This window comes from Actinia tenebrosa, unplaced genomic scaffold (assembly GCF_029948245.1).
Source record: "Actinia tenebrosa isolate PJP-AT-01 unplaced genomic scaffold, QUT_ActTen_1.0 PGA_scaffold11__36_contigs__length_13525064, whole genome shotgun sequence".
Classification (NCBI taxonomy): Eukaryota; Metazoa; Cnidaria; class Anthozoa; order Actiniaria; family Actiniidae; genus Actinia; species Actinia tenebrosa.
In genome coordinates this window covers 1,662,544-2,236,459 of record NW_028292571.1, presented here as the reverse complement: position 1 = coordinate 2,236,459, position 573,916 = coordinate 1,662,544, and the positions used below count along the sequence as shown (strand labels likewise).

General features: G+C 37.4%; 43 protein-coding genes, 2 long non-coding RNA genes, 2 other non-coding genes and 3 pseudogenes across 72 annotated transcripts; 23 read left to right on the top strand and 27 right to left on the bottom strand.

Moving 5' to 3' along the window:
• The first annotated feature begins 7,805 nt into the window (after positions 1–7,805).
• On the top strand, positions 7,806–13,070 carry LOC148912321 (uncharacterized). The gene is made up of 8 exons (XM_089027589.1): positions 7,806–7,872; positions 8,536–8,754; positions 9,267–9,640; positions 10,380–10,547; positions 11,147–11,257; positions 11,979–12,098; positions 12,509–12,599; positions 13,063–13,070. Exons 1-8 carry the CDS (start codon positions 7,806–7,808, stop codon positions 13,068–13,070), a joined length of 1,158 nt encoding a protein of 385 aa, XP_088883715.1.
• A 1,992-nt stretch (positions 13,071–15,062) lies between these two features.
• LOC116295437 (putative glycoprotein hormone G protein-coupled receptor) lies at positions 15,063–19,328 on the top strand. The gene is made up of 4 exons (XM_031703240.2): positions 15,063–15,280; positions 16,969–17,040; positions 17,288–17,359; positions 17,752–19,328. The coding sequence occupies exons 1-4, from the start codon at positions 15,099–15,101 to the stop codon at positions 19,133–19,135; spliced, it is 1,710 nt and encodes a 569-aa protein (XP_031559100.2). The 5' UTR covers positions 15,063–15,098; the 3' UTR covers positions 19,136–19,328.
• A 3,369-nt stretch (positions 19,329–22,697) lies between these two features.
• LOC116286479 (neuropeptide FF receptor 1-like) lies at positions 22,698–24,881 on the top strand. Its single transcript, XM_031693002.2, has one exon. It carries the CDS (start codon positions 22,920–22,922, stop codon positions 23,874–23,876), a length of 957 nt encoding a protein of 318 aa, XP_031548862.2. The 5' UTR covers positions 22,698–22,919; the 3' UTR covers positions 23,877–24,881.
• A 2,451-nt stretch (positions 24,882–27,332) lies between these two features.
• On the top strand, positions 27,333–30,231 carry LOC116295438 (pyroglutamylated RF-amide peptide receptor-like). Its single transcript, XM_031703241.2, has one exon. The coding sequence runs from the start codon at positions 27,660–27,662 to the stop codon at positions 29,031–29,033; it is 1,374 nt and encodes a 457-aa protein (XP_031559101.2). The 5' UTR covers positions 27,333–27,659; the 3' UTR covers positions 29,034–30,231.
• Positions 30,232–34,301: 4,070 nt separating this feature from the next.
• On the top strand, positions 34,302–37,995 carry LOC116295439 (QRFP-like peptide receptor). Its single transcript, XM_089027664.1, has 2 exons — positions 34,302–34,725; positions 34,871–37,995. The coding sequence occupies exon 2, from the start codon at positions 35,523–35,525 to the stop codon at positions 36,522–36,524; it is 1,002 nt and encodes a 333-aa protein (XP_088883790.1). The 5' UTR covers positions 34,302–34,725; positions 34,871–35,522; the 3' UTR covers positions 36,525–37,995.
• A 2,182-nt stretch (positions 37,996–40,177) lies between these two features.
• On the bottom strand, positions 40,178–56,243 carry LOC116295465 (ectonucleoside triphosphate diphosphohydrolase 5). Of its 3 annotated transcripts, none has more exons than XM_089027721.1 (14): positions 56,120–56,243; positions 55,202–55,556; positions 53,690–53,769; positions 52,408–52,551; positions 50,962–51,076; positions 50,270–50,358; positions 46,252–46,331; positions 45,372–45,439; positions 44,449–44,536; positions 43,867–43,943; positions 43,171–43,242; positions 42,918–42,974; positions 42,580–42,689; positions 40,178–42,204 (listed from the first exon to the last, which is right to left on the bottom strand). In XM_089027721.1, the coding sequence occupies exons 2-14, from the start codon at positions 55,404–55,406 to the stop codon at positions 42,130–42,132; spliced, it is 1,260 nt and encodes a 419-aa protein (XP_088883847.1). In that variant the 5' UTR covers positions 55,407–55,556; positions 56,120–56,243; the 3' UTR covers positions 40,178–42,129. The 3 variants fall into 3 exon arrangements, with proteins under 3 accessions (XP_088883847.1, XP_088883848.1, XP_088883846.1); XM_089027722.1 differs by having other exon boundaries at positions 55,202–55,492; XM_089027720.1 differs by lacking the exon at positions 56,120–56,243 and having other exon boundaries at positions 55,202–55,775.
• Positions 56,244–56,966: 723 nt separating this feature from the next.
• LOC148912320 (small ribosomal subunit protein uS14-like) lies at positions 56,967–58,891 on the top strand. The gene is made up of 3 exons (XM_089027450.1): positions 56,967–57,071; positions 57,992–58,091; positions 58,723–58,891. Exons 1-3 carry the CDS (start codon positions 57,010–57,012, stop codon positions 58,729–58,731), a joined length of 171 nt encoding a protein of 56 aa, XP_088883576.1. The 5' UTR covers positions 56,967–57,009; the 3' UTR covers positions 58,732–58,891.
• Positions 58,892–60,955: 2,064 nt separating this feature from the next.
• On the bottom strand, positions 60,956–74,106 carry LOC116295461 (serine hydroxymethyltransferase, mitochondrial). The gene is made up of 16 exons (XM_089027449.1): positions 73,960–74,106; positions 71,490–71,657; positions 70,075–70,154; positions 69,586–69,702; positions 69,015–69,098; positions 68,772–68,853; positions 67,414–67,536; positions 66,870–66,938; positions 65,789–65,859; positions 65,203–65,261; positions 64,968–65,074; positions 64,353–64,452; positions 63,646–63,689; positions 62,745–62,856; positions 61,846–61,953; positions 60,956–61,440 (listed from the first exon to the last, which is right to left on the bottom strand). The coding sequence occupies exons 1-16, from the start codon at positions 73,990–73,992 to the stop codon at positions 61,310–61,312; spliced, it is 1,488 nt and encodes a 495-aa protein (XP_088883575.1). The 5' UTR covers positions 73,993–74,106; the 3' UTR covers positions 60,956–61,309.
• A 2,374-nt stretch (positions 74,107–76,480) lies between these two features.
• On the top strand, positions 76,481–86,726 carry LOC116295479 (disks large-associated protein 1). 2 transcript variants are annotated; one of them, XM_031703298.2, is made up of 5 exons: positions 76,481–76,646; positions 77,511–77,866; positions 82,907–82,998; positions 83,409–83,483; positions 83,587–86,726. In XM_031703298.2, the coding sequence occupies exons 2-5, from the start codon at positions 77,644–77,646 to the stop codon at positions 83,911–83,913; spliced, it is 717 nt and encodes a 238-aa protein (XP_031559158.2). In that variant the 5' UTR covers positions 76,481–76,646; positions 77,511–77,643; the 3' UTR covers positions 83,914–86,726. The 2 variants fall into 2 exon arrangements, with proteins under 2 accessions (XP_031559158.2, XP_031559159.2); XM_031703299.2 differs by lacking the exon at positions 76,481–76,646 and adding an exon at positions 76,936–77,050.
• Positions 86,727–87,355: 629 nt separating this feature from the next.
• On the bottom strand, positions 87,356–91,235 carry LOC116295447 (LITAF domain-containing protein). The gene is made up of 2 exons (XM_031703249.1): positions 90,915–91,235; positions 87,356–88,783 (listed from the first exon to the last, which is right to left on the bottom strand). Exons 1-2 carry the CDS (start codon positions 91,157–91,159, stop codon positions 88,675–88,677), a joined length of 354 nt encoding a protein of 117 aa, XP_031559109.1. The 5' UTR covers positions 91,160–91,235; the 3' UTR covers positions 87,356–88,674.
• Positions 91,236–92,630: 1,395 nt separating this feature from the next.
• On the bottom strand, positions 92,631–96,188 carry LOC148912319 (uncharacterized). Its single transcript, XM_089027705.1, has one exon. It carries the CDS (start codon positions 94,986–94,988, stop codon positions 92,790–92,792), a length of 2,199 nt encoding a protein of 732 aa, XP_088883831.1. The 5' UTR covers positions 94,989–96,188; the 3' UTR covers positions 92,631–92,789.
• A 220-nt stretch (positions 96,189–96,408) lies between these two features.
• On the top strand, positions 96,409–98,959 carry LOC116290599 (uncharacterized). Its single transcript, XR_016119324.1, has 4 exons — positions 96,409–96,701; positions 96,875–97,101; positions 97,208–97,371; positions 97,447–98,959. It is a non-coding gene; the product is annotated as an uncharacterized LOC116290599 (transcript).
• Positions 98,342–101,050, bottom strand: LOC148912318 (uncharacterized). Its single transcript, XM_089027706.1, has 3 exons — positions 100,675–101,050; positions 100,348–100,494; positions 98,342–100,250 (listed from the first exon to the last, which is right to left on the bottom strand). Exons 1-3 carry the CDS (start codon positions 100,688–100,690, stop codon positions 98,935–98,937), a joined length of 1,479 nt encoding a protein of 492 aa, XP_088883832.1. The 5' UTR covers positions 100,691–101,050; the 3' UTR covers positions 98,342–98,934.
• An 860-nt stretch (positions 101,051–101,910) lies between these two features.
• On the bottom strand, positions 101,911–108,637 carry LOC116295445 (lipopolysaccharide-induced tumor necrosis factor-alpha factor homolog). Its single transcript, XM_031703248.2, has 2 exons — positions 108,183–108,637; positions 101,911–103,806 (listed from the first exon to the last, which is right to left on the bottom strand). Exons 1-2 carry the CDS (start codon positions 108,527–108,529, stop codon positions 103,704–103,706), a joined length of 450 nt encoding a protein of 149 aa, XP_031559108.2. The 5' UTR covers positions 108,530–108,637; the 3' UTR covers positions 101,911–103,703.
• A 2,253-nt stretch (positions 108,638–110,890) lies between these two features.
• Positions 110,891–114,039, bottom strand: LOC116295453 (mitochondrial substrate carrier family protein ucpB-like). Its single transcript, XM_031703264.2, is given in 4 exon segments — positions 110,891–111,913; positions 112,395–112,453; positions 112,455–112,561; positions 113,397–114,039. Coding segments are annotated over 4 exon segments (933 nt in total). The 5' UTR covers positions 113,476–114,039; the 3' UTR covers positions 110,891–111,225.
• Positions 114,040–114,070: 31 nt separating this feature from the next.
• LOC116295451 (uncharacterized) lies at positions 114,071–122,076 on the top strand. 2 transcript variants are annotated; one of them, XM_031703257.2, is made up of 6 exons: positions 114,071–114,892; positions 117,686–117,712; positions 118,122–118,270; positions 118,844–119,063; positions 119,553–119,669; positions 119,833–122,076. In XM_031703257.2, the coding sequence occupies exons 1-6, from the start codon at positions 114,145–114,147 to the stop codon at positions 120,234–120,236; spliced, it is 1,665 nt and encodes a 554-aa protein (XP_031559117.2). In that variant the 5' UTR covers positions 114,071–114,144; the 3' UTR covers positions 120,237–122,076. The 2 variants fall into 2 exon arrangements, with proteins under 2 accessions (XP_031559117.2, XP_031559118.2); XM_031703258.2 differs by lacking the exon at positions 117,686–117,712.
• Positions 122,077–122,915: 839 nt separating this feature from the next.
• On the bottom strand, positions 122,916–141,445 carry LOC116295452 (aspartyl aminopeptidase). 3 transcript variants are annotated; one of them, XM_031703260.2, is made up of 16 exons: positions 141,383–141,445; positions 133,371–133,449; positions 132,350–132,552; positions 130,843–130,968; positions 130,305–130,429; positions 129,506–129,608; positions 128,912–129,025; positions 128,201–128,278; positions 127,528–127,608; positions 127,195–127,264; positions 126,256–126,343; positions 125,307–125,346; positions 124,659–124,760; positions 123,968–124,049; positions 123,567–123,652; positions 122,916–123,216 (listed from the first exon to the last, which is right to left on the bottom strand). In XM_031703260.2, the coding sequence occupies exons 1-16, from the start codon at positions 141,392–141,394 to the stop codon at positions 123,166–123,168; spliced, it is 1,440 nt and encodes a 479-aa protein (XP_031559120.2). In that variant the 5' UTR covers positions 141,395–141,445; the 3' UTR covers positions 122,916–123,165. The 3 variants fall into 3 exon arrangements, with proteins under 3 accessions (XP_031559120.2, XP_031559121.2, XP_088883234.1); XM_031703261.2 differs by lacking the exon at positions 141,383–141,445 and adding an exon at positions 139,904–140,051; XM_089027108.1 differs by lacking the exon at positions 141,383–141,445 and adding an exon at positions 139,295–139,410.
• A 3,296-nt stretch (positions 141,446–144,741) lies between these two features.
• LOC148912317 (uncharacterized) lies at positions 144,742–147,057 on the bottom strand. The gene is made up of 5 exons (XM_089027501.1): positions 146,427–147,057; positions 145,992–146,065; positions 145,797–145,888; positions 145,349–145,458; positions 144,742–145,261 (listed from the first exon to the last, which is right to left on the bottom strand). Exons 1-5 carry the CDS (start codon positions 146,805–146,807, stop codon positions 144,881–144,883), a joined length of 1,038 nt encoding a protein of 345 aa, XP_088883627.1. The 5' UTR covers positions 146,808–147,057; the 3' UTR covers positions 144,742–144,880.
• A 222-nt stretch (positions 147,058–147,279) lies between these two features.
• LOC148912316 (uncharacterized) lies at positions 147,280–149,513 on the top strand. The gene is made up of 2 exons (XM_089027502.1): positions 147,280–147,715; positions 148,777–149,513. Exons 1-2 carry the CDS (start codon positions 147,280–147,282, stop codon positions 148,992–148,994), a joined length of 654 nt encoding a protein of 217 aa, XP_088883628.1. The 3' UTR covers positions 148,995–149,513.
• A 4,708-nt stretch (positions 149,514–154,221) lies between these two features.
• Positions 154,222–209,379, bottom strand: LOC116295454 (uncharacterized). Its single transcript, XM_031703265.2, has 70 exons — positions 209,172–209,379; positions 204,869–205,221; positions 203,492–203,759; positions 202,794–202,810; positions 182,086–182,127; positions 181,777–181,830; positions 179,729–179,818; positions 179,196–179,270; positions 178,252–178,296; positions 177,689–177,742; positions 177,233–177,286; positions 177,100–177,153; positions 176,595–176,702; positions 176,381–176,425; positions 176,008–176,061; positions 175,882–175,926; positions 175,340–175,537; positions 175,183–175,236; positions 174,670–174,714; positions 174,504–174,557; positions 174,363–174,416; positions 174,076–174,129; positions 173,700–173,753; positions 173,556–173,609; positions 172,339–172,437; positions 172,214–172,258; positions 171,756–171,809; positions 171,601–171,654; positions 171,178–171,231; positions 170,720–170,773; positions 170,457–170,510; positions 169,888–169,932; positions 169,453–169,497; positions 168,965–169,018; positions 168,844–168,897; positions 168,712–168,765; positions 168,565–168,618; positions 168,000–168,053; positions 167,840–167,893; positions 167,470–167,523; positions 167,150–167,203; positions 167,024–167,077; positions 166,790–166,843; positions 166,637–166,690; positions 166,503–166,556; positions 166,150–166,203; positions 165,836–165,889; positions 165,692–165,745; positions 165,207–165,260; positions 164,448–164,501; positions 163,926–163,979; positions 163,534–163,587; positions 162,738–162,845; positions 162,600–162,653; positions 162,320–162,373; positions 161,813–161,866; positions 161,387–161,440; positions 160,869–160,922; positions 160,746–160,781; positions 160,577–160,594; positions 159,850–159,867; positions 159,149–159,184; positions 158,818–158,832; positions 158,149–158,232; positions 157,595–157,621; positions 157,064–157,196; positions 156,590–156,696; positions 155,753–155,836; positions 155,054–155,275; positions 154,222–154,723 (listed from the first exon to the last, which is right to left on the bottom strand). The coding sequence occupies exons 1-70, from the start codon at positions 209,239–209,241 to the stop codon at positions 154,577–154,579; spliced, it is 4,830 nt and encodes a 1,609-aa protein (XP_031559125.1). The 5' UTR covers positions 209,242–209,379; the 3' UTR covers positions 154,222–154,576.
• Positions 182,134–185,285, bottom strand: LOC116295456 (uncharacterized). Its single transcript, XR_004197020.2, has 3 exons — positions 185,080–185,285; positions 182,814–182,885; positions 182,134–182,684 (listed from the first exon to the last, which is right to left on the bottom strand). It is a non-coding gene; the product is annotated as an uncharacterized LOC116295456 (long non-coding RNA).
• LOC116295455 (matrilin-1) lies at positions 191,427–208,671 on the top strand. 4 transcript variants are annotated; one of them, XM_031703267.2, is made up of 5 exons: positions 191,429–191,624; positions 197,412–197,770; positions 198,462–198,699; positions 199,198–199,214; positions 199,510–199,578. In XM_031703267.2, the coding sequence occupies exons 1-5, from the start codon at positions 191,555–191,557 to the stop codon at positions 199,525–199,527; spliced, it is 702 nt and encodes a 233-aa protein (XP_031559127.2). In that variant the 5' UTR covers positions 191,429–191,554; the 3' UTR covers positions 199,528–199,578. The 4 variants fall into 4 exon arrangements, with proteins under 4 accessions (XP_031559126.2, XP_031559127.2, XP_088883600.1 ...); XM_031703266.2 differs by lacking the exon at positions 199,510–199,578 and having other exon boundaries at positions 191,427–191,624; positions 199,198–199,484; XM_089027474.1 differs by lacking the exons at positions 198,462–198,699; positions 199,198–199,214; positions 199,510–199,578 and adding an exon at positions 208,411–208,671.
• A 7,067-nt stretch (positions 209,380–216,446) lies between the features above and the next one.
• LOC116294192 (uncharacterized) lies at positions 216,447–218,793 on the bottom strand. The gene has a single exon (XR_016119310.1). It is a non-coding gene; the product is annotated as an uncharacterized LOC116294192 (transcript).
• Positions 218,794–229,573: 10,780 nt separating this feature from the next.
• On the top strand, positions 229,574–236,987 carry LOC116295473 (collagen alpha-1(XII) chain). Of its 2 annotated transcripts, XM_031703288.2 has the most exons (6): positions 229,574–229,592; positions 229,792–229,979; positions 233,518–233,688; positions 234,142–234,482; positions 235,131–235,374; positions 235,688–236,987. In XM_031703288.2, the coding sequence occupies exons 2-6, from the start codon at positions 229,904–229,906 to the stop codon at positions 235,879–235,881; spliced, it is 1,026 nt and encodes a 341-aa protein (XP_031559148.2). In that variant the 5' UTR covers positions 229,574–229,592; positions 229,792–229,903; the 3' UTR covers positions 235,882–236,987. The 2 variants fall into 2 exon arrangements, with proteins under 2 accessions (XP_031559148.2, XP_031559147.2); XM_031703287.2 differs by lacking the exon at positions 229,574–229,592 and having other exon boundaries at positions 229,668–229,979.
• On the bottom strand, positions 230,769–244,652 carry LOC116295472 (neuropeptide FF receptor 2-like). 3 transcript variants are annotated; one of them, XM_031703286.2, is made up of 3 exons: positions 244,627–244,652; positions 237,516–238,585; positions 230,769–230,990 (listed from the first exon to the last, which is right to left on the bottom strand). In XM_031703286.2, exons 2-3 carry the CDS (start codon positions 238,563–238,565, stop codon positions 230,985–230,987), a joined length of 1,056 nt encoding a protein of 351 aa, XP_031559146.2. In that variant the 5' UTR covers positions 238,566–238,585; positions 244,627–244,652; the 3' UTR covers positions 230,769–230,984. The 3 variants fall into 3 exon arrangements, 2 of the variants coding, with proteins under 2 accessions (XP_031559146.2, XP_031559143.2); XR_016119288.1 differs by lacking the exon at positions 230,769–230,990 and adding an exon at positions 236,362–236,807 and having other exon boundaries at positions 236,877–238,585; XM_031703283.2 differs by lacking the exon at positions 230,769–230,990 and having other exon boundaries at positions 236,362–238,585.
• A 6,083-nt stretch (positions 244,653–250,735) lies between these two features.
• On the top strand, positions 250,736–255,795 carry LOC116295477 (uncharacterized). 5 transcript variants are annotated; one of them, XM_031703294.2, is made up of 6 exons: positions 250,736–250,930; positions 251,610–251,762; positions 252,709–252,728; positions 254,113–254,254; positions 254,699–254,825; positions 255,389–255,403. In XM_031703294.2, the coding sequence occupies exons 1-4, from the start codon at positions 250,864–250,866 to the stop codon at positions 254,158–254,160; spliced, it is 288 nt and encodes a 95-aa protein (XP_031559154.1). In that variant the 5' UTR covers positions 250,736–250,863; the 3' UTR covers positions 254,161–254,254; positions 254,699–254,825; positions 255,389–255,403. The 5 variants fall into 5 exon arrangements, with proteins under 5 accessions (XP_031559154.1, XP_031559155.1, XP_031559156.2 ...); XM_031703295.2 differs by lacking the exon at positions 255,389–255,403 and having other exon boundaries at positions 254,113–254,332; XM_031703296.2 differs by lacking the exons at positions 252,709–252,728; positions 254,113–254,254 and having other exon boundaries at positions 255,389–255,795.
• A 2,518-nt stretch (positions 255,796–258,313) lies between these two features.
• On the top strand, positions 258,314–299,480 carry LOC116295430 (uncharacterized). Its single transcript, XM_031703226.2, has 66 exons — positions 258,314–258,511; positions 260,534–260,686; positions 261,474–261,508; positions 261,602–261,640; positions 261,935–261,988; positions 263,047–263,169; positions 263,537–263,611; positions 263,900–263,944; positions 264,894–264,947; positions 265,105–265,158; positions 265,254–265,307; positions 265,608–265,661; positions 266,004–266,057; positions 267,133–267,177; positions 267,508–267,561; positions 267,780–267,824; positions 267,962–268,159; positions 269,020–269,073; positions 269,328–269,372; positions 269,683–269,790; positions 270,328–270,381; positions 270,653–270,706; positions 271,258–271,311; positions 271,518–271,562; positions 271,950–272,003; positions 272,228–272,272; positions 272,359–272,412; positions 273,204–273,311; positions 273,532–273,585; positions 274,597–274,650; positions 274,727–274,816; positions 274,931–274,984; positions 275,084–275,137; positions 275,599–275,652; positions 276,407–276,460; positions 276,984–277,037; positions 277,472–277,525; positions 278,541–278,594; positions 279,192–279,299; positions 280,682–280,735; positions 281,335–281,388; positions 281,629–281,682; positions 282,197–282,304; positions 282,511–282,564; positions 285,176–285,229; positions 285,644–285,697; positions 286,241–286,294; positions 287,338–287,391; positions 287,613–287,720; positions 288,260–288,313; positions 288,451–288,504; positions 292,165–292,218; positions 292,589–292,642; positions 293,437–293,490; positions 294,309–294,344; positions 294,528–294,545; positions 295,216–295,233; positions 295,329–295,364; positions 295,495–295,524; positions 295,916–295,969; positions 296,071–296,115; positions 296,534–296,669; positions 296,877–296,980; positions 297,522–297,587; positions 298,013–298,219; positions 299,093–299,480. Exons 1-66 carry the CDS (start codon positions 258,445–258,447, stop codon positions 299,234–299,236), a joined length of 4,374 nt encoding a protein of 1,457 aa, XP_031559086.2. The 5' UTR covers positions 258,314–258,444; the 3' UTR covers positions 299,237–299,480.
• Positions 299,481–301,051: 1,571 nt separating this feature from the next.
• LOC116295466 (TGF-beta receptor type-2-like) lies at positions 301,052–308,244 on the bottom strand. The gene is made up of 4 exons (XM_031703278.2): positions 307,839–308,244; positions 306,588–307,318; positions 306,143–306,281; positions 301,052–301,302 (listed from the first exon to the last, which is right to left on the bottom strand). Exons 1-4 carry the CDS (start codon positions 308,242–308,244, stop codon positions 301,052–301,054), a joined length of 1,527 nt encoding a protein of 508 aa, XP_031559138.2.
• Positions 308,245–310,904: 2,660 nt separating this feature from the next.
• LOC148912315 (uncharacterized) lies at positions 310,905–313,376 on the top strand. Its single transcript, XM_089027500.1, has 2 exons — positions 310,905–311,401; positions 311,713–313,376. The coding sequence occupies exons 1-2, from the start codon at positions 311,187–311,189 to the stop codon at positions 312,128–312,130; spliced, it is 633 nt and encodes a 210-aa protein (XP_088883626.1). The 5' UTR covers positions 310,905–311,186; the 3' UTR covers positions 312,131–313,376.
• Positions 312,954–316,314, bottom strand: LOC148912314 (uncharacterized; annotated as a pseudogene). Its single transcript, XR_016119294.1, has 2 exons — positions 315,704–316,314; positions 312,954–315,293 (listed from the first exon to the last, which is right to left on the bottom strand). The product of XR_016119294.1 is annotated as an uncharacterized LOC148912314 (transcript).
• A 1,850-nt stretch (positions 316,315–318,164) lies between these two features.
• Positions 318,165–327,242, top strand: LOC148912312 (uncharacterized). Its single transcript, XM_089027381.1, has 2 exons — positions 318,165–320,595; positions 321,006–327,242. Exon 2 carries the CDS (start codon positions 321,060–321,062, stop codon positions 322,188–322,190), a length of 1,131 nt encoding a protein of 376 aa, XP_088883507.1. The 5' UTR covers positions 318,165–320,595; positions 321,006–321,059; the 3' UTR covers positions 322,191–327,242.
• Positions 322,920–325,123, bottom strand: LOC148912313 (uncharacterized). Its single transcript, XM_089027382.1, has 2 exons — positions 324,909–325,123; positions 322,920–324,585 (listed from the first exon to the last, which is right to left on the bottom strand). The coding sequence occupies exons 1-2, from the start codon at positions 325,121–325,123 to the stop codon at positions 324,168–324,170; spliced, it is 633 nt and encodes a 210-aa protein (XP_088883508.1). The 3' UTR covers positions 322,920–324,167.
• Positions 327,243–335,629: 8,387 nt separating the features above from the next.
• On the top strand, positions 335,630–353,160 carry LOC116295427 (activin receptor type-2A). Of its 2 annotated transcripts, none has more exons than XM_031703224.2 (6): positions 335,630–335,741; positions 346,324–346,647; positions 347,129–347,883; positions 349,459–349,597; positions 350,345–350,475; positions 351,172–353,160. In XM_031703224.2, exons 1-6 carry the CDS (start codon positions 335,717–335,719, stop codon positions 351,373–351,375), a joined length of 1,578 nt encoding a protein of 525 aa, XP_031559084.2. In that variant the 5' UTR covers positions 335,630–335,716; the 3' UTR covers positions 351,376–353,160. The 2 variants fall into 2 exon arrangements, with proteins under 2 accessions (XP_031559084.2, XP_031559083.2); XM_031703223.2 differs by lacking the exon at positions 335,630–335,741 and adding an exon at positions 338,728–339,239.
• LOC148912311 (uncharacterized) lies at positions 336,088–336,511 on the bottom strand (annotated as a pseudogene).
• Positions 353,161–360,781: 7,621 nt separating the features above from the next.
• On the top strand, positions 360,782–372,163 carry LOC116295483 (uncharacterized). Its single transcript, XM_031703303.2, has 10 exons — positions 360,782–360,970; positions 361,079–361,143; positions 362,199–362,270; positions 363,259–363,369; positions 364,352–364,489; positions 364,972–365,175; positions 365,654–366,341; positions 367,006–367,142; positions 367,793–367,865; positions 369,575–372,163. The coding sequence occupies exons 1-9, from the start codon at positions 360,925–360,927 to the stop codon at positions 367,841–367,843; spliced, it is 1,512 nt and encodes a 503-aa protein (XP_031559163.2). The 5' UTR covers positions 360,782–360,924; the 3' UTR covers positions 367,844–367,865; positions 369,575–372,163.
• A 1,290-nt stretch (positions 372,164–373,453) lies between these two features.
• Positions 373,454–380,734, bottom strand: LOC116295467 (uncharacterized; annotated as a pseudogene). The gene is made up of 11 exons (XR_016119305.1): positions 380,260–380,734; positions 378,455–378,677; positions 378,132–378,349; positions 377,890–378,045; positions 377,156–377,334; positions 376,154–376,237; positions 375,725–375,836; positions 375,563–375,604; positions 374,357–374,530; positions 373,967–374,137; positions 373,454–373,848 (listed from the first exon to the last, which is right to left on the bottom strand). The product of XR_016119305.1 is annotated as an uncharacterized LOC116295467 (transcript).
• Positions 380,735–381,917: 1,183 nt separating this feature from the next.
• On the top strand, positions 381,918–385,955 carry LOC148912310 (uncharacterized). The gene is made up of 3 exons (XM_089027585.1): positions 381,918–382,871; positions 382,922–383,032; positions 384,742–385,955. Exons 1-3 carry the CDS (start codon positions 381,918–381,920, stop codon positions 385,939–385,941), a joined length of 2,265 nt encoding a protein of 754 aa, XP_088883711.1. The 3' UTR covers positions 385,942–385,955.
• A 2,876-nt stretch (positions 385,956–388,831) lies between these two features.
• LOC116295440 (uncharacterized) lies at positions 388,832–401,728 on the bottom strand. Its single transcript, XM_031703244.2, has 8 exons — positions 401,629–401,728; positions 398,587–400,236; positions 396,279–397,367; positions 393,912–394,238; positions 391,497–391,529; positions 390,755–390,832; positions 390,071–390,373; positions 388,832–389,725 (listed from the first exon to the last, which is right to left on the bottom strand). Exons 1-8 carry the CDS (start codon positions 401,726–401,728, stop codon positions 389,487–389,489), a joined length of 3,819 nt encoding a protein of 1,272 aa, XP_031559104.2. The 3' UTR covers positions 388,832–389,486.
• A 3,540-nt stretch (positions 401,729–405,268) lies between these two features.
• On the bottom strand, positions 405,269–406,968 carry LOC116295442 (large ribosomal subunit protein uL14). Its single transcript, XM_031703246.1, has 5 exons — positions 406,893–406,968; positions 406,259–406,471; positions 405,980–406,051; positions 405,847–405,888; positions 405,269–405,389 (listed from the first exon to the last, which is right to left on the bottom strand). Exons 1-5 carry the CDS (start codon positions 406,903–406,905, stop codon positions 405,307–405,309), a joined length of 423 nt encoding a protein of 140 aa, XP_031559106.1. The 5' UTR covers positions 406,906–406,968; the 3' UTR covers positions 405,269–405,306.
• Positions 406,969–407,170: 202 nt separating this feature from the next.
• Positions 407,171–411,556, top strand: LOC116295441 (haloacid dehalogenase-like hydrolase domain-containing protein 2). Its single transcript, XM_031703245.2, has 5 exons — positions 407,171–407,266; positions 407,362–407,655; positions 408,208–408,424; positions 408,765–408,828; positions 409,373–411,556. The coding sequence occupies exons 1-5, from the start codon at positions 407,172–407,174 to the stop codon at positions 409,537–409,539; spliced, it is 837 nt and encodes a 278-aa protein (XP_031559105.1). The 5' UTR covers position 407,171; the 3' UTR covers positions 409,540–411,556.
• On the bottom strand, positions 410,627–416,576 carry LOC116295491 (DNA replication factor CDC6). The gene is made up of 12 exons (XM_031703316.2): positions 416,002–416,576; positions 415,030–415,290; positions 414,735–414,934; positions 414,110–414,276; positions 413,892–413,998; positions 413,703–413,765; positions 412,945–413,021; positions 412,653–412,756; positions 412,369–412,433; positions 412,033–412,253; positions 411,552–411,692; positions 410,627–410,751 (listed from the first exon to the last, which is right to left on the bottom strand). The coding sequence occupies exons 1-12, from the start codon at positions 416,141–416,143 to the stop codon at positions 410,665–410,667; spliced, it is 1,635 nt and encodes a 544-aa protein (XP_031559176.1). The 5' UTR covers positions 416,144–416,576; the 3' UTR covers positions 410,627–410,664.
• A 750-nt stretch (positions 416,577–417,326) lies between these two features.
• Positions 417,327–427,998, top strand: LOC116295470 (IST1 homolog). Of its 2 annotated transcripts, XM_031703281.2 has the most exons (11): positions 417,327–417,484; positions 417,579–417,653; positions 417,916–417,992; positions 420,306–420,409; positions 421,372–421,459; positions 421,903–421,986; positions 422,917–423,030; positions 423,838–424,038; positions 424,694–424,768; positions 425,723–425,768; positions 426,676–427,998. In XM_031703281.2, the coding sequence occupies exons 1-11, from the start codon at positions 417,481–417,483 to the stop codon at positions 426,861–426,863; spliced, it is 1,056 nt and encodes a 351-aa protein (XP_031559141.1). In that variant the 5' UTR covers positions 417,327–417,480; the 3' UTR covers positions 426,864–427,998. The 2 variants fall into 2 exon arrangements, with proteins under 2 accessions (XP_031559141.1, XP_031559140.1); XM_031703280.2 differs by lacking the exon at positions 417,327–417,484 and having other exon boundaries at positions 417,551–417,653.
• A 942-nt stretch (positions 427,999–428,940) lies between these two features.
• LOC116295489 (uncharacterized) lies at positions 428,941–444,738 on the top strand. Its single transcript, XM_031703315.2, has 21 exons — positions 428,941–429,388; positions 430,960–432,945; positions 433,222–433,245; positions 433,564–433,673; positions 433,953–434,011; positions 434,559–434,734; positions 435,408–435,509; positions 435,874–435,980; positions 436,852–439,242; positions 439,590–439,658; positions 440,080–440,200; positions 440,561–440,710; positions 440,967–441,051; positions 441,605–441,710; positions 441,876–441,928; positions 442,365–442,488; positions 442,905–443,047; positions 443,312–443,390; positions 443,483–443,524; positions 443,606–443,650; positions 443,978–444,738. The coding sequence occupies exons 1-21, from the start codon at positions 429,292–429,294 to the stop codon at positions 444,158–444,160; spliced, it is 6,252 nt and encodes a 2,083-aa protein (XP_031559175.2). The 5' UTR covers positions 428,941–429,291; the 3' UTR covers positions 444,161–444,738.
• Positions 442,902–445,049, bottom strand: LOC116295490 (uncharacterized). Its single transcript, XR_004197024.2, has 3 exons — positions 444,772–445,049; positions 443,468–443,542; positions 442,902–443,018 (listed from the first exon to the last, which is right to left on the bottom strand). It is a non-coding gene; the product is annotated as an uncharacterized LOC116295490 (long non-coding RNA).
• A 1,255-nt stretch (positions 445,050–446,304) lies between these two features.
• LOC116295488 (low-density lipoprotein receptor-related protein 2) lies at positions 446,305–506,790 on the bottom strand. Of its 2 annotated transcripts, none has more exons than XM_031703312.2 (63): positions 506,526–506,790; positions 505,627–505,743; positions 503,467–503,586; positions 502,848–502,967; positions 502,180–502,299; positions 501,310–501,429; positions 500,600–500,716; positions 500,072–500,194; positions 499,726–499,842; positions 499,194–499,316; positions 497,870–498,081; positions 496,922–497,115; positions 495,183–496,097; positions 494,156–494,541; positions 492,976–493,101; positions 492,214–492,357; positions 491,433–491,681; positions 491,100–491,333; positions 488,069–488,314; positions 486,816–487,013; positions 484,308–484,493; positions 483,667–483,906; positions 482,940–483,093; positions 482,363–482,491; positions 480,919–481,187; positions 480,321–480,437; positions 479,694–479,915; positions 479,102–479,273; positions 477,078–477,278; positions 475,672–475,868; positions 475,254–475,415; positions 474,774–475,039; positions 473,807–474,089; positions 473,207–473,471; positions 472,413–472,696; positions 471,690–471,861; positions 470,908–471,060; positions 469,833–470,056; positions 468,912–469,157; positions 467,639–467,904; positions 466,839–467,100; positions 465,482–465,728; positions 464,180–465,174; positions 463,740–464,107; positions 462,378–462,660; positions 461,701–462,177; positions 461,197–461,350; positions 459,958–460,157; positions 459,554–459,697; positions 458,696–458,941; positions 458,062–458,319; positions 457,324–457,518; positions 456,448–456,691; positions 455,808–456,211; positions 455,211–455,327; positions 454,242–454,332; positions 452,951–453,109; positions 452,287–452,391; positions 451,546–451,671; positions 450,771–450,847; positions 450,315–450,402; positions 448,793–448,919; positions 446,305–448,042 (listed from the first exon to the last, which is right to left on the bottom strand). In XM_031703312.2, exons 1-63 carry the CDS (start codon positions 506,668–506,670, stop codon positions 447,800–447,802), a joined length of 13,944 nt encoding a protein of 4,647 aa, XP_031559172.2. In that variant the 5' UTR covers positions 506,671–506,790; the 3' UTR covers positions 446,305–447,799. The 2 variants fall into 2 exon arrangements, with proteins under 2 accessions (XP_031559172.2, XP_031559174.2); XM_031703314.2 differs by having other exon boundaries at positions 488,069–488,308.
• Positions 506,791–510,861: 4,071 nt separating this feature from the next.
• On the bottom strand, positions 510,862–522,835 carry LOC116295474 (intraflagellar transport protein 54). The gene is made up of 19 exons (XM_031703289.2): positions 522,586–522,835; positions 522,407–522,475; positions 522,260–522,308; positions 520,521–520,633; positions 519,797–519,858; positions 519,322–519,421; positions 518,803–518,958; positions 517,845–517,910; positions 517,143–517,230; positions 516,626–516,649; positions 515,637–515,727; positions 514,798–514,884; positions 514,608–514,722; positions 514,427–514,466; positions 514,263–514,342; positions 514,120–514,179; positions 513,411–513,574; positions 513,220–513,289; positions 510,862–512,862 (listed from the first exon to the last, which is right to left on the bottom strand). Exons 1-19 carry the CDS (start codon positions 522,706–522,708, stop codon positions 512,770–512,772), a joined length of 1,650 nt encoding a protein of 549 aa, XP_031559149.2. The 5' UTR covers positions 522,709–522,835; the 3' UTR covers positions 510,862–512,769.
• Positions 522,836–524,541: 1,706 nt separating this feature from the next.
• On the top strand, positions 524,542–540,547 carry LOC116295457 (uncharacterized). Of its 3 annotated transcripts, none has more exons than XM_031703269.2 (18): positions 524,542–524,714; positions 526,719–526,751; positions 526,878–527,307; positions 527,622–527,658; positions 527,783–527,821; positions 528,264–528,298; positions 528,636–528,748; positions 528,846–528,950; positions 529,768–529,873; positions 531,291–531,559; positions 531,993–532,058; positions 532,775–533,649; positions 533,871–533,918; positions 534,026–534,186; positions 534,573–535,044; positions 536,154–536,351; positions 536,768–536,856; positions 537,084–540,547. In XM_031703269.2, the coding sequence occupies exons 1-18, from the start codon at positions 524,690–524,692 to the stop codon at positions 537,124–537,126; spliced, it is 3,144 nt and encodes a 1,047-aa protein (XP_031559129.2). In that variant the 5' UTR covers positions 524,542–524,689; the 3' UTR covers positions 537,127–540,547. The 3 variants fall into 3 exon arrangements, with proteins under 3 accessions (XP_031559129.2, XP_031559128.2, XP_031559130.2); XM_031703268.2 differs by having other exon boundaries at positions 533,868–533,918; XM_031703270.2 differs by lacking the exon at positions 533,871–533,918.
• Positions 540,548–548,787: 8,240 nt separating this feature from the next.
• LOC116295486 (uncharacterized) lies at positions 548,788–561,913 on the bottom strand. Of its 3 annotated transcripts, none has more exons than XM_031703307.2 (22): positions 561,738–561,913; positions 560,099–560,228; positions 556,064–556,266; positions 555,514–555,707; positions 555,147–555,193; positions 554,901–554,971; positions 554,774–554,833; positions 554,611–554,670; positions 554,060–554,206; positions 553,935–553,971; positions 553,608–553,681; positions 553,056–553,113; positions 552,680–552,784; positions 552,458–552,480; positions 551,810–551,908; positions 551,576–551,687; positions 551,149–551,291; positions 550,816–550,879; positions 550,659–550,717; positions 550,116–550,361; positions 549,354–549,444; positions 548,788–548,944 (listed from the first exon to the last, which is right to left on the bottom strand). In XM_031703307.2, the coding sequence occupies exons 1-22, from the start codon at positions 561,831–561,833 to the stop codon at positions 548,901–548,903; spliced, it is 2,163 nt and encodes a 720-aa protein (XP_031559167.1). In that variant the 5' UTR covers positions 561,834–561,913; the 3' UTR covers positions 548,788–548,900. The 3 variants fall into 3 exon arrangements, with proteins under 3 accessions (XP_031559167.1, XP_031559168.1, XP_031559170.1); XM_031703308.2 differs by lacking the exons at positions 560,099–560,228; positions 561,738–561,913 and adding exons at positions 557,292–557,447; positions 558,364–558,482; XM_031703310.2 differs by lacking the exons at positions 560,099–560,228; positions 561,738–561,913 and adding an exon at positions 558,364–558,493.
• A 1,710-nt stretch (positions 561,914–563,623) lies between these two features.
• LOC116295487 (uncharacterized) lies at positions 563,624–568,685 on the bottom strand. Its single transcript, XM_031703311.2, has 7 exons — positions 568,476–568,685; positions 568,276–568,359; positions 567,534–567,637; positions 566,461–566,556; positions 566,111–566,323; positions 565,071–565,177; positions 563,624–564,351 (listed from the first exon to the last, which is right to left on the bottom strand). Exons 1-7 carry the CDS (start codon positions 568,515–568,517, stop codon positions 563,993–563,995), a joined length of 1,005 nt encoding a protein of 334 aa, XP_031559171.1. The 5' UTR covers positions 568,518–568,685; the 3' UTR covers positions 563,624–563,992.
• An 830-nt stretch (positions 568,686–569,515) lies between these two features.
• Positions 569,516–570,255, bottom strand: LOC116295468 (retinal homeobox protein Rx2-like). The gene is made up of 3 exons (XM_031703279.2): positions 570,198–570,255; positions 569,921–570,072; positions 569,516–569,826 (listed from the first exon to the last, which is right to left on the bottom strand). The coding sequence occupies exons 1-3, from the start codon at positions 570,253–570,255 to the stop codon at positions 569,539–569,541; spliced, it is 498 nt and encodes a 165-aa protein (XP_031559139.2). The 3' UTR covers positions 569,516–569,538.
• Positions 570,256–573,916: the final 3,661 nt, after the last annotated feature.

The window sequence follows — 573,916 nt, the reverse complement described above, 5'->3', positions numbered from 1 at the left end:
AAGTGTTGCACACTTTTAGTGTTTGTACTCTACTAGTCTTTACCTTGTTAGTAGTTGAACTTTATTGGTTGATTGGCATGAAGTAGTATCATCTCTTATATCTTGACTCTCCCCGATTGAAACTCTGAAATAAATATTTGTGAATAAGTTTGGTATGTTTAAGGTTTGGTTTTCATACATCTAGCTTCTTTATAAAACAAATTGTGGTGGAGTAGAGTGGCTAAAGTAGGTTAGCGTGACTAACAAATGGTTTCTTATCTCGACCAATCAAAAAGCTAGATAGCACACACCATCCAATCACAATCCGTGAATACCTCATAACTATGTCATTCCGTATCATATGCTAATCCGATATCACTAAAACCGATAAAATTCATACTTACTTAGTTCAGTTCAGTGACCACGAATGATAGATCCAAGTCGAGGTTGGAGTTTCCGCGCATAGCAAAACTATGCCTTCTATCATACACAGAAACTATTATTCGTGGTCACTGAACGAAACTGTAAAATAAAGTATTGCCTCTTATCACGCCAGCGTTACACTGAGATATTTGATTCATTGGAATTTCGAAAAACATTGCATTTCACTATTATCGATGTAACAAATTTGATGGTAAAATCCTCTTTCCAATAAATCAAATCAAGGGCGTAGCCAAGGGTGCCAGCCCCCCTCCCCCCTCACTTGTGGCAACAAAATGGCGGCTCACTTAGATCATATACAGTAATTTCATTTCTTTTCTTTTTCTTTTCTTTTTTTTTTTTTTTTTTTTTGTTTTTTTTTTTTGTTTTTTTTGTTTTGTTTTGTAAAAAAGACTTAGACATAAGATATCCGGTTTTTATATTTTTGTAAAAATAAAACGTACAACGTAATGGCGCAAACAAAATGGCGGATTCTTTTCAGTTTGAGCCCAACCCCTTCGGAATACCCTTGCTACGCCACTGCAACTAGTTTATGTCACGCTAGCGAGATAAGGGTGGATGGTGATTGGTTCGTTATTGTCTGAGTCAAAACCATGAATGCGCATGCTCAATTGCTTACTATCAATCACGTGACTTTTTGGAGTTGACTGGGGGCAAGCAAGCGGTTGACTGGGGGGCAACTAGCGGATGCTAAGTCAAAACATATTAAAATAAGTCCTCAAACTATGGAATTGGATTTTTTTCACGACATCAAACCAGAAAACAAGAGATCAAAACAACCTCCAGGATTAAGCCATCAAAAAAGAGCTATTACCGGAAGTGACGTCTATTGATAGCAACCTATCGAAAGCCGATTCCTTCCTAGAACACGAGGAAGTTCTCTTTCTCACACAATGTTTTTTAGAGCGCTTTACAATACATACTCCCAGTTTTTTCCCTCGACCTTGTAATGACTTATAGAAAACTTCAGCTACGAATTAGTTAAATGTACTTTTTCTTGTGTTTTGGCTTCCGTCTACCAAAGTTCCGAATTAAAATTCAGCTAGCTGGAAGTCGCGGAGTGACCTAAGATGAAAAGCGCTCTATATATACTTCATGGTAGCATGATTGCCAATTATATCAATACAACGACCTTCTTGGAGTTCAATATAATTCACATATCAACATTTAACCCTTCAATGAGCCACTGGACGGCTAAATTAGAGATCAAACATGAAATTAAGTGTTGCTCTTCAGTTCGAGCATGTTGTGCGAAAGTCCTAACACGCAATGGACGGATATTTATAATTTTATGATCTTGTTCAACTTTGCAAACGTATATTCACCATCCCCAAAAATAACGATTACAACCCAAGGGTAGTAAAAGAACAAAGCGTGTGCTTACATATTCTCACAACAGATCACAACCAAACACTCTCCCCACCTCTCCCCCACGCACTCGATATTGGTTCTATCAATGAAGTTCAAGCAAAAAACTAACCTTGTCCGGTCGTGGGGGGAGGAGAGTCAGTAGGGTGCAAAGACTGACACCAGCATCATGCATATGTTCTACATTCCTTTCGTCCGGTACTGAGGCGATGTAAAAGCATGCATGTCGACGTCTTTTGACACGTTGACAATGTTGAATAAATCCTTATACCTAAGACGAAACATTAATATTTTGAATGCTATGCTCTTTAAACAATACTACGAATAAAAGAATATTCGACTCCATAAATCTTAAGGTTTATTTCGATCCGCTCTATTTTTGACCATTTTTTAAATCAAATCAGTGCTTCAGGGCCGATTCAAAACGAATTAGCACTATAGATGATGTGTGGAATGTACCTGATGTGATATCAAGAAGCCGCCTTGCTATGTTTGTACTCCGTGTAGCTCTCCCTTTGATTCGCATTACAATTGGAATGAAAGGTTTCTACCAACAACAGTGTGACACGAGTGCATAAAACGAGGAATATTTTTCTCAACTCAATGATAATGTCCAAACAATACAAATAATTATTACCTTGATATTAGCAATCCTTTGAGCCATAATATCTGTTGCTGGCGATGATAATTATCGACTAATTGTGTTTGTGATGGTTGCGATAGAGCTCCCTATTCTCCGTGTATCCACGGGTTTGCCATCTTGCATGCCTCCTCACCTTGTGATTATGCAGTGCGAGACAGAGAAGAGTATAAAAAGCCGGTGATTCTGAAACTCAGCCACTTTCTCAAGCTTCTAATTAAGGTCGCTGTAATCCAGAGGTAAGAAGATGTATTGTATTTTTTTGCAGATATCAAGATATTTTTACTAAGAGTTATTTAGAAAATAGATTTTTATGCCACACATTTGCTTTAGGTAAATGTTTTATACCTTGTTTTTCCATTTCACCTTTATAACCCAGTTGGGATTATTGCTACGAAAGAACCATCCTTGCGTCACTCAATCTTTGAAATTAGAAATGATGCCAGTTATCGTAAAATTTTTGAAGCTAGAGAGTCTTGATGTGAGCGTTTGGTGTGTTCACGGTTTAAAACTATATTATTTCATTTCAGTTTTCCGAGACGAGCTATGAAGTTTATCTGCACTATTCTCGTTTTCCTTGGCCTGGCTTCCATGGGTAAGATTATTTATTATTTGTGAACTCGCACTGTTCTGAATTGACACGATCAACTTGTACCGACTAAGAAAATCTTTGGGCTCGTAAACTTAAAAGTTAAGCATTTTTTTTAATGCAACTTTTCTTTAAATCATTACTTTTGTTTATATTATCCCCGGAAATATGCCACTAATTTATATTTACGCAATTTTAAAGAATGTTTTTAGTCGCGAAAACAAACTGCTAGCTGCTAGGTAGTGCGCAGAGAAGTGGAAAATGCTGAAACTAAGGGATTTGTGTCCAGAATCTATACTTGTTTGGACTAATATTTCAAACGAGTTCTAAAAATATTGACAAAGCACTAATCCTGGCAAAAAGAATTTAGTACCTTTTTTTTTTTTGAACTGAAAAATGAAGTTTTACGGATCTTTACCGGTAGACCTTCGTCTTGAATCAACGTTTTTTCCCCCATTTCAGGCCACGCGTCTTTCCCAAATACTTTTTTCGTTTAACGGTTGTGTATGAGAAGATATAAAGCAAAGAATTAATCTAATTTTTAAGACACGTGGATTGAAATAGGGAAACATTAGGCCAAATCATTCTCAAGAGAATGAAATAACAAGAGACACGGCGGCCATGTTGGATGGTGTAACAAAAGAGAATAATGACGAATCTTTTGTTGAATTCATCCAACATGGCGGCTGTGAAAACCATCAACATAAAGTCTGTTGAGAAGACTGCGTAGAAGTATTTTCGAGATTAAGAGATAATTCTTTTCGTATTCAAGCAGTGAGCGCCAAAAACTATTTTCTTGAAGAAAGGCTGTTGTACAAGGCTAAAATCTTGTTATTCAGAAAGTTTAACTTGTTTGGAAATGGAGATGACCAATGAAAGGGGAATCAAAGTGTTAAGCAAAAATTTTATTCGAAAATGAGGTTTAGGCCTTCATTTGCTTATTTCCGATATATTTTCTATAAAAAAGCCTGACAAAGCAACATTCTGACACAAATGCAACAAAACATCTTTGTACAATTGAATACCGCTTCAAACAGGCATTTTATCATAGTACATCAGTTTCTAACTGTTTAAAAAAGGGTTGTGAGTGTTAACCCAAAACGAAAATTGAGATCAAAATTCATACGAAGGTCTAGTTTTTGGCGCTTTTTGCCATTATTGCTCATTATTGAAAACAATTTCCTCTTAATCAAAATGTTATTACTATAATTTCCTAGGTCACTCCATGCTGTATGGCCGAGGCGTGTTTCTAGTATCATCACCGACTGATTTTCTCTGCAAGGCTTTCTCCTTCGATCAAGCTTTCACCAGTGGACCAGTACAAGTCCAACTTGCCCTTCACATGAACGAACCAAATGCTTTTACTTACGAGGCCGCGGTGAGCTGGGTAGAGGAAGTGACGTTTAGTGGTTTCACTGCCTGTGTTGCTGCGTCTGGTCCTATTTCCGGTGACAGAACAGTAAGTCTTCAGTGGATGGCCTACAGCAGTGCTCCTGGAGGTGGCTTCGGTCAACAGACTATCCAAACTTGGGTGGCAGGAACAAAATGTGTCACTGTGGATTTTGCTGCAGCTGGAGTGGTAAGTAAAACTGTCACTTTTGTCAAACAAAATTTTTTGGCTTTTGGATGTGATGTCATCATGGCCGCCATCTTGGTTATGAGTGATAACATGAAACTTTCGTTAGAAAATGTATTTTGAAGTATTCGAATCTTATCCAAAAAATACTTTCTGCGTTCAGAAACCAAATTCTTTAGTAGGCATTTTTCCATTGATGAGTTTTTTTACGTGGCGTCTTAGTCCGTCGGCCATTTTGGTTTAGTAAATGAAATGTTTTGTGCAACTCCTTCTCGCTTATGGGTTTGTAATGACCATTTTCTTTTCTGTAGCAAAAATTATCCATTATTGCTGCTGAGCCATTGCCGGCATTCCCAACACACTGAATTCTAATCAGTAGATGTGTGAGTGAGCAGTTCCTTGACTTATAGATCAGCGCAGAGGTTGTTTCAGAGTTCGATCTGCTAGTTAGCCGTGCCCGTTGACTTGAATGAACCCAACGGTTGTTTCAGTGTTCGTGTAAATTTAGTTTTTCTATGACTAATTGATAGAATATTATCGAGTACGTAATTTCCAATCTATATAATTGTCTTTTTTAGACATTTGCAAAGGCACCCTTCATCTACGTCACTTCTGTGCACAGTATCACCCGCAACAAGCACGATGCCGCAAGCATCTGGGCCGAGGACGTGACCATATACGACTTCATGATATGCTTACGTGAACTGAAGAACTTCGACGGCGAACACAAGCAATTCACCGTGGTTAGTAAATAGATTTTACTTAATTTTATCGTATTTTTAGTTTGTATTAGAGTGATTTCCAAAAACCCGTGAAACAAAGTGTAATAACTAAGGTGTAATAAATTGTAATACACCGAAAACACAAAAGAAAATCAAAAGAAAATGCGGACAATAAAGTGTATTAAAGTGTAATACGCTAAAGTGTATTTTACGGGTTTTTGAAAACCATTCTATTATATAAAACTGGTAACTCGGTACATTCTTTATTACACTATAGCTATTTTAACTTGATTGGTTAAGGCAATAATTGGCGTGCTGAAGGATTCGGCAAATAAAGCAAACTACTTTGCTGGCGACAATTCTTTTCTTTCTATTTTTTCCTTTTTTGCTTAATTGAATAAGGAAATCATTTGCGTGCCGATTCGCGAAAACGGTGCAACTTTTTAGTAGACAACCAGCGTTACAGGATGTGTTCACACGATAAAATTTGTCCCCCAAACAGAGATTCATTCTATTTTCTGCAGAGTTGGACATTTTCATGGAATCGAAAGTGCAGTTTCGTCAAAAAGCGGCGCGCAAAAAACCGCGCAAAATGGCCGCAATAGCTTAGTTTGCGTGCATCGTATCTCTTTAATTCTAATTTCCTAGCTTTTTCTTTAAACAAAGACTGGTTTATTTGATGGACTGTTTTAGCACTTGTAAGGGGGAAAACCCGTGTGAAATGTTTAGTATAGCATTTTTTTGTTTTTCTTCTTCAAGAACTGGCTAGCCCAGGAAACCCCTCCAACTGGATGGACAGTTGGTATTGAAAATGCTGTCAAACTACCCAACACCTCGCCATTGACATCTAATACTCACTACAGTTTCTGCCAGGTAAGGATAACTCTGTTCATCGAGTTGAATTTCTTTAAGCTTTCTGTTTTCTCTTCTCTGACTGCCGTCTCTATGAGAACGAGACTTCAAATCGCACGATAGCGATGTAGGTAGGGCAAAACATCGGTCAAAAACATAGGGAACACTCGAGTTCTTTTTGAAATGGCTTAAACACCTTCCCCACTCAATAATTATAATTCATTTTGAAAAAAAGGAAATATTGAAAAGTCTCACTAAAACGAAACATCGAAAAAATTTGTTTTATTCATATGAAGGTCAGGGTTAATATCATCCTTAATATATCGGCAATAATAATTCAAATATTTAGGTTTTTATATACTAGAGTATTATCTCGTGGAAAATTCAAGTAGGAGTTGCTATATGGAAATTTTTACCGACCTAAATGATTAAAGTCGTGGGCTCTACATCACATTAACTGATGAATGACTTTATTAGTTATTCCGAGGTTGAGGAAAAAACTGGGTTTATTGCGATTTAGGGGACGAAATAGGCGCCATTTTGTAAATGTGTCCCTAAAACAGTCTCGCAATGCACTTCAATGCCAACTCAACCCAGTTTTTCTATCCGCTCAACTTCGGAATGGCTAATTGAGATGTGATAAGGGGTGGTTTTTTAACAAGGTGCTTATCATTGTTCTTTAGGTTGTACCATTTGCCCAAGATTTCTATAGTAGAAGATAATATAGGTAAGTTGTAGTGCTTGGGAACGAGGTTATTCCAGGCGAAAGCCCTTGGAATTAAATTCGGAAAAATTAATTTCCGACCTCGCTGGGAATCGAACCCACGACCTTCGGAATTGTACTACCGATGCTCTACCAGCTGAGCTAGAGGTCAGACTGAGAGCAGGCCGGGGTGAAATAGATGTTAGGTCGCGGTAATTATGATGCAAAGATGAGAGTATGTGGACCGCGTGGCACTAATGAAATAGTAGAAGATAATATAGGTAAGTTGTAGTGCTATATTATCTTCTACTATTTCATTAGTGCCACGCGGTCCACATACTCTCAAGATTTCTATAGTGAGCCAGTTATGATCACCACGGCCAAGCATTTTTCAGATACGAATAATCCAAACACCATCTACCCCAAGAACAATGCTATAACAGAATGGGTCGAGGTAAGGAGAAGAGGAAAGGCAAAATGGCTGAATAATCGCGGACATTTCACAACAGCTTTTTACATGTAATTCTCATACTCATTAATAATTCATGAGTAAACCAGCCAATCAATGGGCTATTTTTTGGGTCACATGATGTTACTAGAAACCTGGTAAAGTCCTGTGAAAGGACTGAATTATTTTTGTTCAAGTCCTTGGACTGGATTAAAATTAATTCAGTTCAGGGACATATCTGTCCCTTAAGTCTATCAATCCTTAACAAATAATCTCCCGAATTATTAATGAGTATGAGAAGTCATTTCAAAGCCTCCGAATCGGAGTGGACAGGATTTCAAGTCCTTGCAATTAGTTCCAGTCCTTGGCGCACGGACTTGAAATCCCGTCCAGTCCTCATTGTCGGCTTTGAAATATTACGTCTAAACGTTAAAGTGTTCCTTCTATTATTGTCTAGGAAGTTACCACGACGCAGTTCACCGTGTGTATGAAAGACATCCAGTCAATTGCCAGCCACCATGATCCAGTAACTATCAGTTACCTGGCAATAGGATGTAAGTACTGCAGGACTTTGGAGTTGAAAAGAGTGTAGCTTGGGGGGGATCTCGTGTAGCTTGGGGGGGATCTCGTGTAGCTTGGGGGGGATCTCGTGTAGCTTGGGGGGATCTCGTGTAGCTTGGGGGGGATCTCGTGTAGCTTTGGGGGATCTCGTGTAGCTTGGGGGGGATCTCGTGTAGCTTGGGGGGGATCTCGTGTAGCTTGGGGGGGATCTCGTGTAGCTTGGGGGGGTCTTATACAAGAAATATGAGCAAGCTGACCAAGAAAAAGCCACAGAATACTTGTGACCTACTTAAGATTTCTCGATCTTTTTAGAACTAATCGTTGAATTTTTAGAAATTATGACTTTAGAACTGAGTTTCAAATCCTGGATCCTGGACTCGGTACCACATAGAGAGAATTGGTTCAAGTTTCTCCTCTGAATCGAGGGTTCTCCAATTTTCATTCCTCTACAAAGCTTACTGAATACGCTGAATTCCATTTCGATTTGTGAGATACCCTTGCCCCCCCTCCCCCCCTTGACTTCGATCGACTCAGAGAATTGCTGAGAAAGGAAAATCCGCAAGTTTTTGTTTCTCTTTTCACCCGAAAGCGCAAAATGAATCCTAATTTTCTAAGAGTATTTCTACTAAGAGTATTTCATTCATTCTAAATTCCAGATCTGGACCCATGCATACCCGTTGAATGCACCCACTATTCCTTTTGTAAAGCCTTCGGTCCCAAGGATGCCCGCTGTATATGTAAAGACAAATGTCCAACCTTTGAAAACCTGCAGTGTGGAAGCGATGGCAATACGTACACCAACATGTGCTACTACGAGAAGTATATCTGCAATACTCGCAAGAATGTTACTATTGTGCATCCCGGGGCCTGTTACGGTAAGACTAATGTTGCTACTGAGCACGTACAGACCTGCCGTGCCGTGTCTTACCGTGATATGACGGTACCGTGCTCCAATTGAATATAGCTGCTTCATGAGCATTAATTTTATTCCCTAAAATTGGATAAACAGAACCATTTTACAATCGCACGAAATCTATACTGCTATTTCAAAAAAGGTTGGTGAAATGCAGACACCGAGGTTTGACTTTCATTCAGCAACGCGAATGTTGAATGCACAGACTAACTCTAAAACAGACCTCTGTAATACGAACACCTATAATGCAGTCACCGAGGTTTGACTTTCATTCAGCAACGCGAATTTTGAATGCACAGACTAACTTGAAAACAGACCTCTGTAATACGGACAATCGTCGTTTTGGTGTCCACTTAGGAGGATTGACGTTATTCAGAATCGTGACCCACCTTTTTCAAAACTATCATGTCTTGCTATGGTGACATACGTAATCCTAATCTCAGTATTCTTGACTGACAAACAATTGTATTTCAGCATTTATTCTTCACCACGGCCGTGTCACTCTCGACCTATCCACCACCGATGTTCAGTGCAAACTTGTCGCATACAAGACCCAGAACTTCAAGGTTGATAGGACGGTCCACGTCCAAGTGTCGGTCAACTACCATAACGGTCCTACAAACTTCGTCCACGATGCTGCTGTTGTCTGGGCTGAGAAAATCAACGCATATAACTTCACATTGTGTGCACTCAAGGCTGGTAGGAACGATCGAGCGACACCTGACAATGGCATCACGTTTGTTGATTATATGGCTTACCAAGGAGCACCTAATGGAGCTGTGGCTGGAGAATTGGTCTTGACAAACTGGTGGGAGGGGACGACTTGTCAAACTGTCGTTCTGCCATCGGTAAGTGGTTTTTTAACAATCTAAAGGTGATTGGGAGCTGTTTCGATGTCATTACAAAATTCGGTCCCACAACCCTATGTGCCACGAGGTCTTTAAAAAAAGGGGGGGGGGGGGGGGGGATTACAAAGGACTACAATAATTAACAAAAAATTATAAGAAAACGAATATTAACGAATATTGTAAACCATAGATAGATTTAGTTTAAGAGGAGATTTTTTTCATAACGAGCAATTATGGCAAAAAGCGCAAAAAAGTAGACTCTCGTATGAGTTTTGATCCCAATTTTCGTTTTGGGTTAACACTCAAAACCTTTTTAAACAGTTAGAAACTGATGTGCTATGATAAAATGCCTGTTTGAAGCGGTATTTTCAATGGTACAAAGATGTTTTGCTGCATTTGTGTTAGAATGTTGCTTTGTCAGGCTTTTTTTTATAGAAAATATATGGGAAATAAGCAAATGAAAGCCTAAACCTCATTTTCGAATAAATGTTTTGCTTTAAGTTAACACTTTGATTCCACTTTCATCGGTCATCTCCACTTCCAAACAAAGTAAATTTTCTGAATAACAAGATTTTAGCCTTGTACAACCTTTCTTCAAGAGAATAGTTTTTGGTGCTCACTGCTTGTATACGAAAAGAATTCTCTCTTAAAATATTAAATCATATCGTGTGACTGTTTCGTTGTTTTTCCTCTAAAAATAAGCAGAATTTTATTTTAATTCACTGATTATGTCTTTCAGGGCAAGTTTACAGGTGTTCCAAATGCTCTAGTTTCATCAGAACACATGGTGGTTGGTCAAAAACATGATGCTGCGACTATCTGGCTGGAAGACACTAAGACAGACCAACTAAAAGTTTGTCTTCGTGAACTTCAGGATTTTGATGGGCTTCACAAGGACATTCATGTGGTTAGTCATGTTTTTTCAATACAACGGTAGTTTTGGTACATATCAAACACTGAGTGTCGAATTTCCCTGTGTCTGCTGTCTGCGAGGCAGACCGACGAGTTAGCATCGTCCCCGTATCCTTCCTCGATTTTACTTCTTTTTTTCTTTTTCTTCTTCAAAAATGTTCATGTTGAATTCGTTATAAAACGACGGCCTTTTTGTTTGCCGCTTTTCCGCACAATCCAGAATTGATCATACAGATATGTGAGTGAGCTTTCTCTACTCCAACTTCGACACTAACATATAGAGTAAAGCTTGATATGAGAGTACATAAATAAAGTACGATACTGCCTTGCAGAAACGTATGGTACTGCCTTGCAGCACGCACACTGTACGACATGATAATAATTTTGGTACGAGTACATAAAAAGCGTATGGTACTGCCTTGCAGCAAGTACACTGTACGACATGCCGTACGAGTGTGTACGAGTATGAAGCGTACGATACTGACTTGCAGCAAGTACACGGTACGATTTGAGAGGGGAGAGAGGAACTGGTTTAAGCACATGTGCCATACGTCCATAGAAAAGTGAGATCTAAAATATTTTTCATCTTTGCAGAACTGGATTGCCTATGAAAACCTACCAGCCGAGATGAACACAGAAAAGCTGGTTATTGATTTCCCTAACATCAATCTACCAAACACAGCCGATAACTTTGCCTACTGCCAGGTAGATACTTCAAATACGACCAATCAAAGGGACCCCCTGTCGATCATCAAATAATCCACTTCCCAGTTCCCTGCACCATCTTAAATGGCAACGATGCATTTGTATCGAAGCGAGACGAACGGTGAGCTTGTAATGATAGAGACGTGAATAATTGTCCAAGTTAAAAGAGGTCTCTATCATTGCAAGCTCACCGTTCGTCTTGCTTCGATGCAAAAGCACGGCTACTATTTAAGATGGCGCAAGGAATTGAAGGGGTCAACTATTAACTATAACCAATAACCAAATCTTATCGATACACTCTGAAAAGACCTCTGGGGCTTATTTTAATCGTAAAATGGGAAAACCCAGATATCTGTAAAATGGGGAAAGCGCAGAAACAAAAGTGCTGTAATAGAGCAAGTGCATGTTACATCATAACCACCATCTTGGTTAACGATAACAAAGCATTCCTCATTAGCTTCTCTTGTTAAATCAACCAACATGGTGGCGGTCTCATTATTCATATCTCGAGGGATTTCGAGTCGCATGTTGCACACACTGTATAGACCCCTTGCCATGTGACGTCAAAGCAGCTCTATCTGGAGGACAAAACAAAAGAATTCCAATATCCTGAGAATTGGAACCTATTGTTTTGCGCCCAGATTGAGCTGCATTCCAAAGTGCTGCAAGGGGTACGTATTTCTTTTTATACTTATCATCGGTTCTGTTTTTCATTTACCAGACGGTCGCTTTCAATGGAAACTACACAACCACTCCTACAGTGATAATCACAGCTCTTCATCGCTCGTCTGCGTTAGCGCATCTGATACCAGAATATAACAGTATTTCTGCCTGGGCAGAGGTAGGTAAAAAGCTGGTAAAAAGCAGCCAATTGTTGTTGTTATTCATAGCAGCCAGTCACCAAACATATATCATCTTTTCGCCTACTTTTTCTAGTCAGTTAGCACATTTTAAAAATAAAATTCGCAAAGTACCATGTTTGTAATACAATTATAAAATGTCAAATGGTTGCAGAAGTAGTGCAACGCAAGTACTAAACACAATGAAGGTCCTATACTAAATGTCCTTAGAAGTCAATGTTCCGTGCACAACACAACAGCTAACTTCCATTAGATCACTTAGATTGCACTAGGAAAAACCTTCGTAGACTTCGAAAAGTTACCAATTTCTTTCTACTTTTATGTTTATTTTGATAGATATTATAGACCGTTGAATTAATTGGTGTGTTGAGCAAAAGTATTTCTCTTGCAGTTCATCACTATAACTCAGTTCCGTGTCTGCCTTAAAGAACTCCACGCCCCGAATGGATACGATCCTGTCGTCGTCACAGCTCTTGCCATAGGTGAGTTTGTAGAGTCACGCGTAGCGTGCGTGACATGTCACGTGATTGCTTAGAGGAAAAAATTACCAAGCCAAACAATATACAATTCTTTAAAATGCTAAAATACGAAAATATCGGACGAGAACTGGACGAGATACAATGATCTTATGAAATATGTGAACTTTTAAATTATAAATTCGAATTATTTTTCCCGTTGGAAATAATTCTTTACCTTCGCGTTTAGTGCTTTACGTTTCAAGATTCCTAGTCTCATTCAAATGAATGTTTGTTATTGATCATTAATCGTAAATAAAAGAATAATACCTGAGAAATTGATTTAGATGAAAGAGAAACAAATGGCAAACAAACATAGCTTCCTGTTCGAGCGAGAGGTAGAATTGACTTTACAGTAAATTCCCATTTTAACTAGTTTATATTTCTTACGACTTGACCATCTCAATCTGTGCTTTGCTTTGTTTTTCAGCTACCTAAGTTACAAGAAAAGAAGCAATAGAAGATTAATAAGGGTCGAATCATTTTACGAGAATGTTTACGTCGGATATATAGAAATATTATATTTATAGTCAAAAGATTAAATAAAACTATGAGCATATATAAATAACTACTTTGTGTTTATTTTATTTATCTCGTTTGAACGAAACATCGTGTGCCTTTGTTTATAAATGATACATTTTGATCTAGCTTGGATGCAAATATATCTATTGTTGAGCATGCCTTATATGGTGTTGTTTGCACCCAAGCTAGACCATGATGCACCTTGTTTATTTCATCTCGGAAAAAACTGAAAATATTATTGCTTGTAATTGGTGAAAAAAATGCAGGCAAATTTGCATATCACTGCAGACTGCCACCTATACAAACACCACACGCATGGAACCCCAACAAATGACAGATAGCCCATTGGAAATGTTGAGTGCCGACTTCTGTGGATCCTAGCCCACGATAGAGTACTTATACACAATCATGGACCGAAATATTCAAGTGATTCCATTGTAGAAATCCCAAAGTCAACCTCAGCTGACGCTGTGATTCTAGTACTGGACAAGTTCATTTTAAAAAGCAAATCGTACTCCATTTAATTCAAACGCTTTTGCAAACTCTGCAAAATACATGGGATTTACGTGCAGGAAGATTACACCAAACTGGCTCAGAACAAACGCACAAGAATATATCCTTTCATAAGCCACTCATGAAAGGAGCTGCACATGTAAAAGGCAACAGATGGAAGAAAGATCTTTTGATAAATTTCTTAGGATTACCGTTGTAAACCACATTCATATACAAAGCTTGCAATGTTTGCAAGAGATTCGAGAACAAAACTATTTACACCATGCATGTCATTTCGCTGCGCTCAGTCCCATCGAATTAGCCAATCGATCAGCGAGCATTTTGTTCGTAGCTCAATATTTCCTAGATCCAGATTTTTGGCGCAATAAACAACATCTTTTACTCAAAATTAATGACGTTAAAACTAATCCGTGGAAAGATACACCACATATCTTTTAGAAATATCATATTCCGTCGTTGTTGGTGGAAAAAAATTCATTTTAACGAGAGATAATAGAAAATATTTGGACATTTTCGCTGTGATGAACAATGTATTGCACACCTAGATTCCAAATCAGCTGACGGAAATTGATAAAAATCAAAAACCACAACACGAAGCCAGAAGGAGTATGCTTACAAGAGAAACTACGCTTTATACACCGCGACTGTTCTTGTCAAAAACAAAAAACAAAAAAAACACACACACAAGAAGAACAAGAAGAAGAGGAAAAAGAAGAGGAAAAAGAAGAGGAAAAAGAAGAGGAAAAAGGAAGAACCTTTCAAACCGGAACCATATGTCATCAGGTTAAAGACACGATGGCGACAGCCAGGTTAAGCAAGAGAAGCATGATAACAGATAAGCAGATAACTTTTTAGGTTATGCCAAAGACTTATAAGCAACTGCCAAAAGAGGAGAAGAGAACAGCAAATGAATCTCAGAGATTATGTATTAACCGTATAATGAAAAAAATCCCCAGGACATTACTTGAAATTTAATGAACCCTTTTGTTAAGTTATTTATGTGAACATCATGGGCGCGATTATAGAGGGAAATCAGTGAAAGCTTACTTAGAAAATATGTGCTTCATTGCCAATTTTTTCCCTTTGGGAATTACTTAGTATAGTCTTAGTATATATTTCTGAACATTCAGGTTACCGAACTTGGCATTCCTGAAGATGACACTTGTCAAAAACGTTCAAAACTTTTAACAAAAACTTTTACTTTCGCCTATATATTTTTTTGAAAAATTATTATTAGCGAATTATTATGACATATACTCATTTATATATTTATTTGACACTAATATTCACATCCCATTTTCATTTTCGAATCAGGCTTGTTTGCCGTGCAGTGCTGACATGCAGCATGTTCGTTTGCCAGTAACTGAACCGGCCTTCATTAGGTACGACAAGTAGTGTTGTTCATTCATCATTTCTTGTTTGTCAGCCCAGATGGAACAACGAGTTTACTGCTCGTCACTTTTCTTTGTTTTCTTGTGTATCCATGAAGTCGATGCTGTACGTGTCCTTCTTCGTGCTTGCCTTCGTGGTGGTGGCATTGGTGGCGATCTTCAGCATATTACCGTGCAAGACCTTGAACATTTACCACTACCCAATTCAAGTATCTGCTCTTTGTAAGTTGAAATGAGATAAATTTATAAGGCATCTGTTAGATACAGTCGATTCAAAAAACGTTGTCGTCGACCAGCCCACGCGACTGGTCCGAAAGGAAATCTGGGTAGAAATTACTAAAGCGATTGACTGCATAGGTTTTATCTGATGAATTTTTCTTATGGGTTACAGGACGAGCTCGAGCGGAAAGTGTTGAAAGAAACGTTATTCTAATGCCTTCCCATTTTCGAAAGTGTGGTCTTTGGTTAAACCCAAATACGCATTTAAAGGGTTTTTGCTCCCCATTATTATCTTTACTACTAACGGGAACAATTAATTCAGAACAAATATTTAACCGCTTCAGTGATTTTTACCCATATTCCTTTCGGTCCAGTCGCGTAGGCTTGAGCCGCTCGACGACAACGTTTATTGAATTGATTGTATGGCAGTGGCACCAAAAGAAAACGAAATACGGTTGGAATATCAAACCAAAACGACTTGGAAAAAAATGAAAAATGGAATAAAAGTTTGTAGAGTGAAGGAAAAGATTGAGGTGCTAGCCAACGCGTCACTGTCCCGAGCATTCTAAAACTCTCAATGACTTGGTATTCACTAATTTTAATGAGAAAATTGTGGATTCCGAGTCAGTATACGTACTGATCCAAGACTGCGGACCATCCCTGACTTGTCTAGTATTGTGTTCGAGACATGTTGTACTCGATTTCCCCCGAGATTCATTGATTTCTTGGATCTTCGAAGCCATCGATCATCGTAAAATTCACAAGAAGGCAAGTGCGTGAGGAATTAAAAAAAAAAACTTTTCGTGACAAAACAACAGCGGACATTGGATAATGCAGGTTTACAATTAATGAAATTTTTGCGAAAACCTTTCAGCAAGCACAGGGTATTTATATAAAAAAATCACTCTTTTAACAATTGTGATAGGCAATCTTTTTTTAACCACTTTAGAAGTTCTTTTGCATGTTGTTTTCACCGATACGGAAAGTATTGACGACTGCGTTACCGCCTGGAACAAGTTGTACAAGCTATCGTTGTTGCTGAGACTCTGCTACAACTATATGACAACGCAAAACCAGAGGCCCCCACTACGCCTTGGATGACAGCCAACCTCGCAAATCATATGCACATATTTAGTAACAATGATTGCTCTTCTCAAAAACGAGTGGGGGAATGGGTCGAATTGCAAGGGCTGCTGGGATTGTTACTGGAGACGTGTGTGTTTGTTTTAAAGCGAAAGAAGGCAAGTGTTTTTCAACCAAGAAAATAAAAATTTTCACTGAATGAAGAGATATTTCAGGAGCAAAGTTACCATCGAGGAATGTATTAGTTCTGTCTTACGTGGTTGGCTTCTTTTTAAGAGAGCAAAAACTACTGGAAAACTCGCTGATTACGATCTGAAACCGTTCAACGTTTGAGTTTAAGACATTTTTAGTTTTTCAAGTTCTTTTTAAAAACGATTGCAATTGTTGTATGCCTCGTTCTACAAAGAGTTCCAACAACTTTGCTGGGTATTCTGCATGTTGTTGCCAGCTTTTCTCATGAAGGACCACGTCTTACACCGTGAGAAAAACTAAATGAATTATAAACGGGAGGCGTTGGTCTACTTCACGCAGCTCCTTGACACATTGAACCATATCAGGCACAGCCTGTAATTATGGATTGACTGTTTTATCAACTTTTTTTTTGTTAGGGAAATATTCAACAGCAGCACGAGTTCTCTTGGAGATGGGTTATTCGTACATTTTACTAGTCTGTTAACTCTGTAAGTAACGTATAATTTGTTCACGCGCGCTCATTGTCTAGCTTATCAATGATATCAGAAAATTATATGAATAAATCAAGAACCTTTACTTTTGTAGGTCGAATGGGTGTGGGCTCAAGTTGAATGGGCGGTAGGGCTCATAAGGAGAACAAAAATGAGGAAATCTATTTGACAATTCCTGAAATGAACAATACATTCACTCTCCGGAACTGAATATTAATTGACTTCGTTTTTTTCTTATTTTCAGGTCGTTATACAACAATAACATCCAGAAGATATCAGCCAATGCTTTCCTAGGACTGACGGCTCTTCGAACACTGTAAGTAACATAAGTGTTTGTTCTTTTAAGAAAACCAGCCCCCACATGGCTTTAGTATTCGATGCTAACTTAAGCCTGGTTCAAACTCTTAAAAATGGAGTGAATTCTTAAGAGGATTCAAAAAGAAAATAAAGTGAAATAAAGAAAAAAGTGACGTCATTCTGAATCAGACGATTAAACGACATTTTCCCCCTGATTTTTTTTCACATTCTCCACAAATTAATGCTCTTTAGTTAATTATCACTTTGGTTTAAAAAAAGATATGCCTTTGATGCTATTTTTCATTACGTAATTTATGTGGGGAGAATGCGTAAAGAGGCAAAATAATACGCGCGAAACGGATGGAGATGTTACAAGAAAAGTACTCATGTTTGTTGCTTTTTGTTTTGAAGCAATCTTAGCATGAACCCAATTAAAGTGTGGCAAACATCAGAACTTATTAGTCAAGTTCCTAATCTAACTACGTTAGACCTAACTGGCACATCACCATGGTTACCAGATAATGGCATCTTGAGGTTAAAACGGCTTAGGACCGTTCAAGGCGTTAGCTGGGGTCAACACTGCTGGAACTGTTCCCTTATCAAATCAAATAACTCCAGTCAACTTAAGCTGTTAACTGAAGGTTCTACGAGATACATCAAAGGTTACGCATGCCGTACGATAACTATTACAGCCTCGAGAATAGTTCAAAGGTTTGCAAACCATGGTTTTTTAGCAACTTGCGTAGTTGAAAACCCAAAGTGCAGTCAGTCAGAGATCAAGGAAGTCGTAAAGGCACCTTGTCGAGATACAACTTTATCAGTGTTTTCCCTGCAGTATTTTCTTGGCCCTTTAGCAATAAGTTTAAACTTAGTTGTAATTATAACTACCATACGTTCCAAACGTCTCCGCAAGAACTTTGACATGATATTGGTTTGTAATATCGGGATTGGGGATATGTTTAACGGCGTGTATTCTGTCCTGATCATATCTATTCATACGCTTAAAACATTTGACCAAATGATGACATTTGCGCAAGATTACTGTGCATCTATAGGGTTCTTCTGGGTTCTTGGTACATGCCTTGCTGTAAGCTTTTCATTTGTTCTAACAATAGAGCGATACAAATGTGTAATGCACTCTCTACCACGTCACAGTAGAATGAGCCCCACCACCCTTCTGGTAGCTTCAGCTATATGTTGGTTATGGGCTCTAACCGGATCTGTTCTACCCATGGTTGGAATAGGTAGTTATTCCATTAATACTTATTGTATATCAGTTTTTCCTGTCAAGTCAAATCCCGTTCAGTTTTATTACAGCGTTATTGGAACAGGTCTATCGGGTCTCATGTACCTCGCTACTATACCTATATACGTTAAAATGTACTTATTTGTACGGAGATCCAGCAAGAACATGCAAATACGCGCAGATATCGAGCTAGCCAAGAGGGTGTTCAGTCTTGTATTAACAAACATGCTGTTTTTCCTACTCCCAGTCATTATGTCGTTGATTTTCGCTAGCGTTAATCGCGAAACAAACGCTATTTCACGAGAGGTGTCTGAAGTACTGAACTCGGCTTTCCCTCTGCACTGTTTGACTTTAAATTCAGTTCTTAACCCAATCCTCTATGCGTTCAGGATCAAGCTGTTCAGAACAGAGTTCAGCAGAATGTTATCTTGGCGTTGCTCGCTCAACAGGAGAGGTCACAAGACCCGCTCTACCAACATTAAGCTTCACGTACGAGCTGACCGTGTCGTACATTCTCCAAATAATAGCACATCCCTAGTTACTCTTTGATAGCTTTAAGCCTCGTCATTTTACTGATAAAGGCGCGCCATTGGTGAATAGTCGAAACGTCTAGTTATCATTAATTCAAATCAGAGGCAAACAAAATATTATTAATATCTTTAAGCCTCGTTCAACTTTTATGCAGAGACATTGACCGAGTTCATTTTAAATGTATTTTAAAAAAATTGAATTGTAAAATGAAAAAAAAAAAAAAATTTTATTTAAATTTAAAATCCATTGAAATTCAAAATGGCTCACATTACTTAAATATCCTTAGTAGAAGACATTCGTTAGCGGCTCTGAAAATAATTGTATTTGAAGTGTGGAAAAGAGAACACAATAAATATAATAAATGAACCTATCGTGGTTAAAAAATTCAGTTTATTAGTTGAAGTTTGATTTCCATCTTCCTTTGAAACTTGCATTAATAAAAGAAAGACCGATCCACACACACGCGCACACACACGCGCGCACACGCGCACCCCTTTTGGGGTGCTCGCGGTGGTTTTTGATATTCCTGTCTTTCACTCATCGAAAGTCTTCCCAGTAGGAGTTATACAAAACAAAACTTCGATGGGCCGAAAGAGAAACCAAATCCCGAATTTCTCACCTTCTTTTGTTTAATTAACAACAAAATAAGGGACCAATCAATCTTAAAGTCGTTCATGTTTTTCGGGTACCCCCTTCAATCGTTTAAAAAATCCTCCCAATCCTCAACATTCAACAACATTCATCACCAGTCCCTCCTTGGCTAACCTTAACAAATCATACCTCCCTCTCTATGTTGTATTCATCATATTCGCATAGGGGTGGTGGATGGGGGCTTAGCGGCAACTTAGAACCCTACCCACAGTCTATATATACACCCTGTTTTTGTTCCTCTTACGTCATGATTTAAAAATATGAAATTGCCAAAGCCCAGTCGGGGGCCAGCTGATTTTCTGACGGACAGCCATTCTTTAACTGGGGAAAAAACATGTAATCGATCCAATATATCATATAACCGAGCTGAGTCAAAATATACTCATTTTGCATTGATTAATATCTCGAAATCGAGAAGGAATGAATCAACTAATGAAGTGATTGCTTTAAGATACTTGAGTGAGCTTCCGCATTTCCGCCGCCTATAGGAAAACACATTCATCATGACAAATATGAAACTAGATGATTAAACAGAAGTGCTTTTCATGGCCATCGAGAGAGTATTGTTAAATCTTGTATTGTTATTATTGATGATGAATAAATGGATGAATGGATGAATGGATGAATGGAAGAATGGAAGAATGAATGGATGAATGAATGGATGAATGGATGGATGAATGAATGAATGGATGAATGGATGAATGGATGAATGGAAGAATTAATGGATGATTGAAAGAATGAATGAATGGATGAATGGATGATTAAATGAATGGATGAATGAATGGATGAATAAATGGATTAATGAATGGATGAATGAATGAATGAATGGATGGATGAATGGATGAATAAATGGATGAATGAATGGATGAATGGTTGAATGGATGAATGGATGGATGGATGGATGAATGGATAAATGAATGGATGAATAAATGGATGAATGAATGGATGAATGGTTGAATGGATGAATGGATGGATGGATGGATGAATGGATAAATGAATGAATGGATGGATGGATGAATAGAGAGAGAGAGAGCAGAGCAAATAGGAAGAACAAGAATGCTTTGTCTATATTTCCAATCTCTCCATCAATTTCAACTGTCTTCTTGTTTACAAGGTTCAAAACTAAAATATCCTATTGCATTTCAAACATTAAATGATAGCGCATCGCTTAAAAACTATCTACTCCTCTGATTGGTTAGTTAGATTAGTCTTCTAATATCGCAGGTGGAATAACAAAATCAACATTTCTTCTTATCGAATTTACATCTGAATATACGCGAGATTTTCTGACATTTTTTTCGTATAATTTATTTGCCAAAAGTAAGCAAAAACTAGTTGCATTCAAATTACTGCCGAAGAAAAAATTAACAGGGAGTAAGATGTTTTATTCTGCTACGATAGCACGAGCGATGATAAACTTTCCAAAATCATTCAGGAGTAACATTTTTCTTCCGTAGAAAAGGCGATTGTAATATACTATACAAAAAAGGAATTAACGCCAAAGGAAAGAAAATTAAATGAACCAATTCTTATTATTCTTACTTTTTTTATGAGAGAACAGAGAGAAAACTTAGCAATATTTCAAAAAGAGGGAAAACAATCATGTTATGGGGGGATATATGCATGAAGACTTGTAAAATTAAAGAATACTATAAGACAAAGACAGGAGTGCTAAGATTTTTTTTCTTTGACGATATATTTATTCCATGAATGACTTTTCGTATTCTTCGGCGCTTACGAGCAAGGTGCTATCATTCTTGCTTTCGCTTTGGAAATAAAAGTAAATTTAAAAGTTAGTTTTAAATCGTGTTTCGCCACTCAGAGTTTTAGCTAAAATTCCTTAATCGTAAATTTTGAAATAACTAGATTGACGATCTCTTTAGAAACCAGTCATTTTCAGTAGATTTATGGTATGAACGTTCCTAACATCCTTTGACTTTTTGAGCCGAGTTTCCGACTTATTTTTGGCTCATTAATGTTTGCTAATGGATCGAAGAGTAAACGGAATATCGCGCTGGTTATGGTTGGAGCACCATTAATGGCGAGTAGATGTTGATATGGATCATAAATGGACTGATAAATGAACGGAAGCTATCCCAGTATCAGAGTGAGTAAATCCTGCCTATGTAATTGCTTTTTCCGTATGCGGAATAAGTTAGGCGCTGCGCTTCATTAGGTTATCCATTTGTGTTTAATCAGAGATAAAACAAGAGAAGTGGTGGCTCAAACACCAGTTAGTTTTCACTTCCAGTTTCGATTTTATTAGAGCGGATTTCATAACCATGATTTGGCTGCGGAAAACGTTAAATAGAAAGCCATTTCGATTGCGTTTAAAGCTCAAACATCAGTTCGCTTTCACACCCAGTTTTGATTTTTTTTAGAGCAGATTTCATAATCATGATTGGGCTGCGGAAAACGTTAAATAGAAAGCCATTTCAATGCCATAACATCGAGTAAAGTGTTAGTACCTTACGCTTTCCACTCGATATAAAAACCGCTCGAACATTACGTCATCATGTCAAAAATCTCCATACAAGTGCCTCTCAAGGGTACCGTACGTAGGAGTTTATGACGTGAAAGACGCGATTAAGACATTGACCTAAAAATAAGTCTTGTTGAAGCCAAGCAAATGATCTTCAAATAAATCAATATTTATAGACAATTTATATGTTTTAGATTTACTACGAGAAAATTTAGAGCAATACAAAAGGGTTTGTGTGTATAAAATCACCCCCCCCCCCCCCTCATTCCTGCGGTAGAGAATAACCAGATTAATTTTGATGTAGTATTATTTCCACGGTAAGACAATGTTTCCTGCATTGACACTTTTTCCATAGTCTCGCATGTCTATCAATATTACGAGGAAGCGTATAGTAAAGTAATAAAGCGAGCAAGCCAGCTTCCTTTCTCATCACTTTGTTAAGTCTCTGCCTACGCGGATGACGTATATGAAGCATCATCTAGCACGTTATATTTCAATTTAGGACACAAAAGATTGGCAGATTAACGCTGTGCTTAATAGGAGCCACCGATCTACGCAAATTAAGCTGAGGATTAATAGAGAGTTCTGTTTTTTTTGACACTGGTTGGAATTCAACTAAATCAAGAGGATTTGAAGGGCTATTCTATTCACTCATTTCGATTTGAGAAAATGGATACGGATTTTGAGAGTGGTACTTTGACTGTAGGATTCATAGTTCTGTTTATACCAGATGTTGTTTTAAACTCGTTATTGTGTTTAGCGATTCTCAGAACAAGATCACTACAAACGCCAATAAACTATCTGATCGGGAACCTCGCGTTTTGCGACATTCTTATTGGAATATTTATCTTTCCTCGTCACATCGTCAACCATAGCTTCGAGCACCCTCAAGGCGTCCTCGGCGACTATCTATGCAAGTTCCTCACTGGAGGTGGTTTTCTGTGGATTAGTGTGACATCTTCTGGGTTTTTTCTCACTGTCATTGCCTTCGAACGATATTTCACAGTGGAGTATCCTCATTCTATTCGGCTTCGCATTACAAACAAAAAAGTCCACAGGATTTTGATTGTTGTTTGGGCGATTTCAGTAGCTGCTAACTGCCCGAGTTCCCTTGTCTTAAAATACGATACTAAGGATAATTTTTGCTTGGAGGAATGGCCAGAATGGGTGTCTCCGAAAGCTTACGTTGCAGTCGTGTTCATAATGGGAAACAGTTCAGTTCTTTTCATGTACATGCTGTATTCAAGGATCCTGTACAAATTCTGGAAGAAAAAACGTAATGTCACTGAGATTTCGCAAGCAGCTAGGCTAAGAGTGCGAACACAGGTGACCAAAATGCTAGTCGCCATGACAGTTGTTCATACACTCTGTCGCGCTCCAAACTATAGCTTTTATCTCTTAAGTTATATCGAACCGAGCTTTAAATACGGCTCAAATCTCTACAATTTTACCGTTTTATTGATTGTTCTGAATTCCACTTCACATCCGTTTTTACTTTGCTGGCAAATGCGAACGCTTAGACGTGGAGTGACGAGGATTTTGAAAACCTGTCTTTGTATAAAAGCGGTAAGAAAGGTTGCTTTTAGGCGAGTTTACGGCGTTGGCATGAGCTATAGTTACAGATGAAGCGATTGTGAGTAGAAAAGGAATAGCGATGGTTCAAATCTTGCAAGAAATGGTTTCGGATTCAATCGAGTCGAGATAAGCGCCACTACGTGATCGGTTCCTGGGCTTTATATTTATAAAATACAGAACGAAAACAAAACAATGCAAACTTAACGGGAGAAGAATGATAAACATTACAGGAAGGCACACGTGAATTAATAATTACACTTGAAAATAAATTACCGGCTATCTAAACAGACAGCTAATGAGATTACCAAACGCCTGGCAGAATTATTTCCACCGGCTAAGCTTTTATGCTATTTATTTTATGTCGTATTTGAGTGATGTCGGATAGTTATCTCTTGTCTTAGCTCTAGTAGATTTGGTTTTATCTCTAGATGGATGTACTAAACTATGAGTAAGTTGTGGCTATTGAATATAAAATAGATGGCTGATGACATAGATGGAATAAATAAAAATTGCTTTCACAAGAAACTCCGCGCACGCGCCGTCGTATGTACAGCAGGTTCAACCTCGTCCCTAGGGCCCTCTCGGCCGACTCCAATTCAATATGGCGGTCGTCGGGGACGAGGTTGCAGCAGGTTCTGAGTCGACGGGACTGAAATGAATGCACGTGAAAGCGTCCCTATAACACTATACAGTCTATGTACGGATACGGAGCATAGAATGACAAAAATTTTCTCGCTCTAGCTAGAACTGTACTATCGTAACTACAACGGGTTCAGTTGAGTCGACGGGACGGAAATGAATGCACGTGAAACGTCGCTATCAGTCGCTGAACGCCAATGAAGGCCGCTATACAGTCCATGTATGACACGGGAATACAGCTTTAACGGCTTTCATATTTCATAGTTAAAACTAGGATATCCAGGAGGACATGAAAGAAAAAAAGAATAACCGGCTATAATTCATAATATAAAATAGTTCAGCGCGCATGTGTCCGCGGGTTGCTTAAACTGCCCCCCGACCCATACCAAAAACAAAAACAAAACAAAACAAACAAAAAAAAAAAAAAAAAAAAAAGGAAAACGAGCAAGCACTTCACCTATGAAAAAAATATCGCGCAACCTCTCCTTTCAGAGAAGAAATGTCGAGCAGTGTCATTCCCTTGAGAATAATAACCTCTGTTTGAGTTGTATCAATCATGTGTCTTTTCATGTGCAACCGAGCGCAAACCTTAAACAAAGAAATGATACTCTAGGGAATGACATGTGGTCTGAAATGGGAAAACATTACGTCAGAGCCGGAGAGGTCTATTGCGTGCCGGGGTTGTCACAAAAAAATAAATATCGTGCAACATAAATTCCTGCAATGTACCCTTGAATTATCTAATAGTCCCCTTCACAGTTCCCTGCGCCATCTTGAAAGGTAGCCGTGCCTTTACATCAAAGCGAGACGAACGGTGAGCTTGGAATGATATCATTGCAAGCTCACCGTTCGTCTCTCTTCGATGCAAAGCACGGTTACCTTTCAAGATGGCGCAGGGAACTGTGAAGGGGACTATTGTTCATCCCTTAATTGCTTACTGTAAATTTGCCCATCGACACCTAGTATAAAGATTAAAGAATATAAATGTATCCACCACCATTACACAACTACTTGTACTAATACTACTACTTGCACTTGAGTGATTTAACTTAACCCGTGAAAGAAAGAAAGAAAAACTATTTGGTTAGTACTAGTTGATGAACAAACAAAAGAAAACAACGGGTATAGAGTCTCACTACTACTAACTATTATGCGTACTACCTCTTTTCCCTTTAAAAAAAAATCACTCTACTACTGCCACTAAATTTTGGTTAGTTTAGTTCATTTATTCTGTTTCCTGTCCCATGCTATTGCTCGCTAATGAGAGTAAAAATTTTAAAGTTTAGTTTTATGCCTTTCTTTTTCTCACTGACAACGCATGTTTCTGAACTTAAGTTTCTAGCATTAAAAAAAAAATGATTGGCACAGTAGCACTCTCGTGTTGTGGGTAGCAATTTGTTAACATTTGAACGGTTTTCCGTTATTTTAATCCCAGTACTGAAAAGGAAAAGAGAGGGTCTGGGTAAGAAGCTCCTTCTATTGCCCTCTCCCCTCCTCTCCCCTCCCCTCCCCTCCCCTCCTCTCCTCTCCTCTCCTCTCCTCTCCTCTCCTCTCCTCTCCTCTCCTCTCCTCTCCTCTCCTCTCCTCTCCTCTACCACACTGATTCCGCCGTTTCGCAGTCGACCGCATCTTTGTTTCTTGCTATAGCAAGGGCGCTAGGGCTTAGCCGTTAGCCGTTAGGAACGGTTTAAACTGTTACTTATCAGTTCTGCTATGCTCTGGCTTGATTTTTTTCGGTTTTCCCGTCTATATACGCCAAAAATACTGCTGACCAAGGGTCCAATCGTACGTAACGAACTACTGTATCCTATACCTGCCTCGTGACCGCGTACGTAAGCGTACGCGTCGGTTAATAAGTTAATCCAAATCCCCTAAATAACCAAGAATGAACAGGTGACGAGAAAACTGAAAAAATAAGCTCAATAGCCTCCCTGACGCAGATGTTCTTAGGGCCGTCACGTCACGTTTCTCTCCCCAGGAAGATGAACGTTGCTTGTCAACCCTTTTCGTCCAAGAAAAAGTACACTAGAATGATAAATATGAAAGACGGAAAGACCATGGCAACTGATTATATAAATGTAAGTATGCTATTCCATCGAAGAAAAATACTATTTACTCCAAACTTCATCAATTTATTAATTTTGTACAGCTAATTACGCAATAGGTTTTTTCATTATGAAATATGTTGATTAGGCCCTTCAGTCCTTAATTTCATCCCTTCATCTCGAGAATTGCTAATCAGGAAATCCATTGTTGTATATGTAATCTTGAATAATATTTTGCTTTGTTTTTGGCGAAAATTAATCATTTAGTTTATTCAACTTGATATATAGCTCTTACGGTTTGGTTAAGAATAAGTACTCATAATCTCAAACGAAACTCAGCGAAAAAGGCAAATTGATCAGTGCAAATGATCGTATTTGTAGCCGAACTAAGACTAGACTGAACTAGTAAGTACACCATTGTAGTAACCCCCAGTGGTTCTTAAATGAAAAGAAAATTCGTCCGTGAATGGTGGCTCTAGACCACTTGTGCCATATATTTCTAAGCTACCAAAGATCAAAACTCGGGGCGAAAAATGCATGGAAAAATGATAAGAAATTATATCTTCTTCGCTTTGACAACGAGTTGCCAACATAAGTGTCTTGGCATCAATACTGACAGAATTCCGGTGATGTTTTTCATAACATTTCAACTCAGAAATGCTCGATAAAGGGCGTTTTGAATTGCAACTTGAGCAAGCCAACCTAGTCCACGGAACAGTTTAAAGATTCAAAATCCCTTAATCTAAAACAATACCTGGTTAAGAGGGTGTTAATCATGGATATGGATAAGTCTTAACAGGTTTGCCAAAATTGACGTGTCTTTAATTTACTCAATTAACCCAATTTGTTTATGTGACAAAATTAAAAGCATGTATACTGACGTAAAACAACTGATGTAGTACATTAGCAACTGTGGTATGAGCCACGTCTACGAAGCACGGAAGCAGCTAGAGCAGCCGGAATTCATGAGATCATAATAGATTCTCTTTCCTTTCACTATCGAGTGGAACTATAAACCGCGAAAACCTGTCATGTCTGTCATCACTCAAACCCTCTCTTAAGATTACATACGTGATATTATTTTGACAAGGTTAGGTTTAATTCTATCTAGTCAGGCAACAAGACAAGACGGAGATCAAGAGCTGAAACCATGACTTCGACTTTAGATATTGTTTTGACTGTATTTTTTGCTATCTTCGTGGTAATGGATATTTTTCTTAACGTGGTGTTGGTGTTAGCAATTCGTCGAAAGAAATCCCTGCAGACACCTATGAATTTATTGATTCTCCACTTGGCCATCGCCGATGTTCTCATAGGAGTGTTTATCATCCCGAGGCACATCCTAAGCTATGCAATAACTTATCCAGACGGTAAAGCTAGTGATTATATTTGTCAGTTTGTCACCGGTGGGAATTTCATCTGGACATCTGTTACGACTTCGAGCGGTTTTCTTACTATCATAGCTTTGGAGAGACTTTTCGCTGTTGTCTTTCCCCATAAAGCAAAACTTCGGGTCACGAAGAGGAGACTAATATGGTACGTATGGGCATGTTGGTTGTCATCAATCGCCTTCAATCTCCCAAGTCCACTGGTTCAAAAGTATGATCACACAAACCACTTCTGCATGGAAGACTGGCCCGAATGGAGTGATCCCAAAGCTTATGTGGGTATGGCCTTCGTTGCAGGGAATTCGTCAGTCGTGGCTATGTGTATTCTTTATTCTATCATTATGTATAGTCTGTGGAAGAAACGTAAAGCAGTCAGTGAGGTGTCAAGGGCCGCCAGAATCAATGCTAGGAAACGTGTGACAAAAATGTTGATTCTCATGACTGTTGTGCACACAATTTGCCGAACTCCCAACTACACTTTTTATATGCTTAGCAAATTCGATCCAGAGGCCAAGTACGGATCGACTGTCTATAGCTTCACTGTATTTCTCATTCTCTTCAATTCTGCAACCCATCCATTTTTCTTCTGCTGGTACATGAATAATCTTCGTCGTGAAGTATTTGCCGTTCTGCCTTCTTGTTTCCTCACGAACGCTCCCGCGAGGTTAAGAAAGTTTACTTTGCCAACGACGGAGGCAAACAGTGACAGTGCAGCTCACAAAGGTGGGGTAGCTCACAGGATGAAAGACCTGCACAGTTCGGACTTTGTTTCGAATAGTTATGACGAAAGGAAGAAAAACACCACGAAGAGGAACGAAAAATGCTCACAGACACTGACCACTGATAATGAAGACAACAAGAAAGAAAGTCGTAGCGAAGATTTGGTTATAAGCAATAAAGATTTTTTAGGAAGCAAAATCGTAAAAGAAGAACAAGGCAATAATAAAGTGACTAAATCAGTTTCGAGTGATGATGAGAATGGTAGCAGCGAAGCAAAGGAAGTCGACGAAGAAATAGCGGAAAACAAATATGCCCTGGAATCAGAACTGAACAATGATGTCAAACCACAAGGAACAAACCGTAAAACAACTGCTGAAGAAGATGTGATGTTAACCATGGAACCGATTGAAGTCTGAGCCATGAATTTGTGCAGGGAAATAAACTGAAATAGTTCAAGGATTTGGAATCAAAAATTGATCTATTCTTGAAGGAATATTTTATATAATTTAATACATTAAGGAGGGTTTTCCATTATAAATTTCATAAACAGCACTACAGATATTAATAATCCAATAAAATCGACGGGAATGATAAATTAGCAAAAGAGCTGGGTTAGAAAATTTTCACTTGCCAACAGTGATAAATGATTCTTCAGTGAGTATAAGATAAAACTCATATATAATACTTACGTATTTCTTGCTTTGATTGTGGCTTAACCATCGAGAATTGACTTTGCACGCAATCGTATTATAGAGAAAACTTTTATACTCGAGTAAAACTAGTTTGATCTTAATTTGACCATAAATTTCGACGATAAAAGTTTGTAAGTACTTGCAATTTTATTCTTAAAAATATAGTAACATTCTTGAATTATTATAAACGTCATTTTATAGTTCAAAAATACATTATAAACATAATGAGAATAAGCAATAGCTAAATAAGCAACAAAGAACTGATAAGTAGATAAATTAAGGAGTTTGAGTCATAGTAGTTAGTATATTTAATACCTACATTATTGTTTACATTCGTGTCAAGATTTTCAATTGATTTGTACGTATTCTTTGTTTATATAAGTGATCATTTTGAAATCCCAATTCACCACATATTTAATGGAATAATACAATATCCAAAGCAGCTTAGTTTAAAAATATTTTTCCATAATCTTTTATCGCTGATTCCTATGAACGAATCTCCTACAAAGTCTCGCTGAGAGAAAAAGCTGTATTTTGCAAAGATATCATTAAGATATATTTAGATAAATATAGATAAACCACAACAGATGGGCAAAACAAATATTGAAGTACAAAAAGGAACTAGATGCATTAACTACTCGAATAAAAAACCCTCAATAAAAATTTTATATTAAAATTAGCACCACATTTTTCTCATTAACAGTTTTTCTATGGACATTTTGAAACCTTACAAAATTTTTGACTAGTGGGCTTTCGCTATTTTCCCGCCCATTTCCTGATCATGCGCAGTGCGTTTTTCAGTTTGCTTTCCTTAACTAGTCTTTGAAAAACAGTTGATAGATAGATAATTTGTAACACCGTATGGTATGTAAAAATGAAACTGACGTTTCGGACGTTAGTCCTTCATCGGAGTAAAACCAAAGTTTTTGAAAAGACAACTTTGTAATACAAGATTTAATATTTGTATATTTGGCCAAGTATACACTCTACTTTGGAGCATACATCTTATAGAGCTTATCATCGCGACGTCAATCGTATGAAAAAATAACAAATTTCCTCGTTCAAAAACGAGAAGCATGCAGTTCTACGACGAAATTTATTCTACATTTTTGTGCCAAATAAAAATGAAAAACACCTTGTCATTACCTGGCACGTATTGCGAATGACCAATGAATTTCTCTTTCGCGATAATAATAATTGGTGGAGCGAAACCCCTGACACTATATCGATAGTCGTGATTCATCAGACTGCTTTTAAAACTGCTGTTACTATTAGTTCCGGTGTTTTACTTTCACTCTTTTTTGTTACAGCTATAAATCGAGAATTTTCGTAAGAAATCGAGATCTCATATAGGGAGTTCACAGGATGTACCAAGACCGGAAGTGTTTTGTAGTGCTACCGGCTTGGAACACGAAAAAGACACACTTATAGTACCGGAAGCGACACTATTAAGTGCCAGTCTGGAGAAAAGTCTCGCTTTGCAAAGGTGAAAACAAATGCCAAAACTCAGTGCGTAATAGTACCCAAGGGTCTTCATGGCATTTGTCATGAGGGCGTTCACGCATGGAACAGTTGTCAATCAACGTAACGAAATTAGCAAAGTGACTGATTAAATTGAAAGCCGCAGATTACTATCTACAGGGTGAACAAAGGCCCAGTATACCCCTCCCCTGACTTATTGACTGGGACAGAGGGTAACAGTGTGTTTTGTGGTCCCGAGACGGCGATGTTTCACGAGGCGAAGCCGAGGGAAACGTCGCCTTCGAGGGACCACATAACACACTGCTTCCCAAGGTTCAAGTCAATAAGTGTTTCGTTATATACCAAGTGTCAAAGAAAAAAAAGCAGCTTGATTATTTAATTTCGAAAAACTTTGAAAAACTTACATTTCCGGGAAAATCACATAACAACAACTAGCCGGGATCTAATGCTAATCAAAGATGCAAGTCTTGAACGAAGTAGTTCGAGCATAAACTTCAGAATGAGTTGATTGATTCATGTGTGAACAAACCATATGAACAATATGTTTTAGTTTGTTTGACGTATGTTTCTGACGTGTGTTTTTAGCATTAAAAAAATGATTGGGTCTGACTACGATAGCAGATATTGGAGTTACACTCTATTGCCTTCAGGCAATTGTTACATTTGGGTCAGTTTCTATACATTTCATTGTATTGACCCAAATGCCTCGACTTGAGGCAATTGTTTGAAGACAATAGAGGTCTGAATAGAAGCAAATGAGGTCTTTATAAAGAGCACATCAAAACTAACCGGTTTCAGCAGTATGGTAACAGTAACAGCTAAATTATAAGCAATCAAAAACATCAAATTAAAAAGGAATGTATGTTTACTAGGGACAAGCATTTGTAATTTTTGAGATGTTTGAGAAGTTGCTACACAAAAGGTATGAAACCCAAAATCTTGAAACTCCAGAAGTTTACTAATTTCGATGTACTCTTTCTCGTTATGGTGTTTATTTTGTAACTTGGTTACATCTAAAAACTCGTTACCAGTCCTCAACTCATGGCCACCAGTGAAATTCATATTTCTCAGTGATCCAAGGTTTTGTTTGTTCGAATGTTCTCCACGCAATCGCGGTATCCTGCTATTAACCCAGGCAGATGGACAAAGATGGGGTATTGTTATGATCAGGTCAGTTACCTAGGCAGTTATTTACCAAAGCCCAATTTAAATAGTAATCTTGGAATCAATTCAATTTTTAGACTTCTCGACGGTCTTCCTGATGCACAATATCAATATGTGCTTCTCAAAGGAAATTGGCCGCCAACAAAAACTATTTTCAATCAGTTCTTCGCGTTTAATTTAGAAAAAGCTTTTGATTACTGAGATCTAAACTGGAGCTAAGAAAATATTTTTTTGACCGATCTGATAACAAATCATCAATTTTATCGAATTCTATAACAACCTCTGGGCTGATCAAAGTCACGGCACGGCTAACTCACAGATCGAATTGGAATTTAGCGTGTGATAACGAATCCAGGCTTCGAGCAGGAGAGGAAATTTTCTGAGGTGAGAGGTGATTGCATTACAGCAGCGCGTTACTCTTCAAACTATTCCCACCAGATGCGGCCTTCTTAAAATTATCTTGAATGCTAGGGTAACATGGAAATTCAAAAAGAAATGGCACAAATTCCATCAAGAAAGAGCGTGATTTCTTTTGTATCTCAATGTTAGCCAAGATACGTTTAAGAAGGGTCCATTCGCTCATACGATGGGCGAAATAAAATCAACAGAAATGGCACAAATTCCATCAAGAAAGAGCGTGATTTCTTTTGTATCTCAATGTTAGCCAAGATACGTTTAAGAAGGGTCCATTCGCTCATAAGATGGGAGCAATAACATCAGTAAGTGACATGACTTTCATGCCAATCAACCTTAATTTACCACTGTAGAAATTTTAGTACCAATTATCATACATGCTCTCGGTGAGAAAATAGGACCAAGAATACAAATCACTGTTACGTTCCGCAAACAAACCAATTTTCCTGTTTTGGCGCCAAGTGACAATTGAAAACAAGAGAATTTCCAGTAAAAATATATGAAACTTAAATAAATAGAGACAAAATTAAATGCCAAGGTTATACATATGAACTAATTAAAAAAAAAGGAAATGTCACTGGGAGTTCAAGCCGACAAATTAAAAGTGTGTAATAATCGCGCAATATATATATGATCAAAGAACTTCTATTACATGTATAAGCGGACCGTCCAATTTTCTAACGACTAGTGATTTGGCAAATTAGTCTCGCTGATATTACATTAATAAATCGAACCGCTCTTCTAGCGGGAACCAATCTAATGTCATGATATGGTGGTTGGGTCAATGTCATGCCTCAGAATACACCTGCCACTAACCAGTTATTTCATCAAAAACTACAAAAGTTACGGTGGTTAATTTAGCTTAATTTCACAAACTCGTAGTACGGATTCGAATCAAGTCGGAGTGCAGCGCCAACCAACCAAATTTTGATTTTATTTTTGAAGGTAAAGTTTGTCAGTTAAGGGTTTAAATAGTTGAACGATTACCCGTTAAAAACGAAGAGTGCCTGCCCCCTCCGGTAATTTTCATATAATTTTCTTTTTGGCTGTAATTTATGACGATTGGTTACAAGAAATTAGGTTGGCCAGGGATTGGACGAGAGGGCTCTCATTTTCATCACCGAGGTGCAAAACCTAAGCAATATTGTCTGGGAGTTTTCAATGTTGTTGGGCACGTCATGTAAGGTTGTTTGGGCACTGATCTCACGTCCAACAAACCTTGGTGATGTTGCTTTGGTTCCAGTGTATGCTTAATCCATGCAACGTCGCTTAATGTTGTTGCGCACGTCATGTAAGGTTGTTTGGACACTGATCTCACGTCCAACAAACCTTGATGATGTTGCTTTGGTTCCAGTGTATGCTTAATCCATGCAACGTCGCTTAATGTTGTTGTGTACGTCATGTAAGGTTGTTTGGACACTGATCTCACGTCCAACAAACCTTGATGATGTTGCTTTTGTTCCAGTGTATGCTCAATCCATGCAACGTCGCTTAATGTTGTTGTGCACGTCATGTCAACTTGTTGTTTAAACACTCAAGATCACTCTCATTTAGATAATCCATGTCATAACACTGAAGTCACGTTCAACAAACCTTGGTGATGTTGCTTTGGTTCCAGTGTATGCTCAATCCAAGCAACTTCGTCTAAATTTGTTGCGCACGTCATGCCAAGGTTGTTTGAACACCCAAGAACTTGGACACTTGTTTAGATATTCCATGTGATAACACTTATGTCAAACCAACCTTGGTGATGTTGCTTTGGTTTCAGTGTATGTTCAATCCATGTAACGTCGTCTAAACTTGTTGCGCACGTTATGTCAACTTTTTGTTTGAACACCCAAGATCTTGGACTCTTGTTTAGATATTCCACGTCATAACATTGATGTCACGTCCAACAGACCTTGGTGATGTTGCTTTGGTTACAGTGTATGTTCAATCCATGCAACGTCGCTTAATGTTGTTGCGCACGTCATGTCAGGGTTGTTTAAACACCCAATAACTTGTAATCTCATTTTTAATCAATTTTTCCAAACATGCATAATTATGCAACACGTCACGTCCAACAGAAATCGGCAGTGATCGATCACGGTTGCGTTGGTTTGTATGCTTGATGCAACGACATCTACATCAGTTAAGCCAGAATTCTGTTACAGATTCTTCATGTACCACAACAGCAAAGCTGGATGTTGCTTTATTCGGTTTTACGACACCTAACAGTGTCGTGCAAAAATAGTCGTCAGTGGTTCGATACTTCCGCATCCAAAACACTCCAAAACCTCTTATCGATGTTAAATCCGTTTCGACAATCTTTAGGGCTAATCTTCCCATTTTAATGATTTGCAAACCATTAGAACAGGTCATTAATGAATTGATTTCCACTTGAACGGTTAGCCATATCCGTTTTGGTTGTTAAGGATTTTATAAGTGGACAGCTACTTGATATGCAATCCATTTTCATTCATTACAAGCCTGATACCTATTACCTCTTTTTAGCCCAACAGGTCTCTAGACCGTTTAAGACTTCTTGCGATTCTGGCTTTCTACTTGGCTCTTCTTAAGGGACTTCAAGAACCGTCTTGCTTGCTTGGCTTAATTCCCATCCGTCTCTCTTCCGTTCGTTAGTTTACATTATCAACTTATTACAAACAGATTTCTGCTTGTTGACTGATATTAGTTGTTTGGTAATTACGTCAAAGCTTTTTAGCGACCGGTGATTTGGCAATCGCAGATTTATATCATAAGGACAAGGACACGCAAGCGGAAGGTTATTATTGCCAGGAATAGCAGGGAATACGAGAGATAAGAGACGCAAGTATCGGCAAGCTTTGACTGTACATTACGAGGCGCTAATGAGTAAAGTAAGATGATCTAAACGAAAACAAACAAACAATACACCCAAAAAAATCACAAGAACAAACCGCAAATATCGAATGGATGAAATGAAAAAGTTGGTTTGAAATTGAAATTCTTCTAAGATAACAATCAGAGTATTCAAATAATATCAGAGTATTCAGAGGACATCGCACAACCAGATTATTAAAAGAGCATTTCAAAGGACATCGCGGAGGTGAAAAAACCACTTGTTAAGACACGAAAAAGCTATCACGCTCGGCATAAGCTCAGTGCATTTGGAAAGGAAGTTCGTCTTCAAAAATGACAATGTCTGAAACAATTCTGACGGTTTTATTCGCCATTAATTCAGCGACAGGAATAGTATTCAATGTTCTTGTAGTTGTTGTAATTCTCCGTACCAACTCGTTAAAAACTCCGATGAATTACCTATTGCTTAACCTAGCCATTAGCGATATTATGATTTCAGTGTTTGTTCTCCCTCGTCATGTGTTTTTTGGTGCGTTCAACCATCAAGAAGACTCGAGGAGTGATTTCTTGTGCAAGTTTATATCTGGAGGAGTTTTTATTTGGATCGGGGCAACTGCTGAAGGCTACACACTTATAACTATAGCAACTGAACGATATCTTGCTATACTACATCCCTACAGCTTTAAGAAACGCATCACTATCAGGAAACTCAGATGGATTGTTCCACTTTGTTGGGGGATAAATACTGCGGTGAATACCCCAACACTTGCGGCTCTTTCTTACAGCAAAGAAAGGCACTTTTGCATCGAATCGTGGCCTGAATGGGTCGAGCCGAGAGCGTACGTCGGATTTGTCTTTATGGTGGGGACAAGTTCAGTCGTTGCTATGTTCGTACTTTATTCCTTCGTTATCTATTATTTATGGAAAGGGCAACATAACGCTATAGAAGCATCTCAGAATGCTCGGCTTAAAATGCGTAAAAGAGTCACCCAAATGCTAGTGATAATCACTGTATTACACGCCTGTTGTAGACTACCTAACTATACATTTTATCTTCTTGCGTATGTTGCTCCTGGAGCTGTGTATGGTTCAATGGTGTACAACGTGACGGTCTTATTTATCTTGTTTAACTCTGTTACCCATCCGTTTTTGCTTTGCCTGCATTTGAACACCTTCAGAAAAGGAATCAAACGTTTGCTGGGCTGCGGAAATTCGGTTGTTGAACCCGCAAATCTTATGGAAAGTACTGTTCAGTTTAACGCTGGAAGAATAAACTACAACTTGCACCCTCTGGTATCATTCGAGCATTCAAGTCAGTTGATTGCTAGACATTAAGCCTTCGTTATTTAAGTCATCATACATCACAAGAGTATTCTTAATAAGTGGTATTGAGCAATAATTCGAAAGCACGCACACACAAAAATTGCTGTTACAAGATACTAATCAATTCTTGCTGGGTTTCACAAACCAATGCAAAAGATGAATAATGGTGATAAAAAATTTTTGAGGAAAGCGGAAAGTCAGAGAAAGTCGAGAGTTCTGAGAGGAAGAACCTGCAATAAAACAGGAAAACAACACACTTAATTGAAAACTCAGGAGAAGTGGAAAAGGCGAAAACATTTACGATAAACCACTTTTCACAGGAGATGAAAGTTAATCGTAATAAAGTTAGAGATGTCGCAGACAAGATTGACTTGAACAATTTTTTCAGCTATCTATTTACCGACAATTTGAAGCAACGAAATTTGACAACGAACGATGTTGGAAAGCAACAGCGAGGATTGACCACTCGGATAGTAACCTAAGTCTGAGTATAAAGAAGTACTTTTGTTTACCAGATTATTAAAAAAGTGAAAATTTTGTGAGAAATGAGCTGCAGGGATGCATTAGCGAGGAACTCTGAATGACTAGGTCATTAATCGAAGTATAATACGAAAAAAGTACTTTTGCTTCCCAGATTATCAAAAAAGGAAGGAATTCGTAAGCTACTGGGAATGCAACAGTGAGGAATAACCACTACGATAATTTAATCAGTCTGATACGAAAGGTGACCGTTGGATAGCGCTATCCACTCTTCGTACAACAGGACCCAGTCTGATACGACATCGCGTGGTAAAAGAATGATCTATAGAAGCAACAACGAGGAACTCAAAACAGTTGACGAATGGATGGGAGAGTAAGGTCTATAAATATTTTGCAGTTTTTAAAGAGAATACCGATCGAAATGATAATCAATATAAATAATAATCAAATAAAACAGCTTCCAGACTTATGTATTATATCTGATATCTACACAGAATTACGCATTTTGAGTACATTATATTAGTAATATGATGATATGATAATATGATGTTGTAAAAACTTTTCTTTTAACTAAAAATCGAGAAGCATCTTCACAACTCTTTTATTCCTATTTCTCTATTTATTAAATAAAAGAGTCTATTTATTCAATAAAAGAAAAAGAAAATTTGACAACAGCAATAAGCGCAAAGCAAAAGTGGATCCCGTAATCATCTAATAGTAAATGAATGCAGCGTTGAAAGGAAATGAAAACACAAGTTATGAACACATTTCCTCTTCAAGGCGTCTATTTTCACGAATGTTTACTCAAATGTCTTAGCACCTCCAATCAAATCTATGTCAACATGATGAACGTCAAAAACTGAGCGGCATTCATAACAGGTGCTTGTATATGTGATATTCCAAAATAGACGCTTGTCATTCTGTGTTATATGTTCCATATTGCGTGTTTGTATTATGTTTGAATATACTTTTAAACCTTTTCCCTCGCGGGGAAACTGTCAAATAAATGCATTGATCGTAATGGAAAGGTATATGGCTACTCTTTGAGCAAATAATACGAACTAAACATTCAAAAAAATGAATTGAATTGGTGATTTGCGATGCTAGAGAGACGATCAAGTCGAAATACAATGAGGTCAGTTTAAATCTTACTGACTTAAAACAGCTGAATAAACGTTTTTTCATCCAAATTTTAGAAACTTAACGGGCCACGATACCAAAACAGGAGCTTTATGATGAGAATTATCATGCATTTTTTAATTTTTCGATAAGAATTCATAAAATCGATTCTTCTCTTATTTAAATATGAAATGAAATTTATGTCTTCTCAATTTTTCTGAATTTGCGTTTTACAGTTTTGTGGCCTGTCAAGGTTGGATGCACACGCAACCTTGAGTAAACAGTCTATTGATAATTAATCTAAAATATAGTAAAAAGTATACTGTGACTGAAAATGGATTTTTTAAAGATGGAATAATGAGGTAATAGAAATATCCTTGAATTTTATCTGCACTTGGAAAAACTCATTGCGTCATTTGTGCAAAAAATTGTGACAACATGAAATATTTAAACAAAGAATTTTCTTGGATTACAGCTATCAAATTCCGAGAGAAATTTGACGGAAATTTTATTGTCTTGAAATGAAATTATTAGTATCGTGAGCTTATGAATTTTTAACTCGAAATATCAAAAGTAAACAAGTTAATTTGCATAAAACGAAAAGAATCCAAAGAAATCGTTTTAAGGACTCATTTTCGGAAGAAAAATAAGAGTAAAGTAGGTATGTGTCTCTTTGGCAACGCGAAAAGTTGAAAAGCATTTAAATGAGTTTTCATTCATTTTGGGTGAAATTTGAAATGTAGTTAGTGTAGATAAAACGATTGAAAACCGACAGTTGCGCATTAAATCGTAAAAAAAAACCATGATTCTAGTGATTTGCTACGACACTAAAAAGTTGAAATGTCGTAAGCGTATTGCACTACGATTCTATCATGACTCTCGAATTGATTGTAAAGGAAGGATTACTTGAAAATACACTAAGGAGGCAGACTATTCATTTTCTAAATCAGAACTACGTATGAAAATTATAAAACGGTTTTATAGACCTGTTTTTGAAATTTAAGTGTTGTCGTGCAATTAAAAACCATGTTTTCAACACGAGAGCATAAATTAATAAGAGAGCATAAAATAAATAAATAATTTTATGTTCTCTTGGTGTTTTTCATTACGTGTTGCAATTGGATAATTCACACAAAAACAAAGGGAAGCCATTCAAATGCCCAATACGTTAAATTTTTATTTTATATATTTAGTTAATTTTCTTCTCCCCTTTTTCGCTTTGAATGACTTCGGGGGAAATATTGAAAACTTCAAGATTGACAGAGCTGTTCGAACCCGAGTAATTGTCATTCAACGTAAAGATTTATGTATTTTAGAATAACACTGTAAAATTTACTTTCTCGGAAAAATACCAGCCGGAAGAAACAAAGTTAATTAAACCGGTTTATCAACTCGATGCCAAAACTGATACAAAAGTGATTAATCTTATACTTGGTACCTTTCTTTATCAACGAAGGACTAGACTAACGTCCGAGACGAAAATAAAACGTAAGATCATTTCCATCATTTCTACTTTATACACTAATGGCAACTGTTACTGATTTATTTGCTTGTTTTCTTGCATTTTAATAGTCAAATCTTATTCCAGCTATTACTGAAAACATTAAAAATCACCAATAATAGTTTTGGCGCTAGTTGTCTTACACAGGGATTGCCGGCAGTACCAAAAATATGATGTGACGCAACAACGAAAGTTTGCTTTTGTATACTGACAACTTACAAGGCATATCCTAACTCTGTTTACTCACGACATCGATACCCTAAAATCGGCGCACGGAACATTAATAAAACAAGTCTGTTTGAAAGGACTGGGGAATGGGAAGGGGGAGGGAAGGGGGGGGGGAGGGGGGAGAGGAGAGGAGTGGGAAGTAGGGGGGGGGGGGGGGGGGGGAGGATTATCCAAGTCCCCGCCCCTAAAGGGCATTACTTTTTTATGGTCCGCCCCTTACTAGTAATTGCTACTTTTTCATTTTTATCTAATCCCCACGTGACCCCCCTTAAATCCTCCGACCCCACTAGGCGATACAAAGTGACCAGTCCCTTAAAGATATTGAAATTAAAACGTGTTAAAGCTTGTAGTGAGATGTCTTTAATAACACCTTAAGTGAGATATTTGTCAAACCTTTTACGACTAATGGACATCTCATTACGCAACGTGACACACTCAAGTGCAAAAGGAAATCGCGCGCCGGAAATCAGCGCACGTATTTCACACATTTAAAATCACTCACATATCACGGAAATGATGCAAAAATCACGCATAGATAACAAAAGATCACACACTGACCAGGGATGATGGACTTTATCTGTTTTATCTGACTCTATTTCTCTCGTTTAAAAATAGGCGAGGCTGCACCCGGTTTGTGGGTTGGAAAAGTTTACTATTAGCGTCGTCACGCCATGCTCACTCCCCTAAAAAGCTACTTAGGGGAGTTAGCTTATCCTGTAGTATGGAAGCTGCACAATCTAGGAGGATTATTTGAACTTTAAAACGGTTGTCATTCAATATTTTGACATTGCCAAGGGAATAATACTAAGAGCTGCACTAATAACACCCACTTGCTTTTAAACATAAAGCGTTTTCTTTGTCTTGTACGGCTTCCACTTCAATCTTAATAGATGCTTGCGCGAATATAGACAGAATAGTACACCGCAATAAGTTTTCTGACAAAAAAATCCCTCATACAAACAAAAAATAGCGGCTGCGTAGGAGACGTCTTCCATACTAACTCCTTCAATGGGAACTCAACAAAGGAGCACTTTACAAATGTAGTTGATAATCGTTGAGCAACTCTTAGTGATTATTCATTATAACAATAAAATAAGTTAGTTTGAATGACAACATTAAAAGTAATTTTAAGATTAAAATATGAATTTTTAATTCAAAAGTCTTTACGATCAAGTCATCAAGAGTACAAAATGACAAAAAGAAAAAAAAAATTGGGGTTTTTACTGTATTTATTCGTTAACAATTTAATATGTATTTAGACGCAATCCCCAAATCATAGAACAAAATTAAATCTTTCAGTTATGAATTAAAAAAATCATTTTAAAATATTCCGAAATGCAATATTTATTGATAACAAAAAGAATTATTAATGAGTTTTCCAAGGCTTCTGCGATGTGTTTAATAATATATTGTTTACAAGTTTATGATTAAATGGATTTTATTTGAGAAATAAGGAATCCCTGTTTAATGTTTGTGTGAGTGAGATAGATAGAGCATAAAATGTTCAGTTTTAAACAGAAAATGTGGTTTTAAAATTAAGAGGTTATATTTGATAAATTACGAGGTGTGATAATAGTAAAAATTCCGAAAAAAATAATTTAAAGCCCATTTTATATTTGGACCCAACATATTTTTATCAACCAACCATTTGTTTGGCATACGACCCAAAACCGTTTCATTGTATTGTTTTTAATATTAAATGCTTATCAAATGCTAAAAATAGCCCATGTTGGCTCAGTTTTTCATTTCATTTAGCAGCGATTTGGTATCTCCACCAACACCCCCCTCCCCCTCCCCCCTCAAAAAAAACCCTTCATCTCTATGAAGAGCAATATATGACCTTGTGAGCTGCTTAGAAACTGCATACTCTTAAATAAAAATTGAGATTGCCAATCTACTTGTTTTCAATCACTAATGCCTGATTGATTAACAAATGAACACTTTTTAATGGAGTTATTTATTAATTAATCATTAACTCCATTAATCAAACCATATAAATAAATGATGCTTCTTAGTAATGTTTCTGGAAAAAGCTCTTAAACTTTCTGTACTTTTTACCCCTTTTAGCCCTCAAGATTTTCCAAGTCTCATTCATATAAATGTTTTCCATCAAGCATGATCGGAAAAAGAAGAAACCATACTCAAGGGAATTGGTTTAAAACGAGAAAGTAATCCCCCCTTTCCCATGTTACATAAGAGATATAATGAAACCAGTCTCCCTAGTTTGTCTTCAAAAATTATAGGACAAAGCAACTATAATAATGCATGGATCTACCTTCTTTGCCTTGCTCATCTCTTACTAAACATATCTAGTGTTGCTCCAAGTGCCCAGCTCACTTCAACATCGTTAATTTTCTTCTGTAACTGAAATGGATTAGAAAAACGTACATTAGTACTTCAGAATACTGAGAACGAAATTTGAATTACATGTTAATTAACTGATTATTATTTAAATTATTTTTAGATAATTAAAGGTTTGCACTTTTATGAAAATTGCAGTAAAATGTTCTCCAAAAGTTGCTCATGCAAAATGGCCAACCAGCAGATCCAATGTCCTGTCACATTTGGCACTTGGCCGGTTAAATGTTTGCCTCACTAGTCATGTTGATCAGTAATGTTAAGCCAAAAATGAGGTACAGCTGTATGACCAAGCTCATTTTACTGGTCATAATGAATAGCGAGTGATTGGCCATTATTTTAAGCACTACCCTGGGGCTGCATGTGGTCATACTAACTTACAATTAGTTTTCTGTCATTGTGGAATCCATAACCATATTTTAGTAAGGCAACAATGTATGTTGCATCCAAGCTTGCAAGCTTATTGGCTCTGATTCGAGATGAAGAGAACACTATAAATGAAAAAAAGATTAATAGGTCTCTTAGTCAAATTCTGTCACTTGTTTTGGCCTGGCTATTAAGTGCTACACATACCCTCATCAATACAAGGACAATTTACCATGATCTGTAAACAGATTACCTTTAACTACAATTAGTGTGAAAAAAACTTCACAATTTATTTACTAGTAATATAAATATAATAATTATAATGTCTAGATTTTTTTTACAAACTTAAGTACCTTCTTTTGTCTTCTCTATGAAATCCCCAACAGTTATAGTTCCTCCTTTTCTAACGTCTGTCAAAAAAAACAAAACCAAACCATGTTTGTTTGTTACTCAACGATACAATTAAGGAACCTCTCAGTAACATTAGACTGCTCAGACTTTTTTCAATCTGTATTCATTAAATTTTCTTTCATGGCATTTTCTCATTTTATTCAGTTTTCGTCTGGGTCATAAAAATATAGAGTTGAATACAAGTATTGCACTTACCTATCAGATTCAAGTCAACTGCTCGATCATAAAAATATGAAAAGATGTAAAATGTTTGCTCATTCATTTCATCTGCCAAAATACGATGAATATAATTTAGAAATATAATAAATATATAAAGATGATACAGTATATGCATGGAATAATACCAGAATACAAAAGACTGGAAATTTATCACATAGACCTATATTCACCCTAATGTCTAATGTTACCCTGCAGGGCATAATTTTACCACTCCTTTTTCAGACCATGTGTCATTCCCTAGAGTATCATTTCTTTGTTTAATGGTTGCACATGAGAAGACACAGGAATATGGATATCATTCAAACAAAGAATCTTATTCTCAAGAGAATGATGTGTGGTCTAAGATGGGAAAGCAATCAATCCAAGGTGAAGAGGTCTATTAATTTGATCATAACATCTTCCACAAGCAGGTGGGGTTAGTGTGGGCCCCAGGGGGGGCTCCCATATATTGAATGGCGGGGATGCTTGTCATATCTTTAAGGGGAAAAATCGAGGATTTTTCATCTTCTACTAGCAGGTGGGGTTGGTGTGGGCCAAATTTACAATTTGGAGAGGTCTATTAATTTGATCACATCGTCTCCCACTAGCAAGTGGGGTAATTAGGTGGGCTAAATTTATCTAAATGTCAATTTGACCTTGAATATTCACAAATCACTCTCTGATTTTTTTTACCTTGCCTATCTATTACGGGATTGATTATTCTTTTGACATGGTCCAAACAGGCATCAAAACTGTAGTTTGAGTGTCCACTGCAATAAATGAAAAGGTATTCAGCTATCGATTAATGCATACTTTTCAATGACTGAGAGGTTGCTTTTATTCCACAAAGGAAATAAAAAATCTATAAGCATGCTGTTTGTAGTTATAAAGCACAAAATTATACAGGAACGAGTAGAAGGAAAAATTGTTAGGGAAAGCATGACGTATAGCAGAAAGCTTTTTCAATGCTTCTTGAGGCTTCTGCCAATTCCAAATACTGAAAACAGTACAAAAGGGAGGTTTTTCTATATAACATAAAATATAAAATAATATTATTTTATCTAAAAGAGAATGAAAAAAAAAAGGCATGAACATCATGTTATATGTGTGCTCTCATAATGAAACCCTCATAATGCATATATGATATGCCTCAGGGCCAATCAAGTACATGACAGTTATTTTTACAGTGTAGTAACGAAATTAACTTGGCCAACCTGATAAAATATATGCTAACAGTAAGCTAATGATCCTATCTCTAATCTGGTTGCACCCTACCTGACTGTAATAGTCTTTCCACCAAACATCCAATTGACAGTATGACTTGGAGAAACACAGGGACTTTGACGGATATCATTACCATTGGCTAAAGATGAAAAATACACACAAAATGAAATAGCTTTTTTCTGGTCCAGTTTATCCTAAAAATTGTGCGTCTGATTGGTTGCACGAGCAGGCGGTATTTTCTGCTTGAGGTCCAGTGTCCTGTCATAAGGCTACTTCATCCACTTAGCAATCACAATGGAAAATGAATAGTTAAACAACAACAAAATATTACAAAACAAGTGGAAAAGCAAATGGGGAAAAAATTATTACAAGCTATTTATACCAGCAGTCCAGATAGGTAAAAACTGTGCCCTCAGTATTGAAAATGAATATTGGCCTAACAACCTTGGAGGTACATATACTCAAGACTTCATGCACAGTTTTCCCTAATATTCAGACCTCCGGGCCGGTAAATAACATTATTATTATATACTCTGTTGGGATGCATTAAGGTCAGTGCTGCATCTCACCAATGCAACTCAGTAATGGTTTGACACTCTTATCACATGTGGATTATGAGTATTTACTATTGGAAATGCCTGTTTGAAGTAGTATTTTCAATTGTACAAAGATGTTTTGTTGCATTTGTGTTAGAATGTTGCTTTGTCAGGTTTTTTATAGAAAATATATGGGAAATAAGCAAATGAAGGCCTAAACCTCATTTCCGAAAATTTTTGCTTTAGGTTAACACTTTGATTCCACTTTCATCGGTCATCTCCACTTCCAAACAAGTTAAACTTTCTGAATAACAAGATTTTAGCCTTGTACGACAGCCTTTCTTCAAGAAAAAAGTTTTTGGCGCTCACCGCTTGAATACGAAAAGAATTCTCTCTTGATATTTACACAAAAATACATATTGAATGACTATCACTCACAATCTGTGGTCTTGGCACCTTGTGATGTAATGGCTGCCCTTGCTGACATCAGACCCAGCCCAAGGTAGCTACAGTGAAAAAAGAGAATAAAAGCATTAACTCTGTAATGATGTCAGATCTACTGTTTAGAATCTGTCATTTAGTTGAGAACAACCATGAATTATTTCAAAGATTAAATGAAATTTTTTGTAGATGTTATTTTTCATAATTGCAGTGAGAATTAACTGTCAAGCATTTTCATCTTTAGCTAATTTTTGTGCTTTTTATTTTAAAAATAGTTGATGGAACCATTAAAAAAAGAGTTCTCAAAAGGCAACTTTTACCTATTTTAAGCCTTTTTACCACTTCTTTATGCAGGGTTTCCATTAAGTTTTGAAATAATATTAGAAGACCATGCACCAGTTGAAGAGTCTTGTCAGGTTTTCATAAATTTTTGAAATAATAGGAGAAGATTATGGTAGTTTTAGCCAGAGAATTTTGCTAAGCTACCAGAGCATCCTCTGATCTCCGGCTCTTAATGAAAACACTGTAACACTGTTTGCAACAGCATCAGTATATGTCGCACCTGCTAAGAAGAGCTGCCTAGATTGGCCAAAACAAACAATAGTTTTCATTGTCAAATCTTTCTATTGTTTTCCCTGCTAGCAGAGCCTATTTTCCTTTTGTTTTGGTGGAGTGAGAAAAATAGGCTCTCCCTCCTCCCTGCCTAAAAGAAGGGAGAGAAAGAGGAGGGACTCTGCTAGCAGAGAATCTTTTGTCTTGTTCATATTGTTTCTCGTTCTATTGTATTAATCCAATTGGGTTAAATCTTCTTAGAGCTGCAACCTTGCTCGCATATTAAGATAATAGGCATATAGTCTTGTTCCTCGTGATGGGTTACCTGTGTGTGTAGAGTTTGTATTCCTGATCAAACACTTTAGCCTTCTGTGTGAAGTCTTTTGGGGAATTAGCAATTGTATCCTACAAAATAGACATTTCAGCATATATTTAAGTAATAATTGGCTCCCAGTAGTTGAAATAGCCCACTTCCAAAATATGCTTCACTTGTCACGCACAAAGGTTTCAGTATGAGGATACGTGCTAAATGCTCAGTCATTCGTGAAAGACATAAAAAATAAATTTAATTTAGCACGTAGCCTCATACTGAAACCTTTGTGCATGACAAGCGAAGCATATCTCGGAGGTGGGCTATTATCAGTAATTAACATATCACTAGAAGAGACCTTTAGCATCAGGTTTACTGCTAGCCAGTACTAATCACTAATGATCCGAAGGCACAGAAACACGCCCACCAACACAGAGAAACACTCAGCATCAATGAAATTCAATATGTCGGCTCTTCCATCAACAACTTTGTAATGATGTCTTGCTGAATGTTAAATGTTTGATGGAAAACCCCTAATGTTGAACTGCAGTAACCTAGCAAAATCTAATGTCGTGCTAACGGTCTCTACTATCAGTTCACACAGCTGATAATAACCATATTTTCCCATAAAATTGCATACATGTCGTGATGTCAATAGTCCAGTCAATCTGTGGTTCAAGATCGAACTAATTGCAACAGAATTTATTTTACCCATAATTGACAGTTTGAGGTAACCTTAGTAGCATATTTAAAATTCCAGAAAATTCCAATTGGTGAGACTTCTAGAAATTCTAACTTAAAGATTTTAAACAAAATACCACAGGGTACCAGAGTCTGGAAAAGTTGCAATATGCAATTAAATTAAAATTACCGCAATATACAAATTGTTTGGGGTTATAAACTGTTGTTTTAGTGTTTTGCAAACAATATGTTGAAAACCCACGAACATTTAACGTTAAAACGGCTTTTCTTAGAAATTCCCGCCACAGGGTACCCGAGCCAGATATTCATTTTTCCTGTAGTTTTTATTCTTTATTTTTCTTTCCTTCTATATGCAAAGTGGAACAAAAAGTGTTTGACTGAATTTGAGAGTATTTGTTTTCAAAGTTTTGCACTCTTAAGACTTTGAATGGAAGGGTAAGCTCCAGAAAGGCCTAAGGCAACATTTTACTAACACTCGTCACTTTATTGAACAAATGCCATGGTGATAGCAATCATTGGTTTACATCACGATGGTAAATGATCATAACTTCTTTGACCTGTTCCTTGTCTGTCTGTAGTTTTCCCAACTACACCAAAAAAAAAATGCTGTACAAGCTACAATACTTGTAATAGGGATTACTATCTGGCTGGTTGCCTTCTCGCTACACTCTATTATCGTCCTCCTCACTGTCTGTGAGTTCTGGCTGTGGTGAGTTGACGCAGCTGACATCTTTGCATGCTCCACAAGCAGCCGAGCAGTCCAAGCCAATTTTTAGGCACAAACATCAGCGTACTGCAGCGTATGATCTCCAGCAGTGACAATGCATGGGCAGCAGGCAGGTTGGTGCGTTTCCACCCTTCATGATCATCTCCCATCCCCATTCTTGTGGAGGTAGATTAGTTCCTTTCCATTGCTGCACCTGATGATGTACTCTTAGGCTGTGAAAGCACGCAGCAGCATAAGTTGGTGGAAGGCTTTCTGGCTGGACACAAATATTGCCAGTAGCAACCTTCAGACAATAACGGGAGTATCGCAAAGAGTCAAGGGATTAGAGAGGTGGTAACACAACAAAGAAGCGCATGCGCAAATACATACGTGTGCATACGCATAGTCCCAATGTAGACTTTGTATTCTTGATGTTCCACACCCTGCGTTTCTTTGATCTTTGCTTAGGCTCGGGGATAAAGAAAAGGTCACCCGCATTCATCTGTCCATGGTAAATCAGTAGCACAAGCAGCTCAGTATCGTCACCAACAAGAACAGTGGTATGAGTCTGTGCTTCTTGTACGGCGGTCTGGACAATGAGGAGGGCAGCGTCACCAGGAGCTTGAAGAACAGTGCAATTGGCAAACCTCAGCTTCTATGCGAGGAGATTAATAAATCTGTGCCTGTTTTCTTGGTCGTCCTCAGGGAAATGAGCATACCAGAGTCGATTACCACGGGTGGCGCACTGGTAGGAGCTCACTGTTGGTGTGCACACCCCTTGGTTGATGGACCTTGATAGCCATCGAAGACAATCGTGGCATTTCCATACCGCCCTTGTATGTAATGAACCCACATTGCACAAACAGCATCATTCGTCACCCCATGTGGCCATATGATGCAATGAATAAGTGCGCCTGCATCCACAATATAGTGCAGATCTCCGGTTACAGGGCATAGCGTCTGTTTGCTTTCCGTTTGAGCCCATATGGCATCAACTAACACAGAGTTATTGGCTTACCTTGGAAGAAGAGAGCTGTCAAACAAGGCACTGGGATAGCTTGACATCTAGTACTTGAACAGGGTCTTAGGATCCTGGTATTGGCCACTGGTGGCCAGAATGTTTAACCTTTGGAAGAGAAGTTGCGGGTCTATTGGTACATATCCCTTGCTGAGTGGGACAACTGTTGTGGAGGCAAGAGTTAGTGCTTGATGCTTCTTCTGGAAAGAAAACTTGTCAACTTTCTTTCCACGCATAACCTGGATGATCTTCTCTCCCGCCTCTTTAGCCTTGTCACAGGTGACATTCTCTTCGGCCACTACTCCAGTCGCTATGTTTCATATCAGGCATTTCTTGCTTGGCCGAGAGGTCCAGTAAAATTCGCTTTTTTTAACATTTCCAAGCATAAAACACTATTTTCTAACTTTTTCAAATGAAAAAGACCCTGAAGCCTACAAAAACTATTAAGGTGACTGCCTACTTTTGGAAATTGATTTAAGCTTTTCTTAAAGCTTCGATTTTCCAAATTGAAATTTAATGCTGATTCCAAATCTGTAAAGACAATTAGAGTGTCCCGAGCTTTGTTTCGAGATAATCAGCATTTAATAGAAGACTACGCACGAGCTTTTGGAGTAAAAATTGCGCCACCGGAAGTGATTAGGAAAAAATTAAGATTAGTAAGATAATAGTTATTTGCAGACTATATGATTGCACGAACGAAGGCTAGTCAATCCTTCTACAATAATACATGGATATTTTCGACAAAAAGACAGAGAGATACATTGGTTTGTCATATTTTGTAGTTTCGGTGCTCTTAAAAAATCTCATAAAGTCAAACAAAAATCCCTACAAAAATCTATTTTTTCACGTGTTCCTGATTTAAACTTTTCCTAAAATGTTGATATAACCTAGATTTTTAGGAGTTTTTTCGAATGAGCTATCAAAAAACTATAGAGTCCCGTGCAAAATTTGAGGGTTTTGCTCTGTTGAAGCTCAAAACGCGTATGGTTCTTCAATAAAATCTGGTAGATTTTTCAGCGGTTTTTGAGCACGCGCACATCGTGGGCTCAAATCGAACGTTCAAAAGTAGGCAGCCACCTTAAAAAAACATGATTTTGCTGTTTTTGGGATACCTGTGGTACACAAAGTACCCTTTAGCCTCTAAAATAACAAATATTTGCAACAAACACCACGTTTTCTTGTTTTCTTGTGATGACGTCACTTAAACAAAGCCAACTAGGTATGCCAAAAACCTAAAATAGCATATATCCAGTTGATTATCGCTTTTGCATGGCGTGGGTACCCTGTGGTAAAACCAATAAATTTTCAAACCTAATTTTTACCATGTTCCACTAAGCGAATTTTATGGAATTTTCAGTATGTTGTTTATATAGCTACTCTTAACACTAGAACAGTGAAAAACATTTTGTTGCAATTAGTTTGATCTTCCCCTATAAAATCCCATAGATTGACTGGACTACAATGGCTGTTTTGAAAAACATTCAACAGTGAGTGCACTAAGTTTGCTAAATCAGTCTATTACACACACAGTTTAGGAGCAGCTACTAAATGCACAGTGACCATACAATGGTAAGCCATGGCCAGTTTCTTTAATAATCATTAAGTACCTCTGACTTAGGGTAAAAGGTGATTTGTGTGGATCCACCACCTAGGTCCAAAGCACCCACCAATGATTCAACTCCATGATTGAACTTCCCTGGAGAGAGAAGACACCACAACTTAGGAATATTGGCATCAATGGCAAACACTGCTTTGGCGCTGTTTCTTACTGTTGCATTAGCCTTGAACACCACCCATGCTTCCCTAACATATACATATAATTGAACGCCACCCATGCTACCTAACATAAACATATAATTTTTCAAGGAATGGTGTTATTTTTATTTGACTTCTGGTTACAGCCCTATCTGTCAATCAAGGCTGTATTTTGTCATATTTTGTCATATTTTGAGGTCATGTAGCACGAAAACAAGAATGGTGACCCCATTTTTTATTGCATATTTGAAACATCCATGGTGCAATAAATGACTATACAAAGTTTGGGAAAAATGACATTTCTCCTTCTTTTTCAAGGGAATCACCTTATTAGGATATTTGTACTCATGTCAGGCTTTTTCCTGAGATATTATTTTGTCTACTGACCATAATCGGATAATAAAATAATAAATGTTTTATATAATAATAATAATAATAATAATAATAATATAATAATAAAATATAAAGGACACTGGAGTTATTTTACTTGACCAGAATAAAATAAAACAGAACTGACAAGTACACCAGAGTTCTATTTCCTTACCTATAAGGAAATTAACAGTGACCCATGCAAAGATGCCTTCATCTAAGCCATCCATGATTGAAACACTACTTTCACCAGTCACATGGAAGGGTGAGTCTTTGAAGACTTTATATACCTAGTACAGTCAAGAAAACAGACAGTTGATATTATATGGGGAATGACACATTGTGGTTTTACAGTGCAACTACTACATGTATAACCGGGGCCACTTAGACAGTGAGGGCCAATCAAATTGTAGAATAAAAACAATACATTATGACTTTGGGTAGTGGAGCCAATCAGGAATCAGCAGAAAACAATAGCCTTTCAACATATCTTTTTATTCCCAGGAGAAAATGACCATCGCTATCTAGTTGTTTACATGGAACACCTGGGAAAAGTTACAATTCTCGTGCTGCAGTCTAGGTTTCTGATTGGCTCCACTTCCCAAAGTTGGTATGTATAATTGTCTTCGTTCTACATTTTAATTGGTTCTCTTGTCTAACTGTCTAAGTCACCCCAGTTACAGTAGTTGCACTGTAATCTCTAGGGGGTCAAGAAGGATGCTGGGACTTGGCATACATGTGAGTGGGGTTTATTAAGATTTATTATAATTTTAGACTTGAATATAGATCTAGAGTTTAGACATGCTGTGATTAGATGAGCAACAGTGATTCTGAGATGATAATCACTGCTTGTGCAGTGACTATATGAGGTTTTCCAAAGTTTGCCAGACTGTAAGTAATATCAAAACGATTTTTATCCAGAATTTTGTCTTTTCTCTGATATTAAAGTCTAAGATTATACTAAAAAATTATTCCCCTCAAGCTCATTGATCATGGTGAATATTTAGTACCTCACCATTTAAAGACTCGCTGCTCAGTGAATATTCTACCAATGATCACTTTGCCTTTGGCAAATAATTGTTAAATAATCTCCCTTCAAAGGAGAGGTTTTCCAAGTTACATGTATCTTTAGTTAACAAGACAAACAAAGAATAACATTTTCTAACTTCGGTGTAATGTTTTCCCATATTATCAAAGTCATTAATAATTCATGAGGAATTCTTCATGAGAATAATTCATGAGGAAGAATTCATGATAAGTCATATACAGTATTCGTGTCCGTGTTGTATCAGATATACAATCACTCGGCTACGCCTTGTGGTTGTATATCTGATACAACATGGCCACTCATACTGTATATATTACTTAGACCACATGTCATTCACTAGGATATCATTTCTTTGTTTAATGTTTCATAAAATTTATGGATACAAGTGACCTGAAATATTGGGAGAACATGTATGAACTAAAAAGTTCTATTTAATATAAAAGCCTTATCGTACTCATGCATGATGCAGTGAGAATGCATGGATGATGATGAAAAAGGTCTATCTTAGACTTTCCTGTTCCAAAAGGATTTTTACAACCTTCTGTATTAGTTCTCAACATGATGTTTTTGTACCTCCTGTAGTAGCTGTTTTGAGGCTTTTGGTGGCAGTAACCTCAGTCCTGCAGTAGCCTTCAAAGCCACAGGTGTTTTATGCCATTTGTTGGGAGGAATCACGTCCTTTCCTTTTTGTAGAAGGTTGTAAATAGACATTGCACCCTTAAAATGGAAAATCAAGATTCTACTTAGCAATATAATTATAAATCAATATCATATAATTGGGCAGTTAAATATGATCTGTGATTGAGCCATGCCCTGACTTAGATCACCACAGAGGTTGTTTAAGGGTTTGGTAAAGTTTGAAAGGTTAATAGAAATGATACAAAACTGTTGCAGTAAAGGAAATAAAACGCCATACTCAAAAATTTTGGATCCTTATATGAGCCAGGGGTGAACCTAGCACCATAACGTTACATCAACTGTGCTTTGAATAACAAAGAATACAACCCTCAAATACTTGTTTACATTATCCAACTGTAAACATGTTTTTGGACCAACTCTTGAGTGGCAAGCAAATGAAAGTTAAGGGACTAGAGGAGTCTTTGTATGACTTTGAAAAGGTCAGTGTCATATGAGTGCCTTGCTGCGACCATGTTTTTTTAGAATTTTGATTGGCTGATTTTTTTCCTCGCTCAATGTGATTGATAAGGCCTACTTGGGCAGTGCTGTGACCTTGGTGTGTTAGTGCCATGTTTCTGGTATTTGATTTAATGAATAAATTCTTGCACAATGTGATTAGTCTGGCAGGCCTTGCCGTGTCAGGACCAAGTTGACGTATCACAAGCTTTTTCATGGTCATACTAAAACTGCTCTATCTCACAACAGCTAGTTGACAGGTAGGTGTAATTTGTAATTTTTCTCGCTGTCAACTCTCGTAATTTTCATCAACTGCTGCTAAATATGGACCAATAATTTGAAAAAGCTGACTTAACATAAAGCTACTTACAACGTATGAAAAATTAACAGCTGATCAGTCGCCGGTCATAACACAGGCCAAAACAGTTTCAGCTTCATCATACCTCATTTCTGGCTAAACATTACTGGTCAAAATGACTGGCAAATCTAAACCTGCAGCATACATGGGTCGGTGTCCACTGGTAGAACGAAGCTTGGGATTGGGCAAAACAACAAAAACAAAGAAAGCATGGATTATGGTGAACAATGTGTATTGTTCTACATGTGAGCTGCGTTCTTTGTTTTATCTCACCATTCATTGTTTGTTCATCCACTCCCAGGCTTCGTTCTGCCGGTTGTGGATTACCCGCATACATAGAAAAGTTCTGGCAAAACAGCATACCTGTTTTGGATCTTTGGCATATGATGATAGACCTGGCTGAACTTGTTCAAATAATTCATCTTCTAAAATTAATTGACCATCTGAAACCAAAGTTAATCAACTTTACATGCAACTATCCATCTTCATGATTGGTTTAGGTTATACAGGGCTGTCAACCCCCCAAGATATTCAAATCTGGAGAATTGATAGGGAAGGGAAATGACGTTACAGCGGAAAAAAGCTTGCAAAAAGACGTCATTTACTTTGTAACATTGATGTGATTGGTTTATTTCTGACCAATCAGATTATCGCTTATAGTTACAATGGCCTACTTGCAATAACAGTTTATGAGGAATGTTTTGATTTTGTTAGCAATGTAAAATAACACAAACAACACGAAATATTTGGAATTTTATGGTTGTGAAAGTCAAGTCTCACAAGAAATGGTCAGCTTCAGTGATTATCCGGGAGATTTGAGACTCTAATCTGGAGACCAGGAGATACAGTCCAAAATCTGGAGACTCCTGGTCTATCCGGGAGATAGAGTTGACAGCCCTGGTTATATATAAACTTAAGCTAATTAAAAGTTTACATTGGCAATTTGGAAATAATGGGCTGTGTAGCAGTGAGAGAGCTCAACTCACATCCATGTGACCCAAGTTTGAATCCCGGACTTAGTATATTATGTTAGCAGGGTCTATAACTAGTGAAATGATTTAAATGCTTCTCGCATGGCTTATTTTTGAACAAGGGAAAAATGACCTTAAGATTAGTAAACCTAGCATCCCAAAATTAGTAAATTTACCAAGTTTGAGAGTGATGTATTGGAAACAAGCAAAGATATAGCCATGCAAAGTCAGGAAATTTGACAGACGTTTATATGGTGGTGGGCACAAACTTGCTTCCCACCATACAATCTCAACTTTACGGAGCTATATCTTCGCCATTTTCCTTCCTATCGCCCTCTAACTTGGAAAATTTGCTAAATTCAAGGTATTTTTTCTACTGGCAAAATTGATTTTTGCTAACTTGCACATATCGAAAGTTGAAAAAAAGTGGAAGGGCCTTTTAAGTTCACTAAAAGCTATTTAATCAAAACAGAAAATCGTATAATTCTGTATGTGCTGAAGAAACCATGCAACAGCAAGGGAGCACATTAAAATTTTGTTTACGTAAAGAAAGTTATTGTTCTTCGTTGATCTATCTAACATGCGCATGCGCATGCCATCATGTGACAGGCGTTCCTCGTAGCGTTTTGGTTTCGTTGGTTTTCGGAGTAAATTCGCTAGCATGACTAAAGCAAGAAACGCCTGCCATTAAGTGTAGCGCATGCACGTAAGCAAGTACTACAAGGAACACCTACCATATCTTAATATGTGAGATAAAATCAAAGATAAACCAACACAATCAAAATTTTAACATGCTCCCTTGGCAACAGCCCACTAATTGGCATTTTAGGTCATTCAACCAATTTCCATGGAAACCCTCTCTAGCCACCTTAAAGATAAGCTTTCAACTCTTTATTCATGTTACCTGGATTCTTTTTAAACGCGTAAACATGTATTCTGCTACCAGTACTTCCAGCATCAAACATTATTCCATACTCCAAGTATCGTCGGGCGAAAGAAACGTTTCTCGAGAAGTGGTCGGTTCTAGAAAAATTCCCTTCCAACGAGAAATTGTTGAAGGCTCTTGCGAGAAGTCCAAACAATAACAGCAGTATTAATACTAAACCCATGGCCTTGTAGCTTTTGAAAGGATTCCTTGATTTCAATAAGCTCTTTAAGCTGACTTGTGAAGGACTTCTCCTAACAGACGACCCTCCTGGAAAGTCGAAAAGTTCCTTGAAGTCTTTCCGTTTTCCTGAACGCCCAAATTCAAACTTTGACTTCATGATGAATGTTACACGTATCCATATAATATATATATATAAAAAAAGGATTTGTTAAAAAATAATATCGAGGACAATGAGTCCTTAAAGCATTGCTTGGTTGTCAGTCTTGGTAGATTTTACAATAAAAAGAAGAAAAATGCAACTTCTTCCCTCGCGTAGAAGCCATACGTAAAACCTCGGGCGGAGAAGATGTTCAAAATGGCGTGACTGCAAACATGACTAAATTATTTGACGTAATGCTGTAACGCTTTACATCGTAATGTTCTATCCATCCCCGTATATTATATTCGTACGAAAAATCATCCTACTATCTAGTAATATTCATCCGGATTTCAATGCTTATACAAAACGATAATCAGAACTACTGGTATTACGAGGAGAAAAAGCAAGTTAGCATAAATAAAAATCGATATAGCCCTGGTGAAGCATTTCTTTTCACAATTTCATAACTCTGTCATTTCCGCCTTCCTTTCGAATTGTTTCCGCGTTTGAAATTTTCGTTCACGTCAATTTAAAACGTAAAAATGGAATCTGAAATCACATCGATCGTTCATTACCTCATTCGTTTGTCCTTTTATTAATTGTTATACATGTCCTTGGGTTATTTCCGATGATGAGTGCTTTGGAATGAATAACATGGCAGTGAATAATGTGATCTGCTAGTCCTCGTCCTCACGGAAATCCTACGAATTGACTGGATAAACGTCATCACCCCCCCTCCCCCCCCCCCCTTCCCCCCTTCCCCCCCCCCTTCCCCCCTTCCCCCCTTCCCACATGTTCTAATTATGTTTACCAATTTTTTCTAGTTTCAGCAAACCCACCATTCGTATAATTTCTAGTAAAAAAGCCTATATTTTGAATCTGCGAATTGAATGGAATGGAAAATGAGATTTTAAGGGTCACTGCACCAGAATGGGATTCCATCTTCGCCCGTGATGTAGTCGTGTCACAGCCACATCACCTCAATGAGCCCACAATATTATGTCAGATAATCTACCTCATAATACATGCGCAAGTGAATGGAAGGATAAATCACGTGACCCATTTCCCGCCATATCACTGACAATATTTTCTGGACATTCTGCATTTCCGAAGCCTATTAATCACACATTACGATCAGATTGTTTAAATAAATAATATTTTTCTCTTCCTTGTTCGGTCAATTTTCTACGCAAATTATCATTTGGATCGTCTCATCGCTTTTGCTTGCTATCTATTTTCTTATAAACTGTTATCGTAATTATGTTTTTCCTATTTAATAAGAGGTTGTTGAAATATCATTTATTACATAAACGAAGGTTTCGAGTCGGTTTCGAGACTAAATTTTAAAAACAAAAAACAAAAAAATTTGTTTTACTAGTCCACCCCCGAAGGGATAGTTTTGCTTCTTCCCGTCATGCATTTAGACGCGCACCCACATGCTTTCTTTCTCTTTGCGTTGAACAAGATGGGACACTCAAACGTGTGGTTCAGTCATTCTCGTACTTACGGCGCTGGCTCGCGATCCTGGTTAGTTAATCTAGTTATTTTACCATTTATTTCAACCTAAAGTAATAATCTTTTGATTTAGGAACTCAATTTTATCGCACAAGCAAAACTTAATAAGGAATTACGTCTCGAAAACTTCAGTCGAATCCAAAATGGCGGCAATGAATTCCATGGTCTTGCGGCCAAATGGCTTTAAATAAATAAATTAGTGTTAAAAAGCTAAAGGAATTTGTATGTAAAACTTGTTTAACGCTTTACGGTATTTAGTTTTGCTTAGTTGCATTTTTTATCCGTGCTTGATAAATGAATATTAGGAAAGAGCAAGCCATGAAGCCTTGAATTTCAAAGTTTTGCATAATAAATATTCAAGATTACCGTATAAAAAAGCTTTGTTTGAAAGGAAGTCAATTTAATTGATTCCTTTAAGATATCCCTATAATCAAATTCTTCCATCGCAAAGATAGTCCATAGCATATACTGTAAATGGAAATATAGAACTAACAGTGCGTGATAAACCCAAAGTATGGATGAAGTGCCAAGACCATGGTATTAGTATACTGTATCCAAACATGATTGGATGAGCAGTAATCTTTCAAAAAGGATGTTGTCAATTCTATACCCTTTATACAGCACTATGTGACATGCCATCATGCCATTTAACAGTTTTCTAACGAAATTGGACTTTACTTGGCTCACCTTAAACTTTTCTCCATTTGAAATCTCTTAAGAATAAGATTATTTACTAGCATTTTAGCATACCAATACACCTCCTCAACCTTTGTTGATAAAGCAAAGAAATAACAAGGGAAAGACAAGTTATTTTAAAGAACAAATTAAATCAATTCATTGGCCAGTATAGTTGTATTTTAGCCTAAGATTATCATTTGTTTTATGTAATTTGGCTGTTTTCTTTTTGTAACATGTATAATTTGTTTTTCCAGCCGTGTGTGCTTCAACCACCATGGTCTTATTCGCAAATATGGTTTAAATATCTGCCGTAGATGTTTCAGGCAGTATGCCAAAGATATTGGCTTCCAAAAGGTATGTCTTTTGTATTATTAAGCACTGTTGAAACTTGAATCAAAATCATGAAGAGTGCATGGCAGAGCCACCAATATCTGGAATAGGCAAAAGTTTTTTCCAGATTTTTTACCTGGGAACTGTGATCTGCATATCTAGCAGGGCTTAAAAGAATAACCCATTGTTGGTTATGATCACTGGACAAATCTTGGCTTGGTTTTACCTCATTTACTGGTCAAAATTCCGGACATCGAGTGAAGGCTCGCTGTTATTTCATTATTTTATTTATTGATGCCTATGCTTTTATATGCATTTATAGTTCTGTTCAACAATTTTCCTGCATAGGGACAAAATGTGGGTTGAAAGAGACCTTTCCCGAATTCGCTTGACTGACCACGAAACAATGGTTTGAAGTCGAGACTGAACTTGGTTCTTTTATTCATCAAGTTCAACCTCGACTTGAAACCATTGTTTCGTGACCAGTCAAGCAAATTCGGGATTGGTCTATTGGAAAACATTTTATTATCCCAGTTATGTATATAAGCATATAAATGCTCCATAAGAACTTTGGTAGCTTTACTTCCATGTACATAAAAAAATGTTTTTTAAACTACATACAACAATATGCTTAGTTTTTTCCATTTGTTTTCAGTTCCACTAAAGGAATAAATGGAATTTTACTGTTACAATAAAACAATTGTCAAGAAATGGAGACAATGTTTTTATAAAGAAAGAAGACAAGAGTCAGGGAAGATGAATGATGGAAAGAACGGTGTTGTATTGTATTACTGTAATAGTAAAGAATAAAATCTGAAATATAACAGTTTCTCTTTTTTCTTTGTTGGGAGTTTTCCGTATATTACTTCACATGCTTGTTCCCATACCGTAATACAGCTTGGGGTGCCTATGGTTAGATGGCAGAGCAAAATGCCTTTGCTCTCGTTAATTGAATTCTTTTGTAAAAATGATCGTATTGTCCCTAGCATCTAACATGGCTGCTGTCACGTGATGGTGCAAAGCCTCTAGAGTGAAGAATACTAGTCAACGTGTAAAAGAAAGCAGTGGTATTAGGGTCTACCAATGTGTATTTGTCTAATATCTATTTCACAGGATTAGTGACTTCACTCGATCTCCAAACACAAAGTATCTTTTCTTACACTTTGGCAGATAAGAGTTCTTGCAAATGATAAGAGAAAAATAAAAAATTTCAGTGTTTCTTGGATGGTAGATTACAATTTAATTCGTACTGTATTTTATATTGCCTTTATTTCATTTTCAATTTCATCCATTGTTACTGGCACCACAATGGCCGCCATGTTTTTGTCTTTTCACTCTATTGGGAATGTTTGCAACCCATCAATAGTCCATTAGATGTAGAAGGAATAAATTAATGGCAAGAATGTTTTTGCTGAATTGTCATTTAAATTGCCAACCAGAAAAGGTGAATCATCCAACAAACGAGTGACAAAGCCTATTAAAAGTTGTTGACACATAAGAGATGTTTTCATAAACCAGTGAAATATACCTTAGCTTATTCAGTGCTTTTGCACTTTTTTGTTTTCTATTGTATACATCACTCATAATGCAGGGCCATAGCCACCAACCAGACTAACTTTCAGGAAAAAAATATAAGACAAATTTTAAAAATGTAAGAAAAACCGAAAACCGGACCAAACACAAATTTGTGGCTACAGCCGCTCTGTAATGGACAATGGACCTTTCTCAAAATAATCTTGAATGCAAGGCTACTGTAACATGAAAATACAAAAGAAATCACAATTTTTCTCGATGGAATTAGCGGCATTTCTCTTGCAATTTTATGTTAGCCTCACATTCAATATAATTTTGGAAAGGCCTAGGGTCCATCCCAATCACCAAGTTAGAATAACTTTCACTTTTTAATAAAATCTGAGTCAAGTTTGCCTAGTAGCTGAGGAACACAAAGAAACTGGCGCCCAAGGGCAGATCCCCTTCAGCAGAAAAAAACAAACAAAACAAAACTGAAGAATGATATGCTTTTTTCATTGTTTTCCGTTGTGTTGACGGAAGAAACTTAATTGGCACCCCCAAACTCAATTGTCTCCCCCCCCCCTGAAATTTTGGCTGGGTCTGCCCTTGGCACCATGCACAGCTTGCAGGTCCTTACAGGGTAATCTAGGTTGGTTTGGTGCCATAAAGTTAATTTTTTTTAATAGAAAGCAAGACCATTTATCACTTTATTATTTTTATACAACAATAAAGGCATATATTTTATCTGTATTGCATTCTTGGTTATCCTAAGTTATCTATTAATGTGCGGCATTTGCTTCTTAATTGAAAAGTTGGCCTAGCCAAAGTGAATAAGATGATTTGGAGCCCAGAGTATCCTGCATGTTTTGTGCAACAAAGAGAAAAAATTACAAAAAAAAACCTTGTCTTTACCTCCACTACTATAATTATACCCCGGAGGGGCTACTCTGCCAGAATGTGGGTAGGGGTGTTCCGCTCGGATTCTGAAAGGGGTACCCTATTTATGACAAAAAAAAATCAAATTTGTAGACCCTGTTTATGGCAAAAGATATAATTTATTGCACTGAGTTCCTGTTTCAATTATCACGTCATCTCACGTATCGTTTTTTATGACCATAATAACCAGTTTCAGTCAATATGAAAGTAGAAACCCTGAATATGACAGGAAACTCAGGAAAAACTTGGAACTCGAGTGAAATTGCATACCCTGTTTATGATAAGAAGCTTGAAAAACCATACCCTGATCAGTGGATCATCCCCGCATAGTCCATATATGGGAGTACCCCCCAGGAATTATACTAAACCAACAACAAATAAGTTCCCTTCCTCTGTCTTCTCTTCCCCTTTGGTTTGCAAGGATGACAAGCTACTGTAGATGTCAATGAACCCTCAATTTATTATGGTGGTTCGCTGTTGTAATCTTTTCCCAATTTACACCACCATGTTCTCTTGAGAAAAAAATTTTTTTGAGTTGTATTCACATTTCATGTGTCTTCTAATAAACAACCGAAAAACAACCGTTTAAGAAATGATACTCTATATGGAAAATGTATTAAATGTAAAAACATGAAGCTCAAACTATTGATTGAATCAACTGTCAACAAAAGAACGAAAGAAAAGCTGCATCTCTAATGAGCTATAAATGATGGTTTTTAAGAAGTTTTTTTGTAGTTTTTAAGAATATAGAATTGTGCATATTGCTAAATTTATTATAGATTTATCACTTTGTCTTAGTGATCATCAAATCCAGGCATGGGAAATCCTCTCGCAAACTCTTCCACTTCTTTTCTTAAACCCGCTATTTTGTCTAAGGTTGCTTGGTCTTTATGAATGAATGCCAAGAACTCTTTGAGATTGTCTCCTGCAGAGTAGAATATTTAAAAAATCAACATATTGAAAAATGCTAAAATCTCCTTCAAGGGTTGCCCAGCTGGGCCTATAGTTGTACAAAGGGTGGAAAGTGCTATCTGATAGATAAATTCTTATGCAGTGGATAGGCCTATTCACCCTTTGTAAACCGGGATTTGGTTTGTAACATTGTGTAGTGAAGATATCCATATACCCCACCCACAGATGACATTGGAAATTCTGGAGGGGAGGGGGATAAGAGACAGAACAAAATAACAGAGTTTGTATAGAAGAAAATTGGAAGTTCCTGGGGGAAGGTGGGGTCTTTTTATGAATTCCCTATATGGTGGGGAAATGGATATTTTTCTGGAACTACACATTAAATTGAGTATCTGAAAAAATTCTTGAGTTCTCTTACCTGTGGTCTTCTGAGCTTCCAAAGCAATTTCAACGCCCTTGTCGATATATTCCACTACACGTTCAAAGTCATGTTCTTTGAAGTTACGAGAGGTTAATGCTGGGGTACCTGACCAATAAAAGGAAGATAAAACAATAGAAAATTTAAGAAATATTTCTTAATGTTTTCATTTCAAATTAGTATGTTAGTATTCTATACATTTGGTATACAATGAAAGGGTTGTTTGTATATTTGCTTCCCCTCCATACCCTAAAACTGTTGTAGCTAATCACCACGGCAAAGTACAGCGATGGCCCAGCTCAACAGGGTTGAACTGAAAGCATGTAAAGGGGCCTCTGGCAGCTGCTATACAGTCCATGTATGACCCCGAAGCACAGCTCTGGCCAGTTTGAATTAGGTGTTATTTGAGAGGAGGGAGGAAAAGCCAGAGGACCAGAAAAACCTTCAGTGCCAAAAAGAGAACCAACCAGCTCTTACATGGGGTGACTGGGTGTGTGCCCACAAAATGTTCTCTTTATGCCCTCTCCTCCCCCCCCCCCCCCCCCCCCAAATGGGTGGAGAGGAGCACTGTGAATATGAAAATACTGCCTTCACCCTAAAGTACCACGTTCACCCTAAAGTACCACCTTCACCCTAAAATACCACCTTCACCCTGAAGTACCACCTTCACCCTAAAATACCACCTTTACTCAAAGATACTGTCTTCGCCCTAAAATACTGCCTTAACCCTAAGATACTGTCTTTACCCTAAAATACTACCTTAACCCTGAAATACCACCTTCACCATGAAATACCACCTTTACCCTAAAGTACCACCTTCATCCTAAGATACTGCCTTCCCCCTCCAGGCCTCAAACCCCACACACCAACAATCTCTCTAAAAATTCTGTTCAACATACCCAGTCTCAGACCACCTGGCTTCAGAGCACTTCTATCTCCTGGACAGGTATTCTTGTTAGCAGTAATGGATACTGCTTCCAGTACTTTTTCTACTTTTGCACCATCAATTCCCTGAAATATCAGTCCATCAAAAATAGTAATTTATAGAGAAAAAGGTACAGTGACGAGTATTGTGAACTTCACTTTCCTTTCCTTCCCTCCTTATTCTCTTCCCTTCTCTTCACATCTCTTTCATTTTCTTATTTTCTTATTTTCTTTTTCTTTCCTTTTTTTCAGATCTTTTTCATTTTCTTCTTTACTTTCTCTTCCTTTTCTTTTGTTCTCTTTTTTTTCTGTCCTCTTCTCTTTTCTTCAAGCTACTCTCTTCTCTTCCATTCTTTTCTACCCATTGAATCAACTTCAAATTTTATCAATACCATGAAACAGCCTCTGGGCTGATCGAAGTCAGGGTAAGCCTACCTCACAGATTGAATTGGAATTTAGCTTGTTAGGTTTTGCATAGGGAGGAAAAGAGGAGAGAGGCAAGTACAGGACTGCAACTCCACCACTGATTCACTAAACCAGTTTTTCCTCCCTAGCTTCTCTTTGCTACCCTCCCCTCCCCTCCCCTCTTCTTGACTCCCTTCATTGGCAATATAGCATACATCTAAATCCCAAATGGCGTACAGCCAGTTGAAAATGAGGCATCCAGGGCCAAACTTACAAATTTACAGTATTTTCTGAATGCAAGAAAGAAAGAAAGACAGAACAAGTGTATACTTTGCATTGTCACCATATTATTTCTTTGCATTTGGCCCTGGATGCCTTGTTTTCATGTAACACACTTGGCCGTGCGCCATTTTGGACTTAGTTGTATGACATGCGGTTATGGGACTGTGTACAACAGTAAAACAACATTACCTTGGGTCTTAGATCAAGAAGAATAAGATGGTTATCTGTTCCTCCTACAAAAAGATTTCAAATAGAACACAATTATAAACTATTACAGAACAAAAAGAAATTCTTGTTAACAAAAATTAAAAGTGTTTCTTCTATGTGTAATTTTATATTTTTTAATATCCAAGCTTTCTGGCCACTTGGCCCATTATCAGGGATTGAAATTACAAATCTAAGCCAGTTATAGCAAAAGAAAACAATATGTGACACTTAACTGCACATGCTTGATGCAAATCACTATGCGCATGCATATAAACTATGATGGAACATTCTATTTCTTGGTTTCGCTTACACCTTTTTTTGTCTCATGCAGAATGTTTGAATGCGTCAGCTGATTTGCAAGTTTCTGGCTGACAGTACAGTGGCGGATCCGGGGGGGATGGGGGGGGGGGGGGTTGCAGGGGGTGTGCACCCCTCCCTGATTCCACTTTGTGCCCCTACTTCGAAGATAACCAATAGAAAGTAACGTTTTTTCTCTTTGATTCTAGAGGGGTGCACCCCTCCCTGGATTAAATTTGTGCGCAGCACCCCTCCCTGAACAAAATCCTGGATCTGCTCCCCGGCAGTACATGGTCGTCAGTGTTAGAGCACCATTTGCAGCAGATAATGAGATCTAAAAGTCTTTATCAGATGATTGTAACCAACTTGATTGTAATAAACTTGAGAATAACCTGAAACAATGGTGTATCCTTTCTCCATCAGACTTACAGCCATTGTTTTGGCATTCATCAAAGTCTGCCTCTGGTATTTCCTGAAGTCTGAGGTCAAGGCCTGTTTACAAATAAAAGAATAATTGATGTTTTTAAAGTATGAATTACTGGTTGACTAACTTTTTAAAGTTTGTTGTCTAGTTCAATGTTTTCAAGGCAACCAACATGATTATTTGTAAGGAAAGCCTGCCTACTGTATGATTGGCAGAACTTGTCCCGCTTGAGTCATTGAGTCATTACAATTACAATAGAAATTAATCCATTCATCAATCAATTAATCAATCAATCATTCAATCAATCATATAAATAAATAGATAAATAAATAAATAAATAAAGGAAGGAAGGAAGGAAGGAAGGAAGGAAGGAAGGAAGGAAGGAAGAAATGAAGAAATAATTTTCCCATTCCAGATCACAATGTCATTCTCTTGAGAATAAGATTCATTGATTGAGTTGTATCCATATTCCTGTGTCTTCTCATTTGCAATCATTAAACAAAGAAATGATACTCTAGGGAACGACACGTGGTGTGAAATGGGAAAAGATTACGCCCAAGCAAAGAAAATCAATTTGACTTACCTGCTTCAAGGCCACACCCACTCCAGCAATGGCATGGTTGTGAGGCCCTCCTTGGAGAGATGGAAAGACTGCAAAGTCTATTTTCTTATCAAAATCGTACATGATGGCTAAGATCTTGTTAAGGTCTTCGACCAAAACAGGAAATCTTCATACAGCCAGATACGTGTATAACATCATCATTCCAATATATATATTTTTTTTTGAGGATGGTTTGGGTTTAATTTAAAGAGGATACGTTTGCCAGTCTTCTTGTTGACTCCCTTTTGTCCAATGCGATAGAATATCATACCAGACCTGAGAAATATCATCCATAATTTAATGTATGAACAAGTTGCATACAAGATTACTGCCTTTATAATACACTCTACAAAATTACTCAATTCTGATTGAACAAGACAAGTACAATTAAATCCCAAATTGTACTCTGTAGAGTCCCAATTAAGTTGCACAATTTTTTTGAGTGTATTAAAAATTAAAAAAATCACACAATTTTCTCGTACAATTCAGAATTCATAGATACTTGTAATGTTTTGAAAGTTCTCAAATTGAACTCACATACAGAATCGTCCAATTTTGTACCTATAAATTTTGAATTGTACTCAAGATCATGCGATTTCCTATACTAATAAAAATGGAAGTAATTCTTGGAAGCAGGGGGATTTAGAAGATAATTCTTGGAAGTGGGGGGGGGGGGGGGGAATCAAAGAACACAGCGAAACACCTTGGACTCTTAAACTCAGTCCTCACATGATGGCAGAACTTAGAATAGAACCCACTGCAGTGAGAAGCAATGCAGCAGCATGTGTGCCACTCATTCTTACCTGGCACCTCTGAGTGTTTTGTGCGTCGTTGTGGTTATGACATGACAGTGATCAAATGGACCTGGAATAACCTAAAGTAATGCAGTTTTAAAATGTTAATGTGTGTCTAAAATAAAAGTTTTATTTAAATATGACTGCTCCTGGATAAAGCTGCACTTTAGCTGAACAATTCCAATTAGCATTACATGCAAAGTAAACAACCCACTAAGTTTTTCTCTCACCATAAAGTACCCAGAAACAAGTATCTAGAAATCTGTACCCAGAAACCAGTACCCAGTACCTAGCACCCAGTAACCAGCACCCAGTAGCCAGCACCCATTACCCAGAAATCAGCACCCACTACCCAGAAACCAGCACCCACTACCCAGAAACAAGCACCCAGAAACCAGCACCAAGTACCCAGAAACCAGCACCCAGTACCCAGAAACCAGCACCCAGAAACCAGTACCCAGAAACCAGCACCCATTACCCAGAAATCAGCACCCAGTACCCAAAAACCAGCGCCCATTACCCAGAAACCAGCACCCATTACTCAGAAATCAGCACCCAGCACCCAGTACCCAGAAATCAGCACCCAGTACCCAGAAACCAGCACCCAGAAACCAGTAACCAGTAACCAGTACCCAGAAACCAGTAACCAATACTAGGGTTGTAATGCTCTTTTAAAAAATTTAAATTGTCTAACCCTTTCATGATGCATATGACTGATGACTGCATTAAAATTAGTGACTTTCCTGTTATTTGCACAACTTTTCCCCAACTCTATATAATGACTGCAGTGTTCCTAATGATTTTACAGCCCCTAACAATAATTATCAAAATTACAAGTTCTGCTTCCTGCCCCTTTGTTCATGTTAAAGGCTGAAAATTAATGCCGGTCATCTGACAAAGGTCCAGAAACAATGACTGGACATTTGACCAAACACCTTTGGGTTTTGGCAGGTCAAATTTGCCTCTGGCCTCACAAATGACCTGCTCATCACAAATATTATTTGCAGCCTTGATGCTGGATTACATGTAATTTAAATGTAAGAGATATGAAAGACATTAAACAAACAAATAAGGATATGAAGTTTCTTACATCAGCTGCAACGAGTCCACTAATGTGTGCCATGTCAGCCAGAAGGATGGCATTGTTTTCATCTGCAATCTAAAATATCATCATCGTTAAATGTAATTTAATAACTAATGAGAATGATGACTGAGAATGATGATCTTGATGTTGAGAATGGTGATGATGATGTAGGTGATAAAGATGGTAATGATGATGATGAGGTTGATGATGATGCAGATGAAGATGATGATGATCAATATCAGTTATGATGATGATGATACCTGTCAATGCAGGTGATAATGATGATGATGAGTCCTGATGCAGATGATGATTTCGATGTTGATCTTGCGGATGTTGATGTTGCTAATGTTGAAAATTTTAATGTTAATGTTGTGGATGTTAGTGAAAATGTTAATTATGTTGATGATGATGTTGTTGATGACAATGAAGATGTTAATGAGGATGATAATGAAGAAGATTCATATGATAATGTACGAATCAAATTCAGTGTCCATTGTATGCATGCATGCAAAATAATTAAGTTGTTTAACAAACTGTTTTGTCATCACACCTTTCTCATCGTGTCATATTCATAAAGTCTGGAGTAAGCACTTGCTCCAGCGATGATAAGTTTAGGGCGGAAGAGCTTGGCAGTTTCTCCAAGTTTATCATAGTCAATGTACCCTGTGGCTTCCTGCATGACAAAATGAGATCAGTGGAAATCTTATGGTAGATTAGTCAAATCATTGTACTGTATATAGCCTCCTTTGTAGTCTCCACTAAGTGGGGAGGGAGTTTGGGACGTGAAAATAAGAATAGCTGCAATATCAAATGGAGACTAGTTTCTAGGGGAAGGGGAGGGTACGGGGGTACTCTGCCAGAATTTGGGTAGGGGTGTTCTGCTGGGATTCTGAAAGGGGTACCCTGTTTATGATATAAAAAAAACAAATGTGTGGACCCTGTTTATGACAAAAGATATGATTTATTGCACTGAGTTCCTGTTTCAATTATCATGTCATCTCTCATGTCATCTCTCATCTCGCATATCGTTTTTTTATGACCATAATAACCATTTTGGGTCAATACGAAAGTAGAATCCCTGAATGTGACAGGAAACTCAGGAAGAACTTGGAACTTGAGTGAAATTGCATACCCTGTTTATGATATGAAGCTTGAAAAACCATACCCTGTTCAGCTGATCATCCCTGTATAGTCCATATGTGGGAGTACCCCCCTCCCGGGGACTAGTTGTGCTGTTTGATATGCACCAGGAAGGATTAGAATAAATATTAGTTATATTAGTTAACTTAACTAGAGTGAAGTCACTTAACCTGTGAAATAGATATTAGATATAATAGATATTATCTAATTTTTCAATTTTCAATTTTTAACTCATTCTGAAACTTAAAACGTATCCAAGACAGATGTGTTAGAGTGAAGGAGGGCATTTAGCCCTTGAAATGAAATATGTAAAATTTGTAATAGGAACAGTAATTGTGTACTTCATGACCAGCCGTCATGTGTCAGTCGACTATCACCTGACTGTTGGTTGACAGTCGCCTGACTATTGGCCATGTGTTGACCAAGCATTGGCCGTGTGTTTACCGTGTATTGGCTGACCATCGGCCAACAATACACGGTCAACATACAATCAACTATTGCCCAACAGTCGGGCAATAGTCGACAGACACATGTTGGCTGGTAATGAAGTACACAATTACCAATAGGAACCATGCAATAGTCAACTAATATACAAAAAAATTTAAGGAATAATAACTTGTATTTTAATATACACAGTACAGATTGAATGATATTGTTACCGGGTTACCTGTGGTACTGGATGCTACATGTGTCCTGCTATGAAACTTTTATTCTTACATCAAGACAGTTTCTGTAAATGCATTAAACTTTAAGATAAAAGCCACTTACATTAAGTCTGTAAGGCATGGACTCAAAGTAGATAGACGTAGCAGAGATTCTCTTGGTATCAGTCATAAAACCATGGGTCAAACTATAGAAAGCAAAAAAAAACGTGAAAATATTCAATGGAAAAAATCTTACCTCTCTGGTAATTAAACCTGATAAAACATTTCTGCTCATTTATTATTAAACTATACTTAATGTACTCTGTACAGATGTGTTCTTTTTTTTCTGGAACATTATGTTACTTACTGTCCTCCATGTGGTAAATCCAGGCCCATTATTCTGTCATGTGGTTTAAGAAGACCAGTGTATGCAGCAAAGTTTGCTGGTGATTCCTGTAAAAGTTTTGGAAAGAAAAGTATGAGTGACAGTCTTACTTCAAAACTGAAACAGCATTTCTCATTTCACATACTCCTTAGTACGTTGAGCATAATCTTCCAACTGACTTGCATAGTCTCAAAAATTTATTGTTGTTGGTGATTGGCATTGTTGAAATTAAATCAATCCCAAAAACAGAACACAACTCAATTATATATTTCCAGCTCTTACAGTTCTCCTTAATCACACACTTGAAATCATACAATTTTTTATCGCAATTGAAGTAGGTCTTAGTGGGCATCAATCAAGGTGTTTCCATGACATTTTTTAAGGCACCTGCCCTTAAAAACTTTGTGTTGTTAACCAAGTTATGGAAACGCCATTGGCGTCAACCAAAATCTATTGTCTTGACAGAAAATTATACCATTTCGCGCGTGTGCTTGCATGGCGTAAGCAAGTAGTACTCCTCTTTTTTTCTCGATTGATTAAAATATTATTCTCACCTGAGTATGGCTGAACATTGACTCCCCATTCAGCAGGATCTAGACGAAAGGCTTCAAGAGCTCGTTTCTGAACCAAACACTCTATTTCATCTATGAATTGAGTGCCTCCATAATATCTATTCAAAAATAACAAATAATAGAAAATTATATTATAAATTTATTCATCAACTAATAATTCATTAAAAGGTTAAGTCTGTTATTACTTTTTCAGAATAGCTTAAATAATTGATTTGTCCTTTCAGTTTTTTTCATTATTGACTTTTTCATTCATTCATTTCTTTATGATGATCATTTATTTGTTTATCAAATCACTTGATCATTATTTGCAAATTCATTTGTTCATAAATTTATTCAAAAATTTTCATTCATTCATTTGCTCTTTCATTCATTCATGCATTTATTAATTCCCTTTCTGTTTTTTCTTCTTCATTTTTTTCTTAATTTCTCCAGTATTTTTTGCTTGGTTTACTCTTTCAATCTTTGCATACCTTTGTCCAGGATATCCTTCAGAATACTTGTTATTGAGACAGGAACCCAAAGCTTCCAGTGCAGCTCTGCTACAGAAATTCTAATTTTAACAAAAAAAATGAATAATTTAGATAATTAAACACCTGTGATTTATATATATAACTATTCAAACTTTTCAAGCATTTACTGTGATTTATTAGTATTCAAACTTTTGAAACTCTTTTCTTACCTAATGAAGATCATTTCCTTTTGATATCACCGATATATATATTAACATTTGCTATGTTCAAATGATTAAAATAGTCACACTAATCACAGTCTGTGTAGTGGTTTGGGGACTTTAAAATGGAAGAAGTGGAGGAGGAAAGGGGGGGGGAGAGTCCTCAACTGGGCCACCCCCTACCCCCCCCCCCCACCCCCCCGAAGCACTGCCATGAATATCCCCAGGCTACTCATTATCCCACTATGCAGTGTAATTTCACATGTCAAACATTCTATCATTTTGTATTACATCTAGTCACTATTATTTCCAAGGCAACTGAGATGATAAACTATCACATTGATTGATTCTGATTGGCTGATTTTGTACTACTGCTATGAATGCTAGGTCCAAAACAAATTCAACCAGTCATAGTCAAACATTCTCGTGAATATTGGTGTTGATTGAATTCAAAGCATTGTGAGGTTAAAGCTATATTATAAGACTCTGCATGTCAAACTCCCAGACTCAAATAACAGGCATATACTATCTTTATACAATTGATTATTGGTAGGTAATGATTAAGAGAGAATCCTTTTCATATTCAAGCAGTGAGCGCCAGAAACTATTTTCTTGAAGAAAGGCTGTTGTACAAGGCTAAAATCTTGTTATTCAGAAAGTTTGAAATTTTTAACTCATTTGGCAGTGGAGATGACCGACGAAAGTGGAATCAAAGTGTTAACCCAAAGCAAAACTTTTATTCAAAAACGAGGTTTAGGCCTTCATTTGCTTATTTCCCATATTTTTTCTGTAAAAAAAGCCTGACAAAGCAACATTCTAACACAATATAAAATACCACTTCAAACAGGCATTTTATCTTAGTATATCGGTTTCTAACTGTTCAAAAAAGGTTTTGAGTGTTAACCCAAAACGAAAATTGGGATCAAAACTCATACAAAAGTCTAGTTTTTTGCGCTTTTTGCCATTATTGCTTGTTATTGAAAAAAATTTCCTCTTAATAAAAAAACCAAAACCATACCCCAAACATGAAATTCCTTTTTAGGCTATATTTGGACATGCCCTCAACACCTCCCCCCCCCCCCCCCCCTGAAACAGAATTGTGCCTAGGGCCCAAATGTGAGCAGTTAATATAATGTGGATCTCAAGACCATCCTGGATTGAATAATCCCTGAAATGCATGTTAATCATCCTTTATTTCTGTAGAGTGAGACATACCTCTGATGCAATAAGTTCCAGACCTCGGACCTGCCTATCTTTTTCTTTCTGGATCAATGCATACATCTCTGGGTCATCATCCTTTATGCTCTCTTGTCCTGTCCATTTTGATGACCTTCTAAGTGAATACAAACCGGGACTAGCTAACCTAGGACAATGCCATATTGTCTGGAAAAGGTATTAGAAGAAAACATTCAGTAATAGCGATATTCGCTGTTTACAAACATTGATCTCAGGAATCTTTTCTTATTCAAATTTGCCAACCATTAAAACAAAAGATATCTTTGTTTTCATCAGGTTGGCAAATTAATCAATAGGTGTCCTCAGCTCAAACTTTGCTATTGATCACAACTTACTGTTATTATAATGGCTTTTTAAAACTAATATCAAAATTTAAGCTAATTTAATCAATCAATAAGACATTATTATTGTCTATATCCAAGTTATTATATTACACGTACCCTGGAAATTTTTTAAAAAGGGTGGAATCAAGACAATCACAATCACAATCCCTATCTAAATCTCAATTTGAAAAAAAATAGACTGTATTTTCACTTGAGAATGTCGTCTTTGTATAAATCATATCCTAAGCAATAATCATTACATTCACATTATAAAACATTTGCGTTGTTTTGCCAAAATATCGACTTTTTACTTGTTAAGGTGGCTCGACCCCCTCATGCTTGACCGCTACCTTCCACTTTTGGAACACTAGTGCATAAACGTCTTTTATCTGATTGCAAATCTTTTTTGCACATAAGTCACATAAAGATTGAATTAATGTTTGATGCAGTTTTTTATGAGATCGGACGTCATAACACGTGATTATGATGAAATATTTGATTTCGTTTAGAAAATAATTTTAGCCTTGCTGAGCGTTCAACACTAAAATGCTTTGTACCACGTAATTATATACTAGATGCCTCCATTTGTGGGGATTTTTGAAAAAATCTATCTAGCTAATTATGAGATATTTGAGATTATTTAAATATAGTGCATAATCTACTTCAAAACTAAACAATGGATTTCATACGGCCGAAATTCATATTTCAGAGCTATATATTCACAAAAGTCATTGCTCATTTAGTTTTACTCTGTATCTAGTTTAAAAAGGAACATTTTGAAGGTAATCGACTTATGCGATTTTGTGAAAACGTATAGTGCATAAGACGGGGTAAACATTTGATGCGCACTTTTCATCGCAGTTTTCTAGTCAATCTTACTAGATCTTCCATTATTCTAAAATTCACTGATCATTTCTCTCAAAACTACGTCAGGATACAAATTAGAACTTAAACTTATATTACACAAAATTGCAAGACTTTTGAACTCATTTGTTTGCTAATGATCATAACACCAAATTCTTTTGCACCATGCATGCATGGTCTCATTTCGCTTGGCTGCTTTCCGATTTACTCCCGAAGTATGGTTCTTTATCTAAACTCAAAAGTCTTGCTCGCTTCTTTCTTGAAGTTTTAATTTGAGGCATGTTCGCCGATTCTATTCACTCACACTGACAAAGTACATCATGACAAACGTCCCACGTTTGAATTAAAAAAACAATTGTTTGTTACCAAACTTCGGGGGTAAATCGGAAAGCAGCCAATTAAGTGAGATGAGACCGTGCATGGTGCGAAAGAATTTGATGTTATGATCATTAGCAAACAATAGAATTCCCAGAGCATCAAATCGTTGGGAAACGATCAATGTTTTCTGTATTTCTCGTTCGCTTTAGATCGCTTTAAATGAGTTCAATAGTCTTGCAATTTTGTGTAATATTATTTTAAGTTCTAATTTGTATCCTGACGTAATTTTGAGAGAAATGATCAGCGAATTTTAGAATAATGGAAGATCTAGTAAGATTGACTAGAAAACTGCGATGAAAAGTGCGCATCAAATGTTTACCCCGTCTTATGCACTATACGTTTTCACAAAATCGCATAAGTCGATTACCTTCAAAATGTTCCTTTTAAAACTAGATACAGAGTAAAACTAAATGAGCAATAACTTTTGTGAATATATAGCTCTGAAATATGAATTTCGGCCGTATGAAATCCATTGTTTAGTTTTGAAGTAGATTATGCACTATATTTAAATAATCTCAAATATCTCATAATTAGCTAGATAGATTTTTTCAAAAATCCCCACAAATGGAGGCATCCAGTATATAATTATGTGGTACGAAGCATTTTAGTGTTGAACGCTCAGCAAGGCTAAAATTATTTTCTAAACGAAGTCAAATATTTCATCATAATCACGTGTTATGACGTCCGATCTCATAAAAAACTGCATCAAACATTAATTCAATCTTCATGTGACTTATGTGCAAAAAAGATTTGCAATCGGATAAAAGACGTTTATGCACTAGCGTTCCAAAAGTGGAAGGTAGCGGTCAAGCATTAGGGGGTCCAGCCACCTTAAGCAATACGCAATATTCATCTACTCTTTTAACCAATTTTATCCAACTTACCCTTGAGAAAAGAAGCCTTCTGTACAGAGCCATCACTAGTTTATTGTATTGTTGATCCTTTTGGTTTATAAATTGTAAAATAAGCTCAAAAAATAAACAAAAATACCACCCTTTATCGCCAGTGATTGTTTTGCAATCTGGTCAGCGGTTGCATTATGGGGGAGGTAGAAACGTGATGGAGTGCCCAAGCTAGGTTTCTGTGGTGTCACGTTATAAGAAAATGTGTAATAAAGTAGAAACATCTTAGCTGACCTTTGAAAAATAGTGCCTCTCTCGCCCTGTGTACTTAGATTTTGGATTAAGCCAGTTTTAACCCGTTTTTTTTTTCTCCTCTCGCAGCTTCGCCGCTCTCAGTATTAATATGTTGCCATAAAAATCGGTATATATGGCATTGAGCCATGAAGTACATACCTAAAAATCCCTCTGGAACCCAGGGCCCAGTTGTTTAAAGCCCGATTAGTGCTATAGAGTTAATCCTGGATTAGCGTTAATCCAGCTTTGAACAACCTAGTCTCCCCCACAGCCGCTTTCAGTGTCGTCACGCAACGCTTTCTCCGTGACGACACTGAAAGCGGCTGTGGGGGAGACTATGAACAACCCGGCCCAGGGTATAAATCCAAACGTACCGTCTAGGATGGTTCAAAGGTCGACACGATATTTGTCGTACTTCTCCTATGGATACCCCATAGGGGTGACGTTTTGACTTCGAAATCAGCGTCACCGCAACTTAACGAGATAAGCCTGGGCGTTAAAGACCCATTGCCACTTACCGTGATGCACCGCGGTCACAGATGAATTTCGTGGTCCATGAAATTCAAAGATTCATATATTGAATAATAACTTCATATTAAATCCTTTTCCGACATAGCGCTAAGGCACAATAATGATTATTTTACATTCTTTCAATAGTTTATTCAAACGGTTAGAATTGTTTTTTCAGTGGTGACACGATTCAAAATGTAAACAAATTGTGATGCATCACGGTAAGTGGCAATTGGTCTTTAATGTAGTTAAAATATACCAATTATAGTCTATGACATGAACACGCCCAAGGATTAAGTGCGCATGTGGTTTTAACATTTCACATAGTCATCGACAATCTATCTTAGGAAATTTGTCGTATATTCATCAGGATTTTACGCTAGCTTTTCCGGATCCTAGTCCTAGAGATCCTATCTTTTTGGGGGGTTTAGGGGGAGCTAGCTGTGGAGTCAAGACGCGGGTAGACCGCGCAGTACGTCCACTATTGCCCTATCCCTGATCTCCCTTTCCATGCAACCGAAAAACTATATATGCTGGTAGGTGAAGTTTGATTAAGAGTTGCACGCGCCACCTATAAACGTTTGACTACAGGCAGGTAGGGATCCACACACACAGGTGATATACTAGAATAGTAATACATGGACGTACTTATATAGTTCAAAAATCTTATATCAAAAAATAATTAAAGAAAATTATATTAACTTGATAAACTTACAAAGTTTATCAAAATTATACATGTTGCATTAGTACTGAATTCTTCAATTGCAAAAAGCATGAGTCATAAATAAATAAAAATAATGATTGTCATCGATTAGAAATTAATTTCCACGTGGTTTGAATAATATAATAAAAAACATATAATAGAAAAAAAGGAAATTACTAACATGGAAAACTGAATAAATAAATAAAACCTTCTGAAAAGAGTGTTTAAAAAATAGACGCGACTTTCATTGTTATGGTGCGAAGAACTGTTAATTGACATGCAGAAGTACATGTAAAAGTATCGAGAAAGCAGATAGCAGAAACAGAGAGAAAATAAAGCCTCTTGATTCAAAAAGGCCTAGTTTATAGTCAAAATAAAATACACAACGATTTTTTCCGAAAGAAATTGCAATTATGGTATTAGAGCGATTAGGGCGCGGATTAGAGCATTTCCTTTGTCGTTGATTAATGACTAGGAGTGGTTCCTATAATATATAAATGGTTTTAAGAGACCAGTGACAGACAACAAAAGAACCACCTGTGGCTAGTAGCTAGGACTGGCTTTGTCTGAACAGATTGTCTGGTTTACAAGTGCCAAACCCTGTACAGTAACAGCCGACGTACACTACTAAATAATTTTAATTCCCTCCCCCCTACTAGTAGTAATTTCACGACAACGAAAAATTAGATTTCAGTGATGCTTGAGATAAGTTCCAAATTTCATACTTCACACTTCTAATGATAATAATGTATGTAACTTAGAATACTTGGAAATAACGACATTGTTTGTTCTAGTGTTTTGTATTTTCTAATGTTATCTTTGGCCCATACAAAAAATTCCGTCATCAAGGAAAGAAACTCAAATTGAAAATACTCTCAAAAAATTGGATATTGTATCAATTTTTAAAGCTAGGGTGAACTTTTAATTTTGGAGCGTTTACACTAGCCTAAAACTATCGCTCATATATTCTTCCTACCTCTCTCTTGTGATAAAATGACTCCCTACCCTTCCCTACTTAGTACACTGATGACGTAGTTAACTTGGCCCAAGGTCGCGACCGCGAGATCTGAAAAAGCTGAAGGCTGACATAAAACAGCTACAAAGCAAAATATTGACTCGCCGATCGACTTTAACAGTGGGAATCAGTCTCTTAGAATTTCCTTTGATCTTGGAGTACATTCATTTACACGTATTTCGGATGGAGGAAGTTAATCAAAGGCAGGTAGGGCAACTCAGATTTTTATTTCAAACGGCCATTTTCGAATTTAGTGAAGGCGTTTGGGCGGCCATCTGCGCGTCGGTTAAGATTATAAACGGATTTTGAGCTCGAAAATAAAACGATTGGACCAAAAAGAGGAGTTAGTTTTCAATACTTATATTATATTAGGAAGTGCTGGTTTTGAAGATTTTTCAAACAAGTTTTCCCGCGTATTAACCTGCCAATTATTTTCCAGAGTCACGCATTTCCGTCAAGTATGACATGATCCTTCGCAAATAGAAAACCCCTCTTTATATTGTACTACATATTTAAGAAAAACCGGTCAGCTGAGTCATATTTGGAAATCGATTCCAGAGTTCTTTTAGGCTTTTGTCTGGGCATTGATGAAGTTCGAAGCGCTCTCCAAGGTGATTTATGAAGGCGTTTCTTAGTTATTGGTATCATTATACTACACGTTGAAGCCGACTCAATAAGTTCGCACCAAGGCATAAATTACGAAATATTTCAAGCCTAACTTCTATTTAAACGACTGTACGCTTTCGAAAGATTGTCTAAGGACTATTCTCGGACGTTCTTACGTCTTTCTAAATATTAATTATTTATTACTAATTTGTCATACAGTCTGAATTATAGTTGTGTAAAAGTGGAATTCTCGCTTTAAGACGGTGCACGATTGATTCATCTTTTCTTCTCGAAACGGCCGATAAAACAAGTACAATTAAAGCAACAAAAAAAAAAGCATAGAAAGTGGAAGAGAATATACAGGAGTTATTATATTATTACTTTGGATTCTTCGACGAAGCAGAAACCACTCATTCAGCGTGGCTTACAATTTGGAAAAGTTCAACTCTTCCGTTTTTGTTTCAGTTGAGCAAGAAAAGTTTGGACCAACTCAAAACGAGAAAGGAGTTCCGCTTTACATTCTATAACTAATGGACATGGGAGATATAAAACAGAGATTATAATAATTCTAAGGAAAGGACGAAGGACAGAACCAATTATGGAGGTGAATAAAGAAAATGTTTCGCCAATTAAAGGCCTTGTGAATGCAGACAACGACGTGGATTGTCTGACCGGGAGCTTCCAGAAAAAGCTTGATATCAACGGGATCGACAAAGATGGAAGATATTTTTTGGATGTAATGAAGAAGGAGACGGAGCGATTAGCGAAATTATGCGAATCAACTGAAAAAGCAATGATTGAAGATTCGCCATCTGATGAAAGTAAGTCATATTGTAACATATTTCCATTCAAATTACACTTCCCTTCCAACCTCCATTTTATTTTTCTATAATCTGTTCACCCATCTTTAACTTTAACTTCGATGCAAACAAATCTAGTCACGAAATCTTAGCTCTTTCATTGAGTGTGAACAGTTTGAAATCTCCATTTGATATCAAATGTATTATTTGGGTTTTTGTTCCTCAGCATGAGAGGGTCGAATCTGTAGAACCTTATGCATCAACTATTCCTTCAAGCAAATGTTTTGACAAATTATGCCGATCTTGTTTATTCTTGTCCAAATATTGTCAAGACAGGCTTTAGAGGTCCAGTATTTGACTTATTTTTGAATGGGTTTGAAGTTTATTTTTTAGCCGGAATTTGAGTACAAAATGTGCCTAGTAGGGGAGTCATTCATCACTTCTTTTGTTGTTGCTAGATGCTTATTTACATTTTTATGCTGGCACCTGCTGCTAGAACATTCAACTTTTAATAATCCCATAACTGAAAATAACAGGGTATATTCTAACTTTAAGTTGTTTCCTTTTACTAAAATAATTGTCAAAGTATTCATAGGTTATAACATTATTTATATCTAGTTGTTTAATCAGCTATTCATCTGTTTGTTCATTCATTATGCATTGCATAATCTTCCCAAATCGATTTTCTACAGAAACTTCTTTATTTCATTCTCAAGAACACTATTAATCTATCCTCTCACTAATATCAAATTTGTTAAGATAAGACCTTCTTTGATAGGATATATGCTCTTAGTGTTAATGGGCTGGTATGTTTTTATGTACTTGATTCTATATGTAGGTCTGGAAGCAATTTGAATAAATCATTTGATGAGATCATCTTCTAAATTTAGCTCCTCCATCGCCTGAGAAAACATCAGAAAATCCTCAATGGTAGATTTACGTAGAGCTGAAAAGCATGTAGCATTTCCTTCCCCTATTTATTTATCTATCAAAATAACATTAAGAGTTAAATCACAGCAGTTATTACTAAGTTATAATCATTCATTGTGGACTCCTTCAGTTCTAGAAAGAGTGATTTTTTTTTATAATTGAAATAATAAAAACAGGCAATCATTTGAAAGTGTTGAGCTGCACACAGTTAACTTCAAACCACTATACCCTAAACAAACTTGATTTATCTATTTTATTTTATTTTATTTTTTATTTGCTCGCATTACAAAAAAGATATATTTTTTGTACAAAATAAAAGTGTGCCAAACCAATGTAGCGCTGACTTAAGCATGTACAGTACACTTTACTGTAACATTGAAATAGATTATAGGTATGGTTACTGTAAGAAGAGCCATTTACCATGTGAAAACATTAGACCCATTCTTTTTAACTTACTTTAGGACGTCATCCTGGCCTTTCTTGAAAAAGTTGCTAGCATTGAGCCTTAAAATGGAACAGACAGAAATTTAAAAGTAGTTGAATGATTGTATAAATGTTTCGTACCTTGAAATGCCAGCAGCCATATTACTGTGGTAGATGTCAGCTGTAATCTAACATGGCTATTGGCACTTGGTGGTGCGAAACCAATTTGGCATTAGATACATAGTTCATTCTTGGCCTCGGCATCCCATGTGAGTAAAGTTTAATGGGTCTCTCTTTTGATTCAAAGTTTTTTCAGGTTTTCCTCCCTTCCATAAAACCAAACATCATTGGCTGATTTCCAATTCAATCTGTTAGTTAGATACCTCCAGTACAATTGTTCTAAGGTTCAATAAAAACTAAAGGTCTTTATTTCTTTTCCATTTCTTTTACTATGATGCTATTTATAATAAACAATGACTTGGAAGGGTTTTTGGTCCTGGGTTGTTGTTGTAAGGGTGAATAGCACTATACGACAGATAAATTCTATCTAGTAGGATAAATTCTATCCAGTAGGATAAATTTATTGGATAACATCATTCACAGGATAAGGATTTATCTGTTGGACAGCGCTATCCACCCTTAGTACTATGACCAGGCCCTGGAGATCAGGAATGCTGTTTTCTTTGTGAAATACAGTTATGGACCAACTGAAAGACCATGCATTTCCTGTTTCTCTCTTAGTGTAAGAATTAAATGCTACTTAAGGTGATTAATTTTTTTTCAATACAATAAACTATTTAATTTTAAAGGTTATACCTATTGTGAAAGATTAACATTGGATCGTTTATTAAACTCATGTAAGTAGTGAAATGCCTTTTCTGCCGTCTGCAAAAATCAACATCAAAAAAGCACTGCCTATTGAGTGCTACTCTTGAAAAACAAGGATAATTTAGGAACAATGACAGCAAAAATATTTGTAAGGGATCAGTCTTAAGTTTCCCATCATTTTGTTTGAGCTTTGGTGCATTAAATAAATGACAAACATTAAGTGGCTTATACTAAAGAGAAATATTTAACAGTTATCTTGGATACAATTGAGAAAATAAAAAGTGCATATATAATTATGAGAATGATAATTATTGGAATAATCAATATGAGTGGTGTGTAGTCAAGCATTTGTGACCTGTCTGAACATTGGAGTATAAACTCTTTCACTCTATAATTATTATAGCCAAATTTGTACAATGTACTGTATGTCAAAATGCTACACTCCAATGAGGCTATGAAATTGAAAACATAAAAAAAACTAGTATAGCTAAAAACTGTATATTTAAACTTAAAATTTTAACTTTAACTTTTATTTTACAACCACCACTCCCCGTACGGGGCTCTTTTGTGAGGTTCCTTTCACACACACTACAACTACATTCTATATTTACGACATACTGAAACTCAACTCGCACATTGATTTTTATGGAGGGATGAAATCAGAGTACCCAGAGAAAATCCTGGTGGTAAGGGAGAGAACAGCACATTTAACAAACTCAACTCACATATGATCCAGTCTGAGCCAGGGCTCGAACCTAGACCACAGTGGTGAGAGGCGAGCATATGCCACCAATGCCACTTATTTATTATATTATTTGGAATATGCTGTGTCTGGGTTACACAGCCTCAAGGCATAAGTAGAATTAGATATTTTACTGTATCCATGTTGAAACTTAACTTTTAACTCCCATTCTTATATGAACATGGAATGGATTATAGGTCATTTTATGCTTGTGATAATTATTCATGTGATTACATCAGTTCATCACTAAGTAAGTTATAGATTGATTCAAGACATTGCCAGTGCTGCCATTAGATATGTTTTCTACCAAATATTATTTAAAATAATAATAATAGAGCTGAGTAAGAAGAGTGTCTGGACAAAAGCATATTTGGAAAGTTTACTTTAAAATAAAAAATATTTGAATGGCTAACGTCAGTGCTTGTTTGCAACACTTCATCTTATAAATAATTTATAGTCATAACTCAAGCTATATTTCAAACCAATTCTCACTAGTTAATTTTGAGCCAAATTTCCTTTAGGAGTGATGAGTAGTGGCTATGTATTGGACTATAGCATTATTACTAATTAGATTATTATACAAAATACAGTATAGTTGAATCCTGATGCACTGCTTTGATTACCAAGATTTAATGATTATCGGCTACGCTCTTGTGTTACTACAAATATGAAGTGGTTTGTAATTTATTCATTGTGACTTGATTTTCTTGACATGTAAAAAATAATTATTAATTCTGGTTTAAAAAAATAATGTAAGGCTTAATTTGCCTTGCATACCTTATGACACTATTTATTTCATATAACAGGAGATTATATGTAGTTTTGTATGGTTTCTATAGTTTTCCCATGCTTCCTTAAAAATTCAATTAAAATCTTTGGTCCCAAAATATCATTAATACTAGTTTCTAAATGAAAAAAAATCTAATTAAACTACTAGTGGCAGGGTTTGTTAATATTTAACACTACATCGAAAAATAAGATGCTAAAAACTTAAAAAGGTGACGTTTTTGAAGTAAAGTTTCTTAATGATTTTCTTCAGATATAGAGTTTTGAAACATGGTATTTTTCCACACTTTTTGATCCTTAACTGTTTATAAATATATGATAACCCCTTTTATAATAATTACATGGGCCAGACAACTAACTGTGCACAATTTGAGACATCTTTTTCTGTCAATAAGTTTTGGGAATATGTCTGATTAGTATTTTTTATGGAAAGCCAAAAAGCCAGATGTTATGTGTCATGGTTCTATTGGCCAGACAACTAGCTGTGCACAAGTTGAGACATCTTATTCTGTCCATAAAGATTTCTGAGTTAGTATTTTTCATGGGAAGCCAAAAACGTCAGATGTCCCATTGATAAGCCTATAGTGCCCAGCGTATTCTTCCAGATATTGTTGTTTTATTGTGTCACGGTTCTGTTGGCCAGACAACTAGCTGTGCACAATTTGATGTCTTATTCTGACGAAAACGTTTTGACCGTCAGTCAGTATAAGTTAGAGTTACTAGTATTTTTCATGGAAAAAATAAAGCCAAGAAGCCAGATGTTCCATTGATAAAAAACATGCCCTATGTATACTTCTGTATATGTGTTGTTTCATCATGTCAATGTGTTCTATTCATTTTTAACGGCCTTGGTCCTTATATTCAAGACTGAGGGCACAGTTTTTTCCTATCCAGACCGACTATAGGACAGTAAATAACTTTTTTTCCCCCGTATTTTTTTACCTGTTTTCGTAATTGTTTTGTGTTGTCGTGTAGGGGCAAAGATTACTGGACCGCACACATGGGCAGATACTGACAAAATACCGCCCGCTCAAACAGCCAATCAAAACGCGCGATTTTTTAGGATACCAGACTGGAAAAAAATACCGGACAGTATTTTGTCATAAACGTTATTATATTTCAGCAGTCCTTCAGATGGTTTTGAGTTAACTAATACACAAGTTATATAACAATAGACCTTTTTACCAATATGGTGGCCATTTTGAATTTAATTGTCTTATTAAGAGATTATGGGATGCCGAGGGGGGCAACTATTGGAAAATCTATAGACTACACCAGCTGTCAGGATGTGTTTTTATTTAACTTTTATGCTTTTTAATGAGTAATTATAATTTTTCCTTTTTCTTTTACAGTTTGTGGAAGGATCAGAGCAGCAATAGGGAAATCAAAACTACTAACCACTAAAAAGTTTAAACAGTTTAAAGGACTTTGTGAATTTAATCTGGTAATGTATTATTTCATTATCAACTACTTTCATTTTATTGGTTGTTTTGATTCATCAGCTTTTTAATCATAAATCAAGCCAAGCTTTCGAGCATCTTGCTCTTCATCAAGGCAAATGGTTGTGACAGTTTTACAAGAACAATGTGCGTGTGCTATAGTTAAATGTTGTAAACTTGATCGCTGTAAAGGTTTATTATGACATGGTCATCAGTTTGAGTCTGTTAATAATAATTTGAATGTGTTAATAAAATGATGATATGGTCATGTTTGGTCATGCATCTTTAAGTAATTTGTTCCTGCGAGAAATGAAATCCCTCTATTTCAACCAAGTTGACCAGATGTCTTGGGAACTGCTCTAAGGAACTTATGGTAATTACAATCACGATTCTAACTGTTTAATGCTTTCTTTAGGGCATTGGTAGTACAAATGGCAGAAGACCAACCAATGCTGATTTAGAAGGCTTTTGGGACATGGTTATGATTCAGGTACCATGCATAGGCATTGTTTTAATTTTCTTTTGCCTTGCCTTGCCTTGCCTTGCCTTGCCTTGCCTTGCCTTCTAATTTTGATCTCCTTGCCTCTTCTCAGGTTGATGAAGTTAGTAGTTTATTCGAAAACATAAATGAACTCAGAAAAAATGGATGGGTTGAAACCTCACCAGAAGCAGAGACTAGTGAAGGGCTTACAAGAAAGCCTTCTCTAACGAAGAAAGGATCCCTTACAAGACAGTCTTCTTTTGGTAAGGTTCCTCTCATAAGACAAAGATCCAAAGAAGAAATCAAAGCTGTTGAGGTAAAACAAAGAGCCGCAGCAAGACAGAGACTTGCGGCTGCTAAGAGAGCAGCACGTCAGAAAGCGAATAGAAATAGCAATCCGTTGGACAATGTGGAAATATTTTATTCTCCTCATAAATAAATGAGTCTAGCAGTACAGGATGATTGACAATTAAATTCATAACAGATATGAAATGCTTTTCCTGAAATAATAAAGCAAGACAAGCCTAGACCAATGGATCATGAGAGACACCAAAGGATCCATTCACTGGACAATTTATAGAAAAATCATCTGTGAGACGGATGCAAAACCATTGAAAAAGTCATAGAAGTATTGCTTTAGAAGGTTTTCATTGTGTCCACGGTTGGTGGTAACTAACAAAAGATAATTCAGTTGTTTCTTTTGTTAGCACTACCAACTTGGCCACCATAACCTGGTCCTATGATTCCCAAAAAATAACTCGAGAAGGCCAGCACATACTACCATAGATATCATGGCCGCACATGGTTCAATTAGTGGCTTTAGAATTATCCAATAGACATTCTTCTCAAGGCTTCAGGCATATCCAACTTGACAAGCCATATAAAAATGAGCTAACTAAAGATATTGTGCAGCCAATTTTATCTTGAATAGGGAAAGATTATTGAAGATCATTTACCAGTGATCTTCCGTGAGTTAGGAATCCAAAGATTTGGACTCTTAAAAGCCTACTCTTGGTCTGACAGTCTAGATACATTCTCTTGATTCAAAGTATTCAAACTTATTTACTTCATAGATTTATAACAGTTAACACCTCTTTTGGCATCATGACCACTCAGGTTTCTCACATGAAAAGCTTCTTGCTTTTCGGAGTTTTGCAGTTTTGTGATTTCGATCATCCACTTTCAGAGGATAAGGACAAATCATGGAGCACAAAATATCCATAATTGGCCATCATATCTTCCCGAGTGTATTTCGTTCTGGTGTGTCAATGAGACAGTGAACATAATTAATTTCTAGTCTAGTTGATCCTTTCTGTAGGGAAACTGTGCTGATGTGAAGTGAGTGCTAGGATCGTCCCCAGTTCCTGCATGAGGATGTTGGATACAAACTTATTTGTGATTGTTATCCTGTGTTGTTTGTATATACACAAGTTAGATTTGAATTCACTTGATCCTAGCCTGCAGGCCACGCAGGCCACGCAGGCTATGCAGGCCACAAAAACCTTTGGAGTGAAACTGCATTTCAATCATGAGAGAGAATTTCATCCAAACTACCAACACTGTATCAAGAGGGTTTTTAAAAAAATGAGATATTTTAAAGCCAACATTTTAACTAACTTTTGAAATTTGGATACTAGTATCCTATAAAACACTGTTTCGTGCCTTGGATAAAGTCAATTAAAGCGAGAAATGACCACATTTTATGCTACTTATAATAGTACTTCTTTGTTTTGACTCCATGAAATATTGACGAGTTTGAGGAAGAAAGTAGGGAGGTACAATCTGTTTTGTCTCCCCTTAAACGTCTTCCAAGAATTCTGCTCTTTGTTAAAAGTAAGAGTGAGATATCTAGATAGTCATATATTTTGTATATACCATGATCTTTTATTATAGAAATCAAAAGTATAATGGAATAGTAGTAATAGTAGTAAATATAATCCATAGTAAAATATAACACATGAAACAAAGTTCTTTTATTCACTAAATTTTTGCTTCAGATAGAACACATGTCATAAATATTTTGTAATGTCACTTTTGTAGAGTCACTTCAGTTGTGTTATCACTAGCAGACCTTTCACTGAATTCACTTACAGTATGTGACCATGAAAGAATGCTTCAAGGGGTGGATCCAGGGGAGTGTCCTGCACTGCACCGGACACAGTCCCAAGTGCCTGTTGTTGTTGTTTTTTTTGTACTCATATACCTTTTCTTTTTATTTAATCTTTCTGTTTTTCAAAACTTTAGTCTTACTCAAGATTAAGTGTATAAGATTAAATCTAAGAATAGATATAAGAACAATCTAAATACATCAGATCAGGATTATTGATGACGTCATTATATTGTTTAGGAAATGCATGCGCTTGCTGTGTGCAGTTATAAAGCATGCGGGGTTGGCAGAACATGAGAGAAGTGTTAGAAGAAGCACGACACATGGTGGAATGCTTGTCGACACTTGAGTTTCCTGCCAATTCCCAAGTGCTTTATAACTCTACGAAACATCACAGCAAGCAATTTTGGTTATTTCTTTTATAAAATGCAAATCACAATAACCGTTATTTTAGATAGGAATGATGCAAGTGAAATTGCACGCTTGCTGCCAGCCAATCAGGATGTGAGATTCATAAAGTTTATTTTATAATGCATTTTTCATTTTGGACCCTCCTCTTGCAAAATTCTGTATCCGCCCCTGACACATCAAGTCTAACCTCAACTTGGAGCTTTTTTTGTTTGGTGGTCATCCAAGTGAATTTTGGAAAGGTTTATTGTATTATTATTTGGTAACATGTTTTAGTTTAGTATAATTGACTATTATAAATTGTAGATCCAGCAAATGTCCTTACCTGCTGTCAGGTGTGTTTGGGGGAGGGAGGGGAGAATGGAATTCCAGGGGGTATAGAGAGTGGAATTCCAGGGGGTGGGAGAGAGTGGTGGGAAGAGGGGGATAAAAGGATAATGTACCCTCCACGTAGGAGGTATGGATGTTTTCTGGAACTACATAAACTTCGCTTAAGTATACTTGGAGTTAAGTTGTTAAGGATACTAATAATTGTATTATAATACTATGAAATTGAGTAAGAATACAGGAAATACTATTTAATTCTATTTGAAGATAAAGAATTTTACTCGTAATGAAATCCATGTCAGTACATTGAGTTTCACTTCCAGAAGTGGGACATGAAAAACATTCACTTTTTAGCATTTTATGAATGAGAATACTCATATGAATCGAAATAAACTGTTGTATTTATTGTTTGTATGTCTTTATTTTACCGTTTCATTTCTTAAAATAAAGACAATAAATAGGTGGAAAAACAGTTTGAAAAGCTGGGGAGGGGGTTTCATTTACCAGACCAAAATTTGCAATACCCAGTACACGCATTTCAATGTACATTAAGAGACTGCTGACCAAAACACTCGCTTAAACTGGAAAGAAGTGGACTTGGCGATAATTTCCAACTCTACTCTCTAAAGTCATACAGTATCGCAACTACGTCAAAATCAGAAATTAACACCGAAGGCCCCCGGGGGCGAATCCCAGCCCTGCCCCCGGGGTCTGAGAGGAGGGAGGAAGGGCCAGGTCGGTGGGCTGGCTGGTGGTTTCTAGTGAGTAGTTCAGTACTACAATCTTGATTATGACCATGTTAGAAATAATACAAAATTCCCACCCTGCCCCCTACCCCTGGGGTCTGAGAGGAGGAAGGGCCGGGGCGGTGGGCTGGCTGGTGGTTTCTATTGAGTAGTTCAGTACTACAATCTTGATTATGAAGCCTGTTAGTAATAATAACCAATCTTTTTATATTCAGGGTTGCCTACGTCACAAGTGTTTAACAGTGTAGTCCTGTAGGATCCATATTAGTGTTGTTTATTTTATGTTCTCGATCTTGAATGAAATACTTTTATTTTATGATTCTGTTCTGCAATAATTCTTTAACAATTTTATTACTTACTCTAAATCAATGTCACAATATTAGGGACCTTTTGGTATCAATACAGAAGGATGACTACTAGGAAAATTTAAACAGAGGCATGTTGTGCGATATAGAAACAACTGCACAATCAGTTGAAGGGCTCATCTTCTGGATTGTTTTCTTAAAACAATTATTGTAATAAATAATTTTTGAGAGAGGTAGAGATGCCCATTTGTTTGCGTTGCAAGCATCGTAGCTTCTAGTACATTCATATCCAGGGGCGGATCCAGGATTTTGTTCAGGGAGGGGTGCTGCGCACAAAGTTAACCCAGGGAGGGGTGCACCCCTTAGAATCAAAGGGAAAAACAGTATTGGTTGTCTTCGACGTAGGGGCACAAGGTGGAACAGGGAGGGGTGCACACCCCCAGCACCCCTCCCCTGGATTCGCCCCTGCTATTCCTCTTGTCTCATACACACACACCTGTGTTGATAACAAATGGCCACTTTATGCCATTTTGTCAAATTAATTTCTGCTTATTAGTATTTTTTTACCCCTGTTTTATCTCCCCATACCATGGTGCACAAGCTTAGAGTGGTGGGAACGTACTATTGTTTCGCATGTACGTAAAGAAAGAATCATATACATGTTATGTATGTATGCTTCCTACATATTTATGGTCATATACATGTTATGTATAGCAAGAGAAACGTGAACTCTTGTTTTGTTGTTGTGAATTTTGAAAACTCACCCCCATCAGTTTTGTACTACAACCATGCATTGCCGAATCTTAGTGGTTTTTTCACACTAGTATTTTTAAGCACTATCATTGGTCAAACATCCACACTGGATGTTTTCAGTTTTGTACCGTATAGGTGTGTATGTGAAAGGTACGTTTTTTCAGAATCGGACGTGCTCTTAATATAATATTTCAGTAAGTACATAATGAATGATAAAATCATATAAGAGCTGCATGATTAATACGGCAAATCTTATATGCAACTTTTTATAGACGTGGCGGGAAATGCTCACGTGACATGACAAAATTCCTATCACCTGATGATGGAGGAGTTGTTCAGTACTACTAATACATGGTTTTAGATCTAGATTTTCGTTAGCATATATTTTTTGTTCATTGATATTTATAATATATATAGTTTGTGTGCATGTGTGTAGTGGTGTTTTGGTGTTATTTTCCCCCGTCATTCATTACATTGCTTGTGCAAGTGCAGCAGTTTTTCCCCCTCAAAATATATGGCGTCCTTCAGGATCGCGTTGGCCCCATGTTGGTGGCTCATAGGCGTTTGTATACGCCAAGTTCTTGATGGCAGTTGGGACAAGAATGGGATACATCCTTGAACATGTCCACAAAGAATGGTATAAGGCAGCAACCTGCTACTCCACTGAAATTGAAGATAGAAGCATAAACCGATGAATATAGCGTATGAATATAGGGTAGATAAATAGTGCAGAGATCGTGTACAAGAGAACATGAACTAAGAGAAGGAATCCTACACCTATATAGCCTTGTAACCATCATGTGCAAAGTTTGATGCTATTTTTAGCTTGGAGATATTTTGAGTGAAGAACCTGATTGGTTGATTTCTTGAGGGTAGACGGCTTCCAGTCTTGCAGTAAACAAAGCCTGTGTTTTTGTTGTGGACGTAGCGAAATATGGTGCTTTTCCTGTTCTAAAACGAGGCATTAAATGGAAGCATGATTATCGCGCGGGTATGGTAACCAATTTATAAATAGCATCAATAATTCTAAAATTAGCATCAAAGTGTGCACATGATGGGGCACGGGGATTCCTTCTCTTAGTTCATTTTCTCTTGTCCTGTATACCTATTTATTTCCCCAAAAAAATTATGCTAAATAAAATATTCCTTCTTTTCTTTCTCTCTTTCTTTCTTATATTCTTTCTTTCAGGGGACTTTCAGGGTCTCGCATGACAAAAGCAACTCGCCTCGCTTACACTCAAGCACTCTGGGGACGCAAAGAGTCAGTTGTCAATATTTTCAAAAACAACAGATTTAAATAGTTTAACGTTATTTTGGTCCTGTGATAGAAACCTCTCGAAACTAAATCCCACTGTTGCTTCCGTTTGGATTCTGAAATCCTTTTGTGCAAGCTGACTTATTTAATGAGAATTCCGTACGTCAACACACACTAGCAACCACACTTCAAAATAAGTGGCCTTCTACTCACTGACAGGCTATATTTCTATAACTTTCTTCAAAGTATTAAGATTTTTTTACAGGATTTTAATTTTCTTTCAGTTCTGCCCGTTTTTTTCATGTATACATCTTTTACCTTACTTCTTTTAGCTACATTACTGAAACTTGGTCCAATATTTATGGTTTAATTTCTATATAAGTTATAAAAATGATGATGCAAATGCAAGATGGATTTAAGTGCAAATCTCCCTAAACTTTTTTTCCTAAAAAAGAAGAGAAACAAAGTTTTAAAACTCAACAGATTTTATATCTTTAAAATTGAGAGCAAAGACTGATCAAAAGTGAGCAATATTCCCTAACCGTACTTAGAAATCCAAGTATTTTCCAGCTAAGATTGAACTACGTCTATACAGGTAATTCAAAAAATGTTGTCGTCGACCAACTCAAGTCTACGCGACTGGACCGAAAGGAACTCTGGGTAGTAATCATTGAAGCCGAGTTGACTCCATAATTTTATCTGACTAGTTATGCCTGGTTTACAGCAGCACGAACCTTCGTAGGCGAGCGGGAAGTGTTGAATGAGACGTTTTTTAAATGCCTTCATACTTTCGGAATTGTGAACTGAATCATAACTACTTTGTTTTTCTTTCCCTAAACCCGAAGACATGCATTTGATGGATTGTTACTCGCCATTATTATCTTATTACTAGCGGGAACTATTTAATTCACAACGAATATTTTACCGCTTCAGTGATTTTTACCCATATTCCTTTCGGTCCAGTCGCGTATAGGCTTGAGTCGGTCGACGACAACGTTTTTTGAATTGACTGTATACTCGGAGTTAATTCCGCCCGCGATTACGGTACGAGGATTTTTGCCAGAACTCAAGCTACACAGTTGGTCAATGCTTACTTTAAAATTAAACTACATAACTTCGTCAATAATTCTCTTTTGTTGACAATAAGCAGCAATAATGATTCTGAATTCTATCTTCTAAATTTATGCGATAGTTGGTATTCATTATCCGTTAGACCATCAATCATTGATACGAGTCGGTGTGTGAGTGATTTGAACAAACGTATATATTCCAGGCCAACCTCACCAACTTTTACAAAGAAGAGATAACTAGCTAAAAACTAGTGTGAGCTGCGTCGGTGTTTCTAATGAAACAGTAATGACAAAAAGGTAAATTATACACCGTGAAAAGATGAAAAAACTTACTGACGTTTCGGACGCTAGTCCTTCGTCTTTTACTCCGACGAGGGACTAGCGTCCGAAACGTCAGTAAGTTTTTTCATCTTTTCACGGTGTATAATTTACTTTTTATCATAACTTTTACAAAGTTATCAAAACTTACCCCGCACAGCAGATTACACAAGAAACCAGCCAAGTCATTCCACCGTTAGTATAGGTTGTTTCGGTGATAATCTTCGCTTGACAATAAGGGCAAAACATACTTTTGGCATTGTCATAGAAGTCGTTATTCGGAAGAACGTGCATCACACTGACCGGTTGATGAACGATCGTAGAGGCGTACGAAGGCTGCATTGGTTGGCCTAGATTTGGCGGTGGTTGTGGTTGTTGGGACTGTGGTTCCATCATCGTTTATTTGAAGGCAGAGAATTAGATTTTAGAGAGTGTGGAAGACTCTGGGTTTGTGATGCTCAGGTATTTGCGAAACACCTGCTTTACAGAGAAGTTAAACAAAAATACTCGTGACGTAAAGATATCTTCTTTTGTTCTCCTAGGACATATGGAGACCTACGCATAAGAATTGGTTAATTATGAATGTATTGCTGCTAAGAAACTGGCTAGAACGTAGCTTTAGTGATTAAGTTAAAAACACGTACTGTCGGTGCCGACACGGCGCATGACATGCAAATTAAAAACATCTATCATGCACCCCCATGCACAGTAGAAATTTTTTACCCCCAAACCTCACAGACCAAGAGAAATCAATGTTGCTAATTGGTTCATTCGGGCTAGTTAGTAAGCTATCTGTTCTGTCATTGACAGCATTAATTCACTACAAGCGAACCTACCTTATCAGGGATCACGAATTTAAGTGCAGTTGATTGCGAACTGCATTGAGCTAAACTGTGCTCACAAGAAGACCTTTTGCCTTTTGCTTTTAATGTTTCTCCATTTCAGACCAAGTGTGAGAATAAGATTCTTTTTTGAGTTGTATCCACATTCATGCCTTTTAATGCGCAGCCAAATCTCACGATCTCGATTACAATTCGGAATTTATATGTACGAGTGATGTTGAGTGATGCCTCGCATAAAGGCTCGTCCAATTTTGAAAACTTTCAAAACATCACGAGTATCTATAATTCCGAGTGTACGAGAATATTGTGCGATTTTTTGCTTAGAATATAATCAACGAAATTGAGCAACTTAATTGGGACTCTACAGAGAGTACAATTTGGGATTTAATTGTACTCCTCTTGTCCAATCAGAATCGAGTAATTTTGTTGAGTGTATTATAAAAGAAAGATATGGTACTCTAGGGAATGAAATGTAGTTTAAATTGAGCGTGAGACATTACACCCCAAGACGTTAATATCGTAATCAGTGTTGGCATATCAGTAAATTTCAATCGAGTGCCTAATGAGATCAGTTCGGAAGATTTGTAAAGGGTTTGATAAAGTTAATAATCGGCCATATGACTTTAAATTTTTTGCAACGTAAGAGCGAAAATGTATATAGAGGGGTGATATCATGTTGCAAACCATTATTTTACTGTGTTATTTTTTAATATTCAACTCCGGGATCCAAGGATTTTTTATGTACAGCTTTTTCAAAAACGGTTGAATACTGGATACTCTGCTGAATAGTGCATTCCAAGACCAAAGGGCATTGTGGGTGTCGCTAATTTAAAATATAAATCTCTACATGTAGTTACACGTAGTATATTGTTTCAGAGTGAAATATTTATTTATTTATTTATTTATTATTAAGGATATATAGTCTTTAATCAATAATTAATAATAACAATAATCTCTAATCAATAATTAATAAATTTTAAATATTTATACATTTTTTCAAGATTGTAAAAAACGAATAGAATTTGTCCATTATTTAAATATGAATATGTTAATATATAATACTTACAAAGAAGAAGGAATTATAAGATGAAAAACTGACTAATAAGGAAAATTGAAATATATATTAAATATATAACTATGTATCTTTATCTAAAAATCTACGTTAATAAGCTAAAAATCTAAATTTATAAAATGGCGCTTTCAGCAACCTGAATGTCTAAGTCTATGTTGTTTATATCATTATAAGTTCTTTTTATAGTCCTTGAGCCTCGTAGACATACAAGTGCAGATCTTAACAGAGAGAAACAAGTCTTGGCCCTAATCCATGCCATTGTTTTGTGGTACTCTTCACCTTTCTTTCGGGCTATCAGTTCAGCAAGCCTGCTGTGATATGTTTTGCATTCTTTACTCATACCTCCTGTTGTACAAAAGACAAGGGGAGTAAATGTTCCATGTTCGATTTCGTTTACTCTTTCGGTGTATTTCCGCTTCTTGTCATTTTCATGTAGCTTGTAGATTTTGGGTAGATCTAGATCTTTGTACGTATCTGCATTTGGGTGACAAACCCTTACGTCAAAAAAGGCAGAACGTTGCTTCTCCCAGAAACCTCGTGCATGGATGTCAAGTCTTGCGTCTGCAGCTTTGTTTGCTCCTTTGCTTAGTTTCTCATCTGAGATTGATTGTAACAAGGGCTCAATCTCTACGTCGTTGCATACTGTGCTAAGAAGCTCAGCCTCCAGATTGCGTAATTCGTTGTGACGTTGAATTACGAATCCACCACGTTTACATATCATTGCGTGATCGACCGAGAAATCTTCACCACATACACACTTTGATGGAATGTCTCTGAAAGACCAATTATAACGGAGACGTAAAGCGTCTCTAAATTCTCTCTTGTTCAAGTCGAATCCCATTTCCTTAAGAGGAATTACAGTTAACCAGGTTGATGCTCCTTTCTCTGCGGCTAAGTCCAAGGATCTGGCTGTAATCTTTGGTAGACTTTCCTTCAGGCTTTCAAACGCATCTTTGGATGCTTTTTCTTTCTCAGTGTGACATTTCTGCTTTGCTGTTTTCACTTCAATTTCATCTGGCAACTCGTGAGACTGGGAGATAATCTTCTCCACAAGTGGGGCACTTACTTTGACTGACGATGAGAATTCATACTTTGCGTCAATACACGGGTTAGTAATACCGATACCTCCATATCGTGTCGGTAGCGATAAAATCTTGCGATCATCTTCATCACAATCTTTTTGTGTCATGGCGGGTATAAACACGTCGGAGATGGCAGCTTCTAAAGGTTTCAGTAGGTCTGAGATATCTGGAAGTGTGCGAAGAAAGTACGTCCAGCGATGTTTTAAGCCAAACGTGTAGGCAGCGTAACAGGCCTGTGGCTGTGATAGAGCAAATTCTGCTAATTTGGTGATCTCGTTCACCCAGTTGTCAATCTTTTCCGTGACGTACTCGTTTAGAAACGATCTGGAACCAAGAACTGCACCAAGATGTTTGTGCCCCTCCACTGTTACATTAATGGGTGTATCCTTAAAAGTTTCTCTGACGATTTCTTCTTTTGGTGGCTTTACTATAACCCAGCACTTCTTTGCGTTGGGGAAGTACCCAAGATCTGGTCCGTACTGGTTAAGAGTGTCCCACCATTTTTTAAGATCCGCTGCTTTTCCTACACCACTAGCGTCATCAGCGAACCAGCATTGCTTGGCGTCAGAAAAAGCCTGCAATGTTGTAATAAGAGGCTGCATACTCAACGCGTACATACCCATAGCCAGTGGGTCACCTTGTGTTGTTCCCTCAGCTGACACGAGTTCTTTCCCGCCTGTGATGAATAATCTTGCTGACTGTCTGTACGAGTTGATGGCATAAACTGCAATAATAGGGCAAAGGATTCTGATGTTGTGCAAAGCAGCAGCTCTGTTTAGTGAGTTGAAAGCATTTGATGCATCAATAAGAAGTACGGCATCTGTGTTATCTGCAGCAAAGATAGTATTCATTGCGTGAACTGCAGCTTCATTCCCTGATCTCTGGCCTGCACACAATTGGAGAGAGCCACTGGTCTCGATGACGTCATCCTTTGACACATTCATTACGCACTTTCCAATGATTCTTCTGATTACCTCTCCAACTCCAATGGGTCTTACGCTGCCTTCACCTTTGTCAAGCGGTATCAAACGACTTGCAACTAATGCCTCTATGGTGGTGGGATCTACATATGTTGTACAGAGGATCTTTGTCATTGTGGCTAGTGCTTCACAAAGCTTTGAGGAGGATTGCTTGAATGACTTACAGGCAAGAATTCTTCTGAAGCCATTAGCGTCAATACCTGAAGGGCCACCCGAGCCTTTAGTTCTCAGGGCTGCTTGTCTGATCATATCACCGTCTATCTCACTATAAATCTACTCGGGTATCTCATCATCAATTGGGCCGAATAGCAATGATCCCAATTTCGCTGGCTGTGGTTCAGGATGCTTCTCCTTGAGTTGAGTCATGACGTCATCTGTAAGTGGTAATATGCCTCCGTTTGTTGATTCATTTAAGAAGCGCAATGCTGAGTTAATTTGTCCTTCCATCACAAGTTTTGCAAAGACTTTTGATCGATCAGGTGGACATGTGGTCTTGTGTTTCTTCATGCGACTTTGAATTATCCTCCCCTCGCGAATTAATTGATTGAGCTCACCGACCTTCCAGAGTGCGAGACGTTTCGCCAGAATGCGTTGGTTTTCTTTAGCTTTAGACTTTTTATTTGGCTTTTGGAGACCCACAGCCAACAGAACAAAGGCAGCTTTTAAGGCAATATGCTGTTTGTCAGAGCACGCATTCCAATCATCTATGTGTAAAGTTATTTGATCGATAAAATCTCTACCAGTTCTCCCATAAGGAACTAAAAAGACATTTCTCCTCCAAGTTGTTATTTCGTTGTAAGCTTCTAGTATGGCCATGGTAGGAATATTAATTTCCACGCCTTCTAAATTTTTACCCCAGCAGATTGTAGTTGGTTTGTTAACGTTTGTATATAATGGAAGATTACCAGGCTTACTCACGCTTTCAGAAGAACAATCACTAATTGAAATAGATGTACATGTATTCTTATCGATCTTATCGATCCATTCAGCGTTATCTCTTGGGAGAAGATTAATGTTTGTAATATTCAAATTCGTTGATGGATTCGGTTGACTAGATACATATTTAATTTCGTTCTCGTATTCTATAGAATTTTCTTGTAAAATTGAGATATCAACTGCTGAAGAATTTAGTCTATTTGATGCAGCTTGCTTTTCCTTTGGGTTTTTATTTTTGGATCCTTTAGGTCGACCTCGTTTTCTCGGTTCCACTTGCGTGATCGTTGACTTCTCATTGACAGGTTTTCTAGGTCTTCCTCGCTTACGCTCAGTTTGGCTGTCATTCGCAGAAATAAGGTCATCTTGGTTATTTATCATCTTTCCAGCTTCTCCAAAATAAAGTATTACGGCTTGGATAGTTTAGTTTAGATTCATTATGTTTTAATTGAAGAAATATGGCTCCTTTGTAGGAGCTCCAACGGGACGTCCTTCCTGCATGATAGCTTCTTGAATGATACAGGCCAGAATTGACGGGCCACGATACCAAAACATGAGTATAAACATGCATTGCTATGAATTGTTTTCGATACGAATTCATAAAATCGATTATTCTCTCTTTAAATATAGAACTGTCTTCTCAATTTTACTGAATTTGCGTTTTTCAGTTTTGTGGCCCGTCAAACTGGATGCGCACGCAACCCTAAACTCGTAGAAAACTCGACCTCGTAATAGGCCTTTTGCAGCTAGAGATCACGTGCTTGGATACCGCATAGCAACGCCATACTGGAGAGCAAGCTCTCCAGTAAACAACAGAGATCTAAAGGTCATACAAGCGTGCTTTCAAACGAAGAATTATAGTTAATACAAGCCCAAGAGCATTCCGTTTCTAGATATTCAGTTAATACAACTCGAACTTGTATGTAAAGTGAGGGTTCTAAGTGGAATTCGTCGCGGTTTGGAGTGGAGTTCGTCGCTTTTGCGGCCGGCTTCGGCGTCGGAGTAGAAACAAAATGGCTGCTAACGAAGGTATGTCTGAAAAAAACTATCTTTTAAACAAACTAATCGGCGGCTTTTTATGATAAAAAACGAAGAAGTTAACTTCATACTAAAGAGGGTTTAAATGGAAAGAGAAATTCGAGTCCATACCACTGCTATGATTGATATTTTTACTTAAACTTTTGGGTCTTTTCTACGGCTAGGTGATTCAACGAATGAACAAACTCAGTCTCACGATGAGATACAGTTTTCTTCCACTTCGAAGCCTAAAAAGAAATCTTGCTACCACTGCTGTGTCCCTCAGTGTAATGGTGATTCAAGATATCACAAAGAGCTGCTGTTTCATCGCATTCCGGGTGGAAAAGAAAGCCAAGAACTTCGCAAACAGTGGTTAGTTAAGATTCGAAGAGACGAAGGACCTTATTTCAAGGTAAGATTTTGAAATAAAAATTTAACTGTCATTATTCATTGGTTTTTACTGCCTCATTTGAGCGTTCAGGCTGCATTTATAGTTACCTTTTCTTTGTTTTATCTAGATAACAAGCAGTACGAGGGTTTGTTCGAGGCATTTTGAAAAGGAAGATTACCTTCCCCCTGACAATGCTGGGAGACGATTGCTTAAAAGAGGATCTATTCCCTCTCAGTTTGACTGGGCAGCGAAACCTGTTAAGAGAAGGAAGATCATTCGTAATGTCAGCAGGTAAGGCCAATATTTTCATTCATAAGTGTACTTATGTGCTTGCCTATAAGTAAAGAATGACTCTTTTATTCTTAGAGAAACACAAACTGACGAGAGTGACATTGATGACAACAATGAAATTTCTGAGGCTAGTGAACCCCAAAGACCAACGGTGCAGGAAGAATTAGAAGCACTCAGACTAGAGCTTTTACAGAAAACAAGAGAACTGGAAAACAGTAGACAAGAAATAGCTGCTGCATTGGAACAAGTCAAGGCAGCAAAGGCACAAGCTGAAGTAGAAATTCAGAATGCTAAGCTAGTTGCTGCTAAGCAGCTTGCTACATACAAGTTTGGAGTAGAAAGGTTTTCTACAGATAATGATGCAATAAGGTTTTATACAGGTTTTCCATCCTATGAGCACATAAAATTTTTTTTTGATTTTGTTTAAACCAACTGCAGAGAGAATGATTTATTGCTATGCTACAGGTGAGAGGGAGAGCCGCCCAGGGGCACGAAATATGCTAGTCATAGATGAACTGTTTATGTTTTTAGTAAGACTTAGACTAGGTTTATTTGCGCAAGACCTTGCTCACAGATTCCAAATCCATGTTTCTTCTGTCAGTAGGAAAATAACTTCATGGTGTAATTATTTATATTTTATGTTGGGGAGCCAACCATTGTGGCCTTCAAGGGAGGCGGTCGATCAGTACATGCCTGAATGTTTTACCAGACTATATCCAATGACTAGAGTAATCATAGACTGTACTGAGATTTTTGTTCAGACCCCTAGTTCATTACTTCTGCAATCTCAGTTATATTCTTCCTATAAGAGCAATACCACCCTGAAAGGTTTGGTTGGGATAACTCCTTATGGGGCAGTTTCCTTTGTTTCTGGGTTATATACTGGAGCAATATCTGATAAGGAAATCACTAGGTGTTGTGGTATTTTGGATTTGCTAGAAATGGGAGATTCAGTTATGGCAGACAAAGGTTTTGATGTAGAGGACCTTTTAATTGAAAAGGGAGTAAAGCTCAATATTCCTCCTTTCTTAGAGAGTCAAGCTCAGTTTTCAACAAAGGATGTACAAAAAACCAAAGCAATAGCTAGTGTTCGAATTCATGTTGAAAGGGCCATCAGGAGAATAAAGGAATATCATTTTTTTGATTCTGATGTTCCACTTAATGCATTAGGATCAATCAACCAACTGTACACAGTGGCATGTCTTCTAACAAATTTCCAAGGCCCCTTAATAGCTAATGGCAATAATGGGAATCAACAGTAACTGGTAATAGCTATTTGGAATAGAAATCACATTAAACCCATGAAATGGTACTAGTCTAATAAATACTTATTCCTTGAGAATTTTTTATTTTCTATTGCAGTTATTTTTTCATATTTTCTGCAATAGTTGTATAGTAAAATACCATTTTTTATGGGTTTACTGTGGTAACTATAATAAGTCAACTTATTAGTCACTTTCAAATGCAATGTGGAAATCCTTTCCAGTATTTATAATCTTTTTAGGATATTATTTTAAACATTGGTTTTCAGTGTTCAAAGAAATGATATTATTTTAAAAAGTGTTAAAAATAAAAACTATCAACCTTGTCTTTTGCTTCTTGAAAAAAATCTTTGTCAAAAAGAATTCTCTTGCAAACAAGAAGATTGTCACTTATGTAACTAAAAAAATCACACCATTCAAGGCCAGTCAGGGCTAGCTGGCACTGTACTTGATAATAGTAGATATCAGTTTTCTTTAAAGAGTATTCATTGGTGATAGGATCATTGGTAAGGTATCTGACATTGCCAAAGTCAGTCTCCCCCTCCTTTACAACCTTGATTTCCAACAGCCCAAAAGGATTGGAGCCATTCTGAACTGCCTCTAGGTCATACACCTTACGGTCGGGGCTGCAACCCAGCCATGGACATTTAGGATGGATGATTAGACCGGATGGAAATAAATTAACTGATCCACCCTTCAAGTTGTTAGCATAGGTCATTGCAGCTGTTGGTTCCATTTCAATTCCCCTTCTCATAGGTGCAGTTACAACATGGCGAGATGGATTGAGCTGCTTTACCAAGTTTTCAAAATCTCTTACTTTTTTTGCAACAATTCCAAACTTACTGGCGGTAATGCGTTTGCTTCTCAACACGTGCCACAGATTGTTTGCACTTTGAGTCATTGTTTTCTCCTGGATGTCAAGTGATGCCTCTGTGCTTACCCTCAGTGCATCCAAGGAAGCTTGCTGCTGTTGAGTCCGGCAACTTGAGAAAGTGTTCTCAAATCTGCTTTCAGCAGAATCCAAAGGTAGCTTTGGAAAGTTAGTGCAGCTAAAATCATTTATAACATAGTCCTGGGACAGTTTTTGTTGATAGGAAATAATTGAGCCTTTGGGAACTTTACCAAATTTACATTGCACAAATGAAATGCTTGCAAGGTTCTCTGCACTTGGGAGTATACTAGCTATCAGTGGTTTAGTTTCGAAGTTATCAAAGTCTTCTTTTGTCATTGTTCTGTAAACCTCTGATGGAGAGTAAAGAGTGCTCTTTATGAATTTGCTATAATTTGCACCTATTTTTGGTTTTTTGACCAAGATGTCTTGGATTTCTTTCTGCTCAATCTTTTTACCTCTTGGAATACTCCATCTTTGGGGCATGCTAGTACATGTTAAGGAGTCAGGGACAGAGCGGAGACCAAGCTGTTTGCAGTGGGCAATGTAGTAAAGAAGACCAACTACATGATGGCAGTATCCACCTATGCCAGCTACACATGAGCATCTCCCAGAAGCTGAGCAGTCAGTCAACTTGATTTTAGCTTGGAGTATATATGGAGGCTCGCTCTTTTTCATTGAGCGGTAGCATCGGGCATTTATTACCGCAGAATCCAAATCATAGGCAACTATTAACAAAAGAACAAAGCGAATACAATAAGAGAGTGAACTCAAGAAGCCATATCAGAGGTATACAATAATTCAAACAACCAATGGGTAATTTACCTTTAATATCATGTAAATATCCAGGCTCGGCAAAAAACTTGTAAGCTTTAGAAGTACTCTTACAACCAGACTTGTCTTTTGCGTAATTTTCCACGAACGCAAAGGTTAACTCAGGCAGGGAACTTATATCTTGTGAAGAGTTTTCGGCTGGTGTAAACAAACAAAAGAGACCCAAAAGTTTAAGTAAAAATATCAATCATAGCAGTGGTATGGACTCGAATTTCTCTTTCCATTTAAACCCTCTTTAGTATGACGTTAACTTCTTCGTTTTTTATCATAAAAAGCCGCCGATTAGTTTGTTTAAAAGATAGTTTTTTTCAGACATACCTTCGTTAGCAGCCATTTTGTTTCTACTCCGACGCCGAAGCCGGCCGCAAAAGCGACGAACTCCACTCCAAACCGCGACGAATTCCACTTAGAACCCTCACTTTACATACAAGTTCGAGTTGTATTAACTGAATATCTAGAAACGGAATGCTCTTGGGCTTGTATTAACTATAATTCTTCGTTTGAAAGCACGCTTGTATGACCTTTAGATCTCTGTTGTTTACTGGAGAGCTTGCTCTCCAGTATGGCGTTGCTATGCGGTATCCAAGCACGTGATCTCTAGCTGCAAAAGGCCTATCCAATAGACGACTTGCACCTTAAAAGGAGCAGTTTTGTCAAAATGAAGAGCAGAAATGAATAGAGCATCTCGGTATTAGCAGGGAGGCCGAGTTTCAGCTCATAATAAGCGAAAAAGGAGAAATGGCATTAGATATAACATCAAATGTTTTATGAGGTTTTGTATGGGAAAATGCACTGGATGGCAATCAAAAGCTTACAAGCCAACACTTTTCCCATACAAATCCTTGTAAAATATTTTATTTTATATTCAATATCATTTCAACATCTCGAGCTGAAACTTCGCCCTCTTAATATGTGTTCTTTTCATTTCTGGAGTTCATTGACTCATTTGCTCTTTTAAGAGGGATGGAGTCATGTGACCTCTTAGTGCAAGTCGTCTACTGTTAAATAAAGGTTTGGGTTAGGTAAGGGTTTCTCTCAATAGTCTTACATGAATTGCTAACCAGTTTCAGGGTACTGATAAAAATTGAAATTTTTTATACCAAATATCAAGAGAATATTTGAAAATAAGGAATGTGTCTTTTTAGGTACTGGGAACTGCTCCTGCTTTAAAGTATGGGAATGCATATAAGTATAGATAGTTATATTTAGGATTTCTTTTCAGAATTTTATGTGAAGAAAGGTTAATCATAAAAAAAATTCAAAGATTACAATCAAGCTTTATTTTTGAAGGTGAGGTCTCAAGATAAGAGAGTCAAGATAAGAGAATCAAGATAAATGATATAAAAAACAATATGTGGACTATTTGTTGGTATTGATCAAAAATAGGATCCAACTATACAGCATCTCTAAACCTTATACAAATTCAAACCCACATGTAATAATACAGGTAACAAGATTATGCAAGGTGTTGAACGTGTTGAGTTGTTCATACAGATTGCAGAATAAAATTAATGTCACTTGTATTACTATCTCATGCACAACACATTCTCTTCATTACACATAGTAACTACGTTTTACTGTTTGCAACAAAGATTTCTTACACAGTTAAATGAGTGCTAAAATTAGCAGCATTTGCTCTGCAGCATGCACAGTTTTATTGCATGGCCTTATTGCTTGTATTACTGCACCTTTAATAAAGAGCACTGGATATGATTAATGCTAGTTGCCATCCTAAGATAAAACAAATGCTGTTCCTATACAAATGTCTATCAGTTATGACACCATTGATTAAGAACAAAATTATGCTTTTGAGAAACAACTACAACTAGAATGATTTTCATAAACCTGTAAAATAAATGTCAAAGTAACAATTATTAATACAAACTAGTACAAGTTATTACTCATTAGACTTTCAACAATGAAGTTATAAATAAACTTCAATAAACTTTCACTGAATAAACTTTAATTTTCTCGCTAATAACTGCTATTACACATTATTATGTGTTAATAGAAGTTTATAGCTAAATTTTGTTTCACAGGTTTTGAAAATCACTTTATCACCATTTGAGTCCACACAATGCTGAACATCACTACAAATAAGAAACACATGCAGGATATAAAGAAATGTTGTGTTTTTTTTTTAATCCTAATTTCTGTTTCAAAATTAAAAAAGTAACAGTCAGATACAAGTTTGTGTTTTAAACTTTTGAACTGTTATATATGGATCTCTACTCGTGACTTTACAAGGCTTTGTGGCATATATCATTAAAGTGTAAATAATAAATCTATGAAAGAAAATCCAATTAACAGTTTCTATTTATTAACTATTAGCCACTATCACCCAACTACGACAGTTATCATAACAATACACCAGTGACAAGAATACAAGAACAGCTATTGTATTGCTGGCTTTCACTCAGCTGATAAAAGTTTTGAATCTCATTATCTGATCCACGTGCTGTCAGCCAGAAAGAATTCTATTGAAAACTTGTGATTCGACTGATGAACATTCCACACGAGACGGAATTATGTCACTAGTGCAACTCATGACCAATTTGAATGGCTATTTTCTGTACTGAATAGCCTTCTCACTGTATTTTCACTGTATGAGAGGCTAGTCAGGGTCTTGAATAATAATGGAAGTCATATTTCTATTCCATGTATACGAGCAAGTAGAAGTGATGGCTAAATAGTGAATTTTATGCCTCCTGGGTATTGATATTAATACTGTTCTGGTTGAGTGATAGTGATAACAGCCACTAAATTAAAGACTGTTGCAAACCAGAGTGACGATACTTAACCCATGACATAGAAATAAGTCTAATACTTCTAAGTAGAGTGCAAACTATATATTCGTGAAATAGTGTTAACTAATTAGTACAAAATGGCATCAATAAAACAATTGAAAACAAAAGAAAGAATGTGTTTAGAGTGGCAACAGTATAACCATGAAACTTTAGTAATACTAAATAGCACAATTTCATGCAAATTCCATTGTTTTCTATTGTTTAGTTAGCACTATTTTGTACTATTTAGTAATTAGTGTTTCACGGATTTATTGTTTTTACTCTAGTGTTATTTAGTTGGTGTGTTATTTAATGGATATATATGGTTTACACTCTAGCCTGTGATTACAATGTTGTCTTATATTTTGTATCGACTTTTAAACATTAAGTTCTAGGTTTTGTTTTATGGCTGTTGTCATCACTCTAACAAATGAATATAATTTTACTTCATGGATTTAATGTTTGCACCATAGGCAAAAAGTGTGTGTTTTTTTCTTCTAAGAAGCGTTTTACTACTAAGCTTTTATTCAGGCCAATACTGGTATTGTAAATCCACGGCCATCACATTCTGCTGTAAGATCCAACTTGTCTTCTGCAGTTGGGACAAGAGTGGAGTACGTCCTTGCAGCCATCAATGACAAATGGCAACCAACAACATGGCCAGCTGCAAATAATAAACAAAATGTCATGTCAACGATGATGATAATGATGATGATGATAAGGGATCTTATTTAGCAAAAATGAGTGAAGGCTACTGTGGTGCCCCTGTCCAACTTAGTAATGTTATCTTGTTACCAGTACGCTACTAACTCAGCAGGAACATAGGCAGGGGCCCTCCCCTTTTTGGCAACGAAATGGGACATCGGTAATTTAAATTTTTTTTGTGAAAGTAAAATGTAAAAACACTTTCGAATAAATGTGATAATAGAGAAAAGACTTGTACATTTATTTCTTGTTATTTTATGTCCCACTTTACAAATGTAATACAAATAAATGTGCTTATGAGATGGCATAAATGTGGCATTAATAACATTCTTTTCAACAAGAATAATGTGCATGAAGCCAAATATTTCCCCCCTCATACTGTAGATAGAAACCTATATTTACACAGGGTTATCCAGTCAGATATACAAAATGCAATCTGATATCAAAAGGAGCCCTGTACATCTTATGCTATGGAAGTAAAATTCAAAATTTAGTTTCAACTTTTTTAGAACTTGAGGAAACCACAAAAAAGCTATTTTGTACTAAAGAATGCTATAGCTACCAATGCAAACAAGCTTCCATGAACAGATGTCCTAACCATCTTGTCATCCATTCATATGTAATGTATGTATGTCAAAAAAGTGGTTGGTCAGTACCCGCTCATTCTCAATGGGCAAATTAGTTTTACCGCCATTTGCATTGCTACGCGGCAACCCAAGCAAAAATCGCGGTGTGCACTTTGCAATAGACTGCCATTAATTAAACACATTGACATCATTTACACGTGTGTGATTCAAAAGGTGCCAAAGTGCACGTCACGATTTTTGTCTGGGGTGGCTGCGTAGCAATGCAAATAGGGGTAACTCAGTCCTACCTAGATTCTTGCTAAACATTAGTGGTTAAAATGACAGGCAAGACAAATATGCGCCGACTGACTTGGTTATGTGCTATATTCTTGTTTCCTTTAATGACTCCAGAGTTGCTAAATCATTAATAACAAAGTCTGCCATCATTTTTTATCATATGTTCATTTAAATCAAATTAAAAAAAAGTATATTAGCTTCTTACAATCTGGCATAATTGACCACTATATAAATTATAGCTATACTTTGATAATTCATTTGGTACTGATATTTCATCTCATTTTATTTATTTTTTATTTAGTTACTTTGTGCTTTTTGTCAGGTCATGTACTCCATATTGTGAGACTTATTCATTATTTACTAATTTAATTATTCATTATCTTATCCATTTAAAATATGCTAATATACATATATTTTTTCTGTATTATTCTCCCAAGTTTATTGCCGAATGTTTTTTAAAGCTTTTGTGTTATTTCTGAGTACCTTTTACCATAAACTGTAATTCTTTCAACTTTGTAAAATCTATTTTTCAATATATGGTAATAACGTTATTGTTGTTGTGAAATCGTATCCTTTACCTTACTTTAAAAGGTAAAGTAAAGTGACTACATTTAATGTTGGCAGTTCCTTCAATTGAGATTCAACTGCTATCAATGGAAGCCAAAACTTTGCACTTAACCTCCTTTTTTTTAATCAGTGCTCTGTTTTAATAATATCCAAGGCGAAGCTACACAGATTAGAGAGAAGTTATTCAAAACAGGCGTGAAGATCCTGAGGATCGAACCGTGGACCTCTAGCTCCGAAGGTCGTGCCCTAACCAAATGATCTACACCTTTCATTAACGAATTTCAAAGTCAAACTGGGGAGGCTAAGGGAGGAAGAGGCCATTTTACAACCAAAAGTCTGCATAAAAAAAGCTTTTTAATATGATACAGCTAATTTACGTCACATGTTCTACCAATATCTCTCATGTTTTGATTGGACTTTCGGCAGCAAAAATCTAGGCTGCAACTACACTCAAAATTCTGGCAATGGATGAGTTCCCAGTAATTTGATCCTGCGTTTCACGCAATGCATCTATGGATTGCCAGGGGGCAAACAAACCAAGTCGTCACAAGAGATGTATGGGGAAGAATCATATTTTCCACTAAAGTCTGTGATTTGGTAGTGAATACTGCACTTTATCTCTCTAATTTTATCGGATGTGAAGTCAGAAATATGTATTCATCGAATATGTGAGTTTTTTGTTTGAATAGTGTGATATTACAGTCGGAAAACTCAATTTTCTCGCGTAAACTAGATTGTGAAAGTACATAGTGACACTTTGACTAAATGACTCAAAATAGCAAGATTTTTGTGCAGACATTAATGGAATTACTCAAGAAGATTTAAAATTTAAAGATTCGAAAGCTACATTTGAATTCCCAGAATAACTTACTGTTCACACGTGACAAATTAGCTCTAAATATCATTATATGTGTATGTATAAACACATACACCGTTCTCATAATGGCTGACAAGCACACGAAAACGAGGTCATTCAATCATTTTGCAAGGCTGAGCAAGGCTGCTTATTCAAAATAAGGTAGATATTGCAAACTTAGGCAAAAACAAAAGGTCAAATTCTATAATCTTCACAATCTTAATGATGAACCATACACGTTTTGAATTTCAAGAGGACAAAACCCTCAAATTTTAGGTAATATTCCATTATTTTTCAAAGTTTAAGACAGTTCTGTTCATTAGAACAATGTAAAAATTTGTTCTGTTTGTTTTATGCTCAATTTTAACGATAACTTACACACCGTAGAACCTGAACGAAAAAAGTTTTTCCATTGTCTACAATAGTTTACTACGACAACTTTTATCAGTATTTTATAAATATAGTCTAAGTTACATGTTCGGAGAAAATTACTCATGTTTCTTCCTTAGTGTTGGTTTTATGATTTTCCCCCAAAATTGTATAAACGCATGTCATTCCGGAGTGATTATCTCAAAAACAAGCTCCTGACACCCCATTTAAAAAAAATCAGCATTAAATTTAAGGTTAGGAAAGTTTCAATTTTCAGTTTATCATTTATCAAAGAAGTCAGCCACCTTAAGCTTTTGTCGTATTGTCTGATGCACAAGTTTATAGCATGTTTTATTGTATGGCAAGGTAATTTCATGCGCTATGATTGGTCAATTTGCGGTCCAATACTTACGGTCTGGACCGAAAAATGAAATGGTTCACTGAGTATACGTACTTATGATCTTTTAAAACATTCAAATCTTCGTTATAAAAAACTATTTATTGATGAAAATCATCGGGAAACCTTAATAAATTATTAAAGATAACCAAAAGAATATTAATATTCTCTTGAGATAACTGAAAGTCACTGGAATTTGATGTAAAACTTAACATACGAGCGACAAGCTCTTTCAATCAAGGCTCTACAGTATTTTTCATCTTGGTTGTGAATATCTTGAAGTCAAAAGGAATTTTTGAAGTACGACAGTTTTCTTCTCAACTCATGTTGAGTTCTTGAGGTCTTCTTTTGATGCCTTCTTTGCTTTGCATTTACATGTTTTGCAAAAGAAAGCCTCACTTTTGTTAACTAGTATTTCAGAAAACTTTAAACTATAGCTAAATTCTTTCAAAGTAAACTTAAACTTCTCTTTCTGAGCGACTCATACACTACATGACTTGTGGCACGTACAGGAAGTTCTTCCAATGCAGTGCTCGTTTGACATGTGTTGTCAACTTTACTTTTAATCTCAATGCCTTGCCATACAATAAATATCTTATTAACCTCGTTTGCCCAGTCTGTACCTTAAGTTATGGATCCTCGTCTTTTTCCACTTTTTCATGGCCCCGCTACGCGCTTAGGCCATAAGACAGTGGAAAAAAACTCGGTCCATAACTTACGGTACGGACCTCGCACTCGGTTAATAAGAGCTATTTACCAGACTCTAGGCAGACAAACTTTGTGATCTAAACATAGCCCTTTTATATTGAAAAATCTTAAATGCCATATTAAATTGTTTTTAAGATGATAGACCCTTTATTGTTAATAAACTTTGGCTTTTAGCTAAGCTTAGTATTGTAAGATCTTTTATGATAATTTTTAGTTCCTCGTAGACCGTTTCTCGTCCACACAGAACTTTATCGTAATAAAAAGCATCTCGATTTAGCTTAAATTATCCATAATAATATTATTTTTCTATAATACAAGCCAGTTTTTCCATCTCTCTGTCCCTAACCTACAGAAGTTAAGATTTCGTCATCAACAAGCTAAGGTATAAGGTATCTTCCCAGTTCTAGAATATAGCTCCTGTTTCACTTTTTGCTTAACAAGTTAAGAGAGTAAAACCAACAACTAAACTTAAGTATATAAAAACAAAGCCTCAAAGGCAAGAAAACGAGGAGACATTCTTTAGCAATACAGGCGCTTATGAGTGTTTTAACTAACTAGAAATCTAGAATACTTACAAGACAAAGAAGAGAACAACACAAATAATCCAAGCTAGAGAGCCAGGCACGTATTCGGTGGCAGTGACGATACTCGCTTGGCAGTGAGGGCACATCATCGCCACTGGAGTCTCCCCAAAGAACGCCGGAGTAATGACAGTAGTTGTAGGCTGTGTTTGGATGATTGTGGTAGTGTTATGGGACTGTTGATGATGAGCTGGGTAAGGTTGGGATGGAGGATAGCCTTGTTGAGGGTACCCAGGCTGTTGTGGAGGGTATCCAGCTTGTTGTGGTGGATATCCAGGTTCTTGAGGAGGATAGGGATTTTTCTGTGGATCCCCAGGATATGGTGGTGGTGCCTGAGACATATTGGATTCAGTTATTACACTGCTTCTTGGTAAACTTTGCTTAAATTCCTTCGATATTTTCTGCCCTTGATGGATCCTCAATCCGATATCGATTGACGCATCCCTAAAACAAATCACGTGATCTTCACAGTCCGCCCACGCTTGTCACGTGATCAGGCTTTCAGCCAGCCTAAAATTCGATTTTTAAATATAATTGTTGTGCTTTTAATTCGTGTTTTTTGTGCGTGCGTGTGTGGCAAACCCACAAATCCCACAAAATATTGCGGTGTTCATAAATACTAGTAAATACGACGCATATACGGGAGCCCCTTTTTCCTCTTACACTAGGATGTCACATCAAAACAATCTTCAACAATCTATGGTTTAAACGCAAAGGATCATGGTCATCGGACGGGGTCAAATCAACGCAAGTTCGTACCTGTATCAATCACAGGCAGCCCAAACAAGGTTCCTGTGTATGGTTTATAAGGAAATGTATGGGAGTTATGATTAAGGTCATGAAAATAAAATGTTTCACTCAACAATTTGCCTCAAAACTTGCTGCAGTTGTTGCTTTTACTTTTATCAGCCTCCTGGCGACGTTTCATCGCGATTTGAGGCCGTTTAATGGTTTTTTTTCAAAATCCGCTTTTCTCTAAAAAAACCCACTAAACGGCCTCAAATCGCGCTGAAACGTTGCCAGAAGACTGAACAAAGTAAAAGCAACGACTGCAACATGTTTTGAAGCAAATTGTTGAGTGAAACATTTTATTTTCGTAACTTTATCATGGCTCCCATACATTCCCTTATAAACCATACACAGGAACCTTCTTGGTTCCGTTCTTATTTACTGACGAGGTCTCAGCTGTGCAGTGTTAACGGAAGTCTGTCTGAGCCTTGTACTGTGAGCTGCGGTGTACCACAAAGCAGTAATTTAGGCCCACTTTTATTTCTCCTGTATATTAATGACTTACCAAATTGTTTGGCGCAAGCCATAACAAGAATGTTTGCTGATGATACCAGCATCAGCGTTCATGGTAAAAATGTAGGAGACTTGGAACCAAGCATCAACACTGAACTCACTAATATACATCAGTGGTTGTTAGCAAATAAGCTAAGCTTGAATGTAGCGAAAACGGAATTTATGATTATTGGGTCCCGCCAAAAGTTCACAGCGCAATGCGATTCCACTATTAATATTGCGATTAATGGAGCTAGCGTTAAACAAGTTGATCACACCAAATCTTTGGGTGTCACTATCGATAAAAACCTTAATTGGTCAGAACATGTTAACAACATTTCGAAGAAAATCTCTTCAAGTATAGGGGCTCTAAAACGTGTTCGCCCATTTATTTCGACCGATAGTGCCATCCAAATCTACGAAGCCTTAATTCTACCCAAACTGGACTATTGTAGTGCAGTTTGGGATGGATTAAGTGATAAACTATGTGTTCAACTACAAAAGCGTCAAAATCGAGCGGCTAGAGTTATCACAAGATCTAACTATGACATAAGATCTAGCCATCTCCTTGACCAATTAAACTGGGATACACTTGCAGTTCGTCGTAAAAAACAAAAAGCCCTACTAATGTTTAAGACGATGCAGGGACGTACACCAGTTTACTTACAAAACCTTTTCTCCGACTACCATACTAAATACAACCTTCGAAATCATGATCATAAACTGTCAATACCTAAGCCACACACTGAATATCTAAAACGATCATTCAGCTATAGTGGGGCAAAATTGTGGAATGACCTACCGTTAAATATAAAAGAGGTCAAGTCAGTACGAAAATTTAAAACGGAAATTGATAGTTTGTACAGTAAGAAAAGTTGTAACTAAGGGCTCCACGGCAAACATGTAAAACAGTAACTAGCTTTTTAATCGTAAATCTTTACTTTTAAATATTTTTAGGCAATCGACTGATGTTTTTACCGTGGCAAAATAAAGAAGCTTCCTTCCTTCCTTCCTTCCTTGTTTGGGCTTGTTTGGTTTGGACCACTGTTTTGACATCGCCCCTAAAAAGCTCCTGTTCTGGTTACGTGACTCGTCTTTTTTTTTTTTTTTTTTAAGATTTAAAAATCTGGGTGAGGGGATGAAGGGGGAAGCCCCCCTCCCCTTCCCCGTTTTTTGATTTCTAAACGGTAAATAAATTTTGTTTTGTAAAAAAAATGTAATGCCGTTTTTTATATTTATCAAATCAGGCCGTTTATTTTGGTTCGGCTTTTCGGGGGCAAAAACAAAATGGCGAATTTTTGAGAATTTTTAACTCAAATTTCCCCCCCCCCCTCCCCTCCCCCGCAAGAAAAATCCTGGCTAACTGGAATTACATGATATGACTATTGGTATACCTTTTTTTTCTCGAAAATTTAGCTTTTAATACATTAGTCATTTTAGTATGTACATGGTCTTATATTTACATTGCATTGCACCATTTTCAGCTGAAACAGCCATTCAATACTCTGTCGCTCACCTAAACTCTTCTACCCACCCCTTCTGGAGAGATATCTTTTGATAGCTTATAAATGAGGATGGCGTTATAAGATTAGTGTCTTTTAAATTGAACTAATAAAATGCACAGCAAATCCCGTTATTTTTCTGAAGGAGTGAGATTTCCCTGCCCTGCATGACGCGGTTTGCGCAAGAATCGAATTACTCTTAAATATAATCGGAACAAACAAAAGTTAAAAATTATAAATGAATGAAATCCGCGCTATACGGGGCGCATTCCTACAAATTTTCTCAGCTGTTCAAAAACAAAAAACGTCACTACAGTGTGCGGTCCTATCCTCATCCAATTCGGTATGAACCCTTTATAAAGTCCAAAGACACCTTCGTGTTTCATGATCTTCAAGATACAGTCAAGTGAATTCTTATAAACAGTTGGTCGCCCCAAGTTATCTTTTGCTTGGTTCATGACACGTGTTTTCACCACATCGACAGGAGAGGTCGTGCACGCAGTAACAAAACCAGCCGTGAACGACGACACCACATGAAGTGGTGGACCTTCTTTCATAATGTGATTATTAATCAAGGTATGTTTGGTATGATCGTATGAAGGAATCTGCGTTGCTGTTAATATAGCAGCACGCTGAACAGTAGGACCAACGCCCGTCCATAATCCCCGTACACCCTCTTGTCTTAAAATCGTTGCAAACGCATGGAACGTATTTCGATATCTTGATTCTTTACCAGGGCCTACAGCTTGAAATCTTACTTTTACTAAATCAGTTGGGGTAGCGATTGCGCTTCCGATGGTACCAGATATAGCACCAGAGGTGATTTTCTTCCACAGTGGAGTATGGGCAGGATCAGTGGCACCAAGGGCAACCTTCAGAGGCTCGTAAGCACCAAGACGTATCGTACTGTAGGATGACTCGCGCAATAAAGAAGGGAAAAGCCTAGAAAAAAAATTAGCTTCATATGATTAACAGCATGAGACAATCACAACAGAGCCCTAAGCTCTATACTAGATAAAAGCCCATCGAATTAGAATTTTGAAATTAGAATCGCAGGAGGGACTGGGGAAGAAACACTATAGAACCCGAAAAGAAACCCTGAAGCACGGGAGAGAACCAACAACCAAGCAACTATATACTCACATATGACACCGAGCCCGAATAGAACCCGGGTCGCATAGGTGTGAGAGGGGGGCATCATTAGCAGCGCACACTACCGGTGCTCCCCTAAAAATAAATCAGCTCTACTAAACCATCATATAATAGATATATAGAGGTAAAATATAAAGTGTGTATAACCTGATCAGTGCGCTATACAATTTATATAAGGGCATCGAACATATAGGCTCTAGATCAATGAGCTTTCTTGAAAAGGTTTCAAATACTTCATACTAGTAGTATCACTTATAGCTGACGTACTCACCCCTTATATAATCCACGCACGCCCTCTTCCTTAAGAATCCGTATTCCCCCATTCAGAATTAAAACCATTGTAGTAACGATTTTTGAAAATGTTTTTACTCCCATGTCGAGCTCCAAGCTCGTTGTCCAACTGCATGCGGATTTTGATGACATCAATTGGATTTGTTGCTAGGTGGGTGGAATATAGGTTTATTTGTCATTACACATTTTTTTAAAGTACTCCCACTTACATAATACGTGCTCTTTGCTTGAATTGTTTTTTGTTATGAGGGGTCGGGTAGGGAGCTTTTTGGGTTGAGTATTGAATGACTTGCATCCCCTCTCCTACCCCCTAATTTTACAATTAACGAATCACTCAGACGAGCGAGTCGCAGAGTTAAATTCAATGTTTTGGTACTTTTCGCTACTAGTAGGCTATAATTTATAGAAATATATAGTAGTAGCTCATCCAATCAGAACTCAGCATTGATGATACACAGTGGCGGATCCAGAACTTTAAGAGGGGGGGGTTCATTTTTGCAAATCTCGGCACAACAATAACGTTCTCTTGCATCATCATTTTTCCAATGAGGCACATCACTGGCCTAGGGGCGCTCCTGATAAGGATAACCTATCCACCAGTCCCATTTCATATTAAATCTCATGAGTAAGTACCATACTTTTATTTATTTATTCAAAAAATAAAATAAAATCCAAGGTACAAGCCGGTAGGGGGGGGGGGGGGTTCATTTGCACCCAATGAACCCCCCCTAAATCCGCCACAGATACATGACCACTACTAAGTTGGATTACTAGTAACTAAAAAGAAATGGAGTTTCCAAGGCCCAACATTCGTTGATTACCTGTCATACAGTCATAAACTGCCGCCCAATAAATTGAAAACTAAACATAACGAATAAATGTTTCCAAACACAGGTTTCTAATTCTTACACACGGGTTATAACCCCCTGGGGTTAAACAAACCGCCATTATGGTGGTGATAATTTTGAAGAATTTCACTTACTTGTGGCTCCACACATGTTCGATAGCCCACTAAGCGCAAATCTTGTTAGATTTTCCGACTTCTTCCTATTTATAGACATTTTTCTTAGTGAAATTAGCGCGTAGTTCGTGAAATTATAAGCTGAATGTGTAGCTACTCTGTTTACTGGCGTTATATCGCTTTCAGATATGCATAAATAATGAATGCGCGCGTGATTTTGTTAGTAACGCAATAACCTATTTTTGAGTCACGCGGCAAGAAAAATTATGGAAAATCATCAATATAATCATACATGAGTGTAAAACTTTTTTCAAACTTTGTAGTTTTATATTACATTAACTTCTTATCGGGCTTGGGTTGCCTTTGGCCACGCAACAGCTAAATATTTTAATAAATTTTCAAAAATATAAGGAGTCTAAGAACAGAAAGCAAGTCAAATCTATATGGGTCGCTACGGAGGTTATTTTCTAACACGAAAGGAGATTAAAAATAAAACAAAAGAATAAAGTTTCTTCAAACTTTCATTTCGCGTGACGAAAATATCTAAAATTTACATTTTGCGACCATCATGACCGTCATGTGTCAATCACCCTCCTCCCACCCAATGGGAATATTTGAAGAAGAATTTGATCCGAATCAAAGAGAAGAAATTAGTAGATTGTCCAATCAGAAGCGAGAAAGGAAACTTCTAAGGGGGTAGCCCAGCCCTTGGGTTGTGTTCTTTGCCGAGCGCTTCATCTGCGTTAGGAGGGAGGGGAGAAAGAAAAAAATGGCAACTACAGTAGCACACAAGGAGAGTGAGGCAGAACTTTTCAGCCTCCTCAAGTCAGCAAACCTTCTCGACTACTACAGCAACTTTATCGAACAAGGCGGCGATGACATCCACCAGTTTTGCGATGCGACCGAAGAAGAGTTCAAAGAGATGGTTTGTTTGGTTGGCATGTCGGCCAAGCCGCTCCATGTGCGACGACTGCAGAAATGTTTAGTTGAGTGGAAAGCTAAGAAAGCTCGGCGTGGGGATCAAACTCCGGAGAAATCTAGCTCCTGGATAGATGGGTGGACACCAAACCAGTCACCCAATGTACCTAGGACGCCAACTGCTATCGTTACGACTCCTAGCAATGTTTCTTCTCGCAAACGAAAAGCATCGAGCGGTTCAGCTGGAAAAGAATCGACCGAGAAGCGAGTTGTCGAGCTCAAACTCCCGCCAATGGACGTCATCATTGACTGGGAAAAGCTGGACCCTGAGCGGCAGCAACTCATAAGGGAACACTCCAAGATCTATGGTCGGGATGAGAAGAAAAGAAAGAGTGATAACTTGAATTGCCACGAGCAAATGATCAACGAAGCAGCCGCTCAACTTTGTCTTCGAGATCCGACGCTTCTTGTTCGTAGAGACGAGCTGTTTACAATGGCAAGACGCGTCGTCCGAGAAAGTGGATTTACCTATGTCCATGGACATTCCAGATCTAAATTCATCAGTCCTGGCTCAGAAGAACATATGCTCGATACATATGGTGAGTACCAAGTCTCATTTATTTGGGATTTTAGCTTGGTTGTTTTATCCAAGGTTTTGCTGTGTGTTGCTTCATCTTTCCAAACTCAGCAATCTCAAAGATCGACCAATTTCCAATGCTCCACACAGTTTGATCGCTGTAATTTTTTTCATACAAAGAAATAACCCTTATTTTACTATGAATTTGACAATTTTCGTAGCTCAGAATGCCTAGAATGTAGTACGTTTGAGTGAGTGTCAGATTTCAGCCTGGTATTTCATGTCTGTAGTACTAAATTCATCACGTGTATAATTCAATGTGGTTGAAGTGTCACTTTCACAACGTTAGTTTCAAATTTATAAGGAAAGATATTGAATGATATCTATTTTTGACCCCAAGTTTTAAATATCTGTTGATTTATTCGAGAAGTTTATTTTGTAATTCAATTATGTTAATTGTGTTTGGATTTTGATGTACAGTTGTTTGTTTACATGTATATACAAAACGCAGGGGTAGATCTAAGGGGTGGTTTGAGGGTTTGACCGAACTCCCTAAACCACAAATTACAGTCAAACAAGCTCACACGTTGACCCCTAGATTCGATTAATGAAATCATTAGTCAATTATTCCTTTTACACGTACGAACCAGAATAATGCAATATTGCAATATTCAAATGAAAATTCAGTTCATTATTCGACTCGTGATTAAGAAGGTAAATCATCTAAATTACAGATACCTTTGAGCAGAAGTCGCTCTCTTATTTCATAAGCATACACACTAGGTTTTGTAATTTCCATGCCTCAATTACTTGGAGGATAAATTTTGTAGGGAACGCTCCCGCCTTGAGCAAAATGGAGACACAGTTCCATGTCGTCGATAATGTTGAAGTATTTTCTGGACTCCCCGACTAGAAATTTTCAGTTGTCACGAAATTGCTTTATTGGACAATCTGCTATTGCTGAGATTAACAATTTCCTGTCGAATAATATCAGGTTAAGGCTTTCCCGGCACATAAACACAGCCAAGACTATTTCTGGCCGCCATGTTTTCTTGGTCTTCCGGCTGTGTTAGCACTGATAAACCAATCAAAATGTTGTATATTGAATTTAAAGTTGATTGGAATTTTCATATCTTCATTTTCGACGTTGTAAATTTCAACTGAATAATGAAATCAAAATTCGAAAATTCAAATCATTAATCGACTCTAGGGGTCAACGGGTGAGCTTGTTTGACTGTAACCCCCTAAATGGAAAATACAAACCCCCTTTTTAGGCCATCTATATACCTACATTAAAATGGTTAGTGATTATTTGCATTTTCTTTCATTTTCCAATTTTCTGTTTTTAAAGTAAATTCACATGTAAAATGATTAATAATGGTAATTGAACTGAGTGGAGTGCAATTTGGTCTGAAATCAAACGCGCGATTACAAAATCACACGACCGCATAGCTGGAGTGTGATTTGTAATTGCAAGTTTGATTTCAGACCAAAATTGCACGACACAAAGTTCAATTACCACTTAATCATATCCTTTTTGTAATCATACATAAGAAATAGGCACAATAAAGAGTGCAGAATAATCAGTTTAATGTAGTAGAAGAACTAAATGCGAACAAAAAAAGACATCTAAAAAAACTTTTTTTTTTGTTTTGTTTTGTTTTATTGTTAACAAAAAATTTCTTTAGAATTCGATTAAGAGCTCCTAAGGATGCGATTGGGAATTAATCGCACTCCTTTGAACCAATCAGATTGCAGGATTTGGTAGTGATTACAAAAAGGATGTGATTAAGATATAACATGCACTCTGATTGGCTAGAGAGTCTGTTTAAATATCACGATATGAACACTTAAATTTGCATGCTTTGAAGCTTCTGCAGAGAGTGTGGTCCATTAAATTTAGTAAGTTGCAGGGCTTGAAATAATGGCCAATCAGTTCAATGCCATTCATGATTACAGGCCAAATTAGTTTTAGCTCAGTCATATCTCTTTTTCAGTTAAACGTTACTGGTCAAAATGACCGGCAAGGCAAATATTTGACTGGACAAGTCAGAGTTCTGGTCAGACATTGTCCGATGTCCAGCCATTATTTTAAGCCCTGAGTTGTCAAAAATGGAAGATGAAACAAATTTTTCCAAATTTGGACATATATTTTTAACACTTATCTTGAAAATTAACGCTAAGATCTGACGTTTCAGAGTCATCTTGACTCCATTATCAAAGTTTAATAACCAAAGTTTCGTCTGTTCATATGTTGATTAATCCAATGTAGCCTTAACCTCATGTCTGGTCATTGAGCAGCTATCATACTTTTTGGTTACATTTAGCTAGCACAACTATAACGAGGGGATGATTTTTAAGGATCATACATGAAAACTGTTGGATTATGTTGGCAAATTTAAAAAATATGTATTCAATGTTATTCTGCAATCTGCCTGGTGAGCAACAACACTAATCTTGAAGGAGTCTCTGTGGTTGAGTGAGGCATGGGTGGGCTTATTACTAATGAGATAAAAAATAAAGATAGATCTTGTTTTATATTTTGTTTAACTCGCATGTCCATTATTTTGGAGTTCTCATGTGACATCAGTTTCTAGGTCTGTTCTTTTCTAAAGATTTCATGAGTTGGTGGGCGATGACCTTTTAAACATGCATTCTGTTTTCCACTTGCTTGTCTTGTTCATATCAATTCAGTTGCAATATGCAACAATATCATTAGTAGTGTCATTCAAACTTTAGCAATTTTTATTACAACATTGAATTCATTGTATTATCTAGTTTATATTTTAATGTTTTCTTTCTGCTTTCATTTTAGTCCAGGACCTCACTGAAAAGCACTTTGGTGAGAGAGCCTTCCTGGCTATAAATACTATTTTTGTTAGCAATGCTTTGTAAGGAAAACCCCTAACTTATATTGCATAGAACCTTGTGATTTCATTATTTGAGAGCTTTTAAATAGAAGCTTGACAAAGTTATTTAAAACTTTTTAGAAAAGCTTTTTGAATCTCACAAGAAATAATCTATACTACCCAATTCACTCGACTGTTAGCACTGAACCTTAGCACCACCAAAATAAAGATTGACCGCATTTGGAATTTCGGCTAACTCATGTGACCAATTGGAGAGCTCACATAAGTAAATTAACCAAAAATTCAAACCACAATCGATTTATCAATGGGCAGTTCTAACAGTCAAGTGATTTCGGCAGTAAATTTGACTCTCATCGTTACTGAGTCTAGAAATTTCTTTAGGTAAACGACCTCATCAATCTCAAGTGAATAAACACAAAAGGATAGAAAGGCTAACAGAAATTGATAACCTCCTGCAGAAGAACAAGGAATTACAAGAAGACATTTTGAGAAAGATTGAGGAATCAAGAACCTTGTTAAATGGAACAGAGGTAAAAGATTAGTATTTTATGCAGTTTCAAATGTCAGGATATTGCTCTAATTTATTCTGAATGAATATAAAATTTCTCCAGTGTTTGTTAATTCAACACTGCCCTGCAACCCTTACTCCTCTCCCACACCAAAAGATAATCCCACTTATAATAATTTGTTTTTATCTTGTTGATGTCAAAAACTTTTATGAATAAGCTTCTTGGGAATCAGGATGGATGTACTGATGAGTATATTTATTGTCTAACCCTTCATAGATAGGTTTTACAATGCATTTGATACGTAGGCCGAACTTCAGTAGGCAAAACTTATATGTACGTAGGCAAACCTCAGTAGGTGAAACAATGCATAGGTGAAACTATCGTAATTCATTCAAATGACCATATCTCAGCTGACATTTGACCAATTCTCGTCAAGATTGGTATGCAAACAACTTATTTGATTGTCTATAGAAATTAGAGATCAAAAATAATTAACGTCAAAATTCATTTTTTCCTGACATCACACTTGAGTGCTCTATCTGAAATGACTAAATTTATTGGTAATGAATTTTGTCCTTATTGATTGAATTCTAGGTCAATAGTTATCAAGCCGAACTGAGCAAACTTCAAAATGATCAAGTTTCACTACAAATAGAACAGAAAGATTTGCGCAAGAAGCAGCGTCGGTCAGATCGGTATTACAGCAACAAGGAACCCAAAGATAGTGATTCTGGAGAGGGTGAAAATGCAGATGGGGATAGACAAGAGGAGGTTCAGGAGGGTGCTGGTGTTCATGGAAGTGGAGTCGAGGAAGGTATAGATCTGTTTTGAAATTCCCCAGCCCTATCATGGCTTGAACTATCATACTACTTAAATCACTAAACTCTAAACACCACCAAAATAGTGATATCTCACATTATGCTGGTAGTCAACTATTAACGCTGCTAAAGTAATGGTCTATTGATTTTTGAATTTTCTTTAACTCACATGATATTTCAAAAATGTTCAATGTTGAAGCTTTCAAAATGGGGAGTAATTGAAATTCAAAAAGTGATCAATAATTCTTAGCAATGTTTAGTGAGTTTAGTAGCAATAGCCAGTCAACAGACGACCTGAAGCCAAAATTGGCACTAGTCTGGCTAAATAACTCCTAGGCCAGTCTTGATCACCATGCCATCACATTGACTGATCATACAAATTTGAAGTGGCTGGTCATCGGTCATTTTTTTTCCCCTTTCTATCAAGCATTTTTGTTATGGGTAAATTGGTAACCTAATTTTACAATTTTCTTTGAATTTCTCAGCTTTTGTTGAAAGAAGTGAAGTACAAAATGCTTCTCATGCTCATACTCAAGCCATGGCAGTTCAACAGCAGCAGCAACCAGCTGCAGTTGTCACAGAAATCTTACAGCCAGCTTCAGGTATGTTCTTAAATCTACTTATATTTTACAACCATCACACATGCTGTAGCAGTCCGACCACCATTAGAGCAGTTTCTGTATGACTGTGAAAACCTCACAATACAAACATGGTTGTGACACGGCTCATCATTAGCTAAACATTTTCTTGCAAAAATCTCTACAGATAATACAGCATCAACAACATCAGTAACAGAGGATGAATCTTCTGTGAGAGCTTTGTACAGTGCTTTTATGCCAAACCAGATGACAAATGAAGAACATCATCAAGCAGCCGCAGCAGCTCATGCCGCAAACATGGCATCCTTTCAGGCAGCTGCCAGGGGTCAAGTACAAGGCTACGCCATTGGTACCACTGCTATAACAGACCCAACGATCAATGCTCTATTAAGCTTATCTGCAAAGGATAAGACCATGGTGCAAGGAGTTCACAACATGGATGGGGTAGGTATGACAGTTCCTGTGACAGCTACCCCAGGTACACATTCTACTGTCTTTTCATCGCCGAACATAACTGTTGTCATGCCGACTGGACATACTCTTCCATCCAACATGCAAGGATGGAGATAGATGACTTTAAGTAACATCCAAATGTATTACATTTTTGATTTAGCTCGCTGACAATGGAGCAATTTAGCTTAGGTATGATAGTTTCACATTACATTAGAAATTACATTTCAAAAAAACAATGTCGTGCTCAAACTAAATTGGTCTGCTCTTGGTAAGCATGCATGCTTTCACTTTTTTTTTTGCGTGAAATGTTACGTATTATTCAAATTTCTTCGCTTGCTTATTACATGTACATACAGTGATGTGAAATAGACAGAAAAACTCATTTTTATTCCTCAACTCTTGGTACAGAGTTTTAAAATTGATTTAGGTGTTGAAGCAAACTGATTTTTTTGAACAAGATTCAAAAGTTAAAATTGATGGAAAATGTGTAGTATAGACGTGGTATACTCTGATTGGCATTTGAGAGACAGGAAGAACTATGTTGGACTAGTGATATCACCATTGCTGTGCCAGGGTTTCCCTAGGTTTCTACTTCGAAATTATCACAGTAGTCATAATCTAAACCATTATAAAGATGGCTGATCGAGATAGATAGGGTTCTACTGTAAACCAAGAAGTCTCCTGCCAACATAAGAGAATCTGCTCTATACTATTCTTTGCCATGTAATATTTTATCAATATTTCTCATAAAACTCAGCTGTATGTATTCACAATCAAAACATTGTACATAGAAAACTATAACTTGATCTTCCAGCAATATTCAAGAATTATTAAGGAAGAAAAAATTGGCGAATGGATGAATATGATTTGGTCTAGTCTCAAAAAGTTAGAGGCTGCTAAGTATCAGTTAACATCATCTAGAATTTAAGACGCAAGTGATATTACAGATTGTTGAAAGTTAAACCATATTGATATTACATTAATAATGATATTGACATATTTCGTAATTTAAACCATACTGTTGCCATGGAAGCAAAGCACATCCAACATCCTTTATCCATTTCCATGTCATGTCATTGCAGTCTGGCATATTGGCCATATTTGATGAAAGCTTTTTTCATTATATAGCTTTTAAGTGTGCTGTTAATCGGAAAAACGTCTGAGTTCTGGGTCCAATCAAATGAAGAGTAGTCATGTCATGATATGATTTGTTGTCCAAAAGTTCTAATTATTTGTGGAGCTTAAATCAAGAACATTTTCCACTATATTTTAATAGTTTCTATGAGTAGTTGGACTCGAAAATATGTCATAATGTAAAAGCTCTAAACCTGCAATGTGAACATTGCATTTCAGACTCTTAGGAATGACTACAAACTGCCAGTTTCTTATAAATTCTGTGACTGCTTAGTTGACTTTGAACATCATTCACTTGGTTTGTGCTTTGCTACTAGAGGCAATTCTTATGAACATTGAGAGAAAAAACTTTGGATGTCTATAATAGTCTAGTACTTGTCAAAAAACCCAGCCATATTTGATTTTGTGAAAGCTTGTTTAGCACGTATTAGACCTGATTGCATACCATATATTCGTGAACTTTGTAAGAAATTGCACAAGTTAGTAAGTTCAGTAGACTGTAGACCTACAAAACTTTGCACTAATTTGTAAAGTTTATTTGTTAGTTAACATTTTTACAGACATACGGTATGCACTCTATTGGTCTCAAAACAACGTTTTGTGAAATTATTTCCCAGGCCAAGGGTGACTTGGGGGAGACTGACTTTGCTTCATTTTACAGAAACACCAATTGGTCTCCTCAAGTGATTTGGTCTAAATTGGTTTTATGAACTTCACATTATTACATTGTTATCCAAAAATAGTGGCTCCAACATTTCTTTTTAACATTATGTAAAGACTTATGAAAGAAAAAATAATAAAGTATAGATATAAGAATCATGAATAGTAGTTTACTTCTTTTAATAGATTGGTGTTTAGGGGATGTTGGTTCTGACCTTGGTTCTCATAGGGGGGTTTAAATTAGCAATCGGGTATCGATATTTAAATGTACTCAAATATTACTTTGGTATCTTTTAGGGTGCTGAACAAGAAAATCCTCCTAACCACCCTATTTAATATAGATAAGAAGACAAGCCCACTTAGCTATTCATCATGAAAAAAATACACAATTTTGATAATCATTTATGTTTACTTAGGGAACTTTCCATCAGGTCTAACCACCCGCTTTAGAACTGGTTAGCTAATAGACCTCTTCTTTGTTTGAGCTGTATTCATATTCATGTGTCTTCTCATGTGCAATCGAGCGCAAACCTTAAACAAAGAAATGATGCTCTAGGGAATGACGTGGTCTGAAATGGGAAAACATTACATCAGAGCCGAAGAGGTCTATTGGTTAGCCAAGGTCTCAAAGCTAATGAGAACTGACACGTACCATTTGAGAACTGGTCAGTTCAAGCCATGCCAATTTTTTAAAAACTTTTGATATCTTACAAGGGATATTTTGGAATATTTCCAAAAAGCTTCTTCAATACTTTAACTTGGAAGTACCTCTGAAAGCACAATCATATCTCTTCTAACAGGTGCAGATCCAGGATTTTTTTAGGGGGGGGGGAGACACCATCCAGGATCTTTTAAGGAGGGGGTGCACCCTTGGCTTAAAAACTTAAACACCAATAAGAAGTAGATATCAGCTCATCTAGGGGGGAGGGGGTGTGCTTTCCCTACACCCCTCCCCTAGATCCACCTCTGTCTAATGACTCGGAATGAAAAGAAGTATAAAAATTCCCATTTTGCTTTAACTTTATTTATTCAAGATTTCTTGGGGATAAATATTATTCTGTTAAACTACAGTGTATAAATTTAGTCTGCTGTAACTTTGGTTACATCTACAAAAAATTCCCATTTTGCTTTTAATTTATTTATTTAAGATTTTTTGGGGATAAATATTATTCTGTTAAACTACAGTGCATAAATTTAGTCTGCTGTAACTTTGGTTACATCTGGAAAAACTTCAGGTATGGATGATCCAAGTTCAAATATTGACAAAAGATGAATCAATACTTGGAAAGTGTTGAAAGAATCCCTGAAAAGTAAAAAGTAAAATATTAATGCCACGGATAAAGTATAATGCTAGTATGGTCTACAGCCAAACTTGACATGCATGCGTGGTCATACAGGGTTCGTGCAGAGGTATCCACTTAACAATCAAGGACTATTCAAGGAGTGTACAAGGACCCAAAAATGAATTTTCAAGGAGTATGTTCAGCTAACTATACCAAGGTTTTACACTTTGGTTGCACATGGCCGACTTTCAGATTTTCCAATCTTTCTGACTAGATCTATTTCAGAACCACGCAAGTAATGATCAAAGCAAAAATTCAAGGAGTTTCGCTAACATAAGTCTGGATGAAGTACAAGGCATCATCGCTGTACCTTGAACAGATGAGAACACTGGTAAATACTGGAAGTACAGCACATCTCTCTGATGGAATGCATTGCCAGTTGTGGTCCTCCGATATCTAAAAAAATTATGATAATAAGACTGTGCGTTAGGGGATGTTCATAATTTATCAATTTCTGGGACGAAGGGAGAGGTAAGCCAGTAATTGAGTTGTACAATTTTAGTTCAAAATATTTATTTCCCAGGCATCCCTCAAAGCCGCAGAGCATATAATAGAATATAATAGTCAAAAGTGTGAAGTTTGAGGGTCGAGATTGCAAATTTAAGGGATATTAGCTAAAAAGTGGGGATTATAAAATCCCCTTAGCCAGTCTCTCTCTGTACTTGCTGACCCAAAGTGTGAGATTCATGGTAAAACTGGGTATCAACTTACCAACAGTTCTCATTCCAAGCTTAGCTGACAGAATAGGTCCAATGGTAGAACCACAAGTAGAATCATTTCTCACGCACACTTCCTGTATCCAACAATAAGAGAAATCACGCAAATTGTTAAAATGTGCAGCAACAATGGGATTGAAATTCTATAAGTTGACAGTTGGTCCCAGAAACGATGTCTTGAATGTCAAAGGCACAGGGGCAGTCTAAAGTCTATATTTTCTGTTGAACTCGAAAGTCCATTACTCTCATGACCAGCCACTTTACATATAAGTCTGAAAGCCTTACTAGTAAGTATGGAAGCAAGAGAATAATATAGCTCTCAGACCAGTAAGAAAAATGGCTGTTGAGGAGGCTAGTAGTTCATATACACTTTATAGTCTATAATAGGCTTATGATGTTTTGGAATCACAAACAGTATGGGCTAGTAGATTACTCTGCTTGCAGGTACACTATAAATTGAAAGACTTATGACAAGTCCATAGTATCCAAAATTAGGATTGTGTTAAGAACACTTTGAATTTAAACTATCTTTTTACATTTTCGGCATTTTCAAGACATTTTGTGGCAGTATAAAAATGCACTGACTATTGGATACAGGTATTAAACCATAGTCCATCTAGCTAGCATTTCAGGTGCAATAATTAAAAAAAGCTTCATAATATTATAATGCTGCAATAGTTTCTGACCTGCAATGGTATGTCCATCTTCTCTGCTACTAGTCTCAAAACACTTGCAGTAACTGCTGTGGTGGCATATTTCTGATTGGCATTGAACTTCAACACCGGACCCTAACCAGGGAAAGAGGATTACTATCATTATCATTTTTGAAGTGTGTCAGAAGTACTCTTCACTATTTGTTAGGGGGAAGGAAGGGGGGAGGTGAAAAAAGGGGTGTATGGGGGAAGAGGCTGAAACCTTTGCTGAAAATCTTTGCATCCTCATTATAGGAGGTTACTGACAGGTTGTGGTGAGCAGGTTGCTGCATGATTTTGCATTATTTTTTTCCAAATTGAGGAATTTATAAATTGTTTTTACTTTTTGAAATTCTTTTTGTCTCTTCCTCAAACTCTTAGACTTTCATGTGCTAGCCTGTTGTGGTCCAATTCCCATCCAGACCAACTTAACACTCAAGGTCTTAACCGAGGAGAACTGACCGAGAAGAAAGTGCTGTCTTTAATTGTAATATTAAATCTGCAAATGGTTAGACTTTCAAGTGGCTCGGATGACCACTTTCAGTCCTATCCATCCACATTTCATTTATTACTAACCAATATTGGAGGGAAGTAAAAGAACAGTACTTGATGAGACTTTACTTTAATGCACTTTTTACCAACCTTATGAAGCTCTGGCCTGTGGTTCTCTTCATGCTTTTCCCTTAATAGAAATGAGAAACGACATTTGTATCAATACCAATATAATAATGCATGACTTCTTTTAGTACTTGCGTGTTGTTGTGGTTGGATGCTTTCCCCAAAAGCAATGGGAAGGAAGCCCTTTCAATTTTGGATACGTGCAGTAAGTTAGTACTCATTTTAAAAAAAAGCTTTCCTTCATATGGACCTTTAGTCATGCAGCAGCCATGTTGAATAGAACGACAGATTTACCCATCCTGGCCACACATTCAAGTGTTTCAGGACGAGGTTAATGCATGCGGTTAAACGAAGGCAATAGTCATGGTGCTGAGAAGATCCATAAAAAAAGCATATGAAACACATAGGTGGCTTGATAGGCTTTTATATAGGTCATGAAACAATGAGTAATGGAATTTTATGGCTGAAACACTGATCAATCAATCCCCTACTCACACTCTACTCACATCAAAGACCATAAAAGATTGATTTTCTTAGGATTACTGATCACATGTTATGTTACCTTAGCAACCCTACATCAAAGCTACTGAAGGCCGTAGTAAATTGTTTTCATTGAAATGGATCATTTTTTTATAAACTTTGTAGTATCTAATTTAATTTAATAGTCTTTCACATAACAAGAAAGTAATATAGATTCTGTACACCAAAATCAAAAATAATTAAGGTGAAATCTCGATTTTGCTGAATATATAATCCCAAAATACCGAATTTGTTTGTATTGTCAATCACTTTTAATAATTATGAAAATCTGTCTTATACGGCACAGTTTTTGAGTTTCATGTCAAAAAGATGACATGTGTGACAAACCTTTTCATGATGTCATTGAAATAAAAACTCTTGAAGTTGCAGAATCAAACATGGTCATGCTTCCTGGCCATAAATCTCTACAGAGCAAATTTAACTCAGTACTTACGAGTAGTTAGGATGAACAGCATGAGCTTGGTCAGCACTCACAAGAAAAGACTTGGGTATGGCCTCCTCAAAACTTGCTGAACCTCCTCCTATTCACATAATGGAAATGCATTTCACAAGAGCCACGACATCATCAACATAATAATAGTGTTCTTTTTTACTATGACTAAGACAACTTCATAATAATGCAGCTTATGTGTCGTCATCCCCCATCAACAAACAGATCTCATAGTACTGTGAAAAATTCATAGGGCATGTGCTGATGCCATTTCCTTAACTGTTCCTGGTACAAGCATTCTGATTAGATAAACAATACTCATGCACTACAATTGGTGGTTCAAAGGATGTTGTATATAGCTATTTCAAAAAACGTTTAGTAAAAAAATTGATGCATATTGCATGTTGCATATGGGATGTTGCATGTGGCATAGTAACCTAGCCCAAACTGCACTATGGGTGATGTGAATACAATCAACGAAAGGTTACAATAATATAAACTTTTCCTAAACTCTGTCTGCACATTTTTCTGGCATAATTATTTCTTCTGTGCTGGCATTATTTTAAGATGATGAATATAATACCCTCCAAGCTTAAGTAAGCGACATGCAACACTCAACAAGCAAGTGGCAGCATGTGACATGCAAAGAATTCTGAATTCATATGAAACCTTCACCAACCTTTTACGAAATGATAAGCTGTATGCTATGATAGCACCTTGCCATTTCACGTGTGTGATGCTATTTCACTGTCATTTAATTTTTGAATATACAGCCTGTACATGAAATCTACTCTTGACTATCATTTTTTATAAGCTTCAAAAAGCTTGAGTCAGTAGACTTTTTTTGGATTGATAGAAGCCAAATCATATCAGATCCCTAGGAGCCATCCATTTGAGAATGCAGAAATGAGAAAATCATTGATTATGCACATTAGTGATTACCAGCGGCAAGTCTTCTCAGAATGATTTCTGTGAGCATTGATCCTGCACCATGAGCACTTACAGAACCAACCTATCCAAATAAGAAAATATTCAAGACCAATTGTTATGAGCAGCAGACCACATCAGTAAAAAACACAGAAGAAAATTAGTGAGGAAATATAAAGTTTGAGCTGCGTCTGTGTATAAAGGATAAAATTAATATACATGATAGGGATTATATAGGTTACTTGGACACTGTGTGATAGAAAAGGTATGCTTACACAACATATTTTAGATGTTAGTTCTTCGATCATCAAAGTAAAGAAGGCGAAAACACAATTTGTGTAATCTCACCTCTTCATTGTCATACAGATTTATGAGCCGTATGTTAGGATCAGTATTGATCGTAGGCCCCTCTAATGACAAGATCAATCCCTAAAACAAAAACAAAACAGGGTTAACATTAACGATAATTTAATAATATTGATTCTCCAGTCAATGATTTTGCAACTGCATAAATTGGTTTCACTGGCTGAAATGCCCTGACCTTGATCTACGATTAGCTATAGTGATAATCGAAACAGCGGTATGCATCAAATGAAAAAAGGAGGATATTGGTTGAACCATTGAGAAATGTGCAGGGTTATCATTAAGGATGGGAGATGTGAGAATGCTTCTGTAACTGAGCAGGATTCTCTGGCTTAGACTACCATTAATAGCTTAGTACTAATTGGTAAAAAAATATTCACTTGGTCCCGAGAACTCTCAGCCTGTTCATGATCTTTTCCTATTATTTCCTATTATTTTTCTCTTATTATTTCATTTCGTTTTCAAAACTTTATGAAAACCCTGTTCATATGGCTAGTGTCACAAGCCAAAACCCCTGTTCAATAGGACAGGATAATACATTTATCATGTTGAGTTCACATGGTATCAGGGATTGGCTGAGGGCTCATGACCAATCAGAATTGAGATACAGAGTAAAATGTATAATAATATATATTAATTGGAGAATAAATGAACTGACCTCTAAAGCAGCAAAAGCATTGACCAGATTATCAAGCCTTGGAGAAAAGATAAATTCCTCCAAGGGTCCACCCAGTACCTGAAGATAGCAGATCGACAAAGAAGAAATCACTTGAAGGATTGATATATAATAAAGCTAGTAAACAAGGGTGAGTAATTGCGTAATTATGACCAGCCGACAGGTGTTGGTCGACAACCACCAAACTGTAGACCACGTGTTGGATGTAGCATTAGAGAAGCATTGGATGACTATCAGCCATGATGCATCGCAAACACTTGAATACTTTTTTGAGTGTCGCTGTTGGCTGTGATGCACAGACAACTCTCAGTAAATTAAGGTGCAGATCCAGGAATTTTAGAAGTGGGGTCACTTTTATGAAGGTTTTACCAGGAATTAGAGGAAAAAAGGGTTACTAACTATGACTGCTACTAACAATAAACTGAGAAATTTGAGCAAAACGGGGGTGAGTAGTCTCCACTTTTACCCCACCCCCCCCCACTCCCTTGTGAATTCAAAATTCCTCTGTGGGTGGGGTATGGATAGTTTCTGAAACTATATACTATCAAAACATTGGAATGACATTATAATGATGAGCGCACACACACTAAATTCATGCGTAGAGAGGATGTGCATGAACAATGTGCATGAACAATGCCTATTAACAGTCCAAGTGGGCTCTCTGCTATAAGCACTAAAAGCAACTTATCTTACAGCAGGTTGGGTATCTGCAAGGCAGAGGTCAAAGTCAACCACTTGATCTGGGTTGCACTCAAATCCCAAATTGTCCATGATGAGCTTCATCAGAAGTGAGTGATGGGAGTCAGCCTAAAAAAGGAAAATAAAATGGATATGAAATAAAAAGATATGTATTTAAATATCAATGGTTTACATTAGAGGTCTTCTGTTTTATTTGACATTTAGGGTTGATATCAGTGTGATAAAGCCATGAATAAGCCGTGTGTAATAAACAAATTAGGTATTACATGTTAATCATTTTTATTAACTTGTTTTCCATAATATAATGTATATATTTAGGCACTGCCTAAAAGCGGAGCTCCCAATAGCACAGGGAGCCCAATATAGATAAAACTGAAAGATGAAAATGAAATTGGGGGAAAAAAAATTTTTCCACAATTTCCACAACCAACATGTACACAACCCACCACCAACCACCCCAGAATTTTTTGCCCTGAATGTTTGCCACACACACATTATTGTAGTACATTACACTCAACTCACATTGCGATTTTTATTGACAGACATAAAAGAGGATGCATCCTTATTTCATGTTACAAATTCACTCACTTTAGTTTTTGGCTTTGGCTCCTTGTCTTGGTCAGAGCCGGAGGTTTCGTCAGATGTATCTTTATTCAGTTGTTCTTGAAAAGTGGTGGCCAGGATTGGTACTCTGAAATCATAAAAGTAAAATACAATTTTCAGCATTTTTGAAGGGAACAAAATTTGTCCTGCATTAATTATGGGTCTGTGCTATGAGGCAAACATCCATGCCATGGACCAACTCCATCTCCCTGGGAGCCAATTTGATTGCTCTATTTTTAACTGGACCTGTTGGTAATAATTATGGCCATAGCCACTATGAGGTAAGCGAGGCAGTTGCCTCAGTAAAATGTCACGAAAGCCCTTCATAACTCTGGAAATCACATTTCTGAGGGTTTCAATTTCAAAACTTTCCAGAGGTGCCCCTAGAATCCCCCTATTTGCTCCCGGCTTTGCCAACATTTAGTTCTGGCTACGGCTCTAATAATGTGTAATAAAAGTCTATTGCAATCTGATCTGCCGAAAACTTATGTTAAGTGCAAAAGATGAAATACAAAGGTAAATAATCAATCATCATGTTTGCTAAACTGTTGTCAAAACTTGGAAACTGGCCAATCAGATTGACTATTAATCTCATCTGGATGAGCTAGCAATATAGAAACATCAATAACTCTCTCATCTGTACAGTCGTAATTAAAGCATATCCCCAAACCAAAGAACGAAACAGGGAGCAGTATAAGGTATTAGTTTGACTGTATTATAGATGAAAATGGACAAAAACTGGAATATAACACTATGAAAATAAAATGATGTCAACTTTTCTTACAAGTGAGTCTCTTTATTGGGAGAGAATTTATCATTCATCTCTCTCTGTAGATGGATTGCCAAGTGCGGTATTCGCAGGATGGGTTTGTTGACATTAACAAGGTGGTGCTCTACCTTATCCCCTCTCTGAAATATTTATCAAATTTAAAAACATCAACCAATTGAAGACAATGATATTTCAATTAATAAAATAAAAGCATGAATGAATGAATGAATGAATGGATGGATGGATGGATGGATGGATGGATGGATGGATGGATGGAGGGAGGGATGGATGGATGGATGGATGGATGGATGGATGGATGGATGGATGGATGGATGGATGAGTGGTTGGGTGGGTGGGTGGATGGGTTGATGGATGGATGGATGGATGGATGGACGCACACATGGAAGGAGGGATGGATGGATGGATGGATGATTGAATGACACATTCACATTATGGCAGAATTAAACCAAGTATTCTTATGGAGGATGGACCATAAAATGCATATTCAAAGTTAATCAAAGAATTAAAAACAAGGTTAAATGTATAAATGCACCTTAACAAGAACCCTGCCAGCAATGGTCAAATCCCTGTCAAACCATGTCCCCCATATACCTCCACCATAACACTCTACACCAACTTGTTGATATCCATGTTTTGTCAGCTTGGACACTGGCTTTGCCTTTATTGACAGAAAGTGTAATAAAAATCAAAAATAAATCATGCATAATCTTCTTGTCACAGTAAAATGTCAAATTTCAGTCCTCAAAATAATAGCCAGCTAGACCATGGACAGTGTCCAGACAAAAGTGACACTACAATCAGCGTCAAAACTAGTTGATACTCATACTATTAAAACTTCCTGTTTCCATCCAGATACAACGCAATAATTGTAGTCCGTAGGATTGTAGTCTGGCCAATTGACTCTTAGGCCGTTAGACCAGTCTTCTTGACCCCTCACTCTGACTGGTCACATGCTAATGAGCCCAATAGACCTATCCCGAATTCGCTTGACTGACCACGAAACAATGGTTTGAAGTCGAGACTGAACTTGATTCTTTTATTCATCAAGTTCAACCTCGACTTGAAACCATTGTTTTGTGACCAGTCAAGCGAATTCGGGATAGGTCTATTTGGCCAACCAAAAACGATATTTGGCACAGCTATTAATTTCTTATAAAACATTTTCCATTATGTACTTTATTTCATCACCATTACCAGTGTTTACAACAAATCCTTGTACACTTATTAAGAATTAAATAAAACTTCCTAAAAATACCTAAAGTGCCCAATATGTTGGTCTGGAAGACTTGGAAAATATTATTGGAACAAACAATAAAATTCTAGTTATTAGTATTTATGGGACATTATTAATAGCATTCATGGGACATTACTAATAGTATTCATGGGACATTACTAATAGTATTCATGGGACATTACTAATAGTATTTATGGGACATTACTAATAGCATTCATGGGACATTACTAATAGTATTCATGGGACATTGGAAGAGATGGAATTACTGGCAAGGAATAGGGAGAGGTTGAAGTCCTTGGTGTCAGCCCTACCTGTCACACAGGCATAAAGGGTACTGATGATAATGATGGGACATTACTATAAAAGTCAGTAGCACTAATTACTCTATTCATATTTCCCCCACTTTTTTCCTCTTTATCTATTGTTTCCTAAAGTATGGTCCTTGTATACGTATGTCCCCTCCTTTTTTCCTTTACTCTCTCATTGTCTCCAAATCAGCATCTCCTATCCTAATCTTCAACTCCACCTTTTTTTCTCTAATTATCGTTCTTTCATTCTTTTTTCTCCTATTTCCCACTTGTCCTCCTCTTCAGCCCTTCCCCCCTCCCCCCTTCCCAATACCCAAGGCTAAGAACAATGGCTGCTCAATGGCTGGACAAGATAACTGGCCACATTGGGCTGAAAAGCAACCGACCTCTAAAATAAAGCACTCCCTCTATTTATCGGCCACTTGACAATTCTTTGAGGGTGGCTGCTTAACAATGGAGGTTTTATTGTACATATATATGAATCATAAATACTGTACCTTAAAGCATGGGCTATCAGTGTGCGCTCCTACAATGGTAAATCCATTACCAGGTTTATACTGACCACCAACAGCAAAAGCAATAATCGTTGATTGGTTCCTGGTGACAAAGTACTTTTGTAGAGGCTTCAAATCCCAGTGATCTTTCTCCACCAGCTCTTGAAATCCTGCTGCTATGAGCCTTTTCTTGCATTCACCCACCACTAGAAAGTGAAGGTCATTATATATCAAATAAAGGCTCATTTTTCGTTATTCATGGGAAGCACAAGTGACATAGCTATGAGAGCCCTTGTCTATCATCAATGCAACCTGGGTTTGAGTCTCACTGGGCATGGTGTTGTATGTGAGTAGATCGTGCTGTTTGTTGATTCTCTCATGTGTTTCAAAGGTTATTCTCCTGGTCCTCCGATTTTCCTCACTCCACAAAAATGACTCCTAGATTCCAATTCGATCATGGAATGAGGGCCACAGGTTTGTTAGCCACTGGCTATTACATAGTCAAACTAAGATAACCGTGAACACCTAAATGGAATGTTGGAATGTTGAACATTTTGTTCTATGATCACATCATTGTGATAGTTAATTAGAAATGAATTGTTCTTCATTATTAGGGATGGATCATTAGATAGTTGATGGGGGCGGTTGCGTAAATCCCCAAAAAAATAGAGCAAGCACTTATACCTCAAAAAAAATATTGTGCAACCTCTTCTGCTAGAAGAAAAAATATCTAGAACTGTACGCAAAAAAATAACGTGCAACCATGCAACCAAAATTCCTGCAACCCCCTTCCCCCATCAATTATCTAATGGTCCATCCCTTAAGGGCTTCAAGCTTAGCAGTAGTTAAATAGTCAAGTACTTGTTAGTGATTCTTTGTTTTGGTTAGTGAAATTAATCGCTGAAAGCGATGTGGATATCAGTGAATATTTACCAAACCCTAAGTCTTTGAGGGACAAGGTAAATATTTACAATATTCACAAAAGTAATAATGAGATAATGATCTAGTAGCTTATGCAACTTACCATGAAATGGTGATGGGCCCCCATTAACAAACTCCAGGAACTTTTTTGCTGCAACTTGCATGGATTCTTGAATAATTTTCTGTTAAAAAAACATCGATTATAAATTCTGTGCTACAAAAATGTAAATGGATATCTTTTGCTAAACACTGGAAAGCAAGAGAAGATTGTGTAGTTCCAGAAATCATCCATACCCACCCCACAGAGGAATTTGGAATTTCGGAAGAGTAGGGGGGCCAGGGAGGTACTCCCTTTGTTCAGATGGTAGAGGTGATTGGCAGTTGATTTTTAAAATGGCCCCTAAAAGGTACGCATAAATTAAAAAGACTCTTAAAGGTACAGCTGTATTTCAGTAATTTACTATTAACCCCGGCTATCAACGCCGGTTATAACGATGATCATATTAAATAAATATTTAGTGCATCATTGTAAAGTCGACAGCAGCATAGCATGGATAACGCGCATAATAAATGACCCCAAAAGGTAGTTATGTTATGGAGTTATGTTGTGTAATTGACTTTTGAGCTGGAACCCCTAAAAGGTCCACACAGGGAACATTTTCAACCCTAAAACGAGTGCCGATCACCCCTACCACCTGAACAAAGGGAGTACCCCCCCCCCCCCCCAGGGTAGGGGGATCAGACAAAGAACAAAATTACAGAGTTTGTGTGGAAGAAAATTGGAATTTCCGGGGGGTAGGGGGGTGTCTTAAAAATTCCTCCGTGAGGGGGGTATGGATAATTTTTGGAACTACACATTATGACCATGTAATGCAAAACTGCACAGAAAAAAAGTATTAAAAAGACCAACACTCAAGATGTCTGACGTATCAATGCTTAAAATGGCTAAAAATATCAAGTATTTATTTGTATAACAAATATTGCACAACATCAAGTACCATTTGGAATTTATAGGTACGAGTGATGTTTTGAAAGTTTTTAAAATTGAGAACTTGAATTTGAGAACTTTCAAAACATCATGAACATCTATAAATTCCAAATTGTACGAGAAATTAAGATTGTTTGATTTTTTGTTTTATAATAAGCTTAACAAAATTGAGCAAATTAATTGGAACCCTACAGAGTACAATTTGGAATTTAATTGCACTCCTCTTGTCCAATCAGAATCGAGTAATTTTGTTGAGTGTATTACAATTGATGAAAGCTAGTTCTTTATTGGCTTAATAGGAGGGTCATGAATTACTTACTTTCTTACTGAGTGAAAGTGCGGGAGATCCCCCAGCCCCCCCCCCCCCCCCCCCCCCCATAAGAATATAAAAACCCAGTGTGTCATAGGTTTCTGAGTGGGACATATTTTATTATAGTCTCAGAAAATAAATATGGTCTTCTCAGATACAAATCCAACTAAGAACTGAACATTATTGAAAAAAGACTAAGCAAAAGTACTATAAATTTGAATACGAAACAAAGAAACTAAGAAACCAAGGCAACAAAACTAGAAGCGTGACCGGAACGAAAACTTTAACAAAGATTAAGAATATATAATTGAAATTTCTTCGTGCAGCACTCACTACTGGCTGAGAACCTGTGAAAATCCTGTGAAAAAACCTGTGAATTTTACACGGCCAATTTCATGTCGATTCTTGGAAAAATCTTAATTTTTGAAACCTGTGAAAAACCTGTGAACATTTTAATCCTGTGTGGGAAAAACCTGTGAATTTTATTTTTTGTGGAGAAACCTGTGAAAAACCTGTGAATTTGGGCATGATAAAAACGCGTTGGAACAGAAACCTGTGAAAAACCTGTGAATTTCGGCATGACAAAAACTCATTGAAACAGAAACCTGTGAAAAACCTGTAAAATTTCAGCATGATAAAAACTCATTGAAACAGAAACCTGTGAAAAACCTGTGAATTTCGGATGATAAAAAGTAATTCAAATAGAAACCAGTGAAAAATCTGTGAAAACAGCTGACATGCCTTTATATAATTCTAATTTTCCTCAAAGTATTTTGAAGGCATATCATCATACTAATCAACAGCTACAGTAAATTTAACATGACATTACAAAAGTTTCTTTATAAAAAATCCTAAAAAGATATCGCATAGGATCCATGATCCTTCTTACAATTCTACTTAAGGATAACAGTAGTATTTTCCACAGAGTGGCTCTTCATCCACTGAATTCCAATTGGAATTTAAAAGTTGATTTTTGCAGAGGGAGGAAAACCAGTAAACCCAGAAAAACCTACAAATAACCAACAAGCAACTCTACTCACTAAACAACGCCACAAGCCCTGCAGAACTCTAACCCAGGTCACATTGGTGGGAGGTGAGCACTCTCACTGCTATGCCACCTGTTATTATTTAAACTATTATTTACTGAGTTCCTGCATATATTATTGCTTATGGAAATGCTTACCTACATGCTTGTTGTTATTAAAAACACCTTTAATTTAGTTAATTGGATGTAAACACATAAAACAGCAGTGCTCTAATATTAAATGTGGCCTGGATCAGCCCAGATATTTGGATATTGGTATAAAAAATACCGTAAGGATTATCAGTAATTGATATATGGAAATTTTGGCTGATTATACTGATAAAAAAAAAGATAAAGACTTTGTTGTCTCCATCCAGTGTTAATATTTCATGATGGACTGAATTGAACATCAAATGGAATATATAATTTAAATACAATTTTGACTTTTTAAAACCTACAGGGGTAATAACACTCTGCAGATATGGGGTGGGTTAATGCTTCAATTCCAACAATGCTGCTTATATATCCCAATGATTTCTGGGTTTGCAATATTGATAAAGCATTTATTATAGCAATAGAGGATATTACATGGGCACGCGGAGATACGAAATTTACGCTGCGCTCACTATAGTGAGAGATTTTCAACACGAGAAGATAAATTTCGTATCTCCAAGCGCCCATGTAGTATTCTGTTTATTATATAATTATCCATAAAATCAACTTATTATAAAAATTATTATAAAAAGTTTTTATTTATAAACCAATAGCTTAAATACACATGGAAACGATATTTTCACATGTGAAAAGGAGAAAAATAGGTATTTTATGGATAATTATATGATAAAATAAATAATGATAATACATTTTTATAAAATTGAATAAATTAACTGAAGAATGCACGGCATTTATCAGATGGTGCGCTCTGCCAGAAACTTATTCTCCTGTTCCTGAAATCCTCAAAGTGAAATCTAATGCTCAAACATTTCGTATTTGTTTTGTTATTATTTTTGATTATAATGTGGTTAGCTGATGTCTTGCTGCTTCAGTGTCGAAAAATAGTTTTTGAAATGAGAACTTTTAAAACTTTTACTAGTAAAGTTTCTTTCGGATAAAGCGTTGATAATTTTTTAAATTTTAGAAAACGGGCATTACTCATTCAAAGTTTAACTATAAGATTAAATCAATGCCTTATTTTGGCTGACTTTTTGATTTTTCCCCTTCTTTTGCAAGAAAAAAAACAACCACAACCCTCACCGCCATTTTGAATATGCGGGCTCGCTTCATTAGTCAGCGGACTTTTTCTTGGTCACATGACGAAAACACGATCATTAATTGGCTGTTGGCATTAGAAAGCAAAAAGGCGGGAATTAAAAGCTTTTTCGCTCATTTTTGCAAGAAACCTTCCTTGGTTGTTTTGTAATGAAGAAAAAACTATTTGTTATAATGTAAAAAAGCCTTCATTAGCTTTTAAAACAAAAAATATTAATTTTTTGAGATGAAAGCAAATATGTTTACTCAAAATGATGCCTCTGCTGAAGTAAAAACGAAGACATCAAACAAAAAACCTGGAGTATATTGCCAAGTATATTGTATTCAAGCAAGCAGTATTATTCAGTGGAGGTAGGTAGTTTAAAATTTAAAAGCTATTTGAATATTGAGTTCTTTAGATATATGCTGTTATGATTTACAAGTTTGCAGCATTTGAATCTGAACTATAGCATTTTCCTCTTTTTACAGCCTCAAAACGCTGATGAAAAGTCACCACAAAACTTAAAAACTACAGACTGTGCTTCCCCTTTTTGCTGGTTAGCTCTGGTTTAGCGTATAAAAGAGCTGGATCTTAGATAATGACTAACTTATGAGCTCTGGTCTATAATGGCTCTTGCCAACTGGTCAGTAAAAATAATTCTTATCATGGCAAAAAAAGAGGATAAGCTTAATATCTAGTTATAGGTAAATAACCATTTCTAGAATGCATGCATTGTTTTCAGGCTTTAGTTATTGAAGGATTTCAAAAGAAATTTATCAAAAGAATGACAATAAAAAAAGTTGAAAAGTTGAACTTCATTTTTTTAGATCATGGTCAATGTCAGACTTGAGATCATAACTCAGTATTAAAATTGCAAAACCCCAGTATAGCGACCTCTTTGTAGCTTGGAATCAAATTTTGCTATCGTATAGCACTTGACATATAAGTTAGATAATATAATGATTTAGAAATTGTGAATGCATAACTAATATGCATAACTGAAAGAGATGGGAAAACAGAAAGCCTTTTTTTGTAAATTAACAATAAAAATTTAGTATTACTATATGTAGGTGCCATTTATACATATTCCACAGTGATTTGCTGCTTCTGATTAATGAGCTCTGACTTAATGTTTTTGAAGTAGGATTTTACAGATTTTCTCAAAACTTGCAACGTAAGACAGGTTTTTCACAGATTTTAAGTGTCCATATTCACAGTATAATAGGTTTTTTTTCCTTATTAAAAAAACCTGTGAATATAATTTTCACAGGGTATTTTTGTAGAGGTTTTCTAACTAGAACATTTTTGCAAAAAACCAGTGAAAATAATATTTACGGGTTTTTCACAGCATTTTGAACCTGTGAAAGTGTCCCTTTTCACAGGTTTTTGACAAATTCAAACCTGTGGGAAAAAACCTGTGAAAAAACCTGTGAATTCTTTTCACAGGTTTTGAAACCTGTGAAAGTGTACGTTTTCACAGGTTTTTAAGGTAGTGAAAACCTGTGAATTTACAGGTTTTTCACAGGTTAAATTTTCACAGGTTTTTCAGGTAGTGAAAACCTGTGAATTTACAGGTTTTTCACAGCTTAAATTTTCGCAGGTTTTTCACAGAATTTTCACAGGTTCTGGAACCTGTGAAAGTGTCCTTTTCACAGGTCTGGATGTTTGAAAATCCTGTGAAAATCCTGTGAAAAACCTGTGAAATTTCTAAAATACAGAGATATTTTTCACAGGTTTTTCACAGGATTTTCACATGTTCTCAGCCAGTAGTGACTAACAAAGCTAAGATTTTGAAATCTTTATAAAGGACCAAAAGAATACAAGAGCATGGCACGAATAAGGAAACTAAATGCTCATTAATTATTCATGATATTTTGAAGTCGTTAAATAAACTGACAGATCATGTCTCACCAGGTTTAAAGTGTTTGATCAGGTTTAAAACCATGAGGCTATGCCTCGTGGTTTTAAATCTGAACAAACAGTCCTGCTCATTTATTAAACTATACATAATATATGCTATTGTAGGACATGACTACTAGCCAAATAAATTTGCATATCGCATTTGAATAGAATTCCCTGTACACGTATTTACTTCAGCTTGCGTGCATGAGAACTCTAATTTCACTTCCAAATTATAACCTACCTTTTTACAATAAAGCTTTCACATTTAGCAAGCACTTTTTAAACAGTTTAAACTATCTGCCTGGCTGTAAATACGACACGACTGGAGTGTACCGAGGAACAATAAGGTAGAGTTGGATCCTAATATGATATCAGGATATGAGGCAAAAAACTACTGACCAAACTTGTGTTACCTTTAGATAGAGTTAACAATAAACACAATCCTACAAGGAAAACGAATAAAGAAACTCTGCAAAGGATCAAAGGATCTACACTCACATGATAACCTAGAAAATATTCAAGTTTATAGAACAAGCTGATCAGACACGTCTTACCTTTTCAGCCATATCGAAATCACATGCTAAAACCACAGGGTCCCTGTTTCTTTTGCAAACTCACATCCTTTCACATCCCTATAATGCCTTTGAAATTTTGAAATCTTTATAAAGGACCACCCTAAATGCTCATTAATAATTTATGATTTTATATTGAACTCGTTCAATAAACTGACAGATCGTTTCTCATCAGGTTTAAAACCACGAGGCTATGCTCATTTATTTATTTTAGGATCTACATTCATATCATAACCTAGAAAATATTCAAGTTTATAGAACAAGCTGATCAGACACATCTTACCTTTTCAGCCATATCGAAATCACATGCTAAAACCACAGGGTCCCCATTTATTTTACAAACTCACATCCTTTCACATCCCCATACTGCCTTGCATTTTTGGGGGGTAATTCCAATCAAAAAACTGTCCCAAATTGAAAGGTTTCTTAATTGAATTTATACTATACCTGCTTTTATCTATACAATACTGATTATCAGTTTATTCCAAGTTATTTTTGCATGTGCAGATCATCAAGAGTTTTGGTCTCACAGAAAATCATAGTTAACTATGAGAAAATATATTGACTTACAAAAAAGTGTTTAAAATTTACCTTAAACGTCTTCAAGCTTCTATTTTTTTCTGTTTTTGGATACCAAACAAGGTATTGTCAACATTGTCTGATCAGCCTTCAGCAAAACAAGTGGGTTTTTACCCTCTGGTTATCCCCCAAAAGACGCAAAGTATTATGGGGATGCTTTCCTTTTGGTTTTCCTTAACTTACTTAGGAAAATAAATTTCAATGGTAAAAATTCAATATATGCATATTTTACAATGTATATCCCAACCCTAACCTTAACCATGGCCACTCAGCCATGAAGTGTTTGCTTGGCTGCTCTCCAATGTTTGTCATATTTAAAATGATGCTTCATTGGCGTATGCATTGAAATATTTTATTATAGTATCTAAAATTCATGAATATAATTAATGAGCATTAAGACCAGTCTATCAGGTCCTTCAAATCCATCACATGCATGGATCTTTTCTGTATACCTGATATTAAGTTCAACATGGATATCTTTATATAAAGATTTTGAAATCTTTATAAAGGACCAAAGGAATACAAGAGAATGGCACGAATAATAAGGACCCTAAATGCTCATTAATTATTCATGTTTTTTGAAGTCGTTCAATAAACTGACAGATTGTGTCTTATCAGGTTTAAAACCACGAGGCTATGCCAATACGAAGTATTCGCTTGGCTGCTCTCCAATGTTTGTCATATTTAAAATGATGCTTCATTGGCGTATGCATTAAGATATTTTATTATAATTTCTAAAATTCATGAATATAATTAGTGAGCATTTAGACCTATCTATCAGGTCCTTCAAATCCATCACGTCCATGGATCTTTTCTGTATACCTGATTTTAAGTTCAACATGGATATCTTTATATAAATATTTTGAAATCTTTATAAAGGACCAACCTAAATGCTCATTAATTATTCATGTATTTTTGAAGTCGTTCAATAATAAACTGGCAGATCATGTCTTATCAGGTTTAAGACCACTAGGCTATGCCTCGTGGTTTTAAGCCTGATCAAACACTCCAGCTCATTTATTAAACTATACATAATATCGTAGGACACGACTACTAGCATAATTAATTTGCCTATCGCATTTGAATAGAATTACCGTGCCATGGGACAATTCCCGTACTCGAAGTTACTTCCGCTTGCGTGCATGAGAGCTCTAATTTCACTTCCAAAATATAACCTACCTTTTTACAAAAAAGCTTTCAAATTTAGCCAGCACTTTTTAAACAGCTTAAACTATCTGCCTGGCTGTAAATACGACACGACTGGAGTGTACAGAGGAACAATTAAGGTAGAGTTGGATCCTTATGATATCAGGATATGGGGCAAAAAACTACTGACCAAACTTGTGTTACCTAAGATAGAGTTAACAATAAACACAATCCTACAAGGAAAACGTATAAAGAAACTCTGCAAAGGATCAAAGGATCTACATTCACATGATAATAACCTAGAAAATATTCAAGTTTATAGAAAAAGCTGTCAACACCCCTTACCTTTTCAGCCATATCGAAATAACATGCTAAAACCACAGGGCCCCCGTTTCTTTTGCAAACTCAGTTCAAGTCCCTCGAAGATCCTGTAGACACTCGATCCTGTAGTTGTCAATCATGTTTTTTCCAAAGCTTGGCATTAGCTATTAGAGGTTGAAGAAAAAAGAACTGTTTTAAGGAGAACAGTCCGATATGGCGTCTATTTCGTCTTATAAAGAAAAACGCTAGTCGTTTCATAGCTATGAAGAGTTGAGGGGATTGATGGGTTGCACAATGGCGGCCATTGTGGTACCGTTAACACCCGCCCCCCCCCCCCCCACCCCCCCGGGCGTTAACAATGGATGCTAATGAGAAATTTTTTGTTAAATGGTACCAACATGGCCGCGATGACGTAACGCGCAAACGAAGAATCTATGAGTTACGTCACAGGTAGACCAAGCTTGGTTTCTGTGGTGTCCTGCTATAAGGAAATGTATGGAGATTCATCAAAAATTTCAATAAAATCATTGAAACGTGAAATAAGGCCTCGAAATTTTACCCGATCATTGAGAAATAATTTCTTACTGGTGGGGAAAAAAATCTTAAAACGGGCTAAATTCAAAAAATAACCACGCAGAGCGAAAGAAGTGCTATTTCTCAATGATCGGGTAAAATGTCGAGGCTTTATTTCACGTTTCAATGATTTTATTGAAATTTTTGACATTTTTTTTTGCGCGCGCCTTTATTTTCCTATATAATCCTATGGTATCTGATGTTGATCTTATGTATATATATTCTGTCAGAGTATTTTTTTACTCTTTCGCATTACAGAGGACATTATCTTGATCTCGAATTTTTAAAAAAATTAATTATTTAATTTTTCCGATTTTGTTTTCACCATTCACTTTAATCTAAATTGGGCTCCCTGTGCCTCAATGGATACGGGATAGACAAAGAGTACGTCCGATAGGTACGTCCTTGGTAAAGTTGAAAAAAGGTTTCTTGGATGTTTTAACATTTTTTTAAATTACATATTTAATTTTTTTTATTTTGATGTCCTTTTTTCTTTTTTTCTTTCTTTCTTTCTTTCTTTCTTTCTTTCTTTCTTTCTTTCTTTCTTTCTTTCTTTCTTTCTTTCTTTCTTCCTTCCCTCCTTCCTTCGTTCGTTCCTTACTAAACCTCAATGGTTTTCGCGCCATTTTGCGGATTCAGACGCGTGTGTACTTGGTTGCTGTTCTTGATTTTCAGGTTTAGTTCGAATTCGTACGAAATTTCCGTCCTTTTTTATGTCATGTATCAGCAGAAAGGAAAATATTGAGATCTTTTCGCATCCAGGAGACGAATCAGCACTTTTAGAAACTTCAAAAAGGTAAATCATTATTTTTTGATAGATTTTCGATGATTTTGTGTGCTTGCTGAAGCTCGTCAGTTTAGAAAGTCTAGAGCATTTTAGCCGGAGGAGCTGACTAGACTAGCTATAATCAAACTTGTTGTTAGTAAACGCGAGATTACAAAAGCCAGAAAGAAATATATAGAATACCTCCTCCAAATTGAATTGATGTAGATAAAGCTTGAATTCCTCCACTCGACGAAAAAATGGATTTGTCATGTAGGCAAACATATAGACAAATATATGGGCAAATATCATATTTGACTAATAGTAGACAATATTTGCCCAATGACTGTATATGATATGTACCTACACATTTATCCCATGGGCACAGATGGCAAAGTCCGTATGGCCCAGTAAAATCCCAAACGGCAAATATATAGCAGATATCATATCATCCATACATTTACCCGGTAGTAAATGTGAATGCTCATTTGATATGTGCACGTATTTGCCCAGCCCGTATATGTGTTTCATGCCTTACGTATACCCTGTGTTTCCCCAGGCCGTATATGTGATTCATGCCTTACATATACCCTGTATTTTCCCAGGTCGTATATGTGATTCATGCCTTACATATACCCTGTATTTTCCCAGGCCGTATATGTGATTCATGCCTTACATATACCCTGTATTTTCCCAGGCCGTATATGTGATTCATGCCTTACATATACCCTGTATTTTCCCAGGCCGTATATGTGATTAATGCCTTACATATACCCTGTCTTTGCCCAGGCCGTATATGTGATTAATGCCTTACATATACCCTGTATTTTCCCAGGCCGTATATGTGATTTATGCCTTACATATACCCTGTGTTTGCCCAGGCCGTATATGTGATTAATGCCTTACATATACCCTGTGTTTGCCCAGGCCGTATATGTGATTTATGCCTTACATATACCCTGTGTTTGCCCAGGCCGTATATGTGATTTATGCCTTACATATACCCTGTATTTTCCCAGGCCGTATATGTGATTTATGCCTTACATATACCCTGTGTTTGCCCAGGCCGTATATGTGATTTATGCCTTACATATACCCTGTATTTGCCCAGGCCGTATATGTGATTAGTGCCTTACATATACCCTGTATTTTCCAAGGTCGTATATGTGATTTATGCCTTACATATAACCTGTGTTTGCCCAGGCCGTATATGTGATTAATGCCTTACGTATACCCTGTCTTTGCCCAGGTCGTATATGTGATTAATGCCTTACATATACCCTGTATTTTTCCAGGCCGTATATGTGATTTATGCCTTACATATACCATGCGATATGCTCTGACCGTATATGTGATTAATGCCCCCTTAATGCCTTAGATGTACCAGCGCGTCTTAGCCATATTTGCTCAGTTGAATTATGCTCATCATATTTGCTAAATTTAACTATGTTATCAGTCTTCAGCTATTGTCACTTATGGCAGGCCAAAAAAAATAGAAACGATATATGCCGTGACAACCACCTCATACTTTAAACATAGCTAACCTATGTTAAGAAGCAGGAAAAAAGACATAAATCATACTGAAACATTTTTATTGTGAATTTCCTTTTCTTGACGACTGATTAACTATGAACAATTTGTTACCTACAACTAATTGAAAATGCTAGTTCTGTAAATTAATTATAGGTGTTTGATTCATCTTGTGACAGAATTTGTGAAAGAAGATCATAATATATTTAGTTGTCAATCGATCTTTGGCTTATGTACGATTCTTTTTAGATATTCTGTAGTAGTACACTTCATTTATAACTGCAAAAATTTAATTAAGGACACCGAACGTGGTTGGGTTTCTACGAGTTTTATGAATTAAATCTTGTGTCACTGTTCCTCCGTTCCTTTGGCCTGATTTCTAGGGTTTTCGTTCTTCTTTCGATTACTTGAACGTTATACTCGTTTACTTGAAGAAATCCAAAGGTCAAACGGTATAGCAGCGGCTATTTAAGCCTATTGACCTTTGGATTTCTTCAAGTAAACAAGTATAATGTTCAAATAATCGAAAGAAGAACGAAAACCCTAGAAATCAGGCCAAAGGAACGGAGGAACAGTGACACAAGATTTAATTCATAAAACTCGTAGAAACCCCAACCACGTTCGGTGTCCCAGTGCCCTTGATTTGATAAAAACCTTTAGGCTCTCAATGCCCATTCGGGACCTCCAGATGGCCTTGGGCGTCTTGACGGCTCTCCGATTTTCCACTTCAAAAGCATGGTGAGACTGCGCTCTGACAGCCTCCTTTTTGCTTTTCGGTCCATGCTTTCCATGAACTGGTTAGCTAGGGGGCTTCTCCATGCCAGAGGGTGTTTTATTAAAACTTTACTCTGCTTAGTAGGGCCCCCTTCGTTATCAGAGCCACTGTCCGCTGTATCGTCATCAGCCTGGTCATCCGCCTCTGACATCGACTCCTCTGATGACATATACTCCAGTTTCATAATTGCCTTGACTTTCTCTTTGTCCCCTGGTGATAGCGAGGTTGACAAGTCCGCTGCCTTGGATCTGGATTTTAGGAGCTAAAAGAAAAAAGAAAAAAAACAACACCGTCAGTCAAAGTTTCTTATTAAACAAAGTCATAATCGTTGCAAATTCAGTTTACTCACATTTTGTTTTCTTTGTGTTTTCCGCTGCATCTTTTGATGCCTTCCAAGGGCCCCTGAACGCTCCCCTTTCTTTCTCTTTCTCCTCGTCAGAAAGTGACTTTTAAGGGCAGCTGAAATTATATCAAGTACCCATATATTAAAACTTGAGACAAAATTTGTTAGAAATGTTGGCATTTGGCCGACAATTACTCCTTTAGCATCCATATTTTTTTGCTTTGTTTTGTTTTGTTTCGTTTTTTTTTTTTTTTTTTTTTTTTTTCCCATGTTATTTTATTTCAAACTGCTTCCCCTCCCTTCGGCATTTGAATATTTCTAAAAGGATTTCGTTACCCCCTCCCCCCCCCCCCCGACCACCACCCCCCCCCTTTGTCCTCACCCCTCCCCCCCGGGTTAACTTTGATAGGTGCATAAGGCCTTTCGCACTTCGTAATATAAAATACATAAATACCTTCTAACTCGACGGCAGAGACATCCTTATGAACATTCAGAACTCTATCCCTTATTGCGTTATTAATCTGTTCGTTGACGTCATCTCTGAAACTAATTAGGAAATACCATATTTGAGTGGTAAGTGGAAACTTAATATGGAAAGTAACTATGGATGATTCAGACAATATCATTTTTATTAAATTTTCATACTTACGCTTTAGTAAAATCCCATATAAGAGGATTTTCTTCCCTGTCCCGTAATTTCTTTGCTACCAAGCGTACTTCAGACTGTAATAACATAATATAATTCATTAAAATCATAAGATGTACCTTAAGTTATTCTTAGACATAGTAATAATGCTTTCATTATTTTTATGGCTGTGATTGTATAATATTGGGGAAAAAATCGAAATCAAATCAATTCCTTTACAAAAAAGGAAATTATCATTATCATTCAGTGTCTTGTTATTGGAAATCAATAGTAAAGTTTGGTAGCATTAACCACTGCCATGGCGGGTTTCCCGCCAATTTTAGTATTGCATAAATTATACCGCTACATAATTATACCAACTACTCTTCGCGCCAAGAATTCCCAGTAAAATTATCAATAAAAATAGCTTGCTTTTTTAAATATTGCCACTTTACTTACTGCAACAGCCTTTGAGACAGTAATCTTGGTCTTGCTGTTATCCTTATTCTGCTGGCTTTCTTTTAAGGCCGCTAGTATTTGGCGGTTTTGTTCTTGCAGTTCTTTAAACTGTTTTACAATCGTTTCGAAATTTGAAGAAATTTCTTCTTTTTCGCTGTCGGGGTCAACGTTCTCATTCTCGCTTGTTGCTTGCAATAGGCGATTTCTGTGTTCTCTTAGCACATCCTCGTTACCACCAGGGACAGAGGGAATAAGTATATTAAGCCTTTGAGAATTGGCGCCATTTTCAGTATGTCTACTCGTACTGCTTGTACTGGTAGTTGCAGTAACAGAATGGATTGGCATTGGGCGTCCTGGTAAAGGTGTAGATGTTCTTCCCATTTTTTGATCGCGACGAATGAACGCAATTTATAAGCAAAGACATAGAATGTGCGGGAAACTAGATGACCGACAGAGTTTGTTACCTGTTTGTGACCAAAAGGCGAATGAACGAATAAGTACACCCACTGAACAAATCTACCCCCTATCTATCACAGCGTATCACGTGACTTGTGATGACATATACGTTCATATAATGAAGTCTAATAATAAAAAAAGGAATAACTGTCTTATAAAAATGCTGAAGTTGTATCCAGGATTCATGTTAAGTAATATATCTATTATCTTAAAGCTATTTGCTCCATTTTATAAAGTTATGAAATTTTTTCTAAAGCCTAGATTCACGAAATATCATTGCAATAAACTTGATTAGCTTCTAGCTCTAAAACCATCGTACCATTATCTGCCGCCAACAGTGACAGCTCTAAGGAAAAGGGTGCGGTAATAAAGATCCGGCGTGCTTTTGTCCAATGGCATGTGGTTGATGGACGTGGAACTTTATTACGCTGGAATATGGCTTTTAGCCATTCAAAATGCTTGGATTTTGAGTAATTATCCCAATGATACACACCGTCTTTTTAATTATATAGTTCTGGAAAACAAAATGTCTTCTGCGATGTCAAAGCGTTATCATTGCTTTCATTGTAACGAAGATCTACATTACAGAGTATTTTGCCGTCACAAAGAAGAATTTTATGATCCTTTAACAATTCAATGGCAATTACAGCGGAATGACGACGAAGACTCAAATGATAGTATTTTCACTCACGAGATTGACGGCCAAAACGACACTTCTTCTAATGACTACAGCGAGATAAACGTTTTGGAACAAACTGATCAAGACTCCTCTGATGTGCCAAATACAAACCAACCATCAAGTGACGAATTCTTACCAGCTACTTCACAAAAAGGTATTGATGTTATACGTTTATTTGATGATTAGATTATATAATCTTTAAATGTTAAAGTCAAACTGCATATAGATAAAAGACTGAATCTTTAACAAGCGGCTGATTTGCACATGATCTAGCTCCCCTATTGGATTTACTACCAAGCATTAGTGTTATTGAAGCGAGATTAAGTTAAAGGTACAAATGATTCTTTTCTATTTCTATCTTAGCCTCGTTTTCACCGTTACTTTTAAGAAGGGTGCATTATTAAGTAATCGGCTTATGGTTGCCATCAAAACCTCAGTGTTCATTCAGAAAGGTTCATTCAAAGAGTTTATAAAATCATAGCTAGAGATAACTCATTTAAAACGCCAAAAAGAATTTACTATGTTCAAATGGATATTGCTGTACATTTTCGTCTCCAAATCAATTCATGACTGTGGTCATCCTGAGATAGCATGGTATCCGGCAAAACATGTTTGTCAAGTTAGAGAAATACAATTATAAGTAATTTATTTAATATGTCTCTTGGGTTTTTTATTTTCGATTTATCATTTTTCTTTCACGAATTATAAATTGTTGTTTTGCTGACTTAGAAATTTATATTTTATTTTCAATGGAAATCATTTATTTTCAGAGCAAAATTTGGGTCAAAATTATGCATTTAGGGACCGGTCATTATTTAAGTTGGAGGGGGGGGGAGGGGGGGGGGTGGAGGAGAAATTGTCAGTGAGGCAAAAAAATTTCAAGGCCCCCCCTTTGAAGGCATCCAAGTTTATTGAAAACCCCCCATGGATTGTAGTAAAAAATTTAAAAATTTTCCCTAAAAGTCATTTTTAAATTTCAAGACCCCCCATTTTTCACTAGCAAAAATTTCAGGCCCCCCCCCCCCCCAATTTTTTCTTTCCCCCCTCCCCCCCCCCCCCCCCAACTTAAATAATGACCGGTCCCTTAGCCCATGAGGTTTTTTTTACTGACATTTTTTTTCTAGTATTATAATGGTTTCAGACTTTATCTTATACTATGTTGCAGTTATGCAATGCCGAATGAATAAAATACATCGTATTTGCTTATGTTTAAAGGAGACGGAATATATAACTTTGAGGAAGAAGATCAAGTGTTTTGGGATGACAAGTCGGACAGTGAATCTGACCATGAAGAGATAAGAGGAAATGAAAGAAGGAGATTGGTTGAAACTTGGGATATTGATATCGAAGACCTAGAAAGAGATTTTGAACAATCTAGTGCAGAAATAAGCGTTGCCGTCGAAGCAAGTTCCCGAGTGACCCTTATTAACTAGATTGCCTTGTTTGTGTGCTTTTGGTCTGCATACTTTTCTGTACCAGACCGAGGCATTGATATTCTCCTCGCCTTTTTTAAAGCGATTTTTCAGGTTTTGTGTGAGCTTTCGCCAATCATTTTCCCAACCGCAGTATTGGTTTTCCCGAGCTCCTTCAAACTCTTGAAAAATTATCTTTCTTTTAAAGATAAGCATTCAAAGTATGTTGTTTGTCCGAAATGCGACACCCTATACCGTTTTCAAGACTGCATAACAACAAGATTCGGGCGTGTCATTGCTAAACCATGTTCTCACATTGCTTTTCCGAATCACCGTCAATTGTTTCGCCGCACACCTTGTGGAGCGGAATTGCTTAAGGAAATTCGTTTGAAAAATGGACAGACGAAATTGTACCCACGTAAAGTTTATTGTTATAAAAGCATCAGAGAGACTCTAACTCACTTTATTAAGCGACCAGACTTTGTACAAAAATGTGAGATTTGGAGAAATCGGAATGTACCGGATGATATTTTAGTTGATATTTACTATGGCCAAGTGTGGAAAGATTGGCAATATTTTAACGGCACTCCTTTCCTTGCCCAGCCTAATAATTATGCTTTTATGCTGAATGTTGACTGGTTTCAGCCTTTTAAGCACAGTGTCTATAGCGTTGGAGTCATATATATGGTCCTCCTAAATCTTCCGAGAAAAGAAAGGTACAAAGAGGAAAACGTAATAATAGTTGGGATAATACCTGGTCCACACGAGCCCAAATTGAATATCAATACGTACTTACAACCACTTGTAGCCGAATTGAACTTATTGTGGCACGAAGGCATCCAAGTTCGGCCTCATGGGAGTAGAACAGCAAGATGTTTTCGAGCTGCCCTCCTTTGTATTGCTTGTGACATTCCTGCACTAAGAAAAGTTTGCGGTTTCTTAGGATGTACTGCTCACCGAGGGTGCTCAAAGTGCACAAGATTTTTTCCCGGAGATTTTAGTAGCATGAATTTTTCAGGTTTCGAAGATGACGATACACTAAGGACAAATGAAGAGCACCGAAGAGAGGCTCAGAAAATACTCAATGCAACAACCGCTGATGAACGAAACCAAATTGAAACTTCCACTGGAACAAGATATTCTGAACTCTTACAGTTGCCTTACTTCGATTGTACTCGTTACCATGTTGTTGATCCTATGCACAATTTGTTTTTAGGGACAGCAAAACATTTAATGAAAAATGTATGGCTAAATGCTGAAACGCCAATTGTTTCTAAAGAAAATTTGAATAAAATCCAGGAAAAGGTAGATGACGTCAAAGCACCATCATTTATTGGGCGTCTCCCGAAAAAGATATCAACATCGTTTGGAGGATTTACTGCTGATCAGTGGAAAACATGGACTCTCTTGTATTCTGTATTCTGCATTTGGAATATCGTTCCAACAGATGATTTGGAGCTGTGGAGGTTATTCGTATTGTCCTGCTTTCACCTTTGCTCTCCACTTATTACAACTGAAGAGCTACAAGAAGGACATGATTACCTAGTGGAATTTTGTAAATCGTTTGAAAAAAGATATGGAAAGGAACGTGTTACGCCAAACATGCATCTACACCTGCACCTCAAACAATGTATTTTAGATTACGGGCCTGTATATTCATTTTGGCTTTTCAGCTTCGAACGTTTCAATGGGATTTTAGGAGCGTTTCGAACTAACAATAGATCTGTTGAAATACAAATCATGAGAAAATTTCTCCAAAAGCATGAACTAAGAGATATCCCTTTACCAGAGAGATTTCGAGAAACTTTCCAACCAGTATTTCAACTTCTTCAGGAGGCACAACAAGTAGGAACACTTGGCGAAAGCATCCCATCAATACCATCAACACTTAATCTTTCAGTTGGTCAAGTACTACGTTGCTTAGAGTGGAGCAATATGAATGCATACTCATGTTTTTCACCTCGATCCATTGATGTTCTTGATGATGACTATACAGAATATCTCTTTAAAGCTTATGAAACAATTTTACCTCAACACTCGGTCATTGAATGTGTTACCGATACGTTTGAGAGAATTAGTACCATTGGATATTCGGGGACAAAGCTAGGGTCCTCTGACTCTAGACTGGAACGTTCTTCCTTCATTCTTGCAAGTTGGTGTGGCCAATATAGTGGCAGTATTGAGACCGATTCATTTGACTTGCGCCCCGGTGTTGTCGATTTCTTTCTTAAACAAACCATTATAATTGATGGCAAGCAGGAATCATTGTGTATGGCAAAGGTTCGATGGTATCAGCGACATCCAGAAAGACACAGGATTGGCAGACCACATGAAATTTGGTGCAGAAACTTGTTTGAAATGGAAGGGCCCTCTACATTCATACCCATACAAAGGATACACAGCCAGTTTGTTGCTGCTTACGATGTTATTGACAAAGAAAGAGTATTAATTGTTTGTCCTTTACAACGTAAATTGTACGGATGATGGAGATGACAGTAAAGTATCATCCAGGAAAAATATTCAAAGCTATCAAAAATAAACTGTTTGAACTGTGCATCAGTAACTAGATAGTCAAAATGAAAATTGAATGAATTATTTGATGACTTTAAAATTAGATGAATTAAAATAATTATGAATGAAATTGCATATATTGCCAATAAAAAAGATGAATTCATATGTTTAGACTAAACAAAATTGATGCTTCAAATAATATTACAGATGTTAGCGGTTTGAAATGCAGCTCATGAGGTTAATGGGTTAATGAGTTTTCTTATTGTCACTGGAAAAAACGCATATACGACTTACGCATATTATAAATACATCGTCCGCGTATTTTCCTGTGTGTATCAACGCATATAACCTCTCCTTCATGACATCAAAGCAAAACAATGATTGAATTAATGTGGTCGCAACATTGATGTCATGCGTTAGGAGAAAAAATTGACACATATGACTGAGATGGACCTGCATGCACTCCCCCCTCGTAAGTCGTAAAAACAAGCCAACATCCATTATAATTCAGTTGAAAAATTATTGATTTGTTTTGAAAAGTTTTGATTGCAATGAATTGAAACGGAAACCTCACATCGGATATACTCAGTTTGGGGTATTGTATTTGCTCCCCAGGTAAATATGGGGCAAAGCCTAGTGCAAAGTTGATTTCATATGTGCCCTTCATTTGACAATAGGGCAAATATAGGGCAAAAACGGTTATCATATATCCCCACTGGGTAAATGCGTCTAAACTAAGGGCAAATATATAACATATTTACCCATGTGTTCAGATGTATGGCAAAGCAATGGCAAATTTATTAGAAATTTACCCCGACCTTTGCCTGCATAGGCAAATGTATGGGCAAATATAGAGCACCATATTTGCACAACATTTGCCAAGTGGACATATGATGACCAAATCCATTATTTCGTCGAGTGCTCAAAGCTGCCTCAGTTCTAAAAGGTGATTCTAAATCAGCTTGACGAAGATTTACAACAATCTGATCTAGCCTGTGTGCAGCCGCTGCCATGCACGGCGTGGATGGGGGGGGGGGGGGGGGGGGGGGGGTGAAATCGGACCTGCTGCTCCAAATGGTGTAAATAGAATAGCTCAATGGTCAAACACTGAACGGTGATTCGGCTGATATGATTCCGCACGAGACGGAAAAACTTATTATGAACCTATATACCTGATTAAATGATGAATGGGTCAGCATTTGTCTTAGCCTCAAAATCGAAACCTTTATCAAAAACTTTAGCTGCCAAGACCAGGCCATTTAGTTAGTTAATTAGCTGCAGGAACTCGACAGAAATAAAGTGTTAAACTTTACTTTTAGTGATTTTAGGAGTTTAATGTTACTTTTCTTTTCAAAGTTGGGGGTTTAAACTTAAATTAAATCACGATTTGCTCAAATAGCCTTGACAGAAATTGACAGAAATAACGACAATGATCCCCGATGGTGACAACGCCTACAACAGAAGCTAGCTATTTTTTGGTTTCGCATAAATTCACTGATACTTCAGGTGCATGAGTAACTATCCCATCTAATAATGATGATAATAATAATAATAATAATAATAATAATAATAATAATAATAAAGAGTAATAGCAAAAGTCTCGATGCGAGGAGGTTGCGATGAGTAAATATAGTTTATGAACTCCTGTTAAACAGGAATTTCGAAGCATGTTGCATCTTTGCTAGAGTAACATTAGCTGTACATGTAGGGTTTCATTAGGTGGTAGTATGATTCAGGGAGAAAAATGGTGCCTGTAGAGTATGTTAGGTAAAAAATCAGATCACTTCTTGCAGATGGTAGGATCCGCAGTAAATAAAATATTCAAAGCAATACAACTACATAAAGATATATCAAATTTCACCTTAAATGAATTGTTATACGATTTACAATCCCTAAAAAACAGTTACAACACATTAGTCTTTGGGACCCAAAGGCGTTTGATGGCGTAGCTTTTCCCCTCTTCATATCCGCCTCAGACGCCCTGGCTCCGTAATTCGTTTACACTTACAAAATATAAAGTACGCTTATGCTTTTCATGATTTTCAACATAATATTATTATAACTTTTTAATTTTGTGCATCAAATACAATACTTCTTGGCCTTTTATCTAGCGCACCAATCCACCTATATAAATGAAAATGCTCGATTTTGTCATATAAACCACTGTTAAAGACCAAACGTCTCGAGTCATTAAAAATCAAAGAAGAGTTAAGGAAATGGAGGATCGTGATTGGCCAAAAAATCTAATCTATATTCTAAGGCCCCGTCCACACTAAACCAGATAAATTTGAATCCGCAACTCTCACTACGAAACCGAAAAAAATGTTTCCGTCCACACATGAAAACGGATAAAATGTTTCGCGTCCACACTAGTCCGATCAGAGGCGGCAAAAACGCTTCATTGCACATCTGAGCATGTGCATCGAAGCTGAAATTGAGCCTGCGGTGAATTTTTAGCCTTCCCGCCATGTTCCCATGACAATCATGACGTCATCGTATCCGAAACATTACGGATACGAAATGTTCTCCGTCCACACTAATGCGGCTAGCCGGCGTTTTAAAATTGTTCCAATCTGGAGACCGTATTCGAAAAAATTCGCTTTCGGTGAAGAATTAATCTGGATTCGCCCGGACTAGTGTGGACGGTAGGCCTAACCGAATAAATAATTCGGATTCAAATTTATCCGGCATAGTGTGGACGGGGCCTAAGGCAAGCTCACTAGAATTCCAGACAGTGGAAAATGGAATAAAGTTTATATTTATAATAACCAAAATACAGAAAAATACAATGGAAAATAAGCATTTACTAACATAAGTCTCTTATCGAGCACATCCTTTTCGGTGAACACAATTTGTTTCCCTAATGCAATGAATGTCTGTCTGTCAGTCTGTCTATAGATGTAATTAGGGCTTTTGAATGTAAAAGTACAGTATAAACAGCTTTTATTCCCAACCCAATAACAGTTGAATGTCAAAGCTTACATTCGCAAAAAGAAACCATATTTTTAGTAACTATTATCAGGAAAGGAAGAAATTCTAAAGAATTAATTTATCAATTGTTGTCGTTGTAGAGCTAGAGAAACACGAAGTGACTAGGAGAAACAAACGGGACCAATATCTAATCCAAACTCCTCTTCTTTTCCTCCAATATCATACACAGCTACATCATGGACAGGTAGACGTTGCGGTTTGGTGGTGTCGATTGAAACGACCGTTTTTCGCCACTTGCCATCTTTGATCTGCAAAAAAAAAAAAAAATTAATTTAAATTTAAAGGCGTGATAAGGTCCTTTACTGGAATGTCAGGAATTTTTGAGTTTGACACTCCACACTTTTTGGATCCCACCTATATAACAACTGATGTAAATATGTTGCTAAGCATGCATGCAAACACGCAGTTCATTCATATCTGAGATTTGCCTGACTATTAGATTTTGAGGTATTTGAAGACAAAATCTGATATTTGTCTTATAGAAGTGGTAGGCACTGGTTAACCCCACCCCTCCCCTCTAATTTGGGCTCCGTAAGATGACAATTGTTTTAACCATGCCCCTTATAGTTTATACTTACATGGCAGTCATCTCGAATGATAGTTGGCTTAAATTTATTGGAACTGCTGGCGTGCAATTCGATACCATTGTCGCCCATGATTTTGATGGAATGAGTATAGTCACTATTCTCCTTGTTGAACCATGCAGCCGAGTTGCGGCAATGGTATGTAATGTTTTGACGAGCCCTGTCGCTTAGTAGACGTAGGAAGGTCATCTGACTAGGATCGAAAGTGTATTTCATCTGCAAGGAACAAAACATTAAGAGGTCAAGCACGAAGATGTCGCCTAAATTAGATGGGCGCCCTTGTAAATATATACATTTACAAAATCTTCTTTCATTCAATCTCGAATGACCAACTTATTGGATATCCAAGAAGCCTCTCTTTCTGTTCCACCCTCTAAGATGCCTGCCGATAAATTTAGACTGGCTTTCCCATCAAAATCGTATTGTCATTTTAGGTTTATCAGTTTTCTCTTCCCGCTCTTCTGCTGTGTTTTATTAAACCAGTATATGCGGGACCGAAACATCAGCTCTTTTTTCAAGTATTTTTCTTAAATATCATGTTTGAACAGTTTTCCTCTAAAACAATGCCAAACTATTCTCACTTTTCAAGATGATTTTTTTTCAGTGTTTACCAAGTCAAAAAAGAAAAAAAAAAATCAAATCCTTTCTAAGGAGGATTTTCTCTTCACTGACCACTTTTCTTCTAAGACTTACCGATCCCAAGCCTTGTAATTCTTTACCGAACCATTTATATTGATCAGGACCTGAGTACCAATTTTTTCGCGCACTTTCGAACGACTGAAACAGAAAAAGACAAAATATATATAACTCTAGCAGAGGTATTTAAAGCTGTCTAGTCCACTTTTTATGGTTCAACCTGACGCATCGGAAAATAAAAGTTCACACGGAATATTTTAATCTGCAACTTGTCTCGCAACGGCGTTGTGACACAAGTTCCATGGAGCATCGCAGCGTGTAACCTACAGCGCAATTTGACCAGCAATTGACCATTTCGGCGCTAGCTGTCACGTGCTATAAATCGTGTCGGATTGTGTCACCAAAAACGTCGGAAATATGTCCGAACTTTTTGGTCATCGTAACATAATCCAATAAAGTTTATGTCATGATGATGGCTAGAGCCGAAGTGATGAATTGTTTGCGTCTCCGTTGCACCGTGTAAACATTCATGCAACTTGTGTCCAGTCGCAACACGGTTGCGAGACAAGTTGCAGAGAAAATTGCTCTGTGTAATCGCGCTTTAAAAATCCCTGTTTCTTTGTTGTCACAAGTGAAGTGGTGTATTATTGGCCTTTAGAGCTGGGGCGTGTTACGTCATAGCCGCCATTTTGGATGACGATAACAATGCATTTCTCATTGTCTTCCTCGATGGCGATCGTTTCATTGTTATTCATATATCAAGGGATCTTGAGTCACTAGGTTATACACAATGTATATTTACTAGATGCCACACCAGGGGTGTAGTGAGAGTGGGCAACTGCTCCCCCCTAATTAGATGCGCCCTTAAGGGTCTTTTTAAAGTACAAAACTTACCTTAGACGTATTCTGTGGATAGATACAAGTGGCGTTGTTTTCAAAGTCACAGAAGACGTAGATAGCGTCCTCTGGAATGCCCTCATTAGGATCTATCCAATAGTTGCCTTTAGAACAGAAAACAAGGAACACGATAGGTCATACAAACAACAACTGGATATTATTTAGAATTATTAGGAATCGATGGTGGCGTAGCCGAAAAGGTTTAGGACCCATGCAGTTGTTCAAAGCCCGATTAGTGCTAATCCTGGGTTAACTCTTAATAAGACCTATGAGTTAATCCTGGATTAGCGCTAATCCAGCTTTGAACCCGGCCCAGGGTTCGATCTGTGAGTTAGCCATGCCCTGACTTAGATCAGCCCATAGGTTGCTTTAGGGTTTGATTAGCCATGCCCTGACCTAAATTAGCCCAGAGATTGTTTCATGGAATTGAAACAATTTGAAGGTTGAAACCGGTTAGAAAAGAAGTCTTACCGCTGCGTAGGTTGGGATGACACATGTGTAGGTCTTTACAGGTTTTAGCGGGAAACAGCTTGGTTCCTGTGGGACGCTTAAAACTTTGAATCTCGAAGCTCAGAGTGATAATATCATCAAATGCTTCTGTTGGCTGCAAACAAAAGAATATATCCAGCGTTCAAAAAAAAAATCTCACTGAGACAACATATACTCTGGACATGCTTGACAAACAAGTGATCAGTATTTTCACCCATTTCTATACCAGAATGCATCTTGTTACCACTGTTTTTATTGGTATGCGCTGATCGAGGTGGGAGAGGCTGAGGGGTTGCGTAACAATGATGACACACTCGTGCATTACTATGTAGGTTTGTACAGAAAACGTGCGCCGTTTCTCTGGTAGAAATGTGGCGGCATTTATTAACACTTAACCTGACTAAACACCTAAATGTTCGCCTACGTTAGAAATTACGTATTATACATCGTCATGTGAACTGAATCTGCAAGCAAAGCAAAAAGTAGCGAACAATCACATGTTAAGGTACTTACACTTTCTGGTTCATATTCTCCAGTTTTCTGCAAAAGTATAAAAAGCACAAGAAATAATTAACCCTCCTGAATTCTTTTTTAAAAAACACTTTATTGAAGAATATTGTGAGTTCAATATCCTTCTTGGCATATTACTGCATTTTGCATTGCTCATGGCAATCGGATGTTTAAAGGCGTTTAAACCCTTCAAATATAACCGTATTAACTCTATAAAGCAATAAATTCTTCTACTAATATTGCCACGCTAAGTCGAAAGGATTTCATTATGATACGTGTATAGAGAAGTTTCAGATTTAATTTCCCCACAATATAGCTGTCGTAAAACCACTATCATAGAGGTTTTGCACCATTACGTGCCCACGCACCCACTATACAGCATGGGCTTTCTGTGGTTAGATGGCAGAACAATAAAATCCCTTCATGCAAACGTCCTATTGAATTCTTTCTTATGTAAAACTATTGCATTGTTCCTGCTATCTAACATGGCTGCCGTCACGTGATGGTGCAAAACCTCTGATTGCATCAATACAATACTGTGAATATACTAATCTTACCGGTTTGCGACTTTTGTAGAGACGGTTTTCGGGCGTCTTTTGGACTCCAAGTTCGTACGACTGCATGGCCTCAGATGTCCAAGCCTGCAAAGAAGTACCATTACAAGAAAGATCGATTGTAAGTATTATAAGAAATAATGTAACTAATATTCATTTAAAAAAATAGTAATAAATAAAACGCGCGTGCATGTCTCTTTACTGTGATATAAACACGCCCGGAGCTGTAGAGGACGTGTGAAGCAAGCATAGGAACACGAGGCATAGCCAAGTGTTGCTCTTGCTTTTCGAGTGCTCTACCACTCCCAGAGTGTTTGTCCTCTGATATAAACACGGTAGCCAGCCAATCAGCTAGCGCGATAAAATCTCAAATATTTCATAATTTGAAGTAACAAATTAAATACAGAGCACAAAAAAGCTGGTTCAAAAAGGGTTCCTTTCATGCTTCTTGGGTAGAAAACCTGTAACCTAATGTCAAAGAAAGGGGTACGGAACACTGGAACCCTCCACTGGATACGCTTCTGAATTACTATTACCATTACGTTCTAAAAAGAATATCGCCAAGGGAATGTTTTGTCGCGAGGCATTCAGTGGCCACTTCAAAGTTAGGAAAGTGAGGACGTTTTCATAATTATGATTTCTTATTTACATTTCTAATACTAAAATACTTACCGATGAAAGCGTTGCCTGTGAAGCACAAACAAAAAAGAATTTGTAAAAAAAAATAATAAAAAAAATAAAATAAAATAAAAAAATAACAACGTTCGTAACAAGAAGTGTGGAAAATAATCTTGGTTGGGGGAAGCAGACTGAACCGCATTTAATAGAAAACCAATTGGTCTAATTACTATAGAATTAGAAATTGTCCATCCTCATCGCATTGCCCGCGCTATCCGCGATGAACATTATATGATAAGCCCCAAACCAATCCGGTATAAAATCTATCCGGCTCAAATCATATGGTTTTCATACAATCATGACAATGAGGTAACACGATACTTACAGGTGGTCCTGGGGGGCCAGGGAGACCTGGGGATCCCTAAACATAAATAAAACCACGTGTTAATTAGAAATTATACTTTCCATAGTAAGAGGGAAATAACGACATTCGTTTGCGCAAATAAGTTACTTCTGTAGCCTATACTTTGTATAGAGACCAGGTAATTGCCGACCTTCCACCCAACCTATATATTTGAATTTTCTTAGGTGTGCATAACCCTATATGTGAATTCAAGCCGCTTGTCAGCCCCTTATTCCTGGTGCGCAGACGTAGATAAAATATTAAAGCAATTAAGTCATTAATTATATCCATTTTGAAAACACTGATGATTTCTGCAATCTTATTGGCTCTCCGCAATGCGATTTAATCACGAATCGCCCCAGCCAATGAAATTGCAAAAAATAGCAACTGAACCATCAGATCACAGAAAAAAGAAGTATATAAAATTAATTAATTAATTAATTAAAAAAATACAAGAAAAAAATGATAAAAAAGATAATCTTTTAAATAAAACACGGTTTTTTGGCTAAATTTTAGTAAAAAAAATTACTTTTTAATTTATTATTATTGCAGGGGATCAAAATGGCTATATATAAGTGTTAATTGAACTTCATATGCCCCAGAAGTAGATACAGTAATAAAGTAATTAAATCATTGACAGTATTCGTTTTGGAATGATTTCTAAGTATAGGTTAATGACTTACCGGGTATCCATCGGTTCCCTTTAAATGAGGAAGAAAGGGGGAGAAACGATGATTAGAAATAGGCAAAAAAAAAAAAAATAAATAAATAAATAAATAAATAATAATAGTAATAAAATTAAAAATAAAATCAATAAATATAATATATTTAAAATTAGCATTATATTATTGATTATACTATGGCATTAACAAAGTTCATTCTGTGTCGTGGTTGTGGTGGTTGTTTTCATTTGTGTTGTGTTCTGTGTTATGCCATATACTACCTTAATGGCAGTTATTACATTAACAGCGGTCAGAATCAGATTCGAATCGTATTAATACCGTAACTTCAATCACATCAAATGAGTGCCCTTGTTTTACGAGTAACTAGCAAACTATGTCCCTAATTCCATGATCAAATTGAAAAAAAAACTACCTTTTGTTTGGGTGGACATTCATGCATAGCTGGGATCGGTCTATTGGCAGTTGTTTTGAATTATTTCATCTTACATATCGTTCCAACGCACTATAAACTATAAAGTCACGACACACGTGGTTCCGTATTGCGCACAATTTATCAGGTAATGATGCTGCGTGTATTTTCATCATTTTCTACTTCAGCAAAATTGCGTGAGAAAAAAAAGCGTCGTGTGACATAAATTGCAACATCGATTGCCTGCAACATTGCGTGCAATAGGGAAACACGTGTGTCCGTAGCTTATAATATGAGTTCGAAAAAAGGTTTACTTACTTGGTATCCACGGTCACCCTATTAGAAGAACGGAGAACAAATAAACAATATTTAAAATCAAAATCAAAGAACGTATTTATTATTAATACTAATTAATCTTAATTATACGAATCTTCATTTTATTACGTTAAAAGAATTTTAAATTTCATTTTAGATTTTGTTTGCTTACCTTTTGTCCTGGATTACCAGAACCGCCAGTTGGACCCTAAGAAAAGATAAAACGAATAAAATACGTGCACTATTAATTTGACACACAAACTAATAATAATCAAAGAATCGAAAGTTTACTTGCCTCTGGGCCCACTCTTCCTGGTGGTCCAAAAGGTCCAGGGTCACCAACGGAACCCTGAAAACGCAAGGCAAGGTTTGAAAATATTTGAGAAATGTACAATACCATTTCCCAGCTCCCATTTCGATCAAATCCGGCTCAAATCTCAATCCCCTTCCCATTTTTTGGATGTTTTTTCTTTGTGAATCCCACTCCCACCAGTTCATAAAATCCAATTTTCCCAGCCCTAAAAAGACAAATCGCAGCTCCTATTTACCCCTTCAGGACTCTCTGTAATATCCTCTATACCTGAGCTTAGCCTTCAGACATTTAATGGCTTGAGACGTCAATCACGGAGAATATTTATTCGTCCCACATGCATTTTCAAGTTACTTAATGAGCTTCGCATATAAATGTCTAAAACTTTGAAAATTCGCTCAATTTATGAAAAAATGTTATAAGCTTATGGTTGAGAAATTTGGAAGCCACACGCACTCTTTCAAGCCTAAACCACAGATTGTTTCGACAAAGAAAATATTTACCCTTCCTCCTGGCAGACCATTAAGTCCAACTTTTCCAATTGAACCAAACATTCCCTGAAAAAAAGTTATATTGACTAACATAAGCTTACTGGTTAAGACAAAAGGTATGAAAGATGTCATGCATTATTTCAGTCAGGTTCATCAGTCTTGATGGCATTTTTCGAGTAAATTTCACGTGAGGTCATTTACCCAATTTTAAAAATACTGTAATTTAAATTCAATAACAGCATTAAATATCTCAATACCAGCAAAAATTGTCATACTTAAAAGGGCTGCACTGAAGAATAGACCATTACTGCGTAATGCTTTTCCATTTCAGACCACGGGTCATTTGGTCTAACAAGGTCTATTGTTATGATATAGGATGCACGCTATCTTAAAATTTACGATATTAAGATTTTTAACAGCTGGAATCGAGTACTTTACCTTTGGTCCACCGGCACCAGCAGGTCCTCGTTGACCTTCCACACCGCGTTCTCCCTAAACGAACGTAATAACATAAATAGCATTAGAAAATCTATAAATATGTCGTTCACTTACTGAATTTTTAAAAGTATCTACATCGTAAGGAGTTTCACAGAGGTGAATAATGCATTGAAGGATATTAATATCCTGAGAAGGAGACATCAAGATGTCCCATGATGCATTGCAATGGGCGTTTGTGAACAAGGTTTGTTTCCAAGAGTCGTGAATAAGTTAATCGTAACTAACAAGAGAATCGTTCACTCTTATCGAATCAATTCTGATTTGCGGTAGTTTGCTAGTGTTCATAGCCACCATAGATTCAAATGATGGGGCCACCATCATATGTCAAACATGGTGGCCAAATCAATTTTGCTATTTCATCCTCTTGTCAATGAGATGATTGCAGTTTATCTATCTGTTAAAGTATATCGATTAGTCAAAATTGCTGATCCAAACTGTAAATCTCACCTTCTGTCCGACGCTTCCTGTACTACCTTTACTACCGCCTTCACCTTGGACTCCCTGTGTAGAGAATAATAGAACATTGCATTTCCAAATTCTTTGGAGTGACCTTAATGGCTTTTTTTCTTTTACGACATACAAAGGTCATACATCTTGTGGCCTCAAATGGCTCTTAGTCTGCCCTTGTGATGATATATACTTCTCTTTCGTTTTCGTTGCAGATGTGTTTTCTTCTCCATTATATAGCATCCATATATCCAGATAGCTATAATAACAATCTACTTACATTAGCACCAGCTTCTCCTATTGCGCCCTTTGGTCCTTGAGCACCAGTTATACCCTAAAACACACAAAAACATGTGTCCTTATAATAGGTTGTATAATGCTGTAGGACAAAAACGACTGGAAGAACTAAAGATTTTACCGTTGAGCCGTCCACACCCGTCGCTCCAGCCTCTCCAGTTTTACCAGCCGCTCCCTTTCCTCCTTGTTCACCTTGTCGTCCTTGCCTTCCAGTGTCACCGGCTATACCCTGGAATAAATTATAACTTAAGGAGACTGCCTACTCAGTGAACATGCCCATAGTGTGCGCGCGCACAAAAGCTACTCAAAACCCCTGAATAACCTTCAAAATTTTATTGAGGAACTTAACTATACACGTTTTGAACTTCAACAGGGCAAAATCCTAAAACATTTAAGGAGACTATATATTTCTTTGAATTTCCTAAAACAACAGGTGAAAAGCAACCTTTTGTCAAAGTTTGGAAAAAAAAGAAATTCAATTAAGTTATCGTTGTATTTGTGGTTGCCATCGTTTAAGGACGACTTTCGATTCATTAAACGAATAAAATGCTGACTTTTGAGCTTATTTTCAAAACGTTCTCCAATTATTTTAATCTGTTAAAGAAAGTAGTGAGTCCCCCTTTACAGTGCAAGACTATAACCGGGCCACTTAAACTATTTATACAAAACAAAAAACAAAAAACAAAAACAAAAAAACAATAAAAATGCTGAATCAAAACAATGCATTTCAACTTTGGATAGTCGTGCCAATCAGGAACCTAGCCTGTAACAGACTTAAAACTTGACGGGGCTCACGTGCTCAAAGCTAATCCAGGTCTTATTTTTACCAAAGTCTTTATGCATCGATTGCATAGGTAGGATTGACTGATTGGGATTACTACAGCAGATTTAAATTCAAATTTTTTAGTGATACTAACCTTCCTACCAGGTCTTCCTGATGCACCAGCGGCTCCCGAAGTTCCAGTTGGCCCCTGAAAGGATTTTTTTGTCATATTTATCAAAAATACGAGTACACAATCAATATCTAAGCACATCAACTACTAATAACATCTAAATATAGTACAAGTAAATGAATTACGGCCTTAATACTTATTCTCTATCCATTTCTGCTGCTGATACGACATTATCTATCCTTCTATGAAATCTAAATAGTTTTAAACAAACTAATTTCATTCATTTTATTGGACCGTTAAAAGCGTGTAATTGAAGTCACAAACAGCTCGAACTAAGATGTTTCATTCATGCTATGTAACATAAGCTTTTACCATAGTTTAATAGAGGGTTAACAGCTCCCCTCTATCATACTTACATCGGCACCAGCGATTCCTGGGGCGCCTGGTTTACCAATTGCACCGATTGAGCCCTGTTGAATGAAAAGATATAAAAAGGCTTTATATTGTACGCAAAGAATGATATTGCACGCAAAGAATGATATTGCACGCAAAGAATGATATTGCATAGTAAGGTAGTTTATTTTTTTCCGGTCCGGTATCCTAAAAAATCGTGCGTTCAGAGCGGCTGTTTGAGCGGGCGGTATTTTGTTAGTATCTGCCCGCGCTCACGGTCCGGTATCCTTTGCCGCTAAACAACAAAACAAAACTCGTTCGTGATATCAGATGGAAACTCGTGAATAAAAACGATATCAAATTCTTAACATGTGATAATCTCTAATATTCACCTGCAGGTGAATATGAAAGCGCACACGCGCACGCTCGTGTGAAATTGAAAAAAAAAAAAACTCTTAAAAATATTAAAAGAGACTCGCGTCTCGGTAAATATTCCCCGATATTCACATCGCCTTCGGCAAATAATTGTTAAATATACTCCATACCGCTGGTCCAGGAAGTCCAGGTTTGCCGTTAGCAGCAGCCTCACCAGATTCACCCTAATTCATAGAAACATGAATACCATTAATATAATGATAACAATTACGTTCTTCGATATCAGTTATATCTGTCATCTTTACTATATGATACCATTATAGGGCAATACTTCATTGTATTATCATTCAGCAATTATGACCATCATACTATCACTGCTCATCATATCGTCGTCAATATCTTCGTCGCATCAGTTATGACCACAACCCAAAATCGGCTTATCATGTAATATTATCATTTTGTCAGTCAGTTATGGGAAGCACAGATGGCTTAGCGGTGAAAGCGCTCGCCTCTTTTCAATGCGACCAGGGTTCGTCAAGACCCCCAGGGTTCGGTGTCGCATGTGAGTAGCGTTGTTTGTTTGTTTTTCTTCCCTACACAAAAATCAACTCCTAAATTCCAATTCGATAATGGAACGAGAGCCACAGACTTGTTAGCCATAGGCTATTTGCATATGTAATTACAAAGGTAGCACCTTCTCCTCTGTTATTTCAAGACCCTGAGTGTTGGTCCAGTTAAAGGTTAACCGAATGGCGGTTATCATCACCATTTATCACATCATCATCATCATCATCATCATCATCATCATCATCATCGCCATTCATTACATCCCCATCACCTTCATATCATTCGCACAATGTAATCATCAATATACAATATTGCCAATTATCACCACCATCATCATAATCATCAAAGAAACAAGTATATACCTTGAAACCACGAGGACCTTCCAAACCAGGTTGTCCAGGAAGACCAACAGCACCCTTGTAAAATTAAATGAACTTAGTTTCAATGTTTTTTACTACCTTATGTAACTGCTAAATAAATTGCAAATTTTGCAATATATCTTGCACGATAGAATTGAACATATGCCAAGTGAATAAACATGACTTTAATTTTGACAAAGAAGCGATTACGTACAGCCCCTTTTTCCCAAACCACAACCAAACCAACCGCAACCAAATTTCATGGGTCACAAATATGAGAGAATTACGATCAGTATGTCATACTTCAAAAAATATTGTTATATTGCAGTGAATTTTGAGTTTTCCCGCCCTCCAAATTTCTTCTTTACATATTATGGAAAATACGTTAGCATCTTCTTCCCGCAAACGGCAGACGTGACCACGTTTTCATCGTGTCCCTTTCACCGTTTTGCAAATTTTTTCACTGAAGACAAATATCTCAACTTTACCCTTGGTCCGCCAGAGCCAGAGTCACCAGGCAAACCAATTGATCCAGAAGGTCCCTGTAATCAGTAAAGAGGAAATTTTCAATTTTGCTTTCATTGGAAAAAGCCCAATACTTATCATGCAGCTGTATTCAGCGTGTCTCCTACCTTAGCACCAACGCCTCCATTAGATCCAAGTGGCCCAACTTTGCCAGCAACACCCTGAAATCGAAATACAATGAACGTCGACATTACATTTTACCAATAACTAAATGTTTCAAAGATAGCCAACAATAGCACGAGCCACTTTTCCTATTAACTAGCCCTTGGCTCATTTCATTCGTTCACTTGCTCTTTTCTTCACTTGCGCATTCCTCTTAGAAGCAGCTAACCAACTGCCTCAATTTATACATGATCCAAATTGTGTTTAAGCCCACTGAAGCAATTTACAGCGCAAAGTTAGGACTGAAATAATATCTTACTCTTGCTCCATCCTCTCCGGACTCGCCCTGTGCACCAGAATCTCCTGGAGGTCCCTGTCAATGTGAATGAAAAATTAGTGTAAATAGGATGGGAAACTCAACTGGTTTTATGACCCAATATTGCCATGATACCCAAAAGATGACATTGGAATCTAGAATTGGTCTTATGAGATGGAAGGAAGCCAAATGACATTTCTACGTAAATACTGGAAAGCCTGGAAAGTGAACCTAATGCCTACCGATCTACGATAAGCTACCTATTAAACCACCCAAACACCCATCAGACCACCTTATCTACCACCTACTACCCATCGCACTCGACCTTGCCTGTAGTCACAAAACAAAAAGTATACCTTAGATCCAGGCTGACCTGGTGGGCCAGGTATGCCAGCATTTCCACCAGGACCCTTTAAAAACAAACATGTAGATGAGTTTAGCAGACACAAAACATCAAGTTGTAATCATTTGACGATATCTAGGTAATTACCGTTGGGCCAGGTGGGCCGGGTTGACCGCGTCCTCCAGGACCTCCTTGTTCTCCCTAGTTATACAAATTGTTTCAATAAGTTATTTTTGTTGTTGTCTTCTTGGTGCTAGAGCAAACATGATAATTAAAGATAATCGTAAAACAAGAGCTTACAGATGATCCCTGGCTTCCAATACTTCCTTTTGGACCAGCAGCACCAACATCACCCTGATAAACACAAAATGCAAGACTGAGTAATAGATATAAAAACCTGAAACCTTTCCAAGTGTATACATGAAAAAGTTACTAATTTACTCCTGAGATCGATATATTAATTTGTGTTACTAAATATTCGTGTCATTGTTAAACATGGCAATGTATTTGTATACATTTGGCTAAGAAACTTACAATCAAACCAGTGGCTCCTAAAGAACCCATTGCTCCACGTTCTCCTCTGACACCCTAATATGGTAATAAGGAGATATTTGCAATTAGAATGAATCAACGCTTTTAACAAAACAATGTTGTCTTTACCTTTCCACCTTGTGGGCCTACGAGACCAATTGCGCCAGCAGGGCCTGCAGAACCCTGTGTACATTATAAATAATAGCAATAATTATTTAAGATATTTCAATTTATTGGACAGTTAATTATGAATCAAAAATACTAACTACAAAATAATAGAGTGTGTGCAACCACGTGACTCAAAATCAAAATGAATAACAATGAAACAGTCGCCATCTTGGTTGATCTAACAAGAGAAGCTAATGAGGAACGCCTTGTTATCGTCAACTAAGATGGCTGCAATGACGTAGAATGCATCTGCTCTTTAGGAATCAAAGTGAAAGGCTTACCGGAAGTCCCTGCAGACCAGGTTTTCCCATGACACCTGTATCACCACGCATTCCCTAAAGAAATAAGGAACGATTAAATTAACTCTAGTGTTGCTCACAATACCATTTTTACACGTTATATCTTACTACACATCAAAGTCTCGTTGGTAGGCCTTTTCTGAGTTTAACGAACATGATGAATTATGGTACGAATATCCACATAAGAGTATGACAAAACAGAGATGTTTGTACCGAATCGTAGGAACACTACAATGTACCAGAAGAGATTTTTGAGGGGTAAAACGAGCATTGGCCTGCTTGAGAAGTTGCACGATTTTGGTGCCATCATTGAGCTAGCCTCTTTTTCTTTCTTTTCCCCCTCAGGTCTTACCGTGTCTCCGGTTGTTCCAGGTCCACCTGCTGCTCCATCATCACCACGTTCACCCTTGATCAGGGAAATGACAAAGAATATCAACGAAATATAGGAGAAGATGTCCACAGCCTAATCAAAAGTAAGATTGTATTTAAAAATAAAATTGAATTTTAGTTACCGCTAGGCCCTTGGGGCCAATAGGTCCTCGCCCACCGTCACCACCATCTGCGCCCTACAAATAAAATTGTTGAATCAATATAAAATAAATCGACATAACATAGCCTGAACTTAATATAGAAGATATTTGCGATAAATTGATAGGGTGTGCGTTGTCTAGGATGGTATGATGTCTGTTTTTCGTGAACTGAATCGTTTTAAGAGTAACTGAGATTTTTGAATAGCTATTATAAGCGGCCTGTCTTTTCATATTTAAATAGGAATTTTGCAACAATGAACAGTCACGTGCAGATATATGACTTTGATAACGAATCAATTCAGCTCAAGGTTCCTTGGGGAAGTCTTAGCTGGATGGCAAACAAATTTTAAACTGCTTCGTATCTTGAAATCGAAAGTATCTTATAAGGCTGGAAAAAGTATTTTTGAAAAGGTTTTGGTTACGACATAAGTAATCCAGCAAAAAAATCTTTAAATAAAGGAAGTCCAAATTTTTTTGCCATCCAGTAACAATCACGTGTCAATCTATTGCAGAAGGCCTATTGAATTCATGTCTATGTATCATGTACCTGTTTGCCGTTTTCGCCATCCTCTCCACGTGGTCCTTCACCTCCTTGATCACCCTATTAACAAGCAAAAACAGCAGCAAAATAATTAATCGGTCCATTTCCTGAATCGTGTTACTTATTTTCGTAATAAATAAAAAATGATTATACCTGTTCTCCTTTGGCTCCATTTTTGCCTGGTTGTCCAGGTAAGCCAGGGGAACCCTAAAAAAGAACCATTTTTGAGTCACGAGAAAACCAGACTTATCAGAATACGTGTCCAATGTTAGTAGTGATACCCACCGATGTGCCTGGAGGTCCATCGCTACCGATTGTGCCAGGGGCTCCAGGGACGCCCTTGAAATGAAATGAAGAAAATCAGAATCACCAAAAGATTTTTGTGAATTTGAAGCATGTTTCTTACCCTTATTCCTTGCCGACCTTCGATACCACGCTCGCCATTACGTCCAGGAACACCCTAGAGAATCCACGAAATCATAAAATGCGTTTCCATTGAATTCAATGAAAGGCACTAAGTAATTATCTGCACTAGCGTACGGAGCGGTGGGGGCACGTGTCCCCCAAAAATTTGCTTTCGACACCAACAATTAATTGAATCATGCGGGATTCCTCTGGATTTGGCGGTAAAATGGTACATTGCCCCCCTCCCCCTTCTTCTATAATCGATACTTCACTACGCCCCTAAGATTATTTGGGTTAAAATGGTGGTTAGCTGCCACATTAACATAAGTAAATTCTGAAATATGTTAAACAAATACGGGAAGAACACTTTCTTTATTTTCGAGCAAAAACAGATGTTGTTTATGGAGTCGAATAACTATGTAGCTAGAATGTGATCTCCTCACTTGATAATTTTCAAGGAAAATTTTTTTTAAATGTATGTGTACTTACCATGTCACCACCCTCTCCCCTGTCACCAGTCTTGCCATCTAAGCCCTATAAGACACAAATAAAAACATGGCATCACGTGTCCGGATACCAACAAAAGAAAACAGTCATAGAGTTAAGTGTGACGTAATTCGAACGAAAAAGGACTTCCGGGTCCAAATTAACAATTACTTCCGCAGACATTTTTCTGATTTTGTTTCTTCATAGCAGGATTTTCTGTTCATATATCTAATTGTTGAAGGTAGAAAATAAATCCTGGGAATAAGTTGTGGCAAGATTCTAGCGATCTTTTGTGTGATTAAACCCGGAAATACGTCACAACTTAAAAGCCCTAAAGACGTCACAAGTACTGGGAATGACCACATATATGCAGTATTTCCTCGTAACTGAATTCCCAAAGCATGCTTGTTTATATTTGAAGAGCACGAACTGACTTACTCTACGTCCAGGTTGGCCGTTTGCACCGCTGTTACCCTTGGCTCCCTACCGAAATAAGAAAATGTCAATAGGATTATGATTTTATGAGTCTGGACGGTAATTTGTTTTTAATATCGAATAGTCTCGGATGGCCCCCAGCTGGACACTGAAATAAAGGTAGTTGGGCATCTGGCCTATCGTGGACCGGTTCTTAGATCAGTATTTTCACTTTATAGGGTTTCATTCATTAGGGCACTGGCGGATCGGGGTTCGTGATAGGAAGTGGGGAACCTCAGTGGGATAGGTGGGCATTCGGCCGGTCAATGTTGTCAATAAATAAGATTATTTTCATTAGGACACTGGCATATCGAGGTTCGGGGTGGGGGATGGGGAAGCTCGGTGGTGAGGAGAAAGTATCCGTTTGGGAGAGTATGAAGTTTTAGAACATTATAGGCGAGGCAACCTCGAGAGGGAGAGTCAGGCGTCCTATATAGATGGAGGTGGGTTCAGCAGTAATTTAAATGTGATTTTGTCAACAAATTTCCGATTAAAAGCCTCCCTAAGTATGAATTTTCAAATGCAGTACTTACATCTTTGCCCGATAAACCTGAAGGTCCAGGCTTTCCGTTCTTTCCAACTGGACCCTGCAAAACAAAGCTTTGTAAGAATATTACAATAAACTGAAATAAGCTAGTGACAAAGACGGTCAGCTCAACAAGGCAAAGAAAGTAATAACAAAAAGCAAGTCCAATTCCAATAACAACCTTATCATCAACAGACACTGCAGCTTTTATATTTTAGCATTCATAATCATAAAACAGTTATGGTTAAATTAAAAGTCGGTAATGTTTACCGGATCTCCTGGATCTCCTCCTGGACCGGTTTCTCCCAACGCACCAGCAAGTCCCTAACGTAATAAAAAGAGACAAAATCCGAATCAAATATGATCAACGAATCACAGAATACAACGGAATGAATACAAGAATTGTCTGTCTCATGTGACGGATGTCGTTAATAGACTACATCGACGATACGGCGACCATCTTCCAAGTGGGCAAAACGAAACAAAGATAACGGAAAATATAGACTTTCATAGTGTCCTTGTCTTTTTTATGGGGCAAGGTGATCGATATAATAGGTTATCTTTTGTAGCATTCTCTTGTGGTGAGCTGTTAATATCAATTAACGTCATTCCTGTAACACTATTGTTTGCCCCCTGGACGCCCCACAATGCCTTGCAATCCAAGATGGCCGCTGTATCATCCAAGTAGTCCATTTGAGGGATAGCTATGGCCTCTGGGCTTGACTTACCGGCCCTCCAGGTCCACCAGGTAATCCTCTTTCTCCAATTATTCCTTGTTGACCCTAGAATTAAACAAATGTAAGCAATATCAAAAAAATCATCAAATAGTAGGGAAAAATGGGAAATACGGATTGGGCATTTTTTGGTGTGTGTGAAATTATTGTAATCCTATATTGATAGTGGTTCTGAATCAAAAGTAGAGCGGTTATTGGCTTATCTGTGGTACCGTTTTCTCTTTGTTCCCTCTTATTTGAATTAGGCGCCTTTTCCGCCTTCGTGACAGATTATCAAATGGATGAGATTTTTGCTCTTAATTGGTTTAAATAATGCCATCAATCCTGGTACCAATAAGAGCATGCCGTAAACTCAGTATCTTTTTTTTATATTTATTTCAAGTTTCAAGTATTCATTACTGCGTAAGAGTTGAATACCTTGATGCCAGCTGGTCCACTTCTTCCAATCACACCGTTTTTACCAGCTTGGCCCTGTTACGTAGACGAACAACAATGAAAAAAACGATTAAAAAGAAACATCTTTATTCTCTTGCCTTCCAGAAATTATTAAAGTTAAAAATATCAAAACTTACTCTAGCGCCTTTTTTCCCAGTAAGGCCGGTTTGTCCAGAGGGTCCACGTTCTCCCTAGAAGAGGGGAAAAAAATTTCATGATATATTTCTTGCGTTGCACAATAATACCACCACTAACACTAGAGAAATACGTTTGCGCATGCGTGCATTTCTAAGAATTTATAGAAGAGTTTGAGTGAGTAAATGTTTATTCTCTCCGAGTATACTAAAGATTCCGCGTGTATTGCCCATGTCTTACCATGACTACCAGAAACAAAAAAACAAAAGCACTGATGAAGAAAGTACGGGAATAATATTTATAACGATAACAGCAACAAGAACAACAACAACAACAAGAACAAGAACAACAATAACAATTATAACCCAAATAATGATAATAACAACGCAAATTAACAACAGCAACGATCTCAACAACAACCCTTATAGTGATATGAAATCTAATTTTTTTCGTATATTACCGGTGATCCGTTCTCGCCTTCTCTGCCATCGTCTCCGGGTTTTCCCTAATCAGAACAAAATAACAACAAAATAAGTGACTAATAAAACTGATAATTCAATGACAGTCCAATAGTTGATATCTTACGGGTAAGCCTGGCCCTCCATCACGTCCGGCAACACCAACTCGTCCACGTGCACCTTGTTCTCCGGTCTGGCCAACACCACCAGGCTCACCGGTTTCGCCCTAAGTTGGTGGAACATAAGAACATTATTGAGATAATTCAAGCATCGTCATAGGTCAAGTCACCGCTCGAGCAGTGATTATCGTCTCAGAATCAATGGGCGCTCGACCAATCACAGAGCGAGAAACGCTGTATTCAAGTCTAAAATTAGATTGATACAAATTATTCCTAATCTAGGTGTTGAGGCTACTCAACAATATTTTTCTTTTCTTTGTTTATGTGTGTGTGTGTGTATGTGTTAGTAGCATTCTTTAGATTCATTTATCCGTTTTCCTTTCCCCTTTGGGAGCATTAACATGCACAAATTAGATTTGTAAGTTCTTGGCACAGAGTGACTTTGCCTGGGGTGGTGAGTGTGTGAGCAACTTTATATTCGATAGAATCTAGCTAGATTACTTTTCTCTTTTTGGACGACCTTCACCTGTTTGTAAGCTTATCGTATTTAGTAATATTAGCTTTCATTGACACTATTGTAATTTAAGGAATTCACTACAGAATAAACTGAATATTTGAACTGGTCGTACGCTGAATCAGGTCGGGTCCTTACACTAGGTATCTATAGGTTTACATATTTTGAAAACTAAAAATTTGTCGTCTTACATTCTTGAGATAATGATAACGCTATAAAAGTGAAATAAAATTTAAAACGTTCTTCAAATATCGCATACTAGTTTGAAATAAGAAAAGTCCAAATTTATTGAACTCCTCAGGACAAAATATCTTAGATTTGAAACCTAATATCGATTAGATTGTAAAAATAGTTTAGTCAAATCCAACGAGTGATCTATCATCAATGGTGTGTTCTGATTGGATGAGCTACTATTGGGCTATAAGTTAAGCCTACTAGTATCGAAAAGTATCGGCTTTGAAAACCAAAACATTAAATTCGACTTTAATTTAAAACTTGTTTACATCTATATCTTTGACCACTATTTGGATATGACAACAATAAGTCCTCTCGCGCCCACATGACCTATGAGTCAATAGTTCATTTGGGCTCGATGACCAATTGGTAATTAGTATGTTAGTGAGTACATTTAAAGCGGAGAGGGTAAAGACCACTATATTTCTTCTTAACTTTTTCTATCAAAGTATAACAATAAGTTTCTATTATACTTACAGGGTCTCCCTTGTTGCCTTCTGCTCCACGCTTTCCATCGCCTCCAACTCCTCCCTGAAAAAGTAAGTAGCGATAAGTATGTGTGTATAAATTTTTATCGCATAAGAAGAATAAAGATATTTTATCAGTTTGATGATGGTATACCTTTGCTCCTTTAGCGCCGGTTGGGCCCATAAAACCTTGTGCTCCTGTCATACCCTATAATGAAGACTGATAGTTAGGACTGGTTCCGCCCCTAATTGAAGAAGTCAGTTAAAGTTTACGCATCCTTTCATTCTTAATTTCTTCCTTTCTTCGGGGTTTTTCTCCGGGTTTTCAGTCCGGTTTTCCTCCCTTCAACTTTTAAAGTCTAATTCATTCTGAGGAGAAATCTTCATATTTCGTTTGTACTATAAAGTGAAAATTTTGCTTTTTGTCTTTCTTTCTTTCTTTCTTTCTTTCTTTCTTTCTTTCTTTCTTTCTTTCTTTCTTTCTTTCTTTCTTTCTTTCTTTCCTTCTTCCTTCCCTCCTTCCTTCTTACTCGTTTTCCTGTTGATCCTGGTGCACCAGCTTGTCCACTGTCACCGGGCGCTCCCTATAAATCAAAAACAGATTATCACAGAAGATCGAGATTACATCTTACTAAGGGGCTTTACTTATTCATGGTAGGTGTTAGGATTAGAAGGGCGTGATCTTGATTTTTTCAGGCCACCCATTTGCAAACCTGAAATGAACGGTATATAACTTATAGAGAGAACTTTACGAAAGGATCCACTGAATGGGCTTTGAATACGAGGTCCATATTTCATTAAACCATGCTTTACTTACTCGTTTTCCAACTGGCCCTGGTTGTCCACGCGCTCCTTTGACTCCAGGTTTTCCCTACGACAATAGGCATACATTTAACCTTTGCATACTACAAGTGAAAACAATATGTCTATTTGACACTCATGAGGCCATTCATCTTACCGGGCCACCTTTATTGCCAGTTTCTCCTGCGGCACCATTTTTGCCGATATCACCCTAACAGTTGACCAAAAAATTGCAAATGTTAAAAATACTTGAATAAGAAAGCTTGAATACAATTATACATGGATACCAACACTTTGACTTATGCTGTATACTACAAACTTACCCTACTACCACGTTCTCCACGGTTGCCGGGGTCACCTGCCATGCCCTGAATTCGACAAATGATTGATTAAGAGATGTAATTCGACTGCTAAGCCATCAATTGAGGCCGATAATCCTAGATTACAATTGACGGTGGCTTAGGGGTATTTTCAGCTCCTATAAACACCACTAGGGTATTCCCGATTATTTTGCGAGATGGTTATTGTCACGGCACTGCCCAAGTATCGGATTCGTCAGGAAAATTACAGTTTGAATTTTTGAACAAAAATATTAAAAAATCCAGTTAACGAACAATAAAAATGCGAGATTTTGTGGAACGAGTTCATGAACCAAACTAGGCAGTCACCAGTATCGTTGGAGGAAAAGAAAATAATAGGAAAGGAGAAGAGAATGGGCTTTATCCCTTTTCCTTTCTTCTCCCATGCCCAACGTAGTGGGGCCAAATCTAAGCCTAATTTCCTCTGACTCGTGTTATCTTCATCATCTGCATCACAAGAATTGAAATATCACTTACTCTGGTTCCCACTTCTCCTGTTGGTCCTTGTTCTCCTGCGGCACCTAAATCTCCCTAGAATAAATTTTATACAATGTTTGATGAGAAAATACCAAAGTAGGAGAGCAAGAAAGTCTGGGAAGTTAGTATATTTAGTTTAACAAGTAGAATACGTTACCGATGCTCCTTTAGGTCCTGGCTCTCCTTGATTACCATTTTGACCATTGGCACCTGTCGTTCCCTTGGGTCCAATTGGACCAGTTGTTCCTGTTTCGCCGGCGTAACCCAAAGGGCCTGTTGAGCCGGCACGTCCAGGAGCTCCTTTGGGTCCTCTAGGTCCAGATGGTCCCGCTGGGCCAGCTTGTCCAGGGTTACCCTAATGAATGAGTTAATGAGTGAGTGATCGTCCGAGACATGTATTTAAATAGGAAGGAGGGAAGAAGAGCGAGGGAAAGGAAGAGAGGGAAGGGAAGGTGGTAAGAATAAAGGGCAAAAAAGGAAAGGAAAGTATAGGAAACATGGTGGAGAGGTAATAATGGAAAATAGAGAAAGACAAGTGTGAAGGTTTTGCTAAAACTTTAGTGAGCGAGTGAGTGAGTAAAACATTTGCATAGACTCCCCACAATAACTCGTTTAGGGAGGGAGAAGGAGGGACAAGAAAGCAATAGGAACAAAGACAATGTTTGTCATTTGGTGGAAAATAACACGGATATTCAATACCTGAGATCCAAAAAGTCCTGCATTACCTCTTCCTCCTTGAAAACCCTAAATGCAAACAAACCAACATGATGTTGATAGGATATCCAAATGGGAAGGAGATTACGTCACCACTAAAAAGCTACTTACCACTGGTCCTGGATCTCCAATAGGTCCTGGAACCCCGCGCATTCCACGCTCACCCTAGAAAAGAACATTTTGAGGAAATATTATTATTATTTTATGGGAGGCATGGGTGGCCTAGCGGTGAGAGCACTCGCCTCTCACCAATACGACCTCCTCGGACTCGTCGTTTCGTAAGTAGAGTTGTTTGTTGGTTCTCTCCTGTGCTTCGAGAGTTTTCCTCCCTCCGCAAAAATCAACTTCAAAATACTAATCTGATCTATAAGCATATGCATATCAAACATGCGCGTTACAAATATCAAAGTATAGCATTTATAATTCAAAACTACACTTCATATTTCTTGCATAAGAAGAAATGATGGAGTCGATGGAAACTTACATCGACGCCATCTATTCCATTCAGTCCGGTATCTCCAACCGCTCCCTGAAAGGTAATAAGAATATAATTAAAAAGACAACCACAAAGAAAGAAAGAAATAAGACCAACTTCTTTCATAAAGATATCTAATGTTACTATTGATCGTTGATCTCTTTATCGACAAGCACGTGACTCCTGTCTTATGGTATTTACTACCCTAAGTATAAATATGTACCTTCTCTCCATCAACTCCTCGATCTCCTTTAGTTCCAGTGCGTCCTGATCTTCCTTGATGTCCTCTCTTTCCTTCTGATCCAGCTTTGCCTCGATCACCACGAGGTCCCTAAAGTAGTTTTTTTAGACTTAGAATTATTTGTCATTAAGCAGAGGTGGATTAAGGGCCGGGCCCACGGGGCCGCCCTCCCCCCTCCCCCCTCCCCGTTTTTTAATTGATGTATTTTCTTCAAACGTAATTGTATTTGCAGAGAAAGATTTTTGCTGAGTAAGATTTTTTTTTTCCATGTACGTCAGAAAATAAAGGCGCATCCAGAATTTTTATTGTTAGGGGTAGGGAGTTATAGGGTCACGAGGCTTTAACTGAGAAGCAAATAAAACGAAGTTTGGCAATTCGGTCCTTTATTTTGTGCTTTTGCCATAGAAAAGAGGTTACATCCTTGGATCCACCTTTAAAGGGACCACAACTATCTAACCACACTAAGAATAAAATGACAGCAATCTACCTTTCGTCCAGGATCACCTGGTGGGCCGTTTCTTCCTGGGCCTCCTGCATCACCCTAAGAAACAAAACGGGTTACAGCAATGACATTCAAATGATCAAACTGAAGAGTCAATAATCGATTTTCTGGTACTAACATCTTCGCCGTTGCGTCCTGGTGGTCCTGGCGGTCCCATCACACCTTGTAAGCCCTGCAATAGGATAAATGAAAAAATTGGTGTATGCTTCCTGGATAATATGGCTATTAATAACGAAAAAGTGAAAAGGAAGGGGCACGCCATATTTAATAGACGACTTGCACAAACAGGTCACATGACCCTGCCTCTCTTAAAACGAGCAGTTGTATGAAAACGAACTTTACAAATGAAAGAAGCAGCTCAACATTAGTTAGAGGTCGAAGTTTCAGCCAATATAAAATAGCACATTTTCCCATACCAATCCTTATAAAATATTTGATTTTATATTTAATGCCATTTCTCCTTTTTCCCTACTAATATTGAGGTGCTCTTTTCATTCCGGATGTTCATTTTGACAAAGCCCTCGTGTTAGTCTAGGTATAATACCTATTCCATAACTTTATTTAGGACACTTACATTTGGTCCACGATCTCCTGGCGTTCCACGAGCTCCTGGGGGCCCAGGGATACCCTGCCAAAAAAATTATGCATAAATATAACTGTATTATCAACTGTATTTGAAGTAATGATTAGATTTAGACGCCATCAAATAATACCTCGAAATGCCAAAATAGATTCGGCCTCGTCTGTAATTTTAGCATAACTTTTAAGCCAAGTATAATCGAAAAGCATGTTGTCCTATTACGTGTAATATGTTATATGACAAGCCGTTCTGGAGAAGAAAAGTTCTAGTGAAACCTCTTTTTCTTGGCTCGGGTTTAATACGTTAGAACTATTAATATTCCACTTTTCAAAGATCTCACAATCAATCGGTATAACCTCTAATAGTCTGCTATTATTGCAGTGGCGGGAATAGGAGTGCGTAGGGCCTTTTGAATCCAAAAACAATAATTAAGCCCAAACACTGTTGGATAAAGGGTGCGTGAAGGACCTGCCTCCACATCCGACACTGTGTTATAGACGAGCCCAAGCAATATTAAGACCTCTACTGTGGTAGAGACCCACTAACGATGTACTTACATCAGGACCTCTTGATCCAGGTCGTCCTGGTGGTCCCGGATCTCCCTTTCAAGACAAAACGAACAAAACGTAAATTATGATGAAATGTTGGTTTTCCAGATTCTCTGTTTTCTCTCCACTCACAAACTAGTAGTCTGTCTGTCAATCTCAATTCCAATGTGATGAGCGCGTTGTTCGTGTAACCTAACCTAACCTAACCAGCGAAAAGGTTGTTTCTAGGTTCGATAAATTTGGGTTTCCATCTCACTATAGAGCTAGTAGAAAATATCTTGTTATTTGTCTTAAAGTAAGGGAGTTTGAGTTTTTCGTACATTACCCAAATCATCCATTCTCGTACCCAGACTCTTGTCACCAAAAAATCGAATGTTTTCCTTCGATTTTTCGCTGAGAAGGCTTTTGGTACGAGAATGACAAATCACCCAAAATGCCTTTCTTCATTTTTACCTAAACAAAAACTTTGATCGTATTATAGGTTTCAGGAAGTATCTAACAACTCGGAAAGGAGTGGAAAGTTCTAAGAAATAGAGGTACTTGACTAATGTCTTTCGACTCATTAGAAACGTTATTTAAATTTCCCTAATTATTTTTTTCAATTAAGTGTTACCCTTGTCAATCCCTTCAGCCTTCTTTCTCTTTTTCCTCTGCCATAGTAATTACCAAGTAATTACCCCTCCCCATCCCAATAGGACATTTGTATTATGACGTCATTAACTGCAACTACCAGAATCCCTTGCACACTTTCTTATGTTCAGTTAATTAGCAGCAATTGTCTTACTATTCTCATGAGGAGATGCAAATTTGAATAAGGAAGAAAATTCGCCAAGCATTTTGGTAGTTGTAGTAAAATGATGCTATCATGCAAACAGCCTATCGAATGATTTTTTTTTTCTCCCTTCTTTTACGGTCTGTTCGTCCCGTTTAACTCGCAACGATGGTCTACTTACAACTCTCTGTAACTCTCCAGCTCCTCCATAGTTAATTTGAGGTACTACAACAGGCCCCTTTGGTCCTGGTATTGTCTATAAGAAAAGGATAGTGTTGATCATATAAAATAGTACAGTACTCCGGTTTTTCCATCAAAAAAATTATACAATACGACAAAGGTGAAGTTTAACAAATTGACATCAGATTTTTATGTGTCTGTCCTCTTATTGACAATAAATTGCGTCATCACATTGTCAAAGTAGTGTGGATTCACGAGGCGTAACCGAGTGGATCCGCATACTACTTTGACAGTGTGATGGCGAAATTGATTGTCAATAAGAGGACAGACACATAAAAATCTGATGTCAATTTGTTTTTTACAATAACAAAAACGATAAAAACTTCTCATTTTTAGCGATCAAAACAACCAGCGGAAAGAGCGCGCGCTCGTTGACGTCAGATTTATCTGTCTGTCCTCTTATTGATGATAAAAAATAACCAATCAGCGCGCGAGGAATTTGTAAATTATTGTAAAAAAAGTATTTGAACTTACCATGACTTTGGGAGGGCCGGGTGGACCAGGGGGGCCTGGGGGACCATTGGGTCCAGTTGGTCCACTGTCTCCAGGTTCACCTTTATCTCCCTGTGAAATCACAATATCAACGACTAAAGCAAATGATGAGGTAACACAAGATTGAATATGTATGTGTGTATGAGGCGTAGCGGAGTGCTTTTAGACCTGATAAAACACGATCTACGAGTTTTTTGAACATTGTCAAAAACTCATGAACAATTTATAAGATTTTGGTTCAACTGGAGCCACCATACACGTCACGAACATGGACTTTTATACATCGATAGCAAATCGTATGTACCTGTCATGCGCAGTTGAGGTTTATACGTCACTACATGTCATCAGTCATTCCCAATAAAGGCTCCCACATTTTAAAGACAGCATGCTAGTCTCAAGACAGGATTGCTAGTCAATTAGATTTCGTGGGTCGTCGGTGATCGTATGTGAGACAGACCTTGATGAGGCTCTAAGTCTTCATCTAAATTTGGAGAAACCTTTATCTCTGATAAAGTCGTCCTTATTAGTATTCTTTATATACAGCTGTAAAGAATACTAGTGTAGAGTTCTTTATCGGATATAAAGGTCCATGCACGTGACGTGTGTGGTGGCTCCAATTAGACCATAGGCTTATGAATTATTAATGAGTTTTTGAAGCTTACTTATAACCCTACTGCCCCCAAATACAAAACAACAACGAACAAACAAAACTTTAGCCAACCATTCTCAACGTCAATTGAACGACTTTAGGAAATGAAATAAATTAAGGGTGAAATCGTTCAGCAAAGGCTTAAATTGAGCACCTACTATTGAAGTGAAATTTTATGTAAATTTTATGTAAATTTCATGGTCACGTGACCTAAATTTTCCCCGTTTATTGGAACCAACTTGTAAAGAGCCACAATCTGAGAAAGTTTGAAAAAGCTGGTTATACTTTAAGCAGAAACACCAGAGAATTCATCTTTTAATGGTCTGATAGAGAATTGGTGCATAACCCAGGCCTTAACTTGCTGGAGAAGTTATCTACCTACCACTAATCACCAACCCAATACCTACCTATCTACAATACTCTACCTACTAAACCACCAAACCACCCAAATACCAATCGACCTAATCTATCACCTATCACAAACCCAATACCTACCCATCTAAAATGATCTGCCTACCTCACCACCCAAATACCCATCAACCACTTTATCCATCACCGATCACAATCCCAATACCTACCCATCTAAAATGCTCTGCCTACCTCACCACCCAAATACCCATCAACCACTTTATCCATCACCTATCACAATCCCAATACCTACCCATCTAAAATGCTCTGCCTACCTCACCACCCAAATACCCATCAACCACTTTATCCATCACCTATCACAAACCCAATACCTACCCATCTAAAACGCTCTGCCTACCTCACCACCCATATACCCATCAACCACTTCATCCATCACCTATCACAATCCCAATACCTACCCATCTAAAACGCTCTGCCTACCTCACCACCCAAATACCCATCAACCACTTTATCCATCACCTATCACAATCCCAATACCTACCCATCTAAAACGCTCTGCCTACCTCACCACCCAAATACCCATCAACCACTTTATCCATCACCTATCACAATCCCAATACCTACCTATCTAAAACGCTCTGCCTACCTCACCACCCATATACCCATCAACCACTTCATCCATCACCTATCACAATCCCAATACCTACCTATCTAAAATGCTCTGCCTACCTCACCACCCAAATACCCATCAACCACTTTATCCATCACCTATCACAATCCCAATACCTACCCATCTAAAATGCTCTGCCTACCTCACCACCCATATACCCATCAACCACTTTATCCATCACCTATCACAATCCCAATACATACCTATCTAAAATACTTTACCTAGCAAGCGCTGTCTACCCACCGCCATATGTTAAAAAAAATACACACACTCAGTGGAAGTATATATGTGCCCCAGTTCTAGTGCTTTTCGTACGTATCTAGAGATATTGCTATGTCTTACCTCAGATCCTGGTCTTCCACTTGGTCCCCTTAATCCTGGGGCTCCCAATTGTCCCTAAAATCAATGGAAATCAATCATAAAAACAATCAGAGCATACAAGCAAACGCCTGTACCGACACTTCATAATTTGTAATGGCACAATGTTTTCCCATTACAGACGAAGTGCAATTCCCATGAGTTTGATTTTTTTTGCTTAATGGCTGCGTATGGGATGAAACATGAATATGGCACAACTCACATGGTCTTAATTGGGAAAACATTGTACCGCAATGAATAAGGTCTATTCCCCTTTTCTTCAGGGAGTCTTACCGGCTCGCCAACCGTTCCTGGTAGTCCAGGGGGTCCAATGACCTAAGGGGATTGAAATACTAGTAAGAACCATAAAGGTAAGGAACAATATGATACTAAAGACTAGTTAAACACTAAAATATTACGGACACAACATACAGGTGGCTATAAGGCTATTATCTATTACCATGGTATGGAAGGTGTAAATCATTTGCGCAAAGCCTTCTTTGCGCAAATGTCATGATTACAACAAAAGTTTATGCAATCACGAATGCCGTATTGCGTGACAGATTTTGTAACGCAATATGGCATTTGGTTTGAAAACATGAAACGGACTTACGAGCTGTAAGTCCAATTTCATGTAAAAAAAATTTCTCTACTCTTCAAGATTGACCTAGAAGTTGCGAAAGATACCTGAAAAGGAAGTACGTTAGCATTACCCTGTGAAAGGAATGTTTTGATTAGTAGTGCCTACCTGTTTGATACTTACGAATTCCGTGTACCAATGATATCCTAAGTGTCTCAATTTGAGTGACTTCCAACCTAAAGAAAACTTACCTTAATTTTCTCTGTACTGAGTCCGAGTATATCTTCTGAATACAAAGGAGCCAATCGCTATCCTACAATAAAGAATATCACAAAACTTTAAGGTCTACGTTAATTTGTCTTTGCTCATTAATCTCTCGCGTCAAGAAACCAAGAAACTTCCCAATATTTAACGGGGTCAATAATGGCCCTCAGTCAAATACCTGCTGATTTTCTGGAAAGCAAGAGGTCTTGGTATCGCTTTTTTTCCATCGTTTGCAGTCATCGTCAAGAACCTGAGAAAACAAATGCGGTGATCATCATGTTACTTAGTGTAATCGTAATCGCAGGAAGCTTCCTGCTTCTTGTACTGATTTAAAATGTTTAGTAATTTTGTTATCCCAAAACAAACTCCGTTATTTTGGAAGATTACTAACCACAACAAAATATCATCTCAAATAGCTTTAAAACCCATTGCAGAGCAAAGGTGCCCATATGTACAAAAGGTTGCACATTTTCAATATTCCCCTTCACAGTTCCCTGCGACATCTTGAAAGGTAGCCGTGCCTTTGCATCGAAGCGAGACGAACAGTGAGTTTGCAATGATAGAGACATGTAAATAATTGTTCAAAGCGTTAAAAAAAGGTCTCTATCGATCATTGCAAACTCACCATTTGTCTCACTTAAATCTAGATTAGTAAATTGTTGGTAATACGATTTCGATAGGATCAGCAATGAACGATAGATACCGAACAAAAATTCATTCAATCGAACTCAATCCAACTTCAGCTGTTCCATTGTTTTATGATTGATTCGGCAATCGAAGATAATCAAACTGATGGGAAGTTCTGGTCAGTTCCAAAAACCGGAACAAACCATGCTTACCCTTATGTGGAGCGATCATAAGTTAAGGTTTTAACGAAAGACATAAATTCGAAAAGAACTTGGGGGAAATAATGTACGTAGTGCATCAGTGGAATGAATTAAGAGAGAGAATGGATTAGTAACACCAGGAGCCCATTACCCGCAGCGTACAAAATAATCAACTATAGACTGAATATATATACTCTCTACAATGACAGCATCATCAATATTTCATGTTCCAGTGAAAGGCTATGGAATTTCAAAGCGTTTGTATAAATTTATTGTACCAATGGTATTCGTGAATATTTAGACACCGAAATGAGGCTAATCCTGAGCAAATGATCAAGAAACACAGCAGTGTTGAACGAATTTTAAAGTGGACTTAACAGACCTCTGCAGTCTGATGTACCACCAAAAAGGGTAAAATAATATCAGAAGTTCCAATGCGAACAGATAAAGTCAATGATTCTCTTCATAAGTTAGTTAATGATTACAAAATATGTAAATTATAACGCCCCTTTTGATTGGTTGGCTACCGTATTTATATCAGAGGACAGAGACACGCTAGCGCAAAATCGCTCAAAAATATTTTATAAAAGTATTATAAAACGACTGCTTATGCCTCTGTACTGTGATAAAACATTCTGGGAGCTGAAGAGCACTCAAGAAGCAAGAGAAACACTAGCTACGCCTCGTGTTCCTAAGCTTGCTACTTTCGTGCTTTACAGCTCCCAGGGTGTTTATATCACAGTACAGAGTCATGCGCGCGCGTTTTATATTCCTTCAAGATATAAAATGCTGTGATATCAGCCAATCAGCCAGTCAAATTGCTATTTAATAACATTATCTCATAATATATTCAGTATAGACTCAATATAAATGTTAGTACTGTTATTTGAACAGCTTCATGTCGAACAGAAAATATATAGCCATGAAAAGACTTTAGATTTCTTCCTTGAAGAATAAGTCAATTCAATAATGTGTAACACAATGCAGCATTACATGTAACACGCGACGATGATGCCTTTTTCGTCACGATTAGACACGCACTAATACTAAAACTCTTCAACTTTTCCATTTTTATCAAACCGAGGTTTATTAATCAAGTGTAGAGCTTGTACAGGTATTTCTTGTTTTAGTTTCTGCATTTGGTTTGTCATGAGGCTTTTTGTGCTATTCAATGGTGCACTTCTGTAGAGGTCGGATTGGATTTCAGACTGGACTCGACTACAATCGGCTCCTTATATTCATTGTACCTTAGGAATTCTGATAATCTAGTGGCGTTCCGCGGTCATCAACTAACTATTGAGAAGCAGCTATTAACGAGTGCGATAGTCAACAATCCTAAGACAGTATTTATGAGTAAATATCTTACGATTAAATGTTACCTACAATTAGAATCAATAATTCTTTTATTGTTCTAGTCGTTGGAATAAATGCCTCTAAACAAACCTACTTGTTTATATATATATATTAGATCAACATATTTGTATTTTTGACGGTATAAAGTAATAGCGTTCTACAGCAATCGCTAAAAATGTAACTAATTCATGTATAGAGTATATAAACGAAGAGCAGTAATAAAATAAGCCGTAAGTGTAGAGTTTTCTACTAAGAGATACATACCCACATTGGTCTTGAATTTCGGTCAGGTTTAGTGTGATTCAGCGTTTTTCTGTCTCTTTGATGTTCCATACTGACTCTCAGATGTTGATTCTACCATATGCGTGCATTCGGAGCGTACGATGAGGCAATTGCGGGACCCAACGACAACGAATAACACAACCTTACCCAGAAAAGCTGTGCTAGGAATAGCTGTTCGTTCATGTCAGACAGGCTAGGTCGCTTGAAGGGCTTTTGCGAGCTGAAACTTGAGACAGCTTGCAATTTGTGGTAATCGGAGACTCCTTATATCATTGATGCCTATACGTACATAGGGCTCCTCTGGTGTGGGTTTGTAGTCTGGACGAGGTAACCGGCTGGAAATCTCCTTTGGCTGACCCCTTCAATACAATGAAACAATTTTGGGGAGAATATTTCGAAATATTTTCGGTGTCTTTTTATTTTGATATCTTAGTTACTTTTAATTCTAGGTCAGTTTTTGTGATGGTGCGATGTAGATATGGGTGTCCTCAAAGACATATTCATCTGTTGATCTTCATCTTTCAAGGTCAAGAGAGTACAGAGACAACTGAACAATGTTGTCTTGCAAAATTCAGCATTTCAGTTGAATTCGTTTCAGAATCTTTACTTTCCCAATATGTTTTCATTAATTTTCAATAATGAATTGTAAGTAATTTTGTGTCCATAGTTTTCTGATTGATTATGCTGCTGGTGAATTATACCTGAGTGAATCATACGGCGTCTAATAATCACCGATTTTCTGTGATTTCCTATGGTTATGCTGCTTTTTTAAATGTAACTTTCATTACGTCTGAGAGGCAGTAGAGAGCCTCTAAGAAAGAGCGGATAGATAATATAGGCTGAGCAGATGGGCGTAAAAATAAATGGTTGTGAGCCATTAGGCTTGTTCTGTGATTTCCTAATATTATGCTGCAATTTTAAATAAAGAAAGGATACTAGATTTTACGCTTTTTGACTTCCCATTCACATCCGCATATCTCTTATATAAACCAGCTTTATGAACAACAGCAAAAGACAGACTGTTAAATCTGCAATTTGTTATTTTCTTGTACTATTATAAATAAACTGTTAATTAGGTGTAAGACTATGGAACACGAGGGATCTCTGGTCTTTCGAGCCACTCGTTTTATTGAACCTCGTCACAAACTAGAGCAGAGTCAGGTTGTCGAAGGGGGCTGTCAGTCGGGATTCCCGTTACTCGTCCACTGTCCTAACTTACGTACCTCCCAGTACAACCCGAACTACAACCTTAGCCTTGCTCCCAACTTTGAATGCACAGAATTAGTTAAATTGCTCATCCTTATATAACCAGGTAATCTAATCTGAAATTCTCTTTACATCATGTATCTAGGGACAAGTACAGTGTTTAGGTTTATTTGAAAAAGGTTTGTAAAACAGGAAACTACGAGTCGTAGATCTCCAAGTCAAAACAGTCTTGGTTACTAAAATAACCTTCCAAGACTTGCACTGGAATCATATACAAATAGCATTATTCATGTAAACAAACCATTCTTAAAATTCTGTTACATAACATAGGAATATTATAGTATTTACGATATGCGATACGCCCATTCCTGCATCAGCATTTTTAGTCATGGCCGTTGTCACTCTCTAAAGAAAATTATTGGACACTCTAGAGTGAAGTATAAATTCAAAACCATAGCTTGCTCGTAGCATTAGTTTCCAATCCCTTTTGGGACGAGCATATAACTTTTTTTTCAATCGTTTGAACATTTTCCCCTCCTAAAGATAAAAAATATTAGATCTAGAAAGATTCTGTACAAGGTCAAAATCAGAGATCTGATTTCATTGATTTACTCTCAGATGGATACGGGTGAACACCCTTGCCATGCTCGAACACCTGTCGTGATGCTCGATACTAGGTGTCCTAGCGACTTTTTCACAAAGACGCTGTTTAGCAAAAACTTTTTAAGACATACTTGCATTTATGCAATTTAATTTGACTTTTAGCTTTAGAAATATTCAAGTACAAAATCTAGGATTTCATTTGGTGGTTACCGTTTAACGCCATCCCCACCAACTAAATCAGGTACAAATATCATAAAAAAAATTAATCCCTTACGACCTCTTGCATCTGGTTCTACATTAACCATGAAAGATTTAATTATAGTTATGCATATCGGCTTGCATACAATTTATCTTAAATTCATTATTACGACGGGTGAAAGTTTAAACATCTATTCAAGGATCATTTCAGTTCAAGGGATCCAGAGGGTCTTGAAGAGGACCCTCATATCTCAATCGCATTCCCATTTTCTATTGTTTTTGTTTGTTTGTGAATCCCATTCCCAGTGCATGAAATCCCATTTTCCCAGCTCCCATTTTACCCCTTCAGGATTCTCCTACTAAACGGGAACAAAGAAAGGGATTTTGATAAATGATGCTATAACATACAAATGGTCTATTGTCCCATCACGTTCCTACCTCCCCCATAATGCAACCGCTGGCCGGATGCGGAAATCATTTTTGTAAAATATACTTACAGCTATGCTTATTTTTTCCTTGATATTTTGATATTTTGATTTAAGATTAATTCTAAAAAAGCGTGTCCTAATCCGAGTAAGATCATTTACCCCTGTGTGTCATCACTGCTCACTTCTAAGTTAAGGAGCCGATTATTTTCAAATTAAAAGGCAAGTATGATTATGTCAAACGTTAACTTACGAAAACAGAAACTCTCTCTCTCTCTCTTTCATTATGAGTGGAGATTTCCGTAGCACTCAAAACTTTAGGCACACGATGCACGACTTTAGACTACGATAGACACACGACCATCATACAAACATGTTTAGTGAAGTTTAATCATTACCAGAGGTGTGAGGCACCACCACCCATGCTTCCCTGAATACAGATACACATATTGTAATACTTGCTGTATTTTATACTAGAAGAGCATAGATATGCAAAATAGGACTCGAAACAAAAAAATAGTACTCAACCGTACTAGACATATAAACCGTATTTTGAAAATCTCACTGCCTACTTTCCGGTCAGTCACACTGGTTTTGCGTGACTTCCATTTTCTGTTTTCCTTCGGTCACATTACACACACCACAGGTAGCCCGACGAAAAAACAAACATGCGTAGTGTCAATTTTCCTTCTGGTACGTTGTTGGTTACCCTTCCGTGAGGAGATAGAGCACCGAAGATGAATACAAGACAAAAATAGTTCTTCGACTGAAGCACAGTCCTCTTTAGATGGATCGAGACTTAGACGTTTCCATGTCATTCCCCCTTGTGATAGCAACACATTTGATGATTCGTAGCCTCCAAATCTCTTTCACATTTGCTTGAGGTAACGATTGTATGCTTTCATTCACGTTCTTTAATATTTCCTCAACCAAACAACTAAACAGAAGCCAGTTTTTAGTATGATTACGATGATGATTGACTTCACGTTGATGGTGGTGGTGATGAAGTTGTTGAGGTGGTGATGATGATGATGATGATGATGATGATGTTTAGGCACGTAGTGGTGGTGGTCATGATTCAGTAATGTAGATGGTGGTGCTGGATTTATACTAGTGAAAGATGATGATGATGATGATGATGATGATGTTTAGGCACGTAGTGGTGGTGGTCACGATTCAATGATGTAGATAGTGGTGCTGGATTTATACTTGTGAAAGATGATGATGATGATGATGATGATGATGTTTAGGCACGTAGTGGTGGTGGTCACGATTCAATGATGTAGATGGTGGTACTGGATTTATACTAGTGAAAGATGATGATGATGATGATGATGAGGATGTTTAGGCACGTAGTGGTGGTGGTCACGATTCAATGATGTAGATGGTGGTGCTGGATTTATACTTGTGAAAGATGATGATATGATGATGATGATGATGTTTAAGCACGTAGTGGTGGTGGTCACGATTCAATGATGTAGATGGTGGTGCTGGATTTATACTTGTGAAAGATGATGATATGATGATGATGATGATGTTTAAGCACGTAGTGGTGGTGGTCACGATTCAATGATGTAGATGGTGGTGCTGGATTTATACTTGTGAAAGATGATGATATGATGATGATGATGATGTTTAAGCACGTAGTGGTGGTGGTCACGATTCAATGATGTAGATGGTGGTACTGGATTTATACTTGTGAAAGATGATGATATGATGATGATGATGATGTTTAAGCACGTAGTGGTGGTGGTCACGATTCAATGATGTAGATGGTGGTGCTGGATTTATACTTGTGAAAGATGATGATATGATGATGATGATGATGTTTAAGCACGTAGTGGTGGTGGTCACGATTCAATGATGTAGATGGTGGTGCTGGATTTATACTTGTGAAAGATGATGATATGATGATGATGATGATGTTTAAGCACGTAGTGGTGGTGGTCACGATTCAATGATGTAGATGGTGGTACTGGATTTATACTTGTGAAAGATGATGATATGATGATGATGATGATGTTTAAGCACGTAGTGGTGGTGGTCACGATTCAATGATGTAGATGGTGGTACTGGATTTATACTAGCGAAAGATGATGATATGATGATGATGATGATGTTTAAGCACGTAGTGGTGGTGGTCACGATTCAATGATGTAGATGGTGGTACTGGATTTATACTAGCGAAAGATGATGATGATGATGATGATGATGTTTAGGCACGTAGTGGTGGTGGTCACGATTCAATGATGTAGATGGTGGTGCTGGATTTATACTAGTGAAAGATGATGATGATGATGATGTTTAGACACGTAGTGGTGGTGGTCACGATTCAATGATGTAGATGGTGGTGCTGGATTTATACTAGTGAAAGATGATGATGATGATGATGATGATGTTTAGGCTCGTGGTGGCGGTAGTCATGATTTATTGATACAGGATTACAGTGCCGCATCATTTCCTGTCTACAAATTTCTCGCAGCAAAGCTGGAGAAACTTAACGTTCACCGCTGGTGAAGATGTAGCCCCTAATCCCATTACTTTGCCTCCGCATTTGTCTCCTAGTTAATTTTAATGATTGTATTGTCATCATTATCGTGATAAAAAAGAAGACCCACTCATTCTTGTCGCTCATTAATGCAATCATTTCTCTGAATGGGTTTATTGCAGTGGCAAGGCTGCTTGCCAGCAACTGCATCTGGCAAAATCTACACGAATAACTCATTAGTGTAAGCCTTGTTTGACTCATTTAAAGCTGGGCGCTATGATCATTCCTGACCTGAAAAACGTCTCTGAAAACGACATTTTCGGATCCATTTTTTACCTTTATTCTTCTCTGTAGTCAAGAGTGAACTCAAAACATTCAGTCCAAAGACCCAAGACATACATGCAATTGATTGGTCATTTTCTTCGATGAATTTTGTTTTCTTTTTTTTTTTACTTTTCTTCCTGTCGTTGTCCATGAATGTCTAAATGCGAAATGGGAAGTTGAAAAGCTGTTATTACAGTTGAGCCCCCAACGTGATATTCATTTGTTTGAGAATCATCATACAAGTGAGGCTATCGGGTCGATACAATGCTTGTTGTCTCATTTGCATATCATTTGCATGCAACCATAATATCTGCTATTTATACCCAAAATAATTTTTTATACCCTTCGTAAAGTGGGAGCGTTAGGGCACCCCCGGCCTATGTGTTTGACTATTGTCTGAGCCTTTCTTTGTTAGTAAGAAAGTCGGTTCATATATGATTATCTTGAAAAAACCTTCGGGAAGAAAACGCGAAATATCAAGTTCCAAGTTGTTCGAAGATCTATTTGTTGTTTTTATGCCGACTTTGACATAAATTCTGGTTAAATATCCCAGATGATAGCAAGATAATGAATTCTAGTGAACGCATACCTTCTCATCTCATCTTTATTTTTCTTAATCTTATCTACAAAAGCAAAAGATCTGCATTGTAAACGAAACGGTTCGCCAAACGTTCTTACAACGTTCCCCTCAAACGAAGAGGTGAACGCTCTAATATTAATATTGCTAAAATACATATTTTTTTGTATTGCTTTGTAACTCGAACTCGAACTCGAAGTCCAACTCGGCATATCCGGAATCCCCTCATCTAAAAGCCAAAGGACATTACACAAGGGATTATTCCTATAACATTGTATTAAGCCGAGCCGGTATCAGTGTGTATTAGTTCATCCATCTTTTCGAGCTTCAAGGACCTAGATCGCAAATGTGCGGTTGGTTTATACATCACCAGGAGTTAAAAATCTATTATCTATTGCAATATGTCTTGGCACATCCGTACGAAGATTTCCGCTACACTGAAGACAGGTTTATCTATTCCTTAAAAGGAGGTCACCCTCATGTCTCGATGTGACGAAATGTCATTATTTTTCGAAAGTGGATGACTGACTGTTGATGCGCACTTTACTTCAACTTGTCCAGAGTGTTCAGTGCCAGGGCAAGCAGAACTTCTTTGATTAAGTGCATGTGTTGTAGTGTTGGGTAAACCAAACAACCATGCACCTGTTCATTTGGAGACAAGCTTTGGTCCTTGTTATCTGTCTGCAACAAATTCTTGGTCAAGAAGGTATGTATTTGATCGAGATCTTTCATTTTCCTTGGCAGAGATGAAGGTTCTTGATCTTGTATTCGTGTTCTGAATTCTCTCTCTCTCTCTGAATTTTTACAGTGTCAGTTTTAGATTATTTTTGATTGTTATAGCTATTTTTTGTACGTGTTTATGCATCAAAACTTTTGCTAGTAACAACCTGTAGAATTCTTCAGTTTGTTATATTCATCTTCACGTCTGAGAAACTGAAGTCGTAACAATAATTACGAATAGCGGTACTCAGCACATATAAAAACGTCGAGCAATACCTTCTTGATCGGCAATAATATACTTTGAAAGTATATTCACATAGATATATGCACCTCTTAATTTTTTTTTGCAATTAGCTTTCGGCCATTGCTTGCTGGGTTCTGTGGGGCTGTGATGATGGCCTGAAGACATGGCAGATACATAGATATATATATATACATATATATATAGATGTTTATATAGATTATATATATATAGAGATTATATGCATGTTGATGATAGATAAGCGGTAGTTAAGCAGTTAGTAAAAAAACCTAGTAGCTTTTTACCCCCAACTAGCTATTAGGATTCATCTCCAAGATTTTGACCACGCAATTCTTGACTGCGGAGAAAGATCGGTATTTCCTCCTTCCGACAAAAATCTAATATGTTTTGACTCTCGGTAGATCCGTCATGGGAGAAGGAGAGAACGAAAAGTAGGTAGACTTGCCTCGGAATGTAACAGAACAAGGTATAAGAATGGTTTTAAATAGAAAAAAAAGAGGTCACATGTTAATTTGGATAGTATTTTCACGTTGAATGGTTAGCGAAAGAATTTGAACTACCTAATGCTGGTCTAATGAACAGCCTTTCCAAAACCATTAATCCTTCATCCCGCTATCTTTATCATTTTGATACAAAGACTTGGATACAAAGACACAGTCAACATTCTAGATATAGTTTCATTCATTATATTCAGTACATAAGTATTTCATCTCTTTGGCTGTATATACCTCGTATACCTGTATCTCTGCGGAGACAACAGTATGACAGTATCAGATAAATATAGCTATAAAAGTAGTATATCTCTGCTCTAATCTACCCCTGATACGGTGATATTTTCACCATCCCAGTTAAAAGACTCCCAACTGTCTTTTCTGATACTGGTCCACACTTATCGCTCTTGTTCCTTCATGTTTCGCCTGGGAAGGTGAAAGGTCTCGGTACTCCTTCAGTGTATAATATATATAATTCTAACTTTAAACCGTCACCAAAACATACGGCAATAAAGAGTATAGTTAAATATCATAAAAAAGACTTTGAATATGGTTAAATTGAAAGAGCTAGTATAGAGAAAGTAAGAAATGAAATAATAGAAGGGTATGATTCAGCTGGCAGCAAGCATGACATATATATAACTGATACTTTTGATTGTTTTTGAATTGCTATTTAATGGTGAACGGAACCTTCTATGTTTTGGCTCTTAATCAAGTTGTTATGTCTGTCCTTGCATGTTTGTAAATTCGGCTTTTTTTAAACATTCCAACGCGCTTCGATAATTTTTCCTCCTAAATACTAAATGTGCAACCGTTAAATAAAATAAAAAAAGTTCTTTCAAAATTAGCATTATCTATGTTATAAACTGCTGAGGATCCCGCAAATTTCCACCAAATGTTTTGGATTGTTTTTTTTTTCTTCTTATTTTGAGTGACCTTCGCACAAATAGATGAAAAGGGAAAAGAAAAGTGTCCTTTACTTCCTTTTACTTTAAAGACATCGCTTTACTTTCATGTTTTTTATCTAATTTTAAAAACGTTTTAGCAACGTTCACTATTTAGCGTTTTATTTTGAGGATTATTACCCTTGATTTGTAAAGCTGGTTGGACTGGTGTAAAACGCGATAAGAAGAGGTTAAGGGTTGACTAATTGAAACTGTCATTGTCTATCCAAATACCTTCAAAAGGGACGTATGTTACCTATGTATAGGTAATACAAAACTGATAACTAGAAGGTATACTTTTGAAATCAAAAAGATCTTGACTCAATGCTGGTTGAAACTAAAATCTTCGATTTTCTTGTCAAAACGGACAATGAACATGTCGTTAATGTCAACGTGATCAAGTGGTTTAGGTACAAGTTATCAAGCATCGAAACCCAAGAAGGAATCATGGTTTATTAATATAACCTCACTTCTTAACAGTCCTTACTGCGGTTAATACGTTTTGGATATTCTGCGAACTCGGTAATAGCGAGCTGCAGCCTTAAATGAGGTCATGGTTTATTAATATAACCTCACTTCTTAACAGTCCTTACTGCGGTTAATGCGTTTTGGATATTCTGCGAACTCGGTAATAGCAAGCTGCAGCCTGAAATGAGGCCCTCCCAGTGGTGGTCAAAGTTTCCTTGTTCCCAAGTAAATTTTCTGTTTGTTCCTTTGTTCCTTATAAATAATCCCAAATACGAAGTTTGTCAATTTGATTCCCAAAAACAGCATCATTGTGAACATTTTCAGTTCACAAATTTGTTCCCCTGTTCCCTAAAAGTAAATGCTCCTGTTCCCTTGTCACCTAAACCCCCTTGGATGAGCTCTGAAATTTAGTTTTTCGCTGCCGTCAATCAAAAATAATCAGTCGGTACCTTTGATATTTTTGTATGGCGACAGTGAAAAACTTCACAACAAGCCGTTGGTATGTCTGAGTTCGCAGAATATCGAAAACCACAGTGATAGCAAATTTCTTAAACGTTTTATATACTTTGGAAATGTGGAATCCCTCCTACGAAAAAATTCGTCCTCGCAGGATTCCAATGTACCCATGTAGAAGGCACCCAGTAGACACCCCAGCACGTACTCCATTCCTCGAAGGTTTCTCGTCAAGCTTTTCGTGTTCTCCAGTTTTCCTTGCTCCACAGCAATCAACTTGATAAAAGTAACCCTAACTTAGTCTCACTTTCGGGTGCCTTGTTAATCGGGCTGTTGTTATTCTCCGTCCATTCTTAGATGTGCCCAGCACCCTGTGCCGTGAGCCATTTCATGCTTTTTATATATAAATGCAAGACCCCTTTTAAGTAGAACTTACTACTTAGTAAATTTCATCATGACAATAGATGTGATGTTATAGACGCCATGTTGAATGTTGCCATGTTAGCCAACATGGCGGCCACGTGTCTTACTATATCATTCTCTATTCATAAAGAAAGGATACAAATAGTGCAATGTTCAGCTTAAGATAGTTGTATTATTTGGGTGCATTTTACGTCATAACTCTTGAAAACGTTTCCTCACTGATTAGTTCTTGTGAGATCAACCAACATGGCGGCTGTTGTATTGTTATTTATATCTCAAGGGATTTAGAGTTGCGGTTGCACCCCAAGAATACGTATATTTTGAAAGAAGAGAGCAATTATCCTTGCCTAAAAGATAATTGAATCGAAACCTGTCTAATATAGTAATTATAATACTAATGGTGAATGAACCTCCACGGGAATTTTGATTTTAGGGATACTTGCTCCATCTGAGTTGACCTTCAGAACGAACTCGAGTTTAGCCAATCAGAATTGAGGATTAGCAGTTCCCATTATTCTGCCAAGAGAACCCGTGAAATACGACTGAATTATTCATTCTTTAAATTGGCCGTAAATGGTAGTCGAACTCCTGGCGGAATTTCATTTCAGTGGACAAAAGAAATCTACGTTGTACTCAGTCCCTGCTAGGAAAATGTTGACCAAAAATAGTTGACCCATAATTCCATTCGGGGATCGTGGTCAACTCAGATAAAAAGGAATGAAAAATAAACCATAAAAATAATAACTAATAATCACATTTTCTCGCGATTTTATTTCGGAAAAGAGGGACCTTTCTCTAATCACGAGTTTGACTTTCGATGGAAAAATGACGACCATTTATTTTGGCAAAATACCGACAAATATGACTTTCAGGCCCAAACAAGTTTATAATATATAATCTTTTGAACTAACATCTGATACCAAGTATAGGATTTTCTAGTTTATTCTTCCAGAGATAAAGTTATCAGGCATTTCTGATGTGTATCTTCACGACTGATGAAACGAGAGTACAAGTTTTAAGTTGTTTTCGTGCTAGGAAGGTTATTTAAGACGTGTATTTTTTTTTTTTTTTTTTTTTGATGTACGCTGGAATTTGGTTTTTCGCTTTCGTCGATCAAAACCAATCAATCAGTCGGTACCTCTCATATTCTAGACTGGTGGCAGTGAAAAGTCAAATTCCAGCGTGTTGCTCGCTAGTCTCCCCCACAGCCGCTTTAGCTCGCTTTAGGTACAGAGTACATTTCCCAACCTTGGAACGAACATTCCGAACTTCGTTTTGAACTTCAGTAATTTGGTTCGAACTTCGTAACGAACTTACGAATTTCTTCAGCAAACTTTGGAACTTCCGAACAAAATTCGGAACTCGATTGTCAAAAGTTATGTGAAATCCACTGTATAAATGATGCACTAAAGATTCCGCTCTTCCACATTATCGATTAATTAAAAATATTTTTAATAACTTAATATCTAAATCAAAGTTAACTAAATTCAATAGCTCCTTATTGATTAGATTTTATCTATTTTTTATTTAGCTATTATTTATCATTTTCACTTGAGGTTCTTACAGCCACCATTTTGGTTGAATGTAACCGTAGAGTTTCCCTGCTAGCAGAGCCTATTTTCTTTTTGTTTTGGTTGAGAGAGAAAAATGAGAGACTGCCGAAGTAGAACGTTATTTCTGTCGCGCATGCGTGGCGTAACCTAGCAACGCTGTCATGATTTTGAGAGCCGCTCTCGTCAAACAATGTTTGACGCCACGGTGTGTTACATTTGCTCATGCGCACTACATGCAATCGGTTAAAAACCAGTTTTAAAACTGGTTTTGTTTGTCCACGATGGTGGACGACGGTGTATCAAAGGAAACGCTCTACATCGGCAGTCTCCTTCCTCCCCGCCAGAAAGAAGGGAGAGAAAGAGAAGAGAGACTCTGCTAGCAGGGAACCGTAAAGTTCGACTCTACCAACAATACTTCCATTTCGAGTCGGGAGATTCTACGTATTCAGCAGTTGATGTAATATATTCATGAATTAACAATGAATCACAAGTAATACAATAGATTTAAAACAATAGAATACCATATATTTTCTGAAGACATTACATCAAGCGAGTGCTATGTAGTTTCTAGCGCTCAGCCTTAGCCTCGACGGCGTGAAAATGTGTTATTTTCTTTCATTAAGGCCCATTGTATATTTTACTGAATGTATCTACAACGGAGCAATACAAGTTGATTAAAATTATCATTCCACGGGTTTTGGTTGAATGGCTAAATATCTTAATGTACAACCACTAAGGCTAAAGCCGAGCAAAAGAAAACACTTACTTACACTTACACTAAAATATTAACAAGGACGTCAAAACCAAAACGTCTTAACTCCAATAATAAGGAGTAGAGTAAAAATAAATTGGCCGGAACTTACAGTGCGAGAGTATAGGACGTTTGCATGATGGTGTCATTCAGACCTCTACTACCAGAATCCCTTGCACACTTTCTTTTCTTTCACTTTCTGTTAATTAGCCCCAATTGTCTTATTATTCTCATGAGGGAATACCAATTTGAATAAGAAAGAAAATTCACAAGCATTATGGTAGTGGGAGTCAAATGACGCCATAATTAAAAAGTATACCAAAGCTCTGTTTTGTCAAATGATTAATCAGCTTTACCTTTTTCTATGTACAAGTGCAAGCTTTGACTGTGCCTTTAAAAAAATCTATTATACCTATTTTTCTTTCCAGAATTGATATGCTCAAAGCCAACAGACCTGGCCATTTTATTGGATTCAACCGATGCTCAGATCGACAGCAAATGGCAGAACGTGCTCAGTTTTACCTCAACATTAGTGGACGCCTACAGCATCGGACCCTCAGAAACAAGAGTAAGCATAGCCACTTTTGGAGGTGTTAAGCCAAAATCGATTCTCGCTTTTAATACCTTGAAAGGCAGCGATCTTACCATGGAGAAGGTCAAAGAACGTGTATCAGCAATACCACATGATAGGGTGCAAGCCAGGTTCATTGACAAGGCTTTGCTGTTTGCAGACAAGGAAATGTTTAATACAGGCAATGGCATGAGAAATGATCCTAATGTCTTGAAGGTATGTTAAGGAAAAAATCAAATTAACAAGCAAAAAATTAAAAAAACAAAAACAGTGTGCAGGTACGTGGGTGGGGCAGGGAGGTGTTATGGTTGATTTCATTGTTAGCGCCTGTTGCACACGTTTTCCACTAGACCCCTTGCATTCATTTCCCGGAGAAATTGTTCTTAGCGACAAAACAAGGGCCGTATTTTCTTATGCGAAAAAAGTTTATTGTTTTGTCCCCAAGAACAATTCCTCTCGGGACTCAGTGCAAGGGTACTATACGATGATGATGATGATGATGATGATGATGATGATATTTATATAGCGCTCTTTTCCATATGGATATGTTCAAAGGCGCTTTACAATGAGTTATGAACAAGAGGTGGTTAGTATGAGGTGTAGGCACTGAGGGTGGTCACTGCCAGGGTTTCTTTACGTCCTCAGTAGTTCTTTTACTACGTTCTTTTATGCCAATTTGAAGTGATCATCCAAGCAACTTGAAGGTCTAATCGTTTGCAGACGATTAAGAACCCCGAATGTTGGTGTGGCCGAGGCTTGAACCACGACCTACCGCACAACAGACCGATGCTCTTACGAACTGAGTTAACTAGGTGGCGGAACTTCCCTTATTTTTATTCTTGAAAGATACGAAAAAATGTATTAAGGTACTACAGTAACAAGGTCGTATTTTACTATAATCGACCAGGTACTTGTCGTGTTTTTAGCCGGCAAGCAATCTCCAGGACCATCAATCTCGCTCCATGAAGCCACCAAAGGGCTGAGGTTAAAAGCCGTGGATATATTTACCATCGCAGTTCCAAATGTAGCGGATGTTGATGAAAATGACTTGTATGAGATTGCGACAAGCACAGAGAATGTGATGACCTCGAAGACTTACCGAGAGTCTGTAACGCTGGCGGAAGACGTAGCAAAGATGGCTTGTGGTAGGTAGATAGAGCTGCGAGCGCTTCTAAACTTGAAATTTCCATACATTGTACATAATACATGACTTCAAGAGACTGTAACGCTAGCGGAAGATGTAGCAAAGATGGCATATGGTAGGTAGACTGAAGAGCTTCGCGCGCTTCCAAACACAACGCTTTATACATTGTACATTATACATAACGCTTCAGGCGGCTATAAACGCTGGCGGAAGATGAAGCAAAGATGGCATGTGATAGGTAGACTAAAAGATGCGCACTCTCTCATTACCATCTTCAAAACCTAGAACGAACAAATAATGTGTTTATATACTAAGTTAAAGTGCATTTGGCGCATGCCCTGTATCGCCATTTCCTGATGTTAGCGCAATGTCAGCACTTTCAACAACTTTTCAATCTATTCAGCTGATTGACCACGCAGCCATATTGTCACTTGTCTATATAACAAGTGGTAGTTCAAACACTTATTTTTATAATATAGAACTCTTTTCTTGATTTCAGGAATCAAGATATTAGAGGTTAGTATTAATACAAGGTGCATAGCAGTACAGTTATATATGAATTATTATTATTACCATGGTATAAAGGTTATTCGTACAAACACAACATACTTGGACTATATTGTGTTTGTGAACGTGCTTTGGTTAAAAGGTGAGGTCATTTAATAATGCTGCACATGTGATTCTTTTGTCTATGATGATAACAATGTTATTTTTCATGTGACTCGTACTTCACGTGTACATGTTTATTGACATGAAATAACACCACGTGACTTCATTGTTTATTATATATTCATTCATATTTATCTTTTAGACTTTTAATCATGGATGACAAAATTTTTTGTTGTGATATTTATTAAATTTAGTCACGTGAAATTATTATTTACTATGATGTATTATTGATATTGAATCACGTGACATTGCTATGTATTATTGTGTTTATTGATATTGAATCACGTGACATTGCTATGTATTATTGTGTTTACTGATATTGAATCACGTGACATTGCTATGTATTATTGTGTTTACTGATATTGAATCACGTGACATTGCTATGTATTATGGTGTTTACTGATATTGAATCACGTGACATTGCTATGTATTATTGCGTTTACTGATATTGAATCACGTGACATTGCTATGTATTATGGTGTTTACTGATATTGAATCACGTGACATTGCTATGTATTATGGTGTTTATTGATATTGTGTTTGTATCGTTTACGAAAGTATAGTGAACAAGTCAGTAAACGACTTGTCTATCTTTGGCAGCCTCGGTTGATTCTGCTTGAAGTGCAGTACATTCTAGACGCGGAGAGTTATGTCACAAATTTTGAAGATATGGTTGAAATTGATTATTGATTTTACTCAGTCCCATGCAGTTACCTTTACTAATGAGACGTTCACTGTTTGCAGCAGGTGGAAGTATTTTACCCCTCTCGTTATTCTATTGCTATTGGTTTGTATAAAGTATATAATAGTTATATTTTGGTCTAGGAATGGCCCATTACATTACATTGTATCAATCTAAAAAAACATTTGTTTGCGTTCACAGGGGCCGCAAAGCACCCTAACAAGCGGGGGTGACTAAGATTGAGACTAATATGGAAAAAAGTGGGGGGCTAAGATTGGAAAATTTCAGAGACTAGTGGGGGAGAAGGGAAAAAGTGAGGGGCTATATCCCCCTGCCCCACCCCTTCCGCGGCAAATGGTTCCAGTGATAGTTTTGCTAATTGATTAATTCAATTAATTTTCATTTATTTCAATGTTGAATGGAAGCTTTTTAGTATTCATTTGTACATCTTTTCATGCCGGTTTATTAGTTGCAAGGGTTCTCCTGCAAGACAACCAATTTAGTCAAGTACAAAATCTGAAGAGAAAAAAAGTATTTGCATTAGAACTGCGGCGTATATATCTTTTCCGGTCTCGTGTTGAATATTACCAACTGAATGGCAAGGATGGGTGGTATATATGTCAAGGACAGATGGTATAGCTGGCAAAGGTGGGTGGTATAGCTGGCAGGGATGGATGGTATAGCTCGCAAGGATGGATGGTGTGGCTGGCAAGGATGGATGGTATAGCTGGCAAAGGTGGGTGGTATAGATGGCAAGGATGGGTGGTATAGCTGGCAAGGATGGATGGTATAGCTGGCAAGGATGGGGGTATAGCTGGCAAGGATGGATGGTATAGATGACAAGGATGGGTGGTATAGCTGGCAAGGATGGGTGGTATAGCTGGCAAGAATGGATGGTATAGCTGGCAAGGATGGATGGTATAGGTAGGAACGCTGATTGATGCTAGAGATGATATCCCTCCTGTGATATCCCGGTAAGGCAGTGCAATTTTGATTTTCCATCTCTCTTCCTTTTCCTCTTCAACTCGGGTTCTTTTTCTTTTTCTATGACTGTAAGAAAAGGCGCGCATTCAAAAAGCAAAACGTTTATTTTACGTACGTGTATTTGTAATACGAAATCAGCCAAAGAACGTACGTGGATCGGAAAGTACAAAAGTGAATTCCAAGAAGTAATATTTAGTTTAAAAAACAGTCATCACCATGAATATTGTCAATGTTACAGGATCAGAGATAAGCACCTTCCAGACCTCAGTTCCATGTCCCATACCATGGTACTGAATTATCATAACACTATTGTGATCCCATATTGAGAAAATGTGTCAAAGCAGTTCACATTCAGTTGAACTACGCATCCATTTTCCCCAATAAGAAAGAAACAATCGCTACATTGAACATTGTCAATGTTACAGGTTCAGAGATCAACACCTTCCAGACCTCAGTTCCATGTCCCATACCATGGTACTGAGATATATTATATCAAAACGGTTATTGAGAAAACCTGGTGAAGTGGTAAAAAGAATTACAGATCCAGGTTTCTCAATAAAACTAAGAGAATCAATCTCGACATTAATACCTTTCAAAGTTCCATGTCACATGATAAATTGTTCTCGGGGACAAAACAATGGATTGTTTTTTGCATAAGAAAAGACGAGCTATTGTTTTCCCCCAGTTCCATGTCACATGATAGATTATTCTCGGGGACAAAACAATAGATTGTTTCTTGCATAAGAAAAGACGACCTATTGTTTTTCCCCCAGAACAATTCCTCTAGGAAATCAATGCAAGGGTTCTATACCATGATACTGAGATGTCATAACATTGTGATCCCATTTCGAGTTCGCCTTTGCTCAGTCAGCCTCGATTGTGTAGAGATGTGTTCTTTTATTTCATTAAGGTCCATTGTATAGTAAGGAATGAACGTACTACGAAACAATACGTGTTGAGTAAAATGCCACGGGTTTTGGTTGAATGGTTGAATATTGTAACGTACAACTGAGGCTAAGGCTGAGCATAACTCGAAACTGGAGTATTCCCTGGCGAAGTAGTTGAAATAAGCTGCAGAACCAAATTTCTCAATGAAATATAATTATAATAATCCGAATTGACTTACATGAATTCGAACTATTTTCCACCATGACAGGAAAAACGCCAAATGTTACCAAGCTCCTAATAATGTTGAGCAGGCAACTGTTGGTGTACTTTTATGTCCTTATTCTTACAATGGAAACATATATAGACATGTATATATGTATTCCCAGACAACTCACATGCTCATTGGCTGCGAAGGTAACGTATAACGGGAAATTTTATATATTGGCCACTTTAGAAACGAGTAAATAACTGGGGACGAGTATTTAGAAGGTATTGATAATTTGATTGAAAAATTAGTTCAATGACGAGAAAGAACACATCAAAATAAACGGGTTTCTGCAGCATGGCTTCGATTGGCTAATTAATAGCTAAATTATAAGCGATCAAAAACATCAAAGATTATGAAGAAATGTGTGTTTACTAGGGACAATCATCCCCAGTAACCATACATTTTTTTGTAATTTTTGAGATGTTGGGGAGGCTGCTACACGAAAGGTATGAGACCCAAAATCTTGAAACTCCAGAAATTTACTAATTTCGATGTACTCTTTCTTGTTATGGTGTTTATTTTTTAACTAGGATTATTCTAAAAACTCGTTCCCAGTCCTCAACTCATTTCTGAAGTGGCCAATTATATGTATTAAGCTACTTACACTCGTATAAGAAATCGCTGGAAAAAAAGAAAACGTTATAATATTACATTCAAAACCAACACAATTACAATGGTAATATCAATCTTTCGTAGAAAAGTATTAAAAGAATCCTCTGGAGCAAGTAAGGAATTTTCTCCCGGTTGGCATCCCACCTCAGTATCAAAGGCAAAACAGTACTGCTGTAGTAATCAATCAGAACAGTTTAAGCATGACTGTGAAAAGTTCCCGGCACGAACGCGGTCGAAACACGGCAAGGCATACGCCAGACCAATTACATTGCGCAAAACTTTATTTTCCATCCCAAACAGATACCCTAAACATGGTAAACATGGTATGAACACGGCACAGACACGGTTACGCCAAGGTCACTAATTATATTGCCTAAAAAAAATTCAGCCAATCGAAATTCTAGAAAACATCACGGTCGTGGCAAGGCACGCATACGGCACCGCGCTTTTTGCAGTCATACAAAAACTGCTTTACTCATGATTGTAAGTTGCGTGGCTGTCAATGGGGTGTGTTATATACTTCGTCCTTCTCTCAAAGTAATTCTAGAGCACATTGGAGCACGTGGTACTTTCTCTGAAGAACCACTTTTTACTTTTACGAGCATGCGCACTAATTTAATCCACTACCATGAACCAAGAAGTAGTAACGAGAAGTAATAACTACATATAGTAATAACTGTTAGAACAAACCTTGTGGGACAGGTGGCGGGATGCCACAGGAAGCCCGACTGATCTTTATAGCAAGCGTAGCTAATTCATCAAAAGTCTCGGCTGTATAGACATTTTCTGTTTTGCTTGCTATTTGCTGCAATTCATTAACATTTATGCTCGAGGATTTCCCAACACCGAGTGCATATATTTCAATTCCTTTGTCTTTCATTGGCTGTGAAGCTACGTTCAGCTCTGTGTAGGGATCCCTGTCCTTTGTTTGTTTACCATCCGTGAATAAGATGAGAATCTTGAACACAACGTTAAGTATGATCTTAGACATTATATTAAGAATGTTCTACATAAAGCTGTAAAGGAAATGTGTTCAGATGACATAATAAATCGTCCCTATTTTTGAGTGTAGCACTAATAGCCAGTAGTGGCTAACAAGCGTCAATGAACTGATTGATCGAATTGGAATTTTGGAAGTTAATCTTACCGAGGAGGAAAAGAGTACAACAACTTTTAAAAAGAATAGAGGGTACTTTAAGAGCTCTTATAAAATGCATCAATAATTCATGAAGGAAACACTTCATGAATAGAAATCATGACCATCATGAAGGAAGTTTTACATCTGATATAGATTCGTCTTCATTTGCATAAACTTTAACTTGGGTTTTCTCTATCAAACCCGGTTCATTTCGTAAAGAATTCGGTACAATATGAGAACATACATGAGTTTTTTAAACTGTTTAATAAACTCGCAGATTGTGTTTTATCGGGTCTAAAACCACTCGGCTACGCCTCGTGTTTTAGACCCGATAATACACTTCTGCTCGTTTATTAAACAGCACATGAGAGATCTTTAAGCAATCAGCAGCTTGACTTGCACGTGGAAGCTGCTAGCAAGACTAAGCCTACAATTACAGAATCGAGAGGTGATGCATTATCAGCGTACATGCACCCATCAACACTTGGTGCTTCCCGGCTATTTCACTAGACACCACTGCAGATTTGCTCATGCGAAATCTGTCATTCGCCAGCAAGCAACAGCAACAGCAACACACAGCAAACGCTATTACAGTCTTAGAAGGTGTATTTTGGGATAATTTCCAGACGAACTGAGACTGACCCGTACCATTCTAAACTTTTAAAATGTATCGACGAAAAAAGTTACTTGCATTATAGCGTCATTTACTGCCACTACCAGACTCCCTTGCACACTTTCTTTTGTTCAGTTAATTAGCAGCAATTGTCTTATTATTTTCTCATGAATTTGAATAAAACAGAAAATTCGCCAAGCATTGGGATAGTGGTAGTAAAATGATATAAAATAATGTCAATCAATGGTCTATCCAGTTTCTAGTAAGAACTGATGATCAAAAATTCTGTTCCTATTTCTATACAAAAGAAACTTACCTTTTTAATGTCGTCACTTGTCCTCATTCCAGCTTCTGCGGTAAACAGTTCTTCATTTGCCGTCTTGAGCCCACGATCAATGTAGGTCAGCCCTTTCCAGTTCCGATAGTTTATTGCCGCTATTTTAGCATTGATGTTAGAAGCCGTCCTCTGTGCTCCAGTAAATGTATTGAACCCCACTTCGATTGATGTCTTGGTACTGTAAAGTAGTATTGCAACATGGGAACCTCCTTCGGAGACTTTAAAAGAGTTCACCATGGACTGGGCAAAATTGACAACTTTTGCCCATCTCCTTCTACCGATGCTACCTGACGCGTCAAGTAATATTCCAACATCCAGTGGTTTGGAGCAATCTTAAACAAATAAACGAACGAAAATGAAAGAAGAAAAAGGGCAAAGAAAAGTAAATATGAAACAAAGTCTTATATGATAGATCAAATCCTTGTTACCCTTACCCTTTAATGTATTAAGAATGTAAAGCGTTGTTGAACTCTTAGAATTGACGCTATATAAAATATCTTTATTATTATTATTATTATTATTATTATGATAAGGATTATTATTATTATCATTATTTATAATAATGATATTAGTATTAGCATTATTATTATAAATGATTTTTAATAAATATATATATATATATAATAATAATAATAATAATTATTATTATTATTATTATTATTATTATTATTATTACCCAATTTAGTCATTCCCCGTATATATGATTGTTCGTCAGAGTAACCTCCAAGAATTGATTAAGCTTCGCGGGATAACCTCGTACAGAGGATTTTATTATCATGGGAAGGACAAGTGATGTCGACATTAAGAGAAAGAGAAAGAGAAAGAGATTTAGACATAAGTCCATTGACCACGGTAAATAAAGGTTATTAATATTATCATTATCATCATCATCATCATCATCATCATCATTATTATTACACCATTTGCCGTTCATTAACCGCAAAGGAATATTCATTCAAGCGAAAAAGCATTGTCATTAGAGCGAACAGGCATACAATAAGGCGAACGGAGTCTCAATAGTGCGATGGAACGTTCATTAAGAAATTTAGCATTGAATTTGACAATCATGAATATGTTTGCGTGGGTTCATTAACGTTTTCGAACTTTCATTAGCGTTTTGGGGCAGACAATAAACCACAACACGCATTCAATACAACGTTTTGGACATTTATTTACGCAATATACAATATAAGTATATTGTGCTTTTACGATTGTACATTTTCAAAAACAAAAAAGTGAATTTATCCTTGAATGTGTTCTCTATTTAAACATCTTGGACGATATGTTTGCATGTGGTTGTACCATTTTATGCATTTCTGTGGATCTTCATAGGCCCTCACAAGACGCTATCTGACTTCATTTGGAATTTGGTTTCTTTGTTGTGCCATTGCAATATCCAAAAAAGAGGGATTAAAAAACTCAGAACTGACTTGATATTTATACCTAACGGCGCTTTGTTTGTACGAAATCATATTCACGGCTTGTAAAAAAAAAAATGAAAAGACAGTTAAAATCCTACAATTCCTAGTGGAAAATATACTTATATTGTATTGCGTAAATAAATGTCCAAAACGTTGTATTGAAAGTGTGTTGTGGTTTATTGACTGCACCAAAATGCTAATGAAAGTTTGAAAACGTTAATGAACCCACGCAAACATATTCATGATTGTCAAATTCAATGCTAAATTTCTTAATGAAAGTTCCATCGCACTGTTGAGACTCCGTTCGCCTTATTGTATGCCTGTTCGCTCTAATGACAATGCTTCTTCGCTTCAATGAATATTCCTTTGCGGTTAATGAACAGCAAAAGGTGTATTATCATTATTATAAATATGTTATATGGAATGCGCGTTACAAATGCAGGTGTTCAACCGATGCTGGGTGTATTGTTGTCTAGGGAGCCGGTTTGTGTCGCATTACGTTCGGTCTTGCGCCTTGTCATATCTAATCCAATACGAATAGTCCCCTTCACAGTTCCCATCGCCATCTTAAAAGGTAGCCATGCCTTTGCATCGAAGCGAGACGAACAGTGAGCAGAGACAGAGACAGTGAACAGAGACTTTTTTAACACCTTGAACAATTATTCACATGTCTCTATCATGGCAAGCACACCGTTCGTCTCGCTTCGATGCAAGGCACAGCTACCTTTCAAAATGTCGCAGGGAAATGTGAAGGGGAATATTAAAATCCAGGGCAAGATGGCGAGATATTCGCACGTATCCGAATATTGAACTAAAAATGCATCTTTTGCTGTCTGTTTTCAAAATCCTCCAAGAACTCAGGGGATCGGACGTCCGTCGTTAACCCTAGGTTAAGGCAATTAAACCAAAGTAAGCGAAAACCATAGTACCGTGCTCGAAGTCTGTTCCTATCGGCCAGTCAAAAGATATTTACCATTTGAAGTTTTAAAGGCAAAACGCTGGATGGAGTTGGCATTGTAGTGCACTGTGGGACGGTTTTAGGAAAATATTTCCAAGATGGCGTCTACTAAAATATTGACAAGTTGACCCAATTTTTCATTCCCCTCGACCTCGGTCTCTAATATCTTTTAACTGGCCGATATACATCACGTAATTAATTACCTTGTCGAACACGTACAAGGTGACGCTTTGTTATCACGATTTCTGAGAACAACCTAGGCTCGAAGTATTCAATCACGCGAACTTTAAGTAATAAATGACACGAAATTCCGGACTTTAGGTGAGACTATATATCTAATTATTTTAAAAGATCGACTTTATATACATATACAGGTACTCTAAGTACCCTATACTCTACAAAACAGCTTTGAACTTTTCGCTGGCTAACAGCCTTCCAGCGACAGCGTAATTAATAAAATGATGAGTTTGGCCATGCAATTAATATTGTACAGAGCTGTCTTAGCCATAACGTGATTAGCTAAACCATTTATTAGGTAAAAACAATCCGAAGCGTTTTCCAAAGAAAAGTTTTTTAAAAGTATCATAATTGAAGATATGAAAAACGGATTAATCACAAGTGAAGTGTCTACACATATTTTGAAGTGTCTACACATACGTTTCATCTTACAGCCAAGGTTCGGAATTCTGTTTTCTATAAAATACACATGAAGCTAGACCGTAGTTTAGTCTTTTATTTCATTTTGTTTACGATGAAGTCAGTTGGCGCCTTTTATCAATTATTACTATATGTAGTGGCTGTTTATCGCCTCTTGAAAGTCTTTTAACTGTCAAATGTGCGGCAAAGTAAAGTGCAGATATGGCGCGCGGTAACTCTGTCGCTACTCTTGCTCAACGACCTCGCTCAGTAGCTTAAAATTTTATGTCGTCGATTTTAGGTTTCATTTACTGATACCTTCGAAGGACTAGTTTTCCAGAACATATATCATACCATTACCTCAACTCTAAACCTACCTACGCCACTGAGTGCGACTATGCCCCTACAGGATCTTACCCATTGTCATGTAATCGTTAACTTATACTTATTTTCATCTGGGATAAACGGCACGAAATTTAAAATCTTTTTTTGTTGTTGTTGAATAGGAATGCAGAAAACAAACCGTCAACGAGTCCGCCTTGAGAGTGGCATCATAAATGAGCAGGGAACATAAGTTTATCTTGCCCCGCTTTCGTAATTCCATTCGGGTCATACTAGATGATAGTTTGCAAGTAGGGATTGGAATATTCGATGATCAAATTAACAAATTAACAATAAAATATAATTCTCTTAAGGCCAAAAAAAAAAAAAAAAAGAAAAAAAAAAAAAAAAAAAAAAAAAAAGAAAAAAAAAAAGAAAAGAAGAGGCTGAACGTGAGGTCAAGTCAAGTTCAACGATTCAGTTGTCTGCGAAAGTATTTAGTAGCCCAGGAAAAAACTATCGGAAATTCCTCTAAAGAATTGATTGAGTAAAAAGGTTACTGATTTAGAGTGTCTCATAGGTCACCATTAAATAAGGCACCCCTGAAATGAATCGTCGGGTTTCGTGAACACACATGTAGTCATGAAGTAAATGATCTTCACTTTGAGCAATAACTGATTGCACGTTATAATGTCTCGATTTTATAAGGTGTGGCAAGAATGACAGTCTTGTCTAAGAAGCTGAAAGCATGGATCAATAAAACTAAGCTCTTTAGACTTATGTATTGAATTTTTATAATGTCGGTAACTCCGTGGTATAACAATATCGAGGATAGCGAAAGGCCTGTTCCATTGTATTCAATCGAAAATCATAATAATCATTTTTATGAATGAGTTACGTAATTTACGAAAGGTAAACCGTCGGCTAGGTAAAATAAGGAACTTACCCTGACAGTTTGTTTGATCTACGGTGAAATAGAACAATCCTGCAAGAAACGCCAGCAGTGTCAGGTCCATCGGTGCGTGAGCACGCTTACTAGTTCGTAGAAAGATCAACTGTTCTTCCAGCGGCTAACTGAGACGGACAATCAAGTCGACCAAACCATGATCCCGATTGCAGTTGAATAAAAAGTATTTAAGCAATGTGTCTCATCGATAAAAACGCTGTCATGGATATTTGATATAGATTGTTCTGACCAATCGGATTTAGCGCATCTCATAGTTTTGTCGTCTGAGGTCGTAGCATATGTGACTGGTATTAACGACTGCTAGCTCAGTAATTATGTAACATGTGCAACGCGTATCATGTGCATTTGTAAAAAACATAATCGAATAAAGGATAAAACAGACAAATACCATAAAGTTGGCATTTATTATTGCAGTGTAGATGAGCACATACACATTGATTAATGGCAATATGCGTGCCACTTTAGTCTGAAGATGCTCTTTCCCCGCATGCTCAATTGCTAATGGGAGTCTTGCTTGCAGAATGTATGGCGATTCTCAAGCTAATCAGCAACTTTACTTGTAGTGATAATAATATAATTTAATGATTTGCTTAAAAAAATCCAAGGTTGAATCCAAAGACTCGTTTTTTATAACATGTTGTTGAACCATGTTAAGAAATCAAGAGGTTATCAAGGTTCCTTTTCGTAACCCTCTCAGGGGTTAAACTTTTTGGCAGACCAAGGCCGATTGTTTCGACTTGAGAGAGAGTTAAATGCGCAAGGTATAGTTGCACTTTAAAATTATAAGATAACTTAAATAACTTTGGAAGACATAGCCAATCGGATACTTAAATTTATCAACAAGTTCTTTATGCAAGGCGGCTTTTGTTGAAAAAAGAAAAAAAATAGATAATACAGAAACTCAATAAGTCTTAAGTTTAACATGCAAGATTTTAAAATTATTTTTTAATTAATTTCTTAAAAGAAGGGGAAAAAAACGTTTGAGTTTCAAAAGTTGTTCATGTAAACGTTTTGCCTTGCAAGAAAAAGGTTTTCAGGGTGTTTTGGGTTTCGTTGGCGAACGCCTTGCAGCTGCAAATGTTAGTTTTAGTATAAAATTGGACAAAGAAAATTTGGTACGTTGTTATACGTTGTTATAGTGTGGTGTAGTGTGGTTGTGTTTTTATGCTATGTTACGTTTCGTTTTTTGTGTTTTTTCGTTAATTGTTTGTTTATTTATTTGTTTGCTTGCTTGTTTTTGCTTTTCCTTGAAAACAGGATTATTTCTTTGAATGCTATATCCCCTCTTTTTCCCATTCAAGGGCACGTGTCATATTCTTAAGAGAAACACGTGCCACCGTCATACTTAAGGGGTTAAAAAAATATACTCAAGGGGACATTTTACACTTCAAAGTATTGTCAACTATCTGATTCTATTCTTGAACGCTAATGTTCTTATCGGTGCCTTTTGATTTTTTAAAGATTATTTTTGGTGCGACAATAAACCGCGATAAAGAAGGATTATCGGGTCATGTTTTCGGTTAGCAATGCATGCCCAATGATAAGTTAACGACGTCATCTTGTCTAGGAAGGGAGTCTGAAAAGCATCGTACGAAAGGAACATATGGATGCTACACGTTCTAACCTTATGAGTTTTCTGGTTAGTTATAATTCACCATAGTTAATGGAGTGGAATGGTTTGGAAACTCCATAGAACAAAGCTATTGTTTTGCCTTTGATGTTGAATCGTACCATCCCCAAAGCAAGTATGGCTGAAAATGCTCATTTCGCACACTTTTTATTAATTAACAAATAATACATATTTTAGAACGATTTTTAAGGGTACAAAACTTACATATTCCCTAATACTGTGAACAAATGGAGAAACTTTTCCTTCACTGTGCACTGTCAACGTCATATAACAATGGATAAAGACGAACAAAAATATAGAACGATAGGTTTCCTAACCATTCCGCTCCATTAACTATGTAATTCACCAGATAAATGACGCAAAGGGTTACTTAATAAACCACTTGCACCTAAAGATAATAAACGTCAAGAAAAGCATGCGCTTCAGCTAGTAAAATATGCAAGTCCAAATCAGTCATAAAATATACCCCAGCTGCACTTAATAAAACCAATGATTACTACCTTGCCAAATTAACCTCATTTGCTGGGTCCGCACAAACATTTATGGACCGAGTTTTTCCTACATATTAATTAACCCAAGCAAAAAAGTTTTGCCTTAAACAGTTTCTCAAATATCTCATTTGCCCGATCTGGTGCATGTATGTAGAATAGAAAATGGCGCAATACAAAAGGAAGTGTTGTTTCACAAATGCAAACAAGATATGGAGAAAAGGGGAAGATCTTCTTGGAATGCACCTACAGCAGGCCCGAAACTGAGATAATGATGAATAAAAATAACCTCGAGTGCCTATAGACCCCTTGCAGCACGTCGGAAGGATGCAGCTCAATTTGGAGAACATGACAATAGGTTTTCAATTCTTTTGAAATTGTAATTCTTTTGCTTTGTCCTCTTTGACGTCTTTGACGTCACATTGAGCATCTTTGACGTCACATGCAAGAGGTCTATTGCAATATTGTTTTTCAAAGCTGGCATTTTCCAAGCCCAACGACTTGCTACGTGGGAAAGAAACGATGATGATGACGACCTGGAAGAAGCATGAATTAAGTTACTGCAATGGAAGGGCTGGCTTTACCTGCCACAAATCTTCCATATTCTTAAGTGAGCGGCTATGTTTATCAATGAATTAATTTATCTATAGCTTGAAATTTTTTTGGCCACTATTACGGAAGACCAAGCACGCATACATTCCGGACAATGACTGCGTTAAAACAAGATCACAACCTTGAGATGAAAACCGTCATTTATAAATTAAAACCTGGAAATAAGCCAGCTGCAGGTCACATAGCGAGCAACTCTACCAACTCACTTTGGAAGAAGATGCCCTAGCGACCGTCCATGGTGGCCCACCCCAACAAATAATCACCTTGATAGGAAATTTATAATTTAAAAATATCCTTTTTTAATAATAGGGGGCCACGTAAAAAAAATAAAAAAAAAAAAAAAAAAAAAAAAGAAAAAAGAAACCAGGTTGGGAAGGGGTCATACATTCTTTCACTTACAATTCACAAAATCCTACCAGCCCCTTACCCCCTACCAAACACCGTAAAAAATAAACGACGGTCCCCTAGAAGATGTTTCATTTATGGAATCAAGATTCGGGTTTAGCGGTCGGCTACATTTTACCTCCGGGATCTTGGATTCATTATTTAAGTTTGATATTACTACCTGTGAGTAGAGTTCCCGGTTACGTCTCTCCCTTGCTTCAAGGGTTTCGCGAGTTCTCTTGTTTTCCTCCCTCAGCAAAATCCAACACGCTAATTAATTTAAATCTATTTGGATATATCACTACGGGATGGACAGCCGAAAGCCTAACAGGCTTTACAGCCCAATTGATAAGGCAACCAATTATGTTCAAATAAGAAATTAGACGTTGATTTTTGCTGAGGTAAGACCCTTGAAGCACAGGAGAGAACCAACAAACAACTCACATACGACATCGACACCTAGCGCGGGAATCGAAAACCCGAGTTCGCATTGGTGAAAGGCAGCATGCATTAGGCAGCGCACACCACCTGCGCGTCCCTTTACATGTAAATTGGATTTCCATCTGAAGCTAGCCGTGCCTTGACTTAAATAAGCCATGTAATGACCTTAGGGAATGACACGTAATCTGAAATGGGAAAATGTCGCACCCAAGCTATATAAGGTTCTATTGTGATTGTAATTTTTTTTACATTCAATAGGTTGCTATCAATAGACGTCACTTCCGGTAATAGCTCTTTTTCAGATGGCTTGTTTTCTGGTTTGATGTCGTGAAAATAGTCAAATACAATAGTTTGAGGACTTATTTTGATACGTTTTGACTTAGCATTCGCTAGTTGCCCCCCAGTCAACCGATCGTTTGCCCCCCAGTCAACTCCAAAAAGTCACGTGATTGATAATAAGCATTAAGCATGTGAATGTGATGGATCCTCCTGACTGTGGTGTTTGCACAGGACGACCTTCTAATAGATGTGTGTGTGTGTTTTAATTATTGAAATTAAAAAATCAATATCACAGAGCAATCCAAACTGATTGGCCTTTTGCTCAATTTTTTTTGTAAGCGTCCCTCTCATTCCTGGTAAAACCTTCCTAATAATCACCTCCCTTCAAAAACTCCTAGATCCGCCACGGCATTTTTGCATTGCATTGATATTTACGAATACTACTAGATTTTCAATTTATCGAAATTTCATTTAAACAAAACAAAAAACAAAACAAAAACAAACAAAACAAAACAAAACAAAACAAAACAAACAAACAAAAAACGACTCTAGTCATTCCTAAGATTCTTGAGATCTGATGCAAAATTGTTACAATGGCTGTATAAATGTAACGTTATTTTCTTATTCTTTCAACATCAGACAAATATACTTGAAGACAGAGCGTGTGAAGCTGCACGTAAGAAATCAGTAACTTAGGAAATATGTGCCCTGTAGTATTCATTGTTACGTCATCGCGGCCATGTTGGTGCCATTTGAAAAAAAAAATTTCTCTTTAGCATCCATTGGTAATCGCACCAAGACGGACGCAATTTTTTTGACTTTGTTGGAAATGCTTCTTGCATTCTTCTCCAAGTTTTACCACATGCACTTAGTAGCTCCAAACTCTTTCGTCATAACACAGGAAACAAAATGAGTTTAGTGTCAATATAAAGTATTCAATCAACCGCTTACGCACTGAAAGCCGATGGTTCATATTGATTAAAATAAAAGTGACGAAAAGTGGCCCTGCATTAAGTAATATAGAACTAAAGTTCCGCCGAATTCTGATCCCACAAAAACTATTTTTCCAAATTTCCTTTTCCAGACTGATCGATTCTGTGCGAGTGTAGTAAAAACGACGGTGAAAGCCGCAAGCAGTGATCTTGAGTTAATTAAATGAAAGATCGATTGATATGAGGGTAGACGCCACGCTGAATTGATGTCTTTAAAGATTAAAACAGTTCTAAATTGCTTCTCCTAATTGATCGTAACAGAGGGCAATGAACTTTTTATCTAATAAGTCAGTGTTCAATTACTGTAAGATAATACAGTAAACTGAAATGTCTGAAAATGAAACGTTGCCGCTGTTTTTTATTAGTCAATGCGTTTTGATTGTTATACGTTTTGTAACTCCTTATCTTGGCGAGTGGCAGCCATTATTTTGCAAGTACTTAGCCGTTTCTCATATTTTCGCTACTCAAATATTCAAATATTTTGCAAGCAGTACGGCCGGACCCATCTTACCTCATTGTAATACGTCCGGATCCACCTTGGAACTTTGGTCTATTATCAATCTTAATCTTTACTAAAACGTCAACGAATGCGTAAAGAGTGTGTCTTTTTAAAGGCTAGGGCAACTTATTTGATGACGTGTGTTAGACTCTCCTTTAGCAAGCCAACACGAGGCTTGTTGCAATGTCCGTGATCTTAGTCAGTATTACATTATGCCATAGTTGATAGAGGGGAATGGTTAGGAAAACCCTTTTGTTATAGGTCTTTATTTTGTTCACTTTTTTGAAGTGTGACCGTGCACAATTCTTTGTTTTACCATTGTTTTACGATTGTTGGCAATGGCTGAGTGAACAGACCAGAATCTTGATATTTGAATATTCCTTACAATTATCCCATAGACAAAGTTTATGTTTACTTATTTTGCAATTTCGGATGAGCATAAATCAAACATTGTGCACGGTCAAGACCAGTTCAACATCAAAAGCGAACAAAGACCTATAACAATAGGTTTCCTAACCATTCTCCTTTATTAACTATGATTATGCAACGCAAGGGTCACACCATTAAACAACAGAAAACAAATACACGTTGTAAAGAAACTACCCAGTGGGAAAGAGGGGGTTCATTAGTACCATAGAATACCCTGTACGTAGACGCTTTTGACAACAGGGCTAATGCATGATGGCGTCATTGACCCCTACTACCAGACTCCCTTGCACACTTTCTTTTGTTCAGTTAATTAGCACCAATTGCCCTATTTCACTATGACGTTACTGCTTGTTTATGTGGGGATAGGATCGCCAAATCCAATAGAAAATTCAACAAAATTTGCTCCTAGCGAAACAGTTTAATCTAAAATGGCCTGGTTTTCAGATACAATATGTGTTAATATGTACTAAAAAATATTCTGAGCGTTTACTGGCTATTCTACTTCTCTTCGTGAATTGATACGGGTTTTAGAACAATTTTCGGTGAATTTGCTCCCTCCGACGACCATGATACTTTGCGTTTAAACAATAGATTGCTTTAATGTGACGTCATAGTGAAATAGGGCAATTGTCTAGCTTACTATTCTCAAGAGGGAATATAAGTTTTAAAATTCATTTTGGTAGCATTTTGGTGGACGTCGAAGTCAAATGGCGCCATCATGCAAACGTCCTATTGAGAATCGAAACATTTCTAAGAAAAAAAACACCGTTCGTACAAATAGTCTAGAAGCTAAGTCTGAAAAGAGGCTTATTTTTCAAGTTGGCTGCACCCCATGGGTGGCCAAGGTTTCTTGGTATCATTTTAAAGCTTGAAGCCTGTAGATTACGAATCTGCTTGTCGCCACTTGAAAAAAGTGTCCAAACAGCTTGGCGACCTGGCCTAAAGTACATACTTTCTATTTCACAATATTTTCGTTATTCTTCATTTTCTTGACGTTTTTCACGTTTCACACACAAATTTTCGATAAAAACTGCTTTGATGTGTTTATTATATGCTAAGCTAATGCACACATATGAAAAAACGAGGACATTTTCAGGAAATGTGGAATTATTAGCATATTTGGGCCATTAATCACGATTTTCGATTCATTGAGTGGCAAAAGTTTTTTTTAAATAATCTTAAACGTCGCTAAAAACGCATTTTTCTTATAAAGACCTTAGTTTGACCTTATCTGATTAGTTTTCAGAGAGAAATGACAAATATTTTTAATATTAGCTATAGAAAAGACAATTTCCGTACTATTCGTCAAACCGGAAGTTGATAGCTAAACTACTTCCGGTTTACGTTTTTCAAGATTTCTTGAATAAAATCGGAAAATAACTCATTGCAGACTCTGGTAGTCTTTTATTTATAACAAATTAACACTCTTATAGATGTTTACTACTTGTGTGTACTCTTTTCAAGTAGTAAATAGGTAAGAATCAATTCAATTAGAGAAAAATAAAAGTTTTGTTTCAACGATGATTGATTTTAAATCATCTTAATTGACAAACGTTAGTCGTCATCATCATCATCTTGGCCGCTGTTGTCTTCTTCATCATCCTCATCAGGATTTTCCCATGCATTGTGGGGATTCTCACATTGATCAGCACACATACATACATCTGTGCACGATATGCCATTTCTCTGACAAGTACAGTGGCCAGTTGAACATTTTCCAGTGCATCCACAGATTATCAAATCAAGAAGTGCTGCTGGTGCAGGAGGAAGTGACATCCACTTTAATGCGAGGCTTTCTTCTTGAATGATCCATCCGTGGTTCTCAGGTGATGGGACATTGGGATTTGCAACTAATGCCCGTCGCCAAACAGCAGCTTGGTAGTTTGCCCGCATCGTATGGTGCTTCAACGCATCTTGACAAGGTGGTAGAAAATGTGACTGTGATTGTTTGCTTGCAAACATTTGGTAACGACAACTATTAACTCTGGGAAGTTCTGGGTAACCATACATGTGACAAACAAATCTTTCACAGTGAGAAAAAAGAGCATCATCGGCTTCAAACGATCTCCCAAGCATTGACATGGTTTGACAGTCTGCTTCATTGATTCTGCATTGCTTCAGTGGCGCCTTCTTTCCTTTGCCTGAGAAAGAGCTAACGGAGTCACAGCCGGTAAATGCGTGTAAACCAGGTAGAGCATTGCAAAGCAAAGGGCCAGCTTCTTCTGATATGGCAGAGACATCGAGATATACCACTCTGGTCTTCTCTTTTTTCATAACTAGAAGGCGTGCAGGGATTTGGTTACTGAAATGATAAGCAAGGATTGCCACATCTGTATCTTGCGACTTGATTATGACGGTGTTTTCTCCACTGTCTGCAGCATGCTTGGCATGTAGAGGCAGCTTCGTGTCAGCTTCTTCGTGGTTGCTGCATAATGTTGGAATTTCCTCACACAAAACTTTATCATCAGCTATACAGAAAGACGGAAGCACTTCAGCTCAACAGCAAAGAATAGGTGGCGGTTGCCAATCAAACGCTTGTACCTGTCTTGAGACCATTACTTCAAGATGAATTGCACCAATTCAATTTTGTTCTCGCCGCTGCTCAGATATTTTCTCCATTGCTTTGGACATTTCTGACCACTTCCTGAGATCTTAATCTTAACCACGCCTTCATTTGCTCGCTTTTCTCTTTCGGGGTTTTTTATAGAGACTTCGGGATATCTGTCCGTTACAAAATCTACTCGTCTTGCTAGACTTGTATGAGGGACAGCAAGATGAAACACTTTAAGGGCAAGCTCTTCAAATGTGTCAGGAATGGGTTTCAGAGACTGAAGAATAGCCATCCCGTCAATAATCATTGCCGAGGTCGGTGGGACGTCTTCAACTGGCTGAATGTCCTTAGTCAGAATTTCAAGCAGCTTTGACTTGCCAGTTTTGGCGAGTGAGCCATCAGCGGAAGCAAGGGACCAGGGCAGAGGACCAAGAGAGTATTGAAAAACATCAGAAAGATCCATGGATCTTCTCTGGGCGATTACCAGAAGCCGAGCAAAAAGATCTCTGTCTGCTTTGATCATGGTGTCCTTGCCAGCGATCTTTACTTTAGATAACTTTGACGAAGAAAAGTTGGCAAGCTTCAACTTCTTTAGTGGACCATGGAAAGGTACTTCATTAGTCAGCAACCTCGTTCTAAAGAAGGATTCCATGGCTTCTTCGCCTTGTTGATGTGCAGTTAGCAGGTCATTCTCAATCTGTGTAGTCGCTGTCGATCCAGATGCCAGGTGATACAGCTCTACTTCATCTGTTGGTTCGAATGGGTTCACCCAGTTGTTGATGGTCGCCAGTACTTTCTGAACGTCTTTCTCGTCGGCTGTCATTCTGCTCTTACCCATCTCCTTCTTTGCAGCATCTCCATCAGTTTGTTGTAGTCCTGCCATCTCTCGGCAAGCTTGGGTGATAGCTGCGCGTTCGTGGGATGTAAGGAGCCATCGTTGTACAGCACCCTTATTGACACTGAATCCTATGATGCCGCCCTTGGTCTTTGTGTCTCGATTGACAGTCTGTTCGATCGTCTGGTCCACAGGTACTTGACTGAATGGGCTTCCACTGCTTCTTTGGACGACGAACTCGCCAGCTTGAAACGCGCTCAGAACCGCTGGATGATTTTCTTCTAATGACTGCATATCCAGGAGGTAAACGGATAGATATCGAGAATAGTTGACCCGGTCATATGCAAACATCCACGGTATCATATCACGGATGCAGGTGAGATACAATTTCCAATCACCCTCTCTTATTGAGCGGATAAAGTTTAAGAGAAGACTGACCATTTCGATGTATGAAAACCAGAATTTGGCCATTTTTGTAGTAGCTGGTGATTTGTTGAAATCTTTAAACTTTGCGTGGAGCTTCTCAAGGTCCGTTGTCTCGTACAGCCTACGATATAATACAATGTAATACAATAAATGCTATTACTAAAACATGGGATGTGGAACTACTAAATTTGTTTTTTCACCTCTGGATCGTGGAGCTTGATAATTCTCTTTGGACGCTCATCGTAGCTGTGGTCACAGTTTGCTTGAAAGCAGCAGTAAGGGGGACTCGCGATCGATGCCGTATATTTGCGGGTTTTACAGGCGTTATTCCGAACGCGGGTACAGCAGATTTACGGGATTTCCCGCGGTGTGTCCTTACTGCTGCTGTGTTGGGTACCGCAAACGGAGGTTAAAATATTTGTCGGATATACGATGCATGAATGTAAAAAGTTCACCAATGACTTCTGTGTGATTTGTCTAAGATTCAAAGTTAATATACCCAAGCCCAAGGGTTTCTGGTGTTGTGGTAAGAAAATGCAAATAGAAGACGACACGTCAGCGCAGTGTTACGAATGTGGTAAGAATATTCGTAATGCCGTACCAAATGCTACCAGAGAGCAGTATTACGCCAATGGAGGTCGTAAGAAAACCCCATACAAAAGAATAAAATATTTCAGGGACTGGATGAGTCATATCCAAGGTTTACATCCGGTATATTTAGTAGAGTGTACAGAATCCCATTTTCCCGGCAACCACTTTCGGCTACCTTTTTTTTGTGTTCCAAAAGATGCAGATCCAAAAGATGTCTGTGTCGTGGTTTGCGACGCTTCCCAAAATAGAAGAGTGTCCGCGCCTCGACACGACTACCTTTTCTCGCGTCCCAAAAGGTGTCGATCCGGATATCCCCCGTAGAATGTCGACAATAAGGTTAAATCTTTGTTAAGTATGTGTGGAAACTATTTCAAAGAGTGTCTTAGAATGTCGACAATAAGGTTAAATCTTTGTTAAGAGTGTATCGTTTGTCCGCGCCTCGACACGACTATCTTTTTTTGTGTTCCAAAAGATGTGCATTGCTGTCCCAAAAGAGTGTATGCGTGTCCCAAAAGATGTGTATTGCTACCCCAAAAGATGTCTATAGAAGGGAGGCGATTCACCGCCCTTCCAACTTGCACCCAAAAAGAGCGCGACACCCCCCATAGTAGTAGCCAAAAAACCTTCTACTCCTAGATATAGACATGGACTCCCAAAAGAGTATTTCGGTTACATTGCAAGAAATGGGCATACGTGCAAAGAGCAGAGTGTTGGCGCATTTGCTGCTGGACAATGCATGCGACGGGAACTTGCTGCCGGACATATCCAAATGCGACTACCTACGCAACAACGAAGGTACTACCAGTTTGCAGCCGCTGGAAGGATTGCCGCCATTCGTAGACGACATATTCGTATATGGTTTCGTTGCGGAAGAGAATTTGTATGGCAAGAAGCTGCTCTGCAGAAATGCAAAGACAATAGTTGCGCAGATATCTACGGCAGCAACAGTGGCATTTGGTGGGTTTCTGCCCACGAGTATCGTACATACCTGCAAGCAGGGAAAAATCGTAGAAAACATCGCAAAGATAGAAGAGCGCTCCAATGCCAAAGGCAAATGGTATGGAATACACAACACAGATCCTGCTGGATACTTCGTGGCCAAAGTAGACACTTCGGAGCTGCAAATAGAAGATGTCGGGGAAAACGTACGCAAATTCTCCATGGCTTTGTATGGGCAAGGATATGGCATCTACTCCGTGGACTACACACAGGATTTCTCCGGTACTTTGGACAGAGCTGCATTGGTGCGCAGACTGCGGCAAATGGGCTACAAAGAACAAGGAGAAGTTGGTTGGCGCGAAGGTACCATTTTGGACAATACGCATGCCGTCGGGAACCATGTTTGTACTTGGATGGAAGACGGAAAGAGAACCAAAATATACAACAAGATAGTGTCGAACTTCGAAGCCGGAGAAGTGCAAAACCCAGTAGGAGCAAAGTTGGCAGAGTACGTGGATTGCCCCAACGACCATTTGCGTAGAACATTCCTACGCCCAGACGTGCAAAAAAGAGGATGCACCAGAGTGGAAATATCCATCTACGGCAAAGACTTCTCCAAATCCCACACCAATGCTATAGCGGAGACCATAGAACCTTTGCAGGACATATTCGTAGTACAGCCGCCAAAGAATTTGTGGTTGGCACTTGCGGAACATTTGGACAGGTGCTTGTGCATTTGCTGCGAGGAGACGAAAGAAATATTCCTAGCTTGGTACTGTAATTTGGAAACCAGACGCATAGCCGGAGTGCGAGTTCGTGGCAACGACAAATGGGAACAATGTGTACTTTGGACCATAGCAGAGTTTGGCCTGCGCAAATGCCCCATATTTCGCATAGATGTGCTTGGTATGGAACCTGTGGAAATAGCGCCGCTGCGCTGCTACACAAAAAACTCGCCTATGGTATTGGCGGAGTCCAAATTCCCCACCCGAGTGCATACAAATGCCCCTGCCATTGCCACAATGCTGCCTCCGACGGAACACGTAGAGTGGATATGGCGTACGAAGAAGGCGCAAAGAATAGGAGTAGAAAAGAGTCTCTTCGGAATACTGGAAGTACCTACGGACCGCAGGATCTCCTTCCTATCCAAAAGAAAACGACAACAAAGATTGGAAGACATACGGGACGATTTGGAAGGCGACGAGTGGGTAGAAGCCACGCAGAGATACCACGCAGAGCTGTCGGAACAAAAGCAAAACATCCTGCGGCAAAAAGAAGAAGACAGGCGAAAGATAGAAGAAGAGTTGGAAAAGTACGAAAAGCTGTTGGATAGGATTTCCAAAAGAACAGACAATCTGCGTAGATTGTTCTTTGGAAAAGAAAGCTCGTTTGGTCCAGAGACGCCCAGAGCCAAAGTGCATAGGATGGACCAAATACCCGCAGGAGACTACAAAATACTAGGATATGCGATCCCCAGAGACTTGGATGCTGGCTGGTCGGCAAGGGGGCACCGAGTAGTATTGCGGAGGAATAGAGAAACGTCTGTGGCATGGGCCACGGAAGCCCTATTGGAGGCATTTGCAGCTGGAAAGTTCGAAGCAAACGGCAACATACGCACTGCCATACCAGGAGAAGAAATATTGCTAGAGTGGAAAAATGGCATAGCAACTGTCTTCGTACCGGAAGGACCAGGCTTGGACACATACCACGAGTTGGCCAGAAAAATAGACCACAAAATGCCGCAGAATCCAGGAAAGCTACTGGAAGTTCCAGCGCCACCGAACAAAGAATGTACGCAGGCTTTGCGCATGCAGCCGGGCGAATACCAATGCTGGCGCTACGCAAAAGCCACATACAGAAAAAAAGAAAGGACAATACTGTTCCTTTCCGAGCTATGTTCGGAGTGCGTATTGGAGGGCTGCACGGTAGAACATGCAACCACTCCGGTCTGGGGACACTTCTTGGACGAGCAAAAGATAGACTGGACATCTCCAGCGCCTTTGTATTGCAAAATAGGCAGAGAAAAGACTACCAAAGCAAAGAAGAAAGACAGAATAGTGCACGTCTCCGCAAAGGGTGTCGATCTGGTAGACGCCCTTTCTACTCCATCTCCGGAATCTTAGAAGGCCTCTGTGGCCGTTCGTAGTAGACAACCTTTTCCACTGGTTGCTGCATGCGCGCCCAAAGCAATGCTCCAATGCCAAAGATGGCAAATACTATATTCCCGGCTATTTGCCAGTCTATCTTCGTGGATATTTCCTCCACTTCGTCCTCTAGGTTTTCCTCGCTGTAGTAGCCATCCTCGTCGCTACCAGGTGGTTGTATCTTGGACGACAGCTCCGCACGAAGCTTTTCTAGATCGTCCACGCGGTCTAGCAATTCTTTTTTTGTGGTTGCAAGTTCGGCCAGCAATTCCTCCTTTGCTTTTCCTAGGTCGTCCAAAACAATGGCAAAAGAATCCTGCACCTCTAGAAAATGCTTCTGCAAATCTGTCGTAGGTGGCGTTTCTGGAATTGCAGGCGTCGCATTGTTTTCCTGCTCTATCCTGCGTATTTTGGGAATACCCACACCATACTTCTTGGCTACCTTTTGTAGCCCCATTCCATTCTTCCTGTCTTCCAAAAGGTCTGCGATCTCCTCTTTGGATAGTATCTTGGGTGTGGCCATATATGTAGGTAGATACGGAACATACCCTATGTTTGTCCATGGAATACCCTATGGATCCATATGGTAGATACCTGTTTGTCCACAGATATAGCATGTATCTGTACATAGCCATAGGCATAGCTGGATACATGCTAGGAAAACAGCGCACGATAGAAATCCTTTTGGATGTGGTAGGTGGCTTGTACAGAGCGCAGGAGACAATAGGCAACATTCGAATTCCGGGCTACGTAGCTGCACCATTGCGCGTGGCCCTACAAAGAAGGTAGAAGGGGCCTCCATTCTCTTCGGGCAAACTATTCCAAAGAGTGTCTTAGAATGTCGACAATAAGGTTAAATCTTTGTTAAGGATACCTGGAAACTATTCCAAAGAGTGTCTTAGAATGTCGACAATAAGGTTAAATCTTTGTTAAGTATATATGGAAACTATTCCAAAGAGTGTCTCAGAATGTTAACAATTAAGGTTAAATCTTTGTTAAGACACTCTTTGAAATAGTTTCCATATATACTTAACAAAGATTTAACCTTAATTGTTAACATTCTGAGACACTCTTTTGGAACACACATACGCATCTTTTGGAACATGGATCTACATCTTTTGGGGACACACATACGCATCTTTTGGAACACGCAAAGACACTCTTTTGGGGACACCAAAAAAAGGTAGTCGTGTCGAGGCACTGACACTCTTCTATTTTGGGAAGCGTCGCAAACCACGACACAGACATCTTTTGGGACAGCAATGCACATCTTTTGGAACACAAAAAAAGATAGTCGTGTCGAGGCGCGGACAAACGATACACTCTTAACAAAGATTTAACCTTATTGTCGACATTCTAAGACACTCTTTGAAATAGTTTCCACACATACTTAACAAAGATTTAACCTTATTGTCGACATTCTACGGGGGATATCCGGATCGACACCTTTTGGGACGCGAGAAAAGGTAGTCGTGTCGAGGCGCGGACACTCTTCTATTTTGGGAAGCGTCGCAAACCACGACACAGACATCTTTTGGATCTGCATCTTTTGGAACACAAAAAAAAGGTAGCCGAAAGTGGTTGCCGGGAAAATGGGATTCTGTACACTCTACTAATTGGTGAACTTTTTACATTCATGCATCGTATATCCGACAAATATTTTAACCTCCGTTTGCGGTACCCAACACAGCAGCAGTAAGGACACACCGCGGGAAATCCCGTAAATCTGCTGTACCCGCGTTCGGAATAACGCCTGTAAAACCCGCAAATATACGGCATCGATCGCGAGTCCCCCTTACTGCTGCTTTGAATGACTTTACTTCTTGGTCATCTTTCATAGTGTCAACAAACGATTGCCAATTCAGACGCAACAAAGCTTCCATAACAATCTGAAAACAAGAATTGTAACGAGTGAATATACAAAGAGAGAACAAGCAGCTAGAAAAAACTAAGCACCTACCTTATGTGTTCGCAGTGCCCTATTATAATGTTTTCCTTGGAGAACTCCATTCACAGAGCCACTGCCTACCAATCTAGACTCGATCAGCAGATCCTGCAGGCCACTCTCTCCAAATCGCTTTCCCAATACAGCAAGGAACGTGCAAATGATATGAAAACTTCCCATGCGTAACACAACGCTCCGGAACTCTTCTTTCTGCTTCCATATAACTTCTAAAGCTTTCGCATATATGGCTTGGTCTACAACGACGACAGTATCGTGAAGTCCAAGTTGTGCCGCCATTTCGACGGATTTCTTGAGTAAGGTATATACTGTTGATAGATCTGAGGGCGATGCATCAATGAGCTGACAGTAGCCAACTACACTCTTCGGTGGGATTTCGTTCATGCGTGCCACTGCATTAAATCCACGCCATGCTGGAACTGAAGGCTCATTTAGACACAGGAAGACCAATCAAAACAACATCTGCAGCACTTGAGATTTTATTTTTCATTTGATTCTTTAATTTTGCATTATTTTATTTATAAGATATATATAATGATTTACAGTGATTTCAAGCATAAATTTATAAATCTCAGCTCCTCTTTATACACAGACAGTTAGTACTTCTCCTTCCATAAATATGTTCTATTCTTACCTATTTACTACTTGAAAAGAGTACACACAAGTAGTAAACATCTATAAGAGTGTTAATTTGTTATAAATAAAAGACTACCAGAGTCTGCAATGAGTTATTTTCCGATTTTATTCAAGAAATCTTAAAAAACGTAAACCGGAAGTAGTTTAGCTATCAACTTCCGGTTTGACGAATAGTACGGAAATTGTCTTTTCTATAGCTAATATTAAAAATATTTGTCATTTCTCTCTGAAAACTAATCAGATAAGGTCAAACTAAGGTCTTTATAAGAAAAATGCGTTTTTAGCGACGTTTAAGATTATTTAAAAAAAACTTTTGCCACTCAATGAATCGAAAATCGTGATTAATGGCCCAAATATGCTAATAATTCCACATTTCCTGAAAATGTCCTCGTTTTTTCATATGTGTGCATTAGCTTAGCATATAATAAACACATCAAAGCAGTTTTTATCGAAAATTTGTGTGTGAAACGTGAAAAACGTCAAGAAAATGAAGAATAACGAAAATATTGTGAAATAGAAAGTATGTACTTTAGGCCAGGTCGCCAAGCTGTTTGGACACTTTTTTCAAGTGGCGACAAGCAGATTCGTAATCTACAGGCTTCAAGCTTTAAAATGATACCAAGAAACCTTGGCCACCCATGGGGTGCAGCCAACTTGAAAAATTCTGGGTTTAGCTTCTAGACTAAAATGAAAGAAAGCGTCGCAATTTACTTAATGAGTAGTACCTTTATTTCTCTTTGTTAGTTCACTTTTTTATTCTTTCTATCATCTTTTTAATTCTTGCAGCTTTTTAATTCTTCTAAGAGAAAATGTTAGCCAATTTTTTCTTGAAATTATGGATTTCCAGACCACCAAATAAAAAAAAGTTGCTACTTTAATCTTAAAATATGTTGATAATGATATGTTAATATGTTAATACTTTTTGTTAGATTCTCATCTCGTTCACGGATAGTAAACAAACAAAAGACAGAGAGCCATACCATGGTATGGGACCCTGGTGGAAGGGCTTGACCATTATCATGATCATGATCATAGGGATGTGCTATTATCATGGTATGGGACCCTGGTGGAAGGGCTTGACCATTATCATGATCATAGGGATGTGCTATTATCATGGTATGGGACCCTGGTGGAAGGGCTTGACCATTATCATGATCATAGGGATGTGCTATTATCATGGTATGGGACCCTGGTGGAAGGGCTTGACCATTATCATGATCATAGGGATGTGCTATTATCATGGTATGGGACCCTGGTGGAAGGGCGTTACCATTATCATGATCATAGGGATGTGCTATTATCATGGTATGGGACCCTGGTGGAAGGGCTTGACCATTATCATGATCATGATCATAGGGATGTGCTATTATCATGGTATGGGACCCTGGTGGAAGGGCTTTATCATGATCATGATCATAGGGATGTGCTATTATCGTGGCATGGGATCCAGGGAAAGGGCTTGACCATTATCATGATCATAGGGATGTGCTATTATCATGGCATGGAACCCAGGGAAAGGGCTTGACCATTATCATGATCATATATAAAGTACAATCCTTAAGTGCTTTAAAATTTGGTGCTTGAAGTGGTTTATTACTAAAAGAAGCTGAACGGAAGAACAGTCCATATAAGGCAACCGTTTGTTGTAGTATTCATTGCTGCAGTTTTCTTACTTTTTTTTCAAAGTTTTGTTCCTTTATTAACACAGCACAGTTCTCGGCCAATAAGAGAGCGCGTACTATCTATGAATTTACTAATATTTTGTGGGTTTTTTTACGACGGCGGGACTTCAGCAATTCTTTCGCAACTCTTTAGCCTATTAATCCAGACACTGCTTAAGTGTTGTCTCTAAATTGATCCACTTGAATACAGTCTATCTACTGCATATATACATGTATGTATTAACCTCAATCGAGTTAAGATGCCTTTTAATCTTAAAAGAACCTGTCAAACTTTACAAGATCGTGTAATTTAGATTTCAACTCGTTTAAGTGTATCGCACGTTTTTGGTTGATATGATAAAAAGGGTATACATGTCTCTGTCTGAGCATATTCTGAACGAGTTTGATCGTATTGATATTTTATTACCTTAGGTCGCTATTAAGTGCAATCGTCACGTAAATAAGGCTCTAGTGTAGAACTGCTAGAACTCTAGTGCTGCTCAAGGGATTTAACTGAAAATAGTGTAAACTTTCTTTCATTCTTCCTTCCTTCCTCCCTTCCTTCCTTCCTCCCTTCCTTCCTTCCTCCCTTCCTTCCTTCCTTCCTCCCTTCTTCCCTTCCTTTCTTTCCTTCTTTCTTTCCTTCTTTCTTTCCTTCTTTCTTTCCTTCTTTCTTTCTTACTTCCTTTTTTTCTTCCTTCCTTCCTTCCTTTCCTCCTTTCCTTTCTCCCTTCCTTCCTTCCTTCCTTTCCTTCTTTCTTTCCTTCTTTCTTTCCTTCTTTCTTTCTTCCTTCCTTCCGATCCTTCCTTCCTTTCCTTCCTTTCTTCCTTCCTTCCTTTATTCTTTCTTTCATTCTTTTGTTTTCTTCTTTTTCAGCTTTAATTGATTCGTTGTATTTTGTCCTTTTGAGGTTTGTTTGTCTTTCTTTTACGGGTAAAGCTGATCGATGTGTCGTCTTGATCCATCTTTTGTTGTATTCTTTTGTGGTAAACTATTAATATCAATCAATGTCATTTCTGTAATAAAGCTATATTTCCCGCCTGGACGCCCCAAAATGCGCATGCTTTACAATCCAAGATGCCCTCCGTATCGTTGAGGTAGTACATTGCACAATGTGTTACTACTGCAGAATGCGAAACAATTGACTCCAGTTCCCAAAAAAGTCAAAACTAAATGGCCTCTAATCAAACTGAAAAAGAAAGGGTAAATGTAATTGCCTGTGGACTCCATGACTTTTCTTCATATTTCTACTTTTGTGTATCAGATTTTGTGTTCCTTTAACTTTCGTTAAGATGACAATTGCTTTGGCCGGTTTTTCCCCAATTTAATGTTGCCTTGATCTATTTGGTGTGTTCAGTGATGGGACCTTGCGTTTACCATGACCTTGCTCATCCCTTGTCCTTAATTTTCAGTTTGCAGTTTTTTCTGTCAATAAAATCGCTACGGAAATATCCTCTGCAGCTTTGCCGTGAATTTCTTCAACATTTTCATCTTCCAAGCATTTTCTTCCCTCCGTGCTCGCATCGTATCCCGTCTCGTATCTGTAATAAACTCGAATTATCTTCAGACTCTTGTTGGTGCTAGTTCGCATATTTTTTTGTTCGGCTATTGGCATTTTACACAAGTGGGAAAAAACGTGTTCCGCCTGAACCACATTTTCCAAGAAAGCATCCAGTTCTTCTTTACATGTGTTCATGTTTATGATCTTTGGGCCTCTTAATCTTTTTCTTCTACAGTGTCTATGTGGAATTGCAAAATGTCTGTACTTGTGTGCCTCTGTTTCTGTCTCTTTATCTCGTTTTTCAAATTCCAAAATCGAATATTTTTCCAACCTTTTCCACAGGAAAAAAGAACGCTGACGTCATCCAATCATCTGTGCTCTGCATTGCCATGGAGACCAGTTAGAATACTACACAGGTGAAGAGCAGTAAGGTTTCCTTGCGTTTTTATTGATGTAAGTGTTTTAAGAAATTTGTGATAATAGTATTCGATTCTAAGATAAAAGAGATTTATATTATATTAATATTAGACTGAATACTCAGAAATAAAAAATCATCTATGTCCATCAAGATGCTGGTTCTGTTGTATGATGGCAGTATCTGAGAACCTAGAACATAGGCACAAGAGCAAAATAATGTTCATAATACTATGGACGTTATTCTTGACAGAAACGACTGGGAGGTTGAACACTAGCCTATATGTATGTCACACCAGAAACAGAGGCTTTACACCATCGCGTGCCCACGTCTATACAGCTTGGGCTGCCTGTGGTATTTACATGGCTGAACAATAAAATGCCCCTTGTATCGTTCCTGCTATCTAATATGGCTGCCGTCACATGATGTGCAAAGCCGTGTATTGCCGTTGCGTATGCATCCTTTTTTTTAAAATTTATTTTAATGTTTCTCCTCCTTTTATTTAAAAGGAATTATTCATTTCTTCTTAGCTTTCTTTTATTTTACCGTTGCCGTGTTTTTGCGAACATGGGATGAGGCTGACCCTAAGTAAATGAGTCAGTTTTTTCAAGGGTCTATATCCTTGACACACTGGCAAACATGGTTCTGAGCCAAAAATGGAATCGAAAAATTGATTGAGAATTCATTTGAGAAATACGTATTTCATCACGTAATCATATTTTGACCCTTCCATTTAGGTCACTAACGAATGACCCTCACAGCAGTTCTAATCTTTTTTGGCATCTCTGCTTAAAATCTGCAATTGAGATTGCAATTGATATAATATCTGTCTTCGTTAGTCAAGTTCTTTAAGAAGATTATTATTAATTTCTTTATTTTTGGTCACTTTTTAATTATAGGAAATGACATCTTTAGGACCGGATGACTCTCTCCGTCCCTCGTACATTTGCATCACGCACATCGCCTTGGGCAGAAATTCTCTGGTAAATTCAGTTAACATCTCGATGTTACCTCCCAATTGTTTCCAAGAAGAGATTCCAGATTGTTCATTTTATCAAGTTATTTCTGGGGCAGACCTCATAGTCCTAGCTGACCTCATTAAATTACAATCTTTAAATTACCGAATGGCGCGATTTATCCCACACTCGTTATTCAGTTGGCATTTGATGTTGTTGATATCAGATTCCATGACATGAGGTGAACCACACCAGCCCTCGCTTAAATATACCAAACACTACATGAACAAGAAGAAAGAAGGAGAAAAGGAGCTGAAGAACTTCCATCGAGCAAAAATATGAAGCTACTGTGGATTGGGTTCATTCTTGTCGGCTGTGGACCTGTTCTGGGTTTGAAGCCTCTAGAAAAAGCATGTAAGTCGAATCCGTTTTCAACAAAAGCCCTTTATTCTTGTCTACATGTCTGTATCAAATTCGTAACTTTATTCTTATTGTTTACATAATCTTGTACTATCGTCTTCGTCGCTCGGTACGTAATGTTGGTTTCAAAGAGTCTTATGAACGCAAAGGCATCTATTCGACTCCTGCTTAGCGCCAAACCTCAAATATTTTAATATCAAAATACTGCCCGCTGATATGATGCTGTTAATCAGATTTGCACCTCAAATCTACCAGATTCGATCCTCAATTTTCTTTTAAATTTAAGTTTAGCCTTTTTCACAACACAGACAATATCTCATAGTAAACATTTTTCTTTGGAAGTGTTTTTATTTGTCATACGGTTAATTGTATTATTTAAAATGCTATCAAAAGCTTCCATATGTAATGCAAGATAACAATCGCGAAACCAACACAAAAGGTGTCGTAATTCACAGTATTTTTGGCCATTTAGAAATAGCCTGCGTGCATGCAGTTAGTAGTTAATAGTTCTGCTGCACGCAGGCTATTTAGGGGTGGACCATTAGATAATTGATGGAGAGGTTGCAGGAATTTATGTTGCACGATATTAACTTAGAAGTAATCCCTGTACGCATTCTCATACACGATATTTCTTTTCTGAAAGGAGAAGTTGCGCTTTATATGTTTCGTAGGTGAAGTGCTTGCTCGGTGTTTTTTTGGGATTTACGCAACCCTTCCCTCGATCATATAATGGTCGTCCGTCCCTTAGGAAGATTTTTCGGATAAATGCAATAGGAAGGTCAAACAAGTTAAAACAGTACAATTTTTCAACATTTTTATTTATTCGACGTATGAATAAACATTGGTCAAGAATGATGATAAGTTCCAACTTTGACATGCTGTATATAGTTTTAGTGTCAAACATCTCTTCGTTTTGTCAAGATGTTTTGGTGGTCTTGTTTGTCCCATAGTGATCTTTCATACCGGAAACCTCCTTACCACGTACAGGGCAAGAGTCCATCAAAACTGCATTAACAAAAAGGCGTAAAAACTAGCCTTATTAAAGTAGAAACTGTATAAAGTAATATCATCGAAATCTGGTAGCAATCCAGTTGTAAATTGCAAAACGATCAGCATGATTGCAGGGACCACTACACAACTGAAATTTTCAACTGAAACCGATCTTATCTGTAATATTAGAGTTGAGTACCTATACTTAGAAGTACTTTGGCTTCTGCTGAAAAAGGACTAGTCCGTAGGGCTATCTAGGACTAGAATAATCTCATAATAATAAAGGATTCTTTCGTAAAACGTGCTTTCACCGTTTTATTTTCCACCTTGAAATCTGGTGTTATCTGTAGTAACTGAAGCAGTGAAACTTTTCAACATTACAAAAAGAAGATCATTGAAACAAGGCTTACTGTGAAGGACACTGTGTTTATCTGTATTCATTACAAGGTGCCGGCTGGTACAGCAAAGGGATAACAATATTGGTATAACATTTCCTCTTAATTTCGCGAAAATTAGATAAACACATTTTGCGTGATCATTAAAATATCACATAAGAATTTCGCCGAATAGAACTAAAATTTTCCGATTTCAAATGTGAAATTGTACAACGAAAAAAATTGCCTCGCGATTTGCGCAACAGATTTTAGTTTTACTTATCAGAGCCAACTCTTGCTATAATAATCATGACAGAATTTAAAAAAAAAAAAACAACAACAAGAATTGGTTCTCTCGCCGTGCACTATATCTCTGCAACCTGAAATGGATCCATCAAAGGGCGGGCCAATCAGCCATTCTTTCTCTCTTTCCGGCATAGCTTTTCGCTAAAAGAAAGGTTGTAGGGGTATTAAATTTCGCGATTTTTTTCACCCGCGAAGGTTGCCAAAATTAATTTAAACAAAAAAACAAAAAAACAAAAAAAAAACAAAAAAAAAAACGAAAAACAAAACACGACACTGTATTAATATATACCGGGAAAAAGAAATTGGATGAAATAAAATTGCTACATATTAATTAAGCAAAATAGCTTATATGTCATATTAGCAAAGAGCTAATGTTGTAGGACAGCCATGTTCGTTCACATCTTGCACATCTTTGTAATTGATCGAGATTGCATGTGATCAGTGCTAACCCGCCAGGTCAATACTATATGGTTCAGCCAACGCTGCAAGGTCCATCAAGAGATTATATCACCCATTGATCATGACCCAATCACCGCCTCTTCGTTCTTCAGGAAACCACATCTTTGGCAACTGCCTCCCACTAAAAAAAAATCTTGTATTATCATGGATCTGCTTTAAATGCATTAACTCCTCCTCTCTCGTCCCTAGTTCTTCTCTGCCATATAATTTAACACAGGGATCCCAACAGAGAATAAATGGGGAAGCCTGCTGAGGGTAGGCTACTACAGTAACAAAGACGACAGGTTTAAAAAAATTGGCGTATCCCTTTTCAAAACGTATTCCTCTCCATCGCGCAGCTAAATTTAATGGTTTTTCAGTTCTAGGTAAACTGATGCATTTTTAGATAACACTGACAAACCTCTAGTGTACAAATCTCTTATCCAACCGTACATGCATAACCATGATTGCCAGTAAAGCAAACAGGATAATACATGTATCCATGCTCAACAGTAAATACTAAATAACACTACCAATAATAGTTGTACTATTGTTAACAGGAGCCGCGGAGCATAGTTTTGAAGGGGAAATTGCACCCTCTCTCCCCTGAAAATGTTCAAATTGGGGGAGCGGGGGAGCAAGATATTTATTGCATTTATTAAGTTATGTCAAAGCTTTTGGCAACTCATATAACTCGTTAATCAAAGTCATTTTGATGGGCTAAGCACCCCCTGTTTCCTCCAAGCCCTCCGCCTCCTCGGTCCCTGATCCAATGATAATATTTAATGGTAAATGTTGACAATTATGATGGCAAGAAGATATATGACGTTAAAGAAATATCTGGTATGATATATATACGAAGAACAAAAACAAACTGATGTGATTATAATGATAAGCCCTAAAAATAAAACAGGAAAACAGGGCTATGACAGGAAATGAATCAATTTCCGTGTTGAAAGAAAACTCAGGACCAAAAGGAAGATGAGCCGTTAAGGTCAATGGGTGGGAAAGATGGAGGATGTTTGTGTGGAATTGTGAAGTTTCTGCGTTTGTAACTGTTTATAGGCCCAATGCTCGAAAATGAATACAGGTAGAGGTTTTGCCCCATCACCATATCTATAATACAGCTTGGGCTACCTGTGGTTAGAGGGCAGAACAATAAAATCTTTTTGCTCGCAGGGAAATGAATTTTTTCTCGTGTAAAACGATTGTATTGTTCCTGCCATCTAACATGACTACTGTCACGTGGGGTGCAAAACTTCTATAGACCATTTCACATTGGGCGTAATGTTTTCCGATTTCATAACGTCGAATGACTCGTGGTCCGGAATGGGAATAATTCGCCCAATCTGATTGGGTCTATACACAAACCTCCAATGACAAACCATTTCGATAAAAGCTTTTTACCGTATTAATATTTTTAGTGTCGAAAAAAGGGGAATGTCCCATGATGACATCATCGGATGCTTGCCCAACACTACAGCCTAACAGATGTGCGGTGGACTTTGATTGTAATGGTACTCAAAAATGTTGCTTCGATGGTTGTATTTTACGCTGCAGATCTCCATACCAATACACAAAAAGAGATCCCAATGGTAAGTTGATTTATGAATATAATTGAATTTTCTAGAATATAGAAGATATTGGGATGACCACAGATATGTTTCGTGTGTATATAGGTTTTCGGGTTACTGTGCTGTAAAGTCATAGTTTACTGCATACATATATCCATGTTAACAAATTAGGGCAAAGTTTTGTAGGTCTTCGGCCACTGAACTTACTATACCTTACTAATGGTGCAAATTTGTGCAATTTTTTACAAAGTTTTTCACGAATTTAAGGCACGCACTCTTACAGATACAATTATGTAGCAATTTTGAAAGCACGGGTAGGATTTCATTTTTACACTGCACTGCACTGCACTGTACTGCACCAACCGCGAGGAGAGTTGTTTGTTGGTTCTCTTCCTTCTGGGACACTAACAATGTAACGCTTTCATAATAAAGTTAATCAAAAAGAATGAAATTTCCAATTTTATCTGTCACCAGTATGCGAAGCGGAGGTGGATCTTGGCTTCCTAATCGACTCTTCAGCAAGTATTGGCTATCAAAACTTTAAAGGCGTCAGAAAGATGGTGGATCGAATCGTCAATGTGTTTACCATTTCTCCAGAGAAAACCCGTGTTGCAGTCATTATGATCGATGATGTCCCTAGCCATGCACTCAAGTTTAACACCTTGAAGGGGAAAGACCTGAACAGCAAAAACGTCCGCCGCATTGTTGACGATCTGCAATTCAGCAAGGGAAAAACAAGGATCGATCTTGCCCTGCGTATGGCGTACAAAGAGATGTTCAGCAAGAAATATGGCGCGCGGTCAAACGCTAGAAAGGTATTGATCTGCATAGAAGCACACATCTATATATAGGCAGGTGTTATGAATTCTGTGAAAATTGACTGGTAAAAAATAAAAACCTGTCCAGCATTGCAATAAAAATATAAAACTCAGGAAAAGTGACACCTCAGTTTAGGAATTTTCTCGATTCTGATTGGCTAACATTTTCTTTCAAATCAGCTGGATAGGCGTTACGATGTGCTACTAATATGTAATATCATGATGTTTTTTTTACTGTTTCAATTAACCATTTGTATTAGAAGGTCACGTGACGTTTACCCCTTAAACCAAGATATTATATCAAAAAGAACCAAGGAAAGTTGACGGCTTCTTTATTAATGTTCATATATCATTTATTATCCGAAACTATTGTTTGTGGGCCCCTTGCAGTACTTTGGAATGCAGCTCAATCTGGGGGACAAAACAATAGGTTCCACTTCTCAGGAAATTGGAATTCTTTTGTTTTGTCCCCCAGATAGAGTCGCTTTTACAGCATATGCAAGGGGTCTATAAGTAATATCGAGGTGTTCTTTACATTTCTGGAGTACACTTTAACACAACTAATTGGCTTAAGGGGGCAGGCTCACGTGACTTCATGGTGCAAATGGCCAAAAATTAATCTTTGTTCCTGTTTTTTCTTTAAAGATTCTTATTGTTTTTACCGATGGAATTCAAACCTGGGCACCTTCAAAGATGGTCAAACTCTCCAAAGCATCCGAACCACTCAAGAGAATTGGTGTTAAGCTTATTCCCGTGGGGGTATGGAGTGAGCAGATCAATGTTGGCTCGTTAATAGATATATCAACAGATAACTACACAGTGTACAATATGGACTTCTTTCCAGAGCTTCTCCAGGCTCTCAAGAAGATGTCGAAGGTTCCTTGTAAAGGTATGTATGTTAATTATAATGGTCCTGAAAGTCTTGCATCTCAGACCAAACTTGGGATAAGGATAATGCTTTTAGTAATGGACTCCTGGCTCACAGACCCAGTATGGGAGATGGCTGCTCCTAGTAATGGGCTACGTATTGATCTGGGTATATGCTGGCTCACACACCCAGTATAGGAGATGGCTGCTCCTAGTAATGGGCTAGCTCCTGATCTGGGTATATGCTGGCTCACAGACCCAGTATGGAAGATGGCTGCTCCTAGCTCCTTATGTGGAAAATTCTTAATTTTATTTATTTATTTTTTATTGCACAGATAAAGCCAGAGGCATCAAAGAATGGAACAATATTCTGAAAAAATCCTTCATAAAAAAAAATCTTAAACAACCAAGAAACGCCTATTGCCCCCAAAAAATTGAGGACTCAATACACAATAATGGTTACCTGCTACAATGCATCATCACTTTTTTACCTAGTCTATCATCTGCAATCCTATACTTGTCTTTATAGCTCATATCATTTTAGGTGGTCATCACGCGGCATTAATTAGAATTAGTGTATTTCCAGTAGAATGTACCTTACTTTGAGCTTGGTTTGAGGTATTGAGGTTTGTTTATTCGTTTCAATCGTTTGTCTAAATGTTTTGTTCTCAAGTACAAGTTTTTTATTTTGTTATACGGTGAAAGACCATGCAGTTAAAGCGCGATTAAGCGGAGCAATTTTCTCTGCAACTTGTGTTGCAGCAGCGTTAACATTTACACAAGTTGCATTGAGCATTGCAGCGTGTAACCTATAGCGCAATTTGAAAAATGTTGCGAGACAAGTTGCAGCAATCGTTGCCAAAAGTAGAATTCGTTTCTACTTTTTGCATTCGTTTCTACTTTTTTTAGACACTCTTGCGATTTGTGTCGCAACGCTGTTGCGAGACAAGTTGCAGAGAAAATTGCTCCGTGTTATCTCGCCTTAAATCCTTCCCAATGCAAAACAATGTCGTTCTTTAAACATTTATTTTACTTTGCCTGCTTAATTACATTTTGGTTGGGCTAAGATGTATATCCTTTGGCTATTGGCCTATAAACCATTCCCTAAGCAATCTATTTCCATTATTGCACAATAACTAATATTGTTTATATTATTTTATTACAGAACTTTTATGACATATCTATATATAATATAATAATTTTGTTTGTTTAATCTAAGACAATAGAAAATAACCTAAGAGACGGAATCTCTGGTATTCATGCTTGAAACCATCATAGGCACCGTTTGATAGTACTTTAAGAAACACATTTGCCATCGTTTGTTTTTGTGCACGCTGTTTGCACATTATGCGCGTGCACACAAACAAACGACCAAATCAAAATAATTCTAGAAATAATAGCATCAAAGAGTGCTCATGATGGGGCGCGGAGATTCCTTCTCTTAGTTCATATTCTCTTGTCTAAGACTAATGATAGGCATATGATTATTTACAACAAGCCTGTGAATGCTCCGTAGTTCACCACATTTCATCTCGTGACGACACTAAGAACGGCTGCGGGGGAGACTAAAGTCAAACCGGCACAAAACATTCAGACGAGGGGAAAGCCTCAAATTTGAATAAACCTTTGAAACTACCTTACAGCCTCGATTGACTGCTTTATGTTTGAAGATGCATGGAAATGGTGAAAACAGAATATTTTCAAATTTCAGATCAAATTTAATGTTGGATACTAGGTTTTGCAGGTACATTCCTTACATTCAACAAAGGTGCTATTCTAAATTTTCTTAAATGTCGTTAGCAATTCACTCGTGCATAGAACTTTAATGCATTATAAAATGTGACAATACCGCAGAAGGACGACTGAATGGCGAATTATATTATGTTATGTCTGGTATTTGATAGACTGAAAACATGATTATCCTTTTTGAATAAGATCTAAAATAAATCGGTTTCTACAATCAGCAAAGATATTGTTTCCTACAATAGGTAGAATGCTACAAGATACTATCTATTATTAATAAATCATATTTTAGTTTTCTCGAGTATAATTGCATGGAAACTCTAGCACAGAATACTAATGTTCAAAACGATATACATTTGGCAGATTATCCATCCATTACAGCCTAAAAGAGGTGCTGTATGTCTTCCCGATTTCACTTACCTGGCCCAAATTTATTCCCGATGAGTTTCGTTGTTTCCTCGCATCTTCATCCCCAGTGTTTCCTGTGAAGCCTTCATTAACATTTATTGCCCGGGAATGCTTCTTTGCATTGCTTGCTCCAGACCCTGATTGAACATCCACTCGGTTACTTGTTTTGCTGCAGGCCTCTACCAAGAGCTTTCGAAAGCGTTCGTTCTGGAATGTATAGACGATTGGATTGACGGTTGAATTCAATGTGGACAATACCATAGAGCTGATATGAATGACATCACCATAGTTGAAGTTAGGATGAGCATAGCTTAGCATGTAAGTAGTAAGGATCGGCACCCAGCAAATAACGTAGATCACGCTGACTGTCAGCATCATTTTCGTCACCTTTTTCCTGTACTTAAGTACAGCCTGCTGCGTAACATTGCTTGAACTGTCGCCACCGTGTCCCCAAAGCCTGTAGATGACTCTTGAGTATAGGGCGGTCATGGAGAAGATGGGAATCACTCCTGCAGCAGCCCACCAAGTGGACGCATAAGCAACTGGAAGCCAAGTATTGGGCCAATACTCGAAGCAGAAGTTCTTGGTTTTCTCGTAATAAATGGTGGCGTAGAGAGGGATGTTGAGGGTTATAGCTCCAATCCAACAACACAATACAATCATACTGAGTTTCCTTACTGTCATCTTTCCTTTGTCGCTGTGAGGGAACATTACAGCGTAATATCGCTCAAAGGCAATGGCGACAAGAGTAAAAACTGAGCATGCGCCACCAGTCCAGGAGATGTTCCCACCGGTAAAAAGTTTGCATATCCATGTTCCACTTGTGCCATCGGGATGGACGAAGAAATTCATGAAGATGAATCTTGGTGCGATGAAGATACCGACCATCAGGTCAGCAACTGCTAGATTGATAAGAAGGAAGTTCATTGGAGTACGGGTGGATTTGTTAGAGAGAAGGACAAGTATTACCATGGAGTTGCCAACAATATCAGCTATGACAATCAGGCTGAACACACCTGTTAAGACAACTTGGGCTGCCGTGGAGTCTGCATACAACGACATTGTTGATGATACTTGGGGTTCTGCAAATTGAATCGAATGGATAGATTGTTAAGCTAGACGTTTACGACTCTTTTCCGCCCGCCATTGAGATCGCAGGCTCAAGCATTCGGCTCAAGAAGAATGGGTCGAGGAGGTATGAGGGAGATTTACTCCAAAAAATATATATGTTAAGTGTGAAAAACTGGTGGAAACCAAAAAATATATCCAAAAAATATATATGTTAAGTGTGAAAAACTGGTGGAAACTCTCCTGCCAAAATTGTATAACAAGAAAATGTTTTACTCCTGAAAATGATGGAATTTTCTAAACAATTTTACTTGTGTATGTGGTCTGAAATGAAATTCGATTTAGTGAATTGCCTAAACAAAAACTTTGAAATGGGATCACTTTCAACCTCTCAGAAACAAATAATTACTTTATTGGAAAAACCAGAAAGAATAATAGATTTATAGATTCTTGGAGACCAATAAGTTTAATAAATGTAGACATTAAAATATGCAGTAGAGTATTAAGTAATAGATTAATAGATATACTACTGTATTTGGTTCACGAAGATCAATCGGCTTTCATCAAGAACAGGAAAATAGATGACCCCTTGCAGACAATTCAAGACATAATGGATCACATGAAAGAAAAAAATAAATCATTGCTATTTTTTGCAGCAGATTTTGAAAAGGCATTTGATTCTATCGAGCATAATTTCATTTTTGCTACTCTCAGACACTTTGGTTTTGGAGACAATTTTGTCAAGTGGATAAAAATTCCTCTCAGTAATAATCTTAGTTACATAATGAACGATGGCCATGTTACAAATTTCTTTACGGTTAAGAGAGGTACCAAACAGGGTGATCCCATCTCACCATATCTATTTATTTCAATAATCGAAGTTTTGGCAACGATGATAAGGACGAGTAAGGACCTTAAAGGTTTTGAAGTCAAGGATCAAGAAAAAAAAATTGGTACTTTTTGCAGATGATACTACCTTCTTTTTTACGAGACAAAAAATCTTACGAAAAAGTTTTGGAAAATCTAGATATATTCTATTCCCTCTCATCTTTGAAATTAAATAAGAGTAAATCAGAAGCAGGTTGGCTCGGACGTAAAGCAGATAAAGATCTGGAACAATCTAGTATAAGATATATTGATTTTGACAAAAAAGGGTTAAGGATTCTGGGTATATTCTTTACTTACAAGAACTTTACTATCAAAATAATCTACAACGAATTTTTACAAATTTTAACACAACACTGTCGATTTGGAAATCAAGGAGATTGACATTGCATGGAAAAATTCAAGTTTTAAGCTCTCTTACCCTTCCCAAATTATATTATGTTCGTACAAAAACTTATGTTCGAAATCCCTTTATAGAATAAGTAGAAAACACAATTAAAGATTTTATATGGAATGATAAAAAGCCAAAAATCAACAAAGCACTCTAATAGGCGCCTATCAGGCGGGAGGGCTTAAGCCCTTGTAATAGGCTTCCTGACTTCTAAAGTTTCTTGAAAGCCAGTCGAATAAAATTAACTATTCTAAGCCTGCTATTTAATTCAAAAGATTACCAAACAACCCTATTATCGAATTATTTACACGGTATTGGAGGTTTAAAACATATTCATGAAAATTTCGATGAACTGAAAATTCCTAACAATTTACTATTATTCTATAGGGACGTGTTACGTAAGTCGGGGCGGATTTTATGAAACTTGATCCCAGTGAAGATATATCTACAATTCTAAATCAACATATTTGAAACAATACTATTAGAATTGATAGCAAATCATTATTCTACAAGGATTTTTCAAATATAAGTATAAATAAAGTGATAGATTTATGCGACTCCAAAGGTGAATTTACATAATGGGAAGTGGTTAAGAGGAAAAAAAGGTTTGGAAGAAAAACGAAATCTAAGATGGGCTGGAATAATACACGCAATACCAAAAGAATGGAAATCAAAACTGAAAAATCAGAGTGCCTCCGATAAAAATAAAAATAACCAAAATGATAATTATATACAAATAAGAAAGAAAAAAGTCAAAATTGAAAAAGTAAAAACGTATTGAAAAACATATTCGCAAATTAAAGGAAAAAAATTTAAATCCCCCTCCTCCCAAACTAATTTAAGCAAACGAATAGAAATAGATAAAGAATTAGACTTGGGAAAGATATACGGTAGGATTTATAACACGACTATAGATACCTATTTGAGTATGTTTCAATACAAAATTTTAAACAATATACTATATCTCAATCGAGATCTTCATCGTTTTCATATTTTGATTTCTTCCTCTTGTTCTTTTTGTTCACTTAATCCGGAAACAACAGACCATTTATTCATTGAGTGCGTTGAATCAAAAAACCTATATTTTCAGATAAGAGACTGGTTAGAAAAATATGACATTCATTTGCCACAATCTAATAAAAAAACAACAACATAATATTAGGGGTGGAAGACATCCCAATAAACTTTATCAGTTTAATCTACAAACCGTAGGTCTGTATAAGGGAAGAGAGAGAATGAAAGTTCCTTCTCTTTCCTTGTGTCAAAACATGTTATTAAGTTACGAAAATATTGAACATAAAGTTGCCAGAGCAAAATATAAGGTAAAATACAATGGCACTGGAGAATTATAAAAAGTACCGATATATACATAAAAAGTTATATCTGTGCTTTCTTACTCATTTAGTGATATATAAGCTTAAAATAGGCATTGCATTTTTTTTTTCTTTGGGTGTTTTAATCGTATTGAGTTGTACTTTATCACTTGCCGTAGTTTGTTGCACTGTATTAATTCTAGTAGTTTGTTGTATTGTATATATATTTAAAACTTTATAATAGGAAATATGTAAAATACTGCATTTTGTAAGTAACGAATAAAGATTCATTAAAAAAAGGTATTATTTCAACACCTACCTTTTTCCGTCAAAAATTCGCTTAAAACTTAAATTTGTCTCAGTTAGCCTCTTATTTATTTTCGTCGAATTTAATGAGTTTCACAGCTTGAGCGATTTCCTCCAAGTGCCACTTTAAACAATTACTGCATGATGTATATATTTTCACGAGCGTCTTCTACTCTGCTTCGCATCAATTATACTGACACCAATCTGTATAAACTCTATACCACTTTTTCGATTAGCGATAAAGTAAGGTACGGCGCGGCCATCTTGCCAGGGGGAGGAGGGGTTAAAACAAAACAAAGATGTCTTATTATATGGGAAAAGGTGATTGATGTACCTCCTTAATTCGTCTTTTGTTGTATTTTCTTGTGGTAATCTGCTAGTATCAATCGACGTCATTACTCTAAGAAAGCTTCAATTGCCACCTGTACGTCCCACAATGCCTTGCGAACCAAGATGGCGGCCGTATCGTCGAATTATTCCATTGTAAGTCCTGAGTCTGTGCCAGCAATTCACTTCTTGCATACTCAACTATTACTTATTCTAGTCTCAATTAATGTTATCAAAAAATGGGGTAATAAAAACACGTGCTGAAAAATCGTTATATCTTTGAAGAACGAAATAATTTATCCAGCGCGTTCGAACTAATGAAATAAATGATTAGTTTTTCTAGCACGCAGCTTAATTAAAATTGTGGAAAGCCGGCTATATTGATCTTGAGGAAGTAATAATTTTCCTACCTCATTTCAGAACATATATACTCAATGTTTATCGGCAGATGACAGGTGTCTTAAAGGGGCACTTGGATGAAAATCAATGAAAATTGAAAATGACTCGAAACTTGTTTAAACTTATTTATATGGCCCAGATAGTAGCCAAGCAACATGTTTCCATCACAGTCAAAAGTGGTGGGAAAAAATTATCAATTTTATTCAGTAAGCATCTAAATTGTGAGTAAATGACATCATTTACTCGACCCTATTGGTCTTTTTACTTTTAACCCAACAGCAAGTGGCTCCGAGGCTAAAACTTTCACTAATCTGATTCTTATAATTGTAATTGAGTCATATTATCCTTAAATACTTCAATTATTTGGACTTTCAAAAATTGTGGCGTTTTCATCCAAGTGCCCCTTTAAGGGTATTAACTTTGTGACATTCATTTTTTTAAGTAAAAAAAAATTAAAACAATAAAACGAAAAAAAGAAAAGAAAAGAAAAGAAATATTCAAGGAGTTTCAAATAATGGAAGCTCTAACTCATTGATTGGCATAGGGTTCCTAACTGGTATGCTAATAACGCATGCTCCACTGAAAATTAATCGTCTCTCGGCACCCAAAGAATTTGGCGGCCAACGATTTTGGCGTCTCTCAGCACCTAGAGACTTTGGTGTCTCTTAGCACCCAGACACTTTGATGTAGCACCTAGACACTTTGATGTAGCACCTAGAGCCTTTGTTGCCCCTTAGCACCCGGAGACTTTGGTGCCTCTTTATTTGTAACCAAATACTTTGGCGCCTCTTTTTAACCATAGACTTTGGTGCCTCTAAGCACCCGCAGACTTTGGTGCCTCTTAGCACCCAGAGACTTTGGTGCCTCTTAGCACCCAGAGACTTTGGTGCCTCTTAGAACCCAAATACTTTGATGCCTCTAAGCACCTAGAGACTTTGGTGCCTAATTGCAGGTAGAGACATTGGTGCCTCTTAGCACTTAGAGACTTTGGTGCCTCTTTGCACCTATAGACATTGGGTGCCTCTTAGAACCCAGAGACTTTGGTGTCTCTTTAAACCTAGAGACATAGGTGCCTCTTAGCACCCAGACACTTTAGTGCTTCTTAGCACCCAGATAAATTGGTGCCTCTTAGCACCCAGAGACATTGGTGCCGCTCAGCACGCAGATACTTTGGTGCTCCTTAGCACTCAAAGACAGTTGTGCCTCTTAGGTGCCTAAGAGTCCAGTTGGGCGTGGCAACTAATGATTTTTATCCCTAAAAGGTGCCAATTATCTTTGAGTGGTAAGTGACTGAAGTCAGATACTGAACCAGAAATAAATATTCTGAATTACAACTGCAAGTCTGACTGTCATCATATAACCTTAAGTATCTTATTGCCTCAAAAATCGTAAGAGGTACTAGCTTACTTTCTGGTGGTCATTTTAAATTTGTGCAACCTAAGAGGTACCAAATCATTATAAATATTAATAAATAAATAGGGTTTAGCAGTGGCATTTCCACAGAGTGGCTCTTCATCCACTTCCTATACAAGTTGCAGATCTGGAACCCTACAAGGTACGACGAGCATCCCTGCTCTCTCCCCCCAGGGGAAAACAATGAGTTTGGAGCTAAACAATTGCCCTGCAATACAAAGAACGGCAACCAAGAGTACTCTTGCAACACCAAGGAAAAACTCAGAGCTTTTGAAGCCTCTAAACACCTAAAAATTGCGTTACTCGTGCCCTGTATGACTTTGATCCGCCTAGAGGTATAATTGTTTTAGGGAATCGAGGTAAACTTCGAAGAATTAATAGATCAAGGCCGTGCACTAAGTCACAGGTCTATCGTTAAACAGTTGGATACTAAGTAAGCAAAATAAGTAAACTAAAATTAATATATTCATAAAATCTGTGGGTTCAGCTATTTCGACGGAAATATTTATGACTATAAACCATAATTATATACTTTGGTGTTATACGAACAAAATAAGAACATGGGTCAAATTCCATAACCAAAAACGGGCGAAAATCAATGATAATTCATGATACGTTAAGGCGAACATATCAAAGGCAGTTAAGCATGCGCATAAATAGATATTCGTTTACTAAAATGTGTTTGTTGCTATACATTGAGCTATGTAAATAAAGCAATTTGTGAATCCTGGAACTGCTTTAACGGTAAAAGTTACCTATATTTTAGCCATTTTCTTAACAATTTCTATGCTTTTGCTATTGCTTGAATACTACTTTTAATTCAGTGCTAATGCACGCCGATTAGATCGTTGATAATTTATCCTTATCAGGAATCATAAGAAAATCTTTAAAGCTCTGTTTTTAAGTTTCATTTTGTTTAAACCCGATCACAAGAAATAGCTTTGCCTTTTGTTTAGCACCGCATTAGAATTAAGGCCACAGAATTAAAGAAAAAAGACAAGAATACGTAAAAGAAACAAACCTTTTCTGCAATATAGATGTCGCGTTTGCCAGTGTTTCCCTTTGTTTCAGTAAAGCAGGTGAAAATCAATCTTAATTAAGGGCCGAGTGTCATGCGCAGAAATGCTAGTCGTATGTCCTTTTCTCATTAAGGTTGCTCCATAGGGTTTTATCCGCGCGCTCGGCATGCAACTTCAAATCGCAAATATGCGGACGCAAACGATCCAATACTAATTTTTTTTAGACGTTTCAAGGTAAAGATAAAATATACGAATGAGCATGTTTCTACTGAAATCGGAATTAATTTAAGATCGCTGTTAAGCGTTGGTGCTTTTACTTTATTGCCTATTTTCTCCATATTTTGACCTAAGTTTTTGAATTGCTTTTGAGATATTGGAGGATATAAGTAATTTGCTCAAGGATCAGAAAATTTGAAGAAAATCTGTGAGAGCATTTTCGAGAAATTTCATATTGAAGCTTTGAAGCATAAAAAAATTTGCAGAAACAAAACACGTTTTCCTTTCTTGTCTTCACGCTTTTCTTAGCATTTTCATTCATTTGTCTTCGGCGGGTTTCCCTTCCGATTTCTTCTCTTATGTATGGATCTACAGAATCACTTATATAAATCACCAAAAAGTAATGATGTTTTTTATGGAGAGCCACCCTCTAGTACGTTTGAAATCATACAATTTCCTCTTGAGAAGATTTGATAGCAATCTATATACAGTATACTCAATCAATTGCAATATATCGATTCTAAGATGAATATTCGGCGCCGTAACTCAGCTCTCAGAGAGGATGATTATGGCCAATTATGATCACCTTCTGTATATTGCACCTATTCTAATGACATTAAAATATTTCCCATCAATCCAACAGCGCAGTCCTCCAATAAAATATTTGAGCTCATTGGTTGGTAATTTTAAGTAAAAAATTATATTTCTTTTTTTCAATAAATATAATGTAAGAAATTTAACAAATTAAATGCGATAATGTTAAAAATTTAAAAATTCATGCAATTAACGTTAAGGAAAATTGCCTAAAAGACTAGGAGAACAAGAAAGAAAGAAAGAAAGAAATAAATAAAGAATGAATGAATGAATGAATGAAAGAAAGAAAGAAAGAAAGAAAGAAAGAAAGAAAGAAAGAAAGAATGAATGAAAGAAAGAAAGAAAAAAAAATGAAAGAAAGAAAGAAAGGAAGAAAGAAAGAAAGAAAGCGTCACAATAAAGGTTACCTTATATTCCTGTTGTCTGTGTAGGAGTCGTATTAATCCAAGGGCTCAATTACAGACAGACTTATATGTTAAGAAGAGATTAAATAACAGCTGCCAAAACTGGCGACAAGGGGGGAAAAAACTCATGCAATTAACGTTAAAAAAATTGCCTAAAAGGCTAAAAGAAGAAAGAAAGAAAGAAAGAAAGAAAGAACGATTGAATGATTGGATAAATGAAAGAAAGAATGAATGAATGAATGGATAAATGAAAGAAAGAAAGTAAGAAAGAAAGAAAGTAAGAAAGAAAGAAAAGAAAGAAAGAAAGAAAGAAAGACAGAAAGACAGAAAGAGAGAAAGATAGAAAGAAACTGAAAGAAAGAAAGAAAGAAAGAAAGAAAGAAAGGAAGAAAGGAAGAAAGAAAGAAAGAAAGAAAGAAAGCGTCACAATAAAGGTTACCTTATGTTCCTGTAGTCTGTGTAGGAGTCGTATTAATCCAAGGGATCAATTACAGACAGACTTATAAGTTAAAAAGAGTTTCAATATCACAGGCGCAAGCCAAACTATCATCTTGTCGAAACCAATGAAATCCTTACAAATTTATATATATTATTACACCAATGTAAGGAATCATTAATCATTGTGTAAGTGTATATATATATATCTTTTGGGGGGGGGGGGGGGGAATAACTGGTTAACATAGATATTTTCAACGAGGGTTATCAAAGGTGTTGCACAATTGAAAAGCAAAAAAAGGAGAAAAACAAGAAAAGAAAGAAAAGAAAGAGAGAGAGAAAAACAAGGAAACGATCAATAGTCAAGGAATCGTAATCGAGTGTATGATTACCCATTCCGAGGCTGAGTAAACAACTGGATCGAGTTGGCATCGCAAAGCATTGTGGGACTGCTTTAGCGAACAAATATCAAAGATGGCGTCTATTTCGTCGGTCCCTAGTACCTCAGTCTCAGTGCTGCACTACAATGCCAACGACCCTATTTTCTCCTAAATGGATAATGGAATGGGTAAAAGATATAAAGAAATGCTTACGAATAACGTAAAAAGTCCAAAATTCTTCAAAATGAGTGAAAAAGAATCGAAAAGATCTCGATCCTCAGACCTTATTAGTGGTGATAACAAGTAGAACTAGCGTGGACTGTGTCGGTGTTTCTGAATAAAACAGTAGGAACTTATGGATAAATTGAATCACCGTAAAAAGCTTTGTGAAACTGACGTGTCGGACGTTAGTTCTTCGTCGGAGTAAGTAATTAAAAGTGATTAACGCTCCATGCAGTTAAAGTATTGGAAATTAGCGCGACTTGAATTATCAATTTCTTGATTGAATGTGAATCGAAATCGTGGGAGTGACGCTGATTTTCAAAATGGTGCAGAATTTGAAGAAAGATACATGACGGATAAAAGGGTGAAAATATTTTTATTACGACGATTTTCTGTCTTGATTTAGCAACCAACACTAAATTCTATATTCATAAAAATGAAATAAAGCGCACTTAGAAACGATCAAGAGATCTAGACTGGGGTGAGTTTTGATCTTATTAAGTATGACTTTCGGCATTTGATTAAGCGTAGCAACATTAAAGAGAATTAATCGCTAACGAAGCGACGACGGCGCTGCTTGGCACGTTACGGCGGTGATGATTATTAATAACTAGACGCTCCCTGAGCGTTTCCTCGGGCTTCCTATTGCTTTGATGATGCTTTTAAATGATAGCGGCAGGGCAGAAAAACAGCGAGGCCGGTACTTTGATGTTTTTGGATTAAAATGGTGATGATGCTCCAAGACTTTAGTCTTTTGTTACTTCAATTGAACACAATTCTGTCAAACAAAAACATTGTTAATAGAGGGGTCTCTTCCTGTATTAACTCTCACTAGAAAATGTCAGAATTTTTAATGATCAAAGTATAACTTCTCCCAAGGTACAAGGCTTTCGTGTTTGTCAATAAAAATATCGATTTTAACAACAGGCCAAAAAGCGTTTTTCTGCGCTGTCTAAAATTATGATATGCGTACTTTGCATAACGAGATCTGAATTCTTGTACTCTTATTGACACTATAACATTATAATGTTCATGTACATTCGTACAATTGACAACTTTTTCTAATATATCACAGTCTGTAAGAATATTTACCATTGTCTTCTGCTAAGCAAGTGCAACTGCACATGTAATGTAAACCAACATTCGTGATCGCTTGTAAAATAATAGTAGTGATTATGTACGCCATATTAAATCGTACCCTAAAGCTATTGCACAAAATAAAAGCAAACAAAAGAATCAGGATATTTTACAGCGATTTGCTTGTTGTTGTTGCTAGCCTGACCTTCGAAGTTCTTATCATGAAGATTATCGATTTTCTCAATATCTGAAGGTGTTCATTTCAGCCTCATCTTGTTGTTAAGTCAGCAGTCATAGTTTTGTCAGTGTTTTCATAGCTTGAACTCACTGTATGGCTATATTTCTTTCTTTCTTTCTTTTTTTTAATTTATTTTTTAATATATTTATATTTATTTCTATCTCTTGAGATCTAATTTGGCTAGCTTTCAAACTATAGACTTCGTGAACCAAATCGTTCCGAAAACGCTCGACATCTTTTAGTGTGGGCCTACCACGAATGGCGTGTGGATCTGTACGCGATATGAGATAATGCATGATCCTTTCGAAAGCTTTCTTCGCAAAACGCAGGGCCGGTGGCATGTCCTAGAACCTGGACAGAACTCTGGACTGGACTCTGGACTGGACTCTGGACTGGACTCTGGACTGGACTCTGGACTGGACTCTGGACTGGACTCTGGACTGGACACTGTGCTCTCGATCAGCTCTGTACCAACCGTACTTATTGTATATCAGGATACGTTCATGAGAAGAATTTTTCAAAAAAAATTTTTTCGATATTTTGATTCATCAAGATGATTACTTACATTTCATGTAAAAAATGTTTTGAAATTATATTTCTAAACGGAGAAAATTGTTCATAGATGTTTTGATCGACACCTTGGCTTCTTCACGGCTCGAGTAAGAATACGCGTTTTTCTCCGAAGGTTTTTAGCCTGCGTGCAGCCGGACTTTTCTCTCGTATAACAGTTAGTTGAGTTCGGCTGCACGCAGGCTAAAGGTTTTGGGCAATAAAACAACTTCTTTAAAACGTTATAACTCATTCGGATTACAGTGAATCAGGCTGAAATTTCGCACAATTATAATTTACGATGTAATTTAGAAATCGGTATCTCCTTTTGAAATAACTTTGTGCTCGAAAAATATTTTATTCTATTTTGTGAACAGAAACACTTGAGAATTAAACATCCGGATTTGACGTCTAAAAAAGCTATCAAAAATCTGAGACCGTTTTGAAGCTCATTATCAACAGAGTATGCTGATGTGTTTTTTGTGGTCATGGCGGAAATACTGATCCTGTTGGAACATGCCCATCGATGATAGGTAGGATTCGACTTTGAGCATTATAATTTTTTTCTGCTCAAGAACCAACGGCTTAAAATATATTTTAGAAACCTACGTTTATCTAGCTTTTATAGAATAATGTTGAAAAGACAGCGCGAAATTCGGCTTCCGCGCAAAGCGGCTATCTTAAGGTATCCTGATACCTTAAGATAGACCTTTCTTTATCTGGTTTTTTTTTTTTTTTTTTTTTTCCCCGAGAAATTTTAGCTAGTTTTGTAGCTCCCTTTGCCTCAGTTACCTGTCATTCAATCTTCAGCGGTTTTTTCGTAGAAACATGTAGAAATCCCCACTTTAAATTTAGTAAAACTTTTTCTTTGAAAAAAAAAAATTATGTCAAGAAAGTAGCAGGAATTTCTGTGCTTTTGGGCCCTGATAACATGGGAGTCATGAATAAACAGCAAACTGTCAGGATTGACAACTTATAACTCCCAGCCATGTCACTTGAGATTTTCGCTTCCACACACACACACACACACACAAAGAACATTGCCGAAAATAAATGATATAGTCTTAAATGTGTATATGTATTGTAGAGAATGAATGATAAAAAGATGCAGCACTAAAGCACGTGTGATGAGCCGACGATTTTTTGATATGATAGAACCTGAAGATCTCTTGAAAATTTTAAAGATCTTAACATAATTCGTAACTTAATGATCTCTACCAATGACAAGGTTATTTTTTATTTTTCTAAGTTTATATACAAATGCTTCATTCTTAGGAATGAATCATGATAATTGATGTAATGTATTAATGATTACTTTTGATAAATTTATCTTTGATTATTATTACCATTCAATTAAGATTTTAGTATATTTGTAATACTCATACCTATTTTTTTAAATATGTTACTTTACATATAGATATATATAGATATAGATATATAGATATTTTTCTTATTACAATGTGTTTGTAAAATATAACAAAAAAAATCCCTGTTAATGTTCAATGCTTTAGCAATACCTGTAAATTGTAGGTCATGCCAATAAAGCTATTTCAAACTCCAAAAACTCCTCCCTCTCCCCCATCTAATCCCCCTCCCCCCTCTCAGTCCCTCTCCCCTCTATCCCCCCCCCCCCCCCCCCCCCCCCCCCCGTCTGATGATACAAATTTCGTGCTGTGGCTTTAGGAAATTGAAGAATTGTTAGAATTCCTCTTCAGCATGAAGAACGATTAGAAGGTTCAACGAAGTACGAAAACGGCTTTTTCACTCCCAAATAGAAATATTAATTATTTGTAACCATTGTCTCTGCCTTTGCTCTTCAAAGGTCGTTGCGGTATTCCGGCTAGACAGCAATGAGTCGAGTGTTGTATACTACTGTACCATCACATTGATGGCATGTTTGACACTTGACTTCTTGAATTTCGTCTCATTTGAAAGCTTCATTCATTGGCTGCATAAAGGGTATTGGATTCCCTACAGAGGTATCGATTTACAATCCAACCAGAAAAAAACTACGAAAGCCTTCCCCGACTCAGCCGTAACGAGGTCCTTAGTGCTGGTGTGTAGTGCTAGTTTGCATTTTGCACCGTACAGGATCTACTGCGCTCGGGTAGGGCCAAGTTCGCAATGGCTTCAAGGATAATCTTCAGCATCTTCTTGGGGATTGCCTTTACATATGTCGTCCAAGCGCAGCGTAAGTACTGATTTATATGCTTGGCTGAACTTGGAATAGTCTAGGCGTCGACTCGGTCACTCCAATTCCTTCTCTCTGAACTGACACCGACTGACCAGGCATAGCTATTCGAATTGCTGCTTTTTGTTTGATTAAAGCTGAGATTGAGAGTTTTTCATAAGATATTGAGAAGACTCAACTCATGATCACGACTATGTTGCAATACATGTACTCATTCGAAAGGTTAAACATACCATTTTGAATATATCAAATATTATTTCTGTCATTTCAAGCTGGAAGATGCATCTGGTAGTCAAATTTTCATCTGTTAAAGCTATTCTTTCTAAAAACTGACATGTCTAGCTGCTCGGTTCACAATCGGCTTTCCGCGCTAGCATAACATCTGGTTCATGTTCCTCATTAGTTGGTAGGACGTACTCAGTTATTTTAATAATCCAGTCGAATTGTTTGGTTTTTTGGTTTGTTTTGTTTTGTTCGTTTATCATATCGTTCGTTTTTCCAAGCATTGAAATCACGGCCATACAATAAAGTCATAATTTTTTTACTGGAATGAGTGCCATTTCTTTTGTGTTTAAATGAGGTCTTCTAATGATGGAATGACACGTTTGTCCGAAATAAGAACGCATTGATAAAGTGTGACATGAAAGATTCCTTTAATTACTCTGTACTCTTCTTTTAGTTGTTGTTCCTGGAAAATGCCCAGATTTTCCAGCACCAGCAGAATGTCCGCCAGAACCAGATGATGAATGTAGAAATGATGTCAATTGTGCAGAATTGTATCCTGGTCAGGGATTAAAATGTTGTAAGGATGGCTGCGACAAGGTTTGCACCCGTAAGTATCCAATTCCTTTGTAATGACCATTATTTTTTTAATTAATACGAGGATACGTGAAATGTAGAAACGAGTTTTTTTCCAGTCTGGTATACTTATAATCGTATGTTTTGACCAGTGAATTCGCTAGGGGCTGGTATTTTCTATTCTGAGATTAAACAAAAGCAACAAAAAAATTGCAAAACAAGATAAAAAGTGCAACAAGTTCTTTCTCTTTCACTCAGCTCTCGTTATTCATTCATTCATTAAGATAAAAAATTAAATGAAAAAAAAAAAAAAAAAAGAAAAAAAAAAAGAAAAAAAGTTATATACCGTCCAAAGAAAGTCCGGATTAATGGGAAAATATATTCACGAAAATATTTATATACCCGGGCGTCCGGATAGGGAAATGCTGGGCCCTACTTCTCGTACTAACCCGACCTTTAAATAACTCGATATGTCACGCACGCTGCATGAAAAATTTACCAGGATTTCGAAAAATGAAATTTGATGTTATGAGAATGGGATTAAATGTCACTGGAAAGTAGAAAAGGAAAAAGGAGGGGAAAATAATTCATTTTACCTTGAATAAAAAGTTTGAAAAAAATGTGAAAACAGTTTGAAAAAAGTAATTATTTGTTATGACTGATTTTGTGTAGATTCTCATTTTACGTCACCTCACCTGAGTGCATAATATAATGAGTATCAAAAAGAAATTTTGTAGATTGGGATATATTTTGTCCGAGTGTGGGCTGGGATCAGTAAACAGAATTCTTGTAAAAATTTGACTCCTGACAGCAATCCAATACTGGTGAATAGCGTTCAGCTGACGACGACACCAACGAATTGCTTAGCGTGGCACATGCATCACGCGTGCAAGTCACGCGAATCGTAACGTGACGCCATATGCGTGACCTCAAATATATAGAAGCCACAGACTTAGTTCTTACTGTGTATTTTTTTTCAGGGCCCATATTGCCATTAACGGTAAGGAATTCGTGTTTTTATTCTAATCAATTGGCAAATATGTAACTTGCTAGAAAACATAATTTGAGGATCACACAACCTTACACAATGTTGAAAACATTGTAGTATATTCTGTAGAAGTGAACGACAAAATTTGTGATTTTCCTCAGACCGTAAAACATTTACTAGTTGTTGGTATATAATCGACAAATAGACACAAAAGAAAACAAGCTGATGGAAATAAGATCTACTAGCTAACCTCTATTAGTATACTAACTATTTCATCTGAGTAAAACCACTCTATTCCGCTTGCCTCAATGCAACATTAGAGTGGTTTTCATAAACCCATCAAATACACTATTACACTCTAATTCTTTGTTTTCTATTGTGCTTATCCGACTCTAATTAGTACACTTTTTTCACGGGTTTATGAAAAGCACTCTGTGGGGAGGTGGGGGAGAGGTGGCGGGGCTTTAGAGGGAGGGGTCTCATCAGTAAAAATTTGGGGTCAGGAATATTTATTTTGAAAAAGACTGTTTCCCTGTTGACTTGATAGGAGGGTCATGAGTTTCTTACTGAATGAATGTGGGCTACAGACATTTTTAAAGAAAAGTTTTCGAAGCCTTGTTACCATGGTAACTATTGTGATTGTTATTATCATGGTATGGAATGGAGCAGTTCAAACTTGAAGCAGCTACGTTCACGTAACTGGTTCTTCAAGTTAAAGACTATATATTCTGTATATGAAACAATCTCATCCAGTCATCGACATATATTTATTGCATGGATATTAGCCATTGCTGAAGAAAAGACTGGGTCGAGTTGGCATTGCAGTGCATTGTGGGGCTATCTTAGGGATCTAAAATAAATGCCATCTTGGAAATATGTCCCATAAACAATGCACTGCGATGCCAACTTGACCCAGTCTTTTCCTCAACCTTGTAATGGCTATAACTAATATTATACAGATACATCCAAAGCAGCCCTTGTGTGCATAACGAATGGCAATAACCCATTGTTCTATTGCATGCTGGTTGTGATGCATGAGATGTATCTGAGCATTTTATTGACAAAGTATTTTGTGAATACTCTAGCTTATTGATGACAATGATGATCTTAATCCAGCGAACCTATTCCAAACGTTATATTTGCAACATGTTGTCTTGTTTGATATTGAATCATTTTCTTGTATTTTTTAATATAATTCATTTTATTATGCTTGCACTATTATTTTATTCCAATTGTAGCATTAATTAAAAGCATGTAATTTATGTGTATCTGCCCTTGCACACTTGAAAACAAGGCTTATGGCTTTGTCTTAGAAATGTGTCATTCATATAATGTTTCGTATATTTATCTTTTTTCACTTACGCGCATGTATTTTTCTTGTCAATATATCTCGTAGAGCCGGCACAACCAAACCAAACCAAGAAACAAAAATCCAGGAGCTTGAAAGTTATTAACATAGATCCCAGCTTTGTTTCTTAGCAGGTATTCTCAGCCACCGGCTGGACACGTGACGATGGGTATGGTTACAAGTGTCCTTGGTAAGACTGAAGTATAGAGCACTAAGTGTGACGTCAATCGTATGGGGGAAAAAACTTCCTGATGCAAAACGAAAAGCAGTTCCGTAAAGATGTTTTTACTTTTTTTTCATGGCATGACAGGATGTTTTTCTTGTGCTTAGGGATCGTTCATTTTTGGGGGGCATGGGGGCATGATAAGCGGAGGAATAAAATGCGCGGGCTTTTTTTCGCCAATCAGCAGGACGTATTTTTTGTTGTTTGCGTGGCCCCCTATTGAAGCAGGATATTTCCCCTTAAATGCCATATTTTTTATCCCACCAGCCCCGTCATGCGCGTAAGAAATAAATATTTCCTTCTTATATATAGCCTTTTTGTATGCACTGTATCTTTACCAAACTATCTTAACCAATCACATAGTCTCAAAAATGCTGCAACATAATTCATATATATTATTTTTGCTTTAAGTAACCGAGATTCGCCAGAGGATTTTACTGCTTATACCTGGTAGCTTGGGTCTTACAAGTTGAGAAGAAGATGCTCAAGTCAATACGAAGCTGGTTACCTACTTAACGGACTTTCTTCATTCATGAAGGTAAGTCAACTTTCTAACATCTTTGCTCGTTGTTTTGTTCTCCTGGTATGAAAGGCTGTGATCACTAGCCCCATGTCCTCCAGCTGCAATATACGTGTATATATCTTTTTTTGGTTTTTTTGTTTGTTTTTTTACATTTTACACCACATGTCATTCCCTTGAGTATTATTCTGTCCACAAGTAACTAATGAAAATGTAGATTCAGTAATATGGTTGACACCGAAAGGGAGAACACTACTAATGAGAAAACATCGAATCAGTTGTATCCATATTCATGTGTCTTCTCATGTACAACCGTTATACAAAGAGTTGATACTCTAGGAAAATTGAAGTGGTGTGAAATGGGAAAACATTACGCCCAAGTTAAATCCGTAAAAATCAATATGGGTTGAGTGTCGTGTGCATAGAGCACAAGTGACCGTAGTGCGTGAGCGTGAATTTAGTGCGAAATAATGCGAATGCGCTAGAAAGGCTAGAACGAAATTAACTTGTATTGTATTTTCAATGACGGCATGGGCACGTGTTTATTGTTTCTCAGTTTGTTTTTCTACTTTTTCCCCCAGATTCGTGGCAACGTCGGTGAAAGACATCGCCCATTTCGGTTGACCGAAGAAAACCTACGCTCTCAATGCTCTCAGGATAATAATAAAGGAAAAGCCTGTGGTCTTGCATGGGCAATTATTACGTCATAAATAAAGCTTTTGAAATAACAGATGCAAAAATAACAGATGTAAAATAATGAAATAAATAAATGGACTAAAAGGAAAAAAAAAAAAAGAAAATTTGTCCGATTTTCCTTGTCTAGTTGAATGAAGAGTAAAACATCAATACGGCACAGAAAGCTTACAACTAATTTTTCTGGGCGTTTTTCTTTCAGTCTTCGCATTCATGGCTAATAGAAAACGAAACAATAGTTTGACTTGATAAAATTCAATAAATGTGTGAAAGCACCAAGTCCATTCTGTTCAAACCATTGTTTTATGGTGATTCAAGCAAATTCGGGAAAACTCTATTGACTTTATGTAATTAAGGTAAAAATATATTTGTAGTCGGTTGTGATAGAATTGAATTACGTTTTACGTACGTCTGTTCAGGAATAACTATGATACAAACACTAGAGGGAATTTCTTTATGGGAAGGGATATGGAAATGTCAGGCTGTCCCTGGCATCCAAGAAACCGTTTGCGCATGCTCGTAAATATGTATATAAATCAATACATTGGGCATCATCCCATACATCCCTTAGAGTATCATTTCCTTGTTTAACGGATGCACACGAGAAGACACACGAATAAGGATACAACTCAAACAAAGAATCTTATTCTCAAGAGAATGACATGTGGTCTAAAATGGGAAAACCGTTACGCCCAAAGTATAGAGGTCTATTTATTGTTCGTTGTGATAAAAACGATAGCAAAATATACACTTGCTGTTAAAATGTATTTTAGGTGCAAGTGAAGCAATGTTGGGAAATGTGGTGCTTGCTAGGCGAGAGGCCGGCCCGATTCCTCATAATCACACACCAAGTTTTTTATTCTCTAATCCTTGGGGTACAGTGAAGACCAGCTACTAGCTGAATGATTAAATTGACGTCAAATAAGCCGTTTGACCTTTATTTTTATTTGAATCCTTTTCCAGTTGTGTAACGACAATCTTTTGATTTCAAAATCGGTTAAAAAAAGAATAAAAAATATATAAAAAATTGATAAGGGTTGCACTTGACTATATCATGCTTGACGTCATCAGCTTGCAAAGCGGAGCAAATATGAAGAGGAGTCCTACTTTCCCTCTTTCCCGAGCACCTGCCAGTCCCCTCGAAGATGAGGTAGGAAACTTTGGTGGGCCATCCTCTAGCTCCCACTTCCCTCTTATAGCTAGCGGATGCCGGTTGGGGACGGAAGGAAAGATGGAGGAAGAGAGCTAGCAAGGGTAAGAGGGATGTTTGGAGTGAGCCAGGGAGAAAAACACGGAGGGAAGGATTGGAGGGAATAAATGGAGGGAAGCAAAAAAGGATAGATGGGTGGGTGAGTGGACGAATGAATGGATGAGTACCACCCATATAATATTTACTCCGACGAGACTAGCGTCCGAAACGTCACTAAGTTTTTTCATCTTTTCAAGGTGTATAATTTACCCTTTTATCATTAATATTTCCACCATTCATCTTAGGAGATTCCATGTCTTCTCAAGGGGTTGGCTGTACATCAATAGCATCTTCTGCTCATATTCAACACTTTACTAATCATGAAACATTGTAAGTGTTCCTAAGATTACCCCTTTATGATAATTCATTTGCGTCACCGGCAGAGTACAAGTGTTCGCATGTCTCACTGTCAAGTGCATATGACCTCGTGTGACCCCAAATTAAGCCAAAGGCGTTTCAACTCTAGCTCAAAGGCAAAGGAAAAATTGATCCAAACGTTAGAGTAAGCAAGTCCTCATACCAGCTGTGTCTTGAACTTAGTGTGTATGTACCTAAAAAAACTCCTTGACCCACCCAGAGTAAATTATCTAATACAACCGAGTGCGTGTCCCGCGTGATAATGGAAGGGAAAGTTACTGCTGTAACGCAAGACACAAGAGACATAAGAGAATAGACAGACTATGATTGACTACGTCATCTATCAATAAACAATAGACTGAATTCACTCGCTCACATCCTTCACGACTGTTTCTATAAGTAAGATAAATCAAATAGCTGTGAATTATTTTATTCACAAATACAGAACAACATAAAATAAAATCAATTTGGAAAGCAATTATGAGAGTTAACAAAGCGCAGCACATAAACGACACAAAAACTGGAGCCTGGAAAGCTAACTATGGTTTTCATGCTGTGCAAATTTGTGTATTTTATCAAAACTGATAAAAATGTATCTATTATTTATGCAATATTATTAAAGTTGACGAAATTCATTAATTTTAACACGAAATTGATGGAGTGAGGTAAGGCATTTTTACAAATGCTGCATTGTTTCACGCTAAAACGTTTCTTCGAGGAACGAAAGTTTCAAAATCGTTAAATTAACAGACGTTTTGCGGAAAGAAAAGCAGGTATGTGTAGGATACACGAAAATGACAGATAAACAGCAAGTAATGACAAACCTAATGCGATACCCTTGCTTAATACAATGAAGTAGTTCATACTTAGATTTTGTCGACCTTCTCAAAAGAAATTAATATTTGAAAACTGCGAATAAAATATTGAAAACTCTCATTGAAAAGGAAAGCAGCTTCTGAAGAAATAGTTATAATGTCCAGTAGAAACTAGATGAAAGGCTTTTGAGTAGAATAAACGATAGATCTTTGACTTCGAGTTTGCCTGTGCACCAGAGATGGGATAGTCTAGACAGCAATATGAGTGTTGGAATCACATTGATGGCATGCTTGAAGCGATCTATTTGACTTCTTGAATTTCGTCTCATTTGAAAGCATCATTCATTGGCTGCATAAAGGATATTCGATTCCCTACAGAGGTATCGATTTACCATCGAGCCAGAGAAGCAGCGAAGGCTTGCAAAACTTTAGCCGTAACGAGGTCCTTAGTGCTGGTGTGTAGTGCTAGTTTGCATTTTGCACCGTACAGGATCTACTGCGCTCGGGTAGGGCCAAGTTCGCAATGGCTTCAAGGATAATCTTCAGCATCTTCTTGGGGATTGCCTTTACATATGTCGTCCAAGCGCAGTGTAAGTACCGATTTATATGCTTGGCTAAACTTAGAATAGTCTAGGCGTCGACTGGAGTTCCTTCACTATGCCTTATTTAATAGAGTACAAACTAGCATTATATTGCCCCAATAATGATGATAAAAGCACGATTGATAATCCTTCGAGCGATTGAAGGCCATTTCGGCAGTAATGGTATCTGTGATTCATGTTTATTCCACGACTAGAATGTAGGCTTGTAAGCAAAGTACTTCAAACCCCGGGTCGCGGCGGCACAAGGCTCTCACGAACCTTCTCTTTAAGCAAATCTAAGCAAATGTACTTAGTAACTGGAGTTTCTATCTCCTTCGAATTGTTTTGCATAACCTATTAAGATATCACTTTGAAGGGGTGGGTTGATGGATGCTGACTAGTGCATTGTCTCGTGTTTTAATCGGGCCCTGATATGCACACCGAAGTATATTCATTATTAACTAAACAGAACGAAAACCTTGTTTTCCATTTCATATTCCTAAGGCCTCAAGTTGTTAGTTTTATAAGATTTTGACCTAAGAAAATGAATATACGACCATTTAGAGACGCTCTAAATAGAATTATTTTAGATCGGGTATGGAATTCGGCCTCGTGAACTCCGTGACAATCAACAATGGAGTCTTTGTCGGTATCATCATCACCAACTTCGACTAATATTCTTTATTGCACAGCAAAATATATCTAAATTTACAAAAACATTCTTCAAGGCACTCCTTTGGTTTAAAAAGGCGCATTTTAGATTTAAACTTTGATCAATTATTTCATATAGAAGATGTCTTTGTTTCTATAAGTCAATTATTAACAAAGGCGTCTGAGACGTTTGTCGGTCATTTAGTGGCAAACAAGACGATGCTGTTAACCAATCATTTTCCATGGTTTTGACACGATTGTTAAGGTCATGAAATTCACGCAATCCAAATGCGTAATCTAATAATGTTTCATATCTTTTCGTCGAAAATTGATAGCCTATAGTAAATCTAGGTGGAAAAATGCTTATTTCCCTTTTTAAAATACATGTGCATTTGATGTGTTCCTATAATTTGCTATAAATATCGTTTGTGATATTTTTCCATCTTAAAAACATAAAATTTCAATCGAAAGCAACGTAAAAAAATATCATCTCTAAAAAAAAAATTTTATTTGTGCTGAAAGTATGAACCAAACAAAAACCCCTTGTTTCCTTAAGAACTCACAGTTTACTCTCAACAATTCTTATAATAAAATCTTTATGTGGCGATGCATATTGCGACGTTTTCTGGTGCATAAAACATCAAAAAATGCTCACCGTTAAGGCCGGTTTAGACGGTACGATTTTCGCCTACAACTATCGTATACAACACGCTCGCCTCTGTCGTAGGCGAGTTGTAGGCTTGAGTTACACGCTACGACTCGAGTTGTAGGATGGCTCAAGCGTGTTGTATACGACAGTTGTAGGCGAAAATCGTACCGTCTAATCCGGCCTTAATGCTTCAGAAAGAATACTTTTACCCATAAGCCTCTGGCTTGGGCCTCATCACTGTACTTGCTATTTCCTCAGATTGTGGAATAAATAAATAAATCCAAGTTAATCTCGTACGTATGCAGAGCTATGGAGGTCGATGCTTATTTTCGGTTTAGATTGATTGTGACTAATAATTGCGAAGGAATTTCTCGCGAGATTCAAAAACAAGTGAATTATAATGAGTTTTAGAAGTCAGTTCAACTAGACGCTATTGCAGCGTTTACTCGGGCTTCCTTGAGGAAGGACGGCGCAAGAACGCCTGACCACGTCATTTGCACTAGTCAGTGAGTATCGAAACGCAGACAAAAGCCATGTTTTGTTTACAGAATTCTCTTTGTACTCAATTGAGGGGAACTGGGTACGAAATGAAAGTAACGCCTGTTGCTTTTTATTCGTTCCGATTTTTCAAACTAAAAATGAAGAGGCTGAAAAAAATGACCCGGGCGGGGACGAGCAACATTTTGTTATTTTTACTTGGCTTTATACTTACCCATGTACTCTTCTTGCAGTTTTTGTTCCGGGAACTTGCCCAGAGTTTCCAACAGCAGCAGAATGTCCACCAGAACCAGATAATGAATGTAAAAATGATGCCAATTGTGATAATTTGCATCCTAAATTAGGGTTAAAATGTTGTAAAGATGGCTGCGACTTGCGTTGTGTCCGTAAGTAATTATACTGCATTGAATAATTCCAAATTAATTTAATATAATTGAGCGCTGAATAAAGGATGCACTAAAGCTTCTATCTTGGTCTTATTTCTTCCTTTAAAACAACACGAAAATATTCTATGTTATCCGTATATGAAAATCCCCGTAGGATCGATGACTCCTACTCGCTCTATTGCTCGTCCAATCAGAATAATAATTTACTTGCTCGATCCAATGTCACGGTTGCGGAACGCGCAGCTGCACGCTAGCGTGACATTTTAAAATCACTTTGACATTCCAGCGTGACATATCGTTTCTATCAAACGAACCAAACTAGTTCTGCCAATACCAGCAAACTTTAAAGTTTATTTAAAATTTTAAACACATAAAGTTTTGAGATGAGCTGTATTTTCTGATAAAATGTTTGAAATAGAGGATATTACACAGGCGCGCGGAGATACGAATTTTATCTTAGAGTGTTGAAAAGATCTCTCACGAGTGAGCGCAGAAAACGAGTGAGAGATTTTCAGCACGAGAAGATAAAATTCGTATCTCCAAGCGGCCATGTAATATTCTGTTTATTATATAATTATCAATGAAGTATTTTTTGGCTTTTTCAGGCAATTCTTTCCGTGTATTTTTGAATAGCCATGTAATAACATGTTATTTTCACGTGTGAAGATATCAATTTTTCGAAATAGAAAAAATAGATATTTCATAGGTAATTATATAATAAAATCAATTATTATTAATTATAAATAAAATAGCTATAACATAGTAACATTATACTTTTTTTTTCTAGCTCCCATTGCTCCTCCAACTCCTCCTCCCCAAAGGGTAAGGCATCGAGAATCAATCTCCACTAATTTGGTTGTTCTTTGCTTTTGTTTATATAATTAACTGAACTTATTTTGATTGTATTGGTTCTAGGTAGGACCCCCTGGAGATCCAGGTCCAAGGGGAGACAAGGTATGCAAGGAAATCTTATGACCTGCTAACTAATTTCCTAACAATAGACCACCCCTTGCAGCAATAGTCTACCTCGCAAGCAGCCATTTTTGGTCTCACTCCATTCCCCTACGGTCCACTTATCTCCCCACAAACGCTGTCGGATAGAGGTTTGGAAAAGCGAGAAATAAGACTTATAGTGACAAAGTTCGGTGTGACTTTTTTCTAGTAAGCTGGTTCGTGATAACGATATACAGAAGCCCCTCTCCTTACCCCTCCCCTGGCCCAACAATGAATTGTCTTTTTCTACCTTAGGGTGCACAAGGTAGCCAAGGAAGAACTGGAGCAAGAGGTGTTCGTGGAGAACAAGTTAGTATATAAAATAAATGATATCGATGTCTGTTTGTTTAGCTGCTGTTCCTGGTTGCCGGGCAAGTCGGGTGTCTATCAGTAATATGCTCTCAATGCAGAGTAGCAATATATACGGCTCGATTAGCACTTTATTTGCAATAAGCAGCTTACAGCACAATGCGCAAAACAAAAGTATGGCCACATTTACAGTGCGTTTTACATAACTTTTGACGGTTGGTTTCCGAATTTTGTTCGGAAGTTCCGAAATTAGTATCGTTCTTTGGAAGTTCACAACGAACTTCATTGGTGATGACTTCGAACTTACTTCCCGTGCAAATTCGGTATAATCGTTATAATTGTTTGAACAATACAGCAAAATATGGACGGAACAGAAGTAGAACTGCTTCAGAACTTCCGAACCAACTTAGGAAATCAAACGTCAAACGTTATGTGAAACGAACTGGAATATATTCGCACACTTCTATGCGAAGGTACGTTAAACCACATTTCACATTTGACACATTTTAGTGCTGGCTGGTTTTACTATTTAAGGCGTGCAAACTCTCGTTTGGCAGCAAAAAGCCTGTGCATAGAAGTATGCGAATACATTAAATGTGGCAATACTTATGCGCGTTCGCACTAAATAGCTGTACTCTGGATTCACATTACTCTTCAATTTTCTCTCTCTCTCTCTCTCTCTCTCTCTCTCTCTCTCTCTCTCTCTCTTTCTTTCTTTCTTTCCTTTCTTTCTTTCCTTTCTTACTTTGGATCTATTGCCGGCTCTTCCCTCTAGATTTGACCATGCTTTGCAATGCAACTTTTTCATCTTTCTTTCTTTTCTTCTTTTGCACCCGTCGTTCTCCCCCTTCAATACAAAACTAAACACTAAACATTCCTCCTGCGAAACTTGGTATAGAATAATGATTCATTCATACAATTATTGTGTAAACCGTTTTGGTGACTTTTGCGCATACTTGCTTTTGAACTCTTATATAAAACCAAAACGAGCAATGTTTGATCTAGTCTGCATGCCGGCTCAATTGTAATGACAACTAATTTGATGGATCGTTACTTAGGGTAAACCTGGTAACCCTGGCCCAAAAGGAAAGGAAGGTCCTACTGGTCCCGTTGGTCCGCAGGGTCCTCCTGGTCCAATCATTGATATCACCAACACAAGCGATCCAGCATTCCTTGGCGAAGTGAGTATTGTATTCCACCTTTTATTGCCATTGGAATTTTAAGACGCATGAGCAGAATAACTAGAGTTGAGGTCGTGTAAAGACAACCGTCGTTATAGCAGCTGATTTTAATTTATTGAGGGGTTGAGTTAGTTGAGGGATTCACCCCATTAACGAAAGCTGCAAGGAAAAATGTCAGTGTCTAGGAGTGTGAAAAGGTGCTAGCTCGTCTTCTATATATGATTCCAAATTTTACTCCGAATTACTATTTCTTGCATTTTCGAGCTTTTCCCCAACCTTCAGCTCTAGTCCAATAGTAAACTCGCATAGCTGCCTCAGCGAGAATGGTACACCATGTTATCTTATAGTACATCATGTTTTCTTATAGTACATCAGATCTCAAGACTCCAAAGGGCCTGGTATTGGTTTAATCGCAGAAATTCGTGGAGACCAAGGAGAAAATGTAAGCACACATAGAGTCATTCTATTTGATCAACGGAGTAGCCTGCGTGATAAATGGGTTCTTTATACAGATAGTTTGTATATGTGGGGCATATGTCGTTTACCAGAGGTAGCATGACTAGGAAGGGAGGGAGAAATGGTTTTTTTTCCCCCTTCTGCCGCATGCCCTATAAGTGAAAGTAGATTAAATTCATCAGTGCACTCTTATGGCTACTTTCTTTTGCGGCAACTTTTCAGTTTGGCCTAGGCAGTCATGATATTAATTAGAATGTCTTGATCTCTATTTCAGGGTTTGCCAGGACCTGCTGGGCGAACTGGACCACGTGGTCCCGACGTAAGTTATTGCAATATATTTTAATATTTCATCTTCTCTTTGACTAAAAGTAGACTAGAACTTGAAAGCTATAGAACAAGATAGGTATACCCCCATATTACAATAAACTATTTTAAATCCGTATAAAATACCGCATTGTTTCTTGATTACAGATTCAGAATATACCTTTTTACTTGGTAATGTTTTTAAGACCACATATCATTCCCTTGAGAATAAGATTCCTTGATTGAGTTGTATAAATACTCATACTTCTAATAGATAAGGATAGTAAGGATAATTTTAAACAAATTATACGTAAATTTTCTAAAGACATTAATAATTTTTCATTCAGGGCTTCTTTAATAGCGAAAAAAGATGATGATTTTCTATATTTTTAGTCTTTTAGAAATTTTAGAAATTTAAGTATTTAGTATTTATTTATTTATTGAATTTCCATTTATTATCTATTGAATAATTATAACGAATATAAGTTTAATTGATTTTCTATATTTTTGTTTTTTATTTTTTAGATATTTCTATTTAGTTATTTATAGATTATTGTAATTAGTTAGACAGCAGGTCCACATCAGCCTGTGGCTGCGTAGTTTAGTTAACCTGCTTAACAAATAAAAGTATGTATGTATGTATGTATGTATGTATGTATAGATAATGTCGTATCGGCAGCAGTAAAAGATAGATGCCCAAAGTAAAAGGTCCATTAACCTCATAAGATTAGTATCAAAATATTCAAATACTCCAACTGTAATAAGATGTACAACCAAAACAATACGAAAACTTTCTTATTTCAAGGACTTAAACCGACGAATTTTCTACACAAAAATTAGATTATTTATTATTAATTAATTATTACATTGCGTATTTTTTAAATCACACCTTTTCCATGTCTTCTCTTCTGCTCCGTTTGTACTGCTCTACGTTATATGCTCTTCTAACACATTGGTACCTTCAGGGTGAAAGAGGAGAGCCTGGAGAGGCTGGACCACCAGGAATTAAAGGAACACAGGTAAGCTTATTGGAAATTTACTAAAAGCTTACTAAAAAGGCATGGGCACCGCCTTTTCTTTTGTTTTGTTTTTTTAAGCTACAGAAGTATCAATTCTATATAGGGTAATATTCCCGACTACTAACGTTGGGCTTGTTTCCCCCCCGCCATCTAACAGGGACTTTCAGGACCATCGGGACCTCCTGGTCAATCTGGTAAAGACGGTAACGACGTAAGTACACGCTTTTTCTTTTCTGTTTGACTTCAGTTTTTAAGTTTTTGATGTTCTTTGAGTTCAATTTGATGACTGTTGTAATTATTTTGTAGGGAACACCTGGTGCCCCTGGTGTACCCGGCGAACCAGGAAGTGAAGGACCTCCGGTATGTCTGTCTGTTTGTCTATCTGCCTGTATTAAAGTGTAAGACTATCAAGTAAAATATTTAATTGTGCGTGTCAGCACCTTAGTTAGTGTCAATGTTTTTAGGGATATTTACTTTTGACTCGAACTCTCTGGAATTCTTGGAGAATGCTGAAGACCACGCATGTGCAACTAATCCATGTTTATTGGGACTTTTTTTTCTTTTAAGGTGTATTATTTTGTTGCTTGGTTGTTGTTTTTGTTTATTTAATTAGTTCTTATAACTGATCACCTAGTATTGAGTGAAGACGTTTCCTTCCAGGGCCCACGAGGACCTCAGGGACTTTCTGGATTACCTGGTGTCAAAGGAGATCGGGTAAAGATATTTTATGATATAAATACATTGTTCCTTCTTTCATGTCTATCGGTCTACCAGATACCAACTTGTTTTAAAATCCCAGACCATATGAAATACAGCCAATCAGACAAAACTCTCGGTAATTCACTCTTCCTTCCCATCATGCGTTGAATTTAAGCATTTGTATTCAATATGGCGTGGGATAAAACAGTTACTACAATGCTCTCTCGTGGCACAGTATCGATTACCCACTGGTCAATATAATTGTATTTCTTATACACACTCACCTTTCGTGGAATATTCCATGGTATACTATTTGTATGCATTGTATAACTAGTATTATGTACCATTATGTACCAGGGTGAGCAAGGACTGCGAGGAGAGAAAGGAGATCAAGGCAAGATAGGAGAGAGAGTAAGTTTAATAGATACATAATCATGAATGACTGCAAATGTGAGTTATAATCTGAGCCTTGGCTAAAGAATGCCAAGGGCTAGTTTTAACGACCAGACCAGACAAGAACTTAATGTCGATTAATTAGAAGAACCTCACGAAGAATAATTAGAAATTAGTCCTTGAACCCGAATGGGCTATTGACTCATAGGTCATGAGAGCGAGAGGACTAATTTTTTAGTCAAATCCAAATAGTTGGTCAAATATATATCTGCAAACAAGTCTTGAGTTAAAGATAAATTTAATTTTTTTGGCTTTCAAAGCTGGCACGTTTTGCTACTAGTAGCTCATCCAATCAGAACGCAGCATTGACTATGATAGACCGCTAGTTGAATTTAACTAACTTCAATTAGCTTATTTTGTTGAGAATGTGTCAGCTGTGGTGGGGAGCGCTATTATTGCAGCTTATGTAAGTTGAATTCTTGACCGGGACGACACACATGGTTTTATGTACGACAAAATAATGAGACAGAGATATTGTCTCGTTAAAATAGTATCTAGATTGAAATAATGAATTGGAACTTGAAGTAATCTAAAACAAGGAAGTTAGTATTAATAAAAGATATAGGAAGCCAGTGCTGCTTCTTGAGAATTAGTTTTTAGGTCTAGTGACATTTAGGTCAGGTCAAGTCTAGCGACAGTTTTGCATTTTCTGAAGGCGTTCAATAAGATATAAAGTAGGAAGGCCAAAGAGTATTTTATTGCAGTGATCAAGACGTGAAGATGTAAAGGCGTAGACAAGTTGTTTAATAGTAGATTATCAAGGTATCGTCTTATTCTGTCAATACCTATGTTTCCACGAAAAGCACTTTTACAGGTGTTAATAACATGCGCCAGTGTCTATACATAAGTTACTCAGTATCAAAAGTGACACAAAGGTTATATGCTTCTATGGGAGTAATCACATTCCCCATTTCGATTGCTATAAAAGATGAAGGCTGTTGAACCATCAGCTCGGCAAGCTATTCAAGCTCTTAAAATTGATTGCCGATAATGATTCTCATCCTCATGTTGGTGTTATGTCTCTCTGTCACAGGGTCCTACAGGAGAACCTGGACGAGATGGTCGCGATGGTAAACCTGTAAGTAGTGAATAACTTTTTGTTTGGCATTTTCCACCCTTATTCACTGCCCAATAGCACTAAAAAGAAATTTTAAAAACGAGAGTTCCAGGAGCCTGCGCTCCTGCTGATTGTTCCTTGGTGCTGACCATAAGGAATGTGGGCTCTAAGGACGCCTTCCCTGCCAAAAAGAATTATGCCATATTGCACCTTGTTTGTTGAGATCATAAAAAGTAATCTGTGCTCCAGAAATATTTTGTCATTTTAGAGAAAATTCAAAAAAGGAGTCAAAAATGGCAATTTACTGATGCATGTCTTATGATGTAACGATCGTATTTCATTGTCGTTTAGGGAGAGACTGGTATCCAAGGACGAACTGGAGAAGAGGGACCCAGAGGACCTTCTGTAAGAAGACACTTTAAATTTATGTTTTATTTGATGTTTACACTTCTTTAAGGTCAATGAAATGTCTATATTTCATATCATACTAACTCTGTGAGTCAGCTTACGTCCAGTTTAGGTGTCCATTATTAGAAGTGCCTATGTTCCCATGGTTTGAATAATTGTCGAGCCACCAAACAAGGTAGCACACTCTTAATCGTTTTATTGATGTTTGTCTACAGGGTCAGAAGGGACCACGAGGCCAGACTGGATCTCAAGGTCCTGCCGTAAGTAATACGTTTTTAATTGTTGTAAACAAAGTTTTGTAAGGGATGGGGATACGGATGTATTGAGTTTCTCTCTCTAAGAAGGTATACAACTATTTTTTTATTGACTGAAGAATATCTATGTCCCTCCGCATTAGGGAGCAACTGGTCCAAATGGAGTACAAGGAGACCAAGGACGACTTGGGTTAAAGGGAAGCATTGGTGAGAGAGGACCACGGGGACCACGAGGTATTCAGGGTCCAAATGGCCCCACGGGATCGCCTGGTTCCAAGGGTGACAGTGGTAGCCCTGGTCGCGCAGGAAGACCTGGTTTTGATGGAGCAAAGGGAGATCAGGTATGGTAATTGCTGCCTTTTAATTGATGGCCAGGGAAAATGTGCCTGTTCAAGGTTATCTTTACATTCGGCGTTGAAGTTTAATTTTTGGATTTTGGAGTTTCCGGGTGTCATGGAAAAAGTCCTATTATTAATCCTTTAAAAGATAGTAAGATTGTTTTAGAAACGTAACCGGTAACTTGGTTCTTAAACATCTGTATTGTTGTTGATACTACCACTGTTGTTGAATTTGCCATTGTTGTTGAATTTGCCATTGTTGTTGAATTTGCCATTGTTGTTGATGCTGCTATTGTTGTTGAATTTGCCATTGTTGTTGATGCTGCCATTGTTGATTTTGTCATTATTGTTGATGTTGAAGTTACAATTTAGGGGCGGATCCAGGGGTCCAGGGTAGCTAGCCATCCCCCTTTTGCTCAAACTTCTCAGTATTATCCTTAGTAAGCCACCCCTTTTCATCCCATTCCTGGTAAAATCTTTGTAATCGTCACCCCCTTTTAAAGTTCCTGGATTCGCCACTGCAATTGTTGTTGATGTTAAAGCTGTCATTGATGTTGAAGTTTCCATTGAAGTTTCCATTGTTGTTATTATTGTTGAAGTTGGTGTTGCCATCGTTGTTAATGCTGCCATTGTTAATTTTGAAATTAATATTTTTGTTGATGTTGAAGTTGCTATTAATAGTTTTAGTGTTGCCATTGTTGTTGATGTTAATGTTACCATTGTTGTTGCTATTGTTTTTAATGTCGAAGCTGCCATTGTTGCTCTTTCTATCATAATTGCCACAGCTATATGTTGCAATTACTCCTTTGATCTCCTTTAAATTTAATGTCTCGAACTCACTTTTCCCATTTTCTATTCCCAAGGGTCCAATAGGAGCCATGGGTAACCCAGGACCACCTGGATTACAAGGACAAAGGGTAAGCTGTTTTTCATCTTTTGCATCTTTTGCATTAATTATATTCTCAGTTACGAATTAGCAACAAACTGCTTCTTTTGCAGAATAAAGGGGTCCAGTCATGGCAGCCATGTTGTGGGATATAATCTCTGTGTTTCACTTAAATCCAAAATTATTCCTTAGCATTTCCACGCACGAATGTTTTAGTCAAACAAACTTTTATTAGTTTGCCAGTTTTCAATTTGCTTAATGTATGTTTCCTTTGCTTTATTTTAGGGAAACTCAGGCTCTCCTGGATTAAATGGACGCCCCGGAGACAGAGTAAGCATAGACTTTTGGTTGTCGTCGTTGTGTGTTTTTATTTTATTTGTCATGTTAACCGATGATCCTGTCATGTTTTCAATAGATTTTCTCATTTGCAACTGTATTGTCTTGTGATGTTTTCTAGTATTCTTACTTCAATATTTGTTTAAGTTTAATCGTATGTCTTTAACCTTCTCTTCATTTTTCCTTTTTTCCCTTATTTTATGTGAATGTGCTTTTCTTTTCTAAACATATCATGTATGGGGATTATGCCCCCTCATAGGGCTATAACGTAAAGTACTTACTAGTGAATTGAAAACCCGAACAGGGAGCGCCAGGAAAACAAGGAAATAGAGGCTTATTGGGAGAGAAAGGGTCTCAAGGCAATCTGGGGCCTACTGGGCCAACAGGACCAAGCGGTCCCACTGGAAAGAGAGTAAGTAACTTGTGAATTTTTCCTTAATCTTAAGGCTTCTTTGCGCTAAATCTTCATCTTGGGCGCATATTTGATTAGAAAGGAATAGGTTTCTTATTTATCGCTTTCTAGAAAAAGAATCTACTGTTTGACTTTAGCACTTTCCTAAGTTCTAGATCTTGGGGTTCATGGCGATGTTTCCAAATAGTGTCTTCTTCCATTAAAATCCTGGAATTACAAATTGTTCAGTTTTGTGGATACAATTTGTAACTGGAAAACCCAATGGGAGAAACAAAAAGGCAAATCTACTCAAATACAAACCGTGTGTGGAAATAGGTCCTGGGTTGCACTGACTGGTTAGAGAGAAATGCAAAATAGGGGAATGTAGGTGGTTAATCGAATTGAATTAGAAATTTTTTTTAAAACAGGAATTTGAGGAAACGCCGAGGAGGAATGGGAAGCAACGTAAAAAACCTTACTCTAGTAATTTTACTGCATCCTTGGGTTTCATTTCAGGTTTTTCTGTCATTAATTTCTTATTATATTTCACGATTTCAGGGTAAGCAAGGAAGACCTGGAAACCCTGGAAAACCTGGCCCATCAGGACCAAGGGTACGTGTGAATGTCTCAACGTTTGGCAGCCATCACATTAGAGAGTAACTTGTCTCTCCATCCTCTTTCAAGCTGCTAATACAACGCCACATTATTATTTTCTAGCGCTGGTAACGCAATTGTAAATATAATTGCACGCGTGCAAATTTTGTTATCACAAAGTGTTTTGCGTATTTTTGCGTCGTTGCGTTGCAGGCAATGCAGCACAAGATCCAGAATTGTCACCAAAAGGGTTTCAAGAAGGTTTGACCGAGTTTATATATTGTTTCAGGGTGTTCAAGGTGTGAGTGGATTCCCTGGTGCTGACGGAAGACCTGGACCAAAGGTATGTGCATTAATGTATTCACGTGCAAGATTCAGTCAGATAGGTGTACATATCGATCATGACACTTACAGTGGAACCCCGCTCTACGGCCATCCACTTGATACGGCTATCGGGTTATTTATACAGGAATTTTCGATTGTCACCATCAGGTGTTAATTAATCTGCGTTAGTAAATGAAAGCTTTATTTCTTTTGTTTTTTTAGGCTTGTAGTCAGTTCAGTTACAATTAAGAGATTTAAATAGTATTCTGTTGCTTTAAAATTGTATACTGTACTTTATATATCGTAAAGTATCAATAAAGCACGTGTCAGGAAATTGAGAGCCAGCTTCATACGGCAGCCGACTAATACGGTCAATTTAGCCTTTCCCTTTGGTGGCCGTTTTAACCAGGTTCCACTGTATTTTGCTCCTTTTACCGGAGTGTAAATGTGGTCTCGATGTAGTTCTGCAATGACCATCCAGAATGTGGTAAAAATGTAGAAGTATTGTGCTGAAGAAGTACGGTACATATAATGTTTCTTATAATCTTCATCTTCGTATCTTGTTTTCAGGGAGAGCGTGGACCAGTTGGCAGACCTGGAGAGGGAGGACTGAAGGGCGAACGAGTAAGAAAATCCTAAACATTTCTAACCTAAATGTCTTTTTAATAAATGATATGCATCCTGTAAGGGGTCTTAGTTGTAAGCACTGATCCCTTCGTCCAATTTAAATGATGTTAATGTTTGGCTGCAAGCTAAACTGTTGATAAAAACTATTTCATGATGTGTGCAGTGTATCATATCAATAATTATGATTGTGTTTTGTGCCATAGGGAGCTGCTGGACGCTCAGGAAATGCAGGACGGCCAGGTGAAAGGGTATGTTATCCTTTGATTCAATGTTTACCAGGCATGGGGAATGTTACCCTTTGATTCAATGCTTACCAGGCATGGGGAATAGTGAAATTTCTAGTCACTTCATGCTACTGCAGTTGATCACATAACAAGATACATAGGAAGAGAAGGTTAACCCTAGGATGGACCAGCATTCCTTCCAGGAAAAGTAGTGACATTCCTAGTCCCTTCATGCTACTGCAGTCACGGATCACGTAGCAAGATACAGGGGAGGTGGAGGATATTTATTTAATGGACCTACCATCAAGGGGAGTCGTGATAATCCTAGTCACTTAAAGTTACAGCATGTCACAGGATCTTGACATGATAACAAACACTGATCATGATTACTTTTGATTAATGTTTTGACAGGGACCAGAGGGTGCACGTGGAAGCCCTGGCAAACCTGGAAACGTTGGAGTCACAGTAAGGAAACGAGTCCTATTTTGATTTTTTTTGGGTGGTGGTGGGGGGGGGGGGGGGATATTTTCGCTACGGTGCTATGCAGCCATTTTTCCCATTCGCTGATCTTGAATGGTGGTTTCCTATACTCTAACTACATTCAATTTACATGGCCATTAGAACAAAATAAATAAGGCGGACGATCATGGGTCTGATACGTATACTAAAATTGTGATGTTTTTGCTTAGGGTATCCCTGGAGAAGACGGTCGACCTGGACCTCCAGGACCTCCTGTAAGTACAAATAAACCTGTTTAAAAGCATGGATTGTCCGGAATTCTTTAACCGTGATTAACATCGTTTTATCTTTTAATCCTTAGGGAACCCGTGGTATGCAAGGAGCCCCAGGATTCAACGGCCCGAAGGGCGCTCAGGTTTGTGACAAGTGCAGCTTAAGAGTGAAATTGTTATCTATTTATTTATAAATATGTGAGATGTTATGTGCGCTCAATGTCGTATCCAGAGCCTGCGTTTCTTCTGGCCTGCGGCGAAGAACGAGAGCTCTGGCATAATACATCCATTTTTTGAGACCAGGATTTCTTGGACTTCCGGTATAAGAGCGCTAAAAGACTTGTTAAAAATAAAAAAAATATGTTCCAGCAGATTCTAATTTTTATTTTGATCGGAAATAACACAGAACTCTGTTTGAAAGCATGATTTTCATTGATTATATTTCACTTCCGGAAAACTGCGCATGCGCCAAAAATGGATTATGCCAGAGCCCTCGTTCTTCGCCGCAGGCCAGAAGAAACGCAGGCTCTGGGTACGAGATTGATGTGCGCTATGATTGGATGTATCAGATATTGGATACATCATGGTTGCATCAGAGGACAGAAAACAAGCTCAGATCAAACGTTTGGTTTAATCTAACCACGTGTCCACTTGTGTCTATATACTGTTATATAAAAACTCTGGGAGCTGTAGACGGCGCCCTAGAGATGTCTTCACAACACCTCAGTTTTTCAGTGACGTCATTTCTACGTCATTATTGTTGTACGAGGCTGGAGAGTGCTATTCGAATGATAAACCTCATAGAGCGGATTATTTATTAGATAACAGCATCAATTTATCCACTGGATAACGATTTATACCCTTCGTACAATCGGGCCCTGGATTGTATGGATTTTATATTCCTAATAAATATTTTTGATTGTTTTGATTGTAGGGTTCACCTGGACGAGCTGGTGAACGTGGAACACAGGGATCCCAAGGAGCTAAGGGAGATACTGGAGCTCCTGGAGCAAGAGGTCTTCCTGGTATTGCTGGTGCTGCTGTAAGTAACAATAAGGAATGAAAAATGAATGTGCAAGAAAAGATAAGAGATAAGAAGCGAGGGTGTGAGAGAGAGGGGAGGAGTAGGAGAGCACAGGGAGGACAGGAAAAAGGAAGAAAGGAAGAAGGAAGGAAGGAAGGAAGAAACATCAAAGAAAATGTAATTGACTTGTCTTGTAATCGTTTCATTGAAACTAAAACTGTTCCATTGTGCTTTCTAGGGACGACCAGGAGAAAGAGGCGAGGCCGGTATGCAAGGAACCCCTGGACCTCAGGTAAGTCAGAAGGCGCTTTAAAAACCATACCACATATAAATGATTACATACCACTTATAAATTGATTTTTATTTCTTGCCTATCGTTAAGTAGCGATACGTACTTAAAGATAATTATATATCTAAAGTGCCAGTAAATGTCAGTAAATTCATATTCATTAACCTCCTAAATTAATCAGAAATGTTTGGTACGATTTCACAAGAAAAAGAAAAATGATAAGAAATATATTAGTCGTTGACATGATGCGAGTACAGATCCCCTGCACTGAGTCCCTAAAGGGACAATGGATTTTTTTTGCATAAGAAAAGACGGCTTATAGACCCCTTGCATCTGACGTCAAAGCAGCTCGATCTGGGGACAAAACAAAAGAATTCCAATCTCCTAAGAATGGGGACCTATTGTTTTGTCCCCCAGATTGAGCTGCATTCCAAAGTGCTGCAAAGAGTCTGTTGTTTTTTCCCTCAGAAAATCTCCTCTAGGAAATCAATGTAAGAGGTCTATTATGTGAATATTTCTGAAAAAGTTTCCCTTGATACGCCTTATTATCATATGACCCGTATCTGCCCGGACGCACGTTCTTAGCAGGGCCGTACGGCTTTGAGCGAGCAGGGCCGTACGAATCCGTACGGCCCTGCTCGAATCCTGCGACTTTCTTTTATTTTATTATTTTTCTTTTCGTGAGGGTCATATGATAAAATGCTCATTGACTAAGTTAGGTCGGGCCGTACGGGAAATTATTTGGCACTCGGTCATTTGCACGGCATCACCTCGAGCCAAATATTTTCCCGTACGGCCCGACCTAACTCAGTCAATAAGTACATAGTAGCATTCCGGCACATTCTAATAGCCTATAATTCAACCAATAAAAATACTTAGTTGCAAATAAAGTTTTCACCACCTTTGGCTAACAATATATATGTAGTATTAACACACAGGAACTCATGCCAAAATCTCGTAAAATAGTGCTTCTTTGACACGCAATAAACATGTGAAGTTTTCATCTTTCTTTAGGGACCTGCTGGAGCTCAAGGTCGACCTGGAGAGGCTGGTAAATTGGGACCACCTGTAAGTATTATTTGCGTTATTTAAGGAACTGGCATTGGTTTTACTTTACCTTGTAATATATATATTCTGTTTCTAGGGCCCAGCTGGAGAACCCGGTGCTGATGGCAAACCTGGAGAACAAGGTGAACGAGGCCAACCCGGCCCACGGGGACCCGAGGGTGTCAATGTAAGTCAAATTTTGAAATTTTGTATTCCTGGTTTTTTGGAGTTGCCCAATTTTGGTTGAATAATAAGATTTCATTAAATTTTACTCAAATGCATGTCTAACCTTTTATCCCAGGGAGCAGCTGGACAGGTTGGCCAGCCAGGATTACCAGGATCTGATGGAGCACCGGTAAGATATTTCGAAGCATTCTTGCAACCCATTCCAATGATGGCCCTTTTGTAATGATAATAGAAATCATCTCAGTGTTTCTTTGTGTTGTACAAATAGGGAGAGAAAGGACCTGCTGGCAACCCTGGAAGTCCTGGAGCACCTGGTGGCCTGGTAAGTACAGTAATAGCAATGTTTTTTAATGAGGTGAATAAACATTGAATTATGATCCACGCATGCGTACCAAATCGAGATATCTTTGAGAGAAACGTTTGCTTTGAAGATGTCTGAGACTCTTTCTAAATGTTAAAAATTAATACCAAATTCAATCAAACCCTCTTTAAAACTCATCAGGTACCACTTTTTTAATAGAAATGTTGAGATATTTAGGCTCAGGTCAAACGTCGAACTTCACACTAGCCGATCCTAGTTGAAACAATTGAAAGCAAGGCAGCCTTCTTGGATGTCATTAGGTTCGGCTCATGTGAAGTTTGACGTTTGACCTGAATCTTAGAGTTGCAATGTTTTCTAGCATCCCTCCCCTTTCTGCTACGGATGTCTAGCCATAACGTTATCAACAAAAGACGTTCACAACTGGCGCTTGCAATCTTATTAAACTTTTATTATTTTGCTAGGGATTACCTGGTATGTCAGGGGCTCCTGGTTTCGCTGGATCCAAAGGAGAGAATGTAAGTCACAATTAAATTTGAAAACAAACATGTTTTATACTATCAAAAATATTATTATTGCTATATGTAGAGCAGGCTTTATTCGGATATGGGAAATTTGTAACAAGGGTGGGTACTATCCTGCATGCCCAGTCCTTTAATGTCGGCTTTTCATTGAATAGACCGATCCCAGCTATGATTGAGTGTCCACCGAACAATAGGTAGTTTTCCCAATGGAATACTGAATATCCGACCAACAAACTCGAATTTATAAGTCGATGTTTTAGTAGTTATCGATGTTTTTAAAACGTACCTTTAAAATGCATTAATTCCAAGACAGACAGTTTTCAGCAATCGTTGTCTCCAGGTGATCTGAGATAGATTGTTAGCCAGAACCAATGAAACAGAATCGATAAAATTTGCAAAACTGAGGTGTCATCACTTTTCTTCTTGAAAGTATGAATTTCCAGGCAACCAAAATAGGTTGCGAATAAAAAGTTGATGCACAGTAATACAATAACTAATGTTATGAGTTTTATATTTTTATTGCAATGGTGGACAGGTTTTTGTATTTCGCCGATCATTTATTGCAGGCTTCATTTCTACGTCACTATTTCAGATCAGCTGGCTGTTCCATGCTGTATATCAAAAGCACATTTTAGCTTGTTTGACAGTAACTAGGGAGGTAGAACATTAAACATCGGTGAACAGGTAGAGCATCGGGATCGGTGTATTAAAGCTTAGATAAATTACCTTTTATCGTCTCGATTTACAGGGTGAACCTGGCCCCATTGGTCCCACTGGTCGCGATGGCAAAGATGGAGAACCCGTGAGTGAATAACACAACCTTTTGTCTTTGATATGTCTTGCTAATTATCAGCACGTCTTAAGAGTATGTTATATTCAGAAGTACTTACTAGTGGTGACTAAAATATTATTATGTAATAAGTAAACCTTTTGCTTAGTCTTTGTACGCTGTCCATAAATGATCAGAAAATACAGAACACCTCCAAAAATAAACTCCCCTCCTCTTCCCCAATTAAAGTTCCCTATGATTTATAATTTATAACAAAATAAATCCTATAATAAGTCCCCCTTCCCCCTCCCAAATATAAGCTCATGGAGGTATTTCAAGCATTCACCCGAAAATACGTTATACGATGGCCAAGCTCATTTCTTGTCAGTAGCTAACAAAATGTCACCCGAAAATAAAGCTAGCCACATCGGTTTCTTTTAATAAATATTTCCAACCAAACTTATTTTCGATGTTTACGGTAGAAATGCTCATTTGTATATACTAAAAAAAATGATGAGTAAATGAAGATTTATGAATTAAATATTGTTATTTATAGGGTAACGATGGAGCACGCGGAAACCCTGGACGAGCTGGTCAACAGGGACCCAAGGTAAGCTAGTGATTTATTTTCTAATTTTTAATACTTTTTAACTGCCTTTTTTACTGGATTTTTTTTTTTCGACCCATAATTCCTTACTTCATCAGTTCGTTACCAATCTACCATTGCGTTTTGGGAAAGTTACCTATAAAATAACTACTACTAGTGGCGTAAAGAAGATCCAAGAGTTCGGGATGAAGAGAGCGAGCGCGCGTATTTTGAAAGGAAAAAATCCTACCGAAACCACAGGAATTCAATAACTTGTTACTCAGAGTCATGAAGAGAACAAGCAATCTCAGCTCACGGCGACTTGAATTCGAAACCCTGACCTCAGAGGTGAAAGGCGAGCGTTTTACCACCACGCCATCCTGACTCCCCTACTGTAACTATATATTTATGGTGCTTTCCATATGAGTTGTTCTACAATTCGTTCTTTTGTCGTGCAGGGTAATGGTGGTACACCCGGAACACCTGGACGACCTGGCAAGCGTGGAGAGGACGTAAGTGATTCTGTTTCCAAGCTTTTTGGTTGCATTTTACATGTAAACTGATTATGTATCTATATTTCAAAAAAGGTTGTCATCGCCAAAGGCGATAGGCCATAGGAGATTGATCATTCCGAGATCCACGAATATAGCTGGAATGACTTGCGTTTCTGCTTTTGAAATAGGTGTATATTTGTATCGATTATCTATTAACTAGCATTGTTTTTGTTGTTGTTTTGTAATATTCGTGTAATGCCATTACATTATGAGAGAAATCAGACTTAATTATACAGCTTCTCATTAGTCCCAAATAGGTAACTGTCCTATTATCTTTTTTATAGTACACTCAACAAAATTACTCGACTCTGATTGGTCGAGAGGAGTACAATTATAGCGTTAATTGTACTCCGTAGGAGTACCGAATTAAGTCGCTATGGCAACACGGCCAAAACAATGTCAAAACAATTATTTTCTATCATTTTGTACTTAAAAACCATATAAATAAAATTTCAAAGCCGTAAGAACTAATCTTTTTTATGCATTTCAGTTGCGCGATGGACTGAAAATCGGCCGCCAAATAGACAAAGATGAACGGCGTCGCTTCGCATTTTTTACTAAAATTTTGTTGAGTGAACTATAAACAAAAAATCGCATGATCTTCTCGTACAATTTGGAATTAATAGACACTCGTAATGTTTTGAAAGTTCTTTAATTGCACTCGCCTAAAGGCTCGTGCAATCACAAGAACTTACAAAACATTACTCGTGTCTATTAATTTCCAAATTGTACTCGAGATCGTGCGATTTCCTATACTAATTGGACAGGTCTTGTTGATATGGGATTGATTAGGCAGCTATATGATTAATAGATAATGGGATTTCATGCTCCCCAATCAAGAAATAATTAGACTCGAAAAATTCCTCTGACTGCCAAATTGGAATTTTCCTCGTCCAATTATTTCTTAATTGGACAGCATGGAGTCCTATTACATATATGTTTTTGTGATGCTCTTTTTAACTTTCCACTTCAGGGTCAACGTGGAGACGTAGGATCACCCGGTATTCCTGGTATCCCAGGACAACCTGTAAGTGCACACTTCAGAATTATTATTAATTCATTATTATACCTTATTATTTTATCTAGGGCGTGGCACAAAAGACCAGTTTTGAATTCCAAATTACCGCTGCGTTCCTCGATTACGGACTCACTTTCTCAGCGTTAGACTGAAATCAGTGTCTAAATATTCACACATACCAACGGAAAAGTAAAGAATGCACAACTTCAACAATACGAACACTTTGAAACTAGACGAACCTTGACTGGAAAACGTCAATATTCTGGACAAAGTCGAGGCTAATCCTGAGCAACAGAGAATTCGGAACTGGAATATTTCGACAGGACTAAGAAATTGTTCACTTTAACGGCTGCCACAAGCACGGTCACTACAACTTACATGCCTATTTTATGAAGGATCAAACTGAATGAGCAGAACTTTGAAAAAAAACTCTGACTGTAGGGAAGAGAACAAAACATCAAACAAATTCTTTACAAAAGTGAAGCTCGTAGAAATCAAAGTAACCCAAAAGATTCAAATGATTAACTTCCTTTCCTTTACCGCTATATTTCTCCCTGCGCCTTTATTTTCTTAATTAATATTTTTCTGTGATTATCAAATGTCTAGGGACAAGCAGGACCTCAAGGACCAGCAGGATTGAAAGGACCCGGCGGTGAGAAGGGATCTAAGGGTGATATGGGAGACTCTGGTCCAAAGGGAGCACTTGGAGGACGAGTAAGTAGTTACTCTACTCTAAGCATGGCCAGAAATCGAGGACACGCAGCTCCGAGCATACGCATTAATGCAATAAAATGGACATTTAAAAATCGAGGAGCTAGTAAGCCCGGGGGGGGGGGGGGGGGGTATTCTTGCCCGTTTGAACCCTGACCCTGTTCCAGAGTAAAATCGCTGAAATTCATACCCTGTTCCAAGATCGCTGAAAATCAAATTCTGTTCCGGTATTGCGAAAATGGATACCCTGTTCCAGAGAGGAGAGAGCGTGATTTCATATACCCTGTCCCAGAGCGAACGCGGTTTTATATACCCTGTTCCATAGTAGAATCGCTGAAAACCATACCCTGTTTGGCGGCACGTACCCGTATAGCGAATATAGGGGAGTACCCCACCCCCCCCCCCCCCTCCCCGGCTAGTAAGAAACATATTAGAAATCTTCCTTTTCTAGAAAAGGTACTAAAAGGGTTAAAATTGCCACGATCGGAAATTGTCCGCGTTGTATACTTCAGAAACAACTGCAGGATAACTTAAAGTTTAAAGGTCTTTGAAAACAAGTACCATTTCACTATGAATATTTAGTATTTATCTGCTATGCATACCTTAAGAAAACACCCAAAATGCTGAGAAAGACCATATTTTATTGCCCAGAATCACCTTCGATCCATCCTTTAACGCTATTTAATGCCATAAATAGACGGTTAAAATGAGTTCTAAATCTATAATAATTTCCCTATAATTTGCACTGACCATTTGACTGAAATTTTGACTCTCAGCAGTTGGATCATGGGAATAAAACACAGAAAACATCGTTAATATTAATAATTCTGTCTCCATTTTGAAAAGAACGGATTGTTTTTATAAAGGCCTGGGTACTAGTATGAGAAAACTGCTGTACACACAGATTTCGGTCGCAAAATCATTAAAAAATGGCGGATATTCCACCTCTTGATTACACGTGGCCACCAAAAGTTTGCATACAAAACCCATCTCTTAAGTACGTAAATTCTTCTCCTGCAAGAAAAGCAGCTTTTGCTGTGCAAATTCCGTATCCTGTACTAAAATGCCATTTTGAATTCTCGATATACGCATGCGCAGTAATGATTTCTTCGATAATGTGCGCCCGCAGTTCAAACTAAAGGTCGTCCTCGATTTCTGCCCATGCACATGTCCATACAGATCTATCATATCTTGCTCTGGTGTACCTATTTCTTTCTTACACTACGTGATGACCAAACCAAAGCCTTAAAATTTCAAATCACGTTGGACATTGACAATGAAAGAAGTGAGTGACAGATAGTCAATCATCACTGTATTCTCCTTTTTTACACCTTACTATATTACATGCATTCAGTTGGTTCCAATTTCATGTTATGACTTTATAGGGTATGTCTGGAAACCGTGGAGACAAGGGAAGCAGAGGAAGACCTGGATCCCTCGTAAGTATAACGCTTGTTAATATGCGAACCCAGAATCCTTATCGCCATCTAAAGATCGAAAGTGTGGTTACATTGACGTCTAGCAAGGGAAATTTCTCCCCTATTAAATATGATAATGACTTAATATTTAAACATAGCTGATTTTCTGATCCATACCCTGGAACAACCTCTGGGCTTATCAAAGTCAGAACACGGCTAATTCACACATCGACCCAAAAAAACTCGCTTCAAATGTAATATCGTGTCGAGGAACCCAAAGCCCCAGAGATGAGAGGCGAGTGAAGTGCTGCTGCACCATCCTTGACTCTCAAGATAACAATTTCGAAGAAACGGGTCGTCCCTCAACATACTCCTTCGGAATCTTGTTGAAGTAGGTTTGCAGAAATTTAGTGGAAATCTGAATAGATGGCTCTGCAAAGAAAGACTTCTTGATTTTAGAGGAGCAACCAAAATGATCAATGAATATACAGGTATATTTTTCGAAGGGAGGGATTCCCAAGCAAGACGTGCAGCACCACACTTTGTATCCCCGGGGACCTCCCGAGTTCAAAGTGTCAAATTTCTTGCTCATTTGATTCTTTATGGGTGCCTTTTTATAGGGTCCAAGAGGAAGCACAGGTGCACAAGGACGACCAGGAGTTCAAGGACCACCCGTAAGTAAACTATCGTGGTGTCACTTACCCCTTGTCATACCCCATGTAAACATGGCTCATACTCATGTAACTCATAACGAAGATTATTGCATTCAGCAGACATTGCACCCAATCTCTACTGAAGAAGATTGTTACCATATGTGTCCAATTCTCATTAAAAACAATATGGATCAGCAGATTAAAAGTAACCAATTTGCGCTATAACTTTAGAGACTGATTTTGTCTGAATTATATAATTAGGGTCCTCCTGGAGTAGCTGGCAACGCTGGAAGACCTGGTATTCCTGGAATCAAGGTACCATTAGATGTTGAAGCAATATATATTTGTGTAGAACAATTTTCTTGTAGTATAGACGTACCCTGAACGTGGCGATGCCTTGTTTGATTGGATCGATACGCAGTGATCTCGCGTTCTGTGATTGGCACAAAGAATGTTGTCAATTCAATATGGTGATGGCGTTGTGCGCATGCGTCCTGCTGTTTCGCATTTATTCTAAATCCACTCTAGTACCGTTGTGTCTTTACAGTTTTTTTAATTGGTATCAGACAAAATGTTTGTTTTCATTATTGTAAACCGCGCGTTCTCCTGCTAGATACGGTCGTATCTTTGCACTTTGTAAAGCTTTCATTTGCATTCCTTGTGTGTTTCCAATTATTTAACACACGACAAAAAATCTTTCTTCTTTGCTGTTTTGGCCTCTCACTTAAACGTTGACTGCGCCGGTACACAACCATATATGCATGTAAAAGGGCCGTCATTACCATGTGTTATATTACATAATGTTATGATAATTCATTGTTTTTTCTAGGGAGCTCGAGGTCCAGCTGGAAATCCTGGAATGCCTGGAGCACCTGGTGCGAACGGACGACCTGGACAGGATGGTGAAAATGGCCAGCCTGGTGAAGATGGCAGACCTGTAAGTACCTGGACATGTATCTGCTTGATCACCCAAAAAGTACTGTGACTGTGATCTTGAGTTTTAGTAAACTGGTTATGACCGTATTTTTGACAAGAAAGACGTAAGCTTTCTCGAAGTCATTAGTTCAAAGGCCGCGGCCTCGCGCTTCGTCCTTTTCCTTTTATCTTGTCGGTGAATACTAACGTTTTATTTACTATCTTCAGGGAGCACCAGGATCACGTGGGCCTAAGGGACCAAAGGGAGATGCCGGTCTTGGGGTAATGTACCTTTTAGAAGTATTTTTATTCATCCGTTTGGCACATATTTCTGGTTGATAAGAGGGGTGTTTTTACACTGAGTTACTATAACAAACTAACACGACTGCTTTCTCCTGCCTTTAATGTGAGGCTTCTTTTTAATACCATCAAGGCTATAGGCCTTTTTTCAGTATGTGGCAGCCATGTTAGATTGAGCAATAGATTCCACCACGTCTAGCCTCGTATTAAAGTGCTAGAAAATAAATTTATTCGTGTTAAACAATTCTCAAGAGAATAAACAATGGCCGCCGTATGATAAAGTTCTATTCTTCCCATAGCTTATTTTGAGCATTATGTGCTTGGAGTTCCCGGTGAAAATATATTATCTTATTATTCTGGCTGCCGAAACGACGCTTTACTCTTTGTTGTCGAAAACATATTTGATATAACTTTCAGTGGAGATAGAGTTTGTTCGAACTAATATAAATATGTCATTAGAAATGATTTAAATTTTAAAAAGCTTGAAAGCATATCAATTGAAATCCAAAAGCCAAGATATGAATTTTTTGTTATTGCTACATGGTATAGACCTACCAACCGGTCACTCTTTGGATTGGTTTGATTCATATATAAATAAAAGATCACAGACATGTATAGTAAATAGTTGCAAGTCGTCTAGGGCATTGGTTCGGTGCGGAGTGCCATAGAGGACCATTTTGGGCCCCCTCTTGTTTTTGTTATACATCAATGATTTACCTAATTGCCTGACTTATTCCCAGCTACGAATGTATGTCGACGACACAAGCATAACATTTGCCAGGAATAATATAAAAACCAAATTAATGAATGCGTCAATTTTGATCTGTCCAAAATTCATGATTGGCTTGCTAGAAACAAGCTCACACTTAATATGACTAAAACTGATTTTTTGCTGATTGGCTCGAATCAGAGGCTATCAAACACCCAGGAGAGTCCAAACATCCTCATTTAAGGTGGCTGACTACTTTGGTAAATACTATAAACAGAGAATTGAAAATTGAAACTTCCTTATTCTAAAATTTAATGCTGTTTTCAAAAATGCAAAGAAAAATGGGGTGTCCCGAGCTTGTTTTTGAGATAGATCCCAGATTTTTGAGATAATCCCTGAGATAATGACATGCATTCGTATAATTTTGGAAGAAAAATAGCGAAAATCAAGCTCTGTACAAAAAAATCATAATAACGAAACTAAGGAAGAAACAGGAGTAATTTTCTCCAAACACGTAACGTACATTATATTTATAAAATACCGATAAAAGTTATCATATAAACTATTGTAGACAATGGGATAAAAATAATGGGATATTACCTAAAATGTGAGGGTTTTGCCCTCTTGAAGTTCAAAACGTGTGTATGGTTCTTCAATAAAATCGTGAAGATTATTCAGCAGTTTTTGAGCACGCGCACATCGTGGGTTCAAATCGAATGTCGAAAAGTAGTCAGCCACCTTAAGGGGAAAGGTGAAACAGGTCTTTGCTTCCAAACCACTTGGTGCGCATATAGACCAAAATCTCACTTGTGAAAACCATATTCATATGATATCTAAAAAAAATTGCCTCGAGAATAAGTGCAATGAAACGCATTAGGTACTTCGTTCCTCGTGAAACACTGTGTACAATGCCTTGGTACGACCTCACTTTAATCATTGCAGCATAAAAAGATATAACTAGCTAAAAACTAGTGTGAGCTGCGTCGGTGTTTCTAATGAAACAGTAATGATGAAAAGGTAAATTATACACCGTGAAAAGATGAAAAAACTTACTGACGTTTCGGACGCTAGTCATAGTGTGGGGAAACTGCGCAGCAAAGGTCTTTCTCAAAAACTACAAAAACTTCAAAGCCGTGCTGCAAGAATAATTACCTTCTCAGGTTATGATGGCGATATAGATGAAGTCTTTCACTCATTAAATTGGAAAAATCTAGACCATCAACGCAAGGTTGCTTTTTATGTATAAGGCTCTGCATAACCAGACACCTCGATATCTTAGCTCAAATTTGTCAATTGAAAAGACATAACAACACATGACCTGAGAAATTCAGAGAATAAATTAGCAGTTCTGCTCCCGCGTACCGAATATTTCAAAAGAAGCTTCAGTTATAGCTAGCGGAGCGGTACTGTGGAATAATTTGCCATTAAATTTAAGACAAGCATCGTCACTGGCAAGATTTAATTCCCATATATGTTGCCACACATTTCAGGGAAACTAAGCTTATTATTGCACGGCGTCCTGGTAGAGCAGGTTTTATTTTATTTTTCATTTTTTGTATTGATTTAGACCTATTAATATTTAATAATATTTAGACGTATTAATATTTAAGTAATTAGTATATTATTGGAATTGTAAATTGTATATTGGAATTGTAAATTTATTGTAAGTTTAATTTTAAATTTATTGTAATCCTGAAGGACTCACCGTGGATAAATAATATATATTTAATCTCCTTAACTCCCCCCCCCACTTCCTTCCGTGCCAGAGTTCTGTAGGTAGGGTTATAAAGAAATATGCTTTTAAGATCGATATCGATTAATTATCAATTGCCTGTCAAATAAAGCCCCTTGGCTCCCATAAAGTGACTGTTTTGCTTTTTTTAGGGACTTACGGGATTGCCCGGTCCACGTGGACCCGTTGGCGGCCCAGGAGAAAAGGTAAATGTCCATTTTTCATTTTATGCTTCCAGATACATTTCTAACATGATTACTCTTGAAGGATTATCCTTTAAGATAAAAATCAGAGTTTTAAAAAATTCATTAATAATTCATGAAGGAAACACAATAGAAATCATGATCATGAAGGAGGTTTTATATCTGATATAGATTCGTCTTCATTTGCATAAACTTTAACTTGGATTTTCTCTATCAAACTTGGTTCATTTCGTAGAGAGTTCGGTACAATATGAGAACATAAATCATGAGTTTAATAAACTCGCAGATCGTGTTTTATCTAGTCTAAAACCACTCGGCTGCGCCGATAAAACACTCCTGCTCGTTTATTGAACAGTACATAAAGCATTTAATTCATTATTAACAATGTGGGATGCCTGTTGTTTTTGTATTCTTTAGGGAAATCCTGGTAGCCCAGGAAGTGACGGTACGAACGGAAACGCTGGACCAATCGTAAGTACCTTTTCTTTGTATTTCCTTTCAGTGATTTACGCAATGACCTAAACCATAGACAAAGATAGCTAAACTGAAAAAACACACTACCAGATTCTTGTAGCCAAAAGTATAGAGGCTTTGCAACCATCACGTGATGACAGCCATGACAGGAGGCATAACAATAGTCTTTTCCCCCCTGGGAAACTGAATCCTTTCTAATGTAAATCAGATTATACCAGGATCAATTGTTCCTGCCTCCTGTCATGGCTGCCATCACGTGATGGCGCTTTGCAGCAGATGATTATATCGATACTAAGTTACATTAAGATTGCTGTATAAGGGAAACTGCGCCACCATTTGTGTGTGTGTGTGTGTGTGTTAATTACCACCAACGGGAACGTAACGTGCAATCGAAATTCAAACCAAAAGCCGACCAACGATTCTTCATTAGTATCCATTGTTAATACATGGGCCATGTCTTTCTCATTCAACTCTCTTCAGGATTGTTGTAAACGTCCATCATTGCTGTTTCTTTGCTCAAAATTTGCGTGTTTTTTTAAGGGCTTTCCTGGACCTCGCGGACCCCCTGGACAATCTGGTGCACCGGGAATTCCTGTAAGTATTCTGGAAATCTAGGCTGTCGTCCTTCTAACTTCTATCATAGTTAATGGCGCTACATTAACTATGCTTCTATCTAACTTGTACGGGGTATTTTTTTATTATACAAATAACAATATTCTTACAGAAATTTTAAAAAATGAAGTAGAAGAGACCTCAAGGGACAACTGGTCTAAATCTGGGAGAACATTGTGGCTTTTTCATCGAGAAAACGAGGACAACTTTTCTCAAAATATGACCGCCATTTTGTTTCAGTCACACAACAGTCGCACAAAATGAATCGGCATAACACAGGAAGCCCAAATTACATGTAAATGATCATGGAGTATTTCATTACTTGCCTTATAGCTTATAAATAATCACATATGAAGTACAAGAGACATTACTAATGTACAACTGATCGCTACCATCAGTCCGTGCAGCATAATCTCCAGCCAAATATTTGCCTGTACGGCCCTCCCACAAGGACAATAAGTGCTCAATATCAAGATTCATATTAGCAAAGCAATACCATCTAGACTACAAACACAAGGGCGGATCCAGGGAGGGCAAAGGGGGCCCCCCTTCAGCAGAAAAGAAAAACAAAACAAAACTGAAGAATTAGATGCTTTTTTTTTTATTGTTTTCCGTTGTGTTGACGGAAGAAACTCAATTAGCCCCCCCCCCCCCCAAACTCAATTAGCCTCCCCCCTAAAATTCTCTGCTGAAAAAACCTTCGTCGCCTTTTACTTCACTCCGACTACATGACAAATTTGTGAGAATTTCTGTGTCAAAAAGATTCTACAAGATCAGTGATTTTACCCATCAGCAAATATAAACAAAAAAAATCAATGAAAGAAAAAACATCAAGTAATACAACCCATAAAACAACTACACTATTAGTACTCACTATGGAATGACCGTACAAACACACACACAAAAATAATGGAGTTAGAGTTTATTACTATCCAAAAAGTAGTAGGCACATGCGCTTTATGAGCGCCTTTTTTTAACTATGCCTTACAAAGAGAAATTTTGACAAAGTTCTTTGTTTTTAAAAGGGGTCGGATGGAATGCCTGGAGAACCTGGCAAAAATGGAGTGGCAGGATCAAAAGTATGTAGATTAATATGTAGTTATTGCTCAAGACTAAAAACACTCTCATATGTCTCAAAAACAAACCGACCCTCAAGGATCGGAAAGAAAGCAATTCTTTTTCATGTTAAAAATGTTTCTGTGTGTGATTATGTTGCATCAATACTGCCATTCCGTAAATAAACAATATAGAGAATGACAGTCATAAGCTACTTAAAAGAATTGTGATTCTACTCTTGTAGGGAGAATCTGGCCCAAGAGGACGAACGGGAATCAACGGACCACCAGGTAGCATGGGAACAGCTGGCACCCCTGGACCAAAGGGAACAACTGGACTCGACGGAGAAGCAGTAAGTGCAGAGTCGACCAAAATGTGACTAAGGAGAGACTGCGGACATGGACTATGGACATGTCTTGCCGCTACTACTACTATTACTACTACCACCACCACCACCACCACCACCACCACTACCACCACCACCACCACCACCACCACCACTACCACCACCACCACCACCACTACCACCACCACCACCACCACCACCACCACCACCACCATCACCACCACCATCACCACCACTACCACTACCACTACTACTACTACTACTACTCAGTACTACTACTACTACTACTACTACTACTACTACTACTACTACTACTACTACTATTACTACTACTACTACTACTACTACTACTACCACTACTACCACTACTACTACTACTACTACTACTACTACTACTACTACTACTACTACTACTACTACTACTACTACTATATCATATCCAATATTCTAGGAACCTAAAATTTGGTAGACCCGTATATCGTTTATCATTATGCCTTACTACATGAACGATTACGTTTTCATCTGTTGAATTGTTACCACTATAGGGAGATCCTGGTGCAGAAGGACACACAGGAAGACGCGGCCCAATTGGAAACCAGGTATGACAGCCTTCTTTCTTAACCATAGTATTTCAACTGGAGTGTTGACTAGTAATTTTTGCGTGAAACTCTTAATACCTGCTATTAAAAATGCTTTCAATGTGCCGAAGCCTCAAATTGTATTTTGTTTCTTTAAGGGACCTGTTGGAGCAAATGGTGAAAGAGGTGATCAAGGTATTCCAGGGCAGAAGGTATGCAATATTAAACTCTAATTAAAAGGGTGCATCGAAAGTATACCTTTAGGTACTACTCTTCGTTTGCACATGACGTCAGAGCCGCCATCTTGGTTGAATTTAACAAAAGAATTGTCAATGAATTATTTTGTTATATCAACCATCATGGCCGCCGTGTTTTTTGTTATTTTACTCCCCTGGGAATGATTGAAAACCAGCAGTATGGAAAAGTATATTTGAATATTTTTTAATGCATCTTGTGCGATTGCAAAAACGTTGTAGCTACACTTTTACATATATAGAAATACCTAGTTTCGAAAAAACGCAAAAACATGAAAAATATTCATAACTATGTCCCCATTGATGCATATCTCAAAAGAGAAGAATTTTCAATATGTTTTATTTCTTTTATCCATAAAGATTATTAAATATATGAATTGATCGCCATTGAGGTATTAAATAGAGGATATTAAATGGGCTCTTGGAGATACGAAATTTATCATCTCGTGTTGAAAATCTCTCACAAGTGAGCGCAGCGAACGAGTGAGAGATTTTCAACACGAGAAGATAAATTTCATATCTCCAAGAGCCCATGTAATATTCTGTTTATTATATAAATATCCATAAAATCAACTTAATAAGCTTTTTATTATTATAAAACGTTTTTATTCATAAACTAATAGATTAAATACACATGGTAACGATATTTTCACATGTGAAAATAACATGTTGTTTTCACATGTGAAAATATCAGTTTTTCGAAAAGGAGAAATATAGGTATTTTATGGATAATTATATGATAATACACTTTTATTAGAGATACTTTTAGGCCCACAAAGTTAAGATATTTAGATAACTAAAATTTTACGGTGGCCCACAAGTCTCACGGCAAAACAAAAACTCACGGCAAAACAAACTAAACTCACGGCAAAACAAACTAAACTCACGGCAAAATAAACTAAACTCACGGCAAAAGGCAATAAATTCACGGCAAAATAAACTAAACTCACGGCAGAATAAAGAAAGCCACGGCAGAACAAAGAAAGCCACGGCAGAATACAATGAAGGTTGTGATGGGCAACGACGTATTGGGTTCCCTGTTGATTTTTTTTACCGCGAGCAATTTGTCAGCGGTTTTGATGTTGTAAATACGAATGGCGTCTGGTTAAATGCTATTAAATTTACAATGCAAAGTTTATCAATTTATTATAACCTTTAAAAGACTTTAGACTTCAATATTGACCCTGAAACAATAAGAACGCTTTATAATTATTCCAAAACAAAAAGTTTCAATGATAAGAACCTAAGCTTGACAAGAAATAATTAAAAATGAATGTATGTAATGAAATGAATGGTTTTAGGAGATATTTTTGAAGAGAAAAATCGGTTCAAGGTTTGTCATCTTAGTCGCCGGGTATGTGATTCCAAGCCGATCGGTTTTTGGATGCTCGATGTTCTAGCTCAATCAATCGCGTTTGAATAAAGTTATCAAATGAAATATCCACCACTTAGCAACATTTTGAGGCAAGTAACAGCCCTTATGGTCAAAGGCCACCTTTCGTCATTTAGTTCTCAGATGTTTTGGCAGTCAGGAAACAAAACAATCCTTCGTTCGCGAGGGTTGCCAGTGAAGCTAACGTGGCCCCCAACTAGTTTTATCGCCATAAATGGCAGAGACTTCACCGTACAAGTATGTAGAAATTGAAAGTACACACAGTGTAGATATAGGAAATCACCCACTGCAAGAAAATCCACACCAAACCGGTGAGACAGATTTGGCATTCATAATACTTTTTCGCCAGGAGATGTTCACACAACGACGGTCAAATGCAAATGAAGCATAATGAAACTTTTACCCCACAATGCTTCACGCGTCTTGATCACCCTCCTCTGATTCTGCCGTGGCTTTCTTTATTCTGCCGTGAGTTTAGTTTATTTTGCCGTGGCTTTCTTTATTCTGCCGTGAGTTTAGTTTATTTTGCCGTGAATTTATTGCCTTTTGCCGTGAATTTATTGCCTTTTGCCGTGAGTTTAGTTTGTTTTGCCGTGAGTTTAGTTTGTTTTGCCGTGAGTTTAGTTTGTTTTGCCGTGAGTTTTTGTTTTGCCGTGAGACTTGTGGGCCACCGTAAAAAAATTGATTTAAATCAGATACTTCAAAACCTTATCATTTGATGTTATTATCAAAGTGAGGCATATTAGTGGTTTAATGTACAGATTAGCAATTTACCGATAAGAATGGATGACTTATTCAAGCAACGTCAGAAAACACACTTCATATTTCGTATCTGAGATAACACCAGCTTGCAGAAACAACAATTTTAAAGCGATTCCTTCATTACAATCTTCTCGCCATTCTAATTTATTACCGAGTGCAGTTATTTCTGCAGCTATTTTTTCATGGTGTAAAGAGTGCTTAGAGTAGCACCAGTGGCGGATCCAGGGGGGGTTCGAAGGGTTCCACGGAACCCCCCTTGAAGGTTTGATCTTTTAGGTAATAGAAATATGTTTTATATAAATTTTGCTTAAAAGTATCCACAAGGATAATGTTGAACACGAAATGATAAATATTTGCTGTTATAATGTTTAATTTACCTTTAAGTTCCGTTACTAGATAGTAAATTAGGTGATTAGAGCCAATTTTTTGTCAAACATCGACTAAACAAAAGAGAATTATACACAGCTTAAGAAACGGAACCCCCCTTTGAAAAATCCTGGATCCGCCACTGAGCACCTTGCAGCTTTCGTATGACTGTGAAAAGTTCACGGCAGGGACACGGTCATGACACGGCAAGGGATACGCCAGACCAATCACATTGCAAGAGAATTTACTCTCCTCCCAATCAAATACCCGGAACACGACATAAACACGGCGTGGACACGGTCACGCCTAGGTCACGGCAATACCAGACCGATCACATTGCGCGTGAAAAAAATCAGCCAATTAAAATTCTAGAAAGCATCACGGCACGTCACGCTTACGGCACTGAGCTTTTCATGCGTCGTGAATCGGACCGCAATTTGTCTGGAAAAATAATAGGCACTTTGTCAGTTATGCTCAGGACTATGTTTGCAGTTGCGTTGTTTTCGATGTCGATTAATTGGTATGGTAGTTTCAGGCACAACTTTGTACTCCCTTTTCTTGATCACTGAGTTTATTCGAATGACCTCAGAACAAGTCTAACTGGTCTGGCAGCAGCAGTGCAGAGAATCCAATGTGATTATCAGCTCTTTATGCAGGATTCAACATATTGGAGCTTGCATTAGCATACACCAAATTGAAATATGGCGACCGATTTGAATAACTATATTGTTTTGTTCATTGACCAGCGACTGACTAGCCTCGTGTTCGCGTGGTAACATAGAAGCGTTTTCACCTGTATGAGAGGATAGTCAGTCACTAGTCAGTGCAGAACAATAATTATTCAAATTGGTCGCCATATTTCGATTCGGTGTATTACTACTGATAAAAAAATGCGTATTTACCGTTTTCATTAACAAAGACCGAGTTATTCATGGTATGAGTCGTGAATGTAGCATCGATAATGTTACAGTGTCCATCTGCGACAATATATTCTTGCTTTGACGCGACTATATTTTTCTTGCAAAAGAACTCCTTTCCATTCTGCGATTTCTTAGCGTGATTTTAAAATCTTCTTCTTCTCCATTTTTTTTCCTTAGGGAGATCAAGGTTATACCGGCAAGCCTGGAAAGATTGGTCAGACTGGTGGGGACGTAAGTTGAAAAACTTTTTGAAATAATCAAATAAATGATCAAATATCAAAACCTACATAACTAATAAATGGTATTAATTCTGAATCTAATAGACCTATCCCGAATTCGCTTGACTGTTGAGGTTGAACTTGATGAATAAAAGAATCAAGTTTAATCTTGACTTCAAACCATTGTTTCGTGGTCAGTCAAGCGAATTCGGGATAGGTCTATTGGGCTCATTACTCCATAGTGAACGGAAAGCCTAACACATGCTTTTGTTTTTCTTTGTTTTTTGTTTTTTGGTTTGTTTTTTGGTTTTTTTGTTTTTTTGTTTTTTGTTTTTTGTTTTTTTGTTTTTTTGTTTTTTTTTTGTCTGTTTGTTTTCTCTCAGGGGGCGAGAGGAGACACCGGAAAAAACGGTACTGATGGTGCTCCAGGACCCATGGTACGAAAATAAAGCATGATTATTTATTATTTATATTGCGCTTCATGACTTGAACACTTGCTTGATAGTTACCGAAACAATATCGTACAGAATTGTAAAGTTTAAAAAAAAAATTCGTTTGTAATTTTGCAAAAGTGAAGGGTAAATAGTGTTTTAAATCAGAACTCTTCCCGGGAAACCTTACAAGCTTGATTCCAATTCAACCTGCAATGTTAAGGCCGGCCCTGACTTCGATTACTCAAAGGCCTTTTTTAGAGTTTTATCTTTGAGTTAGCTTGCCCTGACTTAGATCAGCCTAAGGGTTATCTCAGGGTTATATTTTTGAGCTAGCTGTGTCCTGACTATGATCAGCCCAGTGGTGATCTCAGGGTTATATTTTTGAGCTAGCTGTGTCCCGACTATGATCAACCCAGTGGTTATCTCAGGGTTATATTTTTGAGCTAGTTGTGTCCTGACTATGATCAGCCCAGTGGTTATTTCAGGGTTATATTTTTGAGCTAGCTGTGTCCTGACTATGATCAGCCCAAAGGTTATCTCAGGGTTATATTTTTGAGCTAGCTGTGTCCTGACTATGATCAGCCCAGTGGTTATCTCAGGGTTATATTTTTGAGCTAGCTGTGTCCCGACTATGATCAGCCCAAGGCCGGGTTATCTCAGGGTTATATTTTTGAGCTAGCTGTGTCCCGACTATGATCAGCCCAGTGGTTGTTTCAGGGTATTTTTGGCAATGACCAATCGTCAAGCTCTTCAGTTTTGTCCGCTTTCTCAAAATCTTTAACCTTGTGTTGTTTCAGGGTGCGCCAGGACCTGCTGGAAGTGTTGGTCCTCAGGGAAATCCAGGTGCAGAGGTGAGTTATTTAGAACTAAACCTCTTTGAATTGATTTCGATGAACCGCCTATAGGTCCAAAAAAAAATTAGCTAAGCCCTTTTTCTCTCCCTCAAGGCATTATTACCTATTATAAAATAACTATTATGAATGTCGCGTTCTGATTGGTTTGGAGCGCGTGCTTTATGAGAGCACATTGCACGCACGCGCACTTTCAGTTGCGTCATTTCTATCCAAAAAAAACGGTTATTGAAATTTGTATTTTATAAAAGAAATAGAAAACGCGTGCGCGTGCTGTGTGCAGTTATGAAGCACGCGGGGGTTGGCATAACCCTCGAGAAGTGTCGAGAAGCACACCGCTACTCGTCGTGCTTCTCCTAACACTTCTCTCGTGTTCTTCTTCATGATAACGAAAAATGGCAGTCCCGTCCCTCCACACACTTTATCATCACTTACCAATATTTTAGGGTCATAAATAAAAAACCAAAGAGGTCATAAAGAAACCCTGCCAGTTACCACCCGCAGTGCCTACACCTCAGACTAACCACCGCTCTAACTCATCGTAAAGAGCGCTTTTGATTATATTCATTTAGAAAGGGCGCTATACACGTCATAAATGTATCCATTTCATTTCATGGGTTTCTGGATTTTGTTCACCGGACGAAACTTCCACTAGAATTGTAAAAAGGGAATTTATTAGTATCCGACATAATTCTTTTTTTCTTCAACCACTGTTCCCTATTAGCTGGCTAAAAAAAAAATCAGCTTTTGCGAAGTAAAACCTCCTCATTGATTGTTAATATATATTTTAATATATAATTTTTTAATTCTGTAAATAGGGTAAAATTGGCCCTCAGGGTCCATCCGGAGAAGTTGTAAGTACTAGATTTACCATTTTTCATGTTATTTAAGCTACATTTTAGTTTGTCAAGGTATTTTTCATGCCTTTGCGATACCATTGTACGGAACTTGCAGTTAACGGTTTTTTGTTTGTTCGTTTGTTTGTTTGTTTGTTTGTTTGTTTGTTTGTAACTTTACTTTTCTATTTTCGTTAACAGGGTGAACGTGGATCTACCGTAAGTTTTATAGCTTTGATCACTTGTTGTTGATCACTTGATCACAATTAATATCTTCACCATAGCAGGAGGGTACCAATAGGGTTAGTAGTTAACTGACAATTGGGTACCCCAATTGGCAACCCTCTTGCAGGTGTGATCGCCATCGTCATCCATCGTCATAGTTATTTGTTGCCAGGAACCCCCATCATCATCAGTAACAACGTCATTATCAAAATCATAGCCCACACTATTGTTCTGCGCTAGCAATAGCAATAACAGCATCAACAATAATATTATCAACAATGATCAGCAGGGCTCATAATCACATCCACGTCATCAACAACACCATTATCATCATCGTTAACTTGATCATCATCATATTCACTTTCATCCATGCCATCAACAACACCATCATCAGCATCGTCAAAAACAGCAACATTTTTGTCATCATCAAAGAGTGTCTAGACTGTTAACAGTCCCTATTTCCCCTCCTAACTCATTCGGTTTGGGTCCCCCCTTATTTTGCAAGCGCAGGGAGTGGGAACGAGTTTCGACTTCACTGAGTTACAAAAGGAAAGAGGGACTTTTGACAGTCTAAAGATTGCCAGTGATATAAGATATTTTCGTTTGTATTGACTGAATCATATCTTATATTAACCGGATCTTTCTTCTTTTTCTGCTTCTTTAGGGTAACGATGGACGTTTTGTAAGTAGATTTTTGTTTGATGTCTTGGATGATTTTTGTTTATTATTTAATTTGATGATTTTGTATCATTTAAACTTGCCCTTTTTCCCCTTTAGGGACCTCCCGGACCTCCTGGACCACCCGGACCTCCTGTAAGTAACGGCCAAAAAGCCTGTTAATCGAGTCATAGTGATATGTTATATAGCGCTTTTTGTCCTTATTCTCCTATTTGTCCTTGCCTTATCTTGGTGTGCATTTTTTAACATTGTATTATTTTTATAGGGTGAGCCAGGCCGCGTCGTCATGTCTTCGGTAAGTGTTGCCTATATTGTGAGCTAGCTCTCTCTGTTTCTTTGTTCATTCCTTTATTTGATTCTTTGTTGCTTCATTCGTTCGTTCGTTCGTTCGTTTGTTTGTAATTTCTGTCTGGTGCTTGTTCGTTCAAAGTCCAGCTTGTTTGTTTTTGTTCGTATTTGTCTGTTTTTCTATTTGTTTGTTATTTGGTTGGTTTGTTACTTACTTGGTTTGTTGGTTCGTTCGTTCGCTTTTGTTTTTGTTTTGTCTGTCTGTCTGTCTGTCTCTCTCTGTCTGTCTGTCTGTCTCTTTGGTCTTTCGTTGGATTGTTTGTTTCTTTGTTTGCATGTTTATTAGTTTAATTGCTGTTATTTCTGTATATTAACCTGTAATTGTTTCTTTTTATCAGGTTTTTACGACTGGTTCAGCGGATAAAGGACCTTTCCGGTTATACAACAGCGAAGTAAGTATTGAAAAAAAGTATGTCCTCGGACTTGATTGGCTTTGAGTGGTGATGTAATTTCTTTTTGAACTAACGTCCTTCGTGCTTCGTTTTCCTTGAAGAGAGAGCGGTCCGAAAACAGAGCTGAAGATCAAATCCCTGATTTGGTAGGTATATTCTTATGGACTCAAAAACACGAACGAAAAACCGAGGACAACGACAACCTGAAATACAGTAGAGCAGAGCGCATTTTAGCTAGAGCGAGAACTTGCTGCACTGACCTATGCCATTTGCACGGTATGGCATGCCTAAGACTATAAGAAGGGTGTTTAGATGAGTGTGTGTGTGGGGGGGGGGGGGGGGGGGGGGAGGGGGGGTGGGTGGGTGGAAGGAGGTACTGACTTACGGCACGAATACGGTACGAAATACTGAAATACAATTGAGAAAAGTATGAAGTTGCGTTAATATACAGAAGACTACAATTTTTTTAATTTTTATTTACAAATTTACCATGAAATTCAGAGTACGAATTTCCCATTTTCCTTCCGCTCGCATACGAAATCCTCTCTCTCGTTCACCCAACAGCTCACAAGGCAGATGAAGGTATATCTTCATGCCATGGAAAGGATGATTTTGAACTACAAGAAACAAGATGGTACTAAAACGAGACCCGCAAAATCTTGCCGTGACCTTAAGATTGACAACCCTGACAAGAAAACTGGTAAGCATATGGTGTGTTTTATAGTCAAACCTCTAGTAGCCAAGTGACTGCTTATTCTAGGTTGACCGCTTAATGAAGGTCAAGCTTACAGTTAAAATGTGAGGAGCGATTTTCTGGATTTCATACATGACCGCTTAATAGAGGGTGCCCTGAGGGTGCCTTGATATAACTTTACGGCTTTATTAATTTCCTTTTTTCCCTTTATAGGATTCTATTATATTGACCCCAATGAGGGATGTTCATTTGATTCTCAACTTGTCTGGTGTGACTTCCAAAAGAACGCCACTTGCGTCTTCCCCAAGAAAAGTCAGGTAAATCCCCATCTCCAGTTCATTAAACGCTATTTCCAGTGCATCTAATTCCCTTTCTAGTGACCTATATAAATAGCTTACTTCGATGATACGGAAGCCGGCCATCTTGGATCCCAAGGCTTTAGGGGCGTCCACAACGATCACTTTTATCCATGCAAGAAAGCTTAGACAAACACGTAAAACTCTATATATTATCCGCCATCTTTTTTTGTTTTGCCTCCTGGACGCCCCCCATAATCCCTTGAAATCCAAGATGGCCGCTCTATCGTTGAAGTAGTCTTCATGTTCCCAGTGACGTATTTCCCAGTGCACTATATAGGTCAAGTCCGTCCCTTTTCCAGTGTCTGATTTTACTTTTTCAGCACCCTCTCTTTTAGAATAAAACTTTTTAATTAGTTCGATTCCTAGCATAACGATTTGTCTTCTTCGACTTTCAATTAAAAAAGAAGAAAATAATGCTCCGGTTTAATGGCCTGAAGTGAAAAATTTTCGTCCCAAATTTTACTAGAAATTAATCCAGTAATATGTTGTTTGTTTTCAGATCCTAAAGAGCTCACTATCTGCACAAAATGAAGGAGAAGAGAAATGGATTGGTGATGATGTTCAGGTACGGCTCACCACAATGCTTTGGGGGGGGGGGGAGGTATAGTTAGTCTGATATGACAAAGAATCTCTGTACCACCTGCTATCTATACAACTGGGTGGAAAGGAGCATATTTCCTGAACGCAAGTTCTGTCACCAGAGTACAAGGAATATTGCCGCCTTTTGAATAGCATGCCATTTACTTATCAAAGCATTTGGCTTTCAGCAAGTAAAAGTCGATAATTTGTTAGTTTCTATTTTCAACTGGGTTTAAAGTGCAGCATGAGCATTTTTTTCGGAGTGCAAATTATCCCATCAGGACGGCCCAAGGAATATTAGGTACCATTAATTTCCCTGCATTTAGCATTTGGCTAGAATTTAGGACTCTCGAAATTAGGGCCTCGTTCATGTCAGACGCACTAACTATGGCCTTTTCTTTGTCTTCAAAGATCGAATACAAATCTGAACCTACACAAATAAAGTTCCTGCAAATGTCAAGCAAAAAGGTTTGGCAGAACATTACTTACCACTGCAAGAATTCCAACGCCTGGGAAAGTTCCCAATCAATTAAGATCTTGACTGATAGCGAGGAGGAACTCCACGCCACATCGAGTCTATCCAAAACTAAAACTAAGATCATTAAAAATGAATGTCAGGTAAGTTCACTCTCTAGAGTATCATATTCCTTTCAGTGTTACCAGCTGTGCGATGAATTTTGTTTCACCCAATCACAGCGCGTTTAGCTGTTTTGCCGCCGGCCCTCATTCCCAGGCCACTGTGACTCAAATTGTTTCGTATTTTTCTGGGGTTTTTGTAAAGACTAAAATATAATAAACGCTACTACAAGAAGCAGAAACATGGAAAAGAAGAATAAAAACAATTTTACTTTCCTTCGTTCTTTCAAGTTCCAAAAAAAGCTTAGGGCCGGTCATTTGTCGTCCACTCATGCTTTGCGCGCCGCGTTCACCGCTCAGCGGTAGTTAACAGTTTGAATATGAATACACCTCAAGCAAATAATCTTACTCTCAAGGGAATGACACGTGGCCTGAAATGGGAAAACATTAAGCTTAAGTGGATTTTGCCCATAAGAAAGCCCGGCCAGAAAACATACGTCGATCATCTGATTCGAAAAATCTCTTTCATATCTCGTCTTTTCAACCTTTTTTGGCACACAGATGTTGCGAAAATATTTTACGAGAGGTTTCCTTCCACGCCAACGTCATGTGCTATAGTTCAAAGATTGTTGAATGATTGAATTTGGAATAGAGGCTTTGCATGCACCATCACGTGACGGCAGCCATGTTAGATGGCAGGAACAATACAAGCTTCTTACATGAGAAAGAATTCAATTCCCGTGAGCAAAGGGATTTTATTGTTCTGCAATATAACCACAGCCAGCCCAAGTTGTCTTATGGACATTTGAACGTGATGGTGCAAAGCCGGCTCTATAGAAGAAAAAAGTTTCGTGTTACAAAAAAAATTACACTTGTTTTTGTTTTTTTTTTTAATTCTTTCCATTATCTTCTCAGCTCAAGGACAACAAATGGCACGCCACCGTGTTGGAGATTGAAACCAAAAAGACAGCCAAACTTCCAATCGTTGATGTATCTCCATATGACATGGGACAGAAGAGCGATTTCAAGATAGAATTAGGCCCTGTTTGTTTTGCATAAACATCTACACGTGTACATGTTCGAGATAATTGCGAATCTCTTACCCTCTGAGGTTCCATATACCTGTATATTGTTCGTAATATGCTACATATTTAGGAATAATTGATTGGTTTTGTAGGTGCGCGGCTGACGTCACCCAGACACTTACCTTCTAGTTCTATCTTAATAAAGTAATTTCATTGTTTCTTGATTTTGTTATTTTTCCCCCCTGTGGAGTGTTATTAATAAACTGCTGCCTCTTGTATACTTTTGTGAAGGGACGTTTTATTTAGCCCTGAAAAGGTGCTACGAGAGAATGAATGTTTGAGGAAAGAAATATATGAAATTATATATAATGTTGTATTTCAAAACAGGTGATCAAATAATAGAACCTAATGAAATATATTTTTAGTCTCAAGTAATAAATGATTATCTTAATAATATCACCGAGGTGCAGCGTTTCAATTTGCTTGCCGGGGAGGTCATAGAGCTTGTACAATGTTATTAAAAACATTTATGGTTTTTCATCTTTTATTAAGAATATCGTATCATTCAGATTGATGTAATGTGGTATGGGACTGTTTTGTCCTGGAGCTGTCTATAGCTTTGTCATGCGTGGCAACTCCAATCTCAGTTTGGAACTACTATTCGTGGTCACTGAACGGAAATGTGAAAGGAGTATTTCGAAACTAATTAAGATAATAAGTTGTGGTTTAAGTATGACCAGCATCCTTGAATCTGCCGATTCAGTATAAGTCATTTTATTATGTCTTATGGAAGGGAAACGGAAGTAACTGATTTGCAGCCCGTACATGGTACCGTACTGTGTATGCGCACGTAAACTTCGCCAAACCACAATTTTTATGTCGTCATCTGGTGCTAGCAAGTCTCACAATACTTACTACTATCACAACCATCACTAGCGGTGTGTTTGGGAACCTATAGAAGTGGGGGAGGGGGGTGCAATGGTGGAGAGGAAAGGGAGTGCTTCCTCCCGATTAAGTCCCAAAATCCGCTAGTGCGCAGGCCACTAATATTACCAAAGAATGTGCACCTGTAACCTTATTTTTTTGTTTTCTCTTAAGGCTCGCAAAAACAAGAGAGATCGATGAAGAGTTTTTTTGACGTCAATTAGTCCAAGTGAATTGCGAAACTAAACATTGTAGCTAATGTTGTTTCGTTCAGCTGACAAGTGATATCAATCTCGTGTTAATGCATGCAGCTGTTAGCCGTGCTTCAGGATCATTATCCCAGCACTCCTTGATCGTTGTCCACACACACGTTACCTCATTCTTTGGGGGGAAAATAAAACAACAGGAAATTGGTTCAGTATTGTTAGACGTGCATGGGAATGGGTATCCTGTGGTGAAACTCTCAACTAACACAGGAAGCCCAGTATAGGAAAAGAGAGAGAAGAGAGCAAAGAGACGCCTGCAGATGAAGGTTACATGGGAATAATATGTACGTGTATTTTACGACAGACTTGAATAAAGCATCCTCTGAAACCCAGGGATGAAATTTTGTCCTCCTTTCTCGCTCCCGGGGGAAAAAAACGAGCGAAAGAAACCGATTTGACAATAGAGCTGATTCACCATTTTTCATAAGTCGGCTTCACTGGTCAAACACAAAGCATTCAGTCGAGGTTGCTAGATTCAAATGTAAATAATCCTTTGAAACTTCCTTGAAGCCTCGATTAAGTGCTTTGTGTTTGACCAGTGAAGCGATGTATGTCATGAAGGAAAAGTAGCTTGCAGAGGAGGCGTTCTTGTGGGAAGTTGGGGGTAGAACGGGGTTTCAACTACGCGCCCGCGAGAACTCAAATAGGAAACTAGTAATTCAAAGGAGTAGTTCAAAGGTTTTCCATGAACTGCGAGTATGACAAGGAGCCTGAAATGCTATGATACCCTTAGCAAGGGGTGTTTTAAGTACCTTTGATTGATGACTAGACAATCCACTAGGAAGAGACGGTCGGCAGCCATTAACGACGACAGATTTTGTCATTTGCTCGAGTGTTGGACTGCATCCAACAACATCTTCAAAGGGCAAAGTAAAATTTGTGCAGATGTTGTCAGTGTTCTCTGGTTCGTCTGGTGATGAAAAATCATTAAAGATAAACAATTCTATTAGACTTAGTCACATACAATGCATAACAACCTCAGTAAAGGTTTAGATATGACTTTGAAGCCTTTCGCCTTTTCCCTTAGGAGACTTTAAAAACAAAAGTTAGCCCAGGCGCTAGGATCAACCCACTCCAAACGTGGGCCTAAAGGTGTGGTTTAACAGCTGCAGTATTTTTTATCTCCCGCACCCCTTTACTTAAATTTCTGGAAAATAATCTAATCAGATATTTTTTGATATTGGCACAAAGCAAGATGACGAACTCGTGATATCTCAACATTTTGGCAAGAAGAGCTAGTTCACTTTACTCTAAAGGCTTCTTTAAAAACAAAGTTTGCCAAAAAAAAAATTTTTTTTTTAATAATTTTAAGATTTCCATAATTTTAATGATTTTCATAATTTTTATTTTAAAAAGTACATCATCTCATCTTAGTATAGTCATGATTTAAATATATCAAGGTATTAGGATACGAAAATTGACGAATTGCTCGAGAAAAAAAATTTTTAATTTCGTAATTTTAAACTTTTATCTTTCATATGTTTGTGAAACTTCTTGCAATTTTTGATTGGTAAAGCCAAAATTTGAGAAAAATCGAAATCGTGACTTTATCAAGACCGGAAAGGTACCGTCGCTTAATCATGCACATCTGTCATGCTCCTTTGTCATTGTAAAAAGATCCTACAATGCGATCGTCCAGAACCCCAGATAATTTGACAAGTGATGACAAAATGGAAGGCTGAAGGTGTTTTGACCAACACCATCGTGGCTCCCTGCAGCTTCCAGCTCCAAACAAAGAAATGCATTTTTCTCGAATCTTTTTTGCCGCTAAAACCACAACTTCAAAAAGCTAAAAGTCCCTTGGATTTCATTCGATTTTTCTAAAATTCGGAGAGTTCATAAAGTAACTCATGATCCAAAAAAGGGTGTCTCAGAATTTTGGAATTTAATTTCTTTCCAAAGTTATGACGCTTTTTACTATAAACAACACTCCAAAAGCGATCGCTGAACTTTGATCAAAAATAGCGAGAGATAGAAAACAGATATCAAAAATCTGGGACACTCTTTTTGAGCTTATTATCTCCTGAGTATGCTAAGCCATTTTTCGCAAACATAGCTTAAAATGTACGAGCTCGTTAAGGTTTTCACTGAAGCATGGCCAAATTTCGCCTCGAGGACAATAATGTGAACAACAATAAAAAAATCGTATTTTGAAAATTTTTTCATAAACTATATTTACTTAGCTTTCAGAAAATGTATACTTTGTTTGTGTTATACTATAAAGCCAGCGCGTTATTTAAGTTTGCCCGCATAGTGGTCGTAAACGTATCCTAATTCCTTAAGATTAATAATTAAAGCTCATATGTTAATTCAAATTCCTTTAATTTGCACATTGGCTGCCAAGGGCAAGGGAAACACATATTCTGCCATCATAATCTCAAGGGTACGAGTTTTTAGGAGAATCCATGAAATGCGCATGCATGCGGTTTTTTTGACAACAGCACAATAAAGAGGTCATAACCAACCCATCAGTATTTTATTTTAGCTTTAAAGTCTGTGCATTGTTAACTAGATGTGAAATTATCGAACAGGCGGGTCAAGGATGAAGGCACTTACAATCAGACATGATATCACAGTGACAGTCTTTAGCTTGCTCTCATGATATCACCTAACCGATTGAGCACCTTTTTCGGCCATTGGCAATCCGCCACACAGCCTTAACTTTTGACACGCGCCCGCATCTTCTTTTACCACCATTTCCGTTTTAAGGCAACAGCCAATGTAATTACAGAAGCCAACTCACGTGATCTCTCTTCTACGGTGATTTTTCACAACAGTCAGGGCAAAATTATGTATTTCATTGTTCAAATAATCAAGAGTCATGGATTCCTTCATTACTTTTCTTCAGCAAGGCATCTTAATAATAGGTTTTTGGTACTCCAGTCAGGATAATCAGTTATGGGTTATAAAGTGTCGGAATGAAAATGGTAAGTATATATATTATCTGTTATTGCGATGTGTTTTCATTTAGAAGGTCTATAATCGCATCAAACTGTCATGGCGGATCAAGATAGGGGTGCTATCTTTATACGATACAGTTATTAAACAAATGACTTACAACTAGTTACTCTGAGTTACTGTATGATATTCACGGACACTGAGCACCTTCCAACAAACTGTTGATAATTTAAGACGTTTGCAAATGTAAGCTGGCCTTGATGGCAAACCACTCATATTTAACATAAATAAAAATCAGTGGACAAGCCCGTAAATCTAGTTCCCAAACAGGCGATGACTAGACAATATTGTACGCCGGAAACATTGGTTATTGAGCGTACGTCTTGCATTTGTACCTTGTACAATTATAGATTTTCAGTAATTAGACCATAGAATGATCACACTGTAATGCCTAGAGTTTAGTAAGTTTATCAATGGACACACATGTATTGCCTCAAACTACTTGGCAAAATTAAAACTTCGTAAACGGTTTAAACGGAAGTGCACCTTCTTATAGTCGAAATTTAAGGAAAAGTTTAAAAAAATTAGAATGGGCTTCAAGTTTTCTTGAAAGTTAGTAACATAATTAGTTGTAGAGTATCATGAACGTGAGTGATCAGAACGACAAAAATATTCTTCAATATTATTGTCTTTATTCTATATCGGAAGACTTTGACTACTATACTTTTGCCCTTCTAGCAACTTTAGGAAAAGATCAAAATAGTAATGTTGTGTAGTCAGTGTTTATTAGTCTGCCACTACATGTTCTCTACTAGCTCGCCTCTAAGTGTAATCTGAAAAGGGCACTGACTGAAAGACCTGCCCAGATAATTATAAGTTAGGTTTACTGATAACATCCAATGTATTGATGGCTGTATGAATTATACGTTACGAAGCAGTTGTCGGCCCGACTGGCAACCTTCATTTCTTCCGTGAACTAAGATATAATCTTTATTTAAAGTTATTAGTCATTGAGAAAGGTTTTGGGTCATGGCCAAATGTGTTTACAGAAGAAAAAGAACATTATCAAACACTTGTAAACGACTTCATATTGAATGCTACATGTGTCCGCTATATGCTTCTTCCTTCTCCTAACACTTTTCTCTCCGGGTTCTTAAAAGTCAAAGCGTGCAACTTAATAATTATATAGTTTAGTTAATAGTTCAATAATTCTTCGACTAACAAATCGAAAGAGTAGCTAGCTGTGGGCTAAACGTATAAACTTTTGCATAAATGACGATCCTTATTTTTCGTTCTTCTTCTTTTTTTATTCAACGTTTATTTTAATCAAAGGTTACAGCCATGCTCAATCACACGCGCCCTCTAACGCTCTAGTGATTGTTTCTGTCGCGACGAAGAAGGTTTTGTTGGACGTCAATCACAAGGCATTTCTATAACATTGTCGGAAAACACAAAGCTATAAGGACGCGTGCCTATAGAATGTTATGGAAACGCCTTGATTGAAGTCCACCAAAAGCTTCTTCGTCGAGACACAAACAGTCGCTAGAGCGGCGCGTGTGATTGAGAATGGCTGTAACGTTTTGAAGTGAAGTGCAAACAAAGGCAACTACCTAACTCCTAGTCTCCGCTCAATTTCAAATCACCAGCCAGCAATCGGGTGTTTCTGGTCACACCTTAACACATATCATGATGCTGATGTAATAAGTAAAGATTAGCAAACCTTCCAGGTAAAAATATGAAGCTATAGATATTAAATTTTAGGCGTTGCACAAAGGAGCCTTTCAATTCGACCGGTTCATGTGACAGAAAAAAAGATAAGTGAATTTTGAATCTTGTTTTGATAGAAATTATATCGCAATTAGAACCTCAATTTTCAATGGCTTTTAGTCCTGCTCACTCATAAGAAAGCCAAATTAACGAAAACTGGATAGTTTTAATAGACATATTGCTTGACAGTTGGCCATCATTAAGATGCACTTAAATAACGATAGCTGCCAATATATCACATACTAAACCACAGCGCGCAATGTACCAAAGGTTAAAGCCAAGACTGTATTTCAGAAGCTGCATGATTAACAGGTCATATGTACTGTCAGAACGAAAATCTATTAGGAATCTGCCTCTGCGCATTCACGACTATTAAATAATGACTGTATGGTACATTAACCGCTTGACATACATGCATTTGGCACAGACTGATGTAACCTATATGTCGTGCATTTATCAAATTTACCCGTCGAAACCATACTAATTTCATCATCTGCGTGAACTTTGAGTGGAATACAAGCCAGGGGCTTGTCCAAGGATTTCCGATAGTCTGGTCAAATAACATCTGTGCCTCACGTCTCGAAAAGTCGGCTTTTGAAAGTAAGAAAGCAGTTCCTGAATTTCTCGTAAATGTTTTTTTGCGGGTCTAGTGATACATTCACATAGATGTTCTGCAAGATCACCTGACGGCAGCCATGTTGGATGAAAGGAGGAATCAAATCGTTATATTTCGGAAAGAAAGCATTGCCTCAGGGGAAAGAAATTTCCTATTGTTCAGCCACTCATCTGGTATAGCTGTTTTAAGAACTTGCCTCCCATCCTACCGTCTAAGATGAAATAAACAAACAAATCAATGTGCAATTTACTGACTTTTGAAGCATAAGTGGATTTGTAAATAGTCTGTTTCAATGAGCTTGCACCATCCACTTTTTATTCATTTGTTTTTCTTTTGCGATTGAGCCAAGCAAAGTTAAGAGGGCAACACCACCACCACCACCAACAACAACAACAACAACAACAACAACAAATTTACAACAGCAAGAAAAGACTTATAGAACAATCGGATATATATTAATATATTTTACCTGTTATGTGACATCGAGAAAGTAGTTCCCATAAAACAAGTGCTAAAGAATAAACATCGATCTGCTTGAATGACTCCGGATTCTCCACGTCGATTCTTGCTTCAAGCTTTTCGGGTGCCATGTAACGATAAGTTCCAACCTATAGAATAACAAACAAAATGGGACAAACTTATAAGACTCTTATTATAACATGGTTAGGGGACCGGTGGTTGCTTATAGGGTGGCTGTTGAACAAATAGAGAGGGCGGGGTAAGATGGGATTTGTACATGCAGACGTAAGGGGTACATCGAGAGGTCTGTGCAACAAAAATAAGAAACGAGTGGAAGACAGATTAAGCATCATCTGAGGAGGGTTGGGAGTTGAACATGTTGTGCCAGCTTTGTTTTGCAACGCCCCCTCCCCCTCCCCTAAAAACAACCTAGTGACATTAATCCCACTACTTACTTGTCCATTCCTGTGGACTTGTGATAGGTAGCCTTGCGATAGATCCATCGATAAGCCAAAGTCAGCCAGCACACAAGTGCCATCATTTCCTACCAAGATGTTCTTACTCTTAAGATCTTGATGAGCAATTGCAGGTTTAGGCTTTCCATCAAGTTGCCATTCACTATGCAGAAAGCTTAGGCCCGCTGTTATACATTTAGCCATGGTCAGCAGTCTATCCCACGTAAGAGTGTGCGCAGTAAGATAATCTTGTAAAGAACCTTGGTCATAAAAACTCGTGGCTAGCCAAAATTGATTAAGATTGTCATTAGAATCACTCGCTGCTATGAACTTTAAGATATTTTCATGTCCAGGAGTTAACATGGAATAAATATAGCACTCGTTCTGCCACAATGATCCCTCACTTCGTGAAAAGTACTTAAGTGCTACGCACTTTCCATTGAAGAAGCCGCGCCACACGGTGCTATTTTCCCCCTGTGAGATAACCGATTTCATAACAGGTCTTCGAGCATCATTACTTCTGTCGTCTGATTCGCCGAGAGAACCTTTTCCTTGGATGTCGTCTGGTTCATTTTTGATGCTGTTTGTTTGGTTGTTTTTGATGCAGTTGTGATAAATTAAGAGACTAAAAATCAGCGCAAGTAAGACAGTACATGCCATTAAGATCCACCGTGTTGCCATGTTCATCCATGATGTACTATGTCCAAGAGAACCAACATTCTTTCTTTCAACTTATCAGCAAAGAAGAAAAGAAAAGTTTAGTACAAAGACGATCATGAATAACGGAATTTTCTTCCACATGCATTAAAACAACAACAACAACAAAGACATCTTTCAATCGGCCGCAAAAGAACGTTGAATGCTTTTCATCAGTGATTTGACAAATGAAAGGAGATTATTTAGTTATTTTCAAGATCATTTCGAGAGCTGTAAGTTAGAAAACTGTTAAACGTCAATACTTAGTATACAGGTATATCAATCAGTGACATCATAGTATATAAGTAATATCTATTAACTATGATGACATCTTTACAGTACTCTAGTCTTGTTTCGTGTTGTCCTGATCTTCTGAATTCAACAAGGGGTTTACTTTTGACATGTTCTGGTATTACTAGTATTATATGTATAGCACAATTGTTAATGTCTGTAATTAGGGATACACAACAGCACACCTGTCAGATCCATTGTTACTAATACAACAGTAGCTTTAATAATTACTATACTATAGTTATGACCTAAGAGTATCCTTACCTGAGGCCAGTACACCCATTGTCCCTCTATTTGACATCATCCTAGTGGTTGTTGCTTGATAACGGGTTGAGATCGACACGGCTTGTCTGGACGGATACTTGTTGCAGCCATTCCTTCTGCACAGACACGTGTAGGTCCCATTTCTTTGCCACGGTTTACAGTTCTTGCTGTAATCGGTTCTCTTGGAGTGAGGTGGCAAAGGGAAGCATCCAGAGAGAATAGATAGGCCTTGAGTCGTATACCGCCACGAGGACAAACACAGATCGTCGTTTCTTTCGCACCTTTGCATTGCACTTGAGTCACACTTGGCTGGTTTAAGGCACTTTCCTTTCCTTTTCTCGCACACATTAGGGCTTGTGGTATCGCAGAATGAACAAAAACGAAGGCTTTGGACCTCAGGGACCATTCTGAGACTTGCTAAACGAAAACAAAAGCATAGAGATAATATTTATAACTAAATATTAAAACACCTAATAAATTTGATCCTTAATTTTGCACTGGGCATCTTTTTTATGTTTCAATACAACACTGTATCTCGGACCCTGACTCGAGGTTCAGTTCAGCAATGTCTTGAATCACGAATGTTGCCTACTCCAAAGTTATATTTAAACAGTCTAATTTGTAATAAGTTAAATTAACTAAGTTAAAATAACCTATATTTTAATTTTCTACGTGCAATTTTCCATTTTACTGAAACCAAGCCACTAATTGTGTGGTGCTAACTTTTCTTTTAACGATCCAGTAAACGGGTTTCCTGGCCAACCCTACAAACTGTCAGACCACTTCCAGGCGCGACTAAAATACAAATTAATAAGTTTCTATGATTGAAAAATTTCAAATAGACCTTATCTGAGTCAATATTAGGCTTCCTTGTTGACTTAACTGTCACTATTGCAATGTATAATGTTTGCTTTTTTAACGTAGTTAAACAAAGTTAAAAAGCAAAAGCTTTGAGTAAAATATACATCTAACAACACGGAACCGGATATTGGAGCAAGATAATCGCCAATATTCCTAAAAAAATTCAGTTTAAATAGCACTAGAATAGTCCATATGAGGCCTATTTTATAGAATTGAAGAATTTCATAAAAGTCTTGCAATTTAGCGAAAGTCAAAGAAAAAATAAAAATGAAATATACGTCTGAACGTTTGTGCTACAACTCTGGCTGAGTGCCGCATTGAAATGTACTCTATTCACAAGATAACGTTTACGAGTGTCACTTCCAAAGTTAACTCATTCACTCAAGAGGGAGAATATCGAACCGTAAAAGATACTACAGTCTTTTTGTATCAATTAAGAGCAAACAAACATGTGGTACGTGTATTATAATATTTGTTATTTTTACTTCTTTACTTACCAAGTACTATCAAACTCCCAAGCATATAAATCGTTCTTTCCATTTCTCTTCTGTGGAGTTCGAAGACGTGCTTGGGCTTTTCCTAACAAATTCCTTACGATGTTTTTTCTCGCTGTCACCAACTGTGCCCCGTTGTAATGAATGAACAGTTACTATAATAGACTAAATGACACACGAGTGAAGAAACGCGACCATAGAGGTGGTCTCTATTGTTCTTGACTAAACATACAAATTAGTCTTTAACTTGATTGTAAAGTGCATTATGCTCAATAGGATCAGTAAATAAACCACAACAATGGGATTATGTTAATATCCACATCATTTAGAGCATAGCCAGTGTGTCTACATAAGCGTGCAATTCATCTTTTGATTTATCCACGTGCTCTGTAACGACGCCCAGATTACTTGAAATCAATTGTCCTATTATAACTAAGGTGACCCGTTAGGAGAAGACTGAGAAAAACTGACTAAAAGCTATGAAAGTTTTACCTATGTTTATTGCTACATCTGTGTTTATGTTTTTTCATTACTTACGGTAGGGTTTGCAATCAAAGCCGGAACTAGCAACATCCGGGTCCTGAACAAAAGTGATTTGACTAAATGTGAGTGCACTTCTGTATAAGCCATTCCGGCGAGGTTGAGGAAAACTAAAGCTGTGTCGAGTTGACATTGCAGTACATTAACTAACTGTACTGTTTTAGAGGAAGAAAGAGACGCAATCTTAAAAATATAACCTATGAAAATGTTCTACAATGCATTGCAATGCCAAATGACTCCCCCCTCCCCCCCTAAACCTCGGAATGGCTATTAAACAATTGGATTCTCACTGACCAAACCCCACATGCCTATCAAAATGTAATATTAAAATCAGCTATAATAGTTAACTCCACAAGCCACGAATATTATTCATTTTACATTTTACTAGTCACTATCTCGCTTCTTATTGGCCGAGAAACTTCAACCGATTTTGTTTTCCGTAGTGCCAGGGGTGGTCTCTCACCGCTGGGGGGTCGTCGGGGTGTAAAATATGATTTTTATATTCAAGGTCACGTCAGAGATACGTTTATTTTCCAAAAACAAAATGATTTCTTAGTTTTAATTAAAGAAATGTAATAAAACAATTATCGAATTCGTTTCCGCATTATATCATAAATTATAATCTATACGCCTCCTCCCATAATTGCTCATTATTCAGTTTAGGTGGAACTGCTTCATCTACAAATTGACGTGGAACTGTAGTACGTTGTGCTTGATGATAATCACGGGAGTCAGAATTCGAATAATAAGCCAAACTTATTAGCTTCACGTTTTATTATTAGCTTAAACGCCTGAGAGAGAATAAATAACCTCTACATAGACCGCAGGGTACAAATAAACTACATATGGCTTTTTTCCCCTTGCAACTAGCCAAATACAAAAGCAGTAGAGTACGCAATTGCGACTTCACGTCAAAACAGAAATCGCCAGAGCGAGAATAAACAACCTCTAGGCCCCAGGGCATTAGATATAATGTTGACGGTTACAAATTTGACGTTTGACAATTTTTCAAAGATTTTGGCCTGCCGTTTGTCATTGACGTCACGCATGTGACTCTCAAGCGATGAGACTGGCCAGATCCTTGATTTCGGTGAATTGTGCGGTCTATGGAACTAAAACGAGCGACCAATAGAAAAAAAGTTTAAAGGACAACTGACCCTCCAAAATGACCCATTTTTAAGAGGAACTACATCATTTGAGAAGTCCAAAAATCCAGTTTTTAAAGGGGATAGAGCATCCATTTTTCTAAAACAATTTTTTGAAAACATCGCATATATCGCTCTGGTGGCCGCCATCTTGCGCTTTTATCGCGGGCTCAGAAAAATAGCGTAATGACGTCACAACGTCACAAGAGTTCAAGCTTCCAGTTGTTTGCCTGACTTCTTCCTCAGTTTCTTATACTTTTTACTCAATATTTTGCGAAAAAATACAACTTGGTCATCAAATTAAAGGCATGTCAGAATCTAATTCTTCTTCCGAAGGCTCGGACAGCTCGGGAGACGATTTCGCTCAAGAATTTTTCGGAATGGACGACGAATTTGGTTTACGGCCATATCAGTTTGAACCAGAAATAGAAATCTCCTCAGATGAAGAGTTCAGAGAAGGATCTGACAGTGACATTATTGAAGACGATGAACAAGAGAACAATCGACTTACAAATTCAGATTGGTAAGTCGTACCTCTGTCTTATCACAAAACTGAACTACATATCCATTTTATATAAAATCGTATCTTGCCACTCGTGTTCTTGCAATCTGTTCTTTAGATATTGGTATGCATGAATCCAGTTTGCGACCAAAAGCAATACCAACTTTCACAATTTTAATTAAAAACATCGCTTGATAGTCAATAAGTTATATACTGCAGGATATAGATACAGGGATATAGTTGTGTCACAAGTTGTGTATGTATATTCTCACTTGGGACAATCGTTGATAATGTTCAAAGATACTAAGAATTGTTTTATTTCTGTTAAATAGGTGTACCTGTGGTAGCTGCCAAATTATGGATTCAATATCTGAATGCATTTGTTGCCAAGAAATCGAAAAAGTGGTTGCAACATGCCAGTCTGTTGTTGAAGATGGAGATGCTGATGAACCACCACCATGCATTACTCAACATCCTGGATTCTTACCTGTTTGTGCCAATAAGTATGTTCTTCGAACCGCATGGGCTCAGTACAAACAGCAGTACAGTAATGCGTATGAAGGCCCAGAGCACAAGCAGTACAGACACATTGCATATAGGCAACTAGCAAGATGGTGCTGGGGAGTTCTTGGAAAGGAAGTTCGGGTTGTTCTGCCCTCTTGTGCTGTCATGTGCATCAGAGCACACTTCCCTCCCCCTGGACTAGAGGAGGACTTTGAATTTGAAGGTTTTCACTATGCAGATGATTAGCTTGGCCTAAAGTTACATGGAGTTATTATATACATTTTATTTATTCCTTACTTCATTTCATATACACAGAGTGGATTTTTTTCTATCAGGATTTCTGAATTGATAAATTGAAAAGGAAAACATGGAAAGGCTGAGACCAAAATGTATAAGAGTAGTCATGAATTTATTTTTAGATGAAGTACATATAGAAAGTTGTTTATATAAATGTTTTCTAGGTTTTGCATATTTTATTATTTAAAAACAACTACACCTAGACAAAATATCCAGCTGAATAGAGAACCTAGTGTACAAAGCACTAGTGGACAAAATCATGAGCTAACCAAGCAAATTTTGCAGTTATACTAGACATGGATAACCAATATTTCCTGGGCACCAATTTGTCTGAAAACAAGGCTAGTCAGTATTGTTTATAAAGAATTTGCCTTGAAGTAGCATGCTATAATGGATTCAAAAATTGTGCTAAATGAAAAAAATATTCTCTTGGTGATAGAATCCCACCCCATCTTAGAATCTCGGTACTGACTAGTCTCATTGTCAGACAAATTGGCACTAGGAAATCTTGGCATCCAGGCTTGTCAGCCATTTATGGCTCATATATTTTTTTTCCAGGCAAATAGGCCCTTTGCAGCTCAGTAATCATGTGCTGATTAATTCACTGAGAGCAAATGAATGAACATCTTGATTCCCATGAGTGAAAGCGAAAGTCACTATTCAGCTGGAATTTTTTCTATACTACATTCATACTGGGAGAGACCCCATATATAATGTAGCGTAGATAGTTAAAGAAAAGACCTCTTTTAAGATTTCATTTAAAAGTCAATCGTTTCCTAAGTGGTAATGATATTTTAATACAATTTTCATCTGAACATCTAAAAACTGCAAACTTATCTACCACTTTAATCAGGTCCCCTTCACATTAATTACATATTTTGTTTATAGCAGTTTTACTTGGGTCTGTCATGTACCTTCCCATTTGTAGAAGCATTGTAATTATTACCAGTAATGAACACAACTGTTCAAAGATGAGGGGGATTGGGACGACAGGCTTACTTGACAGTTCTTTCAAAACAGCTATTCACTAGAGTACAATCACTAAAAGAGTGCCAATGATGCTTTGCATTATTTTCTACTAAATAGTGTTAATTAAAAATAGGAAATGGTTAGAATTAGCATCACTTAACACTACACATTTCAGTGTTTTTAGTCTCTACTACATTCCATTTAAATTAATTACCTAGAAAATCTTGACCGGTGTCGTTCAATCAATTCCTGTTTGTCTGGGGCAGGAACACTAGCAATGTTTCTTGGTAATTCAACCTCTTCAATTGGGTCAACCCCTGCAGCCTCCATGCCACCCTCACAAATTTCAAGTACTTTCAGTTGTAGCTCAGGGAGGAAAGCATAGCTTTTTCTTTGTAAGACTGGCTTAACAACCCAGCGCTTGTGCATCTTAGGGAAGCACTTGCGATAACGAGCTTCTCCACTCCTTGGGCCTTTTTGAACAATTGCTTGAATTCTAGCTGTATTGAAATTGTTGTCAATGGCAGCAAGTTGAGTACGAGCAACCATTCCCTTGTAAGAGAAGTGCTCTCTTTTTGAGCAATACTTCAGCATCATCGAATGATAAACTTCAAGCCCTCCTGTGTGACAAAAGTCGGTCAATCTTGCCAAGTCATTAAGTAACTTTGGTTGAAGGACAACCTCTTCTAGGGCCACATGAGCTGGTGACCCCGGCTTGATCCAGTGTGTGGTGCGCACTTGTCTGCGGGTTAGGGGAGGATGGGCACACTTTTTGAATACCTCTGCATCCTTCCAGGAATGCTTGTTCACGCAATGGTGAACAACAGATTTCCACTTCTCTCTCAAAAGTTGTACATCCCCATTACATGTAGCAGCACACCACCAAAGATGGTTTGAAATGGATTGTATCCAGGGTGCCAGCTCTTGGTTTTTCTTCAATTTTGCTTTCTTGTTCAGCTTTTTTACAATTGACTTGGAAAGATGCCACACATCATACTGGTGTTTGATGTGGCTAAAATCTTTTGCCATAGTGCTGGTGATGGATGTGTGTCTGTCAGTTGTGATACATTTTATACTGACCGTGTCTTCTATAAGTGTTCAAACACCTTAGAAACCCCTCTTTCTCCATAGCATTGGAGCTGGTTACTTCAGAGACTTGAACAATGCTGAAGGTGGCAATTTTCCCTGTGCTTGTCTCCATCATAGTATATGTGCCATATTTAGCACTATGGCCAGGACTGTCACTTTGGCCATCACCATTGAGATTTACTATGTCCTTATTTGACAGCTCTTCAATTACAGCAGCCTCCTCTCTCTTCCAAGCATCATTAACAACAGGAAATAGGTAACTTTCCTGATGTCTGTAAAAGACCCTCTCACTCAGAAATTTTAGGCCAAGACAGGATGCAAAGTTTTGAAGTCTGGTAAAAGTATTACCAGTAAATAATATTGATGAGGAAATCAACAAGTTCCCAATAGCTAAGCGATTTAACATTGGCTGTGAGTACCATGTCAAAGCATGATGTTTCATACATATAGTTGTCACAATAAGTAGGCTGCCTTGACATACAAAGTTGACATCAGCGATAGGTGCTCCACAGCTTCTACAAAACTTGAATAACTGCTGCAAACAAGAGTTAAATACCAAATATTTAGGTTCTTTGATATGGTTTTCAAGAGTTTTATTGCAGTCTTTGTTTTCTGGCTCTAATTCACTGTCCGTTGTTGAAACTGTCTCTTGCGATGAAACAATGAAACCATCATCATCGTCACTTAGTGGGAGTCCCTCTTCCTCTGAAAACAAAGACTTTTCTGACTTTTGTGGAGACACTGTTAGCATTGACTTTACTGGTGAGGGGTGATAGCTAGTACTGTAGCTGTGGTCGTGGAAGCTCACACTGAGTATTTCATCTCTACTGATGTTTGGTGAAGGGGAGGGATTGTAAACTGTTGTTGTGTCGGCATCTTTATAGTATCCAGGCTCTGTCTGAGTTGATGCAGTGGATGTTACAACATATCTACAACCAAGGCAACACTGAACACCAATCTCCTTACAAAGTGGTTCAGGAGAGAACTCTGGTGTTTCCATACTTGGTGGATCTTCACACGAGGGATTTATTGTGGCACATAGCTGCTCCACATTCTTTGAAAATACAAAAATAAACAATGTTTTCAACAATACTATAAACCATTCTTCGAGGCCTACTTTACCTTAAATAATACAAAATAAACATATTAACCAACAATGCTATAAATTATTCTTCCGTGGTCATTTATCCAAGCAAATTTGGAATATTACGGCAACATTGTTATGGTTTACGAATAAATATCAAATGTAAACTAAACACGTGCAAATAACCATTTTGAAAATTTCAAGTATCGATCAAATATTACTAGCTATACTTATGATTTTAAGCAACATTTCATCTATGAAAGCATAAATAGCTAATGATTGATGACTCGCTTCGGTATGCATTAATAAGTCTTTTTCATGAGTGATTATTTCGAAAAACAATGTAAACTATGTTATGTATAAATGACATGTTATCTCACCTCTTCGTTTTGTTTGCGTTTGAGCCGGTTCTCTGATGTAGCTCTTCTTTTAGCTGGCTTGCAAAAATTGAATACTGACGGAACAGCATCGCTCTTTAATCTCCTCTTCCTTTTTATCCCGGTTAACTGCTCCATCAGATCCACTTCAAAGCATGAATCCTCGAAGTGATCGCTGCAAACGTAGCAGTTCTTCAAAGGCGGCAGGTTCTCTCTCTTTATCCGCGCTATCCATGCCTTCTGAAGAGCTATTTTGTTAGGAATTTTGTGGTAGCTAACAGACTCAGTTTTGGAAGAATGGTTGGTGCATTCTGGCACACAACAATGGACCATCTGGATTAAGAAACTTACTCTAACTTAGACTATTAAAAGATCGACTAGCACTCGAAATATACAAACTCAACAAGTTTGGAATGCAAGCTTCACGTTGTGACGTCACGGCATTAATGCGGTAATTTATTGCGGGCTCAAATATGGCGCTCTTCTATTGCTATTTTTCGCGAATTGATTATTTCTTTTCGGCGACATAGAAGCTGTATCAGAGTTCAAAGTTGAATTTATGTGATCTATGTACGTTGTAGTTTTATATGAAAAACGGCAATTTTTGGGGTCAGTTGTCCTTTAAGAAAAAATTGCCATTTGTCTATTTTGAAAGATAACTCGGCTTGTTTTGCCAGGTTACTAGGTAGAGGGCCTGTGAGGATCTGGGACCAAAACTAATTACGGCAGTGGAGGAGACTACGTACAGGTTGTTTTAGCTCTGAAGCTAAAGCGTCCACCATTCTTGGATTTGGAAGAGACATGGAGTAGCCTGGGGACGAGGCTACCGCCAGTTCGCTGGGCTCCTCTACCCACCCCTCCCACCTGTCGAATTGTTTCAAGTTTTGAATATTTTGGAATGATACTTGAATGAAATTATTATCTTTCAGCATCGAGATGAAGTGAAGGAGGTGGTAAAACGAGACTCATTGATCACACATCGCGGGGTAAATGATTTGCATGCTTGATTTGGATATTATCATTTGTGTCAAGTTTGATGATCTCAGTCTCATTCACTCATTTCATTCTATCGTATTTGGTCAGTCACGGACAGATAGAGACCTACCACAGTCAAAAAAAGTAGAATGTCATATTTTATGAGTAAAGGCCAATTTACTCTAACGTCAGGTGATATTCCTTTCAGCTAGACGGAAAAAAAAAATGTAAGCAATTCAATATTCAAAAATACGCTGCTAGATAGCAGAGTCCTATTTCGTAAATTTGATATATTTTCATCCAAGAAGGGGAAATGTATACCGCATGGCCATGCTAAGACTAGATCTTGGACTAAAACCATGGTGACATCGAGCCTTACGGAAATCATTACGATTGACAGAATGAGTTCTACTTTTGGCATCCTGAATTGTGGAAACGATATGATATTCAGACTTACCCTAACCTTAACCTCAGGCTTGAATTATTTCATCAATTTTTAATGCGCAACGCAATAAGCCTGAAGCGAGATGACGTTTTACCCCCGACTCTATACCATAATAGTTTTTAAAATTCTTTCATATCAAAATTTTTGATTCCTTAGAGAACACAGGAACAATAGTTATAATTAAAGAACAAAAGCAGTGTGAAAAGGATTGTGGTCTAGAGACGGGGGTAAAACGTCATCTCGCTTCAGGCTTATTGTGAGACAAGTTGCAAGGAACGCGTTGCTAATGAAGTCTAAGCACGCGCGTCATTGTTTCCTGCGAATCACTCCAGCGCTTCTCAACAGGGATGTCAAATATATCCATAGTTGTATGCCAGACACTGTAAAGGAAAACAGACTTATATATATATTTATTAAGAAAAAGCTTGGCATTCTGTAAAGACGGAAAGACACTGAATAGTGAGAAAAAGTCTGCCTTGAAATTGTAGAAAAAACTGATCCCATTTGACATGTATCAATAAACCATTAGTTAGTATTTGAGCAGCACCTTTTTGTTGAAAGACGGCTTGAGTAAGAGCTACTGCCCTTGAAAAATTAATAGCTTTAAAAAGAGATGATCGACTGCTTCGCTTGTGACTGAGTCAAATCAAAATAAAGCTTTTTCTTAGTTTCTTTGACGTTTCTTGACATTTCTTTTCTTCCTTCTTTCGTTTTCTTTTCTTCTTGTTCTCGTTCTTCTTGTTCTCGTTCTTCTCGTTCTTGTTCTTCTTGTTCTTCTTGTTCTTGTTCTTCTTGTTCTTCTTCTTTTTTAATGATGTGTTTGCCTTGTGTGGCTTTCTTGTTTCTTACTCACTAATAGAAAGTTTCTTTCTTTCTTTCTTTCTTTCTTTCTTTCTTTCTTTCTTTCTTTCTTTCTTTCTTTCTTTCTTTCTTTCTTTCTTTCTCTCTTTCTTTCTTTCTCTCTCTTTCTATCTTTCTCTCTTTCTTTCTTTCTCTCTTTCTTTCTTTCTCTCTTTCTTTCTCTCTTTCTCTCTTGAATCTCATTGTAACTGGAAAAAGGTACAAAGGAAACAAAAAAAGGCCAAGCAACAAAAGACAACACCAAAGAACAAAGCTGAGAACAAGCTACCTACTAATAACCAGGACCATTCGCTTCAGGACAGAAACAAAACTAGTACAGTTATAATTGGAGATTCTATAATATCGAAGCTCGAAGGTTGGAAAATGTCAAGCAAGACAAACAGAGTTAATATAAAACCCTTCCCAGGGGCCACAGTGGAGGATATGGAGGACTATATAAAGCCAATAATCAGAAGGAAACCTAATAATCTTATTGTACATATTGGTACAAATAATCTTAAGTCTGATGAATCTAAGGCCATTGCAGAGAGGATAGTTGGAATCTGCGAATCTGTGGAAAAACAGCTGCCGTCTTGTGAAATAGCGATATCTGAATTAATCATTCGCCAAGACTCGAGTCTCCTTGAAACAGCAAGAAAGGATGTGAACAAATCGCTTAGAGCCTTCTGCAACGAACGGGAATGGGACTATATTTCTCATAATGTAACAGAGAAAGGACTTAACACCAAAGGACTGCATTTAAATCGTGCAGGAATAGGAATCCTTGCGCAAGATTTCAATAAATAGCTTAAATCTAAAGCATGATTAAAAGGTAAGGAACCACTAGACGAAACAGATTCCTCTATTCATCCCTCTAGTATTGTCTCAAATACTAATATTGATAAGTCTGACGGTGATAATAGACCTCATTCTATTCCTAATGTTAGAGGTTTTAAAATGGCCTCTTTAAATATAACTAGTCTTGTAGCTCATATAGATGAACTGAGATCATGGGTCATTCAGCAAAATTTTGATCTTCTTTGCATAAATGAGTCAAGGCTCGATCCATCAATCCCAAGTTCAATGGTGAGCATCGAAGGCTATGACATCCATAGGTCTGATAGAAACCGCAATGGAGGGGGAGTTTGTTTATACTTGAAAAAGGGCGTAAATGGGAAAAACCGTAGTGACTTAACTGATGATAAAGTAGAGTCCCTGTGTTTTGAAATCATGAAGCCAAATAGCAAGTCTTTTGCCGTTTTAGCCTGTTATAGGCCTCCTAACTATGATACACGCTCATTTTTCAATATATTTGAAAATGTGTTAACAAAAATAGATTCTGAGTTTAAGGAAATTTATATCCTAGGGGATTTAAACTGTGATTTATTATCTACTAATATTAATCAGCAAACCCGCTATTTGAATACGACTGCTGAATTGTTTCAACTTACGCAGTTAATCACAGAACCAACTAGAGTCACTGAAAAAAGTAAAACCCTCATTGATGTGATCTTAACGAATAGCCCAGATAGGGTAGTCCGAAGTGGAGTGGTTCACATTGGTATCAGTGACCATAGTCTGGTTTATACAATACGGAAAATAGCAATTCCGACAAACAACAATCACTGTAAGATCTCATTTAGATCGGCTAAAAACTTTGACTCCGACAAGTTTCTTATGGATTTAGCAACACTCCCTTGGGATTGTTTGGATAATAAGGAAAGCCCGGATGACATGTGGGACAGATGGAAAGAGTTATTTCTCTCTGTTCTTGACTCGCACGCTCCGATCAAAACAAAACGAATAAGAAACAAGAAGTCTCCCTGGATGACAACTGATTTGAGGAAAGCTATGTACGATAGAGATAAAATGAAACAAAAAGCTACTCAAACGAATTCGAGGGACGACTGGAGTGATTATAAGTCTATTAGAAATCGCGTCAACAACGAGATAAAAAGAGCCAAGAAGTCATATTATGAAAATCATTTTGCACAAAATTCAAAAAACTCAAAGGAGGTCTGGAAAGCTATTAAAGGACAACTGACCCCAAAAATTGCCGTTTTTCATATAAAACTACAACGTACATAGATCACATAAATTCAACTTTGAACTCTGATACAGCTTCTATGTCGCCGAAAAGAAATAATCAATTCGCGAAAAATAGCAATAGAAGAGCGCCATATTTGAGCCCGCAATAAATTACCGCATTAATGCCGTGACGTCACAACGTGAAGCTTGCATTCCAAACTTGTTGAGTTTGTATATTTCGAGTGCTAGTCGATCTTTTAATAGTCTAAGTTAGAGTAAGTTTCTTAATCCAGATGGTCCATTGTTGTGTGCCAGAATGCACCAACCATTCTTCCAAAACTGAGTCTGTTAGCTACCACAAAATTCCTAACAAAATAGCTCTTCAGAAGGCATGGATAGCGCGGATAAAGAGAGAGAACCTGCCGCCTTTGAAGAACTGCTACGTTTGCAGCGATCACTTCGAGGATTCATGCTTTGAAGTGGATCTGATGGAGCAGTTAACCGGAGATTAAAGAGCGATGCTGTTCCGTCAGTATTCAATTTTTGCAAGCCAGCTAAAAGAAGAGCTACATCAGAGAACCGGCTCAAACGCAAACAAAACGAAGAGGTGAGATAACATGTCATTTATACATAACATAGTTTACATTGTTTTTCGAAATAATCACTCATGAAAAAGACTTATTAATGCATACCGAAGCGAGTCATCAATCATTAGCTATTTATGCTTTCATAGATGAAATGTTGCTTAAAATCATAAGTATAGCTAGTAATATTTGATCGATACTTGAAATTTTCAAAATGGTTATTTGCACGTGTTTAGTTTACATTTGATATTTATTCGTAAACCATAACAATGTTGCCGTAATATTCCAAATTTGCTTGGATAAATGACCACGGAAGAATAATTTATAGCATTGTTGGTTAATATGTTTATTTTGTATTATTTAAGGTAAAGTAGGCCTCGAAGAATGGTTTATAGTATTGTTGAAAACATTGTTTATTTTTGTATTTTCAAAGAATGTGGAGCAGCTATGTGCCACAATAAATCCCTCGTGTGAAGATCCACCAAGTATGGAAACACCAGAGTTCTCTCCTGAACCACTTTGTAAGGAGATTGGTGTTCAGTGTTGCCTTGGTTGTAGATATGCCGTAACATCCACTGCATCAACTCAGACAGAGCCTGGATACTATAAAGATGCCGACACAACAACAGTTTACAATCCCTCCCCTTCACCAAACATCAGTAGAGATGAAATACTCAGTGTGAGCTTCCACGACCACAGCTACAGTACTAGCTATCACCCCTCACCAGTAAAGTCAATGCCAACAGTGTCTCCACAAAAGTCAGAAAAGTCTTTGTTTTCAGAGGAAGAGGGACTCCCACTAAGTGACGATGATGATGGTTTCATTGTTTCATCGCAAGAGACAGTTTCAACAACGGACAGTGAATTAGAGCCAGAAAACAAAGACTGCAATAAAACTCTTGAAAACCATATCAAAGAACCTAAATATTTGGTATTTAACTCTTGTTTGCAGCAGTTATTCAAGTTTTGTAGAAGCTGTGGAGCACCTGTCGCTGATGTCAACTTTGTATGTCAAGGCAGCCTACTTATTGTGACAACTACATGTATGAAACATCATGCTTTGACATGGTACTCACAGCCAATGTTAAATCGCTTAGCTATTGGGAACTTGTTGATTTCCTCATCAATATTATTTACTGGTAATACTTTTACCAGACTTCAAAACTTTGCATCCTGTCTTGGCCTAAAATTTCTGAGTGAGAGGGTCTTTTACAGACATCAGGAACGTTACCTATTTCCTGTTGTTAATGATGCTTGGAAGAGAGAGGAGGCTGCTGTAATTGAAGAGCTGTCAAATAAGGACATAGTAAATCTCAATGGTGATGGCCGAAGTGACAGTCCTGGCCATAGTGCTAAATGTGGCACATATACTATGATGGAGACAAGCACAGGGAAAATTGCCACCTTCAGCATTGTTCAAGTCTCTGAAGTAACCAGCTCCAATGCTATGGAGAAAGAGGGGTTTCTAAGGTGTTTGAACACTTTAGAAGACACGGTCAGTATAAAATGTATCACAACTGACAGACACACATCCATCACCAGCACTATGGCAAAAGATTTTAGCCACATCAAACACCAGTATGATGTGTGGCATCTTTCCAAGTCAATTGTAAAATAGCTGAACAAGAAAGCAAAATTGAAGAAAAACCAAGAGCTGGCACCCTGGATACAATCCATTTCAAACCATCTTTGGTGGTGTGCTGCTACATGTAATGGGGATGTACAACTTTTGAGAGAGAAGTGGAAATCTGTTGCTCACCATTGCGTGAACAAGCATTCCTGGAAGGATGCAGAGGTATTCAAAAAGTGTGCCCATCCTCCCCTAACCTGCAGACAAGTGCGCACCACACACTGGATCAAGCCGGGGTCACCAGCTCATGTGGCCCTAGAAGAGGTTGTCCTTCAACCAAAGTTACTTAATGACTTGGCAAGATTGACCGACTTTTGTCACACAGGAGGGCTTGAAGTTTATCATTCGATGATGCTGAAGTATTGCTCAAAAAGAGAGCACTTCTCTTACAAGGGAATGGTTGCTCGTACTCAACTTGCTGCCATTGACAACAATTTCAATACAGCTAGAATTCAAGCAATTGTTCAAAAAGGCCCAAGGAGTGGAGAAGCTCGTTATCGCAAGTGCTTCCCTAAGATGCACAAGCGCTGGGTTGTTAAGCCAGTCTTACAAAGAAAAAGCTATGCTTTCCTCCCTGAGCTACAACTGAAAGTACTTGAAATTTGTGAGGGTGGCATGGAGGCTGCAGGGGTTGACCCAATTGAAGAGGTTGAATTACCAAGAAACATTGCTAGTGTTCCTGCCCCAGACAAACAGGAATTGATTGAACGACACCGGTCAAGATTTTCTAGGTAATTAATTTAAATGGAATGTAGTAGAGACTACAAACACTAAAATGTGTAGTGTTAAGTGATGCTAATTCTAACCATTTCCTATTTTTAATTAACACTATTTAGTAGAAAATAATGCAAAGCATCATTGGCACTCTTTTAGTGATTGTACTCTAGTGAATAGCTGTTTTGAAAGAACTGTCAAGTAAGCCTGTCGTCCCAATCCCCCTCATCTTTGAACAGTTGTGTTCATTACTGGTAATAATTACAATGCTTCTACAAATGGGAAGGTACATGACAGACCCAAGTAAAACTGCTATAAACAAAATATGTAATTAATGTGAAGGGGACCTGATTAAAGTGGTAGATAAGTTTGCAGTTTTTAGATGTTCAGATGAAAATTGTATTAAAATATCATTACCACTTAGGAAACGATTGACTTTTAAATGAAATCTTAAAAGAGGTCTTTTCTTTAACTATCTACGCTCCATTATATATGGGGTCTCTCCCAGTATGAATGTAGTATAGAAAAAATTCCAGCTGAATAGTGACTTTCGCTTTCACTCATGGGAATCAAGATGTTCATTCATTTGCTCTCAGTGAATTAATCAGCACATGATTACTGAGCTGCAAAGGGCCTATTTGCCTGGAAAAAAAATATATGAGCCATAAATGGCTGACAAGCCTGGATGCCAAGATTTCCTAGTGCCAATTTGTCTGACAATGAGACTAGTCAGTACCGAGATTCTAAGATGGGGTGGGATTCTATCACCAAGAGAATATTTTTTTCATTTAGCACAATTTTTGAATCCATTATAGCATGCTACTTCAAGGCAAATTCTTTATAAACAATACTGACTAGCCTTGTTTTCAGACAAATTGGTGCCCAGGAAATATTGGTTATCCATGTCTAGTATAACTGCAAAATTTGCTTGGTTAGCTCATGATTTTGTCCACTAGTGCTTTGTACACTAGGTTCTCTATTCAGCTGGATATTTTGTCTAGGTGTAGTTGTTTTTAAATAATAAAATATGCAAAACCTACAAAACATTTATATAAACAACTTTCTATATGTACTTCATCTAAGAATAAATTCATGACTACTCTTATACATTTTGGTCTCAGCCTTTCCATGTTTTCCTTTTCAATTTATCAATTCAGAAATCCTGATAGAAAAAAATCCACTCTGTGTATATGAAATGAAGTAAGGAATAAATAAAATGTATATAATAACTCCATGTAACTTTAGGCCAAGCTAATCATCTGCATAGTGAAAACCTTCAAATTCAAAGTCCTCCTCTAGTCCAGGGGGAGGGAAGTGTGCTCTGATGCACATGACAGCACAAGAGGGCAGAACAACCCGAACTTCCTTTCCAAGAACTCCCCAGCACCATCTTGCTAGTTGCCTATATGCAATGTGTCTGTACTGCTTGTGCTCTGGGCCTTCATACGCATTACTGTACTGCTGTTTGTACTGAGCCCATGCGGTTCGAAGAACATACTTATTGGCACAAACAGGTAAGAATCCAGGATGTTGAGTAATGCATGGTGGTGGTTCATCAGCATCTCCATCTTCAACAACAGACTGGCATGTTGCAACCACTTTTTCGATTTCTTGGCAACAAATGCATTCAGATATTGAATCCATAATTTGGCAGCTACCACAGGTACACCTATTTAACAGAAATAAAACAATTCTTAGTATCTTTGAACATTATCAACGATTGTCCCAAGTGAGAATATACATACACAACTTGTGACACAACTATATCCCTGTATCTATATCCTGCAGTATATAACTTATTGACTATCAAGCGATGTTTTTAAACATGTTTTTAATTAAAATTGTGAAAGTTGGTATTGCTTTTGGTCGCAAACTGGATTCATGCATACCAATATCTAAAGAACAGATTGCAAGAACACGAGTGGCAAGATACGATTTTATATAAAATGGATATGTAGTTCAGTTTTGTGATAAGACAGAGGTACGACTTACCAATCTGAATTTGTAAGTCGATTGTTCTCTTGTTCATCGTCTTCAATAATGTCACTGTCAGATCCTTCTCTGAACTCTTCATCTGAGGAGATTTCTATTTCTGGTTCAAACTGATATGGCCGTAAACCAAATTCGTCGTCCATTCCGAAAAATTCTTGAGCGAAATCGTCTCCCGAGCCGTCCGAGCCTTCGGAAGAAGAATTAGATTCTGACATGCCTTTAATTTGATGACCAAGTTGTATTTTTTCGCAAAATATTGAGTAAAAAGTATAAGAAACTGAGGAAGAAGTCAGGCAAACAACTGGAAGCTTGAACTCTTGTGACGTTGTGACGTCATTACGCTATTTTTCTGAGCCCGCGATAAAAGCGCAAGATGGCGGCCACCAGAGCGATATATGCGATGTTTTCAAAAAATTGTTTTAGAAAAATGGATGCTCTATCCCCTTTAAAAACTGGATTTTTGGACTTCTCAAATGATGTAGTTCCTCTTAAAAATGGGTCATTTTGGAGGGTCAGTTGTCCTTTAATGAAGTCCTCTCACGAAGGACTAAATCTGGCTCTTATGTAACATCTATCAAAACAGGTGATACATCGATGTGTGACTCGAAGGAAATAGCTGAGGTATTCAATTGTCATTTTTCTGAAATTGGGACTAAATTAGCTTGTTTAATTCCCGATGGACCGACTGCTTATAATGATTATCTAATTAGAATTGGCTCAACATTCACCTTACGACACACATCAGTTGATGAACTTATGAAAATCATTAATTCTATTGACGTTAAAAAAGCGACAGGTCTTGACGGTATACCATCTCATTTCATCAAGATTGCTTCACCAGTAATAAGTCAATCACTAGTGAAGCTATTCAATCAATCAGTTGATAAAGGGATTTTTCCTAACGGCTTGAAACTTGCGAAAGTTACGCCAATTCATAAAGCTAATGACAAAGATGATTTGAATAATTACCGTCCCATTTCGGTCTTACCTACTATTGCTAAGATTTTCGAGAGAATAGTTTTTAACCAGTTATATGAGTATCTAAACTCAAATAATTTACTTTCTCAAAAGCAGTCGGGATTTAGACCGCTTCATTCGACTACTACTGCACTCCTAGAAGCCACAACGGAGTGGCTTACCAATATGGATGAAGGTAAATTGAACTGTGTCACTTTCCTAGATTTTAAAAAAGCTTTTGACACAGTAAATCACTCTATACTTCTCCAAAAATTATACTATTATGGGATTGCAGAAGAGTCGATAAAGTGGTTCAAATCTTACCTCACAGATCGTAGTCAGAGATGCTACATAAACCATACCTTATCTAGCTCTAGAACACTCGATTGCGGCATCCCTCAAGGCTCAATCCTTGGGCCATTATTATTTATTATTTACATAAACGATCTGCCAAATAGTGTCAAATTTTCAAATGCTAGAATGTATGCTGATGACACAAGTCTCACCACTTGTGGCACATCACAAAAGACTCTATTTGACGAGGTGAACGCTGATATTTCCAATATTCATAACTGGTTGAAAGCTAACAAACTTAGCTTAAATTCAGCTAAAACAGAGCACATGTTTATTGCTTCTGACGATAAATTGAAAAAAATTACCTCCGAACCACACATATATTTAAATAGCAAACCAATTACTAGAGTCTCTACAGCAAAAACTCTGGGTGTTGTGATTGACGAACGGGTGTCTTGGGTTGCTCATATTGATTACATTTGTAAAAAAATATCCTCTGGATTGAGTGGCATAAGACGAGTCCGCGATTACATCCCCTTGGAGACAGCTATTACCATATATGAGGCTCTCGTTTTACCTTGGTTTGACTATTGTGACGTGGTATGGGATAATTTACCAGTAACGTCTGCTGAAAGATTGCAAAAAATGCAAAATAGAGCTGCAAGAATAATAACAAAAAGCAGCTACGATGTCAGATCTAGTGATATTTTAACTTCTTTAGGCTGGAAAAGCTTACAAAGAAGAAGAAAGGAGCATAAAGCAATAATGATGTTTAAGACTTTAAATGCACTTGCACCAAAATCTGTAAGGGAACTCTTTTATTTTCAAGAAAATACCTACGATTTTCGTGGTAGAGAGAAGTGCTTAAAGTTACCGAAACCCAGCACTGAGTTTTTAAAAAGAGCTCTCTCTTATGACGGTGCAAAAGTGTGGAACTCGTTACCCCAAAGTGTCAGACTGTCCAATAATTTAAAATCTTTTAAGAGGAATCTTTCGTCTGTTGGTCCTTAACACTTTAATTACTATAATATTTTTGGGGGGTAGATGAGAATTTATTTCATAAATCTGTCTATATATTCTTAACGTTATTATTAATTATATATATATATTACCTATGAACTCGGTTTTCATGAAAACCAATTTGTACATTGATGAAATTTCCCGAGATTAAATAAAAGACATCTCTCTCTCTCTCTCTCTCTTTCTTTCTTTCTCTCTTTCTTTCTCTCTTTCTCTCTTTCTTTCTTTCTTTTTCTCTTCCTTTCTTTCTTTCTTTCTTTCTTTCTTTCTTTCTTTCTTTCTTTCTTTCTTTCTTTCTTTCTTTCTTTCTTTCGTTCGTTCTTTCTTTCTTTCGTTCTTTCTTTCTTTCATTTTGCGAAGCTAGCCGCTTTTCTCCTTTTCCGGCCTTGCATGACTCTTTCCTTTACTTTTAATAGGCAGACATCGTTACAAGTTAATTCTTGTTCAGCTGGCCTAAACAACATCTACTCAAAAACTACTGAAGAATAACAACCCAGACAAAACTGACGTATCTTGTCTGGAATTTCTTTTCAAAGTCATTCTTTTGATATATATAGATTTATCACTGCTTGCATGAGATCAAAAGTCTTGTGACTGCCTAAAAAACCACCCTTAAGTAGTCTCGACAATGTATAAACATATGGGCAAGTCTTGACAAAGAGTTCGATAGGACTAGAAAACAAAGAGCCACGTACAGCAAAGAGCTAGTGAACCTATTTCTCATCGCTCCATGATCGACGTCTGGCTCCAAAGATTTTAAGTAAAATGAAACTCATGCCTTATAACATTTTAAACCACCTTGCACTTAGTTCTTTCAAGGACTTGATACTCAAAAAAAAAAAACCGTTGTTTGAACGATCGGAAAATTCAAGTGGCTTAACAACTTCTCGTAAGGTAAGGACAAATCAGGACAAATTATATTACGCGTATCTTCTAAAGTTTCGATAAATATTCTATATCATACAAGCTCAGTCACTCAGCTTTAACAAACTTCATTTGCTAAGTGCATTATATCGATCTGGCATTTATCTGAGGACACGTAAATCTCTTTGTACCTACAGTTTTTTCAGAAAATATATACCGTACATATATTTAAACATAGCGTATACACTACCCCCTCCCAAAAACGTATTCCGCACGGTAAATCTTTAAACTGGAATAATGTCAATAAATACAGGGTTCGAAACAGTTTAAAACTTATTTGACTATGGAGCGACTGAACCATAACAACATAATCGAAATCCTCTCTCTCTCTTTCTAATCCCACTGATCTCTTAATTCGCAAGTTAGATCTATTATTCTAACTAACATGTTTAACCCACCCTAACACAGCTTCTCTTTTATCGCTTAAAGTAACATACTAAAGCCCTGACCACGAAGGAGTAGTACTTAATCCACAGTTCAGATTTTGAATACATTTATTTAAGTTTGGAGTTTAACTCTAGTCGACAACTTTAAGCTTTGTGTACTTGTGTGGTCGCTGAATATTCTATCGAATGGAATTGATTAGTGTAGTCTGGGATTTGGAGTGGATTTCCGGTTCCTAGACGCTTGTTTTCATAGCTAAGATGATGTTTAGTCCAAACACATAGTTCAGTCTCCCTATACTGTCTATTAAAATGATGCATAATTTGGAGACTGAGGGGAATTCTTCAGTTCAGTCACGTGATGGTCTACGTGCAGGTGTTCTCAATTCTCATTCATTTCGGTGCAATGTTCTGAGCGAAAGCCATAATATTCTACGGTTTTTACTATGGGTTGCCTATGGCAACCCAGTCGCCCAGTCTAAAACTGTGTTGCGTTTCTACGTATGTTTCTACGTATTTTCCTGTGTCAGAAAAAATTGCGCAATAGTATCCAGGGGTCTTACGATATCCCCCTGTGGACGTACCTTAGTGCGCAGGTATTCGGCACAATACCATGACGACCTTACTCATCGTCCAAATCAGGGAGGTTATTTACTCAGGTCAATTTGATTGACAGTGTCATTACATATGATTGACAGAGTCACATGATATCCAACCCGAGGTATTTCTGTACAAGGTATAGATGTTGTTTAGTTCTTGTGGTAAAGTAGCTAAGATTATTTAACAATTATTCGCCGAAGGCGAAGTGAATGTCGGGAAATATTTACCGAGACTCGAGTCTTCGAGCGGCGAGGTAAATATTCTCGGATATTCACTTAGGCTGAGGCAAATAATTGTTTTAGTATAAATACACAGGTGATTCTTTCAACAACAAAAAAAGAAGATAAAAGACATTTTTTTCCGGTAACAGTAACAAAGCGGCTGGCCGCCATTTTGGATTATCGCTGGAGGTGATTATCGTGTGATAGTGTGAGTTTCTTGACCAAACAGCGCTCGAGATTTTCAATGATCACCTGTGTATTTTTACTAAGTTTAGATAAAAACTCCGCATCATCTTTGAAAACGAAAGTTCGCCAATCCACTCAGCGAGATTGCACACCTCCCTCATGCAAGGGCAGTCGGTGATCTCAACAACAGTAAGAAAACTGCAATAAAAAATAAAGAAAGAAAGAAAAAAGAAAAAAGAAAAAAGAAAAAAAGAAAAAATAATCGCAACGTTTAACTGCTTCTAAATAAACGTCGTCTTTTAGGCCGGATCTATGTTTTTTATCGTTTCGAAAATCTCTAGAAAATGACCTCGGACACTCCTTTCATATTTGCACATTAGATTCTTAGAAGCTCCCGGATCCCGAGTTCTAAACACCATTCCATTCTTCTTCCGTCTTTGATCACGTGATATCTCGCCTGTTTTTGCCGCCTTTTTCTTTTGTAACCCTCCACAAGAACGGCTTAGTGAGCTGTAAGTATTTCTCTATTTATTTTTCCAAATTAAATTATTTTAACTCTTTTTAAATATCATCCTATAATTTATAACTGTGTATTTGGGATTTGATGTGTGTTTTTCATTTATAAAATGAGTTGTTGGAGTAGTTTAATTGAACAGTTTTTAAACATCTCAGCCGTTTAATTCTCTCTTTGGGTTTGGTAAAAAAGAATATTTACTGTAAATTTGTATGCTCTCACAATCAGATCGTACTTTCTAATTCAATTAATTTAAAGTCATGCCCATTCATATCTATTTAGCTTTGAATCTTTGGGTAGAGCTAAGCCAATCGTCACGACTGTTTTACTACTCGATTCTTGAGCGTAATGTTTTAAGCGAGTTTTTTTGCTTGCAAGCTTATATATTATACGTTTTCTCGTGACAAAGTTTTAAGCTTAAAAATTCCATTTTCTATTGATTAAAACTAGCTGTTGCCTCTATAATAATGAATGAAAAAACACAATACGCTATTTATTATTCAGTTATGAATTCTAAATATATGTCTTATAAGTCTTACAAGAGATAAGCTTCGGATTGCAGGAGAAACAAAGTTTTGTTATTCTGATTTCTGCTTTTTTTTCCCGCTCTCAGAAGTGAGGCTAAGCTCGCATGACTTGAGTTTTAGTCCGCGTTAACAGTTAAGCTGGTATTTAAATGATCAATTTAATCTGGCATCAAGATATAGCCTATTCCGGGATCGCCATAATTCGAACTGACCTGATCAAAACGACGGAGTCGCAGAGGCTTATGCAGGGAGATTAAGATAAAGTTGTCCTAATATTATTATCTCCGGCTTAACAGTCCGCAGTCTAGATACTTAACATCTGTCTATATAAACATAAAATACTTATTTTATCGTCTTTATCGGCTTACTTAAGCGTTGTGTTTTTCGGAATAGAGAAGTAATAAGTTCAGTGATAATTACTCGGGCTTCTTTCCGAAGGAAGGCCCGAGTTATAAAACGCCCGTTATTATTCGTCGTATTTTCCGTGTTCGTCTACAAAAAGCAGGCATGCGCACTTAACGCCAGTTAGGGACGCCTGGGACATATGATGAGAGAACACCTTACGACCAATTTATCGTAAACAATTTATCGAGAAAAATCTATCTATTTATACAAATAGCGAAACAACTTATAAATCTTATCCAAACTTTGACCTTACAAAGGACTCAACTGCTGAATTTCCACACGGCTTTGCTGAAAAACAAAGAAAAAGAACTACTGTATATGTAAGCGAGGGAGGAAACACACCGGTATGTGACTCATAATGTGCTGTAATGTTTTCTAATCGTTTCGTAACTCTGTGTTACAATAAGTACAGTAATGATCTTGCCTTATTTGTCTTTTTGTGATTTCATCATCTACTATATACTTAGCAGTAAATGATTAGGTATAAGTGGCGTAACACATAGAATCTCCATGACCGTAATTTCCTGTGCATAGCAGTGGCCTGCCTTCACAAAAGCATCTAAAATAGTTCACAAAAAAGCTTAATTAGAGAAGGGAGATTCCGAAATCTTCGTAGCCCGCTCCGGCAGACGTCCCCGTTACAGTCAGAGTTTCAAAGGAGCCACAGGGTTGGGTGTTGAGTTATATAGTTATATGATTTTGCACATACTGCCATTTACTAAAATTATTTGTAATTTCTATTTAGTAAATCTTAGTCAGTATCCCTACGCTTAGTCCGGCGGACCGGTCAATTGTTTCCTCCAGCGCTAAGTTTTTAAACTCATTCTTCTCTCCCTACGCCCTCCCCTCTCAGTAGTGGTTGCTTTATGAGTGATCCCCCTGATCCCTCCTGCAGCTGTTAACTAAAAAGACATGTACCCCTCCCCCTTCTCCCTCTTTCCCCATGCCCCATCACCGGTCCATTATATGCAGTTTGGGCACAAAATACTATTATGTATTATAATAATCGAACTGAGCGACTGCGTAATTACCACTTAATCATATCCATTTTCAAATTTCAAATTTAATTTTAATACAAAATTTCTCCTTGAAAATTCCTTTTTTTAATATGCTTTTCTTTGTCTTCTTCTTCTTTCTTTGATCTGATTTGTCAAATGCTATATTTTCTCTGCTATTTCATTGGCTCTTTAAATAGTGCGATTTCAAACTCAAAAAGGTGCAATAGTCCAGTTTCGATTTCCAAATTACCGCTGTCTTTCTTGATTACAGACTCATTTACACAGTGCTAGCCTCGTATCAGTGTTAAAATAATCACAAATACCAAAGGTAAAGTAAATAACTTCAAACAAACGCTTTGAAATTCGACGGACCTTGACTGAAACACGTTTTGGAACTAGAAAATGGTCTATTCGTGATTAAGTCGCACTGCTTATGCCGAGAGCCAATCAAATTGCAGAATCACCAGTCATTTCAAAATGGATGTAATTAATTCATAAATCGTTTATTTTGCATTAGAGCATTATTGATACTGAAGGAAACCGCTGAACAGACTTCGATTCAAGAATGATTGGGAAAATAGAGGTAATTCTATAATAAAATATATGATTCTAAAGGGGAAAATGTTAAAATATGTACACATTCCATGTTTAAATACTCAATCGTGATTGGCTCATTTGTATGAAAACTTGTCTGGGTTGGCCTTTGTTGGTGTAGTCGCACAGTAATTTATCAGTCATGTAGTATCCAACAGAACTCAGTTTAAAAACGGCAAGCTCAAATAGCTTGCCAAGAGGTTTAGATGATAAAGATATTGAAAACTCTGGAAATAAATGAAATGAAATGATCGAAAATTGTCAACAAATCCGAAGAGAAGAGAAGAGAAAAGAACTGGAAAAGAAAAGAAAAGAAAAGAAAAACGGGTCTGTATTGTACTGCTCGCTACACAGGAAAAACAGTGTGGCACTGGATGCCTACAGTGGAAAATACAAAAAGCCGAAAGCTTGACAGATAGTTTGCGGTAATAATGATCTCATTCAAGATCTTTTCCGGCACTAGCTTGAGCAGATCAGCATGAAGCTACATAAGGAGTAAAGACGCCTGTGGAAAGGGGGAGGGGATATATTAAAGATTTAACAAGCGAATCGTTCAAGGACGACACGAAGCCTATTTTTCCAACTATATTTGGGGAAGAGGGAGCATCCTGATATTTATTCGAATCTTAGGCGAACGGTGACTTTATCATTTAGAGAAAACACAAGATAATATCGGAATATCGGGACACGAAGACAAAAATTCACTGAAGAGTTCTTGCAATGCAACGTGATTTTTAATTCTATATAGCTTTCGCGATTCAAAAAAAAAAAAAAAGGCATTTAATGTATTTTGATCATGTTGAAGACTATATCCCTATATTTTAAACCTTAATGTCTGTTTTGAAAAGGAAATCGCACGATCTCGAGTACGATCCGGAATTTATAGGTACGCGTGATGTTTTGAAAGAACGTGCGATTTTTTTGTTTATAAAACACACAACGAACATAGCAACGTATTTGGGAGTCTATAGAGTATAATTTGTATAGGAAGTCGCACGATCTCGAGTACAATTTGGAAATTAATAGACACGAGTAATGTTTTGAAAGTTCTTGTAATTGCACGAGCCTTTAGGCGAGTACAATTAAAGAACTTTCAAAACATTACGAGTGTCTATTAATTCCAAATTGTACGAGAAGATCGTGCGATTTTTTGTTTATAGTTCACTCAACAAAATTTCAGTAAAAAATGCGAAGCGACGCTGTTCATCTTTGTCTATTTGGCGGCCGATTTCCAGTCCATCGTGCAACTGAAATGCATAAAAAAGATTAGTTCTTACGGCTTTAAAATTTTATTTATACTTTTTAAGTACAAAATGATAGAAAATAATTGTTTTGACATTGTTTTGGCCGTGTTGCCATAGCGACTTAATTCGGTACTCCTACGGAGTACAATTAACGCTATAATTGTACTCCTCTCGACCAATCAGAGTCGAGAAATTTTGTTGAGTGTACTATAAGGGATTTAATTGTACTCCTCTTGTCTAATCAGAACCGAGTAATTTTGTCGAGTGTATTTTAAGAGCATTAATGAAAACCATCATTATCATCATCATCATCATCATCATTATTATGGGGAACTTTATTGATAAAATCTCACTAAATGTATCAACATCATTGCGGGCTTAGCCTAGCCAATGTGGACTAAGTATTCTTTATAGTATTTACATTATTAATTTATAAAAGTAATAAATAAGATAATAATAATAATAAAATAATGAATAATTTTCAATAATCTATAAAATGGGTATGATACAAAGCAGAAAAAAAAAAAAAAGATAAAATATACTAAAAGTTATCAATTGAGTATATAGTACATGAAGCTAAGATCAACTTTGAGTTCTTCAAAACTAAAATGAGTCTCTCTTAGAACTACAAACACATAAAACGTTTAACAATTTCACTATTCTGTGAAATAGTCCATTTCTGAGAGCGTTCTATGGTTAGGTTATGGTTAGGTTATTATGTCAAGTTTTATTTGTCTGTATATATCATGTTTACATTGACCAGCGGACTAAGTCTAGGCTGGTTAAGTTCATCATTTTTTTCAATCCTTTCTTTAGCTTATGCATATTCATAGAACTTCTTGACTATATTAACGTTCTGGCTTAAAATCCATCTCTGGCATCGTTCTATAAGAAAGTTCACTTCCCTGTCTGTATTTGTAATTGTTCTTAGGTCTTTTCTTAGCTGTTCGTGATGTCCTGCGAGAAAGTCAAACACTATGTTAATCTGATTTACACTTGAGCTTTTGCACTCTTTTTTGATGCCTGCACGTAGTTCCGTGTATTTTTCTTGTTTTTCAACAGTTCTCTCCGCAATCTTGCCAACTTGACAAACTGTGCCTTCAAATAGTGTCCAAGCATTAGTTTCTTTATCTTCTACAACTATGTCGGGTTTATTGGCACTGTTTTCTGGAGCTTTCTCAAGTTGAAAGGGTACATTCCAGTATATTTTTGCCTTTTCATTTTGAAGTACTGCTGATGGTAGACTTTGTTGGTACCATGGCTTTCCATTGTCGCTTTCCTGAAAGTTGTACTTTTCCAGCAAACAGTGGTTTATCGGTCTCAGCATTCTGTCGTGTCTGGCTGTGTAAAGGTTTTGGGCGATCTTTGAGCAATCACTCAGTACATGTGTTGTTGATTCTGTAGCCACATGGCACATTCTGCATTTGGTGTCTGTGATGGTCATCTGTGCTTTGCTTTGTTGGTATGTCTTTGTTGGTAGTAGTTGTTGACGTATGCTCTTGTTTACGGTGTAGACAATATAGGGAATGTTTTTCCACTTCTTCAGGATCTGGTTGGTTGTTGGTGAAATCTGTTTGTCTTGGAATTGTTGGTTGGTGTAGGCTCCAAGCCATGTCTGCTGTTTTTTTTCTTTTATATACTTCTCCGTGATCTTTGATCGCAGCAGCTCTTTTATTGATTTTGGTGAGGTTATCGTTTTGGTCTCGTTGGCAGGTGTAGGGTCTTTACTTGTAGGTATTTTAGTGCCTGTATCATCGAAGTCGCACGTGATGTTATATTCTGCTGCGTACTTGGTGGCCTGTTTGAAAATTGACCTTCTACCTTGCGCGTCTCTATTCATTTCAAGCGTTCTTGCATGCTTGATCCTCTTGTCTTTGCTGTTGTTGATATAGTTTGCCATTTTGATTGTTGTTAATTTGAAAGTGTCCTCAACGCTTCTTCATGCCGCTTCCTCCTAGTTCTTCTGGTAGGTAGAGTAGTTTGATGGATTCGTGATGGTGCATTCCTCCTTCTTTTCTGACTATCTCTCTTGTGCGTCGGTCTATGTCCTTCAGTTGGTTTATTTTCCAGTCGCTTGTCCACATGTGGTACATGTTATTATTATTAATATTATTATTATTGTTATTATTATTATTATTATTATTATTATTATTATTACTATTATTCCTTTATTGCTGGTATACATTAACCTTCAGCTCGAGATTCTACCCGGCTCCTGAGAGCTGAAGTACTCTTCTTAAGATGTTTGCCGTGTCTAAAAGTACAGATTTCTGTAGGTCTAACAAGCTTATACTATCAAGTTCTACACGATCCTAAAATTGTTTTGATATTGTTCCGAGCGATCCAATGACTATCGGAACTACCATGGTCTTCATCCTCCACAGTCTTTCTATTTCTATTCTGAGGTCCTGGTACTTGTCAATTTTTTCCATTTCCTTTTGATCAATTTTATGGTCCATACTGAGGCACCGAGAAGTCAATCAGTTTCGCCTTCTTCTTGCTCTTATCTACGACTATGATGTCCGGTCTTCTTGCTGCAATCTTCTTATCCGTGTAAACATTAAAATCCCATAGGATCTTGACCTTTTCGTTTTCCACTACTTTCTCTAGTTCGTGGTCCCACCAATTATCTACAGTGCACTGTCTTTGGTGTTTCCTACATAGGCCAATGGATCGTTCTTGCCACTTTGTCATGTCGGTCCTTGTACTCTCTCAATGTTCCATAGAATTTCATGTTTGCTGACATATTCTTTCAGGAAAAGTTCCTCTCTTACAGTGTCCTCTACGGTCTCAAGTCCTCTTCACCCATAGATATTGGAAGATAGATGCGATCTATATCAGCACGGGGATGTAACCCTCAATGCATGGTTACTCAGTTTACGCGTCTATCTGTCTAGAGAGTGGAGTTCTTCGTTTGTCCAATTTGCTATTTCAGCTGTGTATCTTATTACTGAAACCGCATAGGCCTTAATGGCGGAAATCTCGTTTTTTCCTGATAACTTTGACTTAAGAACCAGTCTTAATCTCCTTTTGTATTCGTAGTTGGACGAATATCTATAGTGATCATCACCGTCCAAGTCCTTTATCTGCTAACCATAGAGTAGCTTTATCCGATCCCTCTTCACCACCTTTCCTCTTCTTACTCCTACTCTGGCGCACTTCTCTACCCCGAATGTCATCCCAATGTCTGCACTAAATATTCGTACAGAGTGTAGTAGCGACTCCATTTCTTTCTCGTTCTTCCCATAGAGCTTCATATCATCCATGTATAACAAATGATTCAGTAGATTACCATCGTTCAGCTTGTAGCCTTTCTTTGTGTTGTTCAGTATGGATCTCAATGGTATGAGACATATGATGAACAGTAACGGTGACATCGAATCTCCCTGGAATATTCCACGCTTTATTTCAGAATGACCACATGATTCTCCGTCTAAGCTTAGTTCAGTCCTCCACTGCGACATTGCTCTCTTCATGAATCCTACGATCTATGGCTGAGCCTTGATGTTTTCAAGGGAGGTGATTATCCAGCTGAGGTACAGAGTCATATGCCTTTGTGTAGTCTACCCACACCATTTCCAAGTTCTTTTGCTTTCTCTTTGCACTTAGCAGAACTGCTTTGTCGATGAGTTACTATTATTATTTATTATTATTATTTATTATCATTATTATTATTATTATTATTATTATTATTTATTATTATTATTTATTATTATTATTTATTATTATTTATTATTATTATTGTTATCATTACTTATGTTTAAAACGAAAGCCTCCGCTTTGATAGCTTGTAAAGCTTATAAATAGATGTTTTATCTTGTGAAACAAGGGTTTTTCTCAGTATGTGGCGAAAAAGGCTATAACGAATAATATATTGTTTTCACTTTAGAAAATAGTATAAATACTAATGATCTTGTTTGGCATACCTTCTTGATAATTATCTGAATCAAATAAGGGATGGAAATGCTAACAAACTTTTCCATTATATTATAAAATAATAATAATATAAAATAATATAAAAAAACGAAAAAAAGAGAGAGAGAGAGAGAGAGAAAGCGTTGCATGCATGTATACACGAAGATGATAAAGGATTCCAAAATTAGTTTATTATCACAAACACTTTTACTGAATACAATTAAACAAGATAGCTGCAATTCATTCAATCATAAACACATTTACTTGTAAAAACTCATTAATTATGGATAGGTTTTCTTTCTAGCTGGAGATATGCAAATTAAGGTGTTAAAAAACTTTATGTTTCATAAACAGGTGATCGATTATGTGAGGCACCGTATGGATTTGATAATCGTGTCATGACATGCGAGCAGTGTTATAGAGACATTCCAGAAAAGAAGTTGCATGATAGACTAGTTGCATGACTCTCTTCTAAGATTACAGTATATACATTCCCTACCCTACCCTCCCCGTGGGAAATTTTCCTTCGGAGAGCTACTAGATAAGGGTGCTAAGAAGCGGCGCCAGTACTGACATTTGGCAACAATGTCAGTCTTGTATTACCAGAAACGGCCACCAGTTATGATTGTTTTTATTGTCGTGCTTTATCAGGTTCTATTGATAGTTTGGTCATGGTCGCTTTCCTCGAATGGTTATGTTATCGAAGTGTATACCACAGTCCGGTTTGTACGCTTCGTGATAATCAAGCAACATCAATTAGCATTATCGCTGGAGTCATTTCGATACGTGCACAAGTTAACGTTCTTATATTACAAAGCCTTCTTTCCCATACTTTTGCTTGATTTTCTTACTTTTAATTGTCTTAATCTTTCTTTCTTCATTTCGCGATCTTATCTTTTGTCATTGTTTCCTTTCTTTTATTCATTCTATTTTTCTTCTTCTTCTTCTTTTTCTTTTTTCTTTTTGCCCCATCCCCCCTTGTTTTCATTTTATTTTCATTTTTTTAGTTTTTTTGATTTGCGCTAGAAAAGCGATGAAAGATTCGGCATTTTTATCGGAACACCAAGGCCCATTATGAAGGAAATAATGGACGGGCGGGCTCACGTGTATAAACCTTGCTTACAGCATGTTCACAGCATCCTTTGCTCTTTTAGGAAACCCCTTACGTGAACGCAGACGTTGAATACCGGAAGAAAAAAAAGCACGTCACTAACTAAGGTCAACGCTTTTCTTTTTATTTCATAGTTTTTGCTTTACAAAAACATCGACAAACCATCTTTTGAAAAACCTGAGACGTGACTCGTCAAGCTACGAACCACGCTGCGATAATAGAATGCCACTCAACCGTGTCCCCGATTAGGTCTTTACATGCTCCCTGCCAATCACAGGACGTTTTCATGTGCTAATTGAACACGTGATCTAAACTTGTCAATCATTGCGACATCCGGGAATTCTAAACTGTGCGCAGGCAAGTTTCATGGAGGGAAAGCTATGAAACGAGAAATGTTTTGGCCACTTTCGGCCTTAGTTTTGGCCTTTTCACTTTCAGGTGAGTGGTACTTAATTGCTGATACTCTAAAAGGTCCGGTGTGTCAACGTGAAGCGTCGGCTCTACGTTTTGTGCTGTTTTTTTCGAGCCGCAGTTGCGATATTTAGTCACTGACTTTACACTATTGAAACACATTTACTCGATGGTTCGTTGAGGTTTCGTAAATAAGAAATTTCGTTGGTTAATATTATGTTGATGGTTGTGATATTTGTATGTAATGTTCAGTGCTGGTTGCAGAATGTTTGGATGTCTTTGTAAGCATTTCTGTACTTCGAAACGCCGTGACATGAGGTAGAAATAACTTGAACCGTCGCTGTTGTTTACATGTTTTATGCCTGATACGATCTTCGAATTCATCTCTATTCTGCTCTTCAAAATCTTAAAAAATTTACGAAATACAACTGTGCTGTCGTTGTTGATCCATTAAGGTAGAACTCTGCTTTTCCTGACCCCATTTCACCTGGAGAACGAGATGGTGAAATTCCCCAGTAAGTCCTCCGTGTCTAACACACCTCAATTCCCGATGAGCGAGCGACCCTCGATAAGTTGTATCACTTTAAAAAGCGCGTAAATGGTTTTCTTCATAAGCCCTTCAAATTCCTTGCCTCCTACAAGCGATCGCCCTTTCTACGACAGTTAACGGGACCAGTTAGGGCATTTCCGCGGAGAATCGATCTTTATGGATTTGAAGGTCAAACTATTTCTTAGATCCGTAGAAGGCTATTGTCCGTAGTTCAGTGTACAACAGAGTGATCACAAGCTTCGTATCGTGAGGCTGTAATCATGGAGGCTGATCTCTTCAAGTGGTCAAATCTTGCTATCGAATTGGGAATTTTCCATTACTGTCCTTCTCTTGCCATAAAACATAAGCGATTGATAGTTTTGTTTGTTTTCTCTTGGCTTTGGTAGTGTCCACAAATAACATTTGGTCCTGTTGTGATCGCCCAATGTGCAAATTACACACTCACTCAATGTTGCATTCGAATCAAACATTAGTCTCATTTTCTGCATACAATTTGCTAGCATTTTAATACCTTAAAAGCTAAATAAATGATATTTTGGTTATCTAGTTTGACCTCCTATCCATAACTACAAGTTTCTTTCTAACCCAGCATGCAAGTCTTCTCGGGGCTTCGCCAACATGAAGTAATTCTGTTTACTTTTGCCTTCATGTCAAATCGATCACTACGATCTGATGTTTCGAATATGCTTTGAGATTATTATGTGAAGGTATTGTTGTGAGCGAAAGTCGATAGAACAACACTTTGCTTGTGTGGTCTCGGTCGTTCCACGTGCTAAACGAACTCTCGGCAAATACTGTCGATTGTATGACCTTACTCTTTCTTGGCAAAAAGGATTCCGTGAGCGCTATGTTGATGTAGCTTCTGTTTTTTCCATAAATTAGGCCGAATACCTCCCACTGAAATAAAGTATATCTACAAATTCATTCATTAACTGCAGAGTTTCAGCATGTACGTAAATTCGTACAAAAGCCGAGGGCGAAAGTCGTTTCATCGTTGGGGTTAAACATTAAATGGTGTTGTTCTCTCGTATTTAACTTGGCTGAGAAGGGTCACGTTAGCTTCGACCCTTGTGGTTGTAGTAGCTTTTCAGAACGAAATCACGCGAACCCAAGTTACTAAACGGCACGACAAATTGAGAATCATCGTAAAACATATCTCACGCTGGTAGTTTTTTATCGACTGTTTGTGCATTCAATTGTACCTCGAGAAAAAAACGTAGGTGATATTGATTTCACACAAATCGTGTTGTTTGCTTATTTTACCTATACCTCGCCTAAGCGCTGAATTACTTTTGCGTTCTAGCTAGCTATAGTTAGTATTTATATAAGATAAGTTTTCGAAGACAAAAGATTAATTCAACAAATTTGTGCTTTAACGTTTGCTGCAAGTACTTAGTTTAGTGTCCTGGTCAATCTAATAATATATCTTTGGAATATAAAATTACCCAGAACATGAATATCAAATGCTGTGAGCGGAAAAACATGGTTATTCAAAACATTTTATGGAAATCATAGAGTGGTTTAACATGTGGTATTTCCTACATCAGCTTGCATGGTGTCGCTATTAGCAGTCCATGGAGTAGCATATATAATACTGTTCTCCTCAAATATATGCAATGTTTTAAATTTGCTTGAATGCACTTTCTGGTGCTAAGTGTTATAATTCCTGGGAAATTTCACATCCAATATCCAATTTGGTGTGCTTTTTACTTTCCGTTCCAAAATGATAAAATATGAATAAATAAATAAGAGAAGCATATAACTAAACGTGATTGGTATAATGTGATTTCCAAACGACAAATGTGCGTAAATCTAAATGATATTTTATATTCTTTTTAATCATCAAAAATTTCCTAAATTATTATGTTTTCAATAGTATTAGTTTTAAGGCTAAAATGTGTTTTCAGAAAATGCATATATTTTGATCCTTAACACTTAGCTATAGTAGCATTAGATTTATAGTAAAAATTTCACTCTAGTCATAGATCAAATAAGAGCATCCTTTATAGAAATTACTAGCTGTTGTCAAGGACTGCCGCATGACACCTTGAAAATGCATATGGCTAGGGGCATCGTATTGCAGTGAAAAACATATTATCAACTTCAATTTTTGCAAGTGTTTACTGCATTCCATAGATTTTGTGTCATGCTAATTTCTGTTTTAGTTTTGACTTGCACAACAATTGCTTGAATTGCAGCAGCAATATATATATATTATATATTTACAATAACTTACAAATTTGTCAAACACAGATTGCTGACGTCAATGAGCTCACACCCCTTCCTTTTGATCAAAACAAGAAGTTTATCTTTTTTTTTATTGTTAAAAAAATTGATACATAGTCAAAGTAGTATGCATATCATATGTATAACCGCTACCCTATGTTTAGAGTGAGTACATGTATGTATTCTTTTATTTTTAAAACCTAATTGTTATTAACAGTTTTAAACTAGCTTTAATAAAAATTTCAACAAAAATATAAACATGCTTTTCCCTTTTAATTTCACCAGCATTTCACGATCAGCTTGAATAGCTTATCTACAAAATTCTGCAAAGTTTTTAACCAGTTTCACTAAATTTCGACAACAAAAATAAGCATACTTTCCCCTTTTCACAAGCATTTCAGCTTGAATAGCTTAGTATCTACAAAAATTTTGCAAAGTTTTATATAACCTTTTGATTAAAAAATACCTTTATTTCCCCACTTTACCAACCATGATAATGACATTTTAAACTTGTGTTTACATGTGAATAATAAGAGGTAGTATAAATATCCTGGGCAACAGGTAACATATCTACAGGTTTCAACCACCTGGAACTAATAATTATCGAATAAGTTTCCGTTATTTAAAAAAAAATGATTATGTTTTCCTGTGTGTTAGATGTATTAATACGTTTTTAATACAAAATGGCAAACATTAGTGTGTTTTTTTAATGATGCCTTTATGAGCAACATTATACAGTATGCCAGCTGTGAAGAGATATAATAAAACTTCATACATGTAGATAATAATTTATTCTTTATATGTTGTCTTTGCTAAAGGAAATTGCATAAAAAATTCCTAAAAAGAAGATTCCAAAAATCAAATAACGTACATACAAAACATCATTGGGGTGCATACTATATATGCATAAAAAATTGTAAGAAATTGCACGAATTTGTATAAATTAGCAAGACCTCAGTGGATTATAGACCTACAAAACTTTGCAAATATTTGTACAATTTTGTTTTAACTTTTTCTCGGATATATGCACTCTATATACAGATAAGACTCCTTTACAAAATGTTAAAGTTTCCTTTTAGTTTGTTGTATTCAACACACGCACACAGTCTGGACTCTCTAGCTACTGCTAATCATTATCAGTTTATAAATGACTGTATGAATTATTCTGTAAGTTTTAATGGAACACAAAGTAATACCCTGCGAGTAGAGTCTGGTTTTTCTCTCGACCACTGAGGAGATGAAATGAGACTGCTTACAGGGCAATGAAATAACTGTCACTATCATTTAGTTTAAAGGTTAACACCAAGCCCCTAGGGTTCATGCTATATTAAAAGGATGAATTGTAAACCTATTAACATGAAAAGGATACATGTATAGTACTTGGGTGCACTTGTATCATACTAAAAAAAGGTTTACTTGCAAAAATCAAGTGTTAATATTTTTCCTTATGTGATAAAAATGTGCATAACAAGGTTTAATGATAAACGATTAGGATTTCTAATGTGAGAAGCTAGAACAGTAAATTGCTACAATCTTTTGTTCAGAGCACCTTAAAATTATTTTCATGGTATTATTATTATTATTGTTATTATTATTATTATTATTATTATTATTATTATTATCATCATTACTATTTTAAAACAAAAGCTTCAGTTTTAATAGCTTGTAAAGCTTATGAATAAATGTTCTTTCTTGGGAAACAAGAGTTTTTTCATCAGTATGTGGTGAAAAAGGCCACAACAATTCTGAATATCTTGTTTTCATTTTAGGAAATAGTATAAATAATAATAATAATATTATTATTAGTAGTAGTAATCAAAAGTGGATCTATATGTAGCTTATATGGATATGAAATATTTTTTCTAACATTTTTTCTCAGATCAGCTGGAAATATTTTTTTTGTGTGTGTTTGTTTTTTGCTGCCCTTGTTGGTGTCATTGTTTTTGCTAATAATATTGAAAACTATGCACAATGACAAAACATGTGAACATATAAGAATTGGCTCTCCATACAGTGTAAAAATAAAAATCTAGGCCCTGATGGATAATTCTTATCCAGTGGATTAATTTGTTGGATAACAAAATCCACTTAAGTGCTGAATGTAAATTGAGCATTCCTAAGAGTTAACATCACTCTACATATAAATACAAATATATATCATGCTATTATTCTTTCCAATTAAGCTGTCACACTACAGCTGAATGTATAATACAAAGAGACAAATATTGATTGTAGAATGACAACTTCACAAGCCAATCTTAGCGTTAAAACTTTCTGTCCTGCCAGAGATTAATAATAATTTGCATGTTACTTGATAATTATATTGAAAATTGATGTTAGAGATAATGTTTAGAGATAATAGATTGTCTGAAATTGTTGTACAAACACCTGGATGCTGTTTGATTATTTATCTTTTAAGTATAAGTTATTGTTTTTCTTTGCTATAAGTATTGAGTTACACTGCAATTGAAATAAAAACTTAAGGAAAGTAAAAAGACATAAAATATTAAAGAGTTCCTTGATTTTGTTTGCTATGTGCAATAAAGTTGTATTAAGCTAATTGTTGATTGTGAAACATACACTTATATATAGGTACAAGTAGTTTGTAAGTAGATATGGAGTTTTGCCAAAAACATGTTTCAAGGGATTAATAATTGGATTAGGATTGAAATTGTATACTTAAGCTTTTTCACATAAGCAAATTAGTGTACTTCCTCTAGGCAAACATGCCTAATTCCATTATCTATTAATTTTACTTTTTGATCAACCTAACTACTGCATCCCTTTCATTAAAATATGAATGCACTCAGAAGGCTACTAAGTGCAAGAGAAGCATAAATAAGAGATGCACAAATAAAGGGCAAAGCTGACTACAATTCTAGCTTCCAACCAACTCAAGTACATCCATAGCTCAGTGGATGCAAACTCAGTGAATTTCCATATCTTTTATAACCTTGCAAGACTAAAAAACGTTTTTGACAATAGTTGAAATAATATTTTATCATATAATTATCCATAAAATACCTATATTTCTCCTTTTTGGAAAACTGATATTTTCAGATGTGAAAATAACATGTTATTTTCACATGTGAAAATATTGTTACCATGTGTATTTAAGCTATTAGTTAGTTATAATAATAAAAAGCTTATTAAGTTGATTTTATGGATAATTTAAATGATAAACAGAATATTACATGGGTGAAATTTATCTTCTCATGTTGAAAATCTCTCTCTCGTTTCGCTGTGCTCACTCATGCGTGAGAGATCTTTTCAACACTCGAAGATAAAGTTCGTATCTCCAAGCGCCCATGTAATTTCCTCTATTTACTTTCTTTCTAACAAAACCTCCAAGATTAAGCTAGCACACACTTTAAGTTCAGCTTGCTAGCTCACACATGCACTATATAAATTATCGATCAGTGCATGTTGTAAAATTGTTTTGCTGTTGATGGTTAGATGATGCTGTTGTTTTTGATTTTGTTACGAGTGGTTTACTTTGGTATCTGTGTTGATTTTGTTGTGATTTTGTGGTTCGCTGCTAATGTTGGCTATTGTGAACGATCTGTACCGTACGGTAAGGTTTCAGTAAGTGGTTGGTAAGGTCTCGGTAATTGGTTGGTAAGTGGTTGGTAAGTGGTTGGTAAAATTTGTCGGTTAGGTAACGGTGTCGGCATTTATTAGCAAATAATGTTTGAAAAGCATATATGTATGACCTCTATTTATTTGTTGACTCCTAGAAGAGCAGTTTGGTTTTTGTCTTTCCTCCAATGTCAATACCTTGCAGCAATATCGTGCATAATCGAGAAAAACAAGTCATTTTGAGCATTTCTTCTCCAAGTAAACTCGTCGAGGTACTCAGGAATGCGGTCATATCTTTTACAATTCATATGCTTGAACTTTCATTTAACACTTCCCAAACTCTGTCAATGGTGTTTGTGTGGACACCAGTATGTGGATCAGTGAAATTCTTTGAATGGTTTACTGAGATGGATTTAGCCATGTTCGTGTACTGTTTGATATGTTGTGTAGTCATCTGAGTACATTGTGCTGCCCGATAAGATATGTTGCTGGATGATCAGGAACACAGTTTCTCGAGTGTGGTCAGGTACACGAAAAAGTGCTACTTCTGTTTTTTATAGGCCCCTTGCAGCACGTCAGAATGCAGCTAAATTTGGAAGGCAAAACAGTAGGTTTCCAATTCTCAGGGAATTGAAATTCTTTTGTTTTGTTCTCCAAATTAAGCTTCTTTGACCTCCCGGAGTCTATTGATACGTATGTTTTCATTACATTATTGTGTAGTGTAGTTACAAACTTTTTTTTTGTCTTATTTCTTAGGCTGTAACTCGAGAATATGTGAATCTCAGGGAATACCATGCCATAGTGATAAATGCAATGACTCATTGTCATGCCCGCCTAATAACGACCATTGTTTCTCTCTGTGGGAGAACACTACTGAAGGCGTAAGAGTGATAAAGAAGGGATGCTGGCGTACCAATCCTGAAGAATGTATAAATGGTGGATCATGTTTTGGTACTCCCAGACAAAAGGGCAAGACTACAGTATTTTTCTGCTGCTGTACTGGGGATAACTGTAACAGAAATTTTTCTTTGGCTCCGGTTAGTCAGTGGATTGTGAAAACACGAAAGCCATCTGGAAATGGTAAGATAAAGTTCATCTTTATTATTTTTAACAGCATGAAATGAATTTTATCACAACAAAAGGAATTTATCTCTGTACATTGTCTGGAATGCAATTTTGGAAAAGTATTACAGTAGGTTTGAAGATGCAGTTCCAGTAAATATTTGAATTATAGATGAAAGCAAGTCATGGTTCATTGCTTAGTTCACGTGACTGAAGTTCAGAAGTTCATATCAACTTGGGAATTAATTTGAAAACAAACTTTGGAATGGGAGCAGCAGAAGTCTCACGAAACCAACTGTAAGCTTTTTTCATAGATCTGAATGCAATCCATTAAATTTTGGTGCATCCTCTAGTATTTTGTTATGGAATATAGTATTTATAAAAATGTATAATATAATATTAATTTTATAATATTTAATATAAATTTCAAAGCCTGTTTATTCCAGCTAGTTGACCCTAATAAAATATCTTAAATGGAACCTTTTTAATTTTCTCATAGGCTTCCCGACTACCTCGGCAGTCAAAACTGATTTACCAACAGTAAAAGAATCCAAAAAGACAGGAAAAAGGGACAACCTTAAGACATTATTATATTCTATTATACCAATATTTGGTTCGGCTCTACTGTTGGCAATTTGTCTCTTCATGTACCATCATCAAAAGCAAGCCCGCTTCATGCATGGTTTAACAGAGGAAGAGCCACTCAATGTACACCAACCCCCCTCGCCTGTTCTGAGCATGAGACCTATTCAGCGATTGGAGGTCATTTCACAAAGCCAAGGTGGCATCACTGTTTGGAAGGCCAAACACTGCTTTGAATCAGTAGCAGTTAAAATATTCCCAGAGCATGAGAAGACAGCATGGTCAAATGAGAAAGACTTCTATACCCTGTGTAATTTAAATCATGATAATGTACTCAGATTCATAGCTGTAGAAAAACACATTGAAGGAATTTATACTGAATATTGGCTTATCACAGAGTATCATGGATACGGCTCACTGTCTGACTATTTAAAGCAACATATTTTAAGCTGGACTGAGCTCTGTCGATTAGCTAAAACAATGGCAGCAGGGCTTGCGTATGTACACTCAGAGGTCAAAGGTAAGGATGGTTTTTTTAAGCCCTGCATAGCACACCGAGATGTGAAAACCAAGAACATACTAGTTAAAAGTGATTTATCTTGCTGCATTTCTGACTTTGGTCTGGCCCTGAAGTTTGATGAAATTGAAAAGCCAAGTGAAACACATGGACAGGTAAGAAGACAGATATAGATTGTGTCCTTATACTACTCTTCCAAGTAGACCGTTACACCCACCTTTTTTCAACCCATCCAGAGGAACTTTTAAACCTGCCCGCGGCTGAGAAAAATTGATTGTGTGACCGCATTTTGTGTACCACGTGATGAGCGTTGGTGTTGTCAAATTTTGATCATGTGGTACATCAAAAAGCTCATCACATGGTACACAAAATGCGATCACGCGATCAATTTTCCTCAGCAGCGGGTGGGTTTAAAAGCTCCTCTGGATGGGTTGAAAAAACATAGGGTGTAACAGTCTACTGGGAAGAGTAGTAACTTAATTATTACCCTAGTTATAAGCCTACTTTACGTATCTCTAGGGTCTCACAATATTTTATGCTGTTGATGACTCAAAAGATTGATTGGGAAAATAAAAGAAAGAAATAACCATTTCCTCATCCCCAACACTTTTCCCTTTCAGTTATAAGCCCCCTAGCTATAAGCCTAGCAAAAAGCCTATTTTTAAAAACAAGCATAAGCCCAAGGGTTAGAACCAGGGTGTTTTTTTCAAGAAAATAGCATCTTAAAAGTTAATGGAGGATGTATGAGAGCAGTTTTTTATGGATGTGAAGAGCATAATATTGATAACATTTATGATAAATAATGTGCTCTTGTCAGACCATGACAATGCTTAAATTGTGATGCTATAGGTCTTGTCCGTTTACTCATAAAATGCCATAGGGCCTCTATATCTCTGCTCCATGACTGAATTCATGAGAGTATAATAAATACAGTAGCAGTAACCAAGTTGATACATGTACACATGTCAGTTATCATGCTATGACCAGTTATGTGTTAGTTACTGGATTGTACGTGAAATCTGCCCTCATGGATGAACAGTTCCTTTACTGCTATTCGTTCAATGAATATTATTGTTATAATATGTCGACAGCTATTTTCCATAATATTGATGCTCCATTTACTTTAAAAGATCATTACCAGCATACTTCTGTTAATGACATAATGGCTCCTATTAACTTGTCTACATGTTTTCCTCCTGCCACTTGAATACCTTTTTAACCATTAAAAGCATACTCAGAATGTATCAGTCATCACAACATGCAATTATCTGATACTGTATACACCTATTTGAAAAAATGTAGTCGGGTTCAAGAAGGTCATATCATTGAAGTTAAGACCAAAAAGGATTTTGGGTACTCCGAAATGTATATTATATTTGCATATAGACAGTATTATATTTGTATATAGACATGTAAAAATGCACAGTAGAGCAAAGTCGGTCGACCTAGATTAACAACATGCCAAAGCCATGATGCATAAAATGTGAACAGGAAGGGAAAACTGCAATACGCATAACATTAGCATGATTGTTTGTCTTTCCATGCTCCTCTTTGGTCTTAGCTTTGATGATATAACCTTTTTTTGGAACCGACAACATTTTGCTGACAGCATTCACTTGTATTCTCAGTTTTAGTGCATTTGTCATCAAAATAGGCAATTGTATGCTAGAAAAACTTTCACCATCAATAATTAGATCCACCATTATGAAACAATGTCTTGTTTCCTATAGGTGGGCACCAAGCGTTACATGGCACCAGAGGTTTTAGAAGGGGCCATCTGCTTCACGAGGGAGGCATTCCTACGTATAGATATGTATGCACTTGGGCTTGTGCTGTGGGAGCTGGCAACGAGATGTTCTGCCGCAGATGGTATGATTTCCAATGCTTATTTGGTATATTATTTAACGATTATTATGTGGATATTGGGGAATAGCAAGCCAAGAGTTTTAGAGTGGCGAGGTTATTATTCCCCACATTCAATCAGCCTGAGGTGAATAATTGTTTTAGTATCATTTTAGACTTGGATATCAGAGAAGACTAAATTCTGGAGAAGTATTACTCAAACAGTGAATATTGTCTCCTAATCACTGGTAGCTCGACCAATCCTAGAGCACAAAACTCTATGTTCAAGTCTAAAATTATATGAAAATGGTATATTTCTCTTAAACGCAATCCCCTCTCCTTGCCCCACTTCTACCAGCTTATTAGATTTTTTGTAAACCTTGATCATCAGAATGTCGATAGATACTATTCTTTCTTCTCTAAATTCTCTTTTGGGATACCATTGAAAAACTGAAGAATTAAGAGTTCCAATTACTACTGGCTGAGAACCTGTGAAAAATAGCTACTCTATATTTTTAAAATTTTTAGGGTTTTCACAGGGTTTTCACAGGGCTTTCACAGGGTTTTCACAGGATTTTCACAGGATTTTCACAGGATTTTCACAGGGTTCTTGCAGGGTTTTCGCAGGGTTTTCACAGGGTTTTTGCAGGGTTTTCACAGGGTTTTTGCAGGGTTTTCACAAGGTATTCACAGGTTTTTGCAGGGTGTTCGCAGGGTTTTCACAGGGTTTACAAAGCCTATTACACTTGATGTAAAATGCAACATATTTTCCAGGGCCAGTAGATGAATATAGACTGCCATTTGAGGAAGAGGTGGGGCTGCATCCATCACTAGAAGATATGCAACAAGTAGTAGTACAGCAAAGAATTAGGCCTAAAATTAGGGAGGACTGGAGAAATCACAGAGTGAGTATTCTCACATCTTTTTTGCATCGTAGGAAAGTACAAACTTAAACAATATAGTAATCGTATTCCTGGGAATAGATTTGAGATGTTTGCACTAAATTTCCAAGATTATGAGTGTGTAGATATTAGCTTTATGTATTCAGCATGCCATATCTGGTTTTGATTAGTGCATTGCTTTACTGCATGATTCTACATATGCCTTTATCATACGTGCTATCTCAATGAGATTCTTTGATCTGTCATACCAAGCAAACTTGTCCAGATCTTATCAGTAGACTGCTCTTGCAAGCTTTAATCCTTATATGGTGGTGAGAGAGTGCAAATGTATTATTAGCCAAATCAGCATTTATGAAAATCTTTATAGAATTGTATCATATGCATTGTATAAGCCAAAATTTGTTTGAAGCGTTTTCTATTTTTATTTAAGATTTAGAAATCTTCTTGCATTTTAAAACATATTTATATATTGCATACATATATTGCACTGAATGAGGTTTGCAGCCTTTACTGTGTGCTTGCAGTTGCAGTGTGCTTTCTTTTGGATTTAGAAATATTTTTCTTCAGCTACTGTACATGTTTTTGCACACAAACCGTTTATTGACTCATCCCCCAAAGCCAGACTCTTCCGAACCAATAAACCACATAATGTTGACACATGTTTTAAACTAGCTTTGTCTGTTACTCTTGACCTTCCAGGGCCTAGCAGGGTTAGTGCAAACAGTTGAAGAATGTTGGGATCAGGATGGTGAAGCAAGATTAACAGCACAATGTGTAGAGCAAAGAATAGCCCAGTTTGTAGGATACAACAGTAACCAAGGCTTCTTGGACCAGGTACCAACAGTGACGTCAGTCATCAATAATACCTCCAATACCCCCCCCTCGAGAGAATCAAGCTTATGAGTGGTAAATATATAGGTATATAATGTGCGTTATTTCAAATTCTCTGTTAGTCAAGTTTGATTTTCCTGTTTATATTATTCAAACATCTTTCATAATGACTTCACTGATAGTGGGTTTTTCAATCAGACTGTTTACGCTTACAGTATCTTAATAACTATACAGATATACATTAAAGGCTTTCTACCTTTCTATATTGAATATATTTACTGTACATACATATAGCAGAACCTTCTATGTATGCATATACACATTGTCAATGTAAAAGCTAATATTCGGGTAGTAATGCAGTTTGAACAGACGCACCCGATCGTCAGTCTTATATAAGAATTAGCTTTTTCTCGTTGACTAACTTACATTAATAGCCTGCTTCCGAGATATTCTTCGCTTGTCACGCACAAAGGTTTCAGTACGAGGCTACGTGCTAAATGAAATTTGTCCTTTTCTCTTGTCACGAATTACTGAGCATCATACACGAAGCCTCACATTGAAACCTTAGTGTATAACAAGCGAAGCACTTCTCGGAAGTGGACTATTGAAATGACTTCATGCTGTAACAAAAGGACTATAACTGCTCTCTGGTTTATTATGTTATTACTTCACATTTCTTATAATACTATTTAATATTGGTGTATGTATATATATATACAAACACACACACACATATAGCCGTTGTTTAACAATTATTCCGTTTACTTGGACCAATAATCTTACGAAAAAGTACCATCTTCTATTTCAAACATACTTCTTAATTATGCTCGTACTATTCTATACATCTAATATTTTAAAAGCTGCTTATCATTCATAGATATATGTGTATCTGTTTAAGCTTTCATCTGGACGGTTAGCATATCATTGTGTTGGTAAAAAAAATAGCAGTCTGTCTCCATTCCCTGCATGGGGCATCCCAATATTTACAGGGAAGCTTGCTATATAGGGTGATATTAGTCTTCGATTTGCACGTGACGTCATCGCGGTCATGCTGGTGGTGTTTAACGAAACATTCCTCATTACCATCCATCATTAACCGCACCAACACGGCCGCCATTTAAAACCATATGTATTTTACAAGAATTTTTGTCTTCAAGACCGTGCATGTTGTGTGCGTACATATATACCCATGCATATATAGATATTTATGAAATACTTGCTGATTGGCTGACTACCGTGTTTATATCAGAAGACAGAGACGCTCGCGCAAAATCGTTCAGAAATATTTTATAAAAGCAATATAAAACGGCTGCTTATGTCTTTGTACTGTGATATATGCACTTTGGGGGCTGTAGAGCACTCGAAAAGCAAGAAAAACCCCTCGTGCTCTACAACTCCCAGCGTGTTTATATCGCAGTATAGAGACATAAACACTCGTTTCATATTCCTTAAAGATGCATATAAGTCAGTGACGCTAAAAAGGTTGTGTATTGGCCTTTTCTGAGTTCGATAAACTGAAAGTGTTGAGATGCAACTTCAATACAAACAACACCAAATAATACATAGAAGCCAGACCGTGCACCATGCTTCTTGTCTCAAAATTGGTCGATGCTCAAAGAACACAATTAGCTTTATCAACTCTTTAAAAAAGTGTTAATTTATTGATTTGTTCGAAATAGAAATCTGACGCTTCATTCATATGTATTTGTCATAATTGACACCCTTTTTAGCGTTGACTGTAAATAGAAAGGTTATCGGAGCGAAAGGAGATAAGCCTTATGGACCAACACATGCATTTTATCAAGATCTATAGAGATGATTTATGTTTGTCACTACAAAAAAAAAAGGGGGGGGGGGGGGGGGGGGAAATCAGTCCCCGATAGGAATCGATCCCATGACCTTACGGATATAAGATAACATAAGACCTCTTGAATTTATCAAAAATTTAACATTTGCAAACTTTTAAAAAAGCGTAAGAAAACGTCATTTTCGTGGTATTTCTCCAGGAAAAAGTGACAATGAATTATTTTGTTGGATCCACAATGCAAAGCGGTCTTGACACGCCATTATGAGCCCGATAACCGTTCATGACATAAGATACGTATGTGTATATCATCTACATATATAAAATATACACTCGCTAACTGAAGACACCAAATAGTCACAGTACGATAATTTGGAACGCTAAAACTTCTAAAACTACCGAACTTCTTGAAAAATCCACGGTTAATAATAACTATTTGAAAAAAAAACAAAAACAAATTGGTTTTATGTAAATATGTATAGACTCAGTTCCAAGCCGCTGGTGGTGTGAATGACCAATCTCTTTTCAAATTATCCAGATCATATTGGATATTGATTCGTCTGTTTTTATTCCCTTACGTATATATTATTGATTATCTATAATCCTTATTAACAATACAAGGTTCTATCAAATGATTTAAAGGTTCCCGTCTACATTCTGTAGGATCAGCATTCGCTCCTCGAAGTTTCAAGGTGGACTGGTAACGAGTTAAAGCGAGGTAGAATTTGTTCTCGTCTTGAAACAGGGCCGTAGCCACCGGTACGGTTGATCCGGTTGAAACCGGACCAACTTTCGGGAAAAAAATATAAGAAAAATAAGAAAAAAATATAAGAAAAACTGAAAACCCTCGAAAACCGGACCAATCAGAAATTTGTGGCTACGGCCCTGCTGAAATGCAGTACCATAATCCTTGGCACTTCGAAAAGGCGAAGTAGTCTTGACAGAAAGGAGAAGCTTTCATTCCTTAGAGTCCTCGTTCCTTTTACTCAGAAGCTAGGAACGAGTTCCTGAATGAACCAGTTTGACCGGAAATACTGTTTTTTTAATGCAATTGATGGTTTTCACGGCGGCCATGTTGGAGGAACTTAACGAAAGAATTGTCAATAAATTCTTTTGTTATATCCTCCAAAATGGCCGCCTTTTCTTTTGTTATTTAATTCTCTTGGGAATGGTTGAAAACCATCAATAGCATTGCTTTGATTCATCCAGACCTCGTTTCGTAGTGTGTTTCAAAAGTAACAGACTTGCGATAAGATTTTTAAAAAGCCAATCAATTTTGTCGGCTTATCCTTTCTAGTCAATACCATCGATGACTCATTTATCAGGCCTCGTTGGTCCTTGTTCTGGTATGCATAAACGTAGTCTTGATACTTTTGATATTTTTTAAAATGTAATCTTTGTTTTAATCAATATATTATTTTTATATTTGATCGATTATTCAATGTAGCTAAATAAGTGTCCCATGTTAGAGTTTAGAGATTAGTATTTAGACTTGTAGCCAGAACATAGAAACATAGAAAAGTACGAGTTCTATACTTAAAGCATAAAAACTTTATTCATTTGTGGCTGAATTCAGTTCAAATGGACTCAGTACATCGACGATACGGCGGTCATCTTGCCAGAGGGCAAAACAAAACAAACAAAAATGAAGGAAAATACATAGAGTTAGTGCGTTTGTCTTTCTTTTATGGGTAAATATGATCGATGTGCCGTTTTAATTCGTCTTTTATTGTATTCTGTTGTGGTGAGCTGTTAATATCATTTGACATCATTACTATAACGAAGCTCTATTTGCCCCCTGGACAGCCCATAATGCCTTGCAATCCAAGATGGCCACCGTATTGTCGAAGTAGTCCATTAATGACAAGAAGAAAATACTAAGTTCCTGATATTGGCAAAAGACGACCGCAACCTTTTGTACTAACATAAGTTGCTTCCCATAGAGATATGAGATCAATTCTTATACCTAAAGAAAGATAATAAACTCACGAATCAGCCACGATTGAATATGGTGCACTCTATGCATTGTATAGTGTAACCGAACCCATTACGCCGTGCGAAACAATATTTCTCTGACTTTCTATGACATATTATAGCATTACTGTAACCATCCCAAACTGAAGTACTTCACTTCAATAACCAACCAAATATATACAGTGATATTCTAAGAAACAATGATAGACGTTTGCTGTTGTATACCACCAAGATCAAACCAATGTAAAGGCATAATCCCTACAGAAAGTATTTGAAAATATATTATGATGATTGAAAAAAAAACTAGTACTGTTGTTCTTTTCTTTTGATGAAGGTCTTTTGACCCCTAAACTTCTGATCTAATTCCTTCCTTGGAATGCGCAAAATGGCCCTTACTCATGCGGCAACTATCTTTTTTGCCTAGAATTGGAACCTTCCAGCTGAGCTGAATTTTGTTTCAATCACAGCGCGTTTAGCTGTTTTGCCGCCAGCCTTCTTTCCCAGGCTACTATAACCCCACTTTTGCGTATTTTTCTGTTTTCTTTTGACTAAAAATATATAAATGTGCCTACAAGAAGCAGAAATATGGAGAAGAAGAATAACCATTTCACTCAACCACCATGTTTGCTTCGTTTTTTCGAGCTCCAAAAATGCTTAGGGCCGTTCATTTTGTCAACTTATGCTTTGAACGCCGCGCCAAAAAAAAGATTTCTACTCTTTATGGGAGGTCGCACTCAGAACAGGACAAAAACGGGTAAATATTTTGCCTTTCAATCGTTTTGAAACTCATTTTATTCTCATTGTTTTCGAACTTGGATATTTCAAAAGATTCTGGATTTTTTACTGACACGCCTTAAGTTCCTTTCTTCAATTACTTTGGAGTAGACTATTGTTTACAGGAATGTCTCAAGTAGTCAATCCGACCATAGTTAATGGAGCGGAATGGTTGGGAAACCTTTTCTATGTTTTTGTTCAACTTTATCCATTGTTATATGACGCTGACCGTGCACAGAGAAGGAAAAGTTGCACCGTTTGTTCATAGTATTTGGAATATTGGCCTTTTTTCTTCCTAAAAAAACCTAAAATATGAGAATATGTGGACCGCGTAGCACTAATGAAATACATGAAGATATAGAAATATAGACAAGTTATAGTGCTTGGGAACGAGGTTATTCCGGGCGAAAGCACTTGGAATTAAATTCGGAAAAATTAAGTTCCGACCTCGCTGGGAATCGAACCCACGACCTTCGGAATTGTACTACCGATGCTCTACCACCTGAGCTAGAGGTGAGACTGAGAGCAGGCCGGGGTGAAATAGATGTTAGGTTGCGGTAATTATGATGCACAGATGAGAATATGTGGACCGCGTAGCACTTATGAAATACATGAAGATGAAACATATATCATCTTCTAAAATATATATCATCTGTTAATTATTCCTATATGATTAATATTAATTGTTTATTTAAAAGAAAATTGCCTTTTTTCATGCTTTCTTATTTATCATCTAGTAATTTAACTGTATCTGCGCGGAAATATTTATCCGCATGGTTTGTGGTCATAGAATGAAAGTTTTCACTTTCAAAATGTTCATACATGAAAATGATAAGGAAATGAGTATTTTTAGCCATACTTGCTTTGGTTCATTGTGCACCGTAAGTATCACGTGATGGTACGGTTCAACATCAAACTCAAAACAATAGCTTTGTTCTATGAAGTTTCCAAATCATTCCGCTCCATTAACTATGGTCCGACCGGTCAATTGCCCTATTTCGTAATGTCGTCACATCAAAACAAACTATTGTTTTAACGCTAGGGATCATGGTCGCTGGAGGGGAATGGAATGACAACAACACATCTTAAATCACAATGAAATTTGGTTTATGTGCTGGTGAAGGCAAGAACAACTGAATATTGCGCTAAATATCTCGAAAGAAGAGAATTAAGCTTAAATTTAGCCCAAATTTTTATAATTTTAGCCGATGTAAACATATTTGTACAATTATTGTTAATAGAATTTTGAATACTCGTTACTATATTTCCAGAAAGGTAGATTGAATAAACTGATTGATTGATTGACCCTCAGTATTCTTTTTTTTCCAAATTTCTAATTTCGGTGAGTTGGAGCGCCCACATTTTTATTTACCAGCGGTAATCGTTTGAAAATTCCAAGATGGCGGCTCAACGGTACGAAAGCTATTAAAAACGCACTAAATTAGACAGAAATCATTCTGCCGTGCTCCTTCGATCTACTTTTATAAAATAAATTAAATAGTACGCAAGCTGTGATTGGTTTATAGCCATGTTTGCATGAGGGTATGTAAACACAGTTGTGACGTCACAACTTTCGTGTTTTCCCGATCCGGTACAAGTTCAAAAATTTACAGTTCCTTTCGAGGAAAAAAACGCCCCCAAAAATGTATTTTGAAGACGAAGTTCCAAATTTTGACTTGTGCCAGGACCACAGGCATAAACCTATGGTCTCATGCAGGTGTTTCTGATCGTAATATCGATCATGACAATCTCTTGTTGGTCGCCGTAACGAGAATTCCCTCAGGAGCTACAACACACGTCCTTCGTCAGGACAGCTTCGGTTGTTCAGCGACGTGTTTTCTCATGATTTAAATGCACCGCCCGATAAGGAATACAAGTATTTCAAGGAGACAGTCAGCAGCTTTAAACTTTTTCCAGCGATAGCTCTTCAGCTCCACCAAATATCTTATTGAGGCAAGACGAAACAATCAACTTTACTGCCATGTTTTCTGGCTGTCAAGTTGAGCAAAACCACGTTTCTTTCAACCGAGAATTCCAGTCACAGTGACACTCAGTTATCTACTTTTGATCACTTTCGTAAAGAAAATCAATTCTCAAATCTTTTATTAAGATTTCTATTCAATCTTTGGACATTTCTTTGTATTTGTTTTTTAAGTTTTAGAATGATAAATGTTTAAAATAGCTATAGCGATTCTTTCTCGCTTCACATTTGCCTCCTTGGCGTTTATTACACGAAATTTGATTGGCTAACGACCGAAGTTCGTGATGTATGGAGAATTTGTATTTTGATATGAGAATCAAATTCAAATAAAGATTTATTTTCTTGCAAGTGGTAATGTTTTCCCTTAGTATTTATTTTATAAAAGCAATAGAAAACTTTTTTCTCTGTGTTTACATAGCCTGATAGCAACGCTCGGGGGGTTGGGAGAATTCTCGACAGTTATGCAAAGCCTCGACTACGTCTCAGGTTTGCATAACTGTCTCGAATTCTCCCAACCTCCCCTCGTGTTGCTATCAGGCTATGTAAACACGGAAAAAATTTTCTATTGCTTAAAGGAAATAATAAGATTAGAGAAAACGGGCGAAGAAATCTGCACCACGTGACTGTTTTTTTCTGTACCACGTGATCGTTTTTGAACGAAATGATTGGCCAGGAACGATCCTGCTGTGCTACAAAAACAAAAAACACCGAGAGAGAGAGAGAACTGTTTAACGGAAATGTTACCACTAGTAATTTCTTATATTAATAGTGACTCACTGATATTTTTATGTGGCGCATTTTAGTTAAATCCGCGTTGAAGTAAATATTTTTCAAATCCCCCAAACTTGTAGAAATGTATGATTATTCTCATTGTTATATAGCTACGAAATTTTCCGATATAGCGAACACTTTCATTGGTTGAAAGATGACCACGTGACACTAGCTAAATCTAAATGTATCCCGACCGGGAAATAAGTTGCACGTGACAAGAATGGTGAAAATAAACAAGTGCACGTGGTGAGAACTAGCTATTTCCCTCGCGACCAGACATTAAGTGTATATTATAAAGCTCCTGTTCTGGTATCGTGGCCCGTCAAGTTCCTCAGATTAAATTTTCTCAAGGTTTCGCACGCAACCTTGAGAAAACGGTCTATTCAATTTGCAGTCGCCTCACCAATCATGCATGCCAGAAGTTCATAACTAGAAGGGTCCATCTTCCATCATATAAAACGACCTATGTGTTTTGGGAGTGAGCTATTTTTAGTTATGTCAAATATGGACATTTTAACCGGAAGCACGAGCTAGCAAATGGTGGATCCCTCTTGGGGTAAGATTTCGCGCAGCAGAATAAGATCGTATAATTAAGATATCTATTTTATGCTGTACTGGTATAAAAGATGCAGAGAAACAAAAGCTAAAACTGATGTCCAATTAAACGCATGTGAAATGAAAACTGTGAAATGAAGACTGCATTGGAAAGGCTTCCTGTAAGTGCCAAAAAATTACTATGTTTAAGCTCAATTCGCCATAAGATCCAGAGGAACACAGGTAGAGCGGGTACAAAGGCTATTATTCATAATAAGAAAAAAGACAACATCGGTTTATTCCTTATTAGAAAGCGACATGTGATCAACAAACGGCGCGAGTGTTCACTTGCCCCGAAGGTCTACAGACCTTTATGAAGATATGGTGGCCATCATGATGACTTATATCGTTTTATTTAAGACATTATTGGACGCCGGGGGGGCAACTATTGGAAAATTTATGGGCTGCCGGCCGTCAGGATGCCTTTTTATTTAACTTCAGGCTTTTCAACGAGAAGCACATCTACGAAAGAGCAATTTGGTACTTGGAACAATATACGAAACACCAAAACTTCAAATTATTTGAAAATGTATCAATCTAAATCTCGTATTCAGGCCTATTTAATTCGTAAAGCATGCGCAGTAAGAAATAAAGGCTTTGAGTACGAGATTGAAAACGTGAAACCACCGCCACTTTATGATTTATAAATATTCTTCATGTTTACCCATCGGCATCATTCAAGATGGCTGCCGATTGAGTAAAAAGGTCTATTGCTCATTCTTCTTTGGCCTCATGGACTATATCGATCTTTTGACAGTCAAAGGTCCTTTTGGTCTTTGTGAACGAGTGCTAACCAAGCCTGCTAGCCAGGTTTAAAAGGGTTTGCCACAGGCATCCCAGCAATTAGAGCGCTCCTCGAATGGATGGGCCCAGAGCTCAGCTGGTCCGCTTTTTAAGCAAGTGAGATTTTGGCTGGTATGATATTTTCACGTAAAACTAAGTAAAAAAAATCAATTTTAATTTAATAATTTATCTATACCTATGCGTCCTACTTTTGTTGGTCCACTTTTTGTAAATTAGCACCCCACCCCCCCCCCCCCCCCCCCTTCAACAAAAATCCTAGCTACGGGCCTGCCTCTGTACTGTGACTAAGCACGCTGTGAGCGTAGAGCAAGAGAAAAGCAAGTTATGAACACACGAGATGAAGCCGAGTGTTTCTCTTGCTTGTCGAGTGCTCTATGGCTCTCAGAGTGTTTATATCACCGAGTACAAAGACATAAGCAGCCGTTTTATATTGCTTTTATAAAATAAATATTTTTGAACGATTTTGCGCAAGTGTATCTCTGTCCTCTGATATTCGGTAGCCAGTCAGTCAAAGCGCGCATTAAATTTCATATATTTTATAAAATCCTATATAACCGAAAAGACTCAAGCACGACCTATGGAAATTATATTATACCCGCTCTAGCTTAGTCTCCCCCACAGCCGCTTTCAGTGTCGTCACGCATTGCTTTCTCCCCTGAGTAGCTGAAAGCGGCTGTGGGGGAGACTAGCTCTAGCTAGGCGGATATTTCAATCATCCAAGCTAGAAGAGTGAAAGTTATAGCTGATCACGTGCACTTCATTTAGAACACGAGAGAAGAACCTGGGGACGAGTCGAGGTCAAGCACGGTAAACAAGCACGCTTCGAGCCATCTCTGTCTTACAGTACAACTACGAACTTTTTCATCCTTTTTAAAATTCCCATAGCTTTTATTAACCTAGCCTTGTCCAATTGTCAGCTATGTCGTCTTTGCTTAAGCTAGGCTCTAGGAAGGGAAAACCTCAAGGTAGAGTAGATAATGGCGCATTAACTTGGCAGGATTTGCCATCGTCTGACACTGACATATGCTCGTCTTTACTATGACATCTTTAATTCTTTATATTTCGTCTTCCAGATGGAAAACAGTGGCTTCATAATCCTGAAGCCCTCACACAGACAGCTGTGGTCTATCCAGTGAAGGTTAGAGTTAAGAATACTTGGGTTTTTAAATTAATTATTGGCGATGAAAATGCCGTGTCGTTCGCTCTTTGCACCAAACTTGTGCAGCAAATTTTACGAGGTTCATCCAAGAAAACACGTGCAAAAACTTAAAACCACTGCAAAAATATTATGCTCTCTTGGATTTAGAATCCTTCTGTTTACAATTGTCTTTTCCTTTTGAGATGGCATCAAAATACCTTTGTTGTCTTGTGTGGCTTCATGTGTTTTTCGTCAAATAAATAATTGTAAACTTGGAAGAATGTTAGACTAAGTTGTAAAGGTATCACATGAAAATCTGTCGAGAATTACTCAATAAGATATCAAGTTTCTTTTATTTCCTTTTAAAATATTTATTTACTCTGCTTTTGCTTCTGTTTTTTCGTACGTATTTATCATTAGCTCGTATGTTTTTGTAGCAGCGACGAAAGTCTCAAAGAGTTTTATGAGATACTTTACGTGCTAATAAGTCTAGTCTTAGAATCAAAAGTGTTCATCAAAGTCCTATCGAGTCGTTTAAGAACCTTGAATCCCACTTTTATTATTTAAAATGTAGCTATATGAATTGTTTTAGACATATATTCCATGTTTTTATCCACATTTTGCGACCTGGTTGTTTCCTACATCTTACTCGATGTGAATAATGATATCGTCATTCATTTTACATATCTTAACGAAGCTTCGATTTTTTTATCTCTAAAATAATATGATACTCGGTCAGTTTTAAATTCTTTCAAATACATAAGCATACGTATATAAAAATGGCAAGACATTTAAGTGTTTTAACTTACAAGTTGTTGTTGTTTTGATGCAAATTGAAATCATTAAACTTAAGAGGGTTCAGCTGTTGTGCTATTGTGACATAAGTTCTTTAATTTTTAAGATCTTTTAGTTCTATAATCCTCTGTTCCAAATGTGGGTGCAATTTGCAATCCAAAACTAATATGTTGCATACCGGTACATATATGCATATCACCAGATATGAGGTTCAACCTTGTTTACTGGAAAATTGTACATATTTTTCTTTTTCTTGATAGTTTCTTGGTCTGACTGAAGTAACACAAGCCAAGGGAACAGAAGTGATTAAAGATGCTATCACAAAAGTACAAGTATGTCTCACAATTTGATAAAATTAATTAATGATAAAGTGTTTTTAAATTCGTACAATATTCCTATGTTCATTTATTAACACAGACTCAGGGTTAGCCACATTTCAACATTGAAATATTTAATAAGTGCCAAATTGTAAAGTAAAAAATGTTCAACTTCAAGGATACGAATAGTTCGAAATTCCATGGCCCTTCACCGGGAAACAAAAGTACAAGTATGTCATAACATTTAATAAAAATAAATGATAGAGTATTTTTGAATTTGTACAATATTCCTATATTCATTGATTTAATACAGACTCAAGGTTTATAGCCACATTTCAACATTGAAATATTTGATAAATGCCAAATTGTAAAATAAAAAATTTGCAACTTCAATGATGATACGAATAGTTTGATATTTCATGGCCCTTCACTGGGAAACATGAATATTCTGCTCAAAATTGAGACAACTAAAATATTACACCATTGATATTTATAAGCTTGATTGCTTAATCAATGAGGAATTAAGGAAGGAAAAAATTGTGTACTTTACCCTTAGAGGGGGTTAACCTTAATTAGCTTATAACTATTGTTTCTCAATCATTGAACTAGAAAAAGATGAATATATGGGTTATTTTTGTTTTTAGGTATAGTGCATTGTGCAAAAGTATAACCACTTTATATGTATTCGCATACTTCTATGCATTGGTTTTTTGTTGCCAAATAAACTTTTACATGCCTTATTTGATAAGACCAGTCAGCTACGCATCAAAATGTGTTGGTTTAATGTACGAAAGCCTGTGCATAAAGTATGTGAATACATTAAATGTGGTCTTACTTTTACTTGTGTAATTTTTAAATTGATTAATTTGTACATAAAACCCCCCATTATATATCCTCATTTTCTTCAGTTTGTGGCAGATTTTGAATTACTTAGGAATTTTTTGAATGTTTGAGAAGTTTACAAATAAGTGAATTATTAAATGGTTTTATTAATATTGTTTAGTTTGCAAATCATCTCAAAGTAAGTGAAGCTGGTAAAAAAGGAAGCAAATTGAAAAAAGTAGACTTGAAGATATCTGTTGATTCTATCAAAGTGGATGACATGAAAACAAAGGTACAGTAATGTTGTAAACCCACAGCAAAAGGATTTTTACAGTGCAAACACTCTAACAGGACAGCTAGACTGCATGCTGTGAATGAGTACAGGTCATCAAACAAATGACGAATAGCCCTCTTTAGATTGGGTTTTTGTTTTGCCCTTTTCACACCAAGTGTCATTCCTTTTAAAAATAGGATTCTTTGTTGTATTTGCATCCAAACAAAGAAATGATACTCAAGGGAATGACACGTGGTATGAACATGGGCAAAACAGATTCCTTGGCTAGGCATTTGACCCAACACATTTCATCACAATACGAGAATAGATGAATTGAGCTTAAGAGTGACCACAGTAAATTCGTAAAACTTTAGTAATACTAAATAGCACAATTTCATGCAAATTCCTTTGTTTTCTATTGTTTAACTAGCATTATTTTGTACTATTAATTAGTAATTAGTGTTTCACAGATTTACTGTGGTCACTCTACTTATTCTTGAAATATTTGATATAAGAAATTTTTTGTTAATCCACACCTGAGTTTTGACAGGACAAATATGACTCTTGCCTAAAAGATGACATTTTTATTTAAAAATAGCAATCACAATGTATTCAGCCAATCACAATTTTTCTTTTGGTTAACTTCGTTAAGTTGATGTGAAAAATTTCTTTTTTTTTAATTATTTTTCTCTGGCCCAAGGAAAATGGCACATTTATGAATTTTCCCCCTCCACCCTCCTCAGATAATCCTTGCTACACCCCTGCAAGAGATATATTTTCTTTGAGTAAATAGGAAAATGTTTCTATATATACATGTTATTACTTGAATTTTTTTCTTTATGAAGAAACTTCTGAAATTCAGACATTAGTTCTATACCCAATAATTTTGTTCCCATACTAAATTTTTTATGAACTTATGCATGTATATTGATTGAATAATTGATTGATTGATTGATTGATTTTATTCATTTTTTTATTTCTTTATTTTATTTTTTTGCAGGAAGAACTTTACTCTTATCCTTTACATCACATTTCTTACTGTGCTGATGACAAGAGAAGCAAGAAAATGTTTGCTTTCATAGCAAAGGACAAGAGTTCTCCTCAGCACACTTGCTATGTTTTTGAATGTGAAAAAATTGTAAGTATTAAAACTGGAGTTATGTTGGTACATAAATGTAAGGTCAGTTTTGACACACATCACAGCAAGCATTATTTTTCATTTCTTTAAAAAAATACAAATTAGAGTACCCATTATTTTGGATATGAATGACAAAATAGAAAAGGTGCGTTCATGCTGTGTGCTCTTATAAAGCATGTGCTCCCATCCAATCAAAACGCAAGATTCATAACAGGTAATTTATAATATTCTTTGTTTGAACTGTTGTATCCAAGATTCATGTGTCTTCTTGTGTGCATCTGTTAACTGAAATAGGAAAACATTAAGCTCTAGCTAATGAGGATTTAATTAACAATTGTGTTGGTTTTCAAGACTGAAACTTTTTGCTACTAGTGCAGGTCTATGACTAATAGACCATGAGTAGCTCAGCCAATCACAGTACTGGATTTTAGATAGACCGTTAGTAGGGTTATACTAATGTTTATTATTTTCTTTTTTATAAGGCTGAGGAACTAACGTTGACAGTGGGTCAAGCTTTTGATCTTGCCTATCGACGTTATCTTGAAAATGTTGGAAGGCAGAAACTTCAGGCAGCTGAAACAGAGAAGGCAGGGTTGAAACAAAGGCTATCGCAATTAGAAGAAAGTCAACAGAGTGATTCAGCACCAACACCTGCAGCAGATAAGGCAAATTCTTGGCAGAATGTGGTAAGATAGCTGATGTTCATAAAGCTAGAGGGGAATCAAGGATGGTGTAGCAGTAATACACTCACCTCTCACCTCAGAGGTCTCTGGTTTGATTCTCAAACTCGGCATCACATGTGAGCAGAGTTTGGTCTCTCTCTCTTGATTTTGAGCGCTATTTCGTGGATTCTCTGGTTTTCCTTCTTTCACAAAACCTAACAAGCTGAATTTCAATTCTATCTGTGAGTTACCTGTACCCTGACTTTGATCAACCCAGAGTTTTGTTTTGAAAGGAAACATTTGGCATTGCTTTACTCTCTTTAATTTTATTATCTTTAATTTTATTACAGTAAAACTTTCCTATAACACAAACTTTGTTATTCTTTTGAAAGTCAATATCCAGCTGTCGTGGGGTTTGTTGTTTGCCTACTAATGAAAATGCGTAAAAGACAGTTTGAAAAGCAAAGGATCTCAATTCAAAGGATTTTTCTCTTTTCCATAGTCCACTGATCCCCCAGCAAAAAACAAGCAAGATGACATCAATCTTTTTGGTGAGATGCCAAGTGTCCCTGGAATCCCTCCACCTCCCAAACAAACAAAGCCTGCTCAAGCTGGTTTCATTGATTTGTTTGATCCTTTGGAAGAAGCCCTCCCTCCTTCAAATGGAGAGTCTACAAATACTCAACCACCAGCAGAATTATTCTCAGATTTTCCAGCTCCTAGTGAGGGAAATGGTAATGGACCGTTTGACCAGCAATCCTTTGCACCACATGCCATTTCATCGCCATTTGACGAATCCCCAACCAATTTGGACAATGTCGCAAACCCCTTTAATCAAATGTTTGATCAACCAAAAACCACCTCACCCACCACCACCACTACATCCACTTTTGGTGATATTTTTGATCCACTGGATCAATTCTCTTCTACACAATCAAGTTCCACACCTGTCTTTGGTGATAGCTTTGTGGATAGTGCTCCCAAGCCTGCAATGAGTAACGAGTCTGCTCCACCTCAACCAGTACAAAGGCCGAGACCAGCTCCCAGGACAGTAGGGGCTGTATCATTACCCCCTCCACCTTCGAAACAGAGCGTCAAGGCAGCAAAATTAGCAGCTGCCTCTGGTGGTGCTGCGACTCCCCCTGCACCAGTTGCTAATAATGATGTTACGTCAAGTCAACCAAGTACAGGTAAATTACATAATAACCAAAGTGGCGTAACAACCATCAGATCTGAAATAGTGATGTACGAATGACATCACTGCAAAACTGAGGTATCATGAAGCCTGTGGAAATTGACCAGCGAAAAATAAAAACCTGTCTAATATTGAAACAAAAATTCAACTCAACAGTGACTGTGTTCCTGTTATCAACCTTTTCTTACCAATGTTTTTTCTTCATTTAGTGGCCTTGAAATCAATGATTTCAGGAGGAAAAGTGGCACCTTCGTTTTGCAAATTTTCTCGATTTTGATTAGCTAACATTTTCTCTGAGATCAGCTGGAAGGGGTTATTAGTCAAGGTAGACAAGTAAAATGAAGTAAAAAACATTCCAGTAATGTAAATTTCCTCTCAAAGATCTATTAATTGGGTCTTTTGACTGATGAGTACATAGTTTTCTAGTCACAGTTCTGGCTGTATATTGTTCAATATCCGGCTGTTATTTAAAGCACTGATACATCTAGGCTAATTTATTTGATTGACAATAGTCTTTACCTATCTATTAACATTTTGTCTCCAATTTATTAGCCTGTAGCAAGGAACAGTCTTGATACAAATTATTTAAAAGTATAAGTATGTTGATTCATAAGCATAAATGCACCTTTCCATGTCATATTTTCACTAATTTTTTTCAGATCTTCTAAGTATGGAATCTACAACTCCTCCAAACCCGTTTGCGAGGGATCCTGGCTTTGACCCTTTTGCTGACAGCTTTGATCCTCTGGAGTCCAATGTTGCTGCTTCAAACAACGTTAATCCACTAGATTTGCAGGTATACTGTCTACAATGTGAAAAATAAATAAATAAATAAAACTATAAAATGGGTTTGGGTGGCATACCATAGAATATCCCATGATGCACTTCTATATCCTGGATAAGATCAGAAAGATAAGATAAGAATAGATAGAATTCTATTACAAGATTAAAGTAGAGTTTATTTTACCTTATAAAAAAAAAATTTATTAAAAAGTCTTTAGCGGAGTGTGTTAACACTCTCTACTAAGTTATACAATGCTTTTGAGTGGTATACCATACCCAGGGTTCCAAAGGAATTTTCTCTCTCTTAAGGCTTTGCAGCTCGCAGTCAGTAAATACATGGAAAAAATCCCTCTGGAACCCAGGGTAGAGATTCCAATTATATTTTCTCTGTGTGCCGATCACCAGCCTTTAGGCAAGTTTGTTTACCAAGAAAATCCATGGTGTGCCACGAGAAAGCATTGTATATATAGCTATTATTATACAAGTGACAAGTGGGATATTCCATCATGGTGTGGCACAAGAAAGCATTGTATAATTATTATATACAAGTGACAAGTGCTATATATTCCATGGTGTGTCTGATTGGCTGTATTTTCCATGCTGTGGGATAAAGATGTTATGATATATATATATGTACAGATATATGTATATATCTTTTTCCAGCATGAATTTTCAAAAGGAATGAAGCTTGATAGCAATGATTTGTTCTCTTAGTAACCAACATCTACAAAATGAGGTAAGTAAAAATGTAGAACTTAATATGTTGGCCAGCGTAGTACAAGTTTCTTTTGATAGATTCATAGTAATGTTTTAACATATTTCCACGTTGGCACTGGGAATAAGAATAAGAATCAAGAGTTAAGTATGTAGTTTTTGTAGGTGCAGGCATAGCTCAGTTGGTTAGTGCTCGAACTTCAGAGCTTGAGGTCCATGGTTCGATCCTTAGGACCTCCACCTCTGTTTCGACTTCTCTCTAATCAGTGTAGCTTCAGCTTTAAATACTCTCAAAACAGAACACTGATGTAGAGAGAGGGTAAAGTGCACACCGTCGGCTTCCATTGATAGCAGTTGAATTTCAACTGAAGGAACTACCGACGTTAAATATAGGTACTTTACCTTTACCTTTAGTATGTAGTATGAAGTAGCATACTCACATCACATCTGGCCTCACAATTATTCCTGAACTGGGCATCAGATATCAGTAGAAAGGTTAGAATCAGACTCCCTCCACAAAATCAAACACTCTAAATTCCAATTACATGTAGTTCCAAAAATTATTTATACCCCCTCACGGAGGAATTTTTTAAGACGCCCCCTACCCGCACCGGAGATTCCAATTTTCTTCCATACAAACTCTGAAATTTTTGTTCTTTCTCTGACCCTCCCAACTCTTCATAAATTCCAAATTCCTCTGTGGGGTGGGTATGGATGATTTCTGGAGCTATGCATTGGATCTTTAAGTTAGTCATGCACTGACTGAAATCAGGCAAGGGGTTTTAGAAATTATCAATAAAGATTGAAATTTTTTGAAGGAGTGAGATCAGGGAAAGATAGGGGGGAGTAAACAGCTACTAGTATTTCAAAACAGGTTGGTGTTTGTTTTGTTGCATCTTGCATACCAAGCCTGAAATGAGTTTTTTTAAACAGCTTTATTTGCCTTAAAATTTCTAAACTACAGAGATAATTGACCACATACTAAATAAAATAATAATAATACAAGAAGAAGGACCAAGAGGGTGGGAGTGAACAGGACTTAGAGTCCCATGAAAGGCATCTCCCCTGTTGTGGATCATAATTATGTAAATAATGTCAGCACAGAAGAAAATATATATGCTCAAAAAGATATGCAGACAAAGTGTGGGAAATTCTTTCAGTCCATAGACCATATGAAAAATGAGTGTTTATGGTGCTTGTTCACAGTCTTACACTCATTTTCAGAAATATATTTTCATTAAAAGAAAGACCATGTCTAAATAAGTGATATTGGAAAGTTCTGTTGTCATATATATAATCCCTGTTATATAAAGCATGTGAAATGTATCAAAAACATGATAGTGAGGCTGGTAGGGCCTTGGTTGTTGTTTCCATACAAACCTTTCTAATTTCAAACACTGAGCTGTAGCTTTTTATAATTAATTAATGTTACTACACTGAAATTTTGGAAGATCGCCACTTTAAATATACTCTTTCCAATGATTGCATTGTAGTGTTCTATAACTGATGAACTAAGGTATCCCAAGGGACTCACCCTTTTTCAGGTAGTCTATATTCTTGTGACGTGAGTGCATTCACATCGTCTGTAGTGCATTTAGGGCTTGGTATGTAACATGAGGCAAAACCTACACCAACCTTTTTTGAAATATCTGTATACTGTAGCTTGTCTATTGCTGCTTAGCACAGTCTTATGTCTTGAAAAGTAACTTTTAATTTCACTTTTATCTATAGGTCTAGTTGGCCATGCCATGAGAGAGGTACAAATATTGGGATGTTAGAGTAGAGTAGAGAAAATAATTAGCTTGTGGTCTTAACATCACACCGAGATTTTATTTTTGATATTAGTGATCAAAAAATCATATTATTAAATAGATGAAGAAGACTCATATAAATCGACTGATTGAATGAGAGTCAATAAAATGATAATATGAATTAGAGAGGTATTGTCCAAAAAAAATCATTTCTAATTTACAAAATATTGAATAGGAATAATTATGATTGAAAAAATAAAAATAAATATAAACCTTTGTAATATTTGCTTATTATCACACTAACTGGGACCACTCATCACGATAGAATGGAAACAAGGGTGTAAAGCCCAGATATCCGAGAAACACTTAGGTGTTACAGTGCGTTTTGGATTTTCAACAATGGTATGATTCACCGAGCAACTTGCTTGTGCTTGTTGCAACTTGGTTGCGATTGTTGCAACTTGCTCAGAGGAACCGATAATCAACATTCCAATGTTGTAAGGCAATGTTGCAACTTCACAGGAAAAGGAACATCTGATTTCACTGTTATAACAACTACTGTGGGAATGAACATGAATGAAAGATTTGTGTGTTGCTGAGGTCAATATGAACATGAATGAAAGATTATGTGTGGCTTAGGTCAATATGAACATGAATGAAAGATTTGTGTGTGGCTGAGGTCAATATGAACATGAATGAAAGATTTGTGTGTGGCTGAGGTCAATATGAACATGAATGAAAGATTTGTGTGTGGCTGAGGTCAATATGAACATGAATGAAAGATTATGTGTGGCTGAGGTCAATATGAACATGAATGAAAGATTTGTGTGTGGCTGAGGTCAATTTGAACATGAATGAAAGATTAAATTGTGTGTGGCTGAGGCAATATGATACTGATTCTTCTCTCTCCTGATTGGATAAAAAAGAATTATCCAAAGTTTCACTCTAGTTGTCCCAGTTAGTTTGTGCTCACTGTAAAATGTGTGCTTGTATCACTATCCTCCCCACCCTCTGGAGGTCCCATAGGGGAGACCATGGGGTGAGGTATAGGATATAGAGGCGATAAGAAGTTATACAATTGCTAATAGGCATAGTACTAACAATTTTCCCACTACAGAGGGTTCCCAGAAGGGTATACAGAGGGAAATGTGCACACAACAAGTAGTTGAATAACATGGTGATATTAATTGAAATGGATATTAGTCTATAATAATTGAAAATATTTTTTGTTTCTGAATAAAGATTTGAAAAATTTTTTCAAACATTTCAATCCATATGACCATTGATCTTCTTGATCACTCAAACCTAAATCCATGGTCATGGATCAAAAGTCTGAAAACTTAGTTTGAATTTAATGTCAGAGACAAAACATTTCAAGTAATATAAGGAATCCTGACTGCAACAATGGTATTTTTAGGGTATTAGTCTAGTTCAGATTAATAGGCACTGATCGTTTTCTATTAACGCTGTTATATGTTTCTGTGTGAATGCACTAACAGGGACCACTTGAATAAAGTTAACCAATCACTACATAGGTTGAAAACAAAGGAATTAAACTTAATTCAAACTTGAACCAATCAGGAGCAAGTATTACAAAGCCTAGATTTCTGAGAAAAACTTATCAACAAACGTGGGAATGTGATTGGCTGAGGCCAAAATGATACAAGATTTTGCTCTCTCCTGATTGGCTCTTTTTATCTTATCTTTTTATTTTGTTCAGGTGGTCCTGGTAGTGTGTCTGCACAGTAAATGCTTAGACTTTGTTATACTATTATTCTATCAAATTAGCATCAATATCATGATTTAATCACAGCCACTGTCAGGTTGCAGTTTATAGGTTTTAGAGAAATGCTTTTAACTATTATTAGACGGTTTTAAAGGGTAAAATGGCTACTTGTCAATGTACACTCTACAGATGCCCAGTTATATATAAAGAGAAACAAGGTACAGTTTTGTCAGAAATTTTGTCATAATGGGAGCTCACTAGTAGATCTATAGTACTGTTACCAATAAAGAATACTGAATACCAAAATACTGACAAGTAGTAGGTATTTATTGACTAACAGTTGCTATCACTCAACCAACATTCATTAAACAAAAGACAAAAGTGGTCTCTTGTGTATATGTCTTTGTTTAATGAATGTTCTGGTTGAGCGATAGCAACTACTAGTCACTGAATAGTACTAGAGTGCACGCACTAAACCCGTGAAACAAATACTAATTTTTAGTACTAAATAGTGATAACAAAGGATTCTGTATGAATCACTACTAATTAGTACTAAATATTGTTCAGGGATTTAGTGCGTGCACTCTATTTATCAACTTTGTTTTTGTTTTATGATTATACTGCATGCGCTTTAAGTTTGTGAATTAGGACATCAACCTTGACATATATTTTTTTTAGCTGCAGAATCAAAGCAAATACTAATTTCATTATCATAACTTACCAAAGTATCGTACTGATCAATGATATGAATTTTTCAGTTTTTAGTTTATTGCTGAGATGCTGCATTCGAATTCAAACTTTTCATTCAAACTCAAAAATAAAAGTACAGTTTCATTTTTTCAATAGTTTTCATCGATTGTGCTATGGGAGAACACATGCTCAGGGGGAAAAGGAGAGGCCCCCTGTGAAGGAGAAAAGGAGACCCTGTGCTGAAGGACAGCAGGGAAGGAAAGGCACTGTGGGGTGAAAAGGATGTACCTGTGCTGAGGAAGAATGGGATAGGAGGCACTGAGGGGGAATAGGAGGTACTGTGCTGAGAGAGAACAGGGGATGAGAGGCACCGAGAAGGGAGATAGGAGGTACTGTGCTGATGGAGAACAGGGGATGAGAGGCACTTAGAGGGGGAATAGGAGGTACTGTGCTGATGGAGAACAGGGGATGGGAGACACTGAGAGGGGACATAGGAGGTACTGTGCTGAGGGAAAACGTAGGATGAGAGGCTTTGAGAGGGGAAATAGGAGGTACCTGTGCTGAGGGAGAACAATGGAGGGGAGGAAATAAGAGGCCATTCAACTGACATATTAGTCTCCCCCACAGCCGCTTTCACTACTGACATATAGGTCACATATAGAAAGAAGCTGAAATTTAACTTCCTATATTAGAATCTAGTACCAATAGTACTAAATCAATCTAACATCGAATATTTCTTAGGATTTGTGGGAAATATTGTAGGACACAAGTAGGGAGTAGGGTTTTTATGGTTGATCCCAAATTTGTAAACAAAATTTTGATCCATGATCCCAAAAACTCACGTATTTCGATCGATCCCTAATCCATAAATAATCCCTTGATCCATGCATTTATTCATACTGATCCCATATTCCTCGTCACCACCCTGTTACCTACACGACATATAAGTGCATAGAGCCAATAAAATTGTATGCATGAATATATATGCACACGAACACACTTATTGTTTTTTCCTATAAAGATAATCAGACGAGACCAATAAGAATTAAAGGCATTGCAATTTACTCTTAATTCCGTATTACCAATGTTTTCAAATCCAGCTGACTTTATAGAGTCTATGAATGGCATACTTGTAAAAGCTAGGTTAAACTTGTGTGAATGAGTGTTCGAAGTTAAAAAAAGCTGAATGCGTTGGATGAGAAAAAGAACTATTCTTAAGGGACTTACATACGGTAAAACATTGTGCTCAGCAGGACTTTGGACACCCCTGAAACCTATTGCACGCAAAAACCATTGCAAAAGTAGAAAGTGCTAGATTTAGGGAAAGGTCATTTAATATGCCGATGGGAGGGGGGCGATGAAGATATGTGTGTGGGAGGGAGGGGGTGGGGGTGGGATTGGTGGTGGGGGGGAGGGGGGCGAAGGTTTTTTTGGGCTCAAAAAATTTGTCTCTCATTTTGCCTCTCATTTGAAACTTTTCTTTGGTTGTTTGGGGGGCTTCGAAAATTAAATGAAGTCCTAAAGAGCGGCATGTAAAAATATAAGGTTTTTGTGCAGAAATCTTCATCCCCCCATCCTGTCAGCATATTAAATTTACCTTTCCCGTAACACTTATCACAGTGCGTGACTGTTTAAGTGCCTATGACACCTCAAGATCTTCTGCATAATTGATTCTAAGTGAAGTGAATAGTTGAATGATAAAATATTTTTCAAATGGTTTGCAGTTATGCAACTCGGAAATATCAAGGTTTATCCGAACAATGGCAAAATTGAAACATCAGATTTAGACAAAGAAGATGGTGTCTTGACAGCCCAGCGACCAATACCACCTCCACCTCCTGCAAAAAAAGCAAACGACTTTAACAATATATGATTTAAATACAACGCTTGATGTAATGTCTAGGTGGTTGGTTGGTTGGTTGGTTGGTTGGTTGGTTCGTTCGCGCTCCAACTCACCTCCTCCAGCGCCATCTGCACATTTGATTCATGAACCTCCTTGAACAAATATTTTTCCATTGACAGTGCTGAGGAGTTCTTTAGTAAAGATGACCACACTACCTCCCGCGCCTCCACCCCCTGGGACAGCACGGAATGCAACGTTATTAGGAGAACAACTACCTTGATCACCTGAAGAATTAGAAATAAACAGACTTGAAGACATTATCCATCGCTACTTGTAGTCGTCTATGAATTAACAGTCAGTACCAATTTTTCCAGTACCAATTTTTCCAGTACCAATTTTTCCAGTACCAATTTTTCCGGGTAATACCCTTAGTAGAAAAATGTTTATCAATTCTCATTCTCGCTTATGTAGGATCATGACATACTTGAACTTATTTTACTCACCCTTTGCTTCTATCGCTCCATTCAACGTCAGCTGGTCCAAAAAGAGTAGTACCAGGCCACCACCGTTACCTCCTTTCCCACCAACAAATCCATATTGATTACCACCGCCCCCTCCCCCTCCCCCACCGTAGCTAAGATGACTGTTAAAATCCACGTTGCCATACTGAAATCCACCTTGACAAGAAATAATATGTAAGTTTCAGTAAAATACCCCTTTCCCCGTCCCCGTCCCCGTCCCCGTCCCCGTCCCCGTCCCCGTCCCCGTCCCCGTCCCCGTCCCCGTCCCCGTCCCGTCCCCGTCCCCGTCCCCGTCCCCGTCCCCGTCCCCGTCCCCGTCCCCGTCCCCGTCCCCGTCCCGTCCCCGTCCCCGTCCCCGTCCCCGTCCCCGTCCCCGTCCCCGTCCCCGTCCCCGTCCCCGTCCCCGTCCCCGTCCCCGTCCCCGTCAGAATAGATAATATCGTATGTGCTATCTGATTGGCTGATTAAAATTATTGAACCGAAAATCGCAATATGATTGGTTAATGATACTAGTTTTTATTTCTAGTTATCCCCATGCCCATACCCATCCCCTCCCCCCACTGCAAATAAACCCAGAAATCGACAATACTATACTTAAATCCACCTCCACAATACCATACTTAAATCCACCTCCACAACACAATACTTAAATCCACCTCCACAATACCATACTTAAATCCACCTCCACAATACCATACTTAAATCCACCTCCACAACACAATACTTAAATCCACCTCCACAACACAATAATTAAATCCACCTCCACAACACAATACTTAAATCCACCTCCACAACACAATACTTAAATCCACCTCCACAATACCATACTTAAATCCACCTCCACAATACCATACTTAAATCCACCTCCACAACACAATACTTAAATCCACCTCCACAACACAATACTTAAATCCACCTCCACAATACCATACTTAAATCCACCTCCACAAGAAAGAAGGTATTGTTGAGAGTAAAAGTATATTAACTTCTTCCCCTCCTTTCAAATAATCTACCATAGCTAGCGGTATGTATGAAAAGCGCAGAAATCCGCGTCGAAAATGAAGATGAATACAAATGTTTCCTGTGATGTTGATAACAAATCAATCAAAACATAAAAACTTATTTGTAAGACAGTTAAAAACATTGTAAAAATAGTTTTTTTCTAAATTTAAAAAGTATAATCCGTACCTCCTCCGCCGCCTCCACCATAGCCATGGCCCTCCGAATAGCCTACAAAATAAAAGAATGATTTGTTGAACAAGTTATCTGCTGAGCCTGCTCCCTGCTCCCTGCTCCCTGCTCCCTGCTCCCTTCTCATCATGTATGAGTCCACGGATCGTTATACTTTACCTCCTTTTCCTCCTCTTGCGGAGGTACCATCCCGCGCTCCATTCTGTCCACCATTGCGTCCATTTTTATCTCCTCCCCAACTTATGCCTCCTCCTCCTGCAAAACCGTTTATCTATAAACAAACAATAAAAGTAATTCAGAATATAATATATAGGTTGTGTCTATTTATTTTCTCTGTACAATCTCGTACCCAGAGCCCACGTTCCTCATGGTCAGCACCGGTGCTGACCATGAGGAACGTGGCCTCTGGGTACGAGATTGTTCTCTGTATTTCTTGTCTTTGTAACTGCAAGTCCCCCCCCCTCCCCCCAATAAAACGTATTTTCCTTTACTTGGCTTCTAGATCTGGATGTATTAATAGTATTGATATTGGACTTTTCGCCCTTTTGCCCTTTTTAACTGATATATGATTATTATGGCAGTATATACTTCTGGATGCCCAGACCTAAGCTTTAAGGTAGTTGGGCGGAAACCGTAGCCAACTACCAAGCACACTATAAGACCTAAAAGCTCCTAAAAATAAAGTTTACTTAAAATAATTCAGAAATTGAAAACATGGAAAACTTTGTCGAAGAGTCTTCAAACAACAAAATTAGCCCCTGGGGTGGCTGGTGGTGAGTTGTGTACGAAATTCCTAAGTGGGAGAGTATAATCGAGCAAAGAAAACAATGTAGTGCATTTTGATTCGATTTCAATGCATGGTTTTTATTATGGGATACTTTATCTTCATCTCGAATAAAAATAATTGAAGATTTTTTTCCCGATCTTATTTTTACCTTTCAGATTCATTCAAATTGGGCTCCCTAGCTCCCTAATTTCGTATCGGGAGCTCCGCTTTTAGGCAGTGCCTAAATATATATATTATTATTGTTGTTATTATACGAATTCCCTATCAATATTAAGCACAAAAACAATAATTCCTACAATTTTCAAATTCAGAAGAAGAAAAAAACAATTGTATTTTGTATCTATATAGATATATACGACATATTGATTATCTCTTCATATATCCTACAATAAAAATACATCTATCTATAATAATACTAATAATAATTTACATATACAAAAAAGCAATTCGATAAAGCCTATTTCATAAAAAAGTTATCAATAATAAATAATAATAATAATAAATAGGGGTTTTTTAAATAATCTAAATACATATAGCATGCTAATGTAGTATAGTATGCTGAAGAGTTAATGATATAGAACATGGATAATTTCGCTCTTAGATACATATTTGTATTTGTAATAATGGTTGTTTATATTTAAAGATTTTATTTTAAAAAATCTAAATATATATATATATCTTATAATTAATAATAATATTATTATTAATATTATTATTGTTATTATCTGTCATATGGTATTCTAATTTCACTACTGTATGTTACATATTTTAGGATATTTTAAAGTAGGATGATAAATGCTAACCACATTTGAGGCTACTCCACCGTTTCCTCCTGCATGTCCACTTCCTGTTGCCGCTCCTCCTCCTCCTCCGCCCTTGAAGTGACCACCTCCCCCACCTCCACCGCTTCCATCGTCAGGATTACTATTGGAATCTCTGCCACCTCCCCCCGCATTAAGACCTCCAGGGACGCCAGAGGCACCTATAAGATAATTGAATTCTTGAAAAATATTCAATAAGTAGACAATAGAACGCTAGTCGTAGCGTAGTCACTTCGCTTTGAAGCTCAGAGCCTCCCGTCTGCCCAGTTGTTCGGGGCAGCGTGTTATCGTGCAAGAGGTCGTGGTTCAAGCCTCGGCCGGAACAACATTCAGGGTCTTAAAATGTATGATTAGAAGGTGCTGCTTTTGCTAAAAAGATTATCTGCAAATTTTGTAGCCTAAAAAAAGTTGGACCATAGTGGCTCCGATGAATGAGCACGTAAAATGGCGGTCCCGTCTAATTCAGAGACACTAAGGGGCCACAAATTTAGCAGTTGTGACTGTCATGTTTCACTCTCTTTAGCTAAAAACAAAGTAGATGAATATTCATCAGGTGAGGTGACTGCGCTTAGCTGCGTAGTCACTTCCATCGTGGAAGAGCTAAGGGTCTATGATTACGCACCTACACAGTCACTTAATCATGTATAAATAAGTACATCACATATGAAGCTCCAGGTTTCGTGTTTCGAGGTTTCAGGTGAAAAGATTTTACCCACCATACTGACTATACTAACCATCTCCACCTCCGCCTCCATGGTCTCCTGTTTGACCAGCATTTCCACCTTTACCGTATGTGGATGATAAGCATACGAATGTTTCCCCTCCGAATCCACCGCCACCAGAACTACTTCCTCCGGCACCGCCATGGAAACCTTAACATAAAGTAATTAAACAAATCAAGCTGCTCTCTTATTACGTGATTGATGACGGGATTATTGATAGAGGCTGCTAACCATACCTTTTCCATTGACTTGTATCTTGGATGTGCTGTCTATTGTTAACTTGGTTGCTCTCAGAGCTAGGATACCACCCACTGCTCCAGACCGAGCACGACAAGTCACTTGACAGGACTGGGTCAGAGAGATGTGGTCAAAATATGGCAGTCGCTGAGCGATTAGTTCACATGTTGAACCGGAGAGTGTGATGTTGATCGGTGTTAGCAGTGTTACGGCGCATCTAAAATGAGAAATAAAAAAAGGACGACAGCTAATTCCAACTGACCTATTGATAGATAAGATTGTATTGGCTGTTGTTCAGTATAGATACCGTTTTCATTCTTACCCTGTGTTCTCTTTGACCCTGACGATTTGGTATTTGCCATAATCACCCAGGCTATCAGTTCTTGCTCGACTAACGAACAAAAGAAGTTCTGCTGTGTTCGTAATATCATCGGGGTTACAACCCGCGAGATTAAGGCTAGTAGGGCCTACGATCGTAGCCTGCCACGCGGTCATATTCGACTGACAGAGGTCTAGGCTCTGGCCGGAGCAAGTGAAGTTTCCTCCTGATGAAACACAAAAAGAAACCAGATCCTTGGTTCTACTTTTCCAATGAAAATACAAAAGAAAAGGTGATTCAGACCATGCAGATCCTGATTTCATGGAGACGAATTCTATTGCATTTGTGAAGGGAGGAGTGGAGTATTTACAACATTTAGTCAAAAGATCAAAATTAAGCCCTTCATGGGTCATTTACTTCTATAAACGTTTTTGTTATATATATATGTATATATATAAGAAATCTGTGAATCAATTTTCCGTAAAATAGTGCTCAATACATCGATAGAAGTAGAGCAGAATATTTGTTTGAGAAGAAAAAGTCAAGACAACATTTTTCCCGACAAGCCTGTTTCGTGAATTGCTTCACTCTTCAGGGGATTTAATAATAAGAATATTCGTTACTATCATTTATATAGAAAAAGTATACATAATTAATTAGTGGATGTAGTTTAGCTGTTGCGTAATAATGCTTTGTTTCTGTGGCGGCATGAAGATACAAGTTCGTTGCGCTTATTTAATTAATTATGTATACTTTTTCTATATAAATGATAGTAACGAATATTCTTATCATTAAATCCCCTGAAGAGTGAAGCAATTCACGAAACAGGCTTGTCGGGAAAAATGTTGTCTTGACTTTTTCTTCTCAAACAAATATACACTCGACTGCAGAAACGTAGTAGTATACGTTTATACATATTATCTAATTTATTTAGTATATTTAATGATATGCAAAACAGAAAAATCGCTTTATTTATTGTTTGTTTCATTCAATGACTGTCAAAATATTTTTTTCTTGTCTATTAGATCGTACAGATTATAAATCAGTTGGTTTTAAGCGTTGAAAATGGTTATTTTGCATTATGCATCTCATTAGATATTTGTATAAATGTATACTACAACGTTTCTGCAATCGAGCGTATATATATATATATATATATACACTCGATTGCAGAAACGTCGTAGTATACATTTATACATTTATCTAATTTATTCAGTATATTTAATGATATGCAAAACAGAAAACTCGCTTTATTTATCATTTGTTTCATGCAATGACTGTCAAAATATTTTTTTCTCGTGTTTTACATCCTACAGATTATAAATCAATTGGTTTTGAGGGTTAAAAGAGTAAAATTGCAATATGTATCTCATTAGGTATTTGTATAAATGTATAAATGTATACTACAACGTTTCTGCAATCGAGTGTGTATATATATATATATATATATATATATATATATATATATATTTGTCTACGTTATCCATCCTCATGTACGTCTAATTAAATCATTTTCTTTGCAAAATGCAATGTTAAATTTACCCCAAAAGTGGGGGTGCTATAGCTGTGGGGCATCCCGGCACTATCTAAATGGAGTCTCGAGAGCGAAAACGAAACTACGTGCAAAACAACAGTAATCTTCACCCCCTCCACTTTTCTTTCCACAATGTTAATTAGTATGATTCCGATCCTATGCCAAGGATGGTGGAGTTGCAATTTGACTTTTTTGAACTGTTTCGGGAAGTCCCAAACTCAAAACTTGTCCCTCTCAAAATATGTCCCTACATTAAAAGGTACCAAATACTTACCGTTTTGAAGAGGAGCAATTCGATCACAGGTTTTCCCTACGTAGTGCTTGCTGCACTTGCACTGAACTGTTCTGTTGTTTGGATACGAAAAACATTTGGCATCATTCTTGCACGGATGTTCCCATTCACAAGGATCGTACTGACGTACCAACATATCCATGTAAAAGACGCTTTCACTTGGAATAAAATCACTTGGAAACCAAAGTTTTGTTTTGTTGTTCAGTTCACAGGTACTGGTCGTAGTAAAGTGGTTGATACTGTAGCAGGCAGAATGTTCAGTACAGAGAACTGCACAACGTTCAAACGTAACATCATGAACTGTGTTCAGGACATGGTTAACTAGACGGTATCCGCGTACTGCATTAACGGTTTGACACTGCTGATGACTCCAGGCTTGATGGATAGTGAAGCTCAGAAGCAGGACAAATCGTTGTAGCAGAACAGATGATGATGAAATGAGCTTGCAGGAGTTCATTGAAAAGCTTTCAGGTGAATAAATGAACTAAAGAATGGTAAGATAGATGGATGGTAAGATAGATGGATGGATGGTTGAATACGGATGGATGGATGGACGGACGGACGGACGGACGGACGGACGGACGGACGGACGGACGGATGGATGGATGGATGGATGGATGGATGGATGGATGGATGGATGGATGGATGGATGGATGGATGGATGGATGGATGGATGGATGAATGGATGGATGGATGGATGGATGGATGGACGGATGGATGGATGGATGGATTGATGGATGGATTGATGGATGGATGGATGGGTGTATGGATGAGATGGATAATAATAACAATAATAATGGTAATAATAATAATAATAATAATAATAATAATCTTTATTTAAGCACGGTATCTCCATCAACTATAAATTACATAAAATTTCAGCTGGTCTACCTAGAGGCCGTAAAACTACAAATTTAAAATCAAATATTACATATAATTCAAAGTTATAAACTGCTATTTACAATTTCCAAAACTCTAACGTGTCAGGACGGCGAATTTTACCATTACGCGCGTGCTGTATTTTATTAACTACATACCGAGTTTGTTTTTAACTATCTTACCGTGTACCAAGCGTTCGGACGGCGAGCAACGAGGAAAAAGGCTTAATTTCAAGGCTACCATCACTGATATCAATTCGCTCGGTTTGCATTTGGTTGTTTTCGTGAGTTTGACTGACGGAAGACACATTTAAAACCCGTGTTTTGGGCTGGCGCCAAATTTGTCGAGGTCGCGTAATTACGAAAGGTGCTGTAAATTTAGGAATTAGATATGTGCAAGATATTTGGAAAGGGGGGAAAAGCCCCAAAAAATGAGACGAAGCAAAAATTAAAGGTTGGAAAGACAGTGACTATTTGAGATAGAGAGGATATTACATGGGCGCGCGGAGATACGAAATTTATCTTCGAGTTTTGAAAAGATCTCTCACGAGAAGATAAATTTCGTATCTCCAAGCGCCCATGTAATATTCTGTTTATCATATAATTCTACTTCATCATTGGTCATTGGTCGGTGGGAGTCACGTGAGAGAGCGCACGAACCCGGGAGATCAATTTGTGTGTGATCCTTGGGAGATCTACTGTGTTTGTTATTGATGCGTCGATTTATACCTCTTAAAGCCTTAAAGAAGTAGACTTTGAAGAATGGAACCTAAAGGAACACGCGAAGACGAAGAGGAAAACCTCCTAGCTGATGATGAAGAAAATTCTGATTCACGAAAGCAAGATAATCCGAGCGACTCGCTCACTGCCACCTTGGCGAGCCTAAACCAAACAATGGCCGCCATGGCGGGAAATATTTCCTCAATGGGAAATACTCTTAAGCGGATGCAGGCCGACTCGGCTGCATCGTCAAAAGCAAAAAAGCGAAAAGAAGCTGTTACTCAAGATGCTGAGCTAAGTGATAGAAATCTTAGTGAGGAGGAATCCGACTCGGATGACTCAGTCAAGTTGCTTCAAGCATCTCGTACACAACAACGGACTGCAAAGGCAAGTCAAGAAAACATCCAGAAAAACCAAATCGAGGACCCCTCGACTAGTTTTTTGGGCACAATTTCACAAGATTATGACACAGAAGAAAAAACTACAGACGCTGTGTCGGATAAACTGGCGGAATTTGTCAATAAGCGTTTCTCGACCAAACTTGGCGACACAAAACTTAAAGACAAGCTTGACAAATACGCCCGCCCGTCAAATTGTGACAAGCTTATCGTCCCTACAGTTAACCCTGAAATATGGGATAAACTCGACCACTTGGCCAGAAGAAGGGACCTCCGCGTTGCCAGTACCCAAAAAACACTCACGAAAGTGGGAGCTATCTTGACTGCCTCAGTCAGTAAGATAATGACAGCCGTTGCTGATCCCACCACGCTGAAGTTGGAGGAGTTGCTGACCTTAAACACTGATGCCATAGCACTCCTAGGCCATGATAATCTCAGTCTGTCTCAACATAGAAGGGACTTAATCAGACCCTGTTTAAACAAAAATTATAGCACCCTGTGTGCTCCCCACATCCCAATTACTGGGATGCTGTTTGGTGACGAACTGCAATCTCAACTGAGCAGCATCAAGGCCTCAAACCAAATAAGTAACCTGGCGGCTGGAGGCGGCTCAAACCGCCACCAAGATAAATCTGGCAATAACAATAGAGGCAAGAGGCCTTTTTTAGGCCAGAGGGGGAGAAGGAATCCCCACTTCAACAGCCAGAAGAAGCAGTGGGACAAAAAGACACCCTCTCAATGATTAACCTGACAACACAGGTAAATGAAAATAATTTTATGTCGCTTATGCCTGCTCTAAAAGATTATTTCACTGCAAAAGCAGACTGTTTTAAGGCTGGCAGGCTGGTATCCTACCTAGAAAATTGGAAGGAAATAACTTCAGACTCTGAAATATTGTCAATGGTCAGAGGCCAGCATATTGAATTTAATTCAATGCCCACCCAGGGAAAAACCCCGGGACAGTCTGTGAAAAATTCAGAGGTCAAAATCATAGACCTTGAAATATGTAAACTCATAAAAAAGGGTGTTATATTACCCACGGGGAATGAGAAGGGACAATATCTGTCACCTATATTCACCAGGCCGAAAAAAGATGGCTCTCACAGGTTAATCCTAAACCTGAAGCGGCTCAACATGCATGTTGAGTACAAGCATTTTAAAATGGACACCCTCAAATCAGCCATAAGTATGATGAGACCGAATTGTTATATGGCTTCGGTGGACTTAAAAGATGTATACTACTCAGTTAGTATAGCAGAAAGTGACCAAAAATACCTAAAGTTCATATGGTCAGGGAATCTTTATAAGTTTACATGTTTCCCAAATGGTCTTGCATTTTGTCCAAGAAAGTTTACAAAATTACTGAAGCCGGTTTATGCCACCTTAAGACAGTCTGGTCATTTGTCATCATCTTACATAGATGATTCGTACCTCCAAGGTGAGGACTTTGAGGACTGTATTCGAAATGTTCTTGCCACAATAAAATTGTTTGACTCATTAGGGTTTATAATTCACCCGGAAAAGTCAACACTTGTGCCCTCACAGAGAATCACTTACCTGGGTTTCATCCTTGATTCTTTAGAAATGAAAGTTTACCTCACTCAGGAAAAATCAAACAAACTCAAGGATGCATGCAAAAATATACTAGCTAGCAGCAATCCTTCTATAAGAGAAGTGTCCTCACTCCTAGGACGTATGACTGCTAGTTTCCCAGGAGTCATGTGGGGACCCTTGCACTTTAGAAGCATTGATATGGAAAAAACTGATGCTTTGAAGCATGCAAAAGGAAAATTTGATATTTCCATGACATTGTCGGAAGCTGCCTTAGCAGATATAAGGTGGTGGCGAGACTCTGTGAGTAGTGCATACAATATTGTTCAGCATGGAGAGCCAGATATTGTTATTCATACTGATGCATCCATGCTAGGATGGGGGGCAGTCATGGGCACTCTATCAGCTAAGGGCGGATGGGGTCCATCCGAAGCCTCCTATCATATAAACGGACTAGAAATGCTAGCAGTATTCTTTGCCCTGAAAGCATTTCGGGACCATATTATGGGCAAACATGTTAGAGTTATGATCGATAACATGACAGCTGTAACAACATTAGCCCACATGGGCACTAGTCATTCAAAGGCATGTAATAACTTAGCCCGCTGTATTTGGGACTGGTGTGTTGAGAACAATGTGTGGCTGTCTACTGCTCACATCCCAGGAAAGGTGAATGTAATGGCTGACTGGCACTCTAGAAATGTCAATAATGGGACTGAATGGGCATTAGACCCAAAGATATTCAAGGATGCATTAAATAAATTGAATGTGAAGCCCACCATTGATCTTTTTGCTTCGCGTTTAAATTACAAACTAAAACCGTTTGTAGCTTACCAACCTGATCCGGAAGCATTTGCAATAGATGCTTTTAGCTTATCATGGCAGTCCTATTTATTTTATGCTTTCCCTCCTTTCAGCCTTATGGCAACTGTTCTTCAGAAAATTCAGGAAGAGAAGGCAACAGGTCTAATATTGATTCCCAAGTGGCCAACTCAACCTTGGTGGCCAACTGTTATGAGAATGCTAATTCAAGACCCACTGGAACTTCCCAGGAAAATAGGGATGCTCTTCCAACCCAGTCAACCAACTATAACCCACCCACTACAGGGAAAACTGGTGTTGCTCCTATGTCATGTATCAGGGAACATTTCAAAGGTCAAGGACTATCAGAAAAAGCTACCTCATTGGTCATGTCATCATGGCGAAATGGCACTAAAAAGCAGTACAGTCCATACATTGATCGATGGAAAGAGTACTGTCATAAAAGGAAAATTGATCCATTTTCAGCATCTGTAGAGGATGGGGTAAATTTCCTTGCAGAGTTATATGACTCAGGCATGGGATATAGTGCAGTTAACACTGCAAGGAGCGCCTTGTCTACCTGCATACAGACAACTGGGCACAATAGTTTTGGAAGCCACCCATTAGTCTGCAGACTACTGAAAGGGGTATTTGAATGCAGGCCATCTTTTCCTAAATATTCTAGAACCTGGGATGTAAAACATGTTATGGACTATTTGAGGACTTTACATCCCCCTGAAACTCTCACGTTGAAAGACTTGACCCACAAGTTAGTTATGTTAATGGCACTACTATCAGGGCAGAGACGCCAAACGTTACATTCATTGACAGTGTCTGACATGCACTTAACCTCTGACAAGTGCATATTTGTACTTAAAACATTGCTAAAAACATCCAGACCTGGAAGGCATCTCTCCACAGTTGAGTTCCTTGCCTACCAACCAGACAATCGCCTGTGCGTAGTTACCTACATGTTTGAATATCTCAAGAGAACAAGTGGTTTAAGACAGCCAAACAAGGATCAGCTGCTAATAACTTATCAAAAGCCACACCAGCCTGCCTCAGCTGATACAATCAGCCGCTGGATAAAGTATGTGTTAGGCAAGGCTGGAGTTAATACAAGTGTGTTTAGTGCTCATAGCACTAGGGCTGCAGCTACTTCAGGTGCTAAGGCAGGACACATATCTCTTGAGACTATTATGAAAAGTGCAGGATGGTCCAGTGAAAACACTTTTCAAAAGTTCTACAATATGCCTGTTGTTAATACTGAAAACTTTGGCAATGAATTACTTAAAGTTTGTGATTCACACAAATAAATATTTGTCTGTTATACAGTTATTATTGTGGTTGCATGGTGTTGAGCTCATAATCATGCAGCTTTAAAGTCTCACGTGACTCCCACCGACCAATGACCAATGATGAAGTAGAATTCAAAAATTAAACGAGACTTACCTGTAAGGTGAAGTTTGATTGGAATTCTACGAGTCATTGGTTGGGAGTGTGGGAGTTACGTGCCCACCCATATAGTTTTCTATGCTTTTATACCCACCCTTGATCTATTTGCATGATTACTCGCAGTTGAATATTGATCTCCCGGGTTCGTGCGCTCTCTCACGTAACTCCCACACTCCCAACCAATGACTCGTAGAATTCCAATCAAACTTCACCTTACAGGTAAGTCTCGTTTAATTTTTGAATTATCCATAAAATCAACTTAACAAGCTTCTTATATATTATCATAAAGAGAGGTATTATTGAAGGGAGTGAAAAATTAAACTCCGTGAAGAATCCCAAATAATTATTGTTGATTTAGGTCCGCCAAAAATCGAAATGGCAGGTTGAAAAAACTCTAAATAAATTAAAAACAAGAAAATATGAAGGGAAACCTATTTTCAAGGTGTTTGACTTCACAACATAGTTTTTTAAAGGCGTTTAACTTAAAGTTTTATGCTAAAACGTTTCCGTTTCCTTGATGATACGTATTTTTTTTCGTAAGGTTAAAGGAGTTTTTCATGGGTAAAAATAATAATAGAGACTACCAAAAGACTAGGTTCGCAATTCTGAATGGATCAAACTAGCGCTTTTAAATTTATATCATCATACCTTTATTAGAGAACTTGATCTTCTAATTCTGATGTGCGACGACAAGGAACAGAACTAGCAAAACCATCCCAAGCGGTTTAATTAAAATATGCTTACAAAGATCCAATTGGCTAAAAGCATGTTGTCGACTTTTACTGTTTTAATAGCTCCGTTTGATACAATCACCTTTTCTTTCTTGGACTGTATGAAGATCCATGCATGGGATTATGAAAGATTATTATTTATTAATGAGATAAAATCTCCAGCATAATTGATGACAATTTTTAGCTAGGAATTTGAGAATTGCCTCGGTGCTACAAAGAACAGTGTGTGGGTAACATATCCGTGAAAAAGTCAACTAACAAAATTTTACAAAATATTAGTGCAAAGTTTGGTGAAAAACTAAGTAATATTGCACAATTTGGCTTATTTTGTTTACAATCTTATTTACTAAAAAGGCTTTATCTTTTTCAATGCATAGTAAGTCCCCATTCACAACCATCATTAATAATGAATTTCAACATTGAAATGATTGGTGTTAATGAGCCAAAAGCATTAATATTTGAAGTTGTCGAAACCAGCGTTGTTATTTTAAGTTTTGAAATGTTTTTAGCTTTCAGCTTTTTAATCACTTTTCGGCCTCCTTTCTCACTGATAAACATGCAATTACTCTATACTTTATAAGGATAACCGGACTATGTTTAGCTATTTATAGCTAGCTTTAAATGATTAATTAAAAGAGAAAGTTTAATTTGTTTAGGGAGCTAGACTGTACGTTCCAATTATGAATACAATTACTTGCAAAGAAAAATATATCTACAAGAATTCAAGCCTCGCATGCCTGAGCCGAACCTTATGATCACATAGTAGAATAAGATTGACTCATTATTCGTGGTGTTTTCACGGTTCATTTGAAGTTCGACGTTCGACTTTAATCGTCAGATGAATATATCTTTTTTATTCTATTTGTTTATTCTCATTGACAGTTACACGTTTAGTTGTTATAGCACTTTGAGAGCCGTGAGAGGCTTGTGACATTAATTGTATGGAAAAACTACTTCCGCGGCGGTCCAAAACGAAAAGAGGTTTTATAAATATTTTTTCTTGCTTTTTATTTATGACAGGATTTGTTGTTCAGAGTTTTGATTGTAGTTCAGGTGGAACCTAAATCATTGATAACATCAGTTTTAGCTTTAGTTTTATTTTTTATTTCTTTTTTTATTTCTTTAGATTGCGTAAATAAATTCAATACCTAAATATACCTAAATCAGTAATTATATAATAAAACGAATAAACAGCTTTCATCCGTGCTTAATCCATCAATAAAGCACTTAGAAAGCGCCGTAAGTATTCAAGAAGTGTAAGAAGCACTCGCCTACGACACGTTAAAGAAAGATGTTTGCGCATGCGTGCATTGTAGCACGTTTTCTAAGAATTTTGAAGAGTTTGAGTGAGAAAATAAATGTTTGTTTCCTCCAAGTATACTAAAAACTTCGAGAGTATACTTTTGTCAGACCAAGATACTGTATTAAGAAACACAATATGAAAGAATTAGCCTTAAGTTTCAAGCATGGACACTAAGTTTTGGCATTTTGTGAAGTCCAATTTATCAGGCATGTTTGAAAGTCAAATTTACTTATGTTTTGACTAATTTGCATACGGATTCAGAGCATGCGCAGACGTATTTCGCTCGTGCCCTCGCCCGCCTACTCGTGTTCTCCTTACGCTTCTTTTGTGCTTACGTCACTTCCCGAGTGCTTTATTACTGAAGGGAGCAAGGAAAAAGCTGTTTATTTGTTAAATATACACCATCAGAACAAGCACGCTGCTGGCAACGCTGTTGTCTACTGTGGTGTTTTTGTTGGTATACTGCGAGTCGTCCCAGGCCTTTTCGACTCTCTTTCGGAGAATATATATACGGAAGCCCAATACACAGCACAAGGCCGACTAAGGAGATGTCAGGTAGAAAGATCCAGAAGGATACAAGCTTATAATTGAAAAAATAAAAATTAAAAAAAAAAAAAAAGATTAATTATGAATGAATAGTATAACGCAGAAAGAGAAAAGCATGGGACATTTTGGGCGTTCTGTGGATTAAAAGTTGACCAGGTCGACAGCCGTGAATTCGTCAAAAATACTTTTATTGAAGTCTGATATTTACATAAAATAAGATATTTGAAGGCAATAAATGTGTTACTTATTGCAAACCACTAATTATCACCTCTGCTGCTTAGTTTTTGTCTTGTCTAATAAGGATTCCAAACTGAATATGTACTTTCATACAATCGTCAAAACTAACCAAAAAAAGCTTCAAACCATCCAAAGATCCTAAATATTCAACCCACAACCCCGTATGAGATCCATTCGTACCACAGGCAGCCAACACATTGGTCCTGTCCTGTGTAACAACGCTAAAACAAATGACTGTTTGTGGTCGCCGGACAGTGTTTACGATTAAAAAACTTTAAATGTGTCTGCCTTTAAAGCACTGCAAAAATGAGCTAATTGTGTACACAACCTTATGTTTGAAATGATATTACGGCGCTTAAAACGTGTGTTTATGTTGCCGTAAGAATTACACATTTTTTCAGTGCTGTCTTTCATAGCCGCCATGTTGGTTAAATTTGCATTTTAGTTGGGTTAACTTTCCCTCAGTTTTTCTTCAATGACAAAGTGTATGCCATATTTCAATAGACAATCTTCTTCAATTTATAAATATACCCCCCCCCCCCCTCTTTTTTTTTCTTTTTTTTTCTTTTTTTTCTTTTTTCTTTTTGCTCTAAGAGTGTTTTCCTTTCGACCCACTTTTGGAACTCTTCTTTGAAGCTTTATCGGATTTGGTAGCTTTGCCCTGTTTCGCAACGCTTTTCTTTGAAGTCGACTTAATGTGTGATCGCTTGTCGCTGTTCTCGTTTCCAGACCCTTCACTTTTCTCGGTCAATGATGAAGACTTCTTTGTAGGAGGTAGTTTTGGAACTGGATTGATTATCAGGGCTGACATTTCCATGCTATTCATATCTAAATGAAAATAATATAATATAGTGAGGATATAGAATATATGTCACTGAGGTCCCGCATGTAGTTCGCATCAAAAATACGAGTGGCGTGTTTTCCTGTAAAACATAGCCTCCTTTGCAGCCGTTCTTAGGGTCGTCACGCAACGTTTGAAACGTTGCGTGACGACCCTAAGAACGGCTGCAAAGGAGGCTAAGTAAAAAACTAATGGCTATATAAATAATAAAATGTCCATGGCGATCAACCAATTATCATTTGCAAATCAAGTGGTTGCTCGTCAATTGACAAATCAAAATCCTTCCAGCCTCATCCACTATTTGTTTATCGTGTTCTTTCTGTCTTGATTACCTGCAGTCTTCTCATTCCATAATTCCCACAAAGGCCGCAGGCCTTTAGGAATATAAGGAACAGATGGTGCGGCAGTACAGGCAGTACTTTGACAAACAGGACACGGATTACACACTGGAGCAGCTGTGCACTGGTTACATGTGTTACACTGGGAAGAGCACATCTGCTGAGTACCGGCCTGGTTTTGCTGGGACAGAGCGACTAGTCTGGACATCAGTTCAGGTAGTTTTGGTGGTGGGGGTGATGGGGTTAGTTGTTGCTGTTGCTGTCCATAATATCCTTGCTGTTCGGGAGGAGAACCTACTGAAGTTGATGGATCGAACGGATCATATACAAACAAAATAGACATTCAGTTAGCATACTGCAAAAACTGACCGATGAAATTAGTTGAATGAGAATAAAATGAAAAAATATTCACAAATAAAAAAACTTTTTTCCGTTAAGTACAGCACGCAGAATTGGAGGTATAAGTACGAAAGAAGTGCGAAGAAAAGATTCCGTTTTAGCTCATTTTCAATGCTGTATTCTTCCACTTCATTCAAAATTTGCTACGCACTCTATCTAGGCAATCGTGGACAAGCCTTTTGATGACTGGCAGTTTTCGAGAGTTTTGGACTTGCTATAGCTGAGATTATGTATATAAATATAGGGAATATATAGTGCAAAGTCTAATGAGTACCCTACCTTGGTATTGTGAGGTAGCAGGCTGAGCACCAGGGTACATATATGGAGAAGCTGCAGGCTGTTGAGCTGGGTACATTGCTGTTGAGGGACATATATACAAATCGTTACAATCAGAAACATCATTTTTACACGTACACTTGTACTGAAAATGAACGCCAAATCGAAGTAAAGGAAAAGATGGGTCAAAATGAGTAAAAAATAAATAAATGAATAACAAAAAAAACTTAAGCACGTAAAAACATATGTATATATTATTATGAATGATGAAGCCCCATGCCAAGAATTAGTTGTGTCGGCCACTTCCCTGCACTGATATTGAACGCTCAGACAAGTGTAGAAAATTAAAACTCTCGTCTCCCCTACCCGCCTCTTCTAAAGTCTGGGTGGCTTTGTCAAATAAAACAAAAAACAACAAAAACAACAAAAACAACAAAAAAAAAAGGATGGAAAATTCTAATATAACAGAATTTTTCTGAAATATTTCAAATTTTAAAATTGACCCCACTCCTCCTTAAGAAATTATGGTCTCCCAGCCCCTCCCCTAATGCAGGATTTTTTAAATTTGGGATTTAATTATCATTAACCCATTTGGGTTGTAGTCCTGCACTCTATAAATATCTGTAAGTTTATATGATTATATATGTAATAAGACAAGCGATGAAATAAAAACCTTTGGATTATCAACTTATACCAAAATGAGTGCATGCATGGAAGTAAATTTATTGAATTTTGATTTCATTACCTTGTGGATATCCTGCTTGATAAGGTGATGGGGCTGGAAAAGAAAATGAAACAATGTCACTAAAATTCAAAAATAAAATGAGCCAAGTCTGAATAGAGGAATACGGGACAGCGATAATGTTTCTAGTCTACCGTAACTTCTCTGCATGTAAGGATCTGCAAACAACCATCCTGGGCTTTGGAACTTTGCAGAATTACTATGTTTTCGAAGTACTTTTGCTTTCGGTTCCGGTTGATCGAAAAATTCTGTCGGCGAAGAACAGTAAAACAGGTCAGCCACAAAATCGACATAAAAAAGGTCAAAATTCTCTCAATTATTTAACCTGCGTATTTCTGTGGGTTAGAGTGGTACTGAATGAGCTTCTGCCATGGAATACGAGGCGCTAAAACGGCTAGTTTCAGAAAAAGACATGTTAGAAGCGAATTTCCAAGAGACACGACTCTCATGAATGAAGAAGTCTCGGTCTCGCAATAATCGAAAAAAATTCCTCGAGAGTAAGCGTTAAATCACCTGCATAAATTTCTCGATGAATAAAGAAGAGAAGAAGGACGACTGAAAGCCATATTAATTTCATTTTGCTAGTGAAACTTCGGGTCTTCTGTTCTTTTCAAACGTGAAAAAAAAAAACCTTGATAATCATTCACTTTTAAGAATCTTTCTTGACGGATTTGATGTTGACCTGCTTGAACGAATCACATCATTTTGAGGGTGTTTTCATTGGTTGAGATTATTTCTCGATATTGACCCTCACGACATCGCAAAGATAAAAACAAGCGACACAGATATTTCGTTAAAAGTGAAAGGTTAAACCCTGATCTTGAATAGCAATATTATATTTAGATTCTATTACTAAACAACATGGCCAAACTCGTGAGAGAGCCACACTACACGACTTGCAGTATTTCACTTCGTTTTGCATAATTATTTTATGAGCTTTGGAATATTTCATTTTGTGCAAAATGATTCTGGTCCGTCCTAAGCCTGAAATTCTCTCCACAGCAACTACAGAGCGTGCTGGAATAGAATATGCAAAGTCCGCCTCTGCTGCTGAACTGGAATAACTGCAGTTGGAAGGCATAAAAATACTGTGAAAAGTTCGGCCAAGCAAACAGGTAAAAAATGTTTAAAGTTTAATTGAAATACTTTTTGTTATACTGAAAAAAAGATTCGGAAATCATGCTGTCAAAGAGATTAGCAATTGAATTTGATTATGCTTTTAAAAGCTGATGATTTGTTCCCGTATTCGGCTCGAATTTGTTGACTATCATAACCAAATCTAGCAATGAGTGATCACAATAACACAATAAAGAACCTGCTGGTTCTACCGGTCAGTCATTTATTATTTATGGTCCTCCAAGTCGATCAGTTCCCTGTCGACCAGCCTTTTTATAGTATATTATTGTTCTTGTGACAGAATATAAAAACATTTTTTATAGATTGTACATGTTTATGTTCCGGTAGCCATGTTGGATACATCACAACGTATGGGAGACTGGGCACTATATTGTCGCACAGAGTACTCCAGTTAAGAGTTCCCTGTTGCTCAGGGTTAGCTTTGACTTTGTGCAAAATATTCATGTGTTCCAAACAACGTTCGCGAAGGGCATACATTTTTTACTTTGCTTTACTTTGAAAATTTAGACACTTATTCTAGACTAAGCCTAGAAGTAGTTGAGTCTGAAATCAAGGAACACAGCGGAGGTCCTTATCATTTACATCGTTTCATTCGGTTGGGAATGCAAGTGATATTTGTTTACTTATTGTATTAGACTAAAGCGAGTTGTTATTCAGAAAATTGAATGTTATATAATAGAAGAGTCGAATGGATTGTTGAGCCTTCGATAAAAAAACAGCGGTTGATATGATTATCACATGACAATTCCGTGTAATAAAGCCGCAGGAAATCTCGAATGTTGGTAAAAACCTCTTAGTACACATAGGTTCTTATTATTTTCCCTATTTTCTTCGTATTTGCGTGGTCATATATATGTAACTGTGCATGTCGCTAATATAGTGCCAACTAAACGCATGCACTGCACTTGTTTGCTACGCTTTGATCGTACTGACAGACTGAATAACATTTCATCAAACCCTGAATCGGCTACTTGATCTTAGTCAGGTCACGGGTGGCTCGCAGATCGAACTGTAATTTTAACGCAGCGACAAACCTTAGAGCTTTTCTAGCTCAGAAACGTACTAAATGACGAATAAAGTAACAAATTTGCATTGCTTCTCATTAGCACGCGCGGAACTTCAACCAAGGCGTTTCCTCAAGGCATAAGGTGCCGTTCTAAAATTTGTGTTTTCCTACGGTTTCAAAGAAATGTTTGGATTGACGTCCACCAAAACTCTATTTTGTCGCGACGACAATCATACGGTTCCGCGCGCGCTGTTGAAATGTTAACATTCACTTACATTGACTTGATACACAATCGTATTCCAGGTCTAGATATTTCTTATCCGTCTGACATTCAGTACCAAATATATCATCATTTGCCATCAGTTCACAGTTTTCCATATCATCACAGTTTGTCTTGACTATATCGTAAGCACCAGGGGTTTTACAGATCTGTGAAGGAGTAAAACTCTGTCTTCCAAGACAAGCAGAGGCTCCCATGCTCCCGTAGTTCGCGGCTCGGATGCTGATTTGTTTGTTTGGAGGGCAGGAAATCGTATCCTTGCCATTCTGGCAGATAAGTGTTCTGTATCGTTCTTCATCTAACTGGATTGTGTGAGATTTTCCTGCGAAAAAAATTACAGTGAACTAGGTCAGAAAGGACTTCCCAGAAAACTGACCGCTGACCGTATTATGCCCCAGTTTCAACTATTGCAATCAATAGCCCGCCACGTTTATTGAGATAAAGCAGTTTTCGTACGACTGTGAAAAGCTCGCGTGTGCTGTAAGCGTGCCGTGCCATTACCGTGATGTATTCTAGAATTTTAATTGACTAATTTTCCCCCCGCGCAATGTGATTGGTCTGACAGCGCCGTGACCTTGACGAGTAACTGTGTCTGCGTCGTGATCGTGCCGTGTTTCGGGTATTTGATTGAATGAAAAGTAAATTCTCGAGCGATGTGATTGGTTTGGCGCATGTCTTGCCGTGTCAAGACCGTGTTCTTGCCGTGAGCTTTTCACAGTCATACGAAAACTACTCTAGTAAAACTCTAGCACCATACCAAGAATCTCCAGAATAAAATGTTCACAATTGTTAAACTATAATAGGATAGGTAGCCTATAATGTTGTAGTTTTTGTTTATAACGTCGTCGAGTAGTGAAATTTCAAGTAGAGTGACCACAGTAAATCCGTGAAACTTTAGTAATACTAAATAGCACAATTTCATGCAAATTCCATTGTTTTCTATTGTTTAACTAGCACTATTTTGTACTATTTAGTAATTAGTGTTTCACGGATTTACTGTGGTCACTATTCCTAAAAAAAATGTGTATTATTGCCAAAAGGGTAGAAAATGTCGTATTTGGTACACTATTTCACTTCTACACCAATAAATACGCATAAAAGGAATGTTTGGTAACTAAGTATCAATACACGTCTTGGTACCATGCATACGACTAAGATATCGAACGTGGCGTCGTAATTGTGATTGACAGGCGAAAAAACAATGGGAAGCTATTTCAATGTTGCTACATTCCATTCTCATTGACCGTTTAGCGCTCTCCAAATGTATGAATAAGATGCTCTTTTTTAGTTGCTAAATCGTGATATTTTATTCTTTGATCAATAGTTCTTCCGAGTTCTCCAATGTAGCTTATAACTTGGCAACGAAAGCGGTGGGTATATAGCGAAAGGGTGGCATATATAGAGGATATTACATGGGCGCGCGGAGATACGAAATTTATCTTCGAGTGTTGAAAAGATCTCTCACAAGTGAGCACAGCGAACGAGTGAGAGATTTTCAACACGAGAAGATAAATTTCGTATCTCCAAGCGTCCATGTAATATTCTGTTTATTATATAATTATCAATGAATTATGTTTTGGCTTTTTCAGGCAATTCTTTCCGTGTATTTTTGAATAGCCATCGCAATGGTGTTATTTTCACGTGTGAAGATATCAATTTTTCGAAATGGAGAAAAATAGATATTTCATTGGTAATTATAAAATAAAAACTAATTCGCTGTTATTTCTGAGGATGGACACTTGATACACTTTTTTACAAGTCACTTGTCAAAACAATGTACATGTACATATGCTTTTCTTTGTCTTCAAATTGTTGCAACTCTAAAAATAACCTTCAGCAGCTGGACATTTCGTGAAAAAATCAATTCTTTGCCAAATGCCCAGTTCTAACAATGTATAAAAGTACTTTTGAGAGCTGTCTGTGGTTCAACAGCCAGTATAAATATTTTTTGTGTTAATTAGGCTCACATTTTTTTAATTTAGGTTCTTTTTAAAAGTAAATTGCAACAAATTGATAAATAAACTCATTCATATAGTATCATTTATAAGACCCAGATCAAGCTTTTAACTGAATGAAATCTTTTTCTTCTGTTCTGACTTATTTTCCGTGTTCAGTCTCCCGCTCCTGACACCAATAGCGGATCTTCTAGGAAATTAATTTTCGTTGCCGGTAAAACACATGAATCATAACTAAATCATCAAAACCTTGCTCAAGAGGTTTCTCACTAATTTAGTGGCATATATAATTGAATAGACCTACCTGGTATCCAATCAGAAACAACAGTCTGAGGACAATAAGATGTCAGGTTCATAAACCAACATAAAAGAAAATATAAATTACAATACAAGTAACGAGTCATTACCCTCAGGTGCGTAGCTATTCGTTGTGCTGGTCTGGGCTGGTGTTTGGGCTGCCTGTTGTGAAGAAGCGGCTGCGTCGTTGTATTGTTGGGTTTCCTGTGGTGCTGTGGTATCCCACTGCTGCGTTGCGGCTGCATTGCTGGTTGTCTCCGCTGGCTGCTGAGTATTGTAGGCGCTTACTGTGTTCCCCTGGTTATCAGCTTGGGGTGTAGAAAAGGCTGCAGCATCGTCGAATGTTTGCTGTGGAGCTGAAGCATCTGCAGTCTGGAGTGCGGCTGCGCTGTAAGCACTATTCGCTGGCTGCACTTCCGGTTGCACTGGCGTCGCTGATTGAATAAAGGATTGCGATTGGTCAGAAACTGTATTCATTGCAGTCTCTGGTTGTGCTGTTTTATCCGCGACAAATGATTGCGTCTGCTGCACATTTGTATCTATCGGAGACTGTGATTGTGTTGCTGCTGTACTGTCCGTATTCAGTGGTGCCACTGGCTGTGTTGCAGCTAAGTCATCGTTAAATACCTGTTGCTGTTGTACAGATGTGTCCAATGACGTCTGAGGTTGTGGCGCTAGCGCTACAGACGCTGTATCAGTAGTAACCTGTGGCTGTAATGCGGCTGCGCTATCTTCTGAAGCCGCATTTACTTGTACTGCTGGCTTAGTTTCTTGATAAGGTGGAATTTTTACTGGTTGATTTAGCGCGTCATTTGACGGAACCTCTGGCTTATCAACTTTAATTTGTGCTTCATTTTCCATATTGCTATCATCATTCAGTTTCTGGTTTTTACTGTTGTCTTTTGGACTAAAAATTTCTGGTTCTTCTAACGAGTTTGCAGAACTCTTAAAATTCGGAACATTGTTTGGGGATTTACCCGAAGTGTCGCTATCAGAAACTCCACTTACTCCCAAGTCTTCCGCCTGGATTAACTTGTCAACTTGTCTATCACTCAAAAGAGTAGAATGGACTGGACTTTCTGGTTGGTCCAGGGTTATTCTTTGTCCTGACCCTTGGTCAGATTCTCCCCCGAAAAGGTCATCATCTTTGTCGACGTTTTTGTGCTGACCAGATGCCATCTCATCGAGTTTTATACTTTCTGAAACGCAATACGTGCAATGAAAGTTAGCCGCAAAAATACACGATGAATCGATCGAGGGAGGACGGGCGGGAAAATGGAAATTTGAAGGATCATACTATTTTGCGTGACCCAAATGAAAGGGTTGTCAACAATCTTGTGAGTACTGTAGGGTATTTTAGAGAGGTCATATTTTCAAGTGATACATCACTGGGAAGGGACAGGGTAATTCCTCCCCCCCCCCACCCTCCGCCCCAACATTTTTTCAAATTGCGCTGTAGGTTACACGCTGCAATGCTCCATGCAACTTGTGTCGCAACGGCATTGCGAGTCAAGTTGCAAAGACAATTGCTGAATGTACTCGTGCCTTATTTCAGTTGATAACCCTTGATAAAAAAATACATTAATTCCATTTAACTTTGTTATTTCTATTTATTATAAGGCATCAAACCACCCCTTGCGACTGGCCTGCATTACTTGGACCGTCATATCACTGTAACATCTGTTGTCTCGCGTAATGGTCTGACACACTTTACGTTTTGGTGTTTGTCACAATGGGGCTTGAGTGTATTGTTAGTTTATGTAAACATATGGATAACTGTTACATGGCCTCATTAGCTGTCTGTCACACTGTCTCACCAATAGACATACATGAGCTTATGACAAGAAAAATGCACGTATGTCACCTAGTTTTTCCCTCTCCGTAGCCTCGTCGTACCTTCCTTGTTTCATGGATGCACAAATATTCGCCTGTCGGGCATTTTGTGTTGATGTCATTCACGTAATTACTGTAACGTCTATTTCATAGACAAATTACTGCCTGTCGCGTATGTCTTGATGGTGTCTGTCATGTTAATGTAACCTCCCTGCCACATAGACAAATCACTATCTCTTGCGCATGTCTTGATGGTGTATGTCACGTTAATGTAACCTCCCTGCCACATAGACAAATAACTGTCTGTCACGCATGTCTTGATGTCTTTGTCTGTTACGTTACTGTAACGTCCCTGCCTGGTGGACAAATTACTGTCTGCCACGCATGCCTTGATGGTGTCTGTCAGGTGACTGTAACGTCCCTGCTTCATATATAATTTACCGTCTGTCACGCATGTCTTGATGGTGTCTGTCAGGTTACTGTAACGTCCCTGCTTCATATATAATTTACCGTCTGTCACGCATGTCTTGATGGTGTCTGTCACGTACATCAGTCATGTTTCATTTTGATATGGACATAACTCACCATTCTTCAAAAGGTCTGCAAGGTAGATCGCTGCTTCGTACACATTATACGCTTGTTTCTTGTTCATATTTCCTTGCGGTTGTTTTTCTCCTAGTAGTTCTTCACCTTGTCTTCCATTAAGAAGGCTATTTTGTCCATTTGTATAAAAGCGAGTGTTCTTACCATAGTTGGACATCATCGAATTAGGCTCTAGTGACTTGACTGTTGATCTACCCAATAAATCATTGACATTCTTTTGACCCGATTCAAACAAAGCGTCCTCAAACTCTTGCGAAGCCTTTGGTCTGTTGCCGTTAGAATCGAGGACAGTATCTGGGTATTCAATGCGAGACCTTTGATAAAGACCCTGACTAGGTTGGCCTAAAAATTGGTAACCTTGGTAACTCGGGTATCGTTGGTAACCTTGATAACCAGGATATCCTTGGTAACCTTGAGGTCGTAATTGTGATTGACGTCCATACATTTGCAGCCTGTTTTGCCATTGCCTATTTTGATACAAACGGTTATATAAAACCTGTTTTGAGTTGAGAGCACCATTAGGGGTCATTACCATACCATTTTGAACAGTTTGGTAATTTTCATAAGGGTTTCTTAATGATTTTACTGGAGCCAAATTAACTTGGGCTGGATGATTTGTTGGCAGTGGAGGAACTGCTGGTAAATACTGGATTGGTTGAGGAACACGTGGACTGGTTATTTGAGGTGGATTGGTTGTCCCCGGTTCTTTTTCTGTTTCTTCGTCTTCTCCTTGTTTCTCATGCCCTGGCGTCGATAGGGTTGGATATGAACTACCTTCCATTGTCGCAAGCTGTTTGTCCTGAACGTTGGAACTTGACGAGTTTGTCGCGCTGTCATTCTTCATTGGATGTGTAACATTGTGACTGACACTTTTGGTATAATTTTCCGAAATATCAAGAAAGTGCAAGAGCTTCTTTTTAGACGTCGTTGTCCCGTTGTTTCCTTCTGAAACAGATGCGTTGGAAGGCATTTCCTCGCTACTGCTCTTCTGCAGCATGGTACTATTACCTTCAACCTTTCCTAACAGAGAGGAATCTGAATTATTGCCCTTAAGTAGATCTAAACCTTCATTCTCCATTTCGCCTTTGGTACTGTTTATCGATGAATCATTTTTTAGGTCGGCCGCGGACTGGTTAGAATCTGATAGACCAAGAGGCTGAGATTCTTTATCATATCCCTCTTTGACCACTTTATTCTCATGATTTGGCAAATCAGGTTGTTCGAGTGATAGATCAGTATTGTCAACAGGACCTGATAGGGAAACAACAGGTCTGTTGGAGTCTGAGGTGCCTTTACTCTTAAGACCAGGTGTTGAATCTGAACCAGTCAAATTCGTGGACTTTTTTATCGGTGTAGTTTTGTTCTTGTTCAGAGGTGGTGGCGGAAGGGAAGAGTTTGGTTTTGGCTTCAGGAAGTAATCTCCTTCGTCGTTCTCATGGTTTGTATCATCTGCAGATCCTGATGTATCCAGGTCTAAGTCATCAACCAGTTCATCGCTCAGAAAACGATTCTTTGTCGAGTTATTGTTGCTCGAGTTTGTGCCATTTTCAGTGGATGTTGTCCTATTGCTGTTATCAGAGTCTTGAAGGAAGGATTCCAGTGCACTGCGCAACTCTCTGTCTTCTTCTTTGGCTGCTTATACCCGTAAGGCGATATAAAATATGAATGATGCAACTGAAATCCATTTAGCATACTCAAGGGCGAATCCAGGGGGGAGGGACAAAACAAAACCGAAGAATTATTAGATGCTTTTGTTTTCAGTTGTGTTGACGGAAGAAACTCAATTAGCCCCCCCCCCCCCCCCCCCCCCTCAAATTTTGGGCTGGATCCGCCCTAGCATATACTTATTTCAATAAAGTTATTCACCAGTGAAAAATAGACTTTCGCAAAGCCCTTTGTCTCCGTATTCAGTTCACGCGCACTGAATGAGTCTCAGAGAGAGCTTGCTGGCCTTGAGCAAGTCTAATTAAAAACTGACGTAAACTGAGATTGACGCGGATCACGGGAAAGAATTTTACTTATAAACCATAGTCAATAGTCTATGAAGTATGGTCAAACAAGTAAAGCTGTTGATACAAACTGCAGCTTGAGGATGCACTGTACGTAACTGGTAAACGATCTCAGGTCCCTCTATATTTATCAAGTACATTGTTGAAACATGTGATATGTAGCTACCCATAATCCTTGGCAGTCTCAGTTTTGTGGCTTTTCAGCTGAGATGACTAACTTTATTGAAATGAGTTTGTACTCAATTTGAGCAATGTTCAACGCGCTCACATGTCTCTACTCTGGTATAAAGACGCTGAGAGCTAAAGAGCACAAAAGACGTCAGAAGCATTTTAAAACCACTAAAGTGCTTCTGTTTATACAGATTCCAATTAGAAGCATTTACAACACAGCATAAAGACGCAAGCTGCTGTTTATTTCATATAAAAATTATGGGCGATTTGCGCAGGCGTCTCTGTTATAAATATACATTAGGTAACTAGCCAATCAGATGGCGATATGGGGATACGACAACTTGCAGTGCATGCTGCAATCGTAACAAGACCAGCCGAGTTAAAAAACAAGAATAAAGTTAATTCTCTTGTTGGAAAGCTGTATTTATTTTCTCGCCGCAAATCAAATTAAAATATTGACTTTTTTAAAGAACGACTTGAAACCGGGTAAAAAACATTTGGCTTTAGCGATCACAATTGTACAAAACCTATACTTGGCCGAGTTTAGCTCGCGCAATATACTGTATATTAATCATATATAATCCCGGGGAGCAGTACCCGAAAACGGGTAGGCGATTAATGGATGTGTAGGTCCAATAATACCAAGGAACTCGAATAGTGTTTGAAATGTGAAACGCGTTTACTTGTGTCGGCCACAGGTAGCATGTTTATATACTATAGTCATTGAACCCTTAAACTTATAACTAAAATAAAAACAATAAAAAATGAAAAAACAAAGGCAAAAAAATCAAATAATTCATAAGCATTTTTGTATCAAATAGTATGGATTATATTAAGGGATTACCTTCATTTATTGGCATCGCCACTGTAGTACTTAACTCAAATACGAAGAAACAAAAGCTTAAGATTGCAACAAGCCTGACGGTTTTCGTAGTGTACTTCATGTTGTGTTTTTGACCGGCAAGACTTGATTTATGACCTGTTCCCAGACCTGCAGAGGATCAGGAAAAGATGACTTAGTGTCGAAGAAGGAAAAATAACAAAAAGAACACCATGTTGGCAGATTGAGAGTTCAACTTAGTACTCGATGTTAAACTTTTTATGCGATTTGATGCTGCCCATTGATGCGCTCGTGATTATGATTTATGTCTTTTTGTAACTTCGATCCATGAATCGGACTCAGTCAAGCGGGATAACATGGTTGTCACCCTTAAAGATCTCTCTCAATAATTATTATCCATCACAAACACCAAATAAACCCCACCCTTTTAAATATATATATTTATCTTACCTCAGAACTAAATTCCAGTATTTTCTTTCCACAAAAACATCAAAATTAACTCCACATAGTTGGAAATTACAGGTATCTTCAAAAGGATGAACGCGCGGGAGGAACTAAAATCGAGGCCGGGCCGCTACACACGAATGCTTAATGAGTGACATAATGTATGAGTTAATCGTGGGAAAAGGACGTAGCTGATTGGTGTAAAATGATTGGGTGCTCTGACTGATATGTTGATAGCGACCTTTCAGTGGCTTTTAGCACTTTGCTGCTGCTATTTTTTCCGTTTTTCGTCTTTTGAAAGTTTCAGAGAAGCAAAAACAGAATCTTCAATGTTATTTGTGTTGATATGGTAATCCAGTAAAGTTAGTTTGAAGTATTTAATAACTGTATTATGACAAATAACAGAAAAGTTTAACAGAAACAATAAACTAAAAGACCAAACAATGAAAAGAAATAAATTAATCAGGTTGTCACCAGCAAAAAAAATCAGGGACAGAAAAAATGAAACTCCTGACCTTCCAGACTCCGACCGTTCGATCCTAACGACCATTCACCGAGCAATGCACAAACCATAATAACACTCAGCAGCGTTAATTTTGAAAACTTTGTAAAGTGAAAACACGACAGTTTTGAGTTTCAACAATCATCATCAGTGATAGGAATGAGAAATCTGAGATCGTGGGCATAGATAAGACCTGAAAAAACAACCGGAACAAAATGGACTTGTCACATTTATATTACACATTAGTTTTCTTTGTTCTGTTGTCTTTTCATTTAGTGGAGGGACCTAGCTGAAGGTGGGGTGCCAATCCCATTTTTCTTTAAATCCCTCTTCCCAAAATCCAAATCCCAAACATTTCCCCATTTTGTTCTTTTTTTCCCCATTCCCCGTGAGCTAAATCCCATTTTTTCCAGGTTACACAAATCAAATCCCGCTTTTCATTGTACCACTTCAGGGAGCAACTAAGTATATTAACTCAAGAGTCGTGTTTTCGCTTTTAAGGTGGCTGACTACTTTGGTAAATGATAAACAGAAAATTGAAAATTGAAACTTTTTAATCTGAAATTTTAAAATTGAAATGCTATTTCGCAAATGCAAAGAAAAATGGGGTTTCCCGAGCTTGTTTTGAGATAATCACTCCGGAATGACATGCGTTTGTATAATTTATGGAAGAAAAATAGCGAAAATCAAGCTCTGTATAAAAGAAATCATAAAACCGAAACTAAGTAATTTTCTCCGAACACGTAACTTACACTATATTTATAAAATACTGATAAAAGTTGTTTTAATAAACTGTTGTAAACAATGGAAAAACTTTTTTTATCAGGTTCTACGGTGTGCAAGTTCTCGTAAAAATTGAGCACAAAACAAACAGAACGATTTTCTACATTGTTCTGATAAACAGAATTGAAAAATAATGGAATATTACCTGTTATTCTGGAAAATAACAAAAAAGTATAGAGTCCCGTGCGAAATTTGAGGGTTTTGCCCTCTTAAAGTTAAAAAAAAAAAAAGTGTATGGTTCTTCAATAAAATCGTGAAGATTATTCAACGGTTTTTGATCGCGCGCAAATCGTGGGCTCAAATCGAATATTGAAAAATAGTTAGCCACCTCAAAAAATCTTACTAACATTTGCTACTTAGGCCAATTTTAACTTTCATTTGAATTCCAGCATAATGGATGTTCTATTTCCCAATGCCTCACTAAAGTTCAAGTTTTCTGCTTATGTGCACAAGCCTGGTTGTTTCAAACAAAGCATCACCACCTTCCCAGAAGTGTCAAAAATTGTAATATTAGTCGCTCCTTCGATATTCTAGTCGAGTTCTTTGCTGCTTAGGCCCTGGCTAAACGAGAAAACACGTTTTCCTAAATGTTTCCAAAGGTGACAAAACTGTCAGGAAACATCGGGAAACATGTTTACTCAACATCGGTTAGATGCGCACTTTCAAGATAGAGCTAGCGTTGCTAAGTAACGAACTTTTAGAATGTTGATTTTCGTTGCTAAACGAGGAAACATTGGGAAACATTGTTTCCATGCGTCTTGGAAGCATGAAATGTTTCTGCCGCACAGCAGAAACATTTTTGCGTCTTGGAAGCAAAATTTGTTGCACGTAGCAATGTTTCGCATGTGGCTAAACTTGGAATCATGGGGAACACTCTGGAAACTTGTTTCCTCGTTTAGCCAGGGCCTTAGAGTTAGCTGCGATTGTGTACAATAATAATGTTCAAGTGAAGGTCTGTGGGATTTATATGTTTGTATTTTTGAAGCTGTGCATTTTTTACTTTACCGTTGGCATTTGAGAGGTGTGGAGAATATTCCGACTATTCTGACCATAAAAAGATTAATCCATTGTTTTTCCATTTCAGACGACGTATCAGAGTATCATTTCTTTGTTTAATGAGAAGACACATGAATATGGATACAACTCAAACAAAGAATCTTATTTTCAAGACAATGACACGGTCTGAAATGAAAAACATTATGCCCAAGTAGTTAAAGGAAAAGTCTACCATAATCAAAATTGGTTCAAACGTTCTATAAGTATGCATCAAGTATGCGAATTCTTGTGCTATCTGTTTCTCTGCCCAAATGATAATCGAGCAAAACCACAGTGCAAGATCTTATTTTTACTTGATTTTCCTGTTTGTTTGTATCATGGAGCATTTAGGCCTTAATACAAAATATTCAAAATTTAGTCTTCATCTATGACTTTTATAGCTGTTGTGTCCCCAGTAGGAGAAATATGAGGTATTTGTTCACCAATGTTACATTACATAACTTCCCAACCAAACAGAATCAATAGAGTTTGATAATAAAGTGATTTTACTTCGCTTGTGAAAAAAATAGTAATATTATACACATTTGTTTCACTAGCTAAGTAAATTCCTCTTCCCAAAACAAACCCAGAATTTAACTACACATTTAGGTTTGTTATCAGTGTGATAAAGCAGTGAATAAAAACCATATCAGTGGAGTGATATGATATCCCTTTTTGCTATATTTTGTTTTGTTATCATAACATGTTAAGAGCCTGATATCTTTCTCATTCACAGGTTTTCCATATAATATTGCTCCATCGTTGCGATATGATATGGAAACTCGTTAATAAAAGCAATATTTAGCTCTTCACATGTGATAATCTTTATATATTACACCCTAATACCCTTAATAATGAACTCAAAATACCAAAACTTGATAATGGTTACTAAATGCTTTAATTGGGTTTAAGAGAGTTTATTGAATGCTGCTGGCGTTAGATGCAATCCTGGGCCACAAGTCAGCACATTCCTTTGATACTGGTCCAGTGATGGCAGATCCTGGAATATTTGGCAAAAAAATTTTATTAACTAGTTTTTTCACCAACTTTCCTGGGAAGAAAGTTTCACAACTACTTTTTGTAGTAATTATTGGAACTGAAACTTTCTTCACAAGACAAATTTTAAAAGGAATTTTACCATGTTGTAACTTTTACCAGGGTTTAAAACAACTGCTGGAGTTTGGACAATGTCAAACCAAAACTGACTAATTTATTAACTATGTTAAGAGCTAATTAGATTCTCTACATCAGGAATGTACATGTATGCACATGACTTCAGAAATGCAAAGTCAAAGCAAAAATCATAACTGCTGCCCCTGGAAACATTAAAATTTTTCTGTGGATAGCTGTTGTTTAGAGTCTAGAAACACACCGTTTTTGTGCCACAAACAAAGACAAAAAAGTTCGCGTTGCACAATCTAATGCAAATATCAGTATTTGACAAGAGGAAGCCTTACCTTTCATCTCTCCTTTAACATTCACTATAACCCCCGCATTGTCTAAAAATAAATGCACAAAATGAATTAGGCAAACAGTATTGGTTTTATAAGCTGACACTCATTCTATCCAAAAATGTTTAAACAGAAATACCTTCAAAATATATGAATACACCATTTTTTCTTCTGTACGGCTTCCGCTGCCGAATAACAACTGCAGGCATAACTAGAAGAAAAATGACACACAATGGTTGCTAAAGGTAAACTATTGGTGGCGTGTATCCCTTCTCATGAGAATAAAGGAATAAAAGATGAGACCGCCATGTTGGTCGATATGACAAAAGACACCAAGACCTTATCTTTTGTCAAAGTCAACCAAAATGGCAGCTATAGTGTCACATGCATCCCAAGTACTGCAAATTCAAAAACATACCCTTTTTTCGAAGTTCTGGCTTTCCCTTCTTTACAGTTGCCAACACCATATCGCCTGATGCGGCAGCTGGGAGACGGTTCAAACGTCCTTTGATGCCTTTTACAGCAATGATATACAGGTTTTTACCACCAGTGTTGTCGGCACAGTTGATAACAGCACCCACTGGAAGACCCAGGGCAATGCGGAATTTTCCGCCAGCAGTACCTCCACGTCCTAAAGTTTATCAAAAACCAACATTAGCACAGACAATTTTAAACCTTTACTAGGCGCCGTTGTTTTTTAGTTTTTAAATACATCCAATAGGTACATAATTGTAGTTAATTCACATACTATAAATATAAAGATATTTTATTAAATTTAGGCGTCAAAACACTTCAAGTCGAGAAAGTAATACAGACTTTTACATTCTTTATTTTGATTACGCTCAGAGATATTTTCTACATGTACCTTACTAACGATATCTTTGTGAGGTTTTATCGACATTATAGAAGTCATCCACGGAACAAATAGCACAAAAAAATCACTAGAAGATGCCAGTCTAATATTTGTTCATTGATTTAGATCAAAATATATGAAATATGATGGAGGATGAATCCGATGCAAACGGATTCTTTTAGTTACTATCAAGTCTTACCTCTCTTCGACATGTTGGATCACAGGAAAGAGAACGTGACCTCACAGCGCAAGCGCAAAATATGTGCAAATATTGTCTTTGGGATACCTGTGTTCCTTTAGAAAAAAAATAAGCAAAATCTGTGTAAGCTGTACATATATCTCTCGATATAGAGCACAAGTAACTTATTTAGAAATCTTTAATTAATTTGTAAACCATTTTTTGTCTCTATTTTCATTTGCTTTGATTTTTGGGGCATTCACAAAGACGTCGAAAATTGGGCTACCTGTGTCATCCAATATGGCGTCCAGTTTGAGGTCTGTTTTGGTAGATCTCAGTGGAACGATTCACATTGAAAACACGGTCATACCAGGCTCAGTTGATGCCATTAAAAAGTAGGCTTGAGTATTGCACTTTTGGTTTGATAATATGTTATGTTTTGTAAAAAATATCTCTAAATTAAGTGACTTGTTTCCAAAAATGTTTGCAGACTTCGTGAAAGTGGTCTCGATTTGCGCTTCATTACCAACACCACCAAAGAATCAAAGCGAACTTTATTGGATCGTCTTAACAATATAGGTTTCGATATTCAAGCACATGAAGTATTCACATCATTATCGGCTGCACGGCACCTGGTCGAGAGAAGAAATCTTCGTCCCATGCTCTGTCTTCAACCGGACGCTTTACAAGATTTTAACGACATTGATTGCAGCAATCCGAACTGTGTCGTAGTTGGGCTTGCACCTGATTGCTTTAATTATGATACACTTAATAAGGCTTTTAGGTAAGAAACAGGCATACAAAAATCTGGCACTCTGAATCACAGGGAGCAGGGGCAGATTCTCCCCACTTACCTCACCCCATGAATGACATGCCATGTGGTCTCAAATGGGAAAGTATTATGCCAAAGTTGTAAGGATACCCTGGGCTCCAGAGGTTCTATATTGTTTCTTGTAACTAGAGAGACTTCCCTTCAAAATAGCAAACACCAGAGCGAGGATAAATAACCTCTGGACCCCAGGATATTGTAAGGATCTCTCATTAATTTATTATACTAGATGTAGTCTCTCAATCTTTCTTGGTCACCAAGAACAAGAACATACTGGTAACCAGGAGTAGCAAATGAGAACTCTCTAACAGCTAGAAAAGGTGGCTACTTTTTCATGCATAATGAAACAAAGTTAACAAAGAATAGGTACAATATACTGTAGGTCTGTGGTACATGCAGAAGATCCACCTGGCTGGATGCTTAATACCCACCTAACCCTCCAATACAATGGACACCAAATTTTATCGTTATATATTTTGGCATTTTTTGTTGTTGTTGTAATGTTAGGCTCATACTCGATGGACATCCTCTTATTGCAATACACAAGGGAAGATATTACAGGAGAGGAGATGGAATGGCTCTTGGTCCAGGTCCATTTGTAGCAGCCTTGGAGTATTGTACTGATACTGAAGCAGAAATTGTAGGCAAACCAGAACCTGCATTTTTTCATCAAGTACTTAGTGATCTAGGTTGTGATGCACAGTCTACTGTTATGATTGGTGATGTAAGGGCCTATAGATTCTTTTATTAGAATTTGAATATGAATATGCAAATAGTGGGGGAGTGGGGTTGGGGTTCGGAAAATTGGGAGAGGGAAGCTTGGTATAATAAATTTAATTTATCAACAGTATCACCTTGACATGTATGACAGAGATTGAACAAAATTGACTTTGGCTTTCTGTATAGTGTTGACTAGAAATTATTATAGATGGCCAGTCCATTTGGGCAAAATGTTTTACTGTAATGTTTTTTATGTGCACATTCAAGTTGCATATCTTCTACCTTATATCTTGTAATTCCACATACTGTATTAAACATTAATATTGTAATTTTTTGTCATCAAGGATGTAAGAGATGATATTGGTGGTTCACAAGCAATTGGTATCAAAGGAATACTAGTGAAGACAGGTATTGATAATAATATTGTACTCCTTTCAAATCAGTGGAGGATCCAGGATATTAAAGCCTCGTTTACACTAGCAATTTTTGCGGCGATTTATGCTGCGATTTTTTTGCGATTTTGTCCATAATAAATAATAGTAAAGAATTTGCTTGTAAAGTTTTTTTCAGGATGCCAAGATTTTCCTAGACAAATGTCTCTTTTGAAGGATGAGACAAAAAATTTCATATTTCCGAAAATTGCCACAAAAATTGCGGCAAAAATCGCCACGAAAATAGCCAGTGTAAACGGGGCTTGAAATAGGGGTTACAGAAATGCTATTTTTTTCCTGCATTTTGACGACAAACCAAATTTTAATCCTATGACAAAATGATAGGCTTCACAAAGTAGGCTCCATGGAACCAATGAAACCACGCCCTGGATGCAATACTGCACATGCATTCAATGCTTTGAAACATATTTGAAAACACCTCAATTAATCATTATTACTTGTATAAGATATTATTTTTGTATACCATATAATATACTTGATTTTATGATTGTTTTTTTCAGGAAAATATAGGGAAGGTGATGAAAGACGTCTTAGTGAACCTCCCTTTGCTGTGTGTTCTGACTTCGTAGCAGCTGTGAACTATATTTTGTCATTTTTACCTTCTGTCAAAAATCATTTGAAATCATCTCAGCTAGATGTAAAAGGTAACTGTAGTGAATCAATATAACATGTCTGAGCTGAGATGGTTGACTGAAACAGATATTAAAATGTACATATCCCATAGGGGTATTATTTAACCAGGGTAGCCGCTTCAGTTACTAGGTGTAACTGTTATTAATGGGAGACACATGAAATGTAAACATTAAATGCCCAAACTAGTCTTTTGTAATTACAGTTTACGGCATTAGCCATTCCAAAGTTGAGAAAAAAACTGGTTGAGTTGGCATTGCAGTTCATTGTGATATTGTTTTAGGGGACATATTACCAAGATATTATCAGCATCTATTTTGTTAGTCCTACGCAGCCGCTATTAGAGTGAGCGTGGCATGAGAACACTAATAGCGGCTGCATTGGAGACTACTATTTTGTCCCCTATGAAAGTCCTACAATACATGTACATTGAGATGCCCAACTTGATCCATTAGTTCTCAACCTTGGAGTGGATACTGATAAATAGCAATAGCCAGAGCATCATCTTAATAGAATAAAAGAGAAAAACAGTGTACACATGGCAGCAAATGTCAAGTTATTTACAGTACACTGTAAATGTATTATACAGGGCTCGGTTGTACAAAGTCTGGATAGTGCTATCCGATGGATAAATCTTATCGAGTGGATAAATTTATTGGATAACAGTAGAGTGCAAACAATATATCTGTGAAACACTAATGACTAAATAGTACAAAATAGTGCTAATTAAACAATAGAAAACAATGGAATTTGCATGAAATAAATAGTGCTATTTAGTATTACTAAAGTTTCACGGAGTAATTGTTTGCACTCTATCGACTTATTCACTAGCTAGATAAGGATTTATCCACTGGATAGCGCTATCCAAGCTTCATACAACCGGGCCCATTACTTGTTAAAAATTCAAAAAAATGCTACCTTTTGAAATGTGACTGTAAATCTTTATTTGCAGATAAAATTTCAATAAGATGTATGACTATATCTAGAAAAAATAAAATATTCACAAAATATGATTGCAAATTTTACAGCAATTATCAATGCTGTAATGCATTATATTTAAATTTTTTGTGTTCTAAGAACAAATCCTTATATTTACAAATGTTTAAAAATAATTTGAAAAATACTGATAACCAAGATAAAACTTTAAAATGAATTAATTAAATTAGTCAGCAGATTGTAAAATTGAAGACAAAAGAGTCTTATCTTGAAGGGCAAACTCTACTTCTTTCTCGTCAATCTTGAGGGATACCTAAAATGATATAAGATTAATCATAGATGAATTTTTAATTTTTATATTTATAATATACTCAACAACATTACTTGATTTTGATTGGACAAAAAAAGTACAACTAAATCCCTAATTATACTCTGTAGAATCGCAATTAAGTTGCTCAATTTTGATGAGTGTATTATGCATGTAAACAAAAAATTGCATGATCTTCTCGTTCAATCTGGAATTTATAGATACTCGTGATGTCTTTAAAATTCTCATATTGGAAAAAAAATTTCAAAACATCACTCATACTATGTACCTATAAATTCTGAATTGTACTTGAGATCGTGCAATTTCCAATAAAAAATTTAAAGGATGGAATGATGCACTTGGTAGGAACTATTAACAGTAAAGGTGCTGACACACGGCGCAACATTGCAAGCAACAAATTTGAACTGGGGTGACACACATTCCAACAAAATCATGCAACATCGCTTGTGCCACCCGGTTATGTTAAGATATATGGTCAGAAGTTATAAATTTGGTGCAAGCTGATTGGCTGGAAATTTCAAAATGTTGCAGGTAATGTTGCAGCCATGTTCATAAGATGAAATTTGTTGTGCGTAATGCTGCAAGAGTAGAGTGCAATTCAACTTCCGATTTGTTGCATGCAACAAGTTTGGGGTAGATATACATTGCTGCAATAGTCTGGTTTCGTGCAATGTTGCATGCAATGTTGCACCGTGTGTCAGCACCTTAATGCTATCAAATGGCATGCTATTTGTATGTGACTATTTTCAAGATTAAATTAAATTTGAAATTAAATGTTTGCTTGCCTTCATTAGTCTTGTTTCTTTAGCCTTTTTGAGTCCTAAAATACCTCTTGCTTCAAGCATCTTACATAAACCAATAAAATCATCCTGTGATACTTGGCTTATTTGTTGTTTTTTACAAACACTGCAGTACATGTCATGAAACTGAAATGAAAAGAATGCCTTGAGTATCTTTGCATTTGACCAATATATGACAATTAAAAAAATTTCCCTTATGTCTTTACCATTCCATTTTTACATTTTTTATGGGTGGGCAATACACTGCCAGCCTCCCACCCTCCCTTATGTTTACGCCATTCTACTTTTACATTTTTTTAATGGGTGGGATAAAGTTAGGCTGCCTCCCCCCTCCCTCCCCTAACAACTTATGTTGTGCCTTGTGCATCTTGTGCAAGGTGCCGTACCATTATTATTTAACATCACGTACTTTTTTCAAAATCTACTCGGGGGTCCAAAACCTATGGTGAAATGAGTTGCTCCTCACCTTTCCAATTGTGACCTCCTTTGATTTTCCCTGCTTCATGATCAACATGAGAGTACAGATCAATAACTTCTGCTGTAATGGTATTGTTGGTTGACTGCCACTTGACCCAGCCATAATACGAGAACCATAAACATCTGATACAACATTGGCAATTTGTGCAATACCAACTTTTTTGGTTGTTGGAACAACAGTTGCTACTTTTTTCGGTGAGTTGGTTTTATCTGCAAACATACAGGGAATAATAATGTTAGTCATATCAGAATTACTGTAGATGACTATAATCAATTGGTTTGTTGTTTTTTCATACAATTTTATCTTTTTAAGACTTGCTTTTACCTGATAAAATGGGTTGTAGGATTTGTTGTTTTCTGACATCAGCTTCAACTATTTCTACTGCTCTTCTGTATATGTATAGAGAAAGAAAGTCTTTTAGTCTGAGACTCAAAAAAAAGGGACTCCAATAGTGCTCCACTGTGGTGGTTTTTTGGCCCTGATATATTTAGCCTGAATAGCATCCCAAATTGGGGGGAGGGGTGAAGAATGTCTAGGCTACGTAGGCTAAGATATATTGAACCACATGCACATGCCAAGTGCCAAGTAATGGTACTGTTACCCCATACCTGCAAATATCCAATGCCTTCCTCATGTCACCAGCTACTGAGGCTACTTTCCTTGCACAAAATTGAATTGCTGGGGCATCAAGAATGACTGCACTCTCACTTGTCTAAAGAAAGATAAAAAATACAAGATTGTCAGATGAGGTTGAGCATGAAGTAGTAATTTATAGTACGAATAAGGCTGATCTATCTTTCAAAGTCATAGGCTGATAATATTCATTTTCTAGGATCTCTGTCAATTGGAAGTGAGAACATAGTGATAATATTTTTAATAATACTAATTAATTTTCCTAACCTGTGATATTCTGTCTTGTAAAATAGTAGCTATTTGACTTCTTGAGTAGGGAGTGAAATGAAGTAATTCAGGTTTACCTGTTGATATGTAAAAGCATGAGTATACAAAGAAAATCCATGGAGACACGACTTGGTTTTATCTCTCTTTCTTCTTATAGCTTATTGTGACTTGGAGCCACCACCAATACATAGAGGTTATCACACTGCTAGTTGTGTATTACAGCTGAATAATTTCACGAGTGAAAGCGGCTGTACATTTTTCAAGAAAAAATACAGCTTCACAAGTAAAATTATTGTTTACTTTTAATACACAATTATAGAAGTGTAATAAATATTATTGTTTATTGTATGACATGAAAAACGTAGAGAAAGAGTGCATGAAAAACAACCATTTTCATTGTAAACATGGAAGCTTGAACTCAAACTACTGCTGTGAAAAAAAAAAAAAAACCCAGTTCAAAACAAGTTCACAGACCATGTATTATCACTCTGTAATTGCACTCAAAAAAATAATGGTCATAATTGATGGCTAATTGGAAACATATATATATTCCAAATTGGCTGTATGGTCTTGAAGTGGCAAAGGCCAATACAGAATGTATTTTCTTCCAAGACTGTCAATATAAACCCATATGGGTGCCTTAAACTAGCAATATAAAGTTTTGTATATCGATTTTCCTTTCTCACAGTAATTCTGAGCCATCAAATACTTATAGGAGGATAGTGATACCTAGGTTCAGTGATAACATTCAAACTTACACTTTGGTCTTGCTTGCAATCTTGGTAAAATTCTATCAGTTAGATCAAGGGCATTTGCTATCCCTATAAGTTAATAATCAAAAATTATAATCTAATCAGCACATTAAAATAAAAACGATTTATGATTAATAATTTTCTCAGAGACTACTAGCTGGACACAATAGAAAGTGGCGAAAAGATATTTCTTACCTATAAGAATGAGTTTTGACTTTGGAAGTGAAGGCCATTCAAACATAGTATAAAGAACATCTTGATTCTTTGTCTCTAACTGATCAACTTCATCAAGGACAATAATTCTAGGCATAAAAACAAACATAAAAAGATTAAAACATTCCCTCACCCCAATGAGATCATAGCACTGTTTATAAAAATGGCAAATATTCAATTGAAAATTATGTTCTGTTTACCTCATTGGTCCTGACGATGTAATTCTTTTTTCAAGAACCTTTTGAGAATCTTTTCCACAAACTTTGTCTTTTCCAGGAAAATCCTCTAGAATTTTATTAAATATTGCATTTGAATGTTGAAGAGTCATGCAGTTTACAAACGTGATTGGACAGCCATCTAGTTCATCCTGAAGAAATTAAAACAAAAATATTTAAAATTTTAAGTTTAATATCTAAGCAATGATCCCATTGTTGCTCACTGCTGTGTAATGTAGCTCAAGCCTGGGGTTCAGTTTTTGATTCTGGACTGAACCACATTATATATGTGTTGTTCTCTCCCTTGCTATGAGTTTTTATCTCTGGGTACTCTGGTTTTCCTCCCTTTATAAAAATAAGTATGTAAATATGCTGTAAATAGTGAATTTGTACTTTGTGTGCAGCTAATAACCTCATGGAAGAGCCCTTAATAGTGAGTGATTGTTGTAAAATATATACTTTGTATACTTTCTAAGGCAGTTCAATGGTATTTTCTCTGTGCAACCTTTCAACTTCCGATTGCAAATTCTAAATAAAACCCAAACGAGCCACTTTAATTGCTGAAAATTCAAATTCAATATTTGCAAATATTAATTCTGGAAGTACTTACCTCTAATTCGTTCATGACTTTAGTCAAGCAAGCTGTTTTTCCTGTCCCAGGGGCACCAGAGATGTATAAACTTCCAGGCTTTTGTTTTGAAAGATGGTTATGAAGGAATGTTTGGATAGTGTTCAGTTCTTTTTCTCTGCAGAGTAAGGCTTTGGGAGTCCCTGTATGAAGAGCTTTCTTTACTGCACTATAACATTGTCCTAAAAAAATAAATATCAAATGACATTATAAACAAGAATGGTTAAGCAAGTCTTTAAGGTAACATTTCAATCTTATTCATAACTTTAATATTTACCCTCTGCCTTTGCTAATGATAACACTGATCTCTGTTTTGGGGTACATGGAGTAGAATTATTATCCAAGATACTATCAACAAGTGAAGGCCTACAAGGAGTTATGTTTCTCAACAAATTCATTTTGGTCTTGGAAACAAGTGGCAATGAGCCATCAAGCTTGGTTTCTTGTGGCGATGTGTTTTCAGTATCTGAGGAGGCCACATCTTCACTTTCTCCTTTATTGTTTTTCTTTTTCTTTGGAGATATTGTAATTTTACGAACTAAAAAAAACATCAAGAAATAATTAGAAAATAATTGCAATATCTTTATAACTTTTTTTGCTTATTCAAATATTTATTAGTTAAATAAATGATGTTATCGTACAAGCAAAACTGTCTACAAATATAATTGTTTCAAAATTATTCAGAAAAAGTTTTTGATAAATTTTTGAGCTTGATTAGTTATGGAATTATACATAATTAGGATAAAAACAGAGCTGTCTCTAAATCAGCTGCACTATTGCCATGGAAATACAATGCATTATTGCAAGGATACAACAAAATTCGTATTCAAATGCAAATCTTTGACAGTAACCTCGTTAACGAAGCATTAGCATGACAAAGCAAATATGCAACTCCTTTCAGCATTTTGCAAGACGAATAAAATATTTCTTTCCAAGAAAAATCCCTCAGATTGTGAAGCATTTTACTTACTGACACACAATAAAACTTTGTCTAGTTAATATATGATTCTCTTGGCATTTGGTTTCTTGAAATTCCTAACGATAAGGAAATGAAAATATCCTTCGTCGAACATGCATTGAGCAGCCTACAAGCTGATTCAGCGACGCGCCGAAAGCTCGCGAAGGAAATTCAAAATTTATACCAATCATACAAGTAAATAACTTATTTTACTCAATATCGTGCTTAATTCTATTCAGATTTCCACATAAGGAATCATATATGGAAAATTTTGCCAATCAATAATCTTACCTTCAGCTGTGTCTCTTCGCTTTCGAGGCGATCTAACAACCTCGACTTTTGAGTCGCTTTTTTTTCTTTGTGAGCGAGTCTTACGGCGTGGAAATTCGATTGCAGCTTGAAGAGTAGATGAACTTCGAGTTTCTCGAGGCATTTTGGATTTCTTAGCTTTTTTAGTGGAGGAACCGTAATAATAAAATGAGACGACTGATACGCTTCTTTCACAGATATGATCTTTGTTCAATGGAAAGAATTAAAATTCTCCCGCGCTTTGAGAATTCGCGGGAAATTCTACAGCCAATGAGATTGGATTATTTTTTATAGACGACAGTCTATGTAACCAGCGGTTTTTACCACATGTAACCCGACTTACTTATCATACTCAGTATTTCTCGTATTTGCAATTAAAACCCCTCAAGAATATTAATTACTTTGATACGTAATAGGAATATAATTCTATTACTTTTACAACTTTATGAAATGGAAAAATATATTTATTTCTTTATATATAGCGCACTTACAGACTTCAAGTTCGATGTTCGGATGGTGCTCGGCTGCAGTCGATTATAGACTCAGTATTTGTCGTATTTGCAATTAAAACCCCTCAAGAATATTAATTACTTTGATACGTAATAGGAATATAATTTTATTACTTTTACAACTTCATGAAATGGAAAAATATATATATTTCTTTATACAGTCGATCCCAAAAACGTTGTCCAAGTGAAAAGAGGTTTATAGGACAATAAATGTCACGTGTCTCATTAAATATTCAGTTTTACGCGCGTGTGGAAATAGGAATCTGAACGTGCTGCATCACATGCGTGGCAGAAAATGTCGACGGCGGGTAATTCAAAACAAGTTCTTTCGACTTTAGAAGTTCGGGTTTTGGACTCCAAGAAGAAGTCTAGCTACGTTGTAAGAAGTTTACCCAATTTTCCAGTGTTAGAGACCGTTTCAGAGCTACGTTCTGAGCTAGTGAAAGCCTTACCAGACTTAGAGGACGTTCTGCAAGACTGAGTAATGAGTAATGAGCAAACCAATCTGCACGTACCATACCTTCTTACCATACGTCCGTTTGACCGTTTCAGGACTTACAAACAGATTAGCGGCTATCTCCTGGTATGTTTTTGCATAAAACAAATGTTGGTATACCATTCTCCACCTTAAATCATCCGAGAAAGCCCGCGGCATCTTTCAGATTCAGTTTTCAATACTGTAATTTACTTTTGCATCAGTATGCTAATTTAAAAAATCCACGCGCGTAAAACTGAATATTTAATGAGACACGTGACATTTATTGTCCTATAAACCTCTTTTCACTTGGACAACGTTTTTGGGATCGACTGTATAACGCACTTAACGCACAGACTACGTACAAGTTCGTTGTTCGGATGGTGTTCGGCTGCAGTCGATAATAGATCGAATATTTCCAAAAGCGTCCCATTACGTCACTGTGTATGTAATGGCGGATGACCTGTTTCAGTAGCCATGGGTAAATTTAACTATGATTTTGTAGGATTTAAGTTTAGTATAGCTGAATCATTCACAGAGAACACGAGATTAACTTTTAAAAATGGTTCTTTCAGGGTTTAACAAGCAAAAACTGAAGACAAACCTAAAGCTGGCGATTAATCGCCTTAAGCTTTTGGAGAAGAAAAAGAGTGAGCTTACAACGTCGTTTTACTTGCTTTGAAAACTTTCTTTCTGTTTGTCACTAAAAATATTCATAGCTGCTTTCAATAAGAAAAATAGATAATCATTCCAATGCTTTGTATTTTCTGTCGGATATTCTAATTTTTTACTCCCGTGCAATTTTAAACATAAGCTCAACTCTATGGGTGACGTTTTCAAGCTTAGGAGTAGTACAGTTGTGCATATATATTCTGAATTTGTTTGATTTATTATCTTCTTCATTTTACACAGCCGAACTCGCTCAAAAAGCCAGAAAAGAAATAGCTGAATACATAGCAAACGGGAAAGAAGAGAGAGCGAGGATAAGAGTAAGTATGGGGTGAAACTTTTTGTTTTATTTTTTCGTTCATATTCAATTCCTGTTTTGTGGCATGGGACACATTGGGATAACTGTGGAAAAAATATGCTACAAATGTACCATATTTTCTCCCTGCAATATTCATTAATCATTAAATCAGCACTGGCTTTTTCACGGTATTGGCACTTAAAAACTGCCCTTTAATTTTTGCACAGTACATCATACCTAAAATAGCAGATGATGTCATGATGATGTTGATAATATTAGAGCATTGACATGTATTTTCATGCCCATTAGCATGAATTGAGATGACCAATTCAAATATCGATATCTGCACATTCAGCACTAATTCAAATTAACAATGATAGTAATTGTAATTTTTTAAGGTATATGTAAATTATATTGAAGCAAAACGTGTCACTTCATCGCTATCACTATGAAATGAATGTACTGTAGGAAAGTGATAGAAGAAAGGAATTGTACATGTGTCTAAGCTGTTGCTGCTAAGACTGCATCATTATTGATATCGATAGTTCGATACTATTTAAAACTAAGGGGATTTAAGTAGTAAGAAAACACTTTAGTTGCAAATATTGCATGGTTAGCCATGCAGCTTTTCTAAGCCTGATTCAAAACTGAACAACAGTGAGCATGCAGTAAATGAATTTATTTTCTTTGTGGTTGTGCTAAATTAAACAGGAAATTGTTGCAATGGAAAATGTGGCATTTTTAGTCAAAAAAAAGAAAAAAAAAAGTTTGCAATTGAATAAAATAAATGAATATAATATAATCAATTTATTTTTTATAGTGGATAAAGAGATTCAATCTGAATACTGGTTTCCAATTTAGCCGCACTTTTACTCACACACACTAACTTCAAATAGTCTCTGGGATGATCTAAGTCAGGGTACGGCTAACTCACAGATCAAACCCTGAAACAACCTCTGGACTGATATACGTCAGGGCACGGCTAACTCACAGATCAGATTGGTGTTTAGCTTATTAGGTTTTGTGAAAGGTGGAAAATGAGGACCCGACAAAATCATTGAATCAAGTAAGAGACCTAAAATATTCTACTCACATGTGATGACAAATGACAAGTTTGGGAATCAAACTCCATATATAGGTGAGAGGCGAGTGCACTAAAAGCTACACCCAACTAATACATTGAATATTCTGTGCTATTCTCAAGCTCTGTTTTGTTAATGACTCACTTCTCAAATACATTAATAATTCATAAGCACCACAGTACGTGAATCAAAACATTGTATTTGGTCAGGAAAGTCAGCATACCATCAGATCTTGTGAGCATTATTTGTTTGCTCTCTAAATTCTTCCATAAAAACTTATTTCTCAATATAAATTTTTAAGTGATTAAGGTAAAAGAAACTTCAAAGTGTTACTAAGTGTCAAGTGAAGACCATTGTGTAACTGTTTTCCATTCATAAGTGAAGTCTGACCGATGGTCACCAGACGAAACTAGTTACCAAAGGATACTATTTTTGTGCTTCAAATTAAAAAAAGTTTTAGAACCTCTAATATCATGAAACTTATGCAACAAATTTATTAGAGTGGTACAAAAAGCTGTAAATTTAGTCGCTCATTTCTTGTGCGAGGTCATACAGCGTCTGAAATTCACTGAGATGTAACGAAAAACACTGTACAAAACTTCTATTTGATTTGATTAAAAAGAAAAAACAGATTCAAGATACTTTAAAGTGTGATATTTAGTAAACTACACATTATGAGTTCACTTTATTTTGTAGTAAAACGTAATTTTATTCTAAGATAAAATTTGGGCAAAGATCAAGAGGATGAAACCTAAATGACTTTTATGCCTGCCTGACCTGGGAGGCTGTGATGATTTTAGCCTTTTTTGGAGCCTTCTTGCCAAGTTTGAGATTGTAAAGATAGCTATGAAAACTAAAGTTCCAGGAATTTTCCAGCAATTATGGGAAATTCATCTATGGATGGTTTTAATGTAGGTGATTTTGGGACTGGCTAGTCAGTCCATAGGCAAATTCACTGTATACCAGAAAAGGAAGCTTATCTTAAATGTTGGTCAAATGCCCAGATGTTTTTGGCTTTAAAGTTTTCCCATTTCATACTGCATATCATTCTCTTGAGCATAAGATTCTTTGCTTGAGATTTATCCATATTCATGTGTATTCTCATGAAATGTTACTAAATGCATAAGAAAATGAAATGATACTACTGGAAATGACACATGATTTGGGAAGCTAAAAATAACTATTAGAACTTGTATTTTAAACCAAGTGAACACAGGGTTGATGTGTTTGTATGTTGTTTTTATGTGTTACAGGTAGAACACATCATAAGAGAAGATTACTTGGTTGAAGCTCTAGAAGTATTAGAACTGTACTGTGATCTTCTTCTGGCCAGATTTGGTTTGATAGAGACAATGTCGTAAGCAAAAACCTTTTTTACTCCTTAAGAGTACTTAATTTTATGATATTTGCATGCATCCTGAAACATTTAACACTTAATGACTCGTCCCGAGGGAAACAGTTAGTTTTGTTTTCCAAGAATCCCGACGTTGAGACATTGAGATTCAAGGGAAACAAAACTAACTGGTTTTCCAAGGGATCAGTCATGAAGTGATTTGTTATAATATAGCACAAGCTTTACTTGTTAAGGCTGACGTCCTGTACAGAACACTGGCTTTTTATTCTTGCAAAAATATCCTGATATAAGATACACTCAAGCAGTTCGTTTCAGTTTTCTTTTGAAATTTCAACAAACACTTGTTTTCTTATCAGGATATTTTTCTTCGCAGAAGGCTTTGAATGTAGTCAAGTTTGTGTCTCCAATTTTGTGTCTTTTGAATCTTTTCTTTCAATGTGCCAGCAATTTATTTTCAGACCCTGCCATTTTTTACTAGTCAGATAGCGAAGCTTTCAACAATCATACGTTCATGCATATCGTCACGCCGCCCTCTATCACATGCTGTTCACATGAAACTAAGGTCGTCAGTAAACAATGGCGTGTAACAGTGAACTGTTACCCTCTGACGTCATAGATTTTGCAATGTTGTCTGCCAAGAAACGTTTGGCAGGAAACAGTTTTATTGCTAGATGTCATGTGACCACGAATCAACCAATGAGAGTGCGAGCATTAGAGGAAAACATTCCGGCTATATACATGTAACAAAACCGTTTAAGTAATGGAAAACCCCAGTCACATAAAATTAGTTAAAAATAAAATTAGCCATGCCCAGACTTCATTCATCCAGGAAGATGTTTTAGAGCTGGATAAAATGAGTTTTTTGGTTGCAGACCTTCTAGCATTTCTAAATCCCTAATTTAGTTTTGTTTCCTTTATCCAGACTGTCAGTAGTTTGATTACTTGACTGTGTGTATCTTAAACAGGTATTGCGATGAAGGGATGATTGAAGCTGTTACAAGCTTGATATGGGTAGCACCAAGACTACAAACTGATGTCCAAGAATTCAGAACTGTAAGTTATTAAAAGCTCAATTACTAAAGTATTGTTATAGAGTCAAAAGTACCTACTGTACAAGAATCATATGAAAGTCAGGATGATATAGCTGAGCTACATTTTTTAAAGTCACTAATTTTGGATTTTATAGAACTTATATGTGCAAAATTTCAGTCCCAATAGAAGAGTGACTAGTCCTTTTAGCATAGACCTAGCCATAGACCTAGCTTACAATTCTTGCCAATCATCACAGATATTACTATTTTTCAATCAGGTGATAAAAATTTTTGAATGTCATTATCTGCTGCCAAATGATTGTCAAACACTGACCACAATGTGCTGTTAGCCAGAAAGAATTATATTAAAAACTTGTAGTTCAGTGGATGAGTAATTGTGCATGAGACATGGAATGGCATTAAATAAATAAAGGGAATTTAAAATTTGTTTTTTACAACATCTAGGTAGCTGAGCAGCTTGGCTACAAATATGGTAAAAAATTTGCTCATGAAGCTAGTACCAATTGTAATGCCACAGTCAATGAGCGTGTAAGTAAAACACAGTATATTTTAAGATGAGAGTATGTGGACCGCGTGGCACTAATGAAATAGTAGAAGATAATATAGGTAAGTTGTAGTGCTTGGGAACGAGGTTATTCCGGGCGAAAGCCCTTGGAATTAAATTCGGAAAAATTAATTTCCGACCTCGCTGGGATTCGAACCCACGACCTTCGGAATTGTACTACCGATGCTCTACCAGCTGAGCTAGAGGTCAGACTGAGAGCAGGCCGGGGTGAAATAGATGTTAGGTCGTGGTCCACATACTCTCATCTTTGCATCATAATTACCGCGACCTAACATCTATTTCACCCCGGCCTGCTCTCAGTCTGACCTCTAGCTCAGCTGGTAGAGCATCGGTAGTACAATTCCGAAGGTCGTGGGTTCGAATCCCAGCGAGGTCGGAAATTAATTTTTCCGAATTTAATTCCAAGGGCTTTCGCCCGGAATAACCTCGTTCCCAAGCACTACAACTTACCTATATTATCTTCTACAGTATATTTTAGATTAATTTTGAAGATTACTTTTTTTATTTAAAAAATAAGAATGCTGTTGGTAAAGACATAACATTATAAATATAAACAATATTGTACCCCTTAATCTTACAACTATATTTAGGGACTTTTTGTTTATTATGTTGCAGAGGGGGCTGGTGGTTTTCATTGCAGGAATATTTTTGTAAAACAAACCCCCCCTCTATCCCAATAGATTGTGTAAATTTTAACCCTCCCCCCCCCCCCCCCCCCCAACCCTCACTATTTTTCTTATAAAGTTTACCCACTTTTTTACTGATTCCATGAAAACAAAGCTTAACCACCTCAGATTACGTTTTTTCAAAAATATACCACCCCCATTTAAAAAAACCCTCCATGGCGTAATAAATGAACAGTCCCTTTTACAATTATTTTTTTTATTTTGTAGCTGATACAAAAGTTAAGCCCAAAGCCCCCACCAAAGATTCTAGTGGAGAGGTACTTGATAGAGATAGCAAGGAGTCATTCAGTTCCCTTTGAACCAGATCTTTCTGTTATGGCCGTAAGTAGTGCCTTATTAATTCTTTTTTATGGCTACTGGCTTGTAGAGGAGAAGCCACTATGTTATCGAGTATTGTATGTAAGTCTGCCCATAATACCACTGGAAGCCCAATAGTGCTCAATCCATAATTTCGAACCAGTTTTGCATTTTGGACCAAAAGAAATTTTTTTATTATCTAACCCAACATGCTTGGTCATCTTCCACTTTATTCTCTTCTCGACATTGAAGTTAAATGCCTTTGCAATTGCAAAAACCAGCACAAAATGCCATATGTGACTAATCTCAATATAAATGTTCGATCTCATAAACATTTGACTTTCAAGACACTGCACTATATAGCCACATGTAATCGTTGAGTGCCTATATTTTTAGAGATTATTGTTCATTAAGTAGCTGTCACTAACAGTAGCTGATTAGGCGATGATGGGAGCTCAGGGTGAGAAAGTGTGCTTTAGTAGCAAGCATTCAAATTATTACCATTCGACTCAAAAATTCTGAAATTCTGATTGGCTGCACCAACTGGCTATAACTGTTTACAAATAAAATGTAGTTTGAGCATGAGCCGTGAATAAAACTCTTGATTACTTGCAAATAATGACATGAGCAAATTATGACAAAGCACAAATTTTATGGAAGAAGAAATAGAGAGAAATGTTTGAAGAAAACACTAAAATAAACTAGACCGAGATAAATCTATCAAATGAAAAGTCATTGGCATTGTTTCAAACTTGTATGCAAGTCATAAGACATCACAACTGAAACATTATGTCTTCACCACATGAACCTCTAGCACTGCTTTAATTTCAGAGTGAAGAAATGCTGGATTTAGATGATCTAAAAGGAGGAAGGCCAGGAGGAAACAGTGGAGGAGGTGGAGATGGTGGCCATGGTATTGGGTTTGAAAATTTTAATCCAGGCCCTCCTCCTGGGAATCCTTTAGATAATCTACCAAATATCCCAGCTATGGCTGGTGGGAATCCTGGTTATGCTTATCCACCACCACAATCTGTAAGTATTGTTACTATAACTAGTATGATAATATGGAAAAAATAGAAAACACATGTGCTTTTATGCTATTATTAAGTATGCAGAGATTGGGAAAACACGTAAAAAGTGGTGGTTAACTCAAAAGTTTATACTACTATTAACCAATTAATAGACCGTTTTCTCAAGACTGCGTGTGCATCCAACTTGACGGGCCACAAAATAAAAAAAAAGAAAATTTAGTAAAATTAAGAAGTCAGTTTTACACTTAAAGAGGAAAATAATCAATTTTATGAATTCTTGTCGAAAGATCTCATAGAAATTTATGATAATTCTCATTATAAAGCTCCTGTTCTGGTATCGTGGTCCATCAAGTTCCTTAAATTTGGATGCGCATACTACCTTGAAAAAACGTTCTATTCACAATTGTAATCTTTATCTGTCTTTTCCTTTCTCTTGCAATCTTAAGAAGGATTTTCTATAAAAATGATTTTGTATAATTGTTAATTTGTGTGCAATTAAAGTAGCGTAAAAGTCTAAGTTTGAAGTGTTAGGAGAAGCATGATGAGAGGCTAATAAGTGCTTCTTAACACTTCTTGAGTGTTCTGCCAATCCCCTTATAACTGAACCCCTGTCTTGGAAAATAGTTGTTTCATTATGCATCATTGTTTGACTGCAGGGTACTGGTATTACTCCATATCCTCCACCAGATAAAGGACCATCACCAGGCGGCAATTACCCAATGGACAAAAAGGTAAATATTATTGATTATTAGAAATATCCATGAAATATAAAATACAGGCTAGTAGCAAGGACAGAAGCAAGGTCTGGATATCTGGGTGCCAAATGTCGCATAAGGCTAAACAAAAAATAAGTGTTTTTTCTGTTGTGCAACCGACCCTAATTTTCTTGCCGATTTTTGCCGACCCTATAAATGTTTTTTCATTCCTAAATGCACCACAGGGTTCCCAGTAAGCTAATTTCCACTGTCATATCAGTTAAAAAAATAAAAAAAAGGAAAATCCGACCTACCGACCCAAATTATTTTTTTCATTCAACAGGAAACACACTTATTTTTTTGTTTGGCCCAATGTCATTTTGTGTTTGTGACTATGTTAATTTTTTTATTGACTTCATAAAAAAGTAAGGGAGGACTGGACCCCACTCCTTGTTCCAGGCCTCGAAACATTCTGGGTGCAAGGATTCCCATAGCTATTGTGTTGACCCAACAACAAATCCCATGACTTAGGGTCAGGCTAAACAACGAACTTCACATAAGCCAAGCTTAATTGCCCTATTTCATTATGACGTCACTGCTCGTTTATGTCGGGGATAGAATCGCCAAATCCAATAGGAAATTCAACAAAATTTGCTCCTAGCAAAACATTTTAATCTAAAATGGCCTGGTTTTCAGATATAATATGTGTTAATATGTAATAAAAAATATTCTGAGCGTTTGCTGGCTCTTCTACTTCTCTTCGTGGATTGATACACGTTTTAGAACAATTTTCGGTGAATTTGCGTTGATTTGACCCCCTCCGACGACCATGATCCTTTGCGTTTAAACAATAGATTGTTTTGATGTGACGTCATAGTGAAATAGGGCGATTGAAACAATTCTTTGAGGTCATTAGGTTTGGCTCATGTGAAGTTTGACGTTTGACCTTAGTCTCAGATACTTATCTGATGTTTGCTCGTTGTTTCACAGTTTTCTCCTTATCCACCGGATCCAGGATTCCCCAGCGACCCAAGAAGTAAGTTGTTTATTTACCTTATTGTACAATAACTTTGTCTTGTGAAGTGTGGGATGTAGGATTTTGAAAGGGGGGATATCATTGGTCACTAAGGATGAAAGACATTTTCCGCCAATTAAATCCGCCAATTAGATCCGCCAACGTTGTGGTCCATCCCTTACTAGGGACCTTAAGCTGCAGGACGGCAACGTCGGCAAAACTGAGGCGCTTCAACCTTCTATTGTATTATTATTTCGTGTTTACCTAGTATTTTACTCAATAAGCAACCCCGTTTTAGAGTGAAATGACGTCTTTTGGGAGCGCTTTACTTATAACGAAAATTAGCAAAGATAAGCTTTTGGCGTAGCCGTTCTCTTTAGTACGTAAAAATAGGACATTTCATTTCTTACTTTCAACATAAGACGGCAATGATGCATGGTATTTCGTACATTCCAGAGTATCTATTGAATAGCGCAATTAGTGCTATTGTATGCTTGCTGTCGTCGTCGTCGTTGCCGTCCTGCAGCTTAAGGTCCCTACTATTTCAAACACAACCTTTTGAATCAAACTGCTGATGGCAAACTCGTCGATACCCTCTGAATCCTACTTGCACTCTTGAGATATTGGGATCCCTGCGCTCCTCTACGTCCCGCTGACAAGAGCGTTGCGTTATGTGTGTTTTAAAATTACTCCTTATATCTTGACCTTCTCATCATGTCTCATCCGACTTTTTTTTAAATTTTTTATTTCATTTTCTCTTACGATGTTTTTACTAGGTCAATGTTCACCTGACTTTTTAACATGCATATATTCACTCAAAATCTATTACACACTCTGTGAAAAAAGTGGATATTCTATAAACATTCGTTCACGTATCCACGAGTCAAAAAGGAGTACTTAGAAACAAGAACTTTTCCTTCATTTTCAGAATCAATTGGTCCTTCCAACCCAGCCCCATCTGCGCCCCCTGCAGCTCCATCGTTCCCTGACCTACCTTCAGTACCCACCAACAGCCTGCCAACCAACAGCGTACCTGGTGAAAACAGTGCTGGTGGAGAAGACGTTGACTTTGATGACCTCAACCGTCGATTTGAAGAGCTAAAAAAGAGAAAATAATTTTGTGCTTTTGAATATTATTGTCTTCGATGAAGAAATTTCTGAAACGTAAACCGCTGTAATTAGTCGACACCCGAATGAATCGACAATAATCGTATGTCAGTTGTATAAACAACTTTGTTCATCCAATCACGAGTAGAATGTCGGCTTTTTTTCTATCGCTAGGAACAACGACATATTTTACAACTTATTGGAAAGTCCGTACTGATAGAGAATTAGCGATCTTAAAGTATGACGACGGAACAATCTAGGACGCCTTTTTTATAATCAGCTCGCACAGGTACTGGAGTTTTGCAACCCACTCCCCTGGTGAAAACGGGGGTCTCTACCCGGTCTTCTTGCCCTGATGCTGTAGTCGTACCGGACCCCCGTCGTTGTACCTTAAGATCGCTATTTATCCCCGGCTGAACCTGTAGCAGGGTAGGATGTCTACGGTACCTTGCAATAGTCTATTGAGCTTCGTGGCCACATGGCGTGTGACCAAGCCATATAGCACCGCACGGTTCAATTACCACCCTGTTTACGCGATGAAAAGGTGACCCTATTAATAGGATTCGAAATAAACTCTTTCAGTCTCTTTTGAATTTTATCGACACCCTGAAACAACCTCTGGGCTGATCAAAGTAAGGACACCCTACCTTCATTTATTAACGGCCGCTACGACAACAATAATAATCTAATGTAACCACATTAATTTTTAAGGCTATTGATGGTTTTCACGGTGGCCATGTTGGAGGAACTTAACAAAAGAATTGTCAATGAATTCTTTTGTTATATCCTCCAACATGGCCGCCGTGTCTTTTGTTATTTTAATTCTCTTGGGAATGGTTGAAAACCATCAATTGAACTGTTTAACACTTGGCCCTGTGACTCTAACATCTACTGATTAGAACTTTAAGTGCCAATATATATTCGCAGGACTAGAGCCAGGAGAATTAGGTAAAAACAATACAACAAGATCCTTTTGACGGAGAAGGGAGAGAAAGTACCCAAAGAAGCAAACATGCACTGGTTTTCAGCCTGCATATACCTAGATGGTGCAACAGTCCAGTGGGCATGTATTTTAGCTTTGCATTTTGATATTTTATTTGTAGATTCGCTTAATCTATTTTTTATTAAAGGTGAACTAAGACAATGTCTGCCTGTATGTGGTCACGTGTAGTATGTGCTTTGGGCTACTAAGAGTGAAAAAGTGAAGGGATTACCACGGTATTATACGCGGTGGCTGTGTTATAGAAGTTTAAAAACGATGAGTGAAGGGAAGGTAAATAGAAACTGAGCCAGTCGGTATGAAATGAAGAAAATCAGGATTAATTCCTGGAAAACTTGCGATTCCTGGAATAATGAAAGATTTCAAAAACTGTATGAAGAAAATCAGGATCAGTAAAACTTGCGATTCCTGGAATAATGAAAGATTTCAAAAAAACTATGAAGAAAATCAGAATTAATTCCTGGATAACTTGTGATACCGGAATAATATGACAAACTTGTTCAGTTCTAGTCCTGGAAAAGATGTATAATTCTTTGGAGAGAATCCTTATTTCTGTAATATTGGATTTACAACGAAACCTTGTAACTGAATTGTTTAAAAAAAATCTCCAAACGTCGATCCTACCTTACAACTACAAGCCTCGCATTAATTGTGAAGGTGTTAAGTCAAATACGGCTACGTTGAGGATATTTTAAAGAACCAAGTCGACCCACTTTCAAGAACAGTATCATGTCACGCTATGGTCATAAAAGTTATAGTCAACAAATACTGAACCCTTTGACAAAAATTCTACGCTGTCAGTAGTTAGTGTAGCAAGAAGTTATGAGTTTTGGCGCCAAAAAAGTCATGGACGTCTTGCTTGACGTCTTCTGGGTGGGTTTTAATTCTTTTCAAATGTTTTTAGCAGGTGTCGTTTTGACATTTAACTCGCACCGTTCGATTGCATTATTTTTCAATTATCTTCCTTACACATATTTCATTAACAAAATCAAGTTCATTAACTTAGAGATGGAAGGACGATGTTATAAGTCCATTTTTACGTAAATTTAAGTCAAAAATTTTCCAATTCGGGTTATAATACTTGGAACATTTTTGGAGTGGAAGATTGATCAGTCGTGATATTTGGTTCATGACATCATTCTCGTTTTCCTTCAATGAGCACATGAATCTTTCAGAGTCCAAACACCTTTCGTTCCGCAACGCTGGAGATCCGCCGAACTTAAGATGATGATTATTGGTGCCACACAAAATCCCAGCCTGTCAAGTCGGCTTTTTTCAGGATTATTTAAGTGTTGTGAGCAAAAGATTTTAAACCTTTTGAGTTCATTTGGAAGGACCGTTTTCTTGGAAAATGGTATCCATTGAGTCTACCATATCTGTCATTCACTTATCGAGGATTTGAAAAGTTTTCATGTTGAAGTCAAACAATTTCGCTCTATGCTTAGACTGTGGGACGTAGATTGGCAGGCAATTTGCAGTTATCATCAGAAGACCCATTTCTTTCGCTTGCTGCTCGTTTTGGCCGTTTTCCTAGGTGAGTTACGTATTTAAACCAAGGTTAATCCTATGGAGTTTTGGGTGACTATACGAGGCAATACTGTTTATTCATACGAGGAAAAGATACCTGTAGGTTCAATTGTCTTAGAAGCACTTGACGTGAAAAGATCATGAACTTTTGGAATGGAATCGGACTTTAGTTTGTTTTGTTCACTAATGATTCTAATATTTTATCTTATCGCTATAACCACGTTTGTCGTGCTGACATTGCTACGTGCAAACCTTACACTGTACTTAGTCTTCCTGGGACAATTTAAGGCGTTGTCAACATTGACCTTAAATCGAACTATTGATTGTCAATACCTTCGTGTTTGACACTAAATATGAATAGATTCCACGTTCAACTATGGTTTTCTTGTAAAACAAAGATTCTTAGCTTGATATTAATGATTCTTGGGTGTCTTTTTCTAGTTTGTTGATATTTTGAAATAGCGTCAAACAAAGGTGATACATTCATCTTTGATGGCACGATGTTGGCTTTCCTCAATGAAAAAAATGAGACAGCGATTCAACAAGTGTTGTTTTTTTAACTACTTTCTGTGATAAAATAATAAGATGGAAAAACACTACTTAACTTCATATTCTGAAAATCTTTTCGATGCTATCGATGATCAGAGCTGTTTCGATCAATGAGGAAGAAAAATACTGATTTACCAGCTAGCACAAAATGGCCCCATGCATTCAAGTTATTGGTAACTTAAATCATATGCCTTTTTTGTTTCTGAGTTTTCATTTTTTCAAATCTTTTTATTCAGTTGTTCATCACTGTAACATTCTACTTGCATTTCTTGGACATACATCCTATATTACTGCATATCATGTATACTGATATTTTCGTCCCAATAAGCTTTTACGATGTGACAAAGAATTCACACGAAGGTGATATATGATGGTGATGAATCTTATCTTAAAAAGAATTTGAGAATTATCTCTGTACTGGAGATCGACTACAATCAAAATCTTGTCGATTATGTATATATATATAAAGAGTTTAATTGAAATTAATTACAGTCTACCTTCAAATAATTGGGTTAAATGACCTGTCAAAAAGACCTGCCCGATTATAAAAACATTTCGAGAGACTATAAACTTTCTTTAGTACAACAACCTGTCAACTTCCGACTTGGCTCATGCATTTACTAGGGGATCTGAACTGGGACTCATTGCGCAAAAATTGGACAATGAAAATATTCAAAATCTATCGACGATCCAGATTTCGAAGTCTTGCATGAAAACAGGACAAGAATATGAAAGGAAAAAGAAAGAAAAGAAAAGCAATAAACAAAAAATCCACCAACTAAGTCTATCGATCTTCCATTTTATAACTCAAGGCTCACGATTTTTATTCCTAGACATTTTCCAATCTGATTCAGGTCCATTTTCTTGTTTTCTCATGATACCATTTGTCAGTTCCAGTTGGATCGCGATTGAGGTCAATGATCGTCATTCCTAGTATATAGTTTTCCAATCTAATTCAGTTGACGGAATACATTTGCCGGTTATCTAGCTAAGCAATTACTGATGATATTTAATTCCATTGTCTTATAGCTTGTGTCACGTGGTTAGAGGGAGGGTCGCCCCAATGCGTCCCAAGCAAGCCCCTCCATCACGTGACCCTTCAAGGAGGCATTGCCGCTGGAGACTACGTGAAGATTGGTCCAGTCGTCAGTCCTACTGCATGTGCAAACATCTGCTGCAAGGATACAAAATGTGACGTGGCCTTCATGGCAAACAATATGTGCTACAATCTGCATTGCTATAGTGCTAAGTTGTGCCAAGCTCGTCCAGCAAAGGAATCCCGTTTCGTCGTGTCAGTGACGTATATAAAAAGAGGTGTTAATGATGAAGGGAGAAGTATACTTGATAGAGAAACACCTGGAAAAGGTGGAAAACTGGAAAACTTAACTCAAACGCATGGGCAAAATGATGCCAAGTTGACTGTTCAAAACTCTGAAACTAAAGGGATCAAGCAAGAAAATAACCTTGTTCATTTATATAATAATACTCAAAGTAAAATATCTAAAAGTTCTGCTTCCCATAACGAGAGAACAAAAGGACCATCAAAAAATTCTGAAAGCAGTTATATACGAAATTCGACAACTGCAAGTGCATCCCGAAACTTAACAAGTCCTTCTTCAAAGCTGCATAACTTTCATAATGAAAGTGAAAATGGAACCCTTCAATTTGAATCAAATGACACCACTTTTAGTCAAGGAAATTATTCTAAACAAGAAAATCAAACAAATGTATTGACAAAGATGGTAAATAATTCTAACACACAAAGCAAACCTGATAACCCTAATGTGATAGTCGCATGGAAAAATGATTCTCATGTATTAGTTAAAGAAGCAATGGCAACATCTTTGAATGGCACAGGGATTGGAACTGGAGAAACTAATTACATAGCTAGTTCAAATAACAGTGGTATCACAATGTCATCATTTGGAAAACAACAGCTGAAATCCATAAATGCCACTGCGGCTAAAAATGGTAATTTTTCGAATAAGCCTGACATTTCAATAGGAAGTCATCAGTTTTCAAAAGCAAAGCTATTAAAGGCTGTAAAAAATTCTATCAACGAGTCTTTGACCAAGAAAGAAAAGTTGGACGAAGAACTTTTAGACAAAAGCTTTTATAACGTGAATTCTTCTGGTAATGCTACGCAGTCTAATGATACGGAGATTAGTTTTACAAGCGCGAAGAAAGGAGTTTTAAAGGGAAAGTCTTTTAAAAGTAAAGAAAAGGGGACACAACTGGACATAAGTAGCCCTACGTCTTCTCTCTCAGGGTCTCCTTCAGCGTACAGGAGCAATGCTACCTCGATTGTCAAAACAAATGGTTCTTCATCGGAAACAAGTTTAAGTGTTCAGCCGGTGAAGAAAGGAAAATGTTATTCTGGTGGAATTTTGTTTAACAAGACGTTAGTTGCAGGTCTTAAATCAGGAGATTTTACCGACTATGGTAAAGTGCAAGGAATGGACAAGTGTGTGGGGTTTTGTTGCGCTGACAAGAAATGTGACATTGCATTGATGCTTGGGACAACTTGCTACACGTTGCATTGTGCAGGTCCAAGTCTTTGCAAGGTCAGGCCTGCCCATCCTTCTGCACTTAATCCGCGAATAAGTTTTATATACAGAGATAAACTAGATAACAATGCTGTTAAAGATAACCAAATAGAAAATAAAAACAATCAAACCAAAAGTGATTTGCATCAAACAGCAACACAAGCTAAGCAAGTATCCAAACGTGTCAAGGGATCTAGGTGTAAACATGGCGCCATCCAGCACGGCGTCACTCTGCATAGCGGGCAGAAAGCAGGCATTTTTAAGCTACGTCTCAAGGCTAAAGATATGGATTCTTGCCTTGACATGTGCTGTAAGGACAATACATGCAACGTAGCATTTCTTATCGATGACTCTTGTTATTCTGTGCGATGTCACAGCCATGAGGATTGCACGATCGGCAAAGCAAAATCTTCCAGAGCTCGGTCAACACTTTCAGTTGTACGTAGCAGGATTCTTCCTTTGAATGACAGTGAGTAATTTTTCTGATGACTAGAAATAGACTTACCATTGCCTTTAAATGGCTTCTCATCTCAGCCAATCAAAGACGAAGAAACTTTCGTCATCCAATCTTGTCCGTGTGGGATGTGGTTTCTTCTTTTCTAAGCGAATCAGAATCGAGGAATCGTTTATCATCCAATCGTCAACCTTCATAAATAAGGAATCCATTTGAAGGTTATTTTTATAAAATCCACTGTAATTCTAAATCAGAAACTGTTATAATAAAAACCCTTTTTTCGTTTTCTAGAAAGACAGCAAATACCAAGAGTAGGTAAGTTAGACAAATGTAAAGGTGTTGCACTATAGTTATCTTCAGCCTTAAATAGGAGCAATTCGTTCTCCCATTTCAGGCCACGTGTCACTGATTCCCTACAGCAGCATTTCTTTGTTTAACGGTTGCACACGAGAAGACACATGGATAAGGATGCAACTCAAACAATTAAGAAAAAAGAGTATGAAGTAAAAGTCTCTTGTCTCAAGAGATCCTATAACGACACGTGGTCTGTAATGGGAAGATTTGCGCCCGAGCTAAAGACTGCATGAGGTCCACTGAATTCATTCAGCTGCAACACTAATTTTCTTTCTACAGAAAAGAAGTACACGACAATCTTAAACATCACTAACCAATTTTTCACCAAGCCATTGGCGGATTTCGAGTCGCTGGAGTTCCTCAATTTGGCAGAGAGAGTTCAAGTAGCGGTAAGCGTACTAGTTAAAGAAGTTTTGACTTGCCTAGTACAAAGATTCCAGACCGAAGTGGTTTTTCTCCATCATATGTGCATATACAGCAGATGGTGGTCAGTGTTTGACCACCATTTGCAGAGATAATGAGATTCAAAGAGTTTTATCAGCTGATTGAATTACAGCAATAATTATCAAATTTAATAGAAACATTTCCCAAGCGCAACTCAACTTATCACGAATAAAAAAGTTTCTTAATTTGCACTTCGAATAACTTTCGTGTTCGTTTTGTTCCAGGTTTCTACAGTTCTTGCAGCATTCAAAGATTACAAGGAATCAGAAGTGATCTCCTTTGAGTAAGTATCTACGTGAATTTGTATGAGTATCGTCAGATTTAAAGTTATCTCACAAAGAAACATTTTACAGTAACAATGACAGCTGATAAACAGAATATTCTTCACAGTATTTTGGTAGCCTTGTCATTGTTCCAAGGCGAAGGAAACCTTTATTACATCATTGCAGCACGCATCCAGCGTCAACAAATACAATTCCAAGCAGCGTCCCCGGCGAACAGAAGGACCTACACCGTACCCGGCTTTCTCACGCCGCAGCCATCTGGGCTTGAACAATAGATATTCTCCGCGTAACCTCGCATTCAAGCGCTTCAGAATGAGGTTTAAGCAATTTTTTCCCATGGGAATAAATATAGCACCAAGTGACTAAGATCTATGATAAAAGGCTAACATTATACATCTACACCATCCTTTGCCCCTAACGTAAGAGGACGAGCTATTGAAATTCGAGTGCCTTAAACCAACTCGATTCCAACCTTTTATAAATTTTACATTAAATTCAGCTTCAAAAGATGAATTTTCTTAAACTGTTCGTTTTTTACGTCCACAGACCAAGTCCTCTCATAACCAAGCTTGAAATCACCCTTTACGATGGCGCGCCAATCAAGGACATTTTGGTAAAACTAGTGAAGACAATCAAAGATGGTAAAATGGAGTCTTCAATCGATGGCTCTGTACTCACCTTTCTTGTCAGTACGACGGGATTCAAGTTCTACTCACCAAAAGGTCTGACTTTAATAGGGTTTCATTTATAATTCACCCTATAAGAGCACCTCCTGACCTACTCTTTGCGCAATGAGTTATTTCACATGAGGCCAAGAGACCATGAAGGACTTCGTGAAGGACTTCATGACCTTATGATAAGGCGTAATTCTGCAACTAAAAACTTAAGGATGGGGGAAAGGCAATTGTTTTTATAGTGTGTTCACTACTGTAGCCTAAAAACGAATAGGATTTTCATAATACCTGCATCACATGCTAAAAAGTTAACATTCTTAGATTTTCATCTGCCGTGCACTCTTCACCGAAAACATATTTTCTTGTTAAATAAAGACCTGGAATCGTGCGAGTTTAAAATCTTGTGTTTACATTTTATGGCATTGCCTTGGATAGGACGAACCGATTGATTTCATTACAGGGTACGGTGTAGGTCCTACTGTTCACCGGGGACGCTGCTTGGAATTGTATTTGTTGACGCTGGGTGCGTGCTGCAATGATGTAATAAAGGTTTCCTTTGCCTTGAAAAAATGACAAGGCTACCAAAGTACTGTAGTCACCGTCATGCATTGTACACCAAACTACAACAACAGCATGAATAGCTATCGCAATCACCACCATCATCACCACCACCACTACTACTACTAAAGCTACTAATAAATTAACTGAATCTCTTGTTTAGGATTCAATTTGGTTTGCGACCCAGAGTTCAATTATGATGTTCATTGGAAACTCACAGTTTTCAATTTTCAAACAACTTCTCCTTGTCCAAGAAATGCTCAAGGTCAGTAAGGAGTACATTATCTACGATCTGCAGTAGCAGTCTCACTCAGTTGCCATCAGTTAGACTTACCTAATGACGTGTGTTCAATATCTAAAATGATTCCTCTTATCCCTTGCTAGGCCTTTTTTCTTTCCTTTTTTTTAGAGTTTACTTGTTCTTTGCTTGCTATTTTAGGTAATAAGTATTTGCTTGCTTCTTCCTTTCATTATTTCTTTTCTTCTTAATCAAAACTACTCCTAAATAAATATCCACACGATAACATGCGAGATCGCAATATGAGCAAGTGAAACCTGGACATTATCCAACAAAACACGCGTGTATTTACAGCCTACAGAAATCAAGTCTTTTTATGTCATTTTCTCAGGAGAAACAAGAAGGAGCTGCCATGGAAGTGACAAGACAAATGCAACATGGGGTTTTCCGAGCTTTGTGAACTGTTTATCATCCGAGTATAAGACTTTACAGTCCAAGGTAAGAAGCCAAGCCATGGCAATTTTTATAAAGCCCTATCTTTTTTCTTACTACTCGATAGAAAACACCAAATTTGATATTTGGTCCAAGCTGTAGTATTAATAGAATCATAACAGCAAGCTCTACGCCTCCTCATGCACCTGACCTTAGGTTGGTATCAATACCTTGACGGTGCTTTTATATAAGGCTTTGCAAAGCAGTACGAAATCAATTCCAAAAATTACAAAGATAATGCTGTCATATAAATAATTATTGCTCAAATTTAATCCACACCGATGATAGAAAATCCTCGTTACAGCGCTTCTCAATCACACGCGCGAAATCGTGAAAAACTTTTTCAAGACATAATAGAGTTTTGGTGGACGTCAATCAAGTCTTTCCCAGCATTGTCGAAAAATACAAAGCTTTATAAGGGCACGTGCCTATGGAATGTCATGGAAACGCATTGATTGACATCTACCAAATTCTAATTCGTCACGATGGCAAATTGTACGATTTCACGCGTGTGAGTGAGAAGCTCTATAATATCTTTAGGCTCAGGCAGACGATGTACCTGTCGCGTACAACCTTGAAAATGAAATGTCGTGAGGTCACATGTGGCATAAACCTTCAGTTTTCCCCAGAAACAAAACATTGAATTTAGGAGTGCTCCCAATTCTAACCAAAGGTTGAAAAAGACCGAGAAAGTTAAATTTAATCGGTTGAGAAAATCACGCTACTGCCAGCAATGTTACAGTCCGCTTGAAATGAAACTTATTGTTGCGCACATTGTTTCAGAAGTACATCTCGAGTCTACCTCTGACATGTAGCGTGCAACAGTTGCACTGTGTACCGGGCCCTATATTAAATCTTTGATGTGGTTCTTTTTTAGGCCAAAACATTTGCAGAAGGAGCAAAGAAAAAGACTCCATTCAAGACACTTCAATCCCAACTTGGGACAACACCCAGTGACATCCTTATTCGAATTCAAAAGTTGACGTTTGTGGACACGTACCGGGCGTTGCTCGACAAACCACACAACTCCAGCAACACTACCCTATTACACGATGGAAGCAATACAACTCATGGCCACCAGTTAAAGAACTTTAACCCTAAGCTTTCTAATGCCACATTATTTGCAAATAATACGTTCAGTATTCCATTACCAGATAATAAAAATGTGGTGCAACCTATTCCTTTCAAACTAGTGTCGAAACAAAAAGTCGCCAATTCTTCAAATGGGAGATCTTTCTCACCTCTGGTCTCCCTACCACCGTCAACTAATACGACCTTAAACGACAAAATCATTCCAAAAGCTCTTCCACAGACAATGGCTACAAAAGCATCTTCAAATTCCACGCTATTTTCAGATATTTTCCCACAGCCAGCAAACGTTAATAAGTTTTCAAGAATGAATATTCCAAAACCAGGGCAAGGAAAAACTTTAGAGAAACCAGTTGTTGCTAGTAAAAGCAATGTTGTGAAGCCATATTCCTTAAATCGATCATCTTTTGGGAAAATTCCATTGATTGGTGCTCAGAAAGTTCAGAATTCTGTTGGCGGCTCGTACAACAAAAATATAAATTTGTTGAACAAAAAATTGGGACTACCCTTTAGAAAGGGCTTCCCTTACGACAATCAGCAGCAGCAGCAGCAGCAACAGAAAGTTACCGCAACAGGTGTTACTAATCCAAGATATCAAAGTTTATCTAATAACCTTGGATATCCACAGAAGCAGTTCAACCAGTTCGAGAAAAAATCTCAGGCCGCAGCTACTTCTGGACAAGTAAGGCCATCTTACCCTTCTCAGTTGGGTAACTCTAAAAACATCATTCAAAATCCTCAGTCTCCGTATGCTGCATATAAACAGCAGCTTCAAAGACTTCGTGTCTCTCAATCCAGCCAGTCTAGTTTTTTTAACAAACAGCCAAATCAGAATGTCCAAAACTGGCAAGTTAATCAGTATGGGAATGCATATGGATATGGGAATCAGCTTGGGCAGGGCACCCAAGGTAGCCAGTCTGGGCAGAGCAATCAACTCACAAAGACAAACAACGCTTGGCAGAATGTTCAAAGATCGCAAGGTAACCAGGCGTGGCGAGGTTACCCAGGACAGGCATCTTTTCCAGGCTACGGTGGCATAACAGGGTACTCTGAGACATCTTTGCAAGGTCAACCTGATAACCAAAATGGACCTCAAATGGACATTGGACGGCGCAGAAAGAGAGACATCCATGTTAATCTAAAGAGAACCAAACGACAAGGAGGAAATATGGTATGGTATAATAATTATAATCTACGACAGCCGAGTCTTCGAAATCAAGTATACAGACCCTCTCCTACCATCAGTGAGGATAACGAAGATCCTTTCCTGACCAATGTGCAAACAGGATACGACAATCCCAAGGGCTTACTGAATCAACAAGATCCTCTGTCTTACAATGTGGATTACTTTCATCGTCCTACTCCTTACTACCCCTCCGTCACATACACACTAGGCGGCAAGGAACAGCCATCGCCAACTCGAGCACCCACCAGTCAAACTCAATCTGAAATTAGCTTGTTCCCTACTAACGGCGTTACTGATCAAGCCAGTACGCGTGGGAGCTTTTCTTCGCCTGGTGTTCCTGGAAATCAGTATCCTGCTGGGTTTACAGATCTGCAAGCACCGTCAGAACCAAGCGGAAAATCTAAGGATTTGGCCGGATTTGACCAGCCACAAGTGCAGCAAGAGTTTGTACCAACCAACAAACCTTTTAATCTTCCTATCACGACCACTAAAAATCCTTTCATTGTGAAAGGAAAAAATCTTAAAGTGCAGCAACAGTTTGTACCAACCAACAAACCTTTTAATTTACCTATCACGACCACTAAAAATCCTTTCTTTATGAAAGAACAAAATCCAAAAGTACCATCTTCGACAATGTCACCATCGATAACAACTCAAGCTACGCTTAAGTCAAAACAGGACACAAAGCCAATCTCAAAGCCGTCTACAATATCCCTGAAGCCAACGACAAAACCATCAGCAGATGTCACGCAATCTAGCGCTGAACTTCTTAAGAAGAAATTGATGGACATGGTTAAAAATAAAGGGACTGTAAAACCTTTAATTAATATTCCTAAACATGACGTTATTGATCATGTGATTGACGATGTGTACCAAGAGAAAAATAGGGCTCCAATGTTCGGTGGAGACATCGCCTTGATAGTGGATACGCTACGCCAGCTCTCGCTGTACAACAAATACACTAATCCACCAGAGACTATCGATACTTTAAAGGTACAGAATTATATACTTATATACAATAAGTAAGGGCGTTTAGATGGTCCTAGTGCTAGGGAAAAGTCTTTTATTTTATTTTCCCAAGACACCGAAAACAATATTTAACTCTAGCAGTACTAGAAAAGCACCCTACCTTTGTGCCAAACTGGGCCTTTCAATAGACGTCTCTTTTTCTTTATATGGGCATCTATAACTTTTTTCCTTAAACGTAACACCGAGTGAGAAATATACTCAATAGCATAATCATATGGGCTAAGATGGGAAAACACTATGCCCGAACTAAAATCCCCTGTAAGTCACTAATATTGGCAAAAATTTTCAATAATGCTATGATTTCCCCCCAGCAATTTCTTCAGGTCGGAAGTCACATTTTGGACAGAAGAAATAAACATGAATGGAAATACTTAACGAAGGTAATTTAAAGGAATCATTTTATTTATATATATATGTCAGTAGCTGAAAGGTTTATCTCATCTAGGATTTTGAAACATTTCTGAAGTCCATGTTCAGTTCTTCATAATTTTTGTTGACTTCAAAGACTGAGCTAGATAGACTTCGAGCAGAGTCTCCTTTTACCTCCTCTACGGGCGAGAGAAGCAAAAAGGAGGCTCTGCTCGCGAGGTAGGACCGAGTATACACAACATGCAAAGTACTTTCTATTTTGGTTGTTGTTGTTCAGAGCTTCTGCAGCAAATTTCTTACTAGCCGAAAGAGAAGGTCGAAAAAATGTAACAGAAAGTTATGTGTTTTTGCACGAGCAAAATCTGCAGTTTGATTCTGGCAACAACATAAAAACGTTACCATCCTTAACGCCAAATATCTATGATTGTACAGGAATCTCCTTCATCGATATCTGCTCTAGACGCAGCCGAGGTTATTGAAAGCTACAGCAAAATAGTGGCAGAAAAACTACACCCTGATGACATGAAGAAACCTATCCTTACAACTAATATAAGTAAGTTATCATTCAATTGACCTTTTTACCTTGGACGTAATGTTTTCTTATTCCAGACCACGTGTCATTCTCTTGAGGATAAGATTCTGAGTCGTGTCCATTTTCATGTGTCTTCTCATGTGCAACGTCAAGAGAAAATAAACTATTCATATTCATAGTTCATATTCTCTTGGCCTCTTGGCAACGTTAAACAAAGCACCGTTACTCTACGGAATGACATGTGGTCTGAATTGGAAAACATAACGCCCAAAATAAAAGGGTAAATCGAAAAAAAAAGCGTAATCCCATGTCGTGTGAACGAATTCCTATTGGGTGACTAATTCCATTGAATTTATGACTATCTTTCGCCCTTTCTTTCAGTGGTTACACTCAAGTCAATAGATTTGATGACCATAGATTTATCCCAAGATTTACAGTTGCCAAATTACTCGCATCCAGCGATTGCAAATTGGACAGACGCAACAGACAAGCTTGTCATATCGCCTCGGTCACTTGTCAATGCTCCACAAGGTACAGAAATGACCTAATAGCAAATTTTTGATCTTTAACATTTTGAGTACTGTATCATCCTTTTGATTCCCCGGACCCTCGGCTCGGATAATTGTTTTGTGTTTGACCACTCAACCTAAATATCGGAAATTGTCTGTTGCTCGTAACAGAAAAGAATATGCCGTAAAATAAGGTACTAATCTGCATCAATTTTGCTGATAATAATTTTGCTACATTTTATTTTATTTTTACTTTTATATTTATTGCAAAAACAAAGTATCAAAACAAAGTATCCAACTGATCAGCTGCAACGTACGGAGAATAACAGACTTACTTCCCAGAAGCTTGGTGGCAAAGACATTGTAAGTTTTACCTTATTATCATCACTATATGTAAACAAATGGCAATTACGGATTCAGTCTTCTGGTTAACGTTTTTGGCTTCTATTCTTCACAATAATTTTTTGACATGATTACAATGGAGTAATTAATTGTCAATTATATTCGATAAATATTATTTCTATTGATATAGACCTACTCTCATTGTCTCTTTTGAACCACGTATCATTCCCTTGTATTGTTTCTTTGTGCACCAGTAGCCGATAAACAAACAATCTTATGGTCAATGGAATGACACGCGTGGTCAAGAGAAGGGCACGTGATATGGAATAGCCTGTTTTGAACCTCGTGTCATTCCCTTGAGTATTGTTTCTTTGTGTAACAGTAACCTATATACCTCCAACAATCTAACACCCTAAACTTTAATAATTGACAAAAATCAAAAAAGATGTCTGAAATCTTAGCTGGTCCGAATCGCAGTTTAATCATAATTATATATTATATATTATTGCTTACTTCTTTTGCACTTCTTTTGATACCTTTGTCATGAAAGTTAACGGTTTTTAACCTTTGTCAGCGGTAACAATAGTATAATTGGTGGTCACGTGATGTCAGTTAGTGCCAGTCCTTCTCTTGGTGAAGACATTGATCCACCAATCAGAATTGTGCTAGATAATAACAACGTAAGTGTGTTAATCATAAATGATCCAAGTTACAAACATGTTGTCGTAACAAGCTGTCTAGCCTGAAGACGTTCACTTCATCCTATTGCTTGATTCTTCGTTACTTATTTAGGTTAAAGCATCTCATTTCTAACAAATGTTATTTCTATGATTTTTTGGTTGTAGAAGGATGTCAGTAATTTTGAACAAAAATGTGTGTATTGGAAAAAAAGTTCGTCGTAAGTATTTCATCTACTACTTATCAGAGCTGAACAGTATCCATGTCAGTAATATCACCTAAAAGCACGGCAAACTATGAACTTATGATTTGCCGTTAGTACAGGGGCGAGGTCTCGATTAAGGGGGGGGAGGGAGCGTGGCTAGTGCGTTAGTATACATTATCAAAACAGTAATTTAGATATAAGGCGCGTTTTCATTAGTCATCAAACCATGTTTGATGAGAGTCTGCAAACACTTGAGAAGCTGGAAACCACTTCGTTTTGCGTCATGGTTCCTATGCTTCTCTTGTAGTGCCTTTAAGTAGATCCCGTGTGTTTTGACCAGAGTATCAAACAGGTAGTAAACAAATGATGCAAATCAAAATGTTTTTAAAAGCCTTAAGAATGCACTTAGACAGTGCGGATAAAATCAAGTTAAAAGCTTTGCTTTTTCCAGGCCAGGGAAGAGCAGATGGTCATCTCATGGCTGTAGATTCGTTGAATCAAATCTCACGCATACCACGTGTGAATGTACGCACATGAGCACGTTCTCTGCCATTGCAAACACTGCAAAACCAAAGGTAAGGTATATTTTGATTCAATCAAGCCCTGTTTGACTCTTCGTAAAAACTGGCTATGTGGAACACCCCAATATTTGTGATATTGACACTTTTATTTGACACTACTCTTTCTGGACCTTTTTCTTGTTGTCAGTCTGCAATTTGGTTACGTTGCTCAATTTATGGTAATACCTTGACTGAGCTTTGTGGAACACCCCAATATTTGTGTCATTATAGTCTCATTCAACACAACTCTTTCAGAACTTTTTTCTTGGTTTCAGTCTGCAATTTGGTTACGTTGCTCAATCACTAAATGTATGACAGCAGTGTTGTCAAACCTGTTCTTTCCATCTATTCGTGTTCCAAATGAAGAAAGTATTCTTGTTTGGCGACATATTATCTTACTTTTTAACAGTATATCGTTTTTACTATCTCAGGCAATAGTACCAGCGACTGTTCCCCCTACGACAGCTCCACCTCCTGAGGAAGAAGGAAGCAACCTTCTGTACATTTTGCTGTGTATTCTTGGACTGTTGTTGATTTTGTTCATCCTATTGGTTATAATTTGCTTGATCATCAAGTAAGTCAAACAAAATTCCAAACAAATCTTAATGATATGCAATTAAAAAATTTGAAGATTAATAGTCACAGAAGATCGAAATAATTGCTTCAAACTTGATTCAAATTTGCTTCAAACTTGCTTCAAACTTACTTCAAACTTGCTTCAAACTTGATTAGTTTTCAACCAAATACAAATTGCCAAAAAACCAGAATATTCTGCCTAACTACTGAATCTTCAGTTGTATTTTTTTTGAGATTTGAAATTATTTGTTGTGTTTGTTAGACGTAGAAAACGTCAAAATGAATCAAAAGACAGTAGATCAGGAAGACAAGGTCGCGCTGCTGGACGCCTCTCGATAGCGGTAAGTTTTAATACATCCTTACCTTACTAATATAGAGACATTAGGAACTATCTGTAAACTTCTTATGGTATTCGTACCTGATTTTTTTTTAGCGGTCAGACGACAGCATCAGTACCGGATCAGGAGAGTTTGATGTAAGTAACATTCCTTTACTAAAAGAAAAAAAACCCTCAATTAGTAGCTTATTTATTTTTATTATTCGTTATTTTTGGCAGGATATGCTAGCATCAAGACGAAGAAACGTTCATCCAGAAAAATCCGTAAGTTGTAAAGCATTTCACGAATAACACAGTGGTAAACGTTATCAATGGAATATAAAATACGCACGCGTGCTGTGTGAAGTTTTTAAGCACGCAACCTTCTTTTGTTCCTAATTAAACAAAAGAAGGTAAGAAATTCAGGATTAAATCGCATGCGTACTGAAAACGATTCTTAAAGTATGAACTGGCTTATCGTGATTCTGTTTCCCAGTACCCACTAGTCAAAATTTCCATTATGCTTCCCATTCTGGTTGTTTTCCAAGCTAGTGTGACCCAGTCCTTAAATTCGTATGACGCATTACTAAATTCTGTACCTATTGTTCCCAGGCTTCAGCTGACTCTCCTCGGTGGCAAAGGATGCGCAAGAATGGGGAGAATCCAGAGAATCTAATGCTCAAAGAGAAATCGTACTTAATGTCGGACTACCATCAGCCATATCATTTCTCATCATCCAAATCACCTCCACCAACTGAGTCCTCGTCACATCGAAACCGATCACGATCTAGTTAGGTGAAACTACTCGGCGCATGCGTGTCAAGTGACATTTTTGCTACGATAGAAAGTCTTAGAGGTTGCAATTTGCATTTCAAGTTAATTCAATTTTTATATTTATCTAATTACATGGCACAATAGGAATGCTAAACTGAGAGCACTATGTTGTCACTGAAAACATAAATCGCTTTTTTATAACAGGAAAATACGAAGAAAAAGAAAAAAATTCTCACCAGCTGTGAAACATACTCTTGCAATAGTCCCCTTCACAGTTCCCTGCGCCATCTTGAAAGGTAGCCAGGCCTTTGCATCGAAGCGAGACGAACGGTGAGCTTGCAATGATAGAGACATGTGAATAATTGGCCAAGCTCACTGTTCGTCTCGCTTTGAGGCAAAGGCACGGCTACTTTTCAGGATGGCGCAGTGAAGCGTTAAAGGGAAAAGCACTCGAACGAAACGTATTACAAGCCCGATGCTACAATGCTTGAAGTTAGAACAAGATGATGCAGTTGTTTCAAAACAAGCGCCGACATTACATTGTTATATTTACACAAGATTTCGTCTTGTATGCATGAAAGAAGAATAAAAATATTTTATACAAGTTTTATACAATTAAAGATAGAACTTACTGTGTTGTCTTGTGTTGATTAATACGTGACCATTGATGGACCCTGGCCACATGACCATTGATGTCACTCCATTGCATGATCCCTGGCCACATGACCATTGATGTTACTCCATTGCATGATCCCTGGCCACATGACCATTGATGTCACTCGATTACATGGTTCCTTGTCACATGACCATTGATGTCACTTGATTGCATGGTCCCTTGTCACATGACCATTGATGTCACTTGATTGCATGGTCCCTTGTCACATGACCATTGATGTCACTCGATTGCATGGTCCCTTGTCACATGACCATTGATGTCACTTGATTGCATGGTCCCTTGTCACATGACCATTGATGTCACTTGATTGCATGGTCCCTTGTCACATGACCATTGATGTCACTTGATTGCATGGTCCCTTGTCACATGACCATTGATGTCACTTGATTGCATGGTCCCTTGTCACATGACCATTGATGTCACTCGATTGCATGGTCCCTGGCCACATGACCATTGATGTCACTTGTTTGCATGGTCCCTTGTCACATGACCATTGATGCCACTTGATTGCATGGTCCCTGGCCACATGACCATTGATGTCACTCGATTGCATGGTCCCTTGTCACATGACCATTGATGTCACTTGTTTGCATGGTCCCTTGTCACATGACCATTGATGCCACTTGATTGCATGGTCCCTTGTCACATGACCATTGATGTCACTTGTTTGCATGGTCCCTTGTCACATGACCATTGATGCCACTTGATTGCATGGTTCCTTGTCACATTACCATTGATGTCACTTGTTTGCATGGTCCCTTGTCACATGACCATTGATGTCACTTGTTTGCATGGTCCCTTGTCACATGACCATTGATGTCACTTAATTGCATGGTCCCTTGTCACATGACCATTGATGTCACTTGTTTGCATGGTCCCTTGTCACATGACCATTGATGCCACTTGATTGCATGGTTCCTTGTCACATGACCATTGATGTCACTTGTTTGCATGGTCCCTTGTCACATGACTATTGATGCCACTTGATTGCATGGTCCCTTGTCACATGACCATTGATGTCACTTGTTTGCATGGTCCCTTGTTGATTAAGATTTTGATTTTAATTTAATATTTTTTCTGGAAATCTTAGTCAAATATTTTTACGTTTTACCGATTTATAGATTAGTGCACTATCCGCGATTGACACAGCCCTTAAAAGTGTGGAGAGCTTTTACTGTGGACGAGGTAAAATTGATACGTGGTCAGAGACTGAATAGATGAATAGACTGAAATGCGAAAGAAAATAACGCGTCATAGGCGAAGAAATCTTTATCATCGAACTATCCAACTTTACTTTTGTTTTAGCTTCGTTCGTTCGTTCGTTCGTTCCTTCCTTCCTTCCTCCCTTCCTCCCACCTTCCCCTCCCTTCCTTCCTTCCTTCCCTCCCTCCCTTCCTTCCTTGAGATTTTCTACAATAATTTTTGGCTGAAATGTAAGACATCCAATCTTCCATGAAAAACGAAAGAAAGAAACAAAAAGAGAAAGAAGTGAAAATCAGTAAAATTTTCAACTTAATTATAAACTAATCCAGCAGAATCCCAGTAATACCAAACTGTAAAGACAAACAGAATGGAATCGATTCAAATACATGTACAGTGAGATTGTAAAGAGGCCGGAGGGCCCAGAATCCTAAGAAACCTAAAAGAGATTTGATCAAAGCTTAATATGCTGAATTTTCACGGCACGTACTTTTTTATTCAGCATATTAAGCTTTGATCAAATCTCCTTTCGGTTTCTTAGGATTCTGGGCCCTCTTTACAACTTTGTGATCTTTAGTAGGATCTTACTACTGAATTCCCCTCTACTAACTTTTAACCTCTGCCGCATATGATTTTTGAATGTTCGTAATGCGCGTAATATTCGTTATTTAAAAGTGTCACGTCACTCGTATGGAAAGGAAAAACAGTTCTATGAACATTTTTCTTACTTTTTCTTCATGATTTGTTGTCCAAAGTTATGATTGTTTCAGATGCCGGAGTTACATGTAAATCCTTGAAAACATGCATGTTTCACTTATAATTTTGCGGTTTTTGTGGGAAGTTGTCCACAGACTTAAAAGCTTTTAAGTTTTTTAAGTTTAAAAACTCTTTACTGGCAACAGTGTACTACATCAATGTACTTTTTCACAGAATTGTGTGCAATCTACATATGTAGAAAGCGAAAGGCAAAGGGACAAACACAAATTCCTATGGAACGTGTACTTCGAATGAAACACTAAACGCAATGATAGTCATACATATCTAGAATTAATACAAAATATACCTACCTAAGTCTTTATCTAAATAACTATTTATTTTATCGTCTATTAAATATATGTTAGTTCTTGTTTAAATAAGCTTCGCATGGCGATTTAAGATCAGTCCAAATTTCTTTCCTAACTGCGTCTTGAAAATAAAAAATAATCGTTTGTTTTCCTTCAGACAAATAATGTTCTATAATGTAAACACGTTTTCTTGGTGTTTTGTGGCCAACGCTGAGCCTTGTACACGACAAGAAAATATCTGATTTTTCTTTAAAAAATGCTTGTCCAAAATCTGGCAGAATCTGGACTAAAAGAAAGGCGGTTGGTATTCAGATATACATGCTTGTACTTTTACGGAGAATCACAGTGATTCTTTTTTTTTTATCATCTCAATTGAACTCAATATACCAGGTTCTGGTATGTTTAATCACGTCTTTCTTCAGGGACTCTGAAAACTTGGGTTGTTTTAAGGCGACACAGCTGTCGGTTAGAAAATAGTTCCAGCAATTCCTGGGCAGGATAACGCATGCCTGATGCCAGGAAAATATTTCCTTGAACAAAGCTTTGAGATAGGCAGCCACGAAGCTGTTGGTTTAATAAATACCAGTGTGCAATCCATTACTTAAATTCCTGGACAGGGTACCAATGGATACCCAAATACCTGGAAAGGTTTTCATTGAACAAAGCCTGGAGATATGCAATCAACTTGCTTTATGCTCCCAATAGTTATACTCTTTGTAGTCACGCACACGATTCACGGCCTGATAGTACATCCCCATTCATGTCCATGCTGTTAGTACGGAACAACGAGTCAGGTCTACTTGGACGTCTTTCTCCATACAAGACTTCGTAGACAGGGTTTATAAAATCCACGTTGTGCCAAGAGAAATCGGATATGAAATCGTGGTCAGCAAGAAGAGCTGTTGATGAAGACGCGTTGGTTTGTGCGAGCGCCTCGTAGACTGGGTTGGAGAAGTTTGTCGACTGTCAAGAAAAAATCAGAATACATTTGCTTATTTCTGTGACAAAATTAAATTTATGGATTGGGTACCATTGGAACACGCTAATGCCAGGAAAAGGTTTCCTTGGATACATGTAGGTAACTTTTGCCAATCTCATTACAGTCATACTCTGTATCACTTTGTTGAATTTGGGCTTGAATTCGGAGCTGAATATGGGGCTGAATGTGGGGCTGAAATTTGGGTTAATACTGGGGCTGAATTTGTGGCTGAATTTTGGGGCTAAATTGGGCTAAATTGGGCTGAATCTGGGGCTAAATTTGGGGCTGAATTTGGGGCTAAATGTGGGGCGCAATTAGGGGTGCAATTTGGGGTGCAATTTGGGGCTGAACAGGGGACGATATTAAAGAAGTCTACCATCACCATCCAAAGGTTTATTTCCATTATCCGATACACTACCTTTAAATCGTATGGATACCCTGAAACAACCTGTGGTCTGACCTAAGTCAGGCATAGCTAACTCACAGATTAATCAAATTGGAATTTAGCGAGTTATGTTTTGGGGAGGAAGAAAACCAGAGAAACTCCATCAAATCGAAGAAGGGGGCCTAACTAACTCCATTGACATGTGATGCTGATTCTGAGAAGTGAACCTGAAACAACAGAGGCGAGGAGCGAATGGAAAAGAACTCTCTTATCAAAAGCGAAATTAATGTGGGTTTAGAAGGGATGTAAACAATGGTTGACTGTGATGGCTGACTGTGATGGATCTCACCTTGTCGGATTCGCGGTAGGTGGAGCCGTGGCTTATCATACTGATGTTATCATCTAACATTTCCTCATACAGGAACGAAGGGTTGCGAACACGAATATTCATACCGCAGTAGTTTGTCGGCCTCATCCTGATCAAAGAAAACACAATGGAACCATTATAACTACCACTACTGTGTATACTAAACCACGGTGATCTCTGGACTGCATGCCAACTCGTTTGGTAGTTCTTAGCGGAGCGCGGCCCGCGCGAGCGGAGCACCATACTTAAGAAAAAATGGTAAACCATCGAGTTGATTTTTCATGGCTTGGCTGACGTCACTTCCGTCCGTCCGTCCGTCCGTGTACACAACACAGGGATCCCGCTTGATGTGAAAGCATAATAAAATAAAAATGAAATAGCACAGAAAAAAACACTTTAGGACTATAGACCAAAAGCAATTTTAAACTTTCATGTAGTCAAAAATTGATTAGTATACTCGCGCAAAGAAAACAATGTAGCGCATTTTGATTCGATTTCATTGCACGGTTTTTATCATGGGGAAAGTATCTTCATCTCGAATAAAAAATAATTGAAGATTTTTTTCCGATCTTACTTTTACCTTTCAGTTTCAGCTCTGCTTTTAGGCAATGCCTAAATATATATATTATGCCTTATATACAAATTACACCTATATCAAAAAACCTTGTCGGTCGGAGATCTAGAATGGGCAATCTGAGACTAAACGGAATTTTTAAACTTTTATATTTTCTGACTAAAATACCAAAATTACGTTTCTAAATAGACGGTCGTGCTTCATATTCCAAGCTAAAAGGAATCTACGTTTGTGAATATGTTACAATTTGCAACGTGCTCTCGGTCTCAGATTTCAGATCTACGACCAACATCGTTTTTTGAAATAGGCATATACAATGGTTTTGAGTTGAATACCATGGAATACCCCACGAGTCCTTTTATAGTATACGCATGAGCCCTCAAGCCTTGAAGAAATACAACTGAGTGACGCGTGGGATATTCCATGGTGTGTTACTAGAAAGGTTCCTGAAGGGGGTAAAATAGGAACTGGGATTAGCCTCTTTTGCCTTGGGAAAAATGGTATTTGGTAAAATGGTACAACAAAAGGGATAAATGATTTCAAAAGAAAACGTTTGGGGTTTAGATGATGGGAAGTGGGATTTTTAAAATCATTCAAGTGGAAAATGAGATTGGCACCCACTTCCCCTTACAGGATTCTCACTAGAAAGCATCGCACCCCTCACCATTGAAAATACCTAGGTATTTACTCAGTCTGAAAAAAACCCCGCAATATCTAATGGGAAGTAACGGGGAAATGTCGCCAAATATATCACATCTTTTGTGCATTCTGAAGGCCTGTATTTTCAATGGTATGGGACAAAGGTAAAGAAAAGTCAAGGTCGCACTATACAAACTGAGGCAAGGCTAGGGCAGCAGGTCCATTCAGTTGCACAACAGCAGTTATTTGCATTATACGGTACTATGACTTGGTTCAGTATTTATTACTTACGGGCCTCGGTGCCTGCAGTACAGCAGACCAAGAATAACGACGATGACCAGCAGAACCATGACAAGTGCTATTATAATCTTGGCGACCACTGCAATAATGACATGCACTTGTAAGTAAACTAAAGGATACACTTCAATATATACTACCACAAGACCGAAGGAAGGAAGGAAGGAAAGGAGGGAGGGAGGGAGGGAGGGAACGAGGAAGGAAGGAAGGAAGGAAGGAAGGAAGGAAGGAAGGAAGGAAGGAAGGAAGGAAGGAAGGAAGGAAGGAAGGAAGGAAGGAAGGAAGGAAGGAAGGAAGGAAAGGAGGGAGGGAGGGAGGGAGGGAGGGAGGGAACGAGGAAGGAAGGAAGGAAGAAAGAAAGAAAGAAAGAAAGGTCCAATTCCACGTCCTCGTCAACAAAACATCGATTCTGTTTATTAGAAACTGGTATGAATGGATGGATATACACACCGCTTTTCGATTCTTGATGGCGTCCCATAATGTCAGGGTTCTTGATACAAGTTACGGCTATCGACCCGTCTTTACATCTGTTAAAAATGTTTATGTCAATGAAGTATGTGCAGAAAGGACATACTTCATATGGATAATACATTTACGTGCTGATAGAAAAACATTGATATTATTTTTATTCGTGAGTTTTACATATCATATTGCGACCGAACGAGCGTTTCCCCGATTACCATTACTGGTTTTCATTTTGTTGAATTCATCCAACATGGCGGCTGTGAAGCCCATCAAAAGTAACATCGCTGAAGTTCGCTATGGTTGGGTGTGAATAGCTATTACCCGTTTTGAAAAGACGTGACGAGAAAATTACTAGTAACATCCTTAAAGGCGTTATATTATAGCGCAAATTAAATTTAGATATAGATGTATTAGAGTGCTCACACTAAATCCGTGAAACGAATACTAATTTTTAGCACTAAATAGTAATAATTAAACAATAGGAAACAAAGGATTCTGTATGAAATAGTACTAATTAGTACTATTTAATGTTCACGGTTTTAGTGCGTGCACTCTATCCGATCACAATTGCTAGGTTTTAATAAAATAATCAAAGTCTTTGAATCTCATATTCTGCTCAAATGATGGTGAATGACTGACGACCACCAGGGGCTGTCACCCAGAACGAATTCTATTGAAAACCTGTGATTCCTTACGAGACAGTAAATGACATCAAGTGAAGCCCAGCAATGCTCGAGAGTCAAGGTAACCCTACACGTACCTGCAGTAGGGGATGTTTGTTGATCCATTAACATAACATTTACCATCCTGACCACATCTTGTGTAGTTGATACAGGGATCATTCTCACATCCTGGACCAGTAGTATAGCGATAACCAGACTCGCATCTGATCAACAAAACGAAACCCAGTCGGTTATATTCTTGTAGTTATAATAGACCAATTTGACTTGGGTGCAACGTTTTCCCATTTCAGACCATGTGTCATGTATCATTTCTTTATTTAATGGTTGCGCATGAGTAGATAGTTCAAACATGTATACAACTTAAACAAAAGATCTTATTCTCAAGAAATTTTTGTGGTCTGAAATGGAGAAAAAAACGTCCAGGTCGAAGAGGTCTGTACATAAACAAAACCGGTGACAAAACCTTAGAAATTTTAGTGGGGGATCTATGATAGGATCACTGGTGCAGTTCTTCCTACAAAGTAATGCCTTGAAGATATTCTGGGAAATAAGACCGCCGATGTCAATTTAAAACTTTTCGTATTCTCTGTCCGCTACAAACTTGCGGCTTGCCCAGGCACAACATTAGTTTCTAATGCGAAACGTACAACTTAAGCTAACTTTAAATCGGCCACTGAGCTCGGTATCTTATTTTTACGACTTTCACGTAGTTTTTGTTCCCCTCCTATGTGAAGCCGAGTCTGGGAATCAATAATCGAGCTCGAGGCCCTAAAGGCATTCTCCATTACTCTGAAGCTGAATACGTATATGTTACTAACCTGCAATAGATATCTCGTTCTGTGATCTCACATTCACCTCCATGGTTACAGTGTAGAGAGGAACATGTTTCTTCACAGCTCTTGCCAGCTGTTCCATAAGGACACCTAGATAACAAGAATGAAGGCCTTCCTGACAAACGGTACCAACATTTGACCTAACATTTGACCCAACCTTTGACCCAACCTTTGACCCGACATTTGACCCGACATTTGACCCGACATTTGACCCGACATTTGACCCGACATTTGACCCGACATTTGACCCAACCTTTGACCCAACCTTTGACCCAACCTTTGACCCAACATTTGACCCAACCTTTAAATAACATTTGACCCAACCTTTGAACCAACATTTGACCCGACATTTGACCCAACATTTGACCTAACACTTTGACCCAACACTTTGACCTAACATTCTCAACACTCAGCCAACATTCTCAACATTCAGCCAATATTTGTTGGGTCAAATGTTGGGACTGTTTGTCATGCTTGGCTCAAAATGTTGGGTCAAATGTCGGGTCAAATGTTGGGTTAAATGTTGTATCAAATCTTAGGGCCGTTAACGATGCCCTTTAGTCTTGGAATGCACCACGCAGTATTCAGTATTCAACCTTTTTTGAAATAACTGTATATTTAACAGGATGTTACATTTGTCGCAACTTACTTGCATCTAGCAATCCCTTGTGTGACTTCACAGTATCCACCATTATAGCAGGATATCATCAGACAGGGATCAGGGGTGACAGGCTGTGTTGGTTTACTAGTTGTTGATGGACTAGGTGTTATTGTCATGCAGTATGGTCCAGTATATCCCGCTGGACATCTGATATATATCACAAACACTATTATTAGTATTAATATATATTAAGAGTGTAAGGTCAAAAGACTAGTAAAGTCCAGTATGGTCCAGCATATCCCGCTGGACATCTGATATATATCACAAACACTATTAGTATTAATATATATTAAGAGTATAAGGTCAAAAGACTAGTATAGTCCAGCATGGTTCAGTATATCCCGCTGGACATCTGATATATATCACAAACACTATTAGTATCAATATATATTAAGAGCATAAGGTCAAAAGACTAGTATAGTCCAGCATGTTTCAGTATATCCCGCTGGACATCTGATATATATCACAAACACTATTAGTATTAATATATATTAAGAGTATAAGGTCAAAAGACTAGAATGGTCCAGTATGGTCCAGCATATCCCGCTGGACATCTGATATATATCACAAATACTATTAGTATTAATATATATTAAGAGTATAAGGTCAAAAGACTAGTATAGTCCAGCATGGTTCAGTATATCCCGCTGGACATCTGATATATATTACAAACACTATTAGTATTAATATATATTAAGAGTATAAGGTCAAAAGACTAGTATAGTCCAGCATGGTTCAGTATATTCCGCTGGACATCTGATATATATCACAAACACTATTAGTATTAATATATATTAAGAGTATAAGGTCAAAAGACTAGTATAGTCCAGCATGGTTCAGTATATCCCGCTGGACAACTGATATATATCACAAACACTATTAGTATTAATATATATTAAAAGTATAAGGTCAAAAGACTAGTATAGTCCAGTAAGGTCTAGTATATCTCGCTGGACATCTGAACATATTTAACATATTTTATTACTACTATAAAGGAGTTCAAAGCCATTGTTGTGTAATGTTTACCCATATCAGGCCACGTGTAATTCTCTTGTAACTAAAATACATATTCATGTTGCCTTTCCATGTGGAAACGTCAAACAAAGAAATGATACTCTAGCAATAACATTTGGTACAAAATATGAATACATTATGCTCAAGATAATAAGATAAATTATCAGACTTTGCCGCACACGGTTAACACCTATATGCAAAATAAAGTTGAGTTGAGTTGAAAGCAAATTTATTTTTATTGTACTTGCAAATGTTGAACACTTACATGCATTGAGCTTTACCCCCAACATCACGACATGTGCCCACACCACATGCGGTCAGCGAACATGCTGGAGGTGGGCGAGGTTGAACTATATCTGTAGGTAAAACACAAGGACAGTTAGGCATCAACAATAGTTCCACAGAAGTAATCATGAATATATAGAATGCAGTTATAAAGGAGGCTGGATTTGGCAGAACACGAGATCACAAGAACGACGTATAGCAAAAACAATTTCTGTATAAAGAGATTCAGTGTTCTTTCCAGGAATTTCTTTCGGGGGTCAAAGGGCCCACCAATTCAAAATTTAGGGACCATTTACAAAACTGGACGGGCCATTTCCAAAATCTTAAAACAACGAATAATAATGTTTTTAGCCAGTAACTCTGTTGCAAATCTACAACAATGTAAGACAGTTTTATTAGTAATGACAACACGATAAAATTTCGCTGGGCAGCCATATTTGAGCCTTCAATAAACAAGGTCAGTTAACATAGACTAGTCCTAGACCTCTTGGCGAGTGAAATACAAGATGGCGGCTATGTTCGATTCGTGGCGTTTCATGTGGACTTTCACCTTGTTTATTGACAATATAATGCGACTTTTATTATTTCAAAAGTACTATAAATCTTTTAAAACTATCAGGAAGTATTCTTTGGAAAATTAATGCGCCCTTGGGGGCGCATAGAGTTGACATTTGAGCGCCATTTTTGATTTTTTTGGGCGAATCCCGCAGTGGCGCGGCCTGGTAAGAACACTGGAGATTTACCTGGTAATTTAGGGTTTCGAGTTAACATGAATCCACTTTAAAGGAATAGGAATACGAGAACATTTGTCTTATTACTTTGAATATTTAGGCCTTTCTCCAAAGGCCATCAACAGCAATCCACTTTTAATTTATCTAATCATAATCGTTTGTCAAACATCAATTGGCCTAAATTGAGCCTCTGTGTAGTATAACGCAGAAACGTTCACCTGACGAACATGGTTGTACATCGTTGTGATCATTATTCGGGCATGCGCAGACGGCACCAGTACTGGTAGCGAGACACAGGTGAGTACAGTTACCATTATTAACAGCACAGGGGTTTCCTAGGTCAGGAAAGCAGATCTACATTAATATACTGGTACTTGACATTTAGTAAAACGGGCTAGGTCGCAGCTCTAAAGATCTAACCCAACTGGATGAATACAATAGAACGAAAAACAGCATAACCAAAACGATACGAGGGTTTTGGCCAATCTCGACAGCTCTTCTTAGCGGGTGCGACATAACTAGGTTAGACCCTTTTAGCTGGACGTAATGTTTTCCCATTTTAGATCATATGTCATTCTCATGAGAAAAATATTCTCTGTTAAGGTATACATTATAAATACTAAAATAATAATAATAATAATAATAATAATTACATTTTAAAAACGTTTAAAAAAATTATCGTAAAAGAAAAAAACAATGATATTCAGTCTGCAGTCCTTGTAACTAATACCCTTTTCTGCTGGTCAAACTGATAGTTAATCCTGAACAGTACCCCTCATGTGGTTTGGTTTACTATCGTTACGTTGTTTAGTTACCTGAATCAGATAATCTTATTTGATTCTGTTGTTGTTTTATCCTCACGGCTGTCACCCTTGGTAGACTATCAAATATCTTCTCAACAGAGCCTTTTCCACGCTTATTCATTCGATAGACTTGACCAGTAGGATCACTACCAACATATAACATGTCGCCATGTACGGCAACAGAACTAGGCTGATCGATGTCTTTCCACACAACTTTTCGTCCCTGACCATTGGTACCAATCACCTCCACTTGCCCTATTTTCTGGTCTGCCCAGTAAAGCCGCTGAGCTGGTTGATCGAGGGCGAGACCGGAGGGGTACACGAGGTGTTCTGTTACGAGAGATGTTCGATTGGAACCATCCATGTTGGATGACTCGATTTTGGGCGGGAAGCCTCGGTCCGCCCAGTAAAGACGCCTATTGAATTAAAAAACAGATACGAGGTATAAGCATAAAACTACTTGATTTTGAAGGCCGCGTTTGCACAAAGGTAGGATGACACTACAGGCAGGGCTAACAGAGAAAATGACGGCAAAAGGTACGGTAACGGTACGGAAAGGACAACATCCGGTCACGTTCACTTGATCTTTCTTAATAGAAATTCTACTGTGATGGTACATAAGTACTAACTAAAGAGCAAACTTTTGACCTACCCTCTATTCGCATCCACCACAATATCACCAGGGTCCTTAAGGTTAGTTGACACCACAGTACGACGGTATCGCCCATCAATGGTAGCCACATCAATAACGCGCTTTCTCGAGTCAGTCCAGAATATGTTTCTCCCGATCCAGTCCACTGCAATACCATCAGCAGCGCCAACCGGCAGAGAGAGCTCTTGGACTGGAGGAGAGGACGAAGGAGAAATTTCTCGGCGTATTCTGTTTCTGGTGATCTCTGCAAATTTATTAAACAAAAAAATAATAGGCTTGTTAAATACCGTTCAGTATTGACAAATATCAGATCGTGCGTGACTTCAAAAAGGAAACGGACCAGGTGATGAAAACACTCTTTTCCAATAGCCCCCTTCACAGTTCCCGGCGCCTTCTTGAAAGGGTGCCGTGCCTTTGCATTGAATGAAGCGAGACGAACGGTGAGCTTACAATGATAGAGACATGTGAATAATTGTTCAAGGTGTTAAAAAAGGTCTCTATCATTGCAAGCTCACTGTTCGTCTCGCTTCGATGCAAAGGCACGTCTATTTTTCAAGATGGTGAAGGAAACTGTCGGAAAGGGACTATTCATTAATACTCGTCTTCCTTGATTACAGACGCATTTACTCCGATTTAGTATTATTTCAATGTCAAGTTACCAATGGTCAGTGAAGGTACAGTTCATTTCTCTTTACCTACTTTAAAATCCAAATTTGTCATCCACTGAGCAGTTTTTAACGTAACAACATAGCCGTCATTTTTTCTTATTTCTTTTCCTTGTGTGTGTGTGACTTTCGCTGTTTCATTCTTTTGCGGGACTTTAACGCAAAATCATCGATATAGAGGAAAATGCTTACATAAACGGTGTGTCCTCACCTGGAAGCTTGGCAAGTTTAATAGTCCCGTCAGTGAGATCGCTCCAGAAGACAATGTTATCTGACACAAGTACATCGAGTGAGCCAACAGATATAAGATCATCAACACCACTATCATAGTCACCTAACCCGTCAGGTGATACAGCGAGTTGTCGAATAGTGCTGCCAGTCTGAAACAACAGCACCGGTGATGTTCCTACAAGACAAAATACATTATATAGAGCCATCTCGCTAAGCGTGCTCTGACTGGTCCAAAATTGTGCTCACACAGAGAACAGAGCACGGTGCTGACGTCGCTGGCACACGCAGCCGGCTTCGTAAAGAATATTGAAAAAAATCGACAGTAAAAGTTACAGACAATTTGAGTTTATTCGGTGCTTTATAAAGTATTAAAAAAAAATACTGTCATAAACTCGCTTTCTGATTGGTTGGGAACGCGTGCTTTATGAGAAAAAAAACTTGCTTTCTGTGCTGGGTGGAGTTATAAAAGCGCTAGGGAATTAGCAAAACACTAGAGAAGTGTTGAGAAGCACTACGCTAAGTGTCGTGCTTTACCTAACACTTTTCAAGTGTACTGCCAACAACCACGTGCTTTATGACTGCATACAGTCGCGTGCGCGTTTTGCATTTCTTTAATCTCTTCATTCAGGCAAAGATCAAAGGGTTCAATTGAAGTGTGCATACACAATACAAAGCATGCAAATGATGCACGTTATTTCTTATTGACAGAAACACTTACCAACTGCTTTACAATTCGTCCCGTTTCCATTTCTACTGACATACCCCTCTGCGCACATGCATCTGTAACTACCAAGGGTATTAATACATTCCTGCTCACATGTTCCAATCTCAAGGCATTCGTTGATGTCCTCGCATTTGTGGATGTTTGAGTTGTACTGGAATCCAGCCCAGCATGAACAAACCACGTCTGTTCCGATAGCAGAGCATTTCTGGGAGCACCCACCGTTTTTTATAGCGCATGTCCTGTTTCTTGACGCTGCAAGTGAAAGCGATAATATGAAAATTACTCCTCGCTACCTTTTAAGATGCAATTACTTATCAAAATCACACATACCCGTCTGTTCAATAATTTTACTTGCAATAGGTCCCACAACCGATGTGAGGAATCCCACAGCAAGATAGTTATCTTTACAAACTAGCAAAAGAGACAAATAGTATACAAGTAATACTGCAGCTACATCACATTACTGTGTCGTAATTTGCCTTAACCTCTAAACAGAAATTTATCATTTCCTTACATTGAAGGTAACAGAGCATTATCACTGTTATGAAAACTTTTCACAAATTGATCACAGATCTGTGACGTGGCACCAATGGCCTTCTCATGAGAAAGGAAAATGTTTTGTACTTACGACAATATATCTCATCCATCGCATCCCCACAATCATCATTACCATCACAGACCAAGTTACTAGGGATACACTTATTGTTTCGACACTTAAATTGGTTCCTTTGGCATCCAGCAGAGTCTTGAGGGCATTTTTTCTCGTCGGATTTGTCAGAGCAGTGATAATGACCATCACATCGGTACCACTGCGGGATACAGCGGTAACCATCGGTTTTACAACGAAACTGAGTCGGCAAGCAATTATGGTATTCTAAAATACAGCAAATAAATAACTGTTAAAAATCTAGATCCAAAATAATGCCTATTTTAATTTGAATGTACAAAAACTTGTTTCCCATGCTACAGTTATGAACCACTTGGGGAATGTCACCCACTACGCCACCTATGCCACCCGACCAACGAGTAACGTCACTCACTGATGAGGGATTCGAGGAACAAACCAATGACTACAGTGGTGAGAGATGGCGCATTAGCAGTTTACACCACTCGTGTTTCCCGGACCGTGAAAAAGCTACAAACCATGATAGCATGAACTGAAAGCGCACTCATATTGCACCGTTTTTTATTTTTTATTTTTGCGGTCACGCCGTGCTTCTAGAGCTTTTAAGTTGTGACGTATTTCCGGGACTAACTGCTCACAAAAACCACTAAAATAAAGCGAAAAATGTTCTCAATGATTCTCAACTTCCTCCTGAAACAATTCGAACTTTAGACAACAAGTCCTGACGAAAAATTGAAAACAATTTTCGTAGAACTGGTTTTCGTTTTGGACCCGGAACAGGTTTTTCCATATGATTAATGTCACACTTAAAAGACCATTTAATTTGGTTGTTAAAAATGAAGAGTACTACCATCCACTTACTACAAAGTATACTGATCTCATCACTGCCATCACCGCAGTCATCCTGCCCGTCACATAGCCACAGCCTGTTGACACAAACATTATTGCTGCACTGGTATCTTGATAGAGGACACGAGCGGCCATCAGGATATCGACTAACGCAACCTGATGGCAAACATTAAAGAAAAACAGTTAGCAACATTCTATTTTAGATGTAAATCAAAGTGTACATAATATAGTTATTTATAATCCCGAGAGTCACCTGAAAATTATCAGTCATGGTAAGATGTTAATCCTGACTAATAAAGTTGCTGTTGTTGTCGTCGTCGTCGTCGTCGTTATTGTTATTATTATTATTATTATTATTATTATTATTATTTATGATCACAGATGGCCAAAACACCATTACTTAAAAAAGTTCTAACCTTGTTCATCAGCAGCATCGCCACAATCTCGCTTTCCATCACACTTCCAACCTTTCTCGATACAACGATTGTTGACAGTACAATTAAACTGGCCTGGACCACAGAAGAATCTGTCACATCCTTCTTCGTCTGAATTGTCTCCACAGTCGTCATGACCATTACACTTCCACTTGTTGTTAATAAGACGACCGGACCTGCATCTGATGGGAAGATCAGTATGTAAATAGAATGAGTTTAAATTAAATTAGAGTTTTAAAAATGTTTGTTTATAGAAGATGACATATTTGACAGTAATTCAACTGATAACCTCGTCTCTAGCGATCTTGACTTTTCAAAGTGTAAATAATTTCTCTTCGGGGTTCTGCTCATTAGGGGGTTGTATCGTCGTGTACGGGAATTGTCAGGGGAATTCTATTCAAATTCAAATTTCAAGTAATCGGCTAGTAATCGTACCCTACGATAGCATAAATTAAACTATAATAAATATTTATGTGCACATGCTGATACATCGTTTAAATATGACTAAAAAATGAGACCACCCAACCAAATTCACTTCGTGGTCTAGGGGTTAGGTTTAGGGTTAGGGTTGGGGTTGGCATTGTAGTAGTTCTTTGGTGCCGAAGGTACCGAGTTCGATTCTTGGTGTCTTCACTTAATTTTTTTTCTAAGTGAGGAGAACCCACTCGTGTGTTCGGAAACCTATGACGTACTTCGTTAATCCGTACACGACGATAGTCGGCCCATTAGGAATTTTATTCAAGACATTGTCAGTAAAGTCAACTCGTCCACAGGAAAGACGGACTTTGAGGGCGTGAAACCCTAAAGTGAAGTTATTTACACTTCCGGTAGTCGTCGCCGTCGTAGATTTTGAAAAGCTTCGGGTCGCCTCTATTTGATTAGAGACGGGACCGACGTGGTCATCCAAGCCACATGAAGTTCTAACCATTTCCAAATGTAATTACAAAGAAAACACCTCCTAAGTTATTTTAAGGCCTTGAGTGTTGGTCTGGTTAAGGCTTGAACCACGACTTCCCACACAACAAACAGATTCTCTTACCAAATGATCTAACCGGGTGGCGATTAAGTAGCGGTGCATTCTTTGGCTACGTCCATAGGTATTTGGATACAATAAAATCCAGGTTATAAACCGTACTGCCTTACACTCATTTGTAAGGGTTTTATGATGCCTTATAACCAGAAAGAAAGAGATTGGGATGAGTGCTTCAGAGGGTTTCGTACCTGAACTGATGTGGTAAAAGAGGTCTGGCTTTACAAAGATCTTCATCGGAATTGTCTGCACAATCTGGCTCTCCATCACAAATCCATTTGAGTGGGATGCACTTCTGATTGTCATGGCATGCGAAAAATCCTGATGATCTGGAACAGTTGGCTTCTGTGGAGTGATGCAATATAATAAAGAATGAATTGAATACATCCCGATACTCTTCTTCTGATAGAAAACCGTTCACTTCCCGATTTTTGTCTAGGAGAGGGAATAGAAGAGGAAACGCGCACTCGTATAAAGGTAAAAAAAATGTAGGTGTAAAGGTCAAGTCAGTCCATCAGTCGATAGGTTATAATAAGTTAGCCACGGTCAGTCAGACTGTCAGTCGATCGGTCGGTTGGACGGTCACACCATCAGTCAGGTAGTCAGTCGTTTCATGTAGTTAAGGCTGTGTCCAATACCATATTTTCCCTCAATTACAAAAGTCTGTTTAATACCATGCTAAAACACTAACTCACCAGGACAGAGCATGTTATCTTCATCAGACTTATCGTCACAATCAAACACCCCATCGCACGTCTTGTTTTGTTCAATACACTGATACTTTATCTTACAGCGGAAAAATCCCTTTGGACAAGCCTTGGAGCAAAACACATCCGCCTCATCACTCATGTCTCCACAGTCATTATCACCATCACACAACCAGTCCTTAGGTATACATCGTCCGGTCTTGATACATTGATGTTGATGTTCGGTGCACTTAGCCTTTAGACAGTTCTGTTCGTCTGATCCAGTCGGACTATCTTGGCAGTCATTCGCGCCATCACAGACACGACTTTTATAAATACAGCGTCGGTTGTTGCATCGAAACTGATATGAATTGCAATGGAGGGCGTTGCATCCGCGCTCATCATCACCAGTGGGGCAGTCGTTTTCTCCGTTACATACTTGCAAGGGTGAGATACAATTACGGCTACTCGTGCACTGGTATGTGCCTGTGAAAAGAACAAGAACATTACAGCAATGTACAGTCAATTGCAAGCAATTGCTAGCGAACGCACAAGCAATGTTCACACGAGAAACACAAATGCAGACAAATTAGATACGTATGCGCAGTAGAATCGATGAGTACAGAACTAGGTTACCCTCCCCCCCCCCCTCTTGCTAATAAATGAAAGCCCCCTAAGAATAATACCTGGTGGACAGTAACGTTTAGGACAGCCTGTTGGTTCATCACTGTTATCACCACAGTCGTTTTGTCCGTCACACGCCCAGTGCCTTGAGATACAGCGATAGTTATTACACCTCCTTTCATCATTCGTACAGTTTTCAAGACAGGTTTTTCCGTCGTTTGCGAGGTGCATGTTGTCTGCGCATGCGCACTTGTAGCTACCGCTGGGTGTCAGAAGGCACAAGCCGTTACATGGCGACTTGGAGCATGGATGGGAATAATGGGGCTGACGGCTGGGATGTACCACCTACGACGGGACAAATAATAATAATTCGAATAATAATAATAAAGATGATGATAATAATTATAATAATAATAATGACAATAATATCCTACTTTTAGTATAGGAAATTGCACGATCTAGAGTATAATTCGGAATTCGGAAGTACGAGTGATGTTTTGAAAGTTTTGAAACCTTTGGGCTAGTCCAATTTGGGAACTTTCAAAACATCACGAGTATCTATAAATTCCGAATTGTACTAGCGATTTTTTGTTTATAATACACTCAACGAAATTGAGGAATTTAATGTGGACTCGACAGAGTGCAATTTGGGATTTAATTGTACTTCTCTTGTCCAATCAGAATCGAGTAATTTTGTTGAGTGTATTAGTAGTATGAGAAACAAAATAAACACTATGCATCTAAAATACTAATAAATACTAAAAGCGAAATATTTCTAATATTAAGTTAAATATATGTATAGATGAAAAAAGTGCGAAATTATCGTAAAAAAGTTTTTTAAAAAATCATTAAGGGTAGATGCCTGTAAATAATGAAATTTTATAGTAAATCTAATCTAAACAAATAGCGGCGCGTAAATAATAGTCTGTGCATGCGCAGTGCGGTAAACTTGCATACTACTATTCATTCAGTAAACATGGCGACACTTTCAAATATCATAAAGTAGTTGCTCGTCAAATGATATATCAGTTATTAAGCTCCATTTTTCAAAACCTAACTTGACTTTTCATTGAAAGGTAATCTTCCGGCATCAGCAAAGGACTGATTGCATGTCACTGACAAATCATTATATCTTGCGTAAAGCAGAGTTCAATAAAACTTGTCAATATTAGCATTAGCGGAATCAAAATTTCTCTCACAAAATATATTTAATATATCCATTTTATTAGCAGTTGAAATAAAGTTATTATAATTCACAGGAAGGTGTGGTGATATGGTGCTAGGAAGACTTCGTTTCTTTTCTTGGGAAGATCACAAAGATGGCCCCAGCAGTAAGGTGACCGTACGTACATTGATGTAAACAGGAGCTTAGCAAAATAATAACTAATTAGTAGGTTATTTTAGAGACGAAAGGGTTGCATTACCTGAATTCCGTGGAGTTTAAAGGTCGAGTTAAGCAGGATAATATGGTCGTTGCCAGTCCATTTGAACACGCGGTTCACAGTTTTATCTCTCCAATCAGTCCAGTAAAGAAAATTTTCAAAAACCGTAAGTCCAAAGGGATGCCGTACTCGAAGAGTGAAGAGCTGCGTTCTCTTGGTTCCATCAAGGTTACTGTATTCAATGATATCCAACTTGGCATCTGCCCAGAACAGTTTTTTGGTGATATGGCACACTGTAAGACCATTGGGCCACCTTAGGTTTGTCTGGACGATAGGGCCTGGGGAAGAGCCATCCAGTCCTACCCTGCCAATGTGAGGAAAGAAACCCCAGTCGGTGTAAAACAAGTAACCTGAAGAAAACAGAAAATTGAATAAGTCAAGAAAGCTGGAAAAGTTACAAAGGGATGGAAGATTCTCCTTACCCTCATTAGGGACAACAACAAGCGCTCTTGGTTCGTTCAAGTTTTTGTCCACAATCGTCTTCAAGTATTTCCCAGCTAAAGTTGATACGAAAATCTTGTCTTTTACTGAATCACTAAAATACAAGTTCCTCCCGACCCAATCCACCGCGATTCCCTCAGGCGATACTAGATTCTCTTCGTCTTTAACTATCACCTCAACCTTCGTGCCATCAAGGAGTGATCGACCAATAAGAGGGTTACTGCCAACCTGTGTCCAGTATACTCTACGCTCTTTGAAATCAAAGTCTACAGCCAAAGCTCTAGTGTTATTGACTATGATGTTTTTATACCATCCGTCGATATCCATGGAACGGATTTCATCGCGTTCCGTAAAAATTAAATAAGGTTTATCAGTTCGTCCAATGGCTTTGCAGGTGCGTCTGTTCCCGGGCTCTAGATAATACCCATCCGCGCAAGTACACTTGTAAGAACCCCTCTGATTGATGCAAAACTGGCTGCAGTTGTTTAGTGAGTAGTCAGCGCATTCATCGATGTCTCGACAGCTACTGCCGTCAGCCAATAGTTCATATCCCGGTCTACACGAGCACGTGAATCCAGTTTGTGTATCATGACAGAAGTGTGCGCAAACCTTGTTCTGGGTGCGCAGGCACTCGTTGATATTGCATTGTCTTTCATCGGATAAATCCCCACAGTGATCCACCTTGTCACAAACCAGGCTTTCATTGATGCATTTAGCATTGGCACACTTGAAGAAGCCCTTGCCGCACGTCGGTAGCGGTGTAGTGGTGCAGAGAGCAGGATCTTCGTCGGATCTGTCTATGCAGTCGATCTTTTTATCACAGACGTTTTTCTTTGAGATACAGTGCCCGCTTCTACAGGTGAATAGATCTTGAGCACAAGTATGGTTTGCGCAGGATATCTCGTCTGAATTATCGCCGCAGTCATCTTCGAAGTCACAGCGCCATTGGTTTTCAATGCAAAGCCCATTTGCGCACCTGTTGGGATGGGGAAAAGGTAAGCTTCAAACAAAATTAATGATTTTATTTTTAAATAATCAGACATATGTTTAATAAGTCTTCAAAGTCAATGTATTGTTACATCTTTCATTGTTGGGTTTCATTTGAGCCTGATTATCTGCTCCAAATGGTGGTCACACACTGACCACAATGTGCTGTCAGCCAGAAGTCTAAGTTGACTTACATCTTTCATTGTTGGGTTTTATTTGAGCCTGATTATCTGCTCCAAATGGTGGTCACACACTGACCACAATGTGCTGTCAGCCAGAAGTCTAAGTTCACTTACCTGAACTGCGAGGGTTGGCAGGTGGACTGGATACAATTTAAACTCGGGCTCTCGTCTGACGCATCACTACAGTCAATATCGCCGTCGCACATATAGGAAAGCGGTATACAGCGTGAGGTTTTTACACAAGTGAACTCCGTACCGCTGCAGTTACGCTTAGGACATGAGGAACCTCCGCTGGGTTCATCCGAGCCATCACCGCAGTCATCATCTCCGTCACAAAGGAATTGGGGAGATATACAGTTACCTATGTTGTGGATACATACAGTAAATCATTATAATTATACATATCCATGGTTGCGCTATTATTATCCAGCTGGGCGGTGAACTTTGTTTCAGCCAATCACAAGGCGTTTAGCTGTTTTGCCGCCGGCCCCCAACTTTTGCGTATTTTGTCTGTTTTCTTTTGACTAACATATAATATACATGCCTACAAAAAGCTGAAATATGGAAAGAAAGAATAAAATAATTTCACTTAAGCGCCATATTTGCTTTGTTCTTTCAAGCTCCAAAAATGCTTAGGGCAGGTGATTTTGTCCACTCATGCTTTGCGCGCCGCGTTCACCGCTCAGCTGGATGCATATCAATGTTTGTTCTACGTGCTCCATGTAATTTAGTTTCATGTGTAAATAGATATAAAGTAAACTCGATGCGCTTTTGCTCTTGGTTTTAATATGTGATTAAATACGTTTAAATAAATAAAAATATATCAATGTTTCCGATGCAACCGTAAAATACACCTAAGAATTCTTGGATGTGATTGGCTCAAAAGACTAGCAGTGCTACAAAATCAGCCAATCAGAAGCGACACGTTCACTTGGAAATATTGATGGTTAAAGTTGTATGGTATAGGTCTTGACGCGCATAAAATTGCGACCTAGAAGAGCAGGAACGTATTACTGCTGTGTCGTGGCCTTGTCTTGGTGCTACCACTTGGACCACTTTCATAATTCAGTTTTTTCTGATAGAGAAAATAAAGCCTGTTTACCAGAAACTATCAATGCTATTTGAGAAAATACTTCATGAACAACATTTCCAGAAAATTTTGTAAAACTTGACTGAATACCAAAGAAGTTATGAAATAAAGAAAATAGTAGCGAGTTTTGTATGTATTTATCACTGGAAGCCTTGGTGGCCTTGTTTTGGTGCATTTTCAAAACTTCAAATGCTCACATCTTGTAAAGGATTTATTACTTTAATCAGAAACTCACACGCCTTATCTAAATCAACAAGTACAATGATTTAAAAGGGTTTTCACTCCAAAAACATTGATTTTTAATGTTTATGCAAATTAGCAGCAGCCGTTTATGGAAGTGTCGGTCTATGAGTTGTAAGACAGTAAATCATCGACACTCACCATTTCTGCAAGTAAACATTTCGCTCGAACAGGTCGTCTGTGGAGTCTTACAGCTTGAAGGTTCGTCACTCATATCGCCACAGTCGTTCTCGCCATCGCAGTACCAGCGACTCGGAATACATCTACTGTTGATGCATTGAAACTGAGACGATGCGCATGTACTATTGGAGCAGACCGCAGGTTGTTCATCCCAGTTGTCACCGCAGTCGTTGTTACCATCACATATCCAGCTCTTGTGAATGCATATGTTTTTAGACCCACACTATCATGGAAAACATTTCACAAGAATTAAAAACTCTTTCAAAAATAGATAACAATCCGGTAACAATTTCTTTTTATTGTTTGTTTGCTTGTTTGTATCCTTGTTTACTTATTTTGTTTGTTTCATTGTCTTGGTTAGTTGTTTACTGATCGGGGTCTAACTCGAAAACCTCTCAGTTAGCCTAGACTCCAGGCTCTAACTTTTCTACTTCAGTTTATTTATTTCACTCTAACAAAAACAGCTAGTCAGTTTTGTTTTATGTGGTTTTCAGTTTTTCTACATAAAATTCTGTAAATCCTATAATTTTTGTGCAAAAAAACAAAAAACAAAAAAAACAAAACAAAACAACAACAACAACAACAAAAACAAAACAGACACACACACACACACAAAAGATAATAATAATAATAATAAACAAAAAAAACCAAAAAAACAAAAAACAAAAAAAAACAAATACAAAACAAAAAACAAGAACAAAACTTGTTATGTTTGTTTACGATATACGCCTAGTACTCACTACTAATAAAACGCCACTTACCTTAACTTTACCCGCAGAACAGGTTACATCAGGGCAGCCTATCTCATCACTAAAGTCTCCACAGTCATTGTCCCCATCACATTTCAAGTCATACGCTTTACATCGGCCATTATTACACCTGAACTCATGTCCGGCACACGACTGTGGAGGACAGCCTATTTCATCGCTACCATCCCCGCAGTCGTCTTCATAGTCGCATCTCCAGTTTGCATTGATGCAGCGACCGTTATTGCACGAGAACTGTTTGGGACCACAAGACCACGTGGCTGAAAGGAAACCAGCGGTATTTAGTTAAAACCAATTTTCAATTTTAAAAACAGGTAAAGTTCAGTTTTAGAGAATATTAGTTTATAGGCAAATACTACACAATTTGGTAAACTAGAATTACACAGAGTAATTTTCAACTAGGCCCTTTTTTTATCATTATTTAGTGCGCTAACTTACCTTTTATCACGAAAAAGAAACTACCCTTATCCGCCATCTTTTTTTACATTCTCGCATAGTTAAAATCCTGTAGAATGCCAGCTACAATGGCCGATTTGATCACGTGACCTCTTAGTGCAAGTCGTCTAAAGTCGATTTTTCGCGGAGGGGGAAAACCGTAGAACCCCCAGAAAAACCCTCAAAGCACAGGAGAGAACCACTCTACTCACATACAAAAAGACCGAGGATCAATTCCGGGTCGCATTGGTTAGAGGCGAGCGCTCTCACCGCTACCCCATGCTTCCCACTTCTCCTGTTAGACCTCCAGAAATGTGAATAGCATTGGTTTAATTTATAGACCAATATCCCTGGGGGAGGGATGTGGGGTGGGAAGAACAAAAGTAAAGCGAAAAAAGAGCGGCTGCTTACAGTCTAGACTGTCAAGTCAAAAAATAAGCGAGTTGTTAACAAATTATTAGGGGGCACTTGGATGAAAATCAATAAAAATTCATTGGAAATGACTTGAAACTTGTTTAAACTTATTTATATGGCCCAGATAGTAGCCAAGCAACATGTTTCCATCACAGTAAAAAGTGGCGGGAAAAAACTATCAATTTTATTCAACATCTAAATTGTGAGTAAATGACGTCTTTTGCTCAACTCTATTGGTCTTTTCACTTTTAACCCAAAATATCTCAACAGCGAGTGGCTCCCAGGCTAAAATTTTCGCTAATCTATTGTCATAATTATAATTGAGTCATATTATCCTCAAATACTTCAATTATTCGGACATTCAAAAATAGGGGCGTTTTCATCCAAGTGCCCCTTTAAGTTATTAATAAAATCTTACCACAAAGTTTCGAGAGTTCATCAGAACCGTCACCACAATCATCGTACGAATCACAGACAGCCAAATAAGGAACACATCTGCCATTAGAACATGTGAAGCGATTGGACGGGCAGGAAGCATCGATGGAGACACATCGGTAACCATCAACTAGAAGATGATCAGGATGACAGGAACACACAGGGATCCCATCAATTGCTGTGCAGATTTGTGAACAGCCACCATTGAGAACACAGGGTTTGATCGTACCTAAATCAATGAAAAAGATGAAATAAGGGTGCTTAAAGAACGCCTTTACTTAACAATTATTCGCCGAAGGCGAAGTGAATATCGGGGAATATTTACCGAGACTCGAGTCTTCGAGCGGCGAGGTAAATATTCTCCGATATTTACTGAGGCTGAGGCAAATAATTGTTTTAGTATAAATACACAGGTGATTCTTTCAAAAGAAAAAAGAAAAAAAAGAAGATAAAAGACATTTTTTTCTAGTAACAGAAAGAAAGCGGCTGGCTGCCATTTTGGATTGTCGCTGGAGGTGATTATCGTATGATAGTGTGAGTTTCTCGACCAATCATAGCGCGAGATTTTTAATAATCACCTGTGTATTTTTACTAAAAGCTAATATTAACTTGCATATTGTAGCTTGTGGTAGCTTGTAGCCTGCGAAGTAGTAGTTGACGTCATTTAGGTCCAAAACAAACAAGGTGACCCCCATTTTTATTTCATTTCTGGAATAGCTATGCCTTTCTTAACAATCGTGTAAAGTTTCATAAAAATTATATGTTCGGTTTTATTTCCATGGCTTCACGTGAGCCGTACGCATTGAAAACAATGGATAATGAGGTGGTGTTCTTTTATGTTATTAGGTTGGGCTCATGCGAAGTCTAACGTTTGTATTCGACCATATCATCTCTCTCTACTTACAATCTTGTTTTTCTCTTGCATATACCGTCATGTCCAGGATCTGGTAAATATTTCTATCGCTTATCACTTTGACTGGGTTACCGCCATTATACTTGTTAGCTCTCATTATAGCACGCTGGTTCCAATCATTCCAGTAAATAAACTCGCCAAATACAGATATGGACACCGCCCTGACGGAAGCTACGACTTGACGATTTGAGCCGTCAAGATGTGAAGACTCTATCCTGTGAATGAAAAGAAATTGCGTTTTTATTTAACGTCTTTCATTTATTTTTTCGAATCCTGAAACAACCGCTCGGGTGTTCTAGCTCAGGTCATAGCTAATTCACGGATCAAACTGAAGCTTAGCGTGTCTGGTTTTGCGGAGCGGGAGGAAACCTAAAGATAACCCTCGAATCAATTCATGGTTCCGAATCCCCTTAGTTATCGTTGCTATGTCCCACAAGCTTAAACATTATCTAGAATGTCTCAGAATTTAAAACTCTGTTCGGGGAAAATTGGCTATAAATTGTTTCAATAGTTTACTGTCCTGCGAAAAGAATAAAAAAATTCCCTCGTAAACATTGTGTGTAGTTGTTTGAGGGACAAGATTTTAATTCCAATGGGGAAACTGCTGCAACAGTGATTGTTTCGGTATTGTCAGAGTCGGAACTACGTAGAGAAACACCTAACTCTCCCGGGGGAGGGGTACTCCACAGCGATTATACTATGGAACAGGGTATATGAAATCACGCTTTCTCCTCTCTGGAACAGGGTATCCCTTTTCGAAATACCGAAACCGGGTATGATTTTCAGCGATCTTCAAGTTCATTTAATCATATTTCAATCTTGCTCTGGAACAGGGTATGGATTTCAGCGATTCGTTACTCTGGAACAGGGTCAGGGTTCAGAGGGCTCAGCGGCACATCCCTACCCTAAACGGGTAAGAGTACCCCCCGGGACTAACTCTACCCCCATGTTATGCCGAGTCCAGGAATTAAACCTGAGACTGCAGATGTGAGATTGCACAGAGGGTTGTTGCGCATATCCTTTCCTGGAAAAAACCGCTTAAAATGGTTTTTCCCTTTTCACTTACCCATCCACCCTTAGCCAGTACAGCCTTCCTTCGGTATAATCCACCGCTATGTCGTATAGTAACCGTGAGTTGGCTTTTAACACTGTCTTTAATCCTTTTCCATTCATCCACGCTGACATTATTTGAAAACCGTTCTCGATCCAGTACATCATTCTGTTCAAGAGAAAAAAGGCCATTAGTCGTAAATCATCATCGTCATCACCACCACCACCACTACTACCACCCCTACCATCATCATCACCACTACCATCATCACCACCATTACCATCACCACCACTACTACCACCCCTACCATCATCATCACCACTACCATCATCACCACCATCACCATCACCACCACTACTACCACCCCTACCATCATCATCACCACTACCATCATCACCACCATCACCATCACTACCACCATCACCTCTACCATCATCATCACCACTACCATCATCACCACTACCATCATCATCACACTAACACTACCACCACAATAACTATCATTATCAACACCGTTATCATCACCACTACCACTACAATCACTATCATTATCAACACCCTTATTATCACCACTACCACCACAATCACTATCATTATCAACACCCTTATCATCACCACTACCACCACAATCACTATCATTATCAACACCATTATCATCACCACTACCACCACAATCACTATCATTATCAACACCGTTATCATCACCACTACCACCACAATCACTATCATTATCAACACCCTTACCACCATCATTACCCTCACCATCATATTAATAACAGCCAGTTATGTATTCTTACTTTTCACAAGGGACCAGTGCAATAGAACCAGGCAGGCGTTTCTCTCTTGTTATTACTTTCTGTACCGATGAACCATTGAAGTACATTCTACTGATGGTTTTAGATTCACTGTCCACAACATAGATGTGTTTTTCAACCCAGTCGATAGCAAGCCCAGCAGGAGACTCGATTTCTGTTCACAAGAAAAAGAAGCTTTATAATGACCATCATTCGTAGACGCACACATAGCGCATTGCGGTCTAGCTTGGGTACAAACTTCTCTTATTGGTCATGCATTACCGATAGCTTAAAGAGTATGCAGCTTAACTATGTCGTTTAGAGTGATAATATCTTTACTATCGATGCAAGCATAACGCGCACAAACTTAACTTCAGGGGTGCTTACCTCTTAAACCTTAAAACTTAAAGAGAGCTAAAAATAAGTATAGATCACAGGTTAAACAAATGACAACATTTTTGCTATCGATGTAAGCACAGTGAAGGGTAAACAATCTTGTTTTCTTGGCAATCAAGGGTGGCGTAGAGGTTTTGATTCGTAGACTCATGTGAGTAGAATCTGTTAGAACTCTCCCTTGATTCAATGATTTTTCTTCGCGTTCTCTCAAGTTAACCCAGACGTTGTTAATTCTGGCTATCAAAAAAATGTCAATGTTTTATATCCTCCGAAAAATCCAAAAGGCGCTATTTTATGGTTAAAAGTTAAAGGTTTAGTTTCCAGCCTCACCTTGAGATATATTTCTCGGGTCCGTCCCGTCAATTTTGACCGATTTAATCGTGGTAGGTCCCGCGGGATCAATGAAGAATATTGTTTCACTGTCATAGTCATAATCCGCATCCCTTTGTAGGTATTCACCGTTGAAACGAGAAATAACATGACTGGTAGAAGCTTTGGTTCCTGGGATGATGGACAAAGACTCGATAGTATGCATATCAGCTACGATTATTAGGTTGGACTGACTGACGCAGGATTGTTTGTCTACACCAAGACGACCAGAAGGACAAGCACACCTATATTATCAGAAAGGAGGAAAATTAATAAACTGAAAAAGATACATTCAACTGGGTCCGGTTGTACGAAGTCTAGATAGCGCTATCCGGCGGATAAATCCTACTTCATTGGATAAGCCGATGCTGTTATCCAATAAATTTATTGGACAAAATGTATCCGTCGGATAGCGCTATCCAGGCTTCGTACGGGCCCTGAAGGTGGCGTAGCGGTAGTGTACTCTCTCTCTCATCTCTGGGGTCCCGGGTTTGATCCCTGGACTTAGCATCACATGTGAGTAGAGTTTGTTAAGTTTCTTCCTTGATTTGAGGGTTTTTTGGGTTTCTTCGTTTTTCCTCCCTCCCCAAAATCACTAACACTCTAAAAATCTAACAGTGCCCTGACTTTGATCATCCCAGAACCGGGTTGTTTCAGGGTTCTATCTGTGAGTTAGCCGTGCCATTACTTAGATCAGCCCAGAGGTTGTTTCAGGGTTCGATAAACTTTGAAGTTTTCTTTGACTGAGGACCAACCTTTTTTTCTTGCTGCTAACTGCTAGACAGAGTTCTGCACAACCACCATTCTTCATACAGGGACCATTAGCTGGCTGTCGTCGCGCGTCATACACGCGAACGTCCCGCGGGTTGGCGTCAGTCTTTCTTTCTTGCATATCAGAGCCGTTGTTCTTGTTGGCTGACTGGATGATGTCCTTATTACGATCAGTCCAATATAAATAGTCACCATATAATGTCAGGCCACTTGGCTGTCTAAGCTTATTGATAATAAGTTTCTGATCGCCTGTGGAACCATAATTGACAATTGACATTACTCGTTATTTCATTCACTTAAAAAAATTCCGTTTGGCTTAGTTTTGGAGTTCTAAGATTATAAAAAATTACATCGATCTGTGAGAGGCCGCGTGCCCTGGCTTCAGATCAGTCAGGCCAGAGGTACGTATACACAAAATAGCAATATGACGATCAATTTCAATGTGAACACGAGGCTACTCAGTCCAGAACATAAGTTGTTCAAATCACCTCCATTAACCATTTTTAAAATAGCTGTATATATTAACACGTAAGAGAGCAATTATTGCTCCAGGGCATGGATGATATTAAAGATGTGTACTTTACCTCCGTCCAAGTTCATCCTCCATATCGTGTCTTTCCTCAAGTCGACCCAGTAAACCATGTCTTGTCCATAATCAATAGCAAGCCCTGAAGGACGCCTTATAATCGAGCCCCTCACCAAGGTACGTCTTTGTGATCCATCCATGGATGCTCGTTCGATGCGGGCAGGAGAACCCCAGTCTGTCCAATACAGGAGCCCTTTATTTGGGTAGACTACGATGGAGCGTGGTTCTGTTAGGCCTGTGGATATCAGCACTAGTCGACTTGACCCATTCAGCCGACTCACCTTTAACAGACAAGCATTCAGTATACGAAGGTATTCAAACGTTCAGTGGAGGACTGCTTTTCAGCAGCAAAATAAACTGGAGGGGCGAATTCGGGGGGGGGGGGGGGGGGCTGGGGTTAACCCCCCCTTTTTTCCCACTTTTTACGAGAATTACATTTTATTTTGGGATGGGAAGGGAGGAATGCAGTCCCCCCTTTAAAAACTATTCCGCCGTCCCTAATGAACCTTGTCTCGTGAACCCGTGCATAACTTTTTTACGCTATATTACCATATATCTTACTAGTGAGAAGTAAGATTTAATTAATACTATCCCGTAACAACGATGACGTAACATGCAAAAGTAGGATCCACGTGTTGTTCTTCACGTGAAAACAAAACCCATTGGCAATTCCGGGGTTGAGGGGGAAAAATGGATAGCGTTGGAATAGCAGTGTATTGTGGGGACTGATTTAGGATACAAAACAGACGCCATCTTGGATATATGTCCCTAAAACAGCCCCATAATACACTCCAATTCAAACTCGAACGAGTTTCTTCCTTAACCTCGGAATGGCTAATTGGATACTTTCCATACACCTGTTAACAATCCCAAAGCATTCAAGGAATAATTGGAATACGGTCAACTTCTCCCTATAAAAAGCAATTATGTAGACCATCCATTGAAAAAATATTTTCAATGAGTACCTCTATAAGGTCTGTACCAGCGTCTGTCCAAAATAGATTCTTCCCAACCCAGTCTACCGCAATCCCTTGTGGCCGGCTTAGGCCTGTGCTTATGATAATCTTTTTTCTTGTTCCGTCTCTATTAACGCGACCAATAGCGCGCCCATAACAGTAGAAAATCCACTCTCCTTTAAACAGGAAATCAATGGAGTTGATACTGCGCAGGTCTTGAATGGGGTTCATGGCTGAAGTATTGTCCGTTTGATTCAAAGAAACACCATAGATGACTGAATCGAGACAATCCATACAAAATAGTGGTTAATACATAATTTGATATTTTGCCTGCTGGCATGTGCCGTGTAGGGTGAGTTAGTGTTTCGATGCATGCCCACAGTGCCTTTCGGTCGTGCAATTGCCAATCACCGACTGCCATTTGCCGTTCGCCCCTTCAACGTTTTTTGAAATGGCTGTATACTTCATCTACGGCTACATTGTTTTTACCTTTTGCAGTTGAATACAGCACAAAACTGTTCATTCCTTGACACGTTTTTTGATCAGGGTTGAGTTTGAAGCCAACTTCACACACGCATCGTCGAGTAGTGGGACTAGTAGCAAGACATATCTGACTGCAGCCACCATTGCTATTAGCACACGCGTTTGTACCTTAAAAAATGAATAAAATATTCATGTCTTCTCATGAGCGATGGATAAATAAAGAAATGCTACTCAAGAGAATGACACGTGGTGTGAAATGAGAAAACATTATGCCCAAGTGCAGTGGTAGCTGAGGGGAACTGGACGGGTGTAGATGGGGATTTAAAGTTAACTGATAATTGGCCTAAAATATTTAGTAAACTGACGATCGGGTAACCCCCAGTAGTTTTCTTGACCGTGAAAAATAATATCAGAAACGTCTCACCTGTCTGTCGCTCCGTGGAATAACTTTGGACTCCAAAAATGTTCGGAAAGTCACCTCTGAGGACGGCGACCATGCCATTACCAGACTTTGGAGCAAACAAGATGGCTTTCTTTTTCCAGTCAGTGAGATATAGAACATCTCGATACAAGGTGATGTCAAAAGGATGAAGCAGAGCGGGGGATCTGTATAGGACACGCCTAAAAAAAGACATTTAACAAAACACTGTGATAAGCCCCGGCGCGATCCTCAAGGGAGCTAGACTGACAGTATACAAGAAGACCACCTCCCAGTCTACATCATCACCTGAGTAGCAGTCGAAACGTCACGGTCCTCCCAACTAGCACAAGCGTGAGACAAATGAATAAAGTATAATCTTTGATTTATAACCACGATGAATAATCTTTTCCATTCAAACACTGTGATAAATCGTTAACCGTATTTCCATGCAAGAAGAAGAGGAGAGGAAGGAGTTGAGTAAGGGATTAGTAAAGAATATACTAAGAAACAAGAATATCCTTAGAAACAAGAGAAAATAGATTTAACGTGAAATATAACTAAGTCATTATTTGTATGGTCTGTCATGAAGATGTATGGTATACATTAACCCTTTCTTTATCAGTTTGTTATTTTTATAATATCTAAAGCTAAACGCACTCATGTTAGATAAGGGTTAGTCTAGGTAAGCGACACTGGATTAGCCCTGGCAATAGCTCGGCTTTGAACAACTGCTCATATGATTTTTATAAAACTCTTAAAGAGTTTACGACTATTGGAGTGCATACTAAAACTCCGTGAAAAACGATGTAAGAAATGGACCTCTTCGGCTTGGGGTAATGTTTTCCCATTGCAGACCACGTGTCATTCCCCTGAGAATAAGATTCTTTGTTTGAATTGTATCCATATTCATGTGTCTTCTCATGTGCAACCGAGCGCAAACTTTAAACAAAGAAATGATACTCTAGGGAATGGTCCGAAATGGGAAAACATTAAGTCAGAGCTGAAGAGGTCAGTTGCACAAATTTCCAAAACGTCCAATAGACCTCAGTTGCTTACTATCAATCACGTGACTTTTTGGAGTTGACTGGGGGGCAAACAAGCGGTTGACTGGGGGGGCAGCTAGCGGATGCTAAGTCAAAACATATCAGAATAAGCCCTCGAACTATTGTATTTGACTATTTTCACGACATCAAACCAGAAAACAAGAGATCAAAACAACCTCCAGGATTCTACAAGCCATCAAAAAAGGGCTATTACCGGAAGTGACGTCTATTGATAGCAACCTATAGATCGTAAACCTACAAAACTTTGAACTAATTTGTACAATTTTGATAGTTAGCTTTTCACGGTTATATAGCATGCTCTGTATAATTTTGACTAGTCTAAGTTAAGAGGAAGTAAGAGCCAACCTTGAACTTCCATCTAGAGCAGCAACCTCGATGACATCTTTCTTAGCATCGCACCAATACAGCAAAGAGCCTTGGAAGTCTATGGTTAGACCGTTAGGAAACCCCAATCGGCTGTTTACAATAACACGGCGAGACGAGCCATCAAGATTGGATCTTGTAATGCGTGGAGCGATTTTGTCCCAATCTGACCAAAATAACAACCTAAGGCAAGAGAATAAGAGATGAAGTTGAGTTTCGAGGCAACTAACACCTTTGTAATAAAACTTGGACGCACTGAACAGCATCATTATTGAATGAAAGGTATGTGGGTTTTTTAATCTGAATTCCTGGAAATATATCAATTACCAGTAGGATTGTTCCCTGCGCACATGCAAAATGATTTGATAGAACAACCAGCATCAACATCACCATTGTCATTATCATAAGCAGCAGCATCATAAACATCATGGTCGTCAACAACAGTATCATTATCAGTATCAATCATCATCGTCATCATCACCACCATCATCAGCATCAGCATCATTATCATCACCACCACTTTCATCAGCATCATTATCATTACCACCACCACCACTATCATCAGCATCATTATCATCAACATCACTATCATCAGCATCATTATCGTCACCACCATCATCAGCATCATTACCACCACCACCACTATCATCAGCATCATTATCATCAACATCACTATCATCAGCATCATTATCGTCACCACCATCATCAGCATCATTACCACCACCACCACTATCATCAGCATCATTATCATCAACATCACTATCATCAGCATCATTATCTTCACCACCATCATCAGCATCATTACCACCACCACCACTTTCATCAGCATCAGCATCAGCATCAGCATCATTATCATCAACATCACTATCATCAGCATCATTATCATCACCACCACTATCATCAGCATCATTATCATCACCACCACTATCATCAGCATCATTATCGTCACCACCATCATCAGCATCATTACCACCACCACCACTATCATCAGCATCATTATCATCACCACCACTATCATCATCATCAGCATCATTACCACCACCACCACTTTCATCAGCATCAGCATCATCATCATCAACATCACTATCATCAGCATCATTATCATCACCACCACTATCATCAGCATCATTATCATCACCACCACTATCATCAGCATCAGCATCATTACCACCATCATCAGCATCATTATCATCACCACCACTATCATCAGCATCATTATCATCACCACCACCACTATCATCAGCATCATTATCATCACCACCACTATCATCAGCATCATTATCATCACCACCACCACTATCATCAGCATCAGCATCATTACCACCACTATCATCAGCATCAGCATCATTACCACCACCACCACTTTCATCAGCATCATTATCATCACCACCACCACTATCATCAGCATCATTATCATCACCACCACCACCATCACTATCATCATCATTTTCATTCAGCATCATTATCATCATTATAAGTATCAATCATCTTCATCATCTTCATCACCACCACCACTGTCATTGTCATCTTATCATCACCATCATAGCATTATTATCACCACATGATTTTCCCAAGCTACATCATCGTGTCTTCCCAAGCTACATCACTTCCGTCTAGATCATCATCATCATCATCATCATGCATAGCATCATCATTACCCATTATGCATTATCTACCATCAACATCAGAATTATCATATACTTTCCTGTACACATCGATGAACATCTCTTACAAACATATAGAATGTAAAAAGCAACAATAGGCAGATTAAGATTCACATTTTCCTTCCCGCAAACGGCAAACGTGACCACGTTTTCATCGTTTCCCTACAATTCACTTTACCTTTTGCAAACCTTCTCGACAAAGACAAGTATTCTTTTGTTTATCTACTACTTGGAGATTTTTGCGATTCCTTTTCACTAATTATAAAGAATTTTTTAATGGTCAACTGACGTTTCACGTTTGCAAGTAAACGAGAATCTTAAGCTCTCTAATATCAAACTTACGCCTTAGCTGGATGAACAGCGATGGCTCTTGGTTTACTTATGTCTTTGGTTAAAAGAATAACAGAGAAGGAACCGTCTAGACGAGCTACATTTATACTCTTACGACTCAAGTCTGTCCAATATAAGTTCCTTGCGATCCAGTCAACAGCGATTCCTTCTGGTTTGGGGGTGCCTTAAAATTATCAAACAGTAAAAATATTTAGTCTAAGATTAAATAACAATATTAGTCATTCTGAGGCCGAGTAAAAAATTGGGTCGAGTTGGCATTATAATAATAATAATGGGGTTCTTCTATAGCGCATTTCGCAATGTCTCAATGCGCTTTACATTGCAGTACAGGACTTTACGGGCTGCATATTGAGGCGCTATTAGCAGCCGTGCAGCTTACAATCATGAGTGATGAGTGCATTGTGGGACCGTTTCAAGGGACATTGAGGAAAGTGTCACAATGCACTGCAATGTCAACCCGAACCAGATTCTTTTTTGGCTACATAAGACTCGTTCACAACAGAGAATAATAGAGACCTTTAGCTTCAGGTTTACTTTTAACTGCTAGGAATCAGGCCCAGAAACACGCCCGCAAACACCTTACCCCTTATTATGGTCTGTCTCAGTGACCCATTAATGGCCACCCTAGAAATCGTGCCATCCGACACGTCTGACCAATAAAAAAAACCACGAGAAACCTCCACGTCAACAGCTACGGCCTGGTTGAGCTGTGGCACGGAGAGGACGGAGTCCACGGTCATGTTAGGATCAAGGGATATTCCACTGACTTGGTTACGAGTGGCAAAAATCAGGGCTGTGAAGTTATCTGGTAAAAGAAGCACTGCGATAAGAATGATTACGAGCTAGGGAGGAGAGAGAAACTTGATGACCCGGCCCAAATTGACAAAGTCACCGAAAGATCGCATTAGATTTTTGTTTTTGGCTCTTTTACAGTAAGCGGACAAGATTTATGGACCTCGTTTGTAAAGTTTTTCCATTTCAGTGTTATTCTCTCGAGAATAAGATTCTTTGTTTGACTGTGCTTTCCACCCCTCCCCTCCCCCTCCCCTTTCCTCTCCCTCTCTCCCTCCCCCGCCGTGGTCCTGTATGAAGGTTGCATAAGCAGATTTGGGTGGTCCACTGTGCTTCCTTCCACCTTTACAAGTTAGCAAGGGAAGCAGGATGAAGCTTCTCTTTAACTAATATGCTAAAGTGCGTGATATATTCATACCTCCACAAGTAATTTGGTCTTGATTGAGTGTCATTCCTACTGGACATTTACATACATATCCACGAGGAACCAACAAACACAGGTGCGAACAGGACGCATTAGAACAGTAATTGACTCCTGCAAAACAGAAAATGCAAAGTACTTCGGTGTTAAAAGAAACTACAAAATAACAATTGCGCATCATCAAAATTTTAGTCCAAGGGTCAAATAAACAAGGATGACGTAGTAGTAGTATTGCACTCGTCCCTCGCCCTAGGGTCTTTAGTTTGATTCCTGGACTCGGCGCCACATGTGAATAGAACTTATTAGATATCTCTCTTCATACTATATATACCCCCTACCCCCCACTGAAAAAGGGCCATAAACATCAATAGAGGCTTTGCACCACCTCGTGATGTCAGCCATGACAGAAGGCACAACAATGGAGCATTTTTCACTAGAGAAACTGATTTTTTTCTCATGTAAATCAGATTAGACCAGATTCTGCCTCCTCCTCCTCCTCCTCCTCCTCCTCCTGCCTCCTGTCATGGCTGCCATCACGTGATGGTGCAAAGCTGCTATAAGGGATGAATCAATCCTATAAAAAAATAGTTCTTACCTTGAGGTTGTCTGAGAGGATGTACAGTATGAATATCCATTGGTTTCATGAGACCTCTAAACATCGAGCTCACGTTCCCGCCATGTGTTTTATCAACACGTAACACTCTTTTCTGGCCCCAGTCAGACCAATAGACCCAGTCCTCAAATAACGACAAGGAAAATGGGTGTTGAATGTTGCTACTTCCACTTAACAGCAGGTGACGATTAGAACCATCATAGTCACAGAACTCAAGGTGCTTTAACTTCGCATCAATCCAGTACACGCGTCTGAAATTTAGAAAATAATAATGAGATTCAATAGTGGATTTAATAGTGGGTTCCAGAGAGTGGCTCTTCTTCGCTGGATTCCAATTGGAATTTAGAAGATGATCTTTGTGCAGGGAGGAAAACCGGTGAACCAGGAGAAAAACCTTCGAAGATCAGTAGAGAACCAACAAGCAACTCTACTCATGATCACTTACGACACCGAGCCCGGCGCGGGATTCAATCCCGGGTCGAACTTGTGAGAAGCGAGCTGTCTAACCGCTACGCCACTTAGAAAATCGAGTCAAAGTTTTGTCGTCTTCCTTATCGATAATAATTTTGTTTGATTGATTCGAGTAGTGGTAAGAGAACACGGTTTCTTGGTAATGGTCCTAATTTTGGCTTAACACACAAATGTTAAAACTGGAGCTCTTTGTTTCAAAACACTTTGAAAAGGGCTTTGAAAATTCGTTCAATTCGTAAGACAGGTTATGGTTGACAGAGGACGGATTCTTTCAAGGCTAAAAACATTGGCTTATCTGACCTCAGCCTCGAAACATTTTAGTGGCTTGAGACGTCAAGCATGCTCGTCAATTATTTATCCCGGATGCATTTTCATGCTGCTACTGTTGCTAATGTTGTTGTCGTGTTGTTGCTTTTATTGTTACTTCTGTTGCTATTGTTGTTACTGCTGCTGCTGCTGCTGCTGATGTTCTTGTTGCTGGTCAAGTGTTGTTACTGCAGTTGCTGTGGTATTTGTTACGACGGCTTCAGATTTTGTTGTTGTTATTACATCTAAATGACTTTCTTGTTATTAATACCTGTATGACGTTCTTGTTCAATGGTGCAAATCATGTTACATTTATTTATCTGAGCTCAGCCTTGAAACAATTTAGTGGCTTGAGATGTCAATCATGTAGATAATTTATTCATCCCACACGCATTTTCATGCTGCTGCTGTTGCTAATGTTGTTGTTGTTTTTTATTGTTGTTGTTGTTGTGTGGTTGTTATTGTTACTTCTGTTGCTATTGTTGTTACTACTGCTGCTGCTGCTGAAGTTTTTGTTGCTGGTCAAATGTTGTTACTGCAGTTGCTGTTGCTGTGGTATTTCGGTTACGACTGCTTCAGGTTTTGTGGTAGTTATTATACCTGTATGACTGAAAAACCTTTCTTGTTCAATGGTACAAATCAATGTTACCTTGTAGTGAAATCCAGTGTGAGTCCGTTCGGCCAAATGACCTTCTTGCTTACCAACACATTGCGGTTGGTACCATCTAAGGATGAACGCTCAATACGGGGGTTTTCCCAGTCGCTCCAAAAGAGATACCTAAAGAGAATGAAAAAACAACAGCACATTTTAGTGTCATAAAACAACTCTTCCTTTATACTCCATAACTGGGTGGGGTAATGAGTCTTCCAACTTAAAATATTCTTGAACGAAGAAAACATTTTCTATCTGAATCGGACTTTCTATAGCAATGAATAGATGTTAAGGGATATGCCAACTCATTTTCTATCTGAATCGGACTTTCTATAGCAATGAATAGATGTTAAGGGATATGCCAAATGTAGATCGATTGGTTTGGTTCATGAGAAAACAACCAATGTGAAGCGGAGACGATATTTGAAGCATAAAGAGAAATATCAAGTACAAGTCAGGAGCTCTCATTCCTTGCTTTGGCCTAAGGATCCAGGCATCTTAGTGGAAAACATCTAAATGACGGTCCTCGGTTGTGGTTTCCTCTTAATCTTTGATGACATAATAATAATCTTACCCATCACGTGGATCCAGTACCAGTCCCCTAGGCGACCGCAAGTCGTCAGAAATCAAAATCGTACGCCATTTTCCATCAAGGGTAGACACTTCGATTCGATCTCCTCGCATGTCTGACCAATACAACCGACGACCAATCCAGTCAACAGCCACACCTAAACATTATAAATGATGTCATCATATAGTCTAAAGAACCATTATCAGGACTGCGCAGGCGGGGCATTTGACGAAAGCAATAAATATGTTGCTATTGACCCCCAAAACCCCTGCACTGGCAGTCGCATTTCCGAGATCCTTAATTTCAATATTTTCAGGTGGGGCTCCCCCCGGACCACCTAGATTAGCTTCCTCCCCCATTTAAAACTATGCTCCGCGGTCCCTGTCTATTATCTTGAATCTGATTTTCCATTCTACTATATATTGGTCTAAAACAGTAAGTCTACTGTCTACTAGAGTAAAAACAAAACAGTGGCATTTGCCTCGCGTTTTTATAGGTTTTCTAGAGAGAAAACCAGAAGAACCGAGAAAAACCCTCGAAGCACAGAAGAGAATCAACAAGCAACTTTTCTCACATATGATGGCGTGTCTATGAACTCAAATACAGCGATCAGAAGCGCATCCCCAGTGCTCAATACCCTTTTTCGTGCACCCCTTGCGTGCGTATCGTTGAAGCCAGAGAGTATCATAATAGTGTGCGCGATTATTCAACCACAGTATATTCCATATACCTTCAGGGGAGTAAAGTCCGTCAGAGATAAGCAACTCAATGCCAGTTCCATTGAAGAAACAGCGACTCAATGTGTCCTTGTTTAGATCAGACCAATAAATTCTCTGCTCCTTCCAGTCAAAGTCCAAACCGATAGCGTCGTTCAACCCAAGAGCACTGAAAGTGTATTTTTTGCCCAATGGAATGTCGATCTTGTGGATTTCATTGCGGGTCGAAAAGTAAAGATGAGGAATGTGATTATCTGGTGGGGAAAAAAACCCAGAAAATTCTTTATTTTCACTTAAGTGAGAATTTTTTTCGCATTCAAGCTGTGAGCGCCAAAAATGATTTTCTTGAAGAAAGGCTGTTGTACAAAGCTAAAATCTTGTTATTCAGAAAGTTTAACTTGTTTGGAATTGGAGATGTCCGATGAAAGTGGAATCAAAATGTTAACCCAAAGCAAAAATTTTATTTGAAAATGAGGTTTAGGCCTTCACTTGCTTATTTTCCTTACATTTGTTGAACGGGTCTGTTTTGTATCTAGGCTTGGTTTCAGCCGTGAGGTTATCGTTTGTTCCCAAGCCTCCCCTCACGGAATGTTGAGAGCATCGCGGGCGCACCGAAACCACCGCGGCTGGAAATCGAACCTAATCAATATCCTACCTGCTGCTTTGCAGCGTCTTCTGTCTGGCATCAGTTTATAACCATTCACGCATTTACAATCAAAAGACCCTCTCAAGTTGTAACACCGCTGGTAGCACGTGGAGATATCTTTACACTCGTTCACGTCTTTACAGGTCTTGTTGTCCGCGGCTAGTTTGTAGCCTATTCTACAGGAACACATCACACCTGGACAACAGTAACATCACGAACATGTAACGTCTAATAGACCTTTCTAGCTCTGGCGTCATGTTTTCCAATTTCAACCCACTTGTCATACTCTTGGGAATAAAACTATTTGAGTTGTATTCGCATTCATGTTTCTTCTCATGCGCAATCGTTAAACAAAGAAATGATACTCTAGGGAATGACACGTGGTCTGTAATGGGAAAACATTACGCAGCAAAGCTAGAAAGGAAGGTTGTTAGACAGGTAGAGCAAACCGCCGTAGAGCACAAAAAATATAACATAAGGCTTTTTTCTTGCAACCAGCCAAATACGAATGTAGAAGATTACGCACGTGCCTGACTCAAAAGACTAAGGTCACTCAAAAGACTAAGGTCACTCGAAAGACTAAGGTCACTTGAAAGACTAAGGTCACTCAAAAGACTAAGGTCACTCGAAAGACTAAGGTCACCCGAAAGACTAAGGTCACTCGAAAGACTAAGGTCACCCGAAAGACTAAGGTCACTCGAAAGACTAAGGTCACTCGAAAGACTAAGGTCGCTCGAAAGACTAAGGTCACTCGAAAGACTAAGGTCTCTCGAAAGACTAAGGTCACTCAAAAGACTAAGGTCACTCAAAAGACTAAGGTCGCTCAAAAGACTAAGGTCACTCGAAAGACTAAGGTCGCTCGAAAGACTAAGGTCACTCAAAAGACTAAGGTCACTCAAAAGACTAAGGTCACCCGAAAGACTAAGGTCACTCTAAAGACTAAGGTCACTCGAAAGACTAAGGTCTCTCGAAAGACTAAGGTCACTCAAAAGACTAAGGTCGCTCAAAAGACTAAGGTCACTCAAAAGACTAAGGTCACCCGAAAGACTAAGGTCACTCAAAAGACTAAGGTCACCCGAAAGACTAAGGTCACTCGAAAGACTAAGGTCACCCGAAAGACTAAGGTCACTCAAAAGACTAAGGTCACTCAAAAGACTAAGGTCACTCAAAAGACTAAGGTCACCCGAAAGACTAAGGTCACTCGAAAGACTAAGGTCACCCGAAAGACTAAGGTCACTCGAAAGACTAAGGTCACTCGAAAGACTAAGGTCACTCGAAAGACTAAGGTCACTCGAAAGACTAAGGTCACTCAAAAGACTAAGGTCACTCAAAAGACTAAGGTCGCTCAAAAGACTAAGGTCACTCGAAAGACTAAGGTCACTCGAAAGACTAAGGTCACTCAAAAGACTAAGGTCACTCAAAAGACTAAGGTCACCCGAAAGACTAAGGTCACTCGAAAGACTAAGGTCACTCGAAAGACTAAGGTCGCTCGAAAGACTAAGGTCACTCAAAAGACTAAGGTCGCTCAAAAGACTAAGGTCACTCAAAAGACTAAGGTCGCTCAAAAGACTAAGGTCACTCGAAAGACTAAGGTCGCTCGAAAGACTAAGGTCACTCAAAAGACTAAGGTCACTCAAAAGACTAAGGTCACTCGAAAGACTAAGGTCACTCGAAAGACTAAGGTCACTCGAAAGACTAAGGTCACTCAAAAGACTAAGGTCACTCAAAAGACTAAGGTCACCCGAAAGACTAAGGTCACTCGAAAGACTAAGGTCACTCGAAAGACTAAGGTCGCTCGAAAGACTAAGGTCACTCAAAAGACTAAGGTCACTCAAAAGACTAAGGTCACCCGAAAGACTAAGGTCACTCGAAAGACTAAGGTCACTCGAAAGACTAAGGTCACTCAAAAGACTAAGGTCGCTCGAAAGACTAAGGTCACTCGAAAGACTAAGGTCACCCGAAAGACTAAGGTCACCCGAAAGACTAAGGTCACCCAAAAGACTAAGGTCGCTCAAAAGACTAAGGTCACTCAAAAGACTAAGGTCGCTCAAAAGACTAAGGTCGCTCAAAAGACTAAGGTCGCTCAAAAGACTAAGGTCGCTCAAAAGACTAAGGTCGCTCAAAAGACTAAGGTCGCTCAAAAGACTAAGGTCACTCCAAAGACTAAGGTCGCTCAAAAGACTAAGGTCACTCAAAAGACTAAGGTCACTTGAAAGACTAAGGTCACTTGAAAGACTGAGGTCACTTGAAAGACTAAGGTCACTCAAAAGACTAAGGTCACTTGAAAGACTGAGGTCACTTGAAAGACTAAGGTCACCCGAAAGGCTAAGGTCGCTCTAAAGACTAAGGTCACTTGAAAAACTAAGGTCACCCGAAAGGCTAAGGTCACCCGAAAGACTCCCTGGAGAAAAACCCTAATACTGGGAGAAATGCCAAGTCTTGGGATCGAACCCGAGACCCAAGAGGTAAGAGGCAAGTAAACGACTACTTAGTGCTACACCCATAAAATGACCATACCTGATGGAACATCAATGCATATCTGTGAACATCCTCCATTCAAGTACCTACAGCCACGAAGAGCACATCCAGGACCCTCGTCACTTCCATCTACGCAGTCTTGTTTACCATCACAGACCTTTTTATCAGAGATACACTGGGTACTGTTAGAGCATTGCCACTGGCCTTGCCTACATACTGGAGCAGCAGTACCTGGGTCTACACAACAAACACTTATATATTAAAATCATACTTTCCTCTATGAAGCCCCCAGCCTTTAATAAGTCCCCACCCCTAATGAACGTTGAGGTCCTTTTTCCCTTGACAGGACTTTGAAAGTCATTTCATCTGTCAAGATTATAAATAAAAGTAATTATGAATTTCCAAAGATCAGGAAAATTTATTAAGCCCCAAGCCTCTAATAAGCCCTGCCCCTCCTGAGGCGTCAGTAAGACACTATTTGTCTTTACCTACCAATACATCTGCATTAATCATGGGGCTAATTCCATTCTCAAATGTTTAAAGCGGTTATCGTATGAGTGAGAAACATAAGGTAGTTACTTACAGCACGTACCGCCTTATAAGCAGCCCAGAGTGCAAAAGCACTGAAAAATAATAAGTTCCCAGTGGGCTTAATAGAGGAAATACGGTACATTACGGTACATCCTATAGTCCAGTAGCAGAGTCCGGAAAATAGGGGTTTCGTTCAACTCACAGGTTAGAAAAAGTTTGACACCGGATTTTGATAGAACAAGACCTCTTGAAAAACCCAGAGTAGTTTTTAATGTTGAAATGTGGTATAGGTTCCGAACTAGGGGGTGTTTTTGTCACGCAATACCGGATATCAGCATGAAATCGAGGCTGGTCATATAATCAGCTTTGCCTTCTCTTTTTAATTGCAAAAATTGTACAAAATAGAAAATAAAGCAAAGCAACGATGAAGTGGAGTCATGAAAGACACTTTTGGTGGAAAAAATTACTTCTGTAACAAAATATAAAAAAATTATATACACCTAATTGAAAAAACGTAGTCGGGTTCGAGAAGGTCATATCATCGAAGCTAAGACCGAAAAGGATTTGGGTACTCCGAAATGCGTATTACATTTGCATATAGACATGTAAAAATGCACAGTAGAGCAAAGTCGGTCGACCTAGATTAACAACATGCCAAAGTCATGATGCATAAAATGTGCACAGGAAGGGAAAACTGCAATACGCATACAATACCTTGGCAATCGTTAGAGTGGGGGTTAGTATAGCGCTATGAGGCTTACCACAATTTTTCTCGTCAGTATTGTCACCACAATCGTCCTCGCCATCACACTGCCATAAAATAGGAACACATCGTTTATTCTTGCACCTCATCTCGGTTTTCCTGCACTTCGAGACGGTACAGTTGACATGTTCGTCTGATCCATCACCACAGTCATTCTCAAAGTCACATTCAAAAAGATCTGGAATACACCGCGAGTTGTTGCATTTGAACTCTTCTTCATTACATCGGTTGGGAGAACCTGTGGCTGAAACAAAATCATAATATGTGTTATAAATTAACTGTTGGTTGGGAGCGCGTGCTTTATGAGAGCACACAGCCCGCGTGCGCACTTTCAGTTAGGTCGCTCCTATCAAAAAACAAACGGTTATTGCAATTTTTATTTAATTTAAAAGATTTTTAAAAAATTGCTTGCTGTGCTGTGCTGTGCTGTGTGGAGTTATAAAGCAAAGAAACGTGTTCATTTGCATAAACTTTAACTTGGATTTTCTTGGGCAGATTCACTTTAATTTTGAAAATTTTAGTGAAACACAAAGGAACTAACCTAGACGTTTGATAAGCAATCTACAGTATGAGTGGCCGTGTTGTATCCGATGTACAAACTCGCGGTTACGCCTCTAGTTTGTATACCGGATACAACACGGCCACTCATACTGTATATATTACAAAAGAGTCTGCTGTGAAATTAGAGCGTATGTGGTTATCCTACAGCACTGTACGATTTGATTTTAATAGACCTTATGCAAATTGGAAGAATATCACTACATGTTCCTTGATGACACCTTTTTACTCAGGGTTACCGTTAGGCTTATTTCAGTGTCAAAATCTTCACAAATACCAACAGTAAGAGAAGATGAGTTCACAGCTCACAGCACGCTCACGCACTACTCCAACAATACAAATACATTGAAATTCCACGGACCTTAACTGGAACACATGAATGTTCTACACAAAATCTAGGATAGCCATAAGCAACAGAGAACCTTAGACCCCGTCCACACGTATCCAGAAATTTTTGTATCCGCAAATCATTTTTCGCGGATACGAAAATGTTTGCATCCACACGCAGGGTATTCGAATCGTTTTCACCGTCCACACGTGTCCGTTTTCGTAAAATTTGCGGATACGGACACAAAAATTTGCGGACACGTGTGGATGCAACCCGTATCCGTAAAAAAAATTGCGGATACAAAAGTTTCCGTATACGTGTGGACGGGGCCTTAAACTTGAGAATCTACCCATAATCCTTGTGGGTCTCAGCTTAGTAGCTATTCAGGTGACTAACTTTATTCAAGAGAATATGAAGTAAGAGAGCATATCCCTGTGACCCATGAAAGTTTCTTGAAAATCTATTTTTAGCTCCGCGCGCTAGTCCTGAGCTATTTTAGCATGCGAATCTTGATTGGTCAGAGTTGTAGTGATGTCATGGGTACACAAGAGATCGGCAGTGACAAAGCAAGCTTCACGTAGTTGACAAACCAAACTTTATTCAATTTGACGAGAAAATGTGTTTAGAGGAATTCCTTGAGAAATTCTGAAAGGTATTTGAAGGAATCCATTATAACAGCATATGTAAAAAATACTCATCTTAGACAACATCATTCAAGCTTGTTTTGAAATCAAAACAATGGTCGCTCGATTGAGAATCGATCATTTTGGAGTTGATTGCAGTTATAGATGAGACTGTAAGTTATTCCACAATTTTCCACCTAAACTGAAATGCAGTTAATATTGCTGCATCCCAAGAACACGTACTTCTGACCTGAACTTCAGTGTTTTCAAAATGACAAGTTATCTAATGGACATCTAAAATGAAGGTAGATTGGACTCGTTTACGAAAGAGCCGGATTTTCGATGAACAAACTTGTTGAATTCACTGAGTCAAGAGTTTAAAAAACTTTAAACTTGAGAGAAAATTTAGCATTTACTGTTGGAATCAGTTGTTTACCAGTAAAAAGAAGAGGTTTTAAGATAGCTGAAAACAGTCAAGCTGCTCGGAATAGAAGAATTAAACATAAAGGCACAAATACGCCGAACTGAGAGCATCTGGCAGAAAAAATCGCAGGTAAAATGCCCTTCAATCAGGTAAAAATAATCTCTTTTTTATTAGTTTGAATCCTCAAATACTAAGTTTGATTCACTTTTTGTACTTCGCCGATATTGTGATTGTATTTCTATTGTCTGTTTGGGACTTTAGAAGTTGAAAAGTTATGAAAAAAAATACCTGAACATTGAGGCGGAGCGAAAATTCATGGTGCAAAATTTGAAAGAAAGTTCTAGTTTTATAATAGTCAAACTTTTTCATTAATTCGCCTTTTCTCAATGGGCAATGTCTTTTGCATAAACTGACACACCGTATTTTGGCAAGCTAAACATATTTAATAATTGTGAAAAATCACTTCAGTGCCTCTTGTAGTTTTTTACTCTGTAAAAACAGAAAATTTTCTTCGGCACATTTCGGTGCAAATAGTTTTTCTGATTCGTGTGTGAAACAAAATACTGGTCTTGTTCATCGTCTTCTTAATTACTTTAACTTAAACTTTATTTAGTATAGAAAACACTACGGTAAATGCTTTTTTAGCTGTATTCACTGTAGGTTTTTCGCTATTTTCATCTTATTTTTTATTGCGGTTTCTTTCCCCATGGCGTCTTCGCTGTTTTTAGCGCTTGTTTGTATGTGACTGAAAACCATCCTGATTTGATCTTTTTCGATATTCTTTTATATCAATTGTTAAGTTAATGTTTAATTCGTCCATGAAGAACACATGATAATTTAATCATTTCAACTTTTTACTAATTTTGAAGGCATTCTTCTCGTCGGGAACTAAACAATTTTCGCTCGCATGGAAGTCACTACAACTCTGAGCAGCAATAAGGGATCGCATGTTAAAAATAGCTCAGGCTTGCGCGCGCAGCTAAAAATAGATTTTCAAGAAACTTTCATGGTTACAGACCCATGTATGAGAGATGTGCTCTCTTACTTAATATTCTCTTGCTTTATTGAAATAAGTACATAGCATAAAGGTACTTACGACAGTTGGTTTCGTCAGAGTGATCAAGGCAGTCACTATCCCCATCACACACCCACGCAGCATTAATACACTTGCCATCATTACACCGGAAGTGATTCAAGCTACAGTTCTTTGAAGGGCAATCAACTTCATCGCTTCGATCCCCGCAGTCATTATCACCATCACAACGCCATCGCCTTGGAATACATCGACCACTTGAACACGTGAACTGCTCCGATGTACAGCTATGGTTACCTGTGAAGGGTATTTACAATCAGCAATGTTTGGGATTCCTGTGTTTTTCTTAGACAAAGGTAGCCCATCACCTTGGAATTCAACAAAGTCTTTTCTTACCACAATATTTTTCGTCTGAGCTATCACTACAGTCATCAATCCCATCGCATACCCAACTTTTAGGTTTACACTGACCGTCACCACACTTGAACTGATTGTCACTGCAATTGGAGGTTTTCTGACAATTCATCTCGTCAGAGATATCTGGCAACAGACAGTCGTAGTCTCCATCACATCTCCATGGTAACGGGATGCACTTTTTACTGTCACGGCATTGGAAGAGACCAGGTTTACACGATGAACCAATAGCTGGAGAACAAGAAGAATATAGAGCATAACTATGGCCAAGTTTGAACGTTTTGCGATGCAAAGGAAATATATTAGTTCTTCATTTTGAAAAGCCGAAATGTTACAAAGAATGTATAGATGGTACGCCGGCATACGTTCTTGGGAAAATTCGTACACGTGTCATCGAGAAAACGTTTTACTTTCTGAGTATAAATCTGTATAAATACCATCGACTGTGTCTCATTTTCTCACTGGACTCTGAAGAGACTCTCCGCTCAGGTTGTCGAAACGTCAGTCACCACCAACAACAGTCTTTATCAAGACTACACTCACACGGAGTATTTAAAAAAAGATTTTTCTATATCTCAGTTGTCTATATATCTTTTTCACAGTTGGACAGCCAGAGTTTGTTAGATCTTTCGAGTTAACCATGCCCTGACTTTGGTCAGCCCATGCAGAGGTGGTTTCAGGGTATTGATAAAATTTCAGTTAAACATTTTCCCCCAACGAATCTCTTACATGTTTCGTCTATGTATAAGGCTATTCTACTCACAGCAATTAGCGTAATCATCCTCGTCCGAGTTATCCAAACAGTCGTTCTCTCCATCACATTTCCATCGTTTGGGGATACAGAGTTCGTTCCTACAACGAAACTTTCCAGGTGGGCAGCTTCTTGTTGTGTCAACGGTAAAATTAACTGGAAAAAAATACATGCAAGGTGAGATGGCCAGCAAAAAAAAAAAAAAAAAAATTCAAGTAACTTGAGTTTGGGAAAACTTTAGTTGGAAGAGATATGACATAGTTCTTTTCTAAGATAGCGAACCTTGTGCATTGTGGTTTAGCTTGAGTATAAAAACATCTTTTGTTCATCATTCCTTGCGCGGAATTGTTTGTATCGAAGCTAGGCAGAATGCAGTCTGTTTATTGAACTCACAAAAGGACGTACTATTTGGGAAAGTTAGTTCAACACAAAGACAAACATGGCGTGCTGTTGCAAGCAATGCAGCTGACAATATTCCAGGATTAAAACAAGGACAACGAGATCTACTTCTGCAACGGAGAGCGCAAAACATTATTTCATTGGTCTACGAAACGACTGCAACGTTTCCGACAATGACGTGACCGTCACATCTAAGCGAACCAATGACGTGACCGTCACATCTAAGCGAACCGAGGCATTTTCATTTTACTGAGGTCCAGAATCTTGTCAGCAGTAAGATTTCTAAGATTTGCTCGCCTGCTACCTTGCACGCTCACAGCATCTGTATCTTTGCTTTTTTCTTTCATTCATTCATTCAGTCTTTATGTCACTTACATATACAAGTCTTGTTGTCTTGTTCAGAGAGTCGTTTCCCATAAGGACAGTCGCACGAGAAACCCTCGGGATTTAACAGACAAAGATGGCTGCACCCACTTGTCTCATTGGAACACGGACTTGAACCTAAATCCAAAAATAAATAGGTTGGTTTCTTGATAACTTAGTAAGTAAGTAAGTAAGTGAGTGAGTGAGTAAGTGAGTGAGTGAGTGAGTGTGAGAGTGAGTGAGTGAGAGAGTGAGTGAGTGAGAGAGTGAGTAAGTAAGTTATTTATTTATTCACGTAGACACACAGGAGCTTACAATAAAGTCTCGTTAGAACGTGCACGTGCTAAACTAAAATCTAAATAATACAATACAAATAAAATTCTAGATCTAAAAATATTATGTAAGTGTAGAAATCTATGTAATGCGAGAGCCATATACGCCTATTTCAAAAAAACGGCGATTGGTCATTCAAAGATCCAAGAATTGACTATAATATACTATTATTCTTGTGAACAAAACAGAGGTTACTGTTGAGATATGCAGCAATAACATCGTAGACCTCGATGATTCAAGTTTAATTGCATTTCCATAATTCCTTTCCGCCGTAGAATGATCTATCGCCCATGGCCTTTGGCGTTTTTTTCCTGAAATAGGTGTATGTGCACGGTAAATCGGATAGGGCGGTTTGGCCCCTAAAATGAGGCCAAAATCTTGACCCTATAGTGGCCTCCTTAAAGTAGGGCTATTTTGGCACTACCGGTAGGGGCCATTCTTTAGCTCTGATTTTGGGACTGTTTTAGCCCCTTATATGGATTTCCCCCCTGATTTGGCCTAGTTGAGGAGGCGAAAACAGTACTGATAGACCCATACCAAAATGGCTTCTGTGGGGCCAAAATGGCATTGTTCTATTTTGGCCCTAGCCTGGGCTAAAATAGCACTACTTTGAAAAAACTAAAATGGCTCTCTGGGGCCAAATTGGTCCTCTCGATGTCGTGTCGAAGCAATACGTGGTTTGCAAAGAGGCGTGAACCATGGACATAACAAACGAGGTAAGGAGGGAGGTATAGATGAATGGATCAGTCAATTATTTTGACAAAGTTTTGCAAGGGCTAATAGTTTAACTAATGGAAAGAATTCCTTTCCTAGTTGAATGGAAAAGTGCTCCCTGTTTTATAACTGAGAAAAAACCAACCTTGTTGTCTTGACGCACTGTACACCTTGATCTCCATCAACCCGGGTAAGTTGGACCTCAATACCGTAACATTAGTCAGTGTCTTCAAAGCAGTTCTCTTGATATCTTTAGTAATCCAATCCGTCCAATAGATATGCCCTTCGAATATGTCCAGCCCGAACGGGTGGTGAAGATTTCTCAGAAGCACCTTGCGATTTTCCCCGTTCAGATCGATGACCTCGATAGTGTCTGATTTAGCGTCTGTCCAGTATAACTGGTTTCTGTCTATGGCAAGACCGTTGGGCCATGTTAAACCATTACCAGTGACCAGGTCATGACGTCCTGTGCCGTCCATGTTTGCTATCTCTATTTTAGCCGGAGATCCCCAGTCACTCCACACCATTAATCTAAAAAAGACAAAAAAAATCATTATCAAAAACCATATTACGCCACGGTGGGGTGGTCCAAAGAACATGGAGAAAACCCTTGAAGCAAAGCGACCAATTGTACTAAGGGTGGATAGCGCTATCCAGTGGATAAATCCTTATCCAGTGGATAAGTCGATGCTGTTATCTACTAAGTTTATCCACTGGACAAGATTTATCCGTCAGATAGCGTTATACACCCTTCTTACAACTGGGCCCAGGATAAAATCAACAAGCAACTCTACTCACACATAGATCAGCAAGTCCGAGGATCGAACTCATGACAACAGCGATGACAGGCAGCGCATTAGTAACACTCACCACCCGTACTTCCCAATCTCAATGGCAAATTGTTCTCCAGAAGAGAAATGGGTAACTTTTCAAGTGATATAAAAGGACACAGAGCTATTCCATTTAAGGGGAATCTTTTACGCATTTCAGTTCTTTAGAGACGCGTCCACAGGAATCCCAACCAAAACACTCGGCTTTACTGAGTCTGGAGGGATAAGTGGGACCGCGCGCAGTCTAGAGACTAGCTTCTTTGTTTAAGTCCTAGCGAACAATGGAATAATATTCAATAGAATGACAGGCGGTTCGAAATGAAAATAAGTTACATATCTTACCCTTGAAGAGGATGCAGTACGATCGCTCGTGGGTTGTTCACATTCTCTGAGAATAAAGTCTTCTTGAAAGATCCATTGAGTTTGGCTACCGACACTTCGTGAAGGTCCACGTCAGTCCAGTAGAGATTCCTCCCCAGCCAGTCCACGGCAATACCATCAGCATTACGGACAGCAGTTATCAACACCCTTAAATCTCGTCCAGATAATGATATTCTACTAATATTATCTCTAATAACATCTGTGAAATACACGTGGCCCTGTTTTGCGTCATAATCTAGACCAACTGCATTACCAAGGCTGAGTATTGGAGGTATTGCATCACTGTTGTCCCTACTGTCTAACGAGATCCCAGCTATTTCTGTTCTCCGCGCATATAGAAGAAACGTGTTGATGTTTATGCATGATTTACCGTTCGAGGATAATCTATATCCTGTGGCGCATTTACAAGTGCAGCGTTGGTTAGTCGTAATCAGGCATAAGTGTTGGCAACCACAGTTACTAACAGCACAGGGGTTATACGCCGTGGGCTGGCGCGCACTGTGGTATACTTGTATATCCATGGGTTGTATCAAACCCTTTAATAACACCGCTGTCTCATTACCAGTGAATTTATCAACCTTAACGATTGCGTGTCGAATCCAGTCGGAAAAGAAAAGAAAGTTCCTAAAGACGGTGACAGCAAATGGATGAGCAACGTCTGGACGTCCTATTATTTTGCGCCGCTTTTCGCCGTAGTACGACATGGCGCCTACGTAATCATGGTGCGCATCGGCCCAGTAAACAGTGCGCATTGTATAATCAAGGGTCAAGGCGTTGACCCAGTAAACATTGTCTTTGATGAGTACTGTACGATTAGTTCCATCCATGTTGGCGCGTTCAATCCTGTGTGCCTTCCAATCCGTCCAGAAAAGGAAGCTTCGAAAAGACAAACAAAAAGTTTATTAAAAGGCGAAAAACTATCCCAAACTTGTGTCAGATGACACTAGAGATACTGAAACGCTTAGAAGACGAGCCAATGAGAAAATAAATAATCGTTTTCTCCGAGTATACAAAACGTTTCGTGAATATACTTTTGTGGGACCAAACTACTGGATTAAAAAAAGACAATGTGAAATAATTAGCCTTAAGTTTCATGAACTGACTCTAAGTTTTGGGATTTTGAAAAGTCGATTTGTCAGGCATGTTTTAAAGTCAAATTTGCATATTTTTACAATAGCATGAAGACGTTGTGACTACTGCTTTGCACATGGACTTGGAGCATGCGCAGACGTTTTTCACTCGTGTCGAGTCAATCTCGTACCCAGAGTCTGCGTTTCTTCTGACCTGCGGTGAAGAACGAGGGCTCTAATATATATATTATTCGATTTTTAATTTTTATTATGGTTTTTACTTTAATTATTTTGATCGGTTATATCTCACTTTCCGAATGTTGCGCATGCGCCAAAATATGGATTATGCCAGAGCCCTCGTTTAGGCTCTGAGTACGAGATTGGTGTCGAGTCAGATGGCACAGCAAAGAAAATTCCAGTATTTCAAAACGAAAGTCAGTTTACGGTTCATAAAACCGTCCGACTACGAGGAGCAAATTAAATTAAACATATAAAGAGCTGACTTCCTTGCGGGACGCCGAACTTTTCATATATCGATTTTCTACTCATCAAATCCCTTCTCTACTCGAAACTGTTCGACTTCGACACCGGGTTGAGAAGATTTTCCTAAGAATCAAAATATTGACTTACCCATCTCGAGGGTCTAATGCTATCCCCCTGGGCTTAGCAAGGTTGGTAGTGATGAGTGACGTCCGGTCACTACCATTTAATTTACTAACGTATATCCTATTGGCTGAGCTATCAACGAAGTACAGATTTCGACCAATCCAGTCTACCGCTAGTCCATCCGGCACAGCTAGACCAGTTGTGATGATTGGTTCCGGCTGAATGAATGAAAGGGAAAATGGAATAAAATGTCATGGAATGAAAGAGAGATGGAGTTGAAATAGTGGTCATTGACCGTACTTGATTTGTCAGTTTACGCGCGCGACAAACCCTTGGCCCACGCTTCATGATCGAATAGCGCAGCGCGCAGATTCTATTGCTTTATAAAGACTCAGACAAACATTTCATTTTGTTTAACCGTGTCGAATATTATAAAAACCGTTCTTAATACTTTTACTTTAATTTAGAATAATAACCCAATTAAATCAAAGATCTACTGCGATGGGCTATGAAAATTATCTGCTGAAAGCAAAGTATGAGTTTCACCTTTGTCCATCAATTTTGCGCAACCGCCTCTTTTTTCCAGGTATTTAATATACAAGTGCAAGTTTTTGCAAGTATTAAGTATAAGGCCCCGTCCAAACGTATCCGGAAATTTTTGTATCCGCAAATTATTTTTTGCGGATACGGGTTGCGTCCACACGAAAACGGTCTCCAGAGTGGAAATTTTCGAATACGCTCCGAATACGGATAAGTGTGGACGGTCGTATCCGCAAATTTTCGAATACGCTGACGTAAACAAGATTTTGCGGATACAAAAATTTCTGGATAGGTGTGGACGGGGCATAAAAGAAAATGAAAAAAGAAAAAAGAAAGCAATGGAAGGAAAGAGGAAGGTCATCTACCCAAGCTAAAGCCACCATAACAAATAACACAGGGCGCTAATGTCTATTTAGCAGTATCTGGCCATACCCTTGAACTGGAAGCATTTGATGTCACGTAATCAGCTCTGTAGATTGCGTTATCCGTCACGTCAGACCAGTATAGCTTCCCTTCACGGACGTCAAAGTCCATAGCAATAGCTCTAGTCAAGTTACCTTGGACTTCCCCGTATAACTTGCCATCCACCGCTATTCGTCTGATGTTCTTACGGTTAGCAAAAATAAGCATCGGGATTTCTGGACCTAAGAATAGAGGGCAAGATGCGTAAACACAATCGGCATAAGACAATCAGGACAAGTAGTCCTAGATAATGACATATGGTTACTACAGTAGTTATATTGGGACTGAGGGTGCGTTGAATACGACAAGTAAATTAGTATAGGAAATCGCACGATCTCAAGTACAATTTGGAAATTAATAGACACGAGTAATGTTTTGAAAGTTATTGTAATTGCACGAGCCTTTAGGCGAAACATTACGAGTGTCTATTAATTCCAAATTGTACGAGAAAATCGTGCGATTTTTTGTTTATAGTTCACTCAACAACATTTCAGTAAAAAATGCGAAGCGACGCCGTTCATCTTTGTCTATTTGGCGGCCGATTTTCAGTCCATCGCGCAACTGAAATGCATAAAAAAGATGAGTTTTTATTAGTTTTTACGGCTTTTTTTTTTTTTTTTTTTTTGCCGCTGTTGACATTGTTTTGGCAGTGTTTCCATAGCGACTTAATTCGGTACTCCTACGGAGTACAATTAACGCTATAATTGTATTCCTCTCCACCAATCAGAGTCGAGTAATTTTGTTGAGTGTACTATAAAGAAGGAAATACTCCAGTTTCGAGTTCTCTGTTGCTCAGGGTTAGCTTAGACTTTGTGCTGTGCAGAATATTCACGTGTCCTAGTGAAGGTCGGTGGAATTTCAGAGGTGTCGCATTGTCGTAGTTGTGTATTCTTTTACTTTACCGTTGGTATTTGTGAATATTTTGACGCCGAAATGAGGCTAACCCTGAGTAAATGAGTCTGAAAGTGGTGTACAGATGTACACACATGTGCAACTATACTGACGTTTCGGACGTTACGGTCCTTCGTCGGAGTAAAAGCACAAGCGCATTCCTCAGTTCAATACACCCCGGGCTTTATCTTGGAAGTAATGTTTTTTTTTTCATTTCAGACCTCGTCTTCTTCACTTGGAAAATAGATCAGTTCTTTGTTTGAGTCTTATCCATACTCATGTGTCTTCCCATGCTAAACCCTTATGGAAAAAACAATACTCAAGGGAACAACACGTGGTCTGAAATGGTAAGACATTACCCCACCCAAGCTGAAGAGGTCTAGTGTGCAGAAGTCTTCCTTACCTTTAGGTCGACATGTTCGTGGAGGGATATGGATGTAGTCTTCATGACATTTACACTTATAGGAACCTTCAGTATTGATGCAGATGTGATCACAAAGACCAAGATCTTGACACTCGTCAAAGTCTAAACATCAATGGTAACAGTTTATAGCCATTCCCAGTATGGGAAAAACTGGGTAAGGTTGGCATTGCAGTGCATTGTGGGGCTGTTTTAGGGGTCACTTATTTCCAAGATCGATGGTGGCTATATATATTCCATCCCCTAAAACAGCCCCAAAATGCATTGCAATGCCAACAGGACACAGTCTTTTTCTCAACCTTGGAATGGGTAATAAGAAGGAGGATCCTCAGATGATATCGAGACATGTCATGAAAATCATCCAAATATTGATCATGTCTGTCAAACACAGGCAGCCCAAGCAATTTATTTGTGGTGCAAATGAAAGCATTTAACACACACCACAAATAAATTGCTTGGGCTGCCTGTTTGTCAAATGATACAAACCTGACAACATACTGATCATCTCACTAACCTTGACATGTGACACTGTCATTACCAAGAACATAGCCTGGTTTACAGTAACAGTGGGCTCCTTTGGGGGTTTGTTGGCACAGCTGACTACAGTTCTTGCTATCACAGTCACTGTTCACTACAAACAATGAATAAAACAAAAACTTTTACACCCGTTAAACCCAAAACAGCCTCTGGGCTGACCAAAGTCAGGGCATGGCTAGCTCACAAATTGAATTGGACTTTATGTTAGGTTTTGGAGTGGTAGGAAAACTGGAGAACCTGATAAAACACACTCAGCCACTACCGGTATTAGTGTCATCACAAAGCACTCACTACTGGCTTCACAGCTAACTCAGGACACTTACTACATTGAGAACCCTCATCTGAATTATCCCCACAATCATTATTGTCGTCACAGACATTGGTAATTTGGATACAGTGGTTGGTTCCAATACACTGCCATTCATTTGGGCCACAGTTGACAGGGCCTAGAAAAAGAGTTATATATTAACAACAAATAAAACCGGTATAGAAATCTGCATTAATTTGTTGTTTTTGATTTGAGTATAAAGAATAACTGGTAGTAACCATTCAGTGCTGGACTGTATAAATAGGCGCCAGTTCTATGGAGTCAGTAAAGACATCTTTCATCCCTGCTTTTTACATGTAAATATGGCCAGCATTTTTTTCTCCTCAATAGTTGAGGGTACTCAATTTTTGCAACACTAATATATTTTTGCAACACTTATTTGTCACTGCTTTTTAATTTGGCATTTTTTCAAACTCCTTGAAATAACAAAATTAAATGTAAAAAATATTTCATGTCAAGATATGTGCCAAGTGAATAATAAGCCTATAATAAGCCTGAATACTTAATAAGTTTATTATCTTACATCCTTTCTCATCACTTCCATCACCACAGTCATCAGTACCATCACACTTCCACTTGTTATGGATGCACTTCCCATTGTGACACTGAAACTCTATCGACGGGTCACATGGCTTCTGACCTGCAAATTCAACATATTTCTCTCTATGATTATCTTATAATTTCTGAAGTGGGGCATTAATGAGAAAGCATGAAGCACGCCAGACATGTAATAGCCTGGGAAATGGACCTCTAGTGTAGGAGGACCAGGGGGAGAAAGAGATGGGAAGGGGAGTAGATTGGGGAGAGGGGAAAGGAAAGGCGATATCTCTCCTCAGTCCCCCTTCTTAAAACACCTGCAATGGATAGCCACCACACAGCCTAGAGAAATACTGGGAAGGGAGAGTGGAATTATAATTTTGATTCACAATTGGATGTATTTCTATAGTTCATTGGATAAATTGGAACTGACAAAACTGTTGTTTATTTCCATTGAATCACCAACACAACAAAAGCAGTTCAGTGAGATCAACTACAAGTTCTGAATGGAAAGGCACCTCTGTCAGCCACTATGCAGTCCATGTATGACCTCAGACCACAGCTCTTAAGCTAATTTGAAGTTGCTACAGCAGATATAGAGGCGAGGGGCAAGCAGTTTACCAACAAAACCATCCTGACTCTCATGGCTACATATTACTGTGCTATAGAAGTAATAATGATAGGTAAGGCACATACCACAGCTAGGAGGTTCATCAGACCTGTCTCCACAATCATTTTGCCCATCACACACCCATCCTTTATTGATGCACAAACCATTAGGACACTTGAACTCATTTGAATCACATGTACGAGGTTCTAAAATAAATCAAGATTTAAAATCAAGAAAGGTAATAGTAAATAAAGTGACGACCCTCCGATTAATCCCAGGGTGTCTCCCATTATTATATTTGGGTGGGGATGGTGTTGAAGATTTTGAGAATAACCCCCAAAAAGGTACCAAAGTCCTGTCCAGGTGGGTGTGGCAACTAGTGAGTTCCCTCCTGAAAGTACCATCTATTTAACAAAACTCAGAAGATAAACAGTAATAAATATCCTGAATTACAATTGCTATTCTGGCTGTCATTATCTAATAACAGGCATCATATTTCCTGACAAACTCTCTTAGAGGTACCATGTTACTCTCTGGTGTTACTTTTAGTGGGACCCTAAGAGATACCATGTTGCAGATCCAGTACCCTAAACGAGCATGCCTGTCCTTCTTCAATCAGAGTACCCTCCTCCTCCAGCTGAGCTACAGAGTCAAATCTAGCTAGTAAGCATGCAGAGTGCAAATCAATGCTAGCCATTGGACAAAATAATTAATTTCCAGTAAAAACAACTATGTGACTGGTAAAAGCATTTGCCTAATAGCCGGATATTAGACCAAAAACAATTTCTGCCACCACAAGTCAATGCAAAAAAATAATAACTGAGTGAGATTTTTTTTGTTTATCCATAATTGGATTTTGGCAGGTCAAATATGGCTCTGGCCTGAAAATGACATAATGCTTGAATATAAAAAATATATTTACTTGTTTACTCTGTTCATTATTCATTATTACTTACTGCAATTTTTTTCGTCAGAGAAATCACCACAATCATTTTCACCATCACAAACCCATCGTGAACTGATACACTTCTTTCCATTAGCACAACTAAAATCATGGCTAGCACAAGTAAAGTTATCTGAAACAGTTTTGAAATGAATCAAGTGAACATAATTATTATAAACTTAGTTTGGTCTAGCAGCATATTGATTAATACTAATCAATCGGAACAACAACAATAAAAAACAATATGTATATACACATTGTATGAAATTATAATATAATAATATCTGGTCCACACTATTGAAACAAGTTAGAGAATTTTCCCACTATGGGTGGCTCCCATACGAAAGAGGGTTTTCAATACATTTTTGAAAATTACCCTTTACGTGTACTGTCACAAGTTTAGACCTGATCAGTGTGGCAACAAAAACTATTGAATAATTACCCCTTTCAAATGGAAATCCCCCGCCTTGCATCAAATGATTAATACAGCCCTGTAAAGTGGTCAAATAATACCGTCATAATCCCCGAGGATGGGAGCCCAAGCTTGGAATGAATTACTTTTGGTGAAAAAACATTTATAGTTTACAATTATAAAATCAACCTACGAGACAACACTTGATAAGATTTACTGTAAACTTGTTCCTAGTTTTATAAAATGAAGATTAGCCATAAATTACGTACCACAGTTTAACTCATCACTGCCATCTTCACACTCCCTCTCTCCATCACACAGCCATATTGTTGGAATACAAATTGAACTGTTATGACACTTAAAATGGGTGCTTGCACAAGTAACTGGAGCTGCAAGAAATAATTAATAATAATGTAAGGGTTCATAATTTGCAAATATGGGTTCTCAGTGACAAACTATTATCAAGCAACTACTTGAACAGTGGTCCAGTTTTTTTAAAAGGTGTTTTTTTATTAACTTGTGTAATAAATATTAATTTTTTTATGAGGGGAAAAATGGTTCTGAAAGAAAAAAGGTGGTGTGGTTAAAACCAGGCAAACAATACTGATGGCTATGGCCCTGTATTGCAGACACTTGTTAATGTTATTGACACCATCCTGAGGGTATCTACTATAACAAGAGGTCACTGTAGTGTGGCAATTATTGCTAACCGGTATTGCAATTTGGCAAGGTTACAATTATACAGAAATATGAAGACAATTATCTCATCAAGACTGCTTTAACAAAGCATCAGCTTGGTCACAGGAGCAGGGCACACCCATATATATGAAGCACAATTTTTACAATTATCTGCTGAAGTGAAAAGGAAACAAATTTCCTCTGACATACCACATCCTCTTTCATCAAACCCGTCTGGCTTGCAATCCTTTTCACCATCACATTTCCATGCTAAAGGTACACACTGGTTGTTACAAAGGAACTCTCTGGATGAACAAGTTGTCACATTACCTTAAAAGAGATCATAAAACCTTAGAATAACTTTATCTCTCTTTGGATCTGTTACTTGACTAATTTATTAGGTGTTAGCAGTTTTAATCCAGTCAAAAATAACACTTGTTTGGCAAAATAAATAAAGAAATAGGATTTAGCAGTGGTATTTCCACAGAGTGGCTCTTCATCCACTGAAATTCCAATTGGAATTTAGAAGTTGATTTTTGTGCTGGCATTACTCCTGAACAGAAGTCACATTCACTCAGGTCACTGGTCATTTGTTAATCAATCCACAGTGGTCTGTCAGCCATCATTTTAGCCCTGAGGGCAACACAAACGTATATACAGTTTATGATATTGATAGTCTTTGTTTGTGTAATGTATGCAAACTGAGAAACATGAAATCATAAACATGGCATATAGTACTTAATGATAAATCTCAGATATGATCTCAACTTAGTTATCTATGGATTCACATTATATCTTATCTTTTTCATTAACATACTGTATATAGCTTTATATATTAACATTAAATATCAATTTATATCTATAGAATAATTTATTGTCCCCTTGTTCAGTGTATTTCTAAATCAATTGTTTGAGTACTTAGGTGGCTGTTGACTTGAACGTTTATACAGCCTACTTCAACAGCCACACACACACGTAATATCTTTGTTACAGTATGAGTGGCCGTGTTATATCAGATATACAAACTCGAGGCATAGCCTCAAGTTTGTATATTGGATATAACACGGCCACGAATACTGTAGATTGCTTGTCAAACGTCTAGGTAATAGTTCCTTTGTGTTTCACTAAAATTTTCAAAATTAAAGTGAATCTGGCCAAGAAAATCAAACTTAAAGTTTATGCAAATAAATACAATTTTGTATCAGATTTACGACACTCTTCACGGCCGTGATTTCTCTTGTGTTTTCCTCATGAATTATTAATGAGTATGACAATTTAATTTTGTGAATTATAATTTGTAATTGTATTTATTGTGTGTGAATAAACTTGAGACTTGAGACTTGGCAGCTATTACTTCTGAGAAAACCACTAAATAAATGTGTAATATCTGCATTTAGTTTTGTTCAATAAATATGATAAGTGAGTGAGATGTTTCATATTTCTTATAATATTCAGCATTATGTGTTTAATCTATTTATGTTATATAATCAGCTTATTTCAATAATAGACTATTACATACAGTATCTATAGCTTGGAAGCTGTTAGAAAATAATACTTGGTCTATTAAGTACCACAATGCAATAAGATTAGGAGGATTATAGCAAATTCATTGCACAATTCTTGGCCATAATTTTTATTTTTAACAATGCAATAACCATGGAATAATAATTTTAACCTAAGAGGATTATTAGTTTTGGATTAAGATGCTATGCAACAGTTAATACCAGCCTTCAACTAAACTTCAATAGTGTCATGCACTCAACAGACTATATATCGGCAGCATATACCCCATGTGGAGTAAAGCATGTTTGAGCACTGGAACAAATACTAACATATATAACACAACTTATTAATTAACCTCCAAGTCTTAAGTGGGTGCTAATATTGGCCTCATCAACAAAGGTCAAGAATATAAATATATCCATGAACATGGAAGATGTCTTTTATTCCAAAACAAAACTTAATATTCAGTATTTTGATCACTGTATTATTTTTGTTAATCATAATCCTGGTTAATCTTTAATTTTGTTAACAATTTTTAAAATTTACAAAACAAGTTATGGGAATCATTTTCTTAGTACTGTTCTTAAAATATAAGACACTAAAAATAATAAATTTTTTGACAGAATTCTAGGTATATCTGTTAGATGAAAGGTAGATCTGGCTAAATCATATAGTTTTAAAAATACTAATTATATGAATACAGCGAAGGAAAATATGACTTTGTATGATAATAATTCAAACTTACATAACTGCCAAGTAAAGTGAACTGCTACTATGTGTAATGATCGACATATAGCCAGCCAATCAGTGTGTGCGTTATATCTAAAATATCTCATAAATACGAATATAAATTCAGTTTATTTTTACCACAAAGTTTTTCGTCACTTCCATCCTTGCAGTCCTTTTCGCCATCACATCTCCAAGAATGAAAAATGCATTGAGATCCATCTTTACATCGGAACTGGTTTGTCTTGCATATTTTGCCTAAATGAAATAATAAAACAAAATATTAATATTAATAAATTATTAAAAATTCATCAATCAAAAATTAAGAAACGTCACAAAAATTTAAAAAGTAAAAACAAAAGTGTACTGGAGCACTATGAAAATATAAAGAAATAACTATTAAGACATTGAAGACAGTTATTAAATGTGTTTTTTGTGTATAGCGTTTATAAATTTGTACAAAAAAGTTCGTCTTGTTACATGCATGTTTTATAAAGCCTGTTTCGTTCGCTCTCCGATGTACAACGATCGAATCCATCTTTAAACAAAAATATGTTTTTATTTGACACACCAAGGATTTTATAAAAGAAAGAGGATTAGTTAACAGCGAGAAATTTTATCATAGATGTGTGAAGGAAGTGCTTATAGCGCTATTCATTAAGATACGTGCAGACAGCTGAACCACGTGCAAGATAAAACTAATAAAACGCAAAAGATCAAATTTTACTTTATTTTTTGAGAGAAATAAGGTTATATAGTCCTAGAATCACCTCTAGAAGTTAACCTATGACGCATTCTGTTTAAAAGAGGAGTGATAACTGGCATTTTTATCTTGTAAACATGGCAAATAAGACGTAAATGTGTCGTGTGGTGAAGTTTGTAAACACTACTGGACGCAAGGTTTAGTTCAATGGAATATCGAATCTTTAGATGAAAAGACGTTCAATTCTGTACTAATTAGAAAAGATTGCACCATTGGAATTCAAATGATGTGAAAAGAATTGTTTAAAAAACCCGACTTGAAGTTTTTCAAGGCTTACCTCCAGTGAATTCAGCGTCAACTTGAGAGTAGTTCAAAGCAACAACCCAAAACGTTGTGCTAAGTATTAGAATAATTCCAATGACTGATTTTCCTGGTTTCTTGGGAGCTTTGTATTCGTTTATGCTAAAGCTAGGTGGTAGCATTACTTTGAAAACTAGACGATTTCATTAGCAGGTTTCTTATTTTTGTGCCAAATATTGAGCAAGCAGTTTCTTTGTGTTATACAATCGAATCAGTGCATTTACTTGTCAATGGACGTATATGCAAATCTATTGAATTTTAATTTGCCACTTTAGGGACTCGCGGGACCCCCCAAGAGAGCCCATCGCCTATCAGTCCGCCACCATAGAAACTACGCTTCCCATCAAATTCTCATTAAAATCATTGAATCTTTCTTTCCTCCTGTGAAAGATATCTGAAACCAATTTTGTCACTTTTTTTCAACTTTTCAAACTGTTACTAAATTTGAGCGTTTTTATATTTCCGGAACGTTGCAGTTGAAGTGGATAATATAGCTCTTATTAACCGAGTGCGAGGTCCGTATCGTAAGTTATGGACCGAGTTTTTTCCACTGCCTTATGGCCCAAGCGCGTAGCGCGCGGGCCATAAAAAAGTGGAAAAAACGAGGATCCATAACTTACGGTACGGACCGAGCAAACGAGGTTAATAAGATATTTATTATATGGCAAGGCATTGAGATCAAAAAGAGGTGAAGCAACAAAAAGTAAAGTTGACAGCGCATGTCAAACGAGAACTGCATTGGAAGAGCTTCCTGTACGTGCCAAAAGTCATGTAGTGTTTGAGTCGCTCAAAAGGCGAAGTTTTAGTTTACTTTGAAAGAATTTAGCTAAAGTTTAAAGTTTTCTGAAATACTTGTTAACAAAAGTGAGGCTTTATTTTGCAAAACATATAAATGCAAAGCAAAAAAGGCATCAAAAGAAGACCTCAAGAACTCAACATGAGATTGAGAAGAAAACTGTCGTACTTCAAACTTCAAGATATTCACAACCAAGATGTAAAATACTACAGCCTTCCGCTTGTTTTCCTGCCTTTTATTGAGAAAAAAACTCAAAAACTGTCTCCAGAAATGAATGAGAAGCTTTGGAAAATTACGGCTGGCTGAACATGGATAGCTTTCGTCAATTTTCAACGTTTTGACTGTTTGAAGCAGGCCGCCATATGTACAATGGCTGAAGTCATGAAGAAGGCACACTTTCGACTCAATTAAAAAAGGTACTGCCAACTCTCCTGTCTAAAAATACATTCAAATTCAAGTGGGGGTGAAATATTACTGAAATATGGACATACTTAAAGAGCGGATGAGCCTAGAAAACTGCTTAAAACGTTTACGAAAGAAACTACTGGCTTCTTCACCCGATCGATTCAGATAAGTTCAAACTGGACGTTGTTAGCTCACTGAAATAACAAATTTACGTTAATTCTACTCGTAAACCTATCTTTATTTCATTTACTGAATTAGCCGCTGTTCACCACCCTTTAGTTCGTAGTTTGACATAGTTTTAGCTTTAGCATAGTTAGTTTTTCTAGTTTTTTCTAGTCGTACAAAATCGCTCAACTAGTGCCGTGTAGAGCCTTGATCGAAAGAGTTTCGCTTGTATGAAAGAGTTGTCGCTTGTTTGATAAGTTTTACATTAAATGCCAGTAACTTTCAGTTATCTCTAATTATTTATTGAAGGTTTTCCGACGATTTTCATCCAGATATATATTTTTTTGATAAAGATTTGAATGTTTTAAAAGATCATAAGTACGTACACTCAGTGAACCATTTCATTTTTCGGTCCGTACCGTAAGTTATGGACCGCAAATTGACCAATCATAGCGCGTGAAATTACCTTGCCATATAATAATATGTAATTATTAGCAAAGGCACATGGCAAAGGCACATCGAGTTGCATTTCTTTTTTTAATCAAAAGCCCACATGCTTTATTGTAAATCTTGATTATGCTTTCCTTGAGCAGTCAAATAGAACTTTGTTCCGGTTACATAAATGGTGCAAGCAATTTAATTTTCGTTTTTGTGAAGCGGGCCTGATAGCAAAAGGGCCACCGTTGCGGTGTTTTCTCAGTTAGCCTGAAGCGAAAAGTGGCATTATCGACCATATAATCAGGCCGCTTATGACTAACTTGTTCGGCGCGCTCGGAGTCAAAGGCTAGCCCTCAGTTTCTTCTCGCAGTGTTATGAAATGTTGGTGACATGGCGCAAGGTACTGTCGCTGTCGCTTCATCTGTGGAGTTCAATTGACCAGTGGTCTGATCACAATACAAGTGTATAGGTATTGCGAGACAATAATGTCTAGGCATGACAACCCTAGACAGGTTTTTTTCCGGCTATATGTTCAGACTTTCCTGTTTGACAAAAGAATTTCCCTATTTCATTTTCCTTTAAGCATGATCTAAACAGCTACTATGGTCTTTATGTTTTCAGCTTGCAAATAAAGCATATGCCGCACAAATTAAACGGAAAATAGAAAAGAGCTTGTCAGTTGCTGAGAAAGCTTAAGGGGAGAGGGTAGAAAGGGAAAGAGCAAAAGCAAGGAATGGAAGAATTAGAAGCTTAGAAGCATGGAGAGAGAGAAAGGGAAAGAGCAAAAGTAAGAAAAAGGAAACTGATATTTCGTATAGCGCGGATGGCCTGCTTGCCTGCTTTCAGATCGGGGAAAATTGCCTTCCGTATTATATGGTACAGACCTCCTCGTTTCTTAGCAGCTGTCGACTAACAAGAAGCTCAAAATCGTTCACTCGGGGTTCATGTAGAGCATCATGGTAGTGATAGTAGCGGATATTCTCTTGAGTTTAGTTAATGAGTTAAATGGAAAAATCAATTAGTGAAAATGAAAATTAGTTTGAGGTACTTTGGGGTCTGCCGGATAACAATTAAGATGCAATGTGTAAAGAAATTGAGCTACTGAATTGAGTTGAATTGTGCAGTGCCATTAAACTTTTTTAAGATGGATCGAGGACAGTTTGTGCTTTCGCGTACCAGCGGACACCCGTTATTTGCTATCTAAAAACGGCAAAAATATTTCCGAAAAGGGTCAAAATAAGATGTAAATTATTTCACACAAAAGTATGTTAATGATATCAGAGTAGACAGGTAAAAGGCAGGAATGATGTGAAATTGGTGTTAATGCATGTAAATGTGTTAATGTTTTTGATTTTATTATGTCAACAATGTTGCGGGATAACATTTGATTGGTTTGGATACGCATTTTATTCGATTGCCATCATCGCACGTGCTAAAAGTGGTGAAAGTAGTAAGATAAGCGTCGTTGGGGATGCATTGTGTGCACCCGTAAAAGCTGAAGGTAATCCGCTGACTTATGCATAATTTTTTAACTGCCCTTTTCATCTGCAAATTGTAGTATTTTTAAACTTAGCTCACCCATTATTGGATTTGTTGTTGTTGTCCTGCAGTTGTAGGTTAGTTATTGGATCGATCATTTACCTTTTTAAAAATTTATTTTATTTCAATTTTGGTTCTGCAAATCCTTGGAACGTCGTACCACCTCTCAAGACGGCTGTTAGTTAAGCGGAGATCCATAATTCCAATCCCATTCCCTGTGCACCTATCCCCCAAGACCCCTGGTTACAGCTCTAAATCGATCTCTTTTAAAGTTCATCTGGTATGGAAATATGATTTTAGGATTTTTACTTTTTGATTCATCAAACAAGGACCATACTTCCAGACATCGAGTGCTGAACCGTCGTATGGCAGCGGAACGCATTTACGGCTACGCCGGAGGCGATTTTAGCCCCGACACCGCTATCCGAAGAATTACAGACTGATCAGGAAGCTCGGCCGAAGCCGAGAGATCATACTAATGTTATAACGTTTATCAGTTTTAGAATGTTTGGGCAAATACATACTAATTAGCAGGCTTCAAACATATCGTAAAAATGAGAGAGAATGTGTTTTTTTGCGGACGCTGTCCTCAAACCTCATACATTCTCTCATTTTTGCAACTTTTAAAAGCTTGCTACTCAGTAGGTATTCACAAAAACATGCTTAAACTCGGTAATAGTACTAGTATTAGAGTGACCTTTTTCCTGATGGCGATCATTTCTTAATAGACAAGTTCCGAGACTGCTTTTGATTATCGCAAGACGTATTATGCTTTTGGCGAGTGCTCAAATGCTGAACCTGAGAAGTTCTATATACAAGCGCACACAGTGGCTCATACAATAAATTTACAGCAGACCCACATGTACAGCTATCCACAAAACTGAATCTTATATTTTAATTTTTTTGCTTTCAGATATTTTATTTCATTCAAAAAACCGTTCATCACGATATTATTCCACCTACAACAAAATATTATTCAATTCTGTATTTTTATATTTCAGAAAGTGGATAAGAATAAATAACAGTTTAATAGCCATATTAATGCGTCTGAACCTTGGGACTTATAACACTCGCGGCAGGTCGTTATTAGAATTCCGCCATATTGAATGGTAATGTGAAAAATGTTATTTCAACTACTGTTTTATATAAGTTGTCTAGTAGTGGACCAGTGGCTCCTACTGAGATGTAAAGCGCACGGCTTATTTGATGACCTTTAAAAACATCTATTACTCATCCAAATCAGCGGAAAATCTCAGAACATACGACCTGTCAGCGCATATCTACTAGTAAACACTCCATAATTTGAAATCGAGTTGGGTGATTACAAATGGTATGGAGACCCTATACCTTTAAAACAATGCATTAGGGTATGGAAAAGCATAAGATTGGCAAGACAGGGCTGCCAAGTGGTTGATCACCTAGCGCACGTCATGCGCAAGATAGGCATGGTCATCACCTAACCCAGAACACGCGCAAGCTACGTATGGGTGATGAACTAACGCATGACATGCGTTAGGTTATCACCCATAGGCATCTTCATCGCCTAGCGCATGTGATGCACAAGCCACGTATTGACCATTACCCAGTTTCGTACCCAGAGCTCCTCGGAACGAGACCTAGGAGCTCTGGGTAAAAGACTGGCGATTACCTAGCGCATGGGATGCGCAAACTAGGCATTTCTTTCACCTAACGCATAAGACGCGCAAAGCCACGTATGGGTAATTACCTAGCGCATGAGATGCGCAAACTAGGCATTTTTATCACCTAACCCACAAGATGCGCAAAGCCACGTATGGGTAATTACCTAGCGCATGAGATGCGCAAACTAGACATTTTTATCACCTAAACCACAAGATGCGCAAAAGCCACGTATGGGTAAATACCTAGCGCATGAGATGCGCAAACTAGGCATTTTTATCGCCTAACCCACAAGATGCGCAAGCCACGTATGGGTAATTACCTAGCGCATGAGATGGGCAAGCTGAACGTGGTCAATTGCCAGCATGAAGTTTAAGTTTCTAAGATTTTTCTACTCCTATTTTTAAAATGTACACATTTCGCAGAAAGAGAATGTTTTTATCAATTTCTTAAATTAAATCCTTTCAAAGTTACGCTATCATGCTTCACCATTCGCTATGTAGAGAAAAATATACATTATCACAGCAGTGAGAGATTCCAGTCCTTGATTCCCAATAAAGTATGGAAGTTATGCTATATTTGGAAGCTGAAGAACATGCACAAAAACAGTAGGACCCTCTCAAAGTCTCGCTCGATGTATCTCTCATCCCAAGTTAGAATCCTTTCTCACGCGGCAGCCATGCCATTGGCTGAAACCGCCAATATATTATTGTCCGGCTAGCCTCGCATTCATGCACTTCAGAATGAGTTTGAACGGGCAGAAACAAATGCTTTAGTTCTGATGGGAATGAATATGGCTTCGTGCAAATTAACCGAAACTGTATATACTGAAATGACGATCATAGAACGAGACTTCAAGTTAAGTAAAGGCAAGAGAGAATAAAGGTCAGTGCCCTTGAAGTTATCTTTCTGGAGTAAAAACTATTTCACTTTAGGACTTCTGATAATTCACGCAAAAAGATTAAGCTTTTTTCAGTTCTTAATTCGTGTTCAAGACGAAAGAACTAAAGACATCAAAATATTGACCTGCCCTGGAGCGGAAATGACACAATGTAGAAAAGTACCCAGCTTTTCAAGCACGATACTTGGTTTTTCATGCCAGTTGAAGACCGTTGTATGAATGAGCCTGCTCTCTAAGGAAGTGCATTGGTGTGTATGTTATTTTGATTTGACTGTGTGTGTGTTTGTTTTATAGTACATTTGTACAACACGGTCAAACTGTACGTACAATTAACATTGGCTATCGGGAATTAAACGATATACTAGACAACATCTTTTGGATCTTTTCTTCATTTTTCAAAATGTTGCATTTGACTGTGCTTATTCTGTCAACCTAGAACGAAAACAAAAGAAAACGTTTTTAACTCTACTAAGAAAGTAAACCAAACGAGTGATTTTGTAGGCTACGATGATTAAATCAATTGTTGGATGCGCAATAAAGACATTTGGTCGGAACACGCAATTGCATCGTAGGAACCTACAACACCTTTATACGTACCAACAACTTACTCAAGCAAACAAATAAGCAAAAATAAAACAAATGCTGTAAGGACAAGATCCTACGATTTATTTCATTTTACTTCTTTCCAAAATGTGTTGCACGGCCATTTAGTTTTGGCACCTGGTTTTTATCTAGATTTGATGAGGGAACTACTACTACACCCCGCCCCATATCATATCCTTAACTCACCATCTCTGTGATATCAGATTCTAATCCTTCAAGTTGTGCCTTCAACGGCTCGATCTCACTGTCAGTAATACTGCAGCAGAAGAAAATGCAATGTTGAAAATAATCTTTTAGACAGAACACATTTTTGCACCCCCCCCCCCCCCCTTACCCTATCACAATAAGATGAAGATGTCAAATGCAGTTCTTGTTACCTTTGCTCTCTTTTAAGTGCTATAGTATGTTCTTTATTTTCTGTTCTCCACATCTCCAGTTCTTTATTCATACTGTCAACATCTTCTTGTATGTAGTCCATTATTTTGCCAAGTGGGTTGGCACTTCTTGTTAAGGTCTGGATACTGCCTCGAAGTTTTTCGATCTACAGCACAGTTTACAAAGTACTCAAGTTAAAAGGGCTATGGATAATGCTGCACATTATTCCCTGCTTATAAGAAGCAGTAACAAAACTGTCCAAAATATCAAGGTTATTGAGATCTTGAACAATGATTTTTATTTAGAGGAATAAGACCTTTAGATTTTCAAATCAGTTTTCCAAAACATATAATGATATAGACGCTTTAGCTGGAGCATGAAGTCTTTCCATTTCAGGTCATGTCATTCTTTTGAGAATCATAACTTGGTTTGATGGTTGCACATGAGAAGACACATGAATATGGATACAACTCAAACAAAGAATCTTATTCTAAAGAAAATGATACAATTGGTCTGGAATGAAAAAAAACTTAATGCCCATGGTAAAAAAGATCTTTTGATTTTAACCTTGAGTAAGATCCTTTTTTTTTTTCAATGTGGGGTTGAGGGTAAAACAACAGCATGCTTTAATAAGACAGATTGTTAAAAGAGCCCAACTTAGAATATAACATGTAATTATGGTAACAAAATATATAGCAAAAAAAATCTTACTTCTTTCTGTGCTAACTCTCTTTCTTTCCTTCTGGCAGCATCACTTATTATAGATTTTTCCTATGAATAAAAGAAAGTTTGAGCAACAAATATCTTGTACAATGCCTATTCTGTAAACTTCAAAAGGATTCACATTCCTATACCTTCACAGGTTTTGTACTAGATTCTTCTTTACTTCCTTCCAGCTCTTTTTTGGTCTCAAGAATTTTTCTAACAAGGCCACCTTTAGGGGGGAAGAGACATGCTCATTAGCAAACTTCACAAATTACTTTCATTAATTGAAAGAAAAATCAACCTGCTTACTTACCATGGCCACTGTTGTCTTCAAGAGATTCTGTGCTAGGAACCTAGGATGAACAAAATAATATATACAAATTATAATTTATTTCACCCAGGATGCAGAGTAAGTTAGGTCAGCAGTAAATCTTTGACACTAAAAATACAGCACACTGAACAGCTTGGTCAAACTTATGCACTACCTTACTTACTGTGTCAATGTCATTAGTTATGGAATGATTGTCTTCAACAACAAATGTCTCATCATCATCATCATCTTTACCATCATCTACTATAACATTAGTGTTTTGTTTTTCTGATCCAATTCTAAAAAAAAATCCAGAATGTCAGTTCCTTGCATTACAAGTACATTATTATTTGCTTTAAAATGCTTTAACACACCTTGCTATTTGGTCTTCAATTTCTTCTTGTTGCTTTTTAATTTTAGGGGGAGCTGGTCTGGCACTGCTTGGTCGTGCCATTCGTCGGCTGAATTTAATAATAATAAATAACCAAATGTCAAAATAGAGATTAAAATAGTTAATACATATACTAATAGGCAATTCTAGAGAACATCATGAAAACTTTACAGAATTCTAAAAGTTTTAAGGCTAAGGCTACTTTTGGAAAACATTTTAAACTTTTTTTTAAACTACCATTTTTCTAGAGTGAAATTTAATGCTGATTCTAAATATGAAACGAAAAATGGGGTGTCCGGAGCTTGTTTTGGAGATAATCAGCATTACTTTTAATAGATGCCTATGCACCAGGTTTTGAAGCAAACATTTCGCCACCAGAAATGATCAGGAAAAAATTAATACTCACAAGATAACAGCTCTTTACAGACTTTATAATTGCTTAAATGCCGGCAATTGACATGTAAATGACTGGTATTTGTCATGGTACATTTAGTTCTCAGAGGTCTTGGGTTCAAGTGTGTTAGATCTCTCCCTTAGTTGTTTCAAGGGTATTTCTCTCGGTTCTCCAGTATTCCCCCCTCAAAAACCTAATTAATTAACACTCTGACATTCCAATTCAATCTGTGAATTAGCTGCGTCCTGACTAAGATCAGCCTACCAGATCGTTTCAGAGTATTTGATAAAATTTGAAGGTTAATAGAATACTAATGTGGTCATAAGAAAGTAACAAACTGTACTAATATTATGCAGAGCTTTACCTTTTGTTCTTCTCTTTCAAGTAGAAAATTATTTGTACACAGATGAATGAACATTAATACTCACCTCTGGATAACTTGTTGAGGAAGCTCATTTTCATGTAATACCCCATTCATCTGTTCTGTAGAAGCTGGAACAGAATCTGTACTAGTTATACCTATAAAATAAAATCAACAGACTGCTATTAAACTTAATACCCCATTCATCTGTTCTGTAGAAGCTGGAACAGAATCTGTACTAGTTATACCTATAAAATAAAATCAACAGACTGCTATTAAACTACCATTAATGCTTTGTTTATTTACTTTTAATTATAATAGTTTTACGTGACAGTCATAATGGACTAAAGTGAACATTTGCATTCATATTATGTTGGATCCTAGATTAAAGATCCTTTTTAGAGAAGGTGACTTCATAACTTGCTGTATTTCTGAAATCTGGTTATCAGTAAGATGACAGTAAGGTGTTGGTAAGGTGTTGGTAATTGGTTGGTAAGTGGTCGGTAAGGTGTTGGTTAGTGGTCGGCCAACCACCTACTGACACCTTACCATATGGTGCAGATTTTTCACAATAGCCGAAGGTGACTCTGCAGGCACCTGGTGCCTATACCACATGTAACATAGCCTGGATATACTCCACATTCTTATAGTTTAATTAGCCTGCGCGAGGGTGCTTCCAAAACGTGATGGTACAGTACATGCTGAAGTGATTGAGTAGTGTGCACTACGTAATATGTAGTACTTAATAAAGATTTGGTTACAAAAAATTTTGGATTTTTGGATTAACAAAGACTTTTTACAGTTTTTCTTTGTTATAAAAGCATTGGTCATTGATGAGCGTGCTTCCATTGAGTTTTGGGTGCACTTGGTTGCTTGCTTAATCTGTAAGCACTCAAGAAGATACTGTAGACTCCTAGGCATCTACACCTCGTGCAACTCTTTTAAAGCTTCTTTTGTGCTTAGTAGCCTATGCTACACTAATGAATAACCAATCCTTTAATAGACTTATACTCCAATTAAAAACCACTTGTGATATAGTAAATATATATACTCTACCTTCAGTTTCCCCACCTTGAGAATCTGGAAAAAAAGCAACAGTAATAATAAGTAGGCAGAACCACAATCCATGAAATATACTGATAAACTAGACTACTGAAACTCTGAAATTCCAGAATTTTTCCAGGGAAAATTACAGGTAGTATGGAACATTGACAATAATTCCTGGTGTAAATGAATTTGCAGAACAAAAATATTATCATTTTCATTCCCCAGCTGTTTTACCCTCAAAAAGTCCTTTTCACAGTTTCCTGTGCCATCTTGGAAGGTAGTTGTGGCTTTGCATCGAAACCAGACAAACGGTGAGCTTGCAAAGACAGACGCCTTTTTTAACACCTTTAACAATATTATTTGCATGTCTCTATCATTGCAATCTCACCGTTCGTCATGCTTTGATGCAGGGAACTTTGAAGGGTGCTATTGCCTTTCACTGAGCATTTTTTGAACTGTAACTGTGATTGCAAGAGACAATCAAGTCTGGCAGTTAAACAGGTTATTTCTGGTTTACAAGACATACCTTCTACTTCATCATCAGCATGCTGTCTTCTCCTTTGCCCTTTGGCAGAAGAAGGTCTTGGAATAAGATTTTGCTGTGATTCACTTTCCTAAAGTTAAAGGTTTGAAGATAATTACTTTCTAGTAAATTTCCAACTAATGAATTCAATAAAGAATTGACATATTTATTTGATAAGTAAACTAAATTAAATTAAAAGACAGTGGTAGAACTAAAAGCAGTCTTCCTTCTTATGTGTCATTCTAGCTTCGATGCAACTCGATGACATAGAGAGCATTAAGTTAATAAGCAGTCTTCCTTCCTTACTAGGTGCTAGGTGTTTTCTAGATCAGACTTCTATTTTGTGCCTATTTCTTTATGATAATTTTATTTAACCAAGCCTTTGCTAATCATGTGTAATAAATGATAATGAAGAAAATATTTAATGTTTAGTTCCAGAAATTATCCATACCTCCCCCCTCTCCCCCACAGAGGAATTTTTTTAAAGACCCCCCACCCCTACTCCTGGAAATTTAAATTTTCTTCCTTAGCAACTTCATAATTATGTTATTTCTCTAGCAGCCCCTGCTCCTCGGAAATTCAAAATTCCTCTGTATGTGTGTGTAGGGGGAGGGGCAGGGTGGGGTTGGAGGGGGGGGGGGGTGTGTGCCAGGGATAGATTCTAGGACTACACAATAAACTAAGGTAGTTGCCATAAGTTTTAACCTCTAGATTTCCATCAATCAGACCAGTATCTATTCCATCAGGCGTGTCTTCATCTGTTCTTGATGGCTGTTTATTGAAAAATAATGATAAATATTTAAAGAAGAATTATTATGTTCATAAGCAAAGTTATCAGTTTTAGAGATGTCAGTTTTAGTGTCAGGCTTGAACTTTATACTTTTTTTACAACAAACAGCTTTTTTAACAGTAACATATTTCTCTTGCATGATACAAGAAAAATGCCAAATAAATTCTTATGATTTTTTTTCCTTTTCAGTAATTTAATAAAAAATTTATATGCTTGATACAATAAATAACAGCACCAACAATTTAATATAAAATGTCAATTATGATTTTTCAAGCTATTATTCCAGGAAAAAATCTCTTACAAATGACTGAGCTACTTCAAGAATTCATAGAGATGAGCAAGGTCTAGATGCAGGGGTCAAAATAGAAAAAAAATTGGTTTGCCACTGTTTTTTATTTTTGACCGGTTAAACAAATTTTGAATGGCTATTCATTTTTATGGCATGCCACATGAAATAGACAAGACTTCCCACAAATTAAAATTACACAATTTTCAGACTCCCGAATCAATATTCACAGATATGGAGGAGATTCATTTGTAAATAGGAACGATCACCAGATAAACAAAATGTGAAAGATCATGTCCAGTAAATTTAGCCTGCAATTTTATTATCCATTTGGCAGTTCATAATTATTTTTGCCTGTCAAAACCTTAATTTGGCCTGGCATTTGGGCATTGGCAGGCCGCTATTTCGAGCCCTGAGCCCTACTGTATTTCTGTGAGAAAAGTTAGATGATGCAACATTATTTATATCTTAAATATTTTATATAGAGCAGAAACACCTATTAAATTAGAGTATAGTTTAATTATATGTATAGTATAGTAACCACTGAAGAAATATTCAGTTTGTGGCTCATTTAAATGTCATTGTACCTTTTCAGGCTCCCTCTCCTTTTCCCTTTCCTGCGATCTGTTTCTTTTTTCCTTTCGTTCTGTATCCCTTTTTTCCTTTTTACCAGAATCTTCTTTGGAAGCTGAACTTTCCCTTTGTTTTTTCTCCTCTCCATTTCCATCTTTTTTTCTACTTTCCTATATATTCACATGATAAAAAACATCAACAAGAAAAAACAAGAAGTAATAAGTAGTTGATAATTTATAAATCAAGCTGTTTATTAGGTCTGGTAGGTCTGATAAACAGTAAGTATACTCAATCATGCATGGGATTGTACTTACATTTCTAAATTGTGTATGCCTGCTGCGTAACATATTTCTTAAGGTTAGCAAAGACAATTATCACTATGTATGCAGTATTACAGCTGTATGTTGTGAGAATTAGGCCTAAAATATCATGAGTTCAGAAATGATAATCAGTGATAACAACATGACTGAATGAAATGACCTTTAACCTTTAAAAAAATTTTAACTAAATATAGGCTCGGCACAATACGATACCTTTTTCCCACTTCCACGTTCAGCACTCTTTTCCCCTTCTTTTTCTTTTGATATCTCTCGATCTTTGCTACTAGATCTTGATTCTTTTCTTTTCCCATCTCTGGAAAATTCAGTAGAAAAAAGGCAATGATTATGACAATAGTCATTTCAGACTTTATCGGTGTCTCAATTAACACTTTTTGACTGAGGCGAAGTTTTGTTATATACCACTAAGTGTCAAAGAACACAAAGCAATATATATTATATATTTTGTTATCATTATTTTTAAATTAGAAAAACTTAAATTTTCAGTGAAATCACTTCTGGTATTGTTATTCCCATGGAATATAAATGCAATGTTGTCTGGTCAAAATGTATGCTGGAATTTTATGACTATCATGTGGCACCCTCAGCTCTTGGCCAATGAGAAGAGAAAGAAAATTGACTTTGACACTTGGTATATAAAAATGTGGTTTGTCATAAGAAAAAAACTTACGCAGATCCTTTGCCTGGTTTGCCTCCACTCAGTACTGTTTTCACTGCATCATTGGTACTTTTCTGGATAAAATAAAGAACTTTAAAATTCTACGTCTGAGGTTTATTATACAGGGCTAAAATAATGGCTGTTTCAGTATGATCAACCAAATTAGTTTTAATACCACATTTCTGGTTCAACAATACTGGTCAAAAAGACCAGCAAGGCAAAAATTTGACTTGTCTCCCTTGAAGCCATTCTTAGTGTCTGTCCCAAACTCCCAGCTTACTGCATTTATCTGTAAGTCATAAAATACCCCATACATTGGTACACTCTCAATTTCAAAATCATTGTCTGGTTCAAAACATACTGAACATAGAAGCTGAGACAATGGCACATGAAAGTACATGTATGTGCATTAATAATTGGATGTATCTAGTGACACAACTCATGGAATGTTTATAAATTGTTGCAGTGACAAACAACATGGACACTTTTAACGCATATGTCGACTACGTGTTTCAACTGAATACATCTGAGGATAATAATGTCATTTTCCAGCATACCTTTCAGTCTCTCTGCTTCATATGTTCCATTCTAGCTGGACCAGACAATGATTTTGCAGTGATAATGATTTTTTGTTGACTTAAGCTTGTATTAAGACGTTTCTCAAAACTTCTCTAGCTATTTTCCTACATATCTCAGTTACAGTATTTAAAATTTCAACACTATACTATATACCAACCTTGCTAATAACAATTTTTGCAAGTTCTTGAAGTAGTTCATTAGTTTTTTCTGGTTCATGTCCTGCAACAATTTTACTTGGTTTGACAGAAAGTCTTACTCCACTAGCAATTACTACAATGAAAAAAGAAAAAAGTAAAAAAGATTTGGAAACAGAAAAAACTTTTTAGCAAATATATGAGTATACTTTAGTTTAGGGAATTACAGTCTATTTCATGCTTCTGATTTAACCGACTTCAATTAATGTCTGGTGCTTTAGCTTCCACCACTCAAATTTATAGCAGGCTGAGTTCATTGAGCAAAGCCAGGTTTATTGAAAGGCATGGGAAAACCCCCAGGGGGGTACTCCGCCAGAATTTGGGTAGGGGTGTTCCGCTGGGATTCTAAAAGGGGTACCCTGTTTATGACAAAAAAAAACTCAAATTTGTAGAACCTGTTCATGACAAAAAATATAACTTATTGTACTGAGTTCCTGTTTCAATTATCATGTCATCTCACATGTCACTTTTTTTACAACCATAATAACCAGCTTTGGTCAATACGAAAATAGAAACTCTGAATATGGCATGAAACTCAGGAAGAACTTGGAACTTGAGTGAAATTGCATACCCTGTTTATGTCAAGAAGCTCGAAAAACCATACCCTGTTCAGCAGATCATCCCTGTTTAGTCCATATGTGGAAGCAACCCCCTTCTCCCCCTCCCCCCCACCCCGAGGGGGGAAACAGCTGTCAAGTCATTTATCGCTCGCTATCGGAATGCCTTGGTATCATTTTTGCTGTAAGTACTGTATATTGGACACAAAAAATTTTAGTTCTACTAATACATAGATCCCCTGTTTATGGTATGTAGGGCAGCCCAATATTTAAGACCTCGCTATGGTCCTGTTTCCAGGATGGATTATTCCCCAGGTTTTTTTGATATTTATTATGATCAGGGTACAAAATTAACTTTTAAACCCACTATCAAAACCTTGATAGTAAGTTTTGTTTTCACTAGCAAAAATTTCAAAGTCACTAGCATTTGATCGCAATGAATGACTTGTATTACTTAATGCAGGCTCTCAACTTTTTAGTCCTACAATTTCTGGACTCTGGTTATGCTCACAAAACATAGCTACGTGTTGTTAATTTTTTCTTACTTACTAAATAAAAAATTTCACTCACATTTGGCAAGTTTGCGAGCATTTATTTCATGCCCTGAATTGATGTCAAGTTAATTTTTATGGTAAACATTAGAAATTAGAAATCATTGGTGACATTGATGAAGGTGGTAAAGGAAACATTTTTCTTAAATAGAAAAATACATCTAAAACTTACTATTAGGTAGATAAAACTACAAAAACAGCTGCAACAGCATATTGTAAAACAATGATCCCCGTTTATGTGACTGAGGAAAACTTATAAATATAGACCAAAAATATAAAGCATTTGATAAGAACAGTCAACAAAAACAAATTTTTAAAGGAGACCTAAATTTTAAATTCGGTACAAGTCTCAAATCATCAACATCAAAACATCGATGACCATCCAAATTTAAGACGAAGATAAACGGTCTTCAGTATAGCTATTGCTCCAAAAAACTTGAACTTGATATATTGAAAATAAAATTCATTTTTTGAAGCAGTTTTATGCTTAACTATTGCATCTCAAGTAACCAGCTTCTTTAAATTTAATGATTTTAACGTTGACAACCGACCATAGCAACCAAAACAACTAGTATTCTTTGGTTGAAAACTTACCAACTACGTCGATTACTTTTTGAAGAAAGGCAATTTTTGCTTCCTTTTCCTAAGAAAAACAGTTATGTTTAATAAAAATACCAGAAAAACCAGATATACTAAGGCACACAAACAAAAAAGCCTAAAATGACAATCTCTTATACAAACCTTAACGTTCGCAGAGTTCATCTCGTCTGCTGTGTAAAGACCTTTTAAAACCCCTGTATTCTTCATAACCTGAGAGAATCCAAACTACATCTTAGAAAAGATAACCCTAAAAATATGTACAGCTATTAAACGGCTCCATTTAAACACACAAGAACTGTACAAAATGCTATTTTATCTACCTCGGTTATAATGTCATGAAGAAAGCGAAATGGAGGTTTGCTCAAGAGTTTCTCCGTTAATGGTGGTTTCTTGATAACCTTTCCTAAGGTTTCTTGCGTTTTCTTCGCTATAGAAGAGTCCATTTTGATAAAATAATTGAACTTGTTTAGTTCAAGTATATCTAAATGGAGCTGAATCCCTAAAGAGAGGTCCGACAAGGCTCTCGTAAAACCCACTTCGTCGCCATATTTCGCGCTGTTTTCTGTGGAATGCGACGGAGCCAGACCATAATACTAACCCCTGACAAACATCCTTACAACGACACCTGTGATTGGTCAGACCTTATCATCTCTCCTTCACTTTCATTATTCATTTTTCCATTTGTTTATCTTGTTCATATATGTGGTTTCTATTTTTGTATTATTAGTATATGTCAGAGTGTACATCAAAACGTATTATTTTATTGCTCTTATATGTAAAAGACCTGTAACGTCATGTGAAGAAACGAAAGTCGGACTGAGAGCGCCAGCTATATTGACTCGTAAGATAATAACGAATTCCACATACCCTCGTGTACCAAAGTAGATGGCGACCGAAAAAAATAATGAAATAAAGGAAAAAATATTAACTAGTCATAAAAAGATATAACTAGCTAAAAACTAGTGTGAGCTGCGTCGGTGTTTCTAATGAAACAGTAATGATGAAAAGGTAAATTATACACCGTGAAAAGATGAAAAAACTTACTGACGTTTCGGACGCTAGTCCTTCGTCGGAGTAAAAGAGAAAGAAGTGGTAGAAAGGAGTGTATATATGATAGAATAAGACAAAAGAAACCAATGAGAGCAAGGTAGGCAAGGAAACAAAAACAAACAATCAAAAGACAAAAGAAAAGGTTAGTTGAAAATAAAGCGTTCATTAATCCCGTTGGGACTAAGAGTGCCCAATAGGTGAATAAGCCGCATTTCTTTGGTCTTGCGACAATCATTGTTGCCGTTAAGCAAAGAAAGACCGAAAACAATGAAGTCAGAAAGAGAATGGTTAGCTAGATTAAAATGGCGGGAAACTGGTTTGGTGGGATCGTTATTGCGAATATCATAAAGATGATTGCAAATGCGATCACCAAGACGGCGGCCAGTCTCGCCCACATACAAAAGATTACAGCGGGTACATTTAATACAATATACAACATTAGAAGTGGTACAAACAAAATGGTCAGTGATTTTAACAGTTGATTTAGGACCGACAACAGAAGTGTGAGAGACTATGTGAGGACAAGTATAACAACGTTTACGAGAACAGCGAAAAGTACCAGGTTCTTTGTTAGAGGGAAGAACTCCCTTGACCAAGAAAGAACGGAGATTACGATCACGTTTATAGGAAAAGAGAGGGCGGTTGTTGAAAATAGCAGAAGTGCGAGTATCAGAGTCAAGCAGAGAAAAGTTGCGGTTAACAATGGGTTTAATGGAAATGTTAATAGGATGATACGTAAGAGTGAAAGGAATGCGGTCATTAGAGGGACGAGTGTGAGGAGTGAGAGCGGTGGTACGATCAATAGTAGAAACTTTACGAATGGCGCGATCAATAACATGAGCAGGATAATTACGCTTAAGGAAGAAGGAACGCATCTCAGAACATTTAACAGAAAAATCAAGATCATCACTACACAAACGACGAAGACGAAGAAATTGCGAGAACGGAATAGCGTTAAGAGTGTGCTAACTAGTCATACATATGAAATCTAACATGAAAATGTAGACAAATAAATGGAATGAATTTGGCACATGGCCAAGGGTGGAAAATGATAGAATATGATTTTCTTATTTCAAACTAAATGTTATTCCCTTCTTTCTTTCTTTCTTCCTTCTTTTTCCCCTTGAACATCGTAAAACAGGGGAGGGGAGGGTGGTTTTGGGTCTGTTTTGCCTCGCTTCAGAGTTCTCCTTTGCAACCGCGCGTTTCCCATCAGAAGAAGAAAAGATGGCGGCTTAACCTTGTGTTCCAAACAATCAACTAACTAAAATCATCAACGGTGCCGCATTCTACACTAACTAACTTACCACCTTCATCTCCTGCAAGCTACCAAAAACCATTTAGCTATTAAATGACACAAATTACGTGAAGAAGATGGATTTTACGGATATTCGCGAAGGTAAGGTCGAACGTTGGATGAGGAAAAGTCGTGAATTCCAGCGCTGGTTTGGGATTTATCATAGAGAGTTTGAATGAATCTTCTTATTTATAACTCGTAATGACGATAAGTCGAAGGTGTCTGCTTAGATTGACGTCGGTTCGGTTCAGTATTTGGTCTGTATAAAATGCTGAAAGTCTTTCAACTTTTTATGCGTGAATGTGACATGATGACCACATGCTAGAACAAGTCTGATCAGTTTAATATGGAAATGTCACATTTTGAAGGGTTTTTATCGTAATTCTTAAACAAGTTGTTCAAACAGGAGTCCTTGCTTTACTTAAAGACTTACATGATAGATTTATTATGAATCTTCTTACAGTCAATGAGTTCAAGTAGAATGCTTAGCTTTACTGTGTATTTAATTTGATTTCATTAAGAATTATATATAAAGCCTACCTCTCCTCATCCATGTGTTTGGAATAATTATGACTATTTGGTTTTAAAATGTTAAAGCTTCAACTGATCTAAATCCAAGCACTTCTAATTTAGATTCAGTATGCTGGGTAATGAGGAAGAAAACTAGAGAATTTAATGAGAAAAAATGTTGGATGATAGGAGAGAGCCAAGGAACAAACTAGATATATAGGCCGACATCAGACATCTTGTCAGCTTCACAAAAAAAACTTATTCTCATTGAGCCCTAGAACATAAAGCACAACACAATCAATTGTCAGTCAGCAGATGATCCTACCCTGATTTTTGTATTTAAATACAGTTAAATCTGGTTCTCACTGGATATCTTGAACTTCCTGTTATCTTTACCTGATTTTAATCTGGTTATTTCAAACCTCCCTTATTTTGAAACTGTTCCTCTCAGGGTTTGGCTGTACGAAGGGTTGATAGTGCTACAGGGCTTAAAATAACAGTTGATCAATCACTGGTCATGATTGCAGCTCAAATTAGTTTTGGCTTATAACTTTAGTCATAACTTATTTCTTACTATGTTACTGGTCAACATTGCCGGCAAGGCAAAAATTTGACAGAACAAATCCCCTTTCTGGCTGGACATTGTCCGATTTCCGACTGTTATTTTAAGTACTGAGCTATCCAACTTATAAATCTTATTCAGTGGATAAATTTATTGTATAACGACATTGATTTATCCACTGGATAAGGATTTATTCATTGGATAGTGCTATCCACCCTTTGTACAACCCAGCCCACATGAATCAAGATAATGGGACTTAACTTTATATAAATATATCTTGTTCAAAAAAGGGTTTGAATCCAACATAATATTCAATTTTAACAAATAGACATCAGTTTTTTATGTGTCTGTCCTCTTATTAATGATAAATTGAGCCATCACATTGTCAAAGTAGTGTGATCCATATACTACTTTGACAATGTGATGACGAAACTTATCAATGATAAGAGGACTGACACATAAAAAACTGATGTCTATTTGTTTTTTACAATAACAAAGACGATAAAGACTTCTCATTCTTAGTAATCAAAACAACCAACCAAAAGAGAGAGCCCTCCTTGACGTCAGCTTTATCTGTCTGTTCCCTTATTGATGATAAATAACCAGTCAGCGCTTAAGTTATTGTAAAAAGTTTCTTTACTGTCATTGGCATCTGGGCGTCATGAAAAACACACATCAAAATATTTTCTGAATCTTAGCATAGTCATAACTGCGCAATCTATTCGTATAACTCAGAATTTATTCAAATTAATGTATCATCTAAAGGCTCGCCCAATTTTGAAAACTTCAAAACACCACAAGTATCTATAAATTCTGAATTGTCCAAATGTGATGGCTAGAGCCAAAAGGGTGAATTAAAAAGCTACTAAACCAAGCTCATCCAAAAAACCAACCATGCTAAATAGATGCACAAGTATTTGACCATGTAACAGTGTATCAATGAATTACCTCACATTACTAAGACTGAAAACAATGAAGATTCAACAAAACCTACAGCTGATATCTCACGATATAATTATTATTATTTTTACTAGATGAATTAGTTTCAAGCCTTGGTGTTGATTTTGGTAAGTAATTCTTGTCTGTTTTATTCAATGCTGAAAATATTGAGGTTAAACAATCAACCTATTGAAGGTATTTCTTTTAAAAAAAAGGTGGACTCTTTTAACTTTTATTTTGGTTTTATGTCTCAGAACATGGTAGAAGACACATGGGACCAAGGCAAGGTTTTCGTCCAGGATTTGGGCCTCGCCCACCCCATGGTCCAATGGGACTTGGCCGTTCACCTCACTCCAACCATCCTCCAGGGATGATGCAAGGGCCACCACGGCAACCAGAACCATACTTTGGCCACCCTGGTCCAAGAGGACATGGACCCTTGATGAGAGCTCCTAATATGGGTCCGCGAGGACCACCTCAGTCACATGGAATGCATGGACAAAGGCCAAGAATGCAAGGAGGTCCTGGCTCTGTTCCTCAAATGAGGCCAGAAACTGGAATGGGACGAGGTAGGAAACGAACACAGTCTGGGCCAAAACCTTCCCAGACACCAGAACGGCAAAGAAAGGGATCTAAAGGCGGTGGCCCTGATGAGAGACAAGAACAAACAACCAAAGAAGATGGGTAAGGAATACTGCGGCTTAAAAATAAATAATTTACTAAACTAAATAAATGTACTAGTAAGATACATGTAATTATAATAATAATGTAGATCACCCATTCAAATCAAGAGTCAATCCTTGAAGATTAATGGTGGAAAAAATCAAAATTAGAATTTCATTGTCAAGACTAAAATGCCCTAAACAGAAATTTTCTTTTTAAGGGGGCTGTGTGATCAAAAGTTTCAAACAAAAAATTCAAGGGTTTTTCTATACCACAGAGGTCATATATCATGTCAAACTATATTTATATTGATTTAGTTCATTTTCTATTAACAGTGCAAAGAAAACCAAGATGGATGCAGATCAAACAAAGGTAAAAAATGACAACTCATTTTCGTAAATCAAAAAAGTCAAAATTTGACAACATATGTTTTAAAATATATATATCAGTTATAGTTGATTACCTGTTTTGTTGAATTTTTGAAAACCTTCTTTAGAATAAAGATACTGAAGCTCATGAAAGTGATATAGATGAGGTAAGTATTGTAACCACAACAATAGCAACTGAGTGTGTAGTTCCAGAAAATATCCATACCCAACCCAGGAAGTTAATAGTAAAAGTTTTTTATATTGGAAATGAAAATATAATATTGATATAATCTTCATGATTTTTCAGAAAATTGTAACTGTACTAACATTGTACTAAGCATCAGGATCTAAATACATCACATTTAAGTTTAACATCTGTCTCAAGACACAGGGTTGTAGGGCAGATTTGATGTTTTGAGGAAGGCAACATGGAAATGCCAAATCCCTGTTATCTAATGCATTTCTTTCCTTTAGGAGTGAGTTGTTTCCACACTTTTCTAGTTTTTCTAAGATTTATGCTAAATTCCTTACCTCAAGTGAACCAAGAGTTATGTTAGAAATGTGATTCAAAATGCATTCACTTATTTGGTATATTTTTTATCTCTCCAGGATAAGCTACTGAAAAGTGATGATGAAGGAGAAGAGTAAGTTTGAAAGTACCGACAGAAAATTTTAAAAAACTTCATTGTTCAACTAGCTGTGTTCCAGGGCTAAAGATTGACTAAATGGCTGGTTAAAGCCAAATGTCCAGCTAAGAACAATGGCTGCTTCATAGCCAGACATGATGACAACTTGGCACATCGGACCAATCAACATGTGACCCGTCAAGAGGACTGGCCTAAGTGGTGTTTGGCTGGACACTATCTATTGGCTAGGCAATGTATTTAGCCCTGGGTAGCTTAGCCATTAAGAACGCACTATTTGTAATAGTCCACTAGTTTGTTTATAAATACCAATTATTGATCTGCTTTCTTTCCTTAGACCAGCCCCTCAGGAAGATCTTGATGCTGTTAGTATTCATGGTGATGAAGACATCGATGATATAGATAAAGAGGTCAAAAGTGGGAATCCTGGAAAGAGTGCAGTAAAAAATGGTAGGCTGGTTCAATATTGCATGTAACATTTCCGACACATTGTTATTCGACTCTGTAATAAGTCAATATATCCATATCCAATTATTATTAAAAACAGAAGCTGCAAAGAAAGATGACAGTGATAGTGAAGGTGAAAAATCAAAAAGAGAGAGGTTCCCATCAGAAAGACCTAAAGAAGAAAAACCTAGAAGACCAGAACAAGGTAAACAATTGCCCTTTTTTACTATGACGTCACATCAAAACAATCTATTGTTTAAACACAAAAAATCATGGTTGTTAGAGGGGATCAAAAAAAATGCAAATTCAGCGAAAAATTGTTCTAAAACCCGTATCAATCCATGGAGAGAAGTAGAATAGCCAGCAAACGCTCAGAATATTTTTTAGTACATATTAACACATATTTTATCTGAAAACCAGGCCATTTTAGATTAAACTGTTTAGCTAGGAGCAAATTTCGTTGAATTTTCTATTGGATTTGGCGATTCTATCCCACACATAAACAAGCAGTGACGTCATAGTGAAATAGGGCAATTACTAATAAGTAATAATTGGATAAGGTAAACATGATAGAGTCCAGTTACCTCAACTCCAGATGTCTTAAAGTTAAGGCCATCTAAGGCCATGGACTTGCACCAGTGTGTTTAGTCCTCTTCGCTCCTTTGGGAACATAGGACTCTCATCATTGTGCTTTACACCAGTGTAACACTAATGATATTTTACCCTAAATATGGAAACTCTTTCCTGGTCACAAGGAGGCCAAGATAATTGGACTCCACCATAGTAAATTATACATCAGACAAAAGAACAGAGTCTGTTTTATCGCTGAAGCTATCAGCTTTAGATTGAGTTTGTGACCCTGGAGCTGCCTCCACAAAGTGTTGTTTTAGAACTCAAAAGAATTTAGAAGTAGATAATTTATCACATTTTTTAGTAAAAATACCCAACTCTGACAAAAGACTGTCAACAAACCTGTCTGTAAAGTTAGTCACTTAATTTTTCCTTACTTAATATTTGTTCAGGCAAACCAGATTTCAAAAGGTCTGATTTCAGAAGGCAAGATAACAGAAACAAAAAGGACTTTGCTTTTGGTCGAGGTAGAGGAAGAGGAGGGCCTGATATGCAACGGTAAGGGCTAAGAGTAGACATTTACTCGTAAATGAATATTTTTAAAAGTAAGGGCACACAGTGTAGTCATACATTACCACTGATTAGTAAGGTTCTACTGCAGGTTTTTCCCCACTTTATTAGTCATTCATATTATAGATTATCATGTAATTCAGTAAGTTTTACTGGAATAGTTGTGAAATTTTTTATTGTGTGTGTTTGCATCATCATTAAAACAAATTAAAACGATTTTTTAATCAATCTGGGTTTCCTGTGTTTTGCACCACAACAAGAAAGGTTGGGCTCCCTGTGGCACTCGGCCGTTGACAAGTTCGAGTCAGTAATGAAAGAAACCAGATCGATGTTGTGTCTAAAAACATTCATAAAAATCCAGGTTTCAGAGTTTGCCAGGTAAGAATTCTTAAACAGCTACATTATCTAAGGCTATAAAAGTGTTTTAGGCTTGTTTTTGAGTTTATATTTTACTTATAAACACTAGTATCTTGTCTGTTATAGAAAGCGGCCAGAGGTCAGAAATGAGTAATTTGACCAAAGTTTGAAGACATACTGCGTGACACACAATCATTTGCCCAAAGATTTCTTTACATCACTAGAAAGACCAACATCTGAATAATCAACCAGCGAAGTTTCACGCGACTGAGAGGTTAAGCATATTCAGAATGAATATTTTTGTAAGACCTATTTTTTGATGCTCTAAACACACGTCTAGCGAATAAAATTATTTTGTTATCTTAAAATTGTACAATTGATCCCAAAGTCACGCATATCGTACTCAATAGATTGTTCTTCAAGAATATGGGTTGTTTTAATTCCCAGTGTTGCTTTTTTTTTTGTCAAGCAGCCGCGAAAGTTGAGTCAAAATTTACTGTCGCGAACGGCGTTTTCGGGAGTGTTTGAAAAATTCCATTTTTCTCCATAATAAAGCGTTATTTGATCAAACCAACTATACAGCGATTCTTAGGATACATTACCCTAACTAACTTGAAAGTATGAGCGAAATCGATTTTTCGAAGTTTGCCACGGATTTTGAATTTTGCTTGATCGTTACAGACAGTCACTCTTGAATAACAGTTAGACAGTGCTGCAATAAGTTTAAGGTATTTTTGCTGGCAAAGGCTTTGCTTCACACTGTGAAGAGGTTGGGATTTTGGATTTGCTTAGGATCTGGGCTACATAGCAGATTATTCTGCTGGGCTACTAGATTTATAGACTTACCAGCCTGTTACCTAGTATCTGAAAAAGATAGTGTCAAGCACTAAGACTGGTGGGGAAAGCCTTTAGAATATTGAAAAAAACACACACAAATCAGCCCAACCCATGTGGCTGCCAGATTCAAACCCTTACATGAAAGGCAAATGTTTTACCACCACCACCCTCACTGCCAATGAATTAACAAATGTAATATTGTTTTGATCAGATTTGGTGGTCCCCCGATGCGTATGGAGCCACCCAGAGGACCTATGATGAGACCAGGACAACCTGGTCGCCCTGGATTTCCAGGTCATATGATGCACCAAGGACATCCAGGATATCCAGGACATCCAGGAATGCAGGGTCCAAGGTTTGACCATCCTGGGTTACCTCCAAGAATGATGCATCCACCGGAAGATCCTCTACGTCATGGTCCAGCACCCTTTCCTGCTGGTGGTTCAATGTCTGGTCCTTCTGGACCTCCTATGCAAATGAGTAAGTTATCTGCATTTATTGTTATGCAACTCAGTAGTTGCAAGTTGCTTATTTGAGCTTGGTTTTTACTGTTGTCAATTATGTCAATCATACCATTTAATTGCTTGCTTGCTTGCTTGCTTGCTTGCTTGCTTGCTTGCTTGCTTGCTTGCTTGCTTGCTTGCTTGCTTGCTTGCTTGCTTGCTTGCTTGCTTGCTTGCTTGCTTGCTTGCTTGCTTGCTTGCTTGCTTGCTTGCTTGCTTGCTTGCTTGCTTGCTTGCTTGCTTGCTTGCTTGCTTGCTTGCTTGCTTGCTTGCTTGCTTGCTCGTTTTGTTGTTTTTTTTTTAAATGCTAAAATTTATTTGATATGGTTACTTAACCATCACAGAGCCATTGCTACTTAACTTAAGGAGCCGTTGCACTAACAAAAAATATTTTAATAAACTTTTTTCAGAGCCACCACAAGGAAAGAACATACACATAAACCCACACTTCAAACCAGGACGAGGAATGCCTGAAGGTTAGATATATTATTCCTTTAATAGTTGCCCTGGTCACAGCACTACATTATAAAGAATTCTTGGTTTTCATGTGACGTCATCAAAAAACTAAAATCCAAAGTATTCACTACACGAAACTGTTTGTTGAATATTTTGTCTATAGTGTTATAAGAAAAGTTTTAACAAAATAATTTCTTATTACCGATGTTTGGTTTTAGTTTTATTGCGAAATTTATTTCGACTAAATCATGGGCATAATCATTTGCTTGTATCTTCGTATCTAAAACTTCTTTTAGCTAGAATTTTGGAGATATGTTTTCTGATACTCTTTCGGCCTGTGGAAGTTTTGTTTCATATAAATCCTAGCAAAATATTTGATGACGTAGGTGAAAACCAAGGAAATTGGCCAGTCAACAGAAATGTCCAGCCAAAGTTGGCACTTGTCCAGGTAAATGCCTCTTAGACTGGTCCTCTTGAATGGTCACATTGGTGTACTAAAGATCTTCGGCCCTTAGGCATAAATGATTTGTAATATGCTTCATTTAAGAGCAGGTGTGGCTAAGTTGATAAATTAGTTGGCAGTGAAGGAAGAAGTTGATAGGGCAATCCCCTGTGATCTTGTCTCTATTCTCTGTAGTTTAGTCATTAAATACTTTGAAGCTCACTGAGGGACTAAGCATGCACTAGACCATTAGATGTTGATCTAAAAACTTCTTTGTAATGTTTATGATTCTAGGTCCCCCTGGAGGACGTCCAGGCCCTCCAATGCATTCAGGGCCTGATGGGCCTGGGCCCAGAATGATGCATCTTCATCCTAACCAGGGTCCAGAACAATTACAACCTGGTCCTCCCATGCACGGGCCACAGCACATGGGTGAATCACCTGGGCCCAATATGAGGGGTGGTCCTCAAAGAATGGAGCCAATGAGACCTATGGATTCTGAACCGAGACCAATGCATGATGTTGGCCCCCCTGGACCAAGAGACCAACGTGGTCCACATGATGGACCTCCAAGAATGGACCATGGTCCAAGAATCCCACAAGGGCCTCAATTCCGAGGACAGCTTCCTGGTGGACCAAACATGGCTCCACCTCATCATGGTGGCCCTCAAGGCATGCAGCAAGGGCCCAGAGGTGGTGGTCTTCCTCCAGGTGGGAGGACACTAAGCCCACCACGCCCTCAGGCACACCAAGTTATGCCAGGAATGCATCCCCAACAAAGTGTTGGCAACCTCCCACCACATATGCAGCCGCATGGCCAACAAGGAATGCCGCCTCAGAGAGAGCCACAAGTACCATACAGTGAAGCTGACCGTATTGTTGTGGGAAACAGGGTTATTGTTCCTAATGTTGATCAACCCAATCCAATGCTTGGGCACATGCCGGCAGGATTTGGTGGGCAACCTAATGCAGCTCCAGGTGCTGCAGTTGCAGCAGCAGCAGCAGCAGTAGCTGCAGCATCACGACAGCAATACCCATTCCCACAGCAGTTCCCATTTGATTATTCAATGTATAGTGCAAACTGGCAACAGTTGCTGCAACAGAGGGATGCTTATGCCGCTGCAGCTGCTTATAATATGGAAAGCGAACGAAACAGAGCAGAAACTCCAGTAAGTATTAAAGTGACTCCCATCCAACTTCTTAGCAAAGTGTTTTTCTGTGTTCTGTGTTGGTTTATTCATGAAAAACTAGAGGAAGCCATTTACAGCAATTTTCAGCATTGCATAAAATTACTTAGTAGTTATGAATTGCCAGAAATATTTGTACGTAAGTGCTGCCTGTAGTCAAAAATATTAAAAAGTATTGATTGATTGTTTTTGATTGTCAGCAGCAAAAGACAAATTTCAGCATGGGGCTCGCAGCTACGGGTTTATCTACGGTATTAAAAACTGCTACAGTGTATAACAGCTAGATGTTTTTGTCAAATTTTGCTATATTTTTGACTTACATGGTATCTGTAATGATGATTTCATTGCTTTTTCATAGCGTCACACCAAGAAAAGACGTCACCGTTACACAGATGAAGAAAGTGTTGGAAGTGATCTTAGTAGTTCAAGGTCTTATTCTCGTTCTCCATCAAGATCATACTCCAAGTCGCCTGCAAGGTCCTGGTCAAGGTCAAGGTCTCTGTCTCTTTCTCCTTCAAGGTGGGTAATGTACTGTTATATTTTGACTTTTTGAAGCATTTATACTCCAATTGATGAAAGGTGTGTCCATTATGCTTAGACAGACTGCTCAGACCTGTGTTTGTTGCTTTGTATGTTTTTTACATGAACAAAGAGAGCTGGATTTGAGACCATCGTTTTGGTTTTTCAAAGTGGCTCTTTTTGCTACTAGTGGCCTATCATTAAAAAGAACAATATCACTAGTAAATAAATTTAGAACTCTAGTAGCTGAGATAATCAGAGTGGTATTAGACCATTAGTAGGTTTATGCTCATTAAATGACTGACTGTATATAATATTGTTGACCTCTAGTAAAACCTTACCCATATGGCAACTCATTAAGTAGATTGTTTCTGGATAATTTTCAGTGTCCGATCATCAAGGTCAAGGTCATTTTCCAGGTCACTGTCTGGATCTCCCCAAAGGTACTCTAGACCCTTGAAATCTCGTTATGACCGAAATGACAGGCCCGCCAGAAGTTATGATAGAGGAAGGGCCAGACCGCCACGACACCAGGACCGTCCAAGAGATATACGGCCAAGAGAAAGACCTCCCAGAATGGAAAGAGATAATAGACCCAGAGATCGCAACCTACCACATGACAGAGATTTACGTGATAGGGAAAGGGAAAGAGAACGAGAAAGAGAAAGAGAACAAGAAAGAGAAAAATTAAGGGATCAAAGAAGAGAACGAGAAAGAGAAAGGGATAGAGATAGAGATGCAAAGAGCCATGAAAGAGATAGAGACAGGAACAGAGAAGGTCGAGATAGTGGAAGAGACCAAGATAGGTCTAGAAGAGGTCGTGGGGAGTCAAAGCACTCTGAATCAGGATCTTCAAAGGTGAGTTGATTTTTTATTTCATCTTTATTGTACTTATGTTTGTTTCCAACTTTTAAAACCCTTGCATTTTTGTATTGAAATAATGGTCCTCCTGTTTTGCCTTCTTTTTCTTCATTTCAATTAGACAAAATTCTAAATTCAAATTTATCCTATTAGAATAGCAGGTCTTGCAATCTTTTTTTCGTTTCTTTGATTTTTATTTTAAAAAATTCCTTTTTTGTCAGTAGAGCTCTAGCAATGCCTTGGGCAAAAACTGTATAGAGGCAGACCTCCAATCTATTGAATAACATTACCAATATTTTGTATTGAATAACATTACCAATATTTTGTATTTCACCCTGGCCTGCTCTCAGTCTGACCTCTAGCTCAGCTGGTAGAGCATTGGTAGTACAATTCCGAAGGTTGTGGGTTCAATTCCCAGCGAAGTCGGAAATTAATTTTTCCGAATTTAATTCCAAGGGCTTTTGCCCAGAATAACCTCGTTCCCAAGCACTATAACTTATCTATATTTCTATATCTTCAATATTTTGTTAATGTTTTAAATTCAGTCTCTAATTTTCAAAGTATTTTTATAATGGTAATTTGCAATGTGTAGTTACTAGAAAAATATCCATACCTCACTCACAGAGGAAATAGGAAATTCTGGAGGACGAGGGCCTGGTCAAGGAAAGAACAAAATTACAGAGTTTGTATGGAAGAAAATTGGGAACTCCTGGGGTAGGGAGGTCCTTTTACAAATTCCCTCAATGGTGTGGGTGTGGAAATTTTCTGGAACGATACAATTTTTGCAGCCCATTTCAGTTTTTCATGTATTTCTCTTTTTTCAATGATTGATTGCATTTTATTTAACAAATAAAACAGCTTTTTCCGTGCTCCGTTCAGTAATAAAGCACACATAAGTGACGTAAGCATGAAAGAGGTGTAAGGAGAAGCACAAGCCGTAGGCGAGTGCTTCTCATACTTCTCGAGTGCTTATGGCTATTTCTAAGCACACAGTTTTCAACCAATCAGTGCACATATACTATCCTAACTATGTAAAAATATCAACTAGTAACAGCTCAACCTTAATCTTGATTGTATAAAGTAATGCTTATCATTAATGTCTTCAGAGGATTGTGGTTGGACCTTCGGAAAGCAAAAGCAAGTCATCCTCTTCTGCAAACCCTGACTCAAAAGCCAGTCGTGTTGTTGTTACCAAGGGATCCAGTGGAGGAAAGCCGACCAATCGTGTGGTCATTGGTTCCTTGCCTGACCTTATCACTCCTAGTAGAGTCAAGGAACTCTTGGCTGGCATCGGACCTATACAGGTTTGTATTCCCAATCAGTGATGGCAGTGGTGATAGTTATGGTAGTGGTGGCGATGGTGGTGGTGATGGTGGTGGCGATGGTGGTGGCGATGGTGGTGGCGATGGCGATGGCGATGGCGTTGGTGATGGTGTGGTGGTGGGGATGGCGATGTTGGTGGTGATGGTGATAATGAAGGCGGTGGTGATAATGGGGATGGTTGTGGTGATAATGAATGTAAATTGGGATGGAAATAATCCCTAATAGCAAACTTGTGTGGTAAAAATGAATGCTGATGAAGAATAGCTTTGGCAAATATTGATGACATTAATATTGAATAGCAGAACTGACAGAAATAATGCTCATAATGCTGTCTGACATTGTTCATGATTGATAATAACATAGATGCTGACAGTGGTTTAAATGATTGTTATTTTAGCAACTTAAAATGTCTACAACCAAACACAAAGCACTGGTAACTTTTGAAAAGAATGAGAATGCATTGGCTTGCCGCCGCAAGTTTCACAGGTATGTTTTGCTTTTGTGTTTTAGATTAATGTTAGGAAACAAAGTTTATGGTTACATTGTGTAGTCTTCACTCTTGATTTCATGTATGCATCTGGAGAACTTTCTATGGTTCTGTACAATCGACATGAGTTTTCTGTCCCATTTGTGGCTCTTCATCTTCCTCTTCCTCTTCCTCTTCCTCTTCCTCTTCTTCTTGCTCACTTCTTATTTAATAAACTTATTCCTAGAACTGTGGTGGATGGCTCACAAGTCACTGTAGATTTTCTTTGAAGCATCAAACAGCATTCTCTCTCCTCTTCTGGAAAAAATCTGGATTCAACACATCTTCTACTCAAGATATGTCCATACATTTAAGTAAAGTAGTTCTCAAAAATGTTTACATCTTAATATGTATTAGTTTCATAATTGCTAATGTGCATCGTGCATGTCTTTCATGTGTGTGTTGTTTATTTTTAGTTTATGTTTTATATAATGTCTTTCTTCTTTTAGTTGATGTGTCTGTGTTTTGTATGACTGTTTGTCATTTTCTTCCAACAAGGCATGGGTCTTAGAAGCTGTTTTTTGCATATTTTTATTATCAAAAAACACCACAAATTTAAGGTGTACTCCATGACCTATGGAGGCCCATTATTGGCCAACATGTCAGCCTTTTAATGAGTAGTGGATAGTTAATTTATCTATTGATATAAAATTATTAATGATTAGTGTTAAATATTAATCATTTAGCAGCTGTTCAACAAGCAAGCATTTCATAGCTAACACTTTGGCTGACACAAAATGGCAGCCATAAAGTAAAATCGCTCTATTCTTTAAATCAATGAGCACTTCATGCAAAAGCCTCAAATCTTTCGCTTTATTCTTAGTACACTGTAGTATCTTAAATACTATAGGCATATAGCTAAACTATACTTGGGATCAAAAAAGTATTTCCAATTTTATGAACGACTGGTTTTCTACATTGAATTTAGTTTTACAAGCACTTCAACATTACATCTTAAGAGAGAGAATTATTAATAAAATTTTAAAAGATTTTTGAAATTTTTCAATGCATTTGCTGCGTATCTAATTCATCTCTCATGACTTTTTTCCCCACCAAAAAAATAACCAGTGAAGGGCCGAGAACTTGAAAAATAGATTTATTTTTCAAAATTTTCTAGCACAAGTTACTTGATTGTTTAATTTTGTCATGATAAAAATATTTAGAAAATGATCCACTTTACCTCAATATTACCTCATTATGATTTTCTGTCTTAGCAATGCATTTACATTTACATCTTAGAGCAATTTTACTTGACCAACATATGAGTGTTAATATAACAGGCAGTAGTGGACTTTGGTATATATTTTGTTGATAAACATCAATTGTTACATGTAAATATTCTCTGATTTTGTTATCATAAAAACTGATGTTGTTTGTTTTACAAGTAAGATTGCTCTATATGTTGATGCAATTCTAGTAAAATTGAATGGATTGAGTAAAGTAGGTGACCTTTTCTGAACTATGGGGTTTGATTCTTGTGTCCAAGACAGACCAGAATGCCAAATGGAAATTGCCTGTGATACAAACTAAGCTAAATCCTATTCTGAGATAGCAAAGATGGTGCATTGTTTGTACCCAAGCTAGAGCAGAATGTACCTTGTTTGCAAATCTTTTATGATAAAGTTTATGAAATTAAGAAAAGAAGATTCAGAGAAAGAGCCATAATTTCAATGAAAAAAAAAAACATTTAGAAAATTGGGTTGGAGGAGTGAAGGCATCAGTTTCAAGTGATTAGGTGAATAGCTTGCACTGTAGGTATTTCAACATTTCAACATCTTTGCAATGGATTCTCTACAACATTGCCATAAAAAAGGCTATTTTTGAGTGTCACACAGTGGGATGTTTCATGTGATGTTGCAGAAGTAGAAATTACTTTTACTAGTACTTCTGAGACATCACATGTAACATCACACGATGCATGTGTCCACTGGCACCTTAACTTAACTGTACTTCATTTTCATTGATGCATTTTCACAAAGATGAACTTCACAACAAGAGTATGGATCCAATCAGATTTGGAATGACTGAATGTGCCATACCTGTAGGTAATCTTCACTCTGGCTTGTAAAGTCATGCCATATCTGATGATGTTTTTGGTTCAGTATTACAGCCACTGAACTCAAATCTATATGTAAGCCCTTTCATTGTCATTTGATAGGCTTTCCAGGGGGCTGGTTTCCACCCATAAGAACTGCCATTTGAAATAATCTATGGTGAACAATTTGCAAAGTCCTAAGGCAGAATAAGGAACATTGGTTGAATGGTTTGTGGGGACCCTGCTTATAGCATGGTTGACACAGATACAAAAATGTTTCAGCCAATCTTTCTATATCATTCTGTACCTCTTTTTGGTCAATAACCTCTTTGTATCAAGAATTCTAAAACATCTCTCAAAAAAATGTGCACTCTTATATTCGTCAATACTGTTTCATATAAATCAACATAGATTGCCTACATCTGCGGCATTTCCTAGCAATTGTGTATTGAACTTATTAGGCATTACAGTAAACGCTTGCAGCTTTTAGCCAATATAAAACCTCAACTTGTCCATCAGACCAATGTGACCACTGCTTTCATTGCTACATGCTGAAACAAATTATTATCATATAGTAACCAAATTTCAATTCTTTTTTTTGTATTCATTATTTTATTTAACCTATTAGTAGGATTAAACTAAAATTATTAGATCTCCTCCTCATGGTCTATGAGTCAGTAACCCCTTTGACCTTCGGCCTTGTGGGCTATTGACTCGTAGACCATTCAGGTTGCAGGTCTAATGGTTAAATAGACCTTGACCATTAACCTGCAAGTGCATTTAGTCTCAATCAGCAAGTACCAATAGAAAGTTGGTTAGAACTGCAAGGTTCCACACTTACTTGTCTACAATACATCAAAGTGTATTCCATTACATTTATAAGGCTTTGTATCAATAAGTTTCATGCTGTCTTCATGCTATAGTGCTGTATTTAATACCATTCAGACCATGCTTCTGGCATTATTTTGCTGCTGTGCTGTGCAGCCCTGCCTTGTTGGAAATTTGTGGTGTGACTGTTTTTTGTACTGTAACTTTTATTATTTGTACATTGTGTTGATTTTGTGCTGCCAACTAGTTGAATTGTTTTTAGCAGCTAAAAATTTTGAGACAACCTAACTAGAATAGACTATACTACTTGATAATAAGAAACAAGTTTGTATTGCTGCAATGATAATTAAGAAATTACATGCAAGAAAAAAGAAACAACATAGAATGGAACCTTGGAGAATGAGAAACACCTATAAAATGGATGGAAGGATGAAGAATATGAAATGGAATCAATGGAAATGAATGGATAATGGTTAACATCTCATAATACAATGGAAAATATGGTGTGGAAATGTCACTCAATGGATGGATGGATTTCATTATTTTTCAATGGACAGTATCATTCTAAAACCAGGACTTCTAACTTGTAAGCAAGCTGGATCATATGGATCAATGGACATTGAAGTAAGCAACATATGTACTGTAAGTTAATTTTATTGTTTTGAGAGGTTCTTAGAGGTTCTTTTCTATGTTAGAACTAGAAACATATAACCACAGCCGAATGTATTGCTTATTATTACCAGTATCAATATACCAAAACACATAAAAAAAAGTTTCCAAAAACTTGATTATTTGCCATTCTTCTTACTACTAGTTGATCCTGGGTAACTGCATATTATTATTCTATTAATAATAATTATTATAATGGATTGTGTTCTAAAAAATAATATTATTGAGTTGGTCCAAACCATTTTTACAAAAAAGTTATTGTCTGGATTTTGACTATGGTATTTAATAATGACTCGTATCTGTCAATGTGTGGCATCCTCTTTCATTGGAAGTATAACTTCAAAACTAGTAGAGTATATGTAGGCTTTATTGTTTGTTGCTAATCATGAAGCTGATTCTGACTTTATTTGCCAAAGATTATGATTTGGTTTTAACACAGTCATAATTTAGAGACTGCATCATCAATTTTTGTCATTTTATAAGAAGGCTTGTCCAAAGCAAGGTTGTTTTATTTTCTACTCCCAAGGTATTTGAAACCTGTATTTTGTTACGGAGGGCACAGTCAATGAATTCTGATTAGCTGGGTTTTGTCATACTTCAATCAAGGAACATTTATACTTTACACAGTCTTGATTATTAGTATGTAGATTTGATTAAGACTTGTGTCCTCTGTGGTTTGACTCAAAAATACTTGCTAAAAGATAAATTTCTGGGTGCTTATAAAATTGAAAAATTATTAATTAAAGAGCTCTTTTCAAGTTTCTGCCAACCAGACAACTCCAAACACATATAGCATGTTTTCTCATTTTTTGTTGCAAGTTTATCAATTTTAAAGTCTGTGTTAGTTTGATGACAGAAACCCAGTTCAGTTCAAGTTGTGAAGGTAGGCAAAACATGAAAAGTGGTCTCATCTCTTTCAACGTTCACAAATTGTCATTTGGTACTTTGCAACATGGGCAACGTTTAAGGAAAACTTTGCAAACACCAGCTGCAACATTCGTTTTTAAATCAAATTGCCACATACATGTAGCCTTCCCATTCCTCAAAAGGGTGAATCAAAGCAATACCTTTTTTTTGCTGATAGAATGCATCAATGAACTTTTGCAGGTAGTGCTTTTCTATATTTTTTATTGTCTAATAATTTTGTCAATTAAAACCAAAAGGTTAACTCACTTGATGGGAAGCAAGGGTATCTATTTTTCTAGACATGAATATGCATGTAGGGCAAAAATCAACATCACGTACCACTTAGTTAATGGTAGTAGGGAGTAAGAGATTGTGTGTATATCAACCTCTCAAAACTCATTTCATTATGCAGGTTTCCTGTATTATGCTTTTAATGAAGTTTCTCTATTTCTAAATCAATTGTTCCATGTAGCTTTTCAATAATGTAAGTTTTCCGAGAATTTTTTTTTACAAGTAAATTATTTTTGGATTAAATTTTGTATTTGCACGGGATAGATAATTTAGATAGACAAAATTTAATAATGACCTTTAGATATTAATGAAGTTGAAGTGCCAGCTTCTTTTTTTCTTCTTTTGATGAGCTACAATTTTAATCTTAAGAGAATCAGGGCATAGGCTAGGGGTTTTTCTTGCAAGTGCTATTTTAGTATTTTACGGGTCATTAAGAATCTTGCTTAAGGTGGCTGCCTACTTTTGAACGTTCGAATTGAGCCCACGATGAGCGCGCGCTCAAAAACCGCTGAAAAATCTACAAGATTTTATTGAAGAACCATACACGTTTTGAGCTTCAACAGGACAAAACCCTCAAATTTTGCACGGGACTATATTTTTTAATAGCGCATTTGAAAAAACTCCTAAAAATCTAGGTTATATCAACATTTAAAAAAAAGTTTAAATCAGTAACACATGAAAAAATAGATTTTTGTAGGGATTTTTGTTCGACTTTATGAGATTTTTTAAGAGCACCGAAACTACAAAATATGACAAATCAATGTATTTTTTTGTATTTTTGTCGAAAATATCTATGTATTATAGTAGAATGATTGACTAGCCTTCATTCGTGCAATCATATAGTCTGCAAATAACTATTATCTTATAAATCTTAATTTTTTTCTAATCACTTCCGGTGGCACAAGTTTTACTCCAAAAGCTCGTGCGTAGGCTCCCATTAAATGCTGATTATCTCAAAAACGAGCTTGGGACACCCTATTTTTCTTTCCAGATTTGGAATCAGCATTAAATTTCAATTCGGAAAATCAAAGTTTTAAAAAAAGTTTAAATCAATTTCCAAAAGTAGGCAGTCACCTTAAGAAAAGCTTGCTCTTACTTTCCCCCAAAATTAAAAAACACAGGGAGGGGAGGGGAGGGGAAGGGAGGTGGAAGGGAGGGGAGGGATGGGAGGGAAAAAAGGAAGGCATTTGGTAATGAAAGAGTTGTATAGCGCATATGCATGCATGCAAAAGGTATTAATTGTGGTACAATTTTCATTTAAAATTAATTTATTATTGTAGTCTGCATTCCTATTTAAGGGGAAAACAGGTTTTTTTAACTGGGGGACAGGAATAAGGTGTGCATAAAATTTTTGACCATTTGATTTTAAAACAAAGCCATTTGTAATGTAGACTTTGTCTCTAAATATTAATTTATATAAAAAGATTCTATGAATTTTCTATAAGTCAATGAGAGAGTATGTTGAGTCCAAAAATTGAAAAGAATTTAGTGGACTTTGAAATCTAGATGTTCATTTTCACCTTTCTTAACAGTTTGCTATAACATCCAACTATATTTTTATAAAAGTTTTTTATAAAAAATTTTTTTTTTTTTTTTTTTTTTAATATTGCAAAAATATTTATAAATATGTTATAAATAAGTGTATCTTTTGAAAATATCTTTTGAAAATGAAATTTTTAGTGTAAATGTTTCTATATTTAATTAATTAATATATTATATATGTGTATTATATTTTTATTAGAAAAAAGTATTTTTATGGGCATAATTTGATATAAATATTGCATATTGCTTAGCGATGACAAGTTTATAGTAAACTTAATGGTTATCTGTATCAGATGAAACTAGAAAATGGTTTACTTACACCAAAGGTCAATTTATGGTGTAATGATGTAAAGTTTACATCATTCAGTGTTTACGCATAGACGTTTCTATCCCTGATCATAGAAGGTCCATGATCAGGGAACAATGTCTATGTGTAAAGACAGAGAAAACAAGTAAAAAAATATTAATTTTAACGGTAGTTAAATGTTGTTTGTGAATTGTAACATCAGTGATCAAAGCAAGGTGTTAGCGTGGAGTGACAACCCCCATGAGAATACTTGTACTGTCAGTAACACATTATTTGTATTAGAAGATGAAAAGTGGTGTATGGTGGAAATGTTATTTATGTACTTATTGACTGGTGAGTGGGAGGGCTGGACATTAAAAGGGTTTGGTTTGAGTAACTCAGTCAATGAGTACATAAGGAGTACATAACATTTCCACCATATATTATTTAGCATTTTATCATATGACCCAATTTTTGTTGTAAACAAGGCTGAAAAGTCCTTAACAAATTGATAAATACAGCGCATGTAAACCAAGGAGGGCAGGACAGGTTTTTCTGACCCGTCAACATGTCTCCCCCATGACAGAACTTTTTCTGAGGTTTTGTTAGAGTGCACAAGCAGGCCCGTAACGGTCATATGATAAAATGCAATTATTCATAGCAGTCATATAAAATAAGATTTTTATTATTTCATATGGTTGCCATGAATAATTTCATTTCACATGATCATATTTTTGATTAGCCGTCTTAAAACTTTAGGGGGAGGGGAGGCCAAATGTATTACGGATGACACAATACTTTTTATTTGATTGTTATGACTTCGCTTTGTCTCACATTTGCAAAGTTATTGCTCCTAAAAATTAACAATTTTGAACAGCTTTTCTGTGTTTTTATAGTAATATAGTGAAAAGAAAGTGCTTATAAAAACAAAAAAGAAATGTAAGGAGATGTGCTATCCATCAGGCCAATGCTTCTTACACTTCTTCTTAAGAGCGTTTTTGGTACTTCCTTGCTGCACATTTAAAACACATACATGGATGGATAAAAACACATTTAAAACTGCTATTTCCTCTTGTTTTGAGCGCTCTGGACAAATGATATAATGTACTTAATAATATGTATTTATTTAAGTAGATATTTTGTGTATTTTAAAAAGGAATGTCAAACAATCTTTTATGCCATGCAGATATAACTATATCATGATCACGATCATGTTTTGTTGACCAGAAAACAATAGGTCCTATGTATGCTGAGGTTTTATTTGGCTTGTCGTATTCGGCTTGTCAGTTATTTTATGAAAATAGCATATCTGACAGAAGTAACCTCAAGTTTGAACCAGTTGTTTTATGGTCACTTCCCATGACTTTTACAAGTGTCAGCTTGTTTTTATTTTTCTTAATGACACACTTTAAAAATCTGATTTACAGCTCTAAGCATGAAGTACTTAGTCCCGGTGCGCAGCTTGAATTTGTCGTAACAATGTTTTAAACCTCCTGATAATAACACACCAGTTTGATACATTAATTAGTGAAACAGATTTGGGATATAATATGCCATGACTGTTTAAGGGGTGCATGTATTTATAATTTCATAGCTACAATTTAGCATTTATGAAATGAAAGAAGGATTATCCATTATGACATATTTGCCAACATGATGGGTATAGCATGCATTTATGGCTCCCATGCATATACACCAATTTCCAAAATCGTTGTCACACCAAGAGCCTCAAGTAACAAGCCAAGGCTCCAGAGAACGCCGGTACTTTTAATTATAATTATTGATTTATTCATGGTTCATGCAAGTGGCTATAGCTCTCCACTAATTATCATCTCAAGCATCTTTGCTTGGAGCAATTTGTGAAATCAATAATGAAGATGCACCATGAATAAACTCATTACAGCTAAAAGTACCAGCGTTCTCTGCGGTCTTGGTTTGTTGCTTGAGGCTTTTGGTGCAAAAATGATTTCTGAAATAGGTGTGTATTGCCATTGCCTTTAAATACTGCATCCCAAGAAAGGACACGTCAGCATCAGTCTTGCTTTTCTTTGCACTTTTTTGTCTTTGCATGCATGGCTGCACCTGAAACCTAGATGCCTGTCATAGCACATGCCATTGACAAGATTATCCTAGTTTTTGTTTGCAGCCTCTGGTCAGAATATTAAAATTTGATTGGCTCCTGAAAGACGTTTTAAGAGTCAGATCACAATAACGTTAAAAGCACTTGTTGGCCACAGTTGAAGAGTGTTATTAATAGCAACTCTCATTTCCATTAATGCATTATTAGCAAATTTTTGTTTTTCCTAAGTTTTGCACTAAGTAAAATTTTCAGAATGTTTCTACCTCCTGGCCCATTTGCTTTGCTCTACAAAATTTTTACTTACAGTTGTAGAGACTATTTTAACTTGGGCATGATATTTTCCCATTTCAGACCATGTGTCATTTCTTGGATAGAACAAGATTCTTTGTTTGAGTGAGTAATATGCAACTGTTAAACAAAGAAATGACTATAGGGAATGACACTTGGTCTGAAAATGGAAAACATTGCCCAAGCTAAAGGAGTATTGTGTAAAAATTGATAACAGCTGCAATTTCAGATTGAATTTTCAGTCATAGTATAAATTATCATGGTTTGTAGATTAAATTTCAATTATATCACATAATTGCAGTAACCAGGAGCTCTTCACACTATGCAACAAAAAGGCATGGTACGTTCATAGTTCATAACTTATACACATAATTTAGCCTCTACTCACTAATTGACTGTAGATAATTTTCTTTGTTATAAGCACAGTGCTGTAAATGTTGTGTGATGCCGTTGCATGTGTTTGTTGTGAGTGTCCATGTCTGAGTAAACTTACGGACAGTCCGTATTATAGTCTATAATATATAGTTTAATATAATTTTATAATAATGTAAATAGAAAAAATATTTATAATTTTATATTTTATAGCGTATGCACAGAATGTTGCAGTTTTGTGGTACACAAGATGGCATATCTGTAGTAGTATATTCCAGAATTACAACAAAATCAAACATTCATTTTTTTTGCACACATTTTATTATTTTGTAAAACCTTTTTTTTTTTTGCTTTAACTAGAGTGGATGCAATTAAACCGTGAAATAAATTAATCAAACTAAATACTAACCTAATAGTATCTATTTAGTGACTAATAGTCACTATTACTCAACCAGAATATTTATTAAACAAAAGACACAAATGGTCTCTTGTGTATTTGTCTTTGTATGATGAATGTTCTGGTTGAGTGATAGCAACTATTAGTCACTAAATAGATACTATTGTTAGTATTTAGTTTGTTTTATTTCACAGTTTAATTGCATCGACTCTATAATAATAACAATACTAAATAGTGCACTTTCATGTAAGAATTGCAGGACAATTCTAACAAGGAAACGATATCATCATTAATGCTATTATTTCTAACATGGAATCAATATCATCATTAATGCTATTATTTTTGATATAATAATAATACTAAATAGTGCACTTAGATGTAAGAATTGCAGGACAATATTTCTAACATGGATTTTACAATAACTTACAAATTTCTTGCGCTCTGATTGGTTATTTTTATCATCAATAAGAGGACAGACAGATAAAGCTGATGTCAACGAGCGTGCGCTTTTTCCATTGGTTGTTTTGATCACTAAAATTGAGAAGTTATTATCGTTTTTGTTATTGTAAAAAACAAATTGACATCATCATATTATTATAGATACTAGATAAATTCAAAAAATGCCTTGTATATACCATAAATCATTTCCCAAAAATGTTTGCACAGCCTCAAGATGTGATTTTGTTCGCAATATGCTCAGCATAACATATAAGCTACTAATAATATTACTTCATGGGTTTTATCTGCCATGCTTGTTGTGTATTAGGAATATAAAACGGCGCACATGTCTATATACTGTGATATAAACAGGATGGGAGCTGCAGAGCAAGAGAGAAGTCGTAGAGCTTTGACTTCTCGAGTGCTCTACAGCTCCCAGAGTGTTTATATCACAGTACATAGACACAAGCGGACGTTTTATATCACTTTTATAAAATACTTTTAAATGATTTTGTGCAAGCCTGTCTCTGATATAAACACTTTAGACAGTCAATCAGCGCACGCATTATATATCAAATATTTTATAAATTGTGCTGTTGCGTTTGTACCGACCTCATGTCTACCACATGAAGTATTATAGTGGCCAAATACCTTTTCACAAAGAGTCACTTATAACTCATTCATTCATAGCACCACATCAAATCTATTATTTCAATGCTGTGCTGCTATTTCGTTATTTTGTATTTGCCATTCAGCATCATATATGTGCCCCGGTCATAATGCAAGACATTCATGCCATAATACTGAAGTAAAATAGGCCATTCATTATCATTTTTACTTTAAACTAAAATAAATATATGAAGAAGTCTCTACCAGTTTTAACTTTTATTCATCAGGAGAATAACTTTTCTGATTGTTTCGCAAGTGCAATCTGATAATTCATTATATTGTTTCACTCGTCTTCTATTAATCTCAAAGAAGCAGCTGAATTTTTCCCCAAAAAAAATAGCAGTCACTGTGATATTTGCAACAAAATTGCACCAAATTTATTTAATAAGTGGAAAAATAATTCTCATTTTTAGAGATAATGTTAAATTCTTATTTCATGGAATGCGTGAAATTGAATTGTTAGCTGCAACCCTCTTTGAAAATATACTCCAAGTGGCTGGGAACTGATTTTACAATTTGAGATTTGGCTTGTGATTGGAACTAAAGTTTAAAGGAAATTGATAATAACCTCATGGTACATAGCATTGTGGGGACAAAAAGTGAAAGGGCATTTTGATTCCCCATTCTTTCCCACAATCCTAAGCACCAAGAATTTGTTACCAATCTTCCTTTTGAGCTTAGTAAATTAAAGCTGAATAAAAATATCGAGTCCAATTTTGTTTTGGAACCCCCTAGATGATGAATAGACCTATCCCGAATTCACTTGACTGGTCACGAAACAATGGTTTCAAGTCGAGATTGAACTAACTTGATGAATAAAAGAATCAAGTTCAATTTCGACTTCAAAACATTGTTTTGTGGTCAGTCAAACGAATTCGGGATAGGTCTATTACCAAACTAAAGCAGCATTGAATTTTGTTGTTTAATGCTATGTGTAAATTAAATAACAAATGAAATTCTTCTACTTGGAGTTCCTACTTGAAAGAAAATGCTGGAATTATAATCTATTCAAAATTTAATAAATAACTCAATTATTACTATTTATAAAAAGGTAAAAAAAGAGATTATTAAATAAATAGACATGATGATAGATATTTAAGACAATTGTATTAAAAATCTTTGTTGTGAATGAATAAGTGTTAGAATCTTTACTGTTTGTATATTGATTTACTATGAATACACAATATTCTCAGGTACAGAATCCTACATCAATCGGAAACCAAGTTCATCAGCAGGTGCTAGTCCCACTAAAAAAGAAAAGTCAAAATTTCCCCATTAGTACCATTACAAAATCAAAAAGTTTGATATTTTATATCTTTCATTATTAGAGCATGCGCACTTCAGAAATAATATATTCTTTAATGAAATATTCTTGTCAGATGTTACTGTGAGTGTCTTCTTACTTTCTTGCTATAGGAGATGCTGCTAGCCTTGAAATTTGTACTCATCCAAGAATTTTGAAATCTTAGTTAATATTTTAATTCCCAGTGCTTCTAATGAAACATCTAAGGCCTCCCAAGCGAATTATACAGGTACTTTATCATATACAAACAAATGGAATTTCATGGGATGGCTAGCTAGAATATCAGAGTCCAATGAAACAGTGAAAATTGGAACTATTTTTCTTATCAAAGAAATATGTGTTAGTTGACCTACCTTTTTGTTTTCTGGCATTAACCATGTCTCCTTGAGTGAGTGGTGCTCCGCCACCAGGACGGCCCCAGATGTGATTCATAGTGTTCACATGCTGTAAAGGAAAAAGTTTCATCTTGTAAAAAATGTGCTCCATTTTACACATCAAGTCTTATTCACTTATTTCTGCTAAATATCTGTATTTTGAATTCTTTTATGCTACAGTTAAAAATGGAAAAAATCTGTTGATGGATTTCTGGCTAATAGGCCCCTTGCATGTGATAATGTCCAAGCAGCTCAATTTGGAGGACAAAACAAAAAACATTCCATACAATCGCCTGAGAATTGAAAACCTATTGTTATGTCCTTCAAATTGAGTTGCATTCCATTGTGCTGTAAGGGGTCTATAGACGATCTTTTTTGGAAAAAAGGTGGATGGAGATTAAATGTATAGTGGTTATGTACTGTTTAATAAATGAGCAGGAGTGTTTTATCTGGTATGAAACATGAGGCGTAGCCGAGTGGTTTTCGACCCGATAAAACACGATCTGCGAGTTTATTGAACGGCTTAAAAAACTCCTGATATATGTTCTCATATTGTACCAAATTCTTTACGAAATGAACCAAGTTTGATAGAGAAAATCCAAGTTGAAGTTTATGCAAATTAAGACGAATCTATATCAGATATAAAACCTCCTTCATGGTCATGATTTCTATTGTGTTTCCTTCATGAATTATTAATGAGTTTTTTAAAACTGGTTTAAAGGAGAATCATTATTTACTAACCTTCTGAGAAGTATTCTTATCAAATTCTTTTTCTCTGTCTCTCTGCTGTTGTCGTTCTCTTGCAAGTGCCTCCAAGTCACTATGATAGAGTTCACTAAGTTCATTCTTTTGACGTCGGATGTTTAATTTCTGTTGTGTTACATCAGATGTCTGCTTGTGTGCGGCTACTATCTCTTTGGTTACTGGATCAAACTTTGGTTGACCAACAACACCAGTTCTTAACCATGATGCTACATCTTCACCACTCTGGAAATAAAAGTGCACCAATGAGGACTAGTGAGTACCCTACCAAATCATGGGGTTAAATCAAGTAATGCTTCAATCACTGTTGTCCTATGAAGTCATGCAGCCATGTTCAATATTATTCCAGGACTATAGCCCTCTCTCTCAAGCCCCTACCTTCACACATTCATTTATGGCCTACTTTTGAGCTTTCATTTTGAGACATCTCTTCTCTGTGTGAATTTCTAGGTCAGAAACTTCCTGTCCAAACTTCAAACTTTCTTGCCATGATAATTTAATTTATCTTTGGATGGTTCTTACCTTTCTGAGTTCAGCGTCTTCAGCCTTTCTTTGCATATGAGCCCGTTCTTGCATGTCCTCTGGAAGAGAAAAATATGGGGACAGTTGGACAGATGAGTGATACAAGACAGACCAAAACAAGAGACATTTATTTGATTTGATTCTAAAAAAGACTTACGAAGAGTCTTCAAGTACGACTGCTTGGCAATTAACTCATTTCTGGTGGTGTTTGGTGAATACTCCTGCAATGACATTGGAAAATCACATTCAAATACTGATAATAATATTGACTTAAACGTCTAGAATAGAGTTACCAGGTGCCCATATTACTTTTTTGTTAATTAGTGAGATGTTTCCAGCGAATAACATGGAACAGGTATTTTTTAGTTATTGTAAATAGCAGTTAAGGGTCATTCAAAACAGATTTTTCCATTTTCTGGTTAATTAATTCCCAAAAAAGGATAAGCTTGTCATGGTAGCATGCATGGCACTGTAAGAATATTATACTTGCCCTGGTTTCATGTTCCACTTTCCCCATGATGCTGGTTTTGACTCTTCCATCAGAGTCTCTTACTGGTGCCCCTGCTCCAGGCTTACCAAAGGGGTTGTATGAATCACGGCCACCTTTGGGGCTGAAGTCACGAGAAAAATTATCTGTGGAGAAACATATAATAATTAATCTACTGAACTTTTGCCACATAATGCTTCAATCTGTACTTTGAAATCCATCATTGAAATGAGCCAAGCAATAACAAGCCATTAGTTTGCTCAAATTCTTGGAACATAGGGTCAGTGTATTTGTGAGACCATGAGTGATCATTGACTGTCTATCATATTTATTTAGCTTCTGCCATAATGTTGAAGGGATGTTGCTACCAGTGGCAGTGCACCAAAAAATTGTTACTTCATCAGTCATTTAAAACACAATTCTTTCTTACCTCCAAATGTGGTTCTAGTCAGTGTTTGTGCCTTCCTAGTCCTGATATTTCCATCTTGATCTTTGTTGGGTGCACCAGCTCCTGGTCTTCCAAGTAGCATGCCAATTCCATCCTACAGAATTGAAATTAAACACAATCAATCTAATAATATGACTTTCTTCAGAAAATACACACTAAAGCTTGTATCTCCCAGCATTATTTTTGTTGCTAGTGTCAATGAGTTGTTTTTCTTACCATATCATTTGTATCAGGTTTGTTTGGTCTGATGACTCTACCATTCTTGTCTCTTAAGGCAGTACCATAGCCTTTACCCCACGGATCAAAACTTTCATTCTAAAAAAAGCCATAACTATTAATTATGAAATCTATCATCTCCACGTTGGGGGAGGAATGATGCTAGATCAGCTGTTATTAATGTAACAGCTGAGGCTGCAATGTGAGATATACTTTTGTTTTAAGAATCATACAAGTGAGGCTATCATGCCAATACAATGCTTGTCTCATTTGCATCTCATTTCCATCCATACGTAAAATCTGCTATTTACTATAGGGAATATTTGCTGCAATGACACTAAAGGTTATAGAAATTTTTTTTAAATATAACTTTAAAATACTAATTGCTCTTCCATAGACCAGGGTTAAGAATTCACCCCATACAAGTTTACAACACCCAACTTGCACGTTAAAGGATATGGAAAATTTGTTGTAAATAAGAGAACAATACACCAAACAATCAATTGTCACCAGAATATTCTCTCTAATAACCCAGTGTCTATATATTTAATATTGCTTATCTACTAACAGTCGTCACAAAGACTTTAAGAGGATATTATTATGTTTTCCATTATTACGAATAATTATAATTATAAAGTTACCACTTACATGTCGAAACCGTGAATCAGATTCTGAAACAGCAGAAAGATAAAAGAGAAGTTAGACCAGGAAGCAGTGTTAATACAACAGTTTATTTATTCATTTATGTATTCATGATCATTATTTTCTTTATTATTGGTGTGAAAACATTTTGACACTTCATTATAACAAAACAATCTGCTAAGTAGCTGTGATAGAATTAACAGATCTGAAGATTACTATTGACGGTACCTTTTTCTTTAATATCATTATATGCATGGGGATGACGAGACTCAACGTGTCTTAGTTCCTCGATATCTTTTGATAGAGTCGTGGGAAAGGAAGACTTCAGTTGACCTGGGAAGAGGAAAGATAGAAAATATGAAAATCACCATTGTTTTTATTATTGATACATGCTAATTGAGACAACAGTAGTGACATGGGAAATGGGCAATACACTACTGTCAATCAAATAAAACATATACTGAGTAGTCTCCCAATCATGTTATTCCATTCAAATGATGAGAATGTTTGATGATTCAGTGTCCAAGGAGACAGTTGGATTGAGACCAATCACAATGGAGTAGCACCATTTTGACCTCGTTTGTGATCAGGGATAAATATTTACCTTTATCATTTCTTATTGGAGCACCACCACCAGGCTTTCCGAAAGGATCTTGGCTTATCTAGTGAAAAAAAATAGAAGATTTACAGGGCCGTAACCAGAACTTTTACAGGGAGGGTGCACATCCAATAAAATCGGACCATTGATCGTTTCTTTTAAGAAAGCAGAACCAAAAAAAAAAAAGGTAACCAAAAGAAAGCAGAACCAAATAAAAAAAGAGATGGATGAGCGGACCTTAAGCTTTTATGGGGGGTGCACGTGCACCCTGTGCTCCCCCCCTAGTTATGACCCTGATTTATCATCATCTAATGATAATGCTTTATTGGTACTGACTAATTACCACAGTCTGTTTTCATTGCTACACTGATTTAGAAAACAGTTCACAACAGGGAATTGGGCAATAAATTGCCATCAATCAAATATATTGTTCAGTACCAAGTTACTTACTCTGATTGACAGCAGTGTGTTGCCTGTTGCAACTGTTGTGTCAATCAATTCATAACAATGAAAGCAGCAGTAAATATTTTCCAGGATGCTCAGATTATCACTACTCACATGCTGCAGCTCTTTCTCAAAACTTTGTTGACGTTCAATTTCTTTCCTTGCTTTTACTTCATCCATAAAGTTGTCTAAATGAATTAATTAGTTAAATACATAAATTCATTGAACTGCCGTCTTGCATAAAACTGGCACCTTAACAACAACAATAGGTTCTGGGTGTGGATTAATGGGGTTGCAACTCCCCACAAAAGTTTGGTTTAATTTAAAAATTTAGATGTTCATGACAGCTGCTTTTTCCAAAACTTCTAAATCACCTGGGAGCTTCACATTGTGCACCGTGTATTCTGCCATTAGCTACTGTAGCTCAATGCAATAACTCACCAAGATCCCTGCGATACCCAGAATCTTTTTTGTACCTCTGTAAAACAATATGAACATGTCATTAAAACGATGACACTTCAAGCCTTATTAACTTAGAAATCAGACTGATTATAGATCTAGCTCACCAAGTTAGGGTCTATATCACCACTCTGGCTATAAACTGGAAATCTTAGTTCTGGATCTCCTCGCATTGAAGTTATAGGTTTTCCGGATTCTGTTCTCTTGGGTGCACCACCACCTCCTCTTTGCATAGTACCAAAAGGAGCAGACTCCTTGAGATCAAAATAATAAGAGAATTTAATATTAATTTTATACAAAAATTACAAGCCAGCTAGTGTGCATATGTTTTTTAAAGAGTTATAATAATCTTGCTTGAATATAATGATAGGTACTCATTCGATGAGTGGGAAAATAGTTGGCTTGAGTTTATGCATTTATGCTTATGTTTACGGACCAAGAGCCAAATATATCTTCCCAACCTAACAAGTTTTTCCAGCCCGCTAACGTAAAATTGTCAGACCCCATCAAGTGACTATTTTTTAAAGGTTGTATATAATGCACAAGCAGGGCCTGATGGGTTATATTATGGTAATAGTCTATTTATCTATACCTGTCATACATGTATGTAGTATTTGGGCAATTTGATAACATTTTCAAAAGGTTTGATCATAATTACCTCATCTTGCAGTGTTCTGATAGACTTGGTACGTCTTGTTTCCCACTTATCAGTATTAGACTAAATTTTTAAAAAATAGTTTAATGCAATTTTATAGTATTATCTACAAACATACGTCAAGCACAGAAAAATTTGGGAGCACTATTCTAGCATTATTACTTACCAAGGGAGCCCCACCTCCAGGTCGACCCCATGGCTCAAATGATCGTAACATTTCAAGATCCTAGAAAGAAAGAAATGAAAACATCAAATTTCTTAGAAAGAAATGAGAATTAAATGGCATATCCTACCCTTTTCTTTTCAGTTTGTATTTCTTCCCATTGTTTCCTTTTTTCTTTCCTATGTTTTTCAAGGAATTCATCTAGAAAAACAAGTACAATAATAATGATATCAGTTTCTTTGCAAACTCTTGAGAATAATTGCTAATATTGCAAGGTTTAAATGCTCAGCTTATAATTCATTCTTCAATATTAATCTGCAGCTATCATATTTATTCATATATGATATAGTATTTTTATGTATGCTTAATTAATTACCTTGATCAAATGCTAGTTGCTTGTTTTTATAGGCTTGGTCTTCAAAACTAAACAATTAAAGCAACAATAATAGAGTCAGAGAGATATTTACGTGCATGTTTTACATGCATATTCATTCATTTTTCAGTGTTTAAGGGTGTTGTCCTAAGATGTCTGCCACTTTGGAAAATGCATGTAACCTCCTACAAGAGTGTGTCCTAAGGCACCTGTCCCAGATTCCCCTCCCCCTCCCCTCCCTCTTCGCAGGTTATTTGTGATGTTTATCTGAATTGGGGAATGGGAGGGAAAGATTTATTTTCTTTGTGTGAGAAAAGGAGTACTCGTGTCACCAATTTATTACACCTAATTAGGTGCCTGTGCGACTTACGTTTTTGCCTCCAGTAAGAGAGCATTGTTTGGTTTCCTGGACGGCTTTGGTTTGCCAACATTAGTGGCAGCTTCTGTGCCATACATAAATCCAATAGGATTTTCTTTGCTTTTTACTTTCTGTCTTTCTTGAGACTGTCTCAAGAGCTCATCTGTTCCATAGATCATTCTGTTTTCCATTGAACCTCCGGGGGTCTATGTGATGAAATGATTTTCAAGATCAATGCAAAAGCAACCTCATTTTTTTTATTGAGAGTATTCTGAAAATGTACTCCATATGTAGAAACCTTTCTTAACAGCTCATAGGGTGTTGAATGGAAGTCGGTGTTTATTTAGGATTTTCTGTCAGGGGGGGCACTCGTCTAATCTCAATTCTAAAGTAAGCATCATCCCCCTTTCTGATACCTCCCCCCCTCCCCCAACTACAAACCTGCCAGTAGAAAGGAGGTCACTGAAGCATTTTGGGACTCCTCCTGGATCTCTCATCACAGCCCCACCTCACATTCCTGATTAAGCAATGAGCAGGCCCTTATGCTAAGTCTTATACTTACAACTCCTTTAATGAAATGTTGCCTCCTACGATGATTTTCATTTCCTAATGACCCGATTGGTGCATTATTTGTTGGTACCACCTTTGTTTCATAACCTCTGTCATGCAAGTTTTGAAGATGATATGCTCTTGAGTAGCTTGAGGACTCAGATTCCCTCTTTAGCTGGCTCAAGGGATCTGTCTTTTGGGGATCTTTAGGCAGTGCTGAGATCAAATAAATAATATTTTACAATATTTATTTTATTTAAATGCTGGAAGCCAGGGTGGATCCAGGAATCACAAAAAAGGGGCAGAAAGCTTTGGTGTTAGAGAAACCTCTATGACTTACCAAAAACGGAGGATGGCCCCTAAATGGGCCACTCCTACATCTGCCGATGAAGCAGATTTAGGCGAGTCTAGGTGAGAATTTTAAACTTAACTATACTGCAACATTTTAAGAGAATAAATCACTTACTCTCACTACACTACATGTAACACAATGAAATAAAATATCCAAAACCTTTGCTTATATTAGTTTTGCATGGCTTGATTTAGATTAGATCAGCATGTTATAATGCTTCATAAAATACATCATACAAGTACATCATTTGACATGTGTAGTTCCAGAAATTATCCATACCATCCTCCTCACAGGAGGAATTTTTCTTAAAAAAACCCTACCCCAAGAAATTCTAATTTTCTTTCTCTGATGCTCCCTCCCTCCTGAAAATTTTATATCCCTTTGCGTGTGTGTGGGAAGGATGGGGGATTGGGGTATGGATAATTTCTGGAACTATACCTGAATCAAAACAAATGCTGATAACTAAAGCTAAAGTTAAAGTCTACAATCTACTTATTGCCCAACTGGGAGAAGAATAATTGGAGTTTTATTACCTTAGGTGATAGTCTCCTACGCAGCCGTTATGGAGTGAGTGTTGCGTGATGACACTAATAGCAGCTGTGTAGGAGCCTATTTAGGTGAGTGATTTTAGAGTTTTTAATGATGCATGCATGCATGCCTGGTATATCGTGACATATATACATATATGTAAGGTGTAATACTACTAAACAGTGCTTTGGTGTCAGACTGATGTTGCAATTTTACTAGACGGCATAGATACAAGGTGAAATACTATCACAAAGTGCTTTCATGACTGCATGATCATGTGCTCAATGTTCCAACAACCCTCCCCTAATACAAAATATGTGCTACATGACTCAAGTATGTTCAAACCCATGCCAACTCTTACCCTTGCCGTCACTGCCGTAGAGCAAACCGCTCCCCTGGGTACCCCCTGGTATATGACCTTTTACAAACCACTGAGATTTGCCATGGTGATATGTAGTTCCACTGACTGCTGCCATAGACTCCTTCATATTTTTACCAATAATCTAGATGCGTGCACCTACAAGTTTTTATTCTTTAGTTCATAATAAAAAGTAAACAGAATTTTTTTTCTTAGTAAAGACGAAAAATTTATTTTCAGTTTCCAAAGAAGGGAATAGTTTTTTTCAAACAAAGGTTATATTTTTGGCTATTCGTGTTTCTTCATGAATGTTTCATAGCTCGAAACAATAGAAATAACTTTGTATCATTTTTTTGTGTGGTTCTGCGGTCAAAAAGAAAATTGGAAGCCCTTGCAGTGTCACGGCACGCTAGCGTGCCAAGGTTTGATATTTCTCACTTCCGTAAATCCTGAAAAATGTTTTTAAATCAATCACGCAAAAAGCAAAGAACTGAGCCTATGAGACATAAAAATTGCTCTTTTCTGTAAGCTTTCTTTCCGACCCTTTCTTTCGACCTTTTCTAAACTTCACTCATCGTTATTTTAACACATTTTTTACGAGATTGTTCCAACCTTTGACACCTCGACTTTCAAATATCAAACCTCTTTTGATTTGTTTGGAATTTTCAAAACCACTGTTTAACAATAGTTTATTTGCTGCTGTCATCAAAGAATATCGTAATGTCGAGATTCAAGATTTAGTCAATTTATGTAATTGACTTGTCTACAAAGAGAGAAATACTCTGTTACCATAACATGTAAAATGTTGAAAGAGGATATGCGCGAGTAATGTATCTTACTTCATATATAAACCTCAATTATTTTGAGACTATAAATGTCACAGTCCAAGAGTTGTCTTCTCTGAGACACGACAGATAAGTTTCCCAGCCGAGAGAAACGTTTAATTCAATCTGGATGCGTATCGTTAAACTGTTTAGTTAAGAGATTTAACTTTTGTCAATCTTTTCGCGTTCGTCCACGTGAATTTAAGAAAAGATTAATCAGTAACACTATACATATTTATAAATTGACTTACAGTTTGCCTTCCAGCCATTAAACCAATCTGGTTCTTCTATTTTCAGCATTTATGTGTTATTGAACTCCAATGCTGCTTATGTTTAGTCAAAGTAAAGAAATGCGTAGTCTTTTCCTCCCCACGGGCAAACCGTACAAAGTTTATATTCGTGTCTATAGCAACCGCTGTTGAAGCGTTCCCCAGGGATAATAGGCGTCTATCCTTAGTTTGCTCAAGATGAAAGGTTCTATTCGCTCGTAGATTATGGGATTATATTTTGTTTAAAATAAAGATATGGTTCAAGTTCTTTTACAAATATTGATACAGAAAAAAGATCGTTAGGAATATTTGAGCGAGTGCCGTGTGTTTTCGCTTTAATAGTCTCCCGTAGCAAGAAAGTAGGGAATATGTGTCAGCTCTCAAGCCTAGTTTAATAGCCTCCTTTGCAGAGCGGATGCTAGCCTAAAATAAATCTTCATTTAAAGTTTTCAGTCGTAAAAATAATGCTTAGAACATTGCTAGATAGTAAAGAATGAAAACAGGTCGTTTTGTTAAGAAAATAAAGAAAATATATATATAATTAAATCAGTCTGATGAAAAAAACTCAGGCAAGGCTCCCGACGACTTCTGTTCATAAATTCCTCGCGAAGATTTTGTCAATATTATAAAATTCGTTCTATTTTGATTTGTGTGATGGTATCCCATAGCTCAAAGGTAATGTCAACAATAGTATTATATTTCAACAAACACTGGTTTAATTGTGAAAAAATAATGTGATGAACTAGGCAGGGGAGTAAGCTTTTCAAAATGCTCCTTGAAATTAATTTGCGAAAACATAACTATCTTAGAAAATACTAAGAGAATACAAGAGAATAAATCGCGCTTGCACCTGCCTAAAAAGTTCGTCCAGTGATTGGAATGGAATTTAGAAGTTGATTTTTTGAGGGAGAAAATTAGAACTTCCGCGAAGGTCGGCTGTACAAGAAGCACCTTCAGAATATGTTGTTCTGATCTAGTTTTGGCTTATGAGAAAAGAATCTTGTTTTTCACACCCAAAAATGAGCTTCAATTCACGTTTTTTATTGGGGGTGGGGAGTCTGAGGGATTTGCAGGTATAGCCCTCCCCCTTTCGCTCAATGAAAAAAATCGTTACCCTTTATTCATATGCCAACGAGCAAGAAACCACTTTTGTCGAAATAAAAAGGTTTGATCGACCCTCCACGAAAGTTCAAAATTTCACTGATGACTCTCCCCTCTCAAGTCCATCCCACCCCTCAATACAAAATTAAGCGTAAGCTGAGTATATCAAGAGAAATGACTTTCTTCCTCTCCTTCCCCTCTCCCCAGGCCCTCTAACCCCTCCCCAGGCACCCCTTAGGCCTCCAGATACTCAGGCTATAAAAAAACATAACTTCCCTGATTTTAAAGTTTTATGCTGCTGAACGCGGTCCAAGCAAGGTTCATGATGAATTTTCAAGTCTATTTGTAGGTCCAAAGATCCAGAAACAGCAAAAATAGTGAATATATTTTTAACTAACTAATTCTAGTTCGATCTGTGCGTTAGCCTTGCCCTGACAGTTAGTCAGCCTATAAAGTTTGTTTGAGGATATCCATCAAACTTAACGATGTCATCCAAATGTGCACCTTAGGGAGTCTTGGACATGTCTCAATATTTAAACTTAACCAAGGATCGATACAATGATGAAAATCAAACCATTATTGAATGATGCATCTATTTTTCTGAAATTTTACTTACTTCGATCAGAGGATTTATTAAACAGTGCTTTGAAATGACGACGAGGTACTGGTCCCCATGCCTCGTAGACTGACAGCGGTCGTAATAAGTTCCTTCTTGACTTGACAATAGGTGTAGTGAGATGGGATTCCTGCATTAACAAATCCAACAAAATGACTTTAATGTCGAAGGGTCTGGCTCTATAGAAAACACTGACTGCGCGTTCGGCACTGATCTAGAGATGCATTGGTGACGCGTGGTGTCACTGCTCCGCGCGCACCATAATTCCCGCGCAAACCGAATGCGTACTATACAGCATGTACATGTTACAGTCATCACCATCATCTTGGTTGACGATAACAAAGCATTCCTCATTAGCTTTTCTCGTTAGATCAACCAACATAAGGGTTGTTTCATTGATATTTATCTCTAGAGGGATTTCGAGTCATATGGTTGCACACACCGTAAGACCGTTTGGTAAGTAAAAAAAATGGTCCGCAGTCGCTAAATCGCACTGTTTTTCTATTTCTAACTGCTCAGACAGCTACGTTAAAAATCTACTGCAATTATATGCGAACAACAAATTTTTGATAATACGAACTTGCAAATGCTGCGCACAGCTGTCATCACGGTAACGGTAGCCCCATTTCTAACTGCTTAGACAGCTACGGTAGCCCTACAATTTACAATTACAATTTTCACATTTTACGAGCAATTTACAATTTTCACATTTTACAAGTAACGTAGCAGTATTGCATTCGCGACATGAGTGCACGATCTCGTTGCATATCTCCTTGCCAGTGTATCATGCACTATGACAGCACTTTCAAAACTCTGTAACGGTACAGAACAAGACAGTGCCCGATTTAACAACTCGCGTACGAGCCAAGGTCACGGTACGGTTACTCTTTAACTCCGTAGGGGGATGGGTGGGAAGCGCGGCTGTACGTCACAGGCTATAATGATGAGAATTTTTGATCACAATAGTCGGACAGCTAAGGTACTATCCTAATTTCTTATTTCAGCGAAGGATCAGAAAGATGATTGAATATCTCAGCAGTTTTAAGACCAAAGCCCCCTTCACGGACTGTAAGAAACATAATGTGACGTATGACCGTAAAACCGTTTTCCCTTCAACAGGCAAATGTAATCCTCAGTAGGCTTATAATGGAGTAAGAGTGCACCTCGAGTGGCTGTTAAGATATGTAAATGATTGGCATCCCTTGGACCGGACGATAGCCTTCGAGAAGAGATGATACTGAGGCCGATGCCATGAATCTTGAATTGAAAGTAAATGAATTCGGAGCAGCTTCTTCCGTTAGGTTTTTCTTCCTAGTTCACGTTTTTCCTTTCAAAGTCTTTTCTTCCTTGCAACATTGATGTACGATCGAGACGAAAACTAGCGTATTGTAATGCTGATATAGCTGCGCGTGAGACGAAAAATGCCAAACTTATATCGTGCCACATAACATTCTAATACCGGATGTTCAAGATATAAGCCAGTATAGTAAAGAAAAATAAAAGCAAATGTTGTGAAAATCCATTATAGTGTAAGTATACATGCATGCCATAGTTACGCTTTGGAGAATTGAAAAAATCATGTTTCAAAAGAATCGAGAAAATCACTGCTGAATAAAGTATCAATGATAATAAGGCTTACCTTGCAACTGAACTTCCTTTCAGATCGTGTTTCCCAGATGTTATTCACAAAACGATATCCTACAACAGGAACTGGATACCTCGAACGAGTGACCATTTTCGTCCAACTAAGCTAGACTTTACTAACAGCAAATTCGCTTCGAAATAACTACATTTGTATGATTGTAGCCTCTCAGCAATTGTAAACTTAAGTTTCCAAAGAAACTTTACAGAAAATTCACAAATATGGTGACATCGTTGAAGTTTGGAATTCCGTAATTGACGTTCGAGAAGCCATTCTAATGTCCAATAAGGGTTGGATTTGCTCTACGTCATTTCTTCTGCAAAATGAACCTATTTCCCTTTATGACGTCATTAATTAATGTTAGGAAAAATATTGAAGAAATGGAAAAATGAAATAGCAGTTGAGAATTTTCTGTTCAATACTACAAGTCATGCTACAAAGATATACGATTTCTAAAGCTTATAGTATGCTGGGCAGTTATGTTGCATGCAACTTCCTGCGCGCAATAAATTTGGATAGGGGGTGCAACAGAATCATGCATCCTCGTTCAATATGGCGTCTTCGTTCGACAACCACGCATGCTATACTAAAGGGTTTGGTCAGCGGTTTTCTTTTTAGTGCTACCTGATTGGTCAAAACTAAAAGAATATGCGAGCAAGCCATGTTTTTAAGGTGCTGACACACGGTGCACAATGCATGCAACATTGCAAGCAGCAGGACTGCTGCAGCGTGTGTACTCCAAACTTGTCGTACGCAACGTTGCATGCAACAAACCTGAAGTTGAATCGCGCTCTGACTCTAGCAACATTGCGCACAACAAATTTCACCATGTGAACACGGGTTGCAACATTAACTGCAATATTTTGAAATTTTCAGCCAATCAGTTTGCACCAAATTCATAACTGCTGTCCAAATATATTAACATAGCAGGCTGACACAAGCGATGTTGCATGATTTTGTTGCAATGTGTGTCACCCCGATTCAAATTTGATGCTTGCAATGTTGCACCATGTGTCAGCACCTTTACACGATGACTTTTTTTGCGCACGATGTTGCAGAAGTAGAACATGGCTGGAGGACAAATGCTGCAACAATCCCTAGTTGGGTGCAGTGTTCCCTGTGTTTTCGCCATTAATGGAAAAAAAAAAAAAAGAAAATTGAAAAGTATAAAGAAAAAAATAGAATCGAGAAAAAAGTCGACAAGACTTGAAAGTGATGTAAGAAAATTACTGGAACATTTTGGATTTAAACAAAGATTGTTACAAATACCCGCAACGGGAAACAAAAGAATGAATAGAAGAAAGATATAAAGGGAAAAATGAAACTAATAGAGGGATTTTATGATTTCAAGGGGGGTGACTGTTACCCAGAAAGGCATCACATAGAATCCTTTTTAGGTCTAAACTTATCCTTTGCTTCTTTTTCAACTCCACTAAAAAAAAGTTGACAAGGCTTGAAAGTGATGTAAGAAAATTACTGGAACATTTTCACAAATAGTAAACATAATACAAAGTAGACACTAATTCTATGGTTTTCTCAATTCGTTTAAATTACTTCCAGAAAAATCAAGAAATGCTAAAGATTTGAAACATAACTTTTCTGTTTAAGACTGCTTTAAGATGAATTCGTTAATTTTATTGTATATGCAACCTCGAGCAAATTAAATGATGCATACCATCAAAATATTCAATGTCTATTTACATGCTTTGCTAATAATTATATTTTATGTTGGAAATGAAAAATAAATCAATAAGACCTGACACAACATCTACACTGATCTAAGTCAGGTGGCTGATTCACAGGTCAAAAGTCAAGAAAATGACCTTGGAGTTGTGAAATTTAAATTTTTATTTTTCCAAAATTAATACCTGAAACTCAAGCAATTTCCATTCAACTCTTTAATACATTAAATCATGATTGTGCATCCTCCAAGATAAAAGCTTGGATGTTTACAGTTTTGCTCAAATTTACAGTCCTGCTCATTTCTTTTAATATAACCTTTTTCTTTATATTATAATATTTTGGAAGTTATGATTCATATTTGTATTGCTCTCAATTTATTTCTTAATAGAAAAAGTACGTCACCATAATTTCTTTTGCAAACTGAAAAAAATACTCATTTTTCATGTTTTCTCAACCCACGCAACCTTTGGCAACTATTTTTTTTGTGTCTAAGCCGACTAAAATAGAAATTCTACATTTGACGTCTAAATGTTGTCATGATTAAACAAACATGAAAAAAGATGTCTGCTTTAGAAATCAAAGCAAGCTTGTTCGTTACTGTAGCTGTTGAGCTGATCAGTGGTTGTAGTTAAATCCAAATACCCAAGATCAGAAATCTCTGCTTTGTGCTCATCCTCAATCTTTGAAATAATGTCAATTGGAATAACCTCATAATCATCCAGAATAAAATCTACTTGATCATGCTGGGAGCCATGCCAGCTTGCACTTAGAGGACGAAAATCAATATCTTCTTCCTCGTCAGTTGTGGTTGTGAGTTCACTTCCACTACATGGAAAACTTTCATCCATGCTGCCAGGAATGGTTGGTAAAGTTAATCTCCCTCCAGGAAGAGCTCCTGCATTAAGAGTGCTGCTGCGCTGACGTACATCTGGAACAAATTTGATCAAATATATGAGAATTCAAATTTTTTGGGGATAGGGGATAAAAATCTATTTATTAGAACTATTTTGAAAGAGCAGTCAGTCCAAGTCACATGTCTTGGCCCATGTCAATAGCATGTACGGGATGGTCATCTTGACAAATTCGAGTTTGGTGGAGTCAAATCAAGACATTTTCAAGAAATTCAATAATAGACCCTAATGAAAAAAAGGGGGCCCATAATTGAGATACCTTTAGTTAGTTCATCAATTATATAAGTCAACATTGCATGCTTCCATTAGAAAGAGTATATTGAAATTAGTGATCTTCCGAAATTTCAGTGTAGTAACATTATCAATAATAAAAAGCTACAGCTGTTTGAAATTAGAAAGGATTGTATGGAAACATTAACCAAGGCCCTACCAGTTTCTTTTTCATGAACTCTGAGAACTCTCAGAAATTACTAATTTAGACATGGCCTTTCTTGTAATGAAAATATATATTTAAAAAGACATATTTTATAGTTTGTGGTGCTTGTTTCCAATTTTATGCTCTTTTTTCATATCGTCAATACACAAGTACCCTTAAATTGAAACCTATATTTTCCAATAATGACATGAAAATACTTTGCTTGATTAATATTCACCAAAACCTTATTTTGGTTTTGTATTCTTCCATGAGTGCTATTCAGAGCGACCATAACAGTCGTTAAAGGAAGGATATACAAACCTTTTTCATCAAAATCAGTTTCATCTCGATACCCAAAGGGTAGATTATAGTATCCATCACCATATCGAGAAGACCAACCACGCCCTCCAGCATGCTGCCTCAAATTTCTAATAACAAATAGAATAAGAATCCATTTTAGATTAAGATCTAGAAGACTGTTCACTTATATTGCTACAGATGAACCCCTTTATTGATAACACCCCAAAATGAATGCAAAAGATTAACTTTTTAGTATTTCTAGAAAATATTGCCCCAAGACCCTCATACAATCTTTCATCTTGCTTGGCCCCCCAATTCAAGATTCTAGATCCACCCCTGGGCTTCTTCTGTGCTAATGACATTGAGAAGAAGAGTTAGACGTGAGCTGGTTTTTTCCACTTTTCCCTCAAGACTTTGTAAAGACAAGTCTTTACTGAGTCTAGAGGGACAAGTGGGACTCGCAGTCTATACTTGAGTTGGCTTTATTCCTAGCCTGCGTACAACCATCCTTTAGTAAAATTGTTTTTCCCCCAAAGGCTACCAGTTTAAGAGTGACTGTACACAAGCTACTGTCAATCTCCTCGATCTTCTGTCACAATACTGGAAGGGTAAGAAATGTTGAACAACTAAATAACAAGTTTTCAATGGAATTTTCTTGCTAACACATGGTGGTCATTGTTTGACTACCATTTTGAACAGAAAATGAGATACAAAGACTTTTATCAGCCATAATTGAAACCAAACAATAATTGCATCATTATCTCTTCTTATCTCATGCATGAGATCAATAATTATTATTGATCTCATGCATGAGATAAGAAGAGATATGAAAATCATACTCTTTAGGACTTTTTTAAATTCAAATCATTCAGATTATAAGGTTTATGTCAGTATAGTGCAGAACTGGACTCACATTTATTTCTGTTTGTTTTTGATTTAAATCAATGCGCAAAAAGATGCATGGTAATTTTATCATACTATTCAGAGGATGGCGCACATTTAAAAATTGTGAACACAATTGTGGAAAGTGGATCTAGTTCTGGACTAGGTTTTTTACTAACTTTTTTGTTGGTGGATACTCATTGCTTTGCTGTTTTGTAGATATTTTTCTTTCACGCTTCTTCAAGCCTTTTGTATGCAGCATCATTATCAATGATCTTATAGCCCCGGTTGTTCTTGTCTTCATATAGTGATCCATCTGTGATGTACTGAGATTCGTCTGCAGAAATAACTGTAATGAAGGCTCTTGGAGGTATGAATGTTCAGCAGCAAGCCTGAAAATAAAATGGAATGACATGTCTTTTTGAAAATTGAACACGTAGTTCTACATCTTTTATCTCACACAGGATGATAAGGGGAACTATATAGGAGAACAAAGTGGTGTGAAAAAATAATACTAATTTAAGCTTACCTTTTTAGAAATATTTTCAAACCCTCACTCCTTTCTTGTAAGAAACTTTCTTTGAACCTTCCAATCAGTTGCTTCCCAGGTAGCCTTGGCGCAGCACTAAGAATTATGTAGAAATAAGTAAAGGTTATATATCTCAGGGCCGTAACCAGAACTTTTACAGTTTACAGGGCAGGTGCACATCAAATAAAATTGGACCATTAATCATTTTTTTTATTACCAACTCACAAGGTGTACAGGCAATAATTTGCAGAACCAAAAAGAAAAAAAAGGTAACCAAAAGAAAGCAGAACCAAAAGAAAAAAGAAAAAAAAAGTAAAAAAAAAGGAGATGGATGAGCGGACTTTAAGCTTTTATGGGGGGATGCACGTGCACCTTGTGCTCCCCCTGGTTACAGGCCCTGTATCTCATATCCAGGTATAAGGTTATAAAATAACTGCCTTATATCATCTTTAGGTAAGTTTCTTAAAATTGGGTTCACAACTAGCTAGACATCAACATGGACATTCCTTAACTTAATAAAGTTAGCGAAAAAAGAAACTGACTCAATGATGATATAAGGGTAAATTAATGTTCTTATATATGTAAAGCCAAAGTCAGCTTAATATTCAAAATCCTGTGCATAAAAGATTGCAAATATATTATTGCCGGCAGTCATACTTTTGCATGTCTCACTGTAAAAGCAACCATAATAGACCTCTTTACCTTGGAATTCACATTTACGCTTCATAATAAAAGATGCTTTGAGTGCATTCAATATATTTTAGCCAGTTAATTTAGAAGGGTTGTTCTTTCAAAAACTCAAGGTTTTAGCCAAGAAATCCATGTACCAAGCTGGATTCAATGACTTAAAAAATAGGTCATCGCTTCAACAACATCCGACAAAGACTACATGTCTTTCTCTAGAGAATAAGATTCTTTACTTGAGTTGTATCTATATTTGCATACACAGGCATTAAACAAAGAAATCATACTCTAGGGAAAATGAAACATGGTTCAAAACGGTAAAACCTTACACCCAAGGTAAAGAGATCTATTATACATAATTGATGTAATACAACAAACACCATACTTACTGCATCAAGACATCATTAAGACCAAGTTGATTTCTAAGCCAAACAAACTCTGAATAACGCCTACGTGTCTTAGAGTACAACAGAGGAAAGGAGGGGTGATTTGTCTGGGGGAAAAAATCCAATTAGATTTCAGATATAATATAACATTATTTTATCCACAGGCCTATCAAGTTACTTTACTGCAATATAATAGAATAATAGAGGTTATGTATTTTGATGATCCTAATATTTCCAAATATACTGAATTGTTACTGATTTACCACTTTATAAACGAGTCCAACTTTGGAATAAAAAGATTATGAATGTTCTACCCCAGCTAGTATAGACCAGTTTGCATCATCACTAATACAGGAAATGAGGCTCCAGAAAAAAATAATTTACTTAAAAAATAGCAGCGTAATAAACAGAAATATACACAGTAGAAAAGACCAAAAAACAGGTTACCAACATGTCCCTAGCGTGACTATGTGGTGTTTTGTAATTCAATATGTCGAAGGCGAGGAGGGGGCTATAAATATCGTGACGACTAAGAACATGCAAGCTGCTACAGTAGCTGATCAAAACAACAAGTGAAATTAATACCATAAAAACAAGCTTATGAATTAGAAAATTATTTAGCATTGAAGAAGGACAGAATATACTCTTTTTAAACTAACACTGACAGGGTCAAATTGTAGTCGCAAGTAATCCAGACAAATAAAAAGAACAGAAGCTGTACTTTTGACAACATATAAGCATATACCTTGACCTCAATTTCATAGTCTGTATAGAGAGCCTTTCCTCTATCGATGTGAGTACGTGGATTTTTAACATCAACGTCCAAACACTATAGATACAAATATACGACAAATATTAGCCATAAATATAGATATGGTTGGCGCTGGTAAAGTAAAATAAAACATTTGATTACAATAAAAACAATAACAGATTTCCCAACCTTACCGAGGAACCGAAACCTGGTGAAGAAACGTGGTCTCTTATCATGGCGATTCCATAGCTAGAATTCAGTCTAATCGATCATTTCACGAAGCTTATGAGTAATAAATACTTTCTAGATCTATTATTGAGGAGATCAAGCTACTAGAACTATTTATTTAAGGGAAAAATACTTCAGGCTGATGTTGGTCAAATGTTCGATTTGGAAGTCTTTGGTGTTGTTGTCCCAATGCATTCTGGGATGGGGTCTAGTATCTAGTGGGCGGGGAGGGGGTGGGGGTATCCTGGCATGATTTATTATAATAATACATGCGTGCCCTCAAATCTTTTACCAAAACTTTTAACAAAAGTGTAAAAAAAAATCTGAATGAAAATTTGCTGAAAAGCCTTCCAAACAGACGAGATAATTCTTTTTTTTAAAAAGTCCCAAGTGAGTTTCAGTATGTACTTAAAGTCATAAAGCTAGTTTACTTCATTTTTCGTCGTTGGTATAGTTGTTTCAATATTGTTTTGTTATTGCTTCTATTCCTGATTGCCAATCTTTGAAATTTTTCAGTTAACTGCGACGCTGTTTTAATTCCGTATAAGATAGTTTTTTAACATTTTTTCATAAATTATCATGTGGCATTTCTGTAAAGTAGCTTTTTTGGTAAGCACATTAATTGTCCACGCTAAGTAAAGGGTTATTATTATTTTAACCCCTGCGTGCGATAGTATATATAGGCGCAAATTTTTACACAAAAACACTTCAAGTTTATCGGTTTCACTAAAACTTTTATTAATGACTTTCTTAAAGTTTGTTTACAAAGAAGTTGATAGAATAAATAATAAACTAAATATCTAAATATCTCAATCAAGATAATATGACGATAAAACCGAGCGATAAAAATCTTTAAAATCTAGGCTATTTTAGTCCTGTCGTTCAAACACACTTAATAATCCAATTGCTGCATTATATTCATCTGAACTATGAGTCCTGCGACGCAAATACGAGAGAGATACTATATCACAAGTTTTATTACTTTCACTTGGTGAGCGATGGTTGGGCGAAGAGCTAGGTGAGCTTGTTTCACTGTTGGCTGATGTCAAAACTGAAGGTAATGGAAACTGTAGGGCGTTGTAGGTCAAAGGGTTCGTAAACAGAAAGGCTGGAGGCCACTGGCGAGGAAGTTTCGTCATCATAAGTCCAGTTAGCCAACGGCAGGAGTGAGGTGAGGCCAGTTATCGTTTGTGGATGTGGTGGAAAACTGCTTTCTGGCCACGCTGTGTCGGACTGGTGTTTGTCAGCTGTTGAAGGAGCAGGCTTGTTCTTGATCTCTCGCTTACGCCAACGAGCACGACGATTCTGGAACCAAACCTGAAATAAATAAAAAACACCATGAGCTCACTTATACACGCTAGGATTTGGAGTTATCTTGAATTGCGCCCACAAGATCAGCGGAGATTTATACCTGAATTCTGTCTTCTTTGATGCCAAGTTCATCAGTCAGTTCCTCTCTTGTCGTAATTCCAGGAAATCTTTCCTTCTGGAAAACTTCTTCCAGGCGATCGAGCTGTTCGTTCGTGAAAAAAGTTCGCTTGCGTCTTTGACGACTTCGGTTTTCTGTAAAGAAGCACACGAAAAAGGTTTAGTCCAAGTTTCAAGAAAACGTGATAATTCTTCTCACTTTAAGTCAAATCCAATTTGATTCTCTAATCAGTTTAAGAACCGTTAAATGATTTACTTACGAGGCAGCGGACTTTCATTATCGGATTCTGAAGATCGCTTCATGGATTTGGTTTTCATCTTAATACTTGTTGCAGTTGTCTTACTCTTGAGGTAGTGATCTGAATGATCTTTGTGGTGTACTGCAGAAATTCAAGCCCTATTTATACTCCTTCCCAAAAGGGGTGGGATAACTGATTTCTTTTACTAAACAATACCCAGATTCAAGTCACAATTAAAGTTGTTTACATGAAGCTTGTCACACACACGCTCGGATCATTCCAAGCGACGCATCTATTGTTTACCGCGTTTACCGCATCTATTGTTTCCAAAAGTGATAAAACTTTCAAAGTTTTTAATAAAATCAAAAACACTTACTTAAGACCAAGCATAACGAAAAAACGTATTGAGAACATTTTTTAAAAGTTGGATATCAAAAGCTTATGTACGGAAAACATTGTAGAATCTTTTTCAGAAAGTGAATTTTTTAATTCCTCGAACGACTTTGTGTTAAAATATTTTTGGCAAACATTCCTTTCCTCTGGTATCATTTCCTTTCTCACGCATTTACGAAAGGTAAATTAATCTTTTTTCAGAAATTGGACTATAACTAATTGATTTGAACTATAACTCATTTAAAAAGATATTTTTTAAATGACACAGAATAACTGCGCAACTTGATTATAGTTGCGCAACTGGCTAGTGCTGACTCAATTTGATTTCCGCGCCGCTTTATAACTTCCTGGTTTGAGCTGCAGTAACTTAATTGGCTTTAACAAGTACAGCCATGACCGAAAGTAGCTGATCGGAAACCAAGTGTTCAAGATGTGTTAGATCCGATAAATGACATTATCTCAAACAAAAAGACCTAAAATGGGGGAATATTGAAATCCTGTGTTTAATGTTAACTTAATTTTGTAACTTCCGCTCTGGAAATACTTTCCCGAACGATAGATGGCAGGTTTTGCGGAGTGCGCACGACAAGAGGAATCAGAAGACTAACAGAATATCATTTTTTAATGATCATTATGACAATTACTGTACTGCAAAATAACGTAATTAAACCTATTACACAAAATTGCTCTTTTACTGTGACAAAGGAACACAAAATTGTTCTTTTACTCCGACGAAGGACTAGCGTCCGAAACGTCAGTAAGTTTTTTCATCTTTTCACGGTGTATAATTTACCTTTTCATCATTACTGTTTCATTAGAAACACCGACGCAGCTCACACTAGTTTTAATCTTCCTATTACACGAAATGCTGAACCGGAAAAACAAAGTGTTAGAAGTATTAGTCATGCATGCTATTGAGACCATACTCAGCATACTGATCCGTTGTACATACTACGCAGTTCAAACTAGTCTTAATAATCGATCGTTAGCTTCTTTTGTATTCCTTCCTAGTGTGTCCAATTGGTCCGCCACCATTACTCAATAGGTTTTAAAAAATATCTGTGAAAGATTTCTGCGCGCAAACGAAAACTTTGAGACTGACAGAAACTCTAGACTCGAAACATGTCATATAAACCGTGTAGTGTTAAAGTATTTTGGGAGCGCGCAATTACAAGTTCCGTGTTTGCACACGGTCTCCCTAGTATCGCGGGTTGCGTCGATGCACTTGTGTATGATTTAATGATAAAAAGGTAAATTATACGCCGTGAAAAGATGAAAAAACTTACTGACGTTTCGGACGCTAGTCCTTCGTCGGAGTAAAAGAGCACCTTTTCTAACTTTTTATCATTACTTTTTCATTAGAAACACCGACGAAGCTCACACTAGTTTTTAGCTAGTTATATCTTCTTATATGATTATGATTATATGATCTTCTTATATGATTTTGCTAATTGAAGGGTTAATTGAAACGAATGATGAAGAGAACTTGATGTAAAATGTATGCGAAGAGATACTTAAGGTTTTGAAATAAGAATCAAAGGTACTTCTCGCAATGAAAGGTACTACCACCTAGAAAATCCCTCAGCACTAGCTAGATATGTTAGGATGACTTTACTTTGACCAAATGCCAAGGGACATTTGAATATTTTTCTCTCATTCTCTCTATTTCATTATACACACCGAACGCATAATTTATTACTACCATACAAATGAAAATTAGTTAACAGTTTTGTTGCTTTGCAACTTTCATAGAAAAAATCCAACCAATCCCCAAAAATTACCTGACAAAAGAGAAAGGTGTGATAGTGGAGTCAATAGAATTTATTTTTACGATCAGTAAAAAAAGAGAAAGACTGTCAAAGCGGGGGCATTCTGGCAACGAGGAGTGACAGCATTTTTTGACGTACGAGTGTCGCATGTCAACTCCAAGTGCAACCAGAAGAAAACCACCTCATCAATATTCAACGAACAAGAGCAAGAAAAGAAAAGAAAATATCAACAGAGAGTTCTGGAAGTGGAAATGGGTTCATTTACACCGCTTATCTTTGAGACCAATGGTGGTATGGGCAAGGAAAGCCAAATTTTCCTAAAAACTCTAGCGGATAAACTGGCGAACAAAACTGGACAAAGCTATTCTGACACAATAACATATATTAGAACAAAGTTGTCGTTTGAGATTTTGAAAGCTGTAATTACATGCATTAGAGGCTCCCGCACTCCTTTTTATAAGAACAACGAAAGTGACTTTCTATTGGACTTTAGCATTAATACTAACCTTGCCGATATTAGATAATTTTAGACTTTTTTATAATGCTTGTTTTTCATTTTGTTTTTTTCTAGTTTTTTGTAAATAGTAACTTTTTCTCTTTAAATTTTCACAAAGTACATAATGTAAATATTCTTTTATTATTATTATTATTATTTTTAATGATTTACAAACTTATCATTATTATTACATTATTGTTATTAAAATTTATGTTAGATTTTTAGTTTACTCCTTCACAATTAAATGAATTGTGTATTTGAAGACGAAATTATTCTATCGTTTCTCATAGCGTCTTATAATCAATAATCCTTAACGACTGAAACTGTGTAAGCAAGTCAGGATAATTTTATGTCTAGATATTAAAACTGAAATAAAACAAGTCGGTCGCGGACGGGGACACGAATGAATTTTGTTAGTTCACGAAAATTTTTCTTTGCGCCGCGCGCGGGCCTGGTATACCAAGTTCAATGTTTTCTTACTCTAGAGAAACTGATTTAGGGGGAATAAGAGAATCCGAATTTGATGAACAGATCTTAACAGGCTGCGCGCAGGAATGCCAATTTTATTCGCCATGTTAACAAGCTCAATCTTAAATTGATCGTAATCCCTTTTGTTTATTTTTCAACATTTTTTATCAGCATTTTGCTATATTCGTAAACTAGGGGTACTTTTCGTTCCCAGCACCAAGACAATCCAGAATGAGAAGAGATAACTAGCTAAAAACTAGTGAAAAGTGAAAAAAGATGAAAAAACTTACTGACGTTTTGGACGCTAGACCTTCGTCTTTTACTCCGACAAAGGACTAGCGTCCGAAACAAGACCGAATTTGGATTTAGTTTGTTAGGTTTTGCGGAGGGAGGAAAACTGGAGAGCTTGAAAATAAACCCTTGGACTGATAAAGGGATGATCTCTAGCGATGTCGAGTCCAGGAATGGAACCTGAGACCCCAGGGGTTAGAGGTGAATGCAACATCCGCGTCTTCGCTTCCCGCCTAAACTGTGAGAATGCAGAAGGCAGCACTCGAGAAAAAACGTTTGCTATTCAAGCTGAAAATGAAGTTACAACAAACGGCCACAAAATT

Excerpts from the sequence above, each read along its gene's own strand:
- LOC116295488 (XM_031703312.2), bottom strand. The coding sequence starts at position 506,670 with ATGCTACCACCTAGCTTTAGCATAAACGAATACAAAGCTCCCAAGAAA. Across the intron at positions 487,014-488,068 it reads TACTGACGAGAAAAATTGTG|ACCCAGGTACTGCTGCTCCA; the intron begins GTAAGCCTCATA and ends TTTGTTGTGTAG. Across the intron at positions 471,061-471,689 it reads GCACTGGTCCCTTGTGAAAA|AATGATGTACTGGATCGAGA; the intron begins GTAAGAATACAT and ends TCTCTTGAACAG.
- LOC116295479 (XM_031703298.2), top strand. The coding sequence starts at position 77,644 with ATGGAGGTGAATAAAGAAAATGTTTCGCCAATTAAAGGCCTTGTGAAT. Across the intron at positions 77,867-82,906 it reads AGATTCGCCATCTGATGAAA|TTTGTGGAAGGATCAGAGCA; the intron begins GTAAGTCATATT and ends TTTCTTTTACAG. Across the intron at positions 83,484-83,586 it reads GGGACATGGTTATGATTCAG|GTTGATGAAGTTAGTAGTTT; the intron begins GTACCATGCATA and ends GCCTCTTCTCAG.
- LOC116295472 (XM_031703283.2), bottom strand. The coding sequence starts at position 238,565 with ATGTCGTTGTATGCAGACTCCACGGCAGCCCAAGTTGTCTTAACAGGT.
- LOC116295491 (XM_031703316.2), bottom strand. The coding sequence starts at position 416,143 with ATGCCTCGAGAAACTCGAAGTTCATCTACTCTTCAAGCTGCAATCGAA. Across the intron at positions 413,999-414,109 it reads ACATCGTCAGGACCAATGAG|AATTATTGTCCTTGATGAAG; the intron begins GTAAACAGAACA and ends TTTTATGCCTAG. Across the intron at positions 413,766-413,891 it reads GTCAAAACTCATTCTTATAG|GGATAGCAAATGCCCTTGAT; the intron begins GTAAGAAATATC and ends ATTAACTTATAG.
- LOC116295451 (XM_031703257.2), top strand. The coding sequence starts at position 114,145 with ATGGCAACTACAGTAGCACACAAGGAGAGTGAGGCAGAACTTTTCAGC. Across the intron at positions 118,271-118,843 it reads CCTTGTTAAATGGAACAGAG|GTCAATAGTTATCAAGCCGA; the intron begins GTAAAAGATTAG and ends ATTGAATTCTAG. Across the intron at positions 119,064-119,552 it reads TGGAAGTGGAGTCGAGGAAG|CTTTTGTTGAAAGAAGTGAA; the intron begins GTATAGATCTGT and ends TGAATTTCTCAG.
- LOC148912317 (XM_089027501.1), bottom strand. The coding sequence starts at position 146,807 with ATGGGAAGAACATCTACACCTTTACCAGGACGCCCAATGCCAATCCAT. Across the intron at positions 145,889-145,991 it reads ATATGGGATTTTACTAAAGC|TTTCAGAGATGACGTCAACG; the intron begins GTAAGTATGAAA and ends TTTCCTAATTAG. Across the intron at positions 145,459-145,796 it reads CTCTGCCGTCGAGTTAGAAG|CTGCCCTTAAAAGTCACTTT; the intron begins GTATTTATGTAT and ends ATATAATTTCAG.
- LOC148912315 (XM_089027500.1), top strand. The coding sequence starts at position 311,187 with ATGTCAGAATCTAATTCTTCTTCCGAAGGCTCGGACAGCTCGGGAGAC. Across the intron at positions 311,402-311,712 it reads CGACTTACAAATTCAGATTG|GTGTACCTGTGGTAGCTGCC; the intron begins GTAAGTCGTACC and ends TCTGTTAAATAG.
- LOC116295452 (XM_031703260.2), bottom strand. Across the intron at positions 130,430-130,842 it reads CTGGCAGGGTTCTTGTTAAG|AGAGGGGATAAGGTAGAGCA; the intron begins GTGCATTTATAC and ends TAAATATTTCAG. Across the intron at positions 123,217-123,566 it reads AGTGTTCTCATCTGTTCAAG|GGATTCTTTCAACACTTTCC; the intron begins GTACAGCGATGA and ends TTTACTTTTCAG.
- LOC116295439 (XM_089027664.1), top strand. The coding sequence starts at position 35,523 with ATGACAATGTCTGAAACAATTCTGACGGTTTTATTCGCCATTAATTCA.
- LOC116295447 (XM_031703249.1), bottom strand. The coding sequence starts at position 91,159 with ATGATGGAACCACAGTCCCAACAACCACAACCACCGCCAAATCTAGGC. Across the intron at positions 88,784-90,914 it reads TGTGTAATCTGCTGTGCGGG|TGGAGTAGCAGGTTGCTGCC; the intron begins GTAAGTTTTGAT and ends CTTCAATTTCAG.
- LOC116295487 (XM_031703311.2), bottom strand. The coding sequence starts at position 568,517 with ATGATAAGAGACCACGTTTCTTCACCAGGTTTCGGTTCCTCG. Across the intron at positions 566,557-567,533 it reads CTTAATGATGTCTTGATGCA|TGCTGCGCCAAGGCTACCTG; the intron begins GTAAGTATGGTG and ends CATAATTCTTAG. Across the intron at positions 565,178-566,110 it reads GAGTATCCACCAACAAAAAA|AAATTTGAGGCAGCATGCTG; the intron begins GTTAGTAAAAAA and ends ATTTGTTATTAG.
- LOC116295441 (XM_031703245.2), top strand. The coding sequence starts at position 407,172 with ATGGCGTCCAGTTTGAGGTCTGTTTTGGTAGATCTCAGTGGAACGATT. Across the intron at positions 407,267-407,361 it reads TCAGTTGATGCCATTAAAAA|ACTTCGTGAAAGTGGTCTCG; the intron begins GTAGGCTTGAGT and ends AAATGTTTGCAG. Across the intron at positions 407,656-408,207 it reads ACACTTAATAAGGCTTTTAG|GCTCATACTCGATGGACATC; the intron begins GTAAGAAACAGG and ends TTGTAATGTTAG.
- LOC148912321 (XM_089027589.1), top strand. The coding sequence starts at position 7,806 with ATGAAAGACATCCAGTCAATTGCCAGCCACCATGATCCAGTAACTATC. Across the intron at positions 8,755-9,266 it reads GCATCCCGGGGCCTGTTACG|CATTTATTCTTCACCACGGC; the intron begins GTAAGACTAATG and ends ATTGTATTTCAG. Across the intron at positions 9,641-10,379 it reads AAACTGTCGTTCTGCCATCG|GGCAAGTTTACAGGTGTTCC; the intron begins GTAAGTGGTTTT and ends TATGTCTTTCAG.
- LOC148912316 (XM_089027502.1), top strand. The coding sequence starts at position 147,280 with ATGTGGTTGATGGACGTGGAACTTTATTACGCTGGAATATGGCTTTTA. Across the intron at positions 147,716-148,776 it reads ACCAGCTACTTCACAAAAAG|GAGACGGAATATATAACTTT; the intron begins GTATTGATGTTA and ends TTATGTTTAAAG.
- LOC148912310 (XM_089027585.1), top strand. The coding sequence starts at position 381,918 with ATGGAACCTAAAGGAACACGCGAAGACGAAGAGGAAAACCTCCTAGCT. Across the intron at positions 382,872-382,921 it reads ACCAAATAAGTAACCTGGCG|AGGCAAGAGGCCTTTTTTAG; the intron begins GCTGGAGGCGGC and ends CAATAACAATAG. Across the intron at positions 383,033-384,741 it reads TGATTAACCTGACAACACAG|CCTTATGGCAACTGTTCTTC; the intron begins GTAAATGAAAAT and ends CCCTCCTTTCAG.
- LOC116295440 (XM_031703244.2), bottom strand. The coding sequence starts at position 401,728 with ATGAAGTACACTACGAAAACCGTCAGGCTTGTTGCAATCTTAAGCTTT. Across the intron at positions 394,239-396,278 it reads GAATAGCTACGCACCTGAGG|GAAAATCTCACACAATCCAG; the intron begins GTAATGACTCGT and ends TTTTTTTCGCAG. Across the intron at positions 391,530-393,911 it reads CGATTGTGTATCAAGTCAAT|CCCCATCACCTTATCAAGCA; the intron begins GTAAGTGAATGT and ends TTTCTTTTCCAG.
- LOC116295489 (XM_031703315.2), top strand. The coding sequence starts at position 429,292 with ATGCTTAGACTGTGGGACGTAGATTGGCAGGCAATTTGCAGTTATCAT. Across the intron at positions 434,012-434,558 it reads TCAGAAGTGATCTCCTTTGA|ACCAAGTCCTCTCATAACCA; the intron begins GTAAGTATCTAC and ends TTACGTCCACAG. Across the intron at positions 443,391-443,482 it reads CTGGACGCCTCTCGATAGCG|CGGTCAGACGACAGCATCAG; the intron begins GTAAGTTTTAAT and ends ATTTTTTTTTAG.
- LOC148912320 (XM_089027450.1), top strand. The coding sequence starts at position 57,010 with ATGGGACACTCAAACGTGTGGTTCAGTCATTCTCGTACTTACGGCGCT. Across the intron at positions 57,072-57,991 it reads GGCGCTGGCTCGCGATCCTG|CCGTGTGTGCTTCAACCACC; the intron begins GTTAGTTAATCT and ends TTGTTTTTCCAG.
- LOC148912318 (XM_089027706.1), bottom strand. Across the intron at positions 100,251-100,347 it reads ATATTTACATGATATTAAAG|TTGCCTATGATTTGGATTCT; the intron begins GTAAATTACCCA and ends TTTTGTTAATAG.
- LOC116295477 (XM_031703292.2), top strand. The coding sequence starts at position 250,864 with ATGGCTTCAAGGATAATCTTCAGCATCTTCTTGGGGATTGCCTTTACA. Across the intron at positions 250,931-251,609 it reads ATATGTCGTCCAAGCGCAGC|TTGTTGTTCCTGGAAAATGC; the intron begins GTAAGTACTGAT and ends CTCTTCTTTTAG. Across the intron at positions 251,763-254,112 it reads CTGCGACAAGGTTTGCACCC|AGCCGGCACAACCAAACCAA; the intron begins GTAAGTATCCAA and ends TATATCTCGTAG.
- LOC116295427 (XM_031703223.2), top strand. The coding sequence starts at position 339,182 with ATGAAACGAGAAATGTTTTGGCCACTTTCGGCCTTAGTTTTGGCCTTT. Across the intron at positions 347,884-349,458 it reads CAAGTGAAACACATGGACAG|GTGGGCACCAAGCGTTACAT; the intron begins GTAAGAAGACAG and ends TGTTTCCTATAG. Across the intron at positions 350,476-351,171 it reads AGGACTGGAGAAATCACAGA|GGCCTAGCAGGGTTAGTGCA; the intron begins GTGAGTATTCTC and ends TTGACCTTCCAG.
- LOC148912312 (XM_089027381.1), top strand. The coding sequence starts at position 321,060 with ATGGAAACACCAGAGTTCTCTCCTGAACCACTTTGTAAGGAGATTGGT.
- LOC116295465 (XM_089027720.1), bottom strand. The coding sequence starts at position 55,562 with ATGAAGTCAAAGTTTGAATTTGGGCGTTCAGGAAAACGGAAAGACTTC. Across the intron at positions 53,770-55,201 it reads CGCGTTTAAAAAGAATCCAG|ATGGTCAATTAATTTTAGAA; the intron begins GTAACATGAATA and ends CTTTGGTTTCAG. Across the intron at positions 46,332-50,269 it reads CCTTTTACCCTAAGTCAGAG|GATACAATTGCTAATTCCCC; the intron begins GTACTTAATGAT and ends TCTATTTTGTAG.
- LOC116295470 (XM_031703280.2), top strand. The coding sequence starts at position 417,566 with ATGGTTCTTTCAGGGTTTAACAAGCAAAAACTGAAGACAAACCTAAAG. Across the intron at positions 421,987-422,916 it reads ATGCCACAGTCAATGAGCGT|CTGATACAAAAGTTAAGCCC; the intron begins GTAAGTAAAACA and ends TTTATTTTGTAG. Across the intron at positions 424,769-425,722 it reads ATTACCCAATGGACAAAAAG|TTTTCTCCTTATCCACCGGA; the intron begins GTAAATATTATT and ends GTTGTTTCACAG.
- LOC116295430 (XM_031703226.2), top strand. The coding sequence starts at position 258,445 with ATGGCTTCAAGGATAATCTTCAGCATCTTCTTGGGGATTGCCTTTACA. Across the intron at positions 265,159-265,253 it reads CTGGTAAAGACGGTAACGAC|GGAACACCTGGTGCCCCTGG; the intron begins GTAAGTACACGC and ends ATTATTTTGTAG. Across the intron at positions 271,563-271,949 it reads CAGGACGGCCAGGTGAAAGG|GGACCAGAGGGTGCACGTGG; the intron begins GTATGTTATCCT and ends ATGTTTTGACAG.
- LOC116295466 (XM_031703278.2), bottom strand. The coding sequence starts at position 308,244 with ATGGTCCCTGAGGTCCAAAGCCTTCGTTTTTGTTCATTCTGCGATACC. Across the intron at positions 307,319-307,838 it reads AATGGGTGTACTGGCCTCAG|TTGAAAGAAAGAATGTTGGT; the intron begins GTAAGGATACTC and ends TTTGCTGATAAG. Across the intron at positions 306,282-306,587 it reads AAGTCCACAGGAATGGACAA|GTTGGAACTTATCGTTACAT; the intron begins GTAAGTAGTGGG and ends GTTATTCTATAG.
- LOC116295468 (XM_031703279.2), bottom strand. The coding sequence starts at position 570,255 with ATGAAAACCAAATCCATGAAGCGATCTTCAGAATCCGATAATGAAAGT. Across the intron at positions 570,073-570,197 it reads TAATGAAAGTCCGCTGCCTC|AAAACCGAAGTCGTCAAAGA; the intron begins GTAAGTAAATCA and ends GCTTCTTTACAG. Across the intron at positions 569,827-569,920 it reads TCAAAGAAGACAGAATTCAG|GTTTGGTTCCAGAATCGTCG; the intron begins GTATAAATCTCC and ends TATTTATTTCAG.
- LOC148912319 (XM_089027705.1), bottom strand. The coding sequence starts at position 94,988 with ATGATCAGACAAGCAGCCCTGAGAACTAAAGGCTCGGGTGGCCCTTCA.
- LOC148912313 (XM_089027382.1), bottom strand. The coding sequence starts at position 325,123 with ATGTCAGAATCTAATTCTTCTTCCGAAGGCTCGGACGGCTCGGGAGAC. Across the intron at positions 324,586-324,908 it reads CGACTTACAAATTCAGATTG|GTGTACCTGTGGTAGCTGCC; the intron begins GTAAGTCGTACC and ends TCTGTTAAATAG.
- LOC116295474 (XM_031703289.2), bottom strand. The coding sequence starts at position 522,708 with ATGGACTCTTCTATAGCGAAGAAAACGCAAGAAACCTTAGGAAAGGTT. Across the intron at positions 516,650-517,142 it reads TGCTGATGATGAAGTAGAAG|ATTCTCAAGGTGGGGAAACT; the intron begins GTATGTCTTGTA and ends CTTTTTTTCCAG. Across the intron at positions 512,863-513,219 it reads AATCTGATATCACAGAGATG|GTTGACAGAATAAGCACAGT; the intron begins GTGAGTTAAGGA and ends TTTTCGTTCTAG.
- LOC116286479 (XM_031693002.2), top strand. The coding sequence starts at position 22,920 with ATGGATACGGATTTTGAGAGTGGTACTTTGACTGTAGGATTCATAGTT.
- LOC116295438 (XM_031703241.2), top strand. The coding sequence starts at position 27,660 with ATGACTTCGACTTTAGATATTGTTTTGACTGTATTTTTTGCTATCTTC.
- LOC116295445 (XM_031703248.2), bottom strand. The coding sequence starts at position 108,529 with ATGTCTCAGGCACCACCACCATATCCTGGGGATCCACAGAAAAATCCC. Across the intron at positions 103,807-108,182 it reads GTTGTTCTCTTCTTTGTCTT|CTGGCCATGTTGTTGGTTGC; the intron begins GTAAGTATTCTA and ends TATTATTTGCAG.
- LOC116295473 (XM_031703288.2), top strand. The coding sequence starts at position 229,904 with ATGAAGCTACTGTGGATTGGGTTCATTCTTGTCGGCTGTGGACCTGTT. Across the intron at positions 233,689-234,141 it reads CACAAAAAGAGATCCCAATG|TATGCGAAGCGGAGGTGGAT; the intron begins GTAAGTTGATTT and ends ATCTGTCACCAG. Across the intron at positions 235,375-235,687 it reads GTCGAAGGTTCCTTGTAAAG|ATAAAGCCAGAGGCATCAAA; the intron begins GTATGTATGTTA and ends TTTATTGCACAG.
- LOC116295437 (XM_031703240.2), top strand. The coding sequence starts at position 15,099 with ATGGAACAACGAGTTTACTGCTCGTCACTTTTCTTTGTTTTCTTGTGT. Across the intron at positions 15,281-16,968 it reads AATTCAAGTATCTGCTCTTT|GGAAATATTCAACAGCAGCA; the intron begins GTAAGTTGAAAT and ends TTTTTTTGTTAG. Across the intron at positions 17,041-17,287 it reads TTTACTAGTCTGTTAACTCT|GTCGTTATACAACAATAACA; the intron begins GTAAGTAACGTA and ends TCTTATTTTCAG.
- LOC116295454 (XM_031703265.2), bottom strand. The coding sequence starts at position 209,241 with ATGGACCTGACACTGCTGGCGTTTCTTGCAGGATTGTTCTATTTCACC. Across the intron at positions 166,204-166,502 it reads CAGGTCAGCCTGGATCTAAG|GGACCTCCAGGAGATTCTGG; the intron begins GTATACTTTTTG and ends TCACATTGACAG. Across the intron at positions 165,890-166,149 it reads CCGGAGAGGATGGAGCAAGA|GGTGTTGCTGGCAAAGTTGG; the intron begins GTAAGATATTAT and ends TTTCGATTTCAG.
- LOC116295455 (XM_031703266.2), top strand. The coding sequence starts at position 191,555 with ATGCACCTGTTCATTTGGAGACAAGCTTTGGTCCTTGTTATCTGTCTG. Across the intron at positions 191,625-197,411 it reads ACAAATTCTTGGTCAAGAAG|AATTGATATGCTCAAAGCCA; the intron begins GTATGTATTTGA and ends TTTTCTTTCCAG. Across the intron at positions 197,771-198,461 it reads ATGATCCTAATGTCTTGAAG|GTACTTGTCGTGTTTTTAGC; the intron begins GTATGTTAAGGA and ends ATAATCGACCAG.
- LOC116295483 (XM_031703303.2), top strand. The coding sequence starts at position 360,925 with ATGTCGTCTTTGCTTAAGCTAGGCTCTAGGAAGGGAAAACCTCAAG. Across the intron at positions 362,271-363,258 it reads ATGCTATCACAAAAGTACAA|TTTGCAAATCATCTCAAAGT; the intron begins GTATGTCTCACA and ends AATATTGTTTAG. Across the intron at positions 366,342-367,005 it reads GTCAAGTCAACCAAGTACAG|ATCTTCTAAGTATGGAATCT; the intron begins GTAAATTACATA and ends AATTTTTTTCAG.
- LOC116295457 (XM_031703268.2), top strand. The coding sequence starts at position 524,690 with ATGGATTTTACGGATATTCGCGAAG. Across the intron at positions 531,560-531,992 it reads TGGACCTCCTATGCAAATGA|AGCCACCACAAGGAAAGAAC; the intron begins GTAAGTTATCTG and ends AACTTTTTTCAG. Across the intron at positions 534,187-534,572 it reads CTGTCTCTTTCTCCTTCAAG|TGTCCGATCATCAAGGTCAA; the intron begins GTGGGTAATGTA and ends GATAATTTTCAG.
- LOC116295442 (XM_031703246.1), bottom strand. Across the intron at positions 406,052-406,258 it reads GCCAGAACTTCGAAAAAAGG|TTATGCCTGCAGTTGTTATT; the intron begins GTATGTTTTTGA and ends TTTTTCTTCTAG. Across the intron at positions 405,889-405,979 it reads TGTATTCATATATTTTGAAG|ACAATGCGGGGGTTATAGTG; the intron begins GTATTTCTGTTT and ends ATTTATTTTTAG.
- LOC116295486 (XM_031703307.2), bottom strand. The coding sequence starts at position 561,833 with ATGGTCACTCGTTCGAGGTATCCAGTTCCTGTTGTAGGATATCGTTTT. Across the intron at positions 555,194-555,513 it reads CTCTTACTGGAGGCAAAAAC|TTTTGAAGACCAAGCCTATA; the intron begins GTAAGTCGCACA and ends TTAATTGTTTAG. Across the intron at positions 553,972-554,059 it reads GTGATATAGACCCTAACTTG|AGGTACAAAAAAGATTCTGG; the intron begins GTGAGCTAGATC and ends ATTGTTTTACAG.
- LOC116295461 (XM_089027449.1), bottom strand. The coding sequence starts at position 73,992 with ATGGCTCTGTACAGAAGGCTTCTTTTCTCAAGG. Across the intron at positions 66,939-67,413 it reads AATATGACACGATGAGAAAG|ATTGCAGATGAAAACAATGC; the intron begins GTGTGATGACAA and ends ATGATATTTTAG. Across the intron at positions 61,954-62,744 it reads GCCAGGTGGTCTGAGACTGG|GTACCCCAGCATTAACCTCT; the intron begins GTATGTTGAACA and ends TTTATTGGTCAG.